General features: G+C 38.6%; 1 protein-coding gene across 1 annotated transcript; it reads left to right on the forward strand.

Moving 5' to 3' along the window:
• The first annotated feature begins 221981 nt into the window (after window positions 1-221981).
• Window positions 221982-475171, forward strand: stab2 (stabilin 2). Its single transcript, XM_028817445.2, has 69 exons — window positions 221982-222203; window positions 246995-247125; window positions 253511-253626; window positions 274555-274640; window positions 283151-283220; window positions 286171-286266; window positions 286565-286687; window positions 291869-292065; window positions 295675-295808; window positions 302324-302457; window positions 302550-302632; window positions 304202-304348; window positions 307255-307398; window positions 312032-312094; window positions 312860-312976; window positions 313109-313162; window positions 313811-313891; window positions 320512-320664; window positions 320946-321005; window positions 324890-324985; window positions 325610-325696; window positions 326250-326361; window positions 330685-330865; window positions 331039-331132; window positions 337690-337848; window positions 339748-339843; window positions 340490-340585; window positions 340679-340726; window positions 345156-345292; window positions 348457-348571; window positions 350708-350785; window positions 353723-353821; window positions 356574-356681; window positions 359073-359204; window positions 359701-359829; window positions 363383-363439; window positions 368472-368567; window positions 371295-371490; window positions 372821-372916; window positions 373052-373097; window positions 374435-374508; window positions 383109-383234; window positions 386850-386923; window positions 391333-391404; window positions 401840-401959; window positions 402045-402089; window positions 405316-405399; window positions 409404-409550; window positions 410377-410517; window positions 412546-412608; window positions 417280-417456; window positions 421256-421345; window positions 422305-422451; window positions 424243-424299; window positions 429743-429869; window positions 430555-430704; window positions 431119-431223; window positions 436840-436947; window positions 440262-440452; window positions 441572-441713; window positions 442398-442531; window positions 446748-446913; window positions 447941-448047; window positions 451047-451166; window positions 451763-451912; window positions 453417-453530; window positions 458781-458912; window positions 471582-471689; window positions 474881-475171. Exons 1-69 carry the CDS (start codon window positions 222126-222128, stop codon window positions 474926-474928), a joined length of 7644 nt encoding a protein of 2547 aa, XP_028673278.2. The 5' UTR covers window positions 221982-222125; the 3' UTR covers window positions 474929-475171.
• The last annotated feature ends 7329 nt before the right edge of the window (window positions 475172-482500 follow it).

Consider the following 482500-nt stretch of genomic DNA (forward strand, 5'->3'; position numbering starts at 1 on the left):
TATGTGTATATTTCCTTTAACTTTCTGAATCCATTTTAGTGTTATAGGTTACCTATCTCAGCAGCATTGGGGGATAATAAGAAACTCTGAGTGGGCCACCATTTCATCATAAGACACACTTAACACCAGAATCCCTGAAGCCTACGAAAAAAGTTGTGTATGTTCCGTGTCTACAACAATCTATGTAAATATAGGATGACAGGCAGGAAATGTTGAACACATAACTAAAACAGAAACTTTTTTCATGTTTTAGTAGTAATTTAGTAATAAATATCAAAAGGTTATACCTTTTGTGAACATGTTTATTTGATATTTAGACTTCAGTCTTCACACATTATACACTTCATGTCAACATTTTGTCAGATATTATTAAAACATGAAAAAGTTTCTGCTTTAGTTATGTGTTCAACATTTCTTGTCTCACAATTCCTGTCATCCTACACTTACACAGATCATTGTAGTCACAGAACACACATGAAATGTATGTACAGTGGAACCTCAGTTCACAAACGTCTCAGTACACGTACAAATCGTTTACGACCAAAAAGTTTGCCAAACTTTTGCCTCGCTTCACGACCACACACTCGGTATACGAACAAGCCAGTTTCCCTTTCGGTTTGTACATGTTCAGTCTCTCCCTGTGCATTTCCTGTGCAGCGAGCAAGAGAGAGAGAGTGTGCGACACACACACACACACGCACCCACACACACACACACCCACACACACACACACACAGGCAGCGCGAGAGAGAGACACGCACACACTGGCAGCGCGAGAGAGAGACGCGCACACACACAGGCAGCGCGAGAGAGAGAGAGATGCACACACACAGGCAGCGTGAGAGAGAGAGACAGACGCACACACACAGGCAGCGCGAGAGAGAGGGGGCTGGACGCATAAGGTAGGAAGGCAGTTAAAGAACGCACTGGGCTTGATTTTTTTTTCACTTCTGTTTACAGCGATCGGTTCATAGCGTGCATTGTTGCAATGTTACTTTTCTTGGTGGTTTATTAAATTGCGGATTTTTTCAAATGTTCATTTTTTGCCCTGTGCTTAAAACACATTAAAAAAGTGTTTTTAGCCAGCGGTTGGTAGCGCTATAGCGCAAACTATTGCAGTGTTTGTTTTCTCTGTTGTTCAAGGTTTTCTCAGTGTTATTCAATGTTTTTACATTTAGTTTACTATTACGCTGTGTATTCTATGGTTTAATTAACTATATTTGTGCTTAAAAACTTAAAATATATATATATTTACATACAGTTCGTATGGTCTGGAACGGATTAATTGTATTTACATACAATCCTATGGGGGAAATTGCTTTGGTTCACGACCAAATCAGTTTACGACCAGAGTTTTGGAATGAATTATGGTCGTGAACCGAGGTTCCACTGTATTCCAAATGACGATACATTATTTACCCTATACAATTCCAGGCACCTCACTCCCAGATAAACAGACGTGAACTCTGAAAATCTGTGCGACTTCACCTAGCAGGTTGCATGCTGCTTGTGCTGATCGACACATTTACAAAATAAAGACGGTGGTGAGGAGGTGCAAAGTAACTTACGGTGGCCTGGCACTGCGACTTTTTTCGTAGGCTTCAGGGATTTCAGTGTTGAGTATGCCAAACCAATTAAGAGCCAGCAATTCCCCTAACATTCACTCAACTAAACATGCATCTTTAAGTACATCCCTCAGCCCCCAGTTTGATTAAACCAAAATACAACTTTTAGTGAAGTTCTGTCAGTCATACTGTTTAATTTGGATCTAAACCCTCATCGTTTTTTCTTTGCATTTTTACGTCAGCTTAACTTTTTTTACTGCTGACTTTACTTGCTGTGCTTTTTAATTTTTTTTTTTTTTACTTTACCTGACAATGACTTTGTTTTATCATATTCTTATTTGAGGACAGGACTCACACCAGATATTCTGCTAGGACTTGTCTCAGATCTAAATGTTCATGTAAGTTTGTGTTGCTTTGTATTGTATTCTTATTTCATTTGATTTGTAAGGCACTTTGTGATGGTGTTCCCCGTGGAAAGCTCTATGTGATTGAATAATTCAAAATCACATTTGGATAAAAAAGAAAAAAATAATCACAAAGAACTCTGGTGTTGTGCTTTCCAGATGTATTCTAGTCAGAGAATGCTTGAGATGCAATAAAATCACATCCCAGTCCAGCATTTAGAAGTTTACACACTGTTCAGATTTTCAAGATGGTTAAGCAATGACACCTACTAAGTAAATACATAATAATAAAAATAATATGCTGACTGACCAAAGGTACAGCTTCCACAACACTGGATTGGATGAGCAATTTGCAAAATGGATGGATGATTACTTGATCACACTTCTTGTAATGTTAACTTGTCATAATTTATTGCCTGTTTATTGTACTTTTCTCATATTAAATATCTCAAGTAAAGCAGCATGTTGCCAGTAACTTCTGAGATTAACATTTGTCTCTCAATGGTGACCAGCAGGGTGCCTACATTTTTTTGGTCTTTATTTTACCTACTTGTATGATCTGCAGAAAAACTGCAAAAATAAGATTCCATTCTTCCCATAATATTTTTAAATGGGATAAAATAGAGAGGCCATTGTGTTTTTATTTTGTACTGTGCTGTTCAGTCAAACACAGCTGAAATGTATTACCAGTCCGGTCTCAGCAAAATAATTACTAGGCCATGTTGTCCTAGCAGAGGGTAACCGACTGCGAGTCCCAACATGAAGCTGGAGGACACAGATGCCATCCCTGCTGGAAACTGGCTCAGCTTTTAGGAGGCGTTAAGAAAACGGGTAGACCTTGATCAGGATCCAGAGACACCACAGAGCGACACAACGGCAGACTGGAAATGAGAGTGGGAGAGCTTAGCTTGAAATGGCAGAAGAGCTGGCAGAAGCATCAACACACCTGCTCCCCACATGCTTTTAACACTTGCAGCCACTGCAATGCATAGCCTCACTTCCAATTAGAGTCTCTGAAAAGGAGGTGAAATATAAAATAAACAGCTACAGGGCAAAGTAAAGTAAAACATATCTCAAGCAAGAAGGATGAACTGGAGACTCTTTTTCTTTTTTTATTGACTCAAAGAATGCCCTATTTCCATTATTACCCGAATGGTTCTAATTCAAAATAATATAGCATAAGAACATGAAATCCAGGTTATGAGGTGGATGGAGTTTATACTGGCAATGAAAGAGGCTGTCTGTTAGAGCATCTATTAACAAACACCCTGGCGTGATATACTGTAGATGGGCCAATTAATCCGACATGCAGTACCCAGAAAAAAAAAATAAAACAGGCAGAGAGGTTTAGAACATACATACAACCTCTGCTTAAACGGTGACCCAGCATGAACACAAGACACTCGACAAATGAGAAAGCAGCTTTAGCAACTGCACAACTGTGCTGCCCATGCATCAGATTACGGCCATTTTATGCTGACATTTTTTTACAAAATATTGATTATTTGCACAATGGAACAGCATCATGTGCAGGTTGGGGCTCATTCTTGCACGTAATACTGGCAGCATAAGCTAAGGTTCCTAACAACACTAAAATTGAAATAAACTTGTTTATTAATTGGATGAAACAGACATTAGTCCATTGTGTATGACATTGTGCCACACAATGGAATGGCATCTCTTCCAAGATTAGTTGCTAACTTGTTCCTGATGTTGCCTGGGTGACATCCCACCACCATAACTCTGAAGCAGAAATAAGGATGCTTATGAAAATCTTTTGGCCTTTATGATGAATTGACAATGATAATAACACTGCCCTTCTGGAACCCAGTGAACAATTTGTTCCTGTGACTACTTGAAGGGCACCTTGAAGCACATCCCAAATCGACAATAAAGTTAGGAATGTCCCGAAAACATAAAAACAAACATTGCGGTTAAGAAAACAAAGGGCAAGACTCTACAGTAATTGAAGGAGTCAAAAACGACTATGTACATGGCAAATAATAAATAATGGGACTCTCTTGACCTTTCTTAACAATAGTATAGATCATCTTGGGCCCCAGTTGGTGACTATACCACCATCTGCTATACATATGCCCAAGGTGAAGATGGTCACTTTACAACTGTTGCTTTACACTTACTGTATATTGACTACCACTTCCACCCTACCAGAACAACCCTTCTTTTTTACTCCACTTGAAGTGCCATACTTACAATGGCTAATCTGTGAGTACTTCTAATTCTACGTTGAAATAACAAAAAAACATTTCCAGATCAGCATGAAGTCTATCAAAGTACTCAGGCTGTCTTATTAAAACTCAACCGGCTTCATGTCTCTCACTTGACAGGACTGCCTGTTTGAACTATAACTACCAGGCATCCCTGCAGGAGTCTACAATACTTGTTAGCATCTGAGAGGAATGCTTTTTATATTAAGACATGATCCCCGGAAACCATTCACTATAATCTTTATCCCATCCTGAAAATGCCACAGCTTGTATTCTTTACAAACAGATAATGTACTAACTGCCATTTCCAGTACCACCATTCTTTTGTTTGCACTCCTTCTTTACCATCCTTTATTTTTCTAACTACAATTAGTCACATAATCATTCACACAAAATGTTACAGAAATAAAGTCTATCACACATGACTTTTACTGCAAACTATAGGTTCCACAGACAGTGGGCATTTGGTCCATTGCTTCCTCAGTCCCAGAATGATGCTAGTTGTGCTATAGTTGAAAAGTCCATACTGTACGTTTCTGAGATAATATATTGCTATATTCACAATACACCTAAAGGTGACTCAGTTTTCCTGATTTGATTTTTGTGTTTGACTTTTCAAATTAATCTTGGAAACAATAAAAAAACAGTCCTGAATATATCCTGCATGCACAATATGAACAAAAAAAATCATCAGACAGATAGACATACATACATATTATATAAAAATCTACGCGTGGAAGTGTGTGTGTCTCTCTGTCTGGTCGGGAAGTGCGAGGCTACTGCATGAAGCTTAAAGAGCTGGTAAGGCGGCCCCAAGTTCACGAGTCAGAAGAAGAAAGAAGTACGAGGCTACAGCATGAAGCTGAAAGAAAGCAACTCCATCCAAGGAAAGACAAACGAGAGAGAAACTCGCTTAGCTGCTGATAGACAAGGGGGACGAGCACGTCAGCAAAACGAAACTCTGCATTTCAGTTTTTTTCTGACAATTTCAATAGTTTCTAGGAGCCTGGGCTTTTACAGCATGGGCTTACACTGCTAGTATAAGAGCAACTAGGCTGATTCCAGGGCCACAGGGGATGAGTTATAATGAAAGATTAAATGAGCTGAGCCTGTTCAGTTTAAACAAAAGAAAATGAAGAGGTGACATGATTGAAGTGTTTAAAATTATGAAGGGAATCAGTACAGTGGATCAAGGCTATTACTTTAAGATGAGTTCATCACAAATGCAGGGATACAGTTGGAAACTTGTTAAGGGTAAATTTTACACAAACATTAGGATGTTTTTCATTACATAGACAACCATGGACATATGGAATAAGTTATGAAGTATTGTGGTAGACAGTAGGACCTTAGGTACTTTCAGAACTAGACTTGATGTTTTTTGGGAGGTATTAAGTAGATAGGGCTGGTGAGCTTTGTTGGGCTGAATGGCCTGTTCTTGTCTAGACTGTCCTAATGTTCTAATAATTGTATTAGAACCATGAATATCCACAGCACTGCTTCATACTGTGTTTAGTATTTTTTGTCTGTGAATTTGTCAACTTGAGATGACAAAGAAGAGAACTAAAAAACAAAAAATATAAGTTGTTGCTTTGAAAGCCATTGTCATTGCTATACCTGAATATTGAAACCAGTGGACATGAGAAATGAGCCACGATAAGCTGGAGAAAAATTAGGAGAACGTAATGCCAAAGAGTTTACTGACAGCATCAGAATATTGGGGGGATATTTAATTACTTAAATCAATGTCTATCTGTATGACCCTCTTGGTAAAACACTAGCTTGGGGACCACCATTTCCAAACATGCATAGCAATTGGGCTGTTCTGGATGGATATAGATATACAGTTCTGTCCATAATCAAGAACTGTGCTGTAATATTAGACTACATCACGCTGCCACAAATAGAAAACCTTTGGAATGTTATGTTGGATAGTGTAAATTTCTAGACAATTTCTATTTTAGGATTTAAATAGAGGTCATATTTAAATAGCAGATGTCAGTATCAGATGTAGTACCTCAAAAGAAAGTCGTCTAAATATAACCTGAAAATTTTTAGGTTCCACAGGTTTTTTGCTATTTATATTTTTCTGCAAGATTTGATATCTGTCACTTATAAGTGAAATAAATAGATTTAAGGTATACATTGAATATAGTCTTTTAAAGGCAGATCTGTGTTTAACCCTTTCACCTAATAGGTAGTCTACAGCGATGGTGACAGGAAATCATAGCCTTACCACAGCAGCCCAATAAAGCAACACAAACAAATTTATGTCCCTGAAATAAACAGACTAGCTCAACATAATCACAAAATTCAATGTAGTTGGAGTATAATAATTATCTTTAAACAATGACACAATTATGGTTTACTTTATCCACGCTAATGTATGCAATAATGCAATATCACCATCTGCTCAAAGCACATCATTCAAATGTTTTATAAATGGGAAGCCAACTAAACAGCCAAGAGTGAATTTGAAGAATGTCATCAATCAACTCACAAATAGTAGTGAGCAATGGAAGATAATATGTGGCAAGTTTTACACTAACTTTAATGTAAACTCATTTGGAAGATGGTTATAGTTTAAATATTTGAATAAAATCAGTCTTTAACAATGTATTCAAAGTCTGGGCTTAAAGTCATGTTACATTAATTGTCTAGTTTTATTATGTCACGTCTTCTCCTGTGATGCTGCAGTTGGAAGATTATTATCAGTAATATTATAATTGTCATTATTATTGTTTTTGTTGTTGTCTTATGCAAAATGAAACACTACAAATTCAAACTACAAAAAAACCCTGCAGCAATCTTGTTGTTATTCTAAATAGCAGGAATTTCCCCAGTAAATCGAAAATGAAAAACTAAAACTCCAAAGCAGCCTGCAGTGGCTTTTAACAAGTTCTCACAGCCTCCAGTCTGCAGCATATCAAAAACCAAGCTTCTCAATACTTCCTTCATATGAAAGCATTACTGCAGTGCTCTGCTGCATAGTCTTTTAATACTAATGACATTCTCTAAACTCAAGCAATGAATGTTGTCAATATGAGGCTTTTGAATAATTTTTACTTATGTTGCAGCCTTTGATTTCCTGCGCAGAGACAAAAACATTGACATTTTTTTAATCTTAACTAAGAACTTCCTGTCTATAAGAAGGCATGTCTATAGAAGAGGACTATAGCTCATTTAACAGTAAGGTCAAGGAAGATGGACAAAATGCCAAAACACAAGGGATACAGGCAAGGGAGTTAATATTGAAATAAGTAAGCAAACAACAAAAATGAAAAAAAAAGTTAAAACCACAAGAATTTGCTAGAACATAAAGAACTAGGAGCCTAATATATTTAGTGACCACATCCTACAGCCCACACACAACCTACAAGCTTGTATAAGCCAGCGGCTCTCTTGTTATTCAAGCCAGAAGTTCTTATATGTTATGAGTGGTTATTTATTATAATTTGCATATTTTTGTTTCACTTTGTGTATAGCTGTTTGATTTGATGCCTCGCAGTAAGGAGACCTGGGTTCACTTCCCGGGTCCTCCCTGCGTGGAGTTTGTATATTCTCCCCGTGTCTGCGTGGGTTTCCTCCGGGTGCTCCGGTTTCCTCCCACAGTCCAAAGACATGCAGGTTAGGTGCTAAATTGTCCCTAGTGTGTGTGTGTGCCCTGCGGTGGACTGGCGCCCTGCCCAGGGTTTGTTTCCTGCCTTGCGCCCCTGTGTTGGCTGGGATTGGCTCCAGCAGACCCCCGTGACCCCTGTAGTTAGGATATAGCGGGTTGGATAATGGATGGATTTGCAGTGGCACAAAGTAAACATTGTCATCTAAACTAACACTTCTAAAGACCCCCATTCCCGTGACTGTGACATAACACTGGACAGTAAAGATTTTGCCTTCTTGGGTGTTTCTTATGGCTTTTGAACTGCTAATCACAAAAAAATCATCTTACAATGTTCCTATCACATACAACTTTATTGTACTACCCTATTTATGTATATTATTCTCATATTATAAATATAAATATACAGTACAACAACTACAACTGGAAATTCTGCTGTAATCTAAAAGTAGTGGTAGGAATGAAGCTCAGATATACCACGTACTGTTGTTTCATCTGCAAATGCAACTGCCATGATAAAGAGTCTCATTACTTTAAAAAGAACTGTCCACTCCATAAGCATTCCATGACAGGAAATGTGGCACATAAACCACTTCTTGACCCAACAAAGATATTTCCCCTCTTCTTCATATAAAAAGGGGACTGATGAAAAATTTTGTGAAAACAATGAACAAAGAAGGTAAAGGATTTCGATATTCAAGAGTGATGCTGATTCAAATAACCAATGTCAAGATTAAGGACAGCATTCTTGTTGGTCCACAAATCAGACATGTCATCAATGACAAGATCGGAAATTGCATAGAAGGCATTCAATTTTTTTTTAGCAACTACAAATCACCAAACTCTGTCCAGCTAGTAGTCAATATGCTTCATGTGTGCAAAGCCATGAAGTGCAACATGTCACTACAGATTCATATTCTGTATTCACATTTGGACTTCTTCCTTACGGTATCTTGGTGTAGTCAATGACAAACATTATGAAACACTTTACCCGGGCATTGCAATGATGAAAAAGCGACATCAGGGCAAGTGGAATCCATGAATGCTGGATGTATATTAATGGACACTGAAACGAGAAGCGTCAGATTCTGAGTACAAATGAAAATCAGCAGCAAATTATTAAAATTAATACGTACGATGAGTCAGCATCATTCAGTTTGTCTTCTTCTTCTTCCCCTTCATTTTATCTTTAAATTTTTCATCACTTAATGAAGTGGAAGGTTAGCGCCATAATCATAAGTGATTAAACACACTAAATACAATACAAGTGAAGCAATCCATCTGGATTTCTGTGTTGAGCTTCATGCCGTCTTGCATGATCACCATAATCTTTCCAGGAAGCAAAATGTTTGAAAAAAAGAAAGAAAAGGTTGTCTAGAGTTTCAGAGTTGCATAACAACAGACTCAGAAAGGAGGAGCCCATGGGTAAATAAAAGGTACTGTATGTGGTGCCAGGCCACATCTGAGAAGACAGTAAACTGAAAGGCAAGAAGCAAAACTGAGTGGGATGCCATTCCACTTTAGGGCATTATAAAACCCCCTCAATTTGCAGACACCAGGTATGCTCAGGTGCTCTATGGAAAGAAATAATTATACCCTGAGTTAATCCATGCAAACAAAGGGAAAAATAAGTAAAAATTTCACACGGAAATTGGCCAGGCTAGAAGGGACTGAAACTCTGATCTTAGGAATTATAAAGCATTAACCATTCAACCAACATCCCACCCTTACTTGTATTTCTGACTCCTGTCCACCAATCCTTTTACTAAACTCACTTAATCCCATTTTATGGTCATGTTTGGCCAAACTTAAACCTAAAAGAAGTGTGTACAAGGCAGGAACCAACCCCGCCAACATAGGACATACTCTTACTCACAAAGCTGCTTACAATTGTAAGTCACCATTTCACCTAACATGAATGATGGCAGTGAGCACAAAGAGAACATGCAGACTCCGCACAAGCATTGAAACCAAGTTCCTGGAGCTGTGTGACAGCATCCACCCCTTATTTATATTTTTGCAGCTAATTCACTCCTTGTATCTTGCGTTTCCTTAGCAGTAATTATGCATTTTATTTGCTCCTAAGCTATAAAACTACAGGTCCACTGTCTCTTTTACTTAGTCTGTAAACAAACTAGCCATTGGCAATAATTCCCTCAATGGAAAGTTTTAAATGTTTCTACAAGTCTAATTTGGGATGATGGTTATCAGCAAAAATACTCAAAATACCATTCTTGTAAATTTGTTATTCTACCTTGTTATGATAAAAAAAAATGTGAATTTAATGAAATCTTTCTAACCACAAACTAGTCCTTGTCTTGTGGTCAAAAACTGAAAATGAAATAACTGAAAAGACAGGCCAGTATGTGGTGTCCTAAAAAAGATTCTAGTGGAATTTCCCATCTGTAAATTGATAAATGTCAGCCTGCCCACATACACTGGAAAGTAGTGGCTTTGTTATTAAAACACATTGCTAAATTATCTTCACTTCTATTTATACTTTGAAAATGAAATTACGAGTGCTGTGGTTGCTATTAGCTCGCCACTGCTTCTGACCAGGTTTTCACTGAGACCATGTAGATTTTCTCTGGGTACTCAGATTTCCACCCTCACCCTAACTGCTAGGTTCGTTGTAAACGTTCTTTGCATAGCATGAGTGAAGATGAGCATTTGTGTGTGACGGTGCCTAGTGACAGAATGGTGGATCTTTGAGGATGTTTTTCACCTCTGCACCTGATGTTGTGTGATTAAGCTGTGCCTCTACATGATCCTGAATTGGACTGTATAAATTTACCTTCAATACCCCAGCTTGAAACAAAAAAGGGCCTTGAAGAATTTTTACAAAATAAAAGATTTACTTTAAAAAATGCTCTGTAGCACGAGAAGCTCTGTGGAGCACAAAATTAATTGCCTGAGAAGGTAAGGCATTGTAAGGCAAACAAAATCCCAAAACAGAATCTGAAGAAAAAGTCAAAAACAATCAAAAATCCTGTAATCACAAAAGGTACAAAGTACAGCAAAACAAACTGCACTAGGAACAATGGGAAACCCTCCATATTTATAGGGTGGACAGCAGTTCCTGGTGGTGATTGCCAGATGACCTTGGGGAACCACCCACAAAACACAAGAAACGTAACACAGTATGGGACATAAACAAAGTGCACAAATAGACAAAAGAGACAAGAAACACGACTTTGAACACCTCCCAGGTTAGAACCCCTGGCTTTAACATAATAATTGCATGTCCTTTCACTTCTGATTTGCCCAGTGATACACTGCCTTTGCTGATGCTGCATAGGTACACTCTGACTCCTTACAACGTTAAAATCAGTGTGACCAGTAGGTGGCTTTGAATAAACCACAACTGTTAAGCATCTCTTTGAGTTCACAAATTCTGACTTAGTTACCTATCAAGAGATTAAATACTGTAAGTCTGTGACCTCCTTGCCCTTAGTCCCATTGGACTGGCCCATTACTGCCCAATGGGGATGCCTGAACACATCTTTCAAACAGAATTCCTATTCTCTTGACCTGCTGTCCGCCTTGACCTGGTGCCTTTAACATCTCCCTAGCATTACTGGGAGAGGTGGCCTTATAAGTTTTGCTGGGCTGTGCAGAACTCTGCAATTCTCATTTTCTCTCTTCTAGACCAGTGTTTCTCTAATTCACCAATGGGGAATAATCTTGTGGGTCGTGAAGACAATTACATGAGAAACAGAGGGTCATGACACCAGAAAGGTCGGGAAACACTGCTATAGACCTCCCAGTCTTCTCTGTGTTTGCAAGGCAAATAGATTAAGAAGATGAGGCCTCTTTACTAGCCATTATCAATGGTTCTATTAGTGAGGGGGTTGTGCCCTCATTTTTTAAACATGCTGCGGTGCGTCCCTGTCTAAAAAAGGCAGAATTAGATCCTGGAGTTCTTGCCAATTTTTGCCCAATTTCTCAACTGCCATTTCTGGCTAAAATTCTAGAAAAAATTATTTTTAATCAATTGGTCGATCACCTTAACTCCAATAATTTATTTGAGATCTACCAATCTGGCTTTAGGCATTTTCATGGTGTTGAAACGGCCCTCCTGAAGTATTCAATGACATCTCTATTATTATGGACTCAGGTGATGCGGCAGTCCTTCTCTTCCTTGACCTGTCCGCTGCCTTTGATACTATTGACCATGAGATATTGCTGATGCGGCTTGAACATCTTGTTGGGCTTAAAGGGGCTGCTCTTAACTGGTTCAGGTCTTATTTAACTGGTAGACACTTTTCAGTGACTTTAAATTCCTTTTTTTCTGCTCCTCTACTGCTCCTTTTAAATATGGTGTTACTCAGGCATCCATTTTGGGTCCTATTTTATTCTCTATACCTTCATCCTATTGGAGCTATTTTTAGGAAATTTAACATTTCTTTTCACTGCTATGCTGATGACACACAGGTTTATATTCCTGTCTGCAACTCTGCAATATATCAACTCCACAACTGTCTGTCTGAACTAAGATCCTGGATGGCTAATAATTTTCTTGATATAAATCAAAATAAAACGGAGGTACTTATAGTGGGTCCATCAGCTAAAGCCCAAATTGGTCTTGGACTTCTCGGCTCTTTCTCTATCTTTTGGTGTAATCTTTGACAGTAACCTCTCTTTTGAGAAACAAGTAAATTCTGTAGTCAAGAGCTGCTTTTTCCATCTTCGTCTATTAGGTAAGATCAAGCCTTTTTTTATCTTCTAGGGATCTTGAGAAAGCTACTCATGCTTTTATTTTTTCTCGCCTCGATTACTGCAACTCACTGTATTCTGGGATTAGCAAATCCCTGATACACAGGTTACAGTTGGTCCAGAATGCTGCAGCTCGCTTTCTAGTTGGGGCAAGAAAGTCTGATTCTGTTTCTCCTATTTTAGCTTCTTTACACTGGCTGCCTATCAGTTTTCGAATTGATTTTAAAATCTTGTTGCTAGTTTTTAAATCTTTACATGGGCTTGCTCCTGCCTATTTATCCGAATTATGTGTTTTGTGCCTGCCATCTAGAGTGCTTAGATCTTCTGGTCAGCTGTCTCTTGTTGTCCCTCGTACCAAGTGTAAAACCAAGGGGGACAGAGCTGCTGCACCTCGCCTGTGGAATTCTTTACCTCATCTTATAAAGGAGTCGTCTACAATTGAACTGTTCAAAACAAGACTAAAGACTCATTTCTATTCACTTGCATTCCGTGACCTTCAGTAATACTGCTGGTTTCCTCATTGTGATTATATAACATCCATCCATCCATTTACCAACCAGCTGAATCCAAACACAGGGTCATGGGGGTCTGTTGGAGCTAATCCCAGCCAACACAGGGCACAAGGCAGGAAACAATCCTGGGCAGGGTGCCAACCCACTGCAGGACACACACAAACACACCAAGCACACACTAGGGCCAATTTAGAATCACCAATCCACCTAACCTGCATGTCTTTGGACTGTGGGAGGAAACCCACGCAGACAACATGTAAACTCCACGCAGGGAGGACCCGGGAAGCGAACCCGGGTCCCCAGATCACCCAACTGCGAGGCAGCAGCGCTACCCACTGCGCCACCGTGCCGCCCTTATATAACATCACTTCTATTTATTATTTATTTTATTTTAATTTATGTTCATATATTTTTATTTCTATTTATGTTATTTGTTTGTTTTTTTCTTTTATTCTATTATTGTAAAGCACTTTGGCCACAGCATTCCTATGTTGTTTTAAATGTGCTATATAAATAAATTGACATTGACAATTTGACTGTTTGGCATTTCTAGACTTTGTCACACTGTTGTAATTTTGCTTTATATTTAGTTTTTTATTTTAGAATGGTTTCCACCATTTTGTTTTGGTTTTCACACGATGCCGCCTTGTAGTTTAAAGTTGACAGTCATATGACATGAATGTTACGCGACGTATTATGTAATTTGGTGACTGCTTCTAAAAGATGACTGCACACATCTTCTAGGCATCTAAGTGTCAAATTCATTTGATAACAGACAATGAAGAGGTTTTGTCTTAATTTATTTTTTCAACCTTTCCTGGCTCTTTCGGTACAAATTTGTATTTGATTTGGGGTTTTTTCCTCCCCATGAATTTTGATTGGGACACTGTTGTTCTATGGCTTAGTTTGGTTTTTGTGAAATATTTTGGAATATTTCCATTGCCATTTTTTTGAGCTCCCATTTCAGGGGTGTGTTCTCTGAAGTTGTGATCCAACAATCACAATGCAACGAGATAAAAGCTCACCATGAGGTCATATCTGTATCAGATTTAACAAATTAAAAAACAAGTTCTTGCCATTAGCTTTATTAATGTTATAATGGCTAAATACTTTTGTTTTCAGTTTTTTCAACTCTGGATCTCGTCACAAGTTTTGGTTGCTGTAATCCTTGATCTCTGAGTATTTGAATCTTTTCTGTCTTTAGCACAAAGCACAACTGAAGATTAGTGCTGGAAGCCAATAAAACAAGATAGTCTGAGAATTTTGCAAGGTTACTTTTCACCATGGTTTTGCAGTTTAGTTCTTACCGTAATTGGCATCTTTTTAAATTTTCTGTGATCTTCCTTTAAATGATAAAAATTATTTGTACACCATTTTTAGGGCTTTCTGACCAAAAGAAGTCAGTTTATAATTTATATTGTGCTAATGAGATTCCTTTAAAAGTTGTAAATTTTATAAAAAAATTTTTTTTTGCCATTTTGCTTTGCTTTGGATGCCATCATTTTGAAATTCTCTGCATGGTATTTTTCCACGATGATGCTTTCCATGATTCATGAGTAAGATCACATCATTGGATGACTGTCACTGAATGCGTTGGATAGACATAGCAATTATTGTGGCTCCTGGTATAAGAATTATGTTCTGATTTTTCAATGTTGATTTGGGGTTAACTTTTCTGGTTTCGACTTTTCTTTTTTTGATGTCCTTTAAATTATTTTTTGACCATTTTAAGTTAACACTTAAAATTTTTGCTGACTTACTGTTTTCAGTCTGTACTGTTATGATGGCTTCATTTGGTGTACTAACTCTTGCTTGAACGTGATAACAATTTTGTTCTTTCCATCTCCTTATTTTTTTTCTATTGCATTGGATTATAGGGAACTCATTTATGTATCTTATTTTGCATGTGTTATTTGTTTTGGACTTATTAATTTATTTTTATTGTTATGTCCTTTTGTAGGTTTAGGGGAAAATGAAGCCCAAATAGGCAACTGATTTTGAGAAAAAACAAATTAGTGTTAGAATTTTCTGTTTTTTAACTTTTTTGTTTGCTGAAAGTGACTTTGATTTTGTGTTTTGGGTTTAATGGACTTTATAGTTTTCTTTTTCTAGGATTTCAATCCTAGCTTGTTTTCACACTGCTTTAGTGCCTTGCCCGTCTTTTACTATATTTTCTGGTTCTCTGTGTCACCTTCTGGAAATCTTACTGCTAACACTGTTCACCTGTATTATGTCAGGTGAACATAACAGTCATAAGGGAAAATGTTTACATTTTTAAAAGATCTCAAACTTTTCATGTTGAGAGCAGGTGCGGGAATCTAGGTGTATACTGCTGCCATCCTGTCTAGGTTTGATTCAATCCAGTTAGCAGTTGCCATCAGACTGAGCTCCTTTACCCATATTTATCAAGTGTCTCAGAGTAGGAAAGTGATCTGAACTTGCTCAAAAATCTCACAGTGATTGTTTTTCTTTATTTAGGAAACTACTCCTCACTTCATCAGGACTTAGGAAAGCTTGTGAGCTGTCCTAACCTGCTAGGAGCCACCAAAAGATGGCATTCAGGCAGAGATAGGCATGCACATCTGGAAAAATGTTTTGGCAATGCTGGACAACAATGGACTTGTAAAAAGATATATCAAATTAACAGAGATGGAATAATATTCTGAACAAATCTTGTATGTTTTGTGATCGTTCCTTCGAAGTGGAGAAGCTATGCACTGTCAGCCAAAATTGAAGTGTTGGTAACATACATATAAAATTTGTAATAGCAATAATTTGGGGATGTCACAACTAACCATTTGTTGAATTTGGCACCAAACCTTCAATGCCTTTAAAATGCATGAATTAATACGCAGATTTATACATTTCCCCACATCTCCATGAGATAGAATGTTAAAACAAGCTGTGTTCACGCAAATTGGCATGCACATAAAGTGCTCCAAGTGTGGAAAGCACGCATTTATGAACAACAAGTGATATCCGAGTATCTAAACACTGATATTGTAGTAAGCATACTACTCTAAAGGTAAGTAGGGCTGGATGGGTCACACAGGTTCATTGAGCATTGCCGTTACACTTTACAAGCCCCAGGAAGGTTCAAGAAGGCAGACTCCTGAAGCACTGGATAAATAGAGTCTCCGGAAAATAATTAGAAACACTGGACGAGTGAACGTGACATTAAAAACAACACAAGAAAAGCTCTACCTAGGTTTAGTATACGTTACTTTACAAGACATTTCCTACAGCTATAACAGAGTGAAGGCGATTCTTGTGAAAGTACACAGTATTATTCGTTGTTAAATAAATCAGACTCTACCCTCATTTGGTATGTGTGTCTCAGTATTTTCATCCTGGAGTCCTTACAAAATTATCATTGACATTTTTATGAAGTGGCAGCACTTATGTGCAGCGTAACACAATAGTATGTTTAGCACCTTAATATATTTTCCTTCTTCTTCTCCTACTAAATGTGAAATATTATTATTATTATTTTTCTGGTGAAGCCATACCATTAGTATCAAAAAATTACCAATGTCAACATGATTTCCAAGGAAACTACAAAACGCCTCAATGAGTGCCATTTTGTGGCTCATGGTGTCATAAAGTCGGCCATCATTCATTCTCAGACATGAACTTGCTGAAGTAAGTGTGGGATGCTTCATAACTACTTTTGACAACTCTAGGGTAGGACAAATTTTTATACTTGTCAAACTTTTAGGGCAATTCCTAGAAGTAATTCTGAGACCCCTGATAAATGCAGGCCCAGACCAATATTATGAGTTTCTTTTCTTTCTTTTTGAGATATCATCAGGTGGTCAATGTGACACCTTAGGTGTGTGGTCATATGTAACATGGCCATTTTATGCATGTGATTTTATTGCAGCCATATTATTCAGGGTCAAGCGCAGGCCCAAAAATGACTGTACCATATTGTTTCTAATAAAGTAAAAGATCAATTATACTAACATGGACAAAGCGTTTCTCCAGGCAAGTTCTTTTTGGAAGTTTACTTTTCGTTTTCGACCCTTGCTCTAGTCTTTGGTTACAAGCCAATTTTGCTCTCCAGCTTTGGTAGTTTTTTCATTTTAGTAACAGCCCCTCTTTATCCCCCCTTGCCATTTTAATCACATGTGGATGATTTTACTTGGTTCATAACAAACATTGAAAATCGATTATTTGGTGTGAATTTATATACAAAGACTGCATGAAAATCTAAAAGACAAGGAGTGACTCGATTCAGTAGGAGCCACTCAGACTGAAACGGGGAGGAAGATTTATAGCAAGTAGGTAGGCGATGCAGAAAAGAAAGAGCAATCTCCTACAGAGAATTCAGCATTGCACTTCCTTTGCTTGTTTCTGTGGTAGATGTAGTTGGTTTGTGCCAAAGCCATTTCTTTCATAGCTCAACTCTGCTTCAACACTTTGGCTTCCTGGAAGTTATATATTTCTGCACAATTCTTGCACCTGTACATCTGATTTAGCCTTCTGGTAAAAGGGAAGGAGCAGGTTCTCAAAATGGAAGCAAGACTAGTACAGGCACTAAGATTCAAATTTGAGAGTTTCTGCACCTGTTATTGTTCTGTGAAAATCCAGCACTAAAATAAGACTAGGCAGTGGCACAGAATCCACTGCACCACTCAGCTGTGAGCGCATATGACATATATTATTTCTTTGTCTCTCCATTTTTAGGTCTTACTTATTATATTCAGTGTAAAGGGTGTTAAGTCAGGCATTTTTCTTAATGGTTTGTGAATCCCACTCAAGCAGGACCCTGTTCTAGCTCTAGTGGCATGTCAGTCTTACTGCTGACTGTTTTTTCTGCATTTTTATCACATCTTTTTTTCTTACCTTTCTCCTGAGGATCTAAGATGCTCATGCCATCAAAGCCTTGCCATGATTACTATGCCACGTGTGCCTGTTGCATAGCTGGGGTATAGTGCTTGTGTGGTGGAATGTAACATCTGAGTAGATACTGTTTTTCTTACAAGATTAGTTTAGAAGCTCAAGGGCAACTTCCTGCATTTCTTACGCATATTAGTGACTTAGTTGTTGTCTTTGTGACATTTTTTTCTAGTTATACTACAATACATTGCTTTCTTTTTTTTGGGCAGTATACACATTGTTTTTGAACACTGGTTGTTTTTGAATTTTCATTTGTTCTCTTTGTTAGTATGTACAGATAGAAAAAGGCCAGCCCAAGGGACTAATTTTCATTTGGAAAAGACACCAGGAAATGAACTCTTTTTTAAGGCAAACCAGGAGGGATTAACAGTACAGAGGCAGGGGTCAAGTTCCAAAAATAAACATGAGAAAGCTGAGCATCAGAATACAAAGTCGAAATCAAAAAATCATTCTCAAAAACGTCATAACACTAACTCGAAACACTTAAACCTCACCACACTCAGATGTTGTTTGAGAGATCCATAGTTTGATCACCAGAGAATGTGCACTGCCACCATGATGGCATTACAATCCATGCCAACATATCTTCTTTGGTCATGCCCATAAGACAAGAAACAGATGTCATATCTGTTTTGCTTCCAGTAAAAATCATGCCATTGACAGGAAGCAGAATTTACATGCAATAATTTCTGCATGCATCTGCTTGTTATTTAGTATTTAAATAAAGTTCTCTAGTGGGGGGGAAAAAAACAAATCACCAAATTCATTTCCTGTCTTACATATGTAGGCATTTCATTTTGTGACACTGCCAGATGTGTGTGTAGTATGATCCCCACTTATCAATAATGATGACAATCTTGGCAATCACAATCCTAAAAACATTTTGAAGATGGAAAAGAAATGTGAAGCTCCATGGTGTCTGGAGAATACATATGATCAATCTCTTTTTCAGGAATCAACAAACAGTTCCTAGGTAATGGCAGGAGGAACGAGTTCCCCTTTTGTGAGGTTTTCCTGTTGAAAAGAGACAGCAACGTGCACAATTGGATACTTTGTTATGTCTTTGTGGCAAAACTATGCAACATATGACATCTTCAAAAAATGCACTGAGTGATATGATCAAGAGGTATAAATTTAATTTATTTTACCAATGAATGACTACATGCGTTACACAGCTGCAGAAAAGAGCAGGTAAACATGAAAGTGTCAACAAGTCATTAGAGAGCAGTATTCTTTGTTTACAACCACAAACAACCTTTACAACATCCAAAAAAAATCTCTTTTTAGTGAGCTTCGTATTTCAGTTTGTGAAATTGCTCGTAAAATACATTTTAGTGTGTTTCCTGAAAATGTATGCTAATCTAAATTTGCCTGTTTTTCTCCTCTATTCCTATAAGAAAACAAATGAACATAAATTCTAAATTTGAAATAATAAAAAAATGTTTTTTCAGTGTTCAGAACTATTGTCTGTTTTAGAATTCTCTCGAGGAACTAGTTGTTTCTAGGCAGGCTGTCATGTCTAGCATTTAAAAATGTAACCTGAAGAGCTGTATAGATTTCACTTGTTTACCTCAGTTCTGTGCTATTCTTTGCTCTTGTTGTTCAGCATCCCTTTTATGTTGTCACTACTTGTAACTTGTGGGATAAGAACGGGCATCCTGACCAGGGAGGAGCACAGGTTATTACCTGGATGGGAGGCCCAAGAGGAATGTTGTACCAGTCAACTCTGTGCCCAGCCGGCATAAAATGATAGGTGGACCTGCAGAACCCGGAACTCAGGAGCGGTTTTATCCCCCATGCGCTACGTGGCAGTGGTCCTCATAGGAGAACCCAGTTGGGACACCTGCAGGGGTGCTAGGGAAATGGAGTTCGGAAGTTCAACCCTCTAGGGGTCCCTTGGAATCAATAAATTCCACTGCCAGGGGAGGACCACTCTACTTTGTCTATGGACTGGAAGTGCTTCATAAAGGTGACAGAATGGTATTCCTGGGTCCAGCATTAAAGGAAGCCAGCTGCCACATATGGGAGAGCCAGAGTTGGGAGGCAGCAGACAAAACTCAGTGGAGACGGAGAAGGAGGAAGAATTGGGAATTATTGAATAATTATTGCATACTTGTGGCTTATTGTTGGGAGAGGATTGTGGGAAGTGCCTGGAAGAATAAAAATCCATTATTTTATTTTATTAATATGTGCTGTATTATTGGTTCTGTGGTTTGGGGCTCTCAATATTAATTATTGTGGTTTGGGGCTCTCAACACAATATTAATATTATGTTGGTTAAGTTTTCACATTTAGCTTTGTTATTTTGATATTTTCATTATTTATCCATCCATCCATTCTCCAACCCGCTGAATCCGAACACAGGGTCATGGGGGTCTGCTGGAGCCAATCCCAGCCAACACAGGGCACAAGGCAGGAACCAATCCTGGGCAGGGTGCCAACCCACCGCAGTCATTATTTATTTATTTTTAAATTTTTGTCTTATTACTTAATTTACTCATTTATTTGGGTCAGGGATTTTAGGAATTCCATATTTTGGTCTTTTAAGTGTTTTTGGTGTTATTAGGTCTATGGACCCTTTTGGTGACTTTAAGGCAGAGACATACAACTCTAATGATTTGATTTTCTTTCCATTAAAGAGTTTGCATTAGTCATACACCTACATATAAGTGAGAATGGGTGACAATTCAGAAACAAAAAAAGACCTGTGAACCCTTTATAGGTCTACCATGTCCCTGTTGTTTCCTCCACCAAGGTCTTCATGCAAAAATACATTTCTTCATCTTCAAAATCAGGCTGCATAACTTTGTATATCTAATCAAAAGAATCAAATCATACCTTGCCATCGGTTAATATAAGAATAATTTCTTATACTTTATATGGCTGTTGAAGTCCTGACGTCTATGTAGTGATGAATATGATTTGTCATTGTATTTTATCATTTTAATAATTTATTCATGTTAATATTTTGTTTTTTAAATGTTTCTAATGTTATCAATATGCAGTTACAATTTATGCAACCACCACTTTAACATGGAGTTTGTCATTGAGTCTGGAGTCACCATTTTGTGCTTGATTTTCATTGTCAACTGTATCAGTATCTACAATGTGATCACCAACAGTCCGAGACGTGATGTCATTATGGTATCAGTATTTAAATTAGGAAATTGCAAGTTTATGAAAAGACAATTGTGAACCATAATTATAAATATAGGGAAATGACCTATAGATAGCTTTTCCTTTTTGATTTTTAGTCACATGATTTGGTTTGACACTTGTGTTTTAAACTTTCCAGTCTGAATTTTGGCCATTTTCTAGACTATTCTCCCAGTTCTCATTTAATCGACATTTTGCCTCCTGGCGTTTTTACCATTATCTTGTTTACAATTTAGCCTTAAACGTCTTATTACTGTAATATAAGCTTATGCACAGGTTAATGTTGGTTTATTTTGTGATACTGATACTTCATATCTCTTTTCCTGCATCAGTTTTGAAATTTGTTTACAATTTAAAAAGTTGATTTTTATTACTATTTTATTTTTATTTGCATGACACTGTTTTGTGTAGACCACTTCCACAGTGCTGCTGATGTCACAGGATGTAAGAGTATACATATGCTGGCTATTGCATACTACTTCATCCCTCAGTAGATCCTACCTCTCTTTGAATATTTTGTGGTAGTTAGCTTATTTCATAAGTAGGCTGCAATGGTAATATTGTTTTGGTTTTATTTCAACTTTATTTTCTGGCTGTTATTTGCATTTGTTTTCTCCTTTGATCATTTTGTCTTCTTGGTTTTTGTCTATTTGCTCCCATTTTGACAATGTTTATTGGCTCCACTTTCATCTCCTGGTCTTACATTGCTCACAATAATCTTTGGGCATCAAAAACATATTAATTATGTGATATAATCCATATAATACTATGACTATTATACTCTGAAGCCCCTTTGACATACTGCCCTGAGCCCTGACTTTCATTTTTAAAGGGAGCACAAAGTACTATGAAATTTCTGGATGATCCTCATTTACTGGGGACCCTGACTGCCATTTACAGGGGAATGGGCACTGGACAGCATATCTACAAGGTGTCCCACCTCAGAAGGGCCCATCTCATCATCACCAGTCCCTGCCAATGCAACTGGAAATCTTCAAAATACATTTTGAACTACCTGTATATTGTACAATCACCACCTTAAAATTCTGTCATGACACCACTTTTTGAACAAGTGCTGATTTGCTAAATAAATCTGGAAGGCTGCTTTTGTTAACCATTTAGTTGCACTGGTAATATGTGTCTTTATGTGGCCTTTGCTTAACCTGTGGGTTTTCCTGTATATGTTTTACTGTACATGTCCTAAGTGAGGCCCTGTAGGCCCATGACAGCATATTTGAAAGTAGGTGAACATATGTGCCTCATTACATCAATTCAAGTTTATTTGTATATATATCGTATATACTGTATATCAAGTGCAGAATTAGTGTACTTAGATTTACAATTATGTGGTGTGACCAAATGGGACCACAAAGACCCAAACAAAAAACACAACAGAACAAACACAATCAACAAATTACCTTTAATAGGTTCTGTTCCTCTTAAATAACACAGGAAAGCACAGCAAATAATCCTCTTTTCTTCTCTTGCAATGCCACTCCTCCAAGGTAAATTTTGCCCTACTCCACTCCTGACTCAGACTTTCCATGTGAAGTCAAGGGCCTCCTCTTCAACCCAACTCAGAAGTACTTACAGTGTCAAAAAACTCTTCTTCGGGAATCAGTTTCAGGTCAAGTAGAAACTTGAACCCTCACCTTCTTGCTGGCTCCCAAGGCTATCCAACAGGGCAGCTTTTTGGGACCACAACTCCCAAGCTTCCTGGCAGGCGACCATACTGGGTCTCAAAATAAGGGGATGCTGCCATCCAACATATGATGGGACAACCTGCACGTTAAGTGGCAGTCTCCCATTTACCTATATGTATGGCCTCCTGACCATTCAGGATGCTCCATCCATGTTGTCCGTCCTGCAAGTTGGTATCCTAGTTGCATTTGCAAGTCCAGTATCTGTACCAGTATCTACAATGTGATCACCAGCAATCCGAGACGTGATGTCATTATGGTATCAGTATTTAAATTAGGAAATTGCAAGTTTATGAAAAGACAATAGTGAACCATATTTATAAATATAGGGAAATGACCTATAGATAGCTTTTCCTTTTTGATTTTTAGTCACATGATTTGGTTTGACACTTGGGTTTTATACTTTCTAGTATAAAGGGCCTCCTCTTTAACCCAACTCAGAAGTACTTACAGTGTACTTACAGATACTGGACTTGCAGATGCAACTAGGATGCCAACTTGCAGGACGGACAACATGGATGGTGCATCCCGACTGGTCAGGAGGCCCTACAAGTTAGCATCCTAGTTGCATCTGCAAGTCCCATCCAATGTTGCCAGGATGTCTAACCTGGTGTACCACTCTTCTGTGTGTCTCATGAAGTTGGCCTTCCGGCCACATAAAGAAAGGGAATCCATCCCAGATGAAACACTGGTTTGTTCATTTCTACAGTCATATATTCCATCCTGGGGAGTGTTTTATGTTTTTTGGTGAGGGAAATCCAATGAGGAATATCAAAAAAGATGATGCACATCCACTAACATAATTTCCATTTGTGTCTTCAGAATGGAGGAGTACAACATCTGACATCACTTCTGCTTCTGAGTTTCAAGCCCTGCTCCTTCTCCCTGTCTGACTAAATAATCAACTGCCATCCTGGGAGTCCATGTTCATTTGAAAATTTACTTTCAAGGAGAATGGAGTTCCACCACCAGGAAGCACATAAGAACGAGATGCTCATTGGAATTGTAACCCCAACATTGCTAGCTAGCATTTCTTTTTGTTTTGTTATTTCAGTTTAATCCTGGATATTAAACATGATGCCCCCTAGATCTCCAACTCTTTTTCTAATAATAATAATTCTTTAGTTAAAGTGCTCCAAGCTGGGAGGACCCAGGATGTGAACCTATTTCTGACTTTGTCTACCCATTTATATGGTCACAAAGTGGCAGGGTGCTTAGCAGGACTGCAGGAGCCTGGATTTAAATTCTGGCCCAGTCACTGTCTAAGTGGAGTAACCACTTTTTTTAGTGCTAGTTCTTCTCTGTTCCTCCCTTTTATGAAAGATGTGCTAGTTATATTAACTGGTGGTGCTAAACTGGTCCAGTACAACAGTGTGGGGGTTGAATGGGATGAGATGAGAAGGTGAATCCTTTCTGGGTTTGGATCTTTCCATTCACCTCCAGCCTTCCTAAATTGCATTGCATGGGTTCAAATAAAAATAGATGAATGGATTCAAAAATGGATAAATGTAATTCAGGAATAAAACAGTTTTGGTTAATCGTGAGCGAGTTCTCAATGGAAGGCATTGCATTTATACAGAAGGATCAGGCAGCTGAACTACCCAATTAAAGGTTTAAACATTATTTCTGAATTCATTTAAGAGGAAATGCAATGTAACAGACCACAGCAACTTCAAAGTTCCCTTAGCTAATTACATGTTCTGTTACTAGGATATTTTATTGTGATTTATTTGGAAAAATCTTTTCTGACTCATTCTGACAATTTTGCTGCTTCCTAATGGCGAACTTTACAGCTCAGACCTTTGCCCATAAAATACCTTCAGATTCCTATCCTGACATAAAAATGTAGAGATTTCTTGCAAATGAAGGCTGTGAGTCTTTTCAAAGTGTATATCGTCTATAATAAGTATCGTACCTGACAGCTTTGCCTCCTTGATGGGCATAAGAATGTCAATGAAATCTGAAACATGTTACAGAGCCAAGTAACAAATTTATTGCTTTGCATTTTTAGTGCCAGCATATAATGAATAAGATCCCAAAAATAGGGTCCTGAATCTACTGAGTCTGATATCAAGAATTGAGTCATCTGCTCCAATACATCAAATTCGACACTCAATGCTTAGTGCTTGTTTTTTGTCTTTTTAAATCTAAATTCTTCTTATCTTCTCGTTACAGTTTTTTTAATTTTCATCCGAAAACTGTAAGATTTTATGTAATACTGTACAACGTTGTACTTTACATTGTGTAAGACTTTCCTTTTCCATTGGCCATTTACTACTTCATTTATTTAAAGACTCTCTTCATTTGTCACATATGTGTTCATGTCTAGATTTTTCTAGGCTCATTTGGAGCTTTTCTGCTCACTCTAGAATACCTGTTAGTCTATCTACTCCATCATTTGCATATTTACATAATCTGTTACTTTTAATAAGACAAAGACAGCCTGATTTTTCAATCTCTCTTCACCTCAAGACAGGAAATTACATTTTTACCTGAATCATTTAAATAAATGGAGTCAAATTGTAGTTGACTATGACTACTTCAGAATAAGCTCCATGACCTGGATTAAGTCGCTTTTACACTCATCCCTCAGAACCCTTAATTTGTACCCCAGGTAGTCTTAGGGCTACCATATTCTAAACTTTTTGAAAGTTCATGTAAGCAGGACTTTATGTTGCATTATAACCAAATACTTTTGTCTCTTCCTTATAAAGGCTCCCACCCAACTAAACTCATCATGGCTTTCTCCTGGATATTTGTTTGTGTTTATCTGTCTTGACTTTCATAATTTCTTTAATTTGCCTTTTATCCACATTAACCTAACTGGTCTGTATTTTCTAATATCAGCCCGATCACTTTTTTCATGTAACTTGACATCATCTTCTAGGTTCCAGTCCATTTGACTGTCCGTGGTATGCCATGATTTAAAAAAAAATGTGATTAAAGAGGATGTGCCAGTGCATTTCCTAAACGTTTCCAGCTACTGAGCTGGTAAACACTTAAGGATTGAGTATGATGTATAACACAACAAATTCTGCAGTCCAAGTAACTTAATTTTCAAACTTTTAGTAAAGTTCAAAGCAAAAACAAATCATGAAAACTCATAAATTTCATAGTGCACACACACAAAAACGTATTCTATTAATGATGTATCAAGCATAGATTAATAAGATCCTCTGCATGTACTAAAGCACTGTGTATTACTTAATAAATAATGAAAAAAATTAAAATAGAGTTTAGTTGAGAATATTATGTTTCCAACTAAGGGCTGGTTGCAACCTTGCGCTTGATGTTGCTGGGCTATGTTCTGGCCTTCTACAACTCAGAATTTGGCAAAATTGATTTGAGAATGCTATGTTGAAATCTGGTGCTTTTGATTCATTAATGTGGATTCTTCAGTCTACTGGTGGCATCTGGTTAATGGAGTAAGGTGGCTGAGCAGGTAGTATCATTGCATCACAGTGCTGCTACTGCTGATTGTGTTCCAGCTGAGACCATTCTCTGCACAGTTTACGTGTTCTCCTTATATGCGCGGTGACTCCACTCCATGGTCGAAAGACACGCAGTTTGGTGAACTGGCCACACTATTCTGATAAGACTGTGTACTCTAAGTATGGTGTGTGGGAAAGTGTCTCCTGTTTTAATAATACTGCTTGCTAAAAAAACAATCCTTTTACTGTGATGGTGGGGGCTATTTGGCCAACTAAACTGAAATTCTTTGAATAGGGTTTCCATCCTACATATGTAGGATGCCTTTATTAAGGTCTTTTTATAATAAAAATGCAAAAATGTTTGCAACCAGGTCCCAACTGTTTCATGTTGAAGAGCTGGTCCCTATTATTTCCAGTCCCTTGTTTGTGTTTAGTAGGCCCTCTCCCAGTGTTTGCTCTAGTTGTCAGGGAAGGGTCTCTCTTGTGGTCCTGAAAACTCATTTTTGGCTCATTTGTAGGTCCTCCTTCATAGCAGACAGAAGTGAACTGACAGTTCTTTCCCCCGTCTACACCACCCACCTCTACAGTAGCCTTTGGCCACAATGATTGGAGACATGAAGCCTCAAATCTCTTGAGGTGACCTCATGGGGATGGATAGATTCCCAGGAATTTTCAGATGGGATGTGTCTGTGTAAAGCTTCAAATTGATCCTGGAAAGAAAAGAAAATGTTCTTTGAGGTATCTGAGTTCTTCATCCTTTCCCTGTTCTCTCATCATGTTCCTCACAAGAAGTAGGTTTGAACTGCAACAGAACTGAAGAAAAGTTGTTTATATGCTTTTGAAGTTCAATTCATTTCAGGTTATTTTTGTATAATGCTCTGCATGGAGTGCACTGTGACAAGGTCTCAGCTAACATGCAAATATACATTTTACAAATTACTAAATACAGAATTAGTACACATAAAGAAACAGATTTCCTTAAACTCATGGGAAAACAATTAAAATAAATGTAAACCAGCACTATCGGTCATTAATTAATTGTTGAACTATGGCCAGCTGACAGTGTAGGAGAGGAAAACAAAAGTTCTTGTTAGCATCATCCTCTGAAAAAATAAACCTCAGGGGGGGTCCACAGATAATTGTAAGATAGAAATCAAGTTTGACCTAGATCAACGTTGAGCAGGGTAAGATATTGTAATCTGTGTTTTTATTATTTCTTTATATGCAGTTTGTATAGTAGTTCTTAAAATAAATCTATAGACACAGTAAAGTGTGATCGGGGGGGGGTATCCATACCTGCACATATCCTAGGCAGGCCAGAAATGAAGAAAATGGTTCTTTTCATTCAAACAAATCAATTAAAATGAGAGATATACAAAAGTTAGAACCCAAAACTCAAATGAACAGACCTAAAACAATAACCTCCGACCTTTCTGTTTCTGTGTAAGTGAGTTGGGTTGACTTAAACATCTTGTCCACCCCAGCTCTGTACCAAAGTACTTCCCTTCTCACCTTCTATCTTCCTTCCTCTCCTTTTCTCTAAACCCAGCGTCCTTTTCTAGGATCAGCATGTCGTTAGTTACTGCCCTGAATGAAGGTGCATTACATGACATCATCGCCCAGGGAGTATTTAACAAGGAAGTGCACTAATCTCCATGTCCAAGTTTGTGGATATTGTAAATTAAAAATAATTGTGAGAGCTTAATTATTTAACATTTTTGGATACAGATCTCGGTGAATTATTTTTTGACTAGACTTGGTGCCTTTCTCAGACGCTGCAGAATAGCCTGTTCCTTTTCACTTTTCAAATACTCCTCCAGTGTGACTTCTGTATTTTGTGTGGGTGCTTACAACAACTTCCTGAATGTAAATTTAGCATTGTGCTGCCTTTACATGTCCTACATCGACACATTTTTCTTTCAAGCACACTGAGACTCCCAAAAAAGTCCCATGAGCCGTCTTCACACAGCCTCCTCAGTTAGCTCCTGGTGTTTCAGTATCCCTGAGCCTCTATTTTCATTTATAGGGTCCGGTATCCTTCCTGTCCTCCTTAAAATGCAACAGACTTTAACCTATGCCAGTCTTCAAAACTTTTTTTTCAACTGTCAGAATTGTACCTTGTTGGATTTTAGACAATCCCAAGTGTCCTCTTAACCTTCTCCACCTCATACCTCAATAGACATTATTATCCCTGGCTATCTTTGTCTGTCTAGTTTCTCCAGCACTGGAGAGTTATCTAATTTAAAATGTCCTGGTCAGGTCCGTCCACAATAATGTGAGATATCTATGCCTGTTCTGCCACTAAAAAATGTTGTATCACCTGGTCAAGCTCTATTAACAGAAAGCAAGTGCATAACTATTCTGTGCAATTACATCATCTTGGACATTAAGTCCAAGTTAATTTAGGAAGCCATTGCCTAAAGAACAGAAGAACACTCTGCTTGTATGCTGAACTCCGTTTTGTTCTGATTTTTATAATACACTCAACAGCTTCTTCTCTTCACTGTGGAAAATATTAAAGGTAAGGTCATTTCTCAGTGTGTGAGCTTGTGTGTGGGTGTTGGTGTTTATGCACGACTGTGTTTCTGTTCTCTGTATCTTGTCTTCAGGGCCTTTTTTTTAGATTGTCAACTCAAAAATTCAAAAACAAGCATCACAGTACATGGAGTACCAAAATATTTTGAAAAGTTTATGGAAACATTTCCAGGGACAACAGAGGCTTGGCAATCTCCAGTTATAGGCATTAAATTGATTCCCTGACTTTCACATGGAGATGATTTTAGTAATATAATAAGTAACACGATGTAGCAGAATGAAGTGAAAACATTAAAAAGATAATAATCTTGTCCATAAAACAGGCAAGAGTGGGATGATTACAGGGAGAAGCACAAAGCTGTGATGTCATTTTTACATGTAATTATTTTATATCAATGAGCTTTGATACATGGCTGTGGACTTGAAGTTTCAACACATCTACTCTTTTTCCAAGTCAGGGTTGCTTGGAGTCTGAGCAACAACAAATGTGTAACGGCCGACCCCTTTTACCCAGCCGGCAGCTACACTCCCAAGACCTGTGGCTTGGATAATTGACTGAGAAATAATCTTATTATCAAGCCGTACTTCTTACCAATTAAACTTTTCCCCCACAATCAACAGTGAAAAATATAAGCACACAAAAACAGGATGTAAAATTTAAACGGATTAAATGTATTAAGTGAAATGATATGCAAAAAACAGAAACATAAATATAAATATCCCTCCACCCCAGCAATAACAAGACACCACCAAATATATATATATACAACAAAAACCCTCCCTTGTCCCTGTAACAAATAAACACACAACACGAATAACAACAATGAATGATAAACTGAAAATGAATGAGAACGTGAGTCCAGTAATAACGAAACTGTCCTGAAAGCGGATGACTGAATTAGTGCAATTGCGTTGTTTGATTCTCCCCGGAAAAAATGGAACAGCCTCACCATGAATCCTCGTGTGTGTGGTGGATGATTAAGTCCTACCCCGGGGTCTCTCGTGGTGAGGTCCTTGAAGTAAATCCGGCTGATGGAAAAACAAACTGGATGGATAAGCGCAATATGGAAAACAACAGGTACAGTGTGGTCGTGATTGTGAAAAAAAATCTCCTTCTCTCCTCTCTCTTCCTTCTCCTTCTGATGGCTTAAATAATCCTGTGACGGCTGTGTTTGATTAATTGTAAACAGGTGTTTTCCAGGTTTGTGGCTGTGGTCTCCTTCCATCATCCGTCCCCTTTTACGGGGACGGCATTAACTGATGCACAAACAGTAAACGGGACAATGAAACGAGACGCACTCAGAACTGACATTTAAACACTATGTGGCCCCGCTACAAATGTATAACAGGAAAATATATCTTCATGGGCATACACAACATCAAACTCTATTTTCTGTGCACTGTTATGTAGTGAACACTTTTTTAAGATACATTATACTTTAATTTCTTATTTCTTCTTTTCTTTAATTTTTAACACAGTTCTAGCAGGATTAAGTGCCTTGCATTTGGACACAATGGGTTATCACAGAGGGACGTGGAGACTGCTTATATTTTTCCTAGGTTGCTAGTGGGCAAAAAATTGATCTGGTATGGGATATTCTACGTGGAATAAACAAAACCCTGCTTAATAAGAAAGACAGCGGGCACCTTATCACTATGCCTAAAGAACTGATCTGTTAAAGAGTGCTCAATGCAGGGGCCACCAGAATGCACACTAGTCTAGCTCCCCTAGACCTGTGCAGAGCCACCCCTTGATTTTGGTGCTTGGGTCAAAAGTGACTGTGAGAAAAGGCTACACCCTGTCAGTGAGAAACTGTGTATGGTGTGAAGAAGTGGATTGGGCCAAAACTATTTTTTATGAAGAGAGATAACAGGGTTGTGAGAGAGAGAGAGAGACAAGAGTGAAATTTAGTAAAACTCTTTGAAAGTTAAAAAGCCATCCCACCTATCAAGGCAGTAGCTTTAATAGTAATGTCTGGAGGGGACACAAAGATTTTATTGGTCTTTTGTGTTTCTTGTGTGGAAGAATTGACTGTAAAACAGGAGCAAAACCTGGTCAGGGTGGCAGGAAATTGCAGGGTACACTCATGCACTAAACCAAATTCAATCATATTGGCCAAATTAGAATTATAAGTTAACCAAACCTAACCTATGTTTTTGGAATACCCATAAAATACACACACACAGACAGTAAGAGAATGTGCAGTCCTACATAGTAACCAGAATTTAATCCAGCACACATGAGTCAATAGTAATGACCATTAACCTACAGTAAATTATATGGGTCTTCTGATATACCAGCTCCATATCCAGAGTTGTTTCCCACCATGCCTTCAGTGTTGGCTGGGTAAGATCCTAAATTGGCTTAAGCAGGTTTGAGAAAGTCACGTTATGATTAACATTATCCATTCCATTAACTTCATCTAATTTAGGATAGCAGAAAAAAAAAGCCTATAATGGATGCATTGAACACAAGGCACAAACCAAATTTGAAAGGGGTATCAGTCAGAGCATTATTGTTTAATATTTTATTTAATATATATTAATAAAAATATTATTATTATACAGGGAGATTCACTCAAAAGAGGCCCCGAATATTCTGTTGTAACTCCTGTTAGCATGAAGCAATTTGAACCAATAAAATATGCTATATACCTTAACGTACGTGTAATCGATTACATTAAATGTGATTCTGCCAAACACATTCTGACGCGGTGCTCCATGTTCCTGAACGTATCGGAAAGCATCTCAGGTGGAATAGCAGCAATTTCATGTTGGATATTTTCCTTCAAATCTTCCACAGTGCAAGGCTTGTTCTGATAGACTTTTCCTTTGAGCATACCCCAAAGTAAGAAGTCTGGTGGTGTCAGATCCGGCAACCGTGGTGGCTAAAGCCCCTTTGAAATTACCCTGTCGCTGAAGAAGGACTCAGTTTCTGCCATGCTCCTTGCCGATGTGTGACACTTTGCTCCATCTTGCTGGAAGTAACCTTCTGTTAACTCACAATCACCCAGTTTTTCTGACATCGCTTAAAAGAATTGGTGACCCAGTAGGTTCATACCATGAAGACGTGCTGCTCAATACTGTACACCACCATCCTGATGAGAAGTCGAGTGACTAAGTGAAGGGGTATGGGCGATATGCACCTAGAAGTTGCAAATGGATGTTAAACGTTGCAATTGCTGTCCAGCGCCTACCTCATCACTCCAACGCAGTGGCATCCCGGCTTGTTCGAAGCTCCATATACTGAGAAGCACATTGCATGTTGTTTTGTTCAGATTGCTTCATCCTAGTGAGCTATTACAGAATATCCAGGTTTTTTTTTTTGAGTGAATCTGCCTGTACATTTATAGATTAATATTACAAATGAAAAGACATGAGGCATGAAAACATTTGGGGTTCTGACTGGGAGAGCTCTTTTAATTGCCAGATCTTGCCAGCAGAAAAGTTCTAGCTTGTGGTTAAGTGCTGCAGGGCATCACCATAGGCTATAGGTTGTAATATGATCTTCTCCTTTAAGAGCATCATCTACCCAGTCTAAAGACTGTTGGTCAAATTACAATGTTCTCAGATCATGTGGGGTTCTCACTATTTGTAGTCGTAAAGAGTGGAGCTGGAAGCAGATATGGAGTGACTCCAGTCCTCCTTCCTCCATTCTAGAATGGGAAACGGCAATGCTCCCACTATTTCCAAAGGGTCAACTATGAAAAGGTCCCCATAAAAGACTCACTCATGTCCAACAATATACAGTATAATAATACTAATATAACCTGATAAACCTGAAAGATGCCTATTAAACCAGTGATGACTATGTTTATGATGATTAGTGAAGTGCTGTCTCTTTGCCTTTCATTGTCCTAGATAGTTTATTAGATATTTTTTATTTTTTAATAGTCATTTCTTCAATTTTTAATACATATTGTGTAACTTATAATCACTGACCATCCTCCTATTTATTTTACAAGACATCTACTTCCACCGCTTCTCTGAAGCCTGGGCACGGAGGTGACAGTCTTAACAGTGAACCCCATATGTCCCTTACCCCACCATTACTTGCAAACTCATACTGTGGGACCCCAAGGTGTTCCCAGGCCATTTGAAAGATATAATCCTCCCAGCAAGCCCTGGGTCTTCCCCGGGGTCTCCTCCCAGCTGGTCATGCCCATAACACCTCCACTAGGAGGCGTCCAGGAAGCACCCAAACCACCTCAATTAGTTCCTCTTGATGCAGAGGGTTAGCAGCTCTACTCCAAGCATCTCCCTGATGTCTGCGCTTCTCATCCAATCTCTAAGGGATAGCCCAGCCACCTTGCGGAGAAAGCTCCTTTTGGCGACTTGTACCCGTGATCTCATTCTTTCAATCATTAACCAAAGCTAATGATCATAAGTGAGGGTAGGGATGTAGATCGACTCTTGCTGCATCCCCTACAGAACCCAGTCATACGCCTTCTCTAAGTCCACAAAATTGTAATTAACGAATTAATTAATTTATGATAAAATTTAATGGGATCAGTAACCAAGCTTCTCCTGCATAAAGTGATTGGTGATTATCTGGTGTTATTGGTGTATAAAGAGAGCAGAAATCATTTTACATTTTAAAATTCATGATGCGAGTTGTTCAGTATTCTTTATTAATGACTGGAAAAAAATCTTCGTACTGAATTCAACTGTTCCTCTTATATTTCTATTATGTGCTCTTTCTAACTTGGAATATTCCCACAGTGGAGGATATAAAACATAAAGCATGCCAGAACAAACACAAGTAAAACCTGTCTCTCTGCTCTTGAGTGCACTTCATACTCCTCACCTGGAGGCTGAACCCTCCATGGAACTGTTTGCTTCTTTTTCCCACCATCAGTGATAAACATCTGTACGCAAGATTTACACAGAATGTTCACTGTGTATGGTATACCTACTCAATAGCGACTTTGTGTCAGATCTCCTCTCATAACAGAATGAATTTATTGAATCATGGATTCAGGATTCAGGAGTCCAAAAATGCATTGCAAGAATGTCAGCCCAAGTTCACTCTGATGTGTCCCTTTGTCATTTCTACTGAGCTGCGAGGATCTTTAAATAGCTTTTTCCATCTCATGCTCCGTTCAGGTGAAGAAAGTGAACCATTTTTGGCTGTACTTTTAAGTAAATTGTAAAACATATATTAATGTAATTGTTCTAATCCGATGAATATCCACCTTCCCTTGACTGAACTTGTTTGAGGTTATAAGGCCTTTAATTACAGCATTTGTCACTTTTCACAATAATGATGAGCAAGAAATATTCCACTTTAAATAAGAAAGTTTCCAAAGGCAATATGTTTAATTTTTCATCTGTCTAAACCTGTAATTTTATTTATTTTTCATGTGACTGCAATAATTTTATAAAATCAGCTTTCAAACACAATTTTGTATTAGTTAAGGTCAGGCCATAGCATGAGGCTACAAAAATATTAATAATAAGTTGCATTTATAGAGTGCCTGCGGTGGGTTGGCACCCTGCCCAGGATTGGTTCTTGCCTTGTGCCCTGTGTTGGCTGGGATTGACTCTAGCAGACCCCCGTGACCCTGTGTTCGGATTCAGCGGGTTGTATAATGGATGGATTTATAGAGTGCCTTTCACAAACCCAAGGTCTCTTTACATACAGAGTAAAAAAAAATCACACAAAAGACATGGTGAAATCAAGAGTGTGTTTCCAATTGAAAAATTGTGGCCTCCACCAAACGTTAACTAGCTGTCTATGATACAAAACACACAGTAGGTGGTATGGTGGCATGGCAGTCATCACTAATGTCTCACTGTTCCAGTGACCTAGTAAATGTACAATTGGTATATTGTCACTTTTTCCATGTGTGGTTCTCTGAGTACACAACTCAGAGTTCAAGTGACCACACTAAACTAGCCCGCAGTGAGTGAGTGAGTGTGGGTGTGTATTCTGTGATGGACTACGGCACGCTTCATGGATGATCTCAATCTTGTTTCACTCCATGTGGGTTAGCCATCAGCTATGCGCAACCCTCTAATGTAATAAGTGGATGCATGCAAAATAGAACAGAAATATAGAAAAAATGAAAAAATTGGGAGGATTACTCAAATTAAGAGTAGCATTTTTGGTTTGTGATTCTAAAACTTTGCATAGTTTACTCCTTATAAATCACATCTACAAGTCACATTTATTTACTAAATATTATTTTTTCAAATTTTCTCAAGTAACATGGCGTGTTAACAGTTACTGCAATTAAATAGTCTAGCTTCTGTTTGTCTGATTGACTCAAATAATAACCTCCTGCAAATGAGCCCAGTCACTATGAGTATGTACAACATTACTCAAAAACACATAACATAAAACACTGAGGCATTCATTTACCAATGTCTAGCATTTTGTGTTGGGGTAAGATTAGCACACCATGGTGCCCACCACTGGAGCACATCTTCAGCTCTTGCTAACACCATGACTAGATACTGAGTTAGCAGACACAGTTTATAGTGTCATAATCTACTGTAAGACAAGTTGTTGCTCTCATCAGAGCCGTGGGAATCAGAAAAACTTCTAATGACTAAAGAAGACTGGCAACTGAAGGGAATAATAATAATAATAATAATTCATTACATTTATATAGCGCTTTTCTTAGTACTCAAAGCGCTATCCACACAGGGAGGAACCGGGAAGCGAACCCACAATCTTCCACAGTCACCTTACTGCAAAGCAGAAGCACTACCATTGCGCCACCTGTGAGGACAAGCCTTAAACAGCAGCAAAGACACCAAGATACCATCTCAGTCACCATGCTCAGGCCACACATTATGCTTGTGATTGAGACATAAAAGCAGGAGATCATCCCAAAGCTGACCAATCCCGGTCAACAATGGATGGATGAGGCCAATGAGTAGAAAAGGGGGAAATATCAACACTTAATGGCTGAATGTTACAGGCAGCAGGAGTGGCGTGTCTGGTGTGAGCCCAGTGAGGTATGCTGCAGAGGTTTTCAAGATCTATCAGTCTGCAAAGCCTACAACAACAACATTTACTTCTATAGCACATTTTCATATAAAAGATGTAGCTCAAAGTACTTCACAAGATGAAGGAAGACAGAAAAAAACAAAATATAAAAATAAAATTAGGCAATACTAATTAACATAGAATATACAGTAAGTAAGGTCTGATGGCCAGGAAGGGCAGAAAAAAACAAACAAAAAAAAAACTGGAGAAAAAAACAAAATCTGCAGGGGTTCCAAGGCTACGAGACCTCCCAGCCCCTTCTAGGCATTCAGCCTAACATGACTGATCTCAATCAGTCCTCATGGTTTTCAGGCTTCACATGGAAGAATTAGACGATGATGGTCATGTGGACCTCTGGCCTTCAATCCATCAATGTAGGGACTTTGTTCGGGTGATGGTATCAAGAGACAACTGAGGCAATTCTGAAATCACTGAGGACCTAATGTATAATATGTGGACCAAGCTAGAGTTTGATCAACCTTGGAGTGGGCATCTGGGAAATGTTGTTTGATGCTGAATGAATGGAAACACTGATGATGATGGAGGTTATACTTAAGTGACATAACACGGTAGTGAGGTCTCGCCTGTAGTACCGTGTACAGTTGTGGTCCAAATCTTACAAAAAGGACATAACAGCACACAAGAAAGTCTAGAGGAGAGTAACTAGGCTGATTCTAGGAGTGTGAGGTATGAGCTATGAAGAGAGATTGAAAGAGTTGAACCGTTTCAGTTTAAGCAAATGGGGATTAAGTGATATCATGATTGAGGTGTTCCAAAATATTAAAGGAACCTTTGAAAGTTTATCTTCGCACAGAGAATTGCAGACATGTGGAATAAATTACCAAGTAGTGTGGTGGAGTGTTTAACTTTAGGAACATTCAAAATTTGACTTGATGTCATTTTGTACAATCTAGGTGACTAGGATGGATAAGTTCATTGGGCTGAAAGGTCTGTTCTTGTCACAATTATACTAATATTGTAATGTTTTCAGGATCAACAGAAGTCAAATTCAGTCACTCATTTAGTATCAGATTGTCTTATTGCCCTGAGTGTATCAGCATCTGGTGCAAGGCAGGAACCAGTCTTAGATGGGGTGCCAGTCATCAGAAAATACATACTTTAATTACAGATATCTTTAATCTCAGCCCACTTAATGTCACCCTTCTTGTGGGCACACACACAAACACTTTTTCTACCCACCCTTACATTTCTGAATAGTGCTTCATTTTCATAATAAACTTTCAAACAGGAAGCCATCTACCAAACATTACACCTTAATTTACACCCCAAAACACATCTTTACATACTCTTCGGTATGCCTCAAACACATATTGTTTTTCAAAGTATCCAAAGATGAGAAAAACCTTTGAAAAACATGCTAGTGTTTCAAGATCAAAGCAGAATTAGATGAAGGAAGAGACTGATACAGATAAAGTAGTGTCTCTGAAAGCCTCAGCCTTCTCATTGCTTACTTGCTAACTGGTATGGTGCTAAAATAACACAAAAACATAAATCAATGAATCATCTGCCTCCAATATTGTATATTAAAGATAACTGGCATTCTGCTGTGCATTTAGCTAGGAGCTGGTTGACCAGTGGTCAGAATTATAGTCCTAATCTAAATTTCTGATTTGTTCCTTTCATTGTGTCTCCCTGGTGTGCATGGGTATCATCAATTTTTAAATTCTCTAGGGCAATGGTCTTTAAACTTTTTCTCTCATGACCCAGTTTTGACTTTTGCATCTTTTGCAACCTTCAAATCATTCATGGGATCCAATCCCCTTGTTGAACTGTCTCTGATCACTATCCAGTTGTCTCATTGAGAATCACCCCGATCATCGGGATCTCTGTTAGACAATCGCCAGCATCGGTGTGAAGGGGGATTGCTTGCATTCCGCAAACTGTTTTGCAACCTTTTCTCATTCAGTACTATTGTAATTCATGACTTAGCATGATCCATAATGGATCATGACCCATAGTGTAAGAAACACTGCTCTAGGGACCACTTTTACAGGATAGTATATTTGTAGTTAGTATACCAATTATATATTTATTTATCTGGTTTAATGGCAGTCACTTTGAGATTTAACTTCAATAAAAAATTTGATGACAAGAAAAAGAAGAACACATAGCTGGTTTCAAATAGAATGTGTCCACTGTGAAGAAGAGACACCCACGCAGTCAGAAGTTCAGTTAGCTACTTGAGGTTCTCACTTTGCTTGACCAGGTATGACAGTTGCTTTACCACACTACGTGAAGAGTTCAGACCAAAACCTGAGTAGAGAAGAAGTGCCTCCTGAGTGAAAGAGAAGTGAAAGAAGTGCCACCTGAGCAACGAGAAACTGGTAACAAATGTGGAGTGGAGCAGTCACTGCAACCTCATGAATCCAGGGCCTCGGGTTTAAGTTCAATGCCCATTTACAATCTGTACAGACTTTGCAAATTCGATTTGTATTTGAAAGGATTTTGTCTGGGTAATCCACTTTTCTCTCCTTTGTCTAAATGAGTTATTTATTTGTCAATTCAAAATTGTATGGGTGCTTCTAATTAAAACATTATTTGTTTGATCTCAGTAAAACTTACTGTGCGCCAATAATAACAATTTGCAATTATGCAACCTGACTAAGCTTGAGCAGTTTTGCAGACAAGACTGAGGAAAAACTGCAGTGTCCAGATACTGATAGAGAGATGTGCACATCATGGCTGCCAAAGGTGCATTTACTAAATATTAACTCGAAGGAGGTGAATACTCATGTGCCCAGTTATTCTGTGTTGTAGATTGCAGAGATCTATATTCACATTAAAGACTCTTTTTCTGTTGATCAGTTTCAAAAACACCTAATTTAATCAACTGTGTTTCAATGTTGTATAACAACAAAATTTAAAAAAACTTCCAAGGGGGTGCTTTCATTTTATAGGCAACATATACTCAGCGTATACAGTCATTTCATGGAATTTATAAATTCTGTGCTTCCAGTAGACGCTATAAAACTCAGAAATACATAATCTATGAAAAAGAGTTCAAGTGTTAAATTTTTTATTTAATTAAATGGCAAGTTAATGGATAGAATATCTGGTTAATCTATGATTCAGTGACATTATACACTACAGTATTATGTTAACATTTTGATATTTATTTTTCTTGGCCAAAATACAGTAAGGTTAATTGAATAGTTTAGGATCATAAAGTGAGTTAGCAAGAGGGACTGAACTGGCAACCTTCTGATTTTAAATCTTGTGCTTTAGCCACTAGACCACACTGCTTCCAGAGAACAACCTTATTAATTTCAGCAATGCTCCCCAGTGAAGCATGGACTGCATAGACTTCCTGTCTTTAAATGCAGTTTTAATAGGATTCAAGTGGATGAACTTTGATTTGGCATTCTAGAATTGCAGTGGCTTTATTGTGTTGGTGCGTGAATCTCTTTTCCCTATAATTAGGTTCCTTCAGTCTAAGGCAATGGTTTGACTCAAAGGTTTGACTGTGCTCAGCCCAATTCTGCATTCCCTTTATTTTAACTGAAAATGGAAATGTCTGTGTCCTTATATGTCCTAGTAGTAATATTATGCATTTGCAATCACAAATCTTTTGGTTAGTGGACATTATCTATGAGTCTGCATCATATGAAATGAACGATTACCATTTTATTTGATACAATAGTATTTCCAGTTCCTAAAGACAGGTGTTGTATGTTTTGGTAGAACAGCAGAGCTTCCTTTATCTTTGTTTCAGGTTGCCAGCTCTAATTTTCAGGGTTAGAGCCCATTTTGTCTCAGTTACAGAGCTCATCAGTAATCACTTACCAGAAGTGGACTGCCCCTGATCTGCCCTAACACTTCTGGGTCACCTGACCAAAGGTTACATCAGACTCTGAAGGGATGTTAGACAATGGGGCTTTCGATAATCCAATTCCAGGGACCTCACATGTGGTGTCTGTTTACAAAAGCTACTAGTTCTGTCCTATAGGAAAGCAGAATAAGGTTTGTGGTTTCTAGCGTTTTTCTTTATTTATCTCACATGTTCTCCCTATATATATATATGTATATGTATTTATAGTACTAGCTGTCTCCCACAGCTTCGCACCACGTAGAAGTGAAACAGAACGTCACGCTTCCCTCGGTCCGCAGCCACTGCCTTGGATTAGTATGAATATATTGCTCCTGCAAGCGAACTATGATTCTTAGAGCAATGAAAAAAGTCTCAAAATCAAGCATATTCTAGAAAATTCTAGAAAAAAGCCCGATCTAAATCTGTTAAGTTGTTCTCTCGTTTGTTAGCTAAGCGGATGTAAGATACTCCCCAAGGTTGGTGCGTGAGTGAGGACCCCTCAGCTCCCCAGTGTGAGACACTCTGTTAAAACAGGCAGGAATTGCTTGTATGCTGGCGCTTCAACTGCAAGTTCGCAGGCTCACCACATAACGTGTCTGTCGCCTGATGGTAACATTTAAAACTGGCCACGCTGACCTGGCCGTGTGCTCACTTTCTGTCATCTCTCCACTTACGCTTCTGAACTTGCTTGATGCAGGAGGCTATCTGTTCTTTTAATCTGAAGAAGGGAGCTAAAGCAGAAATACTCCCACCTATTTCTAATCCAGAAGAGATATTGATCAGTCTTGAAGACTCAGACAGAATTTCTATAATATATAAAACCATTTTAAAATCCCTTCCTTTTAAAGATCCTAGAGTGCAGTCGGGAAAGGATCTCTTATTCAACATTTCAGAAAAGGAGTGGAAGGCAGCCATTCACAGAATTCACTTGAGCTCCTTACGCACAAAGCATTCAATTATTCAACTTTAAATTTTTTAGCAAGCACATCTATCCTGTTTAAAATTGTTCAAAATGTTTCCAGGGCAAGTTACAACCTACAAATGTTGCAATCGAGCTCAAGCTTCACTGGGTCACATGTTTTAGGCCTGCACCAAATTAACATTATTCTGGACAAAACCTTTAAATGCCTTTTCAGACAGTCTTGGAATCACAATCCCTCCTAATCCACTAACAGCTCTGTTTGGTGAACTTCCAGATGGGCTTAAAGTGGAGAAGGACAAACAAACTGTAATTGCCTTTACTTCACTATTAGCATGTAGACTTATCTTGCTCAACTGGAAGAATCCCAGCCCACTTCTTTTAAGTCAGTGGGTAACTGATGTTATATACTTTCAGAAACTAGAAAAAATGAAATTCTCACTTAGAGGATCTGTTCAAAACTTTTTAAAAACCTGGAAGGATCTAATCGATAACATTTTAGAATAAGCATTTATATTGGGGAGAAAGATTCCTTTCCCTCCATACTACTCTCAAAAGTTTTACTCTAGCTGTTGGCCTTTCACTCTTTCTCATGGCTGGGGGTTGAACTGAATTTAGTTTTGCTAAGTTTGACTTGATCGTATGGAAAGTTACATGCTTTAAATAAATTCAATAAAAGTTTAAAATAAATAAATAAATCAGAAATACTGTCAGCATCACTACTTGCTTGTTTTGTGTTTGGGTTGTGAAAATGACATCTCAGGTTTGAATACAAATGCTTGAGACTGTTACTGTGTTTGCAAAAATAAAGCTGATTTTCTCAGAAACCTGGACTTACCTCATCTCTCTCGTGCATATACTAGTAACCAGAAGGAGGTGCCAGTGAGCCCCAGATCCCAAATAACAATTTCACAAACAGAGTCTCGGGTTCGACCACGAACTTCTCTGTCTAATTACTTGCAGAATATTAGAAAAGAACAATCTAGATGAGAACAGGCCATTCAGCCCACCAAAGCTCATCAGTCCTATCAACCTTTTTTCTTCTAAAATAAGATGAAGTCAAGTTTTGAAAGTCCCTAAAGTCCAGTGTCTACCACACTACTTGGTAGCTTATTCTATGGTTGTCTGTGTAAAGACAAAACTTCCAAATGTTTCAGCAAATTTACCCTTACCAAGTTTCTAATTGTGTCCCTGTGTTTTTGTTGAACTAAAGAGTTGAATAACAGGTAAAAGTTCCTCTTCACATGTGTCTGATAATCTGTACTGTATGACTTAGACCAATGTTAAATGTGACTTACAAGGTCAAGACCCATTGTAACACCTTTCAGATACAGTGGGAATGCTAGCAGTTTAGGTTACTCACTCACTGAGACACAGGTGGTGATTGAACCAGAGACTTTGTGGTTTAAGGTCCAGTGCACTACATCACGCAGCCTACTGAACTGTGATATAAAAGTAAACATCAATTGGCATGCTTTCAACATTACAGAGCCGAAGATAAATATCGTTTATATCAACAAAAATGTTCAGAACAGAAAGTAAAGTATGAAGATGGGGGGGGGGTTGTATATTAGTTATTGTGCAGTTTACCGGACTGATTCTGGTAAACAATATTGGAATAAGATTATTAGAAGAGCAACTAACATACCCTGCTGCATGTTGCCTGCCCTGCTCAGAAAATTCTGTCCATCCGCAGGACATTTTTTTTGTTCAAATCAAGCCACCTGAACACAACTGAAGGGCTAAGACCTTAGCAGCAGTCATGTACTAGAGCCTCTTGTTCTGATGGTATGCTACCTTTCTGTGCTCTAAAAGCTGCTTGTTACATGGACTTAAATTACCACTAAAAGTCAAGATAAGTGTTTGAGTGTTTTGGTCTTTTGTTGCTGATTTGAGGTGTACTTTTTTGGTTACACATAGCCTTCAAAGCGCAGAATGTGTACAGGTCAAATGGTTTCTGTTCTCAAAGATCCTTTTTCAGATTTACCAACATATTTTTTTCTCTTGTTTGCTGCAGCTATTGAAGACATATGAAGAGGCGAGGTGGGGGGTGGCAGTCAGTGCATTTATATAGGTTCCATGATGTGTTGGTTATAATCTCAAATCGAAGTCAGCTGCTTCCTGCAACTCTGTGGTTTTGACTCAAGTTGCAAATGGTGAACTGTACAAAAAGTACAGAATGTTTCTCTGCCATTGTGTCACATAGCATATACACTATATATAGCAAAAGTAACTTATTAAAATTATAGTGTGCGTTTCTGCACAAACACAATGTAAGAAAGGAATTATATAGTATAACAAGTCTAACATGGAGCAAGAAGTCTTTTCTTGTAAAATGCAGAGAAGAAAAAAACAAACTTCAAGGTATTTAACCCACTTCTATGTGGTTTTGGTTTGTTCTTCCTAACATTTTCTCATTATGTGCTGACATCTGGTCTCTCTTTTTACCAGGCATCTTTATTTCATAAAGGCATTCTTGAGACCTAACTGAGTTAGTGTACCTTCCAGTTAATCAATCAGTCAGTGCACAACCACTGGTGAGCCTTTACCGTAACGTGTCTCCAGCCTTTGGACATTCAAAATAGTCTATTATGCATTAAACTTCAAACAGTTGCCATATGGATGTTGTCTCCTGCTGGTCCAAGCCACTACCACAATAATCAAGTACACATTGTAAATCAAATAAACTTGTGCGACTGACAGATATCTAGTCCAGACTGGCTGCGTCTTTTCCCCGTGTCATTTAATATAGAAAACGTTGACAATTAAATAGGCCATAATTCCCTATAAACCTATAAAGCTTGGCTGATCTGATTTCCTTAGGTTTCAGCTATTCCTGGCACTAAGTTCACAAAGTTGTCATTCAAGACTGATCATTTACATTCAACCAATCAGCTTCAAAGTGACATAATAAAGCATTTACTGCATGTTCAAAGGCACACCATCCTTTAGTAATGGTTCTGCTTAGAAATGAAAATGATGACTGGATTTTTTTTCTTCCAATGTTGGATTTTGTGCAACCTTAACTTGATCATGGCAATGACAAACATGAAATCTGATTGGTTGAAAGTACTATGATACTCCATGTCATGAAGCCATGTGCAAAACATCTGGTGCATTTGTTGTTGTTTTTTACTCAGAACTTTAGTGTAGGTGTAACGAGTAAAGGAGAGATGTTTTGACATTGAGTGGTTAATGTTGGAAGGATCAAGGGAGATTGAGGGTTCTTGCTTATCCTGTGGGCACTGAATGAGGTGGAAGAGGGAGAGCCAAGGGTACCACTTCTGTTGAGAACAGAGGAGATAAGAGATGTGCGGGTAAGAGGAACTACAGTCTGAATTTCCAAGGGCAATGCAAGACAGAATGAGCTTGGAGATTAGGAAGTTGCTGATATTTCTTTACCAGTGAAGTGGTAAAGTAGTGATAGGGTTTCTGCTTTGGAACTGAGCACTGGGAAGATCACATTGGGAAGTCTGTGAATTGGAACGATTCCATATGAGATAAAGAAATTAATTTTAACTGTATTTTAATAATTTATTGCATTCCCCATAGTATTGTTTAAGTGACAGTATTTACGGTATCTATAAGTTTATTATTGCACGGTGACATCTTTGATTTTAATAAATATGCACGTTTTGAACTTGGAAACTTATTGTTGTCTCCTCAATTGCCCTAGTCCATCCTCAGTTATGAATTACTAGAACCCCTAACCAGAAGATGTGTGTCAAGTCTGTAGGCATCAGGGCATTATATTTTGGTGGCAGTAATGGGATGGAGTCTTAGCAGTAACGGATGAAGACAAGGACAATAACAGGAAGATGTCTGCACATTGAGAACCCTTTTAATCTTTTACTTTGATAGTATTTGTGTTTGTTTTTCTCTTGAACAGAATGACAGAGCCCAAGAGAACGGAGAGCATTTATTTTAAACTTCTACAAGCCACCCATGATTTAGAAATATTGCTCCATTCAGTTCCACCTAAAGGTTTGTGTAACCAAGCTAATACATTTACCTCTTCAATTAAACCATCTTCACCAGATCCACTAGTCTTGCAAGAGATTTCAAATATCACAGACAAGTGGTTAACTGAGGTTATATCTATTTTGAGGTTACATTATAATAGGGTGATGGAGGTAGTATCTAAACAACTTTTAGAAATAGATGAGCTGGTAATCTATAATACTATAGCTTTTGCAAGAAGAAAATATAAAAATAAACTAACCTTGACCTCTTTGGACTCATTTAGAAAAATAATGTTCAGACTTTCTTCTACTAGACCAGTTGATTCACCTTCTTCTGGACTCGAGGGCCAGCTGGAGGTTACCAGTTCCATGCCATCTAAACTAGATTGCATAGTGGAAGGACAGACTTCAGTTTTGGTTCCTGAACAGGTAGTTATATTTTCTTCCTTGACATATCCGACTCTGTCTCATCCACTTCTGTTTTTTCTCCATTGCCTCCTGTAACTTTACTGTTAGCCTCATATGGGAATCTCCTATATTGGTTTCAGATTCAGAGATCTCAGATGTCTTGGATAAGAAAACTAAAACATCCACTCAGAAATTTAAAACATCTAAAAAATTGACTAAGGGGTTGAATGTGATAAGAGGCAATATTTCCAAAATTAAACCTGTGGATATCGCAGAGTCTGATACTCCCTCTTTAGATAACATTAAATCGATAGTAAATTTTTGTTCTAATATTGTGGACTGGCATCCGACGTTTCAGGAACCCAATATAGTTATTGCAGATATTAATCTTTGGCATTTGGGTTATTGTAACCATATGACCTTACAGACTGAGATCATAAAGGTTCTCAGTATATAATATTTGATTGAATTTTTTCAAAAACTAGAACCTAATCCCACTTAAAGAACTTTTGTAATATTAGTGGGTCTTAGGGATTTATTTTCTTCAGATAATTTAAAAGGCTGTTTTTCAAGAGCAATTATGTACTTAGCACAGATTCATCATGAGGGGACGAGGAAAATAGATGCCTTTAACAAATGTCTTTTCCGAATGTCTTTACTTATCCTAGAGTAGGGTTGGAGAAAGTTCGCGGGGGGTTGGGGATGGGGGGATGAATTTTATTTGACATCAGAGTCTGCAAACATTTTTTTATGTTCATGGTTGAAGAAACTAAATTATGTACTTAATGGTTAAAAGATTTTTAGGTCCTACCCAAACACGATACTAAGTTTAAAGTTAGTAAATAGGGTTCCTAAGGTTAACAACTCTCTTTAAGAATCCTGATGTTAAAAATTTGTATCAGGGCCCTAATGTTAACCCTATACTTAATTTACTTTAAAAGGGTGTTTTGTTTTTTTCTAGAAATACATAATAAAGGTTTTAGTTAACTGCAGTTGGATGAAGTACAATAGACTTTGGAATTGTATGTTCACTAGTTGATTTTTTTTCTTTTGTATGCTAAACGGTTCTTGTTATTTTGATATTCTGTATGTTTTAGATGGTTTGGATAAATTGGATTTAATGCATGTGTGTGTATGTGTGTGTGAGGTCCATGCCCCATATTTTTGTCTTCCAGATTCGGCATTTGTGTCAGGCTGAGTGATCATGTCAGCCGTGCAAACTGGAAGCTTATGGGGGCTGTTGTGTGATACTCTGTATGGCCTGTGAGTTGTTACTCAGATCTGTGAGTGTATGTGTAGTGAGTAAAGGAAAGACATGGTAATACATGGTATTAAAGTGGTTAATAGGGGGGATTGGTTAATTAAATGTGCATGTATAATTTTGGGATCAATAATTATGAACTTATGAGTGCAAACTGACTTTTTGATTTTTTTAACATTCTTTTGATGACAGCTAGGACTAATAATCTAGTTTTGACTACATTAGTTTTTGACTCACATATCATCTACATAAATGGAGGGAAAACAAAAAACCATGTAAATAAAAGGATACCTGTATTGTACAATTTATAGCACATTATATGTAATTACTGTCAAAATAAGCACCTGTCTATATGTTGGTATTAACTGTTGCAGCCATTGATTAAGATGAAAATATCTTGATTTGGGTGCTTGTTGATCTGGAGAGGAGCTGTTTACAAGCTCTTTAAATGCAGTGGGAATGTCATTACAAAGCACAAAACCTAAAGCTAACATTTTAAAATGCAGGCAAGCTTTTGGTCATTTTTGCATCAACTAAATTAAATTCCTTCTCTTTTTTCTTCAGCAACTGTGTGAGATGCTTTAAGCAAATCAGAGGCTGTGTGCATTTGTCCCACACGCTTATGTCAGTGTGTCGTGTTTAATTGCCTGCAATGTTAGTCCCTACCTGGTACTTCTTCATATATGTACTGTATATAATGTCTCTATATACTGTACATATTTATAGAAAAACAAATTATTTCCATGCAGAAAGGTTAAAGGTTCTAAACATAGTGTGTATTTATAAAGCTTGTTCTTGGCCACCTCTGTCAAGTGGAATCTAGTCCTGGTTTGATTTTATCGCTGTTATTAACTTTAATATTAATATTATTTATTTTACGACTTCCTTTAAACATGGCAACTTACGTAGCCAACCATAATGCATACAATATAAGGGATTATAAAGTTCAGAGTAGAACACTCGATGTGTAGTACTCTAATTAGACACAAAAATAGATGAAAAACTAAAACTCAAAGTGAACGATGCTTGGCAGTTGATTAGGTCAGTACAGCTGCAGGTGTCTATGAGGAGAGCAAAACATCAGGGACTCTGAGTGGTCCCAAGATCATTTTAAACAGATGCGTTTTGAAGAGGCTCCTAAATATGATTGACTTTGGAGTAGTTGAAAGTTTGAGAGCAAGAACTGAGAAAGATCGCCCAGTTTTAGCACATTTAGAGAGAGAAAAAACAGTCGGCTAGCAGGCTAAGGCAGACATGAGATTTTTTGACGGGATACATGCTAAAATTAAGATTCATAAGTGTGGTAATTCAGCAAGACGATTTGAAGGTCCTCATTGGTGAACTGAGGTTGCTATGGAAACCATAATGCATCCTGAGCAAAACTGTGTATACTGAGTAATTGTGTATGTGTGTCTCTAATACTTTAAACACTTTATAATGATATTTAAAGACAATGTATCATGTAAGTCTGTGTGTGCTTGTGGCGAGCTGCATCACTAGTCATCAAACTGCTATCCCTGTATGTATACAAAGTTGCGTAGGAGAGGCGGCGGTTGAATATAAAAACCATGAGAGTGAATGAAAAGGCCCGAAGGATTTGGATATTACCAAATGGAGGGAGTGTAAGAGAAACTGACTGGTTGGAGGCTGCTGGCGTGTGCAAGTGCGTGTGGGCGATGGGGGCATTTATGTACTGTACAGGTGGAGTTGCTGGATTCTGGTCATTGGATGCACGGCAGCAGCAACATCACACTGTGATCACCGAAAAGATGAAAAAGATGGGGTCATGCTATCAAGAGGCATGACGCACCTGAGATGTTGTCTTTTGCCAATCAACAGCAAGAGAAGGCACATCTGGAGGAAAACAGTGAGCGGAAAAAGAAAAGCCAACGTCCTACAACTCATTGATAGAGTGGGATGTTTTTTGTATATAGTTTTTGGAGAAAGTTCTTTCTTATTCTTGATTTAAAGATAAAGATGTAGGGAGAAAAAATATTTTTTTTGCATTTCTTTTCTTTTTTTGTGATGTTTATTTTAGCATGTCATCTGGAATTGTTTATTTATTGATGATACAAAACTGTTTTTTTATATATTCTTTTTTTATTATCATTGTTTTTTTCCCTTTTACTTTTGGTCTGTGTCTTAGTTGTCTCCACCATTGGTCCTCAGTGATGAAATACTAAATGCCCAGGTTTCAAGGTTTGTGCCAGGGTCATATTGGTATGGGGCATCACAGTCCTGAATAAGTAGACATATGCAGCCTTGCATATGACATGGCTCCCTGCTTCCCCCAGCTGCTCTGAACCTCGCTTTATGTCTATGCTACTGCAGTAGGATTGGACAATGTCCTCCAAGAAGCAAGCCTTTGACTTCCTATTTAAATCCCTTAGCTTAGCTCGCTGAATCTGAGGCATGTTGTTGAGACCATGTGCTGACAAATGTAGGCTGTCCAGAAGGTAAATGGGGTGCCACTCTACATTTAGGAGGGCATACTTAATAAAGTTGTGTCTTATGGTTTATCCTAAATTTCATTAAAATCCTTTTATTTCCCCTCCCCATAACTCTAAAACACAAGACTAATATCTATATCATATTCTGAAAAATCGTCTTATTTTAAAGAAAACTGACAACCCAAAGCTGGTAGCATGGTGGTACAGTGTTTAGTACTGCATCCTTATACTTTCAACAGATTAAGTCTGAATTACATCCCCGTCATTATCACTGTAGAGTTTCTACATTCTCCCTGCATCTGCTTGAGTTTTCTCTGGATAATCCAGTTTTTCCTCAATCATCCAGAAGATGTATGGGTTAGTGGAACTGACTACTTCAAGTTGGCCCCAGTGTGAATGAGTACACATGTGTTCTGTGACTGACTGGAGAATGATCCAGGAGTTACTTAATTCTACACCCAAAGAAGACTGCAGCCCCTCCAATTACTATAAAATTGGATGTGGGAGTTACAGCAGATGGATGATACTCAAAAGAACACTCAAGAAAGATGAAGCCTAGTACCCTTCACCATATATATATATTATCACAAAACATATAAAGCATACACATTACAATAAATTATTTTTAATTATGTTGTCTTGGTGGAACTGAAACTGAATGAAGAGGGGCCTTCTGAAATGGCAAACTTCTGCTTATACACACACCTGTGTTCCTGTGGGCTACAGCTCTGTGATAACCGAACACACTGTGACATGTTATGGAATGGTTTTCTTAAATTGTAATGTGCAATGCCCATTACATTTTTTCATATTCATTGTATAGGTCTTCTTTTCCCACATTTACTTTTTATAAAGTGTACACATTTTTAGGTGCTCTTGAGTCACCCCAAATACAGGACCTGACCTTATTACCTTTTGTGGGTGTTTGATGAACAGGGAGGTTTAAGCCTCATGTCAGGACTTAGATTAGGGGGTCATTTTAGAGGTCATGAAAGATCTTGGAAATTTCTGGGGCTGAGGTCCTACAAATCCCACTGGCACCCCAGATATTGCTGCAGTCGTGAACTCGAGATCTCTTTTAATGTGTCATACATAATGCCTGTACTCTGTCATGGACATCAGAATAACAGATGTAATTTAAAGAACTTTCTTGGTGTCACCCACTGTACTTGGTAATTTCCATAAAGCTACTGAAAGTTTCCCTAATGCCTTCAATTATAAACACATCTTAAATTAACATGAGTTTAACTACACCAAAACATCCAAACAAGTGTCCGCCACTACTGTTGTCTTTAATTATTTTAAAGCTTAGCTCTCATCCTGAACCAAGTGTTAGGACCCACAAAGCTGGTCCTTATTGGGTCTCCTTCCACAATTTATGGTCTCATAGATGCACAGCCATTCATCCATCCATCCATTATCCAAACTGCTATATCCTAACTACAGGGTCACGGGGGTCTGCTGGAGCCAATCCCAGCCAACACAGGGCGCAAGGCAGGAAACAAACCCCGGGCAGGGCGCCAGCCCACCGCAGGGCGTAGAAGCACAGCACATTAATGATTTGTCTATTCTGTCGTCCTGGGACTTTACTCTTGAAATCTCTCCAGTCAGCATTGGGCTGGCCATTGGTTATGCTACATGGATGTGTAAAGGTAGAAATAGTAATAATATTATAATAATTTCATTTATACAGTGATCCCTTGCTATATCGCGCTTCGCCTTTCGCGGCTTCACTCCATCGCGGATTTTATATGAAAGCATATTTAAATATATATCGCAGATTTTTTGCTGGTTCGCGGATTTCTGCGGACAATGAGTCTTTTAATTTCTGGTACATGCTTCCTCAGTTGGTTTGCCCAGTTGATTTCATACAAGGGACGCTATTGGCAGATGGTTGAGAAGCTAGATTGCTTACTCTTTGCTTACTCTTCTCTCTCTCTTGCGCTGACTTTCTCTGATCCTGACGTATGGGGATTGAGCAGGGGGGCTGTTCGCACACCTAGACGATACGGACGCTCGTCTAAAAGTGCTGAAAGATTATCTTCACGTTGCTATCTTTTGTGCAGCTGCTTCCTGAAACGATATGCTGCATGGTGCTTCGCATACTTAAAAGCTCGAAGGGCACGTATTGATTTGTGCTTGAAAAACAAACTCTGTCTCTCTCTATCTCTTTGTCTGCTCCTGACGGAGGGGGTGTGAGCTGCCGCCTTCAACAGCTTTGTGCCGCGGTGCTTCGCATACTTAAGCCAAACAGCCCTATTGATTTGTTTGCTTTCCTAAGTCTTTATGACAGTCTCTGCTCCTGACTCGCACTCCTTTGAAGAGGAAGATATGTTTGCATTCTTTTAATTGTGAGACGGAACTGTCATCTCTGTCTTGTCATGGAGCACAGTTTAAACTTTTGAAAAAGAGACAAATGTTTGTTTGCAGTGTTTGAATAACGTTCCTGTCTCTCTACAACCTCCTGTGTTTCTGCGCAAATCTGTGACCCAAGCATGACAATATAAAAATAACCATATAAACATATGGTTTCTACTTCGCGGATTTTCTTATTTCGCGGGTGGCTCTGGAACGCAACCCCCGCGATGGAGGAGAGATTACTGTATAGCTCTTTTATGGCTACTCAAAGTGCTTTACATGGTGAGGAGTCACTTCAACCAACACCCATGTGCAGCATCCACCTGGATGATGTGATGGTCGCCATCTTGTGCCAGTATGCTCAACACACATTAGCAATTAGGTGATGAAGTGGTGAGAGAGATAGTTAGCTAATAACAGATAGGGGATGATTAGGGGGCCAGAATGACCAAGCCGTCAGATTTAGGCAGGAAATGGGGCACACCATACTCTTTTCAAAAGGTGCCTGGGGATCTTTTATGTTCACAGAGTGTGAAAACCTGAGATTTACATCCTATTCGAAGTACATCTCAATTTTCAACAGTACAGTGTCCCCACACTGGGACAATGGGATCCACACACAGACCACAGGGTAAGTGCCCCCTGCTGGCTCCACCAACACCTCTTCCAGCAGAAACCCAAGCTTTTCCTAGATGGTATCCCATCCAAGTCCTGGCTGGGCAGAACATGATTAGTTTCAGGTGGGTGTCTTGTTCTGAAGTGGAGGCCGTTTGACTGAGTAACAGAGCTGACACTTATGTGAATGACAACCATGAAGGGTAATTTGAAGGGTAGGGTTGGGTTTGAATGAAGGGTAATTTCCATTTGGGTGACCAATAATGTGCACAGGTTTAAATAACAAATGTGTTTTAAAAAATGAGAGATAAAAAATTCAGATATAGGGAAAGTAAAGCCATACATAAAAAGGGAATTTATGCACTGATGGTTAGAAGCTGAGAAATAATATAAGTCCAATTAAAAGTAATAACAGATGGGAATGAAGAAAGTAGCCAATGCAGTCCAGCTGCTGTTCTTGCTCTGCAGCAATTGTTTACTTATTGGTTTACTTATTACTTATTATAAAATCCAAACTAAAGACCATCAAGGACTTGAAATATATAACAAATTATTTTTAACTTTGTGTCAAATGTGTTGCCAAAGTTTTTACTCTGTAATGTAATGTAGTTACATTAGTAGTAGTAATGTAGTTAATTTATAAGGGTTTGTCTGCAAGTGTTTGAGTAGGACCTAAAATGATGATTTCTTCAGGGTTGCTGGAATAGGCTATAGCCCCTGTGGTCCTGATTTGGGTTAAGTGGTTCTGAGGTCATTTTTTGCTATTAATTTCATCTGCCAACCCATCCATCCATCCACCCCCATCATTCACTTTTCATGAAGACCCATAGCCTGTCCATTTTGAATACACGTCTCTCACAGGAACCCTGTGCAAATCTCTAATGAGTGTTTGGATGAAACTTTTGAATTTGAATGCATTTTTTTATTGTAATGGCAGATACAGTAATTTCATTACTAGGAATAGTAATCTGTGTTAGAACAGGACTGTATGATCCTAGAATATAATATGACTCCTCACAGCTTTGTAATGGAAATAAACACCTCAGAAAATGGAATCAATGAGGTAAGATGGTTATCTGAGATTAATATTCTTCACATAGTAGTTTGTTTCTTGCCTTGCATTTTTTCCTGCTTTGATAGTTTTCTCCTCCACAAGACTATGTAATGAAAATAAATGATTAGAAAACAGATGGATTGGTGTAGTCAAAATTTCATGCTTTCCTATGATTTGAGACATTTGGACTAGTATGTAAATGAATGCACTTATTATATTATTATTTTCATTGCTGAAACAATGCTTAGTGCTTGTGTCTCAGTGATCAACTCTTCTGAGTTCAAATCCTGTGTTGAGATTTTTATGTTTCCTTCCAGGGCTTGTTGAGCTCTCTTCCTGATTCTCCTGGTCCTGGATTTTCCTCCCACATCTCAAAAACTGGGCTGGCATGGTAATATAGTGGTTACTGTTGCTGCTTCACAGATCCTGTGTCCTGGGTTGAAATCCTACATCCAGTCTCTTTCTGTATGGAATTTGCATGTTGGGTATTTTTGCCAAGAGCTCCAGTGTGTTTCCTACATCCCAAACACATACAATAGGATATTTGACAGTTCAAAATTGGTCCCATGCAGATGTGTATATAAGTGGGCCCTGTTCACATTCTGTACATGCCTAACAGCCAATGATGCTGGGATAGGCTCCTGTCCCCTATGACCTCAAATTAAATTAAGCAGGCTTGAGAATATAATTTTAAGTTTTCAAAACAATGTTCTGGAAGTTTGCATGAAAAATGGAGTCATGCTTTAAGTGTGGTGTATTCTGTTAAGGATGTCTGTCTCTGTTTTATGGAGCCGTCAACTGGAGGTCTTAATGCTGTAACTACTGTCTTCCAAGTGACACACAGAAATACATTAGCCATGTATCACCATTAACCTACAAAGCCGTCACAGGTGTCTTGTCCATAGTGTAGCTGATCCCAGACATGTACTTGTAAAAGATGAGGAAAGGAGTTTTAGAGTAATGAGGACAATACAAGATTAGACTCATTTAATCAGAACTGGCTGTGTTTCAAAGCGAGCTCCATCTGGGTTTAGGTTGATGGCTGAAATTATTTTTGGTTCTCTTCTCCGAAATAATTAGGGAGAATGGTGTTTCACCAACTCTTTGTCAATCTCTATTATCCTGTGAGTACAAGTAGGATGTCTTCTAGGTACCCAAAGACATGTTAAGTTAAGTAACGATTGTAAAAATTAGTGAGTGTGGGATTGTGCATTAGTGGGCCCTACATTGGGTTGGACACCTAATCCAGAATTAGTTCCTCCCTTTGTCCACTGCAACTGGCATAGACATAGGCTACTTATAAACCTTATACAGATGGATGGATCAATCAGCACGTTATGAAAACTCAAAAGTGTTAAATGAAAGATTATCAATTTTTTGGATTTTAGATGATTCCTTTGCACTGTGATAGAAGAACTGTATCAAAAGACAGCTTGCCTTTATCCTGCTGTAGGTTTTGGAGGTTCAGTGGTATGGTGCTTCTGGTTGGTCATCCCACAACTCATAATGATAGGTAAAAGGCACTCCTGAAAAAATAAATGTATGGACTATCTAAAATAATCAGTTAAAAACAAAGATTAAAGAGTCATTATCATTCTAGTGCCACAGAGCTCACCTGCTGCTGTCTCATCTGCTTCTGCTTGCTGTGCCATTTAGTGTCATGGAGATTGGTGTGCAGTTTAAAATCATCATTCAAAAAGAGGCAATAAATAATTTACCAAGATGAAGAAATGAATAATGGTTGAGATATAAATATAAACTGAGCAAAACGCTGCATGAGAGCACAGTGAAGGTTTGGCTGGGCTTTGGAATCCAAAAAGCTTTTGGTTGAAATATATAACAAATTATTTTTTAACTTTGTGCCGAATATGTTGCCAATGTTTTTAATCTGTAATGTAGTTAATTTATAAGGGTTTGTCTGCGAGTGTTTGAGTAGGACCTAAAATGGACTGGTGTCTTGTTCAGGGTTGCTGGAATAGGCTACGGCCCCTGTGGTCCTGAATTGGGTTAAGTGGTTCTGAGATCATTATTTGCTATTAATTTCATCTACCAACTCATCCGTCCATCCATTTTTTCCCATCATTCATTTTCTGAATACTGGTGTCATGAAGACCCATAGCCTGTCCATTTTGAATACAAGTCTATCACAGGACCACTGAGAGCAGCATGATTGGTGTGGTATGGTGCAGCCTCAATTTGCTATATGAAAACCATTAAGACGGGAGTGGGGTTCATATAGGAAATCATTGGAGCTTCTCACCATCGAAAGACAACCTCTGCAGTAGAGCTTGAGCCAAACTTGGGGACCAGACTCACTCTGGCCACAATCTGTTCTCCCCTCTAAGGTCTGATAGGAGGGAGTACAATATCAGTACACTTGACCACCAGTTTCAGAACTAGCCCACGTCATAAATACCTAAGCTGTGGATCTGCTCAGATTAGCAACTGCCCTTTATGGAAGTGCACTTTTTACATGAAGTCTTGTCTGTATTTTAACATCTGCACTGAATACGCCGTTAATCTGTTTGTCATCTGTGTTTATTTTTAGGTTTTTATAATTTTACTGTTACTGTGAACAGCTTAACAAATAAGTATTCCAATAAAAATATTGGATATCTCAAATAAAAATCTTGAATCATATTCACTCAACACAAAGGGCAATTCTGAAATGGCAGTCCACATAAACAGCATGTTTTTGATTTATGAGAAGAAATAAATGAACAAAGGGAGAGCATGCAATGCCTACAGAGAGAACAGTCCGGCCAGGTCTAGTCTCAATAATGCAACAGTGTTGCTGCTACTGTTGTATTAAAATTACCCACAATTTTTTAACTAATATTAACAAACTTTCTAAAATTCAGACTCCAACAAAACTGCATCAAATGGTAAAATTCAAGATGAGGTACAGCTGTACTATACAGTATTGTCTTCAGTTCAGTAAATCTCTAGGTGAGGTCAGAGGCCCAAAGTGTGGTTTCAATTACTACAAGTGACTACATATGAAAAAAGATGATGTGCATCTGACCCCAAAAAGCAGGCAATACCACCATATACAACTTGGAAAATGGGCAGTAGCTAAATTCGGTATACTTAGAGTTCTTGAAGCAGGAGCTCAGTGAGAACTTCTATTAGAGAAATACTCACAGGTGGTGCAGTGGTAGTGCTGCTGCTTTGCAGTAAGGAGACTGTGGAAGATTGTGGGTTCGCTTCCTGGTTCCTCCCTGTGTGGATAGCGCTTTGAGTACTGAGAAAAGCGCTATATAAATGTAATGAATTATTATTATTATTAAATAAGGCTGAGGTCAGCAGGTGGAACTGACTAATACTTACAGGTCTTTTGTGTTAACCTCTAACTTGAAAAGTGACTCCAAGGAAAGGTTCAGAATTGTTGTGCTCTACAAAGATTGTTAGAATGAGAAGAGAAGAGAAGTACATCTATGGAGGATAAGAAAAACAGGGACAGTTCCACCTCACTGGATGTAAGAAATCAATTGGGAGGCATGCATACAGAAGTTTGTGAGGCTTTTGCTTTCTTTACTGCATCTGTTCATTTACATTGCCCACTTGTCCTGGTTAGAAAGCTGGAGTGTAAGGAAGAAAGATTCCCTTTAAGGAAGGAGTTTGATTTAATAAAATGTATTACTTCAGTAATAATCATTTTGCTTTATTTGGAAAAGAGAAAAGAAGAACTTTAAATGAGAAAGGATTTTAATTAAAAGGCATTTTAAAGGCTAAGCTGGAACTTTCAAAAACCTGAGTTTAAAAGGTGGTTGACCAGTCTCATCCAGTCTCCCTGTGTAACAGATAGATAAATGCTCTATAAACAGTAAATGATAGATATGTGAAGACCCAATATACTGTAGATAGATAGATAGATAGATAGATAGATAGATAGATAGATAGATAGATAGATAGATAGATAGATAGATAGATAGATAGATAGATAGATAGATAGATAGATAGATAGATAGATAGATAGATAGATAGATAGATAGATAGATAGATAGATAGATAGATAGAACTTTATTTGTCCCCAGGGGAAAATTTGGCTTTTTACATAAGCTGTTTAAATAAATAAACACATAAATAGGTAGATAAGTAAATAAATAAATAATTAAATACACACACATGCTTTGGTCTGAACATAGACTAGAATGACTATAAAGCCAAGAATATTAAAAAGAATGAAAATGCAGAAGTACACTGAACTGGCAGAAGAAAGACACCACTTCTGTAGAATGGACAGGGCAATCATTGTGACCCTTGTTGTATCCACTATAAACACTACACAAAAACCTACAGACATTACATATAAACCAATGGATATACATAAAACTACAGGAAACAACCATTTTAAATGCATGTCACACAGGGAGGAAATTCCTTAACAGAAATACAATCCCTGAAAAGAGTGATTCACCATTGGAGAATCGCCACTGATAACCTTCCCATTCCCCCTTGGAGAATACACTAACACTTGTTATAGCTTTTGCAATAGCGTGTGTGTAAACTACCTGCAGTGACCCATTGTAAGACACTCTGAAAACTGTAGCCCTTTCTCATTGATTGCAATTGCGAATCACGACTCTACGCAAGCCAAATCAGACAGCACTCACACCAAAATAGGTTGTGATAGTTTAAGAATCTATGCCTTTAAACAAACATATACTGTACCACATAAAATTGCCCAATGTCCTGGCCTAGGCCTGATATAGGTAGTAGCAACATAACTATCCCAGAAAATACTTTGAATAATTATAATAATCCAAGCATCCTCTACATAATTTCTTTATTTTGTTAGAAATATCTCAAAGGTCATGTGATTCATCACCTTCTGACATACAGCATGCTAATCTTAGGTTGTGCTGGATAGGAAGAGTTCATACTTTTAAGAACCAAACTAGCTGCTCTGGCAGAACAAACTGAATGTACAGCTTAAGGTCTTTTCATTCCAAAATAAGATGATTTCCCCATCAAAAGCTTAGTGGGGACGACTTGCTTACTGCCTGTCATATAAAGAAATTGACCTAAGGCACCCTTGGTAAGGTGGCCAAAATCACTGTCCACTTCATATGAGTTGTTCCTTTCTTCTCTTATTTTCTGCAACAAAATATAGCATGAGAAATTCCAAGGAGGTGAACTTTGTACAATCCAAGATCGTGTCGAGTTTGGTATGGACTGACTAGATACAGTACAGGGGTATCATTGTTCAGATTTTGAAGATTCCAACTTTATTTGTCCCCAGGGGGTATTCTACAGTGTCATTGATAAATTCTGAAAAGTGTAATACGAAGCAGATGTAATCATTCTCTTGTTTAATTTAAAAATTCCCAAAATTTTTTATTTGTTTTAAGGGGGAAATTTGGCTTTTACAGAAGCTCAATAAATAAATAACTATGATAACAACAACAAGCTCCTTGAAATACACACCAGAATAACTAAAAAGTAAGACCATTTCTGGCTTGGCTAAAGATAAAAGAAGCAGTTCCTGTCATATTGAGACATTGTAAAGGTGTATTGTTGTTGTAGGAGCCTGAGTAATATTTCTTGAAACACTTCTGCTGAATAATTTGTTGACTGAAAGACCTCAGTGTTCGTGTGTCAGAGAGAGGATGTGCAGAATTGTTCATAATGGCATTCAGTCTTGTTTTAATTCTGTCCTTTGCCACTACCTCCAGGAGGTACAGAGTGTGTCCCATGACTAAGCCTGTCTTCTGAATAACCTTGTTGATTTGGTAGGCCTCTCTTGAAGTGATGCTACTGGCCTACATCCCAGAGAATCGAACTGGCCATCACAGATTTGTGTTATATGCAATGGATGTCACAACCAACTTTAAAAAACTTCTGCCTCCTAAGAAAAAATGAATGTGTTTTGCCCTTTCTCATATAGGACCTCTGTGTTATGAGACCAGTGACAGCCTGTCATTGATGTGGACCCCCAAGAACTTATAGCATTGTACCACCTCTGTATCCCCTCCATGCCAATGAAATATGACTGCAATATGTTTTTTATCAGTTGCGTTTGTACAGGACTGTATCACTTTTGTGTAATCTTCCAGGTTTCTTTTTCATGTTTGCCCTTTAAAAAGCCACAAGCAGACTCTTCCTGTTGACATCAGGCAGGCTTAAAGACTCTACAACGGAGTTTCCCCTTCAATTTTCCCTGTTCTTGTTAGCTCCTTAGTTATTGTAGATTGGGCTGAGTTTTGACTATTCTAAAAACGAGAAGCTGATTTGGAGAGAAGTGACTAAAACCACAAAAAGAGAAACATTTCACCTTTATTTACATGACCTACCTAAACTGCAACACTGGAAATGTGAAGAAGTAAATACTGCTTAGTTAAAAATCAACATATTATTTGTTGCTCTCCCTGTTAGTGCCATCCTGTCTGGTTTTCCTGACGGGGCTCTGTCAAAATATACTCTTCAACACACCAGATATAACTGTTTTAAATATTAAACTGACTTTAGGAAATTCTACAGGTACCAGGAGAGTGATGACTATGCCAATACTCTTTACAACACAGGATTCAATGAGCCCATCTAATGCAACCCAATAACGTTTCAGAACCACTTAATCAGTACCAAGGAGTGGATATTTCCCCCCAGATCAAGAGTGCAAACTAGAGACATTCAAGATGGTGTTTTGATGTTAAGGCTTTCATTGATTTATCTCATTCATGGCAATGTACAAACTGCATGTCTCCTGATGTTTCTGCAATGTGTGTGCTGGAAGTGACTCACTCAGGGTCATGAAATAAGTCTGCAGTGGGGATTGACCTGTAAGCCCTTGATTTACATTCCAACAGCTTTCCACACTTGAGGAAAATAATGTAATCTGAGTTCTTGGATGGAAACAATTAACTTTATACTGTACATTCTTGTTGATCAACATCAAGGCTTTGAACTGCTCCTTAGTGGAGTGTCATATGCTTACCACAGCATTTTGATTCAGGTCCCACAAAGTCACAAAGAGTAACTTGGAGGTTAGACTTGCCATCACATGTTCAACTTCTGAGTTCAAACACCATTAGGGAGCACAGACACTTTCTTTTATTCCATACAATATATAATCAAGGCTTATAGTGTGTTTCAAGGAAGGCATTACGGCATTACGTAATGGGTCGGGAACAAGATAGTATTATTATTCTTCGTTTCCACAACACATTTCATAATGAGCTCTATGGCAAACACTGTAGAGACTCTACTGATAGTATTGCCAGTACTTATTGTATGCACTACTTTTCACAGTGACCAGTATTTGAACAGTGTCTATACAGGCGACACTGTTTTCTCCACAAGAAAACTCAGTACATGCAAAGTCACCACAGACAAACGCCCTACTACCACTAGAAAACTAGGCCAAAAGCTTTAAAAAGTAATCATTAGAGACCAACAATTCTCAGACCAACAAAAGTTTTTTTCTTAATAAACAATCAGTGTGTTCACACACACACACATAATTAGGTTTAGGTGAATAACCCAATTAAACCAGAAATCTGCCTCCTCAATAATTCACAAGTAATCTTCTGGAGTTCTTCTCTGCTCTCACATCATTAAAATGTGTAAAAAGGAGTTAAATGTTATCATCAGCCTCTATGAACTCAACAATAAGCCTGATGTCTGTGATCATTTTCTTGCATTTTATCGTTATGTTTAGTTATACTGACACTGTTTATAGGTTTCTGTTACCAGATTGCATTCAGAACACTCTTTTCTGCTTGGGTGTGTGATTGAGCCCTGTAAAGTAGCCAGTGCATGTGCTTCTTACCTTACACTCAGTGCTCCTGGAATAATAATAATAATAATAATAATACAGGTATTTTTACTTCAATAAAATAAGAATTGAGTTAGGTTACTAATTGCTTTAAAAAGTAATCAGACTACTTAACACATATTACCGTTAACGTGTTACCCTACAGAGTTTAGCACTGTACATTCAGCTTCTCAATACAAGTTTAGCAATTTCTGAAATATTGAGACAAATTATTTTAGCCAGGAGATGGAATAAAGCAATTGCCCAAAAATATTTGTGCGTTGCTGAGACAGTCCTCCATCCTGTGGTAGGCTCTGGTCTTCATCAGATGCTGTCTCCTGGGACTTCCAGGTTTTTTGGCCACTGAACCAGAAGGGGCAGGAACTAGTTGTCTTTATTGAGTGGTTTCTCGGCACTGTGAGTGAAGAAGAACAAGAAAATAAGGTTAGTGGCAGCCCCCCTCTCGTCTTGGTGGGGTATTGAACACCTGAACTAAGCCCAAGGAGGAGTCCTCCGATGTGCGTGTGTGACAATGTGCAAAGCAAATACATGTGCAGGTGAACAGAGTGCAGCAGACATGCCGAGACTACAAAATCTTTAACAATTCCTTGATTAAAGGTTTAAATGGACACACAATTTGACTATCTTTGGAGAAATCTACCTCTGATAATCAGGTTTCTCAGAAGTCTGCAATCCAATTTCTCTATTCGGAATAAGGGTTTGCATGGCATTTTAGAAATTGGACTTCTGTCATTTGAAGCTCATGTAAATGCTGTCAATGACAGACCATGCAGGTCAGCCTTAAATAAGACAGCCATCATGATGTCACATGCATCCAAGTGTAGACACACTGTCTAGCAACACATGGTGCCACAGCGGTTGAAATTCAAGCTGGATTGATGTTATCATCACATAATATCCAAATGAAACAAAAAAAAATTTCCATTTCATTTGTAACAATACATTTATGTAATAATGTACAGAGCTGCGCAGCAACCCCTACTGGGGTGCACAGGAAATGCATTGTGTGGTAGTTGACTTTTTTAGAAATCTTAAAGAATACGGGAAGTAACTCAACACTAAACTATTTTTTTAAATTTCAATAATCCTAACAAATTACTTTATTGAACAAATACATTTCAAGGTGAGTTCTTTATAAGCCTTAAGGAAGTTAATGAAAATGAGGAAGAAATTAAAAAAAGAGATACAAATACTGAAAAATAAATAGGGTTCAAAACATTTCTGCACCAAATTTTAAAAAGAATGATTTTAGCCATGTAAGCACTTAGAGTTCAAATGGGCAATTACTTTTATTCTCCACTCCAGCAGACGTCCTGACTGATAATGTGTTACATACGGAACACTGGGGATAACTGTGGCAGTCCCCAGAAAAAGTAAAACAGGAACAATTTGCAGTATCTTTTATGAAAATTAAGATTATATCATTACTGTGTCTTGAAAAAGAATTCTAATTCAAATAAAAAGTGATATCTCCAATATGCAAACAGAAAGAATGGCTGAAAATATGGAAATTGTGGTGAAATGTTGTTGATGTCATAAAAATTCCAGGCAACAATAAGAAGGACAAAAACAAATGAATCATAACTGATTTTCAATAAAAAGGAACTGATTAAATCCATCCACAAAACTCCAAACATCCAATCTGCAATAAAGTGACTGCTTTAAAAGTGCAAATAACACTTCTCTTTTGGATTCCATATTCCCTGATTCAAACAACAGGGCCTTCTAGGTCTTCCCATAACCTTTGACTAAGACTTTAGCCAGACATTTGACCTGGCTGTTTTCAGTAATGGTGGATGGTGTTATGAGAGGGAGTCCCAAAGCACATAAGTCCCAAAAAACACTTTCAGAGATGCCCACTAGAGGGGGAAATCCCTTCAAAAACCCAAGCTTAATACAAAAAGGGTCATCCATCCATCCATTATCCAACCCACTGAATCCGAACACAGTGTCACGGGGGTCTGCTGGAGCCAATCCCAGCCAACACAGGGCACGAACCAATCCCATGCAGGTTGCCAACCCACCGCAGGACACACACAAACACCAAGCACACACTAGGGTCAATTTAGAATCGCCAATCCACCTAACCTGCATGTCTTTGGACTGTGGGAGGAAACCGGAGTGCCCGGAGGAAACCCACGCAGACACGGGGAGAACATGCAAACTCCACGCAGGGAGGACCTGAGAAGTGAACCCAGGTCCCCAGGTCTCCCAACTGCGAGGCAGCAGCGCCACTGCGCCACCATGCCACCCCAAAAAGGGTCATGTACTGTAAAATCTTTGTAAAATGAAAAAGATTATTCTCACAAAAATGCTCTTGAACAAGAATTAAGCTCCATAGAGTACAAAAAAGCAATACATAGTTGCCCAAAACAATAAGGCAGTCTAAGGCAAGCAAAGTTCCAAAACAAGAATACAAGAAAAGACAGAGCAAACAGGTCGACTAACCAGTAATTCACAATAAGTACAGTAGAACCTCAATAATTCACCAAAACCCCCAATTGCATTCAAAATGAACCACCAGGAACAAGATAGATAGATAGATAGATAGATAGATAGATAGATAGATAGATAGATAGATAGATAGATAGATAGATAGATAGATAGATAGATAGATAGATAGATAGATAGATAGATAGATAGATAGATAGATACTTTATTAATCCCAAGGGGAAATTCACATACTCCAGCAGCAGCATACTGATAAAGAATATATTAAAAATAATAAATAACTGTGGGAGATTCTCCAGATTTATAGGGCAGAGGACAGTTCCTAGCGGTAACTCGCAGGTGGCCCTTTCTCTTGGTGGACTCCTCAAAAAATACTTGGAACAGAAAACAAAGCAGACAATAAACAAAAGTAACATTAATGTATCTCAATGACTCTAACTGAACAAAAAGAACATAAAAAGTTGAAAACCAACCAGGGGAGGAACTCTGGCTGAGACATAACAGGTGGAGGACAATGCTTACAACAAAGGAAACAATTTAGGAGGTGTGCAATCACCAGTTGTATTTGCAATATGTGGCAACACGTACATTTCCACTTTTCTGTATTCTGTTGATACTGTATTTAGGGATTTTTTGTGACTTGTCATTTTTATGTAAATGATGATATGAAGCATACATCAAAGGATAAAGTCCATGGGGAAGAAGACACAAACCAAAGCTATAAACTAACTTGTACATAAATATCTTACTCACCTCTGGTTACGAATCTGGCAATAAAGCTTTTGTTCCACTTCTGTGTCATCCTACTGCTCCTCCTTTCCCTCCACTAGCACATTCAGCACTGCCAGCACTGGTTACCTCTCAAGTGGTAGGACGCCTAGGCTGAACAATCAGACTCTTTCATCTTACCCATTATATAACAACCTGCTTGATTTAAAATGATGAATTATGTTCACAGTTTTTCCCCCTTTTTAACACCCCAATCTTCCAGCACTATCTAACAATTGGTACCTTCATCAGACTGAAACTCTGATGTTAGCTTACTGGATCAACAGATGATCTTATCCTGTGTACCTCAAGACCATGGTCACATCACGTAGAGGCCAAATATGTGCATTCACCTTTCACTAGTCACCAAAAGACAAAGTATCAATCACTGGTTTGTCGCTGTCTGACAAAATAGTTTGTCACAATTTTTAAAACAAGGCTAAAATGAACCTCTTTCAATGTCCTCCTACAGGTGATGTGCACTGTTAGGTGAATATTTTCCTATTTCACTGTAATCAAGGAAGTGTTGTGGTGGTCCTTTCACTCTACAGCCTCTCCAATAGCTCTGACCCTTTGAACCCTAGTAATCCATAGGTGTTACCTGTTTGGTTTCCACTGGGTGTCTGACATCATGTAATACCATCAGTGGATGTTATCTCTGCCTTCTTCAAATAGTTCATTGAAATGCTGTTGAGTAACCTTTATGAGTAACCTTAGAAAGAAATTAGCATATTTGAATTAACAAAAACAATAGACACTTTTGCAACTCATACTTTAGCCTGTCACCTCACATCTTAATGCAAACTAATGTTACCTGCGTCAGGCTTGTGTTCATAGCTAAGTGTGAGAAAATGGCTGACAACATCGTGCAGATTAAAAACACGCAAAAACTGAATAATCCCAAAGGTGGAAATCACCACAGCAGACATTTATGTATTAAGCTGCTTTTATGTGCACTAGCAAAGATAAACACAGACATCACTGATCAATGCTATCTTTTAATGTATTAGCATTTCTATTACCTTAAAACTGGCTGGACATCTTCATGAAAATTAAACAAAGTAAGACTTTGCACTACCTCCTTTCCCTTGGTTTCACTACTGCAAGAAAGTTTAATACATCTGCATCTTTATCTTTGACCCTTCATTTACACAGTGCATCAGGGTGAATTCTTCTGTCTGGCTTTGCTAGCACAGACGACAACTGCCATAATGGAATAAAACTTATAAGTATTATCACACATGCACATCAGGGGACCAATTTTCAGGTTCATCAGAGGCTTGTCATACCACCCAGGACTATTGGGGGTGCAAACACTATCCGTGTCACTTCCCTTTTTCTGCACAGCTCCAAGAAGATGCCCCATGAGGGCAACTGACTTCACCCATTCCGATCAAGAGCCCTATAAAGCCCGGGCTTCCTGGAGGAGGGCATCTATTGTTGAATTGAGCTGATGGCAGGACAAAGCTCCATCCTATTCAGTACATCCCACCAAGAGAATAGCCCTAGTTTGCCTACCCAGGCTATTTTATTTTCTTTTGGACGATAACATTGAGAAACTCCCCCATGAAGCTGCTGTCTCTCCATGGCTATCCACTATAGTTTGTAGCTCCTTCAGAATTTTCAGAGGTTTTTTGATGGTCTCCCTTATCAGTTTAATTCATGCTTGATCACTCAGTTTTTGTGGATGGATTGCTCTAGGCAGATTTACAGCCCTGCTGCACTCTTTCCACTTCTTAATGATTGATTTAACTGGACTCCAAGGGATAGTCACTAAACTTGGATATTTCCTTGTCTCCATTCCATGACTTATGCTTTTCATTTACCTTTTTACTGTGTTGCATGCAGTGTCCTGTTGTCTCCATTGTGTAATTTGGCCACAATACTGACCCACCACAAGATAGACTTTCCAGTTAAATTTATACTACAATCAAATGAAACCTCTTGACTACAGACAGGTGATCTCCATTGAACTAATTATGTGACTTCTAAAACCAATGTTGTACAACAATGAAATATGAAAACTTCCAAGGGGGTGAATGCTTTTTATAGCCATTGTATTAATAAATTTTGGATATCAGGGTCAGTTTTTTTTTCTAATGTGCTACATAGCCTTTGCCCTGGACATTCTTCACTGATAAACCTTTTTTTGGATCACCAGTCTTCCACTTGAATGTACTGGTCATAAGGAAACAAAATGAGCTAGTGGTCTTGATGCTCCTGTGGCTTTTCAACTCCTTCGAATAAGTAACTTACTGAGCTATAGGAATGTTTCTTGAATTTGAGATGATCTTTTGTGTGTTTTATGTTTAATATTTCTAACACACATATACACAATTATTTTTACCTATCCACCCATCCCAACCATTTGCAAAAACTTCCCTTTTTTATAATATTGTGAATGACCACAGAGCATAGGGTTCTATGATAAAAGCCACTCCTAGATAGGACCGCAGTCCAAAGCAACAGCTATTTTTATGTAATCTGAAAATGTAGTGTATAATAAAATCTGAATATTTTTAAAATGTTAATCAGTGAATGATGTATAGTATGTAATATATTAGTTGCAGTAGTTAATAATGCTGCCTCACAGCTTCAGACTCCTCTATTCAGATTCCAGTCTGGTCAACATCTGTGTAAAGTGTTGTGTTCTTCCTTGGTCTGTAAGATTTCTACAAGTACTTTGGTTTTCTTCCACCATCAGAAATCTGCAGGATAAATTTAAGATTTATCTGTAGTTTGCTGTTGTAAGTTGGTTCTTGTTCTGTATATTACAAGTAGCCATAATGTAGATATGAAAGAAAAAATAAGTTCCTTATTATTCTATCCATTGCAAGAAAAGTTCGTTCAAATTAATTCTGACTCACTGGAGTTTATTCTGTGCAGTGCAGACAAGAAAGTCTGAGTTAGTTGTGTCCAAGCAAGCATTTCACTGCCATCCATTCTGTACTGTGCAAATTTCTTCTGTTCAAAGCAACCAGGAAAACATGTTGGTATCAATGCAGCTTCTGCACAGAGGCTGCTTCACAATCCAGACAACTCAAATAATTGTATCCCTCACACATGGAGAACCTAATCATGACGAGCTAAGAAGTTTTAGACAAGCTAATTCTAAAAATTAACACAGATATACACAAAGAATGGTCCATTTTCAAAACATGTCTCCAAATTACTGTAAAGGTTAACACTGTCACTATCTCCCATGTACAGAATTTAATTCAATGAAGAAAAGCACTCCTAAGATCTATAGAAACAAACAGTAAGACATGTATTTCTTTTTCACACTTTGGCACAACAGTATGTAGCATTTTGGATTATGTTTTACCACGTTTTCTGTACTTAACTGGTGTTTTTATTAATCTTCGACACCTAGATACTGTTCCCATGCCATACCCCGCCAAGAAAAGAAACCTGGAGCCAGCACTGACACCATCTAGATGTGTTTTCCCCTAACTTAACAGACAAAAGACATATGCTATTAATTTTAAATTGAATCTAATACACAGATAAAGTCCTTGGTATGTTCAAATCTTAAATAGGGCGTGCATGATGAAGTCATATGCAACTAAAACATCTCATCACAAGATTAGCAATGGATATTACGAGCAATAAATAATATGGCTATGGCAATGCAAAACTAGCAGAAAATAGCAGTGTAGAACAAAACAACAAGATGGCTGTGACATCACCATCATAACAAAAATACTGTATATTCAGAGGTGCGTAAAAAATCCATATCTGTAAATGGTGCAAAAATGGGAGATAGGGATCCCAAAACTTAGATGACAACACCTTTGTGTCCTAAGTGTAGCTAAATGTACTGTATATATGTACTATCTATATATAGAGATGCAGTATATGTTACTTATAAATCTACAGTATATTAAATGTAAAGTATTACACATGTGAAGTAAAAATGTCAGCTTTGAAGAGACAGTGGGAAGTCTGAAAATTGAAAGTACACCTTTGAGAAGGATTAGGAGTCATATTGGACTCATCAGCTTCAAACTTCAGGCAGTGTTCTGTAGCCATTAAAGGAGGCTAAAGGAATAGGTTATATAGCACGAGAGTACAAGTCAATGGTGGTTATGCTCAAGCTTTACAATGCACTGGTAAGATGTCCTGGGTATGACATAAATTTAATCCAGCCCTGCAAGTGGTTCTCCAACTTGTAGGGAAAACTTGGGGGTTGGTGGCAGGATTAGCACTCCAGCCACTGTAAAAACTTCACACAGCTCTGAAATGGCAGACAGGGCTCCTTTCTGTTCTTTGCAGGAGTAGCTCTGCTGCAGCTGCCCTAAGAAAGGCTGCTCGCATTATTTGGGGGGGGGGGGGGGGGGGGGGGGGGGGGGGGGAACGGGAGCCTCATCCCCAGAACAGTAGAAACTGCCAGAGAGCCAATAATGTCAGTCTTGTTGGGGATTGGAACTGGTGTGGCTCTGAGGTGTTGTCCACTGCACGGCGGCCAATCAGGGTAGGCGTGTGGAATGTCTCGTCTTTCTGGCATGTTGATCATCTTCCTCTGATGTCAGAGGAGCTTTGTAATCTCAGCATTTCAGTGGCAGCACTCTCTGAGGTGCGCAGACCTGGAACTGGCCAGATCTCTGTAGGTGGGTATACCTGTTATTGGTCTGGTCACTCTGATGGCTGTCATATTTAGGGGGTAGCTATTGCTTTGGAGGATTCACCCTTTATGATGGTGTCCGACATCACTCCTTTGAATGAGCGTATTATGAGACTCAGATTAAGGCACTCTCTGGGTGCCTTGTTTATTGTCTCAGTGTATGCTCTGACTTCACTCGGTGGTTGATGGTTGCCCATGAGGTGAGACTCCTCTGGTCATGGGTGACTTCAATGTGACCACTGGCTCTGACAGGGCCGGCTATGAGGATTGTGTCAGTTCCCATGGGTCTGGCGATTGTGGTGAAAGTGACTCCATGTTCCTTGACTTTGCAAAAGGTCATGGGCTGGGGATCACTGGATCGTGGTTCCAGCGCACTGAGCCACATCATTGGACTTTGTACTCCCAATACAGGTGGTGCAGTGAAGGAGATTGGTCACATTCTCGTAGGCAGATGCTGGAGGCTCCTACAGAACTGCAGGGTCTACAGATGTGCCCATTTCATGATTTCTGACAACAGACTTGTTGTTGCTACTCTGAAGATCCAGCTTCGGTCCAGAAGGCTTCCATCTACTATAAGACACTAGACTGAGCCAGACACCAAGGTCAGGTTTTTTCTAATGCGTTTGCACACAGTTCGTTTGAGGAACGTGCAGGTTTGGACATGACTGCCGCTCCTAATGTGATGTGGGAAACCTTCCGTGACAAGATTCTGAAGGTTGCTAAGGGTTGTGTCGGTGTTGCCGGTGTTCCCTAAAAGGAAGTGTTTCATCTTGCAGGTCACCCTGAATATCATCGAGAGGAACCTCAGTGCAGGGCTTGATGGCAACCCTGGTCTGTACCAAGAACTGAGAAGGATGGCTGTGAGGGTTCTGAGGGCAGATAAGAAGGCATTTGTTTAGCGGAATCTGTGAGCAAGTGACACACCATCTATGGTCTGGTGATCCACGTTCTGCTTACAGAGGAATCGAATATTATGCTCATCTGAATCTGATCCTTGGAGAGTCACAGGTGATGGAACGGTCCTTATGGATGTCACTGCAGTTGTGACTTGCTGGGCTGGCTACTTTGAGCAGCTTTTTAAAGTTGATCCTCCAGCTAGGACGTTGGACATCTCTGTGTCCACGGTTCTTGAGGCTGATATTCCAATTAGTTGTGAATCACCCAGTGTCACTCAGATTGCACAGGTGGTGAACCAGCAGAGGGTAGGGAAGGCTGCAGGGATCTGTGGTATCCGGGGTGAACTTTTCCAGGCTGGTCATAAGGCTGTCCCTGTCCTTCTGTCATTACAAGCAACCTTTGCTTCCATTTGAGAGATGGGTATCATCCCAACTGACTGGAAAATGAGACTTGTCGTCCCTATCTGGAAAGGACTGCAGCAACCAGAGGGAGATAACATTGCTCTCAGTCCCGGGTAAGGTCTTCGCTAGGGTCATCCTCAATAGGATCCGTGATCAGTTGCTCACCTACCAGCAATCTGGCTTTATGCCAAAGAAGTCTACCATCAACTTTATCCTAGCGCTGAGGGTTCTCATTGAGTGCAAATGCAGAGTTTCTTTGCAGACTTTGTTGATTTTCATGAAGCGTTTGACTCATTAGATCGAGCTGCCTTGTGGGACATCCTGAGACTTCGCAGGATCCCCGCAAAGTTGCTGGATGTCATGGCTGGTCTGTACACTGGTACTGTGAGTGCTGTGCAGAGTGGAGGGAGAACCTCTGTGTTTTTCCCAGTTGATTCTGGGGTTCGCCAGGGGTGTGTTCTTGCTCCTACTCTCTTCAGTGCTTGCATGGACTGGGTGTTGGGCAGAGTTGTGGGGTTCAGCAGCTGTGGGGCATCTGTTGGTGAAGAAAGATTCACAGATCTTGACTTTGCTGATGATGCTGTGATCTTTGCAGAGTCAAAGGAGGCTCTGGTTGGGGCTCTTGAGAGACTGAGCGAAGAGTCTGAGTGTCTGAGCTTGCGAGTGTCCTGGATAAAAACCAAGATCTAGGTGTTTAATGACCTCTTGGGCACAGCCATCAGCAGTGTGTCTGTTTGCAGAGAGAGTGTTGACCTTGCCAAGAGGTTTACTTTCCTTGGCACCGATATTCATGAAGTCAATAGACGGACTGGGAGAGCATGGGGCGGGGGGGGGGTCATGAGGTCACTGGAAATGGGTGTGTGGTGCTCCCGCTATCTGTTCAAAAGGACAAAGATTCAAGTCTTTAGAACCCTAGTGCTTCCTGTTTTGCTATATGGTAGCGAGACATGGACACTATCCAGTGACTTGAGACGAAGACTGGACTCCTTCCATACTGTGTCTCTTCGTGGAATCCTTGGATACTGCTGGTTTGACTTTGTGTTGAACGAGAGGTTCGCTCACGGAGTCCCAAATGAGACACATTAGCTGTGAGGAAGCATCATTTATGGCACTACGGCTATGTGGTGCAATTCCCCAAGGGTGATCTGGTTCACAGGGTCCTCATTGTTGGGGGCCTGAGTGGCTAAACAAAGCCAAAGGGACACCAACATAACACCTGGCTGTGGCAGATAGATGGTCATTTCCGGAGGGTGGGACTGGACTGTGTCAATGCCTTGGGGGTTCCGAACCAGGATCCTTAGCTGTTTTGTTGTGGGTTTTTTTGTGTGGCAACATGCTGTACCAGTACATGCTCCCCCACCTGAGCTGACCTGGTAAGGCCTCATCTGGAGTACTTTGTACAGTTTAGGTCTCCAAGCTACAAAAAAGACAGCAGCTCTGTAAAACGTCCAGAGAAGAACAACTAGGTTGATTCCAGCACTGCAGGGGATGAGTTTTGAGAAAACATTAAAAGAGCTGAATCTTTTCAGTTTAAGCCAAAACAAATGAGGAGGTGACATGACTGAAGTGTTTAAAATTATGAAGGAAATTAGTACAGTGGACCAAGACTGTTACTTTAAAATGAGTTCAACAAGAGACACAGTTGGAAATTTATTAAGGATAAATTTCTCACAATCAGTTGAAGTTTTTAGTCATACAAAGACCCATTGACAATTTACCAAGCAGAGTGGTAGACAGTAGGACTTTAGGGACCTTCAAAACTCGACTTGATGTTATTTTGGAGGACTTAGGTGGATAGGACTAATGAGCTTTGCCGGGCTGAATGGCCTGATCTCGTCTAAATCTTTCTGACATTCTAGTATATATCTGAAGCAAAATAACTTTTCTTTGTTTAATAAGCCCTTCCTAATTATATGCTTTGGGAGTGTAGTTCAATTACCAGTTATATATAATAATAATATACAGTAACACCTTTCCACCCCTCATATGACACAAATTTGAACTCAGGATATTAATCACTGCACCACCCAATGTTCAACTCAACAATAATATCATTTATAAAATGTTAATATGTTTAGAACCCTGTTTATGTAGTGCTCATATTGCCTTATAGCAAATATACAAACATAACATGTAAATAGAAATACTATATAAACTGCTTTAATACTCTGTTTTCAGTACCTTATACTGTATATTTTGTGTTTTGTTTAATTATACAAATGTTACTCTCAATGGTTTTAAAGTTTAAAAAATAAGATTCCACTATGTACAGGCTTTATGCCCCCATAAAAAGTCCAGAATAATTATTTTTGAGCAGTATTATAGCCTTGCTGTGACAAAGAGCATTCTCAGATTATTTTTATATGTAATTCTAGCGATCCATCTCAGCTTCTGCAGGTCACAGCCATTTTCTGACCTCTGGCGATAATGACAGTAGATAATGACAAGATGCACAGTAGTGGTGTTGGATTCCAGGAGTGCTGTATTGTATGTGTGGCATCAATGGTCCTAATGAAGACCTTTAACTTCAGGACTCTGGGTTACTGAATGGCTAGGCAGATGTGCTGAGCATCAGCCTGAAATCTCTGAACATCTTGTAAAGGGTTAAGCAGAGAAGGCTACTAAATGAAAGGATGGACTTGTGCAAAAGAAAAAGCTATTAAAATGGCAGTGGGCAGAGTGTCATGGCCAGAGGGAAGAACTGGTTGCACTATAACTGAATAGCAAAGAATAGCAGCTTCTGTGGTTGTTTACAGCAAAAAACGTGAATTATGATGCAGGAATCTGACCTCTGCAAACTGGAAACACAAAAATATCATTGTCACAATAGAGACGTGACATCATCCTTGTTGACAGAAAGCATATTAATGCACTCCAGTGACTACATACATTAAATGCTTTAAAAGTGCCCAAGTGAAGCCACAGTAGGCATAAATGAGCGCATATGCTTTGCTTATGTTATACACTTGGGTCATCTCCTTTTAACATTTTGAACAGTTTTAACAAGGCCAGGCCATTGAGCCCAATCAAAGCTTAAAAGTCCTATGTGCCTAATTTTTGCAACATAACATCACATTGAAATTTGAAGGTCCCTAAAGCCCTGTTGTCTACCACACTACTTGGTAAGTTATCCCAGGTGTTTCTGTTTCTTTAAGTGAAGAAAAACTTTCAAATGTTTGTGTGAAATTTACTCTTTACAAGTTTTCATTTGTGCCCCCAGTAATAATGGATCTATACTCCTAATCCTTTACATAATTTTAAACACTTCCTTCACCTGCTATTCTTCATTTATTTATTTGAAATACTTCTGAAGTGCCTTGAAAGGATGGCATCTATAGGAAGGAAATATATAATTGTTCAAACATAGCACTGTGCTTTCCAACTGGGAAAATTAACTTTTTTATTTCAGAAATGTAAAATGACAAAATGGTGCTTGTGTACTTCCTACTGGACATACTGTATCTTGTAAAGACAATGCAGCAGAACAATGATGACGGATTAGCTTTAGACTGCTTGAAATACAACTCTTGCACATTTCCATCCAGATTATTTTTAAATTCACAATGAAAATTAAAGATCCATGCGTTGTTCTGCAAAAATGAACCTACTGGTTGGTCTCTCTCATTTTTCAGTGCTGCCAGTATTGATCCAGAATTGGATTAAGTAGGTTTGAGAATAGCATGCAAGGAATGTTTCATATTAAAACCTTCCCTACAGAAATCCCTTGCTGTGAATTTTCCTACCCAGTGCATGTATGATGTGCGTCTTTAGTGGGCTGGCTGGTGTGGACGCATGCACCAGAGTAAATTGCTTATTTACTTCTATTGGTCTAGTTTAAGTTCGTACTATGAAATGTATTATAAAAAATAAAAACTGGTTTGTTTTCACATTCTGATACTGCATGAAAATTTTTAAAGAAATAGTTTGTATTACACAGTGACTTAAATCACAGCCAAAGTGTAACTGGACTGCCAAATAAAATTCCAAGAGAAGCACAATGTTCTTCCAAAGTAAATATTTAATGTTTATTCAAAAATGGTTTAACATGAATTATACATAACCCTGTTTTAGCAATTTATTTTAAAGATTATTAAGTCTGATTAATGTTTAGCACTCTAGCATGAAACAGCAGCCCCTCCACAGGACAGCATTGAAATAAAAGAGGAGAGGAAGGCCGACACAATCTATTTATAAGTATGGGGCTCTTTGAAAAGCTGCAATTCCAATTCAATCTGACATTTATTTACTTTTGCAGCTTTAGATTTTGGAGTAATAAAATGGTATGTTTCAGCTGCAAAAATTAACTGGCACAATGAAATCATTTGTTCAAGAAGTCCAGCCCTATTGCCTTTCTTTAAATACATCAACATTTTTTCATTAAACATCCATTCATGAGCAAACCAGTCCATTCCAGCAGAGAGTTGCAGGGGGGCTGTAGCCTATGGTGGTGCACACGGTGCAAGGCAGGAAGCAGCCAAGGATTTGGTGTCACTACACAGCACATTACACAGGGCCAGTTTAGAGTCATCAGATGAAATAACCTGCACATTGTTGGAATATGGGAATGAAATTAGAAACAATGAAGGAAAAAACACAAATACAAAATATGGAACAATGTGCAAATAGAAAGTGACCAGGATGGGACTTTGAGCCTTGAGAAAGGAGCCACTGTGTCACTGTACTAACCCATTACAGAACCCAGACTTAAGAATTGGGTCCTGTTAATACAGTTTCAATCTTCAGGCTCAGCCATCTTTAATCCAGAAATGGAGATTTCCTTAATGTTTTTAGTACAATATGTCTAACAAGGCTAATTTCAATTACTCTATATCTAGTTTGTTGAACTGAACTATAATATAATATAATATAATATAATATAATATAATATAATATAATATAATATAATATAATATAATCTTCTTCTATAATACGCTGTTCATTTGTCTTTCCAGGATTTTAAATCACCTGTAGCTCGCAAACCGTTTCACCTATTGACTTGAAATTTGGTACACACATACTACGTGACTTCTACTATCCGCTTTCGGGGTGATGATTTTATTACTCTTTTTATTTTTATTTTATTTTATTGTAGAGTCAACTAACTCTCTGCAGCGTGCAGCAGGGAGGCCGTGCGGCTCATGCATATGGGCACCGTTCTCATTCCCTACCACTTTTGCTAATCATTATTGAGGCAGACTGAAGACTTAAGTGCCAGATTAAGTGAAAAATTAAAGAAAACGTAAAAAAGTAACTGCAACACAAAAACTAACAATCAGTTTTAACGAGAAAAGATGCCGACAAATGAAGAGAAGCAGCGGGCCGCTACGGTGGAGTAAAGAAGAGCTGCTCAGGAAGCAGCAAGCACATAAAACTCTGAGCAAACGAATGCTAAACATACAGAGAAAGAGGATGAATACTATGAATGTTCAAGTCAAGTGTATTCACTGCACATTATTGTGCAGTACGCCGTTACTGGTATAATATAATATGCTATTGTGGCTGCCCTTTTGTCTGTCCAGGATTTTAAATCACCTGTAGCTCGCATACCGTTTACACCTATTGACCTAAAATTTGGTACACATATACTACGTGACCTTTACTGTCCGCTTTCGGGGTGACGATTTTTATTATTGTTTTTATTTTTATTTTATTTTATTGTAGAATCAACTCTCGGCAGCAGCCAGCAGGGCATCCGTGTGGAGCATGCGTATGGGCGCTGTTCTCATCCGTACCACCTTTGCCGTCACTGCCCCTACCTCTTCATATCTTAAATCATTCTTGAGGCAGATTGAAGACTTAAGTGCCAGCTTAAGTGAGAAATTAAGAAAAACGTACTAAATAATTGCAAAACAAACACTAACTTAATCAGTTTTAATGTGAAAAGATGCTGAAGAAAGAAGAGAAGAAACGGGCCACTAGGGTGGAGAAAAGAAGAGCTGCTCATGAAGCAGCAAGCGCATCAACCTCTGAGCAAACGAATTCTTAATGTACAGAGAAAGAGGATGAAAACTATAAGTCAAGTGTATTCACTGCATGTTATTGTGTAGTCCTTCCATGAGAACCCTAAATACAAGGAGGACTGTTCATTTATGTTAGGTAGAATGCCCAGAAGGGACTGGGCGGTCTCATGGCCTGGAACCCCTGCAGATTTTTTTTTCTCCAGCCGTCTGGAGTTTTTTTTTTGTTTTTTCTGTCCTCACTGGCCATTGGACCTTACACTTATTCTATGTTAATTAGTGTTGTCTTATTTTAATTCTTACTTTGTCTTTTTTTCTCTTTTCTTCATCATGTAAAGCACTTTGAGCTACATTATTTGTATGAAAATGTGCTATATAAATAAATGTTGTTGTTACTGATATAATATAATATAATATAATATAATATAATATAATATAATATAATATAATATAATATAATATAATATAATATAATATAGATGTGGCATGTTGGCACAATGGTAGTAATGGTAGTAAGGAGCTTAGGGTTCACATCCAGGGCCTTTTCTGTGTGGAGTCTGCATGCTCTCCCCATGTCTACATGGCACTCCAATTTCCCCCCACTGTCCAAAGACATGCAGGTTTTTGAAACACTAAACTGGAGTGTGTAGATGTGTGTGTGTGTGTCCTGCAATGGACTGGTGCCCTGTCCAGGGTTTGTTCCTGCCTTGCACCCCAACCGGGATGGGTAACCCAGGTCTGGATGAAGTGGTTTAGAAAATTACATGACAGACTATAATATTAATAATAATAATAATTCATTACATTTAGATACTGCTTTTCTCAGTACTCAACCGGGAAGTGAACCCACAATCTTCCACAGTCTCCTTACTGCAAAGCAGCAGCACTACCACTGCACCACCTATGAGGATTCTCAGGGGCAGGGATGATGACATGATATGTTAGGAGTGTTCAATTCCTGATTGTGACTTTCTTTATGGACAGATATTGCTGTTTTTCATTTATGTTAATTAGTTTCTTCTTTGTTTTAGGTGTATTTTATCAAATCTGTATCCTCATATGTTATAGTTCTGTATTTAGTGAGTGGAATAATTTATTCTTGCATTTTGCTTTGTACTTTGTAATATTGTACTGTATTTCTGAGGTGTCAATAACAGATTGGCCATCTAGCTCTGTGAACAGGATTACTTGTTTTCTGGTTAATGTGTAGTATTTACCCTATTTTCTGACGCCATTTCATGCCCAGCTTATCAGGAAGGGGGTCTCTCTATGAATTGCCCTTCCCCAGATTTCTTCTATTCATTTTTCTACAAGGTTTTTTTGGGAGTTTTACCTTGTCTTCTTAGAGAGCCAAGGTTGGAGCAGGGTGCGTCAAAAAACAAGGCATGTTAAAGCCCATTGAGGTGTTCCATGTGTGATTTTGGTCTGTACAAGAAATATATTGTTATTGTTGTCCATCATCACAAATTTTAAGAAATGCCTGTTGTTGTGTGACGTTTTGTCAACATTTATGTACAAAATAAACAGAAAAGGATGTAGACTGCGAAAACAGAAAAATAACTCATACAGCCATTTGTTCAGCTCTGTGTGCTCGATTGGCTAGTAATCATGGATCCAGCTGACCAGATTACAGTCCAAATTGTTGATCATTTTCTGTATCCATCTTTATGTTAAGTGGTAAGTTTCCAGATAAGCCTGAATTTTACCTGAGTTTGCCTCTCCTAATCAGTTTTTAAAAAGATTTCCGGATAACAGTAACTAGAGTGAGAAATACAGAGTCGTTCTGGTCTTTTTAGATGTGGAGTTATTAAATTAAATTAAAAGATTAGCCTTTTTCTAGTGTTTGGGAATATACTGTGAATTCAGACAGAGTAGAAATATGTAGGTAAATATTGAGTGGTCTATACTGGACTGAGGTTCTTGTCCATGCTGGTTTTTACTTTAGTTTGACGGAGTACCTACCTTATTTGTTCATTATCAAAGAATAGCACGCGATAATGTGGATGAGTGGCCCTGGCAGAGCCGGCCTTAGGGCGAAGCGAACAGGCTTCAGGCCCACAGCTTTTTCCTGTGATGCGATGCTGCTGCGGAGGGCCCAATGGAACAACAGACTCCTTCACTCCAACCTCTATTACTAATTTTATTTATATATATAATTCACGGGCAACATATTCCATCAACTAATTACTCCACGTGGACATCTCCACTCGGCACTCCAATTTTCATTATGCTTCACTCAGGCCCGCATGCCTGTTGCTGCCTCCACGGCTCATCTGTGCCTCTGTCCTCAGTAGGCGGCCACTTATGCTTCAGTCAGGGCCACTCCGCTGCACTGCATTCTAGACAGAGCATAAAAGGGGCCCTTCTCTTCGTAAAGCCATCACTTTCCTTCATATCAATATATTTCCATTTTGTTAGAAAGAATGTCTTGTAGATAGTAGTTAGGCCTTGCCGAATTTCCACAGTTTGAAATTATTGTATTCCAAATGTCTTCAGTTCCACCGGCAAAGAAATATAAATCAGGTGCTCAAAAACGTAAAAAAAAAAAAAAACGAAAAAGCAGCGAAAGATGAATTCTTCGCTACCCAAAAAGGCGCTTTGTAACGTTTCCTAACGAAAACGGTTAGCTCTAGCAGCAGCAGCAGCACTAGCACCAGGACTGAACTTCCATTAGTTGAAGATACCGCAACGCCGTCCAAGCCCCACAAACCTGTATCCGACTCCGAGGAGTCAGAAGCCGATGACGTTAAGAATGACATGGACATGGGTTTTTCGTCAGGTTCAGCAACGTTGCCAGCCGTTTCGGTTTCTAACCAGAAAGATGAAGATCACGACAAGGCTGATAATGATCTCGATTCCTTCAGTTGGGGAGATCCAGGTTTGTGGGGTGCAGCAATCACCGACAAGGAACGTGTCTTCCTAGTCCAAAAGGGGCCCTTTTGCAAAATCGGGATTCAATATCCGACGAATGATGATGGGCGCTATTCTTCTGATTCCTTTTATTCCCGAAAATTACCAAATGTGGAATTTGTTGACAGGCCCTGGCTTGTTTACTCAAAGAACAAAAATGCAGTTTTTTGTTTCTGCTGCAAGTTATTCTGCTGCAAGTTATTCTCGGATATCCAGATCAAATTGACTACTGATGGTTGCGGTGATTGGAGAAATTTGTCCCGAGACATGTGCAGTCACGAAATATCTGCCAACCATATATGTGCCTTTAAGGATTGGTTGGAACTTTAAAATCACTTGAAGGCAGGATGTACCATTGATAAGCGTGCACAAGAACTTCTGCTAAGAGAAATTGAGCATTGGTGCAATGTATTAACAAGAATTATTGCTATTATTCAGTTTCTGGGTGAAAGAAACCTGGCGTTTCGAGGTTCTAGCGATCGTATATTTGCCCCGCATAATGGCAGTTTTCTTGGGTTAGTGGAATTGTTAGCCAAATTTGATCCGTGCATGCAAGAGCATGTTCAAAGGATTACAGACAATGAAATCCACGATCATTATCTGGGAAAAAACGTGCAAAATGAAATAATTCAGTTGATGGGTAATGCTACATTAGAGAAAATAATTTCCCATATTCATAAGGCCAAGTATTTCTCAATCATTCTTGACTGCACTCCTGATATAAGCCATGAAGAGCAGATGACGATGATAATAAAGATCGTTCATATTGATGGCTCCTCAGTGGAAGTTCGAGAATATTTTGTAGGGTACTTAGCCGATGATGATAGCACTGGCTCCAATCTCACAGACCAATGCCTACGGATGCTCTTGGAGTTGAAATTGGACCTAGGTAACTGTAGAGGACAGGGATATGATAACGGTTCCAATATGAAAGGCAAACACAGTGGCGTTCAAAAACGAATACTGGATAAAAATCCACGAGCATTCTACATCCCATGCGGTTGTCATAGCCTTAATTTGCTTGTTGGAGACATGGCTAAATCGTCACTGCCATGTCGCTTTTTGGAACGTTACATCAGATCTATTTACTGTTTAGTGCTTCTACAGTACACTGGCAGATTCTGGAGAAGCACATCAATAATTTCACTCTGAAGCGCATTTGTGACACTAGATGGGAATGCAGGATTGAGAGTGTTAAAGCTGTCAGATTCCAAATAGGCTCTGTGTATGACTACTTGGTAGATGTTTCTGAAGATTCTAAAGATCCTAAGGCTAGAACTGAAGCCGCTACATTAGCCAAGCAGCTGAAAATTTTTCCATTTCTTGTTTCCTTAGCGATTTGGTACGACATTCTTTCACAGATCAATGTAGCCAGCAAAATGTTGCAAAATGAAAATATGCAGTATGATGTTGCTCTCAAAGGCATCAACAGTGTCTCTGACTATTTGGTTTCGTACAGAGAAAATGGACTAGAATTAGCAGAAGCTACAGCCAGAGGGCTCGCTAATGAATTGGAGATGCCTTCCGAGGATGTCGCATTTCCTGCAGTAACCAGTTTACGCAGGAGACGAACAAAGCGCCATTTCGATTATGAAGTCTGGGATGAGTTAATAACTGATCCAAAGGAAAAGTTTCGCACAGAATTCTTTCTTGTCCTTCTGGATCAAGCAATTATGTCCATTAATGAGAGGTTTGATCAACAGCATTTCGACAGTTTCGGATTTCTGCACAATTATCAGTTAATATCATCCATGGATGATAATACCTTGATGAAATACTCTATGGACTTGAAAATTGCATTAACTGACTCAAAGAATAATGAATCAGACATTGATCAGACACGCACTATGCAGTGAAATTCGCATTTTTGCCAATTTAGTTCCTAGCAACTCAACGGCCATGCAAGCACTGGAATATCTGTATGAGAACGAGTTAGCAACTGCCATGCCTAATGTTGCTGTGGCTCTCAGAATAGCATTGACTGTGCCTATAACGGTATCTTCGGCGGAGAGGAGTTTTTCAAAACTAATGCTTATCAAAAATTACTTGCGAAGCTCCATGAGCTATGAACATCTGAATAGTCTGGCATTGATTTCAATTGAGCAAGAGATAGTCGAATCTCTTGATTATTCGGAACTTATTCATGAGTTTGCCAGTGCCAAGGTTCGAAAAGTGTCTTTTGTGTGAAATAGATTTCAATATCTGCTGGTAAGTTATTTTATATGGAAATCTGAATATCTCGAAAGTATGAAAACAAGCTTTAAAACCGAATAAAAATGTAAAAACAAAATAATGTGGATCTCATCTTCATAATATAAAAAAAATATATAAAAAATATAAAAAGCAAAAAAAAGGTGCTTGGCCTAGCTATTTACCTCCACATGCTGCCTGGTGGAAACTGCAAAATCTGGCTAAAATGTATCTTTATCTGTTAATGTATCGTCACTAAAGACATTTATGCGGGCCCACTCCGACCTCCATCACTCATACCCTTCACTCAGGGCCTTGTACGACAGTCTGCACTGACAGCCTGCAAATTTGGCTCCTGTCAGTGTGTTACGGTTACTGTTGTCAGTGTCAAACGGAAATCGTCAAAAAGTGATAGTTGTAGATGCTGGGAAAACGCATTTCTGCAGCTCAGAATGTAGGAAATCGCTTGGCGGCCGGGACTCTGCCCCAGACCCCCTAGCTGCAGGGGTCATGGGGCCCTTGGTATCAGTTTGCTTCGGGCCTGAAATTGTCTAGGGCCGGCTCTGGCCCTGGGGTGTTGATGGGAGAATTGTCAGAGCTTATGTACATGTGCAAACATTGCAGTTTCACCACTTTCCTATTTAGTGTACTTAGGCACCGACACCCATGAAAGCAAATAGGATTAGGACAGAGAAGAGAAGAGAAAGACAGTCTGGAGGTTAAATGAAAGAGAGGAAAGATACAGGTTCATGGCTGAGCCGGTTCTGCTACAAAGAGGAGGCAGTTTTATGGAAAAAACTTTCCTTTGTTATCAAAGTAGTCACGGACTCACAACCTAAAAGATCCTCTCTGAAATAATTGTAGTCAAGTACAATATTTGCTCTATCTGTCCTATGTGCAATGTATACATTATTATTATTCTTTGTGTAATATTTCAAATTAATGGTAATTCATTGTGCAATAATCACAGCCTACTGCAATATTGTTCTATTTGTCCTTTGCGCAATATCTTTTAGTATATATTAGTATTCTTTGTGTAATATTCGTATCATTGGTAATTGAATTGTTGTACCTGCATGATCAGTAATATTCTTGTTTTGTAATTCCAAATTTCTCTGCCTAGTAATTAGCACCTATTTATTAGTATTATTTATGTTCTGTTTATTTAGCAGTTTTTAAATATAATACTTTACTGTTACTTTTATAAATGTTCGATTCTTTTTTTCATCGCATCTGAAAGGAGTAGCTGCTCTATAATTTTGTTAAATGTGGTATAATGACAATAAAGGCTTCTAAATTCTAAATGTAGTATAAATATTTGTGGTCATCAGTGTAAATTAAATTAAGAGCACTTAGAAAGAATTTTTTCATTTTTTTTTTCTTTTTGACTAAATGAGTACATCAACTGATTCCAATGTTAAAATGTTTTTCTTCAAATACAAAATAATTGAATTTTTCAAATGAAAACTGTCAATTTGTTCTTAATACTTTCTGTGTGTTGGCCCTTAGATGCTTTTAATTCTTACACAGAGATCATTCACAATTGCTCTGAAAATGAAACAAACAACCCACATTGGAAATAGCAGACATTTGTATTAGTGACTTTTGATCTGCTAATGTCAGTAAAGGCAGAACAATGGAAAGAAACTGTGGTCTTGTGAGTTTGCAGATTGCACATCAAAGAACCCCTCACAGGGTGAGCGCTTTATGCAAAGAAGGAATAAAGTTTGCTGTAGTACCTCATCATCTGCTTAGGTGTGCCAAAAAGAAATAGTGGGTGTCTGAGAATGCAAGAGAAGACATGTGGGAATAGCTGAGGCGAGTCTATTTCTGTTATGAGTACAGTGCCAATTGAAATGGACATCATTTACAGTATTCAGCAAGATATTATTGTCTCAAGTATGTGTTATCTGAAGTTTAAATGTCATTCAAATGAAGGTTATGGCCACAGTAAGGGGGACTGTTAATTTAAGCAATACTATAAAGGAAATTCAGCTGCGTATAATTCTTTTTGAAATAGCATTTCAAGTAGTATCTTTTCTTCTGGGTGACCTAATAACTAGTGCATTGCTGTCGCACATTTGCCTGATCTTAGGTTACATGTCCTCTTGAGCTCTTGTCTTTTTTAAGCTTGTTGAATCGTCCTGTGTCCATTAGAATTTTGTCCAGCTTTGGTTTTCTTGCACATGCCATAAGTATGAAAGTTCAGTTAGCAAGTGGTCATTGGTTTGGTGTAAGTGTATGCAGAAGTATGTTCATCCTGTCCGTCGATGTAAAGTTAAAGAGATTGATCCCCCATTTGCCAATCTGTTCTTGTCTTAATTGTTTGAATGATGCTTCCAGACCCTCAACAATTCAGAGCCTTTTCAGTACTTCATGTTGATCTTGCTTATTTCTACAGGAGCTCACTGGGACTGACTGGATAAAAAAGAAAAAAAAAAAAAACAGAACAATGGCTGACAGAAATAAAAAGGTTTATTGCCTCCTTTAATCAGATATTGGAATGATTAATATATTATGTCAAAGATTATAAATACCCAAATGAACCAGCAGGGAGCTAAACCAATGCAGGCTTGTGTCATACAAGGCCCATAAACAGAAGATATTGTTTTTAATAATATTGTAATCAGGTCAGTTCAGGTTGGGGAGCATGCACTGGTACAGCACTGCCACACCCATGATGAAACAGCTCGGGATTCTGGTTGGCAACCCACCAGGCAGATATGAGGTCCAGTCCCACCCTGCTGCAGCCAGGTGTTACGTGGGTATCCCTTTGGCCTGGTCCAGCCACTCAACCTCAACAATGAGGATCCTGCAAGCCAAATCACCCATTGGGGAATTGTACCACATGGCCGTAGTGCCATAACTGACGCTCCCTCACAATGCAGGTAATATGCCTCATTCGGGATATTGTAATATACAATATTATACAAAATTACCACCGAGGCAGTGTGTCCTAAAAAGCCATGCAAACGGGGCTGTTCAGAGTGTTGTGGATAAACCCGGGCAGAGGAGCAACATCTGCCACTGTGAAATAAAGCAGACACTGGAACAGTAAAAAAGTCTGAGGGGTGGTTGACAAGTGGTTGTTCTTTTTTTGTCTGTTTTTTGGGCACCATTGTTTTTTTCTGAGTCTGCTTTGTCCGGTTAAGGCAAAAAAACTATAAAGCCTTTGTTTTTTTGGACTACTACAACCACTTGCCTGTGTGGTTTATGTCTCCCACCTGGAAAGGGACAATACAATATTGGTGTTCCCCTGATAGCTGGAGGGCAATGTGTTCAAAACTATCAAAGCAATGGGCAGCACATCCAGTCTGGGACAAAGAGGAACACCTGACTATACAAGATGGAGCTTATCACAGGCACATTTAGATCTTGTCACAAAAGTGGAGCATTGGCAGATAAAGCTAAATTCAGCTTGTAAGCTGGCAGTGGGTTCTTCTTGTTCCATATGTAATACAGAATAAACATGGTAAATTAGTGTAATCTTATAAATGAAACCTGTTAGATTTATGTTTACCTAGCAGTCATTTATCTTTTTACATCTGTTGTATATGAATTATTGAGCTTCCACCATAAAACTCTGAAGCATAAGCATTAGACGTGGTTTTCAGAAAAAAATAATCACATCACAGTTATGTTAGTTGTGTATTCTGACCAAGAATAAGTTCCGTTGCATAGTCATGTTATATTGAGAAGGCCCTCAGTGTGCTGTCTTCCATCACAGTTGAGTCTCACACATTAACTCCAAGATGAGCATTTGTCCTTCCAAAAGCAGATTCCCATTGGTAGGGTGCTAAAGTTGTTCCAGCTTAAAAAATCTTGGCACAGTATCAGTTTTAAGGCAGTGTATAGACTCGATGTAGACATCAGTTTTGGAGTAACAACTATAAACATATATGCTACAATAACATACTGTATAACAAACTTTGATCCTTTGTTTCTTTTGATGGCTTGGATTCACTTCCTCCTCTGCTTCATCAGTTAAAAAGCTGTAAAACAATCAAGTAACTTCATTTTGTTATAAACTTAAGACAATGTGGAACACTACAGAAGTTCTTGTCTCAAGACTAGAAGAACTGGAAGAAGGGTTTAACCATCCTTGACAACTTCTGGAATACAAAATGTGGATGCGTGTAAAGGGTCAGGGCTTGGATAATGGCTCCATGGTAATAAAGAAGCACTTCTGAAGGGTTACTTTCTAGTCACCCTCGCCTCTTTCAGCCAATGTCAGATTGAGTTTGAGTTTGGGAAGATGATGACGACTGCTACAGGAGGAAGTAATTTAAAAAAATGTGAGGAAGCAAGTGAATTATTGACTAGGTGAGCAGAAGAGATTCTTTGGTATTGGGTTAGTAGGCCAGCCACTCCTGAAGGTAGATAGCAACCTTTTGTTGTTTAAATTGGACCCTGACATTAAATATTTTGTAATTTTCCCTCTTTTATTCTATAAAATGTAACCTACCGTAATTACTTCATTTTTATCAGTAAATGCCCCTTTTATTTGACTTTGGTTTCCTAGGTCATCATTTGGGTTCAGGGGGAACTCTTCAGCACTTCATAACTTCCACGCTTAAAACATTGCAATACTAAAATGACAGCACTGATATTAAAATGTGACAACTGGAATATTTCATTTCAACTGAAGGAGAAATCTGGAGAAATTTTGAAAAAGCTGTTAATTTTACATGTTAATTTTGTCCAAAATGATGTGCATTCACTGCCAGCTACCAGCTGTGCAGGCCATGATGCCATAGTGAGTACATTCTTGGACTGGGTCACAGTCTAGCCTGCCTTTGTCCATCAGACTGTTATATAACCAGTGAGTGGCAGATCTGGTAATCTGCCCACTAAACAAACTAAGCGTCAGTCATATAAAACCAGGTCAAAATGTAGAAATTCAAAAGCAAAGCATAGTGACTTAACAAAAGGAAAATTACATCCAAAACCGAACGCATGTTAAGGTCAAAACCAGAAGATCTAAAGAACTTTAGTAAAGATTATGATTTAGCGTAAAGGAAAAAATAAATATATTGCTGTTCCCAAAAATGTATGTGATTCTTTTATTTTATTTTTATTAGTTGCCTAAAACAGGCAGATGAGCTCCTCTTTGACACAAATGAAACAAGTTGCCTCTGTCTGTCATATGCTTAATATTAAATTGTGATGAGACTCTTGCATTCACCCATATTAATCTATAGGGCCTCTGATGCCATAATAAATAGCAACAAATGTAAAAACACACGGAAAACAGATCTTAAATACATTTAAATGCCTCAAATACTGTTAAAAAAGCACATTCCTAGGTATTCGACAAAGAGCCAATATCAAGAAAGTGGTTGAGCAAGACCAGAACTGATACTGGTGTAGCAGTTATCCAGACAATGATCACTTATAGTCGGCAGAGAAGAGGCACCCCAGACATTATATCAGCCAACGACGCTAACGTCATAGCTGTGTTTGCTTTTCAAGGGAGATCATCCAAAGATCAACACAACCAGATGTTAGGAGGCAAGTAGTACCTGGAAATGGCACAGAGGTTCAAATGATTCAAATGATGGTTTCAGAATCATTTACTATAACGTTCAAATACTTTGAAATTATTGTCAGGAAAACATTGCCAATGAAGAGACACAAAGAAACAGTGCATTAAACTATTATTTATGTATACTTCCACACTTCCATTCTGTGTGATACACAGTGTCTAATGCTGCTGCATTACAGCTCCATAGTCCCGGGTTCTAATCCTAGCCTCTGATCTGTCTGCACAGATATTTTTCTAAATGATCTTAAAATGGTTTAAGTGTACTAAATAATGGAAAAAATGAATACTTTAATTCTGGGTATATTGTTTTGTAATCCAACGGGGTGCCACCGAGTCCCAATCCCTGGACAATCAACACAAATAAAATCACGGGTTTAAATAGAGTTTTTTTATTGTGACAAAACCTCACAAAGGCTTTCTCCAAAGGTTGCACAATCAATTACAAGCAAAATGTTTTTCTTCTCTTCTTTCTCTGTCCACCTCCCTCCAGTGAGTGTTGCCTTCCTTCCTCCTGACTCTCATTCAATTGGAGGAGACTTGGATGGCTTCCTTTTATGTCAGATCTGGGGGTACTTCTGGTGCCATGGCTTAATGGAAGCACTTCTGTGTCAAGTGGAAGCACCAAAAAAACAGGGTTCACGAATCCTCTTGGCATCCACAGGTCCCAGAAGGGCTGATTCATGGCTCTACGACTCCCATCATGCCCTGCAGGTGTCCACATGGTTACCGAGGTCCTGGGATGCTGCCATCCAGCGGATTGAGGATAAATACATTCCAGAACAGGAACCTTCCCCCCATTGCCCCTTTGTTTTGTCCTCCCATCTGGGTAAGGGACCCATACCTATTCCAGGTATGGATGACAGTCCATCACTGTCCTTCTATTACAGCCTCCCTTCTCGGAAAGGGTCCCAAATAATCCTGCCTAGCACTTACAACAGCAACAGAAAAATTATTCAACAAGAAACACAAGGACATGGATAGAAATGTCTTAAATTAACACTCCATTGAAAAATGATGTATTTTCTTGGATGTTACTTACCTCATGTGGCTTGCAGTGATGGCCAAGAAAAATTTGTATTCTCATGATTTCATGCAGAAGTAAAGTAATATATATATATATATATATATATATATATATATATATATATATATATATATATATATATATATAGACCATAATGGTGACCTGTGCTGTCCAATAGCAAATGATGTGAAAATGTCCATGTGTCATGTTATCCAGTCGAATGTTCAAAATACATGCATTTTTTGTTAAAATAATACTAATAATTGCTTCATTCCCGAAGTCCTGTGCTTTTGAATGTTCCTTTAAGGTAAATTTCACAGAAATATTAAAAGGTCTGAGAACCATAGGCACATGGATTAACTTGTCAAGTAGTGCAGTAGAGAGCTGTACTTTGGGGTCCTTTAAAACTCAAAGTGATGTTATTTTGAAGAAATTAGATGAATAGGATTGTTGAGTTTGTTTGGCCTAATGCCGTGTTCTCATGAAAAATTGTTTTTAATGTTTCTAACCTTCAAGAAATAAGAACAACAGTAAATATTGCTCCACTTAAAGCCACTTGGAGGCCAATCTGACAAAACACTTGGACATATTAATGACTCCAATGCCCCTTCAAGTTATACAGCAAATAATAATGGTTTTGTTTTCTTCAATCTTTTACAAAAACACTTCCTTTACCAATGAGGCATGCTATAAAAATATACAAGAGGTGTGAAGTGGGAGTCTGATTTTCAGATTTGAAATTGTATCAGTTGGCCTATATGCTGTGCCAGTCTGGAGCTACATAAGCTCTTCTGTCTCTCCTGCCTAGTTTCCCATCAAGTCAACAATTCACCTCAACTACAAATTAAATGCCATCTTTGTGTCAATTTGAAACTGACAAGCTCCTCTTTGGTTTTATTATTGTATCTGTTATCCAGATTTGGGGCAAAAATGAAAAGGCATAAAGCTCTATACTCAAAGGGAACATGTACCTGCCCATATTTATTAATTATGATAATTATGCATTATAAATTAGTGGACACCACAATATGCCTTCTGCCTATTATTGATTTGGCATCAGTACATTGGGTTCAGTAGTTCTGGAGCTGAATATTTTAGTCTTCGCTGTTGTTTTGGAAATCCTTTTGCTTCTCTTTTCTTCTGTCTGAACTGTTCTTGGCACCATGGTTCACTGTGGTCTCACTTACTGTTCCTTATCAGCTCATTCTCTCATTTGGAAAGCAATATCTATTCTCTGGTCTCTGTTATGTCTCTCCTCTACTGTAAATCATCCTGGCAAAGAAGGACAACCTTATAATCCTATTTCACTCTGGCTCATTATTACTAACACCAACCAAGTCAGTATGTAACCTTGGGATGGTGATCAATGACCAGTTCTTCGTTGTTGATCATGTCCAAACAGTTCCTCAGTATTGCAGATTCACTCTATATAATGTATCTGCAAGACCAAAGCATATCTAACAGAGTATGCAGCATAACTCCTGGTCCAGACTTACCACGCCGCTAGAGATGGTACAATCAGCCAAGGTGGACACATGTCACTCCTTTTCATATCACTACTTTGGCTCCCTGTAGTGGCACATATTAAGATTAAAACCTTGATTCTTACCTACAGTGTAGAAAACAGGTCAGCACCTATTTTTACAGAGACACTTGTGTGGCCCTATGCACCTTCTCAACCACTAATGCCTGCTCATAAACACCACCTGGTCATGCCACCTCTGTGTGGCCTCAAATCTCAATTCAGACTTTTTTCATCCATAGCTTCTAATTGATGGAATGACCTACCCACCTCCATTCAAAATTCTGCCTGCCTCAATGTGTTTAAGATGCATTTGAAGACTCTAGTTTGGTTAACTTCTGTCTAACTGATAGCTGTTAGGTTTTTGTAACTTACAATATGTAACTAGTTTGTATTTTGTATCATCAGTTGCAGCATCCATGAATGCAAAAAGAATGTGAGGCCTCCAAAAGGCTTCGCTGGTTAGGGCAGACCTTCTCTGCCTGTCTGGAAAGAGCCTCACTCTGATGGGCTATCTCCCCACTCCAGTGGCCTGCCTGGGGTGTTACAGGCCTAAAAGGGATGTTAGCCCCAAAATAACTCAAAATTCCCCACCATAAGCCATATATTAACAGATCAAGCAAAGACTCTTTATAATTAAAAAGGTTTAATTTTCAAAAATTCAAAAATACAAGAAAAGCTCTGAAGAACAAAAAAGGCATAAGGAGTTGCCTAAAAGGCAATCCACAGTAATCAAATCAAAACACAGTCTGATAATCAAAATCCTTCTACACACAGAAATAATAAACAGAACACTCCAAAATCAAACAACAAAGCACATTACTCACAGACTCCTCTAAACAACAAGAATGATTCCCACATGCACTGCCTGTCTCTACCGCCCTTATAGGTCTGAGAGCAGCTCCTAAATGAGATGGACATATGGCCCAGCCTCTTGGGGTTCCACCCACAAAGAACATGGAACATACTCACATTTAAAGAAACAGTATTACAGTAATTATAAACTTAACAGAAAATATATACAAATAAAACTCAGAAGCAACAAAAACAACAATAAAATGCATAAACACATGTAATACCATAACATTTTGTTCTGAGCACTTCATTGTGGTGATCAATTTTGTAACCTGTGCTGTAACATTTGTTTCCCAACAGTGCCCCAGAATGATGTTATCTCGATCCCTCAGTCTTCTCTGTATCTTTATGCACATGTGTTAGTTCTGCCCTCGTAGTCTGGTTTTCTGATGTATAATTTCTTGTTCACTTTCCTTCTTTAGTTAACAGCTTGGGTATATGTAGTGTTTTCCTTAAAAAAACTTTCTCCGTTAGGAGGTCACAGGGAATACTTCCAAAAACAACAAAGATACACACTCACCTGGACAAGGCATGGCTCTCCTGGCCTTGTCTCCTCTTTTCTGCAAACTCCTGATAATCACATGACACTCTGCACCTTCAGACATGTGGCCATCTCCAGCATGTGAATTTCTCAGGTCTCCAGACCCCTGTCTCCTGGACCACTCCACTCCACTCTTTGCAGTCTCTGGTAGCTCTATCTCCAGCCATGCAGCTTATCCTCGATCCTCACTCCAGTAATTCAGAGGCCCAACTCCTTTCGTCCTCTCAAGGCTCCCCTTCATGCAATATCCTCTGCTCATCTACTGCTCACAGAAACACTGGAAGACCAGGTAATCACATAGTTTATATTTAAAGCACCCACACAGCGGGGTGCCCAGCCCTTGAACAATGCTCCTTAGAATCCATGGAATAGACAGGATGCCTTAAGAGCATTCACCATCAATCAGATAGCTGACTCCACTCCATCTGTAAGTACTACAACCCCATCAGTAAACATTACAGGTAGGTGGCTCCACCAGATTAATAAGTGATTCATTCTTCTGGCTGTTGCACTGCCTCTGCACCAGGTTCCTTATTTGGAAGGCCTTGAGGAAGAACACAATCTTCATACTGGACAGGCAGACTGATACAATGTAACATTCACCTAGGTTTGATAACCAGTAGTGAGTGGAAATGTGGTGTTATGGGTCCACAGCTCTTGCAGCAAAGGCCGTTTTATTTAAATAAATAATCGCCGCGCTCACGGCTTAGCGAGGGGGCGTGGTGGCTGTAGCAAGCCGCAGGGCGATCTGCGGTGTGGGTGGTTTTCACCTAAGTGCACAGGTGGGAAACTGCCCACATCCATGATTGTTCCTGTGGCTAATGGGCTGCAGCTGCTATGTCCTCTCCGCATATATAGAGAAGCGCGAGCGGGTTGAGGGGGAGAACAAAAAAGTAGAAGAGGAAAAGAAACGGAGGTTGCAGGAAGCAGCAGGAGGAGAAAGTTGGTGCGGGAGAACGAGTGAGTGCAGGTTCACGGGCAGCTGTACTGGTAGCGTGGGTGTATGGCCGACACCCAAAGTGTAGCAGCAGTGGTCGCTCCCGCAGAGTTGTTTCTGCAGGGCGGGAGTGACCAGAAGATGGATGACTCTTTGCGGAAGGCAGCGGGAGTTGGACTTGGGGCGAGTATTCCACAGCATGAGCGCCCTGGTTGCTGTGGAACCCAAGTCGCTGGCTGGAAGAGCCTACCGGAGCCAGGGATTGGTGAGGCAATTCAAACAGCGGAAGCTAGAACGGAAGGTAGAGAGAAAGTCAGCTCCAAGGAGAGCAATTCTCCTGTAGAGCGCCCATACGGGTATAGCAGGGGAGTTGCCAGAGGACAGAAGACACCGGCTTTTTGATTTTAACGTTGTTACTTCCTGTACTGTTTTACCTCGTGGTTTTTAGAAGAGTTTATTGATTTTAACCTCCACTTTTCATTTAATGGATTATTTATTTATTTATTGAAGGAACTGCACTATTGCACTTTGTTTGCACTTTGGATTTGTTTTAATAAAAGCACTTTGCACTTGTTAACCATCCTCTTGGTCAATTGTTTATTGCCCCACTGTCTAGCTCATCGGTGACATTACCGACGGTGTTGGGTTCAAGGGCTCCCAAACAACCGATGGGAGCATGGAGCTGAACCCACATCGTCACAGGAATTTGAAGCTTAAGGACTCTGTTCTGTGAACAATCCCCTTTATGGCACACTTTCCAAACCGTGGGTCTTCTCCTGTGTGGTATCAATTCTCTATTTCAGGTAATTTGTCCATTCTGTCCCACTCCTGATGTTCTCTGTGATTTGACCAGAAACACCATGCAGAATGAGCCCTTAGACAAATGAGCTTATTCATTTTTTTTTTCATGGAACAAGCACCCTAACACACATATTTAAACTTCTCCACTTTAAAGATTCACAGGCAATGTCTCTAAAACAAGAAAATACTTACCCAGACACCAGAACAAATCACAACTCACCTTTCCATTCCCCATGTCCATGTGGACCCATGCCGATTGTATGCCACATTTTTTTTTTCACCGGCTAATCTGTGACACTCACTAAAACATGGATTCTCTGGGCTCCGAACCAGTGACTCATCATCTGCTCTAATGCATGCACACTCTTCAACTCCATACAGGTACAGGCCATCTCCTCATCCAGCACTGTAGAACTTTAACTTCTCAAACTCCTCTTGCTACTGCAAACATCAGGCAACCAAGTAATTACAGAGCTCAAATCTGAAGCATTCATCTCTGGAGCAGTGCTCCTTAAAAATCTGTGGAAAAAATTAAATGCTTCTAGAGAGTTCTCTGTCAATCAGAGAGTTGTGTTAAATCCCCAGCACAATGCAGGTAGCTGGATCCAGGTGATCAATAAGTGTTTTTCTCTGCTGGCAGCTACAATGTAATGCTTCCTATTATATGTACATTTCTTTGTTTTAACACACAGGAGCGACCCAGTCATTCACTATTGGGTAAGAAAAACTCAAAAAATGTATACTGATGACAGTTAAGGGTTAAAAAAAACTCATAATAAAAATGGTTGGGCTGCTGAACTTAATAGATCCATTTGGCAGATACATTGCTTGTGTTCTATAATAAGATAAGCTATTTTTAATGTAAAGAAGATGGTCTTATCCAGTACAAGATTTTTGCTTTACTATAATTGTTTGGTTAAAAGATAACCTAGTGAAAGTGGTTTGTGAGTAATAGGATTAACTTGCTTACCTTCCAGCAAGAGTTCAAAACATCCTGTATATGGTCAGGCTTTTTATTTTTGTTTTTAAGTTATTAAGCATTGCACTTCTCCTCTGAATAACAAATCTACTTTATGTAAAGGCATTGAACCAAGTGGTAACAAAGAAGCGCAGCTTTTAGTAGACCACAATAATTTAATGGCTTACTTGGCAGGTCGTCTGTTACAGGAAGAGGTCAAATTTTAGAAAAAAGAAACACAACAACCTACAGCTTCATTAGTATGCTAAAAATACTGTTATTTTAAAATGAGTTCATCAAGAACACTGGGACACAGTTGGAAACTTATTAAGGGTAAATTTCACACAAACATTAGGAAGTTTTTCTTTACACAAAGAACGATAGACACTTGGAATAAGCTACCAAGTAGTGTGGTAGACAGTAAGTACAGTAAGTAAGTCCAGCCCCTTTCAGTAACACATAAGATCCATAAGATCATCTGCAGTACAATTTAAGAAGAGGCCATTCAACAGAAACTTTCAGTAATACATGCTTCATCCTCTGCTTCAACTATTTTGTTGTTTGTTCATCCTCCCAAGGGTCCCCCTCATACACCCTCCTCTGCTGTCACCTACTGCTGACACAAACACTGGAAGAGCAGGTAACTGCAAAGCTCATATTTAAAGCACCCACACTGTGGAGTTCACTGGCCTTGAAGAGTACTCCCTAGAAATCTGTGAAATAGACAAGATTCTTTTGGACCATTCACCATTAATTAGGTAGCTGGCTAATGAACCTAATGAAATGCATTCAGTTATTTATATTATATTTTACAGTGTCACGCATGGGCATTGGAGGACTCCTCCGAGGGTTGGGGAAAGGTATGTAATAACCCGCCAAGACAAGAGGGGGGGCTACCGCTGACTTTGTCCTGTTTCTCTTCTTCCCTCACAGCTCCGAGAAACCGCCCAGTAAGGGCACTTAGCCCTACCCCTTCAGGGAGTTTCGCCATAAAAGATGCAAAGCCTAAAGAGAGGTGTCTTTTGCCAGAAGACCCAAATAAGCCGCACGGCAGAGCACGAGATTAAAGCTCCAAAGAAGGAGGAAACCCTGACAGCAGTGCATTGGCACATTTTTTCTTTTCTTTTATTTTGTTCATTTCGTCTCGCAAAACAAATAAAAGGGATGGCCTGGTTGGCGTCCCAAACTTTTGACTGATTCTAGTCTGTCCTTCCACCACCTAACCGCAACAGACAAATTGTTAGCTCCATTTAAATAATGTATACTGTTAATAATTAAACCTGTGAAGGCACGGTGGCACAGTGAAAGAGATGAGCTTGCGCCCCATTCAGATTTGTTCCTGCCTTACGTTCTCTGCTTGCTGGGACTGGCATGACACTAAATGGATGGATGGAATAATTTGACATGCCTAACAAAGATTATTCAATGTTGCTTAAAAGTTTTGAAGAATCGACGTTCTAAGCTTACAGCTGGTTTTACATTTATTACAGATACTTATACAAATTGGTTGCATGGAGAAAGAAAACAGGGTGACAAGAATTGGGGGTTGGTACGGTTGACAGAGATAGTACTGCTGCAATAAATTATTCCATCCAGGGTTGCGCTAATCCCAGCAAGCTTCTTGCACAAGGCAGGAACAATCCCTGGATGGGGTGCCAGCTCATTGCTACCACTGTGCCACCGTTCCCCCACATGTTTAATACATGCTTTAATGCATTTCATCATGAAATTGATATCAAGTATACATCTCAGTATTCTAAAATGTGCAGAGAGCTGTAATATTATCAATGTAATGTATTTTGTGTATTGATCAGTTTCTCCTGTTGGCATAACAGAAAGCCCATTTAAGAAGCACATAACGATTAATGAGTGAGTCAGGGAACACATAGAATACGAAGCAGTTAACATGCTACTTTAATGATAATGGGATATGAAAAACTCTATTGAATTAAACATCGATTTTAATTTAAATTTAATCTCAACATAGACTTTTTTCCTTCACTGTGTTCCTATTTTTGTTTCTTCTTTGTGACCCTAATACACTTCCAAATGACACTCAGACATTCACCTTTTCATGTCGACTTTGACATCTGATCACTTCTTTTTTTTTCGGACACTGAGTGACTTTCAAAACTTTAACTTTTGAGTGACTTCGCCATTGTGTTCCACTCCATCAGTTTTCTTTTGTTGCTTATACCACTGCATCAGCCACCAAATAGTACATTTTTCCATGACTCCACTTCACTAAGTAGGATCTCACTTTTGCTGAAATTCTTCATTTTTAAACATGCTTTAGCCATTGTCTTTTAACAAAACACTGAATGGTAAATGCTATTTATATTGATTTGCATATTCAAATATGTCAAATTCAGGGAGGCGTCAGGGTGGGGCTGTAGGCACATGCATGTGCGTTTAAATTCATATTGATTAGGATTTATAAACTGGAAGTGCGTAGAACTTTGCTTATGCAGTTTTATGCATCTGAATTGTTTTGTGCATATGCGCATTTCTGTTTTTGTCCATCCACCATATTTTAGTATGAATTGTATGCATTGCGTTATAGAGGAGATTATGAGATGAAATGATCAAAATGAAAAATCATTAAAGGTCTGGAGCCAGAAGAAAAATAAGCAACCAAAACATGTGAGCGAAATGAGAGTCAAAGTCAAAAAGACATTGAAATACAAAACTAGAATGAAAAAAACTGATGCTTTTTTAGACTTGAGGCTAGCTAATTCTAAAGAAGTTTAGACTTTGCATTATATTATAATTCTTATTATTATATTATGATTTGAGTTACCCCTTCTTGGATCAAGCCCTTGCCGTGGCAGAAGGGCTTGTGTGGTCTAGTGATCCTCGGAGCAATGTTGTCGGGAGCTACATGCTCCTGGTAGGGTTTCCCAAGGAAAACAGGTCTGAGGTGAAGATCCACACTAACTTGATCCTGAGACCACACATGGATTTAAACCAAGTCTCGGCGCTCCCCTTTCCCAGGAAAGGGTACCCGGGGCCCCACGCATGGAGCCAGGCCTGGGGGAGGGGCTCGCTGGCGAGCACCTGGTGGCTGGACCTTTGACCATGGGGCCCAGCACGGCTCAGCCCGAAGGAGCAACATGGTTCCACTCTCTTGTGGGCCCACCACCTGCAAGAGAGGCCATAGGGGTCAGGTGCCATGTGATATGGGTGGTGGCCGAAGGCAGGAGCCCTGGTGTTCCGACCCTTGGTTACCGAAACTGGGTCTTGGGACATGGAATGTTACCTCTCTGATGGGGAAGGAGCCTGAGCTGGTGTGAGAGGTTGAGAGGTACCGGCTAGATATAGTCGAGCTCACCTCTACGCACGGTCTGGGCTCTGAAACCATTCCTCTTGAAAGAGGCTGGACTTTGTTCCACTCTGGAGTTGCTGTGGGTGAAAGGCGTTGGGCAGGAGTGGGCTTGCTTCTGGCCCCCCCAGCTTGAGGCCTGCATGTTGGGGTTCTCCCTATTGGACGAGAGGATTGCTTCTCTGCGCCTTCGAGTTGGGAGAAGGACTCTGACTGTTTGCACTTATGCGCCGAATAGCAGTTCAGAGTACCCAGCCTTATTGGAGTCCCTGGAAGAAGCGCTGCGAAGCGGAGCTCCTGGAGACTCTATCGTCCTGCTGGGAGACTTAAACGCTCACGTCGGCAACGACAGTGAAACCTGGAGAGGTGTGATTGGGCGGAACGGTCTCCCCGATCTAAACTCGACTGGTGTTCAGTTGTTGGACTTCTGTGCTGGCCATGGATTGTCCATAATGAACACCATGTTCAAGCATAAGGGTGTCCATAAGTTCACTTGGTGCCAGGATGCCCGAGGTCACAGCTCGATGATCGACTTTTGTAATCATGTCATCGGATCTGCGACCTTATGTCTTGGACACTGGGGTGAAGAGAGGGGCTGAGCTGTCAACTGATCACCACCTGGTTGGATAGCAGGAGAGGCTTCCGGACAGACCAGGCAGACCCAAACATATAGTGAGGGTCTGCTGGGAACGTCTGGCAGAGGAACCAGTCAGAAAAATCTTTAACTGCCACCTCCGGCAGAACTTCAATTTCATTCCAAGGGAGGCGAAGGACATTGAGTCTGAATGGGCCATGTTCCGAGCCTCCATTGTCGAAGCGGCAGAATGGAGCTGTGGCTGCAAGGTTGTCGGTACCTCTCATGGTGGCAATCCATGTACCCGGTGGTAGACACCTAAGGTTCGAGAAGCCGTCAAGTTGAAGAAAGAGTCCTATCGGGTCTGGTTGACCAGTGGGACTTCAGAGGCAGCTGAGGGGTACCGGCGGGCCAAGCATGTGGCTGCATTGGCTGTTGCAGAGGCAAAAACTCGGGCATGGGAGGAGTTTGGGTTAGCCATGGAAAATGACTTTCGGTCGGCACCGAGAAGGTTCTGGCAAACCCTCAAGCACCTCACGAGGGGAAAGAGGTGCTCCACCAACACTGTGTACAGTGGAGATGGGGCCCTGCAGACTTCAACTGCAGATGTTATTGACTGGTGGAAGGAATACTTTGAGGATCTTCTCAATCCCACCAGCATGTCTTCCTTAGAGGAAGCAGAGCTGGAGGACTCTGGGGGAGCCCGTCCATATCAGGGGCCGAGGTCACCGAGGTAGTTAAAAAGCTCTGAGTTGTGTGGCTGTCTTGGTTGATACGTCTGTGCAGCATCGCATGGACATCAGGGGCAGTGCCTCTGGATTGGCAAACCGGGGTGGTGGTCCCCCTTTTAAAGAAGGGTGAACGGAGGATGTGCTCCAACTATAGGGGGATCACACTCCTCAGCCTCCCCGGTAAGGTCTATGCAGGGGTGCTGGAGAAGAGAGTTCGGTCAAAAGTCGAATCTCGGATTCAAGAGGAACAATGCGGATTCCATCCCAACCATGGAACACTGGACCTAGAGGAGGCATGGGAGTTCACCCAACCAGTCCACATGTGTTTTGTGGATTTGGAGAAGGCATTCGACCGTGTTCCTCAAAGCATTCTGTGGGGTGTGCTCCAAGAGTACAGGGTACAAGGCTCATTGTTACGATCCATTCAGTCCCTGTACAGTAGGACCAGGAGCTTGGTCCGCATTGCCGGTAATAAATCGAACTCATTTTCTGCTGAGGTTGGACTCTGCCAGGGCTGCCCTTTGTCACCGATTCTGTTCATAGATCAAATTTTATGGACAGAATTTCTAGGAGTAGCCAAGGAGCGAAGGGGGTCTGGTTCGGTGACCTCAGAATCTCGTCTCTGTTATTTGTGGATGATGTGGTTCTGTTGACTTCATCAGGCAGTGACCTCCAGCTCTCTCTGGAGTGGTTCGCAGCCGAGTGTGAAGCGGTGGGGATGAGAGTCAGCACCTCTAAATCCGAGGCCATGATTCTCTGCCGGAAAAGGCTGGAATGCTATCTCTGGGTTGGGAACACAGTGGGAGGTTAACAGATGGATCAGTGCGGCATCCGCAGTAATGCAGGCTCTGCAATGGTCCGTCGTGGTGAAGAGAGAGCTGAGTCAAAAGGTGATGCTGTCAATTTACCAGTCGATCTACATTCCTACCCTCACCTATGGCCGCGAGCTTTGGGTAGTGACCAAAAGAGCAAGATCGCGTATACAAGCAGCCGAAATGAGTGTTCTCCGCAGGGTGGCTGGACTTTCCTTTAGAGACAGGGTGAGGAGTCGTTATCCGGGAGAGACTCAGAGTAGAGTCGCTGCTCCTCTGCATTGAGAGGAGTCAGTTGAGGTGGTACAGGCATCTGGTCAAGATGCCCCCTGGATGCCTCCCTAGGGGGTTGTTCCGGGCATGTCCCACTGGGAGAAGGCCACAGGACAGACCCAGGACACGCTGGAGGGATTATATTTCCCGGCTGGCATGGGAACGCAGCGGGGTCCCCGCAGAGGAGCTGGAGGCGGTGGGCAGGGAGAGGGAGGTCTGGGCTTCCCTTCTTAGGCTGCTGCCCCCGTGACCCAACTTCGGATAAGCGGTGGACAATGGATGGATGGATGAGTTATAAATTGAAAGTGCAATTGCCACCATAATGCACAGTGATATCAAAGGTGCAACAATAACAGTCATGTGATCAGAACTAATGCACTGTGTTAAAAAGAAAAATCAAGGCAGTAATAGAAATAATACAATATAAAGGTAAATAAACCTAAATCAACATAAACATGCATGAATATTAAGCCTCTGCTAATGTGTATTGTTTTTCCTCATATTTTTGGGGCTGTTTTGGTATTTAGTGCTCCTGTTTTTCTTTGTTTGGTTACATTTTTAGTACTGTGGTGTTCTAACACTCATTTAGGGGCTAGTTAAGTAAGCAGGTGCTCACTCTGACCACTCAGACCACTTTTATGGTCAGTGCTTTAAATGTGTTTTCTTTTTGTTTAACTTTCTGGTTATTTTCTATTAATTATTTCATTAATATCATTGGTTTTGTTTTTATGTTTTATGTATTGAGGAGCATTTTGTTTTTAGTTATGATGTTAGTTTTGCTGTGTATAGTCATTTACATTATGTTCCCTGTTGTCTTTATGTTGAGTTAAAGGGGGTTAGGGGTAAGGGTAGGAAATGCAAAATTAATTGAAGAAAAATTGATATCTTGACACTCTGTGTGTTTCGCCAAGAAAATACTCTTCATTTTGACTACATACGAGGTCTAATATTTTCCTCCACAGTGATTTTTTACAATTTCTTTCTGTCATTGGAAACATTGGATCTGTGTCACATATGACTAGAAAAGTCAGAGTTGAGCAACAGTGTGAACATTGCTCAAGTGAATGTCAAAATGATTGGCTACTCCACAAAGGTCAAAAGGGTTTTACTTATTCTTATAAAGGACTTAATTCAGCAGAGCAACATTCTGCAGCTTATTGTGGGTGAGTCCACCAGGCATTTGAACATCTTGTCACTCCTGTAAGTATTCATTTGTAAGTTTGTTTGCTCTGATATAATAAAGGGACATTTTTAACATTTGACCACACACACTCAAGAAATGCTCAGGTCTGCAAGCAGGGTCTTATTTTTAAGTATTCATTTATAATTTCACTAGTCACTGGACCTTTCAACACAGGCAACAGAATAATTAAAAAATATTTGTTATATCTTACCCTATGAGTATTCTCAGCACCTTTCCTATGTATTTGCATATGTGAATGTCTCTTACTTGGTGCTCTGTCTCTCAAGCGTGTTCCCGTAAATCCCGCTTCTCAGACTCTGGCATTATTTTCGAGGCACCTTTCTCACCTCCTGTCCTGTACTCCTCCTTGTGCGTCTCACACTTGCACATCCTTCTCGCTCACCAAAGCCAAACTATCCAATCAGATTGTTCAGAGGGAATGGACACACAGACCGTAGTGTTTTATTATAAAGCAGATCTGTGCTGCTCAGTTAACATTCTAGTTACTGGTTAGTAAATATGTGTGTGTGAGAGAGAGAAGGCCTGTGTGGTTAATTGTTAATGTATTCAAGTGCCTTAAGTTACAAAAATAAAATGAAAGAATTAGTTTCATGATGAAATGCTACTTTTTTGAAGTAAAATGCATTTAGGAGCAGAAGAAATTAATAGAAACATGTTTGAAAAAAGACAAAAATGAATTAGTGAGTTTAACATATGAACTAAAGAACTGACTTCATATTCTTACCAAATTGCTTTATTTTATCTTTGTTGCTGTTAATAAATAATTTAAATATTTGAAATATAAACAGTTAAACACTAGGTATTGAAAATTTGAGTAGATGAAAGAAGTCAAGTACTGTAGCTTTGTTTTTACCAGTGGATATATTCTAGGCTGAATAACTTACTGGTACATAGAGAAGGGTCTGTTTTCAAAGAAAACAAAACAAGATAATAATTTAGGGGCCTTTTTAAACAAACTCAGCAAGCTGCTCGTGGTTCAGGTGGTGGACAATGCACCTTACCTAAATACGTGAAGAACTGAACTATTAATGAAATGCAAGTGCTGCTCGAAATGTTGCACTGAGTTGAGATTATCAAGGAGGTGGCCCAGACCAGATGTTTGCACTGCTGCTGATGAAAATGATAAGGAAAAATAAAAAATCAAGAAATAATACCATTGCATTCAAAATTAATAATTCTGATCTTTCTTACATTCCAACCCATCCAGTTCAGTCCAATTTAGAGTCATGGGACTTACATATCCCCTCATCATTACAGCAGTGGGCACAAGTCATGAACAAACCCTGGAAAACTCACCAGCAAATTCCATGACACCTATGTTCCCACTGACAAATCAAGGCAGCACATTGTTTTTATTTAAAAGCAAAGTTCTGTAAAGGTTTCCATCAAGTTATCTGCTAATGTTCAAGGGAATTTTCTTGGAAAAAAATGTGGAACTTTCCATACTGATATTATTGCATCTTTGCTAGATAATGTTTAGCTAACAAAAGGGCAGTACGTCAGATACTGTAACACTCTGGTGACATTTCTCTTTTTGCCAGGATAACAGAAAAGATTAATAGCAACTGTACTGTTACTTATTTTTCCAAACTGCATTGTGATAATCAACACTGCGATGAGGGCTTAATAGAAAATAGATGTATAGATTTGTTCTTGATTATCACTTTCTTTTCATTAATTCTTTAAAGGTACACAAATATATTTTTACTGAAAATGACATTATGGCAGTGCAAAGTTTAAAAATTGTGGTAAACAATTAAGAATTGATTTATTAGTTGATTGATTGTTTGGTATAAGATATAAACAAGGACGAAATAAAAGTTGAGAAAAATAATCTGTACAAATAATGCTCAATTTCAGAATATTTTCCCACCTACAATGACAGAAAAAAATACTGCTATAATCATAGTTTTGGAACATTTTGTTTTCACTTGTATTTTGTTTTTGTAATACATTATTTTATCATTTTTCTGTTGCATTTTGTAAAGGCTTGCTGCTATATTTTGACTATCGGAGCACTGCCATGGCCACACTACTTACTTTCACTATGAGACATTGTCATGTGACATTTTCAGTCAGCATTCTTCATCTCTAAAAGATATCAGCACACTGTTCTTGACATCTGTGCATTGAAATCCTTTTATTTTCACAACAAAATTTCTTAACACTTCAGTTACAGACAGCTTAAAAAAGGATACTGAAAAGACCTTTACTTTGTTTCTGGAATTTGATTTTTGTTTAGAATATTGATTTTGTCCTTGATTCCTCTTTGTGATTTCTGGTGTTTCTGAATATGTTGGAGAATGAAATAAACATAGCCCTGAAACTAAAAAACAGGTCTGCAGCTGTTGTGAGATAGACTTCAAAATATCATAAGCTAGACCATTACTCCACTTCGTCTGATCCTCAGAAAAAGGCCTCACACCTGGCAGTTTGGCTCCAAACTCAGATAGCAGGCTTTCTAGTCTGCACAGGTCCAAAGTGAATTCAAGTACTTTTAAAGTACAGAAACTTCAAAAACACAAAGAATGTCCTTTAGGCAAGATGATGACTGTACATTTCTGGCCTTTCAGAGAAAAATGAAACAGTGCTCCTTAATTTCAATGTTTTATTAAATAAAGTAGTACTAGGGTGTTGTACCGTGTTAGCCATTATGAATGTAGAGAAAAGCCAAGCAAAATGACACCTTTTACATTTATATACCTTTTACAAGATTACATCTTGCCTGAAGAAGGGGCCTGAGTTGCCTCGAAAGCTTGCATATTGTAATCTTTTTAGTTAGCCAATAAAAGGTGTCACTTTATTAAATAAAGAAAAGAAAGAACAAAAACTGTCAAGGTAAGAAAGAGAAAGCATTAAGCATCAAAAATGGTTGCCTAAAATTAGCAAAAGAAGAGTACTCTGCAGTCAGAAGGTAGACTCCAAATAGTGAGCAAAAATAATTAGAAACCATAACTTTGAATGATACACAATAAAGAAGATCCCTACTCATCAACAACTAATGACTATCTGCTAGATCTCAGCCCTCAATTACAATAAATTGGCTGAGGGAGGTCCTTCAACAATCACACAGTGGACTCGCCTCTTGGGGTTCCACACACAGAGTACAAGGGCAGTACCTAAAACATATGCAAAACAGTAATAAAATTTTAAAAAACTACAAAATAAACGCATGTAAAATAATAATTCTGAAACAATGGAAATGGCAAAGAAAAGATATCCATAAACATCCATAAATATCAGTGGTCTATATACTCAAAAAGGCCATGCCTATGAATCTCTAAAAAGGAGAAGGGTAATCTATAACTCTTGATCCAAAGAAAAAACATACTGTATTATAATAATAATAATAATTATTATTATTATTATTATTATTATTATTATTATTATTATTATAAAAGGTATTAAACAAGAAGTATACAAAATGAACTCATAAACTGAACAAAATCTGATTTGAAATCCAATATACAAAACCAAAGAAAAAAAGCCCATTAACCAAATACAGTGGACCCTTGACTTACGAACTCAATTTCTTCACGAGGGCTGGTTGTAACTCAAGTTGGTTGTAAGTCAAGACTATTTTTCCCATAAGAAATAATGGAAATACCCATAATGTGTTTCGAACCTCCCACAGCAACACTTACTTAACCTTTTCATAATAAAAAAGGGTTGTATAATGTGCATAATTTACCAAAACACCAATAATTTTTCTAATGTACTAACCAAAAAGTTATAAAAAGTGCCTAGCCTACCAGAAACAACAATTTCATACTGTACTCACCATTTAATTTGACATCTTTGGGTTGCAGGAAGGGAGGAGGAGGAGAATGAAATGGAAGGTGGTTATTGTTTGGAAGGAGCCTCCTTATACAAATCTTTTCTTTGTAAAATTGTCAAAATGGTGGATTTCGACATGCTATACATATTAGCGAGATCGGTCACACGAACACCACTCTCATATTTCCGCACAATTTTCTTCTTTGTTTCGATTGTGATCGCTTTCTTTACCTTTGTTACCTTCTCTTCCTTCCTTAGCAATTATCGAAATAAATTATATAAATCACTGCACTGACCGAAATCGCGTCCACAAACACATGTATTTGGGCTCCGACTGATGCTTACGAACGGCTGTTTGTTTACAATCGCACAAGCAGATACACGTGACCGCATTCGGGTCGTAACGCAAGACGTCGGTCATAATTCAAAGCAAAAATTTTGGTCATAAACTAAGTTGTTCGCATGTCAGGCCGGTCGTATATCAAGGGTCGACTGTATTCAAATGATAAACACAGAAAAGCCACAAAAAAAAATGCAATCCAAGGCAGGAACAAATGCCTCGGCACAAGACAGGGGAATCTTTGGCTCACTCATAAAAGCTGCCAGCAGTCACAATCTATCTATCTATCTATCTATCTATCTATCTATCTATCTATCTATCTATCTATCTATCTATCTATCTATCTATCTATCTATCTATCTATCTATCTATCTATCTATCTATCTGTCTGTCTGTCTGTCTGTCTGTCTGTCTGTCTGTCTGTCTGTCTGTCTGTCTGTCTGTCTGTCTGTCTGTCTGTCTATATAAATGCAGTGACAGTGGTCCCACCCCCGTTGGCTCAGCATGCAAGAAGCAAGGAAATCATTGGCAAATACATAAGAAATGAAAAACCACAAAAGATAATATGAAAAACAACTTTAAGAAAAATATGTACATAGAAAAATATTTTTTAAATAGTCAAAGACAAACAATAAAATAAAAAAGTAAAAAAAGGTCTCAAACCGGGTTGCTTCTCTTTAGTTCTTACTAGGCATTTTCTTTTTCTTTAGAGTAGAAGTAAAGTTTAAAGGTGCCACCTAAAAAAAACATTTTTGTATGCTATGTTTTTGCCTGTCCTGCCAGATGTGTTATTTCATGATCATACCACTTCATTTGGATCTTTAGTGATTGCACACACAGCCATATCTTGTCAATTGACTGCAACTAAGTTTATATTGTGGCTTGATGTACTGACTTGTACTAGGACATTTTTGACAAACCCAGATGGTTAGAAAGTGATAGAAAAGATGATGCTGATGAACAACGTCCAAACTCAAAAAAGTACTAAACTGCTGAATTAAAATATTTTTCTTAGCATTGATATCTGGAGAAATATAAATATTAAATTGAAAAGTAAAACTTAAATTTAGGAAGATAAATTGATGAAGGTAACTTCTTGATTTAAAAAATACAAATTAATATTTTTTTTATATTAAATTAATATTTATATGAAATTATATTAAAATAATATTTATTAAAATTAACAATTGAAGATAGAAGCCTGGAAGCAATTCTTTAGACAAAGAGTCATGGGAATCTGGAACAAACTATCGACACAGGTAGTTGAAGCAGAAATGTTGACAATCTTTAAGAAGAATCTGGATGAGGTATTGGGACAGCTTAGCTATGAGCTAAACAAACAGGCTTGATGGACTGAATGCTCTTCTCTCATTAGACAAATTTTCTTATGTTCCTCTATTACTTTTTAATTATAACAACCCTGAACCCTAGAATATTATTCCTTGGTAAAAACACATTTATTGATTAATCAGTAGTGGTTAGTACCTGCCAAAACTACTTTAAAAAACTATGCAAATGTCAGGGACACATTGTTTATAAGAAACTTCAGTTTCTTAATGAAATCCAGTGATCTGGAAGCTTAGGTTTGACAAACTGAAGTTTATTGCTATGGATCATCTCTTGTAGTCCCTGACACCATGGGTATACCAGAGTAAGCAGCTCTAGTGCCTGCAATGTTTGTTATCTGTATGCCTTCTTTATAGAAGAGTATTCATAAAGTTCAGCTGGCGTGTCACTGTTACACAGGTGTTGCTCAGTTTCATGCAACAACATCATTTCTTATTCCTCCTGTTTTTAGTGCCTTCTTCTGCAATGTCAATCATTTTTATGTAAACTGTAATAAGACGTTGATAATGGGGAATATGTAACTTGTGACAAAGCTGCATTGCTTTACATTAATGTTAGATGTTTGAGGCTGAGGCCTCAGTAGCATTCAGAGAACTGTAGGTCATACAGTAGTTGATTCTTCTCATTTGTTTCTGCCATATGCTAAACATTTGCTGAAAAATTATTAATCAGACTAATAATTCAGTATCTGTTTGATACATACTATATATCTAAATATGATACTTATGACTTTATTTATACATTTAATTGTTTATATGTTTATTTAATTTGAGTATGCTATGCCATTCTCTCATCTACTACCATTTATTTTTGTACTATTGGGACTAGCAACAAATACTTTTCATTCTACAGTATACTAGAATGAAAATAAATTGAATTGTATTAGAATGCAGTTACTGTTCTGGTGGAAGTTGAATGTGTATCGATCCATTTGTTCCATCTGACATTTATTACAGTGCATGTTCAGAATTCCTTTATAAGAGCTTGATATGTGTCCATTAAATACTGAACTTAAAGGAGATTTGTGGACCATAGAGAAGGAAATATAGTGTTGAAAATATTTGGTTCAGTATTGCAGCAAGTCCTAGGAATGAGCCTAAGGTGGAAGACTGTTTTTATCTGTCATTTTTGTAGTTATCTTCTTCCTGTTCTTACTTTTGACTACATTATTGGATATGTTGTTGACGTCACTACATTTCTGTTTTGTGTGTTTTTGTATGGTGGAGGCCATATTGTTGGTAGAGACAGTGCTCATTTGATGCAACATCTCATTGTAGTGCTGCTGTTAAACATGGTGACTTACTGAATTGAAATGAAAGTTATTTTTTTATGAAAGAAATCAAGAGACAGGAATGTAGTCTGGAGTTCAAAGTGAAAGGCAAAATAAAAGGTATAAAGAAACAAAGCAATTCAAATATTAGAACCTTAGAACAATCTAGACAAGAACAGGCCATTTAGCCCAACAAAGCTTGCCAGTCCTATCCATTTAATTCTTCTTAGTGTCTATCACACTACTTGGTAGCTTATTCCAAGTGTCTGTAGTTCTCTGTGTAATGAAAAACTTCCTAATGTTTGTGCGAAATTTACCCTTAACAGGTTTCCAAATGTTTCCCCTTGTTCTTTATGAACTCATTTTAAAGTAACAGTCTCAATCCATTGTAATTGCCTTTATTATTTTAAACACTTTAACTATGCCTCCGCTTAATCTATTTTTGCTTAAATTGAAAAGTCTCAGTTCTTTTAATCCTTCCTCATACAGTAATTCATCCCCTGTATGTCTGCAATCTGCCTAGTCACTCTTCTCTGGACTTTTTCCAGCACTGCTTTGTCCTTTTTTTAGCCTGTAGACCAAAACTGTACCCAGTACTCCATATAAGGCCTCACCAGTGTGTTATGAAGCTTGAGCAGAACATCCTTGGACATTCTACAGTTACAGTTAGTCCCAATCCCACCCTGTCTAATATTGTGTTTCTTTCTTACGCCTAGGACAGTTATTGATTACATGACCTAAGCCACCACAGTTTAAAAAGAACCCTTCTAAAAGTTCCCTCTCAGCCCTTTCTAGTTTCATAGAAACAGGAGCTTGTCCGTTTCTGAATTTTTGCACTCAAACAAAATGATTACATCAAAGTAGTACTGTATAAGAACTGGTCACTCACAAAGTTATCACTGCATGCTTTGCTGTTCAATATGATGCCTCTCAATTTCAACAAATGCCTTCACCATCTTAGGACCATTCTGATCCAAACACTTATTATGAACACATTGCCAATAGGTAAGTGTACAGTAGATAGTGAAGAAAGAAAATGACCAAGACATAGTAGAAGTCAAATTTTGTAGACATTTTTAATAGCTCATGTCTGAATATCTGAATGGGGAGTAGGCTAGCATGTGGTGGAGATGTTACAAAGTTTGTAGCTGTATCAAAGGCTTTTGGGTTAGCAGTGATGTGACAGATTACATGTAAATGAATGATGATGCACTCAGACAGATATGACCATGTTATAGCTTTGGCTTATCCTTCAAATCCTTGCAGGCCTCCTATAAGGCAAAGCAAAATAGATTCTGTTTGGGATCTGTGTAAGCAGCTTGGCATCTTATTGATTTGACAAATGAAGCATTGGCTGTATTGGATTAAACAGATTAGTCATATGGGTGTTATTTAGTCTCTCTGGGGCAATAGAAAATCAGATCAGGCTTCAGTCTTCAAAATTGAGGACAGCCTGTGTGGAAATGGGCAGCAGGCTTAGCCAAAGACAGAAAGACTGTTTTCACTAAATTGAGACATTTCATACTGTATTTGTGGGGTGACTCAAGGGAGATTAGGCTCAAGCAAAGATATACAGATTTCTTTCTAATGGAAGTTTTAGCATCAATTCAGTCATCATGCAGAATATTAAAATATACAATGGCTTCAGAATGTACTGCATATAGATACATTCACTTTTTACAAAGTGTGTTAAGTTGCTGCCTTGTGTTAAAATAATTTTAAATTCATTTTCCCCTCATCAAGCAACACTTAATATACCAGAATTGCAAAGTGAAACCAGAATTTTAGGAATATTTGTGAATTAAGTTAAAATAAAACACTGAACTATCACATTGCCACAAGCATTCAGACCCTTTGCTACACCTCTTGAAATTTGGCTTATGTGCATCCCATTCTGTTGGGCATCATTAAGATGCTTCTACACCCTGTATGGAGTCCACCTCTGTTCAATTCAATTGATTGGACATGATTAGGTAAGGCACACACCTATCTATAGAAGGCCCCACAGTTGAAATTGTATAGGAGAGCAACAACCAAGCCATGAGGCTGAAGGAAGTGCCTACACAGTTTAGAGACAGGATTGTGTCGAGGTTCAGATCTGGAGAAGGATATAAACAATTTCTCAAGCACTGAAGGTGCACAAAAGCTTAGTTCCCTTCATAATACTTGAATTGGAGAAGTTTAGATCAACTACAACTCTTTCTAGAGCTGACCACTTGAATAAACTGAGCAATCATCGGAGAAGGGCTTTGGTAAGAGAGATGATAAAGAACATGCTGGTCACACTGGCTGAGCTCCTGAGAACCAGCGTGGACATGGGTGAAACTTCTAGAAGGACAACCATCAATTCGTCAATCTGGGATTTATGATAGAAATGCCAGGCAGAAGTTTCTGTTCAGTAAAAGATACAGTTTGCAGAAAGGCTCCTTCCTCTCAAACTGTGGCAAACAAGATTCTCTGTGGTGATGAATTGAAGATTATTGTCATGTATGTGGGAAACCAAGCACTGCTCATCGTCTCTATAATAACACTTTGACAGTGATGCATGCAAGTAGCAATTGGGTTGTGTGTTTAAGCAAGGACTGGGAGACTAGACTAGTTTGAGGCAAAGGTGAACAGAGCAAAGTACAGAGTAATCCTTAATGAAGACCTGCTCGAAAATGCTCTTGACCTCAGATTGCATCAAAGGTTCACTTTCCAATGGGACAATGACCCTAAGCACAAATCAAAGACAATACAGGAGTGGCTTAAGGACAACCCTGGGAAAACCCTTGAGTTGCCCAACCAGACCATCTCCATCCAACCTGACAGAGCCTAAGAGAATCTGAAGAGAGGAATTCAGGTGTATGAAGTTTACTACATCATACCCAAGAAGACTGAAGGTCTAATTATTGCCAAAGGTGCTTCAACAAAGTACTGATCAAAGGATCTGAGTACTTATGTGAATGTGATAATTCAGTTTTTCATTTTTAATAAATTTGCCAAAATTTCTAAAATCCTGTTTTCACTTTGTCATTCTGGTGTTTCGAGTGTTGCATGATGTGGGGAGAAAATATATTTAAAGGATTTTAGCATAAGGCTACAACATAACAAAAGGTGAAAAAGTGAAGGGGACTGATGCTTACTGAATATACTGTAGCTACCAAATTAGATACAGCAATTCATTTAATGCAGCATGTTTTATTTGTGTTACCTGAAGTGATTCTTTTCATTCACTCATATATTTTTATTAGTTTATTCACATTTTTCCATAGGATTAGTGATAGTCAATTCTGTCTCAGATTATTCAAAAGAAATTGCAGGGAATAACAAAGGATGGCAGGTTTTGTGTTTGTAAGCTCTACACTCTGGAAGTTTTATCTTTCTGGTCGTCTGTCCTTTACACATGTCCGATCATTGTGCTGTCCATTTTCTTCCATGGTGGTATGTTGAGAGCTGCAGCATCTGGACAGTCCCAGTCAGATGTCAGCTGGTGACAGTTAATGGTCATTTAACTGTACGAGAAGTGAGAAAAGTGCTTGCACAGACGGGCATGTCTTTCAGTGTTGTCCCCTTAGACAGTTTACCTGTTTCCCCTCAAGGAAGTTGATACAGATCAAGAAAAGCATACTCTATGCTAAACTTTTTTATATATATATATAACTAGTCATTTAGCCCGTTACAATAACGGGTGCTAGAACAGTAGTGCATAAACATTAGTAGGAACGGTCTGTATTAAATGGCAAAGGACTTTCACCTCATTCTTTTTGTTGGTCGTATTTTTCTTTCTTTCAGCCTTTCTTTTGTTGATGTTTACTTGCTGAGCTGACCGTTCTTCGTGGGCTGCCGCCGTGTATTGTGTGTCTTTAATTTTCTGTGACAGTAATACTGTCTTGTACGTCCGCTGGCTTGTACATCCGTAATATACCTTTAATTTTCTCTGGCGGTAATACAGGCGTGCGCATCGGTAATATGCCTTTAATCTCCTCTGATAGTAATACTGGCTTGTATGTGGCTGTAATATGTGTCACTGTATTGTGTACCTTTAATTTCCTCTCGCAGTAATACTGGTTTGTATTTCCGTAAAATGCCTCTAACTTTCTCTGACAGTAATATCGCGCATCGCACCGTGCCCCGCGCATGCGCACTTCACCAGAAGACACACACATGGACACCTAGACGCACAAAGGGATTTTATTAAAGAGGATATAGCTGAAATATTTGAGGCCATCAAAATGGATAGATAAATAAATAAATAAAATAATAACAGAAGTATTAAAGTTTATGAAATATCTGATGAAGATTAAAATAAGATGAACTGTACAATGCACTCACATGCAATTTGGATTCACCTTAATCATTTCATCACAGTTTATTAAATTTGTCATGTTTATTTGATTATTGATCTTCCTGTGGAAATTCCTTAGTGAAGAAGTTGAGGGTACTTTGGAGCGATTGTGTTTGAACATCATTATCACCCACCATCATCCAACCATAAAAAGAACTTGCCGTGTTATCTATACTGTATCTCAAACTGTTGATTCAGACATTGAATAGTGGTAGAATCAAAGCAATTCACTGGTGTCCCACATTGGATATTTTGTGAATTTATGTGTAAAAACTGCTAAGACAAGTCAGTAACATGCTGTAAGAACAAGGTGGCTGCTTTTTCAGAGGTAATTGTGCGAAGCTGGCATTTCCCATGTTATGTTACTTGAGAGAATATCAGATGTACCAGGCTACTATGCTAGATATTTACATGATCGCCTTTCATAGCCTTAGGTAAACAGATGAAAGAAATGATATCCATTGACATCTGCCAAGGTGATGCAGGTATCATGGTGGTAACACAAAGGACTGTCAGTGGTATTTTAGGATGAATGAAATTGGTTCTCACGTTACATTAACATCATCACAAATTCATTAGGTTTGCTAATGGCTTTAACTTTTAACACATTTGTGTTGCCCATCAAGAAAATCCATTCACTACTGGCAATAAGATACAATTTTTATTTCAGGTGAAATGATTCAACTGCCTAGACATCACTTTTACAATCTTAATGGAAGATTTTTATTCTCCTGATGATGGTACAAATGGCATTCTACCTGAAACAAGTATTGGAGACCATGTATTGAAGCACGTTATTTCAATAACCAATAGGATTTACCTGAATGAAGATTTTACATAGTTATATCCCAGATTAAAAGATAAGTGGAAATGATTAAAAATCAATACAAAATATAATAAAAGATAAAAACATAGTAAATATTGCCATTTTCAGAGAAAAGAGATGACAATGATAAAGAGTTAGGGTACCATCCTGGTAAACTCATATAACTGAATTGCAAAGTAAAAGAAAAACATGCAATAACTGCAGAGATATCTTTTCAGACGCCAGTTCTGGATAGCTTCCTGTTTTCAGTCCATCCGGGAGGAAGTGTTGGGTCCAGCTGGACTGACACCGGAGTGGTGTGATAACCGTCAGTAATGTGGTCTGCAGCGGGAGGAAGAAAAAAGGCATAAGGGCACAGCACCAACCCCTAGAGCGGTGGTAGAATTGCAGTCACTAGAGCCCTTCAACTGTCCCCTGTATGTATGTACGTGACACCATATTATTTATAACAAGCACATATTTGTAGAAAGTGGACTTTCAGATTCACCTTTTATTACATTTTTGTGGTAATACATACTATGAAGAATGCAATATAAAATAAAAAATATATATGTTTTTGTTGATCCTAGTCAAGCAATTTAATTAGCATGTTCTGGATTCATTGTGTTTTCTCTCCCATCCTAAAGACATACCTGCGGTGGGCTGGCACCCTGCCCCGGGATTTGTTCCTGCCTTGCGCCCTGTATTGGCTGGGATTGGCTCCAGCAAACCCCCGTGACCTTGTGTTAGGATATAGCGGGATGGATAATGACTGACTGACTAAAGACATACAGATTTGGTTCATTGGTGTCTTAGTGCTCCTTACTGAGTTTAGGAAAATGAACGAGTGTGCCCTGAAATGGCCAAGATTTCCAGCATTAATTCGTTATCTGCCTTATGCCAATTGCTGTAAGCAGTGGCAGAGCAAAAGTTTTGAGCAGGGAGTGACAAACTCATTAGTAGGCCCCCAAACCACTCCCACCTTATTAATGCACACCCAGCACATAATGTACACAAATACCAAATATTTAACATATGATTGATAAGAACTGTTATGACATCTCGGGTTGAGTGTTTGAGTTGCTTTCTTGAGTACAATACAATACAATTTATTTTTGTATAGCCCAAAATCACACAAGATGTGCCACAATGGGCTTTAACAGGCCCTGCCTTTTGACAGCCTTGACCGGCTAAGAAGACAAGGAAAAACTCCCAACAAAAACCCTTGTAGGGAAAAAATGGAAGAAACCTTGGGAAGGGCAGTTCAAAGAGAGACCCCTTTCTAGGTAGGTTGGGTGTGCAGTGGGCATCAAAAAGAAGGGGGTCAATACAATACAATACACAGAACAGAACACAAGTAATCCTCAATACAATATAATAGTGCAATAGAAATATTACAAGTACAGAGCAGAATTCAGCAGTAGATGATATCACATAATATGATTTGGATTTGCTCTGAAGTGTAAAAGCTTTGAACGAGGCTGTTCAGTTAGCATTGTCAGCACTGTTAAATTGTGATGCACCACTGCTACGGTTGTCTTCATCACTTTGATGCACGTTCATCTCTCTCCCATGATCTTAGTTTTCATCTCCATCCATCGCACTTTTTCTACTTCATTTATGTGATCGCTTTCTTCTTTGGATGGTCCGTCTATCTCTCCCCCTCATCACTTTGCTCTTCTTTGTGCACTTTGTCATTGCAGCTTTAACCAGGTGTAGCTGCTACTTAGCTTGAAGCAGATAAATGTGTGAGTGAAATCAAAGTTGAAGTAAAGAGAGCTATTTGCTGTGTGTTTACCAGTTTTCTAGCAGGACAGCATGTAGGAAAGAAAGCTTATGGCAACATATAATGTATATATTGTTTATATGAAGCTTTATATTAGAATGTAGCACAATTTTGTTACATAGACTTTTTTGTTGTATTTGTGGGTGAATGTGCCTTATCCTCAGCCCTCCAGCTGTTTTTGCCACTGGCTACAAGGAAAATGGTGGATTAGAGGATTTATTGATTGTTTCTTCATGAAAAAGATAAGTTGCAGAACTTGTAGGCACAAAGCTATCAGACAAAGATATCAGATATTTAGCAATGTGTTTCTCATCACCTCTGTTAAACTCTCTTTTGACTGCTTAAGGTGATCTAATTATTTCTCTTCAGAAGGAACTATGACTAGTTGATGCATGTATATATAAAACTGTTCTCATTAAACTTCTTAATTGTCTGTGCTTTGTTTAAAATATACTTACAGTGTGTTAAAGTCCTTCTAAATGAATGTAACTTCTTGCTTCAAGTTGCAGTTACTTGGCTCATAGTGATTATAATATGACTGACATGTAAAAAGTAAACTTAATTATTTTAGGTTTCTTAGACCCCTTTTGACTAAATGTAATTTTTGATATAAAAAACAGGGAGAGATCTTACATTTACTTGTACATTTGATCCTTAAGTACACTTAATTTTTAGATACTTCAAAACTTCTATTTCAGCAATGTTCTAAAGGGCAAATTTTACTTTTATTTAAATCACTTTCCAGAAAAATTGGGCACTTTATACAACACTTTTTTTTTTAAATATAACATTTCATCTGCCTTTTGTAACAGACTGTGGGGACAGGCTGGTGTCCCAACCAGGATGAATCCCATCCCTTTACTGGGCAAGGAAAGACATAATAGCAGATGGAGAGAGGTAGACAGCCTTCCAAGAGTGCATCCTCCCCCAACAATCTGGGTGGCAGCATTCCTGAACCAATATGCCCATTCATTCTCCCGCACAGGTATGCTGGGAGTTGTAGTCTCCTGGGGCAGTCCTTCTGGGTTGCCTGAGTGCCGCCATGGTGAATTGTAAGGGAGGGCTGTCTGTGATTTGTGTGGCTCCTGCTCGATTCTGAACTACTTCCTTCTTGTTATTGCCCTGATACCAGGAGTACTTCTGGGTCTGGCATAAATTGGGCCATCTCCATTCACTTGGAGTGTCAGAGCCGGGAGGTCAAGGAGAATGCTTACCAGGAGGAGTGATGGAAGATGTGACGGGTTGTATGAAATTGTACTGTGATTGAGAAATGGGACCTGTGGAAAGGTACTTAGGTTATTAGAAAATAACATAACTTGAACCTGGGACTGTCTTTGTGTAGTTGTGTTTGGGACACAGTGGTGCCCCTACTGGCCACACTTTTTAACTATGTTTGCACATTCATGTGGCCCTGATGCTGAGATGTTACATCAACATAAATCTCTAAATCTTTTTCAGACGTTTTTTTCTGTACTGCTTTGTCTTGCCCGTATAGAGCACATTGCTTTGTTACAATGCCTTTTCAAGGTGCTTATCCAGTTTTGACGTTGCCCAGATATTTTTGAACTTCCTTTGTTTCCCAATGTTGGTATTTGCTGTTTTTGATTTCTGTGTCATTATCCAATTTTACAAGTTTACTAACTACACAAGAACATTTGCATACATTAGAAAGACTAAAGGTCTAAGCAAACTGTGAACTTAGCACATATACAGCATTCACCTCTTATTAACACTCTGTCTTTGGCCATTTAACCAACTTGAAACCCAGTTTTATAAAGTACCTCTGATGGCAATACCTTTTAGATTCAGTATTCATTTTCTGTGATCAGCTGTTTCAATGTCATTTTGGAAACTCGAAGTAACCTCTAGTACTTTTACCTTTTGTTTTCCACTACTGCTGCTTTTCAAAAATTTCTAACAGGTTCTTCAAAATCTTCTTCTCATGAACTTTCAAGTCTTATTCAAATTCCTTTCCAACTCTTGTTTTCAAATCAGTAATTTTCAAATTTATTGCTGGTTATACTTTCTAAAATCTTAAACAGAATTAATATTTAAAGGAATATTCTACCAGAAAATGTTTTATTTGAATATGTTACTTACCCCATGTACATTGTAATGGTGGCCAAGAAACAGTTTTAATCTCATGTTTTCATGCAGAATGGAGAAAAAAAGTTTAAGACATAAAAGATTTCAATAATGACCAGTGTTGTACAAAGGCAAACAATATGAAAATAAACAGCAAAGATCATAAACAGAAAACCTAAAGACTCATGGGAGAAGTGGGGAATGAAGAATTGAAGACAGGACTCTTCACCAATGAATGATGGGGAGAGGCGTGCCTTCAAGTTAAAAAATCATTCCCCTTAGTCTTTAGACTTCCTGTTTTATGTATGTGCTGATAATTCCAGAACTATATACAGTATTTAACAACGTTTTAGCAAAAAGGAATTTGTTTTGCATGTTTTGAGCAAGTGACTGGATAACAGACATGCAGATTCTGCTACACAAGTGATATGAGTTTTTTTTTTCCCTTGGACATTATTCACATTGTTTGCCATTATAAAGGCACTAGTCACTATTGACTTCTGTTATGACATAAACTTCTTTTCGTTCATTCTGCATTAAATAATGAGATTAAAATTTTTTCTTGGCCGCCACTATAAAGTACATGGTGTAAGTAAAATTTTTAAAAATCATAATTTTTTGGGTGGAGTATTCCTTTTGTAGAACAAAGTGCCCATTGTCCCTTCTGCTAGGCTTTAGTAGCACACCAGGTGTGTTTAGGCAGCAGATTTACCAGTTATCCAGCTGCGCCTTTACCAATGTACATAATGAACTACAGCTAATATTAGGATCTGCCTGAACTTCATTTGATAACAAAGGTGAAAATCAGAGGCCCTGCTGCAGATTTCTTGAGCCAGAAGGCATGAAATAGACTCAAGCAACAACAAAGATCTACAAATTAAGAAATAACAACTGGGATGGACAGAAGAACTCACCTGTGAGGAGACAATGATTTTGAAACTGGAAGTGGCTTTAATCCAGTCATGAGAGGTTCCACCTTTCTTCATAAACTAGACACTCACTGAACTCCCTAGACACCATCTCTGGGACTCTTTCAGGAATGAGGAAATCTGCAAAATGACCTTCTGAATCCTGCTTTTGGAAACTAAAAAGATAGATGAGCCATTCCCTCGCTGGGGGATCTGAAACTGATAAGTCTCTTCTTTTTGTGGACCAGAAAACTGAGATCCAGTCTGCCAAACCAAAGCTGAGCCAGTCTGAAGGCTGAGAAACAGCCATCACATCAAGAGTAAACTCTTGTGTCAGAAAGTGTAATACTTTTTCCTGTGAAGTTGCACACAACACAGCAAAAGGCCTAACTGAGGAAAGTACTGCATACCACAAATAAAGGATCATACAGAAATGTGAAAGAATAAACTCCAACACAAGATGATTCCTCCATTGAACCCAGCAACAAAGCAACAACTACACGCAACATCGGATGTCATCTTTACAGACTAGGTAAATCAGAACTCTAAATAACCATTAAACAGCCAGACTCTGTATGTTATATGTTTGTCTGTCTAGTCTGTCTGTGTTCTGTCTTATATGTTGGAATGTATGTGCAGTTATCATATTTCTATAATCCTTGTGTTTATCAATAAATTGTATTATTCTATTCCTTAAAATGAGTGTACCTCAGTTTCCTTGATGTAAGTCTAAAGGCCAGAGACATGCCTCCTACAACTGGGAAAAGTAAGGTAAATAAAGTAAGAGCCTTACCGAATTATTAAATTAATTACTTGCATTGCCAAACAAAACTGATAATTAATTAATTGAGTGAAATCTCACCCCATTTCCTACACTTTTGTCACACTTCTTAATGATTATAATGACACTGGCAGCTTACCAGTCATTATATACTTCTCTAGTCTGAAAGAATTGCTAGAATATGTTTCCCAAAGGTTGTGTGTGTTTCTCTTTTACAAATTCTTTGGGGATCTATTTATTTCATTCATTGCTTATATGATGCTTGTTTTTGATAATGTTTCCTTGTGCAGGATCAACACCAACAGAAAGAAATGAGGCCAGGACTCAAACCCTGGTGAAGTGACAGCACTAACCACTCCACCACTTTCTCTCCTTAAGTGCTTCATGTTAGTTAGGCAAATTTGTCCTGCACCTCTCTCTGACTTTCTATACACTTGGTGTTTAAAACAAACATTTCCTAGACTGCATGAAGAGCATACTTGAGAACATCAATGGATGTCAGAAAGATATAAAGATGTAAACCCCAAAGCACACTTCTGGACAAAGGTACATGGTAACATGTATCAAACTAAAGAGTTATGTAGTTGAAGAAACCAGACAACCCTTTTAAAAGGGCCTGGTGGGATATTGGGACAACTTGGCAAGAAAAAGCAACAAAACAGACCTGATGGAATGAAGGTTCAACTCCCAGCTTCATCTGCAAAATGTTCTTTTACTCATTACCAAGAAAGGAGGTATAGACACTTACTGTTGGGCGCTGGTCTTAGCAGTAAATGTACTTACCTTGAATTTGCAGTCTAAACAAATAATAACTCATCATGCAGTGTTATACCTATTAGTCTTGCAAGAGGAGCTATTGAAAAATAATTAATCATTTAGAAAATACTGATGTAGAGCATTCTTGAATAGGCCTTCTTTGATAAACATTTAGGTCTAATTAGAATGATTCATACCTCTCTGACTTTTAGATGTATGGAAAACTATGGCAGGTGTTACCTCACTTATTACTGTGGGCTTAGATGAAGAGAAACAAATTTGCTAATGCAAGGATACTTACAGTGAAAAAAAGCAATACCTGTGAAAGGCAAACTTGCCTTCACCATAATAAAACTCAGCAAACTTCACAAGTCAAGAGAGCTGCCATCACATGCATCAATGAACAGATTAGATTTGATATCTTTCCACATTGCTGACAGGTATTCTAAATTAGTCTACTGCTGCAACATGATATGTATAAGGGTGAGTCAAAAGTATCTGCGGCTTTGTTTCAACCTTTTTATACTTTTGGCTGCAGTTGTAGTTATGCATGCGTTTGTGAGCTTGGTTTGTCTAAGCTGTTGCAACACAGGTACAAACTGGTCCAGTGAATTGTTGTTATGTTATATGTGGCAGCTCCCCTTTTTATACCGTATGCAGCAATGAGGAGGAGTGTGCTGTTATTAAATTTTTTGTTGGCTGAAGGTGTTTAAAGAACAAAGATCCATTGTTGACTTTCAGCATTATTTGGAAACGATATGTTACCTGAGTGAAGTGCTCACTATTATGAATGAGAATGCCCTGAATTTTTGAGGGGTACCAGGCCAAGAGATAAAAAGGAGTAATTAAATGTAATCATAGGCTTTTTTAAGGCAAAGGTAAAAACATCTTTATTTATAAGGATTACGTTTTTAGTTATGCTTTAAAAAATAACCAAAGAAAGCTATATCATTACCTAGCTTAATGGTAACACTCGGAGTGTATTCAAACAAGTCTGATAAAGGGAGAGTGTATTAGTTACTCTCTTTCTCAGCCATTGTTATACAAAACATCATCTTCTTCTTTCAGCTACTCCCTTTAGGGTTTGCCACAGCAGATCATCTTTTTCCATATCTTTCTGTCCTCTGCATCTTGTTCTGTTACACCCATCACCTGCATGTCCTTTTTCACCACATCCATAAACCTCTTCTTAGATAGATAGATAGATAGATAGATAGATAGATAGATAGATAGATAGACAGACAGACAGACAGACAGACAGACAGACAGACAGACAGACAGACAGACAGACAGACAGACAGATAGATAGATAGATAGATAGATAGATAGATAGATAGATAGATAGATAGATAGATAGATAGATAGATAGAGGCCTTCCTCTTTTCCTCTTCCCTGGCAGCTCTATCCTTAGCATCCTCCTCCCAATATACTCAGCATCTCTCCTCTGCATATGTCCAAACCAAAGCAATCTCGCATCTCTGGCGTTGTCTCCCAACCATCCAACTTGAGTTAATGTACTCATTTCTAATCCTGTCCTTCCTCGTCACACTCAATGCAAATGTTAGCATCTTTAACTCTGCCACCTCCAGCTCTGTCTCCTGCTGTCTAGTCAGTGCCACCGTCTCTAACCCATATAACATAGCTGGTCTCACTACCGTCCTGTAGACCTTCCCTTTCACTCTTGCTGATACCCGTCTATCACAAATAACTCCTGACACTCTTCTCCACCCATTCCACCCTACCTGCACTCTCTTTTTCACCTCTCTTCCACAATCCCCATTACTCTGTACTGTTGATCCCAAGTATTTAAACTCATCCACCTTTGCCAACTCTACTTCCTGCATCCTCACCATTCCAATGACCTCCCTCTCATTTACACACATGTATTCTGTCTTGTTCCTACTGACCTTCATTCCTCTCCTCTCTAGAGCATATCTCCACTTCTCCAGGGTCTCCTCAACCTGCTCCTTACTATCCCTACAGATCACAATGTCATCAGCAAACATCATTTTCCATGGGGACTCCTATCTAATCTCACTTGTCAACCTGTCCATCACAATTGCAAATAAGAAAGGGCTCAGAGCTGATCCCTGATGTAATTCCACCTCCACCTTGAATGCATCTGTCACTCCTACTGCAGACCTCACCATTGTCACACTTCCCTCATACATATCCTGTACAGCTCTTACGTACTTCTCTGCCACTGCTGACTTCTTCATACAATACCACAGCTCCTCCCGAGGCACCCTGTCATATGCTTTCTCCAGGTCCATAAAGATGCAATGCAATTCCTTCTGGCCTTCTCTATACTTCTCCATCGACATCCTCAGAGCAAACATCGCATCTGTGGTGCTCGAAGGTATAAAAAAAGTTCTCTGAATTCAAATTGCTGTGTGGTACCTTCTGCAAGTGTACAAAACTGTAAGACTTTGGTCTGAGGTAAATAAACATTCCTACAGTTGGACAAATTAGAATTGCTCCTCTCTGGTGTGGAGTCAGAACACCAATGCACTGCTCAATGCAACTCCTAACTCTAATACATTCACTTCGACTGTAAGTTGCAAACGCACATTGACAACCAATCCATTAAGCAGCATAGGTGTCCATATAGAGTGGTTGTTGAACTCTGAGGGATGTCGTTTGTGCTACTTAAGGGGTGGGCGCTCCAGACACCGAGGGGGACAGGTAATCCACCACCCCAGAACTCTGAAATGATACTGAATGGGTGCTATTACCCGCTGGGCACCGTTTATTAAAGGAAAAGTGTTACTGCTCCATACACCAAAGGGCATGTGTTCCTTTAGAGTCTGTGGTATATACACAAGGGGCACCATTTATGCTACTGAATGGGTGTGCACTCCAGACACTGAGAGGGAAAGGTCGTCCCCCAACCCAGGCATCAAACTCTGATGATACTGAGTGAGCACTGTTACCAGCTGGGCACCGTTTATGACAGTATAAGTGCGCTTTCTCAGTACACAAAGGGGTATGTGCTCCTTAAAGTCCATGGTATATCCACAATGGGATGCCATTTCTGTTACTGAAGGGGCACACACTGAGGGGACAGCACTCCATAGATCGTCTAAGTCTAATAAAACTAACTACCCATTATGGACAATTAAGGGTGATGTCTGTAGGGCTCCAAATGGACTTCAACTGGCACTGCCAATGCACATTTGGCTTCTTGCACCTAGGTAATTTGTTTGCATCACATCTACTTTAATTTCTTTCAGTCAAGGACTTGAAGCTGTTTAGCCGCAAAGTGAAGTGTTAAAAAAGTGTCATAGCCTGTAGAGCATGTCCTGAAAACCAAATGTCATTCTTTTATGGCACAGGTTAGTGATTTCGATGTACTGTTCAAAGCAATAGGCAGTTGATTCACTGTTCTCAATGTATTATTAAAACATAAGAACATTAGAACAATCTAGATGAGAACAGGCCATTCACCCCAACAAAGCTTGCCAGTCCTGTCCACTTAATTCTTCCAAAATAGCATAAAGTCTAGTTTTGAAAGTCAATAAAGTCTGTGTCTACCACACTACTAGGTAGCTTATTCCATATGTCTGTGGTTCTCATTGTAAAGAAAAATTTCCTAAATTCTGTGCGAAATTTACCTTTAACAGATGTCCAACTGTGTACCCATGTTGTTGGTGAACTCATTTTAAAATAACAGTTTCAATCCCCTGTACTAAATGGTTGCCATTCATTTTGAAGAACATTGTATTTCTGGCACAAATATAACAGATTTGTGTTTCGGCCTTATTCAGTTACCCCAGGATTTGACCCTTCAACTTTGATCAGTGTAAAAATCACTAGCTTGTCCTCTCAGTATGTTATCAATTGTTTTTCATAGTGATTTGTTGATGTCACTCCACAGTTCAGTGAAACAGCTTCACTCCTTACCTCAGTAACAATATTATCATTTTATGCAAATATAGACCCTGAAAAATCTAAAAAAAAAAAAAAAAAACTGAACACAACATTCAGTGCTTATCCAATGCCCTGTTAGAATCACAGCCAAATTCCTGCTTCTAATGCTCTGTCATATTCATTTATGAAAACAGTGCATAATTTTTAAACTCAATTACCTGGAAAAACAGCCAATTACAATACTAATGAAGTTCACGGCTTTGCTTACCCACTAGCCTACATCTGTGGCCTAGACATAAGTGAAAGGCATCAAGCCAGAAAAATCATCTCACATCAACTCCTGACAGTTAATAATGATCCCAAACTCATGCTGAACGAGGAAGCGGGACTTCCAAGCAGAGAGGTCGGGCTACTGGATGCAAAAATATAATAAATATGATACCCTGGGAAATAGAGCATGGTATAGAACAAATCAAAAGCAAATGTACTTTTATATTCTGTTTGGAGTGTTTTCAACAATTTTTGGCCACTGCATAGCTCAAATTTTAAATTCAGGGAGAACAACAATTTAGAACAAATGGTGGGATTGCTTTTGTAATGATACATATTTTTTATTATATTTTTTGTGTCAGACTGGAATAAGGGTGCCATGGTCATATGAAAAAGTTTGGGAATCAATTCTTTGGATTTTTGTTTATCATTAGCTGAGCTTTCAAAGTAGTAACTTCCTTTTAATTTATGATATGCCTTATGGAAACAGTAGTATTTCAGCAGTGACATTAAGTTTATTGGATTAACAGAAAATATGCAATATGCATCATAACAAAATTAGACAGGTTCATAATTTTGGGCACCCCAACAGAGATATTACATCAATACTTAGTTGAGCCTCCTTTTGGAAATATAACTCTAGACGCCTCCTATAGCCTTTGATGAGTGTCTGGATTCTGGACGGAGGTATTTTTGACCATTCTTCCATACAAAATCTCTCCAGTTCAGTTAAATTTGATGGCTGCCGAGCATGGACAGCCTGAGTCAAATCATCTCATAGATTTTCAATGATATTCAAGTCAGGGGACTGTGATGGCCATTCCAGAACATTGTACTTCTCCCTCTGCATGAATGCCTTTGTAGATTTCGAACTGTGTTTTGGGTCATTGTCTTGTTGGAATATCCAACCCCTGCGTAACTTCAACTTTGTGACTGATGCTTGAACATTATCCTGAAGAATTTGTTGATATTGGGTTGAATTCATCTGACCCTCGACTTTAACAAGGGCCAACGGCCCCAGAACTAGCCACACAGCCCCACAGCATGATGGAACCTCCACCAAATTTGACAGTTGGTAGCAGGAGTTTTTCTTGGAATGCGGTGTTCTTCTTACGCCATGCAAAGCGCTCTTTGTTATGACCAAATAACTCAATTTTTGTCTCATCAGTCCAAAGCACTTTGTTCCAGAATGAATCTGGCTTGTCTAAATGAGCATTTGCATACAACAAGTGACTCTGTTTGTGGCGTGAGTGCAGAAAGGGCTTCTTTCTGATAACCATGCCACACAGATGTTCTTTGTGCAATTTGCGCTGAATTGTAGAATGATGTACAGATACAACATCTGCAGCAAGATGTTCTTGCAGGTCTTTGGAGGTGATCTGTGGGTTGTCTGTAACCATTCTCACAATCCTGCGCATATGCCGCTCTTGTATTTTTCTTGGCCTGCCAGACCTGCTGGGTTTAACAGCAACTGTGCCTGTGGCCTTCCATTTCCTGATTACATTCCTTACAGTTGAAACTGACAGTTTAAACCTCTGAGATAGCTTTTTGTAGCCTTCCCCTAAACCATGATACTGAATAATCTTTGTTTTCAGATCTTTTGAGAGTTGCTTTGAGGATCCCATGCTGTCACTCTTCAGAGGAGAGTCAAAGGGAAGCACAACTTGCAATTGACCACCTTAAATACCTTTATATCTCATGATTGGACACACCTGTCTATGAAGTTCAAGGCTTAATGAGCTAATCCAACCAATTTGGTGTTGCAAGTAATCAGTATTGAGCAGTTACATGCATTCACATCAGCAAAATTACATGGGGACCCACATTATTGCACAGCCAGTTTTTCATATTTGATTTAATTTCATACAACTAAATACTGCTTCACTAAAAATCTTTGTTCAGAAAACATCCCAGTACTCAGATGTTCCTAGGAAATGAAAGAAGACATTCCACTGATATCTTTTTTGTTGAAAGTAGTGTATATTATTATGCAGGCTGAGAGGGGTTCAAACTTTTTCATATGACTGTAGATAGATAGATAGATAGATAGATAGATAGATAGATAGATAGATAGATAGATAGATAGATAGATAGATAGATAGATAGATAGATAGATAGATAGATAGATAGATAGATAGATAGATAAAGCACTATAAAGAGAGAAGCTTTATTGATCCAGAAGTAAATTAAAAATGTTACATATGAAATCACAATGGTACAAAACATTTTAAAGTGCACACAACTGAATACCCTGTTATTCAAACATCAACATCTTGGTAGGAGGAGAACTCATTAAAGATTGTAATGCCTGCAGAAAGAAATTACCTGTTTTAGTGTTCTCTACAGCAGGACACTTGAATCAGTCTATTGCAGAAGGAGCTTATCTGTGTAGTCAGTGTTATTGTCCATGTGTTTGTGGTGGCCACTAGTTTATAAAACATCCTTCTCCCAACCTCTTCTTTCAGAGTATCCATTATGACCTTCAGTATAGAACCAGCCATCGTTATCAGTTAATTGAATTGGATAGCCTTAACTGAAGTAACGCTGTTATCCCTGCAGATGGCTACATAGAAGGTTGCACCTGCTACAACAGACTTAATAGGACAGCTTTAATAAACAGCTGCATTCTCCATAGGACCTTGGTCTCAACAAACATAAAGGTGGCACCGACTCTTCTTGTACATAGATTTAGTGTTGGTAGTTTAGATGTTGTCCCAGGTACTTTTATATTCTCACCACATTTACTGCTTCTCCAAAAATAGTGACACACAGGTCTCGGGCCTTCTGAATTCTATTATAGTTAGTGATGAAGAAAACAGTTTGCATGAAATTGAATTTAAAACAAAATTACATGTTTTGCTTGACGTCCAGCAAAATTCATGGCTTTAACACAAGGAGAAAGATTTTTAGTCTTATCAGGAATCTTTCACATATATAAGAACATAGAACATAAGACATTTGACAAACAAGGACCTGTTTGTTTAGCTAATAGTTAAGCTGTCCCAATATCTCACCCAGATTCTACTTAAAGGTTGTCAAGGTTTCTGCTTCAACTCCATGTCTTGGTAATTTGTTCCAGATTCCCACAACTGTTTGAGTAAAGTGCTTCCTGGCTTCAGTTTTCATATACATTAATTCTGTGTATGCCTGTCACTTAGTATTTAAAAAAAGATCTGTAGTGGAAAAAATCACCTCATTTCCTGTCACATATAAACATTTCGCTGATCCGTCAGACATGTTCTAGTATTATGATCCCCACTGTGCCAATTATGACAATCTTGACAATCGCAATCCTAAAGATGTATCAGAGACAGAAAAGAAACTTAAAGCTCCATGTTGCATGGAGCCTATCTTCAGTCTCCTCTGCAGGAATCAAAAAACAGGAATGGGCTGTTACTAGCTAATGGTAGTTGATGGGTGGATTGGGGGTGGCTTCCTATGTAGTGAGATTTTCCTGTGGAGAAAACACAGTAATGTGGATGATATATAGTGTGTCTTCATGTAAAAAATATGTAGTGTGTTAAATTAAAAAAAAAATACTCTTCACTTCCCTGTGGTGATCTGAATGAGAGGCAGAGATAGAATTGTTTTTACTGATGTATGACAAATTACTTGCCTTACACCAGTGGTTCTTAAAATTTTTTTTCTTGTGACCTATTTTTACCCATTGCTTGTCTTTGCGACCTGTTATCACCATGGAACAGCATCTGATCATTGTGCTATTCCCCCAAATATCATCCTTCCTCCTTGGACAAATGTCACCGACCATTGTCTTGGGGGAGGGGGCTCTGTCCCCCTTGGTGCATCACCACTGATTGTGCCTTCCCCGTTTCACCGTTCCACACTTTCTCATTCACTTCAATTGGAATTCACGACTCAGCATAACCCAATTAGAGGCTGTGACCCGCGATTCATACATTAAGAAACACTGATCTAAACTTGTAGATAAGAACCTGGTTTATCAGAATAGGATTTCTAATTCAGGACTAGTCTTCGTAGAAATAAAAAGCTTTATTTAATGTGGTGCTCCACTAAATTAGGTGAATATTCAGTCTTAAATGGATTCATTAGTATTTTGCTGTTTTTCTTCTAAACTACAGAAAATATAAAAGCAATGAATAAGCAGCTCCTCTACGGGTCTCATAACATGGTACCATATTGCTTTATAGGAACTGGATTAGCCAATTTGTTTCAAATATTTAGAAAGGCAGCATAACAGTCATCTCTGATTAAAGATTTACCACATTTTGTAGAAAGAACATCCCCAAATTTTAGCTGATTCAGAATCCTTAGTCAAAATGAATATGCATCTCATCTCCATTATGTAGCACCATATGGGTTTATTTGACTGTTATTTTGCAATACTCCATACATAATGTATAATAAGCCAACATAAAATGCAGAATAGATGTCTGTGAACTTAAATGTTGTAGAATAAAGGCCAATCTCTTCAGTCTGACTCACCAGCCTATTCAAAAAGGTACTTCTTAAGAGTGAAAGCCCAAAACCATTGCACCTGTGTTCTCCTGTAGTGGCATGTGTCCAAAAGAAAGATATCAGGCAGTGTAATACCTATCCAAAAAGCAATACTGGGAACCTGGAAGTGCCATTTGTTGGCTGTTGTGCTTCTTTCTGATTCCTGTGTAGAATTAGATCCCACTTACGCACTGGCACTCTATCCGGAGTTGGTTCCTCCATTGAATGCAACACGCTGGCCTCTGGCAAACCCTGACTTTGATTAAGTAGGTTTTAGAATCTTAAGTTGCAGTCCATTTGCAAGTTGGTTATACCTGAGCTACAGTGATTTATTTCTAAAATATACCATATATGTGGATATTCATGCATCAATGGTAAATATTCAAGTCATATAAGTCCCGGGGTATTTGCTCTGCTTCATTGTTGAGAGCAGGGACACATTTTTTATTAAAATAGCTTTGCCTTCTGCAAGCTGGCTTCTAGCAGTAGACACAAATGTCACTGTACTTGAGCATGTTTATAATAAATCAATTTTGGCAGTTAATTGGAATGAACAGCTCCAAATAGTGTGAAGAAAATGTGTGAGACTTTAATGCATTATAATAAAAACTGTACAAATGTAGAAAGGAATGCGTCAAATTTGTTATTATGAGGACTGCAAGGAGAAGAAAACACATTTTGCTGTATCCAGTTTTCCATGTAACTCATAATCAATAACTCAATGTAGTCATCTCTCAGCACAAATCAAAGGAAAATATCGAGACTCGAATCACATCTCTTTTTTCGAAATACTCCCTTTAGCTCCTCCACTTTTCTTGCACTTAAAACACTTAGCTGTTTGCCATAAAGCCTCTTTACAGGCAGGTATCCAGAACTTCTGTTCATTTAGTGCATATTTTTTAATGTGCATCGTGTTAATAAGAATAAAGCAAACTAAATCCACAGCTGGATTTTTTTGTCCAGAAATGTGTTTTTCTTGTGCTTCATATCATCTACTGCATAGGTTCTAGCCACCCACAATGCTGAAATAAACTAAGCATATTAGATAATATTATGTTATGTAAATAGACAGCATTCCATTTTCCAGAAATACAATTTCCTTGTGTGCTCCCCAGGGGTATTTTGTTATGTTGCACCTGAAGATAATGGCTCACATCCCTGAACTGGATTAAATGAATATGATAATAAGTAAAAAGAAGACAGGTGACTCACCCAGCTTTTGTTCAGCACTGCTAGGATTGACTAGATAGTTTGCCAGAGGCCAGCGTGTTAAATTCAATGGAGGAACCAACCCTGGATGGAGTGCCAGTGCGTAAGTGGGATCAAATTCTACACAGGAATCACAAAGAAGTCTCCATAACCCTGAGCTTTATTAAACAAATCTAACTATTAATGAATGGATGATAGATGTCTTGTCTAGGATATGTTCTTAGTGAAACTGTTAGGTGTTCTGACTAGTAAAAGGGTTTGTCTGTATAATTTTATGACATTTCTTCCATCTTAAAAATGTTGGGAAATTAAGGTGTTTTCTAAATAAGGGGGATTCTGAGAAATTAATTCATGCATTTATTTCTAGTAAGATTGATTACTGCAATGTGGTGTTCACTGGATGTTCAAACTTATCTTTATACAGCCTCCAGTTAATCCAAAATGCTGCTGCAAGAATTATTACAAGAACATACAAACACCTAACTCCAGTTCTAAATATCCTTACACTGGCTCCCGGTTAAGTTTCGGGCAGATTTCAAAATCCTCCTTTTAACATTTAAAGCCTTAAATGGCCAAGGTCTGCCTTGCTTGTCTGAATTTATCATGACTTACAAACCAGAGCACACATTAAGATCTCAAGATGCCGGTCGGCTTATGATTCCAAGAATTAATAAAATAACAATGGGAGGTCGAGCTTTTAGTTAGAGGGCCCCTAAACTGTGGAATGGTCTACCTGCTACTATAAGAGATGTCCCTTCAGTCTCAGTTTTAAATCCCAGATGAAGACTCACTACTTCAGTTTAGCGTACCCTGAGTAGAGTTGCTGGCTTGCTGTGCATACTGCTTCTCTGTTGTTAGTCATTAGCACTAAAACATAATATGATAGTTATAATTTGTTACTAACCCTCACCTATTCTGTTTCTATTCTAGGTACTCCAATGTGGCACTAAGGTAAAGTCATCTCTGATGGAGGATTGTAGGAATCATCGGGTAGAGGGATCATCGAATTGGCTGGCCCAGCACTGACTCAGCTGTTGAATGGCCAATAGGGGAAGGCAGCTTGATGGCAAAGGTCTCCAGGACTCTGAACAAATCCAAATCATATTGTGTGATATCATCTACTGTTGAATTCTGCTCTGTACTTGTAATATTTCTATTGCACTATTATATTGTATTAAGGATTACTTGTGTTCTGTTCTGTGTATTGTATTATATTTACCCCCTTTTTTGACATCCACTGCACGCCCAACCTACCTGGAAAAGGGTCTCTCTTTGAATTGCCTTTCCCAGGGTTTTTATCCCTCAAAGGGGTTTTTTTTGGGAGCTTTTCCCTGTCTTCTTAGAGAGTCAAGGCTGGGGGGCTGTCAAAAGGCAGGGCCTGTGTGGTACTTCTTGTGTGGTTTTGGGCTTCCAAAAATAAATTTTATTGTATTGTATTGGGGCAGCACAGTGGCACAGTGGTAGCACTTCTGTCTTGCAGTTAGGAGACCCGGGTTCGCTTCTTGGGTCCTCCCTGTGTGGAGTTTGCATGTTCTCCCCGTGTCTGCGTGGGTTGCCTCCGGGTGCTCCGGTTTCCTTCCACAGTCCAAAGACACGCAGGTTAGGCGCATTGGCAATTCTAAATTGGCCCTAGTGTGTGGTTTGTGTGTGGGTGTGTGTGTTTGTGCCTTGTGCCCTGTGTTGGCTGGGATTGGCTCCCTGTGACCCTGTGTTAGGATATAGCGGGTTGGACAATGACTGACTGACTGTATTGTATTGTATTGTCAAAATTGCAAAGCTGGGTGAAACACCGAGAGATCAAACGAAAAGAGATCATCAGTGTCACTGATGCAAACAAAAATCATTGTCAAAAAGGTCAAGCAGAATTCAAAAGTCAAAAAGAAAGTTATACTTTGTCACTAATTTAGTACCCAAATCTCAGATAGGGTGGAAATGAACTTGGGGATCATCACACTATCACACATGATGATGTTAGGAATTGTGCACACCCACAGGATTATGGGAAGGATTACCATAGCAACAGAACACACTACAATCCTCAGCAAGGCACTATCCCTAAAAAAAACCCTTTAAAGAGAAATCTTTAAAGGTAGCATGTTGGCTAAAAACAAATACGAAAATTGGATTCCTTTCAAATTTCAAATTTAATCCAGCAGCATGTATCTGGAAAAAATTAAAGAACCCTGCAGCTCATAACACTGGGTAGGCTACGGCCACCACATCTCTGAACTGATAACTTGATAATGAATACCTTGGGAGCATGCGCTGATAACCAAGTGCGGTGGATAGCTAAATGGATATTTTTCTTTAACATACTTCATTTGAAAGCATGGTTAAGGTTAGAGTGGGTCATGGTTAGCCTGTAAAAAACATTGCATTTAAAATTGTAGTCCAAAACGGTAGTAAAACAGATAATTTTATAATAAAATACCCTTTTTATAGAGTATATTTTTGTATTAAACACCATTCTAAACCTTTTTTCTTCAAAGGGAACACATATTTACATCTAATATAATGGTAAGACTATAGGAGTACTAGTATAATGGGAGTACTAATAGGTTAAGCAGATGAGAGGGGGTGTTGGAAGCCCAATGCTTTAGCCCCTTGGATAAATTATCCCCAAAATAAATCAAATTTGTAGCTTCTTCTTTTCACAGGAACATTCCTTTCTCAAATATAGAGTATATTAAAAAGATGGTTAAAGTTAGCTTTATTCCAAAAACTTACGTTTCACTGTATATCACTCTTTAAGACCAAAGAATAAAAGTTTGATACTGAGTACAGTAAATATTTGTATTTACTCATTGTAAATATTCATGAGCATTATTATCACTTCCTAAGTCAATCTGAAATTCAAAGCACTAAATGCTAAAGCGCTCAGCTAAATGCTGTCACAAATCAGTTTCTGTTCGTAAATAATACTTTCGGTGCTTTCTTGGCAAATAACCATGAATGCTCTGGACACTTTTAGAAACAAATGAATCCTGGTGCTCACACCACCTGGATACCAAGAAAGCTTTTTAAAGATGGGTTTATTGCTTTAAACACTTGTTAGATAGGCCTTAGCAAATAATAAAAATATAAGTAATCTGGCATGTTATATCCAAATGTTGCACTAATTCTAAATTATGCAGTGGGAACATGCTCCCTGATAAATAGGTTATGTCATCTTGCAGAAAAATGCTAGCTCCAGAAAATACATCCGCACACATCTCAAAACATGCAGTGGAGGACAAAACACTAGAGCTTTAGGGTAAAAGTATCCAGCACAATATATTTGCTGTTTCTAATGAATTGTTTTATAAGAACATAATAAATTTGACAAACAAGAGGAAACTATCTGGAGTTCATCAAGCTTGCCTGTTTAGCTGATTGCAAAGCTGTCCCAATATCTCATCCAGATTTTACCTAAAGATTGTCAAGGTTTCTGCTTCAACTCCATGACTCGGTAATTTGTTGCTTCCTGGCTTCAGTTTTAAATGCATTTCCCCCTAATTTCCACTGGTGTCCTCAAGTATGTGATTCACCCTTAAGCCGAAAGAATGTTGCTGGATATATTTTATCAATGCCTTTGAGGATTTGAAATACATGGATTAGGTCCTCATATAATCTCATCTGTTTAAGACTAAACAGGTTTTATTCTTTGAGTTTGTTAGAGTAGGACATGTCCTTAAGTCCTGGAATGCATTTGGTTGCTCTCCTCTTCACAGCTTCAAGTGCTGCTATGTCTTTCTTGTATAGTGGTGACCAGAACTGCACACAATACTCCAGATGTTGTCTTAATAGTGCATTGTATAGTTTGAGCTTGTCACGCATGTGTGCATGGGAGGCAGCTAAAAGGCTCAAAGGAAGGTAATTCCACACCAGACCAGGGGATGGCAGAGTGCACTAATCTTTACTCTTTTTTATCGGCAGACAGACCACAGGAAATTTGACCTGGATGCGATGATGTCAATTCCGGTTCTGGCCATGATCACTTCCGGTTCCTGCCTCATGACATCACTTCCCCTGCATGACTTTAAAGCCACCATGTTCACCTATCTGTTTGTTCTTTGTTTTTGGACTGAAATCTGTAAATCTCTGAACCAACATTCATTTTTAGGCAGCCTACTTTAAGGATATGGGTGGCTGCCCCCAAACTTCTTTCTGTGTCAGTTTAATCTTATCACAACTATAACATCACTTCATTTAAATTCAACAGTTTTTATGATATAACCTAAAATTTTGATTACCTTTTTAATTGCTTCTGTGCAGTGTTGTGTTGATGGAAGGGTTGTGTCAACATAAATTCCTAAATCCTTTTCGGAGGTTGCTTCCTGTATGACAGTGTCTCCCAACTTGTATTCATAATTGATATTCCATGTGACCACATGTAGCACTTTGTACTTTTCTACATTCAACTGCATTTTCCAGGAGTTCACCCAGTCCTGAAGATTGTCAAGGTCTTTTTTGATCTCTTTTTGATTCCTCTTCAGTGTCTGCTATTTCACTCCAATTTTAATGTAATTTGCGAATTTCACAAGTTTACTAACTCTACTCAATGGAGTCATTAATATAAATCAGAAAGAGTAATGGACCAAGGACTAATCCTTGAGAGACTCCACTGATGGACTTCCTTCATGTGGATCATTCTCCTCTTATCTGTACTCTTTGTCTCCTGCCGGTTAACGAACCAGAGATCTGGTTTTGTAGGTCACCTCTGATATCTACATCTCCTAGTTTCAGAATTAACTTTGGAGTGGGACTGTATCAAATGCTTTTTGAAAGTCTAGGTAAATTATGTTGCAGGCTTGGCTTTTGTCAACTATTCCGGTTGCTTCTTCAAAAAACCCTAAAAGATTGGTTTGGTAGGACCTTTCTCTCATAGATCCATGCTATTTAGAATATTATTTTCTTTTAGGTGATAGGCATCAAAAATTCTGTTGTTTGTGTTTATATACACAAAATTACATTTGGAGATCTTTTCCAAGTCTTTCACTTTTCTTCTACCTAATGCAAGTCTGCTTCATTTTCAGGTCAGAGTAGGATCACCTGCATATCAAAGGTTGATGTTTCTTCCACTAGTCCTGAGAAGCTTCTATCAAGCTTTGCCTCTATTATAATATTTTTTAGCATACAGGGAAAATAACTATAGTGAGAGAATGTAACCCTGTATATCTGCTTTTTGGCTTATTGTCCAGTATAGAGGTTCCTCATGAAAACAAGAAGCATAGGTATGCCACAATTTTAAATATTCAACACAATCAATAGCTTTGCTGTAGTTGATAAAGCACACTTTGCTAACCTTCTTGTATTCATTATCCTTTTTGATTACCCAGTGTGCATTGCTACTTACATCTTTTGTTCCTCTGCAATTCTCTTTTAATGTAAGGCTGACATCTGTGTTGAATTATCTTTAGAAGAATCATCTAAAGATGTACATATGTAAGCATACCCAAAAATCACATATATTTTGGAGCATAAGGCACAGTGAGGTACTGATTATTGATTATATTTGCTGCATACTAAAGGTTCCTTAATATTTAATTATTTTGAAGAATCTCTTATTTTGTAGTTTGGTTAACTTATTGTAGACCCAATTTACAATTATGGCATGGACCTTGTAGTTTTTCATATTGTAAGAATCATTTATTCACTTAAATTTGCTGTTTTAATTTTTCAATATCTTCTTCTTCTTCTTTCAGCTGCTCCCATTAGGGGTTGACACAGTGGATCATATAATTTTCTGAATTGTCCCACTTCAATGTCCAGTTTAGCCTACCACGCAAGATATTTGTTAATTAGAATAAGGTCACTGCTGCTAAATTTGATCAGTTTCTACAGTCATAGACTATGATATAGCTGCAAGACTTGACATATACTGTACTGTTCATATCAGAGTGCCATTTACCTTGTAACTGAATTATGTAATCCAGTAATCATCAAGGCAGTTTACTTGAACTAGAACATTTGCCTGTTTTGTGACTCATTCACAGCCGCTTTGGGACGCCCACTCTCCGGTATTCTCCTTGTAAATTTTTTAAGAGACTCCATCAGTCTACACATTCACATCTGAACTGAAGATCCATGTGTTCTGTAATTACAGTCCTCTACTATAAATTGTCAGACTTCATAATGTGTTTTTTTTTCTTTTTTTTAAATACATTGCATATATTTCTTCTTCTATTTTCTGTTATTTGGTACTGAAATACAGTGGTGCGCAAAAGTATTCAATCCCCTACAGAAAATGGTCTATTTTGACTTTGGAAATGAATTGTTACAGCTTAAGAGTTCACGTTAAAAATACTGAATGGACAAATAAATATGTGTATAAATCTTTTGTCATGCTGAAAATTATGATGACTTTCAAGGGGATTGAATATCACTGCACAACAATTTTTTGAAAAGTCTTGCTTCCTGAAAAGTTGATTGTGACAGGTACCTACTGGGTATGCACAAATATAGCTTTGGTTTTACTGCATCACATAGGAACTCTGAGAAACAAACATTTATATGTTTACTGATAATAACGTATTTAGTCACATTTATGTTTCGCATAAGCTATTAAATTCAACAGAATTAAAAGTGTTTTGCTCCTGATTTTCTTTTGTATTCAATGTCTAGTGCATCACGTTGCAGTGTCCAACTGTAGTCTGCAAACATTGACGGATTCCAGTTGTCCTGGTATCATTTTTCCATCGTTGCAATGTCCTGGTGAAACCTTTCACTGTGTTCTTACTGACAGCCCTGAGATTTGCGGGGAAGAAGTCCAAGTGTGAGTGGAGGAAATGAATCTTGAGTGACATGTTGCACTTCATTGTCTTGTATTCTTTGAGAAGTTTGTCTACCAGCTGAATGTAGTTTGGGGCTCTGTAATTGCCCAGAAAATTGTCAACAACGTCTTTGAAGGCTTTCCAGGCAATTTTTTCTGGCCCAATTAACAGATCTTCAAACTGCTTGTCACTCATAACATGTCTGATCTGGGGGCCAAGAAAAATGCCCTCTTTGATCTTGGCATCAGTTATTCTTGGGAACATCTGTCTTAAATAATGAAAACCTTCGCCTTCCTTGTTCAGTACTTTCACGAAATTCTTCATGAGTCCCAGTTTTATGTGAAGAGGAGGCAAAAAAACTTTGCCAGGTCGACAAGCAATTCATGTGCCACATTTTTCTGTCCTGGAACTAACTTTTTACGGAGTGACCAGTTGTGTCGAGAATAGTGCGACTCTTTGGCATAGCTGTCCCATTCACAGATGAAACAACAGTACTTTTTATAGCCAAGCTGCAGTCCTAGTAACAGAGCAGCGACTTTAAGATTTCCACAGATATTCCAGTTGTACCTGCTATACTGGATGTGCTTCAGCAACAGTTCCATATTCTCATATGTTTCTTTCATGTGTGCTGCATAGCCAACAGGTTCTGAAGGATAAATGTTGCCATTGTGTAGCAGAACAGCTTTCAGGCTTAACATTGACGAATCAATGAAGAGACGCCACTCTTCCGGGTTGTGATCACAACCCAAGGCCAAGAACAATCCTTCAATGTCACAACAGAAACAGAGACTGTCGACTTGTGCAAAAAATTTGGTTATATCATGATGTCAACCTCGAAACACATAAATTTTTGTACCTGTTGACAGCAAACACCATTCCTGCAGTCTCGAACCCAGCAGTTCGGCTTTTGACAGACCCAAATCTCTGACCAAATCATTCAATTTGGACTGTGTTATCAGATGTGGATCGCCAGATGAGCACAGTTCAAAATCCAGGTCAATGTCACTGTCAGTACCCTGCATTGCAGTTTCTTCATCTGGTTCGTCTAAGGTCCAATCCTCTGGTGGTTTCGGAATTGGAAGACTGTCATCATGTGGCAAGGGTCTCGTTGCTGAAGGAAAATTAGGATATTCAATTGACTTCTTGTTTTTGGCAGAGAAACCAGACAAATTAGTCAAACAGAAGTAACAGTCCGTTACATGGTCTTTCTGTTCTCGCCATATCATCGGAACAGCAAACGGCATCATCTTTCGAGTGCCTCTGAGCCAGGCTCTCAGACTGACAGCGCATGTCGCACAGCAAATGTGAGGCGCCCATTCCTTGTCTTGATCACCTGTTTTGCAGCCGAAATACAGATGATAAGCTTTCTTCATAGGAGCAGTCATCCAACGTCTCTGAGGCAGTGTATATTCTCCACAGATATAGCAGAATGTATCGCGGCTGTTACAACATTGACGAGACATATCGCCCGACACCAAAACGTCTATAGCATCAAGCTTACTTACTGTTATATTGCTACAGATACTGTATTTTACTATACTGATACTATACATACACACTGACTATCTATATTAACCAAATGAGCAGGATTGGTGTATGCAAGCCACCTTTATAGCATGTTGAGACAGCGTCAAGCTCGTTCAGACCTGCCCAAGCTGTCAACTTCCACAGAACAGCTTCCAACCTGGCCTGATTCCATGCCTGGACATGCCCAGGCTGTACAAACCGTTGTTGATAAGTCACTTACGGGAGCGAAAATGTTTGGATACAAATATAAGAAAAAATCATGAATTTACGTGATGGGTAAATTTTGATGTGATATTCGTAATCAGCACCCAAAATTCTATAAGAAACACCCAACAGTGTTCAAGAAGCAAAAACTTTGTTGTGCAGTGTAATTTTGGACGCTACTGTATACACAATCATTTATAGACTTAATTTTTAAGGAGAAATGTCAGAAAAAGTTTGACTCATAGATATAAAATGATAATGCTCATGAATATCCATTTGAGCATAAAAGTGAAGATTTAAGAAAACAGTAAAGCCTCATGAACAAATTCTTTTCTAAACATATAATTAATTATGTTAAAATTGATCAATCACTGGATTAATTATTTAATGGATTACACCATCAAAAGCACTTTACAGAGTATCAGGCACACATCAGCCAGATACATTTATAGTGCAGGCTGTCAGCATGGGCTTTTCTGCAGAAAATGTTTAGCTGTGGGACTAATGTGTCACACTCTTGCCTGTAAAGTGCAGCTGGCAATGCAAGCCTTAGAGTGCAGAACTGAACAAAGTGATTTGAAAGAATGCATAATGAAAAGGTAAAGTAAAGACTAGAAATCCATCCATCCATTTTCCAACCCGTTGAATCCGAACACAGGTCACGGGGGTCTGCTGGAGCCAATCCCAGCCAACACGGGGCACAAGGCAGGGAACCATTCCTGGGCAGGGTGCCAACCCACCGCAGGACACACACAAACCCACCCACACACCAAGCACACACTAGGGCCAATTTAGAATCGCCAATCCACCTAACCTGCATGTCTTTGGACTGTGGGAGGAAACTGGAGCGCCCGGAGGAAACCCACACAGACACGGGGAGAACATGCAAACTCCATGCAGGGAGGACCCGGGAAGCGAACCCGGGTTTCCTAACTGCGAGGCAGCAGCGCTACCACTGCGCCACCGTGCCGCCCAAAGACTAGAAATCTAATTCAAAAATCAAAAAGGCACGTAGTATAGTGGTCAAAACACTCCAACACTAAGGGAGCTTGAATGGTGGCTTCTGCAAAGACATTAACTACTTGTAAAATAAATGAACAAATACGTGGAAGTTTGCAGTCACAATATGGCAAAACCACTTTTAATAAGGAACTCAATTATGAAAATTAAACCAAAAAAATCGAATATTTGAGGACTGAAGTGGTCAGGCTTCTTGAAAATTTTAATGGCACTTCAGCAGGACTGAAGTGCTCCCAACAAGATGCGGCTTCTTGAATGAATGGTGACTGCCAGGTTCACAGATACATAAGGGTGGAAGAGGTGGGATTTGTGGTCCAGATGTGGAAATGATGTCAGAATTCTTCCTGTCTGGTGCTATCAGGTCTACAGGAAAAAGGGAAGAAAATTAAGAGACAGCTCCTCCACTACCTTTGGAGGTGAATTACATGTGTCTGAAGATCATTGAAGATGCCTCCTAATTACGCATGTCTCACACTACTCAATATTAGAGTAATATCACTGTCTAAGCTCCTCTTTTTATTTGTTCTGTCCTTCCTGCAATGTGACTGCTACATAATTAGTTTTGCATCAAAACAAGAGACGGGGCAGGGGCGAATGGAAAGTGTAAAGGTGTAAAGAAGAACAAGGCACAGAGCCCCAGCCAGCTCCTGATATGGAACCATCAAGACAATATGTATGTGTTGTGAACACCAGGGGTCGCTGTTGCCCCGTTAGACCCAACAGACAGGCTCCGACACAGGGTAAAAGTACTCTTATTCTTTTTATTCTTTTTTCCCTCTGCTGTGCCTCCAAAGCACCCCAGCCATAGCAAACAGGCAATACAATAATAAATAAACACAATACTTTTCTCCGCTACACCTCCCAGCAAGCTCCGTCACACTCTTCCTAACTCCGGCTCGCTTGCTGGGTTCCCCTCAGTCCTTTATATAGTCCTAGACCCGGAAGTGCTTCTGTTCTTCCTCTTACGTGACTTGCCAGCTCTTCCAGGTCAGCTGGAGAGTTCAGGTTTTCAGTCAGCCCGGAAGTACTGTACTTCGGGGCTACCGTTGTCATAGTCCATTAGTACTTCCGGGCTAGGCGAGAATTTGTTTTCCCACCAACTTCCCACAGCATCCATTGGTGGCACCCACGGTACCCAGGAGGGCTGTGCTGCAGAACTCCAAGTCCCATAGTGCCCTGCAGGCATCCAGCGTACAGCTGCAGTCCGGGGATGCTGCCATCTATCGTCTTGTGGGAGGCAGTGTCCTTGATAAGCTGCCTTCCCCCATCTTTCCATTACTGGAGCGTCCCAGCCGGAATAAACTGCCGGCCATCCCTTACAGTGTATATCTTAGCAATTAATATATAGCCAAACTTTGTCAAAACTACACATGGTTTAAAAATCTTCTGTTAATGTGAAAAGTCTAACAAGAATGAAAATGGAGGAAACTTGATCTTTTTTGAAAATAACCTTTTTTTGCTTTTTCGCTTACATTTTTTTGCTATGCAGATGATTTTATTCAATGCGATTTAAAAAAAGAAGTCACCATAATTGAGTAACATCAGTCTGGGGTTTGTGTGGGGACAAAGATAATAGGACAATGGTATACATAATTGATCATCATAAGCATAGAGCTCAGAATACCTCAAAATACAGAGGTTGCTAAAAAACACAAGAGAGGAAAAAAAATAAGAAGTTAACTATCTAAACCCCATCTGCTGCACCAGCACATGCCAAAAGCACCAAAAAGACTTTAGTTTTGTGTCAGTTGAAATTACAATAAATATAATATGTAATTTATTTCAACCTGATCCTGGAGTGGAGTTTTGGAGCAATCCTAATACCACATTTGTAAAAGCTGGATCACTCACTAATTTATTGCCATTTGTGCAATTCAATTTTGTGTATACACTACATTTACTGTATACACAGAATGACAAGTAATGAAATAATATGGATGAATGCCTTAGGACATATCATTGTGATCTTACAGGTCAAAATAATGTAAAACACTACGCAAACAAAGAACACATGGTTAATAAAACAATCAATCCTGCTTAGATGAAAGACTCCTGTGATATTATATTTAGCAAAAACTTGCTGTTCTCAGCAGTAAATGCATTCCTGCAGCTGTCTGCCGAATGCATCATAATGACAGGGAGTGTTTACACAGCTCAAAATTCCAAGGACAATTTAAATTGCAGATTTGTCAGTTAACAGGTGTGTTTGGGGCTGCAAGATCAACACGCCTCATCTGTGCCGATTAGATTACAGTCATGTCTGGGCGGCTTTGTAAACAGGGGACACAGGTTAAGCTGGAGACTATTTGATACCTTTCCAGTGCTTGTGACCTCCTGCATTGTGCAACAGTCAAAGAAACTGGAGCATACTCAGAAGAGAAAGGCTTTGTAACCTGCAGTGAAAAATGATGAAACCTGAAACTGTGCCATCAAAGCTTTGGAGCTGACTGACTCCGATTGTGGCCAGGAGTACACCGGTTTTTGCTTTATTCTTTGCTGTGACTGTTTTCTGATTAAACAAAGAGCTCAAAAGAACTAAAAGTTTTTCATGGTTCATTTGTGGTATAGTAAATCCTGTAAAATTATACATTTATGTGGGATTGGCTATTATTATCTCATAGATTTGCTTTGTTCTCTTCTACTGTTTGGTGATAAATTGCTTAAAACATGACAGAAATAACAAAATACAAGTGAAAGGTAGAGGTGCAGCAGCTCTTTCATACTTTTCTTACTCTTGCCAGTATAGAACAAGGCCTGGGCAAACTTGCGTTATCAGTAACAAAAGAAAAGTTGACAATTTGCTGAAATAGATAATAATGAAAATGATATTGAAAAAGTCTATCCAACATAATTGTCACAAGCAAAATAGCTTAGCAGCTAAAAATTACCTTTTCATGTTCATTCTGCACTACCGAATTATTGAGGGACCTTACCAAGTCACTTAGTCTCAGTCTGTGACAAACTGGGGCAGACCTGAAACAACCTGATTACTTGCTCAAATCACATAAAATCCCTCCTTACAATCTGACGAAGCAGCAGTTCTGCTGCTAATCACGTGGGTAGGGCTGATTGTAAAGCTAAAGAGGCTTTGGAGTCTCCCAGACAAAATGTGTAGTTCAACAGATCTTTGTGAACTGTAACTTTTTACAAAATTTAATTTATTATAATACATTTGTGAGTATATTTATGGTAGTAAATCACACAAATGATTAATATTGCTGATATAAAAGAAATCCAACAAAACACCAAGTAAAAAAAATGATAAACGATAAACGCTGACGACCTAGAAATAAACTTGATCCATTTTAGAAATAAACTTCATCCATTAGGCTTAAAAGTCTTAAAAGACTGAGGTAAAGAATTTAGGGGTAATTATTGACTCTAACCTAAATTTTAAATCACATATTAATCAGATCACTAGGACAGCATTTTTTCACTTAGGAAATATAGCAAAAGTTTGATCTCTTATAACATTGCAAGACGCTGAGAAATTAGTTCACACTTTTGTTTTCAGTCGACTAGATTACTGTAACGCACTCCGCTCGGGACTACCAAAAAAAGACATCAATCGGTTGCAATGAGTACAGAATGTGGCTGCTAGAATCTTAACTAGGAAAAGAAAATCCAAGCACACCTCTCCAGTTTTGATGTCACTACACTGGTTACCTGTGTCATTTAGAACTGACTTTAAAATACTGCTTATGGTTTACAAAGCCTTAAATAATCTTGCCCATCCTGTATTTCATGTCTTTTCACCTCCCCTTTCTGGTCCCTCTTATTTCTGCTATAATCCACTCTTCTCTCACTACTGGTACTGTTCCTTCATCTTTTAAAACTGCTGCAATAACCCCAATACTGAAAAAACCTGGTGCCAATCCGACTAATTTCAGTAATTTCCGTCCTATTTCTAATCTGCCCTTCACTTCCAAAATTCTTGAAAAAATAGTGGGCATTCAACTTCATTCTCATTTATCTCAAAATAATCTGTATGAAGAGTTCCAGTCTAGTTTTCGTCCCCTCCACAGTACAGAAACGGCACTTATAAAAATTACTAATGACCTCCTTACGGCAGCTGATTCTGGTTTAATTACTATTCTCATCCTCCTTGATCTGAGTGCAGCCTTTGACACTATTTGTCACACTACTCTTTTCAATACATTATCTTCGATTGGCATTACCCACACTCCACTAGATTGGTTCAGATCCTACCTCTCAGGCCTCACTCAATTTGTTCAGCTTAACACTTTCTCATCCCAACCACCGCTGTTACTTCAGGTGTGCCCTAGGGCTTTGTCCTGGGGCCCCTCCGTTTCATTATTTACCTCCTTCCCCTTGGTAATATCTTTCGTAAATATAACATTAGCTTCCACTGTTATGCTAATGACACCCAGCTCTATCTCACTAGCAAACCTACTGTTTCCTTTCCACCCTCCTCACTTATTGATTGTATAGGAGAAATCAAATCCTGGTTTTCTTCAAATTTTCTTAAATTAAATAGTGACAAAACTGAGGTTCTCCTCATTGGTACAAAATCAACATTATCCAAAACTGATCATTTTTCATTTGTTATAGATAATTCCTCTGTCTCCCCTTCCCCACAGGTTAAGAGTCTGGGTGTCATCCTTGACAGTCCCACATCAATAACATCTCCCAGTCTGGATATTTCCACTTACGTAACATTAATTATATTCGCCCCTCCCTCACTCCCCACACCACTGCTATCTTTGTTCATAGCCTTGTCACTTCTCATCTGGATTATTGCAATTCCCTTTTCTTTGGTCTTTCTCGCAAATCTCTTTATAAGCTTCAACTGGTCCAGAATTCAGCTGCCTGCATCATTACCAGAACCCCCTCTATTTACCATATCACTCCCGTTTGCAGCAGCTTCATTGGCTTCCAGTTAAGTTCCACATTCAATTCAAAATTCTTCTGTTAACTTTTAAGGCTATCCACAACCTTGCCCCTCCATATCTGTCTGACCTCCTTCATGTTGCCATTACCTCCCGTACCCTTAGATCCTCTACCTCCATCCACTGGACTGTCCTCTTCGTCCGTCTTACCACTATGGAACTCACTACCATCTGAGGTTAGAAATATTAAATCATTTTCACTTTTCAAATCTAAACTTAAAACTCATTTGTTTAACACTGCTTTTTCTCTTTGATTACAATTGCTCTGTCTGACTTCAATTTTTGTATTTTAGTTTTGTTTATAATCTGTGTTTTGTCTATTGTTCTGTGTCCTTGAGTGTTTAGAAAGGCACCTAAAATAATTAAATATATTATTATTACACTCCATATCTTAACCTTAGATCTTCAAATGAGTGTCTGCTTATAATTCCAAGAGCTAAACTTAAAAGAAGTGGTGAAGCAGCCTTCTGCTGTTATGCACCTAAAATCTGGAATAATTTACCAATAGAAATTCGCCAGTCTAATACAGTGGAGCACTTTAAAAAACTGCTAAAAGCCCAATATTTTAACATGGCTTACTCGTAGCTTCATTTTAGTTTAACCCTGATATTCTGTACATGCATTTAATTATCTTTTTTTATTTTTTTTTGTGGCTCCGAAATCCATACTAATTCCTACTTTCTCTGCCGTTCTTTTTCCGGTTTTCTGTGGTGGTGATCTGCGCCACCACCACCCGATCAAAGCACCATGCAGATATTTTTTATCTTTCTTCATCCTGTAAAGCACTTTGAGCTACATCATTTGTATGAAAACATTCTATATAAATAAATGTTTTTGTTGTTGTTGTTGCAGTCCAGCTTCACAGATACAGATGATGGTGGTGTAGTTATAAAATTAAATCCCTTGTGAACAGTCTACTAAAAGTTATGTAAAGGTTTGTCCTACTATGATTTCGATGTACGTAAAGATTTGTAGAGGTTGGGAGTGTTCCCAGATTAAGTCGTTTTCCAATTGATTTCAGGCAAAATCACATGAACAAGCATGGATAGGATAAAGACATAAATCCAGAGAAAACTGCAATCTTATAGGTAAAATTGTAATTCAATTGTACAGTGAAGCATTCAAACAAAAATATACCACTGATTGTGATCCTCTGTCTTCTTAAGGCTCATGTTTAAACCTAGTGCCTTCTTGTTTCACCCAACCTTGCGGCAACCAATGAAGCTGCCCAGTGGTGCCATGTTCCTGGGATTTTTGGAACTTGCAGTCCATTTACTGTAAGTAGCGTGGCTACAGCATGGTCTGTGGTTTTTCTGTGGTAGGTTGCAAAATTCTCAAATCTGCAAATAGGCAGATCCATGAATCATAAACCCACAAAATACAAGGGTTGACCTTTGACCTATGATTTATTGACTATTTTACAAAAAAAAAAAATACAACTCTTATCTTCAAAAAAGACAAGAGAGCTTTTATGAACTAATCACAAAGCAAGACAAACAGAGAAAGTACAAATCATTATCACGTTGTACTCCTCATACTTGATTTTTATAAGTTTTTCCCTTAAATGTTACTCCTTTTGAAGTCAAAATGGTGAGCAGTTTTCTGAATTTCTTCCACACGCCTCTCCCTGTAGCTATTACTATTTGTATGCAACACTATCTTCTCTCGATATGCCATCAACTGTATATAACAGAACCTCCCTACTTTCTTCAAAACAACTTCATACATCAACACTCTGCACTCCTCTTACACAATTTCTTCTTACAAAGGTTGCACTCATTGCTTGCAGCCTATTTGTTGTACTACTACATCTTTGGGCACCCACTTCCAATAACCCAGCATTGGATGGAGTTTCTTCCAATATTTCTACTGTGCATGCCACACAACTATGCTCCCATCTCTTACATGTCTCCTTCCTCTTTACTTTACAAATCACCTTAGCTTGGACACCACAAGCCACCTCAGTTTGCAGTGTTACACCTGTGAATTACAACAGGCCTCTGAGGCAGTCTCTATTCTAAACTAAAGGAAACTCTTGGCCTTGGCTGAACAGATACTGTTTCTGAACACTGAAAATTATGTCCTTCTGTCTCGCTTAAAACTGTCCAAAATGTTTCCAGGGTAAGATCCAACCTGCGAACGCTGCAATCAAGTTCCAGCCTCACTGGGTTGCATGTTTTGGGCCTACACCAAATTAACATCATTCTGGACAAAAATTTTAAATGCCTTTCAGACAGCCTTGGTGTCACAATCCCTTCTAACCCATTAACAGCTGTGTTTGGTGTTCTTCCAGATGGGCTTAAAGTGGAGAAGGACAAACAGACTGTGATTGTTTGTACTACACTATTGGCACGCAGACTTATTTTGCTAAACTGGAAGAATCCTAACTCTCCTCTTTTAAGTCAGTGGGTAACCGATGTTTTATACTATTTGAAATTGGAAAAAATCAAATTCTCACTTAGAGGATCTGTGCAGAACTTTTTCAAAACCTGGCAGGATCTAATCAATAATATTTTAGAATGAGCTCTTAAAGCACGGAGGAAGCAGATTCTCTTCCCATTTATTTTTCTTCTCCATTTATCTTTATCCGCCTATTAAATTCATCAATTTATTTATTTTTACTAGCTTTAAGTTTTACTCCATTGGCCATGCTCTCTTATGATGTCTGCTGATTAATCAGCCTCCACAGTCCTACACAGCATCGCACCCCAAGGAATGTTCCTGTTTTAGAAAACAGCACATAGTCAAACTGCAGATACGAAAGGAACACGTCAGATTTTATCCTGCTACAGAATTGGGGACTAAATCTTTGCTCTTGTATAGATATCTTACAAGTCATGGTAGCTTTCCAGTCTCTTTAATACTGTATATGATTTGTACACTTGTTTCTTGTGGAAAATATAACAAGAATGGGAGTTTTGGTTCCACTGCTGCATCCAATTCAGTCCCTGTGTTTGCAGATTTGGCATTGATACGAGTCTATTTATTGTGGGTAAGGGACTCCTGAATGGAGCCACGATATTAATACTGTGAGATGCCAAAACGACCTGGTATTCCAGCATGCCTCAGTAATTTCTAAAAATAGTTAAAAATTTATAAAGGAGTGCATGATAATTAAAGCAGGTAAGAGCCTAATGTTAGTCATAATGTTATCCCTATGGAGATATCAGAAGACAAACACAGGAGAAATGAAAAGAAAGTGGTGCATTGAAACGTTAATCAAGCTGGCTGTGCTGCAGCACAAAATACAGAACATTGCTGATAAATGAGGAATTCAATCCAGTTTCACCCATGGAATATCTTATGGTGATTCATGTGCATGTTGTAGCCAGCAATTTGACAATTATCACATTAAGCCAGGATGATTATTTAATTTTAATGGGAGAATAAATGATTCCATGAATTAGTTATAGCACAAGGTATTTCAAAAAAATTAATTTAGCTTTAAAATTAGCTAAATTCATAATGAATTACTTTAGGATGCAGTTTGCTGCATATTGTAATGTAAATGAATTTGTAAAGTGCTTTATTATAATTAATTGATTCAGTTTCAATTACAGACATAGCTTGAACCAAAAATGTGTTAAGTAGTGGATTGAAACAAATTATAATTAGGCATGGAAAATTATAATTCACTGATCATTTTTATCCTTTTATAAAACATATAATTTAGCAGCCCATAAAGACAGAGGCACAGCGATTAAGAAGGTTGTCTGAAATCTTCAAGGAACTGCCTTCATCATTGTCAGTATAGAATTTTCATGCTCTACTTGTGCCCGCATGAATTTTCTGTGAGTTGTCTGGCTTGTCTTGGTGTGTATGTAGAAATAATTACTGACCACCTTTGTGTGTGTATGTTGTGATAGATTAAACATCCCAAGCAAGCCTGGCCTCTTCCTTACACCACTTCTAGCAGAACAGAATGCTTCTCCATTACCCCAATCATAAGAAAATATATATGTATAAAATACATGGAAATATAGGTATTCAAATAAAATACTTCTAAAATCTAAAATGTTTCCAGGTGCCATGTTCTGTGTCTATGCATGCCAGGTTGCTAGAAAAATGCCAGCCATGGTGTGACCTCCAATATGTATAGACAGCAGTACCTGTAGAGTCGCACGGGTGGCAGCAGATTGCCTATTCTTGGAATTCAATTCAATAGCCCATTTGTTTTTGTCTTAAATTATATTGTCATCCTTAAAAATCTAATATTCAGCATTGAGTATTTAGACCTTAGCCAGAACCAATTTTCCCACTATTTCTCCATCCATGACACATAGGTGAACTCAGAAGTTTACATACACTTAAGGTGAATTCTTTAAAACTCACTTTATATCCTCTCCACAGGTATTATACTAGCAAGCTATACATTTCGCGCATCATTTAAGACATCTACTGTGTGCACCAATGTTCACAAATAGAGTATTTCAACTTTTTACTGACTATATCACAATTTTCTCATTGTTGTCCATTTTGACACCAATTTGGTGGTTTGCTTGGGGTCATTGTCCATTTAGAAGACCCTTTTGCGACTGAGCTTCAACTTCTTTGCTGAGCTCTTGAGATGTTGCTGCAATATATATACATAATTTTCTTTCCTCATGATGACATCTATTTTGTGAAGTGCACCAGTCCATCCTGCAGCAAAACACCTCCACAACATGATGCTCCCATCCACAAGCCTCACCGTTTTTTCCACCAAAAATAACAATGGTCATTATGGCCAAACAGCTCGATCAGGTCAGAGGTCATTTTTCCAGAAGGTAAGATTTTTGTCCCCATGTGCCACTGCAGACTGCAGTCTGGCTTTTTTATGGTGGTGCTGGAGCAGTGGCTTCTTCCTTACTGAGCAGCCTTTCAGGTTATGCGGATACAGGACTGATTTTACAGTAGATACAGATACTTGTCTACCTGTTTTCTCCAGTATCTTCACAAGGTCTTATGCTGTTGTTCTGGAATTGATTTGCACTTTTTGTGCCAAAGTACGTTCTGCTCTAGGAGACACAATGTGTCTCCTTCCTGAGTGGTATGACAGCTGTGTGGTCCCACGATGTATATACTTGCTTATTATTGTTTGTACAGGTGAATGTGTAACCTTCAGGCAGTGGAAAATTGTTCCCAAAGATGAACCAGATTTGTGGAGGTCTACAATTTTATATCTAAGGTCTTGGTTGATTTCTTTGAATTTTCCCAATATGTCAAGCAAAGAGGCAATGAGTTTGATGGTAGGCCTTAACATACATCCACTTGTTGACTCCAATTAGGCTAATTGCCTATCAGAATCTACATTCTAATTGACTAAACGATTGACATCATTTTCTGGAATTTTCCAAGCTGTTTTAACAAAACGTATGTAAACTTATGACCCACAGGAATTGTGATATAGTCAAAAAAAGTGAAATATTCTGTCTGTGAACACTATTGGAAAAAATTACTTTTGCCCTGCACAAAGTAGATGTTTTAAACGATATGCCAAATTTATAGTTTTTTAGTATGAAATCTGTGGAGGGCTCATAAAATGAGTTTTAAAGAATTCACCCTATACCCAGCAGTTTCTGATGTAAAAGAAAGCTAATGTAGGATACATATTCTATAGTCTAGCATTGTTTGGAATGCATCCAGAGTTGAACTCAAGTCCATGTGTACATCATTCATATTTATATAATAACATGAGCTATCGGTACAGGATCAAAAGACTGTATAAGGCCTGTCACCAAGCACAGTCTTTATGAGATTTCCAGGGTTTTGCCTGTGACATTTAAACTAAACAATAAAACACCTACATTCTGTAGGTGATACTTTAAAGCCAATGTCATATTATTTGACTTCTAGTTGATGGTGATATCAAATGTGTTGACTGCAGCTGCTTATCTTGACATCTGAGAATCATCTGGAAATTGCATTGGGTATGTCAAATTAGACAACTGTGTAATGACTTTCCAGAGCATTTTCACATTTCCAAAGTTCAACCCTATTTCTGAGAGAGAATAACATGCTGCCTGATAGATCCATTGCCTTTGTGAAGTACTATAGCCTGAAGTCCATTTATTATAGCACAGTCTTGCTGTTAGTCATTGTGTCCTATTTTATGTGTTGAGTCCTGAATTATAACAAAAATACAGCATTTTAAATTGGCTAGTTGTTAATAATTAATAAATGCAGACAAATTCCCTTTCACACTTCAATTTATTATACATTGTTGTATCATGCTTGAAACTCCATTGGAGACCAAATACACACACGCACCAGATTATTATATTTCTACTGCACTTGCTGGATTAACTCCACACTATTGTTGTACATAAAGCACAAGGCATCAGACAGAGACGCTTCTCTTCTTTTTGTGAGGTCCAAAACACCCGTGTTCCTTATTCCTTTTTGCTGCATAATAAGCATTGAACTTCTGGCTGAGCGGTCATCGGTTGTCAGCTCTCACATACACACAGAAGCCCGCCCCTATGTCTAAAGAACAAATCAAGATTGAATTTGTCATGGTTAGTTGAAGATTCACCGGATTAAGCTGCTGGGTATGTCACTCGACCGCTGGTCACAGTAGTGCACTACAACTGCCTCCAACTCACTAAGATATTGTAAATGAAGTCTGGAAAGTAACGTAATGTTGCATTGCCTTATGTTAAACCTAAAAATGAGTAACCAATGACTAAACACTTTTTGTGTGTGGCTGGACAAAAGAATTAGGGAAGAGCATAATTAATGTGTAATCGAGAATTTGGTGGTTTAGCAGAATTCAAAGAGCAAACCCAGCTTTCAAAATTTTTCATAATGGTTGAGGGAAAACTATTTTCAGTCAGCTTTTTGTAGTCTGTAGATGAAAATTAGAATCAATTTCAAAGCCTTTCCATTAGTATACTGTAAACAGAATACTGAAATCAGTGCCATCAGTTGATGTCATTCAGTAAATGCATACCCATGCAAAGCTATGCATGCCAATTAATGTAGTACAGAGGGATGTCCTGCTAAACACTTTTTCATATATACAGCCCTGATTATTTTCAAAAATGTCTTACTACACAACTTTTTTGTAATGGCAAATGATGCTGAAAAACGTGAAAACTGTGTTATAGTACATGAACAAAAAAAAATTACATGAACAAAAAAAATTACATTCCTGTATGTTAGAAAGAAATGCTAATGATAAGATGGCAAGATGTGAATGGGATTGTACAGTTTTACACAGTAATATAATTAAAGTGAACAGTCAGAGAGAGTGTGCAAAATCTATGACTAGGAACTTAGCTGGAAAGGATTTTAGTCTGAAAAAGCAAATGAAAGCTGAGCAAGGCACTGTCTTAAATGAGCATGATAGGATCAAAAATAGATAGATAGATAGATAGATAGATAGATAGATAGATAGATAGATAGATAGATAGATAGATAGATAGATAGATAGATAGATAGATAGATAGATAGATAGATAGATAGATAGATACTTTATTAATCCTCAAGGGGAAATTCACATACTCCAACAGCAGCATACTGATAAAAAACAATATTAATTAAAGAGTGATAAAAACACAGTGCAAGTTAAAAAGTGCAAGGTGGAGAGTGCAAGACAGATATAACAGTCAATAACATTGTATAATGTTACCGTTTAACCACCCCCCACGCCCCCACCCCCCGGTGGAACTGAAGAGTCGCATAGTGTGAGGGAGGAACGATCTCCTCAGTCTGTCAGTGGAGCAGGACAGTGACAGCAGTCTGTCGCTGAAGCTGCTCCTCTGTCTGGAGGTGATACTGTTCAGTGGATGCAGTGGATTCTCCATGAAGGACAGGAGCCTTCTCAGTGCCTGTCGCTCTGCCACAGATGTCAAACTGTCCAGCTCCATGCCTACAATAGGGCCTGCCTTCCTCACTAGTTTGTCCAGGCGTGAGGCGTCCCTCTTCTTTATGCTGCCTCCCCACACACCACCGTGTAGAAGAGGGTGCTCGCCACAACTGTTTGATAGAACATGTGCAGCATCTTATTATAGATGTTGAAAGATGCCAGCCTTCTAAGGAAATATAGTCAGCTCTGTCCTCGCTTGTACAGAGCATCAGTATTGGCAGTCCAGTCCAGTTTATCATCCAGCTGCACTCCCAGGTATTTATAGGTCTGTACCCTCTGCACACAGTCACCTCTAATAATCACGGGGTCCATAAGGGGCCTGGGCCTCCTAAAATCCACCACCAGCTCTTTGTTTTTGCTGGTGATGGAAGAGGTACTTTGAAAAGCTGCTGAATGAAGAAAATCCAAGGGTAGTATTTGGGGATGGAGGCCCAAATGAAAGGCTAGTACTAAGAATACGGAGGGAGGAAGTGAAAAGAATGTGAAATGGAAAGGCAACAGGATGAGATGAAATTCCAGAAGAAGTGTGTAAGAGTTTAGGAGAAGAAGGAGTAGATGTGTTGTGAGATCTAATGCAGAAGATCTATGAACAGAAAGAATACCAGAGTAGCTGAGGAATAGTGTGTTTGTATCCATTTATAAGCAGAAGGGTTTTATTCAAGATTGTGGAAACAATAGAGAGATAAAGCTGATGTCACACACAGTGAACATTTAGGAAAGGGTTATAGAAAGAAACCTTAGGGAAGAAACCACTATAGGGGAGAAGCAGTTTGGTTTTATGTCCAGGAGAGAAACAATGGATGCAATCTTTGGATTGAGACAACTCATAGTGAAACATCAAGAAAAACAGAAAGGATTGCATATGGTGTTTATTGATTCGGAGAAAGCTTATGATAGAGTGCCACATCTCAAGAGGTCAGGAGGTGCATGAGAGAGAAAGGAGTACCAGGGAGGTATATAAGGATTGTCCAGGATAAGAATGAAGGAGTGAGGACTCGGGTTAAAAGCATTTTTTTTGGTAACAGACAAGATCCCTGTTAGAGTAGATCTGCACCAGGGATCTTCTTTAAGTCCTTACCTCTTAGATCTGGTTATAGATGTGTTGAGTCATGGGTCAATCCCCTTGGAGCATGTTTTTGCTGATGACATATATTGTGTAGCACCACAAAGGAGGAAATGGAGAGGAAGTTGGAAGAATGGTGATGGGCATGGGAAGATAGAGGGTTGAAGATGAATAGAAAGAAGAAGCCTGAATGTATGAGGTTTAATGATGATCAGGATTCAGAAGTTAGCCTGCAGGGAGAGCTATTGAAAAGACTGGATAAGTTTAAATAGCTAGGATCAGTGGTCACCCAAGATGGAAAATTAGATGCAGAAATACCCCACAGAGTGTAGTGTAGATGGAACAATTGGAAGAAGGTATCAGGAGTATTATGTGATCGAAGAATTAAGGCGAAGGTTAAAGGTAAGGTTTTTAAGACAGTGGTAAGACCGGCAATGATGTATGGAGCTGAGACATGGGCAGTAAAGGAAATGCAAGAGTAGAAGTTAGATGTGGCAGAAATAAGAATGTTGAGATGGATATATGGAGTTAAAAACAGGACAGAATAAAAAATGAGACAATCAAAAGTGCAACAAAAGTGGGAGAGATATCTAGGAAAGTACAGCAAAGTAGGTTGAAATGGTATAGACATGTGATGAGAAGAGACAAGGAATATGTGGACAAAAGAGTGATGGGAATGGAAGAACAGGGGAAGAGAAAATGAGGGATGGCAAAGCAGAGGTGGATGAATAAAGTAAAAGAAGATCTGAAGGAAAAGGGCTTGACTGGTGAGGAGGTGCAGGAACTAGCTTTTTGGAGAAAGTTAATCAAGCACATAGATCAAATAAAGAAGTGTGAAAAGATGAAGAGGAAGAAGAAGACAAATCACACACATTTGACCTTATGTCCACTTTCCTTGTTGGTGTTAGCTGTTGATAATATTCTGTAAAGAACCTTTGAATTTTTTTAAACTCAGCAATGAATATACAGATAATCCTGCTCATCACTCTCTCTCTTTACAGTTAGTGCTGCTGCTTCACAGATCTTCTTCTGGGTTTCAGTCCCACACATGGATATTGTCTCTGTGGTGTTTCTGTGTTCTTCCTGTGAGTGTGTGTGTTTTTCTTTAGGTAGTATGGTATCCCTCCTACACCCTTGAAGATGGACATGTTAGGCTGATTAGCAATTCATAATTGGCCACTTTATGAGAGACGTGGTTGTGTTTGTTGAGTGGGCCCTGCATCACAAGGTTATCTCCTATGTTGTGCTGCTGAGATGGACTTCAGTTCTTGTGACCCTGCCTTGGATTACGCTGGTTTGAGAATGATAAATAATTACTTGACATATGCACATACATTTTCATTTTGCTACATTAGTGCTGTATTTTACTCCATTGTATTATGTTTAATTTTAGATTAATAAGTTGTACTATTAATAATAAAACTTAGTAATAATCCAACTTATTATTGTATAATATGGGAACATCAGCAACACTCAGCCCATCTTAACATTTTCTGTTTTTTCTCATGTCGCATTTATTAGCTCTGTGCAGCAGGAGCTCCTTGTACACCATATTACATTAGATTTACTGTATATAGTGAAATAAACTTTCCAGTTGAATCTATTCTTATCTTTCACCATGTGCAGTTATCCTAAACTGGCGTAACATTTATCACTGAGTGAAATTATGTATTAATACTGGTCGGAATTCCACTAAAACTATATTGGAAGACTTATGCCAGAGTGAACCTACAGCACATATTTTTTTATGAAAAAATTAGAAGGACCCAGAAAACTAAAGTGCAGACTAAATAAATTCAGCTATGCTGGCTTGTTAAATGGCACCCAGAAAAAAAACTATTAATGAGTACAGTATTTATAAAGTGTCTTTGCTTGTGCAGTTTCTGACTTAGCTTCATCAACTCATTCAACAACATTCCAGTTGTTTTTATTGATTAATCTTGTTACGCCAGCCACAAATAAACCACACGGGCAAGTCAGAAGAAATCAATTTACTACTCTAGTTAGCGATAGGTCTTGTTGTTGTGCTGGCAGTGTAGCTTAGTGGCTAAGATGCCTGACTGCAAACTAGAAGACAGACAAGACAGTTCTATCACTGCTGGCAGCTCTGGTTGAATCACATCACCTGCCTGTGGTACCACCATAAACTGCAAGGATACTTTGAAAAATAAGGTAGCATAAATGTCTCCTACAGTTTTATTTGAAGGCTTTATTTGTGAGCAAAGAATTACCATTTTTCTATTTCAAACTTGTGCAGGCATGCATTTCACCATGACACAATGGCATCCATCCCCACCCTGAAGAAATCAGTGTCAAGATTCAGAAACTGGGCCACACAAGGGCCAAAGAGGCGGAAGCCTCCTGGGGCATGATACAAGCTGTAAGGTAGAAGGTCTAGCACTACCCATACTGTTGTAACATCGTAAAAGTGCTGCTTGCATTGTGGTCTCACATTACTGTGTAGAAAGATGGTGATTCAGTGGAGTGGTCCAGGGCATTTCCAAAGAATGGACTGTTGCAGTTGCTCTTACTTGCAAAAATAGCTCCTCTGTATCTGACTATGTTTTGAAATATCCTGTCACCTTCAAAGTGAAAGACACAGCAGTAGACATCCTACCACACCTCTGATTGCCTGTAAAGAAATTATACAATGTATTAACAGTTATATTGTATCATTTCAGCTTAAGTTTGATAGCTTAATTTTTGAAGTAAATTGTAACATCCTCTGCAGGATGCAGAGATGCAGCCAACATTTTGATCAGGTTGAATTACAGCTGTGCAGATCAGATAGGTTGCTGTAGAGTGGGCATCTTTCTGCTGTAGGAATTTTGATGATTAATAATCAACGGCCACCCAGGAAGATGCCATAATAATGAGGGATTGATCCAATAATTCCAATTATATTCAATTTATCCAATAATTCAGCAATGCTCCTACTTTATTTACCTTACCTTTCTCTGTTTTGTAGGAGGCAGATTTATAGCCTTTAGACTTACAGTATATCAAGAAAACTGAGACACACTCATTTAAGAAACAGAATAATACAAATTTTTGATAAACACAAGGATTACAGAAATATGATAACTGCCTATTGACATATAAGACTGGGTGCAGTCAGACTAGACAGACAAACATAAAACATATAGGCTGGTAGCTTACTGGTATTTAGAGTTCCACTTTATTTTGGCACAGATAAACAGTTTTACAATACCAATACCATTATGGATGATGTCTGATGTTGTGTGAAGTTGTTGTTTTTTTGTTGGCTCCTGGTACGAGAGTTACAGTGCACTCGTTCTCTTAGCTGCATGATCCTTGTCAGTGCTGTGCTGCTGCTTTCTCGGCTTGCTTTCTGCTGTTAGGCCCTTTGCTGTGCACTGTCTGTATCTTAGAGAAAAGCATTTCTCTTTCTGGCACAAGAGGAAGTTCCCTTCTTGAAGTGATGGCTGCTTCTCAGCCTTGTCAGACTACTGGCACACGGCTTTGGCTTGACAGACTGGGCCTCAGCTTCTGGTCCACAAAGATAAGAGTATTTTGAATTCCAAGCAAGAGGCTTATAGCTTGTAGTTTGAGAGAAGATTTAGAGAGTCATTTTGGAGAGTTCTACTTCCCTGAGAGAATCCCAGAGAGGTTGCCCTGAGAGAATACCCAGGGAATTCAGTGAGTGTCCAGCGAATATCCCAGCGAGAGAGAGAGCTTCTTCAAGATGCTGCAGAGAGTTTTAAAGGAAGGTTGAACCTTCTTCTAATTGGATTAAAGTCACTTCCAGTTTCAAAACCAGTGTCTTCTAATAGGTGGGTTCTTCTGGCTCAACAAATCTGCAGAGGGTCCTGCAGCTTTGTTATGAGATGAAGTCCAGGTAGATCCTGGTACAAGTTGGAGTTCAGACACTTACTTTGGAATACAAATGGGGGAAGGCTCGGCTGGATGCCTGTATCCCTGGTAAACCGCTTTATTAACAGACATGGTTGGCCACGAAAATCTAGCAGAATGGGCAATGCCAACCTTGTCCTACATTTGTTTGTACAGTATATGAACAGCTAGAATCCACTACGGGTGGACTTAAGGAATCAACATAAAAAGCCTAGAAGTCTTACTGTGAAAGTTGTCTTTCTTCCATCATGCTAGTGAATCTGTTAGTGCAAGAAGATTTTGGAGTGAACCCACACTATGGGTAACAAGCGTTGTTTGACTTAATACACTTTGTATCATGGTGGCCAGTAATAATAATAATAATAATAATAATAATAATAATAATAATACTTTTTAACATTTATATAGCACATTTTCTCACTACTCAAAGCACTCCACACAGGGAGGACCCATTAACACCAAAAAACAGTGAATCAGGATCTCCTGAGTTCTGGGAACATCGAGAGAGTAAGACAAGTTGGTGTTTCTGAAAGTCAGTAATATTTGCAGAATAAACACAGTGGGGAAAGGTGTTTAAATAAACAGCCATTTGTTGGCTATTAAAATAAGACCATGTGCATATTGACAGGACAAGCCAGCAACAGTTTAAAGTAACATGGAATCAGAAGATTGATTGCAATTGTAATAGCAAGCCAAGGTCTTAACCAGGAAGGAAGGAAATAAAAAAGTTCAGGACGTAAGACTAAACTGTAGAACAAGAAGCATAGTGAGAGAAAAGTTAAAGATGAGAGCAAAGCAGGGCAGCACTCAAAATAAAACAAAATGGTGCAACAAAAATACGTATTTAAAAAAATAACATTTTCAAAAACATCATAAACAAACAAAAGACAATGACCTGACCACTTAACTGCTCCACCTCTAAAACCTGCATTACTTTTAGAGGGCAAGAAAATGGCTGGAAACAAATATTATAAGGTTCAGTTTATGACAGCATGTGGGTGTGTAAGACAATCAACATGAGAGATAGATCAAGAAGTGTTGGAGACCAACCAGGTACCCCTTTTTATATAACAAATAAAAGGAAAAGAAAAAGTCCAGATGAAATAGTGGACGTCTTGTCTCTAAAATAACCAATAGTTAAGGGCTTCTTGAGAGTATCTCTCCTACTGAATGACATTTCCTCCATGGAGCTTTTTGCTCTCTGGATGGGGGTTCCCAATTGAATGACAACTTCCAACATCACATTACTTAAATAGCCTCCCAGGCAAAAGAGACAAGACTTCTGGGGTGAAAAACAAAGTGAAGTCGGAGTTCGTTGTGGAATCGATCTTCTGGTCTGTAGATAAGAAAGAAGGAACTGTTGACAGTCATGATCCCTGAAGTGTTTGGGTTGGTGGTTTACCTTACCAGAGCCCTGTGGGTGCTCCCTTTGCGCACGTGTGCAATAGCTTTGTCTGTCAGGTCTCCAAGGCACTGCAATATTGTCAAACATTTGATTACAAGGACTAGAATATGGCTAAGCTGGCCATGACAAGCTGGGGAGCCATTGAATGAAAGTCCCACTGCTAAGTCTATCCTTTCTCCAACATAACCACTAGTCACATTGCCAGATTATCTCATAAATGGAGTCCTGGGACCTTTAAACCATCACAGAGATAGTAGACAAAGAAAGTAAATATACTGTGAAAGACCTTTTGAGCCATTTCATTATTTGGAATCAATCACATTTCAATGGGTGTCCACTGCACAAACAGTGAGGCATCTCAGTCCAAGATATTCTTTTCTCACCATGCTTTAATGTAAGCAGGGACGCTTATCAGCATTCATGTGTGTGGTTTAGTAACAATACATTCTTATTGTCACAAATCACATTGAAACAAGCTACAGACTCAGTGAAAGAAACTGAAAAGAAAAATGTTTGAGTGCTTCAAAAAAGACTAGTGCACGTTCTGGTCTCTTTGTAGGAAGGGCTTGTAAGAACATCAGGTAAAATTCCAAAAGAGTGATAAAAGCTCCAGAGAGAGGTTTGTTTAAGTTGGAGGTGAGACAAATGGACTGCCATCTTGTGATCATATAGCCTCAAAGAGAAATAAATAAAAGAAATAGGGAAGGTCATGTATGGTGTCTAGAAGATACAGCGCCGCACTATGGCTAATCCTGAAAAACTCCACTGTACTAGTAGGGGTGGTCATTGTGTTCTTTCCTTGCCTGCACTACATGTGGTATGTTTATGATAGCCCTGCCTTGGTTACTGGGGAGTTGGAGTTGGGGTTGGGTGGGATGGGAGGATTTTTGAGTGGTTGCAGAGTGAGGCAGGAAGAACTCAGTCTGCTTATATTGAATAACCAGAAAATAAACAAAGGCAGCATGCCAGGCATTCAAAGTCTAGACAATGGTTTTGTGTCTTCGTTTTGCACACGACCCCCAGTGGTTTCCATTGTATTACAACTCTGTACTTCTAAAGGGACTTGCAACTGTGTTTACTCTTTCATTTCATAGAATAAATTGTTGCTTTTTCATCATGAACAAGAAAAATTGAGGTTTAATATCATGGTGCTGACTAGCTAATGCTAAATCAGCAATATTCAGCCACACTGTATTGTTCCGTAGCCAACAGATTGTGCATTTTAGATTTTATTTAATCTAAAAAAATTATTTGAGCATGCACTTGACATTTTAATTTGTTAAATCGTGTTATATAATAGTCTTATTTTTTTGGATTAAGCCAGGCTTACTTTTGTTTTGTAACTACCTCCCAAAGCAGCAGCAGTGGTGGCGGATTGTTTAGCAAACCACGTTTCTATTTTAACTGACAGGCCATTCAGTTTGTAAGAGGGCAGTTTTCTAGGATTGTTCCAATATCTCTTTTTATGTTAGAATAGCCCAAGTACTAATAAATCTGAAATGTCTATTCCTGTATTGGGTTTGACTGAGCGGATTAGGTGTCAAGCATTCTGTAAGCACTCGCTATTAATCGGCCTGCTCAACTGGCACCACAGAAAGCTTCAATTGTGAGTCAGGGTATCACAAATTAAATGTGACCTTTAAAGCCTTTTCATATCTACTGCTTGACTGGAAACAAAACCACAAAGGTGCCCTCCGACCTCGACTGAAGTGACCTTTTGAGCTCAGCTGACATGCAGTCACCATATGACAAAAGTTACTGTCTGCTCCAGTTGCCTGGAGTTTTAAAAGGCAGCATTGTTGTGACCTAAATGGAAGTCTTCAGGCGGGTTTGTGCTTTAGTCAGCATGTTTGCATGAGCACCATGGAATGTAAACACAGCTGGGAGAAGACTGAACTGTAATCTTATAGTACATATGATCCCTGGGTCATGGAGTGGCAGTGCCAAAGGGGGCGCCTGCACAAGAATCAGGCTTATTCACAGAGACAAACATTGGTCTGAAAGGAGAATTTTGTGGCCATTCCGTCACCTCCCTGGAGATTTTTGAAAAGTTTAGGTTTAGCATGACGTGAGGTAATCAAGACAAAACAAATAAAAAGCCTGGTAAGCAGCAGTGGACTGGATTAAATTGCCTGTCGAGACATTCTTTAATATGTTATTTTTATTTAAATTGTACATCATTCTAGCAAAATCATTTGTGCTATTTAATTAGTGATCTGAATCAAATGAATAAATGAATCTCCTTTGCTAATATGCCTGTTTCACAGCCTTAGGCATATTTATGGCTCTACGTCTGCTAGTCAGTCCAGCGTTTGTCTGCTTCCCTGCTTCTCAACATGTGTCAGTCAGATAGTCAACTCTTTCCAAAACCATCTTTAAATATCTCACATTTCAGTAATCGTTCAGTGCCAGATATCAGAGTCAGTAATCTCAGCATTCTGAGTCTAGTGAATTTCACACGGCTTTATTATTTTGGCCACTAAATTCTAATTTGCATCGTATCATTATACAATATGATTTCCATCCATCCATAGTGAAATCATTCATCCTACTTGAGTTTTATTGAAATGCAGTATAACAAGCATCACCAGTGTAAGGCAGAAACCAAATGAGAACAGGGCTCCTATCAATCAGAGTGTGCACTCATTCATAATTCACCAATTTACAGTTGTTTATTTACCATTTTTCAGATAACTCATCCATCATAGACATAATATTGGAGATGAATCAGAATACAGGGAGGTTGTGGAGAACTTGGTCTTGTGGTGCAAGGACAACAACCTGCAACTCAACATCAGCAAGACAAAAGAGATGGTAGTGGACTTCCAGGGTGCCCAGAAGCCTCTGAGACCAAGCCATCATTTAAGGAGAGGACGTGGAAGTGGTGCACAGCTACAGGTCCCTGGAGGTTCATAAAAACAACAAACTGGACTAGTCTGACAACACGGTGACGCTGTACAAGAAGGGTTACAGCAGACTCCACTTGCTAAGGAGACTCAGGTCTCTTTGAGGTGTACAGCAAGCAGATGGAAATGATCTAACAGTCCGTAATAGCCAGTGTGGTGTTCTATGCTGCAGTCTCCTGAGGAAGCAACTTAAGCTCAAAAGATGCACAATGTCTGAACAAACTTATCAGCAAAGCCTGCTCCATCACAGGGTGAACCCTGGACACACTAGAAGCTGTTGTGGAAAAGAGGATGCCATCATGAAAAATCCCCTCCAGGAGGTGCTCTTTTGGAGCACTTTTAGCTTCAGGTTCATTCCATCATGGTATGCTAAGGTCTGCCCACTACTATCAGGCAATTTAATGCATACACTACCTGCACTCGTTAAGTTTATTGATTTATCGATTGATCGATTGGCTGTGTTATCTGTCCTGTGAGTCTGTATCCTTTTATATGTTTATGCTGCTGTATGCATCTGAATTTGCCCATGGAATTAATACATTTTATTAATCTAACCTAGTCTAACCTAACATGCATATCCTAGAGATATGCAACAAAAAACATGGCTTGAAGAGAACAATCAAACTCCAAATGGAAAAGCAACAAAACCAGGAATTGATCAATCTTCCACAACAACGGAGACAGTTGTACTAATGTAAGACTTATATGAAAACAATATGGTAAAAATAAAAACAAAGCAGTGTCCATCCTATCTGTACACAAAGAGAGGGACTGAATTCTGGATTAACATTTACTTGCACTGATTAGGTTAGATTAAATTTGATATCTTTATTGTCACATACACTGCAGGAGTATAGTGTAATTCTTGCGTTACAGTTGCAGGGTTGGGGGCAGGAAAGTATACAAGTTAATTAACAATAATAATATATAGGCAATAATATAAAATAAGAAAACAAAATGATGTATACATAATTATAGGATGAGGTTTCCAGGACTATTTTCCAGGTTGTCTGTCTTGTCTGACTCCTTTTCTACAGTCTGGACGTGGTTCTACAACTAACTGATAGACAGTGTCACACATGTGTGAGTAGGAAGGAGCTGTACGGACCAAGGGATGGTAATTCCATGCCAGGCCAGGGAGTGGCGGGGTGCACTAAACCTTCTTCTGTTGCCTCCGCAGTTCAAACACTGGAAAACCTGCCTAATTCACCCTGGATGACATCACTTCCGGTTCCAGCTCCCAGAAGAATGTCACTTCCGCTTCAGGTGCCCTGAAGAACGTCACTTCTGGCTCCACCATGTCACTTCCAGTTCTGGTCTTTAAAGCCGCCATATTTTTCACTAAGACATCAGTTCAGTTGTGGACTCCAACCTATGCACATCAGTGCCATTTACATCCAGGGATATTATATGGGTGGCTGCCCAAAACCTTTTTTTTGAGTGTGTCGAGTCTGTTTATTTGTTGTTTTTCATTTATGTTAATTAGTTTCTACTTAGTTTTTGATATATTTGAACAAATCTGTATCCTCATTTGTGATAGTTCCGTATTAAGTGAGTAGTATAATCTATTCTTGCATTTTACCTTGAGAGTTGTCTCAGAGGTCACCCCCTGCATTTGGTGAGGAGTGCGGTGCAAGAGGAAAGTAGTTTGTACAATTGTGCTATATTTCTGAGGTGGCAATGATAGACTGGCCATCTACCTCTGTGAAGAGGATTACTTGTATTCTGTTTTGTATGTTGTATTTGCCCCATTTTTGACATCCATTGCACGTCCAACCTATCTGGAAGCGAGTCTTTCTCTGAATTGCTTTTCCAAAGATTTCTTCCATTTTTTTCCCTCAAGGGTTTTTTTTTTGGAGTTTTTTTCTTGTCTTCCATGACAGTCAAGGCTGGGGGCTGTCAAAAAAACAGGGCCTGTTAAAGCCCATTGAGGCATTGCTTGTGTGATTTTGGGCTATACAAGAAATAAATTGTTATTTTACAGACATACACAGATTGCATGAAACAGTAGTGGGAAAAAGAGTGATGCAAATGGCAGTACACATGTAACACACAGTGCAATTACACATAAAGCAGCAGGTGGGTACAGCATTGGGCAAGTAAGAACACGTTACCGGGATGCTGTTGAGCTAATGCAGAATTTGTGTGTCATGATCTGGATTTGTTTTTAATTTTGTACAGTCATTCTTTGGGCTCTAAAAATATTTGAGATATAATTTTTGAGGTTTTAGAGGACATGGCATATAGTAGCTACATTTATTTTACATTATAGTTTTCTCTATGTTAAAAATGAATTACATTCTCCTATGGCACTATTTTGTTTTTGTTATGGATACCTCCATTTTGTGGTCTTTGTTGTCTCAATTGCTAGGAAGGTAAGGAAGTATGCGATGTGTGACATCACAGAGTTGTAGGTATTAAGCTCAGCAGTGGACACTTTCTAATTTGTCCAAGTTTGTGGATATAACCTACAAGCCTAGCATTATTTACTTTAACTCTTAGCTTTAGTTTGGTTACACATTTTTTCTGTCCTTCTGAACACGAATTTCACTTGTGTTTTGGATCATTTTGTGTGTGCATTTTTGGTTTTGACTTCCTCTTTTTCATATACTGACCACACCTTTTGTCTCACTTTCTGTGCTGTGTTACTCACTTCTCAGTGTCCTGGTATTGTCCTTTTACCATGACCATCTCTTGGTTCCATTTCTCTTTCCATACTGCTACTGCCTACTGCAGCCAGTATGCTGTGTGCCACATGTTGGAACTGCTTTTGAATTAAAGATCATTCTCTTCCCCCATGCATTGGTCAACAGTCTTGTCTTCAATTTAAAGCTCAGTCCTGTATGAAGAGGCTTGCTGTTTGAGGAATACTTTCATTTACTAGAGATATTTATATATTCTGCACATTGTGAGCGCCTGACTGGATGACTTGACATGTGAATTACACAACACCTAAGATTTTTTTCATGGATGTTTTTGAAACTGTTTGCTGTTGTCCAGCATTGGTCACCACAGGCTTCCAAGAAGACATGTAACTTAAAAATTGGTCTTGGTCATTACTACAAACCATATGAGTTAAATAGCATAAAAATATTATTATTGGAGTTTTCTTTTAAACTTTATTTCTCAAATTTAAAGATGATTGGCCTTTTTTAATCTAGCTGCTTATTTCTTATCTAACTTCAAGACCCACACAGCTTGGACTGGCGCCCTGTCCAGGATTTGTTCCTGCTTTGCGCCCTATGGTAGATGGGATAGGCTCTAACACCCCCCGCAACCCTGTTCAGGACAAAGCAGCTCAGAAAATGAACAACTTGACTGACTTCAAGACCATTTCAAGTCCATGAATGTGCCCTACAGAACAGTGATGCTTGTCCAGGGCTCATTCCCACCTTACACACAGTGTTGCCGGGATAATCATTGTTTCCCTGTAACTCTGAAGTAGATAACTGGGCTAGAAAATGGATGGGTGAATGTATTGTATCCTGAATTTGAATTTGTAGGTCAGATGGGATCAATGGAACAGACAAATAAGTACATTAAGAAAAAAAAAACCAATAAGAATATTTACAAACAAGAGGACAGCATTCTATTTATCTGGCTTAACTAAAACCTCAGAATTTCTTTAGATTTTTAAAACCCTCTTCGGCTGTATGATAAAACAGCCAAGTTTTCTCTCTTGAGGACACTTAATCTTCTTCACTCAAGAGGAGTTTAAGGGGAAGGCCCCTCAAACAGATGCACTTTGTTACTAAAATAAACATGTCCTCAAATGTTTATATTTAAATTTTTTAATGCCACAACTAATTTAAGTATGTTGGTAATCAATGAACATCATCAATAAATCAATCCTAAGGAACTCTCACTTGCACCTATCCTTAAAATGGAGGAACATTTAATACATAAATCACAGACTGTTTTACTGTTTCAGTTTTTAGCTTGTGGGAGGGCACTTTAACTTGTACATTTTGTATTTGGTATTTTACGCTTTTACAGTCATATGAAAAAGTTTGTGAACCCCTCTTAATTCTTTGGATTTTTATTTATCATTGCCTGAGCTTTCAAAGTAGCAACTTCCATTTAATATATGGCATGCCTTATGGAAACAGTAGTATTTCAGCAGTGACATTAAGTTTATTGGATTAACAGAAAATATGCAATATGCATCATAACGAAATTAGATAGGTGCATAAATTTGGGCACCCCAACAGAGATATTACATCAATACTTAGCTGAGCCTCCTTTTGCAAATATAACAGCCTCTAGACGCCTCCTATAGCCTTTGATGGGTGTCTGGATTCTGGATGGAGGTATTTTTGACCATTCTTCCATACAAAATCTCTTCAGTTCAGTTAAATTTGATGGCTGCCGAGCATGGACAGCCTGCTTCAAATCATCCCATACATTTTCGATGATAATCAAGTCAATGGACTGTGACGGCCATTCCAGAACATTGTACTTCTCCCTCTGCATGAATGCCTTTGTAGATTTCGAACTGTGTTTTGGGTCATTGTCTTGTTGGAATATCCAACCCCTGCGTAACTTCAACTTTGTGACTGATGCTTGAACATTATCCTGAAGAATTTGTTGATATTGGGTTGAATTCATCCGACCCTTGACTTTAACAAGGGCCCCAGTCCCTGAATTAGACACACAGCCCCACAGCATGATGGAACCTCCACCAAATTTGACAGTTGGTAGCAGGTGTTTTTCTTGGAATTTGATGTTCTTCTTCCGCCGTGTAAAGTGCTTTTTGTTATGACCAAATAACTCAATTTTTGTCTCATCAGTCCAAAGCACTTCATTCCAAAATGAATCTGGCTTGTCTAAATGAGCATTTGCATACAACAAGCGACTCTGTTTGTGGCCTGAGTGCAGAAAGGGCTTCTTTCTCATCACCCTGCCATACAGATGTTCTTTGTGCAAATTGTGCTGAATTGTAGAACGATGTACAGATACACCATCTGCAGCAAGATGTTCTTGCAGGTCTTTGGAGGTGATCTGTGGGTTGTCTGTAACCATTCTCACAATCCTGCGCATATGCCGCTCCTGTATTTTTCTTGGCCTACCAGACCTGAGTTTAACAGCAACTTTGCCTGTGGCCTTCCATTTCCTGATTACATTCCTTACAGTTAAAACGGACAGTTTAAACCTCTGAGATAGCTTTTTGTAGCCTTCCCCTAAACCATGATACTGAACAATCTTTGTTTTCAGATCTTTTGAGAGTTCCTTTGAGGATCCCATGCTGTCACTCTTCAGAGGAGAGTCAAAGGGAAGCACAATTTGCAGCTGACCACCTTAAATACCTTTTCTCATGATCTGACACACCTGTCTATGAAGTTCAAGGCTTAATGAGATAATCCAACCAATTTGGTGTTGCAAGTAATCAGTATTGAGCAGTTACATGCATTCAAATCTGCAAAATTACAAGGGTACTCACATTTTTGCACAGCCAGTTTTTCACGTTTGATTTAATTTTATACAACTAAATACTTCTTCACTAAAAATCTTTGTTCAGAAAACACCCCAGTACTCAGATGTTCCTAGGAAATTAAAGACATACCACTGTTATCTTTTTGTTGAATGTAGAGTAAATTATTATGCAGGCTGAGAGGGGTTCCCAAACGTTTTCATTTGACTGTACATGTCAAATAGCTCCTTCGGTTGTCAAAACAGATTCTCAAGTAACTATTTAAATGACTGCCAAAAGTCTGCATGCATGTGTCTGTGCGTCCATGTCTTATGTACTGCCTAAACAAACAGCAGTGTGGCTGTCTGAGCGTAAAACACAGTTACACATCACACACGCCTCATGACAAAATATTTAATAAACAAAAATGTCTCTTTAATGAAGCAAATAAAAAATGAAAAGTGCTTCATCTTTCCTTCAAGCTTCTCTGGTACAAGAAAGGAATAATCACTGGACAGGATGACAACCCATCGCAGGATGAACACACACAAACACACACACACACATAAGAGGGCACATTAACACCCCCAATCTAACTAACTGTCATGTCTTTCAAAACAGTTAGCCTATTCCCAGAACACCTCATGCCATGCATACATTTTTCTAACTGGTTTAAAAAATAAGAACATGTTTACTTTGTCACAAGTACATTAAACAGACAAACAACAACAACAACCCAGTGAAGGCTGGGTGGTCTCATGGCCGCAGAACCCCTGCAGATTTTGTTTTTTATCTCCAGCCCTCTGGAGTTTTTGTTTTTTCTGTCCTCCTGGCCATCGGATCTTACTTTATTCTTTGTTACTTAGTATTGCCTAATCTTATATATTTTTTTCTTTCTTTATCTTGTAAAGCACTTTGAGCTACATCATTTTTATGAAAATGTGCTATATAAATAAATGTTATTGTTATAAACAGGCAAAAAAGAAAGTGCTCTCTCATTTCAGTATTGTTAATGGAACTTGTGTACTTTTTCACAACTTTTATACTTGTTATTGCGAGGTTTAGGTTATATTGTAACTTTCCATTACAAACAGTTTGTGATATGTGACTTGGAATAATAATTTAAATATGGGGCATTTCAGTTGTGTATGTTTTATGGTTTGTCTGGTCCCCCCATGCCTAAATGTCAGACACAATGCTTCATCGCTAAATGGGCCCATGAACTAGCACAGAGGTGAGCAATCAAGTGCATCGTAGGACTTAAGGACATGTCTTAGTGTGACAGACTCAGAGAATTAAAACTGCGTGGGTACCATAATCCAGATATTTAAAATCCTCAAAGGCATTGATAAAGGTAGATCCCATAAACTTCTTTCAAATGAACCATGAATCATGTACTTGTGGACACCAGTGGAAATTAAAGAGAAATGCATTTAAGGCTGAAGGCAGAAAGCACTTCTTTACTCAAAGCGTTGTGGAACAAACCACCAAGTGATGTAGTTGAAGCAGAAACCTTGACAACCTTAAAGAAAAATCAGCTATTAGCTAAACAAACAAGCTTGATGGACTGAATGGTCTCCTCTCGTTTGTCAAATTTCTTTGACGTTCATATGTAACTGCGCTGGACTCACTTTGTTCAAGTCAGAGAAACATACATCCTTCAGTAGTACTAAAATAGGGTGGGCTTGAGATTCAGATTGGGGGTGGGTGCAGGTCAAAGCAGCATGATTTAAGGGTTAATATGTTGGACTTGAAAGCACAAAACTGCTGGTTTAATCTTCATCTCTGACTCACTTAATGATCCTGAGAATGTCACTTAAACTGCCAAAGCTACAATCGGACACATCATATAACAGGAGTAATGTAAATGCTTCGTTAAGGTTCTGCCACGCTGTCTTCTTTTGCTTTGTTCCATCTTGTGTAGTTTATGAAATGCCTTATGATTGTGCCCATATGGATGCTGATGTATAATTTATTGACTTTGTTAACCATTTCCCTTGACCATTATTAGATTGCTTTATAAAGTGACACGTGATGGTGTTGGTTGTGCAGGAGGCTAGCTGAGCTGACTACTCCGTTAATTGTCAATGCAGATAGAGTAGGAGACAAGAGAAAATAAAGCAGTAACTAGCCAGTGAAGACTATGCCCGAGCAGGGAGTGTTCATTTTCACTGTCTCACTCTCTCAATGTACATTTGTAATTATTTTGTGTCCATTCATTCAACCATCCATCCATTTTAAACCTCACTATCCCACTCAATCCAGCACAAGATTCAAAGACTTACAAAGAAGATGCATTTATATAGGGACAGCACTCCTCTTCTGAAACATTATACAAAAACTGACCCCTTTGATTATATGTTCTCTTTTTGCTCTGGTGTGTCTGACTTAAAGTAGCAGGTATGCTGATTTAGTGCAAATATTTGGAATAGCTGTAGCTGGCCTTTCTCTTTTCTCTGTAATAATTACATTGAAAAAGAGTGAAATAAGGAAGAAGAGAGAAAACAGGAGAAAAGCTTTGGCGTTTATGCATTCAGTGCTGTACCTGGGAAATATGTGCCACCTAGATAGAAGCAGACTGAGTAATCAGGCCCCTGCTGAGCCGGGGCTTCGTCTGCCAAACTAAATTAGCGTGTTAGAGTGATATCATCTATTTATCTTCATGCAGGACGGATGTGAACAGACATGTGCGAGCATTTAAAAGGCACACCTGGATGACATTTACAAAAATGCAGCAAAATGGGTGAATGCCAGCGTGGCAGGAATAGGTGCTAAGTCAACAAAAACAGACTTTACAGTCGAAAAGTGGCTACTTTGAATTATGAGCTTTATGGATATTTGCCACATGCCAGAAGAGCAGGAGACTCAGGCGCTTGGTAATTTGGAGAGAACCTGAAATTTAAGTATTCCCAGAATGTTATAGACAGAAATTTGAAAAATATGCAAAATAAATAAATAAACTGAAAAGTGAAGCAATCATTATTGAAACGAGAAGAATGTGTGCTGAAGGGTATGGAAACCCAAAGAGTTGTGAAGCTTAAAATTTTTGGCTTTTCTTCTTATTAAATAATATCTGAAGTTAATTTTTCACATGGGTGTTGTGTTTTAATTAATGTTAGTCTGGTGACCGTGGGACATTCATAGGAATATCCAGCCAGTCAAGTTCATATCAATCCATTTATTTTTTTCAACCCATATTTTATATTAAAGGGTAGCAGGGTGCAAAGTAGAATTCAACACTGAATATGATGTTGTTGTGTCATCATGCATATTCAGGTACCCTACTGCGGTAGAGTTGTTTATTTTTATTATTCGACTAATTATGTATTTTATCTCAGTTTTGTTTATTATTTAGTTTCTACTGTATGTGCTTAGATTTGTTCCCTGATGTTCCATGTATTTTGTGGGTAATTCCCAAGAGTCAGGGCCAACTGTCCAACACCATTGATGGACTGTTTCCTGTATAATAAAGGCTTATGGCAGTCTCTTCTTTTTGATTATTGCTCTTCTTTAGATTTTGTGGTTTTTGTGATTTTCTGAAGCTTTTTAAAAGTTTCTGATCTTTGCTTAAATGTATTGGGACTTGTTTGCTTATTAAACATGTTTTATATATATATATATATATATATATATATATATATATATATATATATATATATATATATATATATATATATATATATATATATATATATATATATATATATATATATATATATATATACACTGCCTGGCCAAAAGAAAAGTCACCACCTGGATTTAACTAAGCAAATAGGTTTGAGCCTCCTTTTGGATAATTACTGCATGGGTGATTATCTTTCAGCTGGCAACAAGTTATTTAACCACAACTGGTGCAATGAGTTGCTTCTCATTTCTTAAACAACCATGTCGAAAGATACATCTCATGGTCGTGGAAAAGATGTTAGTCTGTTTGAGAAGGGTCAAATCATTGGCATGCATCAAGCAGTGAAAACATCTAAAGAGATTGCAGAAACTACTAAAATTGGGTTAAGAACTGTCCAACGCATTATTAAAAACTGGAAGGACAGTGGGGATCCATCGCCTTCGAGGAAGAAATGTGGCCGGAAAAAAATCCTGAATGATCGTGATCGGCGATCACTTAAACGTTTGGTGAAATCAAATCGAAGAAAAACAACAGTAGAACTCAGGTCTATGTTTAATAGTGAAAGTAAGAGCATTTCCACACACACAATGCGAAGGGAACTCAAGGGATTGGGACTGAACAGCTGTGTAGCCGTAAGAAAACCACTAATCAGTGAGGCAAACCAGAAAAAAAGGCTTCAATTTGCTAGGGAGCATAAAGATTGGACTCTGGAGCAATGGAAGAAGGTCATGTGGTCTGATGAGTCCAGATTTACCCTGTTCCAGAGTAAGAAGAGAGGCAGATGAAGTGATGCGCCCATCATGCAAGATCTTGGTGAAAAATTAATGCAACACTGGATGGAACTAAATCTTGTGACATTGCAGAAGCTTATCGAAACAATGCCACAGCGAATGCGTGCCGTAATCAAAGCTAAAGGCGGTCCAACGAAATATTAGAGTGTGTGACCTTTTTTTTTGGTGGCGACTTTTTTTTTGGCCAGGCAGTGTATATATAGATATATATATATATATATATACATATATATATATATATATATATATATATATATATATATATATATATATATATATATATATATATATATATATATATATATATATATATATAGAGAGAGAGAGAGAGAGAGAGAGAGTACAATAATACAGGCACAGTGATTTTAAAGTCAGAGGGAGTAAATGATGTCAATCAGAGGAACCGGAAGTGACATCTTCTGGGGCAGAGGCAGAAGTGATGTCATGGGAGCCAGGCGGAATTCACGCATTTGGTCTGCGGGGAGATAAGAGAAAGGATCAGTGCACCCTACCACCCCCTGGTCTGACCTGAAATTACCCTCTTTTGAGCCCTTTATCTGCCTCCCTTGTGCAGGTGTGTGACAATATATATGCAGCCAGTGGCCTCCCCATGAGGTTACATAATGCAAGCTCTTGATACTGATGGCTATTTTTTTTTAATTAAAAAGCCTGACCTCCATTTTGAAACCTAGTGAGGCCTATAGTTTCCCGTTTTTCTGGAGCCATGCTTGGCTTTAGGTTAAACCCTTTTTTTGTGGGCTATTTTGGAAGGCTTCACTCTTTGCTACTCTGTGGCCCCAGAGTAATCAAAACATGAAGCTGGGGAAGTGGTAAGGGGCAAAGGCCAAACTGGTGCAAGGAAAAGAGGAGGAAAAAACTCAAAAAGTTAGAAGGCGCAGTAAGAAGGAGTCTAACATAAGACATTTTGTAGGTTGATAAGGTGACCACACGTTTCATCTGTTATATGGGGTTTGCACCCTTGTTTAGTTAGACCCAGAAAGGCTTGTTCTTGTTCCTGATTATTGGATTTCCAGCTGCCCCGAAGGTAAATGAGTAATAGATGTGTGCGTATGTACAGTATATTTATATATATGTATATATATCTACTCTCTATATATAAAATCCTAAGCCTAAAAGTGCAACCATCTTATGTGACATTTTTATGTCACTTTTTTGTCATGCTTTAAATCAGGATTATTTTAAAACCTACATATATATGTTTGGTATCATTCTGTTCAGAATTTATCAGACTTTAATGTGATGTTGTTAGATTTTCTGATTCTTATTCTGTTTTTAATTTATAAACTAAAAAATATCAAGAACTCATGTCTCGCGAGACAAGACTTTGTGCCAAGAGATTTAACCACGCCTGGGGCCGGAAATAAAAGACAAAGAGTAGGACAGCTACTGTACAGGGTTTTAAATGTTCAAAGTGCCATGCGAGAATGAAGATCACACAGCATGACAGGAGCAGCAAGCCAGCAGCTGATCGAGCAAAGAGGAGGTAAAAAAAACTGTATTTGTTTCCCATTGTATCACCGTTTAAAAGGGGGAGTGACTGCGTCTCCTTGGGGTGCGTTCAGCCCCCCTCTTCACAACGCAAGCGGCAGAGACGTGAAGTGGCTGGCGTGTAGCGCAGGCTGGGGGGGTTGGTAAGCGAAGTGAGCAGGGGAAAACCCCCTAGTATATATATATATGTATATTTATATGCAGTAGTACTAATACAGAGCACTCCATCACCCTCCTGCCGATTTTTGGATTTTTGCCTACCCTATTTGTGATCCAAATTCCCACAAGTGAATCATCAGGACTTCTTGGCATTAACTCCTATCACCAGAAACACTGAACCCCCTTAACCCTTGTGCCGCTCACAGTGCAGGAGACAAGAAGAAGAAGAACAAGAAGAGTATTCGCTGTCAACCAGGTGTCTCCTCATGAATTAACACTGCAAATATCTGGCCCCATGCAATTAGTAAGTGCTTCACTCTGCTGACTGCTACAATCAAAATACGCACAAAAATGATTTTGTAAACACTGTGGCTAAACAAAAAAGGAATGAAATGGAAAGAAAAACAGATGTTTGTATCCAAAATTAACATCAACCCACTGTTGAGATAAGAATAGAAAATAAAGAACAAATTAACCAAAAGTGAAATAACACTAAAACAAAAGTAGGACCGCAAACTCACACCTGAAGAAAATAATGCAACAAGGATGTCTAGTGTCAGGAGAGCCTCTCCCTCTCTGAAGATATGCTTGGTGTATTCTGAGATTTGGGGCACCTCTCATAAAGGGCTTCTGTTGGTTTTGATACCTCACTAGTATGTGAAAACAATCTGATGGGGTTAATGAGACTGTATCAAGTCCAAGCATTTATAAGTCAGGGTCGGTATTGTTTAAAAAAATATGTTAAACCCAGATTTTGAAGGCCTAGGTGACCACCTAGTTCACTTAAATGTAAAAGTTGGCCCTGATAGCTATGCATTATCATAGCACGCTGGCAATAATTAAAACAGCAAAACGTGTCATGTAACGCCAACTCCAAATATAAACAAATGATAAAATTAAAGCAAGCCTTTATAATTTATGCTTAACTCTTGAGAGCTTCAGAGTGAGCTCAAGAGGATTCTTTTAGTCAATATACATGCTTCATTACATAGCACTTACTTTCTAAAGAAGCCATTTCTGGTTGTAACTCCAGTCCACTGCAGAGTATACTGTACCTACATTTTGCAGATTTGGATATACTGGTCAACGGAGCCTGCATGTCTTCTGGATGTTGTAAAACACAGAGAATCTGGAAAAAAAATTATGCAGACATACGGTTTTCCATGCAAACTCAGCAGGTCAATGGTCAAAACCCAATCAGACTGTAGTTAAGTCCAGTATTTACTTTTTTCTTGGTAGTTTGCATTATTTTCTTTGAGTCTAATATATACTGATTTGAGCTTCACTTTCATTTCATGGTGCCATTTAGTTTTCAGAATAATGTTCTATCACACTGCCTTCTCATTTTTCATTACTGGCGAAACACAGAGGAGCTGTGAGGAAACAGCACTAACTGGTGTACCACTGCACTACCCATTCATAAACTTAGTAAGTCCTCTTGGACAGAAACTGGAGCCAAAGACTCTGAACCTGTGATGCAACACTGCTAACCAGTTTATCACTAAGCTGCCCAGGTCATTCATTCATTTATTCCAAAAACCCTTTTACTCCAATACATAGTCATGGGAGAGTATAAAACATTTATTAATGCATGTATTGACTGATTATTCTAAACTAAACACTGCAATAGTGAATTTTGGAAATATAAGAACGCATTTTGATATTGTGACACATGAACACTAGATGATTACCTTCTGAGCTCATCAACAGTATGTGGAGGGTGTGATAGGGCGCTGTCACGAATGGTCTTGTCTCCCTCACAGCCTCGAGAAACTGCTGTCCACTCAATACAAAAGGCAAGCTCTCCCAGAATGTGGCATCTCATTTTGAACCTGACTTCACTAGAGAGAGAGAAAGAGAAAGAGAGAAAGAGTGTGTGTCTTGGTAGTGTGACTAGTCTGAAAGAGCAACTGGCCAAACAATATAGCACCACTGAGGGTGTGTTTTGTTTCAAGGTTTGATTTCATTGTTTGAATTAAATGGGGATTTGCCCAGTTGGCAACATAATTATGTGAATTTGCCCTGTCTCATCATTAACCCCGCTACAATACTATACATCCATCCATCCATTTTCCAACCCGCTGAATCCGAACACAGGGTCACGGGGGTCTGCTGGAGCCAATCCCAGCCAACAAGGCAGGGAACCAATCCTGGGCAGGGTGCCAACCCACCGCAGGACACACACAAACACATCCACACACCAAGGCCAATTTAGAATCGCCAATCCACCTAACCTGCATGTCTTTGGACTGTGGGAGGAAACCGGAGCGCCTGGAGGAAACCAACGCTGACACGGGAAGAACATGCAAACTCCACGCAGGGAGGACCCGGGAAGCGAACCCAGGTCCTCAGATCTCCCAACTGCGAGGCAGCAGCGCTACCCACTGCGCCACCGTGCCGCCCACAATACTATACATGTATGTTTAAATATATATATATATATATATTTTATATTTTATATATATATATATAAAGAAAGATAGAGATAGAAGATATATACCATATATATGAAGTTTTGATTTTTGTTTGAATTAAAACGGGGTCAGCTCAGTTGGCAGCACAATTATTTCAATTTGCCCTGTCTCATTATTAACCCCGCTACAATACTATATATGTATGTTTAAATATATATATATATATATAAAAAGAAAGATAGAGTAGAAGATATATACTGTTTTGATTTCTGTTTGAATTAAACAGGGTTTTACCCAGCTGGCAATACAATTATGTCAATTATATATATATATTGTATATATTGTATATAATATCTCTCTTTCTACACAAATTGAAACAAAACAGACAAAATAACAATTCTAGCTTACTCCCAGCTGAAATGGGTAATGTGTTTATTTTAAAAGTTGTGGGCACTGTTTTTATTTTTCTTCATTGTTTTCATTTTCTAATTCTATTTTGTTTAGTGGAAAGCATCCTCACCATTCATTATTGAAAAATTTTCAAATATGATATACTGCCATCTAGTGGAAATACTATGAATGGAACAATGACATTTTCTTATTTAACATATAGGGGAAAATTGCTCAATTTTTCCATTTTTTTTAATACTTAGCCTGGAAAATTTGCTTAGCATGCATTATTTTGACTTTGTATATGAATCATTATTGTGTACAAGTATTTGCCAAGCAGAAAAATTAATAAATATATCTTTGAGACATCTCCGGTTGCTAAATATTCCTCTCATTTAGTGTATGATCTCTTGGTGGTGTGATTGCTTCTCTGTGGCACTGACAGATTATAATAATTTGATATTTAAATATATCTTTTTTGGATTGCAACACAGGACCTCTAAGCTGGTAAGGGGGCTGGAACTACAAAACACAATGTTCCATGGTGTGTCATCCCCCTGGGGACTAACTATATAATCCTGAGTGAGCCGCTTCCACTTCACCTGTCAGTGCTCATGTTATGGAATTTGATTGTACTTTGTGCTGGTGATGGGCCTTTTTATTTACATATTGACAACTTTTCTGAACTCTGAGCTGTCTGGCTTTTATCTCATGCATTTAGAGTTTTCGCATATACTTGCAGTGATCTGTTTTGAGTTACTTATTCTCTTCAATGTCACTGGAGATTTTTGTTTACATTTTGTGAAGAATTACTCCTGGGTAAATTTTTTGTGACACTGTGACTGACACTATTCCTATCGACGGTTCCATATGTGTATGTACTTTGTATTGCATAATAATTTACTCTACTTTCAACAAAAAACATAACAGTGGTATGTCTTTCATTTCCTAGGAACATCGGAGTACTGGGGTGTTTTCCGAACAAAGATTTTTAGTGAAGCAGTATTTAGTTGTATGAAATTAAATCAAATGTGAAAAACTGGCTGTGCAAAAATTTCGGTCCCCTTGTAATTTTGAAGATTTGAATGCATGTAACTGCTCAAAACTGATTACTTGCAACACCAAATTGTTTGGATTAGCTCGTTAAGCCTTGAACTGCATAGACCGGCATGTCCAATCATGAGAAAAGGTATTTAAGGTGGTCAATTGCAAGTTGTGCTTCCCTTTGACTCTCCTCTGAAGAGTGACAGCATGGAATCCTCAAAGCAACTCTCAAAAGATCTGAAAACAAAGATTGTTCAGTATCATGGTTTAGGGGAAGGCTACAAAAAGCTATCTCAGAGGTTTAAACTGTCAGTTTCAACTGTAAGGAATGTAATCAGGAAATGGAAGGCCACAGGCACAGCTGCTGTTAAACCCAGGTCTGGCAGGCCAAGAAAAATACAGGAGTGGCATATGCGCAGGATTGTGAGAATGGTCACAGACAACCCACAGATCACCTCCAAAGACCTGCAAGAACATCTTGCTGCAGATGGTGTATCTGTACATTGTTCTACAATTCAGCACAATTTGCACAAAGAACATCTGTATAGCAGGGTGATGAGAAAGAAGCCCTTTCTGCACTCAGGCCACAAACAAAGTCGCTTGTTGTATGCAAATGCTCATTTAGACAAGCCAGATTCATTTTTGAACGAAGTGCTTTGGACTGATGAGACAAAAATTGAGTTATTTGGTCAGAACAAAAAGCTCTTTGCATGGCGGAAGAAGAACACTGCATTCCAAGAAAAACACCTGCTACCTGCTGTCAAATTTGGTGGAGGTTCCATCATGCTGTGGGGCTGTGTGGCTAGTTCAGGGACTGGGGACCTTGTTAAAGTCGAGATTCAGATGAATTCAACCCAATATCAACAAATTCTTCAGGATGATGTTCAAGCATCAGTCACAAAGTTGAAGGGGTTGGATATTCCAACAAGACAATGACCCAAAACACAGTTCAAAATCTACAAAGGCATTCATGCAGAGGGAGAAGTACAATGTTCTGGATGGCCGTCACAGTCCCCTGAATTGAATATCATCGAAAATCTATGGGATGATTTGAAGCAGGCTGTCCATGCTCGGCAGCCATCAAATTTAACTGAAGTGGAGAGATTTTGTACGGAAGAATGGTCAAAAATACCTCCATCCAGAATCCAGACACTCATCAAAGGTTATAGGAGGTGTCTAGAGGCTGTTATATTTGCAAAAGGAGGCTCAACTAAGTATTGATGTCATATCTCTGTTGGGGTGCCCAAATTTATGCACCAGTCTAATTTTGTTATGATGCATATTGCATATTTTCTGTTAATCCAATAAACTTAATGTCACTGCTGAAATACTACTGTTTCCATTAGGCATGCCATATATTAAAAGGAAGTTGCTACTTTGAAAGCTCAGCCAATGATAAACAAAAATCCAAAGAATTAAGAGTGGGTTCGCAAACTTTTTCATATGACTATATAAGTGTATTTCTACTTTTATGCCTCTACTGTTTATTTCCAGTCTTATTTTATAATTTGTTGCAGGATTGAAGCCTGATGCACATGTATGTTTGCATTCATATTACATTGCACTGTTATTTCCTAATTACATATTAGTTTGCCTTTCCTCCTTGCTGTATTCTTGTTTATTAATTTAAGCTGTTTTTCCTCTTCACTGTCTTTATCTTTCAAGTGTTTTTTTTAGTCTGTTGAGACCTCATACAGAAAAAGATCTGAAACCAACATTGCAGTAATCCAGGCAAGAACAGATAATATGATCTTCGACATCAGACTAGAAAAGCTGGGATATTAATAGGTGGAAGAATGAAGCCTTGACTGCAAATGTGTCTTGGAGTCTAGTTTACTGTCAAAGAATAAGTTGAAATTTGGGGTGGGGGTTAAATTCTGTTTTGTTAGGTTTTGTCTTTTTTGTTCCTGCTTTCTTTTTTAACTTTATGGTTTTTTTTTTTGTTTGTTTGTTTTTCTAATTTCACGGTAAAGTCATTCATTAAATAAGTTAGGCTTAATTGTATGCAATGTTATTTTCTTAAAATTAAATCAGTTAAACAAAAAAGAAATGATCAAGCGTTCATACGTTATGCTGGAGACTCCAGAATAAGAAGTCCTGTTATATTAGAACAATCTATACATGAACAGGCTATTCAGCCAAACAAAGCTCACCAGTACTATCCACTTAATTCTTCAATGATGTCATATCCTAATCTTCTTTTGTTTAAACTGTATAGGCTCAAATCTTTTAATCTTTACTCATAATTCATCCCCTGTAGCCATGGAATCAGCCTAGTTGCTCTTCTCTGGACATTGTCTTATGCTGCTATGTCCTTTTAGTAGCCAGGAGACCAAAACTGCACAAAGTACCCTAGATGAGGCCTCACCAGTGTGTTATAATGCTTCAGCAAAACCTCCTTGAACTTGCACTCTACACACCAGGGCGCTATATAACCTAATATTCTTCTGAACACTGTCTGGAAGATGATAGTGATGAGTCCACTGTGTCTCCTAAATCCTTCTCATAAGGTGTACGTTTGATTTTCAGACCTTCCATTGTGTATTCAAATCTAACATTTTTGCTTCCTATGTGTAATACTTTACATTTACTGACATTAAATTTCATCTGCCATAAATGTGCCCTGACCTATATGCAGTCCTTCTGTAATGATTTAATGGATTCCAGATTATCTACAAATCCACTTATCTTGGTATCATCTGAAAACTTAACCAGCTTGCTACTTATATTGCTATCCAAATCATTAATATATTTTAAAAATAGCAGAGGTCCCAGCACTGACCCTTGTGGAACACCACTCTTAACATCAACCAGTTCTAATAATATTACAGCCACATACAAGCCAGGATTACTGTAACAGAAAATAGACGGTCCCTTGCCATTTAATATAGACTGTTCCTACTAATGTTTATGCACTACTGTTCTAGCGCCCGTTATTGTAACGGGCTTAATGTCTAGTAATAAATAATAATCATCACACCATGACCCTCTGCTTCCTGTGTTTGAGCCAATTCTGCACCCATCTACAAACATCACCCTAAATTCCCACTTCTTTTAGTTTGATGTCCAACCTCTCATGTGGCACCTTATCAAATGCTTTCTGAAAGTCAAGATAAATAATATCATAAGCTCCACTTTGATCATACCCTTTCGTTGCTTCCTCATAGAAGTCCAGTCTTGTTAATATTTACTCGATCTAAGTTTCCACTCCATTCTTTAAATAATTTTAAAGAAAACAGTGAAAAGGTGTTAGAAATAGTGCCGATGTTCCACCTTCAAAAGTGTATTTCCATTTAGCCAGCCTAAAACATTAATTTACAAACATTTTCTAAGGTTAAAGAAAATTCTTGCTTTCATTATTCAATGGAACTAATTTTGTATAATAATGCTCTATATACTTGATAATGTTGTTACCTAATGCAAAAAATGTCAAAATAGGCAGTTTGTTTTTATCAAGTGACAGAGATTGAAAATAGACTTTCTTTGACATTAAAAGCAAATGAACAAAATGAACAGTGTGAAAAGTCTGAGCACATGGGACCAGAAAATGCATTTTTGTCAAAGTTTAAGAGACGGAATATGTATTTTTTCATCAATAACCAGAAAGTTAAACAGAAAACGAAGTTGAAAACAATAGTAAAACTTCAAAATAAAAATAAAAAATAAATAGAAAGACAGGCAGAAAGAACTTTATCAACAGATGAAAAGTAAAATGTCATGCTGGTACTTTGACCATCGTGCTGATGAAGTCAGACATTGTGATTCATGGAATCGCACTCCGGGCAACCAAGAAAGGCATCTCTCAAATGGAGCCCATGAAATGGTAGCACCCATGAAGAAACAAGATGGCATCATGGGACAAGAGGGGACACTGTCTCTAACAGTCTTGTCATTTTTTCCCCTTACAGCCTCAAGAAACTGCCACCCTTGAGGGCAAAGAAGCCAAGGAAGCCCCACCCCTCCCCAGAATACTCAGTATAAAAGTGAGACTCTCCCAGAAAATGGAGTCTCATTTCAGACTTGATTACCGAAGTGAACACAAGAAAGAGGGAGAAACTGCAGCCTTTAAAGATCACTGATTCAAGGGAATCGTCCCCAGAAAAGAAAGCAAACAAGCATGTGTTTTATTTGTAGTTTTCATTATTTTTGTGGAAATTATAACTGTGTTTTGCCCTGTTGGTACCGCAGGCATTTAGCTTTTTCCCTGCCTCATCATTTGCCCCGCTACAGCAGTAATAATGCCTAGTCATACCAGAGTTAGACAGGTAATTAGTGAGTGATTATCATGCAATTACACCATAAGATTAGACACTCGATGTAAAGTGTTGTCAGATTTCTGAAAGTTTCTCACCAACTACTGTTTCCTTGGCACACTCACTACTGTAATGCAGTATCACATTATTAACATACCTTTAAATGGAAATAGATCCTCAGAGTTAGATGTCAAGCTTGTGCTGTATTCAGAAATGGCTTGCATGTAGACTAGAATGTGTATGTGTGGAACACAAAGCCCTTTTGGAAGAAGTAGTAACCCTGCTGAAGCATGCAGATGGTGAAGTGCGTCTGATCAATCACATGCCCTCCAGGGATTAGGAATGGGTGCCAACCTCAGAGGCCACGCCCCTAGCAATGCTGGAAGTGGACCTAACAACTGAAATAAACACTGGCTGCCTTTGAGGACCCAAAATCACACCAAATCATGACAGCAGCCTCATCACTATTAGCAGTGAAAAGTCCAACAATAGATTGAACTGAATGGAATAATATAGCATCTTGCTTGATGTGTAATATTTCACAGGTCTTTAAGGATGTAACATACATTGAATATTTTATTAAAGTGAATTAACATCCAAACTTGGTTTCTTCACTAACAGCCTAAGGGTGAAACCATCAGCCAGTGGTGGTGTCTGAATCAAACCCTTGTGGTTAGTAGTTCACTGTCTTTATTTAGTGAATCTTCTTGCCAGCAAGTTTACATGGAGGCAAATCTGTTTTGGACATTTGTCAGATAAACTGAATTGCAGTTTTGAAGCCAAAATCCAAACGTTGTTAAAAAAAAAAACATAATGTACTGTAAAAATAACAAAAATCATAGTTACTGCCTAATATTTTGAACATATTTTCCCAAGCCTTACACTTGTAACACATTGAAGTGCATAACTAAAGTGCAAACTGCAACTAACACATTACCATGGAAACAGAAGTTGCTGAATTAGTCATTAGCCCAAAATTGACATGCAGCAAATTATTTAAAACAGCACATCTAAAATTACAAACACTAGATCAGCATCACTTGATTGGTTGCTGTTAATCTGGGTTCTTTTTGGTTATCTTTCATAAGGAAAGAAAGGCAGAGCCATTAGCAGTTGTTTTGATTTTGACAGGCCTGGCAAGGAACTGAGGAACCAAAAGTGGCATAATATAGAGTAATAAACATGCCCAGCAGCTTTATACCCATTGGGGGCTTACATTTAATTGTTTGACTGATGCCTTCATCCAAGGTGACTTGCAACATCTGAGATACAATTGGTTACATTTCTTTCTAAAAACTCTACTAACCCCTACTCTCTCTTCTGTTTCTTTTTCCGGTGTCCTTTTGGTGGTGGCTTGTGCCACCACCATCTACTCAAAGCACCGTGATGTTCCAACAGTGATGGATTAAAAGCCAGACGTCAGCATGACCATCATCATCAAGTCCTTCCGTGAGAACCCTAAATACAAAGAGGGCTATTTCATTTATGTTAGGTAGAATGCCCATAGGGGACTGGGTGGTCTCGTGGCCTGGAACCCCTGCAGATTTTATTTTTTTCTCCAGCCGTCTGGAGTTTTTTTTGTTTTTTCTGTCCTCCCTGGCCATCGGATCTTACTCTTTTCTTTGTTAACTAATGTTGTCTTATTTTAAATTTCTTATTTTGTCTTTTATTTTTCTTTTCTTCATTATGTAAAGCACTTTGAGCTACTTTTTTGTATGAAAATGTGCTATATAAATAAATGTTGTTGTTGTTGTTGTTTTGTTTTTCCTAATTGGACCAGAGGCAGGTGAAGTGACTTGCTCATACTCCCATCGTGTCAGTAGTGGGATTTGGACCCACAAACTCTGGATCTGACATCCAAAGCCTTAACGACTATGCCACACTGCTGTCAGCTTAGTTGACATATATCCCAACATTAAATATTCCATGTGTAGAAAAGTAAAAAAGCGGGTATGGGTTAAGGCCAGAAGAGTTTCTCCACACTGTCAGTGGAAGCTGAGGATTTTCACACAGAAGAGAGGGGGTCCTTTTACATGCTGTGAAGAGTAGAGGGTACTGGAGTTGCCACGAAGATCTGGCACTTCATATTGGAACTGGGGAAGCAAGGAGGATCTTCCTCACCCCATGATGTTTATTAGAATTTTACCTGGAAAAAAGCATTCGGAATCATGTCTTCATCTTCATCCAACATCTTGTTTTCATTCTGTATTTTCATACCTGTATTTCTATTGATATGTTAGATGTAATTTTTTTTATTTTCAAATAAAATATTTTTTGCAGTTTAAGAAGCACTGTTTTTTTATACAGGTATTGTCAAGCTTGGGTCACAGAGTTGCACAAGAGACAGGAAGGTGAGTATAGGTTTTCAAGGTAAATACAAGTATTTTATTACTGTATACAGAAGGTTAGCACACATGATTTCCCCATATTCATTATAACGAAAAGTCCATTATAACGAAATATTTTTATGGTCCCTAGTGGAACTGACTGCTAGGCCAGAATAATCCATTTAATTTTGATGGCTTCATTACAGACAATTGTCTTGTCCTCTAGTGCTCTCCAAAACCAACAAACAAAATGTGGAGTACAAATCATTACTACATTATGCAACAATTAGGTAAGAGGATGTTGGATAATTTCCAGCCATTCATGTCATCAATATTTTCAGAGCTATGTACGCCTAGAGAAAGGATTATTTTCCCTTATGATAAAGCTGATGGCTGAAAAACAACTAAAACTGCAAATAAAACGAAACGTAAAAGTCCCAGGATGTGCTTTTGGGCAGATGCTTTCTTCTAGCTCAATTAACTCTTGGGTTCCAGTTTCTCGTGTTGTAAAGATTTTACTATAGATTGAAATAACAAAACACAACTGCAGATCATAAACAAAATGTGTACATGAAAGAAAACATTAATAATTAAATTTTGTGCAAAGGTGTTCCCTGGGTAATCAAGTGGCTACAGGTTCATGTCTTTGGTTCTGTGAGTGACTCAAAGCAATCATTCATTCAATCATTCAGTCAGCCATTAGAGCATTAGAATATTCAAAAAATTTTGATAAGAACCTGCCTTTCAGCCTAATAAATTTGAAAATCCTCTTCTTCTAGATTCTCCAAAATGACATCAATTTGACATTTGAAGGTGACTAAAGTCCTACTCCCTGACACACTGCATGGTAATTTATTCCATGTATTTATGGCTCTATGCATGAAGAAAAAATTATATCATATGTGTGATATTTGCCCTTAACAGAATTTATTTTAAAATAACAGCGGGGATCCTCTATACCAGGGGTCTCCAACATGTCGCTCGCAAGCTACCGGTAGCTCGCAACCCCTTTCCAAGTAGCTCGCCAAAGGGTTAACAAATCCTACATAAGTTTGAAAACTTGATTAGTCAAATTAGGGTTGGGCGATCTTTCCAAAAAATCATATCACAATCCTTTTAACACAAAATCACGATCCACAATCTGAATTGCAATCTATCTTTTCAATGTGGCATACACTTAAGAGAATATCCAGACTCAAACTCATCAAGACCTAAGTAACAATTTATTTTAAATGTCAAACAAAGTTGAATTCAATTGTTCTCTCGTTCGCTAGCTAAGCGGAGTTAAGGAACACGCCCCGAAGCTAGCGAATGAGTGACGAAGGCGTATATACTGTACATTGGTGCTGTAAGTGAACTATGATGTATAGCGAAATGAGAGAAGTCACAAAATCAATGGGAACATTCAAGCAAATTATAGAAAAAAACCCAATCTAAATCCGTTAAGTAGTTCTCTCATGAAAAGTGGACAGACATACAGACAGGAAGACATTGGAATTTATATATTATACATATATTAATAAACCTTCAAAATAATGTGCACTTAAGGTCTCAACAGCATTCTCAGCATTTCTGGAGCTTAATAGAGCCAGATAACTATAAGAATCTTCATCAAGCAGTTCTGAAAATGTCTGCTTTGTTTGGGTCTACATACCTCTGAGAGTCTGCCTTTTCTGACATGAATGTCATGAAATCAAAGTTCAGAACAAGACTGACAGATGAACATTTAAATGACTCCATAAGAGTGAACCTAAATGGCTACACTCCACCATACACCTGCCTCTCTTGTTGACTCCATGCAGTGCCAGTCATCTGACTAACTAAAAAACACATCACACATGCAACTGGACATGTGAATACTCTTGTGAAGTGACATGTAACAAAATGACAAATGAATAAGTCATATCTGTCTACTTGTAATTGCATTGTGTTGTTTTGACAGCATTCGTGTTTTAATTTAATAGTGTGAGATACACTAGAAAATGCATACAGACGTACAACATGCACTAGCAGGTGAACTAAATATTTTTGTGATGTGTTAATGCAAAATGTGAGTTGTGGACATCAACATTTTTTAAATGTTCAGGCAAAACAAGCTTATTCAGTTTGTTTGGGTTAAAATAAGCTATGAGAATAAACGTTAGAAAACATGAGTAACTCTCGTCCATTTTCATTTTGTAAAAGTATCTCTCAGGGGAAAAAAGGTTGCTCTGCTCTGCACTACTACTACTACTACTAATAATAATAATATTAATATTAATAATAATAATAAAAATAATAATAATACATTTTATTTATACAAGGCGCCTTTCTGAGAACTCAAGGACACCGAACAAACAATAAATAAATAAATAAAAGACATAATTATAAACAACTTAAAACATCAGAAAATCTAAGAATTAAAACCAAACAAAACCACTATAATCAGAAGGAAAAAGAAAAAGCCATTTTAAACAGATGTGTTTTAAGTTTACATTTGAAGGATGAATATGATTTGATATTTCGGAGCTCCGCAGGTAATGAATTCCAGAGCTTGGGAGCAGAACGGCTGAAAGCTCTGCTCCCCATGGTGGTTAGACGGGCGAGAGGGACGGTGAGATGGATGGAGACGGGATGGAATGGCAACATGAAGAAGGTCAGACAGATATGGAGGGGCGAGGTTATGGATGGCCTTAAATGTTAATAGCATAATCTTAAAATCAATACGAAACTTGATCGGGAGCCAATGAAGCTGCTGCAAGACCGGAGTAATATGGTGAATAGATGGGGTTCGAGTGATGATATGTGCTGCAGAATTCTGGACTAACTGAAACGTATAAAGAGATTTATTAGGGAGACCAAAGAGGAGTGAATTGCAGTAGTCCAGCCGAGAAGTGACAAGACTATGAACAAGAATGGCAGTGGTATGAGGAGTGAGGGAGGGGCGAATGCGATTAATATTATGTAGGTGGAAGTAAGTAGACCGGGTGATGTTATTAATGTGACATTGGAAAGATAGAGTACTGTCGAGGATGACACCCAGACTCTTCCTTTCATAATTTTAAACACTTATGTTTATTAAAATGAAAATGTTCTGCTCCTTCAATCTCTCCTCATATCTTTTACCTCTCAGTCCTGGAATCATCCTAGTCACTCTTCCCTGGACTTTCTCTAGTGCTGCTTTGTCTATTTTGTAATATGGAGACTAAAACCGAACACAGTACTCCAGGAGAGGCCTCACCAGCACAATATGCAACTTAAGTATAACCTTCCTTGACTACTCTTCACATCTTGATAAATTACCTAGCATCCTATTAGCTTCTTTGATCGCTTCTGCACACTGTCTTGATTTAGATAATGACGTGTCCATTCCTTTATATTAAATTCCATTTGTCCAAGTCTGTCTTCTGCCCAGGTTCATGTGTAATGATTCAGCTGATTTTTGGCTCCTATTACACCTATGTTAGTATCATCTGAAAACATATAACCAGCTTGTTATTATCATTCTTATGAAGATCATTCTTCTATATTAAAAAGAGGGGTAGCTTCAGCACTGATTCCTGAAGGACACCACTTTGAAACTTCATTTAATTTTGAAAAAAAAATTACAAATAGATATCAAATCTAAACATGAATTATGAATCACACAGCAAAGGTAACAATGTAATTGATTTGACTTGCTAGAGGAATCATGGTCACAAATTATATGAATGTATTGAATGTAATGTAAAAGGAGGACGACAGCCCAACCTGGACATGATGCTCAAGAGATGGAAGGATGGGAGAAGGCAGCTCCTTTATGACACTGCCTCCCCCAGAATGCTAGATGGCAGCTTCCCAGGATTGCAGCGATGCCCCAGATTCCCACAGGGCATCATGGGAGACTTGGAGTTCTATATCTCAGTCCCTTTGGATACCATTGAAGCTGCCATGGTATTCTGTGGATGTCGAGGAGCCATATGGCATGAGGATTCCACCCAACCCGGAAGAACAGCAGAAGCACTTCTGGGTTGGCCAGTATAAGAGAACTTGGCCGACCTCACAGGGACGAGCCAGAGTTGGGTGGAAGGTGGAAGAAGCTTGCTGGGAGGAGCGGAAGAGTAAGAAAAGAATAACTGTGCTCTGCCAAGTACTTATTTGTGGCTGTGGTGGTGGAAAACAATTATGAAGTGTTTTCCTCTTAATAAATAAGATCTTTGTGCTTTTAACTTGTGCCATGTGTCTGTTGTGTTGGGTTTGAAGTCCAACAGTGCCCTCTAGTGTTCACAATAACTAAAGTGTATTGAGAGAAACTGAGGGTCTGGTGGTGTGTGTGGCACAGACTACTACACTGCTTGCTTTATGACAGAAACTCAAAGAGTTTATTGCTGTGTTGTGAAGGATTCTTTCACAAAGAGTGCTTCTTTGGGCATTCTTAGTCATTAATGTTGTGTATTGATGGGACTTCCATTGGATGACCTTATGATCTATCACAGTGCTGTTGCTATGATGGAATGCAGTGCAGTTAGTCAAGTAGTCAGCAGACAGTATACTTCATGTGGTATAAGAAGGAATTAGTGTGGAAGAGAAGTCAGTGTGGCAACATCCCTAAACCAGAGAATATGCCGCATGTGTACTGCCATGGACACGTGGCCCATTATTGAATATACAGTAGAATATTTATGGGTAAAAAGACATAAGGAGCTAAAGGATTTCAAGGTTGGAAATAACCTAATAAGAATAATAAAGTAATTTGACGATCAGAAACTAGTTGAGTGCAGTGTCAGAGAATTGTTCCAATGGTAGATTCAATTTGCAGGCGTTAATGTGATACTACACATTTGGAGGATTGTATGTCTCACATTAGCTATATGAACACAATAACATGATTGCCATGATAGCAAAAATATTAGAAGGATAATGATGTAAGCCAATGTCACTTGGGATACAGACATTTTCTATGGAGACAAGACATCAATGTTAGATATCAGAGGGGCACTCTAATTTCATTTTCTAATTGAAAAAGAAAAATGCAGAGGAAAAAAATTGAGACTCTTTTCTTTATATATTTTTTGTTGTTAATAATTCAAATACATCATTGCTAGATTTATTCTCCTTGAAAGAGCATTGAAGTGACTATTTTGTGACTGTGATAAAGAGGACATCGGTCACAGAAAAAATCTGAAAGGGATCTTAATCCAGTCAATCAGTACGATACCAGGAAAGTAAGATATGTGAGCTTGAGTGCCACCAAGAAGCCTGAGCACTGATAGATCAAGATCTAGATATAATCGCCACTGCTTCAAAGAGTGAATAGAGGCTACACTTGTCTTCACTGAGATATGAGCTGCTGTTGACAGAGAATCAGCAAATTCATGCAGAATTAGTCCCTGTTGTTTCTTTGGAGCTTGCAGTGCATAATGAGCTTGCCAAAATGATTAAAAAGCCCACCATGTGCCAGACCTAAAACCCCCACTAACAGCATGGATACATTCACCAGTAATTTTGTAATATTAATTCATAGACCAATACCCTTATGTCCATGTGGGACAAAATTATCATTAAATTTTGTTCACAGTGGGAAAAAATGGACAAACTGTTCAGATTCCATTAACTGAGTAGACAACCGTGCTATACTTTGTCATCTTATAAGGCCGATAAGCTAATAAAAAGCACAACATGGTCACACCTTAGGGATAATGTAGTTTAGATTTATGGAGGGGTTTGTCATTTTCACTGAAAATATGCTCCTTGAGTTTATCAGCTTTGTAACAGGTAGCATCAGTTGCTTGCACCTAAAAGAATAAATATGAGAATTTTATAGATAGATAGATAGATAGATAGATAGATAGATAGATAGATAGATAGATAGATAGATAGATAGATAGATAGATAGATAGATAGATAGATAGATAGATAGATAGATAGATAGATAGATATCTATCTATCTATCTATCTATCTATCTATCTATCTATCTATCTATCTATCTATCTATCTATCTATCTATCTATCTATCTATCTATCTATCTATCTATCAATAAAATTCTCATATTTATTCTTTTAGGTGCAAAACAATAGAAGTGTTCCTGTATTGGAATGCTTCAAAGTATTTGCTTATAATAAGTGATAGTGGCTGAACCTAATACTCTATTGCTCTAAGTTCAAAGCGTTAGCCACAATTTCACAAGGCTTTAAAATGAGTCCAGGCCAATGGCTTGCCGGAGATTAAGAGAGGCCTAGACCTTGGCTTGACACAAATTTCTATATTTTGTCCACTGATACTAGTGACCTCTATGATAAATATCACAGTTTTCCTCAAAGCAATGGTATGTATGTTGATACTGAGGAGTCTAATGTGGAGATGAAATATTATTCTGATTTTTATTTCGTGAAAAAAGAATTCAAGTCAATTCAGGTCTGTTGTGATTTTGCTTTTTGTATCCTCTCCTAAAATTCTTTCACAAGTAACCAGTGTCCCATACATGCGTTTGGGAGTCAACTTCAGGACTCATTTAATGATAATTCCATCCCCAGTTTGTGGGGAGGGTGCTGCTACATAATGCCTCTCCTGTCCTTTCTACTGCAGACCCAACAACCTGAAATGGAAATACGGATGACATCATCTCCAGTTACTGGTCCCCTGAGCCCACCTCTTCCTCCCTGTATGCCTCTTATCCAGCTTCTCTGGCATCTTGACTTCAGTCTAGTTGTAGACTTGAGTCTATGAAGCCTTTTGAAAAACTACACGTTAAAACCACGTTTATTATTTTCATTCTATTATACTGGATTTTCCCAAGGATGCCCCAGATCTTTTTCTTTGTCTGTGCTTCCATTTACACCAAATAATACAAACCTACAGCTATCAGAGCTATAGTGTGAATAAATGCATGTAATATCATTGATTTTATTTAGAATGCATACGTCCCTGATGTCATCTTTAATCCTTATTTTCACAATGACACATGACAGTCCAAAACTTATAGTAAATATATTAACATTGTCCAATAACTTTCCAATTACTTTGTTAAGTTTGACATAAAGAGTGTAAGCATTCAAAAAGCTACAACAACCTCAACACAAAGTAGTTGTAGTTTAACAGAATGCTACTTGGCAGTTACTCCAGCTTGAATAGGAAATGCCAAAAGAGAAATAGTAGTTGACCTAAAATATGAGATTTATAACTGAAACATACAAGACAGGGATGAACAAGGCAGAAAACTAAATGCCAAAACATACCTTTCCGCATCTCTGGGGCTGGAAATACAGGATATCTGCTCTTGACAGAAAAGACAAGATGGCTCGCTAACTCTGCAATCTCTAAAACACTAGGATATAAGTCTCCTTTCCACTTTCAACACTGTCCTTCTCTAATCCTTTATACACTCTACCAGTTTAATCAACTGATTATAAAAGAATACAAGAAATTTCAAAGATGACAGGAGATCACTCAGTTCTTCAAAAACAGAGACAACTCTCCTAATATACCGTCCACACACTTTTCTCCCCCTTAACTTTCATTGGTGTGTTTGAGTATGTGTGTGGATAGCACTTTGAGTACTGAGAAAAGCGCTATATAAATGTAATGAATTATTATTATTATTATGTGATTGATTATTTAACTGAAAAATAGCTGATTGATTAGTTTTATAGATATCTCTGAAAATTTTGAAGACCTAAATTAGGATCTCTCTCAGCATTCTCTTCTTAAAACGAATTCCTTTAACCTAACAGATTACGGCATGCCCTTAATTGATCCCAAAAAAAATATAACTCTTAGAATTTGAAAATTTCTCCAATTATAAGCATTACACTACATACTTTAATCAACTTTTATATGATGTGTCATTTTCTTTCCATAGTTTAGCTGGTTAGAAATGTCACTTTAACAAATCTGAGCATTTTAACTGAATTAAATTAATTCTTTTATGGATGCCCCATGATTTTATATTAGTCACATATGACCAACAAAATCCATCCATCCAGCCATCCATTATCCAACCTGCTATATCCTAACTACAGGGTCATGGTGGTTTGCTGGAGCCAATCCCAGCCAACACAGGGCAGGAAACAAACCCTGGGCAGGATGCCAGCCCACCACAGGGCACACACAGACACACCAAGCACACTCTAGGGACAATTTACGATTGCCAATGCACCTAACCTGCATGTCTTTGGACTGTGGGAGGAAACCGGAGCACCCGGAGGAAACCCACGCAGACTTGGGGAGAACATGCAAACTCCATGCTGGGAAGCGAACCCAGGTATCCTAACTGCGAGGCAGCAGTGCTACACTGCGCCACTGTGCCGCCCCCCAAAAAAGTCTTAATACAAAAAAAAATATATATTATTTTTGTTATTTTAGTGCAATTTTGAATAAAATTGAGTCACTTAAAAATCTCTTTTTTATATATTATTTCTCTATTTTTTAAGGTTGACCTGACAGCAGTGGGTGCAACGTGGAAACCAAACCTATTTTGGATAAGCTGTCAGTTAATTGCAGGGTACACACAATCACACACTAACTCAAACCTATGCAGATGCATGGAAAATGTGCTATCTCTGATCAGACATAGTCTAGGCCAGGATCTGTGGTGGCAGCACTAAATACTGGGCTGCCATGCTTCAGTGGTGTAAGGTTCTGTATACAATAACACGTAGATCATTAACAGTTTATAAAGTGATGATCAGATCACTAAACTAATAATACGCAACATCCAGCTGCATACAAACATAGATCTTGGAGGTCTAACTTCTTGTAGTAGACTTTAAAGCCCACACCTATTACAAGATCATTTCAGAACAACTCATATATTCTTATCATTTAAATCCAAAGGGATAAAATGGCAGACTAAGTAATTAGAAATCAGCAACAACCTTCCAAAGCTGCATCACACTAAGTCAAAATTACTTTCTGATAAATCGACATGTTCAGAAATGTTATTCAGTTCAATTCAGTTTATTTTTATATAGCATTCTTCACTGAAAGCAGACGGAAAAACCCTGTAACAAGTTTTATGGTAAAATGCAAGTATAGATTTTACAAATTGCTGAATACAAAATTATTGCAGATAAAGTTGAAAATATGGTGATTGTATCAGCACTATCATAGGAACAACTTGATAAGAAGCAGCTGAAGTTATAATATAAAACATTTACCCCTCGGAAAAGAGTAGCAAAGCCATTTGATGAAATGCATCAATTATTAATAAAATTGAAAAGCAGGTTGTGATGCTGGTGGTCAGTCAGTGCATTGCCACTTTAATGGTGAGCTACTGTATACAACCTGCAGCTTAACTTGTTTTGCATAGCCATTTGCCTAAAAATGATTACAAATAGATAAGATTTATTTTACATAACACTTTCCCCAAGTGGACACTATAACCAGGCTATTTACTAATATAATGCAGTATGCAGTTTACTAATGATGAGAGATGTAGTGCGGGCAGGTGTGGTGAGCGTCAGAAGAAGATATGGCGACATAGTGATAGGGGTTGAAACGACAGCCTCGTCATGTACTAAGCCGTACTGCTTCAGATGCGGGACCTGATGGAGGAATGCATTTATTACGTTTCATTCCTTTCCAAAAAAGACTTTAATTTGATTAGATCAGGGGGCTACCTTCGTGGCATAACAGTAACTTTTAATAATGTCTTTAGAGTCTGTGTTGAAAGAATGTGCTGCTGGTGAACTTCAAAAGGCAAAAAAAAAGTTGTTTAAATTACACAAGCAAATTAAAGGCAGACAAAGAGGGTTTATTTAACAGACACAATATTAAAGCAAAGTGCCCTAGGCATGCTGAAGGCTTAAAACTCATGGCAAACTCATTTACTAGTGAAGCCGCTCCTTCAAGGGTGTACAAAGAGCTTGTGTCCTAGAGAATGACAACCCAAAGTTATCAGATGGATTGTATAGAAGCACACAACGTAGCAGTGACCACAAAGGGTTTTGAGTTTTGTCATTCATTCTTGGGCACTCCCACAGCCAACATTGAATCTGTACAGTATATATAGTATGTAGTGACCAGATTTGTAGTTAGTTCTGCTCCTTCACGGAACCAGTGTCTTGGGTTTGATTTTGGCATCTAGTCATCGTGTGAGCAAAGTTTGCATGTTCTTTCTGTATCTTCCCTGTGTTATGTAGGTTAATTGACTATAGTGTGGGCAAGTGTGTGTGTGTGCCCTGAAATAGACTGGCACCCATTTACATAGTCACAGCTTGTGACACCTCCTTGTGATATCAGTGCTGGAAGGATAGAGAAAATCCAAGGGTTACCCAAGGAACTCTAGCTTCCTGAAATCATGTTCTTTGTCTCAGAAGAGAACCAGAAATAGGTTAGAATGCCCAGCAGGGTCAAAGAAAGAGCATGGAAGATTACACACCCCATGATGCTCCTAACAGGATACTCTAGGACCACTTCTTCTAGACACAGCTCCAAAAACAGGTTTAAAATACAAAACAAGATGAATGAAGGGCGGTTTGTTTCCTGTTACCAAAAAAAAAGAGATCTTCCATCCTATGTACCTGATGCACAGAGTGGGCATGTGCCCCTGTAGAAAAGGAGAAAAATCTCACTGGCACTACATAAAGACATATGTAAAGCTCTTGTAGAGCCTCGTTAACTAGGGAAAAGACTAGAAGCTTATTACTGTTGACAGAATTGATTCTATGGGACGTAGATTACTTAAAATAGATTTAAAAATATAGATTAGTGGTTGAAGTGTGAGATTTCTTCCAGGTTGGTTGTCCACAGAGGCTACAATATGAGCAGACCCTGCACCAATACACTCCAGATTAAAGATAGGATGACATTTAGATTTAAAAAACATAAAATATAACAGGAAGAGTAATGATAAGGAGTACAGTAGCACAAACAAGACATTATATTGGCATTTTGGTAATTTTGTACATATGAGCTATCTATACAGGTATGTCATTAAAGCTCTTATCTCATAGTCTTCTCTCTTAGTAATGCTGGCCTGTTCTTCCTCCTTGGCAAACAAGCCCTTGCTTCTGCTCCTCACCAAACTCCAACCTCATCTGACTGAGCTGAGATGGAGACCCTTATAAGTCTACCTCAACTGACTTATGTACTGCTTATCACTGGTGCTTTCCATTGATGTACAGTCAAACCACTGAAACTAGTTTGTTCCTTGATACTCTTCCCTCGCTGTTCTCAACCTCTGCACATCAAAAGAAAGTGTTGTGTTACACACAAAGTATGGCTGGCTGGTCCTCTGATGATGTGTCTGTAGAGTAAAGACCCAGCATTATGACTTATGAATGGTTACTTCACCCTTTTGGTGTCCCAATCAAATGTTCAAATGTTTCTGGACCCTGCAGAATAATCCTATAACTATATACTGTGGTTTATGGCCGGCAGTTGATCCCGGCCAATACCCCCAAGCCGCCAGATGGAGCCCTCCCGGCAACATGGAGGTGCCCCGGATTCCAGCAGGGCACCATGGAACTTGGAGTGTTAATTCACAGCCCTGCTGGATAACGTGGGAGCTGCCAGGGGACGCTGCAGGGAGGCCCAGGGACTTGTATTTTCCTTATAGCCTGGAAGTACTTCCCAGTCGTGGGGACGGCAAGAATGACGTACTTCCGGGCTGAAGAAAAGAAGTTTTCACCTGACCCGGAAGTGTTATAAGGTCACATGGACTGAGGGACAGAAACACTTCCAGGTTAAAGACTAAAAGGACTGTGGGAGATCCCAGCAGTGAGCTGAGTTGGGAAGAAGGGTGACTGAGCTGCTGGGAGTGGAGGATTAGTTATTGTTATTGTGTATTATTGATCATTAGTGGAGTATTGTGGAATGGAGGTGCTTTGTGCACTTTATTATTATAATAAATTCATTCTTGGACTTTTACCTGGTGTCTGACATGTGGTCTGAGGGTTCGAGGGGACGACAGTGCCCCTTATCTGTCACAATACTTTATTTTGTGACTAGTAGGGGAGTTCAGCAAGCCTAAACAAAAAAATTTTTTTTAATATTTTGATTTAGCAAAATATGTCACTATACTCTGCAGTTTACACAAATGGGGATCTCTTAAAAATAATAAGTAACATGTAGGTAAGAGTAACACTTAAAAAAAGTCCCTAGTTTGAAGAGTAGGCTCTCTTGTAAATGACCTTTCACTGTGAGCTGCTTTCTAGCTAAAAGATGGCCTTTGTATTTCCTATCCTCTTATAAACTCCTCTAGGGACACATGACGAGACGGAGCAGTTCTATGCCTTCCTTATATGTATGTATTAAGTGGCCAGTTTATTAGGTACACCTACCTGCTAGGTGTCAGAACAGCATTAATTCATCAGATATACCTTGTCATTCAGATCTGCTTTAATGAAATCCAGGGAAACATTGCCAGCATAATCACACTACCACCACTGGCCTGTTAACACCAATAACTGACTCCAGTAACTCATGTTGCTTTCACCAAATTCTGATTCTTCCATCAACATGATGCAATAGAAATCTGGATTTATTTCAATAGGCAACCTTTTTCACTCTCTGCAACGGTCCAGTTTTGATGTTTCTGTGCTTTTTGTTTTTTTTTTTTTTTTACTGAAAATACAGTATATGGTTTTAGGCTGTTGTAGTGCATTCTGAGGTGTCATGCAGCACACCAGTGTTGAATTCAGATATGATTTGTCTGGTTGTGGTCAATTTGTTTACTTGTACAACTCTTGCTGTTGTCATTTGACCCTCTGATCCACTCCCTGTAAATATTTGAAATGATTATGCAAGAGAAGCTCATGAAAACAGCCGTTTAGGAAATGCTACAACCAACACAGCTAACATAAACTACAACGTAATGTACTAACTCAACTGATGTGAAAATTGTGAGCCGGAGTGAAAAACCATCCATCATTTGGTTGATGTCATTAATTACGACATGATAAAACTGAGAGAAAATGAAATACACCACATGCATATGCATTACTTTGCAATGTAGTTAACACGTTGGATTTCATTTCTTGTTATTTTGGCACAAATAATCTTTGATACTGTCTACCTGGTAGGGGTCGCTGACACTTATCCACTTGGGTACCACTCCGGTAAAACAACTCATAAAATGTTTTGGGTTCACTTAAAAAAGAATCTCATTGTTTGGAACATTTTTTAAAAGACTTTTAGTTTACATGATTATTTTTTTGCTTTGAAGTACAATGAATTAAAATTTTTCAGACACCTTTTTTTATTTTGTTTTTATTTTTTTGCTTTTTTATGGACACTGCTGCTGTGTTGATTTTTGTATACTTTTGCTAGGGTGGCTGCTATGGATGAGTGGAGGTTATGACAATGTAATCAGGTGGACAGCATAAAGGTCAGCACCATGCACTTCCTTGCAGATTCTACTACAGACTTTTTGTGTGTCCCATTTAGATCTTTTTCCTATGTTTTGGATTAGGTGTTTTGGCTTCAGTGATTTCATTGACTTCCTGGTTCCAACTTTGGATAGTTTTTTTATTATAATGTTTCATCTCCTGGTCCCAAATTAAAATCCAAACTACCTCCTGATTTTCCCAAATGGGATAATAAGCAATTCTACCTTTCACATCTCAGCTTCCTCTTTTTTGTCTTTCTCTTTATAAAGACAAACAATCTGGATATATTGTCCTCCCACGACCTTTCTTAAATGCCCCAAATGTGCCTTTTTTGACTAAGCCTAGAACTAATTCTGTAACATTTTGGTTACTGAGAAGATGTGAGATTCTATGAGCCTTCTAAAACTTTTCAAAAAGACGTTTCTGTCAGACACCTTCTGGGTTGTCTTACTTCTATGAAGGCCACACAGGTCTATTTCTTCTAATTTGGGGCCATGTGCTGGTGCATGAAGGACGGGAGGGGAAAAGAAGCATGCCAGCATTCCTCCACAACCTCATTTGTAAATGGGCAAATCTGTTCCATATATCCTTACACTGTACCTGCTAGCCACCTAAGGATATATTTTGCACTCCTGCCAGTCTCCTGTGACATGAGTCTGTAAGGAGTGTTAGATTGGCTTGGCACCTGTTGATTTGTTGTCTTTACTTTGTTTTGTTTTGCTTTCAGCAAGCATTCATCTCTATTAGTGCCCTATAGTCACGTCAGATCTGAAGTATACCATTTATTGGGTGATGTTCCAATCTAACCACAGGCAGCAAACAACACGTAGTAGATTTGAGTCTGTCCTAATTTTATTCAACAAACAACAAGCCGATATGGAGAAGGCACATGATCCCACAATTTTAGTTACAATTGCTTAAATTAAATGCTTTCTTTATCGATTTATCAGTCTCCTTTATCATACTGGTGGTATTCTGGCCCATCTTCCTTAGGACATTGCTATTTGGTATTTGAGGACATTTGTTTTTGTACAGCTCACCTTCCCACCACAACATCTCAGTGCTCTTACGGTTTACATTTTTATGTGACTGTTGGCAGTGATTAAGTAATTTACAGTATCATATAAATAACTTTTCTTGCTTAAGTCCAGTACATTTGATCTCATTTAAGAATAGCAAAAATACTATTTGAGTACATCATTCATGTCTTTTCCTTAGAGACAGCTTTTGAAAATTTGGGTTGTTAGCAACTGTTAAACAAAAAAGTTATGAAAACTTGCAAAGCCTTTTCCTCTTTCATATTAAAGAATATAACACATCACATTTTTATGATTGAACAAACAAGAGAAAAACAAATTTATCTGCATAAACAGTAAGTAAACAACATACATATAAAAAATGAAAACCTGCTGAATTTGTTTTTTGGTGTTTAAGGACTGGAAAAAAGCTGCATGGACTGAAAAAAGCATCAGTGAGGTATGAGGCCAGGAATTCAATCCTAGCAAGAGGAAAACTTAAGGGGGCCTCATGGTACCACTAGAGGGTGGTAAACACGTAATAAAAAGCTGCATTTTGCAAACAGTCCTTGGCACTGACAGTGTTCTTGTAAGACAAAACAATATTCCATCTCCAGTCTGTATATCCTAATATGTCCCTACTACTCATGATGTGTATGAACACACCTAATGGACACTCAATGCCACTGCTCCTGTTCAGAGTTACCAGTCACCCTAAAAAAAAAATGGGAGTTGTTCCCGAACTCAGTACCAGAAAATGTGGGAGGTAGTTCAATTTAATTCCTGTTTTGAATTAAAGCAAAATTATACTTATAAATATGTTATATGCAGTATAATTGTATTTGTGTATTTACTACATACACAAACACACACACACACATATATATACATATATATACACATATATATATATATATATACACACGCACACACACACATCTTCTTATATAATATGCTACCGTGGCTGTTCGTTTGTCTGTCCAGGATTTTAAATCACCTGTATCTCGCAAATCGTTTCACCTATTGACCTGAAATTTGGTACACATATACAGGATATGTACGAGGGAAGTGTGACTCTGGTGAGGTCTGCAGTAGGAGTGACTGATGCATTCATGGTGGAGGTGGGATTATATAAGGGATTGGCTCTGAGTTCTTTCTTATTTGCAATGGTGATGGACAGGTTGACAGACGAAATTAGACAGGAGTCCTTGTGGACTATGATGTTTGCTGATGGATGACGTTGTGATCTGTAGCAAGAGTAGGGAGCAGGTTGAGGAGACCCTGGAAAGGTGGAGATATTCTCTAGAGAGGAGAGGAATGAAGGTCAGTAGGAACAAGACAGAATACGTGTGTGTAAATGAGAGGGAAGTGAGTGGAATGGTGAGGATGCAAGGAGTAGAGTTGGCGAAGGTGGATGAGTTTAAATACTTGGGATCAACAGTACAGAGTAATGGGGATTGTGGAAGAGAGGTGAAAAAGAGAGTGCAGGCAGGGTGGAGTGGGTGCAGAAGAGTGTCAGGAGTGATTTGTGACAGACGGATATCAGCAAGAGTGAAAGGGAAGGCGTACAGGACGGTAGTGAGACCAGTTATGTTTTATGGGTTGGAGACGGTAGCACTGACCAGAAAGCAGGAGACACAGCTGGAGGTAACAGAGTTAAAGATGCTAAGATTTGCACTGGGATTTGCACAAGGATGGATAGGATTAGAAATAAGTACTATGTGATGTCTAATATCTGCTTTCGGGGCGATGATTGACCTCCAAGGTTATTCCTTTTTTTATTTTTGTTTTGTTTTATTTTATTGTAGAATCAAATCTTGGCAGCAGCTGTGCGGCGCATGCGTACGGGCTCCGTTCTCATCCCTACCACCTTCGTTGTCACTTCCCCTACCTCTTCCTTTCTTAAATCATTCTTGAGGCAGATTGAAGACTTACAGTGCATCCGGAAAGTATTCACAGCGCATCACTTTTTCCACATTTTGTTATGTTACAGCCTTATTCCAAAATGGATTCAATTCATTTTTTTCCTCAGAATTCTACACACAACACCCCATAATGACAACGTGAAAAAAGTTTACTTGAGGTTTTTGCAAATTTAGTAAAAATAAAAAAAACTGAGAAATCACATGTACATAAGTATTCACAGCCTTTGCTCAATACTTTGTCGATACACCTTTGGCAGCAATTACAGCCTCAAGTCTTTTTGAATATGATGCCACAAGCTTGGCACACCTATCCTTGGCCAGTTTCGCCCATTCCTCTTTGCAGCACTTCTCAAGCTCCATCAGGTTGGAAGGGAAGCGTTTTAAGATCTCTCCAGAGATGTTCAATCGGATTCAAGTCTGGGCTCTAGCTGGGCCACTCAAGGACATTCACAGAGTTGTCCTGAAGCCACTCCTTTGATATCTTGGCTGTGTGCTTAGGGTCGTTGTCCTGCTGAAAGATGAACGGTCGCCCCAGTCTGAGGTCAAGAGCACTCTGGAGCAGGTTTTCATCCAGGATGTCTCTGTACATTGCTTCAGTCATCTTTCTCTTTATCCTGACTAGTCTCCCAGTCCCTGCCACTGAAAAACATCCCCACAGCATGATGCTGCCACCACCATGCTTCACTGTAGGGATGGTATTGGCCTGGTGATGAGCGGTTCTTGGTTTCCTCCAAACGTGACGCCTGGCATTCACACCAAAGAGTTCAATCTTTGTCTCATCAGACCAGAGAATTTTCTTTCTCATGGTCTGAGAGTCCTTCAGGTGCCTTTTGGCAAACTCCAGGCGGGCTGCCATGTGTCTTTTACTAAGGAGTGGCTTCCGTCTGACCACTCTACCATACAGGCCTGATTAGTGGATTGCTGCAGAGATGGTTGTCCTTCTGGAAGGTTCTCCTCTCTCCACAGAGGACTTCTGGAGCTCTGACAGAGTGACTATCAGGTTCTTGGTCACCTCCCTAACTAAGGCCCTTCTCCCCCGATCGCTCAGTTTAGATGGCCGGTCAGCTCTAGGAAGAGTCCTGGTGGTTTCGAACTTCTTCCACTTACAGATGATGGAGGCCACTGTGCTCATTGGGACCTTCAAAGCAGCAGAAATTGTTCTGTAACCTTCCCCAGATTTGTGCCTCGAGACAATTCCTTTGACTTCATGCTTGGTTTGTGCTCTGACATGAACTGTCAACTGTGGGACCTTATATAGACAGGTGTGTGCCTTTCCAAGTCATGTCCAATCAACTGAATTTATCAAAGGTGGACTCCAATTAAGCTGCAGAAACATCTCAAGGATGATCAGGGGAAACAGGATGCACCTGAGCTCAATTTTGAGCTTCATGGCAAAGGCTGTGAATACTTATGTACATGTGCTTTCTCAGTTTTTTTATTTGTAATAAATTTGCAAAAATCTCAAGTAAACTTTTTTCATGTTGTCATTATGGGGTGTTGTGTGTAGAATTCTGAGGACAAAAATGAATTTAATCCATTTTGGAATAAGGCTGTAACATAACAAAATGTGGAAAAAGTGATGCGCTGTGAATACTTTCCAGATGCACTGGAAGTGCCAGCTTAAGTGACAAATTAAGAAAAATGTACTAAGTAATTGCAACACAAAAAAACGGACTTAATCAGTTTTAACGTGAAAAGATGCCGACGAAAGAAGAGAAGCAGCGGGCCACTAGGGTGGAGAAAAGAAGAGTTGCTCAGAAAGCAGCAAGCACATCAACCTCTGAGCAAACAAACGCTAAACGTACAGAGAAAAAGTATGAAAACTATGAATGCTCAAGTCAAGTGTATTCACTGCATGTTATCGTGCAGTATGCTGTTACTGGTATATACTGTATATATTGTGATGCGCTGTGCGGGAGCAGAAATGGCGGAATGCTGTGTAAGTGATAGGACAGGGTGAAGGGCTTCTGGTGAGCAAAGACAAAAAAGAACATGAGTGGCAGGAGATAAATCTGATTGGTAGGGAAAGCTTTCTTTTATTGTTTTGGAGGTGTGCCCCATAACCCAGATAATGGGGTATAAGACAGGGCACCTTGTGTTACGGATAAAAGACTACAAGTAAAACATAGAAAACTCCATTGCGTCCAAGTTGTATTTGCTTATTATGCTGGTTGTTGCAATATTATATGAATTAATTAATTTTCTTAAAACTATATTATATTTTGTTAATATAGTTTTGTTTTGTAAATAAAAATGACTATTCTCTAAACTAACCTACTGCATATCATTTTAAAAAAGTAGCTGTGCTGCTTTCCCTTAATCATCACAGCCTCGGTCCTGAGCCCTGACAGATAATTGAGGTTTTACTATATATATATATATATATATATATATATATATATATATATATATATATATATATATATATATATATATATATTTATATATATAAAGCACAGTACATAAAAAATTAATGTATATAGTCTAGTTATAAAAGGCTTTTATGTATTAACTTTTTTTTTCAGCTAGCAACTACTCAGTTATGAACACATACATATTTTCAGAAGGATTTTTATATAAAAAAATTTTCACTACCCCCCCCAAATCCCCCCCCCCCCCCCCCCCCCCCGGATTCTTTCCATCCACATTGAAATGTTCTATATATACTGTACTGCAAGGATTTGAGTAAAACAAAGAAAATGCCTAATGGAATACTGTACATTATGTTGAAAATTAGTCAGCTTCCATCCATTCTGTTACAAACTTATTTATCTGCCATAGCTTTGCACAAAGGTGCAGTTGTACTTACATGTGTAGGGACAAAACAGTGTCATGAAGGCTTTGTAACACAATCCAAAAGGAATGACTCACAATAATCAATAAAGGAAAAAAAATGGTTATTATGTACAGTAATTACAATGAAATCCAGTGACCGCAAAACCAAAACGAAAAATGTATATACACTAGAAAAGGCAGTCTTCCTCTATTGATATGTTGTTCAGAAGGTTGTCTTAAAACTAGTCTTGAAACATTTTTCTTTGAACTGGTAATGCCTGGCATGTAAGTTACCACAGAGTCTAACTCAGTACCAGTTCATCACAGAATATGTTCATGCACATACCCACACCACTCTCACTCATATTGAACCAATCAACAGTCATAATAAAATATGGGCATTAATTAGACTAACATACATGTCCAATAATTACCACCTGAAGGACCTCAGATAAACATGTTATATCTCAGTAAATATCAGTATTGTTATTGTGCAAGACTTTTTAAAGACAGATTTTTCAGGAAACACTGAGCAAATGCCACAGCAATAAGTCACATTTTGAGATGCTAATTGGTTCTTTTGTTTTGTTTCCAGTTCTGTTTGTTATTCCAATACAGTAGTGCACATATCTAGAGTCCATCAAAGTAGCATCAGGCCCAAGGAAGGAATCAATCCTAGATAAGATGCAAGTGTATGACAGGACACATTCACTCATCCTCACTCACAGGCTTTGGGATTTGACCTCAGGAGTTAAGATCTGAAATACAGCAGTGCTTAACAGCATAATTTAAAATAATTAAGCAAATGCATGGTACTCTTTAACATATTGTGATATAGTATATCAGCATTGATAAAAAGCAAACAAGAAACTTAAGAATTTATTTACAAGGGTGCAAGAAAGTTGAGTATATGAAAAAAACAACCTCCTTCTGGTGTGCAGTTTTTCTTTTGATAACTCTTTCTCCTTCTACTATAGACCCATCTTTTCTTAAAACTTGTCTCTTATTTCAAGCATACACTATTATGTTTAGCTTCGATAACAGCAAAAGTACATGAAAACCCTATTGCCTTAATTTAACTTTTCTTGAGCTCTCCAACGTGTGGATTAATGGGTCATCTGGTGCAAGCACTGAAATATGGCTCTCCATGGTGCAACTGGTCCAGGGCCAGATGGTCAGTGATCAGAACTTTTGTCTCACTTCTTAACTCCTGATGTTTCTTCTCTTAGGCCTCCCCCTCTGATGGGCTCAGGTATCCTTTTATATTCCCCTAACACCCTCGGGGTTTCAGGGAGGAACAGGCATTTTTCTTGGTTAAGTTGGATTTATGATCTATTTATGCTTTCTAATTATTTGATTAAACTGGTTTGACTTGTTCTGTCCTGTTATGTGACCCAAATAGTGCCAAATAGAAATTTCAGCTTAGCCGACAAGAATGCTATGAGTACTACAACTCAATTACTTAAACAGTGTCATTTTTCTTTTACATGTTCTCTTTTTAAACCAGGTTCTTTTTCTCAGGTTCCACACAGTAAAACTATAGATCTCCCTTACACAATCTTCATAAAAAACACAAAATTTTAAATAAAAAGTAAAAGACTGGTGGAATTGTCTTTCAAGGCAGAAACTTTTGCAATTGCTCCCAACCCAACAATGGACCCAAAAATATGCAGAGAAAGAATCTCATTTAAGGAGTGAAGAACACCCACCACACCAAAGGAACCCTACAACACTATTTGTGGTCAGTGCCCTACTTCACAGGACTTAATCTGGAAACTTCGAGCTTGGTCTCATTTCAAGTCCCTCCACGACCTTCCTCTTTGGTGTAGCAGCCAGATTCCAAACCACTCCTATACAAGGGTTATTGTGGGAAAAAATCTTTCCTCTGTTTTTAAAGAAGACATTCACAGAGACCAGATGAGAATGCAGAACAATTCTTTATTTGCACAAAGGTATGAACAAATGTCAGGGTCCAGGAAGTTAGCAATCAATAATACAATTCATTTGCTTTTTAGTTTTTCTACTACCATTACCTCATCTAATACATCACAGCATCTGACTCTTAATATGCATAACTTTATTATTTCATCCAGTGAGAAGTCAAGCAAAATGACACCTTTTATTGACTAACTAAAAAGATTACAATATGCAAGCTTTCGAGGCAACTCAGGTCCCTTCTTCAGGCAGTTATTTGAGGAATGTACTATTGATCTTAGCACTTAGCACTGCTTCATAGGAGAGGTGTTTGGGCTTTCCCATTAGTTTGTCCTCACTTTCTAGAGTGGTGTTTGTTACTCATTTACCACATTCTAACCTTGGAAAATCAAGTTGGTGGTTCCTCTAAGATAAGCCAGACCTCACATGCTCACATGCTCAAGCTTTAAGCCATGTTTAGTTAACCCTTTAGTTACCTTCAGTCCTTTTCCTTATGTTTTAATAATTAATTGTTATAACTTCATTTAAGTATATCCTGTGATAATTTGTAAATGATTGTATATATTAACTATAATTTCCATAAGCTCCACCTCTTGCAGTTCACTATGCCATCCAGAATTATTTTCACAAATATCATAAAATATAAGACTGTGAGTTTTTCGCACTAAAACTAAAGATAAAATCTTAATGATTAAAAACATTAAAATAAAATAAAAAAATAAACTGTTGTTAAACATTACAAACATTCTTAAATAGCCCAGCAGCACGTCCCCGTCTGTGTTTTTCCCACTTGTCTAGCCTTGTCTTCTAATTCCCTGCCTCCCTTCTTTTCTCCTTCTTCTTCTATTTCAGTTAATGGCGGATCACACCTGTTTTGAAGGTGCATTATCGCCATCTACTAGTATAAGAATGTGAAGCAGAACATGCAGTATCAGATTCTTCCATATACCGTAACCCCATGGTAATTAAAAGCTCTACTAGAGCTATGCATAATTTAACTTTTCTCCCTTCTTTTACTCTACTGCTCAGCTGTTATTTATCCCACTACTCTAACTTCACCTAGAAGAAATCAAATACCATTAACACATTGTTAATTAACAAATTACAATAAAAAAAGACATCTTGAGAAAAAAAACCAATTAACCATTCTATTTCATCAATTAACTTGTTGTGCACTAAAAAGGAAAAATCTAATTCAAACAACAGCGAGTAGTCATTTTAAAATAAAATGAACAATTCAAATAATATTTAACAAACATGAACAATTCTAATCTATTTAACACAAGTATCTAAACATATTCAAACAAACAGGTGACATCTGCAGCACTTTATCATAACAAAAACTTGTGCACAGTTAAATGCAGACCATAAGCATCAAGAAGAACATAAGAACATTAGCTCAACTGATCTAAAACAGAGTGGCAAACAGTGGAATTTGAAGTGTGATTTAAACATCATTACTGCAGCAGGATTACACAAACAGAATGAACGGGAGAAGAGGTGCCACAAAGATGACTGAGCATTGACACAATAGTGTGCTTTTTTAAATACAAAGAAGCAAAACATTACAAACATATAATCAGAAATTACCTGAAAAAATTAACTCCCTTACATTCTAATCTGTGAAGAAATTTTCCACTGTCACAGTTCACATCTCCTCCCCTAGACAATCTGTGACATTAGCAGAGATGGGAACCATTGAAAGGTTATACAGAACTCAACGTACCTCGTAGCTTATTTTTCTGGAGGGCACTAAAAGTACACCACACAGGACATGAACCAGAAGGGAGACCAGACATTCATAGGAGAGAATTGTACCCATGACAGACTTTGAAGAGATGGTAGGATTGACCCTCCTTGTCATACTCCTTTGAGGAAAATCAAAGAAGGTGAGCCAAAGAGAAGCACAGAATGCATAAATCTGCTCTAGGCAACCCTGAGGGAGTCTAAATTGGATAATAGATATTTATCTAACCTGTTAACAATTTTCTGCCAGTTAGGGGTGAAAAATAAACATGACTAGTTTGCCTCCCTTTACTTTTACTTTAGTATGCACCTGGAACCACACCATGCTTGTTATGGAGGTGTTTTAAACAAAAAACTGTTGGATTTTGATAATACCTACCCAGGAGAATGTCATAACAACGTGAAATTTGAAAAATATCATTTTTAACTTGGTTAATTAATTATCAGTTTTGCTTTTGCTTTTAAACAAATGATTCAGCAAATCTACTTTATTTACCTTACCTTTCTCCTTTGTAGGAGGTACATCTCTGGCCTTTAGACTTGTATCAAGGTAACCTAAGCACATTTATTTTAAGGAACAGAATAATAAAAGTTATTAATAAACACATGGATTAGAGATGTATACAAATGTATAATACTTGCATATACTGTATATATTGACATATAAGACTTGGACACAGAGAGACTAGACCAGTGGTTCTCAATCTGTGGGGCGGGCCCCCCTAGGGAGGCGCGAAGTAACAAAAAGGGGGTGCACGAAGATGTGAATAAAGAAAACACGAATCAATAATATGAAAAATACATCTATTGAAACCAAAACAAATTAACTTAAACTACATTCTAATACTAGAAAAATAAATATAGAGTTAGATAAATGTCGATAAAAGTTAAGTAGGTATAATAAAATATGCATCTATGATATATCATTAATTAAAAAAGAACAAATTGATATTAGTGGGCTCCTTTCAAAAAAACGTTAGGGGGTGGGGGGCGCAATTAAAACTGTTATGAAAACTCGGGTGACAAATACTTAAAGGCTGAGAAACGCTGGACTAGACAGACAGACACGTAACATATAGGCCGGTCATTTACTGGTATTTAGAGTTCTACTTTATCTTGGCACTGATAAATAGTTTTCGATACCAAGTTTTTATGTTGTGTGGAGTTGTTGCTTTGTTGTTGTTTCAGGTTCAGCTGGAAGATTCTTCATGTGTTGGAGAGTTCTCTTTCTCTTTGTTGCATGGACTTTGTCAGTGTTATGCTGCTGCTTCCTCAGCTTGACTTTTACTGCCTTTTGCCACTTTATAGGGAAAAGCCATTACTCATTCTGGTCCAAGAGTTTAGATGCTGATGTTCCCTTTTTGAAGTCATGGCTTCTTAGACTTGTCAGACTATTAGCACACAGCTTTGCTTTGACAGACTGGGTCTCAGGTTCTGGTCCACAAAAATAAAGGTTTGTTGGATTCATCTGTCTGAAGAAGAGTGGCTCATAACTTTTTAGGCTTCAGATACCAGATTTCCCCATCCTTGAGACAACCCTGAGAAAGGGTGCCCTGAGAAAATCCCTAGGGAGTTCAGTGAGTGTCCCGCAAATATCCCATCGAGAGTTTTAGGATGGTGCAATGAGTTCTAAGGCAAGGTTGAACCTTCTCCTGACTGGATGAAAGTCACTTCCAGGTATAAAATCAGTATTTTCTAATACACAAGTTCTTCTGTCCATTTTAGTTGTAATCCCTTGAATTATAGGTCTTTGTCCTTCTGGTTCAAGAGGTTTGCAGAGTGCCCTCTGGAGAGATGTTAGGATGAAGTCCAAGCCAATCCTGGTACAAGATGGCATTCAGTCACTTAGTCTGGAATGCAAGTTGAGGGAAGGCGCAGCTGAATGCCTGCTAAATTGGCTTTCTTAACAGGTCTGGTGTGCCATGAAAGCCTAGCAGGGTAGGTAATGCCCACTTTGCCCTTCAAAATGTAAACGAAATCCCCCACATACATCTTCAGAGCACTTTAGTAAAATGATTTTGAGTGAAGCTTAAATTTTCCTCCTTGGAGGCTTGACACTGCAGTGGGTAGTATTGTCCCCTCATAACTCGCAGGTTTGACTTCCACTGTCAGAATGGAGTGTACACAAACATTTTTATGTTAGTATGGATTTTCTCAGGTTTTCAATTACTTTATATCCTAAAAATGAGCATGTTGAGTTAATACAGGCCTAGTGGGGGTAGGTGTTACTGTCTTAATGATTGAGGTATTTTGGTGACCCACTATCCCATCTAAAGCCATTTCTTTAATGTTTCCCATTTAACTCCCTGAAACAAAGTGATATAGTTGCCAGGAGCTCCTCTGGATGCTAATCCAGTTACAAATTCTTCTAGATAAAGTCTTGCTAGTTATTAAAAATAAATACATATACTGTTATAGGAAAACCATCACTGCCAAGTTTTCACTCAAAAGCCTCACCCATTATGTAAATTTCAAGAAAACAGGAACTGCTGACCGTTTCGAAACGCTAGCTAGTTCAGGAAACTATTCTTGATTGACTTTTCCGCTGAGAAGTGAACAGTATTGTAGACATGAGCAGCGCTCCATTTGCCTGTTTTTTCCACACTGCCTTTCCTTTCACAATGCTTGTGTTGAAATTTTCTTGAATAGGTGAAAAGGAGGTAGAGCTCCATGTGCTTTTCCTTTCTCATTATTTTTGCCTTTTTAAAAATGATCTCCTTAACCTTGTAATTTATGTAGGCCTATGTAATAATACATTTTATTTATATAGCACCTTTCCCATGCTCAAGGCACTTCACAGAGTTTAAGAAAGAACGGCAGGGTATACAGAATATAACATTGTACTAAACCAGATAAGTAAATAAAGAAGATTAAGACAGTAAATTCAGAGAAAAAAAGCCTAACAGACAACAGAATTGATGGCATAGCACACACACATACAGGTTACATGAGCATCTTGACATAGAGGTAAACTGAGAGAAGGGTAATAAAGTCAGGTAGAGTTAAAAGCCTTCCTGAACAGATGAGTTTTGAGTTGTTTTTTAAAAGAATTCATGGAGTCAGCTGATCTAATTAATTTCGATTGGTCATTCCATAGTCTGGGCACTATCCAGAGCTGCGAATAATATGGCCAAGGAGAAGCATATAAGTACAGAAGAGAAGAGGGCCAAGGACAGAGCCCTGAGGAACTCCTTGTGTGACTGGCGCTGAGCTGGATCTACTGTTGCTAAGACTAACAAACTCTTTCCTATCAGTCAGATAGGACTTGAACCGCTGGAGGGCAGTGCCAGAGATACCCAGCATGTTCTCCATTCTGGACAGTAGGATGTCATGTCTGACAGTGTCAAATGCTGCACTGAGGTCTAACAGAATTAATATGCTGGTTTGTCCAGAGTCTGCTGCCATAAGCAAATCATTGGTTACCCATAGCAGAGCAGTTTCACAGCTGTGCTGCGCCCTGAAACCAGACTGAAAGGGTTCCATCAAGTTATTAGAGGTTAAGTAGTTGGTGAGTTGGGAAGCTACAACAAGAACTCGAGAACTTTTGACAGAAATGGTAAGTGGGAATACAGTGATCCCTCGCTATATCGCGCTTCGCCTTTCGCGGCTTCACTCCATCGCGGATTTTATATGTAAGCATATTTAAATATATATCGCGGATTTTTCGCTGCTTCGCGGGTTTCTGCGGACAATGGGTCTTTTAATTTCTGGTACATGCTTCCTCAGTTGGTTTGCCCAGTTGATTTCATACAAGGGACGCTATTGGCAGATGGCTGAGAAGCTATCCAGCTTACTTTCTCTCTCTCTCTCTCTCTCTCTCTCGCGCTGACGTAGGGGGGTGTGAGCAGGGGGGCTGTGTGCAGCTGTTTCCTGAAGGACATGCTGCACGGAGCTTCGCATACTTAAAAGCTCAAAGGGCACGTATTGATTTTTTTTATCTGTCTCTCGCTATCTCTCTCTATCTCTCTCTCTCTGTCTTCCTGCTCCTGACAGAGGGGGTGTGAGCTGCCGCCTTCAACAGCTTTGTACCGGCGGTGCTTCGCATACTTAAAAGCCAAAAAGCCGTATTGATTTTTTTTTTGACTGCTTGCTTTGCACTCCTTTGAAAAGGAAGATATGTTTGCATTCTTTTAATTGTGAGACAGAACTGTCATCTCTGTCTTGTCATGGAGCACAGTTTAAACTTTTGAAAAAGAGACACATGTTTGTTTGCAGTGTTTGAATAACGTTCCTGTCTCTCTACAACCTCCTGTGTTTCTGCGCAAATCTGTGACCCAAGCATGACATTCTAAAAATAACCATATAAACATATGGTTTCTACTTCGCGGATTTTCCTATTTCGCGGGTGGCTCTGGAACGCAACCCCCGCGATGGAGGAGAGATTACTGTATAGGCCGAAAATTGTTAAGAATGTCAGCATCAAAGCCAGACTTTTTTAACATTGGGGTTACAGAAGCGATTTTAAAAGTGAGCGACACAAAGCCAGTGTCAAGGGACGAGTTTATTATTGTTGTAACAGTCGGGATTATGGCATGAAGGCAGGATTTAAGTAGTGTGCTGGGGATGGGGTCCAGTACACAAGTAGTCGGCCTCATCTTACAAAGCAGGTCATTAACAAAAGCAGATGTGACTGATGAGAACTTAGAGAAGGAGCTGGATGGAGTGAGAAAGCAGGGAAAGATATAAACAGATGATGTGTTTATGTTAGTTGAATTATTTAGATCTTTAATTTTGTTACGGAAAAAGTGGTGGAATTTCTCACAGACTTCAGTAGAAGAGGTAATTTGGCCAGATGTGGGTTTGAGTAGTTTATTAACTACAGAAAACAAAACCCTTGGGTTATTGTGGCCACTTTCTATTATTCTGCCAAAAATGGGTGTTCTTGGCAGCAGTTAGTGCTTTTCTGTAAGCTCTTTGGTCGTCAGAGAAAGCCTGGATGTGCACGGTGAGGCCAGACTTATGTGACATTCTCTCAAGGCGTTGGCCAGCTGCTTTCATAGATCGCAATTCTGAGTTATACCAAGGAGCTGAACGTTTAAAAGAAACCTCCTTATGTTTTAAAGGAGCTGTTTTATCTAATGCTGAATGAAGGGCTGAGTTATAGTGGTCAACAAGACTATCTAGTGTTGGTGGAATAGGTGAAGACAGTAAAAGATCAGAAATGGATCCAGAAAGGATAGACGGACAGATATTTTTAAGGTTTCTGTAAGAAATTTGTCATTTACAGGTAAAAGGAGGGAGAGATAGTGAGACAGTGAAAAATACTGCTTTATGGTCAGAGAGTCCCAAATCAGCGCTGTAAATGTTGGCAACAGATAGTCCAGAAGTGCAAATCAGATCCAATATATGACCGCCAGAGTGGGTGGGAAAATCAACATGTTGTGTCAAGTCAAAACAGTCCAGTAAGGATAGGAATTCATTTCTCAGTTTAGATGTGGGGATATCAATATGGATGTTGAAATCACTAAGAAGGATAACTCTCTGGGAAAAGGAACTTAAGTGAGTTAAAAGTTCAGTCAGATCAGATAAGAAGGATGCATTGTATTTTGGAAGACGATAAAGAACAATGAGTGTGACGGGACCTGATTCCATTATTAGTTTAAAAGCCAGGCACTCGAAAGACAGTGCACAGTCAATTGGGACTCTTTTGATGTGTAAATACATTCTGACAATTACTGCAAGTCCACCACCTTGTCTTGAGCTGTGAGGCTCTGTGTGGAAAGTGAATCCTGGAGGTGTCACCTTCGTGAGAGAGGTAAATTCATTAGGTTTTTGCCAAGTCTCCGTTAAACACAGTGTATCAAGTTTGGTGTCAATGATGAATTCTGACAGCACCAATGCTTTGCCTTTAAGAGATCTCGAATTAAACAATGCAATATTAGTTGATGAGGCTTCTATTTGCAGAGAGCCATGATCAGAGTTTATTTTCACATAATGTAAATTTGGCACACTGGCACTTCCATTTCCAGGGCCATGAGTAGGATGGCATATTCCTGAGCAAATGCCGCCAGTGGTCTTTTCATTCGCTGCCCGGCAGTGGCGGCGACCTGACCCGCAATGTACATATTTCGGGTGCCGTAAAATACCATTGTCTTTTAGGCTATTCCGGTCAGACCATTTGCTCTGGACAAACTGTTTAATATGAAGGAGTTTGTCATGAGAGTATTTCAGCATGATACTGAGCAATACTTATCTGATAGCCGTGGAGAAGCAGCACAGCACAGCACAGCGGAGCCAGTAGGATAGGCGGGTGCAGTAGCCTAGGTGAGTGGCAATAGCAAAGCAGCAGAATGCATAGCAGGAGGAGGTAGCAGGATTTAGAGGTTCCAACAAACAGCCATAAACAGTAACGCTGGGTATTATAGGCGTGATCACCCTGGAGCCACAAGCCAGGTGGGTATGAACATCAGATCAGTTCTTAGTCATAGAGCACAGTAAAATGAATGGAGAGCAGACCAGTATAGCAAATATAATCAAGGAGACAGATCATCCCAGACTCCTACATCAGCAGGTACAAAGATATGTTCATAGGTCTCGTCCCGCGATCCACAGATTCAGTTGTTCCCAGTCAAAGTAAAGTCCATAAAATCTATAAAAATTAAACCAAATCCATACATTCGAGTCAACTCCATCCATGAACTATATGTACAATAAAGGAAATAAAACAAGCGTAAGAAAGTGTAGGATTAAGACAAATTTTGCGAAAAGTGTTGTTAACAGGGTGGAGCGGCAACAGCATGCGTGCGCCAGCGTCCCCTCCCTGTATGTTGGCCGCATTATAGTTATTTCCACTAATGAGACGCTGTAACATTCTAATATGGGAAAGTAGTTGTACTTTGAGAACTTTCATTTCCAATGCAAAGTACTGGTGCCATTTGGCTTTGTTTTGACTCCATATGTTTGTACTGGGTTTGTAGTTCACTCTGTGACACAGAGTTCAGTCTTGTACTCGTTAAATTCAAATTGACAGGAAAAGTGTTGCATCTATAGAATGTTTAACCTCCTACTATCCAAATTTCACAAAGATGGCAAGGTGAAGGGATTTCCTTCACCCCGAGGTGAGCGACAACATGTATGTGCCAGTTTCCATAGCGATCCTGTTGAATTAAGATAATAATGAGGTTTCTACCAACTTCCTGCCTTCCAGCTGAGCACACAAACTTCTCTTCAAATAATTTGGTAGCTTGTCCAGGCCAAAGTTGTATTGCACCGTGTCCCTTCTTGGAAAACGGGCTTCAAGTTTAGCCTGCAGTGGTTATTCTCACAGATTTTAAAGCAATCAGTTTTGTGCCTTTTGTGCAAATGAAGTTAGTGTGGTCTGGCACATCATTTATATCTTCCTCTAGCTATACAATTCTTCCCAGCTAGGATTCATTTTCTAAAGTTAATTTTACCTCACAGTATTCAAAAAGATGGGTTAATGGGTGCAAGCAGTCTCCAGACTGGATAAGAGGCCATTGCAAGATACGCTCAAATTCAACCACACAGAGCAAATTTGCAAATGCCAGCTGCTTTAATATACTCATTATTTTGGGGGTATGAAGGAGACTCACATACAGACGCAGGGAAGCCTTTGGAATGCAAGGTTAAATGCAATGAATGTTCAGAAAAATGTAATGAAAGTCCCAAAGATTATGTTAACTTACGTGTGTGATAGTTATTGAATCATTTTGTAATTAAAATTTATAAAGACGATGATCTATCATGACCTAGTGGTTTACAGAGTCCTGTTGTTGTTTATTTACATCTTTCCCTTACTTAATATACTGGATTGAGCTTCTGAATTTGTGTTTCTTGTAGGTATACGTGTAGAAATTTGGATTGTTTCTTTTCCATTTTACTTTGGGATGGAAACCTATTGAAAATTTGTGAAAAATGGAAACTGCAATGTAGCCTAAGCAGAATACACAAAAACAGAACAGAAGTTGGAACAGATAGATAGATAGATAGATAGATAGATAGATAGATAGATAGATAGATAGATAGATAGATAGATAGATAGATAGATAGATAGATAGATAGATAGATAGATAGATAGATAGATAGATAGATAGATAGATAGATAGATAGATAGATAGATAGATAGATAGATTCATGTATGTGGACTTGGGGATCCTCTTTCTGGGTCTGCTAAGGTAAGCGATACCACTCCGAGATGAGAGGAGGGTGCTGTCACTAACTGTATCTTCACTTTCACCCAGTGAAGACACGTAACTCCATCCATACCACCCCAAGTAGGCTTCATAAAAGTAGATGATCCCCAGAAAGTGGCAGCTCATTATGATCAGAACCACACTATGATCTGAACCTCAAACAGGGCAGAGCTCAAGATTGACGAAACTCATTTCTTCAGAATGGTGAATCTTTTGTTTTTGGGTTGTTATGACCAATATTTATGTTGCACCACAATGCTCTCTTTGTTTTTTGGCTTTACTATTACATAGGGTTGCCCAGTTGGTGTCCCAATACTCCTTCATCGCAATTTGATGTTTGTCCACCCATTTACAATAAATAGATAGATAATTAAGTTCACAATATTTAATTTGCAGAAATCCCAACATTTAAATTGTTGTAGAACTTGATGTCAGGAGGTGAAAAAACCCTCCCACAGTGGTTCCTTGAATTATCCTTGCACTGAAGATGTTCTGCAAGGTGATCAGGTCATGTCAATAAAAAATACTGTTAATTTTCCTAGAAGGTATATTTAGAGTTAAACCGTATATTGTTATATTAAAATATGGTGCATTCAATTAGTTTATAATTAGCAAGCAAAGCATTGTATGATTTATAAAAAATACAATGAAATAAAACAGATTATTCTTATGAGAGTTGTAATGAAGCTGAACCCAGTGTCCCTCTTTGGACAATTATCAAATTATTATTCCTTATTTGTAATCCTCACTTGCAAAGTAACTTCCAATATGAAAATGCATTACTGTACTATTGTTTACAGGCAGATTAAAGGACTTGCTTAGGGTCTGAGGTTTGAACCGTTTATGTCCAGCACCTCAACCACTAACTTCCAAGGCTTACTGCAGCTTTATAAATCACATCTGTTAGAGTGAGCAATTTAAAAAGTCCAAGCTTATCAAGATCACCATACTGTACATCCTTTGGACCAAAGGCCAATTATCCCAGCTGTCAGCAAAGGACTTTAAGCACAGACACATATTTCAAATGAAACTTGACAGTTGGCATGTGTGGTACAAACCAAAAAGGCAATTATTAACATTTTGTGACAGTTTGAAATCCTTTGCTCTTTCTAGAGGATATCCTGCATGGAAAAAATGTCTATCATTTGGTAGAATCTGTCTGTGGACTACAAATGATAACAAGAGGCTGGTAGAACTCAGTTCTAAGATTATCAGCTCTTTGTTATAATGCACATTTTATGGGCAATAAAAAGGAAAATTCTTACCCTTCTTTAAGCAAGTTTTAAGGTCCTCCACCTGAAGAATAACATCCATACTGTCACAGGCAGCTAGTTCAACAATGGGCATCGAGTGTTAAGGTGCCAACGAGATAAAAAGCATAAATATGTCCCGTAGCTCGCTTTCTAACCAGGTAACATATCAGGGAAGAGGTTATCACTCACAAAATATCTGATAATAAATCTCCTGGCTTGCCCAGTATATTAGTATCTATTGGCCTACTTTTATGGGAACTAAGAAGAAGTGGGATGGAGTAGTGGTTAGTGTTGCTGCCTTGTAGGCATAGCATCTCGAGTTTGAATCCCATAATTGGCTGCAGTCTGTATGGAGTGTACATGGTCTTTAATTTCCCCCTAGGAAATTAATAAAGTATATCAAATTATTGGATCAGGCACAAAGGGCTCTATCAAACTTAAAAATGAGAGCTTCAGGTGTGTTTTAATTTAACAAATACTCAGATCTTAATTAAGAACAATACTATGTGGCATAAACAACTGAATTAAAATGTATTAATATTCTAATGGAATGCTTCTGTAATAAAGTAAACTGGGTACAGAGAAACCAAATCAGATTTTTAATTGAATTTCTTACATTTTTGCTAAATGCTAGAAGAATGTTGGTAAAGAAAATGATACATTCAAAAAAGAAAGAAAAATGACAATGGAAGTACACTTAAAAGAAGAATGAAAGAAATTCAAAGCAACACCAAAATTAAAATATATTTAAATAATGAAAAAACTTACAAGTCACTTAAATTTCAAAACTAGGATTACTTGAGAAACCAAATACAGAAAATGTAAGCTCAAACACCAAAACAAGAAATGTTTAGAAAACATAATTGACCTCAGTCATTATGTAGACTTAATGTAAGACAGAAGTTCCATCAAAGTAATAAAAATAGTAAGAGGAATTATAGTTAGGGAGCAGCTCAGTTACACGAGACCCCAAGAATTTGATCCCCTTTTTATTATGTAAACTCCATCTACAATACACAGTAGTTGCCAAGATAAAGACTGACATTAAGATATTAAGAACTCTCAGCACCACTAAACAGCTTAACGTAATAAGCAAATAATCATAAGAAAAAGATGGGCTTCAGACAAAACTGGATGTGGTGAATACTAAGAAAGAATTAATGTAGTATACAAAATAACAGCGTTATTATGTGAGAGGAATCTCCTGCCAAACCATTCTTTTACAATTTTGGACAGGGAATTGGAGTAGTACACAAAGGTTAATCATATGACATTTTTTTCAGGTCCACATCAAAGATTAATTTTAAATTAAAAGCCTTTATTACCAGAGGCAGCTTACCCAATGCTCCATGTGAGGTGAGGTCATTAGTGGAGTTCCTCGGTTCTCTCAGCCCCTTGAGAGCTGTGTTTGGATTGCTGTTATTTCAATTTATATTAATAATATTGATTCTGATATTGTGTAGTAAGCTTGTGACATTCGCAGATGATACCAAAACTAGAAGGATGACAGATACGTGGAAGTAACAAAAACAAATGAAAATCCCTGCATAATTTTTGAAACTGGGCAAACATGTGGGAAATGCAGTTTAATATAGAGAAGTTTAAAGTGCAATACAAAGGGGGAAATATTGAAGTATAAATAAAAAGTGCCAGATGATGCTGTACAGGAAGTAGCCACTACAATAATGTAGTGATTTACATGGAATCAGGATTCTTCTTATCTACGCAAAGCACAGAAGCAATTAAAAGGTGAATAACATGTTAGGTTAACTTGTAAAAATGACTGAAAATAAATAAAGAGATATTCTGCTCAGACTATATAATGCACTAGTGATACCGCATCTGGTGTACTTTGTGCAACTCTGGTCAGCACACTACAAGAAAGGCAGAGAAGCACTTGAAGCTGTACAGAGGAGAGCAACCAAGGTCATCTTAGGACTTAATGACAACAACAACAATTTATTTCTTGGATAGTTCATAATCACACAAAGAGTGCCTCAATGGGCTTTAACAGGCCATGCTTTTTGACAGCTCCCCAGTCTTGATTCCCTAAGAAAAAACTCCCAAAAAATAAAACTCTTGTAGAGAACAGAAATGGAAAAAATCTTGGGAAAAGCAGTTCAAAGAGATACCCCATTCCAGGTAGGTTGGGTGTGCAATGGGTCTCAGAAAATGAGGTAAATACAATACAATACAATACAATACAATACAATACAATACAATACAATACACAGAACAGGACACGAGTAATCTTCTTCACAGAGCTAGCTGGCAAGTCTATCTCAGAAACATAATATAATAGTACAAAGTACTTTGTCGTTGCACAGCGTGCCTCACCAAGTGCAGGCCCAGAACACCATGACAACTCTTGGGGCAAAATGCAAGAATAGATTATAGCACTCACTAAATACAGAACTATCACATATGAGGATACAGATTTGTTAAAATACATCAAACACGAAGTAGAACCTAATTAATAAAACTAATACACAACAATAGCTGTCCACCAGCTAACTGACAAGCCAGACACGGTCAGACTTCTAGAGTCCACATCCAGCAAGCTGTTTCGCCCCTATTGGTCATTCTACAACAACAACAACAACAACATTTATTTATATAGCTCATTTTCATACAAATGATGGAGATCAAAGTGCTTTCCATGATGAGGAAAGAGAAAAAAGACAAAATAAAATAAGTAAATAAAATTAGGGAACACTAATTAACATAGAATAAATGTAAGGTCCAATGGCCAGGGAGGACAGAAAAAACAAAAAAAACAAACTCCAGACTGCTGGAGAAAAAAAATAAAATCTGCAGGGGTTCCGAGGCCACGAGACCGCCCAGACCCCTCTAGGCATTCTACCTAACATAAATGATCTCAATCAGTCCTCATGGTATTCAGGGTTCACATGGAAGAACTTGATCAATGTAGGGACATCACTTTGCTTTGATCAGGTGGTGGTGACGCAGATCGCCACCACAGAAAACCGGAAAAAGAACAAAAGAGAAAGTACGGAGCCACCATGAATGATACTGATAGTTAATTGAATTAATTGAATTCTACAGCTGAGTCAGTGCTGGGCTGGCCAATCAAATGAAAGGACCCTTCTACCTGATGATTGTAGTGCTTCTTTAGGACATGTTGAACATGTTGACAAACTTGTTTAGTCTTGAGCAGTATGTGGAGACCTAATTAAGGTTTCCAAAGTTCTTAAAAGTATTAAAAAAGTAAATCCAAAAGAATTCTTTCAGTTAAATTGTGAATCATGTATTTTCTGGCACAGGTTGAAGTTAAAGAGTAAGTGAATTTAAGGCTAAAGCCAGGGATTGTACAAAGAGCAAGAGTAACATACGAAACAAAACACCAAGTCACGTAGGTATAGCGGAAACCTTACAACTTTTAAAAGTAAGTGGTATCTGTGTGGAGTCTGCAGGTTCGTGTGTTTAATGTCTGTATGGATTTTTCTCCAGATACTCAGATTCTCCTCCCACATCCCAAAAGATTTGCATGTTATTTTATTTTGTTTCATTAAAATGGCCCCGTTTGGATATACTGTACATGAGTCTGCTCTGAGATGCACAATGCACAATACAACAGAGAGAAGTTCCTGCTCCTTAGTACTCTAAATTGTACAAAATGATTGCTAGCATTGAATATGGAAGAAAAACAAAACTTTCTCAGAAAATCCTCTTACATAAGGCATTCCTTTTCCTGTGTCCAAAAGCTGTTAATGAACTGGAACAGGAAAAGCAGGAAACAAAAAAATCGACATGACAATGGTTAGTTTTGCTGTATCTTAGAAGTTGAAGCTTAATTATTTTACTGATAGATTGAACAAGGGATGTCCTTTCTTTTAGATCTCCCTTGCAAAAGCTCCTGCAGCCAGCTTTCGCTTGCACTTTAGCTTTATATCCTGCAGATTCTCTTTGATCAAACTGAATTTCTTCACACAGCCATCTGCTGCTGCTGTCAATATTCATTACAGTCCTGTATGGTGTCACATTGTTTTCCATTCTTTGCATATTTTCATTCCTGTTTTTTTTTTTTTGTTAACTTCACAGCACAGCATATGGGCAACTTTTTTTATTGAAGAAAGATAAGCAGTCATCTTGAAATTAATTAGGGTTGTCCCGGTGTGAATAAGTCTGTGTGTTTCTGCCTGGTAATGGCTTGCACCAAGCACTGCTGAAATAGGCTCCAGTTCTCTCAACCAGAGAAACGAATGGATGGATGGAGAGCTTTATGCACTGCTTGAATGTTCTGATTAAAGCTGAAGTACAGCAGTAAGACCCTCATTTTACTGCCAGGTAGAAAAAGAAAAGAAATTGACTCCATTTTCACATCTGTCTCTCTGTCTGGCCAGTGCAAAGACTCTGTGATTAGGGTTTCTCTTTCAGAACCTCAATGATTTGTGCTTAATTATTGATGAAGTTACTCTCATTGTGCAGTGTACACATTTTCCCAGTTTCCCTTTTGGGTTTTCACCAGGTTTCAGAAACACGCAAGTTAGAATTTTCTAACAAAATGAACCTAATGAGCTGGATGGCCTTTTGTATGTGTGAAATAAACTCCAAACTCCCTCTGTGTGAATGAGTGGGGATGTACCCTACTTTGAATTGACATTCCATCACAGTTTTGGTCTTTCTTGATGCTCCTGGGACTGACTGCAGCTACATTTATAGTTCAGAGCAGGAAAAAATCCATTCAGATGGAAAGACATAGAAAAACAGATGTGCAGTACATTGTACATGATGCAAGCTTTGCTACTCTCTAGCTTTCTATTTTAATTTTTGTTTTGGGTGACATGGTAGTGCTGTGCTTACCACTTCTATTTTACAGTTCTACCAGCCCCTGTTTTACCTGTGTCTGGGCCGACTGTCCTTCCACATCCTAATGATACAAATGTTGGCCATGATTGTATACCTACATAGCCAACTATCTGCATTCCACCAGTATTTCAGTTAAAACAATGCATTTTTATTTGCTTTCTGTCCCTAAACTATCTTGCATTCACATGATTTTCCTGAAACACTAGGATGCAATAAGACAGAAGTTTATTCTATCATTGTGATTATACTGGATGGACTTCTGAATTTCAAAATTTTGCCTTTTAACAGGCATCTAAGAGGTATGGTGGGACAAATAAAGTTCTATCTATCTATCTATCTATCTATCTATCTATCTATCTATCTATCTATCTATCTATCTATCTATCTATCTATCTATCTATCTATCTATCTATCTATCTATCTATTCTGATATGCTCACTATAGAAGGTGGTGTATAAAGTAAAGATTTACTCTCAAACTGCTATATGCTATTTACCTTGTTTTAAATAATAAGTTTACAATATATATAGATAAATGACAATTTAACAATTTCTTAGATATTTTTAATTTATACTTAGCAGTCTTTCAAGGAATAAAAATAAACGTTTATTGTATATAGCACCATTCTGTAGTGAATACATTCTCAATGTACTTTACAGAGCTGTATTTGTATACAGTATATAGTATTTTTAAGTACCCTTTAGCATATAATTTTACATGTAATGGAATATTTCTTTTGAAATGAATTCTCATTTGCTAATTAAAGTTCCTTGGGATGATGTAACCTAATGGTGCTACATTAAATAATGATTGATTAATTGATTGATTGATTGATTGGTTGATTGATTGATTGATTGATTGATTGGTTGGTCGATTGGTTGGTTGGTTGGTTGATTGACAGGTGCAGCTCTGATTGGCATGCTGGAGCAGCAGTTAGGAGACAGGGTTCAAATTCCAGAAAAAATGATTCTCTATGTCGAGTTTGCATGTTGTCTCTGGGTCTGCATTGGGTTTATTTCCATTAACTTCATGTGCCTCGCATGTCTCCCATCATTTTAAACTGGCATTGTTTAAGTGAATGGCCCCCGTGATGGAGTGGCAACCCTTCCAGGACTCATTCCTGCCTTGAGGCAGGCAGCATGACATATAGGATACAGTGCTGGACAGTAAACCACAGAGGCTGCTGGCTCAGTCTGTTCCTCTGCCCCACTGTGTCACCCTGAGCATGTCACTTAACCTACCTAAAAAATACCATTGTAGAATGGACCTGTAAAGCGCCTTGGGATGGTTTTCACTATAGGAAGGGCCTATATAAAATAAAGTCTGTTTGTTTTGAGCAACCTGTATTGAAATAATTAAGTAAAAGAAGTGCATGGATCATTCCAAGGTGCTTCATGTATGTTAAGACAGACCCCAAAACATCTATCTATCTATCTATCTATCTATCTATCTATCTATCTATCTATCTATCTATCTATCTATCTATCTATCTATCTATCTATCTATCTATCTATCTATCTATCTATCTATCTATCTATGTAATAAGGTGGCTCAGCATGGCAGGAATTGACTTACTGCAGTGCAATGAAACACATTATACTTACTGAGCAACAAATAAAGGAAATTCCAGTTTGCCTCGCTTAGCTTCTGTATTACATGTACACACCCAATGAAGAAAACACAGTAAGGTTATTCAGTGGATTGATTTGTATGGTTATGCATATTATTGTAGTGACTGTAACAATACTATCTGAAAGTGGGCACTTTCAACAGCACCTTATAAATAAAGATCCATTGAACCATTTTAATGTCCATTTTTTTCCTAATCAGTGTCATAGAGGTGGGTTTAATTTAGCTGCATGAAGAAATATAAAAATACTGTTCTTATTTATTTTGATCTGAACATTTGTGTATTTTTTAATTCACATTTCTGTTTAATCCATTTAAGGGACGTGGGCAGCCAGGACCTATCCCAGCAGCACAGAATACAAGACAGGATCCATTGTTGTCCATTGCAGAATCTGTGTCATCATCTTCTTAATTTTTAATTTTTTTCTCTATCCAAAATCAACCTTCACATAACCTTGAAGATCTGCTCTCAGTGCCCTTTGGTATATTTTTACACATGAGTGTGTTTTGGCTATTTTTGTCTACTTTCCAAATTAAAATATTTTAATAACTGCTTATATTGATTCTGTCACAAGCATAATGAATATAAAATCTAACAGTCGGCTCAATTTAAGGTCAGAAGAATGCATTGCATGTCTTGCTCACTTTTTCATTAAATTGGGTCTATTTGGACAGGCGAGCGACAAGCAGGGTTCAGGGGCTGTCATCGAGCAGATTTCAATCAGACAATAAAAAGGTATGCAAAAGTATGAAACAGCAGAGATGAACCAGCTGATAATTTCTGGAGGGCTCTCGAGGAGGCAGAGTTCCATCAAATGATTTATCATTTGACTTTAGCAAACAACCCCATCTTTATGAAGTAGACCGTGCTTATAGTCTGGCCTTGGGTTTGGTAAGGCAGCACAATGATGAAGGTCGATGAAAAGTAAAGGAACCGTGTCTGTTGGGGAGCAAGAAAATAAATAAAGTAATGCAAAGACTGATTTCTATAGCAGTCTCTAACAGGAGGTGAAAGAGTGCAACTTTCTTTTGTTGCGTCTAACATAGATAGATAGATAGATAGATAGATAGATAGATAGATAGATAGATAGATAGATAGATAGATAGATAGATAGATAGATAGATAGATAGATAGATAGATAGATAGATAGATAGATAGATAGATAGAATAGAAAGGCACTATATTAAATAGAATAGAAAGACAATATATTAGATAGATAGATAGATAGATAGATAGATAGATAGATAGATAGATAGATAGATAGATAGATAGATAGATAGATAGATAGATAGATAGATAGATAGATAGATTAGAAAGACACTATATTAAATAGAATAGAAAGACAATATATTAGATAGATAGATAGATAGATAGATAGATAGATAGATAGATAGATAGATAGATAGATAGATAGATAGATAGATAGATAGATAGATAGATAGATAGATGAAAGGCACTATATAATAGATAGATAGATAGATAGATAGATAGATAGATAGATAGATAGATAGATAGATAGATAGATAGATAGATAGATTAGAAAGGCACTATATTAAATAGAATAGAAAGACAATATATTAGATAGATAGATAGATAGATAGATAGATAGATAGATAGATAGATAGATAGATAGATAGATAGATAGATAGATAGATAGATAGATAGATAGATAGATAGATAGATAGATGAAAGGCACTATATAATAGATAGATAGATAGATAGATAGATAGATAGATAGATAGATAGATAGATAGATAGATAGATAGATAGATAGATAGATAGATAGATAGATAGATAGATAGATAGATAGATAGATAGATAGATAGATAGATAGATAGATAGATAGATAGATGCATGTATGCCCTCAGGCACATTTAAAACAACAAATCCACAGTTCTGTTATGGTGTTCACACCCCTGTTAAAATGTCGTATCCCAATTCTTATTTATCCTATTGGCACAAAACCATGGTCCAGTCAATGGCACCCAGTTTTTGGACCTTTCTCTCTCATGCATGTTTCAACTTCCCCCAGAGGGTCATTCAGAGCCCATTTCAAAATGCCCAGCTTTCACCATGACTGCATTGGAAACACTAACTGAGCCTTCAGCAAAACGGGAGATTCTACTCCCAAACCCTCCCCCCTCGCTGCTTTCTCTGGAGTGCCTGCTTTTTATTCCTGTTTAAGGAAATCCTTCTTTTTTCTACTTTCTAGGGGTTTCTGCTGTTTGTTTGAACAAATTTCAGCCATGTTTGCCTATTTTTCCTGTCTGCGAAAGGAGCCATCAGGGTCTGGGGGTTGAAAGTGCTGCGTGTCTCTCTGACACAGGAAAATGAGTGGGGCTTCAGAGGATGTTAAAAGGGAGTGAGCGACGGGGCAGGAGGATGCAGTCTAGTGAAGTCGTCCACTGCTCTGCATACCTCAACAACCTGGGCAAGTTGTAGGAATGGACATGAGCCTCCGCTGGCAAGTGATCCTCTTTTTATTAGAATTGCTCTGCTTTATGACTTTGCTTGCTGAACGGGTAAGTCTAAACTTTTTTGTGATTGCTTTTTAATTTTTTTTATACAGGGTATATTAGAAGTGTGGGACCTTTGATTGAATTGATTCTGATGGCTCTGAATGAAACATGCTTCCTCTTTTTGAACTTTTCTTAGACTAGCAAACAACATAACTAACAAGAAAAATAAATAAATAATACAGATTATTTTATCAGCTTTATCTCATTTTGGAGTGTTGTTCTCTTTATCCAGATTTAGATGTGCTAAAACATTTAAAATCCGAACAATGCCCTCAGTCGTGTATGTGTGTGTTACACACATAGTATCCCCAGAACAGGATTCAGCACCACTTGCATTTCAAAGCAGCCCCCTTATTGGACTTCAGCTACTCTATGAATTTTATCTGGCTGAATATTTCTGTTTGTGCTGAGCCTACTTCAACTCTTCTGAATGGCACTTTGTGCCAATAAACTGATTTGAATTTGAATCTGTAGATAATGGAGAGCCTACAGTGCAAGGCAGGCAAGACAAAACAGCACAGTAAAATGAACAAAAATGATTTGGGAGTCTGTCTTAACATACATGAAGCACCTTGGAATGATTAGTATCCATGCACTTCTTTTACTTAATTATTCCAATACAGGTTGCTCAAAGCAAACAGACTTTATTTTATATAGGCCCTTCCTATAGTGAAAACCATCCCAAGACGCTTTACAGGTCCATTCTACAATGGTATTTTTTAGGTAGGTTAAGTGACATGCTCAGGGTGACACAGTGGGGCAGAGGAACAGACTGAGCCAGCAGCCTCTGTGGTTTACTGTCCAGCACTGTATCTTATATGTCATGCTGCCTGCCTCAAGGCAGGAATGAGTCCTGGAAGGGTTGCTAGTCCATCATGGGGGCACATTCACTTAAACAATGCCAGTTTAAAATGACGGGGGACATGCATGACACATGAAGTTAATGGAAATAAACCCAATGCAGACCCAGGGACAACATGCAATTTCAACACAAAGAATCATTTTGTCTGGAATTTGAACCCTGTCTCCTAACTGCTGCCCCAGCATGCCAATCAGAGCTGCACCTGTCAATCAACCAACCATCCAACCAATCAATCAATCAATCAATCAATCAATCAATCAATCATTATTTAATGTAGCACCATTAGGTTACATCATCCCAAGGAACTTTACTTAGAAAATGAGAATACATTTCAAAAGAAATATTAAATTACATGTAAAATTATTTGCTAATGTGTACTTAAAAATACTATATACTGTGTAAAAAATACAGCTCTGTAAAGTACATTGAGAATTTATTCACTACAGAAAGGTGCTATATACAATAAACGGTTATTTTTATTCCTTGAAAGACTGCTATGTATAAATTAAAAATATCTAATAAATTGTTAAATTGTCATTTATCTACATATATTGTAAACTTATTTAAAACAAGGTAAATAGCATATAACAGTTTGAGAGTAAATCTTTACTTTATACACCACCTTCTATAGTGAGCATATCAGAATAGATAGATAGATAGATAGATAGATAGATAGATAGATAGATAGATAGATAGATAGATAGATAGATAGATAGATAGATAGATAGATAGATAGATAGATAGATAGATAGATAGAACTTTATTTGTCCAACCATACCTCTTAGATGCATGTTAAAAGGCAAAATTTGGAAATTCAGAAGCCCATCCAGTACGATCACAATGATAGAATAAACTTCTGTCTCATTGCATCCTAGTGTTTCAGGAAAATCATGTGAACGCAAGATAGTTTAGGGACAGAAAACAAATAAAAATGCATTGTTTTAACTGAAATACTGGTGGAACACAGATAGTTGGCTATGTAGGTGTATAATCATGGCCAACATTTGTATCATTAGGATGTGGAAGGACAGTAGGCACAGACACAGGTAAAATGTAAAATGTAGAAATAAAAAATATCTAATAAATTGCCAAATTGTAATTTATCTACATATATACATCACCTTTTACAGTGAGCATATAAGAATAGATAGATAGATAGATAGATAGATAGATAGATAGATAGATAGATAGATAGATAGATAGATAGATAGATAGATAGATAGATAGATAGATAGATAGATAGATAGATAGATAGATAGATAGATAGATAGATAGATAGATAGATAGATAGATAGATAGATAGATAGATAGATAGATAGATAGATAGATAGATAGAAGCAGGCAAGGGTTAGGGCCTGTTTAGAGGTGTCAGTTAACCAAAGCTGCATATCTTTGGAGAATAAATGGATCACCCAATGGGACACATGGAGAACCTGCACACTCCACAGAGACAACAACTTGCTGCTGGATTTAAATCCAGGATTCTTCATCTGTGAAGATGTAGCAACACAAACCACTGCTTTACTGATGAAGTTAATAAACAAAATAAGTCAAGCTCAAGAGTGGCCATGGAGTGGGGAATGCCAAGGTTAGCATCTCAAACCCTCAACGTTATTGTTCTTTTTGTATGGCGATTACATGTTCTCCCCATGTTCAAATGGGTTTCCCCACATAAATGAAAGGCATACTGTTTAGCAAATTGATATTGTTTTGAGGACATCCATCCTCATTTGGCCCACGATTTGTGCCTGTTGCTCCAGGGATGTGAAGATCTGGAAAATATATGGATGGACAAATCAAAGTTCCTGAGGTGGCAACAAAACAGGATAAAATAACAATAGCTTGGGGCCGACTAACATTACGTGTGGTCAGCCACTGAGTCTATTTAGAGATAAAGGTGCTGTACTCCACACATGATCACAAAGGGACCTGAACAGACAGAGACTGAGCCAGAAGGGTGACTTATTTATCCATTTTAAGACCACAGGGAACTGGTGTCAATCCTGGAAGTACTGGGCATGTTGGCAGGAACTAATCCCTCATTGGGTGCCAGGCACACTAACCCTAGCAAATCAAAAAATATTAACAAATCACAAATCACACATATTTTTTGTGCGAAGGCAGAGAAGCTGAAGAAAATAAAAACTCAGATAGGAGATGCAAATTCTACACAAGCAGTGCAAGACTCTGAAACTGTGAGGCAGCTGTGCCAACCACTGCACCATTCCTTGATGAAAGTGAAAATTAAAAATCAAGCTGTAGCTTTGAGCAGCACATTCTCAAAAGATGTTTACAGCCTTGAGTAGCTTAAAGGAGGAGAACCAAAACGGACACAAATGTATTGAGTGGCCTTGCATTTCCTTGTTTCTTTTTGCTTGTGTGTTCTAACCAAAATCAAAATTGATCGATTAAATGAAAGATATGGCAGGTGACATTTTTCCCTCAAATCAATTGGACCCTCATTCAGTGCTGTTCTATACCTGCAGAATTCAGTCTGCAAGTTCTCCCCTTGTACTTTTCAGCTGGAATCCTCCCACACATCATAAAATGTCATAACTCTCAATTGTCAAGGTGTGTCCATAAGTGTCCACTGGTGATAAATGGCATCCCATCCAGTGTTAATTCCCACCATGCACCCACAGTGTCAGAAATAGGCTTTGACTTTGTACTTGAAAGAGTGGATTCAGAGAATGGATGAATGGAAATCTGTAAAACTGGTAATGTAGTAGACAGAGCACATCGTGGCAGCTCCCGTGTTTCACAGAGCTTGGACTTGGTTTGCTTCCTTTGAGTAGGGTTGCCGCATTTCCTCCCTGCCCACACAGGTTTTTCCATTGCCCAGTCAAGACATGCTGTTAGGGTAACCATACATCCATCCATTGTCCACTGCTTATCCGAAGTCGGGTCGTGGGGGCAGCAGCCTAAGCAGGGAAGCCCAGACCTCCCTCTCTCCTGCCACCTCCTTCAGCTGCTCTGGGGGGACCCCGAGGCATTCCCAGGCCAGCCAGGAGATATAATCCCTACAGTGTGTCCTGGGTCTGCCCCGTGGCCTTCTCCCATTGGGACATGCCAGGAACACCCCCTTAGGGAGGCGTTCAGGGGGCCTCCTGACCAGATGCCCAAACCACCTCAACTGACTTCTCTCAATGTGGAGGAGCAGCGACTCTACTCAAAGTCTCTCCCAGATAACTGAACTCCTCACCCTATCTCTAAGGGAAAGTCCAGCCACCCTGCAGAGAAAACTAATTTCGGCCGCTTGTATCCGTGATCTTGCTGTTTTGGTCACTACCCAAAGCTTGTGGCCATAGGTGAGGGTAGGTACGTATATCGACTGGTAAATCGACAGCCTCGCCTTTTGGCTCAGCTCTCTCTTCACCACAACGGACCGTTGCAGAGCCCGCATTACTGCAGATGCCGCACCAATCCATCTGTCGACCTCCTGCTTCATTCTTCCCTCACTTCCCTTCACGAGATACTTGAACTCCTCCACTTGAGGCAGTAATGTGTTCCCAACCTGGAGAGAGCATTCCACCCTTTTCCGGCAGAGAACCATGGCCTCGGATTTAGAGGTGCTGACTCTCATCCCTGCTGCTTCACATTCAGCTGCGAACCGCTCCAGTGAGAGCTGGAGGTCACTGTCCGTTGAAGCCAACAGGACCATGTCAAATAGCAGAGACGAGATTCTGAGGTCACCGAACCAGACCGCCTTCGCTCCTTGGCTGCGCCTAGAAATTCTGTCCATAAAACTTATGAACAGAATCGGTGACAAAGGGCAGCCCTGGCAGAGTCCAACCTCAACAGGAAATGAGTTCGACTTATTACCGGCAATGCGGACCAAGCTCCTGCTCCTCCTGTACAGGGACTGAATGGCTTGTAACAACGAGCCTTGTACCCCATACTCTTGGAGCACACCCCACAGGATGCTTTGAGGGACATGGTTGAATGCCTTCTCCAAATCCATAAAACACATGTGGACTGGTTGGGAAAACTCCCATGCCCCCTCCAGGATCCTAGCCAGGATGTAGAGCTGGTCCAGTGTTCCAAGGCCGGGACTGAATCTGCATTGTTCCTCTTGAATCCGAGATTCAACTGTCAAACTCTCGTCTCCAGCATCCCTGAATAGACCTTACCGGGGAGGCTGAAGAGTGTGATCCACCTATAGTAGGAACACATCCTCTGGTCACCCTTCTTAAAAAGGGGGACCACCAACCCGGTTTGCCAATCCAGAGGTACTACCCCCAATGTCCATGCAATGCTACAGAGACGTGTCAGCCAGGACAGCCCCACAACATCCAGAACCTTGAGGAACCCAGGGCCCCCGCCACCTCTGAGCTTTTTAACTACCTCGGTGACCTCGGCCTCTGATATGGAACTTCATTGTGGGATACATTGTGTAAGTCCACTTGAGGAAACCACTGCAGCTTTTTATTTGTGGGTATACACTCAAGCCCCACATATACAAAATGCTTTATCTCAACAGAGATCACAACCTTTGTGGCATCCAGTGGCATAAAAGGCTAAGTAGACAGTGATTTTAGAAGTCACCAGATTTTGACTTTATATTATTGATAGATTGTTTATGTCCGAGGGCATGAGATTGGGGAGATTTCTTGGCTACTATCTCTTCTCTTCCTAACAATTAAACTAACTCATATGTGATGAGAAAATACTGATGCAGGAAATGTAATTAAAGCCATTAAATCATGAAATATTTTGTAAGGTAAATTACTGTTGCAGTTATTATTAGATCATTGGAAAATTCCGCTCAGCCCAGTAAGCTTGCCCATTCTATCCCCCTAGATTGTCCAAAATAAAAATCAAGATCTGATGGTCCCTAAAGTCCTTACACTCCAACACACACTGGGCAATTTATTCTGTGCTTCTTTGGAACAATGTGTCTGTGGTTCTTTGTATGAAAAAAAATGTTCTTACATTTCTGTGAAATTTGCTCCTATCAAGTTTCCAACTCTTATAGAAGAAGTTATTTTAAAGTGACAACTGGGATCTACAGTACTAATTCCTTTTATAATTTAAACACTTCAGTCATGTCCCCTCTTCATTTCTATTTGTTTAAAAAGGCAGATTATGTAGCTTAACAGCTAAATCTTTAAACCACTGAATGAAGTGTTAGGCCCCGCTTCTAGCTCACAATGTGGACACCGGTACTTTACCTGCTTGTATTCCAATTATAAAATTTGTCCTGTTTGCAAACATTTTACCTGCCAGTGAAGCATGTTTGGGGGATTTTCACCTTTGAAAGGTGATATAAAATAAAGTTTTTTTTCATTATCCATCTATAGATACACAAACTTGAGTAATTCAGAGAACGTTTATCCATAAGCTAGGAACCTACTCCAGATGGAGTCCCAGTCCATCACAGGGTATATTCACACTCACATTCTCTAGATAATTAAAAAATGGAGCACTTGAAGTGAAGGCCACAATGACATGGAGAGTACATGCAAACTCTGCACAGACAATATCTGGGCTGAGATTCGTATTCCGTCTCCCAGTTTCCCTAGCTACTGTCATATCATTCACACTAACCTGCTTAATTGAATCTAGAGTCACCATGGGCCAGAGCCCATACGACCATCATTGGGAACAAGGCAGGAACTGTCACTGGGCAGGGGATCAGCCCATCATGGGGCCTATTCATTCACGCTGTCACCAAGTTGGAGCCATCAGAAAACCTAACCTGTTCATTTTTTGGATGTGGGAGTAGAAATCGTGAGGAATGTGCAGGCATGTGCAGACCCCATACAGGCAACAACAGGCAACAACTGGATTCAGACCCAAGATGTTAGATCATTGTGGCAGCATCTCTGACTGCTGTTCCATAGTTCCACCCACTGTCATGTTATTTTCTTTTCGATTTTTTCCATTTGATTTTGTTTTTCCTAATACTAGTCTTACTGGACAGGTTTAGAAGGTTAGTATATACTTCTGAAATTTTTAAAATAATCTAAACACCAATCAGCCACAACATTAAAACCACCTGCCAAAACTGCTGTGGCCCATTGAGGCATGGACTCCTCAAGACTTCTGAAGGAGACATTAGCAGCAGATCCTTTAGGTTGCAAGGCAGGAGGGATTCAATAGATTGGATTTATTTTTCCAGAAAATCCCACATATGCTTGAAGGGATTAAGGTCCAGGGAACTTGGAGGCCAAGTCAACACCTTGAACACTTTGTCATTTTCCTCAAACCATTCCTGAGCAAGTTTTGCTGTAGGGAAGGGTGCATTATCCTGCAAAAGAGGTCACTGCCATGAGGAAATACCGTTGCCATAAATGGGTGTTCATGGTTTACAACAATCTTTAGGTACTTATCAAAGTAACATTCATGTGAATGCCTTGACCTAAGGTTTCCCAGCAGAACATTGCCCACAGCAAATACACTGCCTCTGCTGGCTTGCCTTCTTTCTATAGTGCATCCTGATGCCATCTCTTTGCCAGGTAGATGACAAACACACCCGGCCATCTACTTGATCTAAAAGAACATGTGATTCTTTAAACCAGCCTACCTTCTCCCACTGTTGCATGTTCCAGTTCTGATACTCACGTAGCTATTGTAAATGGTTTCGTCAGGGGCCAGCATGGGCACTCTGACCTGTATGTAGCTACTCCTCATCATATGCAGTGAGCTGTGATGCACTGTGTGTTCTGACATCTTTCTGTCAAGGCCAGCATTACGTTTTTAAGCAATTTATACTACATGAGTTCTACATAAGCTAGCCTTTGTTCCCCATGTGCATCAGTTAGCTTTGAGTGCTTATGACCCTGTCGCCAGTTCACTGGCTGTCCTTCCTTGAATAATTTTTGGTAGGTACTAACCACTGAATGCTGGGAACACCTCACAAGACCTTTTGTTTTAGAGATGCTCTGACTAAGTAGTCTAGCAGTCACAATTTAGCCCCTTGTCAAAGTCGCTCAGATCCTTATAATTGCCCATTTTTTCATCTTCAAGAACTTTCTGTTATTCACTTCACCTGTCAGTGGTTTTAATGTTGTGGATGATCGGTGTACATATTTCTATATATATAAAATCCAATGTCTGTCTGTCAGTATTTCTGCCTGCTTTTCATGAGAGAACTACTTGATGGATTTAGATCGTGTTTTTTTTTATAATCTGCTTGAACAATCCGGGTTGATTTTACGAGTTCTCTCATCGTGCTAAGAATCATAGTTCAGTTGCGGTACCGATTATTTTGCGCAAATCCGAGAGAGACGCAGCGGGCTGAGGGGAGGGGGAAGCATGATATCAGGAGCAGGGAGTCAGTCTGCCTCTGTGTTTTGCCGCTGCTTAGCTAGCGATACATGTTTGTTTATCGATTTTTAAAGTTTGTCCTGTTTCACTACTACACAGGTAGAGCCACAAGGGATGGCTAGTAGTATATAAAACACACACATACTGTACAAGGTTTGTCCTAAAATTAATAAGTCCGATTGAAATGAATGACACTAACTGAAAAAATTCAAAGAGCTGAAACCAATGTGCTGATGGTCCTCACAAATGGCAATTTCTAATTTTGCTTCCAGGGAAGAACTGACACGTAATTGTGTGTCGTAATAATTCCCATAAAAGTCTTTTTAGTTCTCTTTAATTTTATGATAGACCTGATATTATATGTGCCAAAAATATTTGGGCCAATTTGTATGAAAACCAGAGTATACAACAGACAGCATGTGAGTAAATAAGGATTCCAAAACTTAATGTAGGAGCAATATTTGGACCAATATGGTGCCACACATAGGGGTATTACCAAACATAACCTCCAAAACAGTAATCAGGTGGCAAACGTCAAGTAGCATATGCACTAGAGGTTGCAGTGGTCCTCTGATAGCGTGAAGAGGATAGTAATTGTTATCCTGGAATGTTCCACAAAGGCTGTATTGAAGGAAGATTTAGGGACATGCATAATCTTGAAATATTGCTGAATGGGTTCAGGAATGTACTAGAAAGGGTCATCGGGTAGCTATTGAAGAAGAATCACATGATTGGTGGCAGGATTTCCTCAATACATTGTGGTTAAACAAAGCCTCAATGAGAATATACATCTTACTATTATAAGAAATGATGTTCCAGAAAGTGACAACTGTTGCTTTGGTGGGGTATTGCACAGAAATGTCATTCACAGATGTTGTTTGCATTATTAAAATGTATAAATTCAATAATCATCATGCCAAAGAGAGCATGAGAATAATAAATGAACATGACAGCATAGTATTTAAGGCTCTTCTAGCTCAACTCCATTCTAAACAAAACTAGCAATCACAACCTGTCAATTGTTGAAGTTGTCACAGACACTATGAGTTTTTAAGGCTTTAAGCTATGTGATGAAGCATTACAAAGTAATCTACATATGACTCCATATTGCTATTCGATAAACAAAGCATGTATAGAAGACCTGTCATTGTCCAAATAGTCAAGACCTCATGGTTCCTAAAGTCCTGCTCACAACCACACTACTGGGTAATTAACTCCATGTGTCCACTGATTGTTCAGCAGTGGTTTTCTTCAGGCTCATCTAAGTTCTTCCTAATAGGTGCTGGAGCTGAGCTGTAAGTAAATGCTTTATTGTCACAACAACATCAACCTGTGTGGAATTTGATCTGGTCAAGCAAATAAAGCACCAACACAAAGACATTGTAAATACTAAAGACAACAGTAATTGCTACTGTGTTCATTGTTTCTAGCACTGTCCCGTTTCTTCTGGATGGCCAACATGCACAAAATAGTCCAGGAATTCTGTTCCTATCAAACTCACTCATTTCTCTTCATGGTATTTTTGGCATGTTGTAAAAGCACTGCAAGAACCCTGAGGTAACCATGAGTCAATGTTGTCTGTTTATCACTTACTTATGAAGAACTCAACGTGTGGGCCTCTACTGGTCATCATGTATGTAAAAGACATGCCAATCACTTTGTATTATACCTGGCTTGGCAGATGTCCCTGCCAGTTTGCTTGTAAGTTTGATGACTGCTGCAGCCGAGAATTTGAAGAACTTGCTTTTTTATCATATATAAGTAAGTAAGTAAGTGAACTTTATTGTCATTCATACCATACAACAGTAAAACAACGGATGCATAGCTGAACGAAACTACATTTCTCCAGGCTTTTTTGCACATAAAAGACAGGTGCATGCAAGACAACATACAGACATTACAAACATTTCACTTCTTACACAGAAAGTAGGTAAGACAGCACAAGGCAGCACAGTACAAACAATAAAAACAAAAGATATATATAAATGTAAGCCAGTCTGTGGGTGAAATATAATATGAAAGAAAATATTGCACATCATTTCACAGTGATTGTGATATTGCACTATATGGATACAATATTTCTACATAATATATACAATATAGACAATGTAATATTGTACAATATTACAATACAATATAATGTAAACTTAAGACCTATTTGTGGTAATAAAGTGCACAGTAAGTAAGAGAGCAAAAGGTCAAAGGTTATTTAACAGAGTTTAGTATTCTGATGGCCTGGGGGAAGAAGCTCCTGTTAAATCTGGTCGTTCCGCAGTGCATACTGTGTTAACGTTTTCCAGAGGGCAGAAGTTCAAACAGCTCATGTGCCGGGAGTGTGGGATCTTTTATGATCTTAATAGATCTGATCTTGAAACGTGAGTAGTGTAATTCTTGAACAGATGGGAGTGAGGACCGATGATTTTCTCTGCTGTCCTCACCACTCTTCGAAGTATCTTCTGTTCAGCGACAGTGCAGCTACAATACCAAACTGAGATGCTGCTGGTCAATATATTTTCTATAGTGTCTCTGTAGAAAGTTGTGAGGACAGGAGAGGGAAGGTTTGCTGTTTTCAGCCTTCAGAGAAAATTAAGTCGCTGTTGTGCCCTCTTGACAAGAGAAGTGGTATTTGTGGTCCATGTCAGGTCATCTGTAATGTGCACTCCCAGAAACTTGGTGCTTCTCACTGACTCCACACTGTTTCCATGGATTGTAAGTGGCCAGTGTGGCATGTGCTTTCTCCTGAAGTCAACAATGGTCTCTTTTGTTTTGTTGTCATTCAGTGCCAGGTTGTTTTTTCCACACCAGGCAATGAGTTGATTGACTTCCTTTCTGTATGCAGAGTCATCGTCATTACTGATGAGGCCCACTACTATTGTGTCGTCTGCGAATTTTATGATATGATTCAAGTTGTAATTGGCACAGCAGTCGCGAGTCAACAAGGTGAACAGTAGAGGGCTTAGAACACAGCCTGGGGAACCCCAGTGTTCATGATGGTAGTCTCAGAGGTGTTTTTTCCAAGACGTACGGTCTGTGCATATCTTTACATGTTCGCTATTTCCATCAATTTTTTGTGAAACTATTGTCATACTTCACCATTATTTTGTGTATTCCACTGACATTTTGAGTAGTGGAGAATTAATCTTTGTCAGTGGCTGTTCATACTGGCAGCAATTTCAAAGGCTTAAATAGAAGGTTTATTTTTTACTGATGTTACTCGTTGTTTCTTTTTATTTTTTTCCTTTAGTTACAACAAAGTGCTTGTGTGCCATCACTTAAGTGACAGGATAAAAGGTTGCCTTTCTGTCCCATCACCATCGCTATCCAAGATTACAGATGACCAAAGACTTTGCTTGCGTTTCCTTTTTTATTCAATTTTCTTGTTAAAGAATCTTGGCTATGTTATTTTTCAGCTTTGATTTCTGGTTAACGTTTTGGCGATGATTTTTCTTTTGAAGTCTTAGTTAAGATCTTTTCTTTTGTTATTGACTACATCTTTCTGATCCGTTTTTTTTTCTCCTGTGGCAAGACTTTATTCGGAATAACATTTCATATTGGCACAAATTATTTTCCAAATTCATGTTGTTAGCACTCCAAATAATTGCAATGTAACATAAAGTAAAATATATTCAACATAAACTAAGCTAAAGATAGATAGATAGATAGATAGATAGATAGATAGATAGATAGATAGATAGATAGATAGATAGATAGATAGATAGATAGATAGATAGATAGATAGATAGATAGATAGATAGATAGATAGATAGATAGATAGATAGATAGATAGATAGATAGAAACAGAGGAGTGGCAGAAATATCCCATTTATACAAAACAAGGGGAAATAAAACATCAGGATTGCATAAATGAATACCTTTTAAAATATTTTTGTTGTTTTTACAGTGATATCATTATAGCTGCCATTTGGTGCTTTTGTTTTTCATGTTTGCCTCCATTTTGGTGGTTCCAGTCACCATGATATTACATCTTGTGATCATAATGATGTCTGAACTTTGTGTGACTCAAAGAGAGACTTTATGTGAGACTTCAGTGTTTCATTTAACAAATTCAGGTTTAGCGTTGCTCCGTGAGCTTTAGCTATTGATGACTGTTCTTTGTGTACCAACCTCTGCTTTGTCTGAATATTCTTCTGAAAAGCAGTTAAAAACAAGATTATCTCTACCACTGTCTTTACTCTTCATGCATTAGGACAGGGATCTCAAACTCCAGTTCTGGAGGGCCACAGTGGCTGCAGGTTTTCACTTAAACCGTTTTCTTTGTTAGTGACCAGTTCTTGCTGATAATTAACTTCTTTTGAATTAATTTTAATTGACTTGTTCTTTTAAGATTTTTTCCCCTGAATTTCTTCATCGTTCCCCTGAATTGTTTCATTTCTTTCCTTAATCAGAAATGAAATGTGAAGTGAGTGAGCCAACAGAAGACCAACTAAGTTAGGTCCTCAAACTCCAACCAATTTGACTCCGACCAGTTGCTTAATTAGGCACCAAGTCTTGTTGTTAATTAAACCCGTTCTTTAATTCCATGGCTTGTTGCTGCTCTCTTTGTGCAATGGCATACATTTTCAAAATTGTTGATTTTTTCTTTACTTTTCTAAGAGCACTGGTAAAATGTTTTGGGGACCTGAGTAAATCAGCATTCCTGAGACCTTCACCCTTTCTATTTTCCAATATTGATGGACACAGTTTGCTGGTCGTGTTTGGCTCATTTTATATCTCATTATTGCTTGACTGCTAACTACGGAAACATAAATAACTGAGGGGTCTGTCTTCAAGAACAAGTCAATTAAAATTAGTTCAAAAGAAGTTAATTAGCAGCAAAAACAGGTCACTCATTAAGAAAAAGGTTAGAATGAAAACCGGCAGCCACTGCGGCCCTCCAGGACTGGAGTTTGAGATACTTACATTAGGACTTGTAAGGAAATTTCTCAACAGTTATAGAAACAAAACTCTAGGACATTCTTAATTTGGTTACTTTATCTTCAAAAACAGGAAATCCCGTTATGAGATGAACACTTGTAGTTGCAAATCTGAACAGTCTTTAGGGTGAAAGGTCTGCTTCCCAAAGCTTTTTCTCATTAGAACAAAGCTGGCAGCACTGTGAGGATCGTGTTCTTTGATTTCTCCAGTGAATTCAGCATCATCCAACCATCGCTGTTAAGGAGTAAACTCAGAGCTATGCAGGTGGATGAGCCTATGGTGTCCTGGATAATGGACTATCTGTGAAGCAGACCACAGTTTGTGAGACTCAAGTACTCTGTCTCTGATATGGATGTGAGCAACACTGGAGCACCACAAGGAACAGTCCTGTCTGCTTTTCACTCCATACACCCTATAAATATTATACCAGGTTATGTCACCTGCATACATTCTCAGATGATTCTGCACTTATGGGGTGTATTGCTAAGCGGAATGAAGCAGAGCACAAGAGTTAGGTGGAGAAATGTGTTTCTTGGTGCAGAAAGAATTGTCTGAAACTTAACATCAGCAAAACCAAGGAGCTAGTTATTGATTTTCACCACACCAAAGAGCCTCTATGTCTGGTCACTTTTCAAGGAGTGAATGTAGAGATGATCCTATCCTACTAGTATGTGGGGGACCACATTAATGACAGATTGGACTGGTCTCATAACATAGAAGAACTATATCATAAAACGCAGAGCAGACTCTTTTTTTCTTATTAGACTGTGTTCCTTTAAAGTGTGTAGTGACATCTTTCACATCTTCTATAACTCTGTGATGGCCAATGCATTTTTCTATACTGTATTGTTGTGTGTTGGGCTGGTAACATCACTTCAAGAGAGTCCCACCAAATCAACAAGCTAACTAAATGGGCAAGGCTTAGTTATAGAGTGCATTCTGGACACCCTAGAGGTCATAGCACAGGAGAAAATTAAAATAAAACTGAGCGCCATTATGAACAATGCTACACATCCTCTCTGGCACACTAACACTGAGGACAGCCAATGAATTATTCATCAGAAGTGTGTGAAGAAACACTACTGGGGCTCCTTTATACCATCCACAATACATCTGCATAGTGCCTCACTGAAACTGTGAAAGCCAAGTCTGAACTTTTCCTACTTTTTAAATTTTCTTCCATTTTAATCATTCTGGTGTGTGTTCACACCATCGTGTGTGTGTATATATTTTATTTTTTTTATCTGTTTATGTAGCTATTTATTTAAAGAGCTTCTGTAATATGTTCTATCTATGTTCTAGTTCCAAAGCTGCAGTCTATTCCAGTTATGTAATTTAATGCAACTGGTGAAAATAACCGACCATCAATACACAGAAGCAGCAGTAGTATCATCACATGAAATTCCTGCTTGCATATTCAACCAGCATGCAGCACGTCTCTATTTCATGGCACCAAGATAAAGAAGAATGTATTAAAATACATAACGTCATTTTATTCAAACAAAAATAAGCTTACCCAATGTACCCTCAACACCTGTTTCCATGCCCCTTTTTCATTCAGAGTTCCTGAAATCTTTAATGAAAGCTTGAAATTGTTTCTTCTCAATTTATGGCTTATACAGTGTAGTTAAAGCTTTTCTTCAGTATCTATTTCTACATCTTTAGTTGTAATTAATAAGATGTTATTGAAGCTGTTTGGCACTGCTTTTCAAACACTTCTAAAAGAAAAGGGTAAATTTCAAACTGGTCTGAATAATTTTTCTTATATGATTCTGTTTTTTCTTTAATTTTGTATGCAGTTAATTATCCATCCATTTTCCAACCTGCTGAATCCGAACACAGGGGTCTGCTGGAGCCAATTCCAGGGCACAAACCAATCCTGGGCAGGGTGCCAACCCACCACAGGACACACACAAACTAGGGCCAATTTAGAATCGCCAATCCACCTAACCTGTATGTCTTTGGACTGTGGGAGGAAACCCATGCAGACACGGGGAGAACATGCAAACTCCACACAGGGAGGACCTGGGAAGCGAACCCGGGTCTCCTAACTGCGAGGCAGCAGCGCTACCACTGTTCCACTGTGCCGCCTGCATTTAATTAGCATTTATTTTATTTTCTTTGTGTCTCTTTGAGGGATTTTAAGGTTTATCCTGTTTTAAAATAGTTAAAACACAGCCATTTTGGGATTAATTTGTGTTCTGTAGCTAACCACATTGCTATGTAGTGCCTGTGATGTCACCATAGTGAAGATTAAAATGTTTAGGTCATACACTTTATGATTATCAGAAATTGTGGATAAACTTTGTGGTTTTTTTAGCAGTTTTTCAGTCTTCTTGGTTTCAGTAATTTATCCAAGGATATTCTGACTGTGTCTTTGTTTAGCGATCCAACAATCCATTCATTATGTCTATTTTTTATTTAAAAGGGTTTTTAATAATGTGGAAAATGAATTACATTCTCCACATGATGGCATGTTGTTTTTTTGAGGGCGACATTTTTGCAGATGGTTGCTACGCATTTATTATGCCAGATAATTTGGAGTGTGCAATACAGTGGAACCTCGGTTCACGAACGTCTCGGTACACATACAACTCGGTTTACGACCAAAAAGTTCGCCAAACTTTTGCCTCGGTTCACGACCACACACTCGGTACACGAACAAGCCAGTTTCCCTTTCGGTTTGTACATGTTCGGTCTCTCCCTGTGCATTTCCTGTGCAGCGAGCAAGAGAGAGAGAGAGCGAGACACACACATACACACACGCACACACACACACACACACAGAGGCAGCACGAGAGAGAGGCAGCACAAGAGACAGAGGCACACTCACAGGCAGCACAACAGAGAGAGCTGCGCACACACACAGGAGCATGCGTGAGAGAGGCGCGCGCACACACACAGGAGCGCTCTAGAGAGACACACACACAGGCGCTCCAGGCTCGCAAATGAGAGACGCACGCACACACACACAGGCGCGGGAGAGAGTGGCGTGCACACACACAGGAGCGCTACAGAGACACACACACAGGCGCTCCAGGCTCGCAAAAGAGAGACGCACGCACAAACACACAGGCGCGGGAGAGAGAGGTGCACACACACAGGAGCGCGCTAGAGAGATACACAAACAGGCGCTCCAGGCTCGCAAAAGAGAGACGCACGCGCACACACACACAGGCGCGAGAGAGAGCGAGCGAGGGACGCATAAGGTGGAGAAGGCTTGTTTTTGTTTTTAGTTCTATTTACAGTGATCGGTTCGTAGCCTGCATTGTTGCAATGTTACTTTTCTTGGTGGTTTATTAAATTACGGATTTTTCAAATGTTTATTTTTCCTCTGTGCTTAAAACTCATTAAAAAAAGTGTTTTAGCGAGCGGTTCCTAGCACTATAGCGCGAACTATTGCAGTGTTAGTTTTCTCTGTTGTTCAAGGTTTTCTCAGTGTTATTCAATGTTTTTACATTTAGTTTACCATTACGCTGTGCATTCTATGGTATAATTAACTATATTTGTGCTTAAAAACTAAAATACATATATATTTACATACAGTTTGTACGGTCTGGAACAGATTAATTGTATTTACATACAATCCTATGGGAGAAATTGCTTCGGTTCACAACCAACTCGGTTTACGACCAGAGTTTTGGAACGATTTATGGTCGTGAACCGAGGTTCCACTGTATGTGACATCATCAACATGACTTTTTCCAGTTAGTATGTGAATTCCCCCCAATCTGAGATATCAGATTCCTGTAAAACAAAACACTCACATATTTAGTGATCACTCCTACTAGCATATTCTGGTTATGAATTCCTCTTCCATTCTTTAACTTGCTTTACTTTCTGTTATTACATGTTCTCTTTTGGCTATGAAATCCTTAATAGATAGATAGATAGATAGATAGATAGATAGATAGATAGATAGATAGATAGATAGATAGATAGATAGATAGATAGATAGATAGATAGATAGATAGATAGATAGATAGATAGATAGATAGATAGATAGATAGATAGATAGATAGATAGATAGATAGATAGATAGATAGATAGATAGATAGATAGATAGATAGATACTTTATTAATCCCAAGGGGAAATTCACATACTCCAGCAGCAGCATACTGATACAAAAAACAATATTAAATTAAAGAGTAATAAAAATGTAGGTAAAACCGACAATAACTTTGAATAATGTTAACGTTTACCCCTCACCCCCCGGGTGGAATTGAAGAGTCGCATAGTGTGGGGGAGGAACGATCTCCTCAGTCTGTCAGTGGAGCAGGACAGTGACAGCAGTCTGTCGCTGAAGCTGCTCCTCTGTCTGGAGATGACACTGTTTAGTGGATGCAGTGGATTCTCCATAATTGATAGGAGCCTGCTGAGTGCCCCTCGCTCTGCCATGGATGTCAAACTGTCCAGCTCCATGCCTACAATAGAGCCTGCTTTCCTCACCAGTTTGTCCAGGCATGAGGCGTCCTTCTTTTTAATGCTGCCTCCCCAGCACACCACCACGTAGAAGAGGTCGCGCGCCACAACCATCTGATAGAACATCTGCAGCATCTTATTGCAGATGTTGAAGGACGCCAGTCTTCTAAGGAAGCATAGCTGGCTCTGTCCTCTCTTACACAGAGCATCAGTATTGGCAGTCCAGTCCAGTTTATCATCCAGCTGCACTCCCAGGTATTTATAGGTCTGTACCCTCTGCACACAGTCACCTCTGATGATCACGGGGTCCAGGAGGGACCTGGGCCTCCTAAAATCCACCACCAGCTCCTTGGTTTTACTGGTGTTCAGGTGTAGGTGGTTTAAGTCGCACCATTTAACAAAGTCCTTGATCTGTATCCTGCACTGTATCTTGGCTTCAGTCTGTGATTAATGTCCTGAGCTTTGTTTATTTATTACATGGTTTTGACCTTTGACTTGTTATTGTGACTTTGCATCTTCCCCTGATTCCCTTTTCGTTTCAAACTGCTGCTGCCCACTACAGGCAGTACAGATACAACTCACTTACGGTGTAGCTCATTTTGTGACTTATGTTTCATCTCCCCATGCCTATTTAAAATTTCACCTGCTTTTTCCTCAGAAGATAATGCATTTTGCTCTATAATTACTTAGTAATTTTTCTTTGCCAATTAAGCAATTCTGCTAAACTAATTGAGACCCATGATAAATTTAGCAAACTACATAAATGAACAAGAAACAGAACAGAGAAAGGAAAATAATTCTTCAGAATTAACAACCGTTCGATACTAAATAGATATTTCTCTGAACAAACCTTGATTAACACTTTTACTAGAGGAAAGGAAAAGAATACAAATGAATGGATCCAACAAAGGAATGGATTAACAAAGTCCAAATGAATGAAGCAAGAAACACCTTTACAATATCTTTAAATGGGAGCAAAATCACAAATGAAGAGCTAGTTGCTCCCTTACACGCTTTGCTTCTGGGAAAGGCTCCAGCTTTTCATGATCCTATAATGGAAACATTTTAAAAACGGATGGATGGATGAATAAATATTCAAGCTATTGTTTTGGTATGCATTTCTTTATAGTTCTATAGTTGTTGATTTATTATTGTAGACAACACTGACAAATATGAAATAATGTGAAAGAAAGAGAAGAACAATAAAAAAACACTCAACACCCAGCATGGAATCTGGCTGCCTCATTTCTCTCCTTGAGACTGCACCAGCAAACATGATCTCTGGTCCATACTCATAGAGACAGTAAAATCTGAATGTGTACAGAATGCAATTTCTAGCTTACAATCTCATGCTCTTTATTTTTTCACAAAGTTAAGCGTACTACCTGCATGAAGCTGTAGCTGCGATTAGAGGTGTAGCACAGAAATCTGGGCCCTATACGGTCTCTGTGGGACCCTTCTTCTTCTGTCTCTCACACGTCATTTTCATTCCAGGCTTCGAGGGCCCTTGACACAGTGGGCCCTGGGTAATCATTACTCTTTTTCCACCTATTACGACGCCCATGGTTGCTATGATCACACCGTTCAGATGTACAATTTTTTACCAACCTCCCATTGCCTTTGTGACACTTATTTTGGGCAACTCTCTCAGAAAGAGACCATGAGGCTCTGTCAGTCACAACATTTTAATATCCCATGAAGCACCAACTGAATGTTCCGTCATTCATTCATTAATTTAATTTTATTTATAACTACAAATTGTATAGGTTCTTTCTAGTGCCTAAATATTTCTTGTGTGACATGAATGATGCACTGCATGAATAAACTTGACTTGGGCATTCATAGTTTTCATACTCTTTCTCTGTACGTTTAGCATTCGTTTGCTCAGAGGTTGATGTTTGCTGAGCAGCTCTTCTTTTCTCCACCCTAGCGGCCTGCTTCTTCTTTTCTTCAGTCAGCACCTTTTCATGTTTAAACTGATTAAGTCAGTGTTTGTGATGCAATTACTTAGTATGTTTTCCTTAATTTTTCACTTAAGCTGGCACTTAAGTCTTCAATCTGCCTCAAGATTGATTTAAGATATGAAGAGGTAGGGGAAGTGATGGCAAAGGTGGTAGGGGATGAGAACAACGCCCGTACGAATGCGCCACCCTGCTGGCCGCTGCCGAGAATTGATTCTACAATACAATTAAATAAAAATAAAAAGAGGAATAACCTTGGAGGTCAATCATCACCCTGAAAGCGGATAGTAGACATCACATAGTATATGTGTACCAAATTTCAGGTCAATAGTTCAAACGGTTTGCGAGCTACAGGTGATTTAAAATCCTGGACAGACAAACGGACAGCCACGGTAGCGTATTATATATAAAGACTGCATTTACAAAAGAACATAATAACATAGAAAATTGGACAAATGAGAGGAGACCATTCAGTACATCAATCTAGTTTGCTTAGCTAATGGCTAAACTGGTCCAATACCTCAACCAGAATCTTCTTTCAGGATGTCAAGGTTTTGGCTACAACTACATGTCTCGGTAGTTTGTTCCAGATTCCCACAACTGTTTGCTTAAAGAAGTGCTTCCTGGCTTCAGTCTTAAATGTACTTCTCTTTAATACCCCCTTAATGTTTTCAAGTATGTGCTTATCCCGTACACTGAAGGTATTCTGCTTGATCTAATTTATCAATGCCCAGGCGGGCATAGGCTTCTTCTTTTATGACCTTGCAAGCACTTTCGACATTTTCTTAGGAAAGTCTTGCCTGTTGATCTACTGCTGTTATCCTGAGGTTCTCGGTGACTACCAGCAGCATCTTTTGGTCAACTCTCGAATTTGATGGGATGGCCTGGCCAGTGGTGATTGTAACAATAGTCCTGTGCCATAAGGAAGCCAATACTGTGTCTTAGCCTGCTGTGCTGTGTAGTGTGCAGTGCAGTACACTGAATGCTCTATCTCTTTTGTTTGGGTAAGGACTTTCTCTAAATATTGAAAGCAAATTTAAATTACAATACATAGGCTGCAATATAGTTAGAGAGCAAACTTGGAGTTAAAGCTCCATTTATTTTAACAGTTTATGTGTTAGCTTAAAGCTTAGATGTTCTGCACATGCACCAACCATGGCCATCACCATTTTACCAGTACTTAAAATGATGTCTTGAGATGTGCAGTTACAAAAATGTATACAAAAACGTTCAAATTTAAAATAGATCTGAACAATTAACTCTTAACAGATATCCCTTAAATATGTCTGCCTTGACACTTCTCCATATGAAAAAACATTCAGGTGCAGGGCTGCGAGAATTATGAACGGCAAAATTATTTCACTTGATGGTAACATGCCATCATGACCACAATACCATGACAGGCAGAATTACTTTATATACAATAAAATGAAATTACACATCCATTTCCAGGGTTGTCATATGTAGGTGTTGTTTTTCTTTTTATTCTTGAATGCATTAAAAATTGCTTGCTGTCAAATTTAAAACATAACATACGTGCTCAATCCCACTTAATGCAATTCAGGTCACAGAGAGCTGGAGCCCATCCTGATCACACTGAAAGCAAGGCAGGAAGTGTCCCTGGATGTGCCAGTCCAATGCAATGCCCAGTCATGTACACTGGGCCAAGATGGAATTGACAGTTAGCCTAACCTGCATGTCTGATTTTGGATGTGCGAGGAAAATGCACTCTGAAAAGTGAAGAATGAGCAAACTAGACTGAATGCAAACCTATAACGTTGTATGAAACATACTATATAGAGTGAAACTGTTTCATTTTATACTTGGTTCCATCTATATATTTTAGCTCCAATCAGAACAATGAGATCCAAAGCTAAAACTAGTCATTTCATCTATTGCGGTACATATTACTATCCAGTACTTAACTTTTTTACCTTCTTTGTTTCTAAGCCATTTTAAAAGTTAGTTTGCATCAAACATAGCAATTATTTAGGTGGCTCAGGATTCTGTTCCTCAAGACCTTACTTTCAGTATGCCAACTGTTGCTTTCTCATGAATCTGGCTGTACATTTACTGCTTTACACCAAAATAGAAGACAGAAGTGGGACCACAGGTGACCTACAGGCATATTATAACTTGGTCAAAATGAGCTGGAATCAGCTCTTCACACTCATTCAAATACACATTATATCGCTTTAGTTTGAAACTCAAAATTGGTGTAGTGCACCATGTTGCCAGTTTCTGGATTAGCTGCTTCCCTACAGTAGATTAAAAATACCCAAAATGGAATATATTGAATAAAGTTGGGAAATACAATGGATTCAAAATGTATTCAGATCATTTCATTTTCAGAAAGGTTTACAGATTTTAAAAAAATACAAATTGATATCTTTCATTTAGGTAACCATTCAGACTCTGTGTTGGGGCAATCCAAATTGTTGTCAGGTCAGGTTTGATTTATTTATTATTGAGATATATCTAGAACATCATTGGAGTCCACCTGTGGAAAGCTGAATTTACTGGACAATGTTTAGAAACACACACATGTACCTGTATATAGAATGTCCCACAATTCACACTTCATGTCAGGACAAAAACAAAGCGAAGAAGTCCAAGGAACTCTCTGTAGACCTCTCTCAATGAGGACAAGGGTATAAAACCATTTCTAAAGCTTTGACTGTTCCCAAGAGCACAGTGCCCTGATTTAATTGTGAAATGATAGGAGTTCGGCGGCACGGTGGAGCAGTGGGTAGCGCTGCTGCCTCGCAGTTGGGAGACCTGGGGACCTGGGTTCGATTCCCGGGTCCTCCCTGCGTGGAGTTTGCATGTTCTCCCCGTGTCTGCGTGGGTTTCCTCCTGGCGCTCCGGTTTCCTCCCACAATCCAAAGACATGCAGGTTAGGTGGATTGGCGATTCTAAATTGTCCCTAGTGTGTGCTTGGTGTGTGGGTGTGTGTCCTGCGGTGGGTTGGCACCCTGCCTGGGATTGGTTCCCTGCCTTGTGCCCTGTGTTGGCTGGGATTGGCTCCAGCAGATCCCCGTGACCCTGTTTGGATTCAGCGGGTTGGAAAATGGATGGATGGATGGATGATAGGAGTTTGGAACAACAGGACTCTACCTAGAGTTGGTTGTCTAGTCAAACTTAATAATTGGCCAAGAAGGACCTCAGTCAGGGTGGTGACCAAGAGCCACTCTAACATAGTTTCAGAAATCCTCTGCTGAGATGGGACAATCTGTTGAAAGGACAACCACCTCAGTGGAACTCCCTCAGTCCAGCAGTTACAGTGGCTAGTTGGGAGCCAATCTTGAGTAAAAGGCAAATGACAGTTAAAGGACCATGAGAGCATGAGGATAAAATTTCAACTCTTTGTGCAGAAATCCAAGCACTATATCTGGCAAAGACCATGCACTGCTCATCGCTTGCCTTGAAGAAAACTTGCCCCAGAGTGTGCACAACCTCAGACTTGGGGGTGGTTTACCTTTCAGCACGACAATGACACGAAGCGTACAGCCAAGACAGTGCTGTGTCTTCAGGACAAGTCTCTGACTGTGCTTGAGTGGCACAGCCAACATCTGAGAACATCTGTGGAGCAACTTGAAAATGACACTTTGCAGACACTTCCCATCCAATTTAATAGAGCTGGAGAGGATCTGCCAGAGGATCTGACAGGAAGAATGCAATCAACTGCCAAAATCCAGGTGTATAAGTCTTGTAGAGACTTTCCCAAGGAGATTCGAAGCTGTAATTGCTGCCAAAGGGGCTTCTACAAAATAAAAAATTAAGGGTCTGATTACTTATAAGAATGAGAGATTTCAGTTTTTGATTATTAATAAATTGTCAAAACCTTTATGAAAACATATTTTCACTTCATCATTATGGGTTATTGAGTGTAGATTGATGGACAACACAATAAATTATATGGAAAGTGAAGGGGTTTGGATATTTTCTGAATCCACTGTATATGTCTCATGCAGACACACACACCAAATTGTAAATCTGCATCATGACAGCATAAAGGTTGAGTTACAGTATGTGAAAGTGCAATGTCAGTTTATAAAATACCTTTCAATAGTCAACACCGTCCCAAGTAAAGCGTTTAATATTTAAAGATGTTAAAATTGAAGCACAAGTGGGTTAACTGTCTTATGCTGTGCAAGACATTGAAATTAATGTAAAGTTTGAATCTCCAGCTTTCTAGTTAGGTCCTTTAGATACTCAAGGCCTCTCTGCTACTGATGTTTCATTAGTCTGTTTTAGTAAGTGCATTTTCTATCCCAAGATTACTACACCTGAAGATTACTATAGGTGAGGCCAGAAAACTCGGTAACCTGTAAGGGAGGCTGGCTCTGTGCCTGGAGTCAGAGTGGAGGAAGTAACTGAAAGGAGGACCCTTAAGAAACTACTAGTCATCACAAACTATGATATTTTCTGCACACCATTCTGACCAAAAAGAGCAGCACATTCACTTGTAGACTGATCCAAGTGTGCTGCTTCAGAGAACACCACAGAGGATCATTGTGTCAGAATCCATTACACTGTGTAATCAGTTCCTTACTCCTGGGGTGATGTTAACATTTTATTCTCTGAATAGTGTTATGTCATGGCTTGCACTTTATATTGACCTGCACCTCTGCTTGTTTTTGTTGCAATGTACTGTGTTCATTTAGTTGCTGCTCATCTATCTATCTATCTATCTATCTATCTATCTATCTATCTATCTATCTATCTATCTATCTATCTATCTATCTATCTATCTATCTATCTATCTATCTATCTATCTATCTATCTATCTATCAGATAACATCACACATGACCTTATTTTGCCTCCAGAAATCTGATCTGTGGTCATTTTCTGTGTGTAGTTTTTCATTTTGTCTTTTGGTTTCTAGTAAAGATATGCCTGCTGGATGAATTAGAAATAGAAGTAGGCTTGGTAAATTGCCTGGTAAAATTGCCCTGCTTTGGAATTGGCTCCAGATATACAGTAAGCCCGGCGCTGCAGAGATGATGTTCAGTTCCCTATTGAATGAATTCATATACAAATACAGGTCATAAGCATTGGGGTGTACATTGTGTGTTCATTGGTGTGACTCCCTTACTATACACTGGTGCATTGTCTACGTTTGGTTCCTGTCTTTTGAGTCGGGTGTTCCTTGCAGCCTTGTATTTGAAAACAGGTCCAAACAGTACATTGCTTGCTATGAAAATATAATTTTACCTTAAGAATTTGCTAAATTGATTAGCTGAATGATGGAAATGGTTACCCTGTATGCCAATAAAGTTAGAATTGTTTAAATGTAAACATTGTGTCTAAAATTAGTTTCCTCTGATTTTTTTTCCTTAGCAGAACAGATGTGACAAAATAGTTACCATAACAACAAAGACGAATTGCAAATCCTGTATTTTAAATAATCAGATCAGTTGTCCTCCTGGGTACCGTAAACTGACAAAAGAATCTGGGAATAAAGACTGCAGGTAAGGGCCAATTCACTTGTGCTTACTTTAACTACTGAAATCTGAATCTCAGCAAAAAAAATATATATTGTTGTTCCAGTGCAACTCATAAAGAATGTTTTGAAAGGTGCCATAAAAAAGAAGTAATTTTTTGGCTCCCTGACAAAAGGGGAAGCAGTCATCGCTCAGATGAGTGATGCAAGGCAATTATGGCTTATAATTCAGTACGGTCGGCTAATTTAGGTTTTAGTTATTTGTTTAGATTATCAATAAACCCCAGTTATTTCCTCTTAACAATTTTCATAGTCTCAGGATAAAAACGTTATTCTGGATTTCCCCCTTTCCCCACACTTGTCTGGTGAATAACTAAGCATTCCATGGCCAGCAGGAATCTATCCATCCACCAGTGAATCTCCTACTAGTAGCCCATTCCAGGTACACCTCCATTAAGAAGTGGAATCTCTAAAAGATCTCCCCATCACTTCAACTGGTTTCTTTCATTCTAGTCACTGTTCCAGGGCCTCATGTTTACAAACTTCAAAGCCTGTTGAAAAGATCAAGCCTAGGAATCCATCATAGACACACTATTTTTGTCACCTGTTTTCTTAATTTTCTCCTTTCATCACGGTCTACAGTTTATGAAGATAAGAAGGTTTTCCATCTATGATCAATGGACATGATAATAATTTAATAAAACACTGCTTTCACTTGTGCTACCATGGTCAGGTAGAGCAGTTGCTCTGCCAATCTGCTGATGAATGGTTATGATCAACAGACCTACAGAAATAGTCCTTTAAAATGCATCACTATCACTGCTCTCTTATGTTTATTTAAGGGGGTTGTTGTTATTTGCCTGTGTTGTTTGTTATAATATTTCTTGAGATTCTATAAAATGTTCAATTTCCCAATGGGACAAATAAAGTAAGCCTCACTACTTAAGACTTTCAACTGTTGGTCCATTCTCCACCACTTTCATTCTATATTCTCACCTTTAATGTCCATTAGGACTGCTAACAGGTGTCCGAGGTGTAATGATAAAATAATAAAAAATTTCATTATCAAAAATGAAGTAAGTACTGTAAGGGTGGTTGACCCAATTGCAGCACGATACTCAAACAAACAGCTACCATGTTGAATGCCGACCTACTCAGAAGTGGATTGCTCATGGTATCTGGGGGAATCACTGTTGGAAATAAGAGTCTGTTTCTGCCTATCCAGAGACACCAAATAAATATAGGACATTTGTGTATTGATGTGAGAAGAATTGATTGAGTGATGTTAATCAATCAGTTAATTAGTTATCAGTTTTGCCTTTGGCAATGCTAGTAATGAATTAAAAAATTTTGTAAGGCTCCTATTTTATTTTCCTTACATTTCTCTGTTGGAGGATGTGGGTTTCTGACCATTAGACTCATATGAAGTTAAGTGAATTACACCCTCTTTAATAAACAGATTAATACGTTTTTTTGATAAACATAAGGATTTTAGAAATATAACTGTATATATATTGACAGAAGATAGAATGCAAGACAGACAAATATATAACACAGAAGAAGCTGGTTGTTTACTGGATTTTTGAGTTCTAATTTTTCTTAGCACACATTAACGGTTTTACAGAATAAAGTCTTTTAAAATGATGCCCCAATGTTGTGCGGATTTGCTGCTGTTGTTACCTCAGGTTTATGTTGAGGGCTCTGCTTGTGTGGAGTACACTCTTTGTCTTTGTTATGTGGTCCTTTATTCATGGTGTGCTGTAATGCTGCCTTCCTCAGCTCGCTGTAATGTTCTTTGCTGTGTCCTCTGCAACTTCCTGGCATGAGTGTGTAGGTGGTGAAGTTCCCTTCTTGAAGTAATGCTGCTTCTCTCTCTTCTCAGTCTGGGCTCAGTCACTGGCACAGAGCTTAGCTTGGCTTGGCAGAGTGGATCTTAGAGCTAGCTCAGGATATCCAGCTGCAAAGCTCTATGCAGAATAGCTTCTGGGGCAAGAAAGTTTGTGAGCTCTTTGTTCTGCAGAGAATAGATGGTTTGTCACCCCAAAGAGAGTGGATCATCAGCTTTCAGTTCACAAAAATTGTCAAAAAAAATGAAAGTGGTCCATCAGGAGTGAATTGTCAGCCTTTAGCTCACCTAATAGAACAGATTGTCAGCTTCCCTGCAATTGATAGCTGAGAGCATGTTTTGCAGGAAAGCGGAACATCTCGTGACTGGATCAAGGACCCTTCCAATTTCAGATCCAGTGACAGCTTTTAGATAGGTTATTGTCCTTCACATCCAGCCAGAGTTCAGCTTGTTGTTACTTGCCTAAAATGTATGTCCAATTGGGCGTAATTTCATCTGAAGGAGTCTCTTCAGAGGTGTCATCTCAACTTTGAATGGCAGAGGTGTTTTGTTATCAGATGAAGTACAGAGCTGACCAATATTTTGCAGAGCAGCCATTCACTTGGGAAAGCAGGTTGGGGAATGTGCTTCTTAATTTGTGCATCCCTTATAAAACAGCTGTATTAACAGGCTTTATGTGCCACTAAATGCCTAGCAAATTGGGCAATGCCCACTTTGTCCAACATCACATTCATGTCAGTTATTTCTTAATTTATATAAGACAGTCCAAACAAAGAAAATTATTGATATTTGGATGAAATGCAATACATATATTGTATTTAGATAAGATACAACACAATAAAAGATAACCAACCAAGCTGTATATTTTTGAACCAATGGGGCGAGTGTTAAATTGGATTGTGCAGAATTGCCAGAAGGTAGGTGGTTAGTTGTAGCAGAATGCTAAAACAATTTAGAAAAGAACAGGCCATTCAGTCCAACAAGTTCATCTATTCTATTCTCCGTAATTTTTTCCAAAATGATGATGGCTACCACCCTACTTGCCAGCTTATGCTGCTGTCTATATATAGTTCTCAGTGAAAAAAAAACAAACTTCTATTTGTGCAAAATTTAACCTTAAAAAGTTTCTATTTGTGTCCCATTTAATAGGTAGTGCCTGCTTGTCGATGAAGCATTGGACTGTAAAGTACAAGGAAGCAGATTTAACCCCAGCTCTGACCATGGGGTCTGAGACTGCCATTGATGGTTCGCAAGTTGCTATTGTTAATAATGTTATTGGATCATGAAATGGGTTAGACAGCTTGGTCCACCCCGCTTTGACGATCATGAATGCTTCACATTAAGGAACAAGCTTTGATGATCACGTTCTGTTCATCAAGGGGGAATCCCTCTACAAAACCTTGCTCAAAGACACTTATTTTAAATGGGAAAAAGTGGGATGTGACACCAGAAAGGTTGAGAGAAACACTGCACTGGAGAACAGAGTAAATGAGTGAATTATATAATGGAATTTATAAATAGCTTTGGAAAAATCCATCTTTCCATTAAATTATAGAACTTGCAAAACTCAAAACTCCTTTATAATGAAGTCAACATAAAATTCATTACTGCACCATGGAAGCCATCATGTAGCATCCCTGCATGGAACAGTCATTGTCTTTGGTTAATACCGTGTATACAGTAGAGTACATAGTTATTATATGTCAGATATTTTAACATTTTCATAAAGTAATAAACATAATTTTGCTGTAAAGCAATACTTTAAAAAGTAAAATGCAAATTATAATGAGAGTAAAAGCTTGGTAAAAGAAATGCCATATAGCTGAACCATTGAATGTAAATCTGGTGCGGGACTGATCTAACTACAGAAAATCCTGCATATTATGGGTTAAATTTGTGCTTGCTGTGGTAGTCATGCTACGCTATTTCTGCCAAGTAATAAACACACACATGCATTTAAATATAAAAAACTTTGCACAAAACAGCTTGCACAAGTTCAAGTCAATCTGAGCAATCCAAGCATCTCAATAAGGCTCAGTCTTTCTCTCTCTCTCTCTTGTTCACTCTTCGTGATTGGTTGGCAGTTGACAATTTTTAAAAAATAGGCCTAAATTCACTTATGATCAGGTCAATAAGACATAGAGGTGTCAAGAAATGAATAGCAATGACCTATGCTACTGACGAACGAAGCACCCCCAACCATGTGGGTCATCCTCTCAATGCGATCACTTTTTAGGCATGATACAGACACTGGTGGCACGTTAACTTTGATATTATGCAGTAAATGTTAATCAGATATTCCTAAACAAACATTATCAACAGATATGAATAGGCCTAAAGACAGCAGACCTGTGATCTGAGATAAACTAAACTGAGGTCACGTGCATATAAAATACAGCAATGGATCTGTCCTCTGAATATAATGTACATACAACTCCCCAGAAATGAACAATAACACCTATCCTTTATTGCCTGCACAAAGGGGTGCAGTGAAGTTAACAAAAGGATTAACACAGCAGCAATTATCCATACCAGTTTGGATCTGCATTGCAGTAAATAAAGGTGTTTTTACACCTAACTTGTCTTAGAGAAGTTCATTTATGTAGGTAGATGTGAAAATGCCAATTATGCAACTGGAGAGTAAATATGCAACATCATACAGTGAAACAAAATGATATGCATACTGTCTAAACAAATTTAAAGCACTTCATTTCACACCCACAGCAGGGCTTGACATTTTCAGTACAGTTGCCTGGTTGATACACATCCTTTCTGTAACGTGTGAAATGGGACATAATTTTCATGTACCTTTCTAGTTATCAGTTAATAAGCAACCTGTGTTTGGCAAAAAAAAACACATTGCCAATGCAGTGGTGTGCAAAAGCAGCTATTATTGACTGTAATGGACGGACTGGCATCCCAGCCAGGAAGGACTACCTTTCCCTTGCCTAGCTTGCAGGCCAACATAATGAATTGTACAGAAGGGAAGAGCAACAGCACTGGCATCCCAGCAGCAGTGGATGGGAATCACATGCCCAGCTGGGATACCAAAGGACAAAATGGATGGAGCATTCCGACCAGGATAAATAATCGACTCTTACCACATACACTATATGGGAAAACAGGAGACTGCCTCTGACATGCAGGTTGTTCTCTCATACATTGGGTGGCAGCATCCTTTATGGCAAACTCCGGTATGGATGCATGCAGGTCACCATGGGAGTTGTGTTCACATTAGCCTGCCCTGTTGGGTTCCATGGGGCCACCACGGGGAGCTGTCAAGAAATGAAGGCACAGGTTCCACCTGACCCAGAAGTGCTTTCCGGACTCAAGCAGTTGGGACTGGAAGTAATTCTGGGTTGGGGCTTAAAAGGAAGCCCTCCATTTTACCTGGGGAGTCGAAGTTGGGAGAGGAGACGGACAACACTTGCCAGGGAAGAGTGGAAGAGAGAAGCAGAAAAAAGGATTGTATAGTCTGAAAAGAAGCCTGTTAAAGGTACACTGTTTAATAAATACTTGTTCAGAACCTGTGACGCCCCCCCTACAGGCCACATGGCCCTACATGATTTTTAATTTTTCCCGGGGAAAAGATATTGCTTCCCAATGAAAGAAGTTCACGACATGCCCACAGGGTGTATATTGCTAATTCTGGTTTGTTTCAAAGTGTTCTGTGTGAAACCCAACTGAACTGACTTGAGATTGAAACAAAGTCAGTAATCATCTGTGGATTCAGCACAAAGCAGACAAGAATAATAAGCTGCTGTATAAGTGTGAAAACACCTTTAAGCAAATGGAGCTCTCATACGTATGTGCAACAGCCAACAGCATAAACTGCAAACACTTTTTACCTGCTGTCATAGCATTGTGTCTTCTTATGGCTTCATACCATATCTCTGATTCTCTTGGATTGCTGTTATGACTAAACTTAAACCACAAAAGGTGAAAAAAAAATCAAAGCATTTTTCCATTTCTAAAGAAGTTTTGCAAGCCATTTAATTTGAAACTAAAGTGCATTTTTTGAGGTGTAATAATCCAATCACTCAAGAACGGAATTCAGGTGGAGATTACAGAGCCATTACTTCCTGTCATGTGGTGCTGGGGTCCAGACAATCTGTCAATTGTTAATTTTAAATCTTAATTTTAATTTTAATTTTGATTTAATTTTTTATTTGCTCTTCATGTTGTTATACTGTGGACCCTGAGCTTCGCAATTTCGTCTATCTGTATACTTGTATATGGTTGAGATGACAATAAAGTTTGCATTATCGTTAGGTTTTATAACATGGCATTGTCTTTTGGTATAATAACCCACAGAACAACCTCTTATTTTTTACAACAGACAGATACAAACCCAATGGTGATAAGCGCTGTGCGTTTAAATGGCACTGATGGCCCCTGCATCAGCCTTAGCCTGACTATTTAATAGTGATAATATTTATCCTTTTAAGGCATACACATAAATAACACTATTAAAAAAAATAGAGCCTCAGAGTTTCTTAATTTTTAGCACTTTTTCTGGATTGATAATGAGGTTTATAATGCTTTTTTTTCTTCATTTTTCCTTTAGATATTTATTAAGCGTGAACAACATATCGTTGTCACTTCCTGGCTGCAGCCACGAGTGTGCAAAAGATTTCCTCGACCCTGTTTGCTGTTTTGGATATTGGGGACAAGACTGTATGGGTGAGATTCTTGTTAATTAAATGTTTCACATTTAAAATTTGCAGTGCCTTTAAGCATTGTTACAAGTATAGTAAAGGTGGAATATAAAAAGCAATAAAAAAATTTGTCTGGTTTTCCAAAGTCTGTAGTTCTTGTCTTAGTCAAGTTTACAAGGTCTGCCCAGTGCCCATGTCTATACCATGAATTTTCATTAGGTGAACCCCAAAGACATGTGGATTAGGATAACTGCTGATTCCAAATTGGCCCTATGTGAATATGTGCATGAGGGAACCCTTCAATAGAATAATCCTCTGCCCAGGACTGTTTCCTGTGTAAAATAACTGCCAATAAGTGAAACAGAGAAATGATAAAGAGTTGGGGATCAGCCAGGTACCCCCTTTAATCTGAAGAACTGAAAGCAAAAGTAAAAGGTTGTGTATTTTATGTCTTTGAAAGAAGTCTTCTCTGTTGTGAAGTTGCATTTGATAAGCAAATGTGGTCCAATCTCCAGTGTCTTTGCTGTTTAAGTAGTACCCATGGTGGAAGAGGCAAAGCATCTGGCGCTATACGAGAAGTGGCATCATGGCCCGTCCCAGGACTCTTCTATTTGTTTGCTGGGAGGAGAGAAGAGGTTATTAGTGATTGCTTTTGCTCTGTCACCATGTATGGTTGTCCTACCTCTTCAGAGCTGTCCAGATGTCACCCCAGCACTTGTGTGTGACACCTGCTTTGCAGCTGATGGGATCGGTTCTGACCCACCCATAAGAAAGTTATGTTAAAATGTACAGATTCATTGAAACAATGTTTTAAACAGTACAACATATGCAGAAAATGATATACAGTATCAGTCATTGCACCTTTTGGAGATAACACCATCCCAAATGATCCCATTAGAAGAAGAATTAAGTCATAAATTAAGCATCAGACTCAAACAAAGAACAAAAATCCAAAAAACCTGAACAGCTAGAGATATAAAAAGCAGCACCATACCCTTCTATATGCTTACCCGTTTTTATACCTTTGGCTTACAGCATTACCATGTATAGACCAAGCAAAATAAATATGCCCTTAAATACATTTGTGCAAATTAAAACAAATATATAAACCTAAAAATACAGTAGAAGATATTAATTTGTTAAAAATGAACACAATATGTTCTAATATTGCTCTCGTCACCTAAATGAAGTGGGCTCAGTCCAGTAGGGAGTCATGTAGATAGGAAGGAATTTAATGTGCAGTTAACATGTCGTCTTTCCAGTTAGCAAGATGCTTTAATTTATCTGTTAAGCTGATGCCTTTACCCAAGGCAGCTTACAACATTTGTGATACAGTTTCTTTCATTTCTTTTCTTTTTGTTTTAAATTGGCGCACATGGAGTTCAAGTGACAATTCAGACACAAAACCTCAGGGTTTGAAGTCTAAAGCCACTACACCACACTGCCAGTCAGTGACACGCAGCTGGCCATTTCTGTAGGCCTTAATGCACTCATGGACAGGCTGAATGTATTGTTGTATAGTGTTTCTCTATGCAGATAAAAAGTAGTTACACTGACTAACAATATAACAAATAAAAGAACGGCAAAAAATCATATAGCATTTACACAAGCACAGCGTTGTTAAGGTGTACACATAGCTCATTATTAGAGGAATGAACAGGTTAATTTCTTAACTTTACTTTTAACAACACAAACAATAGATTTTTTTACCATATTCCTGAAAATGCACTCATAATGCATTTTATATTAAGTTAATAACTTCCCTAAAGTCATAAAGATGTAAACCGGGGTTCTCAGTCACAGTCCCAGATGGCCGCAGTGGCTGCAGGTTTTTGTTCTAACCTGGCTGCTTAATTAGAAAGCAATTCTTGCCCATAATTTAATTTCATGGCTTGTTAGTCCTTTACTCTGCTATGTCACGTAATTCTCATATCCTAGATTTTCTTCCCCTTTCTAAGGATATCATCCAAACGATTTGAAGGCTAAAATAGATGAATAATTCTCAGTCCTTCACTCTTTTCTCTTCACTTTCCTTCCAAGTATTTACTTAAACCCAATAGTGCGTGATAAATACACACAGGTGTAAATGGTAACAAGCTAAATGGAGAAATGCTGGTCTCTTTTGTCATTTGCATGTTATTGCTAATTAGGAGCAATTCAAAACTAAGAATAAAGTTGTTTAAGACTAAAATAAGCAATAAGCGTTCAAAATCTTAACAAGTGAGACAGCAAAAGTGAAGCAGGAGTGTTACATGAGCAATAAGTGCTTCTTATTAAGCAATTGAGTTGGAGCAAAAACCTGCAGCCACTGTGGTCCTCCAGGACTGTGATTGAGGACCCCTGATATAAACTAAACTTTCTCCATTTATTAACTACTTCCCCTTTTCCCTATTGTTCTGCACTGTGTTATTTTTATACCTGAAGTTCAACTATATTTATTTTTATGAGCTTTATAAATTTGAAGAGTCAAAAGTCCAAAGTATATAGATAGACTATTAAGGGGACAATAAGTGGTTTGGAAATTACACAAGTAGAACTACTCCGATTAAAAAGGCTGACATGAATTAAATTGACAGAATTTATTCATTTTTTTTAGTGAGGTAATGATAATGTCTATAAAATCCTTAATATGTATTTTTCAAAAATCACTGCATATTGTGAATTTCCCCTTGGGATTAATAAAGTATCTATCTATCTATCTATCTATCTATCTATCTATCTATCTATCTATCTATCTATCTATCTATCTATCTATCTATCTATCTATCTATCTATCTATCGGGAATTTCTAAAAACAGGAAGCTAGCAATTGTTCCAAATCATCAAATACGTTGCCTCTTTATAAACTTCTTCACTAAAGAAAACCTAAGAAGAAAATGAATTTAGAACATTTATTATTTTAGTATATGTATATTTAATTTCTCCCATACTGTTCTTAAAACTTTATCTCTACCTTACACATTGTTTTATTTCTAAAATATTAAAAAAGAAAGGTCAGATTTTGCTTTTCTGAAATATTCCTCTCTGCTTTTTAGCTTTCCTAGTATCATTTTTACCTGATGCTCACATGTCCAAATACTTGTATGTCCTATGAATAATGGTCAATTGTCTTGTATGTATTACTCAGATGTGCTTTCTTTTCCAATTTCTTTCTTAGTTTTGCATTAATCCATTGCAGAATTTTCATAAATTTCGTAACGTTTTTAATTTTTCAAATGAACTTTTCCTGCATTGAATACGATATGGAATAACAAGCACCAAGATGAGAAGGACAGAGCCGCAACATAATTGGGAGGGCATTTTTACTGTTTTATACAAAACAGACAAATAAACTTACCTGCTACATAGGCCAAAAGGAATACCTACAAACTGAACAAAACGCAGTGGCACAAATCACAGCACCTCTCCCCTTATTTTCTTCTAAATAATGTCAATACAAACAGTATCTCATACATACTCTTGCAGATGCATGGCCAACATTTTGCAATCCTCTCTCCAGCATGCAGTCTTTCCTGTGGCAAACCAGTCTATTCCACTTTCATTCTCTTAATCTTTGGATCCCCTCTTTAAATACTTTGAAGGGATTCATGACACCTTCTATAACCTGGAGAGAAAAAAACTGTGTTTTTCAGGAAAGTTTGGTGCTATCCGAGGTAGCTACCCAGCTGTGTTAACACTTTAAGCCTACTTGTCTGTTTCCTGATTGTCTTTATGCTTACAACTTTGCCCCAGTTTTTCTTTTAATGTTTTTGTCCCATTTGTTCAAGACATCCATCCATCTATCCATTTTCTACCACATATCTGCATCTGGGTTGCAGGAGCAGCAGTCTAAGCAAAAGTGCCCAGAGGTCTCCTTTCCTTACCACTTTCTTCAACTCCTCCAGGGTGCTATACCAAAGTGTTCCCAGGCTGGCTTGGAGATATAATCTCTCCAATGTATCCTGGGTCTTCTGTGAAGTCTTCTCCCAATTGGACAAGCCCAAAACACTTTCCAAGGTAGGCATTCAAGAGGCACTCAAATCAGATGCCCAAACCACCTCAAATGGCTCCTTTTGATGAGGAGAAACAGCGGCTCTACTTTGAGCTCTTCCTGAATGTCTGTGCTTCTCACCCTATCTCTAAGTCTGAGCCCAGATATCCTGTGAAGGAAGCTCATTTCTGTCAATTGTATTTTCAGTCTAGTTTTTTCAGTCACCACCAAATACTCGTAGACATAGGTGAGAGTAGGTACATAAATCGACAGGTAAATCAAGATCTTTGCATTTTGGCTCAGCTCTCTCTTCACCATGACAGGCCAGTACAATGTCCACATAATTGCTGATGGTGCTCCAAGCCACCTGTTAATCTCTTGGTCCCATCTTCCCTTACTTGAAAATAAGACCCAGACATACATAAACTACTCCACACCCCCTGCCCTACCCGGAAAGGACACTCCACCCTTTTCCAGCTGAGAACCATTACCTCAGACTTGGAGGTGCTGATTCTCATCCTGACGTTTTCACCTAAGGTCATCACTCAATGAAGCCAAAAGGACCACATTATCTGCAAAAAACAGAGATGGGATTCTGAGGCCAACGAACAGGACCCCTTCAACCACTTGGCTGTGAGTAGAAACTCTGTCCATAAAAATTAAGAACAGGATAGGTAACAAACGGCAACCCTAGCGGAGTCTCACAACCACTAGGAACTAGACTAACTTACCGCCAACATCACAACACAAGTTCTCTCTCCAGTTGTAAAGGGATTGAATTTCATTTCTAAAATTGAATTTAGCACTTTAAACATTTGCATTTATGTGCTACCAAAACAGTCTGAAACTGATCTCTAGCATCCTAATGGTTCGATTATTTCTACTACCGAAAGTTAATACTGATTTTTACAGATTAATAAATCAAGACAGCAATGGTGTTTTTTGGCATGAAAATTCCTGTGGGGTCACATAGACCTGAGAAAGAGATGGAGTGTGTGCATGTGTATTTGCGTACAAGATTGATAGAGTATCGAGCACTTAAAGTGAAAAAATCACAACACCAAATCATCTGCTTAAACTAATTGGAAGTCCCATCTGCCTAATAGCCCATTAAACAGGGCCCTACTGTATAAGTATTCATGGATATTAAAGCTCTCTCCAAACCCACTTGTCAATAGCCTGAAGGAATGCTCTGGTAATGTTAGACATTCTCAGTGGGCTGAGTAAATGAATACCCAATGTAGTAAATCTCTGGACAATTAAGTCAGGTAATTTAGAGACTAACATTGACATTTGTTAACTATCAAAGTTTTAGCTGTAGGTGGGATACTAGGATGCCAAGCCCTATAAAAGAGAAGGAACAGTTGTAAAGTCCTGTGATACTGTTATACATGAATGAATTGAAAGGAATTGAGTTGATACTGCAGCTGTGTGATGTTTCAGTGTGCAATTCTTCAACACTGTGGGAGAAGAACATTGCAAAAAGTAAAAACATGAACAGGGCAAAAGAGCAGGACATTTGAGAAAAACATAACCCTTTGATACTTTAATAAAAACACTTTTTTCAGTTTAAAGGTTGAGCTCTAGTACAGTGAAAACTGTCCCTGCATTCTCTCAGCATGTACAAGCTGATGCAAAATATATGGCTCAGGCCTCCCACGCGCCCAAACTGGATTATGCAGGTTTGGTCATGTTATGTTTGTATGTTATATACCAGTATACTGGATATTTACTATACATTATATGTATACTATATAATTCAAATATACAATGTATGCAGACTATACAGTATTATCACATGTGTGGCTTGGAAACAAAATTATCATGTATCTATAAAACAGGAATGCTAAAATTACCTACAGTTTACAGAGGAAACTGAGATGTAAGAATTACAGGAAACAACAGAGTTCAGCTACTTAGCTAAAGAAAGAGAGAACTGTAATTCCTGTGAAGGGACATAGGGCAGAGAACATCCTTATTGTGGACGGAATCGTGTAAAGGCAGATGGTGTGATCTTTTTCATCCTGAGGTTATCCAATTTCCTCTTAGGAAAACTTTTAGTATACTGTTTATGTTTGCATGCAGTGTAAACATATGCAGTATACTGTGATTGTCTTTTAGGTACTGTATATAGAATAGTACAGTATGTACTGTAACTAAGATCAGGAAAGTGGCAGGAGCAGGCTATATAATTTATCAAATACTTTTAAGCACTTTTCTACAAGACTTTTTTTTTTATAAAGTATTATTTTCTTTTTAGTGTTCAGTTCTTTCAATGGTGGTAGGTTTTTCCCTGCCAGGTTGTATATTTGGTAAGGATTTATCTTCCTGTAAGTTTTTATTTAAGAGAGGTAGCCTAACCCATTCTATGTACAGTATATATATCTCTATTCAAAAGTAATGTAATTTCTGCTATTCAGCAAAATGTATTTTCTATATTAAATCTGATTAACTGAATATGTGTTACAGTTTTTTTTATTTTGGTTAATAGCAGCATGGAGCTTAGTAATGCAGCTGGTTCAGTTTCCAGCTAAGGTCTATAGAAAATTCTGGCAACTGCATGCTATACATCAGATTTTTCTGTCAGAAGCTGTGCTGGATATGGCATCCAAAGATGTCCTGCACCTTAAAGAAAGTAGATGAGGGCCTCTTTTAGAAATGAAAGTGTCTCACTGAATCGTTTTAAAGGCTTCATGATGGCTTGTGGTTTATTAGATAACTAAAAGACCTTATAAAGTCAAGTCTGTGTAATCAATCCTTTCTCTATGTGATCTGCAATTATTGCACACTGTCCTTGGGCAATCAGCTGATCTGCTGTACTTCAGTGCTCAGTCAAGTCCGCTATGAGAGTAATGGCAGATAGCAAAAGAGCATCTTGAAAGTTTTCTTTTCAAATGCTTTTAAGAGTATGAGAAAAAATAATTTTTTTATGATTCATTGAATGCAATGACCAAATAGATATTATAAAGAAAGTGACAGTGAAATACTTACAATTAAATGCATCAAAATGTTTAAAATGTCTACATAGCCGCAACTGACCTTAGTACATCAAATTGGACACATCCAGGTTGTGTAGTCTTTCATTTGTTCATAGCGGTCCTGCATGTTTCAAGCTGATGTGCATTTTTCTCCATATTATGCAGTTTTAACACATATTACAAAGACATGCAAGTTAGTTTAATTAGCAACTCCAAACAGGGTCAGTATGACAGAGAGTGAGCCCTATGTTAGAGTGATAGCTCCTGGTTTGTGTTCAGCACTGCCGACTTACTGTAAGTACAAGCAGGTTTAGCAGATAGACTTCTTCTTCTATATATTATATTATATTATTATATTATATTATATTATATTATATATTATATTATATTATATTATAACGCAAGACAACCATGGGATACAAATGACATAGCCACGCCCACCAACTCTAAGACCATGGGACACGATGACAACTCACAGAGCCACGCCCGCCGACAACTCACAGAGCCACGCCCACCAACTCTATAAATTCACTAAGTCCATGGCAAGCAAGACACATGCAAGACAGAGCCACGCCCGCCAACTCACAGAGCCACGCCCACCAACAATTCGAGTGAGAGTGAAAGCATTTGCCAAGAATGTCTTCATTAATCAAGAATGGAAGTCGGAGGTTCGAAGACGATCACATACCGTCGTAGTTCCGACCATAAACGATGACGACTGGCGATCCGGCGGCGTTATTCCCATGACCCTTTGGGTGCAAAGCTGAAACTTAAAGGAATTGACGGAAGGGCACCACCAGGTGTGGAGCCTTTCGCTTAATTTGACTCAACACGGGAAACCTCACCCGACCCGGACACGGAAGGAGGATTGACAGATTGATAGCTCTTTCTCGATTCTGTGGGTGGTGGTGCATGGCTGTTCTTAGTTGGTGGAGCGATTTGTCTGGTTAATTCCGATAACGAAAGAGACTCCCTCCTGCTAAATAGTTACGCGACCCCCAAGTGGTCAGTGTCCAACTTCTTAGAGGGACAAGTAGCTTTCAGCCACGTGAGATTGAGCAATAACAGGTCTGTGATGCCCTTAGATGTCCGATGCTGCACTGAATGGATCAACGTGTGTCTACCTGGTGCCAAGAGGCATGGGTAAGCCGTTGAACCCCATTCATGATGGAGGCCGGGGCTTGCAATTGTTCCCCACGAACGAGGAATTCCCAGTAAGTGCGGGTCATACGTTCGCACTGATTAAGTCCCTGCCCTCTGTACACACACCCTGTCGCTATTACCATGGTCGGGTGACTTGGTGGATTATATATAGAAAAGCAGCCGGAACCGCAAAGAACAATGAAAAGTCAACGTGGCTCAGAGGTGCATGTGGACTGCAGCAGAGACGAAAGCGACTGAGGTGGTGTTTGGAAAATGAAAAGTCAACGTGACTCACAGGTGCATGTGGACTGTACACAGATGAAAGCAACTCAGGTGAGGAGCTGGGGGCGGGCACATGAGCAGGCAGTGCATACTGAACGATGACTAAGAGATGACTAAGAAATCAGCAGACTAGAATGGCGGGGGGGCCGGGTCGGTGGGGACAGAATGGGCATCCTTCCCCTCTCCCCCTGTTCCGCCCTCCGTGCCTGAGCGCTGTCAAGCACCGTCCCTCGCTCTGGGAGGTGGAGGCGCGACAGTGTTCCTTCAGTTTTCAGTCACAGACAATTGTATGTTTCCCTCTCCAGAGTTCCATCTTCTCATTCACCTACAGTTGTATCCTCAAACCCACCCCATTTGGAAAACTGTGTCTTTCAGGAAGTGTTAACCCATCAATACATAATTATGCGGTGTATGCTACATCACGGGTTGGCTAGTTATATTATATTATACTAGCTGTCCCCTGTGGCTTCACCCGCATAGTAGTGAAACAGGACAGCGAGGATGGCCCTGCCTGGCTAACCTACTCCTGATGTCACACTTCCCCATCCCCTCAGCCCACAGCCTCTGTCTCAGATTAGCACGTATATATCGATCCTGCAAGTGAACTATGATTCTTAGCGCGATGAGAGAAGTTGCAGAATCAAGTGGAATGTTCAAGCAAATTCTAGAGAAAAGCCCGATCTAAATCCGTTAAGTAGTTCTCTCATTCGCTTGCTAAGTGGATGTTAGATATGCCCCGAGGCTTGCACGTGACTCTTGGATTTGCGCAAAAAAATCTGTACCACAAGTGAACTATGATACTTAGTGCAATGAGAGAAGTCACAAAATCAACTGGAATGTTCAAGCAAATTATAGAAAAAAAACCCGGTCTAAATCCGTTAGCTAGTTCTCTCGTGAAAAGTGGACAGACAGACAGACAAACAGATGTTGGATTTTATATATATAGAGATTAACATATATGCCTATCATAATTTCCTCCTCACATGAGAACCACCTTTGCCTAATGGCTTCCTGTGCCCATAAGGCAGCAACTTCAATCCTGTATGATTGGTGACCAGCAAAGCTCCATCATTTTTTGAATATTATTTATAACATTGCTTTTCTGACTTTTCTACTCTTTCATTTATTCATCTTAGTTGGAGCATTGCTCTCAGACTTCTGTCCACTCCCATTTTAACTGACATTGTTTCAGCATCCCTGAACGTCACTTAACCATGTTTTTGAGTGATTCATGTTTATGTTTGAGGATGTAAATCTGTGGACACAATAACTCAAACACAAAGCACTTGATCAGTCCAACTTGGAGCATTACGGTATTCGTTTGAACGTAATAAATTTGAAGCTTTAATATTATAATCCTTATAAAAATCCTTTTCAGTTTCACCGTTCAGTGACACCTTCCATCTGCAGTAAGAAGTAACACACAGATATAACCACACAGACATAACAAAGCTAATTATACAATTGACTGGTCATTGTTTTTAAATTTGTTGTTACAATGAGTAAACAATAATTCAGTACTACATGTTACTCAGATTAGATTAGACGTTTGTCCCCTATTTATCAATAATATAAACACAGAGGAATATTTAATTTGAAGCAGTAACTAAAAGAGACTGAAATACCTAAAATGTTAGCAATAGTTCACTTGCTCAAATTATTCAAATAGATATACATAAACATTAATAACTGTCAGATTGCAAAATTTTTTTGAACCATTCTTCATGAAAGAAACAATGTAGTATATTTACATTTACTTTTATTCACTTAGCAGTTGCTTTTATTCAAATTAACTTGCAAAAGAAGTCAATATAATAATGTACCATCAGACTGGGGAAACATGTTAGAGAACAATGTCATAAAAAAATTGGTCTTCACAAGTGAAGAGTTCTTAACTAAACACAACACCACAAGACTAATTACTCATGTCTTACCTATTAAGAACCTTTTCATTGAAACTATTATCAATTAGAGAAGTCTTCCAAATAAACAAAGTGATGGAGTCAGCAGTTTGGTTCCAGCTATGAGCAACAAAAGAAAAGAGCCTGGACAGAGATGCAATACCATGCAGAGGTAGTATCACCACATGCCAATTATTAGCAGGCCTCTGTGGGCTAGAGCTTAGAGACCTCTAAGTTAGGAGCTTCTAAGTTCCTCTGTATACATAGGTGCGAATCCCATGATTACTCAGAAGGCAAGCGTTAAGAATTTGAACTTAATGCATGCTGCTATGAGCAGCCAGTGGAGTGACCTGAAAAGAGAAGTGCATGTGTCCGTCTTGGCTGGTTGAACACAAGATGTGCTGCACCACTTTGAATCATCTGCAGTGGTATGGTAGGACATGCAGGTAACCTTGCCAGTAAAGAGTGTCATTAGTCAAGACCTGGCAAGACCAATACCAGGACCATAAGTTAAGCTGCACACTCCATCAGAATAGGCCTAATAATGTGGATGTAGTACAGGATGAGTTTGTATGAGCGAGAGATATTTGCAGTGTGATCAGTGAAGAATAGCTAGTTAGTGATCATCATCCTACAGTTGCACAGTGACTTAGTAGGTCTTGATAATGACAGGGTGTTGAACAGACAGACTGGGTGGAATAACAAGCAGCTCCATCTTTGCCAGGTTGAGCTGGACATGGTGTTCCTTCATGCAAGTGGAGACAAGCTGAGATTCTAGTGCTGACTGTCATACTCAGAAGGAAATGACAGGTATAGATGAGTATCACCTGCATATTATTGATATGAGAATCCATGGGACTGCATAATCACAATTGTGTCATTTCAATAAATTAAACTCTAGTAAATGCTTACCCTATCACAAAACAAAGCTTTCACTATGCTTACCATAGTTTACTTATCAAAAAAAAAACAACACATATCACTCTCAAATGTAGATATCCAAACCTAAGAGTTACTCATTTTGCCTAGTTTTTGTGACATAAATATTATAATTCCTTAAAAAAGTAAAGTCCCTTGAAATTCTAAAGTGAAATAAGCAGATTCAAACAATGAATGCAGTGTCTTTCTATACCAAAACCCTTTTAAGCTACTTTAAAAGTACAAATACTTAAATAACTACTTTAGTTTATTAGATGAATGAATTGGAGCAGACTGAAAGATTTTCTTCAGCATTACAGGTGGGAACTGAACCAGTAACCTTGGGGCTTGCAGAGTAAAAGCTTAGCCATTAAGCCGCATAGTAATAAATGCATGTGTGGACATATAGTAAAGGAACTAGATCTCATTACTTATCAGGCTCTGGCAGAGTCCTTTACTTGAAGAGTACAAGGGCATTGTATTTATTCCCATACACATAATACAGCTCTCTAACATTCTCGGCCTTGGGTTTTTGGACTTTAAGACAATTATCTTAGTAAAGGTCTGCAGAGATGCAAGTTGTCACTCATGACCCGAGGGGCTCCCTGCATGATTTTAGTAGAGAACGCTTGCGGCAGGAATTTGAAAAGAATGGACATCCTCCAGAACACAGCTTGAGAAAGTTTCCTTCCTCAGCTGAAGAAAGTAGTACAAACAGTTTGCCCCTGGAATGTGCTGACAAATGAAGTGTAAGACTAACATCCAGTACTTCCTTACTAGATAATATTAATAATGCAGTAATAGTAAACAGCTGAGAACATTGACAACAGATGCAGGTCACTGGGTTTAGCTATGATTTTCTTTTCTTTTCTTTCATTCTTAGTAGTGAGGGAGGGAGACATGCAGCTGCAGTGTATGGTGCCCATGACTTCTGCGTTCTGCCCAGGCACAGTGTATGTTTAGTTTGTACATAAACATTCTCCTTGTGATACTCCTCCTGCATCATAAAAATGTTGAGTGGTACTGTAGTTAGGAGACTCTGATGAGGATGACTGTAAGTGCGCTGCGCTAACTGGTAGACGATACTGGGTTGCCTGCCTTGCATTATTTTTGGCCAGGACAGGATCCCTACCATGGTGACTCTGTAAATGCGTTAGATGTTAAAGTGGGTGCTGGCTTGTTAAAGGCCTATAGGTGATTGAGAAGAAAGGTAACAAAACAAAGTGCTATTTTTTATTCAGTCACATAATATGTGTAATATATTGGCTTCAGTTTCTTATAAGCTTATAAAAATTAGATTAAGGGAGCTCAATAACTTTATGGATGTTGAATTTCATTCTCAAAAGGAGTATGGCATGTTGGCTCAGTGTTACAGTGCATGCATGTTAGGTGAGTCTCACGGCTTATGTTACATTCCTTGAGAACAACTGCCTTGTGTCTTTTAGGCCGCTGCCATAATTTGCTGCTCAGTCATCAGCTGACCTAAACAAGTACAACAATTACTTCATTTTTGTATAACATCTCAAGCCACTATCTGAGTCCAAGTCTTTAGGGCTGCACATTTCATCAGAGGCAAGAATTGGAACGACAAACTGTCCACTTAATGTGTTAGCCACTAAGACACACTGCCCATCTACAAACATGCAAACCTCGTTTTATGCTTTGTCATTTAAATAGTGAACACAATCCAAAAAAGATAGTTTAGAATTGTTTCCATAAAAAGAAGTAAATCCAATCTAAAATAAAGAAATAAGAACAATACATTCACACAGAAATGCTGACTTGAAGGGCATTTGTTAGTCCAGGAGTAATTTGCTGACAGCAGATCACTTGTCCAGGATGGTCTGGCCAGCAGGAAGTACAGAAACATCCATCACATGAGAACAACCAGTCCTGCTGCAGGAGATAGGAAGAGGGCCTCTGCCTGCAATGTACCGTGTGAATGTGTTACAACAGTGATAAGGAATCGGGTGGAGTGGGGGGCTGCTGAAAAGACAAGTGAAAGGCCCAACCCTATTGAACAGAAAAATGTCGAGTCCTTCCTCTGTGTCGAGTGCGATTGATTCTGCTCTTCTGTTTCCCTGATGTACTGGCTTGAGTGCTACACAGTGGTCGACTTTAATCCTTCCGCCCTTTCTCACTGGCTCCAATAAAAAATACATGAAACAATTAAAAATGGAAAACAACTGCAATCTTGTCAGCCACAGTGGTAAAAGTGGCTGCCAAAGCTGTGAAAAAGTAATATGGCAACACAGAACTACCAAAAACAACAAACACACACCCTTTGTCACATTCACTAACAAGATATCTTTTTATCTAAATTCAATAAATTAATTCTCATTTAACAGAGGGAAAAACAGAGAATTGCTTCCACCTCAATGATAGATAGATAGATAGATAGATAGATAGATAGATAGATAGATAGATAGATAGATAGATAGATAGATAGATAGATAGATAGATAGATAGATAGATAGATAGATAGATAGATAGATAGATAGATACTTTATTATTCATAGCTTCAGTCTTTCACTAAACATTTGAAATTTTCATGTTTCCTCCATATCTGTGTGCGTTTTTCTCCAGATGCACTGACTATAAAAAGTATTCAGCCCCTTTGAAGTTTTCACGTTATTATTACATACTAGCTGTGTAAGCCCGTGCTGTAAAAATTCAGACAAATTGACTTGTCTCTCCTAGGAGGATTTGTTTTACCGACATGCTCGCATCTCTTGTGCATTAGCGGCAGGAGGAAAATTAAAAGGGATACTGTTTTGCCAATGTTAGCAGCTAAGCGACTTTGTCTTTCTTCTGAGGTTTCGTTTTGCAGGCCTCGCTTGTGTTATTAGCGGCTAAGTGAGTTTTCTGTTTCCTCGGAGGCGGAGCCCTTACCCCAACTCCACCTCTCACTTCTGGGCCGGACAGACACACACACTTCCACGCGTAGACGTTTATACTGTATATAAGATTGAATCAAACTGGATTTAATTTGGCTTTTTTGACACTGATCAACAGAAAAAAGACTCCTTAATGCCAAAGAGTCAAAAAGAAAACAGATGTTTTCAAAGTTGTACAAATTAATAACAAAAATAAAACACAAAATAATTAATTATGCCATATTTAATATAACTCGCTTAAACCCCCACTGTGAAGTATGGTGGTAGCAGTACAATAAATTGTGAACAATTACAAGGGTTGGAATACTGTTCACACCATAATTAGGTTTTCTTCCAACATCTTAAAGGTATGTGTTTGTATGTGTTAGAACTGTTGGCAACCTTAAATTAACTCTATAATGCAGTGAACTGACACCCCCATCCAGGAAGTCTCCTGCTGGCACACAATGCTGTTGAATTACTCTCCAGCTTCCTACATAAACTTTGAAAAATACTTTTTCTTTAACGGCATTTTATGGTTCTTTACTGGGTTGTGTGGTTTCTTGAAGAGCTATTGTTTGACAAAAGTGCCATTTCGTTGTCGGAAGAGTTCTTTGCATACAAAGTTGGTTCTTCCTGCTTTGCAAATCTTTCTAATATGTACAAAAAACTTAAATCTTTAATGTATGACAGGCTTCCTAGCAGAACACTATCAGATTCAGGAAACTGGGTCTTAGCCTGTGCTATTATATGCAGCAAGAGTCTTTGTAAAATCACGAGCCATTGGCATTTCACAAATCTGCCATCTATTCATGGCTATTTACTGTATGGAGCCTGTTACAGATCTAAATAGATAAAGGTTCTCTCTGGAACCTTTATGTGGATGTGTTTTATTGAAAGCAAAAATGGTTCTCTTATGGCATTGCTCTGAAGAACCACTCTGACACCTTTATTTTTAAAGAGTGCACCCCTTGTAAAACATGACGTGCAGCCATGGGTAGTTTAAAGGGGAACGGGTAGCTTGACCAACACTAATGGATGCCAGCCACTAGTCAGAGGTTTCCACACTCTAGGCCAAGAAGGATCTTCTACCAGTCCACAAAAAATGGAAGAATGTTTTTTACTTTGCCAAACTACAAATTTAAATTATATGTAGCACTGTTCTATGTTAAATCATTCAGAAATTGTAATGCAACCTGCTGCTTTAAAGCTCCATTACAAAAGCACAGTCATTACGATTGTCTTATTTCATACTATAGTGGGCCGCTGCTGTGCCCATTGGTACAAAGTGGCAATGGAGTATTGCTCTTTTACATGGATTGTTTAGGTAGCATGGCCCATTTGTTGTTGCAGTCCTAGCTGGAATTCTTTTGCAACTTTGCTGTTTTTATTGTCATGGATGCTCCTTGTGTGCATGATGAAATGCCATTTCACACAATGTAAAAAAACAAAGCTACTTTTCTATCTTTCTGCATATGAAGGTGCAATTTTTTGTTTGCACACACCAAAATATTGCCACAAGCTGGCTTTGGGCTTAGGATTTAGTAAGAAATGCTGGCCAGTGAAATGTTCCGTTTTTCATACAAAAGAAGAAGAAGTAATGCAAAGGTAATGCACTGTTAGTAACGTGTTACTTTTTATAATAAGCAAAAACCACACACTGTTCCAGTGTGCTGCTGAGGTGTCACCCTCTGCACTCGGGTCCCAATCCAGGTGGTTCATCGTGTGGGGGGGTGCGGCAATGTTCCAACTATGTGTATATACCATTTTTAGTTACTATTTTTTGAGTAGCGAGTCACATAGCTAAGTTACTTTTAAAACAAATGTTCCCTAGCACTGCTTGGGGAACAAAAGAGTGGGATACCAGGGATAACTATGATTTCCAGCCTGGGTAGGTACATTTTTGTTGAGTTTCACAGCTAGACTATTGAAGTTAGCCTCACTAAACAAAATTTATCTACATGTTTTTGATTTAGTTTCACCTCTAGAAACTCTTCTTGTAAACCTTCTGGGTCTAAACACACTGTCCCACTGTTGCATATCTCCTTTCATAACTTACTAGCCACATCAGAAAATTAGAACAATCAAGACAAGAACAGGCCATTCAACCCAACAAAGCTTGCCAGTCCTATCCACTAAATTTTTCTAAAAAAAACATCAAGCCTACCATGCTTATTCCAAGTGTCTATGGTTCTCTGAGTGAAGAAAAATTTCCTAATGTTTGTGTGAAATTTACCCTTAACAAGTTTCCAACTGTGTCCCCATGTTCTTAATGAACTCATTTTAAAATAACAGTCTCGATCCACTATACTAATTCCCTTCATAATTTTAAACACTTCAATCATGTCACCCCTTAATCTTCTTTTGCATAAACTGAAAAGGGTCCGCTCTTTTAATCTTTCGTCATAATTCATCCCCTGTAACCCTGGAATCAGCCTAGTCGCTCTTCTCTGGAACGTTTTTAGTGCTGCTGTGTCCTTTTTGTAGCGTGGAGACCAAAACTACACAGAGTACTCCAGATGAGGCCTCACCAATGCATTATAAAGGTTGAACAGAACCTCCTTGGACTTGTACTCCACACAGCACGGCGCTATATAACCTAACATTCTGTTCAGAACGTGGCAGTAGATAGTGTTGAGTCCACTATAACTCCTAAATCCTTCTCATAAGGTGTACTCTCGATTTTCATACCTCCCATTGTGGATTCAAACCTAACTTTTTTACTTCCTAAGTGTAATACTTTTCATTTACTGACATTAAATTTTATCTGCCACAAATCTGCCCAACCCTGTATACTGTCCATTCCCTTTGTAATGATTCAATGTATTCCAGATAATCTGTCAATTCACCTATCATGATGTCATCTGCAAACTTAACCAGCTTGTTGCTTATATTCCTATCTAAATCATTTATATATATTAAAAATAGCAGTAGCCCTAGCACTGACCCCTATGGACCAGCACTCTTAACATCAGCCAATTCTGATAAGGTTCCTCGCACCATCACCCTCTGTTTCCTGTGTCTGAGCCAATTCAGCACGCATCTAAAAATATCACTGTAATCTCCAATTTCATTTAGTTTAATGCCCAACCTCTCATGTGGCACCTTATCAAATGCTTTCTGAAAGTCAAGACAAATAATATCATATGCTCCACTTTGATCGTATCCTTTTGTTGCTTCCTCATAGAATTCCCTCTTCTGAACCCATGCTGACTGTTCAGAAAAACTCCTGTACTCTGCCATATGCTGCTCAATCTTATCCTCAATAATTCCTTCCTTTAATTTTCCTGTGATGCATATTAAGCTTACTGGCCTATAGTTGTTTGGATCTGCCAAGTCACCCTTTTTATATAACAGAATAATATTTGCCATTTTCCAGTCATTTGGAATCTTCCCAGTGCGGATTAACTTCCTAAAAAAATGTGTCATTGATTTTTAAATGTACTCGCTAGCCTCCTTAAGAACTCAAGGGTAAATATTATCTGGTCCTGGTAATTTCTTTGATTGTCAGCCTTATTAATCTGAGCAGCACTTCTCTCTCTACAATTTACATATCCTTCAGTACCTCCTTAATAGTCCCATTTACTGTGTTTACTGAGATTATCCACTTCCTCACTTGTGAAGACCTCAGAAAAATGTGAGTTTAGAGCATCTGCTATTTCATTGTTTGTATCTTTTAATTCCCCTTTACTATTCCTGATGCACTTCACATCCTCCTTGACTGTTCTTTTACTACTAAAATACTGAAAGAATCTCTTAGGTTGTCTTTTGCCTTATCTGCTATATTCCTCTCCAGTTGTCATTTAGCCTACCTAATATCCTTCTTAATGGTTGCCCTCATGTTCTCATACGCCCTATGGTTCACTTTGCAGTCATTAGTCTTAGAAGGCTTATAAAGCAGTTTTTTTCTTTTGTAGTTTTTTTTAACTCTTTTTTAATCCACTGTGGAATTTCTTTTAGTTTCCTATTAATTCCATATTTAGGTATGTACCTGTCCTGCATTACATGTTGTGATGGGTGGCCGGCTACATATTCCGGCCCACACCTCCAGGCCGCCAGGTGGAGCCCTCCCAACTGCATGGAGGTTCCCCGAATTCCAGCAGGGCCTTATGGACCTTGTAGTTTCTATGTGCAGCCCTGCTGGATACCATGGGGGCCACCGGGAGCCGCTGTAGGGAGGCTTTCAGACTGCCATGTCCCCTATAACCTGGAAGTACGTCCTGGTCACATAAACAGGAGAAACGACGTGCTTCCAGGTTGAAGAAAAGGTCTTTTACTCTGACCCTGAAGTAATAAGGACTTATGGATTGTTGGACAGGAACCACTTCCGGGTCAGGGGGTATAAAAGGACTGTGGGAAAGCCCAGACACTGAGCTGGGAGGAAGGGTGGCGAAGTGTCTAGGAGAGGAGGATTGGCATTTGTAGAGAGGATTGATTATTGTATGTGTAGTGTGGAGTGGAGGGTGCTTTGTGCATGTAATTATTATAAAATAAATAAGTCTTGGACTTTTACCTGGTGTTTGGCATGGTACCTGAGGGTTCAAGAGGTCAGTAACAGCCTCTACTGCTACAATGTAAAACATTTTTAAACCTGTTCCACTGGTTCTCGACTGTCTCCACATTTAAAAGCTTATCCCAGTCTATCCTCCTTAAAAAAAATTGCCCTACCAAAGTTCAACTTAACAATTTTAGTCATTGCATCTGTACTGTTACAAAACACTCAGAACTGTATTATATTATGGTCACTTGACCCTAGTGGTTCAATCACCTCTACACACTTAATTCTATCCTGATCATTACAAAATACTAAAGCCAAACAAGCTTTACCCATTGTTGGTGCTTTAATATACTGATTTAAAAAACAGTCATTAATTACTTCTAAAAACTCCTGCTCTTGTGATTCACCATTTGCAAGGGTATCCCAGTTAATATTCGGAGAGTTAAAGTCCCCCATGACTATAATATCCCCTGTAAACTTGCCCTTTTAATATTACTAAAAGATGTGTGTTGAAATTACTGTCTGAATTGGGTGGTCTATAACACACTCCTAAAATAAGACCTCTTTCCCTAATGCTTTCCAGACAAAGCCACATGTCCTCACTAAGATGGGGCTCATCATCCAGCTGAAGAGGACTTGCATTTAAATTCTGTTTGACATAAAGAGCAACTCCACCTCCTTTTTTTTCTGTCTATCCTTCCTAAAAATGTGCATCCTTCTATGGTATATACATCCCAATCTTTGTTATTTTGCCAAGTGTTCCGTTATCGCTATAATATAATAATAATGTTCTGCTACATACAGTTCCAACTCATTTGACTTACATTTAATACTTCTAGCATTAAGACAAGCTATTTTTAATGTGTTACTTCTTCTACATTTAAATGTTTGATTAGAATTTACATAACTGTGCATTTTTATTTCTACACCATTGTTTGTTTCCCCATGTTTAGTTCTAAACCTGGCTTGTCCTAAACTCCCTGCCTCCCCATTCCCTAGTTTAAACAATCCTAGACTAACTTACTCATACGTCTTCCTAATATGTTGGTGCCCCATTACCTCAAGTAGTAGCATAAAGTTACAAATATTTGATATCTCTTGCCTCACGTTCCTCGATTTTCTTGTGTGTGTGAACCTCTCTTCACTGGTGTTTCCTCTCTCCCGTAAAGCCTGCTTCACAGACATTTTGATGTGCCTTGCTCACCTCCGGTCTGCTTTTATACCTTCCGTCTTTGAAGGTAACTCTCCGCATGGTTCCCACAGCTTTACTCCTTGTGTGTCTTACATGTTTCACAATTCTTCTTCGAACATGTCACCAAAAGCAAACTGACCAATCACAACAAAACCAAACTGACCAAACAGATTGCTCAGAGGGACTGGGCAAACACAGAGACCTTACAGTTTTATTATATAGTAGATTCAGGGCATGACTGAAGCAAGTGGTTCACTTATGGCCCTTCTTGGGTACGGCTCCACTCCTAAATTTTTGGTGTCTTCTCAGAGAGATGTCCTTGGTTTTGGATTTCCTTTTCTTTCCTAATGACAGAGAAAAAGATACTCAAAGACATCTCCATTGTTCACACCCTCCACAAGGTCTAGCACTCAGCTAAAATTGGTGGTCATTGGCCATAAAAGCATTGCTTATTATTCTACAGCTGTACATGGGTCCTCTTCCTTAGCCACACCCCATCACTTCTGGTCTGTCTCACACACGTGAGACTCCACTCCTCTCTCAAACTTGACGTTCTCTCTACTCTTCTGTGTCCACTGCCCACTGCAATTTACAATTTTCCTCTGTTCAAATGGCTCCCTCACTCTTCAACTCTGTGAGCTGTTCCATACCAATATCCTTCCTGAGATTCCTCGGGAACCAGGCCCTAAGTCCAATGGATTTTAGTGAAGTAGTCTCTTAGGTGCTTTTGTCCATCAAGTGTAAGTTTAATGTATGGCAGACTTCTTCAGGTGGCTCAACTCCCTTCTAACAGTCCACACACACTTTAGCAGGGTTATTTGTATTTTTGCTAATTTTAGTAGGATTTCAAATATTTTTCCAAGAAAGGGCTCTCACTGAAGCATGTTGAGTGACATTTGGGTAAACATGATCAGTGCACCATCATTGGCAGTCATTCATTAAAAAATAAGATCAACACTATCAAAGTATCTGTTGGTTTTGGAGACTGGGCCAGAAAGTAGATTCCATTTAGGAAATGGCTCCACAAATCTTGGTTTTCCCCATTGTCTTTCTGCCCTTATCTTTTGTCTGCTTCATCAGAGAGGCAGTTAGTTTTAAAAAAATGGCAACTGTTTTGTTAAATTTTAATTAATATCATTCTGGCCTGTACATAACATTATTACCAGTTAATGGCTTCCTATTTCATTCCTTACAGAGTGCCCTGGAGGAGCTTCTGTACCTTGTAGTAATAATGGGAACTGTTCAGATGGAATTTCAGGCAATGGGACCTGCACCTGTCTGGTAAGAGCTTCTAATTTCCATTATTCCATAAGCCCTATGAGCTGCGTTGTTTATATGAAAATGTGCTGTATACATAAATGTTGCTGTTGTTGGAGAATGATCGCACCATGAGGCATGTCATCAGTCTGGAAAGACATGCCAAAACAATAAAGAATAAAAAAGAATGACTTTAATCAGGATTTAATTAGAATTTGTTTGTGCTGGAATGTGTGGACATAAGAGATACAAGAAATAATAATCAACCACACATCTACATTACAGTACACTGTAAACACTTACGATTTCATCTGAGTCCCTACATTCATTAAAATTAAAAAATAAATATACTACAGCAGATAAAAGACTTGCTTTTAAATCATTAAAGTCTAAATCTGAAATGTGATGCCAACAATTGAAACTTAGAAATCAGAAGATTGCTGATTAAACTCAGTGAATGAGGACTGAAGCAGACCAATAATGCAATTATTAACCATATCCTTGATTTTAAAGATACATAGCCATTAAAGAAAATTTGAATGAGGATTTAAACAACTACAAAAGATTTGAAACTTCAAGAAAGCCATAAAAATTAGATTTCTCAATAAAGGCCTAAGATCTAAAGCCTCAGAGGGAGAGTGGAACTGCCAAACCCCTGGCCCAAAATAAGGAAAAACCTTGATTCGTTCATTTTAATTTATTCAATAACAAATAAAGTTCCAAAACAAGCAAAAAAACACCAAAATGTATCGCAAAAAAGAACATTGATTCAAAACTACAAAATAACAAAAATATTTAATTAGCCGAAGGAAGTCCAAAAGAAAAAAGGTCACCAATCCAAAAATGAAAATTAGATAACAAGAGCCAAATTCCAAAACCCAATATTCAAAAGAAAACTGAAAGAAGATCAATGAACTTACAAGAGAAGGAGAGCCAAGCATCAAGAGCAGGAATAGCTATTGTCTCAGCAAATGCTTGAGGCCTGTTAAGCCCTTAGATAGATAGATAGATAGATAGATAGATAGATAGATAGATAGATAGATAGATAGATAGATAGATAGATAGATAGATAGATAGATAGATAGATAGATAGATAGATAGATAGATAGATAGATAGATAGATAGATAGATAGATAGATAGATAGATAGATAGATAGATAGATACTTTATTAATCCCAAGGGGAAATTCACAATAATCCATATTACTAACCGAGAATGCCATATTACTAACCGAGAATGCTAAACCGGATGATGGACGCAGGCACATCCGGCCATGGGCCGTAGCTGCAAAAAGACGTACTGCACCGGCGCAACAAACAGTCCGCGAGAGTCGGCTGAGGACCCGAGAAAGGCGGACAAAAGAGGGGGAGAGAGGCGGATGAGGGTCCGCGAGAGACGCAGGCGCAAAAAGAGTCCGACAAGAGCACAGAAAACAGGAGTGAGCACATACAGAAAGGAGTCACAAAAATGAGGCTCAACAAGCACCAAAATAAGGAAAAGGCACATAAAAGAGTACTCAAACGAGGGGAAAGAGTACTCAAACGAGGGGAAAGCACGAAACACATTGCACACGAAACTAAACACACCAAAAAAAAAAGAACAGACGAGCGCACAATAGCAAGGCACGACCATACCCCCGCCACCCTACAGGCACGGGACGGGACGGGACACACACCAAGAGGGGGATTCAACAAGCCCATGGAAGACCAAAAAAAAGAACACAAAACCACCCCACAGACCCTACAAGCAAGGGACGGGACACACACAAAGAGGGGGATTCAAACAAGACACAGGAACACAAAAAGAAACAAAACGCTCGCGCAACAACGATCCCCCCCCCACACATCCATAAGAAAAAATGTCTCGACCTCCAAAAACGCAAAGCTCAACTAAAGCTTCTAACTAACGATGTACCTAAAAGTAAAAACTTTATGAACTGCATTAGATCCTACAATAGTTCATTTGCTTTTGCATATACCGGAGTAAATATCAGGCCACCAAAAGGCAATGGCCCATACTGCTTTCGCATATGTGCACAAATACTGCATCGCATTGGAACAGTGCACCCTGAAACAAATCAACAATGCAAATATGCACAAATCTACATCCTAGATCCAGATGACGCAATCTATCAATCAAAGTGTTGCATCGCAACAAGCACGGATTCAAAACGAAACACCTCCCATCTCAGACATACGTTAATGGCAGCGAAGGCTACAACGGGCTTCTCACACAGCACAGGCAAATCGATTACAGCTCCAAAACAACACATCCCAAATACTACACATGCAACAACACGCCTCTCAAACGGCACAAGCAAAACATACACCAGGAAAATTCATTCGGATTAATGAATGTCATTTGCAATCATTGTCATTCAGTTCACTCCCCTGAAGAAACAACTGGCAATACAAGTTATACATTTACACGTTGTTGTCAAAAGGGTCAAATTAGACTGCCTTCTTTACATTCATATACTGAATATCTACAGAAGCTTATAACTGACGATGTACCTGAAAGTTAAATCTTTATCAACTGCATTAGATCCTACAAATCGGTATCCACTATGAACATTAACGGTGGCACTGCACGTGACATCCGTCTTGAAAAAATGTTGTTTATTGATGAATGTTCAATGACATGAAGTCACTTACTCAACACCATTCATAAACTTCTACAAAGCGTTTATGAATAATAATATTCGATTGGAGGAAAGGTACTTTTATGAGGAGGAGATTTTAGACAGTGATTAGCTATTCTTCCAGATGCCATGCACTCAGCTATTGTTCAGTGCACCTTAAAATACGCAGACAATTGGCATTACTTTCAAAAGATACAGTTAGTAAAAAAGATACGATGTCCAGAACCAGATCATAACAATTGCTTATTACAACTGAGAGATGGTACACTCACCAATACAGATGGACTTCAGCCACATATTATTACAATTCCTCAAGCCTTTATCTGCGACGACTTAGTTACAGAGACATTTGGAACAGCAATCTCATTAGACCAAATGCCCCTTTTAACACAACGCACTATATTATGTCCAAAAAATATTAATGTGGAAAACATAAATACCCACGTCATTCCATTACTTCCTGGAGAGACACAACTCTTTCTAAGCTCTGACAAACTTGACTCTGATCACAACAATAACCATCTTAAATGACCTTACAAGTTCTGAGCTGGAATTACCTTTTACACTTAAACGGCGTGTACAAAGAAATTTTCAAATAAACCTTTACACTGTGCCACACACTTTATTGTTTGATTTCAATTTGCATCATCTACACCGTCACACTATACTATATCTCATTCATACATCACGCTCTTTGTCATTCCCAACACCAGGGGTTGGCGAGCGAAGCCCACCCCACAGACCCTACAAGCAATGGACGGGACACACACAAAGAGGGGGATTCAAACAAGACACAGGAACACAAAAAGAAAGAAGACGCTCGCGGCAACAACAATCCTCACCCCCCCCCCCCCCCCCCCCCACACACACACATCCATAAGAAGTGACACCCAAAGCCACATATTCTAAAGTGAACGTCAACACCTTCACACTAGACAGCATAGGTGTCAGCATAGGTGGATCTCCTTACAATAAAGCACTATTAACCGTTCAACTGCAGAAAAGGAAACATATTAACAGTGACTGCGATCCTCCGGAGTGGCAGCAAATCTGTTAATAAATGGTCGTACATGTCACTCAATATTCAAAATACCGGTCCCAATCACAGAGACATCAGTATCCACTATGAACATTCACAGTAGCAATGCCCGAGACATCCGTCTTGCAAAACTGATAATTATTGATGAATGTACAATGGCATCCAGTCACCTACTCAACACCATTGATAAACTTCTACAAACGTTGATGAATAATAATATTCCCTTTGGAGGAAAAGTTCTTTTATTAGGAGGAGATTTTAGACAATGCTTAGCTATTGTTCCACATGCCATGCGCTCAGCTATTGTTCAGTCCACCTTAAAATACGCAGACAATTGGCATTGCTTTAAAACAATACAGTTGGTACAAAACATGCGATGTCCAGATCCAGAATATAACAGTTGGCTAATACAACTGGGAAATGGTACACTCACAAATACAGATGGACTTCACCCAGATATTATTTCCATTCCACAATCCTTTATCTCAGACGACTTAGTAAAAGAGATATTTGGAACAGCAATCACATTAGACCAAATACCCCTGTTAACACAACGCACTATATTATGTCCAAAAAATATTAATGTTAATCACATTAATAACCAAGTCATTTCATTACTTCCTGGAGAGACACAGATCTTTCTAAGCTCAGACAAAGTTGACTCTGATGACGACAATGAACATATAAATTTCCCCTTAGAATATTTGAACACTATTAACCCTGCCGGATTACCACAACACGACCTTGCCCTTAAAAACAGAACAATAATCATGCTATTAAGAAACCTTAACACAAAACAGGGTTTATGCAATGGCACACGGTTAGTCGTCAACACCATGACACGCAATGTTATTCAAGCGACAGTTCTTACAGGATCACATGCTAACAATACTGTTCTCATTCCTAGAATTGACCTTACAAGTTCTGAGCTAGAATTACCTTTTACATTGAAACGCCGACAGTTCCCCATTAAACCTGCATTTGCCATGACCATCAACAAATCACAAGGACAAACCATGGACAAGGTTGGCATCTACCTCTCTGAACCCGTTTTTGGACATGGACAACTTTATGTTGCCTTCTCACGTGTTCGCCGTTCATCTGACGTTAAAGTTAAAATTATAAATAATCCATGCCAAGGAAGACTCATTCAAGGACAAGACACCATCTTTACTACTAATGTTGTATACAAAGAAATATTCCAATAAAACATTAATATATGACAAACACTCTATTTGTTATTTCTATGGGCATCATCCAAAGCTGCACACTATTCTATATCTAATTCATACATCTGACTCTTTCTCATGTCCCAACGCCAGGGGGTTGGCGAGCGAAGCGAGCAGGGGGCGGAGCCCCCTAGTACATAATAATTCAGTAATTCCAATGGCAGTCCTGTGAGCTGCACAGAGGCAGAGCCAGGAGACTATGGCCTCTGGGCTCAACATAAAAGGGTAAAGGAAAAAGACAAGATAAAGAAACTTTACCAAGAAAATAAAAAATAGTACCTAATAAGAAACAGAAAGCAGGAAACATAATGAAAAGCAATTCCATAAATAAATACTTTTAAACCTGTATTCATTAGATCAAAAACAAGATCAAAAGCAATTTACAAAAAAACCCAGAATGAGCAAATTACAAAAAATAAAACAGAAATCAGGGATAGAGTCACAGCCATACCATAACAGAAATTAAATAATAATAATAATTATTATTATTAATAGTAATAGTAGTAGTAGTAAATCATCGACAACAGATCCATAACTGTACTTCTTATCATGTAATGGACTATAAATGACAGAGTCATCCACAGACTTCAAAATTTGTATTTCAATAAAAATTCAATCAAATAGGCATCATACAACAGCCTTGAGGTGTCCCATTGGATTATGGGAGCTCATTAAAGAATCACAAATCCACACACAATCTTTGGTTACATTATTCAAAAAGTTTAAAATCAAGCCAACAAAATTAAAGTCTAAACACTAACTAGTCTCTCAACTAAAAGGTGAGGCTGAAGGATGTGATGGTCTCCTCCACGTCCATCCTTGCTCTATACGCAGATGTATTTGCCAACTACCTATTAATCTGCTTCTCAAAGGATTTCATGATATGAAAAGTTAAGGCAACTTGTCTGTGTTCTACTAAGAGTAAATCATAACTAGAGGAGATCTGATTAAAAATACCAAAAATGAATCAAAACCAAGAAGACTATTAGCAACCAAATCAAAAAGGCACACTAAAGTCATAGTTGAAAAACAGGCAAGAATCAAAAAATCAGAGAAGCAATGAATGAAACACACAAGTTCAAAGCAAAAGGGTTTGTTTAGGAAGCTGTTAGCTTGGATAATGATATGACCTATCCAAGCAACTTTTCACCACATCGAGAAATTGTTTAGAAGTCACAAACCTCTGAGGACACACTCATAGAGACGTTAGAGTGGCCCTGGTAATCAGGATGCAAAATGGCACTGGAAATACCCATCTAGGATGGTCGAGAATACAATACAAAATAAATAATAACATCATAAGTAAACTGAAATGGTTAAAACTAACGGCAGATTTGTAATCTACAATGCTGAGAACCCCTACTTAGAGTGCAAGATCATCACAAACCACTGAGGAAAATGTATAAAAATTGCAAACAGAAAGTCAATACAACAGTCTGATGTCATTAAGGGCTTTTGAATTTATGGTTTTGATGATTGGAATAAAACTGGATTGCTCCTCATTATTTCCAGAGGGTGGGAGTGGACCACGTGTCTGCCCTGTGCCATCCAGGATCCCGAGCTGTTTTGTTGTGTGGTGAGTGTGGCAACGTGCTATGCCAGTGCATGCTCCCCAACATGACCTGACCTGTTCCTCATTATTTGATTAAAAAACAAAGGTCAGAACCACTGAACAATTGGGTGGTACATTCAAACTTTTAGTTAAATTGAAATGAAACAGGCAAACTCCAGTGAATATAATCCACATATTCTGATTATAGGAAAGCTTGGATACCCTAGACCAGTGGTTCCCAAACTGCAGGTTTTTGTTTCAACCAGATTCACAATCGGTGATAATAATCGATAACAACTGATCTCATTTAAGTAGCTGGACTTTTTTACACTTCTCTTATTCTGCATTCAGAAAAAACACAAAAGTATGGTTTTTACATTTATAAGACATTTAGAAATATTTCTATTTTTTTCTAAAGCTATAAATGCTTAACTCTCTTTTGTTGTTTTCCTATTATTTTCCTGTGTAGTTTGCTCCCTTCATTTAAACCTAATAGTGAGAATTAACAACCAGCACAGCAGACACCCGGGATGATGATAGCAGCAATGACTTCAGTGTCAGATCCTCTAATTAATAAATAATCAATTAAATAACCAGAACACCTGGAAAAGTAGAATGAAAATTAGGTTGAAAATACAGATAACGACTTAAAAAAAAACAACATATTCCCCATATAACTGTTTATTGCATTTTAATAAAAATCTACCAAACTTAGTTTGTAATTTCTACATTGACTCCAAAACACAGAAACTGGGAAATAATGACTCACTTAATTATGCTAAGAGTCCAATGAAAAATGTAAGTTAGTTGGAACAAAAACCTGTAGCCACAGTGAGTCCCCCAGATCAAGTTTGAGAACCACTGCCCTAGACAAGATGAAAACAGATCCAAGTCACAAAAAATGAGCATTCTGAACTTATTGAGCTATCCCCAATACTGTTAGAATAAGTAACTCCAAAATAGATTAGCTTAGTATAGATATCCACCTTACATTAACAAACAATAATAAGTTATAAAACACAGATTGACACAATCCTGCTACCAGTTAACTGTCAGGTGAGTTGACCTCCCTACTTTCTCTACTCCAATTCTCAATATTTTAACCCTCTATTTTTCTGCCAGTGAGCTTTTGTGCCCAATTCATTTTCTACTGGCACTAAGCCAGTCACAGGTGTCTTATACTGTACATTTCCAAGACGACAAGTTCTCTGTAGCAGCCAGAGGCCCCTAAAAGAGCGAAATTGCTAAATCCATTCAGTTTTAAATGGTTAACACATCTGCAGCCGCTTGTCAGTCTGAAGGGTTTTCACTGACCTTCTCTCTTAAATGTACATAAGTGTTGTTCCTCTCTTACTTTAGCACTGTCATGGCTAACTGGCTACTGTCCGTCTTCCTCTAAGAATTTTATTGGCATCTTCTCTAAAGCCACAAAGATTTCTGTTTCTCTCTTAACGTTTGGGTTGCTCCTGGAGGATTTATTTCACCCTTAGGTGTTCCTGTTTTTCAAACCTGACATTTAGAATTAATCATATTAATAGGGGCTGTTGTCTGTCTTTCTGGGTCTTAAAAACCCTCTTCCTATCCTATATCACAGTGGCTGCACCCTTTTTCAGCAGGGTAATCATTTACAAAACAAAAGACAGCAAAATGCAAAGCAAATGGTTTTCAATAGCAACACATGACAAAATTAAATCCCTTTAGTTTCAAACGAAGAATGTTCTTATCCAGGTCTTCAAAATTTTCAAAGGAATCAATAATGTTGATTCAGCAGATTTGTGTTAGTTAAATAGTATATCATGTACCAAACTGTACTGGTAGAAATTAAGTCTATTGAAGACATAAGCCACAAAATGCTTTCTTATTTAAAGGGTAGTGGAAAGCTGACCTGGAGTCATGTGGTTGAAGTGGAAAGCTTGACAACTTTTATAACGTAGCTGGATGAGATATTGGGGCAACTTAGTTATTAGTTCCCTAAGGGGGCTTGATAGACTAAATGGTCTTCTCTTGTTTGTTTGTTAAACATTTTATTTTCTTATGTTCTTAAAATAACATATCTTTGTTTTATCCCAATAGCCAGGTTTTGGAGGGACTGCCTGTGAAAATTGTGCAGACGACAACTTGTATGGTCCCAACTGCACTTCTGGTGAGATGCTTTTATATGCTTTGTTCTTTTAAGTGATTTGCCTAACATGCACTTCATTTACGGTGTCCAGATGCCTGCATATACAACATTGATGCCTTGAACAGGTATAGATACTCACTGGTCTGTCAAAATGCAAAACAATTTTTAATTGCAAAATTTTTATAAATTGCAACAAAACTTGAAACTAGTTGTCCTTAAACTAGTTTAATGTTGAATTTTTCCACCTTGCTAAAAAGTGAGAGGACTGTTTGGAGAGCACTAGCATTAGTCAAAGTGAAACTCGACACAGGAAGCATCCATTAAGAGCGTGCCAGTCCACTTCAGGGTACTCTTAATCACACTAACCAGTTTAGAGCCACCATTTAACCTAACCTGCACATCATTGAAAAGAGGAAGGGAAACTGGAGAAACAGGAAGAATATCGCCAAGCTGAAACTGAAACCCAACTTCCAGGACTTACAATGCCACCCTTTAATGTGAAGGAATTTCATGAAAATTATATCCAGGAAAATAATATTAATTATTTTGATATATATATTCATTTGGCCTTGTGCACATCACACATCATGCAAAATGTAATAATCAGGAATGACAAAGTAGAAACAGAATTTTAGAAGTATCAAATATTCAGACCCTTTGCTATCACAAATGAAGCATTGCTCAGGTGCATCACATTCTGTTGATTGTCTTTGAGATGTTTTGAGTCCACCTCTGGTCAATTCAATTAACTGAAAATGTTTATTAAAAGCACATACCTGTACTTAGAAGGTTCCATGGGTGACAATGTATATCAGAGCAAAACCCTAGCCATGAGGTTGAAGAAATTTCCTGCAGATCTTATAGACATGATTGAGCTGAGGCACAGATCTGGGGAAGGCTACAAAAAAACCTTCAGCATTGACGGATCATAAAAGCACAGTTGCCTTCATAATTCTTAAATGGAAGATGTCTGGAACAATCACTTGGCCAAACTGAGCAACCGTGAAAACAGAGTCATGGTAACAGAAGTGACCATGAACCCGATGGTAACTCTGGATGAGCTCCAGAGAACCTGTGTGGAGAAATATCTAGAAGGACAGCCATCTTTGCAACTCTCCTCTACTCTGAGCTTATGACAGAGTGGCCAGACAGAAGTCCCCTTCCTCAGTAAAAAACACATGCAAGCAAACTTGGTATTTACAAAATGCACCTAAATGACCCTCAGACTGTGAAAAACAAGATACTCTGGCCAAGATTAGTGTCATGTCGGGAGGAAACCACCATTCATTCATCACCTGTCTGATATAATTGCAGTGGTCAAGCATGGTGGTGGCAGCATCATCTTTTTGGGTTGTTTTTCAAAAGGGATTTGGAGACTAAACAGAGTTGAGGAAAAACTGAACACAGCAAATCAGAGATATCCTTAATGAAAAAATGTTCCAGAGGGCTCTGTAGCTCAGACTGGGCTGAAGGCTCACCTTCCAACAGCACAATGATCCTAAGCACAACAACATTTATTTATATAGCACGTTTTCATACAAATGACGTAACTCAAATTGCTTTACAAGATGAAGAAAGAAAAGTTTATAAAAATATAAAAAAAAGATTAGTAACAAAGAAAAAGTAAGGTCATATGGCCAGGAGGACAGAAAAAACAAAAACAAAAAAAAACTCAAGAGTGCTGGAGATAAAAAAACAAAATCTGCAGGGGTTCCGAGGCAATGAGACTGCTCAGCCCCCTCTAGGCATTCTACCTAACATAAATGATCTCAATCAGTCCTCATGGCCTGACCACTACATGGTGCATTGATCAGGTGGAAGTGGTGCAGGTCGCCACCACAGAAAACCGGAAAAAGAACAGCAGAGAAAAGTAGGGATTGGTACGGAAAGCAGAGCCTTAAAAAAATGATAATTTAATGCATAAACGGAATATCAGGGTTGTGTTAAAATGAAGCTATAAGAAAGCCATGTTAAAATAATGGGTTTTCAGCAGTTTTTTAAAGTGCTCCACTGTATTAGCCTGGCGAACTTCTATCGGTAAGCTATTTGAAATTTTAGGTGCATAACAGCAGAAGGCTGCCTCACCACTTCTTGGAATTTCTCTTGGAATTATAATCACACAGTCACTTGAAGATCTAGCACAATACGACCGAGAACACAGAAGAAGGCTTGAATGCAACTCTGGAAATGTCCGTGAGTGGCTAAGCTAGAACCTGAAGTTGAGCCTAATAGAACATCTCTGGAGAGACCCAAAAATAGCTGTCCAGCTCTGGTCTTCCATCCAGCCTGACAGAGCTTGAGAGGAATTGCAGAGGGAGATGGCAGAAAATCCCCAAATCCAGGTATACAACGTTTGTCATGATATACTCAGGAAGATCCCCAGGAGTAATCGCTGCTAAAGTTGCTTCAACAAAGCTTTGAGTAACAGGTCTGAATACTTGTGTCAATGTGATATTTCAGCTTTTTTATTTTTAATAAATTGGCAAAAATTCTGTTTTTGTTTTGTCATTCTGGGGTATTGAGTGTTGCTTAATGTGGGGAATAATAAATCTAAATAGTTTTAGTACAAGAATGATGAATTTAATGAAATGTTAAAAACGTGAAGGAGTATGAATATTTTCCAGATCCACAATAGGTACTGTATATAGGGTCATTATTGTCAGTGAATTTGGCATGTTTTTAAAGAAAAATTTCTTGTCTGTCATTCTTCATCATTGCCCACTCAGTATGCATTTCAATAAATGCTTTTCATTAGATAATTGGAGAGTTTTTTTGTGTGTTTTTGGGTTGTGGACAGCTTCTTCTTTGCTCAGTTCCTGTTATTAATTTAAATTCTTTCAGATTCAGACACATTAGTATATTAATAAATAAATATGTATATGTAGTATACTAATGCATCCAGTTTCATCAAGTCACACATTCACACCCTCGTATAGTGATACTCACTAAAGTATCTCATATTTTCTGACAGTGTGCGAGTGTGTGCATGGGATGTGCGACAATGGAATAAGGGGCAGTGGACTGTGCACCTGCTTTTCTGGTTATACTGGACCAAAATGTGATCAAGGTAAGTTAAGTTTGTTTCTAAAACTGCTTCAACACAGCTAATCACTTATTAACATGTACAGTACTGTAATATTTTAGGATATTCATTCTAGCTTTTTGGAAATATTTGTAAATCATAAAATCAATAGCTGTTATACAATAGTTTTAAATAATTTATACTAAACACATCATTTCAGAAACACACCGAGGTGTACATATCACAAGATTTCAGATGTCTCTGCTCAAAAATACCTTCAAGTTTAGTTAGTCTGTATATTCATAATAGTTTTGAAAACCTTTTGATATTCGTCTACCCTCAGAAATTCCAGAATGTGCTAATTTGAAATGCCCGATGAATGCCCGTTGTACTGAAGAAATAGGAAGTGAAAAACTAGTATGCAAGTGTCTACCTAATCACGAAGGAGATTCCAGAAAATGTACCCGTAAGTATTCCTTAAGTGCCATGATTTTGCCATTTGGAGTTTTGCTATTTGATTTAGATGATCGACTGTCTTTCTAAAAGGTCTTATAAATCGTAATAGTTATTGCTTTTCAGTGGTCTAATCCTGCCTGAAGCAGATTTAAACTTCTGTTGCTCGAATTGTAATTCAACCTGAAATAATTGGCCAGTAATTAATTTTTTTTAATTGTCTTTTGTGATAACCAGGGGCCACCCCGAGGCCCTAGCATCAGACACAACTCAGCCAAATACAACTTCAGGTAAACTAGAAGAATGTTTAATATACAATAATTCCCTTGCAAGGTTAAATCATTCCAGCAAAACAATAATACTCATGTATCCTTCCACCACTCCTCCACGAGTGTTGTCCACCTCTTCCCAACTCTGCTTGGTACAAATGAGGTGCCATCTTTTATGCTGGAGCACTTCTGGGGTCAAAGCATTGCACATCAGAAGCACTACATGGCCTTGTGGAAGTCCCCCAAAGTAGGGGCAGAGTTCTCACACATCTCCCCCAGCGGCACCCAAGTACTCCAACAAGACTACCTCTCCAAACTACAACTCCCCTTCATGGGAGTTACACCATTGGGAAGCTGCCACCTTGTGTACAGGGGCAATACATGGCCTCAGAAAGTAGCTTCCCTCTGTCTTTCCATTATGACCTTCTGACCAGGAAAAGTTCCAGCAATCAACCTATCTCAGATGGCTGCCTATCCACATCCTTTCCTTATGGCTTTATGGTTGGGTAGGAAATTAACCTCGATCCCCATTGAGATGCTAGTTCATCCACTCCGACATTTACACTTTACAACTCTGTTACCAACTTACAAAGTCGCCAACTCCAATTCTCCAATTTATTATTATTTGCTCTAAACTTTTCACTTTCATTTGTGGTTACTGTAGATTATTTCTCTCATACTCTCTGGGTATGGAATTATCTTTAGTTGCTCTCTGTCAGTGTTATACCAAAGTGCTATATAAAAATATCAATAAATTTCATGGATCATTATTTCCATATGTCTAAAGGTTGCAGGAGTGATCTCAGAGTTTCCTATAGTGAATATGTTATATACAGTATATATTTGTTTTTATTAGAATCTGATGTGAGTTTGTTACTCTAATGTAAAGCCCAATTTTGTAAAGCAGCTGGACAATTGAAATCACAGGCAATTATTTTCTATCTCTTCCCCATCTCTTCCTCGGACAAGTGGCAACTTTTCTTGGAGACTACTGATCTCTCTGACTAGTGTACTTCTTACCTGGACATTCGGCCTCTCCTTGATTCATAATTGTACCATAATTACCCAATTTGTTCATAATGAGTGACATTTTTCCTTTATGTATTTTCAGTGTCTTGGAAATAATTCTCTCCCATTTCCCTATAGTCTTGGCCCAAATTTAAAGTTCCTGTACCTTCATGATTGTATTTTTTTCCTCAGGTTTACTAGTGCATTGTGGGCTGTCCCAAAGACTTGTGTTATTTGCATTTTCTCATGTGTAATAAATCTATCATTCACTACATTTGAACTGCATTTAATTAAGCATGAAACTTCTTTGGACAACTAGTCAGATTATCAGCTCTTCTGATTTTTTTTTTTTTTTTTTTGAAAAAGACAGACTTTGTCATTTTAATGCTTTTGAAAGTATAGTTAAAGTGAAACACTTAAACTGGCAAAACAAATTCAAACTCTTCAAAGCAAGTAGGACCTAGTGCAGAAACTAAACACTAAAGATTAAAGAGCAGAAGACAGATTTTGCTAGGGAACTGGAAGCCATAAGGCAATTCTTGCATATGATATGATGAGAAGCCACATTGCCAAAACTCATTTAATTTTTAGCTTAAATGGCTTAAGAGACCAGTGCTGAAAACTGTAGTGGAAGGCTGAGTCCATTCAAGATCCATACAAAAGCCAATATAAGTCAAAATAGAAGAGCATGGTTGCATCATTTTTTTAATTTGTTCTTTTTATTTTGTTACTAGGTTAGTGGTAGTTGGTACCCATTAGCAGTTTGTTCATTTAGACTCATTTATATAGCCAGCAACTGAGGAAATAGCACAGGGTGAGGAAAGTTAAACAAGTCCTTAAGGGCTTGTCTTACAGCTACAGGATTTTATGTTCTTTTTAGGACCATCCAGAGCTTTAACATTTTCCTTCTTCTGCCTTCCATTTAAGACTAAAACTCTAAGCAACTTAGTGGTACATATTGTGCATATACATTCCTTTTATTTTTTACATGCCTGCTGGTTGTGAAATGCTGGTGTCGTCCCATATAACACAGACTTGACAGTTTCTTTGATTTTCCAGTCCATTGGTGAACCTGTCTGTGTACATGAGATTGGCATTCCATTTGTAGAAGATTTCTGCTGAGATACGTAATGGTCCTCATATGACAATATAATCTACTATGCAGGCTAGGAAAATGAGTGGAATCAAGAATGACCTGTAGGATTGTGTTTCCATTTTCACTTAATGTGTTTAATAGTGAACCAATAAAATGAAATTCCATTCAAATATGTTTAGCATTCATGATGTTACACATGTGAGTCTGGGAGATAGCTTCAGGGCTCACTTAATAACTGTTATACTCTGAGCCAGAGGGTTGCATTGTTGTCTAATGCCCTCTCTCTTCTCCCCTCTGCAGGAAGAATAATTGACAGCTCCTCCATTTATGATGTCACTTCCAATTTTCGACTTCCTGAACCTGACCCTTCTGACTTGCAGTTCCATGGTTAGGGTAGCCACAGTCGCTGTGAGGTCCACCAGCTTAGGTCATGCTGATGAAATCCTGCCAACTCCACCACTGTAATAAGACACAAGAAACATCAAAAATATTTGGGAAACTACACTGATCCTTGTATATTGTATAGCCAAAAACAGAAAAAGACTGCCCCAAGTTCTTCAGACTGCCCCAAGATGGTGCTGGAGCCGGTTACAACATCTGCATGCCGGAAGGGGCGGGTTTAGGAGCGCCAAAGTCAGAGGTGACATCAGAGATCGAGGAGCTGTCAATGATCCTTTCTGCAGAGGGGAGAAGAGAGAAGGCATTAGACAACAGTGTCACCCTCTGGCTTGGAGTATAACAGTCATTAAATGAGCCCAGAGATTGTCTCCCAGATGCACATGTGTGACAGTTATTACACAAAAATGTAACTCAAGATCCAGTTAAATTTTATTGACATGTGTTCATACAGTAACACAATGAAATTCTTTCCATTGTGTCTCTGATGAGTGATCCTTAAAGAAATGTAGAGGTGATGCTTGAAATAAAAGGCAGAGCTGAAGGTCTTGACTAATACTTTTTCAATTCAATGCAGCTTATTTTTGCACAGGAGTCTTTGTTGAGTATCACTGTAATTTTTTGGCATGAAAATTCAGGTGTGGACATAGTAGTTTTTTTTTGTTTTTTTTTAATGAGCACAGTCTTTTCTAATGTACAGTAACTTCCACATCTAATAATACCTGTGCCTCTTTTCTTAATAATTTGCAAGATGTGTATGTTCAAAAACCATTGGTGTCACAAAAAAATCAAACCATGTGATTCTGGTGCCTGGTCTGTCTCGATTAGCATCAGATCTTTGTGATACTCTCTGACATCGCCATCATATACATTTGAAAGTGAAGTAAACTGAGAGTTTCACAACCACCCAACTCCCAGGAAAATGCATTGGGCACGAACAGAACAGCAACACCTCGGTATTAGAACTTAATGACTATGAGGTGAAAAAGGATAGGCTATTATAACATGGAATGAACATGCAGACTACACACTGCTGATTTCTTTTTCACAAAGTGGAAGGAGCACACGTAAGTCTTCCATGGTGGCATTTTCAAATTTAGAGCAGTCAGACAGACCTTCTCAGATCCATTCTAATTGAAGTTTTGTCTTTTTGCTTGATGTATTACTGATATGGATTTGCTTTCTTACTTTTTTTAACTAATGGAGCTTCATTTAAAGTAACAAATGGTATTAGAATTGTCATACTCCTTCATTGACTTACACTGCTAAAGGGGGAAATCCTAAACTGGAAGTGCAAACATGTGACAACAAAAGAAAGTGCTAATCTTAAGGCAGAGAATAAGTGGCCATAGTCTTCAGGTCCCTTTGCTAAACTGGAATGTCCATGGTGGAAATAGCACACAAACCCTCAAGGACATCGAGAATATTGAAGGGCCTATTCAGCTAGACGCTTTAACCAGAAACACAACCCAGCACAAAGGCATAATTCCCATTGTACAAAAAGCAGTATTTTACTAGATAAGAAATTACATTTAGTATAAGATGGAAAACTGGAAACATACATTTTTTGTGTATATTTTGACCCATGAGGATTCAGATTCAGACATTTATTTTATGTTTGAAATTATGGCCACATTCATTTCATTAACATCTTTATATTCTTCATTGACGTGACACCTTTTAAAAAACCAGGTGACAGCAATGATTGCACTAATGATGGAACAGAAAATAGACTATAAATATAATGGCAATTGCACTCAACGTTATCCTTCAGTTCATAAACCTCTACTTAACTCTTTAGTGTCAGTTAGTTTATTTTTCATATTAGACTTTAGCGATAGCATTGTGTGTTTTGGTTTCGCCTTTGCGTTGCCTTTGACTTTCGAATTTCGTTTTGTCTGTTTTTGTTTCCTGTTTGCCTGGTTTGCTTTGTTCTCATGGTTCGACTCTTTTCCTGTCTCTGACTATATCCTTGTTCTCTTTATCATCTCTTGGTATGTTAAAGTGCTCACAACAATCCTTGGAGGTTTCACTGTGTTGTTAACACTTAAGAAGACAAAGTTGTGGATTGTTGCAAACTTTTTAATAATAAGTTAAGTATTGATGGAAGATATTTACTTATTTTTGAACATTTTGGTCCTTAATGCAGAAAAACACTACTGAGTACAGGCTTAGAGTATTTACACAATTACAAAGTATTTTTTACAACAAAGAGAGAAAACAGCAAAAGGGAACTCTGTGTTTGCATGTTTATTGAACCTATCTTAAGTCAATTCTTTTCGATGTGCCATTTACAGATACTATTGTATTATTTTCTATATTTTTATATAAACACTTATTGTCATGAAGCTTTTCTCATTAGAATATATTACTCTGAAAATGTTACTGATATACTGTAATATGTGTGCCTTGCTTACTCTGACAGCAATAAATCCTTGTTTGAAGCAAGTCTGCCACCCAAATGCTGACTGCACACACACTGGCCCAAATCAACACCGGTGTACCTGCCATCTGGGCTACAGAGGAGATGGGCAGATCTGCATGCCAGTAGATCCCTGCCAAGACAGCTTTGGAGGATGTCCACCAGATTCAACGGTCTGTGTATATGACGGCCCCGGAAAGGTTAGAACTTGTGTGACTGCCACAAAGCAGCACTGTAGGTGTGATTCCAAAATATTTTTGGAAGTTTGTGAAGTTGGTTGCTTCACCTTTCAGTTTTATTTTTGAACAGTTTACTGCCTCAGATGGTTCCATGTATTGTCTAGGTGGATCTAAAAGGTGTGAGCCTTTATTAGTCTTGAGGCTTAAGTGGTTTACAAAAACTCAAAGAGAATGTGGAGCTTTATGCAAAAATGATCAGGTTAAAATTGGTAATGTGTTATTTGTCACCTGATGTTCCATTTATCAATTTTTAAATCAGATTTTATTTATTGTTTTAAATTTTAACAACAACCAAAAACAAAAAGAAAATAAAAGAAAACTATCCCCCAATGCCCTCCACTACTCATTTCCATCCATCACATCCAAAGTATTCAAAGTAAATCTCCCTGTACATAAATAATTTTATCACAGACCTTCGGTCTGCCCTTACCTGATGACATCATGCATTCCAAAATTAATATAAATATTAAAATTAAATTCAATAAATATAATATTATAGTAAGTCTCCATCATCCATGAATTGGAATATCAGAATAACAAAGAAAATAGCCATTCATTTAGCTCTTTAACAGAGACATTAGATGTGCTGGTCCCCCACCAAAAAACCTTTCAGCTCCATAATGATCACAGCCAGTCTGTACATATGGGATTCCCTTCACTGGTTAATACAAAACTGGAACAGCTAGGAGATTAACAGAAACATAATTCCTTCCTCTTTATTTTAATCTTTTCCAACTTCTAGGTGAGGTTGAGGCGCTTGATCAGCCTTCTCCATACAGCATAGTTCTGAACCATTCATCCCCCTCCACTTAGGCCTACCTTGCTTTCTTTTCCCCTGTACTTCCATTCCCATCACTCTTTAGCCCACATGTCTCTCCTAATCACATGTCCAAACTACATCACCCTACTTACTTTCTTGAATATCTCTTCCACTTTTGTTGTACCTCTGATTGTCTCATTTCTTTGTGAACGATGCGGGTTCTCACTCCAGGCTCCCACTACCTTTTTGGGAGCTTTTGAACCCGACACCATTGGTAATGTCACTGGATGAGCTGGACAGCGAAGACATTAACGACGAAGCAAGGGGATGGCACAAAAAGGTCCAAGTGCTTTTATTAAACAACAACAAAATCAGTGTTCAAAATAAAGTGCAATGCTCGAAAAGAATGTTATTAAATAAATAATCCATTAAAACAGGGGTGAATCGGTGGAGGTTGAAATCCAATAAATAATTCCTTTAAAAGCGAGGTTAAAAAAAAAACAATGGCTGGAAACAGTCCTATAAAACAACACCCGGTGCCTTCTTTCTACTGGAGACTCCTCTGCTTCTCCCATCCAGGCTTTGCACCAAGGCATTCACCCTACCTGCTGCTGACCTTCTCTGCTTACTGGTCTGGTGGCTTCCTGATCCCTGGCTTCGTTCTTTTCTCCCCAGACCGAGACGTGTATTCCCCAGCGACCAGGGTGCTCATACTGGGGCATCCACCTCCCAAGCCACCCAATTCCCGCTGTCTTCCGCCGTGAGCCATCCTCCTTCCGGTCACTCCTGCTCCTCACTAAATGCTCAGCAGGAGCCACCACTACCAAACAACTTGCTTGGGCTCACTGATCAGCTGTTTGTCCTTATAGCGGGCCAGCTCTCACTCACCTGCCCACACATTCACGCACTGTCTTCCAGCTGCCTTCTCCCTTAACCTCAGTTCTCCTTCTCGGTTTTTTTCATCCCCTCCACACTCGCGCTCCTACTATATATAATAGGGACGTGGCTCAGGTGTCGCGATTAGCAGCTCTCTGCATCAATTACAGATGCGGGCGACTCTTCACCTGTGCACTTATGCAAGGACTGCCCACATCACGAAGCACCTGGGAACTGCTCCGGCCACACTACCACACCCCCTTTATAAGCCACGAGTGTGGTGATTATCCATTTAAAACTGGGCTTTTTCATCTGAGCTGTGGACCTGCTATACCACATTCTTATTCTGTACTTTTTGTAACTCCACACATCCATCTAAACATTATCATTTCTGGCACATCTAAGTTCTTTTCCTGTGCTTCCTTTATTGGCCATGTCTCAGATCCATGCTGATATCTTACAACTTTCTTAAAAACTTTATCTTTAACCTTTAGCTCAGTTCTTCGATTGTACACAATATACCTGATACCTTCTTCCATCCAAATTGCACTTGTGGGTTATCTGTTCATCTAGTTTTTATTCTTGGACTCCCACTGATTCTAGATATTTAAATTTATCCACAATTTTCAATAGCTCTTGCTGCAGACTAACTTCTGAATCCTGATCATCATTATACCTCATATATTCTGTCTTCTTCCAATTTATCTTCAACCCTCTATCTTCCAAAGTCTTTCTCCATTCTTCCAACATCCTCTCCATTTCCTCTTTTCTGGCACTACACAATATGATGCCTGCAGCAAAAGGCATACACCAGGAGGATTAGTCTTTTATACGATGACTCAACCCGTCCATAACCAGGTCAAAGAGGTAAAGACTTAAAGAAGATCCCTGGTGCAGACCTACTCTAACTGAGATCTTTTTGGTTACTCCAACACTGCTTTTTTCACTCCCTATAGGATAATTTCTATGTCCCCAAAAGTGGAAATCCTAATATTTCTAAAGGTACTAAGCCTGGAGTTCCATCCACCTAGCCCATATATGGTTTGCTGCACACCCCCTTATGTTGAACAACCTATTTCTCCATTTTAAAATTTGAAGTAATAGAATTAAGCCAATCATTCAATGTAGAAGGTAAAGAGCTGCTCCATCTCAGCACAATCTGTTTCCCATCTTGAAACAACACTCTAGGCTGCGTTGCATCTCATATTCATCTAAATATACATCTTCTAGATATTCCAATATACCTTCTTTAGGATCCTTTGCTATAATTACCTGGGACACTTTATTCAATAGTTGCACAACTTTTTGGCATTTCTATAACGTGTAATAAATCATCTGAATCCTTCAGATATCTCTGATATATGGGAGTAGTGAGACAGATGTTATATTTTCTAAAATATCTCCCCATTGCCCATCATTCATTTCAGCCAGTTCTGTTTCCCATTTGTTTCTGATTCTCAGTGGGTGTCTGCTCAGGAATTAATCCAGTAAGCAAACATAACTCCTTAATATATACCCCTGGGTAATTTATCTAATTTTAATACCTATTGTGGACCAAATGTTTGTCAGTTAATGCCTAACATGAGAAGTCATAGAAGTCATTGAAACTTTGAAATACAGAACAACCCTTTTAGCCAGATGTGCCTTCCCATATCCAAAGGAGCAGTCCTTTTGAACAGTAGAATATTGGACTTCTAACTACCAAGAAGCAGCAGAATCTCTCTGTCTCTCCCAGCCTCGTTATATTTACCCCTACTGTTACAGAGCTATAGTAAAAATAAAACAATAAACCCAACAGAAATACTGCTGCTGCACATTAATCACAACCACCAAGCTCTACCTGGAGCCAGAAAGTTTTGCCTAAAACAAGTTTTCAAAATTGTTAAATGTTCTCTCTCAGTCCTTCTTTCTTTCTCTGTCTCTCCATTGCTTAGTCTCATTGCCAGTGCAAAGAGGGTTTTGAAAGTCGAGTTCCTGGAAGCGGATGCAGCCTGACTGATGTCTGCAAGACTAATAACACTTGCAGTAAAAATGCCGTTTGCACAACCACAGGACCAGGTACCACAGAGTAAGTAGTGTTTTGTGTATTTGTAAATAACAGTCAAATAGTTGATACGAAAAATACTTATTTCCAGAATAAGCCTGCAATGGATAAGCATACGTAGTAAGTTATAAAATGCAATCATGTGGTGTCTTTGTATCTAAGGTGGGTTGGATGCTGGTGGAATTTATTATATTTTAAATACCAGTTGCTATAGCTTCATTCAGGCCACTCTACACTTTTCATCTTTGCATAGCAGCTTATCTTTGATAGGCTGCCATAACAAGGATGAGCACAGTGGTACAATGGTCAGTGCTTTGATTTTAAGAATACAACAGGTTCTATTTTTGCTCATAAACCGACAGTATTCCGACATCCATGTGATTTGTTATTCTGTGTGCAAAATTGGTTTGTATATACGTAGAAAAAATGTGCACATTTTTTACTTATATGTACTTACATTTATGCTAGCTTTAGATTTATTTCACTTATACTCACATTTAATTTGAGCTTTCGTCTTTGAAAAGAAATTGGAACCTAAAGAAGTCTATACTGATTATTTTTAACTCGGCAGTAAAGTGGGTAAATGCATTTGGGTACCAAGATGAAATGCACTTTTTATTGCTTCAGGTAGAGTGAAGCCTTCTTTGTGGTTGCTTATCTCAGAAAGGTAAAAAGCCACATGATTTCTCCTAAAGTATAATGGGAAGTGCCTCTAGGGGATGTAGCCGCACTTTATGCACTCCTTCAAATATACAGCTGCGGTTACCTCTTCAGGACTCAAATCAAATGTTATGAAAGAAAGAAATACAAACAAAAGGTATGTGATCACACAAAGCAATATATTTTAGAATCAAAGACATCTTACAAATACTTTAACTCTAAACAGAGATAAATTCCATTCCCCTAATATAACATATACTGTAGGTTTAAACACACATGATGAAAAGCCACACAGGACAAAACCCAAGAGCGTGTCAGTGATAATACAAATAAAGGCCTTATTGTAAAGTTAGCTTAGTCTCACCACTCTCTAACACCTTCTCCTGAAAAGTCTGTTCAATGACAGGCAAGACACTTCTTCTGATGGTGACGTCTTTAGTGGTGAGGTGATAATGTAGCCTCTTAAAGCTGCTTCAGTATGCAATAATCATGTTTTGAAACTTTACTGTTAATAGAAAATGGGTGATCTTCATTTATGATTAGCTCCTCCAATACAGTGTCCAATTTATGACATTGTCATTTTTCACTTCTTCAATAATTAAATATCACTATTACTTTGTATCATGTATCAGTAGTCATTTAAAACCTTGTCATTTCCCACTTCTTAAGTCATCAAATATCAGTATTACTCATTATCATGTATCAGTGGTCACTCATCCTACATCACAATTCAGTAGTTGCTCATCATGCATCCCTACTCACTTATCGTTCATCATGCCATCTCTCTTCAGTACTCAGTTTTCACTCAGCGTCAGTCGTTGCTGTTCATTTTCCTTCTTTTTTTTAAATGTAGATTAATAACATAACATAATATGTAACATAATAAAATAACGTAACATAATAATGTAATTTAACAATGTAGATTATAACAAAGCCCATTGGTTTATTGAAATATCAATCAAATACTTCCTGTTAACACAGTGTCCATTTTAAGACATCTTAATTTCTCACTTCTTTGATCATCAGACATCAGTGTTACTCCATATAATGCATCAGTAGTCACTCATCGCTCATCTTACATCACAACTCAGGAGTTGCTCATCATGCATCCCTACTCACTTATTCTTCATCACATCAACATTCGTGAGTACTCAGTTTTCACTCATAATGTGTCAGTCATTGCTTTTCATTTTACATCATTATTAGCAGAGCCAATCAGCAGCATGGTCAATGACAGAGGACATGCAGAAAGGAGATTATTAGTATAAAATGGAGCCCATTGGTTTATTGAAATATCAAATACTTTCTGTTTTACAGTGTTCATTTCACTTCTTCAATCATCAAATATCAGTATTACATTGTATCATGTATCAGAATTCATTTAAAACCTTGTCAGTTTTCACTGCTTCAGTAATTAAAAATCAGTATTACTTTGATTGCTCCTTATAACTCCAACTCCAGGCCACTCCTTCTTCTCTACATTTTCCACATACTTTTTCAAACTTGGAATGACATCACTGCAGTTACAGCAACAGAAAGCAAACAATATTAAAGGCAGAACCCTAAAATACCACATAATGCGCAAAGAAATCACACATGATGGAATGTCATTGTTTTATTTTTTCATGAATTAAACTGCAAAGTTACATTGCAACCAGCACAGCCTTTATTTATAATGGAGCCAGTAATTATTAATGATGAACAGCAACAAAAACTGTCCTGCTTCATAGAGGTCTCCATCCTGATATCTGAGTATATCTCAGTGTGTTTCTTACATGTCACTAGCCTAGGCCAAACCCTCTCAGTGAAGGCTTCTTGAATCTTGTGACTCCTACCCTTGTCCCAAGGCGTCATTGATTAAAATGTTCAAGTAGGGGCAGAAGCCATTCTTTTCCTGTCTTATATTTTAGATTTGCTTTTCTCTTATTGATTTTTTTTTACCTTTGACCCTTTTGTAATTACTGTACAAATGCTGACCATACTGTGGGGTCAATCAATTCTTATTGTCAATTGACTCCTATGTTCAATCAATTCTGTATTATTAATATCCTGACTTGATGCTACAATATTTTTCTGGCACTGGTCAATGTCTCAATATTTCAAGTTATTCATCTTTCACTTAAATTGTCTCATCACAAATCCAAGTCACTTAACCTAATGAGGCTGATACTGTTAAAAAAACAGCATTTAACCATTTGAAATGCTGTTTTGTCCTTGACAGATATGGAATTCCATATCTTAAATTAAATAAATATGGGGACAACATAATCATGTTAAAAAGTGCAGCAAAATATACATTATATATATATATGGAAGCGAATATCTGTGATACGGTTTGCATATTTGTAGCTGGAGATCCACAAAGGGAGAAAATGAATCACGTATCATAAAGTACTTTTTATTCCTGAGTTTTCAGCTCCTGCCAGGAGCCGTCATCAGTAGATAATGATTAGACATACAAGAATCAAAGGCAATATATAGCAAAATAAGCCGGGGGGGTAGGTTGAGTGTTGGAAGGGGTGGGTGGGGCAGGTAATGAGGTGGGGTTGGGAGGGGTTTTGGTCGTAAAGTTTTATTTATTATGAGGCTGTTCTTCTTAAGTTTGCATATGCTGGGTTTATGTCCAAATGTCTGTTAATAGTGTTTTCGTTTTCCATCTTTTCACTTCAAACGGATACCCCGTAGTCCAAAACAGAACTGATGAGTTAGGGTAAATATGGCGGCTTTAAAGGCCAGCAAGGGAAGTGAGGTCATTCAGGGCGAAAGCGGAAAGGTCCTCTTCCATATGCTAAGACCCGGACGTGACGTCATCAAAAGAGCTGGAACTGGAATTGACTTCATCAGGGCCAGATGGGACTTCCTGTGAATGGTCTGCAGGAAAGAGAGAAAAAGGGTCAGCGCACTCCGCCACCCCCTGGTCTGGCATGGAGTTACTCTCATTTAGACCCTTTAGCTGCCTCCCATGCACACATGTGTGTTATGTTATGTTTTCCCCCATGTACATGGCAGAATTCCACTGGTGGTATTCTCATATGGATACCCACAGGGCAGGCTGGGGATTATAGTGCCATGGAACAGCTTTGTTGGGGATCTTGGGTATCACCAAGGGGAGCTGCAGGGGATCTTTATACCCTCTTTGAAGGGCTTCTGCCAGACCCAAAAGTGCTTCCAGTATGCAATGCTGTGAAGGTACTCCTGGGTCCAGCATAAAAGAAGCTGAGTTTCCTGCATGAGTGTTAGAGTTGGGAGGAGAGGGGATGAGACTATGTGGAAGGCCTGGAAGCAGGCAAGATTTTGTAATACACTGTTGTGGAAAGGATTTAGAGGTATTGCAAAATGAAAAAAAAAATATCTTCTGTTTGAACCCAAGACTGTGTTGTACAATTTGTCTTGGGGTTGGGGCACTGCTACACCCTCAATGCACTGTAATATATATATATATATATATATATATATATATATATATATATATATATATATATATATATATATATATGTATATATATATATATATATATTCTTAATATATGGTGATATATATGCTGTAAATTAGTCATTAGGTTGTGAAACAATTCATAATTAAATAAAAGCCATTTTTTTTCCTTTACTAATGTAGGTAAGGTAAGTATTATGTCAAAACTAGTTTTAAAAACTTACTTTTAATTTTTTTTTTACAATTGCCATAATACCAGACCTGTTATGCAGAATTATCTGATGGACCACAGCCTAGACAAAGTCTACCAGATTTTTTAATCCTTCTGAATTGCCTGGAAAGAAGGGAAGCAGTAACCTGGTAGGATAGTATGACTGGACTGATAGAAGTATGTTTGTCAAAGAACCAGTAGTGAGGATTTAAACCAAAGGAAACCGAAAGTCAGAACCGAAGCTGTAAACGGTTAACAAGGTTGAAAGAGATATTGTCAGAATTTAGCTATTAGGGTTCTGTTTTTTTTTAATGTTTTTTTGCATTAATTTTTGAAATCAAACATTAATTTTTAGGGAGTTTTTTTGAGACTCCAGATGGTGATTATTGTATTTATTTTTGGATATTCTAACCATCCATCCATCCATCCATTTTCCAACCCGCTGAATCCGAACACAGGGTCACGGGGGTCTGCTGGAGCCAATCTCAGCCAACACAGGGCACAAGGCAGGAAACAAACCCCAGGCAGGGTGCCAACCCACCGCAGTATTCTAACCATGCATAAGTTATATCATTTCTTTAGACTGTTTTGTCCACCATTTTGTATTTCTTATGATTGCCACTATATTTTCTTTTATATTTGCTTCACATGTTGCTAGGGGCATGTCCTCTGAAGCTGTGACCTTCAGGTAACAATGTGATGGAATAAAACATCATCTGAGAATTCATTTGCTTATCCGAGCTACCGATATAAAATATTTTTTGTATTTTTTCCTGGTTTTGATCTTCTTGCCCTGTATCTTTGACCACTTTAACTTTCTCGTTTTGACTTTGACAATCCCGTCTTTGACCTCCCAGTTTTGACCCTTTATTGTTACTCGTCTCTTCTCCCTGTCATTTTTCAAAATTTACTTAGTTCGCTGACATAACATTAGTAACCAGAAAACACACTGATACCAAGAATCTAGACAGTAGACAATGTTGAGAAAAGAGTAGTCCTGAGTCAAATACCATACCAGACACTAATCACTAAGAGCTCTGGCATACACAGTAGATCAACGTTGAAATTAGTAATCTTGGATGCAGCACTGAATGCCACACTGGGTTATATGGCAAAACATCCATGATGTTTTGCATTAGTGCCTTCTGGGAGGCAGCCCTTAGTAAGAGTGCAACTAATCCTAACAATGCAGTTACAAAATGCTAAAGCTAAAAAAACGAAGACACCTTGCATAGAAAATTAGATGATAAAAGGATTTCCACTTATTCATTACAATATTACACACATATTAATATTCCCTGAAGTTAAAGCCTTTCGGAGAATCACAACAGAGCAATGAGAAAAATGTATTCAAAATTAGCAAAATTTTTAGCAGGTTGTCCCAAATCCCTACAATTTGCCATAATTGTTATTCGGTAGGCATGCACATAGGGATAGTGTTCATAACTGAAAGGTGCTATACAGTGTAAAATAACATTGGTTGGATGTAAAACACACTGATAAATATATTGATTATTTGAATGTAATCAAATATTTGTATTATTGGCTCTAGGAGCTCACCAGAACGAAAGCTGCTGCAGCCAAAGCATCATTTTTAACATGTTGTGATTCTCCCTTGTTGTCTTCCTCTATAATATCACGGGAATTGGGAAGCCCCAAAAACAATATAACAGGATGTCTATATCCTGTTCTTGCCCTGCTCTCATGCTGGCCTTTCTCCTTTTCTAACTTTCTCTGTTTTGTCTTTTCCATTACCACTTCTATCTCCTCTCTTATACAAATTCTTCCTGGTTCAAGGTAGGATCTTCTTATTCATGTTGTCTCTTTCAGTTCTTTAGCTGATGTCAACAAAAATGTTTGGGGTGAAAGACTGAACATCCACCTAGAAATAATGTCGTAATTTTCGCTCCCCTGCCTAAGTCACCTGCCAGCTGTCCGAAATCCCATTTTTTGATAATGGTAACCATTTATTATGAAACCTACTGAAACGAGTCATTGGGAACCAGTGCCAATCCAGGCTGTACTCACCCGCAGACAGTTCACTGCACAGCAACCACATTCACATACTTAGTCATACAGTTACCAACTAACACAATGTGCACATCTTTGGGATGTAAAAGAAAAAAAATGAAGACATCAGGAGTACAGGCTTCAACCCCACACAGAAAGAAGCCAGGCAACAATAATGATAATTTATAATGAAATCTTAAAATGTTTTTTGTTTTCCTTCCCCAGCTGCACATGTAATGAAGGGTTTGTAGGTAATGGCATTACTTGCTATGGAAATATCATGGCTCGTTTACAGGAACTCAACACTGAGGCAGATGGGAAATGGACTGGACAGTTGTCCAATGCCATATCACTTTTTGGTAAGTGAACAAACAGAAAATAGTATTTATTTAATTTCACATCTTCACTTCCCCGATTTGATACATAATCTCATTGTCGCTTATTGTTTCAGATTCATCCTTGAGCTGGAGATTAACAAGCCAGGGACCTTTCACCATATTTGTTCCCGTTAATAAGGGATTTAAGGGAGTATCGGTGAGTTGCAGTCTTGTGTGTCCACTTTCCTGAGATGATTTCTTTTTTATGTTTATAATACAGATTAAGAGATTGTAGGATTGTTATTATTATTATTATTTTCTTTATGAATCATTCTACTAACTCACATGAGAAGTAGCACACCTTTTTTTAAAAATCGCGTCTTTGTTTGTAATGAAAGTGCTGTGATTAGTAGAATACACAAATTAATTCAGTTGACATAAATATACATTCTAAATGTTATTACTCAAAAAAAAAATCTAAACTAAAAACTCTGAATTATTAGAATCTTTTGCAGCCAACTGCCATACTGTTGCTGGAGTCAGGGTGGAGAAACACAATATCAGAAGACATGCCAGTCCATTGCCAGGTCACATTCACTCCAACTAGGCAAATTTAGATATGTCTTTGAACTTAATATATTTATCAGTTCAATATTTTAGAATTTAAAGGGTAAGGTGGAAGGGAAAATTTGAAAGCTGTAATCATCAAAAAGCATTGATGAAAGTCATTTGCAGGCTTCTTTTGCAATACAGTTCTCTCATTTTTATTGCTGTGGTTTTCCAAAATTAAATGGATTTGTTGAATGACTTTTTTTCCCTTGGTTATTTTTTTAAAACATTCTAGTAGAACTATAATCATGCTTACAGCTACTATGACTTTAAATTCTGAGCAGTGACAGTCACTAATATTTGAAAGAAACAATTTTTGTTTTGCCTCAACCATAAACAATTGTCTATGGACGAGGAGCGAAAGCTTTAGATTCGTCATAAATTTCGGTCTCTGATTTTCTATGGATCTTGACATTTTAGGTCGAAAACATTGATATCTTGATTATGGGTGTATGTCTGTGTGTATGTGTGTGTGTGTGTGTGCGTGTGTGTGTGTGTGTGTGTGTGTCTATGTGTCACAGGTTCTTGAGCACAGTCTAGAGTTAAAATGGTTAGATGGAAAAATACCAAACTTGAAACTTAAGTCTGTTATGAGATGACGACGTGCTGATTAGTTTTTCGGCCAAATCTTGCAAGAGAAAGAGGCAGTCTAGAGGAGCTTTCAAATACCGTAATTCTGCAATTAATTGTGAATTCTTCCATCAATTGCTATCGTAATCACATATTTTATGATCAGAAAGATCGGCATCAGAGCAGTAAATAAATGCTGAAATGTTATAGAATAGTTCATGTAACTTGGTTCCTAGGGTGCAAAGCCTACTGATGCTCATGTCCAAATTTTTCATAAATTGTTCTCTAATTTTGATTGCTACTGCATATAAGAAGGAAAGGTAAGTTAAAGGCAAAAATAGGGAAGTGTATTATAATGACAGGATTTATAATAACACTGAAACCAACTACATTGCACCTCATTTGATCACTAACATGGCCTAGCAGTTCAGATGGTGATGATGTTCACCATGGAAAGTACAAAAGGTTCTTTATTATTCAGTTGGTTTAAGGTACAGTACTTCAGTAGACAACTGAACATGATTGTCTTTTTTGTTGATGCATAGTGCCTAGCCAAGTTTGCCATCCCATACTTCTAACATCTTGACTCCTGTTTTCTCATCAACAGTTGAAATCACTGCTGGCTGATAAACTCAACACTCGGTACCTTGCAAAGTTGCATATAACTGCTGGGGAGATTAACACAGAGATGCTGAAGAAATTGGACATTTATTACACCCTCACGGGGAAGTCTGGAGAGCCTGTCAATGATGAAGTATTACAATATTTTCAATATTATATTTTATTATATTAGTAGCTCAACTGCCAAGACTTGAACCCATTATTATAGGGGAAAACGTTATATGTTATAATAAACCTAACAAATTCTCTGTGATGTTTAAAAATAAGTTACTTTCCTCGCTCAATTTTTTTAGGCTGCATATTCCATATGTTACCTAACCAAATCAGGTTTTGGAGTTCTTTGTTAAAATTTTGGTTATATAGCCACTCATTGTAGTACTGACTCCTTCCCCAAATGGGACTCCTTCCCATTTGACCATTACGTCTCTGACTGTAGAGTAGTAGTATCCTAAAGCCTTCAAAATGGCTTTGTATCTCTTCACAGACTGAATTTTACAGAGATTTTCTTTAGATCATGGCACAAGGTCAGTTATAAATTGTTTTCTGATAACTTCAGTGTATTGGCTGTAGTGGTCCTGATTCTAGCTTGACTATTAAATAAAGAATGTGACCAGGGGTCTCATGTATAAACGGTGCGTATGCACAAAAATGTTGCGTAAGCCCATTTCCACACTCAAATCGCGATGTATAAAACCTAAACTCGGCGTAAAGCCTCGCACATTTTCACGGTAGCTAAATGCTTGGCGTGTTCAAGTTCTCCGCTCGGTTTTGCAAACTGGCGGCTCCCAGCATCAAAACAGTGCTACTGTTCCAGTGTGGTTTCCCTTTCTTTTTTAGATTCACATCCCTGACACTGCTTTATAAATACACTGAAATTAACCGCATATTGTTTATTAGTTTAAAGCATCTGATTTTAATTAACCTGTAACAATATAATGGTCCACTGAATGGTCAAACTATTCTAAATACCATGGCTGCTTTAGCGTTGTTACTCTCACTGCACCTTCTTCTTCTTCTTTCAGCTGCTCCTGTTTGGGGTTGCCACAGCGGATCATCTTTTTCCATATTACTCTCACTGCACCACTCGGAGTATTTATATCACTGTATCTGAGTGGGGAATCACAGCTTTACAGCAGCTGATTGGAAAGAGATTATCAGTATACACTATCAAGCAAACGCTGCCTCAGCCATGCTGTCTATTGAACTGCTCTCATACGGCAAACGCTTCAGAGCCTTTCCTCACAGTTCAGAAACAGTTTCATCACAAGAACTATAAACGCACTCAATCAGTCCATCAAGTGCTATTTGTAGAACTCTTTGTACTTATAAGTACAGTTACTTCACTGTAAACTTGCGATACAGTTAAAATATTGCACAACCTGAGCCACTTTATAAAGCGCGTATTTACATATGATGATGATATCATTTTTAAGATGAAATGCAGCAAAATATTCATTTAAATAATCTATATTGTTAATAACTAAACGTGTGAGGACATAGTGCCACAGCACTAGTAAGGAGCTGGAGCTCCGTTCATGGATTTTTCCTGCCTCGCGCTGTTTTCTTGCTGGGGCTGGCGCGACACTGGAAGGATAGATGGATAGAATAATTAAACATGTACTACAAAGGTATTTCAATGTTCCTTAAAAGTTTTGAAGAATCAGCGTTCTAAGCTTACAGATGGCTGAATGTCTATTACAGAGCTGATTGTGTGGCAATTGGGTATTTGGAGAAAGAAAAGTAAGGACAGGAATTGGAGGTTAGTACGTTTGAAAGAGACAGTACTGCTGCAATAAATTATTTCATCGAAGGTCGCGAGCAGCGCAGCAATCATCTTGCGTGAGGCATGAATAATCACTGTGCCACCGTGTTCCCATGTTTAGTAACATGCTTTAACTCCTATCATCATGAAAATTATATCAAGTATACATCTCAGTATTTTAATTATTGAGAGAGCTGAAATATTCCGAATGTAATTGATTCTGTGTCCTGTCAGAGGAAGAGAAAGCCCGTTTAAGAAGCACGTAGTGATTCACACACATAGAGCACATAGAAGAACACATACAAAACAAAGCTTTTAACATGCTACTTTAGTTATGATGGGATTTGAGAAACTAGAAAATTAAGCGATTTTAAGATGAAGTTTATGATGTTCTACTTTAATGACAAAATAAACTACGTGATTAAAGTGGAAATTTCGAGATTAAAGTTGACATTTCATGCTTTTTTCCCACTGTGTGCCTATTTTTCTTTCTCTGTACCCTAATAAGTTTTCATATGACACTCAGACAGTGGGCTACGACTCGCCTTTTCATGGCGATTTTGATATCTTACAACTTCTTTTTTATTTCGGGCACTGTGTGACTTTGTGAACTTGAGCTGTTGAATTTCTCCGACACTCTATGTCACTCGATCAACTTCCTTTTGTTGTTTATACCACTGTTTAAACCAACAAATAGTATGTTTTTCCTTGCCTCCACTTGGTATTCGCTGAAATTCTTTTATTTCCCCCCGTGTTTTTGCCATTGCCTTTTCACAGAACGCTGAGCTTAAGGGCTATTGATATTGATTTGCATATTCAAAGACGTAATTCTGGGAGGAGTTTGGGGAGTGGCAGAAGGTGCAGGTACGTGCGTTACTTTTCATGCTGACCGGGATTTATGGAGCTGAAGAACGCACAGATTTATGCATGTGGATTTTTTTGTCCTTACACCATGTTTTAGTGTGTATTCTACGCACGCCGTTATGAATGAGACCCCAGGTCACCTGCTTATATTTATAACTGGATTGAGTTCATCCAGATATCAAAGACCTTTCAGGACAAGAAGACTGCACATTTGATTACTTTGTAAACCAAAGAAATAAGGGAAGCATAAAAGTTTCTCTGTTTCCTATTTCTCCCAGTCTTTACTTTACACAATACATACTACAAAACCTCTAAACAGATTAAATTCATTGTTGGAAAAATTAGTTAATGCAGATAAGTCACAAAATATTGTTATTTTAAATGAAACAATTAAAATGAGTCCTTTTTACCAGGATCAGCAATTGAAAATTAGGATTCATGGAAGTAAAAAGAAAGGAAGCATTCTACAAGGGGATATTGTGGCGTCCAATGGCCTGATTCACATTATCAACAAACTCATGGAAAAAGTGGAAGCCACTGTTGAAAGTAACACAAAGGTAGGTTTAGAAAAACATGCTGGTGAGAACGAGAATGTGGGCAGAATATTTAATTAGAAATAAACACTGTACTAACATTTCATTTATCATTATAAAAGCTGAGTGCAAATTTTAAAGCAACCAGCATCAGCAGGGGTGTCCAGCCAGGTTTTTTATACTGAGTTTATATATATTTTTCCTGTTTCTTTTTGCTTTCAATTAGTCCCTTCCTGTTTATTGTTTTTTGGATCATCTGATTGAGCATTGTTATACTGCTGGTGCCTTTACAATGCACACCAACACATGTCATCATAAGTGTTGGGGTGAGTCGAGCATGTGGTTATTAAATCAGTGTGGTTTTATAAGACTGTTTTTAAAGTTTTGATGATAATGGAATTTTGTTTCTTAGCTTTCTCTCTGTGATATCCCTGCAATAATCAGTCATTTTTATAATCTCCGTGTGTATTGCAATTCTGCTCTGGCATGTAACAATATTGTGGTCATTTTGACTGAAAAGGTGTCAAGAATAGCCTTAGTAATCTTGCCAGTCTTTTAGATTTTTTTAAATTACTTGACACCATCTTGGTGATGCTCTTTTCTGTGAACTTCTAAATGTGGTGTGGCTTTGTTAACAACCTTCGCCTTTATTTTTATTTTTTTGTGAATGTGTGTTTCAATGCCCATTCTACCTTTCCATTTTCATTGATGTTTGTCTGTAGTTGTACAAGGAGCCATAGATCAAATAAGTGCTAGGGAATTTTTGTCTGGCTTAGTACAGTAAGAAAATTCCTTTTGGACAACAGCGCAGGGGTCCCATTCATTTCCATTCTGCTATGTTTTAGTGCAGAAGTCTGCTGGAGTTACACTGTGTACTGCTTTCCATCTCCCTGTTGCCACAAAGTGATACAAGATGAATATCCAGTTTTGTTTTTTTGTTTTTGTTTTTTTTTATATTATTCTGCGTTCACATTTCTGTGTTAAAAATTTCATGTGGACATCCTACAAACTCATATTTACAAGTTAGACAACACAGAGAAAACAAGTCTACCTGAATTTTCTGTGTTGTGACATAATGCTAACCTATCAATTGTATAAAATATAACCTTGGTAAGTCAGAAAGTCATTTAAAAAGTTTAGTTTACTCTTTATTTTCATGAAAAACATAATTTTATCTTTAATTGCCTTTTTGCAGACCAAGTAAAAAACAACAACCTCACATTTCTCCGAAACGTCTGACCGTAATTTCATGTGAATGCACTAAAGTAGGAAGGTGAAACTTCAGGGCTCCACAAACATGGATAACACACAGAATGTACTTGCTGGCAAAATGTTGGTTTTAAAGAGATCTTTTAATTTAGTTTGTGTATTTATAAAGCACATTTAAAACAACCAATGTTGACCAAATTGCTGTATATTAGAATAAATGAGGTAAAAAAAAAAAACTTAATTCTACAACAGGATAAAATGAAACAAAAACCATAAAACAGAGTAAAAATAGTAAATGATCCAATTGTAATTAAAAACTGAAGAAAAAAGACCCTAAAGGAGCAAAAAATCAAAAAAGAGACCTCCTTAATATTGTTTTGGTTTCTCCCCAACAACAATGAGATCAGAAGCAGATAAAATGCAGATGTCTTTTGTCTCATGCTTCTCAGATTTATCTCCTGAGAAAAAAAACCCTGGTATTTTCATGAGTGTCTCCTCTTGAGTTCCAGCAGAGATCTCAGCAAAGTCAAACAATGGGCTCATGTCTTTGTATTTTTTTGCAATTTGAAAGTGTTTCCATTGTGTGCTCTGTAAAGTACAGTGAAAAGTGTGGACAGATTTTTATAGTAATAAGACAATTTCCTAGGATTACACAACTATAGTCCTTGCTTCTGAATAATGCTATTAGTTGCTCTAATTTATATTGCTGTGCTTCAGTTAAATCTCTTTCAAGAAGAAAAGGAAGGCAGTGTGGTATAGTGGGTAAGACTTTAGGCTTCAAATCATATATTAGGGATTTGCTGCTAGCAAGTTGGACTAGTTTATTAAAATTGGTAAATTTGAGTTAGTAATAGTGATTTCTATCTTTCTCTTTCTCTTTTTCTCTCTCACCTCTGGTCTTTCTTCCTCCTGCTACTTGAATGTTTTCCCCAACTTACCTCCTGATTCTAAATTCAGTGAGCACCTGGCTGTTAAATCTTACTGTGTGGTTAATGAGGTAGCAATTTCCGTACCTACTTTGAAGATCAGAAAAGTCCACAGAATGTCATGAGTTTGTCTCCCCAGAAATCTATCTATGGCAGCCCCAGGAACCTCTGCATTCCCAAGCTCAATTGCAAACTTAAAAACCCACAAGCCTTAGTTATCACTGATGTTACCTGTTCCAGACAGCAATGTCACACTTACACCATGTAGAAACCCTGTAATACTACCAATCTGTCTGGCCTCTTGGCCTTTCTTTTATATTAGTATCAATGGTGTAGTTCCTTCTGTGACAGTTTGCAAGTCTATAGAATGCACTGCCCATGGTGTCTGGCTACTCACACTGCCACTCTTGTGTGTGTCCCCCTTTCCTGGTTTAAACCTTGTCAGGTCCATCTCATGTTGTGATATTTCCACATGACCTTTTCCTTTTACATATTTCCTTGCCAGCAATTAGTCACAGTATATCTAGAGAAATGGCCCTTGTGTACCAAACAAAACTGCAAGACTGGTGATCATCCTCAGTATGGTTACCTTCAGTCAAAAAGGGCTTAGCTTCAAGTGCAAATTTTGGCATATGATGGTTAGCTTTAATGGGTGAAGTGTCAAAGGCAACAGAATATTTTAGCTTTAATCCACACAACCCCTTCATATTGCTGCTCTCAGCAAAGAAGTCCACCTTAAGTGGGAGGTCACTCTCTATGAATTTTAAAATCAAGTGTGTCCATATTAGATTGCTTTGACTTGTTTCATGGAGGTGGTATCAAAGGATTCAACTTCTTGATTGCTGATTTACAAATTAATACTGTATGTGGGTGCTTCAGGCACAACTAACATTTTCTGTGGCTTCTTTATTATTATTTTGCATTTCAAAAGCTGGAAGGGTGAATTCTTTAAATGCACAACTGAATAATTTGCCGAAGATACCTTTTACAACTGTCGTTAACATGCATTTTGTATTTGGATTGTATTCTGTACAATTTAGCCATATTTAATTTAGCTCTTTTATTAAAATATGTATCTGGCATCCACAGATAAAGATTTGATGTCACTTTTCCATGCAAGATTCAAATCAGTTTTTACTTACTGTATATACTCACGTGATCAAAGTGATCTCTTCACAAGGGAATTTATCCCAGATTTGTATTATGGGCAAGCACTATTTGATTGTGTAATCAGATTACCAAAAAATGCATATTAACGTGCAGAAAATCCCAGATTCACTTTGTGCAATAATGTGATTCCTGGTTTGTGTCCATACTATTTCCCTTTCAACATGTATGTGATATATTTTCTGAAGGAAGAATTCTGCCATATTGATTTTATTCATGCCTTTGAGAATGACCGTGAATGCAACTGTGAGTTCCAAGCATGCTGTAAATGATGAATAAACGGAATTATTTCTCATGCTGCATTTATGACAGAAATGTCATGGCAAAGTCATAGAGGGCAGTAATAGCTGAAATGTTTAATATTTTACAGTGTAAGAGGTAGCCTGGTCACAGACAGACACAACGCAGTGTCCACAACACACACATTTATTTACACATCTATTTACAAATTATTTACAACGTCCAGTCCTTGGTTCCTTTGGCCGCCTCCACTCCTGTCTCGCAAGCTCCGTCCTTCTTCCACCCGACTCCGGCTCCTCGAATGGAGTGAGGCGGCTCCTTTTATCTTGTCCCGGATGTGTTCCAGGTGCCTGACGATGAACTTCCGGCAGCACTCCCCAGTGTGGCAGAAGTGCTATTCTTGCACCCGGAAGCACTGCGGGCATAAACCATCCCTGGTCTGTCAGTACTTCCTGGGGTCCCGGAAGCGCTGTCCCCCAGGGATCAAGGACCGTCCAGGTGCCCAGGGAAAAGATGCGCTGCTCTCCCGGTTCCTCCTTCCTCCAGGCATCCCGGCGGGGCAGGGTTCCTGGCCGTCTTTCACAACAGTCTAAAGCTAATACTTATGTAGAGACTGGTAAGCCCTTCAGGTCTGCTGTCAGGATAGGCTCGAGTCCCCATGGCCTTGCATTGAATTAAAAGAGTTTGAGAATGTATCCGATGTACAGTATGTTCGTATGTATGTATTAAATTCAGAAATGAGTGACACTGTGGCAAAGTCGTAACTGTTGCAACTTTTCAACTGAGTTCATGTCCTCATTTAATAATAATTTCAATGATTAATTTTTAGGTTCTCTAAAGGTAGACCTGAGTATTCTGTTTTCCCTTCACTTTCAAATAACGTACAGAATAACATTAATAGGCTATTGTAGCGTGGCCAATGTGTGTGTGTGTGTCCTGCGATTGACTGTTTCTCATTCAAATTATCTGCTGCCTTATGCTCAAGATTTCTGAGATAGTAACTATTCTCAAACCTGTAATGAAAAAAGCTGAATTCAGGAAATTGACGGGTCTTATTACATGTTCAGTAATTTAAGAATCGGTGATCTAACCCTATCCCTCATTTTGTTTTCTAGGAAAACCTGCTAAAGATTCTAGAAGACAACGGAAAATTTAACCGATTCAGATCACTTTTGATGGTAATAAAGTAGGGATAATTTCTGATTGGGGTAAAATATTAAGATGTTCCTGTTGCAAAAAAACGTTCAGAATGTCCTTCATCGACTTTTAATGAGTTACTTGATTCATGGAGGGGTCTGCCATGTTAAAAACATGGCTTTTGAGCTGTGGTTTATACACTGACACTTGCCCATAGAAGCTGATGTGTGTACAACTGCACTGTAAAGGGCAGTAGGCAGCACAATGCTTGGTTGAGGCACAGATCATGACATGTTGACAATGAAACATCAATGATGTTTGTTTCGACAAATCAAAAAAAATAAATCAAGAAAACAGGTAATTGGTTAAATAGGGACAGATATAAAGATAGACGCATATGTTATCAAAAAGCACTAGACAAAGGTTAACAAGTAGAGGCCATACACTATCATTCAAAAAAATGAACAAAACAAAAAGACAAAATTGTAATGTAGAAAATAAATCCAAGCAAAATGAGAGAATTTAAAAAAAAGAACAAAAAACACTAGAGAATCTCAAGAATGGTGACTGTTGCAAAGATACATGGGTAACAATGCTTGAGCAATGCTACTATCCAAGCTTCCCATTTTATTTCCCTTACCTGTCCTTTATGTAACTGACACTTGTCACATAGCACCAGACAAGGATAGGAGGTGCTGGAGAAAACAGTAGACAAAAGGAACTGCTAGAGACACAGACTCAGCCAGGTCTTAAAAATGACTGCGTAAGTGAGCCTTTTGATATCTCATTTGAATTCTTTACTGCAGAAATCCAATATTGCTGATCTCCTGGAAGGGCCTGGACCTTACACTATTTTTGCACCCACTAACAAAGCTTTTGAGACTTTAACAGAAGATGTGTTGGATTATTTGCAAAGCCCGGAGGTATGACACTTTATTACTGAAACCACATCATGACTAATCAATGTTCATCTTTGTATAATATTATTTTAAATTTTTTTAGGAGACAGTTGTCTTATACTTTGTCATTATAGACATTTTCCTTTGTCTTACCAGGGATCTTACAAGCTTTTAGAACTTCTACGAAATCACATCGTACCTTCAGTTGAGGTACAGAACGCTTCTTCTAATTTTTATTGGAAATCAGCTGTTGTACATTATTGTCAACTTAACTTTCCCAGATCTAGGTGATCATCTTCAGTAGATGTATGATATGGATTTGGAGGTCTGGTGTGTTGAATTCATTTCTCATTTCTTGGGGCTTATTCATGACATTTTGTAGTCATTTTAGCAAATTGTGACTTCCTCCTATAATACTGTTTATTTGATTCAGCCACTGCGAGTGTGTGATTTCTTGACACCATTTGCGGTTTGGTACCTGCTTCATAAGGCTTAATAAATTCTTACCAGTAACTTAAACACAGATGCAAATATATTGTTATTAGGTTACACTTACTATTAAATAACTAATGTTTATCCTGAAATATACAAGAAAAAGAATAATGCTGCAATTGGCTTTCCAAAAGCTATTTATACCAGCAAAATTCACTACAGTGGGAATCAGTACTAGCAGCAAGCTGTTCAATCATTGCATTAATTCAGTGGAGTGAAAATCAAACATTAAATGTCCTTTATTGTCCTTTTATGTCATAAATCTTGCTAACATGCAAGATTTATCTTGACAGAATTTCTTTTTTCATGTTTGAAATGATTTCTCTCTAAAAGCATTTTCCATGTCTTTTTTTTTTCCAAACTTAGCTTGATGTCACCAGCATAGTCACATCTCCTCAGACAACGACAATAGCGAACCAGGTTTTAACATTCAACGTTACAAGCAGTGTAAGCATTAAATTACCTTTTGTTGATTTGCTTAATATTATCTCTCCAATTTGAGCATATAGAATTCAATTCTTTAACCCATACTTGCTTTACAAGAGGATGACAAAGACAAAGTTTCAAATTATAGCTGTATTATAGCATATTTCTCCATTGGTTAAATAACAGTTAGCTCATCTATATATGGTATATAAAAGTCAATGTATGTGTGTGTGTGTGTGTATGTATGTATGTTCCAGCATCACTTACGAATGGCTGGAGCGATTTTCAGGAAACTTGCTACACATGTTTCTCATTGGTCGACTAAAAATACTGCAGGGTGAAATTAGCCCTAACCTACCCCCTTCTGGGTAGGGTGGGGGGGTGATCTTGTGGTCTTGTATGCATGTTATCATCCAGTTCACACTCGGAACAACCAGCAGAAGGCGAACTGGAAGTGACTGCCAGCATGCTTTATGTTTGACTAACACCGCGCCCCTGTTGCTTTTGAAATTAAATAGAGTTGGCCGGTTCTGAGCATCAACTGGATAACAACATACATAAGACCGCAAGACAAGCACATTAGTTTTCATTGTTTGTTAATTTATTTTTATTTTTAAAGTTGAGATTTTTTAAAATTATATTTTTCTCAAACAATTAAAAAAAAAAAAAAACACTTTATTTTCCTCCCAGGCAATGCTGGGTATTTCAGCTTGTTTGTTATAAAATTGCTCTGCTCATATACAAAGCCCTTCACACTACTGTGGATGAGTGTGGAATTACACATCCCATTTACTTCCTGTTCCTATTTACTTCTTTTAAATATTAATGAAAATGACAAGTGCCCAATGGTGCGGAGACAACAAAGTAAATCAAAATAAAACAGTGGCTGAGGAAGAAATAGGAGAGGGCATGATTAGCAACAACAGCCCTTCTTGGCCGGAGGTGATACCAAATACCTTAGAGGATCCCTGAGGGTGATCCACAGACGCGCATGCTTGACACTGTTATCCCCGTTAAGATTTTTGACATGCATCATTATATACCCTATGTCACAGTCTGAAGAAATACTCATTGTTACCTGGTGCTGCTCCCAGGTTGTGGAATTCCGTTCCTCTTTATATTCATCATGACAGCATTTTTTAAAACCAGCTGAGTTTTTTCTTCAGATAATGTACCTGAAGTATAAGGGATGCTCATTTAAATTAAACATACTATTACTAACTGTATTACTATTGGAATGCGCATGCAAAAGAGAAGCACCGAGTACAGTAAATGGTCTCAGTACTATGCACAGTATGGCTTTGTAATGTAATATGTAGTTTTAAAAAAGGAATGAATAAAAAAAAAATCAAATAATAATATTGTAAGTGTTTAGACACTCCTTAGACATATTAAAATGCTATATCCTACTGAAAATAGAGCAAGAATGGAGGAAAGAACACAAAAATGTAATGTATCAGACTGAGAATGGCTAGAAGACTTGCAGCAATGATTCATGTTCAACGATTGTTTTAATGATTACTAGTTATACATAGCTATGATATAGTTAAGAATTAAAATTAATTACACAATGTAAAAAATATGTAAAGGAAAGAATGATCCTCTGGGCGCTCCAGTATCCTCCCGCAGTCCAAAGACATGCTGGTTAGTTGGATTGGCAATTCTAACTGCAGCACTTCTATTTTAGGGATGAGTTTGAATTACTGATGCATCAGTTGATGGTATTCCCTTTCAGAATTTTAATACTAAAGTAAAAAACTCTCTTTGAATACAGTATGTTGCATTTTCTATTCACTGGCATGGAAGTGTTTTTAAAAATGCACTAGTCGCCTAACATGCTGCTTTATACCACAAAATATTGATGGGGAGATAATTACCCATAAACAAATTGTAAAGAGAGAAGTTACATGCAATTAGTTTATTGCCTGCTAATAACCTCAACACATCTATTATGAAAAACAACTCTTCAACTCACCATTACATGTGTTTCTTTATTGTTTTACAAAATATCTTTATATCATGAAGGTCAGGGGTATCTGAAAAACAGGCTTTAATTAGACAAGTCTAACATCTGGCCGAGTGTTTCTTCTTCTCACTTGACTCTCTTGCAAATAGTGGTATCTTTTGGTTGCTCTCTAATTCTGTGCTGGAAGGATTGGAGAGGAGGCAACAGAGGTGGGTTACTGGTGTTCTTCTGTGGTCTCGTTTTCCTAGCTGAGGGCAAAATGTGCCATTATGTCATTCTCAAATCCTTCCCCCACTGTTTACATATGAAAGTTCCCCCTAAGCCATAGATTCAATCTGCACTGTTAATTACTGAATACTGTGTAAGAATAAAGCACAAAAAGAGACTGTAAAGAGTTGTGGGCACCAGGGTGTCCCCGAATAATTAATGAAATAAGACAAAAAAAAAATAACATACAGTTCAAGAGGAACGTCTTTTCAGATGGGAGTCTTCTATTGATGGGTTCCAGATGGCGCTGGAGCCAGTTATGAGAATGAGCAAGTGGAATGTGTGGGTCCAGGAGGTCAGAAACCGAAAGTAATGTCAGAGGTCTAGATAGATAGATAGATAGATAGATAGATAGATAGATAGATAGATAGATAGATAGATAGATAGATAGATAGATAGATAGATAGATAGATAGATAGATAGATAGATAGATAGATAGATAGATAGATAGATAGATACTTTATTAATCCCAGGGGGAAATTCACATATTCCAGCAGCAAAAATATTAAATTAAAGAGTAATAAAAAATGCAGGTAAAAAAAAAAACAGACAATAACTTGAATAATGTTCAACGTTTACCCCCCTCTGGTGGAATTGAAGAGTCGCATAGTTTGGGGGGAGGAATGATCTTCTCAGTCTGTCAGTGGAGCAGGACAGTGACAGCAGTCTGTCACTGAAACTGCTCCTCTGTCTGGAGATGACATTGTTTAATGGATGCAGTGGATTCTCCATAATTGATAGGAGCCTGCTGAGCGACCGTTGCTCTGCTACGGATGTCAGACCGTCCAGCTCTATGCCAACAATAGAGCCTGCCTTCCTCACCAGTTTGTCCAGGCGTGACGCATCCTTCTTCTTAATGCTGCCTCCCCAGCACACCACTGCGTAGAAGAGGGCACTCGCCACAACCATCTGATAGAACATCTGCAGCATCTTACTGCAGATGTTGAAGGATGCCAGTCTTCTAAGGAAGTACAGGTGGCTCTGTCCTTTCTTGCACAAAGAATCAGTATTGGCAGTCCAGTCTAATTTATTAATCCCAAGGGGAAATTCACATACTCCAGCAGCAGTATACTGATAAAGAACAATATTAAATTAAAGAGTAATAACAATGCAGGTATACAGACAGACAATAACTTTGTATAATGTTAACGTTTACTCCCCCGAGTGGAATTGAAGAGTCACATAGTGTGGGGGAGGAACGATCTCCTCAGTCTGTCGCTGAAGCTGCTCCTCTGTCTGGAGATGACACTGTTTAGTGGATGCAGTGGGTTCTCTATAATTGACAGGAGTCTGCTCAGTGCTCGTTGCTCTGCCACAGATGTCAAACTGTCCAGCCTACAATAGAGCCTGCCTTCCTCACCAGTTTGTCCAGGCGTGAGGCGTCCCTCTTCTTTATGGTGCTTCCCCAGCACACCACTGCGTAGAAGAGGGTGCTCGCCACAACCGTCTGATAGAACATCTGTAGCATCTTATTGCAGATGTTGAAGGACGCCAGCCTTCTAAGGAAGTATAGTCGGCTCTGTCCTTTCTTACACAGAGCATCAGTATTGGCAGTCCAGTCTAATTTATCATCCAGCTGCACTCCCAGGTATTTATAGGTCTGCACCATCTGCACACAGTCACCTCTGATGATCACGGGGTCCATGAGGGGCCTGGTCTTCCTAAAATCCACCACCACCTCCTTGGCTTTGCTGGTGTTCAGTTGTAGGTGGTTTGAGTCACACCATTTAACAAAGTCCTTGATTAGGTTCCTGTACTCCTCTTCCTGCCCATTCCTGATGCAGCCCATGATAGCAGTGTCATCAGCGAACTTTTGCACGTGGCAGGACTCCAAGTTGTATTGGAAGTCCGATGTATATAGGCTGAACAGGACCGGAGAAAGTACCCTGCGGCGCTCCTTTGTTGCTGACCACAATGTCAGACCTGCAGTTCCCAAGACGCACATACTGAGGTCTGTTTGTAAGATAGTCCACGATCCATACCACTAGGTATGAATCTACTCCCATCTCTGTCAGCTTGTCCCTAAGGAGCAGAGGTCGGATGGTGTTGAAGGCGCTAGAGATTTAGGGATGAGTTTGAATTACTGATGCATCAGATGATGGTATTCCTTTTCAGAATTTTAGAGTAGATAGAGTCTTCTGATCTGCAGAGGAAGGAAGAAGAGAGGTAATTAGATACACAGCCACCCTGTGGCTCGGAGTAAAATTACCATCAAAGGGAGCTCTGAAGTTGTCCCCCAAGTGCACTTGTGTATATGATCTGGTAGATATAAAGATATGAATTACTTACAAGAAAACAGGGATCAGAACCTTTTAATAAGGGAATAAGAGCCTATACGGTTGCTATGTACAAGTTGCTTGGTTGTTTTTGGTTTATATAAATCTGTAACAATGAAACTTATTTTGCCTAATGTCCACATTCCTTAACTGTCATGGTTATGAGTAAAAGATAATTGAAGACTATGTCAGTGCTCAGCTGTCTTTTCAGTGTTATAGCCAGCACTTTAAAATTTCACAAAATTTGATATACCATGTAACAGGTGTTTATATTTTTTTAAATTAATTATAACAATATAACCACAGCAGCATGTGAGAACCAAGAGACATATACATGATATTATGACATTAGTAAGATTTGACATCACATTCCCACTCTTGCGTACTGTAGTTCCTTGATCTACCAGTAGAAAAATGCTAGATTCTTCCTTCACACTGATAGCTGCTCCCTGCGTGCTCTGCACTTTGTCATCTACTCTGACAATGTGAAATGAGCCTCTCCCTTACTACTTCTGTAAACAGGAAACTAGATTGTTTCCCCAGTAAATGGTTACTCTATCAGGAGGTTCCACTGCAGCAGGAGATGCAGTCAAACTCAGAGGTTCGCAAATCATCTTACTGAGCTCTCCAGGGTATGATTTTCTTTTATTATGAACCTGGGCAACATTCAAGAAAAAAACTACAAATCTGCACAGAATAACTCTTTGGTCATGGTAACATGGCAGCACTACAATTTCATTTGTTAGACCTCCAGCCTTTTCCATGCATGTGACTGTAAAACTTTATAATAAACTGACTTAGTTGAATGGCTTTTGCCATTTTTCTAAAGATGTGTCACAAATATTGAAAAGCCACATGTTAATGTTGATATGGTGATATGGCTTAAGAGTACAACAAAACATCACCAACAATAGGGTACTGACAAAAGTGTGCAGTGACAAATGTGTTCTCATTCAACATATTGACTCCTTTTCACTTAGATATTCATAATACCTTCAAAACTATCTTGCTAGTAGCATGGCTAGTAAGTTGTTTTTTCTTTGTTGGACAGTTGCTGTGGGGAAAAGTGCAGAAATTTGATTTAGTGGGCACTTACAGAAAGCACAAAAATGCTCGCCTGCATGTTAAAATGTTATTAGGTTTAGATTTTGTGACTTCTGATGATCTCCCTATTTAATTTGAAGAGTCTGTGGATGCTAACCCTCCATATCTAAAGATGTTCAAATCAAGATCAGTTTAATTATTGCTTGCAACAGTTAATACTGACATGTGGATCCCTGACACTTTTCAACTTTTAGGCAAATGATTACACATAATGTGAACTATAATTACATAATTCAATTATTCTTTTATTAAAATGGTTTTATATGTTTTCTCCATAAGCGGTGGAAAATGAATAGAATAAATTTGAACATTTTTGATATCTCTTGCTGTATGTTTACTTTCAGTCACTTTCCTCAGTATACCCTCGTGTCTGAACCTGTCTTGACTGGGGCTTCCTCTGTTGAGCACATTCCAGTAAAGCCTGCTTCTCAGAATCTGTCATTTTGAGGCGACTTGCTTGCTTCCGGTTTGCTTTTATACTTCACCATCTTTGAAGGTGGCTCTCAGCATGCCTCCTATGCCTTTACTCCTTCTTGTTTGTCTCATATATACATATCCTCTTTTGATCGTGTCACCAAAGCCAAACTGACTACTCACACCAAAGTCATAGGGACAGGACACAAACACACACAGCAGTTTATCATATAAGAGATATTTACTTTATTTACTTGGTTTTGTGCTTTTCCTCCATTTGTGTGTAGTGTTTCTACTTGCATTATACATTTTGTTTTGCCACATTTTCTTTTTTCTTTGTATTATTTTTATTAAAAAATGTCTGTCCAGTAAATAAATCATCTCACTGGTAAAATCATAGTTCACAAGTGGATTATACATCATATTTGAGATTATATTTACTGCATATATTTACTCTATATACCATTCATATTTTGATAATGTTTAATAATGAATAGATGGATGAATGGATAGATGGATAAATGAATGGATGGATACTAATAGTCATTGATGCTTGGCTATAATTTCAGTTTTTCAATTTCATAATGCCTCAGTGAATACTTTCTTCTCTTCAGGGTCAAATACTTGTTAATGGGGAGATTATCCTTGAGGCTGATGTCGAAGCCAATAATGGCCGTCTTTATTCACTTGACGGTGTCCTCATCCCATCTTCAGTTGTTCCCATCCTACCTCACCGATGCGATGTTCAAGTGACTACGTTGAAAATGGTAACCTTCTTTCCCTAGTGAAGCTTTTTTTCAGTTGACCCTTCAATTAGTATAGTGCAAATAACTTTTTTAGGTTTTTAATAATTTAATAAATATAACTTAAATTATGCATTAGCCCATTTTGCTGTTTAAAAATCTAAAGCCCTCACTGCAGAAGTTTGTCATGTGTACTGGGACATGTTCATGCATAATTTTCCAAACTATGGTACTCTTTATGCTATGCATTGTCTGCTTTCACCATTTGCATTATCTTGGGCAGACTGTAGCGTCTTTCTTTTCAGAGCACTTGTGTGAGTTGTGCAACGGTCACCCGTACCTCCTGTCCATCAGGCATACCAACAGTAAGTGGCAATTGATTCATTTATAAAAATAATGTACTTTGCAATGACTAAGTGATTTGATTGCCAGTAGAGCTGATTAGATAAGAAAAGTATTACATTTGGAGGATATAATTTAAACTGACATCCCACTGAGTATTCTGACCAACCTCATATTCCCCTGAGTAATGAATATCAAAACTAAATAAATGCTAAAACAGACGTAAGGCAAATCTACTAGTCTGGTGTTTCAACAAGTCCTGTAGCTACAGGTATGTAGTTTAAGCAGTTGCCAAATGTTCTCTTTTTGCCTTCTAATACCCATATACTGTAATATCAGTGGTAGATCTCCAAAGATATTCTAAATTATTGTCCTATGAATTTTTATCACAATTCATCCCTTGTTTGTTCCTCATCGTGTCTACCACAACCTCTTTGGAATCAATTAACCAAATTCAGTTTTTCTTTTTATGCTAGCTTAAATTAACTGTCTAATATTGCATAGGCTTTTTTGTGCATTAAAGTGAAATCAGTTGCAAAATCATCAGGAGGTTGAACAACATGCTATTCTGCCGAAATCCCACTATGATGCCTCTGACAAAAATGGGCCTATCAACTACACAGATATGCATGGATGGATCCCAAGCCATTTAGAACCAAACTATAAAACATACCATATAAAAGTGCATTATTCAATCTAATGCAGAGGTCTATTTGTAATTAGAGGACTTCAAGCTCAATTTAAAAAAATCATTTTTTGGCTGAGTAGAGAGCAAACATACTGTACAATATAATTTACACAACAATAATTTGCGTTAGGATTAGCATGCTTTACATGAACATCTTGGGTAGGATGAAACAGACTGTAGACTCTTTATTTTTCAAAAATATAAGACACAAATATTTTAAAGCCCTTGATGACACACCACATAATAGCAAAAATTCAGAAATAGTATGAACATAAGGTGGAGTGGTGGCTCTGTGGCTAAGGATCTGCACTGGTACCTGGAAGGTTGCCAGTTCAAAATCCTGTTACTGCCAGCCGTGTCCTACTGCATTGGGCTTGTGAGCAAGGCCCTTAACCTTAAAATTGCTCCATGGGTGATGTACTATGGCTAACCCTGAGCTCTGTCCCTCCAAAGGTCATGCAAAAAGATAATTTCCCTTGGGGATTAATACAGTGTTCCGAGTACCAAAAAAATACAAAAATAAAAATCATCTGGCTAATTTTCTTTCCCACAGTTGATCACAAAAATCCCTCTTTAGTTTACTCAGACTGAGACAGTCCTCCCTAAAACAAAACAAACAGTGTGGCACTAGATTTTTTAGCATCTGTATAGGCTGCGTGGAAGTCAGCAGTGAGATATATCTGAAAAACTCTGTGTAGCTACAGAACATATTTCCAATGATGAAATGATTTGGGTTGGCTCCTGCTTTTCACTGATGCTGTAGTTCCCCAAGATTCTGAACTGGACTAGAACCAGTTAGAAGCATGTCTGGACTAGAAGCATGTCTGCGAATGTCATGTCATGATATAACTGAGACTATGCATCTCTGTGTGAATGTGTCCTATGATGACACATCTAGTGTTGGTTCCTACTTTTTCCTTGGTGCCATCAGATCCATCAAAATGCTTATTGGAGAACACATTCAAATAGTGGATGGATGGTTGGATATGTACTCCTTATATTTGGAATAAATTGGCATCGCTTTGCTTTACTAACAATAAATATATTCAGGTTAGGGTGTTTATCAGCTTTCTATTTGCTGGTGTGAGTTACGGCCCGTGACCCTGTGTTTGGATTCAGTGGGTTGGAAAATGGATGGATGGAGTTACGGTGAATAGGAGCAAAGACCCAGTGCATACTTAACATTTGATTTCTTTAAAAGGTTCTGTAGTCTTCCTTTTTAGTAAAGTTCCACCAGACTCCTAATACAGAGCTTAAAATTACATACTGTATGTGTCTTCAACTGTAATGTGGAGTTCATCCTTAAATAAGAAGGTTCTCCAACCATCAACCTGTGCATATTAAGCACCAGATAACGATGACCTCACTTTCAGCAGATGGTGGAATAGACATGGAAACTGGTGATCATTACTCATGATTATTTTGCAGTCAACTAATAATCCAAATTTAGCAATAATAATGACAGAGAAATTTTTGCCATAATATGCCAATTGCAAATTTCCAGAGTACTTAGTGTGACAGTTGCTCTTTTATGTACATTTTTCCATTTTGGTGAAATTATTGTATAAAACTTTGAAAACCTGGATTTGTCCTTGTGAAATTCTCCATGCTAAGGAGTTGTCCGATGACCTTTCTTCCGATAAGTCTAATCTAGCCTCCATGTGCTTGTACTCACCTACAACACTGAGCAGATTCAGCACAGTTTGCACTGTCATGTCATGTTTCCACTGTAGCTCCCAGTATTTAAATTCTAGTGCACCCTGTCAAAATAGTGCATATGATATTATTTACCTTGACTTTCAGAAGGCTTTTGATATGAGAGATATCACAGGAGAAGTTGGGCATCGAGCTAAAATAAGTAGAAGTTCAGGGTGTTGTTTGTAGATGGTGTAGAATTGGCTCAGACACAGGAAGCAGAGGTTTATGGTGCGAGCAACCTGATCTGAAATCAGTAATGTTAAGTGCGTGTCCCAAAGGGGGTTAGTGCAAGGACTGCTGCCATCTTTAGAATATATAAATTATTTGGATGTGAATATAAGTAACGAGCTGGTTAAGTTTGCAGAGGATACCAGCCATGGTGGACTGGCAGATTATCTGGAATCCGTGAAATCATTACAGAAGGATGTGTGCTTGGTGTGTGTGGTGTGTGTGTGCCCTGCGGTGGGCAGGCACCCTGCCCGGGGTTTGTTTCCTGCCTTGCACCCTGTGATGGATGGGATTGGCTCCAGCAGATCCCTGTGACCCTGTAATTAAAATATAGCAGGTTGTATAATGGATGGATGGAATTTGGGCAACATACAAACTTGAGCAGATTTGTGGCAGATGAAATTTAATGTCAGTAAATGTAACATATTACATGTAGGAAGTAAAAATGTTAGGTTAAAATACACAATGGTAGGTCTGAGAAGGATTTAGGAGTCACAGTGAACTCATCACTGTCAGCAGCCTAACAGAATGTTAGATTATATAGCACAATGTGTAGAATACAAGTCCATGGAGGTTATGCTCAAGCTTTATAACACACTGGTGAGGCCTCCTCTAGAGTACTGTTACTTTAAAGTGAGTTCATCGAGAACACAGGGACACAGTTGGAAACTTGTTAAGGGTAAATTTTCCACAAACATTAGGAAGTTTTTCTTCACACAGAGAACTGTAGACACTTGGAATAAGCTACCAAGTAGTGCGGTAGACAGTAGGACATTAGCGACCATCAAAACTCAACTTGATGTTAATTTGGAAGAATTAAGTGAATAGGACTGGTGAGCTTTGTTTCTCTGAATGGTCCGTTCTCATCTAGATTGTTCTAATGTTCTAATTTGATGAATTTTGGCTCCTCATGTAAATCAGAGGGCACTTAGATTTCTTTATACTGACATTAATTGTTTCCACTAGTAGTTTGGTGTTTTTGTAAATGGGAAGAAAACATTATAACATATGCTTGAGAAGTAATAGAAAAAATTGCTAAGAAGTTGTAAATTAGATGGGGCATAGATGACATTAAATAACAATACTCTAGGATCAGTCATTAACGCTTCATTTTGTTGTCGTTTCTTGTGGGAACCCTACATTTTTTTTTAAATAAACCATCCATATACTTGCTACTAAAACAAAGCTACCAGTAGAATCTTTTTCCATTCTCTCCAAATGCATACTTAAGCAGAGCCATTCTTGTCACAAATGTCTGCTGACTGCACTCTTTGTCTTTGTCTTCTGATGCAGAATAGCTTTAGGAGAGGCTGTTCATACACTATGAAACTCTTAGGAGTGTCTGTTCCAGCCACTGGATGTGCCAAGTATTGCAATGACACAAGAACGGTAAGTGAATTTAAAGCTTGAAAGTTGAGGTTTGGTTTGTACAGCATCCGAGCTTGTGGGCTAGTGGCTTAAAGGAACCAGCTGGTTATTTTATTTGGTGTTAATTCCATCTGAGGAATATATGGAATAGGGTTATATAATGCATCTTGTGACTCAGATGCCAAAAAGTCAAGGTAATCCTTCATTACAGAGAGTTTTCGGTAATATGCATACAGTTTGTCTCAGTAATAAAGATGGTTGTAACTAAGAGGCTGAATTTTCAGCTCTCATTAAAATAGGACATTAAGATGTAATTGGCTTCATTAAAAATACGGACCTTTCCAAAGAACAGTAGATTCATTCGTTCATGATAGTAAAAATTAATGGCAAAATTTTATTCAGTCATTTCATAAAAAAACAGGTCTTGCTGATTTTACTGAATGTAGGTGCTTAATGCAAAAAAGACTTAAACTTGGATAGTAAAATGGACAAGCCCAGGAGGGATTATACTTAAAGGAAACCCACGCTGGTGAATCTGCCTTCGTTATGGTTGTCTTGATTATTTATTATTAGCTTAAACCAGAATTAGAAAATAAGAGAAATTAATAAATATATAGACACTATACTTGTCTTTTGTATTGGCAGATTCAAAAATGCTGCGATGGGTTTTACGGTGAGGACTGCAGTCCGTGCCCAGGTGGATTCAACAACTCTTGCTCTGGAAATGGTCAGGTAACAGCTCAGATACCCGGAATTAGGTCATTTCACAGCTTTGGAGCAAGAATGGAGAAGCATTTTCTAGTATTGATGTGGCTTGCAAGAGGAAAGATAGCTTTAGCCACTTTCTGATGTTTGTCCCCTGCCATGCCTCTCACTTGTAGTTGCTTGACCACTGCAATTACCTTTCCATGCCATAAAGACATTTTTTACTCACTGCACTTTAATATCTGGAAAGGTATCTGGCATAACCTTAGTGATCAATTATTCTGGTCCTTCTTTCAGTCTTTTTTTATTTGTTCAATTGCAAGTACATGTAAAAAAACATACTTTAATGGTTAAATTAATTAATATTATAAGCAGTAATTATTTAATGGTTAACATTTCATTAAGCAAACACTAGTATGTAACTGTGAGGTACCAGGAAAATGTCTGGAAACTTTCTTGATGGAAAATACTAAGTAACCATGATTAAGATGTTGCGCAAAGATGGATTAAAATAACGATTAAAAAGCCTTTACTAAAAGAGTTGTAACTTCCACTTATTTTTATTGATTATTGTTTGCAGTGCATAGATGGTATTAGTGGCAATGGTACGTGCATATGTGCGGAAAATTTCAGAGGATCTCGTTGCCAGTACTGTTCTAGTCCCGTCAAATATGGACCAAAATGTGATAAACGTAAGTAAAGATTGATTCTTAAGAAAACAAATGGTTTAGTTTTCTTTTTAGAGTTTTTTTTTCCCTTCATTCTGCGAGCCTGTAGAAAGTAGTATCTAGAGTGTTTTTGCTAGTTTGTTTTACCAATGTAAGGGTGGAGCTTTTAGACAAGACTTTAATTAAAATTTTCAGAACTTGTCATATTTTGAAACTTATTAATACATTAACAAACTTGTTAGTTTCAATTTTCACCTCCAATTCATTAATTGACGGCCCACCTGCCAGGTTGTTTTGCCTGCCTAAGGTAAAGTCATTCCTGATGGAGGATCGCAGGAATCGTCGGATAGAGGGGTACTTTCATCGGATTGGCTTGCCCAGCACTGTCTCAGCTGTGGAATGGCCAATGGGGGAGGCAGCTTGATGGCTATGGTCTCCAGGACTCTAAACAAATCCAAATCATATTATGTGATATCATCTACTGTTAAATTCTTCTCCGTATTTATAATATTTTTATTTTTATACTGTATTGAGGATTACATGTGTTCTGTGTATTGTATTGTATTGTATTGACCCCTTTCTTTTTGACACCCACCACATGCCCAACCTACCTGGAAAGGTGTCTCTCTTTGAACTGCCTTTCCCAAGGTTTCTTCCATTTTTTCCCCCCAATGTTTTTTTTGGGAGTTTTTTCCTTGTCTTCTTAGAGAGTCAAGGCTGGTGGGCTGTCAAGAGGCAGGGCCTGTCAAAGCCCATTGCAGCACTTCTTGTGTGATTTTGGGCTATACAAAATAAATTGTATTGTATTAATTAAATGTTTACTGGGATTAGCCAAGAAAGCCTTAAAGCTGCATTATTGTGGTTAGAACTGTAGTTGTTAACATTTTTTCTACTGCTCCCCAATCGTGCTTGTGCAGTAATAATGTGATTGTCCTTTTCCACTCCACTGCAGAAGAAGTATCACTCCTGGCAAATTTAACTTCAGCATGTGTGAGTCTCTTCATCCCTGTCATTGTAAATCATCTGAGCTTCTAAACCTAAGCACTCAGATTTTGCCAGCAAGGAAAACAGGGATTTCCCCTTGCTGTTACTTCACTTTAATTTTCTGGGAATGTCATTTTAACTCCACTGATTTATTGAAATCTTTGACTGTATTTGTAAAAGAAGGTGCAGAATTTCAGCTAGTAGCACACTTGTATACCATCATCCTATCTGTTTACAGAATATTGTCCTTAGCGTTCACAATCCTTAGGTTAAATACCACTGATTTTGTGGAATCTGTTGACCTGCATTGAGCTTCATATACCAACCTGTTTGTCTTAATATTGCATCAAGCCAAGCTGTATGAGCAGGAGAGTTGAACTTCGATATATTAGCCAAGAATTTAGCATCCAACCCTTGAGAATCAGATTTAAATACTTGTGACAGAAAAGAGTGCATGCTCATAATTCTATAATACTATTTAGACCATTACAAAGAAAAGCCTTATCAATGTATACATATTGTTTTGAAATTAGGATTTGGATTCTAATAAGGAGCCATTTGAACTTGGAACTTGTCAATAACATAGGATGAGCCAGATAAATGAGGGTACACAAAGTCAGCAAAAGTTTGGTGCAAACTGAGTGAAATTGATTCAGTGCTTCAAAAGTACAATGATTGAAAGAGTCAATAAATAATCCGATATTAAACCAGCTGCCAAAAAAATTGAGATTAAAATGACCAAATAAATAATTCTATTAAAACGAGGTTAAAAACTATGGCAGGAAACAGTTCTAAAAGTTCCATCCCAGATGCCTCCTTTTAAAAACTTGACATCTACTCTGCTTACTCCAAAGGGGATCCTTTTGAGAGGCATAGCCAACCTTTGAAATGGGCTTGGGCCCTTGATGCCATCACAGCTGCCAGCATGGAGGTGCGCTGAGCCTCACTCCTTCGATTTCCGCGGATTCTCCCTGGACTTAAGTGATAGCCCATAAGCATCGGATCACTGCCTCTTCCTCGCTGTGCTCAACTGAAATGACCCTCTTCAGTCTTTAAAAGTGTCAGCCATACGCTCCTTCTCAGGGCTTTCTACCCAACTGCCTGCGTTCTTTAGTTTCACTCTTGAATGCACTTCTTCCAAATTTGTAGTAAATTTCACTTGGTGAAGAAATCTACCATATCTGGCTTCATCAATGCCTTTCGGACTTACTCTTGAGTAAATTCTAAAGAAAATTTCTTCCCTTATCCTATTCATATTTGAAATAAGTGTGTGTCTAATTAATTTTTGCTCAGCTTGAATATAACTATATATAAGTTTCCTTTTACAACAAACACACAATTTGCATGTCTATTGACGTTCCCAAGTGCATCCATAGTACTGTTTTGTGCCCCTACTACAAAAAATTAGATTGCTTCAAAGTATGTAAACTGTATTTTAAACCAAGTATGCACTTTAATACAATAAAGAATTTGTATTAAGATTAAAAAAGTTGGATTACAACAAAGAGACATTTTTTGTATATTGACCAGAATTGTACAATGCACCAAATGTGATCTTGCAGGTGCTCTACTCATGTCAATTAAAATGTTCCTATTTGACAATGTAAAACTAAGCAATTTCTACCATACCATTTTCATAGCCCACTTATCCTGAACAGGGTCATGGGGCTTAATAGTCTGTTTAATTGTCAAGTGTTTTTGTTTTTTATACAATACTAAGGTCTAAAGATGGACTCTTGGTACCTAGAAGATATGAATATTCTGTCAACATAACCTGAAAATGTTTTTCAATAGTTGTTTCTTGTAGATCAGCGTCATTCAACTTGTGCACCATTTTACCATTAAAATCATTGAATTAGACTAGATTAGACAGATTAGATCAACTTTATTAATACCATGGGGAAATTCAAATGCAAACAGCAGCAGAAACATAAAAAGCAAGGATACAGACTCGTAGAACAGATAATAAAGCCAATCAATCGATCAATAAATAAATAAACTTAAAGAATAAATTGAGTGGAAGCATTGAATTGCCTGATAGCCGTGGGCAGAAAAGACCTCCAGAGGCTCTTCTTAGCACAGCATGTGGCTGAATGTGCTCTAAGAGAGTGCCTCCTGGAGGGGATGGAGGGGATTTTTCATAATGATATCTAAGTTTCCCATCATCCCCTTGTAAATAGCAGCTTCCAGTGTGTCTAGGGTTTGCCTGGTGATGGAGCAGTCTTTCCTGATTAGTTTGTTCAGGCATTGTGCTTTTTTTATGCTCATGTTGGCTTCCCCAGGAGACTGCAGCATAGAACACCACATTGGCTACTATGGGCTGTACTCCGACTCATCTCCATTATTAAGGCAGCAATGGACAAGTCATCTGAAAATTTCTGTAGGCAGCTCGCACTGGTGTTGTGCTGGAAGTCAGCTCTGTAGAGGGTAAACAGAAAGGGAGACAGGACATTTCCCCGAGGTGCTCCAGTATTACACACCACCATTTCTGTCACACAGTCCCTTAGCCTCACAAACTACTGTGTGTTTGTCAGGTAGTTCATGATCCAGGAGATTGTAGGGACATCAAGATTCAAAGCCTTGAGCTTTTTCCCCAGTGGATGAGACAGAATGGTGTTAAAAGCACTGGAAAAGTCAAAGACCATGATTCAGTGGTGCCAGCTTTGTCTAAGTGGGAGTAGGCTCTGTGGAGCATGATGATCAGAGCATCCTCCACTCCTGTATGGGTCTGATAGGCAGACTGCATAGGATCAAAATGTTCTGAGAATAGAATTACACTTTGAACAAACATTTTAAAGATTTTTTTTTAATTAACTTATGAATTTATTGCATTTAGTGGATTCTGTATATTACACATCCTTTCCAATTTTGATGATTACTAAAATCAAATTAATTTTTTTTTAGTGGGCAATGTTTTTGAGATTTTATACCTAAATTTAAATTGTGATGGATGATTATAGAGTCATTTAAGTTTTATATTTGTTCAAGCTCCTGGGAAATGCTGAGTCTCTGTGGTAGAGCCAACATATATTCATTACTGTATGGTGCCTTTGCAGAAGCATACAAACACTGAACAGGTTATGAAAATAATTAAATGCAAGAACAGGAAAAACTGAAATGTATTCAAACTTTTCTAATGTTATTAACCTCAAGGATGGACGTGGAGAAGAATGAAGTCACGCACTATGCAAACCACGGCAGAATGGTAAATGAGTGTTCACTGAAGGTTGTGCAGTGGACTGAACTGGTTGTGGACAATAAGAAAGGGCTGTGGGGTTCTTTCCATGACAATAGAAACTGATATTAATCAGGGTCTATCATTAACAGTATCTCAGCAGTTTCTTTGTTTTTTTTATGTTCCAGCTTGCCCTTGTATTCACGGTGAATGTGATAATCGTCCAGACAGTCTTGGTGCTTGCAAAGAAGGGACATGCCTGCCTGAATATACAGGCAAATTCTGTGAAAGACATATTAGACCCTGTGGAGCTCAAATCCAGTTTTGCCATGCACATGCAAATTGTGATTTTAACAATGGGGCAGTGAGGTACTTGTTATGTTTTACACTGCTTAGTGTTTACCAAAAAACTCATTTGTAGAATTTCCCCTCAATATTAATCTTTTTTTCCATATTCATTTCTTAATCGTTTGATTATCTTCTTATTTAAATATTGTAGAAAACCTATCCAGTAAAAATACATCAATGTTTGTATGTTTTAGCTGCGTTTGTAAACCTGGCTATCGGGGAGATGGAGTAATCTGTGAGGAGATCGACCCCTGTTCACGAACCGACCCAGCAGTCTGTGGGGCTAATGTATGTATACAATATTTATGCCAAGTTTTACTAACAAAATGTGATAAAAGGTAAACAACCAGTTAAATATTGGGCTTTATTTTATGATGTATGGTGTGTGATAAAGAAAACATTGCAAATGAAAATTTTCTAAGTAATTTAATAAACTGGATTTGAAGTACGTAATCACAATACAGTAATCCCTCACTATATCGCGCTTCGCCTTTCGCGGCTTCACTCCATCGCGGATTTTATATGTAAGCATATTTAAATATATATCGCGGATTTTTTGCTGGTTCGCGGATTTCTGCGGACAACGGGTCTTTTAATTTCTGGTACATGCTTCCTCAGTTGGTTTGCCCAGTTGATTTCATACAAGGGACGCTATTGGCAGATGGCTGAGAAGCTACCCAGCTTACTTTTCTCTCTCTCTTGCGCTGACTTTCTCTGATCCTGACGTAGGGGGACTGACAGGGCCGGATTTATATGAAAAGAGGCCCTAGGCTATTCCACTTATGAGGCCCTTTCACCTTCCATTTTTAAGTTTGTAAATTACATGAGAGATAATAAAATTTTGCTAACAATTTGAATGTAGGCCCCTCTTGATCTTGAGGCCCTAGGCTGAAGCCTAGTTAGCCTATAAGAAAATCCGGCCCTGGGGATTGAGCAGGGGGGCTGTTCGCACACCTAGACGATACGGACGCTCATCTAAAAATGCTGAAAGATTATCTTCACGTTGCTATCTTTTGTGCAGCTGCTTCCTGAAACGACATGCTGCACGGTGCTTCGCATACTTAAAAGCTCGAAGGGCACGTATTGATTTTTGATTGAAAAACAAACTCTCTCTCTCTCTATCTCTCTCTCTCTCTCTCTCTTTCTCTGCTCCTGACGGAGGGGGTGTGAGCTGCCGCCTTCAACAGCTTTGTGCCGTGATGCTTCGCATACTTAAAAGCCAAACAGCCCTATTGATTTGTTTGCTTTTCTCTATCTCTGTGACATGCTCTGCTCCTGATGCGCACTCCTTTGAAGAGGAAGATATGTTTGCATTCTTTTAATTGTGAGACGGAACTGTCATCTCTGTCTTGTCATGGAGCACAGTTTAAACTTTTGAAAAAGAGACAAATGTTTGTTTGCAGTGTTTGAATAACGTTCCTGTCTCTCTACAACCTCCTGTGTTTCTGCACAAATCTGTGACCCAAGCATGACAATATAAAAATAACCATATAAACATATGGTTTCTACTTCACGGATTTTCTTATTTCGCGGGTGGCTCTGGAACGCAACCCCCGCGATGAAGGAGGGATTACTGTATCCAGACCTTTTCAACATGTAAATAACTTTTTCTGAGACAATGCATGTTTGATTCTAAAAAAAGTTTGCTTCCAATATGATTTTAATTTTAAGAAAACATGTAGATCTTCAAGGTATTGTCAGAAAGTGACCATTCTATAAATACAGGTGGCCCTCGAATTCGGTTCATGCCAATGTTTGTAACCTGAATTTGCATGCATGTCATAACCAGCAATGAAAATGTCCATTAATGGAGAAAGTGCCAAAAATACATAATGATATATTACTTATCGTACAGAAACATATTTCCATCCATCCATCCTAATTTTTTTAATATATGTTTGAAAATATGCTATATAAATAAATGTTGTTATTGTTGTAATAAAATGACAGAAAGGTAATATTATTGTACTTTAAATCACAAAACACAAATACCATATATACTGTACTCACATATAAGTCGAGCCTTGATACCCAAAAAATTGATCATAAAATCAGACCCCGACTTATATACCTGTTCAAAAATTTGACACTTAATTTTTGATTTTTTTACATCTTCTTGCCTCCTCCAATCTCACTTCAGTTTCTTAGACGCATCGAATTTTGTTGCAGCAGCGCAGTTGCCAATTTCTTTCGTTACTTCAACGATGTTTAATTTAAAACTTGCTTCATATTTTCTTCTGATCAAACGCTCCATTGTAGATAAGGGATGCTCTTACGATAAAGGTGTATGAGGGGGTGAAATACAAAAAACATCAAATGAGTGCAAACGTTGCTTCGGAATAGTTTGGGTATTACCGTGTGGTCAAGTAGGCACAATACACAGAATAAAAGGCAGTGTGCTCCATGGTTACTCTCTCAGGTGGGCGTTAGCGTATCATAATCTCTTGGACCAATAGCAAGAGTTTTCCACATTCGACTTATACTACTGACATTATAAAATACCAGAAATTATACGGTAAAATCAAGTCCTGACTTATCTGTTGGTGAACTTATCTGTGAGTATAAACGTTAAATTAAACTAAAATGGACCACAAGTATGTACAGTATGGCGAACCTTATACTTAAATATCCTGCAGTTTTTAATAAAGACATAGCACCTTATGGATCTGGAAAAGGCATAATAAATAAACCCATCACTAACAGTTATTTTAACCCTGAGAGATCACTCAGATTGTCGCTTCCCCCTTCCAGTTGCTGTACTACTGAGATAGTAACTCAATCTCAGTTCTTAGGATGCTAGGAATTTCAAGCGGTCTGCTGACAGCTGAGCTAAATGTAGGGTTACCACACGTCCTGGATGTGTCCTCTTTTTAGGCAACTATCTGGATGTCCAGGTGGTTTTTACAAAACTGTCAGTTTGGTCAGGTTTATCACACTGCAGCTCATTGTTCCCAACCTAGTTTATTTTTTTTAATTCACATTCTCTTTTTTTAAGTCTTACCCACCGTATAATTCTTAACAAGCATCAGATGAACCTGTAAAGGTGATGATGCCATAGAGCAGTGGTTTTTAAACATTGTACAGCAACACTAGTGTGCCTTGCGCATGAGGGAAGTTATTAAGTAAATACCGTCACCCAGGTATGGAGGCTTACTGTACATAGAGAGAAAAACTGCAAAAAGCACAGAAAGTATTTTTTTTTATTTCTGTGTCCTCTTTTTTGACTTGGGAAAAATGGTAATTCTAGCTAAATGGCCAAGTGCCAATGGAGCTGCTTATCTATGACTGAACTTGCTATGTGGATTCATGTGCTGCAGGTTACATTCAGTGGCACATATGAACAACCGTATAAGTGATTGAAAATGGTGAAAAAGTCCATTGTGTACAGTACCATTCATCAATGATAAACGAAGACCGTTAATGATGGCTACAATGTATTCATCTGCATCAATCCTAGTTTGCTTAATTTCTAACTAAAAAATGGAAGTAGTTAGATGAAAGTTAATTGAAATTCAGTTGATAAGAAAAATGTTAAGGTTTTCAGTGCTTGTTCATATCTGCCTAATTGCTGTAACCCAAGAGCGGTCTGTATTTAATGGTTCATCTTGGTTTCTATATGATGTACTTGTTTTATATATAGTGCAATGTAATGAATTACTTATTTGTTTAATGTCTCTTTATTTTATGACTTCTTGTCATGTTTTGATGATGTCCTAAAATCAAGGTATTATGTGCAAGTGCATGACTGTGAAGGGACATCATGGTTACAGTCAGTCAGTCATTTTCTAACCCACTTAGTCCTGAACAGGGTCATGGGATCTATGAAAGCCTATCTCAGCTAGCACTCGGTGCAAGACAAGAACAAACCCAGGACCCGGCACCTGTCCATCATAGGGCAAACCACCACTCATACCCCAACCACATGCTAGGGCCATTTTTTTAGGAAATGCCAATTCACCTAAGCCGTATGTCTTTGGACAGTGGGAGGAAACTGGAGCACCCAGAGGAACCCCATGCAGACACAGGGAAAACATGAAAACTCCACGCAGTGAGGGCCCAAGACAGGAACGCAGCTGCACTATCACTGTGCCACCATTCCACCCCACATTATGGTTACAGTTTTGAAGCAAATGTTTTTGAACTTAACTTATTGCTAGTAAAAACTCTTAGAAATTAATTTGAAAAACCCTGTGATTTGGAAACCCAAAAGGTGAATTGTTCAATAAACTCTAAATCATGAAATAACCAAAACCAAAATGTGCAGTGTTTAAAAAGATAAGATCAAAAAAGTCTGAATTAAAACCTATAAAAGAAAATTAAGCTAGCCTTCCTCAGCCAACAAGTCTTGTTTTCAATGGGTTCTGAACGTGTTCATCAAGTTTCTCAAAATGCTCCTCTGGAATGTAACCGTATCAGCGAACAATAAATTGTATTCTTGAACATAGTGTGCATTAGTCCAAAAAACCATTGAATTTGATATTCTGATTCATCATCTACTAAAACAGGAGGCAGTGGGGTGGAAAAGGATGAGTTAATTGTGTTTAAAACAAGTTTCAGAACAGAAACTGAAAACATTGTGTGAATCTGGTAGTGAGCTAGGAGTGCAACCTTATAAGACATTGGACCAATCAGATAAAACATGCTCCAATACACCTTTAAGGCAACTCCCATGATGTATACTTAACCCGATATCTCAAAAAGAAAGCCAAACGTTCAGAGCAATCCAACACATATAATTTTGGTGGTCAGCAAACTTTTTAAATGAATCCCTGGTTTTCAACAGGTTCTCACATACCTTTAGCCCAATAAATTTTGAAATTCATTAAGAAATGGATGGTACAGTAAATGGTTCTGTGGTCAGTGTAAGGATTGGAGTCTTAATTTCACAAACACATCCAATGACTGACTATTCTATAGAACATAAATTTTGCAAATTATAAAAACTTCCGCTAAACCTAAAATATCCTTTCCATAATACTGAATGTCATGTTCATGGAAGTGAAGGTATTTTTGTAAATGTTGATTTGCATGCTCAGTTTGTTCATTGATTTCCGGCTGATAACCGAATGTAAGATTCAGTTTCATTTCTAGCTTACAAGGAAAATATCTCCAAACCAACTAGTCAAACGTTTATTGAGAGAGGAAATCCTTTGTATCTGATTATTGCTATTATGAATATAGTTACTAAATTGACATCTTCATCAAATATATAACTTATAAACTTATAAAAATCTGCTGACTACCACACACTGGTTGTGTAACCATGAAAAAGAACAAGTTAAGTGAAGAACATTGAAATGTGTCCTCATGTCAGTCTGCCAAAGTCAAAGGTACTAGAAGATTGCATGAAGAACTATTAACACTTTTCATTTTTCATAAAACTCTAAAATATTTTTTCAGACCCAATGAAGGCAACCAGAAATATAGTATACTGTATATTAGTTAGTTAGTTTATATAGTAGCTACCTGTATATCCCACAATATAGGAGTCGTGTCTTCACTGTGTCACTTTTTACAGACTGAATTGTGAAGTAAAGATCCGTGAGTATATTTCTGGGAGGATTTTTGATTGCTGAGGCTTATCAAACTTCTCAATGCCAACTTTTCCATAATCATTTTCATGGCATTATTGTTCAGGCCTTCAAATGATAATGGACTCTTTGACTGCCTAGATTTTCTACGCAGACGTACCTGGCAGCATACAAATGGCTGTTCCTATAAAAAGAAATGGTGCATATCTGTACCATTTTTGCTCCTTGTATTCTGGCTTCCTCCGACATCCCAAAAGATTACAATATGCAAGCTTTCGAGGCAACTCATGAGGGAAGTTATTAAGTAAATACCGTCGCCCAGGTATAGAGACTTACTGTACATGAAGAGAATCTCCAAAACACACAGAAAGTCTTTTTTTTTATTTCTGTGTCCTCTTTTTTGACTTGGGAAATATGGTAATTCTAGTTAAATGGCCAACTGGCAATGGAGTTGCTTATCTGTGACTGAACTTGCTATTTCCAAAGATCTTGCCTTTACATTGTTCTCCTCTCTTGCTTAATGAATCTTAGCCTGAAGAGGTCTATTATTTTTTTACATTTAAGATGTCTCACTTAAAGATTTTCCAATGTTGTATTTGTCCTGGTGTCTATGTAAACACAGGGAGCTCCAGTTTCTGTATTACATCGTGCCTGAAGAATTGGCCTGAGTTGCCTCGAAAGCTTGCATATTGTAATTTTTTTAGTTAGCCAATAAAAGGTGTCATTTTGCTTGACTTCTCACTACATTCATAATGGCTAACACGGTACAACACCCTAGTACTACATCCCAAAGAGATACATTACCTAGTATAATTTGGCTTTCTTAAACCAATTCAGAATCACATGGTAAAGTGTTTGTTATGAAACTTTATGGTTGTTGTGATCAATTAAAATCCATTCAATCAGAATGGAGAGAAGTTAACAGGTAAAAGTCGGTAACGAGTGAATTTGAGCGATCTTTCATCTAAAACCACAACTTTACCTAAAACATGAAGTCAAAAATTTAACAAGATTCATAACCATAGATTCCCATAATCATTCCACTGTTTTCATAAGTCTTAATATTCAGACACCACTCTCAGTGCTTTGTGATGGACTGGCCTTCTAACCAGGGTTAGTTCTTGATTTGCCACCATTGCTATCACCTTTTCAAGTAGAATTTTACATCATTGAACCCAATAATGCCAGTGTCAGCACATGTACTGTACTTCTTAATGATTTACTACATTGCCCTAGACATTTTTGTAGAGGATGGCGATAGCACATGGGGACTTGTGTAACAATATATCAATATTCAAAATTATTGTTTTTTAGGCAAAGTGCATTAAAACAGGCCCTGCCACACATACCTGCCAGTGCCTGACTGGATGGCAAAAAGATGGAGATGAATGTGTGGAAATCAATAATTGCTTGCTGCCAAACAGAGGAGGATGCCATGAAAATGCAAATTGCATCTACATAGGCCCTGCTCAGGTATGAGGTCACAAATGTTACTGAATCTAATTTTGAGGCTGTTGACTTGCACATCTTTCCAAGTAGAACATTACTAAGAAATTGTTTATTACTCTAATTTAAGATAATGCACTTTTTTTTCTTATTGATCAGGTACAGCAGAATAAGCAACAATTTATTTTTGAAATGATGATATTCAGTGGGGACTAGGAGCCGTCAAGGAAAACTAAATACCAATACTACTAAACCTCCATTTTCAGATATCTATTTTATTGAGAAAGTCATACTGGATGCTGATACACCTGGCAGAAATCTGAAGAGGAACTGCAAATAATCCAGTTCAGCACACCACGCAAATGTTAAATTGCCAAATTACCTAACAGCCTATTTTAGGAATCTGATAATATATCCGTCCATCCATCCATCCATCCATTTTCCAACCCGCTGAATCCGAACACAGGGTCACGGGGGTCTGCCGGAGCCAATCCCAGCCAACACAGGGCACAAGGCAGGAAACAATCCTGGGCAGGGTGCCAACTCATCGCAGTGATAATATATCCTCCCCTCAGAAAGAATAACAAAAGGACACATATGATCCACAGAGAAGTTGAGGTCAGGGCTTTGTGCTAGCCACTCAAGTTCCTCCACACCAAAATCTTCAATGTTTTCTTGGACCTGGATTTGTACACAGTGGGCATACATAGATAGTTACATTTAAGTATCTTTTTTCTAGACACTTGAATGTGCAGCATCCACCTGGCTGATGTGACTGCAGCCATTCTTGCACCTGTACACTCGCCACGCTCTAGCTATTAGGTGGTGAAGAGGTGGGAGATATAGTTAGCCAATAAGGGACAGGGGATGATTAGGGGGCCGTAATTACTTGGCCGTGATAGACAGTTAAGTTAGGTATGCCCTCCTGTTTTCATGGGATGACCAGGAATCTTTTATGGTCACAGAAAGGCAGGATCTCAGTTTTACATCTCTCTCTGAAGGATGGCACCGTTATTACAAATGTTTCCTTGTCCCTGCAGTAGGGCATTGGGATCCACACACAGACCACAGGGTAAGCTCTCCCTGATGACCTCACCAACACTTCTTCAAGCAACATTCAAGCTTTCACTGGCTTGTCTCCTATCCAAATAATGGCCAGGCCCAAATATGCTTAGCTTCAGGTGCATTTCCACTCCAGACAACATTTAGCATTGCGTATAGTTGAATTTGGTTTTAGGCTTGTCTGCAGCTCCTCAGCCATGGAAACCCATTTCATAAAGCTCCCAACACACAGTTCTAGTGCTGATGTTTTCAGAGTAAGTTTGGAATTCTGCTGTCAGTTATGCAACAGAGGATATTTGATTTTTAAGCACTTCAGCACTCATAGGCCCCACTCTTTGAGTTTGTGTGGTCAAGTACTTCGTGAATGAGCTAGTTGTTGCTCCTGTATGCTTCACCTCACAATAATAGCACTTACTGTTGACTGGAGCAGATCTAACAGGGCAAAAATGTCACATACTCACACATCCTATTACAGTGCAATGTTTAAATTCACCAAGCTCCTCAGGTTGACTCATTCTACTGCCAAAGTTTGCCAATGGAGACTGCATAGCTGTATGCCTGATTTTATACACCTAAACTCAATAATTTATAGGGGTATCCACATACTTTTGGCAAAATAGTGTACAGTATATTCAACAAAGTGTCTGGGGTCTTCAAGGCTAATAATAGCATGTTTTTGTATAGTTAAAGACTATAATGGTGAACAGCTGCTCAAGTAAAAAACTTGTTATTAAAACATAAAACAACATTTGTTAAATGTTTAAATATCCCATCTAAACTTTTTAACATACTTATATAAGTGAAAGAATTGTGATTGTAATTTATTATCAATATAAAAGTGTGTTTTCATTTGTTATTCCACAGAGTGATTGTGCATGTAAAACTGGCTATCGTGGAAATGGGATTGACTGTACACCCATAAACCCGTGTGTGGAGCAAAGCGGTGAATGTCATATCCTGGTGAGTTTATACTCTGCCAGCTTCAAATGTCTCTTTTTAAGCTATAATACTACAGGAATGAAGAATAAAAGCAGAACGGTGGTGTTCATTTGAACCTACAGTGGAACAATGAAAGAGCCACTAGCAAGAGAAATACAGGACACACAGGAACTAAAAATGATTTTATATATATATATATATATATATATATATATATATATATATATATATATATATATAACTACTGAAAAAATTAAAGGAACACTTTTTAATGAGAGTATAGCATCAAGTCAATGAAACTTCTGGGCTATTGATCTGGTCAGTTAAGTAGCAGAGGGGGTTTGTTAATCAGTTTCAGCTGCTTTGGTGTTAATGAAATTAACAACAGGTGCACCAGAGGTGCAACAATGAGGCGACCCCCAAAACAGGAATAGTTTAACAGGTGGAGGCCACTGACAGGGTGGTGCAGTGGTCGCGCTGCTGCCTCGCAGTACGGAGACCAAGGTTCACTTCCTGGGTCCTCCCTGCTTGGAGTTTGCATGTTCTGTCCGTGTCTGCGTGGGTTTCCTTCCACAGTCCAAAGACATGCAGGTTAGGTGGATTGGCGATCCTAAATTGTGCTTGGTGTGTGTGTCCATGTATTTACATTTAAAAAAAATTTTTTTAGGCATCTTGTCAGTTTATGTTTCCGGGCGTATGGAACTGTGTCTGCTTGGAAGGTTATGAGGGAGATGGGAAAATTTGCTATGGAAGTGCAGCCTCAGTAAGTAAAAAATATTTTCTGTTTACTATTTTATTGCAATAGAAAAATTAGCTGCATGTAAACTTTTTTTCTTTTCATTTTGTTTGTCTGAAGGGCCTCTCTACTCTGTCTGATGCAACCAAATATTTCAAATGGGTTAATGTAAGTATTACTATTCCTAACTATAAAATAGTACAGCCCTTTGTAATCTGTATGTTTCTTTCACACATAACACCCAAGAAATTACGGGATAACCATCACAGGATTCTCCTGGGTTTTTATTCATTCACTCTTATCTAGTCATGCACCAGCCATAAACAGAACTATGAATGAAAAAGTCTGAAACAGAAACTCAAATACAAAACAGTAGTGATTTGAAAAAAATAGTACCTCTGAAATCCTGCGAGAGAACACAAACAGAAAGATCAGCGTGGCTATGATCAAGGGAAGGCAAGTTTTTCTACAAGAGGCTTTATGAGGTCTTTGATATTAACAACTTGAAAGCTCTCCCAGAAATGGTTCTTTTTAGAGTGGATGTTACAAGGTCTACTCCTGGCTTGATTGAGGGTCCTGTTCACAACATGAGAAGGGGTATCCTATATCAGCGAAGCAACTCCTCATTCTCAATGCTTCATTATTGAGTTCAGCCTCACCACTGCAGAGGTGATGGACTATAAGGAACTGTGAAAAACAATTTTTAGTATGTCAGAGATGGAAGGAGCTGTACAGAAAATATCTGTGTGAATCAGTTGGCTTGAAATAGACATGTGTTAAGTTCTGGAAAGCTGATAGAATGACTGATATCTAAAGATGGCAAAGTGGAAACAAGAACTGTAAGCCTGAGAGATGTATGGAAACTCATAAAATTATTAATGAATTCCTGTAGCTGACTTCTGGTGGCACCACCAACACATTCATTGATATATATCTTTTGTACAGATCTGGTATAAATCATAGGTAGGAAAAAAAGAAATACTTTTCCACCCAAAATATGCAGTATATATATTTTTAACATACGTATCTCTGTTTGCTGATAAAAAAAATATGCGTGGCTTCAATAATTTTTTAATTAGTTTTCTCAGCAAAGTTCTCGCTAAGTGGATAGCACTCTGCTTCCAGAGCAGTTTAAGATGTTTAGCTAGACAGATGCTACAGTGCAGACTTTCATTGTTTGGTGTTTACAGAGTGAGCATTTTGATGATTTGCACTTTGACCATTAATCTCAGACATTAAAAATATGTAACTGATACACAGAGTTGTCAAACTAAAGGTTCAGAACGTACCCTTTACTTATTATAATGGTATTATGAGCCATAATAAACTATAGATATGTCAATGCAAATACACAGTGCTTGTGCAGCATGCATATTAGGTGGCACATGCAGACCTGGGTTTAATTCTGGGCCTGGCCAAAGTCAGAGAGTGTTATGTTAATTGGAAACTCCTAGCCAACGTTCCCTCTAAGCTGCGCTAGCGTGCGCTGGCGCACCAACTGTTTAACCTTGGCGCACAACTTTTAATCCTAGCGCACGTGGCGGCCGATTTGTTAATTTTCGTAAAATCACGTGCCGGCGGACTGCGGCCTGGCGGGAATCCTGTTGCCTGCGTGACTCGGGAGTCTCGGGCTACATGATTCAATCGGCATAATAACGAAGTAAACTTTGGCCTTGGGCGAAGTTGGGCCTTGGCTGGTGTAATATGGCATGTGACCGGTGACCGCGTGATTGGTGCACTTTCCCACCATTCAGCTGGTCTATATTTCAATTAAAGTCCATGATGTTGTCTACTGAAAGGTCGGAAGTTCCGGTCCGGTCCAGTTCGCATTCATAACGTTCGTTAAATTACTGTTTTCGCAAATTCGCAGTAAAAAATAAAAATTTGAACTTTACAATTTCTTTTCATTATTTATGAAAATGTCGAAGCGCAAAGCTCAAGATGAACTGCTATGTAATGCGACAAAGAGAAGCCGCAATAACTTCAAGAAGGAATGGTTAACAGATTATTCGGTTGAAACCATCCTGCCAAATGGGTCCGGACATAAGAATGTGAAACTCGGAGAAATTTTTAAATATCGTGAAACGGAAGACGTTGTTTGTACGTTTTGTCTTAAAGAAGGAGTTGACGGAGAATGGAGTTCAGGAAAGAAATGGGGTGAATGGAAAATTGATTACTTGAAGCGTCACGTAAGTCACAAAATTCATCTGGATGCTGTCACGAAACTTCGAAATCAGAATCGTGGATTCATACAAAATTTTTTAAAAGAAACGCCTGAAGATAGGATTGTTAGACAAGAATTGAATGAACGTGACAGATCGAATCCCGAAGCGGTAAAGGTGTTGATTGACAATGTTTTACTTGCAGTTAAGTTGAATGCATCCATGCTGTCTGTGCAAGAAATTCATGACCATGTGGCAAAATACACAGAAATTCCTGAATGTTGGAGAAGCAAAAATTATGCTTTTGAATTCATTGAATGCATTAACAATGTTGTAAAAACAGAAGTTTTAAATGAAATTAGAGAATCTGATTTCCACACACTTATGGTGGATGAAAGTACAGATATTTCTGTTTCAAAAATGCTGATTATGTACATCAAATTTAGAAAAACTACTGATAAAATTCATAAAACTGTTTTTGCTGGAATTACCAAATTGACTGCTTGTAACAGTACAGCAATAGTTGAGGCAATAAGGAGATTTTATAATGAGAATAACTTGGACATAAATCGCATGGTCATGTTTACATCTGATGGTGCATCTGTGATGCTTGGAAAGCATAATGGTGTTGCTGCTATATTAAGACAATCAATTCCTCACTTGCTAGAGCAGCACTGTGTAGCTCACCGAGAAGACCTAGGAATTGATGATGCTTGGAAACAGTTACCATTAATGAGGGAAATTGAAACTCTCATAAGAACAGTATATACACTGTTCAGTAGATCAAGTGTAAAAAAAAAATAAATTTCAGGAAATGGCCAGTGCTGCAGACTGTGATGCTGTTTCATTTAGACCTATAAATGAAGTTAGATGGCTCTCAAGACACTTTGCTGTACTTGCCTTGAATAGGAGTTATGACATTTTGTTAGAATATTGCAAAGAACAAGTAGAAGAGGACAATGATCCAGTTCACAAATATTGTATTGATAAATTAAGCAAACCTGAATATCGTGTGGCATTACATATCCTATGTGATGTACTTGGTGAACTGGCAGAACTGTGCAAAATTTTCCAGAGAAGTGCTTTAACCACTGTAGAGGCATATCAATTTGCCAAAGCTAAAATCAGGAAACTGAGGTCTCAGTATCTGGGGGAACACGTGCATTTCAGTGACACTGTAAAAGATTTAGTTGCTTCTTCCCCATCTCCAGTAAAAACAGATAACATTCTTAAATTTATTAAGCAAATTTGTGATCATTTGGACAGAAGATTTCCTGCTGATGAATTAAAAGACTGGTGCATATTTGATAAAGACCATTTCTGTAATCAAAGAAATCTGGATGATTTTGCTTTTGGTCATGAAAATCTTGCACAGCTGGCTAAGCGTTACTCTGTCTTGTTCAAGAAAGATGAGAAGATTTTTGCCAAGGATGTTTGTAAAGAATTTTCGGATTTCAAATGCATCGTTTCAGAGAAAATGAAAGCTGGATTAATGAATACATTTCAGGACATACTAGCATTCACCCAGCAGGAGCAGGAGCAATTCAAAGGACTAAATCTTTTGCTTGATGTTTGTGGAACTTTTCAAGCTTCCAGTGCTGATTGTGAAAGGGGGTTCAGCTTGATGAACGCCATTAAAGTTAAGACCAGGAATCGCTTGGACAGTGATCACCTGGAAAATCTTATGCGAATTAAACTGTACACAGCAGCTGGATATGATGTAAATATCAACAGTGTTTATAAGTTTTGGAAAAAAGAAAAGGGAAGAAGAGAAAGACTGTAAGACATGTACAGAAATAGACATTCATGATACATGTACAAGACTTCAAGTTTGATTTTAAGTTACCACACTGTTTCACTTGAAACTTACTGATTTGGGATTATGACTATCTATTGGTAATTTAATAAATTGGTATTAATATTTATAATGCTTAACTTTTGAATTTTCAAGTAATTTTACTTTGTAATTCTAAATAACATACTTTGTAAATGACATACTTCATCGCCACTAAAACGAAGGCCTACAGAAGCGTTGATAAAAAGCGCAATCAACCGATGTTGGTAAAATAACAAATCGAAGCCGGTAAGGAGAAAGTGGCTCACAAGTTTTGAAATTGATAAAATTTTGGCTCACAAAAAAAAAATTTGGCTCACAACACCCAAGTCCTTAGAGGGAACGTTGCTCCTAGCTGCTTCATTATGAGGAAGTTTGCATAAGTACATTCTATGTTTCTTTTTTATTTTGTGCCTCTTTATGTTTTATTTTAATAGTATATAATACAATGAGCCTGTCTATAATGAAGTATATAAAAAGTAAACTGAACTGAATTGAAAATAAAGAAAAAATGAATCAATATTTTCTGTTGAAGTAAATGACTCTCTTAGCATCCTTGAGAGATGCCAGCACTAACTGTGTACTAATTTACATGTTTTAGGATGCCCAGCTTTACCAGCTATTCTCAGAGAGCTCCAATTTCACTGTGCTGGTCCCCTCCATGAGCGCCATTGACAATATGAGCAGTGATGAGAGAGACTTTTGGACAACCAAGGAAAATCTTCCCAGCATTATAAAGTGAGACGCTCTATCACGTGAAAACCTTAGAAATGACAGGGACTTTTGCCAAAATGTGTCCTTCTGGTCAGTGCTAAGTTTCTAGCCATGGTGCTGGGCAGGGTGGTTTTGATAACTTAAGTTACATTTTAAGGCTTTAAAATTGTTTTCAAATGTCCATTTTGTCAGAAAACAACAACTGAGGGGATATTCTAATCAACCATTAAAAAGATAATGATGTCAAAAGAGATAGAAAGGAGTATCCCTCATCCCTTCTCCAAACCTTGGTACCAGATTACCAGATATAATCAAATGAGATGTCTTTCTTTGTTAAAAGTCCTGTTACTCTTTACAGACTCAAGCCACCCTTATCCTACCATATGAGTGTTGGCCACCAGCTTTCCTACAACTCTACACTCAGTGGACTTCAAGCCCTTCCAACTAGGTCACTTATTCATCAGTTCCTGTTGGAGTGGAGTGCATTATCAATGGACTAGAGCTCTTAATGGGGATTCCAAGTAGCCCTGCACCCCAGAGCCATCTATTGGCTTCAAATGACCAAGTCTTCAAGGCAATTCTACTTGCTGTGTGATTCAATTCAATTCACATTCATCATTCCATAAGGAAAAATTTGTTTATTTGTATATTTTTTTTATAGAGACTGAGGCATGCCATACACAGAACATGAACTCTGCCAACAAAAATAACGTTATACAAATAAATATTTAAGAGACAATGTTGTTCCATATGTTTTCTTCTGGGATCCTTTGATCACTAGCAGCCAGGATCCATTGTCACCTCTGGCATACATGAGAGGCCTCAGTGAGTGTAGAGGAGGTGGGGGGATTGGGGGTGTGGAGAGACCCCATCTGGGGTTTGTTCCTATGTGGCAAACCTGGTCTGTAATTCTCCCTTCAGTTGAACCCTTATTGCATTCAGTCACCCCTTGACTCCAAGTGCACTGATGAGCTAACTGAGAGGAGCATTTATGCTCCATTCAGGAAATACTTCAGGGTGTGATAATTTTTTTTTGGCAGAAATATATATTTTTTGTTTATTGTTTAGCTTTTGCAAGAGGGTTAAGAATTAAAGAGTTTGCACATATCAATGTTTTTTCCATATGTTTTCTACAGCAATGCTTAAATTTGTTTGATTTTTCTTTACCACCTTGTTTTGTTATGATGCTCTGTTGCAAGGAGCACTGTTCCTAGAGGATGTGCTGACTTCACTTACGTCACACTTTATAAGCCGATGCAACATCCAAGATTACAGATTCATTCGCATTTTTGTGTATGTTTGTGAAAAGTTCTTAGTATTATTCTGTCTCAGAACAAGATAGTATAAATCTTTTATATAAGGGATAGGAACATAAAGAACAAAAGAGAGGACGAAGTTGTAACTCAAATATGAAATGGACCTGTCATCCAGTTTAGAATTCTAGTCAAATCCGAGGACCCAAAGCCAGAAGATACAATCAAAAAGAGTTAGAATGGCAAAGGAATACACTAACTGCATTATGATTCAATACTTAAAAGATTTGAGACTGCATCTGCCAACCTGTTTACGGTTGCACCAATTGCATCATGTGTCCTGCACTTTTGGGTAATATACCATAGCAACAGTTGATGTGACCCCAGCACCCATTAACAAAACAAAATGGAGTTGCGTCAAGACGTTAAAAATGTACAACTTTCTCAAAACACATGCTGGAGAGAAACTATCATTGGAATCAGATTATTTAGTTTGGAATACCCCAGAATAGATGTATTGATTTTTGAAAATCTCTCTAGAATTTCTCACATGTAATAAATTACAAGCTTCAGTCATAACAGTTTTTAAGACTTCTGCCATCATTCCTTTTCACTTCGAAATGCAGTTTTGTTATTTTGTTTATTCGTTTGTTCTTTTGTTCTGTTTACTGGTTTTGTCCTCCACATAGCTGAAAGACTAATGTTCGCCTTCTGGTCATTTTACTTGTATTGTGGCCAGCCAATACATCCCTCTATTGGCAGAACACAGAGGACATAGTAATCACTTTCATGGTGAAGGATACTCTCCAGATTTCCTGGGGACATCTTGTTAGAGTTCTTCCCACTGGCTCCAGGTGTCCTTGCACTCCTGAGTCCCAGCCTACACTTAAAGGAACAGGCAATCCCCAGGCCAACCCGTTCACCATAATATGTAATATGGACAATGTACTGGATCTCCAAAGATCAGTCTGAGCATATTTTAAAAGGTTAACAAATGCCCACACAATACAATATAAAACTCAACCCTGTGTTAAGTATTAATAATGAATGGATTGATGATGACTTTTTCCCCATATGGTTTTATTTCACTCCTAAATCTTCATGTGATGGGTTTGTGAAATGCCAGCATGTCACATTAGATGCCAATCGCACTCATTTTCTCCTACTTGATGCCATCAAACAGCACATACAGTACATTCATAAAGACTTACCTGTACTGTATGTCCTTACAATGACTTTATTCAGAGTAAGCAAGCAAGAGTGGCCTGAGTGATGTTCTGACTGAAGTTTTCCAAAATTGTTGGGGTAAAATCATTTAAAAACTATTTTTATGCTTCTGTTTATTTTTGTAGATGTGTTTTTATCTTTAATATTTGTAAAGCACTGAGCATCTGGATACATTTATATACATAAATGATGTTGTTTTCACTCCACAATTTATTATCTTTAACAGACAATGCATAAACACTTAAGACCCGAAGCATATCACCAACCAACTTTCAGTATTCATTAGGGATTACAGAGCATTTCATGAATAAATAACAGAATTAAAATGTGCATGTCCCATAATAATGTCAAAATATAAGTCAAAAGGTTTTCCAGAATTAACCAAGAGCCTCGGCACTGTGTCACAAACTGAAATTAAGCCTGGCACAGCAACTAGAATGCAAATTGGAAAATGTGATATACTGTATTTGATAAATACTGCCCCCGAGTGTCCACTTTTAAATATTACATCATAAAAAAAACTTCCATTACTGATTGAATAGCTTTCTACTGCCCAGCTATCTGTTGTTTTATTTAAATATTTAAAAAATGGAATCTTACATGTAAAATAAATTACTGCATGACACATCATGAGTAGTGCATTTAGCTTTAGAAAAAGAATAAATTGCCTTTGAGATACACTAACTTTTTAAAATGATCATTCCCTAGGGCTCACCTCCTGGATGGTGTGTACAGGATGAACGATCTGACAAACCTCTCATCATTGTCTTTTCTGCCAACTAAACTGAGAAACTACTCTGTCCGTGTGACAAACAAAATTGAGGTGAGCCTCCTGAGTATGTTCACCTTACCTTACGTGTCTGAAAAGGGGGCAATGGGTCTTAACACAATGAAGTGTAAGATAAGGAGCTCAAAAAAACTATCTCATCACATTGTCCAGTAGCCCAGTACTCACCACTCATCAGTGCTTTAGTAATTTAAGTCATATGCTCGCCTACATCTTTTGATGTGCCCTTAGCTTTAAAGTCACCAGTTTTATTAAAAACTGAAAAATGTAATTGTGCCCTTTTATTTGTCAGAATATCCACACAAAAGTGTTTTAAAGATAATACAGCACAATAAAGAGCACTGCTGGGGCTGGGATACCTTCTGTGTGGGAATGTGTTTTCATAAAGATCTAGATAGATAGATAGATAGATAGATAGATAGATAGATAGATAGATAGATAGATAGATAGATAGATAGATAGATAGATAGATAGATAGATAGATAGATAGATAGATAGATAGATAGATATCTCAGCCTCCCTAGATATGGCCTAACCCCCAGCCACTACCTGTAGGCTTCAGCCTATGCAGGCCCAAAGTGGGGAGCTGGCTGTTATTCAAAATGCAGTGAAAGTCTAAAAATGTTTTACAAGGGATAGAAATTTGTTAACCTCTGGCTTATAGAGGCATTCCAAACAGGAATCTTTATAAACTGAGGATTAATTTCCGAGAATTAGAAAAATATGACAAAAAGAGTAAAAAAAGATTTGCCTTAAAAGGTACTGCAAAGGAGAACACATCTCAAAATGCAAACCAATAAGCAGAAACTAAGCAAAGACTCCAGTAATCAAAAAATAATCAACAAAAAGCAATAATTACAAAACTCCAAGAAACAATCAATGAATCCCTGCTGGAACCCATTCCCCAATGAAGGCAGATGGAGGAGGACACAGTGGCAGTGATGTCAAGGTAGCTTTCTGCAGTTTTACCTATAAAACAAAAGCAATGGCTGCACATTTAAAGATGTGCATTAGAACACAAATAAATGATAAACAAATGCAACAGAAATTGTATAAAAACATGAAAAATAAATAAACATAGCCAGGAAGTCAAACCAAACTAAACACCATGACTAAAACAGTATGAAAAAAGCTAAGTCAAGAAAATAAAGCAAAAAATCAATACCAAGTTCTGTCGTGTAGTTGAACTATTTAGACATACCTTACACAATGCACAATGCTATAGACAGCACTGGTTTTAAGTGCCACCAGTATGACATCAAGAACACGACCCGAGGCTACACCACTGATAACTAGCTGTTGTGTCTGAGTGACAGCAAGCCAAAAATGGCGGTACCCATCTGAAAACAAATTGGCATTGTGGTATAAACGCTAAATAAAACTCACTTTACATATTTGACTGACACCTTTATCCAAGGCTACTTACAACATTTTACTTTCAATTGGTTTCCTTTCTTTTGTTTTTCCAATTGGAGCACAGGCTAGTGAGGTGATTTGCTTGTGGTCAGTCAATGTCAATAGCAGGAGCTGAACTCAAAAACTCAATGTTTGAAGTCTAAATCCTTAACCACTATATCACACTGCATTTCTCAAATACTAATTCTGGAAAGAAAACACCAAATGATTCTCCATACATCAAAATCTTAATCATTTGTACTTGCATGAAAAATTAGTTTGACACAAGTCACTCATTGTAATACTCATATCATCATAATCCTCAGTCCACATTCACCTTTCCCTTTTCAAAAGATGTAGGTCCCCAAAGTCTCTTCTACTACTTGGAAGGCTTATTATTATTAGAACAATTTCGACAGGAATAGTCCATTGAGCTTAATTCTATTCACCTAATTTCTTCAAAATAACATCAACTTGAGTTTAACATTTCCCTTAAATTTCCCTCGGGATCAATAAACTATCTATCCAAAAGCCATTAAAGTACCACTGTCTACCACGATATACGATAATTACTTTATGTGAAAAAATACTTTCTAAAATTACAGCAAAATCTTTCAACTGTGCCCCTGTTTACATAAGATACCTCAATTTTGTATCATGTTTATCCATAACTGTTTACTAATATTTATTGTAATCTAGAAGGAAAATTTTATCTTGTTGCAATGATATCATGCATACGGTACCTACCAATAATCTATTCAAATTGTGTTTATTCAGACAGTAGTAATTGAAGATGCCGCCATCTCTGCCTCTGATATAGCAGCCACCAACGGTGTAATCCACATAATTGATAAGGTAAGACAAAGTTTTTCTATAAATCTCTTTATCAGTTTGTATCAACAATTAATTTCTTAGACAAGATTGTGTTGGTACAGTGTTTCTACCTTACATCTCTGTGGAACTGGGTCTGAATCTCAGTCCAGTCTCCATGTGTGTATTTCTCACATTCTTTCCTCCACTATGTTACCAACCACTCTATGAATTAAGATATCATTTCAAAGATAACACACATCCAGGTTTGTTTTTTGATGTGTATGGTTTATCTTTTAGGTAAGAATAATCATTCATGTCCTTCACTTTAAAATGGAAGTCTGTAATACAACATAATAACACACTTGATGCAATTCAGGGAATCTTCCTATCTAAACTGCCATGGGGGCAAGACTGGGTGCCAGTCCAGAACAGGGCCTGCTTACATACACACTCACTCAGACAAGGACAATTTAGACTTACCCATCAACTTCACACGCACATCTTTGACTTATTGGAGGAAAAGTTAACCACAGAGAGCAATCACAAGCCGCAATTCAGAATCACCATCTGCTAAACACTACCCCAAAGTGTTTGACATTTATACTTATTGCTCCTGAATGACATCAGCTTGTTTGCAGAAGCAAAACATGCCCTTCCAATTGCCCACCCCTTCATCTTGAGTGGCTTCTATTGCTTATTAGTGAATGGCATCAAATGGACTAAACTCACTCTTTGTCCTATCACAGTGGGTTTTCATTCCAACCAGTCCATTCCTCTTATTAATAATTAATCCCACTGATTCATTAGCAGTTTGTGTTTATTTTATTAATCTCAGAATTGTGTATATTTGTCAATGCTCCCTTAAGTATATTCAGGTGCTAACCGGGCATTGACTTCAGTGTCATATTCATCTATTAATTCAGCTAAATGAAGAGACAGGTAAAAATGGCACTGAAGATATTGCTTACCTTTAGCAATCAATGTTTTGCGCACCTTTGTCTGCACTTCTTGTAGCATTCAAGTATAATTAAAGGAGAAAACCCTACAGAAAAAGACAAATATAAGAAAATGTCAAAAACCAAACATTTAAAACTATAGGAAAGAATACAAATATTTAGTCATTTCTTAGAATTATTTATATGGCTGATTCCTAAACAAAAAGATTAAGAAAAAAGTACGAATGGGGCACTAATTGTGAAAGTGATTTTAATGAAGAGCTTCAGTCATTAGGGTCGTAAAGAACTGGATTTGAAAACGAGTGTCTGTGATTAGAAGGCATGGTAGGCTTTTACTTTTTTTTTGGTACAGCAACTGAATGAAAGCATTCAAAGCGGGTGGTCTTAAGGCAGAAATTTTGCTACCAACTCAGTGTATCCAGCTGGTTGGGAGCTCTGAGGATGGAAAGAGAACTCAACAAATAAAATGAATTACAATGATTATTGTTGCGAGCTTCCATGTGGATTTCCTCCTACAAACCTAAGATGTTAAGGCAGGCAATTTCAAACTTCCCAACAGTAAGAGGTCTGTCATTATTTAAGTGGATAGCATAAAATTGTGATCTTCTAACAGTTTCTTTTATTATGTATTTATTATTTTTTACTATTTTTGAGTTTGTGATGGTGACAACACTGTTCCACCATTAGGGTTTTAATTTGTCATGATGCCATTTGTTTAAGTGTGTGACGGTATAGGGTGTGCTCACATAGTTTTTGTAGTATCTTATTCAAGGGTGAGCTGCTTGCTTATTAATTATTATTCAATATTTAATTCAGTGATGGATAAAGAAAAGATCTTATTGAGCACTTTTGACATTTGCTTTTTTCCACATGTTTGTTCTAACTTTAAGTGTGTCTGTTTCCTTTAATTTAGTTGTAGTACTAGGGTGTTGTACCGTGTTAGCCATTATGAATGTGGTGAGAAGTCAAGCAAAATTATACCTTTTATTGGCTAACTAAACAGATTACAAAGATTACAATATGCAAGCTCGAGGCCAACTCAGAATAAAAGGTGTCATTTTGCTTGACTTCTCACTTTAATTTAGTTGGAAATCTTTCTGTCCTCCAGAGTTTTGACCCTGCTCCCCCAGTTTTAACTATTTTTTTCTTTTTTATTACTCTTCCACTTTTTGTCATTAAGTTTCTCTACCTCATTTTGATGCTTTTAACCTTTCTGATTTAACTTTTGGGGAAACGATGTTGTATGGAAGAGTTTGTGTGGCTATTGATAGTTTGGTATTACATTTGCTGATGGTTCTTAGCCATTACCAATTCTGAAGGACAGCTCTGTATTGGTTTTTCTGGTTGGTATGGTAGGTTGGTATAGACCACCACCCAGACAGGATGGTTAAGAGCTTTCCAGAAGTTCACCTGGACCATTATTCAGGTTGCAGGACTACACAAATTTATGGATTAGTCCTCTGGGCCTATCAGAAGCAGCAAAAGGTTGCCATTGTACTCCAGCACAGTTATGGATGCCTGGCCCTTTAAGGAAACAGCTGTATGTCTCCCAGAAGGCCATGGTCTGGTTAGATAGCCAGTGTCTAGCCTTCCAAATTCAGCTTTTAAAAGTACTTCTGACCTGTTAGCTAGGCAAGCTTGGAGTCAGGCAAGAAGAGCAAACAACAGCTTATCCACTGGGGGGAAAGGAGTGACTTGAGGTCTGGAGTAAGGCAAAGAGGTTGGAAGATGATTGACTGTGAGTACAAGTAGGCCCAAGAAAGGCATTGGTTTGGTTATTTTTGTTTGTATGTTACCTTGTACCCCATCTTTCCATTATATCCTGCCAGAAACCCATGACCCCAGTTTTGGTTTAACTTTGGCATGACTGAGAATTATTCAGAGTTTGGGTGTTGCACCCTGCAGTTCATATTATATACTGTATATATTTTGTAAAAGGGATTTCACCAAAGTTATGTTATTGCTTGACTGACTGATTAGTCCATCCTAAATCGTAATTGTTTTTTTGTTTTTTTTGTTGAAGGTGTTGATCCCAGATCACAAATACAGTGAAGCCTTACCCGATCTCCTCACCAAGCTGGGACAAATGCCTGAATGCTCCATTTTCCGAGGCTACCTTATAGTAAGTGGTTCACTAACAAGGGTAGGTCTCTTTCTGGAGAAAAAGAAGTGATATGAAGCCTAAAGTGTGTCATTTTTTCAGGTGTATGGATTACCTTATCAGCACTTGCTTGTTTGATTTAGAAAGTAGGCAAAATCAGCAGGATTTAGAAATTCAAGCTTTGTCTAGTTATAGTGGACAGCTTTTATCTTTTAGATCTCCTTGCCCTCTTTGCTGTATTCTTTTGCCCTTCTTGAAATACGGCATACATCTACTATTTTATTTAAATCAAGGGGGATCAACGTAGGTCCTGGGGGGCTGCAGTGAATGCACATTTTTGTTTTAACCCAGTTGCTTGTTTAGAAAACGGTATTTGCCAATAACAGGTATTATTGTAGATTTTTTTTTTCCTTTCCAATAATATCATCCAAATGATTTAAAGCATAAAACAGATGAGTAATTTTCAGTTCTTCGGTTTCTCTTCAGTTTCCTTTTGAGTACTATATTAAGCCAAATAGTGAATAATGAATATACATGGGTGGAAATGGAGAAAAGCTAGATGGAGAACTGCTGGTTTCTTTGTCATTTACATCTCATTACTAATAAGTAGCAATTAACAACAGAAAACACAGCTCTTTAAGACTAAAGTAAGCAATTAAGGGTTCAAAATCCCAACATGCAAGACAACTAAAATGAAGTAAAAAAAATGCCACTTGAGCAGTTAGTGTTTCATCAGCAACAAATGAGTTCTCACTAAGCAATTGGGTTGGAAAAAAACCCAATTGCCCCTGCAGCTCTCCAGGGCCAACACTGCTCACCCCTCATTTAAAGGGCCTGAGTCTTAAATCGAAAATCAATTAAATGAAGTTAATTAGCAGCAAAAAACAATCACTAATTAAGAAAATGGTTAGAATGAAAATCTGAAGCCACAGTAGCAATCCAGGATCAAAGATGGGTACTGCTGATTTATATCAAAATACAAAACCAGAATTTCAGTCCTTTTCATGAACACAAATCCGTGACAGTTGGGTAACATTTTTATGATTAATTTGAACAAGTTAACCTTTCCTGGAAAGTTCCACAATTTCTTTGATTAGGACAGAAGGCATTTTACAAACAAGACGGTGCCATTTAGACCCTCGTTAGTTGCTAAATTAACTCAATATCTTATTTTCTGGATTTTAAAAGCAGATGATATGATCTTCAACTAGTTCAGTCCAACAACATTTGCCAATACCATTAATTTAGGTTTTGAAGACCCCTGAAGTACTTGTCTCTACCGAACCACTTGGTAATCTATTCCATGTGTCTATGCGTTAGGTGAAAATTCTTTTAAATAGCAATCATGATCACCATTCTAACGTTTCTAAGATAGACATCCTTTTATTACAACAAGTCTGAGGGAACCATTCATATGGTATTCTCTAGACTAAGTTATTATTATTAACTTATTTAACAGATGCCTTTATCCAAAGTGGCCTACAATGTTTGAGGTACAACTGGTTACATTTCATTTGTTTTTTCCAATTGGAACACAAGCAGGTGAACTGACTTGCTTATGGTCACACAGTGGCAGTAGTGTGATTTAAACCAACAACGTCAGGGCCTGAAGTCCAAAGCCTTAAACACTACACCAAACTGCCTGCCTGTTATGGACCCTAACATGGGAGAACTTTTAGCTTATAAAGCCAGGATAATTTAAGAGATACATTAGGTTGCACCAGTCAATATACAGATAAATAGTGTAATCCATAATGCATCCTATATCTTTCTATGTGTAAAGGTTACAAAATATATAGATTAAGAATCATTGCCAAATATCATTAAATAAGAACTTCTTAGGGTTAGGGTATACCGGAGGTGCCCCCTGCCCCAGATGGCTCCATTGTAAAGTACCAGTGAGGGCATTTTCTTTTATAGAAAATGCTTAACTTTAGAACTTAATTTCTCACGGCAAATTGGTATATACCACATTTGTGTAAAAATAGTTTTGATTTTAAAAATACAGAACAACTTTCTACATCTCTCCTTCTGTACTTGTTGAAAAACCAAATTTAAATTAAAAAATGTGGGTTCACCTGAAGAACACCATTATTAAAAAGTCCCCCCACAACCAATTTTGCATAGATTTGCACCATGAATGTCCACTTGCTGGGTGATGATGTTGCTAAACCACTCAGGGCAACAGATTAATTCCTTGAAACTTTTAAAATATTTTGGATCGGTCACTGGCCAACTTATTGTATATTTTATTTATTGAGGTCTGTGGTTATGCCATACAGGTAAAAGGTTGAAGTGGGTTAAAATGATCACTACATTTATTAATTATTTGAAGGCATCTCTTTCAAATTGATATTTGACTGCTATATTATTTAAAAGCACCTTTTGAAATATGTTGCCTTCCCACTTGCTGCCATGCAGTTCATGTCTTATGAAAGGAGCTCCCCACCCATCATGTATGTACACTATTTGCAGCATAATGGTGACAAGGACAAATTATGTACTGGTTATGCACAGATAGATGTCATTTTAAATTCTGTTTGCTGCCTTTGGACATCATTGACAAAACAAATGCTTAAAACTAGCAAACTCATTCTGAAGTATTCCCTAGAAAGAGAGTTTTATTTCTTAGTTGCTGTCAATGTACAAAACTTTTTATCATTTTATTTACTGTTTTCACATCTTGTTGAACTCTACACTAAATGTAACAGGGCTACAAGAAACTATGACCATTTAAACAGTATATACTAAGAATTTTTTTTATTTTATACAGCAATACAGCCTCATGAAAGACATTGAGGGATCAGATGGCTACACCTTGTTTGTTCCAAGCAATAGTGCCATTGAACTTTACCTGAAGCAAAAAGGGACTACATCTCTGGTATGTAACAAAAAGTGCTTTATTTAATATTTGTCATGTCTATTAACAGTTAGATTTAAAATCCTATCTGTACCTCATAGTGGTGAGGGGGTGACGTGGGTCATGTGGTGTAATGTAAGATGGGTTGTATACCCCCAGAAGGTTCAACCAAGTTGAGAAGGAACACAATGTCTCTCATTTTACCCAGCAAGTCTGATTATGTTAAAGTTCTAACAGGACTTTAGCCAGTCACTGTTGGTACTCAACTCAGTAACCCACACCTGGTACGTCTGATCTGGAAAAGGCATAAGAAATCTCTAAAGATTGGGCTGTCATTAAATGTCCGACTATGACGAAAACATTTCACACTGTGCACATTCCACACTCACTCTCTCTTCAAGGCAGACTGACTCCACCTACCTATGGACGAGCTCATTCATCAAGTACGACATTGTCTGCCTCCAGTAGACAAAGTGAATCATGGACACACACCTGAAGTGGACGTCTAGTGAGAACATCATTCTGGGCAGTTGAAATTCTGACAATATCATTGTAGGAGCTAGCTTTGTCCTTATCAAGAAAGTTGCCGCATTTGTCCATGACATCAAGATTTTCTCTCCTTGACACACCATGCTCACTTTCACAATGCTGAAAAGTAAAGAGATCCTTATTGTCCATGCTCTAATGCCCTCTTAGATATGAGGAAAGAATTCTACAAGGATTCCTTTACTGCCAATAAATCATCTAAGGTCACCTTCAGGTTCATTGTGGGTGACTTCAATACCTGAATGCGAATAAGAAAAACTCTGGTCATCCTTCATGGATATCAACCCAGAAACAGCCATGCTTAAATAGTTTCCACCACTTTGAATGTCTAACCCCCATGAACTTCCACTTGCTGATATTGACCTCAGGAAAATGTCTGGTGGACCCCATCATCTATGCTAGGAAGTCCACGCACAGACACCAAAGCCATATTGGGTTCCACATAAACGACAGATGCAAATGCAGTAGTGGAATGGTTGTCCCTCAACCTCAAGAGACCAATCACATGGTGGTCTAATGGTGCAATAAACCTCTTCTGGGAACAGTGAAACATTCCTCTGTCCAATGCCTGCTGTTAACATTGTAATCTCTTGGTTATCCACATTGAATGGCCTCCTCTGGGAACCCAGTGCTCCAAATGGGCCTATGAGATTTGTGCCGTAATGCTGAGTAATGGATCATCTAAGTAACTTAGTAATATCCAGATTTAACATCACTTAGTCAAGTTCTTATGTTCTTTTATACTGGTATGATCAAGAGTCAGTCAGGGAAGACTTACTGTTGTTATAATTATGGAGCATTTTTTGTAAACAGGAAAAGTAATCAAGCATTTTTAACTAAAGATATACATTCCTGTTTTTGGTAATAATTTCCAACACACTTAAAGACACACTAACATTTTTTCACTGTTGAATTCTTTCAGTATTGCACTTTATAAAAGTGATATCACTTTTCTGCAACCAATTCTGCTATAACATTTTTGTCAAGTATAATAGCCTGCCACTTAGAAAAAGTATAAAGGAGTTGCCGCAGCACAGACACTTCAATTCAGTGTCCAGGGATGACATCAGCAGGTGAATAAAAGAGACCACTGAGTGCAAAGTGTATGGATAATGAGGATGACTGGCTGAGAGCTTTTAGTGGGAGAGCACCAGAACACCAAGTGAGATTGGGGGGAAGAAAATGAATGCAAGGAGATCAGCAGGTTTGTCATTTTTGGTTGAGGCTCCTGTGGCTGTTACAGTCCCTGGGCAGGAGGGATTGATGTAGCAGGAGAATTAAATAAATGTGCTTTTATATGTTGCTTCCTTCATTCCAGTGCTTGTCATAATATACATACATAAAGGTTAACAACTTTAAACTGCATCTTGTGACTTGCAAAATTTCTGAATTTAACATTTCACATTGCATTAATTGAGAATTGAGTGGTGGTTCCCTCCATGTCCATGAGGTTTTTCTCCCACATCCCAAACATACTGCATACTTTAATTATTTCATGTCATAAAGCCTAACTTGGCAGCACAAGGCCCAGGCTCTCATAGTGCACACATACACACATTGACACATTTACACTTTTGGGGGCTAATTTGTAATCCTCAGTTAAACCAACGTGCAGATCTCTGGGGGTGTATATTACATTATGTTTTATAGTGCCTGTTATTGTAATATTTATACAATTATTACTATGTGTTTTGTATTATTTTTGTCTTATAGCACAAAAAGGTAAATTAATTCAGTGCTTCAGATTTTCTCAGTCCATATATTTCCATTGGAATCACCCAATCAGGCTTGACAGTTTTCAATTTTAGCAGTTGTGTATTCATTCCACAATCATACAATTTGATTTTTGTTTACTGGTTTAAATAGGAAGAGAACCAAATACGATACCACATTGTCCTCTCACAAAAGTTTTTGGAGCAGGATTTACACGATGGCATGCATGAAGGGACCATGCTGGGGTTTTCATATCAAGTTGGGTTTTTTCTCCAAAACTCTCAGGTAACAATGTGTATATTTTTTTCTTTTGCTTCCTAGGCATTTTGTATTAGTACACAACTCATCAGTAAAACCTGTTATCACTCAGGAAGTTAAGATTAGGAAACATAAACAATAAATATTCCAATAAAAAATTGCAAAATAAATAAGGCATGTAAAGTAACAACTGTTCATTGTAAAAGTTTTATCAAATGAGTGTGGTTTGCTATGTAATGATGAACCATCTTGGAATATTTCTTGCCTTTCACGCTAAAAGTAATAGAATAAGCAGGTTATTCAAATGGGGAAATAGAAAGCAAATGTTTACTTTTCAATGAAGTATGGAATATTAAAAAGAAGCTATTGAAATAAACTAAATTTATTTATTTTACAGTGCCATCTTCCCCTAGCATAGATCACTTTGGTTTTATAGACTGTTTTACCATCCATCTTGGAGATTCTGTATGTCATTCTTTCGAAATAAAACGTTGCTTCTTTCTCTCTGTCTCTGTGTCCTTAGCTATTTGTGAATACAGCTCAAGTTAACTTTACAAATCAGTTGGTCAGGAACGGAGTGATTCATGGACTGATGAATGTACTGGACGTGCAGAAGAATAGATGTGACAAAAACATCTCTTCCCCCGCTGAGGTGCTGAAACCTTAAAATTGCAATGATTTCTTTTGTTAATGCTATAAAATGTCATCTTGACTAAATTCTTACTCATACTGAATTCAATAGCATGTTGTTTTCCCCAAAGATTGGCTGGTATTACTGTATGTGTCAACCTTGCCATATTCACTTGGCACAGTAGGAAATTTGAAACTGTGTGCTGAGAAGTCGTGAGGAAGTCATGTAATTCATCATCCCCTGCGATTCCTAGTTGTGCAGTTTGACATTCTTGAGGCAACGAGATCCAGCAGCTGCAACTCATTAAACTTGAAGTCATATAGTGTGATGCCAACTTTAACTCTAGCTCTTGTTAAATTCGTCCTGACTTGGCATCACACCTTTTTTGTTTTTTAGTTAGTACTATGATTCAGCTGCTAGTAATGGGCATTTTGATTCCTTTTACTGAATCGATTCTTTCGAACTAACCTTAGTCTTTTGAATTGATTAATTTTTCATTATGTAAAGTCTGGAGAGTAGGAGTGGTCTCCCTCTAATCGCATCACAAATATGTAATTTAATAATTCATACATTTATATATATGTGTATGTATGTATAATTCAATATTTTACATGATGGTAATTCAGATATTGTTTTGTTTCAGTACACAAAGCACGACAGCACATTTACGACGCATAATTAAAATAAGATGTTACGTTACAGAATCAAAGAGTGAAAGCAAATGTTGCGACTCGTTCATCTTTATTGATTTGCTCACCATTCAAATGATCAACAATCATACAACTGGTTCTTGGGTAATAATTTGTTCACGAATCAAATGGATGAGAATCGTGTGCCTCATCTCTTTGAAATAATTCAGTTTGAACTCAAAAGATTCAAATAATGATACATGGCCAGAGCAGTCAATAAGCAATAAACAAATTTGCCCTAAAGAAAGGTTTAAATAATTAATTAATTAAATAATTTAAATAGTTTAGCAAATAATTGTTAGAAATTAGAATAATATTTTTATACAGTTTTGTGTAACTAATTTGTTGAATGTACAAAGGGAAAACAATATGTAATTTTTTAAATTGTTTATATATTCAGTTTGAAACAATTCCAATAATGAATTGTATAAAACAAAACTATTAATACACGCTAATATAAATGTGTTGGTACTATTTTGTACTTGTATGATGAATGAGAGAAACATCAGTAACAGAGTGATACTGATATACTTTGAACTCAAAAGAATCATAAATGAAGCGAGTCGAGACTCCTGATTCAGGTGATTCTTGTGCATTTGCTTCTGACATCTACAAGCATCAGTGAAGCGAAAGACACTTACATGTGCTTTAGCACTCTTGTTTAGCTCCACTGAATTGATTCATATGATTTACTGAAGAGTGCTATTCAAAAAGGAACAAATCATTTGCGAGTTGCCCATCAATATCAGCTACGCAAAACCAAAAAAAATAAAAATACTTTTTTTCAGAAGGCTAAAAATGAGCCACTAACATGTCTTTAAAAGAGACAGGTAGACTAAACAAAAGAAAACAGAACATTGTGCCACTGAAATTGTTAATCTAACAAAAAGTTGTTAAAAAAATAAGGCCTTACAGCAGTGGTGTAGCTAGGGGCGGGCGGAGGGGGTGGTCTGCCTCAGGTGGCACATTTTTGGGGGCGGCATTATTGGCCAAATGGCTCAGTACAATTCGTGTGTAAGCAGCAGGGTTCAGAAAAATATCACTCATGAATGAAAAAAGTAAAATTCTCTGATTTTTATCCACAAATGCTTCAAAAATAATTCTCGGACTGTCCTTCTGTGATGGCATCACATAGCAATTGAAATTTATGAGGCAATAACAAAAATAAGCATAAACATTACACCAATAATAATTTCTAGGAAGATAAACAACTAATTTATAATTTATAATTTCGTTTTGTTATCAATCCAAATGCGTTCTTGCTCTGCGCAGAAAACATCCCCACCTATCACTTGTACACTACACTAGTTCTGGTTTTCGCAGCGTAATTATATTAAACTAATAATCAGAACATGGCTTATCAGTGTGTCTATACTATATTCTTGTCTAGTTGACGCTTATAAATAATTATAAGTGAAAAATTATTGCTGTTTCTCTATTTATGAATAAATCTATGTAAAATGTATCTTAATTTTTCTCTATACGTCATTTTACTTTTCTATTTAAATAAGTTAATATTTTCAGATATGTTGGAGGGCGGCAAATTGAAGCACCGCCCCGTCCTGAGCGGCACGAACTCTAGCTACGCCACTGCCTTACAGTGCTTGGATCAAAAAGTTCAATTTTTGTCTCAACAGAGGACAGAGAATCTTCTTCCACATGCTCTCAGAGTCATTTATATGCCATTTGGCAAACTCCAAGTGGGAGTTAGGCACTCTTATCATAAACACATGCATGTTAGATTGTTTGGTGACTCTAAACAGTCAAGATTTAAGTGTGTCCTGTGCTGTCTTGTTCTGTCCCCAGTGCTGCTGGGAAATATTCCTGCCCTAACTTCTAAAAACTGAACTTGGATTAAACAGGGTTAGGGAGTAATATTATAATTGTTTGTTTTTTGTTTGAAGCCTGCAGATTCATATTTTGAGAACTTTTATGTATCTGGTTTTCTTTTTAGTGGTTCTTTTATAATTATCTTATTGTTATCATCGCAATGCTATTCTGTTCTCTGATTTTGTTGCTGACAACAGCATTTTTATGCATACCTGGCTTCAGCCATGTTGATGCTAACAGCAATGCCTGTTGCAAGTCACATGATAGTTGGGAGCACAACTGAGACTGTCACAGGGCTGCTGTTTACTATGGCTGTACACTGCTTTCAATGTCCAAGGTTTGATACTTTTCATAAAAAACAAACACATAAACAAATGTGGTCAGGGAAGAAATGAACAGCTAGTGAAAGGACTCATTTTGCCTTTGCTAAATCCGATTTCGACTTTGGGTTTTATTTTGATGCTCAGTTCTCTTTTGTTAATTTAGTATTCTGTTCTCAGCTTATTTTTGGTGTTCCTCTCTTGGTTTGTCCCTAAAAATGTTCTTCATTTCTGATTTTATCATCCTAAATGTTGATTTTTTTCTAGCCTTTCCAGATAAGGCATTACAGTAATATCCAAAGCTGCTTTGCAGATAATTTGAAAATGTTTTTTTATTGTAATACAGGTAAAGGAATACTTCACTTCTTTATCTTTGTATTTCGTTTGGTTTGTCTTCCAGCTTCTTCTTTGCCTTTGCAGCAGCTGAAGTCCTTTTGATAACTGGGTGAAGGTGTGATAGCCTTTACTGCTATAGGCTTTCTCCTTTGGCTAACGAGGCTTTCTGTCAAAATGAGTGGTTAAGCAGTTCTTTAAGATTCATTCTTACTTTAACCAATAATAGAACTGTGTGAACTGTTTAATTTTTACACTCTAAATTCTTTCAATGCTGTTTTTTGTGTTCAGATTATTGCTTTTTCCAGGGAAACAGTTTAGACTGAGAATTGGTTAATATCTGATATACAGTAACTCTGCACAGAATTAAATTTTTTTTTTACTATTTTTATACTTTTAAAGGCAAAATGTACATTCTGCCACTCCCTGGCTTCTTGCCCCTTTGGGACCGCACCTGTGGTAAGTAGACATAAACAAAAATATACATGCATGCAGAAAAATATGAATATGTTTTAGAATTTTAGATAATACTAGATAAGGTACATTTTAATAGCAAATAATAAACAATTATTCTATTACTTGTCTAGCTCTTGCCCTACATGTACCTTCAGCACCATTCCTCTGTATCTACAGTCATATGAAAAGTTTGGGAACCCCTCTTAATTCTTTGGATTTCTGTTCATCATTGGCTGAGCTTTCAAAGTAGCAACTTCCTTTAAATATATGACATGCCTTATGGAAACAGTAGTATTTCAGCAGTGACATTAAGTTTATTGGATTAACAGAAAATATGCAATATGCATCATAACAGTGCTTTTGTTATGACCAAGTAACTCAATTTTTGTCTCATCAGTCCAAAGCACTTTGTTCCAAAATGAATCTGGCTTGTCTAAATGAGCATTTGTATACAACAAGTGACTATGTTTATGGCATGAGTGCAGAAAGGGCTTCTTTCTCATCACCCTGCCATACAGATGTTCTTTGTGCAAATTGCGCTGAATTGTAGAATGATGTAAAGACATACCATCTGCAGCAACATGTTCTTGCAGGTCTTTGGAGGTGATCTGTGGGTTGTCTGTAACCATTCTCACAATCCTACACATATGCCGCTCCTGTATTTTCCTTGGCCTGTCAGACCTGCTGGGTTTAACAGCAACTGTGCCTGTGGCCTACCATTTCCTGATTACATTCCTTACAGTTGAAACTAACAGTTTAAATTTGCATTTAATCTTCGTCTTTTTCTTTCAGCTGTTTCTGTTAGGGGTCGCCACAGCAGATCATCTTTTTCCATGTCTTCCTATCCTCTGCATCTTGTTCTGTCACACACATCATCTGCATGTCTTCTCTCACCACAGCCATAAACCTTCTCTTAGGCCTTCCTCTTTTTCTCTTCCCTGGCAGCTCTGTCCTTAGCATCCTTTTCCCAATATACCCAGCATCTCTCCTCGGCACATGTCCAAACCTATGCAATCTCACCTCTCTGACTTTGTCTCCCAACCGTCCAATTTGAGCTGACCCTCTAATGTACTCATTTCTAATCCTATCCATCCTAGTCATACCCAATGCAAATCTTAACATCTTTAACTCTGTCACCTCCAGCTCTGTCTCCTGCTTTCTGGTCACTGTCACCATCTCCGGCCGATATAACAAAGCTAGTCTCACTATTGTCCAGTAGATCTTCCCCTTCACTCTTGCTTTAAAATGCATTTAATAGCATCTAAAAATAAATGTTGACATATCTCAAAGGCCGTTCAAGATATGGGCGGCTTGGTGGCACAGGGTTGGCACTGTTTGTTCACACTAAGGAGACCACGGTTTGCTTCCTGAATCCTCCCTGCATGGAGTGTGCATGTTCGCCCCATATCTGCATGAGTTTCCTCCTACAGTTCAATGACATGCAGGTGAATTGGTGACACTAAATTGGGTTGTGGGTGTGTTTGCCCTGTGATAAACCTAGCGTCCTGTCCGGAGTCTGTTCCTGCCTTGTGCCCTGTGCTGGCTGGGATTGGCTCAGTGGCCCTTGTCTGGATTAAAAAGGTTAGAACATTACATGACTTCAAGTCTCAAATTCAATTCAAGATATCTTTAAAGACGTTTCTGTATATTTTTAGATATCCCAACTACATTTAAAAGTATTTTAAAAATGAGTCTTAGTCATTTGAGATATCAGAAATGCAACTGAAGATATTTCAAAATAAGTTCCTCTAAAATTGAATATTTTTCAATTTGACTTATTGTCTATTTGAACATAATCTGAAATTAATTTGTGATGCCTCTAAATGAGCAGAAAGTTGTTTTTAGATAGCTTCATGTCCATTTTCAGATATCTACTGTGCATTACGAGATGTTTCAAGGTAAATGGAAATATATTTTTAGATGTCTTGGAAGGAAGGGGCAGTTATTTTGAGATATCTTAAAGTGTATATGAGATATTCTATTATCGATATATCCTAAAATGTACATGAACATGATTAAGAAATCTGGAAATGAGTTTCAGATATCTAGAAATGTAAATTACATTTTAATAATATCTGAAATTCATTTTGAAATTTCTCTCATGGTGGCGCAGTGGTAGCACTGCTGCCTCACAGTTAGGAGACGCGGGTTCGCTTCCCAGGTCCTCCCTGCATGGAGTTTACATGTTCTTCCCATGTCTGCGTGGGTTTCCTCCGGGTGCTCCGGTTTCCTCCCACAGTCCAAAGACATGCAGGTTAGACACTTTGGCAATCCTAAAGTGTGCTTGGGATGTGTGCATGTGTGTGTGTGCCCTGCGGTGGACTGGAGCCCTGGCCGGGGTTTGTTTCCTGCCTTGCGCCTTGTGTTGGCTGGGATTGGCTCCAGCAGACCCCCGTGACCCTGTAGTTAGGATATAGCAGGTTGAATAATGGATGGATGGATGAATTTCTCTCAATGTTACTTCAGCGTGCCGCAGATAACAAAAATTTTAATCTATTAAGGACAAGTAAGCATTTACAAAGTTACAACTGTACAATGTCATTTTCATAACTAATGTTCTAGTGTGCAATCTGACTCAGAATAGCTGAAAGTGTTTTAAACTGTGAATACAAATTCAAACTAGTTTGTCACTTGACCATATTTTTTATTCCATACCCTGTGTCAGAGTGTTTTCATCCAGGTACTACAAAATTTTTCACTCACATTTCAGATATACGCTTGTTTTGTTCATGGTTGATTCTACAAATTGACTTTGTGTGACTGGGCCCGCTGCTGTCAGGGACGTCTTCAGCCCTCACGACCCTGATTTGGATTCAGTATGTTCAAAAATATTATATTCTATAAGACAAGTGCTTTGTTACAACAGCAAGGCTTGTGTTTATAGGATTTTTCTGCCCACTCTGAGTGCTGCCAGTGTAATCTCTGTGATCGTCAGTTCTTCTGTTATTTTAGTTGCTAAGTTACATAGTTGCCAACAATCTTATATTTATGCAACTGTTTACAAAATGAGTACAATACTAAAAATTAATAACAAAGATGCAATACAAAACAAAGCTGCAATGCACTCAGCAAAAGCTGAGTCAATCCCCTTTATTGTTATGCAGCTAACATCTTACATAAGAACATCAGACATTTTACAAATGAGAGGAGACCGTTTAGTCCATCAAGTCTGTTTTTTTTTTAGCTAATAGCTAAGATGTCCCAATATCTCATCCAGATTCCTCTTAAAGGTTATCAAGGTTTCTGCTTCCACTCCATGTCTTGGTAGTTGTTCCAGAGTCCCACAGATCTTTGCGTAAAGAAGTGCTTCCTGGATTCAGTTTAAATTAACTTATTCTTCATTTCAATTGATGTCCTTGAGTACGTGATTCACCCTTAAGCAGAAAGAATGTCACTGGATCTGCTTTATCAGATCTGTATGGTACACTGCTGCACAACCTTTCAAATTTAACTCAATTAAACAATCACAGGTGGTGCAGTGGTAGTGCTGCTGCTTTGCAGTAAGGAGACTGTGGAAGATTGTGAGTTCACTTCCCGGTTCCTCCCTGTGTGGACAGCACTTTGAGTACTGAGAAAAGCGCTATATAAATGTAATGAATTATTATTATTAAATTACAAAAACAACAAAGCTGTACACCAAAATCACCAGTGTTAAATTACCATTTGAAATATATTGTGAGCAGGGGGACTGAATGCACCCCTAGAAGATCGGATGTTCCTAAAAAAAACCCCATCTTAAAAACACTGATAGACTCCCTTCACATTGCGCCCTTACTTGCTGGGCTTACTTGCAGCTGCTCTGTCGCGTGAAGTGTTTCTCTCGTGGCAGTACGTATACAGTACTTAAAAACCTGAACAGCACCTGTCCTTTTCTATTTTTTCTATTTCTTTTCTATCAGACAGTTGTGGCGAGCGCCCTCTTCTTCTATCAGACAGTTGTGGCGAGCGCCCTCTTCTATGCAGTGGTGTGCTGGGGAGGCAGCATTAAGAGGAAAGACGCCTCACGTCTGGACAAACTAGTGAGGAAGGCAAGCTCTATTGTTGGCATGGAGCTGGACAGTTTAACATCTGTGGCAGAGCGAAGGGCGCTCAGCAGGCTCCTATCAATTATGGAGAATCCACTGCATCCACTTAATAGTATCATCTCCAGACAGAAGAGCAGCTTCAGCGACAGACTGCTGTCACTGTCCTGCTCCACTGACAGATTGAGGAGATCGTTTCTCCCCCAAACTATGCGACTCTTTAATACCACCCGGGGGGGTAAACGTTAACATTCAACATTATACATAGTTATTGTCTGTTTTTCACCTGCATTATTATCATTCTTTAATTTAATATTATTTATTGTATCAGTATGCTGCTGCTGAAGAATGTGAATTTCCCATTGGGATTAATAAAGTATCTATCTATCTATCTATCTATCTATCTATCTATCTATCTATCTATCTATCTATCTATCTATCTATCTATCTATCTATCTATCTATCTATCTATCTATCTATCTATCTATCTATCTATCTATCTATCTATCTATCTATCTATCTATCTATCTATCTATCTATCTATCTTTTGGCTGATTGCTTTGTTTTCCCTCTCCTCCCCCAGACATCCTCTGCTCCTGTTCGGGGTCCCGCTCCCGTTGTGCTCCCCTATGATGTTTGACTATTCTTTTAATCAAGAACTAACTGCATACTGAGCTCGTTTTACTTTACTTTAAGTGTTTGAATAAAGTTCCAGTGTCTATAATCTCCTGTGTTTCTGTGCCATTCTGTGACCCAAGCGTGACAATATATATAGCAACACAGTTTGCATGTATACATGTTTGAGGTGTTCTTTAACACTACAGTAGAAGAGTTAATTTGTCAATGGTTATTTTGGTATATAATAAGGGATTACAGAATTGAGAGACAAAAGATGAAGACCTAATAATATGATATGCTAGAAGTATATTCAGGTCAAGTTGTTGTCTCAGAAAATGACTGCAAGTATTTTGGTCTGAATTTTGTTGCCTAATTCCAAGTTTTTGTCTAAACAGGTCGGAAAAAAAGTTCATTGTACATTTAGCCGGTATGTCTTGGGAAGAAGATTCCTCTATTTTGGTTGTAAACCAGTCTGTCGCAACACAGTCATAGTGAGTACACTTTTAGTGCTTTTGTTGGAGTATGGATGAAGATATAATAAGAACTCCTTGACATAACTTTCTTTTGGTCTGAAAACATGGCTGTACTATATACACATTATATCTGATTTCACCTCTTATCTTTCCCAGCAAGCCTTTATTCATCAAAGTAAAAAAAGTGGCACAGATATTTGACTTATTAAGATGTAACAGTTGGTAATATAAAATACTAGGGGGCTTCGCCCCCTGCTCGCTTTGTTTGCTAACCCTACTGCCTGCCTGCCAGCAATTTTGCATCTCTGCCACTCGTGTATGTGGATTTCACGTTCACCAAACAACAAAACTTTTAATTCTCACAGATAGGCCTCTTCATTGGGAAGAAACACTACTTTTCCCTGATGGCAACATGAATTAGATGATCTACAAGTCTCAGACTTAAAGCTTAAATCTGAACAATATATTTGATCTCTTTTCACTGTTCCATTATTTCACAGAGTAATAATTTCCGTTTGTTTGCGCTAATGCGAGCTTTGCTATCATTTTTTGAGACTTTCAAATTTTCGTACTTCCGTTATCCCTAACCTGTTCTGCATGTGTATCACGCCAATGTTTTTGAATTCTTTACGACATTCTACTTTGTCATCTACTCTTTGTCTTTTATTTCTGGCCCCGGCCGTGATTAAATCTCTTGACACAAAGTATTGTCTCGTGGGATGTGAAAGTGACTCTCTGACAAAGTCACGTTTCGTCTCTCTTCCCAAGATTTTTTTATTATAATAGGGAGATATTCCAAAGGAAAACAATGTATAATGCAGAGGAGCAGCACAGCTTGATCATAATGTTATAGGCAAATTCATTCTTTAGTGGAGAATCTTGGGAAAGAAGAAAACTGAAAGAAAAGGTAACGGATAAGGCCCAGGGGGATTGCGTCACCTGTAGTCTCACATGGTGTCTGTGACTGCCTTCTTTGAAGACAGAGGAAAGCTTTTTCCACGACAGTTCAAATTCCCCTACTGATACTGTCTGACAATGAGCAAGTCACTTCACCTGCCTGAGCACCAAACAAAAAATGTAACCAATTATATCTTTCAACTGTTTTAAGTCAACCAAATAAACAAATGTTAACAGAAATTAAAACTTAAACAGGAAGAGGCATCAAGTTCTTTGAACTCCATTTCTGGATCGCTCATGCCTTCTGTCTCTTTTGTCTTCACCACAATGGGTGGACGAGAGATGCCAGATGTTGCCGCATTGCCCAAATGATATTAATGCTCTGCAGAGTCTGTGCCCAAAGAGTAATAGTTTACTGTACTGTACATATATGCCCAAATAAGAATGGTGCCATATTGCACCCAAAACAGAATAATGTTATGTGATTATGCTACACTGATTCTCTTAACAGGGTATTGCATGAAACCCTTCATCAATTCCTAACAGGAAACTGTATTTGTTAGTCTCTTTGTGATGTCTTCACTTTCCAGCCAGAGCCATTACTTTTATATGTACATTTTGCAGCTCACCCTACAGTGTGTTAAGTACAGTGTATGGGCGCCTGACATGACTGTCACACAGGCAATGCTTACCATATAAATGAAAACATCATGTAGTTTGACTCTTTTGAGCTTAAACTGGTGCTACATTGAACATTCAAGTTAGAAATCACTGCAGAGCACCTGCCTGCACATCAGCCTTGCAGCAGGCACAACCCCAACATCCTCTGCAATGACATTAAACAAATATGTGTCATGATTTAGTCTGGAAATTGATGCTTTGCCTTTAAGAGGAGCCATATTGTGTACCGTTGTCATGGTCACAACCCTCATGTCTAGGGGTGGAGTCTCTGGGGTTGTGACCTTGGCTTAATCAGCAACAGGCATAAAAGGTCAGCCCTGGCCATGGACTTTATCTGATCTGCAGATCATTGTTGTTCTTTTTGATTTTTTGTGTATTTAATCTTCTATTCATGCCTGGTTTTCGACTCATTGCCTGTTCTTTTTTTGACTTCAATTTTGCTCCTCATCTGGGTTTCGGTCACTATGGTTTATTTTTATTTTCTTTTGTTTTACCTTTTGCCCGCTTTTCCCAGTTTACACAGAAATTCGTTATCCTCTTTTTCCTGCCAAGACAGTACAATCTGAAAGGCAACAGCATATGGTGAACAACAAAAATGAATGAATAAATAATTAAATGATTTAAAATAAATAAGCTACACTGGCTACAATCACCAACTCACAATGGAGGTGCAGGTTGAAGCTGGTTAAAGGTAAATTTAGGATTAAAAAGTGTCTCTAGACACAGAGAATAAAATACGCAATGAATATTTAAGCAAACAGTGTGGAAGATAGTCATACTTTGAAGGCTTTTAAATATTCTGAGTTAATGATGCTTTTGAATGATAAGTTAAATAATTAGGGCTTGATAGCTTGTGTTTAACTGAATAGTCTGTTCTCTCTTCAAAAGTTTTTTTATTCATTTAGCAATAAACACATCTATTCTGAAGCTAAACATAATAAACAAGACCCTTTGGCAAATTTATTTTTTGTTCAGAGAACCAAAGTATCTGAAACAGAATCCCAACGTTGATTTCTCAGCCTCGTCATCTTTCTGCATTAAACAGTTTATTCCAGTTGCAATATATAGATTCAACTGACTTGTCTTTAATAAACTAACTGTAACACTAACTCTCCAATTGGGCCAAAGCACACTATTTTTTTGTTTGTTTGTCTTTTTACTTCTCAGATTAAAACCTGTTGTGAAGGCTTCTTCGGATCCCAGTGTGAGCCTTGTCCTGGATCCACAGGAAAGCCCTGTTTCGGGAATGGCATTTGTCAGGATGGCCAGAATGGCACTGGGATATGCCAGTGTGATAAGGGTTTCAATGGGACAGCTTGTGAGACCTGTGTGGATGGGAAATATGGATCCCACTGTGATCAAGGTAAAGCATTTTCTATTTTCTGACTGTAGAATCCTAGCCACTTACATTTCTACTCATGTTGGGGGCTTAAACTAATTTCTGCATTCAGCCTCAGGACATTGGTTGAATAATTGTGTTAAGATGGAAGGAGTAAAAACAAACACCTCAAGAGAGAAAGTAGGGATGATGCTGTTAAGGAGCATGAAGTGAAATGATTAATGCTGAAATGTAAATCAAATAGACTTGGACAAGAAGAACTTAAGAAGATTGACATCTTCATCATACAGAAACAATAATTGTGCTGAACATAAGCATACTAATATAAGGTAAGAGCCCTGGGCTCATAATGGATTGCCCAGCATGCTTTAGCCATCACAATGAGTAGGTGAGAGGCAAAATAAGTAAGAAAATGGAAAAAAGGCTCTGAGACATAAACCCAAGGACTGCTATTACCTAATACTAGGAATGGTTCTAGTGTCACTATTGCGCTCCATAGCTAGAAATAGCTTTTTCTACAAAGGATTTTGGCTATTGTTACATCCTAACTACAGCTCAAGATAAAGTGAGCAATTATTCATTGTATTTAAAGTTCTTCTATTGGATTTCTTTCTTGATCTTCCTTTCAGACTGGGTTGTTTTTTCTTCCATTTAGAGCAGATCTTTAATCAGTTTTTATGTGTCATTAGACTTGTGTACAAGGGATAACATTATAGCCCAAGCCTGAGAACTATTCTAGGTTAAGCCCAAGCACTGCTTAAAGGGTCTCATCCACTATGTGGAACCCCTGATGTCATGCATCTAAAGCAACCTCTGGTGGCCCCAGGTTCTCCTGAATAGGATGAGCACCAGCATTTGAAGTGACAGGAAAAAACTCATGGGAGACGTTTGTTCGAAATGGACCACCCGGGGTCCATGAAGATCCTTCTGATTGCTCAAGTTACAATTTACTGGATTTTTGAACTTCTAACAGCTCCTTCAATGATCTCCATTGATACATACATACATTATTGCACTGCCTGTCTGTTCTTTTCACAGCACTTTGTCCATTGTGAAAAATCAAAACCATTTTTATAGAATTAGAGTGTGCTTTAAATTGGACAGATGCCTATAGTTTTTTGCTCCTTTGGAAAAATATTTAAAAAATATCCTATAATACAGAAAATCGATTTCATATGGATTTAGTTTTTAAAGCTAAAAGCCTATTTGTTTGTCTACCGGAGAGTAAATAATTGTCCTGAATTTGTATGATTTCTTTGTAAGATTTTAGTATTACAGGGGAAACCACAAATTAGGCTCTATGATACTTTACCTAATGCTAGTCATTTCTCTTTTGTGGTGCTGACCTTCCCAGATTGCTCCTGTGTCCACGGAATGTGCAAGGAAGGCCCAAGTGGTGATGGCTCCTGCGAATGTGATGTAGGATGGAGAGGTGTCAACTGCGACATCAGTGAGTACGCCTTGGTCAGGAGGCTATAGCAGTCTCTTATTCTGTAGTCTTATTTCTGCTGTATATGCTACAGTATACAGTATATTTTTAATACAAAAATCTTAATGTTCTTATTCACATTTTGTTTCCTTGCAGAGATTACTGAAGATTCATGCAATAATACCTGCCACACAAGTGCTAAGTATGAACGAGTTCATATAAACATTGTTAATGCTATGGTGTCTGTAACACCTACAGGACATGGAAGAGAAGATCCATAATTATTAAAATGATCATTCTAGCTTTAAGATTTCAAAAATCTTATTTATCCATTTTTAATTTCTCATATTCAGATAGGTGTATGTCATATTTTTCACATAAAGGGTACATCAGAAGGTGAATGAAGATTTTAAATTAAAAACCAGAAAGTTAATTTCAAATAATTTTCCTAAATAGTCTGGATGGGTAATTCTGAAGAACATTTCTGTAAGGTCACAGTGCTTAAATACTCTAGGGGGCTGATGTATTGTTGTTTGAGTTGTGTTGTTTTTGTCCACTCAGTGTCTGTGTGGAATTTGTATGTTCTCCCTGTGTCCACGTGGATTTTTCTCTCTCCTGCCAAAATGTGTGTGTTATGTGAATTTGAATCTTTATATTTCCCTCTTATACAAGTGACTTTGGTTGTGTATTCAGCTTCCTGCCTTGTACCTAATTCTACTAGAACAGGCTCCAGCCCCTTACAACCTTGAACTAGAGTATGCAGATTCAATAAGGATGGGATGGATGTAGACTACCCTTTCATTGGGTTGTTACCTTATAACTATGACATTTCTTAGGATATTAAGAAAAGGAGGAATTTTATGTTACAAAAATTGCCATTTGGCAGAAAACATTTATGACAGAGATCATATTCAATGTTCTTTACTCCATTCAAATTTTGTTTGGGTGCACAGTGAATAATAGATTGGCACATGAATCTTCCAAAAAATACCTTTTCTTTACATATTCAATAATTCATTTTTAAGACAAAGAGAGCAGAAAGATTTGGGGCAGCCGTAGACAAATCTCAATAATGAAAAAATAATAACACAGAAAGCATCTTTCCTGACACAAGTTTACTAATAGATTGCCTGCAGATGATGGTGGAGTTGGTGGAGAGGAAGCGGAAGTAATGTCATGACTCGGCTCGCTGTCAATCATTGAATCTGAAAATGAAGAAAGAAAAGGCAACAGCGCCAACCCTTGGTCAGGGGTAGAAATACAGTCAAATCAGTCCTTAAGTTGTTTCCCAATCACACGTGTGTGACACCATCCAACCATTACATAACTGTTTTAAATCTAGTTCAAGGTTGTTCTTGCTGGGGGCCACCTGAACAACATCAAATTCAAGGTAGGAAAAAGCCCTGAACAGTACACCAAACTACAGGGCCAATTCAGAGTATCCAGTTAGTGTCCACCATTAGATCACTCTAACTGTTGAGCTGCACTGCCCTGTTTCAAAAATGACCAATAATAATCCTTAACCTTTCTTAATTGCAGTTGTCTCACCAGTGATGGTACATCTTACTGTAAGTGTGCTGCCGGATTTCAGGGGAATGGTACCTACTGTACAGGCAAGTTTATTTTAAATCATCAAAGCCTGTGACTCTTCTTTACTGTCTCTTTTTTCTTGTCAATAGTTATGAGGTGTGACTCTCCTAACAAAAATTGAGGTCTAGTGACAGATAAAGCCAGATTAATAAATTAAATGTTGTGGTGTGCAGTTATATCAGTGCAGCTCTACATAAATAATGCATGCTGGTCACTTTCAGGGACATTCAATTGTAATCTCACCTCCTGTTCTTGCTCACTGCACATGTTTACAGGTCGATGGATAGTTTCCAAGGGGATGCCTCTTTTCACATCTTCAAAATCATTTGTTCATCAACTTTTCCATCCTTCCCAAAGTTCTTCTTCTTTGAAGTCTCCTCACCTCCTTCAAACTTTTTTTCTCAAGTAGCACTACCCCACAACACTTTAAATTCCCATCAAGGGATAACTGATCACATAGGAAGAGGGCAGACTGGAACACAGGGCATCATAGTGAGCCAGCAGCAGGATTTTATTCTACAAGCATCTTGAAATGTATCTACATTCCTGACACCTAAACTAAAACAGGCAGCCTCTATAATCTTAAATGACTTCGTGCCAAAGGTAAAATTGACCTTCTCTCGTTGTCATATTGTTTCTAAAATTATCTTTAATTTTGAATCCATTAAATACACTTGTAACACTTTGATTATCAGACTGTAAAAATGCATCTATTAATTGCTCACTGTTATGTTACAAGACCTTAGCAAAGACTTCTTTTGGCCTGAAACACATTAACAATGCATCAATAAAGTCTGTGCAGTCGGGCATATTATATGAATATAGAATGTTGATGTTCTGGTAAAATTACATGTAAATATGAAGAACACACAGGTCTTATACTGAAGTATGCAAAATCAAGAGAACTATGTCTCACTAAAGCCACATCTGGCTATTCCAAAGTGAAATTATTTCAGCAGACCACACGGCAGAGAAACAAAAATCACTTGATTAATGCTTTCATGTTATTTTAGAAGAATTAAGTGGATAGGACCATCAAACTTTGTTGGGTTGAATGGCCTGTTCTCACCTCGATTGGTCTATTGTTCTAATGTTTTTTGCAAGTGTTTTTATTCTTCTTCAGAAACTACAGGGGGATAAAATTAATGAGCCACAGCATGAAGTTATGAGAAAGAGTAGTGGAAGCTAGGTTAAGAAGTGAGGTGATGATTAGTGAGCAGCAGTATGGTTTCATGCCAAGAAAGAGCACCACAGATTCGATGTTTGCTCTGAGGGTGTTGATGGAGAAGTATAGAGAAGGCCAGAAGGAGTTGCATTGCGTCTGGACAAAGCATATGACAGGGTGCCTCGAGAGGAGTTGTGGTATTGTAAGAGGAAGTCGGGAGTGGTGGAGAAGTATGTAAGAGTTGTACAGGATATGTACAAGGGAAGTGTGACCATGATGAGGTCTGCAGTAGGAGTGACAGATGCATTCAAGTTGGAGGTGGGATTACATCAGGGATCGGCTCTGAGCCCTTTCTTATTTGCAATGGTGATGGACAGGTTGACAGACGAGATTAGACAGGAGTTTCCGTGGACTATGATGTTTGCTGATGACATTGTGATCTGTAGCAATAGTAGGGAGCCCTGGAGAAGTGAAGATATGTGCTAGAGATGAGAGGAATGAAGGTCAGTAGGAACAAGACAGAAATCATGTGTGTAAATGAGAGGGAGGTCAGTGAAATGGTGAGGATGCAAGGAGTAGAGTTGGTGAAGGTGAATGAGTTTAAATGCTTGGATCAACAGTACAGAGTAATGGGGATTGTGGAAGAGAGGTGAAAAAGAGAGTGCAGGGAGGGTGGATTGGGTGGAGAAGAGTGTGAGGAGTAATTTGTGACAGACGGGCATCAGCAAGAGTGAAAGGGAAGATCTACTGTACAGTAGTGAGACCAGCTATGTTTTATGGGTTGGAGATGGTGGCACTGACTAGAAAGCAGGAGACAGAGCTGAAGGTAGCAGAGTTAAAGGTGCTAAGATTTGCACTGTGTGTGACAAGGATGGATAGGATTAGAAATGAGTACATTAGAGGGTCAGCTCAAGTTGGATGGTTGGAAGACAAAGTTAGAGAGGCAAGATTCCGTTGGTTTGGACATGTGCCAAGGAGAGATACTGAGTATATTGGGAGAAGGATGTTAAGGATAGAGCTGCCAGGCAAGAGAAAAAGAGGAAGGCCTAAAATGAGGTTTATAGATGTGGTGAGAGAGAACATGCAGGTGGTGGGTGTGACAGAGCAAGATGTAGAGGGCAGGAAGATAAGGAACAAGATGATTCACTGTGGCCACCCCTAATGGGAGCAGCCGGAAGAAGAAGAAGTTTTCTGCCATAGGACATGTCTTTCAATCTCCAGTTGCTCCATTGTATTCTGTCTTCTGCTCTTTGTTTCACTTCTTGGTATGATTTACCATCTTTCAGATAATAGAACCTTGACCTTCTCCTTGATTTCTTTCCTTCCGGTTTTCTCTCTAATGCTATTTACAGGAGTCTCCCTCCATATAGTGCATGTCACCTATAGTTCCCTTTCCATCTTCTCACCTCTTCCAATGTGTCTCTCTCTCTTCTCCAGTCCTTTCCTGTAGATTTACATTTATATGTATTTGCTTAGCATATGCTTTTATTCAAAGTGACTTACATCAGTCGTGGGACTGTCTGAGAACAAGTGTTTCTGGACAAGGGTACAAAATTCATTTCCACAGACGAAAAGCTCAAAACAATATAAAATAGGTTACAATTCTCAGATTTGCAAAACCTAACTGCTATCAGACAGGAATTCACCAAATCAAGAGATTCTTTGCATGCTTCTCGAACAAAGTGAGGGAGTCAGAGTTACTAATGGAGGTGGGCAGCTCATTCCACAAGCCAGCAGCTACACATGAAAAGATCCTAGAATGAAATTTGATACCATCACCAGGCACCATTGATTAGGAGACCTGAGAGATTGGCAAAAGTGGCAGATGCTTTATTCACCCAACTGATCGTTTCCATCCTTCTCCATACCAACAGTTCAAATGCTTCCAATCTATTTATATCCCCTTTCCTCATTGTCCAAATCACCATACAATGCAACACTCCTGATTACTGTTTTTATTGTTCTCTTTCAGTGTTCTCTCCATTCTATTTTTAGAATTTTTTGTTTTGCATTGCAGGCTGCTTTTCCCATTATTATGAGTGTTTTTATATCTTTCTCACTTCTTCCTTTCTACTGACATCATTTTTCCCAAATATTTGATGCTGACTACTTCTTGTAAGATGTGTTCTCCAGTTTTTATTATTGCCACTTTCATTCTTTTTTCCTTTGTTTGCATGTCACTTTTATTTTGTATTAGTGAGACCAAAAGAATCTTTTGTTATATACCAGTAAAAGAGTAATAGATTTGTTTTTGCAGTACCTTAACGAAAGCTTTACCAATACCTCTACATACTATAGTTCCTTTCAGGGGAAGGGCAATTGGTAAGCAACAATTGGGCATTGCTATTAAAAAGGGCCATCCAAGAAAAAGTCAGTAAAAATAAACTTTGTGGTATTTAGTTGCCATGCTTACATATCCAAATACCCACCACAGGATGACATTCTAGTACAGCTGTTCTCAACCTGTGGGTCGCGACCCCATCGGAGATCGAATAACAATTTGCCAGGGGTCGCCTAAGACCATTGGAAATATGGGTTTTGTCTATTCTAATGTGTAAAACTTGTTATTGTACGAATATTTTCCATTGGTAGCTACTAGTTTTTTGATATAATTGTCATTCGAGGATAGATGTTGCAGACAATTGAATCAGAATAATTTCAAACGTTTTAATTGTCGTAACTTTATTATTTTTAACTGTTTACATTACTGTACATCAAACAGCGCGAACCAACCCATGACAATGGATCATGTAGAGAAGAACGTTAAGAAAAGAAAATATAGTGACGATTTTTTACAATATGGTTTTACTTCAAATAGTTACAGCAGGAATTGAGAAACCGCAATGCGTTATTTGTAATGAAGTTCTATCAGCCGAATCTATGAAGCCGAACAAACTGAAACGTCATTTTGATAGCAAGCATCTGAGCTTTGCCGGCAAGGATACCCAGTATTTTAGAAGCAAAGCTGATGGAGTCAAGAAAGCCACAGACTTGACACTGGCGGCAAGTACCACCAACAAAACGTAGCAGCCGTTGAAGCTTCATATTTGGTGGCTCTCAGAATCACCAGAGCTATGAAACCTCACACCATTGCTGAAGATTTACTGTTGCCAGTGGCCAAAGACATTATTCGAGTTATGATTGGAGCCGAATTTGTTACGAAATTGAGTGCAATTTCCTTATCTAACGACATTGTCCGCAGAAGAATAGATGACATGTCTGCTGATATTATTGATCAGGTAATCCAGGAAATGAAATCTGCTCCACTTCCAATATTTAGCATCCAGCTTGATGAATCTACAGACGTTGCAAACTGTTCACAATTACTGGTTTACTTGAGGTATATTAATGATGGCGACTTTAAAGTTGAGTTTCTTTTTTGCAAACCTCTTGAAACGACAACTACTGCACGTGATGTATTTGACACAATTGGTTCATTTCTGAAAGAGCATAAGATCTCTTGGGAAAATGTTTGTGGTGTTTGCACAGATGGTGCTCCAGCTATGCTAGGATGTCGGTCTGGATTTCAACGTTTGGTACTGAATGAGTCACCAAAAGTCATCGGAACTCACTGTATGATTTATCGACAAATATTAGCAATGAAGACGCTGCCACAAGAGTTACAAGAAGTAATGAAAAGCGCCGTAAGTTCCGTCAATTTTGTAAAAGCGAGTGCTTTAAACGGTCGACTGTTTTCGAAACTTTATAATGAGTTGGTTGCGTCCAACAATGCTCTGCTATTTCACACTGAAGTGAGATGATTGTCGAGAGGAAAAGTTTTAAAACGTGTTTTTGATCTTCATGATGAACTAAAAACGTTTTTTAATCAGAAAGCAAGACCGCAGTTCAAAGCACTTTTCAGCGATGAAAGTGAACTGCAGAAAATAGCTTACTTGGTTGACATCTTTGCCATCTTGAATGAGTTAAATTTATCACTACAAGGACCAAATGCAACATGCCTCGATTTGTCTGAAAATATCTGATCATTCCAAATGAAACTTCAGCTTTGGCAAAAAAAATTGGATGAAAATAAAATTTACATGTTGCCCACCTTATCTGCTTTCTTTGAGGAAAATGACATTGAACCTGACAAAAGGATTACAATGATAATTTCTGTGAAAGAACACTTGCACATGCTTGCGGACGAAATTTCATCGTACTTTCCAAATCTACCTGACACTCCGTTTGCACTTGCCAGAAGTCCATCCACAGTCAAAGTTGAAGATGTTCCTGAGACAGCACAAGAGGAGTTCACTGAAGTCATTAATAGCAATGCAGCGAGAATATGATTTATCTTCAATGTCAGTTACAAAATTCTGGATCAAGTGTTTGTAGTCATATCATGTTCTGTCTGAGACAGTGTTGCACCTTCTTCTTCCATTTCCAACAACATATCTTTGCGAAACAGGGTTTTCCAGCTTGTTGGTTATCAAGTCTAAATACAGAAGTACACTTTTTGCAGAAGATGATCTTCATTGTGCTCTTGCAAAGACTGCCCCAAGAATTTCTGATCTGGTGAGAAAGAAGCAGACTCAACCTTCTCACTGACGTTGGCTTTTTATGCCTACTGTCGCAACAATTTTGTAGCAATGTAGTTTACTGTTGTTATATTAAGACTGTTACCTATGCTACGCCATGCTTTTCACATTTTCACATAAGTATACAACATGAATACGGTGAATACAGTTCAATACACAATGAAGAAAAACAAATAAACGTAAGTCATAAAGACAAAATTTAATTTATTTGTAATTAGAAATAAATATTTCACAATATATATAATTACATATTGTTTTTGTTATTAATCACTACGCTTTAATTATGTTCAAGTTGTAACAATGAAAATACATCCTGCATATCAGATATTTACATTACGATTCATAATAGTAGCAAAATTACAGTTATGAAGTAGCAACGAAAATAATTTTACAGTTGGGGTCGCCACAGCATGGGAAATTGTATTAAAGGGTCGCGGCACTAGAAAGGTTGAGAACCACTGTTCTAGTATCATCACTGGTTCCTTCCACATTCTTCTTTTTGTTTCTAAAATTGTTTTATAATATTTATCATTTTTCTTAATATACTGTATAATAATATATATGACTGTCTTTTTTATTATGGACAGCCTCATTGTTAGTGCTGTTGTGTGACTTATTTAGCTTCTTGAATTTGAATCCTGTCCCAACTCATTGTCTGTGTAGAGTCTGCATGTACTCCCCATGTCTGTTTGAGTTTTCCTCTGATACTCCATATACCCTTCGAAACACCAAAGACATGTGAGTTACTGCAATTCGTAACTCTAAACTGGCCCCATATGGTAGAATGAAGGTGTGTGCAAGTGTGTCCAATAATGGACTGGTACCCTGGATCAGGTCCTGGCATACAGCAGATGTTACGTTAAGTGATATACAGTATCAGCTGTGTTCAAAAGCCTGTTTAATCAAACATGTCTTAAGTTTCTTACTAAAAGATTCAACTGACTCAGCCATGCGCAACGCTAGTGGAATACCATTCAAGAGCCTTGGTGCAATGGACTGAAATGCTCAACCCCCATGTAGCTTGAGCCAGGTACGAGGAATGACTAAGAGGCCCTGTTGACCAAACCTAAGTGCCCGACAGGCTGTATGATAGTGCAGGAGGCCAGTAATAATAGCTCTATAGGTAAGCACCAAAATTTTAAAGCAAATTCTATAACAAACCAAAAGCCAGTGCAATTCGTTCAAGATGGGAGTAATATGCACCTTCCAACTAGATAAACTTAAAAGTATAGCAGCTGCATTTTGAGCTAACTGCAGCCAAGATAGAGAGGATTTATTCAGACTACTATGCTGAGCATTACAGCAGTGAAGACTTGAGGAGATAAAAGCATTTACAAGCATCTACAATTCTGGTCTTGTGACTATGGTCCTCAGTATAGAAAGGTTTCTTAAAAGAAAAGAAACAGGAGCGGCTAACAAACCTTATATGTGAATCTAGGCTTAAATAACCCCCAGATTACATAAGTTCAATTTGGCAATTGGGGAGACAGAAGCCATCTTAAGACTAATTTCAGAGTGAAGGCTAGGGGGAGTAATAATCACAACCTCAGTCTTTCCTGAGTTCAACTGCAAGTAGTTATTACCAAGCCAATTATTGATCTATGACAAGCAGTTAATCAAATGAACAATTTCTCAATTGGATTGGGTTTAAATGAGATATAAAGCTTTATATCATCTGCATAAAGATGATATGAGTCAAGTAAAGTCAAGTTGGGGAGCATGTACTGGTAATGTGTTGCCACACCCACCATGCAACGAAACAGCTCGGGATCCCGGTTGGCAACCCCCCAGACAGACAAGTGGTCCAATCCCACCCTCCAGAAATGACCACCTGTCTGCCGCAGCTAGGTGTGACATGGGAGACCCCTTGGCCTGGTCCAGCCACTCGGATCCCCAACAATGAGGATCTTACGAGCTGAATCACCCTCAGGGAATTGCGCCACATGGTCGTAGTGTTGTAACTGACACTCCCTCACAATGCAGGTAATGTGCCTCATTCAGGACTCCATGAGCAACCGCTCATTTGACACAAAGTCAAACCAACGATACCCAAGGATTCTCCGAAGAGACACAGTACCAAAGGTTTCCAGTCTTTGTCTCAGGTCATTGGGTAGTGTCTAGGTCTTGCAACCATATAGCAAGACAGGAAGCACTAGGACTCTAAAGACTTGGACCTTCGTCCTTTTGCAAAGATATCAGGAGCACACCCCTTTCCAGTGACCTCGTAACCCCCCATGCTCTCCCAATCCGTCTACTGACTTCATAGGAAGAGTCACCAGAAACATGAATGTCACTGCCAAGGTAAGTAAACCTCTTGTCAAGGTTGACACTCTCCGCAGATAGACACACTGCTGATGGCTGTGCCTACGAGGTCATTAAAGGCCTGGATTTTGGTTTTTATCCAGGACTCTCTCCCACCCAGACACTCAGACTCCTCACCCAGTCTCTCAAGAGCCCCGATCAGACCCTCCAGTGACTCCGCAAAGATCACAGTATCGTCAGCAAAGTCAAGATCAGTGAATCTTTCTTCACCAACAGATGCCCCACAGCAGCTGAACCCCACGACCTTGCCCAGCACCCAGTCCATACAAGCATTGAACAAAGTAGATGCTCCTACTCTGTTCTGTGATATGAGATGCACTTAAAATAATTTATAATCTGAGACAAAGGAAAGTGTATAAGGAAAACAGTACCGGCCTGACCGGTGGTTCCCCACAAATCAGAGGAGCAGTAACAGACATTAAATTATGCAACCGAGAGTCCAACCGAGAGACTCCTATTAGTTAGATATGAGGAGAACCAGTCCAATACAGAGCCAGAGACTCCCACAGACTGTTCTAACCTATTAATTAATATCTGATAGTCCACTACATTCACAATAGATTGAACTATACTTATGCTTTGTTCTCCCTTCTTACAGCTGTGGATGCGTGTGCCAGTAATAATGGAAGCTGTTCATCTCAAGCAGTATGTAAGAGGACTACTCCAGGGAAACGTTCTTGTCTTTGTAATGCAGGATACACAGGAGATGGGGTCATCTGCCTGGGTAAGTATAAAGACATCACATAATGTTGTGCAACATGGAAAAGAAAAATTTGCATTATGCTCTCTTGTGAGTAGAAGGTAACATGTGTCAAGTTTCAGAAGAAATCTGACTCCAGTTTTGATGACTCTTCAAGTATAAGTTACAGTACATAATCGACATACACACAACTGTTAATCACATACCAGAGATAAAAAACAAGACAGAGAATGTAAAAAAAATATATATATATATATATATATATATATATATATATATATATATATATATATATATATATATTAATGCAAAGTGTAGAGTGCAAAATGCTGAAATAAACACTGATAAACAAGTATTATTGTGCAATAGCTAGATGTGAGTTTCTTCAGTTTTACCTGCTATTTCCTATGGGTCAGAAAAATGGTGATCTATTGACAGGTGGAGGCAGGGATGAAAAGCTGGGCGAGTTTCAAGTAGAGGAGTTCCGGGATTACGGTATTACTACAGTGGAACCTCGGGTCACGACCGTCTCGGACCACGTACAAATCGGGTTACAACCAAAAAGTTCGACAAACTTTTACATCTGTTCATGACCACATACTCGGGTGACGAACAAGCCAGTTTTCCTTCCAGTTCGTATGCTCCGATGATTTCCGCACATGTTCAGTCTCTCCCTGTGCAGAGAGAGAGAGAGAGAGAGAGAGAGAGAATGCGAGCAAGCGAGAGAGAGAGAGCACGAACGAATGGGCGAGAGAGCCCAAGCAGAAGAAGTAAATATTACAGAAGAAGTAAGTAAACATTTAGTTTACTATTACACTGTGCATTCTATGGTATAATTAACTATTTTTCTACTTAAACATCTTTAAAAAAATATATATTTACATACAGCTCGTACGGTCCGGAACAGATTCATTGTATTTACATACAATCCTATGGGGGAAATTACTTCGGGTTGCAACCAGAGTTTTGCAACGAATTACGGTCATGACCCAAGGTTCCACTGTATTATTATTGTTGCATTATTCACATTGGATTACTTTCGTGAAATTCCCTGGGATTTCTTGACGTTATTAAGAGTCACAAGGCTGTAAAATAAAGTTTTCAAGTATCCAAGATTTCTTAGGACTGTTACATTTCAAGTCTTACTGTTTGATATGCAAAGTTTGGATCTTAAAGAAAAAAAAGAGTGGTGCACTTCAAATTTGGGAAACATATTTGGATTAGCAGCTGTGAGCCTGATAAACCCACCCTTATTTATATTTTAATATTTTATATAGCACCCAATGATTGCATGAACATACAGTTGAAATTTCATACTTTACCAAAATACAAAGCAAAAAATAAAAGTTGAACATTTACGGACACAACTGGTAGGAACTGGACATGGGTAACTAGGGCTTCATTTTTGGTGCCTTTTCCACCATGCTCTACATGAATTATAAACCAGTGCAATCAGGATCTTTAATTGGTGATTAAAAGCCTGTCCGTGTGCTGGTTTTCTGTTGCACTAAGCCGGGCTTGGCATCACTGGTGGGGCAAAAGGGGTTGTCATCCCTTCACTTGAACTATCCCACCCCTCAGTTTTGGACAATAAGTTTTTTTTAAGACTTCCATTTATTTAACTTACGTGGTGGCACAATCATCTAATAAGCACTGACTCCATTCTGTTTTTTAATGCTGAAGGAAGGAATAAAATGTCAGCTTTCTTAGTTTTGGAACTAAGTTTTATTTTTGTCTTGAGCCTGTATTATTTTTTTTAGTAAGTAAATTCACTTTCATCTATATACAGTAAATAGAATAGTAAACTGTTTAGATGTCTGTTTATCTGTTTGTCTGTTTGATAAAACTTTTGAGTATATTTTCACAAAATTTCATGCCTTGCCATTGGTCCAACTTAAAATATAGGCTATGTGCTGTATCAGGAAGAGGGGTTATAATGGTAGTGGGAGTAACTTAAAAAAAACACATCGACATGAGGACTACAATTCCCATCAGGCAGCACAAGTTTGCTGGGGTAAGGAAATTGTCATCAGCACACACAAAGTTTTGCATTGGCGAAAATGGAGTCTCATAATTCATATGGGATTCGTTTTTACACCAGTTGATGGAGCAAAGAAATAATTACTGGAGCTCTGTTTGGACAGGATTAGTTTTTATACCAGGAGGTGGTATAACCGATGATTTTCTGGCAGTCCTTCACTCTCTAACAGCATTTCCTCCTTCCCTTTCATTCATGTATGAATACCCTCAGTTCAGTCCACATTAGCAACCCTTATTTATAAGAACGATGTGTCCATTCACACCTCGAATGGGGACAGGTCTGCAGTCACCTGCTTTTCTGTATAAATTGTGTATATCAGCATGCCAACTGACCTCCGAGGGATAGCACCCCCAGTTATTTAGGGTGTCACTGGGTAAAGTAATTATTACCAGAGGACATCTATAACTTTAGTCCCATTTGAAATACTTAAATGACAGAATTTTACTGACATGTCCATTCAAACAGGACTAGTTTAACCTGGGTTATTTTTTATGGAGTTTTTAAAGAAGGTAAAAGTCTTTGACATTTTTATTGAGATATGAACACTCAGTCCTTGAAAAGTTACTGACACCAGCGATTCGAACAGGGCAAAAATTACTTATGTCCTCTGGTAATGATTACTTTATCCCATGTCGTAAAATTAATCCCGACTGATAAGTCCATAGGAATGTACAGGTGTTTTCTTATCAATTTACCTATATAACAGTTTCATTATATTGCAGCGTTATAGCTTTTGTCAAAGATTGCAACTTTTTGACTCATCGTGTTTGTTTATGGCCGTGTTGAATTTTCAAAAGACAGTTTTTATTCAGTTTACTTATACTCAGGCATCCCTGGGTCTTTTGGCTAGTTTCACAATAGTTGTGTGCATTCCATGTATAGTGCAAATATTTTGCATCAACATTTACTGTATGAATACTGCTCGATTTCCCCCATATTGTTGCTTAATCAGACAGTGGTATCACTTCAAAGTAAGAGCTATTTTCTCATCCAGTGATGCCCAGACACACTTCCAACTCAAATAAAGGGTTTTATTGAGCCCCAATGCCTTCTTCACAGGAATAATAACAAAATAAAGCACCAAACACAATCCTCTTTCCTCCTGTAAGACCGTAGCCCACTGCTTACCAACTGTGACTCCCTAAACTGAGGCAACAGTCTTTCTTTTAAAGTCGGTTTGTGAATTGCTTCCAGTCTCCTCTCCAAGTCGTCTGGAGTACTGCCACGTTGTGCGGGAACCACAAAAACCCTGACAGGGTTGCATTTCCAGACTCTATTTCCATACAACCCTGCAGCTGTCCTAATCAGTTTTGGCCCGCGGAACACTGCCACCTGCTATGGTGGGGAAAGACCTGCTGCTGGTGAGTCCATTCTCCCAGTCAAATATGAAACCTTCTGTTATCCCAGCCAAGATTCCTGTCTTTCCCCCTGAGTATCCACAATGCTCAGTACTTTTGATATGACCCTCACAAGACTGGATCTCTGTCACTTTGACCACAAAGTCTTACTTACTAGATTTTATCAATTATTTTAGCTTATGGGATGAAAACAAAAAATAAATAGCAGAGTACACTTTATGTCTCTTTTTTTCTTTCAAGAAATCAATCCCTGTTTACAAGACAATGGTGGATGTCACGCGAATGCAGAATGCACTCACACTGGACCCAATCAGGTTGGTGTTTTTAAATATATCATCTTTAAGGGTCATCAGAGAAGGAGCATCTTGTCACATTCCAATGTCATCCACGTTTAATGTTTGTATTTCTCCTGAGCATTGTTGATGAGCATCACCTTTATGTGCAGTACACTGTATTTGCAGTTTTATTAGTTTTTCATAATTAATATTATTACTCTGAAGAAAATTTACTATTTTGTAAATTGCAGAAAAAAATGTTGTTTGACCCTTCATGTAAATATGTCTGTATATGATATAAGAAAGCAAGATAGATTCAAAACGAAGGGTTGAGAAATACTGTAGCTTCTGTGAATCAACAAAAGAATGAGGAAGTCACTTCTGACTCAGAACTCTGCTTTCATTGGTCACAGATTCTTAGTGGACAACTTCTGGATACTGTTGGGCCTTTATAGCATAATCCCGGAAGGGACAGGGCTTCCATGGTGTTGGTCATATTCCAGTCTAAGCAATTGTGTGTGACAATGCCTTTTTACTGATACACTAGAGAAAATGATTTATATAAAGATATTTTTCTTTAATGATTACTTTTAACCTGCCTTACTTATATTTGGAAGACAGAGAAAACGCAATCAGAACAAAGGGACTGTCTAAGCAGAAACATACCAGCTGAGAAGCAGCACTGATGTCAACATTCCAATGGCTCATAATACTGATGCAACAGTTTTGAAAGACTGCGAAAAAGGAGAAAATGTATTCAGGCCATAGATACCCATCATTCCAACACACGTACGTTATGAATTCAAATGTCAACGGTGTCCATCAACAAAGCTCAAAGAGAGTCTCTTAATTTTGTTGACCTTAACCTAGAGACTCCTTGCTTTTCATACATCAATGCTGTATAGCATTTTAAGAGCTGTAGCTATAAAGAATCTGTTTATCTTTGTCCCAATTAAAAAATTACAACATTGTGTAACAATTTTCTTTATAATAAAAATTACCTTTTGATGCAGATAGCATTTTTTAATGTTTCTGCAATGTTAAGGATGCAATACCAAATATCGTAAGGAAACACCAGGTGCCTCCACTAGCATGTATGTGCATATACTTTTATAGAGCTCTTAGAAATACTTCTGGTGTCCCAAAAAATTGGCCTGGGAGCACTTGCGGGTGAGATGGGAACCTGACAAAGTAGGCCTCCCCAGTTTCCGCAGCAGTCCATGGTGGCATCCACCGAACCCAACAGGGCTGAGCTGAAGAATTCCATGTCCCATGATGTCCCGTGGAAATCTGAGGCACTGCTGCAACACATGGTGGCTGCTATCTAGAGCTCTGGGAGAGATAATGCCCTATGCACACTCTCCCCTGGTATTTCCATCCCGAGAGCATCCCGGCCAGGTAAGGACACAAGCTGTCCCTCACTATATATATATATATATATAAAATATATTGTGAGAAGAATGACTCTCCAGACATTATTAAGGTTTGGAGAAGCCACCCATATATTATATCCCGACTGCAAAAGTTTGAAATTATTGACAGAGATGTTCACAAAACTGAGTCCAAAACAGAACTGAATACTTGGAGGTAAAGATGGCGGTTTTAAGGGCTGGAGAAGGAAATGATGTCACCTATGCTGGAACCGGAAGTGACATCATCAGAGGTGCTGGGACCTAGCGAGATTTCCTGGGAATAGTCTTCATGAAACTGAGAGAGACAGTCAGCACACTCTGCCACCCCCTGGTCTGGTGTATTTTTATATTTACTCAGTTTTACATTTACTCAGGCCCTTTAGCTGTCTCCTACTCGCATGTGTGTTACATCCATCCATCCATTTTCCAACCCGCTGAATCCGAACACAGGGTCACGGGGGTCTGCTGGAGCCAATCCCAGCCAACACAGGGCACAAGGCAGGAACCAATCCCGGGCAGGGTGCCAACCCACCGCAGGACACACACAAACACACCCACACACCAAGCACACACTAAGGCTAATTTAGAATCGTCAATCCACCTAACCTGCATGTCTTTGGACTGTGGGAGGAAACCGGAGCGCCCGGAGGAAACCCACGCAGACACGGGGAGAACATGCAAACTCCATGCAGGGAGGACCTGGGAAGCGAACCCAGGTCCCCAGGTCTCCCAACTGCGAGGCAGCAGCGCTACCCACTGCGCCACCGTGCCGCCCATGTGTGTTACAATATACTTATATTTATACTTATATATTATATTTATATGCACACTAGCTGTTCCCTGTGGCTCCGCCCACGTAGTAGTGAAACAGGACAAAGTTTAAAAATCAATAAATAAACAAGTATCGCTAGCTAAGCGGAGGAAAGGTACTCTCCAAAACGTGGTGAAAAGTAGACTGATTCAAACAGAGGCTGGCGCGTGAGTGAGGAGGGCCCCACTGTCTTGGATTATTGCGAATAAATTGCTCCTGCAAGCAAACTATGATACTTAGTGCAATGAGAAAAGTCGCAAAATTAAGCAAATTATAGAAAAAAACCTGATATAAATCTGTGATTTATATATATATAAATATATATATGTATATATGTATATGTATATATATATATGTATGTATGTGTATATATATGTGTATATATATGTGTATATATATATATATATATATATATATATATATATATATATATATATATATAAAGGAGTAAAAAAATAATAAATAATATAATGAGCAGACCTCTTGTGTGATAACTTGTGGTCTTCATTTCTAGTGCAGGAAAGCCAATGTTCAACAGCAGGAATTTATTACAATGGGAAGAACAATTGATGCATGAATTTCTGATTAATATACTGAAAAATTAAAATATATTCTGAAAGGATTAGTTTTTATTTTGCAAAATACACAGTTAAAATGTAATTACATTTAATTTATATTTGTGCTATATCACTATATTTAGATTCGATTTAATTCTTAATTTTAATTTATATTTAATTCTTATATTCTTCAAATACCCCAATATATAAATAGCACATTCTACATTATAGCTGAGGAGGCACATGGAAACTAACAAGATGCTACTAAAGTAAAATGGCTTTTATTCACCCAGATTGAAGTTTTAAAGCTTTATCTGGTTGAACAGACTCAGTGTCTCCTCATAGAACCCCCACCTGAAAACTGTAAAAAAAATGTGTGTGGTTTATTTTATTATTTTATTAACTTAGACCTGTGCCAGTGGACAGTTAACACAGTAGCACGTGCCTTAATTGTGTAAAATATGACCTACTCATATTTGCTTATTCATTTATTTTTGTGGATGGCAAGTATTATAAAAAAAAGTAGTGAGATTGAAAATGAATATTATTTTAAAGCCATGTGTAAGTTCTGCAATGTGGGCTTATTTTGGTTTCAAACCAAATGACAAAGGAGAGACAGACAACTTAAAATTCTCAAGCACAAGCAATTTGTGAACACTTTCAAACACTACTGTTGACAGTGACATGACTTGTACTGTTTAAATGAAAAATTATACTCTTTTTTAAACTAAAAATATATTTAAACTGTTTAAATTAAATGGCCTACAGGTACAACCCTGTGTTGACTGTTGCTTCTCCTTTAGAAAAAAAAATAATTACTTGAGATTTATCACTAGATAGAAGTAGGATATTGTACTGTGTTAGCCTTAATGGATGCAATGAGAAGTCAGGCAAAATTACATTTTTTATTGGCTAACTGTACAGATTACAATATGCAAGCTTTGATGGCAGCTCAGGCCCCTTTATCGTTGTCATTTTGCATGACTTCTCACTGGATAGAAGAATGAAGTGGATCTGACTGACAAGCTTTGTTTACCTGAATGGCCTGTTCTCATCTAGATTGTTTTAATGTTCTAGAGCTATTATTTCACTTTCCTTACCTCTCTGTGTAGATCAGGATTCTGGCAGTTAAAGCATTAGATATTAATTACAAGACAAAACAAATCAAAAACAGAGTCAGCTGAGCTCAGTTAATTTAGAGCTATTCTGGTTTTCCAAAAATAATTTTGATACCAGATGAAATGTAGTACATTGCTTGGTAACTAGCTCTATAGTATGTGGGTTAAAAGAGTTCCCTCATATCTGTGTCAGATTTTCTGTTGTTCCTCTTCCAGTTATATGTTATGTTTAGTAAATGCAAAGGTATAAGGGTGTTTCTGACACCTTAGATTCAAATTATAATAGACCAATGAGAAAAATTGGGAAATGCTTATCAGAAAACCCTGTGGGTAAGAGTACAGTAGGTCATTTGGCATGTGGACAGAAATGTGTAGATTGTATAGATCAGTTACCATATTTATTTATGTCCTTCTCCTGTTGTGGGACATCATAATGGTGCATTGCTGTGATAGTAAGTACAGTTACAACTCTGCTGTTAATGTGCTTTGGATATGAAGATTCTATTGAATTTCAATTGATGCTTATAACTCCTCTCCTGCTTTCTTTAAGAGTGCCTGTAATTGCCTCCCTGGTTATTCAGGAGATGGGAAATCCTGTAAATCTATCAACCTTTGTTTGAAGGTAAGACCTATAACATCTCTTCTGAAGGGGATTTTTCCAATATAAACAGAACTGAGATTTTTGCACTGCTGTCTATCATCTACTGTGTACAGTCAAGCATTGCTTCATATATGAACCTGATCCCTGCTGTTTTCAGAAACAATATTCTAGTTTTGGCACTTAATGTGTTAAGGTCTTCTTCCAAATTCTATTAAAGGAAACCTGATGGAAAAAAATAAACCTGTAAGTATTGGCCTCATAAATTATCACACATTTATGCTCAATACGTACAGGCATTGCTGTTGATCAGTCACTCGTTACTATGGAAGGTGAAGGCCTTTCAAGCGTAAGCTGTTCATTTCCTATCCTACAATGTCGTTTCTAAAGATTTAAGGCCTAGACTTTCATTTAGGTATCCAAAAACACTAAATTTACTTTTATTCAGCCATGAAGTTATAGACTTTTTTTGTGAATTTAAGATTAGTGGATTGCAGCATGTATCAACTAAATTTCATTGCTAGATGATGTTCAGATGGCTTAACATTGTCTTCGTATATTCTCCAGTAAACAGAATTGTATAAATTTACAAAATCCAGCACTTTTGATTATCCCTCAGTGGATTATACAACCCATTTGCAATGTAGGTGTGAATTTTAGTTAGTTTCAGATTCATTTCAGTTATAATCTCGGTTATTAGCTTTCTGGAGCCCTCTGCAAACCCCTAACAATTCTTTTGTCTTCTCCTTTTGCGTTCATCTCCTGAGGCCTCATGCATAATGCCGTGCATAGAATTCACACTAAAATATGGGGTAAGGACAAAAGTAGAAATGTTCGTACGCGCAAAAAGATCCAGATGCATAAATCTGTGTCTTTGACAATTTCCACGTTCTTCCACTCCATAAATTCCAGTCAGCATGAAAAGTAACGCACGTGCACTCGCCTGCTTCCACTCCCCAAACTCCTCCCAGAATTATGCCTCTTTGAATATACAAATCAATACACATATCCCTTAAGCTCAGTGTTCTTTGAAAAGGCAATGGCAAAAGCACGGTTGGGGAGGTGGAATAGAAGAATTTCAGTGAATACCAAGTGGAGGCAAGAAAAATTTACTATTTCTTGGTTTAAACAGTGGTATTAACAACTAAAGGAACTTGATCGAGTGACATAGAGTGTCGGAGAAACTCGAAAGCTCAAGTTCACAAAGTCGCACAACGCTGGAAATAAAAAAGAAGTTGTCAGATATGAAAGTCGCCATGAAAAGGCGAGTCGTAGCCTACCGTCTGAGTGTCATATGAAAGCTTATTAGGGTACAGAGAAAAAAAAATAGGCACACAGTGGGAAAAAAGCACGAAATGTCAACTTTAATCTCGAAATTTCCACTTTAATCACATACTTTATTTTGTCATTAAAGTAGAACATCATAAACTTCATCTTTAAATAATTTAATTTACTAGTTTCTCAAATACCATCGTAACTAATGTAACATGTTAAATGCTTTGTTTTGTATGTGTTCTTCTATGTGCTCTATGTGTGTGAATCACTACCTGCTTCTTAAATGGGCTTTCTCTTCCTCCAACAGGGCACAGAATCCATTACGTGATATTACAGCTCTCTAAATAATTCAAACACTGAGATGTATACTTGATATTAGTTTCATGATGATAGGAGTTAAAGCATGCTACTAAACATGGGAACACGGTGGTGCAGTATTGTTCATGCCTCACGCAAGATGCTTTCTGTGCCGTGCGTGACCTTCGATGAAATAATTTATTGCAGCAGTACTGTCACTTTCAAACGTACCAATTCCTGTCCTTCCTTTTCTTTCTCAAAATACCAAATCGCCACACAATCAGCTCTGTAATAGACGTTACACCATCTGTAAGCTTAGAATGCCGATTCTTCAAAACTTTTAAGGAACATTGAAATATCTTCGTAGTACATGTTTAATTATTCTATCCATCTATCCTTCCAGTGTCACGCCAGCCCCAGCAAGAATACAGCGCAAGGCAGGAACAATCCGTGAACGGAGCTCCAGCTCCTCGCTAGCGCTGGGACACCGTGTCCTCAAATGTTATTTATTAACATTTTATAGTTTATAGTTTTTAGGATGAAATTGTTTCTGAACCATGAGGTCCGTACAGGAAAGGCTCTGAAGCGTTTTCCATATGCAAGCAGTTCAAATAGGCAGCATGGCTGAGGCAGCGTGTGCTAGATGCTGTACTGTATACCAATAATTCTCTTTCCACTCAACTGCTGTAGAGCTGTGATTCCACACTCAAATACAGTGATATAAATACTCCGAGTGAGGCAGTGAGAGTAATATGAAAAAGATGATCCGCTGTGGCAACCCCTAACAGGAGCAGCTGAAAGAAGAAGAAGATGCAATGAGAGTAACAACGCTAAAGCAGCTATGGTATTTGGAATAGTTTGGCCATTCCGTGGACCATTATATTATTACAGGTTAATTACAATCAGATGCATTAAACTAATAAACAATATGCGGTTAATTTCAGTGTATTTATAAAGCCACGTCAGGAATGTGGATTTGAAAAAGTAAGGATAACCACAAAGGAACAGTAGCACTGCTTTGACGTTGGGTGCCACCAGTCTGCAAAACCGAGCAGAGAACTTGCGTACGACAGGGTATGAGCTACCATGGAAATGTACGTGGCTTTACACCAACTGTATTTATAAAGCCGCGTCAGAGACGCACCGTTTATATATGAGGCCCCTGGTCTTTTTTGGGGTGATCAACAATCCCTGACAATAGTTTTTTTTTTTTTATTCCGCCTTTAACTTCTTGTTTGCTGGAAATTTTCTTAACAAGTAATTGTTTTGTTCCCATGATCACATTTTTTAAAATGTTATTTGATGATGAAATCATAAGTTCTTTTTGAATGATTGTTGGGGGAAAATGCTGAATATAAAATGTAGTCGTGAGTCTCCGTTAACAATGAATTCAAGATGGGTGTCCAAGTCTGATAGAGTCTGCCACATGCACTGCTCCATGCCATGCAACAAGACTGAGTAAAATGGCAAAGTACAGTAATCCCTCACTATATCGCGCTTCGACTTTCGCGGCTTCACTCTATCACGGATTTTATATGTAAGCATACTTAAATATATATCACGGATTTTTTGCTGGTTCGCGGATTTCTGCGGACAATGGGTCTTTTAATTTCTGGTACATGCTTCCTCGGTTGGTTTGCCCAGTTGATTTCATACAAGGGACGCTATTGGCAAATGGCTGAGAAGCTACCCAACCAGAGCGCGTTGTAATATGGTGCGCTATATAGCGCCCAACCCGGCACAGACTGAGGCAGAGGCACGTGTAACAAACAGTTTTTTATTTTTCTTCAGCTGTGGGGCACGCCTTCCCCGTGTCCCACAGGCCAAACACAGTCCCACAAGCACTTAAATAACACACAAACCACACTTCTTCTCTCTACCGCAGCACCACCACTCCTCCCAGGCAACCTCGTCCTCTTCCTCCCGATTCTGGCTCCCTGAGTGGTGGTGGCTGGCCCTTTTTATATCCCACCCGGAAGCGGTCCAGGTGCTTGGCCACCTGGTCCTGATTGCCCTTCTGGGTGGGGCTGAAGGTATGACCAGCCAGGCTGCTGACTCCACGCAGCTCCCCCTGGCGGCCATCCGAGCCCCCAACCAGGCTGTGGAGGACTCCATCTCCCATGGAGCCATGTGCCGGGTTGGGGAATCATTGGCTGCCAGGGAGGCTGCCACCAAGCGTCCCGGGGGAGGTATTGAATAGTCCATGGCTGCTCCCCCGGAACAGCTGCAGCAGAGGCGTCCCTGCCGGGCATGGGACCCGGCTGTCCTTTACAGCGTATTACGTATTAAATAAAACTCCTCAAATATATTGTGAGCACGGGGGCTGTTCGCACCCCTAGAGGATATGGCCGCTCCTCAAAAAACGCTGAAAGATTACCTTCACATTGCTCTCTTCCTTGCTGGGCTTACATATGGCTGCTTTGTCAAGCGATATGCTTCCCGCACTGTGCTTCGCATACTTAAAAGATCAAACAGCACGTATTGATTTTTGATTGTTTGCTTTTCTCTCTCTCTCTCTCTCTTGCTCTGACATTCTCTGCTCCTGACGGAGGGGGTGTGAGCAGGGGAGCTGTTCGCACCCCTAGACTATACGGATGCTCGTCTAAAAATGCTGAAAGATTACCTTCACGTTGCTCCCTTCTGTGCAGCTGCTTTGTCAAGCGACATCCTTCCCACACGGTGCTTCGCATACTTAAAAGCTCGAAGGGCACGTATTGATTTTTGATTGTTTGTTTTTCTCTTTCTCTCTCTCTTTCCCCCTCTCTCTCTCTCTCTGACATTCTCTGCTCCTGATGGAGGGGGTGTGAGCAGAGGGGCTGTTCGCACACTGGCCTAGAGGATACGGACGCTCCTCTAAAAAATGCTGAAAGACTACCTTTACATTGTACATCCTTGCAGCTGCTTTGTCCGGTGGTGCTTCGCATACGTAAAAGCCAAACAGTCCTATTGATTTTTGTTTGCTTTTTTCTCTCTCTCTCTCTCTGACATTCTCTGCTCCTGATGTGCACTCCTTTGAAGAGGAAGATATGTTTGCATTCTTTTAATTGTGAGACAGAACTGTCATCTCTGTCTTGTTATGGAGCACAGTTTAAACTTTTGAAAAAGAGACAAATGTTTGTTTGCAGTGTTTGAATAAAGTTCCTGTCTCTCTACAACCTCCTGTGTTTCTGTGCAAATCTGTGACCCAAGCATGACAATATAAAAATAACCATATAAACATATGGTTTCTACTTCGTGGATTTTCACCTTCCGCGGGGGGGTCTGGAATGCAACCCCCGCGATTGAGGAGGGATTACTGTAATGGTATTGAACAAGTTATGTTCATCTACATATATACAATACACTTGAGAGGCACTTCAGTGTATGCAAATCAGAGAAAATAAATGGTATCATTTTTAAACACTCCAAGGTGTTTACATTGTCTTGAGGTCTCCAAATAGTGAGATATACTGTATATCTTGTCACGCTTGGGTCACAGATTTGCACAGAGACACAGGAGGTTGTAGAAAAGAAAGGAACTTTATTCAAAACACTGCAAACAAACATTTGTCTCTTTTCAAAAGTTTAAACTGTGCTCCATGACAACTCAGAGATGACAGTTCCCCCAGGAGCAGAGAATGTCTGAGAGAGAGAAGGAGAAGCAAGCAATCAATTTTAACAAACTGAGAGAAGCCCGTGCAGGCTTTTTAAGAAGGCGGAGCACCGCACGAGAGGCATATTATGCGACAGAGCCGGCTAGAAGGGAAAGGGGGAATGTGAAGGTAATCTGTCTATGTTTCTTAGGGGTTTTCCCAGGGGCATCTGTATCTTCTGGGGGTGCGATCAGCTTCGCAGCTCACAATCTCTATATCTCCATAAACCCTTCATATATATATATATATATATATATAAGTCATATAAAAAAGTTTGGGAACCCCTGTTAATTTTTTGGAGCTTTCAAAGTAGCAACTTCCTTTTAATATATGTCATGCCTTATGGAAACAGTGGTATTTCAGCAGTGACATTAAGTTTATTGGATTAACAGAAAATATGCAATATGCATCATAACAAAATTAGACAGGTGCATAAATTTGGGCACCCCAGCAGAGATATTACATCAATACTTAGTTGAGCCTCCTTTTGCAAATATAACAGCCTCTAGACGCCTCCTATAGCCTTTGATGAGTGTCTGGATTCTGGATGGAGGTATTTTTGACCATTCTTCCATACAAAATCTCTCCAGTTCAGTTAAATTTGATGGCTGCCAAGCATGGACAGCCTGCTTCAAATCATCCCATAGATTTTCGATGATATTCAAGTCAGGAAACTGTGATGGCCATTCCAGAATATTGTACTTCTCCCTCTGCATGAATGCCTTTGTAGATTTCGAACTGTGTTTTGGGTCATTGTCTTGTTGGAATGTCCAACCCCTGCGTAACTTCAGCTTTGTGACTGATCCTTGAACATCATCCTGAGGAATTTGTTGATATTGGGTTGAATTCATCTGACCCTCGACTTTAACAAGGGCCCCAGTCCCTGAACTAACCACACAGCCCCACAGCATGATGGAACCTCCACCAAATTTGACAGTATGTAGCAGGTGTTTTTCTTGGAATGCGGTGTTCTTCTTCCGCCATGCAAAGCGCTTTTTGTTATTACCAAATAACTCAATTTTTGTTTCATCAGTCCAAAGCACTTTTGTTCTAAATGAATCTGGCTTGTCTAAATGAGCATTTGCATACAACAAGTGACTCTGTTTGTGGCGTGAGTGCAGAAAGGGCTTCTTTCTCATCACCCTGCCATACAGATGTTCTTTGTGCAAGTTGCGCTGAATTGTAGAACGATGTACAGATACACCACCTGCAGCAAAATGTGGGTTGTCTGTAACCATTCTCACAATCCTGCGCATATGCCGCTCCTGTATTTTTCTTGGCCTGCCAGACCTGGGTTTAACAGCATCTGTGCCTGTGGCCTTCCATTTCCTGATTACATTCCTTACAGTTGAAACTGACAGTTTAAACCTCTGAGACAGCTTTTTGTAGCCTTCCCCTAAACCATGATACTGAACAATCTTTGTTTTCAGATCTTTTGAGAGTTGCTTTGAGGATCCCATGCTGTCACTCTTCAGAGGAGAGTCAAAGGGAAGCACAACTTGCAATTGACCACCTTAAATACCTTTTCTCATGATTGGACACACCTGTCTGTGACGTTCAAAGCTAAGCGAGCTAATCCAACCAATTTGGTGTTGCAAGTAATCAGTATTGAGCAGTTACATTCATTCAAATCAGCAAAATTACAAGGGGAACCAAATTTTTGTACAGCCAGTTTTTCACATTTGATTTAATTTCATACAACTATATACTGCTTCAATAAAAATCTTTGTTTGGAAAACACCCCAGTACTCCGATGTTCCTAGGAAATGAAAGACATACCACTGTTATCTTTTTTGTTGAAAGTAGAGTAAATTATTATGCAGGCCGAGAGGGGTTCCCAAACTTTTTCATATGACTGTGTGTGTGTGTATATATATATATATATATATATATATATATATATATATATATATATATATATATATATATATATATTTATATATATATATACTATATATATATATATATATATATATATATATATATATATATATATATATATATATATATATATATATATATATATACAGTATATACAGTACATACTAGCTGTGTGTGGTCTTTGGAACAAAAAACAACCGAAAGACTCCCTAGCAGTTTTACTTTAATCATGACCTTGGAGAGGCGTCAGCTAACTCTTAAGAACAACACAGGGCAGAGAACAGGGCAGGGCAGAGTACATGGACCCATCTGTGCTTGCTGCCCTACTGGCTTTTATAAGAAGACACTGGCAATACCATATCTTAGCTGTATCGCTGGCATATGGGTCCTATTAATGTTTGTCTCAAGAAAAGACCTCCAGATAGACAATTTTTTTAGTAAAAACTTAAAGGCTTGCTATCTGTGGCTGAGTTGATTCACTTGCACACTGTTGAGCCACAGCGATTGTTGTGTTTCGACGTTGCATCTTTTAATGTGTGTCATTGGCACAATGTTGGTTTTGCACTGCGGTATTTGCTGCACACAGGTTGTTCGTAGTGAGAAGTGAGGTGCATGCAAGTGCTGAAAAAATGTCAAAGTGCATGCATGTGTCATCTAGTGGCTGTCGTTGAGCATGTGGAGAGTGAACAGCTCCATGCACACACACAGGTTTTTTGTTTATATATGTCAAATATGTATGTATATATACAAAAAGTATATAGTTTGCAATGGTATTTTACTGAAATGTTAAAATTTTACTGAACAATTGAATTAATTAAAATTTAACATGGTGATCTCCAGCATCCTCCAGGATTGAGGCCGTTACTTTAAAGTGAGTTCAACAAGAACACAAGGACACAGTTGGAAACTTGTTAAGGGTAAATTTTGCACAAACATTAGGAAGTGTTTCTTTATATAGAGAACCAGAGACACATGGAATAAGCTACCAAGTAGTGTGGTGGACAGTAGGCCTTTAGGGACTTTCAAAACTAGACTTAATGTTATTTTGGGAAAATTAAGTGGATAGGACTAGTGAGCTTTCTTGCCCTAAATGGCCTGTCCTTGTCTAGACTGTTCTGATGTCTAAAAACAGAAGGATATAGATAGGATATAACAGTACAGTAATAATATTTACGTTTTTCTTTCTAAAGTATTCACATGAAAATAAATTCTCTTATTTGTTGTCCAGATTGCTGTGTAGTTGACCTATTTAGACATTTCCCAATGAATAAAAGTCAAGCAAACACATGCCATTTGCGTGTCCTTTTTTTGCCTTTCCAGTGCCTGTCGTTTTATTTAGTCTGAGACACACCTTGGGGATCTGATACATCTGAGCAAGTGGGAGTAATCAGCCATGTATCACTTGATAGCTAATGATTTAATTTATTTTACTTTATTTAAGAGAAATAAACACATATAGTAGCACACAGTACAACTGATGAGACCTTCACATGAGTAATGCAGCAATACAACCATTATGTTCCAAAAAAAGATGTAAGAGATAAATCCCTCTAACTAAAAAGAAAATGCATAACCTCTGTCTTCTACCTGCCTCAGCTAAAGGTCCAGTGTGATTCCTCATGTATATTAAAACAGGACGAAGGATCAAGCCAAGACTCGGCAAGCTATTTATGATAACAAGAATGAATTCTTTCTTACCAAAGTCTAAACATCAGGTGCTACTTCAGATGTATTCTGTCAAGGGGTTAGGGGTGATTTTTAAATTTGGAAGATATGCAAGGATTTTAGGTCAAAATGATGCGAGTGTGGAGCACTGCCAAAACAATTGACCTAAGGGAATAGTATGTGTTGCACAAATTAAAGAAAAATGAATTTTCTGAATAGCTGAGTTCCATTCCTTATCTAAAATTCTAATAGAAAGCACTTTTTCCCCATCATTCCTTGAGATCTTTGCATGGTGAATTTCTTAAAGGTTCTTGATAAAATCTTGAAATATCTCCATCAAAACTAACTGGCATTGCTTCATGAATGGAGATTAATAGACGGTAAGAACAATTAGGCATATTATTTTTCACAAATTGTTTGGACTTGTATGCACTTTAGGAATACTTGTCTGAGGGTCAGCACTATCCGTGAACCATATTTCTGCCCAGGTGCCTTGTCTTCCTTTAGGAAAAAAGGTGTAGGTAATGATTTGGTTCAGCATGTATTTTACTCTGATAGACTAATCTTGTTTTGATTTTGCTCCAGATGTGTCTTTTTTCAAAACAGTTCTTTTATCAAGTAATGTTCTATGGTAGTGTTTCAAATTTTAGAATAAACACCCATGTTCACTCACATTTTAACCACAATAGCGAGTCAAGCTGTGCACAGTACTCACAATTTTCTCTGCGAATTTAATATAACCACATTGCACAGGATAACTCATTCTTTCTCTGTTTTCAGGCCTTCCTTTTTTTCATCAGTCATTGTGACTTCTAAACTGTGACTGTCTTTTTTTATTCTAAATTAGCCTGAGTGGCGGGCACTTGTGACTCGTGGCAACGATTGTTTCACCTCTATCTATCTATCTATCTATCTATCTATCTATCTATCTATCTATCTATCTATCTATCTATCTATCTATCTATCTATCTATCTATCTATCTATCTATCTATCTATCTATCTATCTATCTATCTATCTATCTATCTATCTATCTAGTATCACCTTTTTTTATATACTTGATTAATCCCTGAGCGGAAATTGTCTTTTCACGTGACCTTTTGGGGTTCAGAGCCCAGGGTCAGCCATTGTACAACCCTTTTCCTGTTAATGGCCTTGCTCAAGGATCCAACAAAGTAGGATCGCTTCTGTCAGTAATGGGATTTGAATCAGCAAACTTCCAGGTATCAGTGCAGGTCCTTAGCCACAAAACTGTGAGGACTGAAGTACACTGACATAACTGAATTGTTTGCAAATCATTCTCTTGTGCTTCTGCTTGGCTTGTGCACCTAAAAAAACAGTGATAGTAAAATTATGCCTTTTTTTGTTTTTTTAAAGATTTTTAGTCTATTTTCACATTTATAAAAGAACACTATATTTTTTAAGTTTGTCAATGAAGTTCAGTCCAGTGCCAGTCTATAGCACGTTGCCCACCATTGGATATCATATGATCTCAAGCTGAGTTTGTATATTTGTTGATCACAAGATTTTCATAATCGGCACACTGTGTGCCCCAACACCCCCTCATTATATCCACGTTTCTCAAGTAACATGTGCTGTCCATAACCGAAATGTCCATCATATCAAACTCATGAAACAGACCAAAGCACAATTTGTTTGGAAAGTTTCAGCCCACGTCTATAACGCAAATTTCTTTTTGTCATTTTCCAGAAAAATGGAGGTTGCAGTGAATCTGCACTCTGCACTCATATTGGACCAGGAGAAAGAAACTGCACCTGCCACTCAGGATACGTTGGCAATGGACTGAAGTGTCGAGGCTCCCTGTCTGCGGTACGGAAGGAACCCCAATAGGAAATTAAGAGGAACAGCATTGTCAGCGTTATTTACTTAATTATATTTTTGTCTTCATCCACAGGAGCTTCTAAGTCCCAGTACTTCCCACTTCTTGCTCAAACTCAAGGTATTGCATTTTATTTATTGATGTAGCTAGAAAACAGTTTGAGAGCAACGGCTCCACAAAAGTTCTGAGAGATTTAATTTCTTGGTTAATTTTAGCCTTTAATGTAAGATGGTTTCACCCTTGCAGCCCCTTAAAACACACTTCTTCATTATTTTCTCATTTATCAAATGGAAACTTGTGCCAATGACCTCTTCTATTTTCAAGCAGCTGTAGAACATGTCTCACAATATTTTCCGGGTCTTTGGTAGGTGTACACTGTGTCACCAACCTGGTGAGACAGGAGTAATAACCACTGTAATAATTTGGGAGAGAAGGAGGAGAAGTGGAAGTTATTTTCTCACAATTATAATAAACATTAAATCTGACAAGGGAAATTGTGTTCTTAAGTGAAGTACATTTTGAAAAATACTGTGACAGTGCTTTAAAAATATGTTTAGGGGCCTAAAATACCCTAAGAAACAAAACATAATTAACTAACAGGGGACAAATAAAGTATCTGCACAAACCTGAAGTAAAATACAATGTATTAACCATAATTCCATTCACTTTCTAAACTCAGTTTTTCCATCGGGGGGAATGGTGTACCAATCCCTCGCTATACTATGAAATGGGTCAGACCCGTGCCTGACTTCATCAAGTGTCTCAGAGTAGGAAAACAGCCCTAACTGGCTCAAAAGTCGCAGAGTGATGCAAATGTGGCCCTACTCTTAGGATTAGGAATACAACTATTTTATCAGTTTTTATCTAATTTAGGAGACTACTCCTAATTTCACCAGGATTTAGGAGAGCTTGTGAGCTGTTCTAACTCGCTAGGAGCTCCCAGAAGATGGCTTTCAAGAAGAGGATCCCAGGAAATGGTGGTGAATGATGAACTCATAAACGGAAATTGATTTTACAATAATATTTGTAACAAATCTTGTACGTTCATATTCACTCCACCTATATGGAGAAGCCATGCACAGTTTGTTGAATTTACTGTGTTGGTAATATTATGTGTACAAGTCAGCTTTGCAATAGTGATGATCTGAGTATGTCACAACCAGCCATTTCTCAAATTTTGCACCAAATGCCCTTGCAATGCATGAGGTAATTTTCAGATTTATACATTTACCCATGACTCCAGATGAGGTAATAGTAAAGCAAGCTGCATTCATGCATATTGGCACATACATAGAGATCATTGCCACAAGTGAGGATGAGCACACATATGTGAACTGCAAGTGATATCACAGTATCAACAGACAGGTGGTCATGGATGCGAGGTGTATTGGCCAGCATATTACCCTGAAGATAGGCGAGGCAGGATGGATGATTGACACTGAAAATGTCACACAGGTATGCTGAGCTCAGAATTCAACAAACCTCTGAAACATTCTTGTTGCATTTTACAAGCCTGGGAAAGATCATGAAGGTAGGCAGAAATTTTTGAGACACTGGATAAAATCGAGACAAGGGGGAATCACAGAGAGATAGCGGCACGGCATGACACAGTGGAAGACGTTTGAAACAGTGGAAGAGTGAATGTGACTTCTGAAACAGAGCAAGAATAGTTGAGGCTAGTTACAGTGACTTATTTTATGAGGTGTTTCCTGTGGCCATAATAGCATGAGGGCAATTTATCTGAAAGTATGACCATATAAAATCTGCCCAACTATCCATTTTCTATATCTTTATCCTGAGCAAGATCGTGGGGAAGCTGGAGTCTATCCCAGCATGCGAAGGCAGTAGCATCACCTGGAGCATTCATAATTAAATAAACGTGTCAGTTTCAGGCTTTACGCTCATTTGGTGCATGTCTCTGACTTTCCATTTTGGTGCTCATTACAGTATCATTCCGTGAGATGTTGTGAAGTGGCAACAATTATATGTAACTTAGCACAATATCCTACCTTGTTGTATTTTCTTCTTTTACTACTATTTTAATTGTTATTATTATTATCTTTGCGGTACAGCCTTAGCGTTAGTATCAGAAGACTAAAGCATCATCATGAGTTCCAATTTGTGGCTCGGGGATGTCGTGAAGTCATGATGTCATTCACTCTCAAACGTGAACTCTCACTCCTAGCTGAAAGTTGGTGTAGGGTTCTACTTACTGTATGTCCTACTCTGAGATAGGGAAAATTCTTATTCTAGTCAGGCTTTTAGTGTAATTCCTTGGAGTAATTCTGAGACGCTTAATAAATACGGCCCCAGGTCTGCAGCTAGTCACTGCTATTTGTTATGATAAAGGGCAAAAACACAAGTTAAGCATGACACAACATAAACACAACATAAATGACAGTAACCAGTTCAAAAAATATCAATCCAGACAATATGCAAGTTCAATCCACAAATCAGATAATGCTCAGTGTGTGTGAAAGACAGAAAAGCCTCTCAGATAAAAAAAGCACACACTGTTTATGTGAACCAACTTTTCCACAGCCTTCAAGCAGATCATTTCTCCAGGATAACCTTTCCTAGCATGTCTCACCCCATCATGTAAACAATCTAGCTGTGGATGGTGCAGAACAGGCTTCTGTCCCGATAGATCGTATTTTCTCCAGCCTGAAAATATTTCTCTCTCCCCACACTTGCTGAGGTCTTCTGAGTTTGAAAATTCCTCCTCTGCTTGAGACATCCTGTTTCTTTTAAACGACTTCCTGCCCTCCCTTAAAGGTGCAGTTCTTCTTATCACCATTTTCGACAAGACAACACATATGTCAAACCAACAGAAAAACCATATGGAGAGATGACAACAATGATGTGGCAACCACTCCAACGTTGGAGCCAGGGCCTATCCTGGAAGCATCATGCACACTGCAGGACTAAAGTCAATTATGAAGTATACTGTATTCCAAATATGAAATGAATCCAAATAGCTTTGTGTTTGTTTTCTTTGTTTATTCTGGTATAAATCTATAGACCTACATGATGAAAAGCAGTACATTGTACAACAACATCATGCTTGGCACTAATCAGTGAGTAATCATAACGGTGATAGAAAACAACAGTAAATAGGCGACAGTATTATCTTATTAAATCTTATTATCTGATGAAACACTGAAATATCAAGACGTCAATGGGTAGGTTTGAACTGCAAGGTGGTAGTAACAGCAAATAGAGCATTGAAATAAGCTTCTAGTGATGATGTTTCCACAGTGGAGTCTTACAGAAAACCAATCCTGATGTGGTGATCTGTGGCATAAAAAGACATTTTTATATCTGAAAACTCTGTCTGCTATTTCAGGGAAGTATGGTTAAGGACTTGTCAGGCGAAGGTCCATTCACCGTCTTCATTCCCACTGCTGATGCCTTTAGAACCAGTCTGCTTGTAAGTATCAAGTTCACCATTTTATACCCTTTACAATACCACTGTTTCCATTCTGGGATTTTTTGGAACATTTTTAATTTTTGTTTACTTCATCCAAGCAGTACATATCACTTTTTGTTTGTTAAACATTTGTGTAACAATGTTTCAACGCAGAACTAAAAATAATAATTATATGTATAAACAGAGTACATAAAATACTTGTTTTTAAATAGCATTTTATAATATCACATAATTAAATATTTTTGCAGTGACTTTATGAAAAAGCTTTCATAAACACCAGATTTTAACTGAAGTGATGTAAAAATTGCATCGCTTGATGCCCTGCTGTTAGTTGGTGGTTGTGTAGGGTCTATAACTACTTGTAACTTGTATTTTTTAGACATATTTTTTAAAGTAGTATATGATGAAGGGTTAAAATCTAATTAAAAGTCTAAAACTAAAATTATTGACTGCAACGGTGTTGACCAAGATGGACAAAGTATATTTTAACTCTTTGCTGGTAAATTATAGTGCCATTGATATAGTGAATAATTATAATCCAGAGATAATGAAGCTATCAAATCATTTCTAATGTTACACTCATTAATGTCTGAGCACATTTTCAATCACTAATACAATGATGACTTACAGGACATCGCTTCTGGGGCTCGTTTCTCCTTCTGTTCATTTTTGGATAAGTTAAACTACTTTTTGTTTTCCTTGCTTCAATTTTTTACTTTTTCTAGGATCATTTAGCTTATCTGGTATGATGTAAAGTACCAGGACAAGTGAGGTACTGTTATTGAGGTGTGCATTTTGTTTATGAAAATAAAGACATAGAAACACTAAGTGTCTGAATATTTGTCTATGTTTAATGAATAAATCATAATAATAAAACTTAATCACCTTTGTACCTTATCATACACATTTAGGAAGCAAGATTTTATGGAACAATCAGGGTTTCATCCTTGGCTCAAATTTGTTTACCCCTTTTTTTATCCCTATGTTGTTTTTGAATATTATTTTGTAAACTTATTTTCATATGCTTTGTTAGTCTTCAAGGGGAAACTGTCTTTTGCATGACCTTTGGGGGTCAGAGCACAGGGTTAGCCATTGTACATAGTGCTTAAATAGTATGTTGTGTTTTTGCCATTATGTAATGCTTTAATCAATATTATTTTGTTTAGTTAGCATTTTATATTTTATGTTAATTCTGTTAGCTGATGTATTGCAATGTTCCTTGTTTTTTGTTTGTTGATCCTAAGGAGGTGGGCCCCCCTTTCACTGTTGCTGTGGAACCACCCGCCCCTGTATTTAAGACACTACCAGAAATAATCTGGCTACTGATGAATTAGAGTTTCTGTTGCTATTCATCTCTCTCTCTCTCTCTCTCTCTCTCTCTCTCTCTCTCTCTCTCTCTCTCTCTCTCTCCCTCTCTCTCTCTCTCTCTCTCTCTCTCTCTCTCTCTCTCTATCTATCTATCTCACTCTATCTCTATCTCACTCTCTCTATCTCTATCTCATTTGGAATTTTTATTTTGTAAGTATTAGTTTTTAATTTTCTGGGTTTTGGATTTTTTTTATTTGCTTACATATAAGATTGTAGGCTGGTTTTATTTTCCTTTGGTTTTCTATTTAGCCATACTTTTATGTAATATGTATTTAATGGTATTGAATATTTTTGTTAATAAAATCTTTAATTATAAAGAATGATTGTTTTGGTACAGAATATGGGTCTGGAATTTATGGTTCCTTCATCCATTTTCATTTGAAAGATAACTTTGGTTTTCTTTGCAGAACACAAAGCCTACTTCTTGTTTTTGGAACCAGGCTTGCTTTTTTTCTAGGCTGCTGTGGACCTTTGAGGACTAGTGTGCAGAGTTGTAAAAAGTACTCGGAAATATCAGTCGAGTAAAAGTCAAAGTACTTTACCATTTTTGTCATTGCACCAAGCCAACCCAGGTTGGGCCACCTTTTCTCCAGAGTTTGGGGTTCTTTATATGAGAATAAAAAACAAAAATATTTTTTACAAACAAATGTTTTCAGTAATAACAACGGTTTTACTAAATGCAACCCATTTGTGGATAAGAACATGTGGTAATATATCATTTTAAATGACCTTTTTATCTTTCTACCATTCTACTTTGTCAGTGTCCATGTCAATTTACTTATATAGCACATTTAAAACAACATAGGAATGCTGTGGCCAAAGTGCTTTACAATAATAACTTTCTTACCCAGGCAATGCAAGGCATGTCAGTTATTAGTTATTTATAAATTAAACTATATATTTAAACTATACATTTAAGTGAGACACACTCTGGACCCCTGAAGGTGGTAGCAAAAATAAAACAAAACTGAGTGCCATTATGAACAATGCTACACAACCACTCCATGACGCACAAACACTGAGGACTTTCATCCAATGAATTATTCAGCAGAAGTGTGTCAAGAAACACCACTGAGGGGTCTTTTATAACAACAGGAATACGTCTACATAATGTCTCATTGGGACTGGGACAAAACTTCTGCTTTCTTTAAAATGTACTTGCTTTATAGCCATTCCAGTGTGTGTTCAGACCAATATCTGGGTGTTTATTTATTTATTTATTTACTTACTTACTTAAATATTTATCTAATTATGTATTATTTATTTAAAAAGCTTCTGTAAAAAGCCCAAGTGCCCTTCTTGGGAACTCTTGGTGCATGGTCTGTTAGCTATAAAACAAAAATCAAGTTTGTTTGCAATATGTTTTATTGTTATGTTACTAAAAACAAGTGACATAACAATAAACCCTATTAAGTATTAATCTTTGATTACTTTAATCCACTGAACATAATTCAAAAAACATTGTCTGAGTGAAGACATTAATCTAACAAATCAAACATGAAAGAGGGAGTCTACATCCAACAACCAAATGCAGTCTGACATTTAGGATAGTTATATAAATAACATTATCCATAGCTGTGTGATATGTAAATCATACTTTGTTTATGTAATTATAGTTATACGAGTAACGACGTACTGCACGATAACGTGCAGTGAATACATTTGACTTGAGTATTCTTAGTTTTCCTACTTTCTCTGTACATTTAGCATTCGTTTGCTCAGAGGTTGATGTTCTTGCTGCTTTCTGAGCAACTCTTCTTTTCTCCACCCTAGTGGCCCGCTTCTTCTTTCATCGGCATCTTTTCACATTAAAACTGAATAAGTCAGTGTTTGTGTTGCAATTACTTAGTACGTTTTTCTTAATTTTTCACTTAAGCTGGCACTTAAGTCTTCAATCTGCCACAAGAATGATTTAATATATAATGAGGTAGGGGAAGTGATTGCGAAGGTGGTAGGGATGAGAATGGCTGGCCACCCTTCTGCACGCTGCCAACAGTTGATTTTACAATAAAATAAAGTAAAAATAAAAAGAATAATAAAAATCATTACCCCAAAAGCAGACAGTAGACGTCACATAGTATATGTGTACCAAATTTCAGGGCAATAGGTCAAGCAATTTGTGAGCTACAGGTGATTTAAAATCCTGGACAGAAAAATGGACAGCCACGGTAGCGTATTATATAAGAAGATTTTGCATTTACATTGTTAATAAATTAATGATATTTTCCCATCAATTATATATTTTTTTTGCACCGTGTAATTTTGAACCCTCAAATGCAATGTAAAATCAGTTCAGTTTTTCAAGCCACGTGGTTGAATTTGCTTACATCTGTCTACTTTTTTAATTTTAATAGCCTGGAAAACTCATGCCATCAGTTTCAGAAGGAATGTAAGCCTGTAGTCACTAAATGGCACATAAAACATCAGAATATACAGTATATGCTGGTGTGCAGAGGTCAAAGAAAAATAAACTGTAAATCTGTAAAAAGCCAAATTTCCCCTGGGGGACAAATAAAGTTTTATCTATCTATCTATCTGTCTGCCTGCCTGCCTGCCTGCCTGCCTGCCTAAAACTCACCATAGTGAGGATACGTCTGAAACAATTTTTAATTATTGTATATTTCCACTTGTTTTAGGTCAAGCAGTGGGCAGCTAAAGGGCTGCTGTCTCAGGTTCTCCGCTATCACATTGTTGGATGCATGCAGCTTGACATCAGTGACCTTATCACGCCCATTAACATCACCACACTCCAAGGAGAAATGATACAAATCTCTTATTCCCAGGTATCAACTTTTATGTCTTCATACTGTAATTATTGTATACAGTATGTCTATAAAATCAATCTGTTCAAACTAACACATAAAAACTGCCTTCTGCTCTGAAACAACTTTGTTCCTAATAGTTTCTCTACTTTTCTGATCAAAAACTTTGGGCTTGAGAGGGCTGCACATCTAAATGAGATTTTTAGGTAAGGAAGACAGACGGTTTAAGGTAGGGTTGTTATACTCACAAGTCACGGTGCTGGAGAGTGGCAAGATGTCATTGTGTCATAACATGTTGCATGATGATTAGTGTATGCAAGTAAAAACTACTCTGGTCTGTCCACATGACAACAATAACCTGTAACCTTATAGATAAATGGAACAAAAATTGTTCCTCATCCAATCAAACTTGACTAGACCCCCCTTTGATTCATAAGGATGCCAAGCACCAATTATACATTTATCCATATTACAATACTATTACAAAACTCAAATGAATGAGCTGAAAGTCTAATAATAATAATTCTTTGCATTTATATAGCGCTTTTCTCACTACTCTAAGAGCTCAGCAATTGCAGGTTAAGGGCCTTCCTCAAGGGCCCAACAGAGCAGAGTCCCTATTGGCATTTACGGGACTTGAACCAGCAACCTTCCAATTGCCAATGCAGATCCTTAGCCTCAGAGCCACCACTCCGCCTGTGGCTAACATAAATCAGCTCACCTATCTGAAGTAGACAGTTCAAAATTTTGGTGTGGCAAGATGGCATTATGAACATCAGGACTAATCTGTTCTGTACAGTGATGGAAAAGAAAGTGAAAAATCAGTAATGACTTATTGCTCTTTCAGGGTTTCACATATTTGAATAAGGATGCCAAGATACTGTTAACTGAAGCACCCTGTTCCAATGGCATCATCCACATAATAGACAAAATGTTGGAACCTGAACATTTTCAGTCAATGCCAACAACCAGCTATGGAAGTATCACAGTAAGTGTTATTTACAGGTTGCATTTTGAAAACTTTTTTTTCCCAGTTTATTGAATATTCTAAAACATTCATTTTTATGCAGCTTGAGTTGTAATAACATTTTTACATATTAAATCTGAATGCCCTAATGTCTACTCCGTGGTTGGATTATACTACTGTATACTACTGTACCTCCTCAGGATCAGAAATTATATAATGGATATACAGATAGTGGCAAAAGTGTAGAAGCACCTAAAATAGATGAGGAACGCAGCATATACCGAAAGGTAGAATGAATGAATCCATTAGTATATGGGTTATGGTCAGGTCTTGTTATCTGTAATCCACACTACTTATCCATATTACTAACCGAGAATAAACCGGATATGGACGCAGGGACACGGCGATGGGACCATGAGACGTACTGCGCAGGCACACATCTCATAAACCGCAAGCGATGTTGTATCCACCGTGAACGAATGAGTCACGGCCCAAGAACGAAAGAGCTCAACTAACATGAATGAGAAATAAAGCAACAATGCACCCATAGCTACCACTAACAACACAACCACACAAAAAAGAGGATTCAGCGCTGCACCCCAGAGTCAAACATGAGAGGCTGCGGAGGCCCCACAGGTCCACAAAGATACTACGAAAGGCGCAGGCATCACCGCCATATTGTGAGTGGCACTACTGCGGAGTGAAGGCGCAGGCATCACCGCCATATTGTGAGTGGCACTACTGCGGAGTGAAGTTAGGAATAATGTGCTGCTTGGGATTGTACAAACCGCTGAACACTTTACACCAAATTCAAACACAATACAGCTCAACAATACAAACACGAGCCCACCTGGATAAGATCAATGAACGCAGGCGCCTACAATGCGCGTCTGAAACTGCAGAAGCAAAGCAGGCACGGGTTCAAAACGAAAGACCACAACTGACGGAGATAAATAATCTCTTTCAAATCTATTTCGGGTTACCCAAGACCAGGGGTTGGCGAGTGAAGCGAGCAGGGGGCGGAGCCCCCTAGTTGAAACTAGAAGACAAGTCTTTGAAAAATGGAGGATTGTTGTGGAACACTTGACTTCATCATCAGTGACAGAGGAAACCATTCATCTTGCTGCTGTTTGGTGACATTGAAGAGGTGGTGGGCATCAAGGGCAACTATGGCTAAAAGTGCAGACTCCTAGATTATAATATCTATAAAATAGTGTAGTGTACTGGGCAAGTCTAAATAGGCAAGTTACTTAAACATCAATTATAGCACCGAATTGGGCATTTTCATTAAGAACAGTGTATTTAGACATACCATAGTAGAGCTAAGTGCACAGACCACCCATTTTACCAGGTAATGCACATTTACTGTAAGTACAATAGACCTAATGCAGCAGGCAGTGGAATAGAAAAGACGAGAGACATTTACTGCAACTAAATAAAACACTAGATGTCGAAAAGCCTGAGATCTTTCTTCCAACAGTGAAACGTAGTTCCATTATGGTGTCTAGAGTAATTTCTTGATTTGCCTTGTACGAACACAAAGTTAGCGCTAGCCATTCTAAAAGAATGCATTCATCCTGCACTGCAACATTCCTTTCCTGCTGGGCCACAATGTCTTCAGGGATGACCATGTCAACAGATTGTTTAGTGAGCTCAGCAACAAACCCATCTATATGCTTTGGCTGTCACGGTCATTAGATCTGAACCCACTGAAGCATTCACATGAAATCTGGAAATTAGGTCTGAGTTTTGGCTTTCTAATGGAAGAATGTTCCCAGATATTCTCTGGAAAATTCTAAACATTCAAGCTGTTATGATGACCCTTTAAAAACTGGCACCCTAACAAACAAAATATTAATCTGTGGTTTTGTTCCTTTTAAGACATTAGTGCTATTTTATATTTAAAGATAATACTGTGTAATGTTTCCTGAAGCTCACTATCATGACATTTCTGTATAAAAGAGGACTGCTGGTTTTCAAACTAAGCAGGTGTTTTAGCGTTCAGTTTTCTAACATACTTTCTAACACTTAGTTTTCTTTTTTATACAGCAGGATAATTTAACTACAGTGGCAGAAAACCATGGATATAAAAAATTTATAAAGTTACTGCAGGTTAGTGTCCTTTCTCTAATATATTTTCATTAGGTAATCTACTTTGGTTGTCATAATTCATCGTACCCAAAATTAAACAAAATACTGTGCTAGATCATGCCATGTCTATAAAGGAATATTCTAAGTATTTGTAATTTGTAATTGCAATTGAGAAGATATTAGATGATGTATCTCCACATGGGTACTGAAATAAGAAGAATGAGATCAAAGGTTCACTGAAAGACTGAGGCTACATGTAAAGGGGACAAGGACATTTAGAATTATCCCCCTCATGAATGCAGTTGAGTGTTACATGGTGCAGGGCCTACCATATCATCTTGTGTCAGAAGCACATCAGGAGCACCAAGCTGCACAGCTGCAGGTCCTGAATAAAAGAAAGGCAAAAAAAATCTTGTCTCTGTTTTTCACCTGCATTATTATCATTCTTTAATATTATTTATTGTATCAGTATGCTGCTGCTGAAGAATGTGAATTTCCCATTGGGATTAATAAAGTATCTATCTATCTATCTATCTATCTATCTATCTATCTATCTATCTATCTATCTATCTATCTATCTATCTATCTATCTATCTATCTATCTATCTAATATGAAACATTCAAGACCCTTACAGTATATGAGAAATGTAAAAATTCCTGTTAAATGTTATACAGTTGCTGTCCTCCAATGTGTTGGAGAAAGACCAGAGATATTTAGTCTAGCCAACAGAGGTTGGACAGCATGAAACTGAAGGGCTTTCTGACTGTAAATTAGGTTTTAAGCAAGATTGCATGTTATTGTTCACCTTCCTCCATGGACTCTAATTAGATTATCACAAGATTCATTTTGAGCTGGTTCTGCTTTTCCTCCCAGTGAATCTTTTATTAGGAATCATTTATTGCGTTAATTAGTAAACTATTTGCATTAATATGGTGCTTAATACAAATCACCAGCTCCTTTATCTGGCTTCAAATTAATATACAGCATGCAGACACATTCAAGAAGTTAACTTGATGTCCAACCAAACGATAGATGTGTAAGTTCTCATCATTGATCATGATATAATTGTTGGTGTAAGACATGGTGAGTCCAGAAGTTAGGAGCAAGACACCCCCATGTGCTCTGCAGTCCCTCAATTTGCCAGGGACTGTGCAATAAACAAACAAAATTCAGTGATTTGGAAGTTCTGTGGGCAAAACACCTTGTTATTAAGCGACACAAGAGGAGAAAGGCCAGATCTGTACAACAGATAGGCCACAGATACTCAAATAATAGCTTCTTACAAGTGGTGTGGAAAACGGCATCACTAAACACATAACACATTTGACCTTAACAGCATAAGATTCAATCAGGCTCAACTCATACCAGCTAAGAACACTGGAAAATGTTTTCTGGTTTAACAAATATTAATTTTTGCAACAACATATACAGTAGATACACTGAGGGAACACAATGTCTACTAAAGAACTGTTGATGTGCCAGTTGGGTCACCTCTTTTAATAAGTGCAGAGTTCCAAAAATACACAGGTGCTCTATGGCGCAAATATGTACAAAAAAACTAAAGAAAATAGCTGACAGTGGTTCAAGGCTTTGTAGAGCAGTCCATTTTTATGTGAAAGCGCTGTCCTGCTGTCTGCTCTCTGCAGAAGGAGACAACCCCTGCCTGGAGCACCTTGGCTTTATAGTGGCTGGACTGAAAATGGTGGGGTCAGTTGCCCTGACTGGGCAGTTTCTCTCTCCTTTTGGTCAAGGAAGAGATAACACTGTCAGTGACTCGTTGAGTCCCAGAGTGCTAGTGCTTATCTCTGATGAGCCTAGAAAGAGAGCCTGAGGTGCACATGCGGGACAATATGTATATATATTTTCACTATTACTTCGAATGCCGTGAATGTAATTACCCCGATCTACATGCTGTCAAATAAATGAACCACACGCCGTGGCGCAACATTAGGGGCATCGCCTGTGACGCTGTATGCTGGGTTTATTCAAGTTATTGTCTGTTTTTTACCTGCATTTTTTATTACTCTTTAATTTAATATTTTTTTGCTGCTGGAGTATGTGAATTTCCCCCTGGGATTAATAAAGTATCTATCTATCTATCTATCTATCTATCTATCTATCTATCTATCTATCTATCTATCTATCTATCTATCTATCTATCTATCTATCTATCTATCTATCTATGTCCAAGTGTCTGTTGATGGCGTACAAAACTCGTTTAGTAAACTGTTGTATGATGGTTGACATTTAGTAAACGAGTTTTGTACGCCATCAACAGACACTTGGACATAAACCCAGCATATGCCAACTTAAGAAGGACATATAAACAATGATTAAACTATACAACCCCCCCCCCCCCCGATCATACTGACTTAGTCACCGCCACCCACCCCCCCATTCCCTCCCCCCCCCCATACTGAATGTGTTGCTATATATTGCCTTTGATTCTTGTAAGTCTAAGCATTATCCTCTGATGAAGACCCCTGATAGGGGTTGAAAGCTCAGGAATAAAACTATTTTATGATACGTGATTCGTTTTTTCTCCCTTCGTGGATCTCCAACTGCAAATATGCAAACCGTATCACAGACCTTCTCTTCCATTCATATATATATATATATATATATATATATATATATATATATATATATATATATATATATATATATATATATGGCCACTAGGGGCATCACTGAGCACCAAACCCCACAGACACAGTTTCACTTGACACAGTCCTACCCTAACCTTTTATTTTTTTGAAAATACCTTAAAGAGGTTTCTTAATCCAGAAAACTCAATACATGGGATGACAAATAATTACATGTCAGCTTCTAGGAACAAACAGCCGAGTCACTGATAACACAGTAATTTTAATCAATAATAATAATAATTCATTACATTTATATAGCGCTTTTCTCAGTACTCAAAGCGCTAATAGAACTCCCACAGGTGAATTCACTCACTTTTAAATGGTCTGATCTGATTTTGTCTCTGGAGGACGACAAACAGTTTGTCAGCTGTACATGATTAGGTTGAGAAGGCAAAAAAGCCAGACGCCTACCTTTTGCTGGCACCAAGAGATGTGTGGGTATGAGAAAGGAGCCAGCAATGGTGGAACCATGACTGTTGCCACAGCTGTAGCTCTCCTCTATTGCTGGCTGATGATGGCAGCACTCAGCCCATGCATATAGAAAAAAAAACACGTGAATTTCGATTTGATCATTCTCATTCATCTTGCATGGCCACAAATCGAATATGTATCTGATGTAAGACCACATATGAAAGTCTAAATTGTCATTTAAAAAGATTGGATTTCTAAGTTCACACAGCCCTGGAAATATCAGATTTGTGTAACTTTAAGGCAAAAAATCTAATTTGACTTACTTCAGCCTGGTATTGTGAATGTAGCCTTTGATGGGATCTTTAGATTCTAGTTGGAGTTTGACCTACTCTGTTCATTTTGGCTACAGATATTTGGGTCTCATCTTATTAATTTACAAAGATTGTTTTAACTTCCCAATACTGACCTCACCTGCTCTTTTATCATTATATTCATCTCCAGGGTGTTTTTCTTTTCTTTCTTCAAAACCATCATAGTGTACACCACGCTTAGTGTTTCCTTACACATAAGATTTTGTATGTTTGGATTTCCTGATATAAACTAAATCTTTTGGTCCAAGTGAAGCCTTTGAAAAGTCCTAGCAAGGGTGTCTGACTCCGGTCCTGGTGGGCCGCAGTGGCTGCAGGTTTTCATTCTAACACTTTTCCTAATCAGTGACTAGTTTTAACTGCTAATTAACTCCTTTTCACTTCATTTTAATAGCGCTGTTTTTAAGGATTCAGTCCTCTGGATTGATTTGTTTCTTTATTAAATGGCAGCCAAACAGAAATGAGATGTGAAATGAGCCAACAGGTGACCAGCTAAATTGGAACGTCAAGCTCCAGCCATTTTCACTCCAACCAATTTCTATATGAGAAGCCAATTCTTGTTGTTAAGTAAAGCCATTATTGAATATCATGACTTGTTGTTGCTCTCTTTCTGCCACAACAGACTGTACATTTTCTGTTTTTTCTAAGACCACCATCAAGGTGTTTTGGTGACCTGTGCAGACCAACATAATAATAATTCATTACATTTATATAGCACTTTTCTCAGTATTCAAAGTGCTATCCACACAGGGAGGAACCGGGAAGCGAACCCACAAACTTACACAGTCTCCTTACTGCAAATCAGCAGCACTACCACTGCGCCACCTTTCTTTATTTTCAGGTTAGCTGGTCATGTGGCGGCATGTTTTGTGTCTCATTATTGTTTGGCTGCTCATTAAGGAAAAAGAAACACCTAAGGGGTCTGAGTCACGTCAATTAAAACTAAGGCAAAACAAGTTAATCAGCAGAAAAAAATGGCTCACTAATTAAGAATATGGTTAGAATGAAAACACCCCTGTCCTAGGGGGTTGGCTCCAAAGGATTCATTTCTTCAGTCCTGGGTGCCTTCAAGGTTTTTCCAGCCTGTGGGTCAGGTTGACTTTGCAGTGCAGTTCAGCAAGTATCTTTACAGTGGTTCTTCAGTTTCGCCACCCCCACACTGTTTGCCAGAGGTTTCAAACTATGAGATGCTCCTGAAAATAATATAAATGAAATTGATTCTTTTACATATTAATTTGACAGTTTCCTTGCACTCTGTTTACAGGATACAGACGTGCTGACCCTCATAAACAACCCCATACATCAGCCTGTCACCCTATTTTGGCCCACAGACAGCGCAATGATGGCTCTCCCTAAAGAGCAACAGGATTTTCTCTTCAACAAAGATAATAAGGCAAAATTAGAAGAATATCTGAAGTATCACGTCATCAGGGATGGGAAGGTGAGAACTTCATTTAGTACAAATTGTACAGTTACTACCGAAGAAAAATTAGTGCTTTGATTTTCAAAATGAGAAATGAACCTTTGGAAGGAAACGTTAATCAGCCATAAATGAAACAAGTAATGCAAACAGAATAAAACCATAACTGAGATAAGCACAGTAACTACCAAATGTATTTCACCTGAATACAAGCTCCTTAAATCTGTTCATATCCTTTTTTCTTGCAATTGAATGCTAGCCCATGACACACCTACTCACACCTCAAAAGACTCAAATATTAGAAAAAATGTTTTCTATTTTCTGGATTTTTACATTTCAAGATGGTTATGTAACATAGCTCATACAGTGTCTCAGATTCCTTGTGCAAGTTACCATACTTTCATATGGGTGGCTAAACGCAAACTATATTTGTATGTAAAAATAGAAAAAACTCATGTACTGTATGTTTGCATTACCAAATCTCAACGACAAATTAATTGATTATATTTGCTCTCCAGTAATCATAGAAGGTCTTTACTGATACTATCAGCAAGTGAAGACTGCCAAGATTTAGCTGTTTACTTTCCCTTCTTCTCACCCAGCATTGCAATGCTCATACTCCATGACTGTTGTTGATGACTCTGAAGTTTGGCCCAACTTAAACTTTAGATGAATTAGAATAGACACCAAAAGTCCATTTTGAGAAGGGGCTGCTAATGAATAATAACAATTTGAAAGAGTTGATTTAATCATCCTTACTCTTAAAACAACAGCAGGTGAGGTCAGGTCAGGTTGGGGAGCATGTACTGGTACAGCGTGTTGCTGCACCAACCACACAACAAAACAGCCCGAGATCCTGGTTGTCTACCCCCCAGGGCAGACAGGCAGTCTAGTCTCACCCTCCGGAAATGACCCTCTGTCTGCTGCAGCCAGGTGTTATGTGGGCATCCCCTTGGCCTAGTCCAGCTGCTCGGGTCTTCAACAATGAAGATCCTTTGGGGAATCGCACCACATAGCCGTAGTGCGATAACTGACGCTCCCTCACAATGCAGGTAATGTGCCTCATTCAGGACTCCATGAGCAGCCACTCATTCGACACAAAGTCAAACCAGCAGTACCCAAGGATTCTCTGAAGAGACACAGTACCAATGAAGTCCAGTCTTTGTCTCAGGTCACTGGATAGCATCCATGTCTCACAACCTTATAGCAAGACAGGAAGCACCAGGACTCTAAAGACTTGGACCTTCGTCCTTTTGCATAGATATCGGGAGCGCCACACACCTCTTTCCAGTGACCTCATGACTCCCTATGCTATCCCAATCCGCCTCCTGGAAGAGTCGCCAGAAACATGAATGTCACTGCCAAGGTAAGTAAACCTCTCGACGAGGTCGACACTCTCTCCACAGACAGACACGCTACTGATGGCTGTGCCCAACAGGTCATTAAAGGCCTGAATCTTGGTTTTTATCCAGGACACTCACAAGCCCAGACACTCAATAGCACCATAACAATATAGATATATATGCAGAGAAATTATACTTTGTGAGGCCAAGGTACTTTTTGAAATAGTTTAACAGAATGGCCACTTTGAAGTTCACTTGCAATGTAGAATTTCTATGCAAATATCAATTCAGAAACACATTTGGCAGTTCTTGTCTATACCTTTCATGCACACAGCTAAGTCTTCATGTGGCTGACTACATGTGGACCCACGTGATAATTTTGTACCCTGAAACAACTAAAATGTTGAAATTATTTTATTCAGTTATGTTAACATATTCCATGTAAATAAAATGAATATTTCCTCAAGAATATTATCTCAAGCCAAATTCACTGTGGCTAGCATAACACAATAGTTTAATTCAACCAGCTTTAAAACACACTGGTAAGGCCTCGTCTGGAGTACTATGTGTAGTTATGGCTGGGAAAAAATATAGCAGCGCTAAAAAAAGTTGAGAGAAAAATAACTAGGCTGATTCCAGGACTGCAGGAGATGAGTTAAGAGAAAAGACTGAAGGAGTTGAACATTTTCACTTCAAACAAACAGAGGTTAAGAGGTGACATGATTGAAATGTTTTAAATTATGAAGGGAATTAGTGCAGTGGATCAAGACTCTTACTTTAAAATGAGTTCAACAAGAATACAGGGACACAGTTGGAAACTTGTTAAAGATAAATTTTGCACAAACATTAGGAAGTTTATCTTCACACAGAGACCCATAGACACTTGGAATAAGCTACCAAGTAGCATGGTAGACAATAGGACTTTAGGGACTTTGAAAACTCAAATTGTAAATATTGCACAAATATTAGAAGGTTTTTCATCACACAGTGAACCGTAGACTATATCCATACAACTACATTTTAGCTTAAACACCCCGACATTAGACTCCGTTTTTGCCCATTGTACACACCACCCCTGAAAATAAAGACTTGCAAATGACCACCACATCATGTTTAGTCTTGATGTGGGACATTATTATATGTGTCTGTGTCCATCAGGCAAGTCATCATGATTGAGCTAACAGCCCCTTGACAAGTCTTTGAAAGCAAACTCTCCATGTATGAGGGACTTGTTAGTGGCTGCAGACAAGGAAGCAGGAAGGCAAAGTGGTTCCCAGTCGAAGCTGCATGCAGAGGCTTTACAGCATGATCTCTGGCCAGCGTATTGAGGGAGAGAAGAGCTATCCACAAAGTTATTGAAGAGGCAGAAAAAGCCTCTCGAGGGCTATGGCTCAAGAGTGGAGCAGCATGAGGGCTGGGGAAAGTAGCTAACTGGCCAGCTGCACACAAGCTGGGATCTGAACAGTCCCAGCTGGGTCACCTGGAGGGGAGTGCATGATGTTGAAAGACCCAAAACAGCAGATGATTCCAGGAACATCACTGAACATGTGTCAAGATGTGCATCGCTACTTGTGTTACTAACACATATGATGGTAACATATGTACCAATGTGCTACTGATCTGGAATGTGTTAATTTGCAATGAAACATTGAAGTGAATAAACTAATAATAAAAAAACTCCTCTGTAAAAACCAATGGCAGACAACATTATAGAACACATCTCTACCAGGTGGGCCTTTGAAGATTGGATGGGATATTTGAATTTCCTACTGGTATGGATGGTGTAAATGAATGGACACTAGGTGGCACTGTTGCCCACCTTTTCCCAACAGACAGATGCAGGACACAGGTTAAAAGCACAAAGAAGGTTTTTAATTCTGTTCTTTCTTCTTTGTATAGTGCACCCAAAACACCACAGCCACAATAAACTCAACAATAAAGCACTAATAATTCCTAATAGTTTTCTCCTCCATACCTCCCAGCAAGCATTGTCCACCTACTCCTGACTCAGGCTCGCTCGCTGGGTCTCCAACAGTCCTTTATATAGTCCTTGACCCGGAAGTGCTTCCTTCCTTCCGTCCTCATGACTTGCCAGCACTTCCGGGTCAGATGGAGAACTTTAGTTTTCTTGTCAGCCCGGAAGTACTTCTGGGTTTCTGCCCACATGATACGCTACTACTTCCGGGCAAGGTGAGCACTTAGACTCCCACCATCTTCCCACAGCGTCCACTGGTAGCACCCACGGCAACCAGCATGGCTGTGTTTCTGAAGTCCATGTCACATAGTGCCCTTTGGGAACCTGGAAGCCCGCTGCAGTCCAGGGGAGCTGCCATCTAGCGGCTTGGGGGAGGCAGTGTCCTAGAACAGCTGCCTTCCCCATCTTTTCGGGGCGTCCTGGCCGGGTTGAGCTGCCGGCCATCCATCACAATGGAAATTTTTAAATAAAATAAGGAATTAAATATTATTTCTTTCTGCAGATTTTTGCTGCTGATCTTCCCTATACAAAAGCTTTAAAGACAATGCAAGGGTCAGATCTCAGTGTCAGCTGTGGAGCTAAAGACGGCATTGTAAGTTACATACATTTACTCTTAAAATGTTGTCTTTGAAATTATCTGTCTGTGTTGTTATTTGTCTTTTTCATTTTGTATAATACTTAGTTACCCACAGCCTATTCCATTTGTCCTTGGCGATATTCAAATATTTCATTTTCCAAAATGAAACTCACATTGGAATCTTGTCTCTAGGGTGATATGGCAGCACAGTAGGGAGTCCTGCCACCTAATATTGCTTGCCTGTTCATTTCCCAGCTCCTTGGAATTTACATGTTCTCTCCCAGTTTAAATTTTTAGTCCAAACAGATCATGTCAGATTGATGGGTGTCTGTAAACTGGAGCAGGGTGTGCGCTATAAATGTGCCCTTTGATGGGCTGGCATTTGGTCAGCATTGCTTGAATTATCTTTTGTTCACTTTTGTTACTGTCAACTGCTTTGAGATGATGTTTTCAGTTAGAAGATATAAAGCTTTATCAACCACAGAATTTATGGTCTAATGAGCTACATTGATGGCACTCGTCTCTGGTCAGTAACAATGTAATTTCTTGTCCAAAAAAACCACCCTAAGGCCACAGCCAGAAAATTTAAAAGTTAGCCAACAGTAGAATATTTGTCAAGACCTAAGAAACCTTGGATGGACAGACAGCCTAAAATGCTGCAGCACTACAGTAGAAGAGAGGTAGCATTGTTTTCTGAAAGGCTTTCATTTCTTTTCTTTATTGTACTGTAGTACTAGGGTGTTGTACTGTGTTAGCCATTATGGATGCAATGAGAAATCAAGCAAAATTACACCTTCTATTGGCTAACTAAAAAGATTACAATATGCAAGCTTTCAGGCCAACTCAGGACCCTTCTGAGTTGCCTCAAAAGCTTGCATATTGTAATCTCTTAGTTAAACTATACTGCACTCTGTAAAGGCAAATGGTCTTGCCTGGTGCCCTCTCCAACCTAAGTGACTTGATGTGTTTTGCAGGGTGTACTGTTCCTAAATGATCAGAAATGTCGAATTGTCCAGAGGCAGTTGGAGTTCACTGGAGGAATCGCACACGGCATCGACTGCATGCTGGTGCCTCCCAGTGTGGGGGGCCGCTGTGATATTATGAGCACTCTCGAACTTTGGGTGAGTATATGAGAATGTGCAGAGACTTCTGAACAGTGGATGATATTAACATTTTAGGTCTAAACCATTTTTGTTGTTAACTTGGATGTCAAAATAATCATTCATGAACATTGATGCTATAGATTAGATTAGATTAGATTAGATTAGATTAGATTAGATTAGATTAGATTAGATTTTTCCCTTGTGGAAATTAAGAATCCTTTCACACAATGCAGAGAAAACTGTAGAGTGTGTGGCACATTTTCTTTGTACTTTAACTGAACGGGGTCAGGTTAAATCTGCAGTTTTCAAAAATGTGGTAACATGGAAAGTTAATAGTGGATTCTGGTAAGGAGTTGTTTATTCAGTCACTGCCTACTTCCAGGTAATCATATGAAATGTCTGGCAAAAAGTCCTTGATATTTTAAAGTGTCATCTTATGAAAGGGACCCATCAAGCATTGCACTGTATCAAATTCAACACTTTACACTTAATGGGAATGATTGAGAGATGTGGGTGTGGGAGCTTACAAAAAAGACAATGGAAAGAGTCTGGCAGACACCACTGAAAACCTTTTGAATGGTCGTTAATTGTGTACTGTCTTAGAAAGGATTCACTGAAAGGTCCTGTTCCAGGTTGAACTAGTCATCTTGAGTGTTTTACATAGGACCAATTTAGTGGGCATTCCTCCTACACACACCATTTTACTTTAACACTTTAGCAGGAATTTCATTAATCCAGCAAAACTTTTCAGTGAATCAAACCAAAATTACATAAGGGTTTTATACATGAAGAATTACCATCATTATTTTCTTTCCACTTAACCTTGATGAAAGTTGTGGTGGCAACATGCTGAACAAGGCTGACCAGGCCAACCTACCCTTAGCAACCTTCTTCCGCAGTGCCTGGGGAATTCTCTAATGCTCCCAGCTCAGTCGAGAGATATGATCTCTCCAGCATGTCCAGGGCCTGTCTTTGGGTCTTCTTCTAGTGAGCCTTGCCTTGTATATCTCCTGAGGTAGGCATCTAGGACAGTGTTTCTCGGCCTTTTTGGTGTCACAACCCACTTTTTCCCATTATCTTTGTGACCCAATGTGGAAGGGGTTCCCCTTTGGCGATTCTAGAGTGATTATCAGAGCTACATGTCCTTCTTGGTTATTCTAGTGTTTTTATTAAAATTATGTGCCCCTCTTGGTCATCTCAGCATTATCATCAGAGTAGAAGTAGAGTTCCCCAACCCGATTGTCAAAGTGAGGGTCACCCTTGGTGACTGCAACCCATTTGTCAGAGCGGGAGTGGAATTGAGCATTATTGTCAGAATGGTGACCCACCACGTCCCACTTCCTGTATAAGTAATGGCAATTCACCCACCACTGGCCGCCAAAACTGGGTCACGGTTGAGAAACACTGATCTAGGGGTCATTATCAATTGAGTGTCTTTTTCTTTCTTTCTTTCTTTCTTTCTTTCTTTCTTTCTTTCTTTCTTTCTTTCTTTCTTTCTTTCTTTCTTTCTTTCTTTCTTTCTTTCTTTCTTTCTTTCTTTCTTTCTTTCTTCAGAGAATACTTGTACAATTTAATTCAGTTTATCTGGGTATTGTGGTCTTATTTGAGTGCATCCACTTTTACTTTCCTTATTCATTTTCCCACCTAAAGGAACAACAGCTATTTCTTCTAACCAATCATCACTAAAGGAGGAGCAGGTAGTTCCTGAATACAGCATGGTATCCAAGCATGAACAAACATGACTAAGCTAAAGTGATTTATATATATGACCAGTAGCTCATATCTGCCTCCATTTATTTTCCGTGACAGGGTGATTGTGGGTACTGCTATAATGTGCCAAAGTGTCCTGGGAACTTTAAACCACAGGTAAGAAATCAATTTGTTTTAACTGATTAACTGATTGTTTTCTGTTTTCATAATAAAGTTTTTCTTGTTATATAAACTAGATGTGTTTCTCAGCAAGCATTGCCTGGCTTTATTTCAAAATGTTATTTTACACTAATCTCAGCAAGACACATGCTGTTGCCCATGAGAGAATCAGAAAAATACAGACTCGGAGGAAACTGCAGTTGTTTGAAAAGGAAGGGATAATGAGGGAACAGAAGGAGAAGAAGCCACAGAACACTATTAATGTGGGCTACTGATTCTGCCCCTGAGCTGCCCTGGCGAGACTGTCGTTCACCTTCAACCAATCAGCTTTAAAGTTAGTCTCTGATGAGCTCAACATTGGAAATGTGACTGTATCACATTCGCTAAGCCCTCTCTGCCACTGCATCAAAATGCCATAGGGCCTATATTTTTAGTGGGACTGCAACTGAGTTACCTGCAGCTACACACACTCCAAGAAAGCAACCCCTGGGGCGTATGTGCAGTATTGTTCATAATGGCATCTAATTTTACCACCATCCTCTTTTGCACTAAGTACCCAAGTCACCCCAGTGATGGAGCTGTAAAGTAACTTTAAATACAATCGGTAATTACAATTTGTTTTGACAAATTACACTGCACAACAAATCTTTTGAAAAGTCTTGCTTCCTGAAAAGTTTTTGCTGATTGTGACAGGTTCCTACTGGGTATGCACAAATATAGTTTTGGTTTTACTGCATCATGTAGGAATTCTGAAAAACAGACATTTATATGTTTACTGACAATAACGTATTTAGTCACATTTATGTTTCGCATAAGCTATTAAATTCAACAGAATTAAAAGTGTTTTGCTCCTGATTTTCTTTTGTACTCAATGTCTGGTGCATCACATTGCAGTGTCCAACAGTAGCCAGCAAGCATTGATGGATTCCAGTTGCCCTGGTATCGTTTCTCCATCGTAGCAATGTCCTGGTGAAACCTTTCATCGTGTTCGTCACTGACAACACCAAGATTTGCAGGGAAGAAGTCCAAGTGTGAGTGGAGGAAATTAATCTTGAGTGACATGTTGCACTTCATTGTCTTGTATGTTTTGAGAAGTTTGTCTACCAGCTAAATGTAGTTTGGGGCTCTGTAATTGCCCAGAAAATTGTCAACAACGTCTTTGAAGGCTTTCCAGGCAATTTTTTCCGGCCCATCTAACAGATCTTCAAACCGCTTGTCACTCATAACATGTCTGATCTGGGGGTCAACAAAAATTCCCTCTTTGATCTTGGCGTCAGTTATTCTTGGGAACATCTGTCTTAAATAACGAAAACCTTCGCCTTCCTTGTTCAGTGCTTTCACGAAATTCTTCATGAGTCCCAGTTTTATGTGAAGAGGAGGCAAAAATATCTTTGCCGGGTCGACAAGCGATTCATGTGCCACATTTTTCTGTCCTGGAACTAACTTTTTAAGGAGTGGCCAGTTCTGTCGAGAATAGTGCGACTCTTTGGCACGGCTGTCCCATTCACAGGTGAAACAACAGTACTTTGTATAGCCGAGCTGCAGTCCTAGTAACAGAGCAGCGACTTTAAGATCTCTACAGATATTCCAGTTGTACCTGCTATACTGGACATGCATCAGCAACAGTTCCATATTCTTATACGTTTCTTTCATGTGTACTGCATAGCCAACAGGTACTGAAGGATAAACGTTGCCATCGTGTAGCAGAACAGCTTTCAGGCTTAACATTGACGAATCAATGAAGAGACGCCACTCTTCCGGGTTGTGATCACAAGCCAAGGCTGAGAACAATCCTTCAATGTCACAACAGAAACAGAGACTGTCGACTTGTGCAAAACATTTGGTTATATCATGATGTCGGCCTCGAAACACAGAAATTTTCGTACCTGGTGACAGCAAACATCATTCCTGCAGTCTCGAACCCAGCAGCTCGTGCTTTTGACAGACCCAAATCCCTGATCAAATCATTCAATTTGGACTGTGTTATCAGATGTAGATTGCCTGATGAGCACAGTTCAAAATCTGGGTCAATGTCACTGTCAGTACCCTGCATTGCAGTTTCTTCATCTGGTTCATCTAAGGTCCAAACCTCTGGTGGTTTTGGAATTGGAAGACTGTCATTATGTGGCATGGGTCTCATTGCTGAAGGCAGATTAGGATATTCCATTGATTTCTTGTTTTTGGCAGAGAAACCAGACACATTAGTCAAACAGAAGTAACAGTCCGTCACATGGTCTTTCTGTTCTCACCATATCATCGGAACAGCAAATGGCATCGTCTTTCGAGTGCCTCTGAGCCAGGCTCTCAGGCTGACAGCACATGTTGCACAGCAAATGTGAGGAGCCCATTCCTTGTCTTAATCACCAGTTTTGCAGCCGAAATACAGAGGATAAGCTTTCTTCATAGGAGCAGTCATCCAACATCTCTGAGGCACAAGTGTATATTCTCCACAGATATAGCAGAATGTATCGCGGCTGTTAGGACATTGACGGGACATATCGCCCGATACCAAAATGTCTATAGCATCAAGCTTACTTACTGTTATATTGCTACAGATACTATACTTTACTATACTGATACTATACATACACACTGACTATCTATATTAACCAAATGAGCAGGATCGGTGTGCCACTTTTATAGCATACTGAGACAGCGTCAAGCTCGTTCAGACCTGCCCAGGATGACAACTTCCACAGAACAGCTTCCAACGTGGCCTGATTCCATGCCTGGACATGCCCAGGCTGCACAAACCGTTGTTGATAAGTCACTTAAGGGAGCGAAAATGTTTGGATACAAATATAAGAAAAAATCATGAATTTACTGAAACGGTACGTATGGGTAAATTTTGATGTGATATTTGTGATCAGCACCCAAAAATATATACTGTAAGAAACACCCAACAGTGTTCAAGAAGCAAAAACTTTGTTGTGCAGTGTAATTTACAGTAGATGTGTGGTTTATGAACACTGGTTAACATCAAGGGTTAATTTATTATGCCATACTTCAGAGATGTGGGAAGATGCCAGAGCACTTGAAAATTTGAGGAGAAAAACTGGCGTTGAAAGCAAATAAAGGGAGTGCTGAAGTCATGTCCTTTGAGTTGTATGAACATGAGAGTCAATAGAAATTGTTAGGTCCTGTAACAGCACTACTTCTGGATTTCACATACGCCAAAAGAACTTGTAATGGCTGCTTGTTAAAAATGTGGACCAACCGATGGTTTGCCTTTGCTACCCATAGAAGCCCTTTGGCATCCACAGAAACGTTATCACGTTAAAACATATTTTTTCAATATTCAGATTTAGGTCCAGACCTGCTGCAATATCAATCTGGAAATGTATTCATAAGTTGTTGTTCTGCATTTTAACTTAGTCATTTGTTGGCATGGAAAATGTTATGTTGTTATTAGTAATGTAATACAACAAAAGACACTCCACTTTTAGTGCATTTCGTAAAGGCTAAATAACTTAAAGCAATGCTAATTCTTAATACATTAACCCTTTAAACTCAGCCACATTGTTTTGGACCCACCGGTGGGACTGAACAATATTGCAAAATTATAAAAAACTGCATAAAATCATTCATTTCCTCATTGCCATAATTAAAATACAAAGTTTTGCAGTTAAAATGCTGTATTGCATACCCCAATCCTATGTTGCAATGTTTTCATTCTTCCCTCAAAGATGGCCAAATCACTGTCAGAGCAATTTGGATCCACAGTATAATTTCTTTACCAACTATGTATGTTTTGACAGTAAGATCTGCTCTGCAAAATGATACATAAGCCTCGGGTGTTCAGTGATGCATATGTATATTGTAACAAGGCGCTATATAGGCGCCTGACCTGACACAGAAGAACATAGAGGCACGTAATAAACAAATGGACTTTTTATTTTTCTTCACCCGTGGGCACACATCTTCCCCGTGACCCAAAGGCAATACACAGCCCCACAAAGCACAAGTCCAACACAGCAACAATCCTTTCTCCTCTCCCATCACTCCTCCTCAAGCTTAGTCCTCCTCCTCCCAATCCTGGCTCTTTGAGTGGTGGTGGCTGGCCCTTTTTATAGCACACCCGGAAGCGTTCCAGGTGCTTGACCACCTGGTCCTAATTGCACTTCCGGGTGGGGCTGAAGATTCATCCAGCCTGGCTGCTGACTCCATGCAGCTCCCCCTAGCGGCCACCCGAGCCCCCAACCAGGCTGTGGAGGACTCCATCTCCCATGGAGCCATGCAACAGGTTGGGGGATCACCGTCCACCAGGGAGACTGCCACCAAGCGTCCCAGGGGAGGTATTGAGCTGCCCATGGTGGCTCCCCCGGAACAAATGCAGCAGGGGCGTTCCTGCTGGGTATGGGACCCAGCTGTCCTTCACAATATTATGGGTACGTTTTTACTGGGTGTTTCTGACACATTCACTGACACTTTCATAGTGTTTGGAAATTTATTCCCACACCTTTGGAAATAAAAAAAAGTGTATTTTTTTTGGTAAAAAGTTAATTTTTTCAATTTATATTACCGTAACATAAATGTAACAACACAACAAATTCTCCAGGTGTACAAATTCTGAATGAGAAAGTCTGACCTTTATTTTGATTGGTAGAACATGAATATTGAATAAAGGATATTGAAGTTATAGCCAGTTAAATCAAAGTAGAAGAAAACAAACATAGATGTGTTTTAATTAAATGAATAAGACTGTATCTTACAGGAATACTCCACTCATAAATTGTATATTTTTATATGTTACTTACCCCATGTGATTTTAGTGGTGGCTAAGAAAAAATTTTAATCTTATGTTTACATGCTGAACAAACATAAAAGAAAGTTCCTCATAGACCAGAACGAAATAGTGACGAGTCCAATAGTGCTGGACAATGGCAAACAATGTGAAAAATGTCCATGGAAACAATGTCACGTTACTTGTTTTATATAAGGCACATGTCAAGTCATCCAGTCATATGCTCAAAATGCGCAAAACACATGCTTTTTTGGTAAAATGCTGCATAGTTAAATAGTTACAGAACTTCCGGTACAACCAGGGCAAATCATAAACAGGAAACTAAAGCATCATGGGAACGATTTTTTGAAATGTAGATCTGCCTCTCCACCTCATTCATTAGTCAAGAGTCCTGTCTTCCATTCAAAAAGTCTTTCCCATGATGCTGAGTTATTATTTTTCTACTGCCATCCCATCCAGCGCAGGTCCGTGTCACGCTATTATGAGTAGGTCCAGGTGCTATCACGATTTGAGAATCAGAAAACTTTTTTAATCCTGAGGGAAATTGTTTAAATGTTATAGTGATATAAATATATGCTCTACCCCCAGCGTTCCTACAGTGGACTCTGAGATCTGACAAGTACTTTGTAGTATGAAAACTATTACTAATTGATTGATTGATCATCTCAATAGTAAAGAATATTTATTTTTACACAGATCACAAAGGAGCAATGCACCTATATGCCATCTTTGAGGAAGAACATTAAAGGCTGTCGAAATAAGTGTGCCCAAGTCTTCTGGAGATCAAAATGTTGTTCCAATTATTTTGGCAAGGATTGCCAAGGTAGTTTAACCTGCGTTTTTGCCATTTTTAGCAATTAAATCTGTGCCTATCTAAATAAAAATGAAAGCTGTGTTGGTCACCCTACAGATCAGATTTCCTCTTTTTTTCTCCACAACGTTCTTGCTTCATTGAGTTTTTTTTTACAGAAGTTAGAGTATGCAGAACCACAGAAAAGAAGTTCATAGACATATGACAAGGCAAATACCAGATTCTTAAAGTTAACGTGTTGGTCATGGATTGCTCAGCCTTCAGCTCAATGATCCTTCCAGGAAGGAGAGAACTGCCATGATTCTGTGCAATAGTCTCTTGACCGTATTTTAGATTTTGATAGTAGTTAAGCACCAGGTAGCTATTAGAGTATGTCAGGTGTGATGGGTGAAATTAATTAAGGGGTTCAAAAGGGACATTGGTTTATGTTGCTCCCAGCAGCCCCAGCTTTCCCTCACTTCCACTTTTGCCATTGTGCTTTCTTTATTCATTTTCCTGTCCCTTGTACCACTCTGGTGGTTTTGTTACCTCTAGCAACCGTGGATCATCCAACCCCTCAAAGCCCCTACATCCATAAATTGCAGCTCAAGCATGCTCTGCCATTTGTGGGGACAACAATTCAGAAACAAATATGCTTTGCTTATTCATGCCACCTTGTTATATTCTATTTAATTATACTTGTCTCTTTCACAACCAGCCTGCCCCGGAGGCCCAGAATCACCTTGTAGCAACCATGGAGTATGTGATGATGGACAAATGGGGACCGGGGAGTGCAAGTGTCAGCCAGAGTACCACGGTACAGCTTGTGAGCTCTGTCAGCCCGGGCGATACGGCCCTGAATGTCGTGGTATGTGCTACACTTTACATTATCCTACACATTCTAAGTTGTCTTCTATAATACTTCTTTGCCAACACATTTTGAGCTATTTGGGGGTGAAGTGTGTATGTACAGTACTTTCATTTTCTATGCACTTTTAGGTTCTTTGTAAGTTTTCATTTGTCCATTGTGTTGATGTGTGCCGTAGTATGCCGTGCCTTGTGTTGACGTCCCATCCAGGATTTACTCCTGCCTTACTGGGTTGATATTATGCTTCAAGAACATTTAGCCAGGAAACACAGCATATAGACTATTGATGGATGGAAGGAATCAAAATACTTGAGCCCCTCATGTTGATAGATTGCATTGACCCTTTCTTCACATGAATTGTAGAGTGTGTACTCGCGGCTTAACAGAACTCCGTGTTAATATTCCACTTTCTAGTGTGTAACTGTACAGAGCATGGATCCTGTGAAGAAGGAATAATGGGAAGCGGATCATGTTTTTGTGAAAATGGTTGGACTGGGACATTCTGTGAGACTCCACTAGGTAATGTATACAGAATTTATTTTTAAAATTAAATGAAAATTAATTTTAAAAATCAGAAATGAAAAAGCACAACTGTAAGCAGGAATGTTAATGGATTAAATTGATAGAAGGAATTATTAAGGTGAAGACTGAGCAACACATGGCAAGAACAGGAGTTTTACTGAACAGTCAGCATGGGTTCAGAAGAGGGAGGTCGTGTTTTACCAACATTCTGGAATTCTATGAGGAAGCAACAAAAGGATACGATCAAAGTGGAGCATATGATATTATTTATACTGATAAAGAAAATATTAAATTAAAGAGTGATAACAATGTTATCACTCTTTAATTTAATATTTTCTTTATCAGTATGCTGCTGCTGGAGTATGTGAATTTCCCCTTGGGATTAATAAAGTATCTATCTATCTATCTATCTATCTATCTATCTATCTATCTATCTATCTATCTATCTATCTATCTATCTATCTATCTATCTATCTATCTATCTATCTAGACTTTCAGAAAACATTTAATAGGGTGCCACATGAGAGGTTAGGCATCAAACTAAAAGAAGTGGGAATGTAGGGTGATGTTTGCAGATGGGTGCAAAAGTGGTTCAGACACAGGAAGTAGAGGGTCTTGTTGTGAGAATCTCCATCAGATTTGGGTTAAGAGCAGTATCCCACAGGGCTATTTTTAATATAAAAAAATGATTTGGATTAGAATTTAAATAACAAGCTGGTTAAATTTACAGAGGATGCCAAGCTACCTGGATTAGCAGATAATTTGGAATCTGTTAAATCATTACAGAAGGACTTGGACAGCATACAGGCCTGGGCACATTTGTGGCAAATGAAATAGAGCATTCCAAATATACTCACGTTTAAGTTCTCCCACGGATAAGTCAGGACTTGGTTTCACCGTATAATTTCCAGTATTTTATAATGACGGTTGTATAAATCGAATGTGGAAAACTCACGCTATTGATCCAAGAGATTATGATATGCTAACGCCCACCTGAAAGAGTAACCATGGAGCTCACTGCCTTTTTTTTCTATGTATTGTGCCTACTTGACCACATGGTAATACCTGAACTATTCTGAAGCAACGTTTGCACTGTTTAGTGTTTTTTGTATCTCACACCCTCATACACCTTTATCTTAAGAGCATCCCTTATCTAGGATTGAGTGTTCGATCAGAAGAAAATGCGAAGTTTTAAATTAAAAGTCGTTGAAGTGGTGAAAGAAATTGGTAACTGCACTGCTGCAACAAAATTCGATGCGTCTAAAAAATTGATGCGAGATTGGAGGAAGAAAGAAGATGTTAAAAAAAAATTATTAAGTGGGTCTATAAGTCGGGGTCTGATTTTATGATCGATTTTTCAAGTTTCAAGATCCGACTTATACGTGAATATGTATGGTAAGTTAATGTACAGTATTACATGTATTAGATTTTAATACACAATGGGAGGTCTGAAAATTGAAAGTACACCTTATGAGAAAGATTTAGGAGTCGTAGTGGACTTGATGCTGTCAACTGCCAGACAGTGTTCAGAAGCTGTTACGAAAGCTAACTGAATGGTAGGTTATATAGCGCCCTGCTGTGTGGAGTACAAGTCCAATGAGGTTCTGCTCAAGCTTTGTAACACACTGGTGAGGCCTCGTCTGGAGTACTGTGTGCAGTTTTGGTCTCCAGACTACAAAAAGAACATAGCAGCACTAGAAAAGGTCCAGAGAAGAGCAACTAGGCTGATTCCAGGGCTACAGGGGTTGAATTATGAGGAAATATTACAAGAGCTGAGCCTATACAGTTTAAGCAAAAGAAGATGAATAGGAGACATGATTGAAGTGTTTAAAATTATGAAGGGAATTAGTACAGTGGACTGAGACTGTTATTTTAAAATGAGCTCATCAAGACATATGGGGTCACAGTTGGAAACTTGTTAAGGGTAAATTTTTTACAAACATTAGGAAGCTTTTCTTCACACAGAGAACTACAGACACTTGGAATAATAAACAAAGTAATGTGGTAGACGGTAGGACTTTAGGGACTTTCAAAACTCGACTTGATGTTATTTTAGAAGAATTAAGTGGATAGGACTGGCGAGCTTTGTTGGGCTGAATGGCCTGTTTTCGTCTCGAATGTTCTAATGTTCTACTGTCTGAGAGGGAATGCAGACTAACAAGAAGGAACACTTGAAATTATTTTACAGATATTTTAGCAGGAGCATCACAGTGAAAGTTAAGCATTTCAGAATAATTAACAGTGCATGGATTTTATAGCAAAAAACAAGTCTGAATTAGCATAAGCCAGCCTAATGTACTATAGGATTTTTATAAGACATGCAATGATGTACTTCATGTGGCAGAAGTACACAATAATGCATGTCATATATTTGTAATATTAAAATGTATGCTTCAGGTTAAATGTTTAAAGTCTAAATATTCTCGAATGGGCGGCACGGTGGCACAGTGGGTAGCACTGCTGCCTCGCAGTTGGGAGACCTGGGGACCCGGGTTTGCTTCCCGGGTCCTCCCATGTTCTCCCCGTGTCTGCGTGGGTTTCCTCCGGGCGCTCCGGTTTCCTCCCACAGTCCAAAGACATGCAGGTTAGGTGGATTGGCGATTCTAAATTGGCCCTAGTGTGTGTTTGTGTGTGTCCTGCGGTGGGTTGGCACCCTGCCCAGGATTGGTTCCTGCCTTGTGCCCTGTGTTGGCTGGGATTGGCTCAAGCAGACCCCCGTGACCCTGTGTTTGGATTCAGCGGGTTGGTAAATGGATGGATGGATATTCTCAACTGTAATAGAAATTTGTCATTTTTCACTCTCTTATAGATGTCAATGGAGGGCTAGACGCCTTGCAAAGGATCAAATATCAAAAATAACATTAAATTTGTAATCATTGACCTTGAAATAGTCTACTCCACATGCTTATATTTAAAATGTATTATTTTTAACTTTCTCGGAGTGGCTCTTAGAGAGCTAGGACCACTGGTAAAGAGTCATATATCATATTCATGATCAGCAACCACAAAATAGCATAAAATGACATTCCACATGCCTAGATTATCCCCATTTTTTCATAGATTTGTGAAAAGGAGTCATTTCGACCCCTTGTATCCCATTAGGGGCTGATGAGGTGTGCCCGACTTTAAGTCTTTCTGACCATTTTGCTGGAGGCACCTATTGGTGTACACTTTAAAGGGGTTGTTTCTTGCAAAAAATGTGGTCCTAAAATGGCCCATAAATTAGATGTTTTTGCGTGTAGTGGGCCAAAAATAGAGGGGAACTACAAAAAAAAATCCTCAACGTCCTACATAACTAGACATCAAGACAAGTCGAACGGCAGATCATATGTGAGGGGTTTTTAAAATAGATGAGTCAGTAGGTGCTGGACAAAAAAAAAAACTGAAGCAATTTCAACATGTTCAAGTCTTATAAACACAAACACATTTTTTGGTAATGATGAAAAATAAGGGGAATATAAACAAGAGCAAAGTATACCAGGACAACAAGAACGAGTACTTGAAATGAATAGGAAAAGAAATTCCTTATTTACAGGAAAATAGAATATTGGAAAGCAAAAATGCAAGCATGTCAAAATAATAAGGAAAATCTGAGGTTATTAAAAAAATCAGGATTTGGTGCTGTTTATTTTTCAGCGTTTTTAATATTATTTCCTTGTTTGTTTTTTTTCCTAGTTCAATTTTTTTCAATTTAATTAATTTTTCACATTTTCTTCACCACATCCTTGATGTTTACATCTAGGTTAGTGTTGCAGTAGTTTTTCATTATTGACACACGTAAACAGTACAGTAAAATTCTTACCTGCATTTGCTAATTAGTGATAAGTGATTATAACTATCTGACTTTGCAACTTCTTCCTTCCTTACCTTCTACGACTGCCTTAGCTTGAAATCTCGGTCTGCTTTACCTAAATAATCTCCGGACACATTTGTGACAACCTTTTTGTAACTTATGCTGTAGCTTATGTGTCCATTATCCAACCCGCTATATCCTAACTACAGGGTCGTGGGGGTCTGCTGGAGCCAATCCCAGCCAGCACAGGGTGCAAAGCAGGAATAAACCCTGGGCAGGGCACCAGCCCACCACAGGGCACACCCACCCACACCAAGCACACACTAAGGACAATTTAGAATCACCAATGCACCTAACCGGAGTACCCAGAGGAAACCCACGCAGACACGGGGAGAACATGCAAACACCACGCAGGGAGGACCCGGGAAGTGAACCCGGGTCTCCTAACTGCAAGGCAGTAGCGCTACCCACTGCGCCACCATGCCGCAAACAGATTAGATTGAAAATAAATTAATTTTTTAGTGTGTTTTATAGTATATTAGCTGTATACTTGCACCATGCAATGCATATGTCTCTGATATATGTCATTTGGTATAGGATATGTAAAAGCAATGCTAATGTTTGTGAGGCACCATATGTTGGAATAATGATGCATTGTGTATGTCACTGTCATATGCCATTTGGTATGGGTTTTTTAAAAGTGGTGTTAATGTTTGTGATGTGCTATCTGTTGGAGTGACAATGCAATGCATATGTCTTTGATATATGCCAGTTGGCATGGGATTTGTAAAAGCAGTGCTAATGTTTGTGATGCACCATCTGTTAGAATGATAATGCAATGTACAGTATATGTCCTTGGAATATGACATTTGTAATGGGTTTCATAAAAGCAGGGTTAATGTTTATGATGTGCCATCAATTGGAATGACAATTGCAATGCATTCTAATGGTTTGTGATGCGCCATCTGTTGGAATGATAATTTATTGTGTATGTTTCTGTTATATGCCATTTGGTATGTTTTTTTAAAAAGTGGTACTAATGTTTGTGATGTGCCATCTGTAGGAGATATAATACAATGCATATGTCTCTGATATATGCCATTTGGTATAGGATATGTAAAATTGGTGCTAATGTTTGTGATGTGCCATCTGTTGGAATGATAATGTATTGTGTATGTCGCCATTCCATGCGATCTGGTATGGGATTTGTAAAAGTGGTGCTAATGTTTGTGATGCACCATCTGTTGGAATGATAATGCAACGCATATGTCCTTGATATATGACATTTGTAATGGGATTCATAAAAGCAGGGTTAATGTCTGTGACGTGCCATCAATTGCAATGACAAATGCAATGCATTTTATTGCTAAAATGTCTGTGATGCGCTATCTTTTGGAAAAACAAAGATATGGCAAATGGATGGACACACAGATAGACACACAGAAACTTAAGGTGGATATAGCTGACTTGACAGCTTACAAGACTGACATCAAGTAGAATTATATTGAAAAAGGAGGTTGTTGGTTGTGTAAATTGTAGTCAAGGCAGAGAGATAAAGATCTGCTGTTTAGTGCTAATCTCATGGTGCATCTTCTTGCTGTAACTTTATTAGTACGAACATTTTAGTACTAAGAACAAAAAAAAATAGTAGTAGCAAAAAATCCTCTGCTCTCCTGTTTGACCTTTTTCGAGTATACATTATTATACCTCCAAACTAGGAGTGCTGCCATGTTGTCTCACAGTAAAGCTATATCTTCCTTTGTTTTCTTAATTCTAGCAGGTTATAGCATGGTTATAATGAGTTCTTTTATTTTGTACAGCCGTGACTCCAGTTTGCTCACCACTCTGCTCCACCAATGCTGTGTGCAAGGAAAACAATACCTGTGAATGCAAGCCACTGTATGAAGGCGATGGAATAAGATGCAAAGGTGGGTTTCCACATGACATGACAACTTCAGGTCGACATTGTAAAGACACGGTTTTATATGAGGGCTAGATTGTGCCTCACAGTGCCATGGAACAGCTAAATACTCTTCTGCTGGCCTCTGCAGCTCTTCACTACATCAAAGCTAATGTCCAAAAGTGTTACAGACAAACAAACTTTACTTTATGGGTCAAATTTCTGTATTGAGCACCAACCCAAAGTATTTTACAAGTACACAGTACTTCTAGGAGAATTGTTTCATTTCATTTTTAATTTTTTTTTTTTTACAGTTGGAGCACAAACAGGCTAGACACAACTTAGTAGTCGCATGTGATTTAAAGCTTAATACCTTCAGTCACTACGCCCCATTTCTTTAAATGCTCATGAATCACTTACCATGCCCTGGCCATGCTGCCCTTGTTTATTGCTTCAGCATTTTCTTTTACCTCCCTCTGTCTCCCATGTTTCACTATTTAATTTGTGCAGTACTTGATCACTCTTTGGTGAATTGGTCAGTGAGTCTTTATTTTATAAAACACCTTTTGCAGTTCAGGAATTTATCAGAGTGTGTCAAGTCACAAATATGGGTCTGCACAGATCAGCTGAGCTTCTTGAGAATGACGTCAGCAAACATGCAAAATTAAGGAGACAGCAAATCCACCCAAGAATGAAATATTATTCAAACAATAAAGAACAAACTTCAGTGCTTAGCATAAGATGACCCATTTTGTCCTCGGTGATGCATTGAGGCCCTCAAGAGGCGTCTTCACAGTTCTTAGCTCTATGGTTGTAGTAGTCAAATGTACAAAGTAAACTGAAATTCTTACTTGCCTCTCCGACTATTATACAATATCTTCACCCTGCACCAGTACCCACTGTAATCATAGTCTTCTACTACTTCTATTATATTCTTGTCCACTGTTTTATTTTACAAGGTCTTTTGATTATATTTCAGTATCTTCAAATCAGAAAGCAGAAAAATATACCAAAATGAACTGTTTTCAGTGCATTGTGGTAACTTCACTACACGACATAATTTAATTTAATTTAATAACTGTAAAGAGCTTCCCATTTCTGGAAACAATCCATCACACTCATTGATCTTCCAAACCGGATTTACTAACTTGTTACAATGGCACCTGTCATAGGGTGTCATATTTTAGGCAGCAAGTGAACAGTCAGTTCTTAAGGTGATGTGTTGGAAACAGGAAACATGGGCAAGCAAGCACAATGATCTGAGGACTTTGACAAGGGCCAAATTGTGTTGGCTTGATGACTGGATCAGAGCATCTCCAAAATGGTAGGTCTTGTGAGGTGCTCCTGGTATACAGTGGTTAGTACCTACCGAAAGTGATCCAGGGAAGGACATCCAGTAAACTGGTGACAGGGACATGGGAGTCAAAGGCTCATTGATGCACAAAGGGAGAGAACAATAACCCGTCTGACCCAATCCCACAGAAGATCTACTGTTGCCCAAATTGTGGACCATTAGAGAAAGGGGTCAGAACACACAATGCATCACAGCTTTGTATATTTGGGACTTTGTAGCCGCAGACCAGTCAGAGTGCCCTTGCTGACCCCTGCCCACCACTGAAAGTGCTAATATGGGCAAGTGAGTGTCAGAAGTGATCCATTGAGCAATGGAAGATGGTGGCTTGGTCTGATGAATCACATTTTCTTATAGATCATGTGGGTGGTTGGGTGCATGTGCTTTGTTTACCTGGGGAAGAGATGGCAGCAGATTGCACTATGGGAAACAGGCAAGCCAGTGGAGGCAGTGTGATGCTGTAGGCAGAGTTCTCTGGCATTCATATGGACACTACTTTGACACATACCACTTACCTAAGACTGTTACAGACTATGTACACCCCTTTGTGGCAATAACAGTGACCTCTTTCAGCAGGATAGCACACCCTGCAACACGGCAACATTCGTTTAAGAATGATTTGAGGAACATGACAAAGAGTTCCAGGTGTTGACTTGGCCTCCAGGTTCCCCCGATCTCAAACCAATGCATCTGTGGGATGTGCTGGAAAAACAAGCCCAAACCATTCTTGTAGAATCCATGCCTCAACAGGTCAGAGCTGTTTTCCTTACGGATTCCAACTCCCAAGTTCCCCTGCTGGTGTTCCAATTGGGCTGCTACAGAGGACCACTGCCACCTGCTGTATGGAGCATAGAGCTGCTCCAAAGTTCCGGAATCCATTATTTTATACCAGCTGGGCACAAATTTACAGTATCTTTATCTGGCCCATCCATCTGTCATCCTGCTCTGACTTCCCACTCCTTTCCAGCCAAGATGCCCATTGTTGTCATATATATGTATAATATATATACACACAAACACACACACACACATATATACATAAATATATATATATATATATATATATATATATATATATATATATATATATATATATATATATATATATATACATCGCTTTGCTCGTCCACCCCCACCTCATACCCCCCAGGGTGTGCTGTGCGCCAGCTACTTCATGTCTCTGCCGATCATGTTGTGAAGGGGGGGACTGGACATACGCTAAGGAGATGCGGTCGGATCAGCTGCTGGATTGCTGCTGTTGCTACCGAGCTGCGTGTTGTGCTTGTCGCGCTGTGCGTCGATCATTTTAAACCCTGTACAGCAGCTGTCCTGTTCTCTCACTGCCTTGTCTTGCGGGACGTTAAAGTGTCTCAGAGAAAATCACGTATTGTCTCCTTACAAGCCTTCCAAGATTTTTTTTATAATAGATGTATATATTTACACACAACAAAGGTTTGGGGCAGCCATCCATATACTTTCCCTGGCTGCAAAATGGCTTAAGTTTTAGCACAATGTCTACAGGTTCAAGTCCAAACTAGAATTGCCTTGGTATGAATGATGCCAAGTTTTTAAGGTGTCTCAAGAAAAGTGATGTCATCGGGGTGGAACCAGAAGTGACGTCCTCTGGGCCGGGACTGGAAGTGACGTTGTCGGACCATACTCAGATACAGGCAGAATTTCTGGTCTCTGGTCTGCCAAGAGAAAAGAGAGAGATTTAGTGCAATCTGCCACCCTCCAGCCTGGTGTGGAATTGACGTTTTCTGGTCTCTTTGGTTGTGTCCCAAACGCAAGTCTGTGACAATATATATACATACATACATATTCACACGAAGAATACATGGACTGCATATAATTGCATAACAAGTCAGTGAAACATTGATCATGCCCTCAATAATATCTAAAGGTTGCATGTCTGAGTGGAATACTTTGGTCGAATGTGAAGTGGTTGTGTCGCCTGTCAATCCTTAATGTATGTCTGTTTTTTCTTGCAGTGGTAAACCTGTGCATGCAGATGAATGGAGGGTGTCCCTCAACATCAAAGTGTACTCAGAAGGGCCTAAATGTGACCTGTACCTGTCCTTCAGGATTTTCTGGTGATGGTTATATCTGCACTTCAATTGATCCTTGCATAAATGACAATGGAGGATGCCATGAACATGCCATTTGCACTGCCATTGGCCCGGTATGGCACTGAGATTTTTTCATTAGGAACTGCAGCAGCTAACAGGGTTCTGCCATGCATCTTTGCATTTACACATAGGAAATGTGCTATACAGATGAAATGTAGTATTATTAGTTTCTATAAAAATTTTAAGTTCCCCTTAAAATAAAGTTCTATCTATCTATCTATCTATCTATCTATCTATCTATCTATCTATCTATCTATCTATCTATCTATCTATCTATCTATCTATCTATCTATCTATCTATCTATCTATCTAGTGATAACGCATAGGTTAGTGTTGCAGTAGTTTAGGCATTGAAATAGGCATTGAGACAAACCAAGAAAAATGTATTTAGAAGCTGATTAATAAACCACATAGTGAACTTGTCATCATCAGTGGCATAGTTAACTAAGTTATTCTGCAATAATTCATCTGAGATTTGATGGAGGCATGACAGTTTGTCCACGTTGAGGAGGAAAGGAAGGGCAGAATTTTGGCAATGCTTCATACATATCAGAGTAACACTTAGAATGTAGTTGAAATGTGACATTTAAAGTTATCAGACTGTTTACAATGACTGATGACATGGAAATAGGAAGAGCTGAGACTCATTGTACTGATGAATCGTACAAAAGACTTGTTTCTGCTTTGAGCTCAGTTTTGCATGATTCCATTTGCCTTCAGATCTATTAATTGTATTAAGTAACTTTAGTCAAGAGATGAAGATTCAGTGAGAAAAAGTCAACCTTCCAAAGCTGAGATGGAGATTCTAAGAGGAGCCTTTCACCATTGCTGGTGATGAATATTTAAGACTACGGCTCAATGACTTCCTAAGTCAAAGGTTCATCTGCTTTATAAAATCTAGATTGGGTTTATGTATGGACTGGGACAAAGAAACATGAGGCGCAAACCACAGCACACACATGCCAGGTTATATGTGACATTTAGAGTAGGAATTAGAATGCAGTGCTGCCCCTCTGTAATGAGGGTACATGGCATATCTCTGTGGTGGCTACGAGATTACAAAACAAGAAACATACAACAGTGAGAGTACCTGCTGTTTTTGTTAGCCTCAGTGTTTAAGACACCTTGCAAAATGAAATGATCCTTAACTGTGCCTTCAATTTCTGCAATAGAATAGGAAGAAATGTGAGTGCAAAACTGGCTACATTGGAGATGGAGTGGAGTGCTCAGTGAGAGAGCTGCCTATCAACCGCTGTTCACAAGATCACGGGCAGTGTCATGTCAACGCTGACTGCACAGACCTACACTTTGAAGGTGAGGAACTCATGAAAAACAAAAGCTGAGGATATAAAATTACTAGAATATAGATAGAACATTTACAAGATCAATGAACACTAAATATTGGCCTGGTGTGACCATGGGAGAATATTTGTTTTAGTCTTTTGTACAACAGACTAGCATTCCATCCTAGGCTGGCACCTGCCTTATGTCCTGCTTATCCAGATCCAGGGTGTTGGTGACTGTTTCGGAAGCATATGGTGCCAGGCAGGAACCAACCCTGGATGAAGTTGTGTCCACTGTTAAGCGCCCACATTACCACACACCACACTGTTTGAAGTCATGGATCATCCTAATCTGTATGCTTTTGGAGATGACCGAGGAGAAAACCCAAGCTGGCATTGGGAGAACATGCAAACTCTAAACAAATGGTTCCTGGGCCTAAATTCAAGCCTAGTCCTCTGGAGCTGTAAGAAAACGACACTAACCATGGCACCACCATGTTGATATAACCTGGCTTTACATATGTCATAATTAGTTTTAGCTATCTTAAAATGTATTTCAAATATTGCAACAAGTCTGGGTTAAGAAATCCATTGCAATTAAATAAAATGTAATTTGATCTGATTTTTTTGTTTAATTTTTTTTTTCATGAAGATGAGTATCTAGTCAATCAATTGACTATTGGACCACTAACAATGCATGTTTTCTGGATTGCAGATAGCAAGGCAGGAGTCTTCCATATTCGATCCCCTAAAGGAACATATAAATTAACATATGTGGATGCTGAGCAGGCCTGCAAGCAGGAGGGGGCGGTGATCGCCACTTACAATCAGCTGTCCTACGCTCAGGAGGTTTGTAGAAGAAAGTTGGTGTTGTATCTCTCAGTTCCAATGCTGTTTTCAATGCTGAGACACACATAGACTTTACTGTATGCAAACACTATACATGAATTATTTCTTTATTTAGTTTAGTGAACACGCCTAAGGTGTGACACTGGTATAAAGCTACAGCACAATTGTTTGCATGTCCAGTAGTTTTTTAAATCGTTTTTACAGTTCATTGGCAGTGTGTAAAATGATCAGTGTTGCAGTAATTGGGATGCTAATTGAATAAAAAAAAATGTGTTCCATTAAAATTTCACTTTTCTTTGTGAATTGTGACGTTTATTTAAAAAGTGCATCAAAAAAGTATTTGGCGTCCAGGGGTGCATTAACCCCCAAGTATGTGGCAGTTTAAGGGTTAAATTAGTCTTTCTGCATGGCTTTGGCTTCCCTCTTGGTTTCTTATTTAGAAAGGATTTTAGGCTCATTTTGGGTGCTCCTACATTTTTTCCATGTATGTCAGCAAGAAAAAATATGGAACCTTTTGGAAATAACCATATTTATGTATGAATGTGTCTTAAACTGTGGTATGATCTAAGTTACAATAATGAGCAAATAACAATCTGGTTTAACCAAGAACATGCAAAATGTATCATCGTTGTACATACTGAATACATCATTCAAAAATTTATAATGTTGGTTAGAAAGAGTACAGTCATCCCTCACCTATCGCGGGGGTTACGTTCCAGAGCCCCCCGCGATAGGTGAAAATCCGTGAAGTAGCGACCTATATTTATTTTATTATTTATACATATTTTAAGGCTTTATAAACCCTTCCCACACTCTTATAAACCTTTGTCACTCTCTTGTTAACCTTTCCCACACTCTTATAAACACTTCCTATGCTCTTAAACACTTTCTACATTCTTAAACACCGCAGACCAACACTGCACACTGCACGCAGCGATCAGACGTCAATGTGTCTGCACTCGCTTTGTGAAGGGGGGCAGCTGAACTCACGCTGAGCAGAAATGGACTTTGTGCTGCTTCTGCCAAAATGCCTGCTTGTCGCTCTGCGCGTTCGGAAGGAGGAGGAGGAGGAGTGGGGGTGTGTGCAGTACCGCCGCTCCCTATACGCAGAGTACGCAGTCTGTGTAGGGCACCAACTCCCAGGGGGGCACCATCCCAGCTGCTCAAAAAAATCGTTTTTATATATTATAATAATAAATGAATATTAATAGTATACATATACAAATAAACAAAAATATATATTGCATTTTGCGGTGAACGCAGAGTAGGCTAAGCACACGTGATGACGCACGTGCCCTCACCTCTGTTACGGCTGCCTAACTAATATTTGGGGGAGGGGGCACAAAAGTAAATTTCTGCTTAGGGCACCCATTTGGCCAGCAGCGGCCCTGGGTGTGTGAGGGCTGAACGCACGTTCGCTCAAACCCCCCTCCCCGGAGGCGCAGTACGCTCCTGCCACTTCGCATTGTCAAGGGGGTGGGGAGCTGAATGAACGCTAAGGAGAAGTGGACTTTGTGCTGGCTTTGTGCTGCTTGTCGCTCTGCGTGTCAATAATTTTAAGCCTGTACAATCAGGCTTTTAGGTGTACATCACCTATTTTCCTGTCTCACTGTCTTGCCTTGTGTGAAGTTAAAATGTTTTATAATAGTGAGATGTTACTCATATCTTTAGCCCGACATCCACATATCATATGTGTTAACAAAGTGTGTTTTATAAGTTTACATGTGTTTAAAGCATGTGGGATGGGTATTTTAAGGCTTAAACTATAAAAATGTTTATGTATATGGTCTTTCTATATCACGGATTTTCTCCTGTTGCTGATGGGTCTGGAACCTAACTTCCGCGATAGGCGAGCAATCACTTGTATTTAAAAACCCGCGAAGTCGTGAATCCGCGAAAAGTGAACCGCGAAGTAGCGAGGGATTACTGTATATGAAATCCTAGGCTGATGGCTTCAACAAAAGCTACCTGGAGTCAGGAGTTAGTAAACCTGGAGTCCTACCAATGAAATGAGATTGGAGGTGTGGTTTAGAGCTATCTTGACCAATAAAAAGTCTCAAACTTCTGAGTTTGCTGTTCACTAGAAGCATCTGCTGGTATGAAGTACAGTATGCCTTGCAAAAAAGAGATCTCAGACGTTTGACAATCGACAATTATTGATTTGCATAAATCTGGAAAGAGTTTCAAAGTAAGTTAGACAAATTATATACAAATGGAGATAATTTAGTACTGTGGCTACTCTCCCTTGAAGATGCCACTCAGCCAAGATAACTTGAAAGTCACAACAATAATTGCTTATTGCAGCAAAAAAGAACCAAAGATAAACAGCTAAAGACTTGAAGGATTTATTAGAACAGGTTAACATCTCTGCTCATGAGTCTACTATACCCAAAACATTAATCAGACATGGTGTCCATGCTGCTGTCTAAAAACAACATTGTTCTCCATCTGAAGTTTGCCAAAGACCACCGTTATACTCCAGAACACTATTGGGAAAATGTTTTGTGGACTGATGAAACTAAGGTTGAGCTGCTTGGGTAGTATATGCGAAGATACAAATGGTGAAAGAAGGGCAACAGCATACCAACTTGAAAATATCATCCCAGTGACGATGTATGGTGGAGGGAGCATCATGATTTGGTGTTGTTTTGTTGCCTCGGGGCTTGGACAGCTTGCTATCATTGATGGGCAAATAAATTCTCCAGTTTCTCAAGGTATCATAGAGAATGGTGTCAGAGAAGTTTAGTAGAAGTTGGGTGATGTAGTAGGAGAACAGCCCTAAACTTTGAAGTAAATCTACTACAGAATGGCTTCAAAAGAAGAAAATCTACCTTTTGTCGTGGCCAGGTCAGAGTCCAGACCTTAACCCAATAGCAGTGGTTCTTTTTTTTTTTTTTTTGCCTATTTTTTTTTTTTTTTTTGCCTATTGTGTTTTCACAACCCATAATCCCTGTTGAACATCTTCTGGAGGCGTGGGAGTCCCCCCTTGGAGAACCAGCACCGACAATTGTCCCTTCCCCTTTGGAGAACTGCCGACAAATGGCATCATGGGGGTTTGTTTTAGCCATGAAAGCGGCAACCAATCACAAGGCTTTCCGCAAACTGTTTGCCGCTCTTTCTCATTCAGTTCAATTGTAATTCATGACTCAGTGCGACTCAGTTGGAGATATCTCACGTCCCTAAAATGGATCACAACCTGCTGTTTAAGAAACACTGCCCAATAGAGATGCCTTTAAATAACACCATTAGAGCTGTTCACACCATGCATCCTGAGTATACGGCCTGGGAATAAAGGAGAATGGTCCAATATTTATCCTGAACAGTTGCAGGTCTGATCCACAGCCACTGGAAGCATTTGTCTGAGATTACTGCAGACAAAGGAGATTTGACCATTTATTAAATCCAAGGGTTCACTTATTTTTTCCACAGCAGACTGTCAGTGTTTGATGGGTATATTCAATTAAGACACAAAAGATTATAACTGTGTGTTATTAGCGTAAGCGTACTGTGTTTGTCTATACTTGTAACTTACATGAGGATCAGATCGCATTTTAAGATCAATTAATGCAGGAAAACAGGTATTTCCAAAGGGGTCACATACATTTTCTTGCCACTGTTAGGTAAATGTCACTGTTTGCATGACATAAACTATCTAGGCATAAAATCCAAAGAGAATGCATGACGACACCCCATCAAAACATAAGAGAAGGTTGACTTGTATTTTGGTAACCCTTAGAAAGTCAGCCTGAGATAGATACTACCATACATTTCCGTGAGGAGTAGGTAAAAGCTGGTCCATGACAAAGATATCTGTCAGGAAGCCTTTAATAATTAAGTGCACAGTGTTCAGCAGTATATTTACATTGAGTTTAATGAAACGGTTGCTGCTCAACAGGTTGTTACTCTAGCTCAGAATACGAGTGTTTTTAGCATGCGCTCATACACCAAGCCTGTTAGCAATCAACTAACCAGCACTTTTACTGCACATGACAACCAAGATAACTGCACCATGAGTAAAAGTCACCCTGAGCCTTAGAGTAGTTAAAACAACAACCCTGAACTTTTATGGTCACTACAATACTATACGCCTGTCTTTGAATTCTGACCATTTGGCATGCACCTCTATTATGCTGTCTCATCTGAACAATGTTGGTGTCACCAACCGTTCTATAATTGTATTTCTGCATAAATACTTTTTTCCTTTTTCTTACTGTAGGCTGGCTTTCACATGTGTGTGGCAGGATGGCTTTCCAGTGAAAGAGTGGCATACCCTACCACTTACTCAAACCGTAACTGTGGCTTCGGTCACGTGGGCATTGTAGACTACGGCACTCGAACCAATCTTAGTGAAACATGGGATGTGTTTTGCTACCGGATGAAGGGTAAGCAGGTCTCAAGGTGTGTTTACTCATGTATCAGGGATGGAGTAGGTGAAAGAAACTCAAGCTTTTATCTAGAGCGAGGTAGAAAATGCATTTTACATGCATGATACCTAAGGAATTTACAGAAAAATAACATACTCTTTTAATGGGCACTTAATGGTAAATTTATACCCACAGTTTGCTTCTGTTCAAAGCACTTTCTATTCCCCTAAACATGTCACTGGCCTTCAGTTATATTGTCTATTTTTCTGGTCAGCTCACCACACACTTTCACTATGGTTACAGAATATGATTTTAAACTTCACTACCTAATTCACCGTTTCTTAAATGTGAACATTGCTTTTGTGTACACATTATTTTTGCTAAATACGTTGAAGTATTTTCAATCAGTTCCTGCTAAAATCTACAGTATACAGGGTATGCTTATGCATAAAAGGTATTTACTTTATACACAGTATACAAAATGCAAATGCCAAGCTGGAAATATCCCAGTGAAGGATATTTAAATGAGATCTAAATCCAATAAATTGGCATTTACCACTATAGCTAATAAAACAAATTTGATAAGGGTTCTTACTTGAAATATAAACACAAAGAGACTTAATATGAAAACATTTCATTAGATGATGGCGCAAACCTGACAAACAGACCTAAGTAGGCAGTCTTAGTAAAGAGTCCAAGTACTTTTCTAACCTATGACTAAGAAGACAGCTTAAAAGTCTTATGATCATGTCTTTTTTTAAAGAGGTTTTCGTTTTTTGTAATTTTTGTTATAGGTTTTTTAGGATGGATGGACGGATGGATGAATGGGCTTCAGGTGTAACCTAAAGTTCTCTATATATGAATCCTGTTTGTCACCGTTCTGGGTTCTCCTGTTGTGTAGTTCAGCTCCCTTTCTTAGATTTCATTTGTCTTTTTTATTTTGTATTTCTTGGCAGATTCTTTGGTTTATGGACATCCTGTGAAAAGTATTTTTCTTATAGTTATGGATTTTAATAATTTTTTTTCCATCTGTTTTTATTTTCAGACATTCAGTGTACATGTAAGGCTGGTTATATTGGAAATGGCTATTCATGCAGTGGAAATCTTCTGCAGGTCCTCACAGAAAATCCATTTTTGTCTAATTTCTTGAGTGTAAGTAGATTACAGTAGGTCAGTCTTGCACATCTTTTATTATTCAATGTTGTAATCATCAACAACTTTACTAAAAAAATCTATGAGCAAGAAGCAGATGAATTTAAGTGGAGAAGAAGCTATGAGAGCTTAGGAGTGTCGTAGTCATGACATTTGGTACACCATCAGCTGAAATCCATAGGCAACAGAAGCTGTAACACAGTAACACGGAAGACCTTCAGCCAATGAATCATTCAGCAGAAGTGTGTCAAAAAATGCTACTGATCTGTATCTGCTGGTGCATTTATTTATTTAAAGAGCTTCTATCTATCTATCTATCTATCTATCTATCTATCTATCTATCTATCTATCTATCTATCTATCTATCTATCTATCTATCTATCTATCTATCTATCTATCTATCTATCTATCTATCTATCTATCTATCTATCTATCTAAAATACACCATAGTGAGGCTATGTCTGAAACAATTTTTAATTATTGTGTGTTTCCACTTGCTTTCCAGCTGTCATAGGTCAAGCAGTGGGCAGCTAAAGGGCTGCTGCCTCAGGTTCTCCGCTATCACATTGTTGGATGCATGCAGCTTGACTCCAATATAATAAATATATAATATAGAAATATAAATTAGTATATAAATAATACAGTATATTATAATATATAAATATATAATTGTATAATATATAAATACTAGGGGGCTTTGCCCCTTGCTGGCTTCGCTTGCCAACCCCCGGGCTAGCCACTTTGCGGTTCAGCCACTCGCATATGGGGATGCGGTTGTACAATTTAAACAGATTGTTATTTTCATTGGAATTGTTACACATGCATAATAGAACTAACAATTTTACATTACAGAGAGTAATTAACCATATTAAAAAATAGTAAAATGTATTAATTTGAAAGTAAATTATATTTCATGTTGCGTTAGAGTTATTCATTGCGTTATACGATTTCATTCTGTTTGGATTTGAAATTAACCCGCAAATACTTTTTAAACTTACACTTTTACTGTAAAACTTCAGTAAAAACAATTTTTGAATTAAATTTACATCAATATCGCATTGAATTTTGATTCTGTGTTTGGACTTACATCATGACAATGCAACATATAACTGCTTGTGAGTGAATTTCGTTTCTTTCTCCGTAATAAATAAACTGACTTTTTTGAATGTTTGTCCCTGTGATTTGTTAATTGTCATAGCAAAAGCTATTCTCACGGGAAACTAAACGTTTTATTACGAATAGCATATCAAAATCTCCTTTGTTGTCTAATGTTATCCCCTAAAGATCTACTACATTATCCTTCTTTGATACATCCTTCTTTCAACAGTAATTCAGGTGGTGGAAGACTGTACAGTGTTAACGGTTGTATATATTCTTCAGGATATTGTAAGTTGATCACCACCAACTGTTTCAGCATAGTCTATTGATACGCATTTAACCAATCAACAATTTTCACATTAATTTGTTTGACTTCATCATTTCTCTGTGCTAGGATTGCCTGTTGATAACCCTTCGGGATGAAATTCTTCAGTAAGGTTTGGACATAATAAGTCATCTTTTATTGGGAAGTTAAAGTGAGGAAAACATAAAAATTTACAAGAGCTAAGAGAGCAGGAACTGTGTCTGACAAAACCATTCACATGAATGAAAATGAGAGGGCCGTGTGTGTGGTTGAATATGGTTGAGAGGAGGGAGTGACTTGAAAAAATCTCATGGCCAAAGTCTTGTCTCACGGGACTTGAAATTATCTCTTTGAAAAAGTCTCATCTCAGGATTTCCTTTTATAATATATATGTCTACTGTATATCTGGATTAGGGAATCCATTCCCGGACAGGTTTATCCATTCCCGGGAATTCGGGAATCCCGCATGTCATTCCCGGGAATCCTGGGCTCCTGGGAGTGACACAGTGCACGGGCATCTCATATGTGAATGGTTTTAGAACAAGTGACACTTATTTTTAATAAAACTACTGCAATACGTTCACACCAATAGAAGACTAACCTTATCTACAAGCAGTTCATGATGTCATATAAGTACATGTATCTAGTTAGTTGCGGTAATAAGAGTGTAGAAAGCACATCGTATCGAGCGTGTGGTCATCCAGGTGAGAGCGCTCCTTCGTGCAGAGTACGCCAGCCGCTGAGAAAGCACGCTCTGCCTCCACTGAAGTAGGCGGCACAATCATCGGATACAGATACACTTGTTCTAAACAATGCCCACGCTTGCTGTTGCTCTGAAACACCGCCGTTTCAGCTTTTACTGATGCATCCAGTTTCTTGTTTTCATTCTGTGATGGCAAGTTTCTTAGCTCAGATAATGCGGATGCAACAGACTGACGCATTGCAATTTCAAGTTGCTGTTCAAAGCTGTCAACAGCATAGACGTCAATGAACTCTGCCCCGTCCCGGCATTCGTGCACTGCAGAGTGCAGACACCTCCCATTCCACTGTGCTCAGTCAGCCAGAAGATTGACTGCTGCTGGTCTGTTGTTGACTAAATTAATCGGCAACACACTACACCGTGGGCCAAAAAACCGTGCCACTTAATTATTTTCAACTATAACTCTGTTATTTCTTGATCGATTTTTACACTTTTACACGCTATATATGTGAGCTTGGCCATTCCCATTTTCCCAGGAATTACAGCAATGGATTCCCTAATCTGGATATACTGGGTACTGGATATCTATCTATCTATCTATCTATCTATCTATCTATCTATCTATCTATCTATCTATCTATCTATCTATCTATCTATCTATCTATCTATCTATCTATCTATCTATCTATCTATCTATCTACTCACTAAGCAAGACAGTTATAAAAATGCAATTAATAAATCGTGATTAAATGGATACATAACAATACAAATCATGTGACCTCTTATACAGGACTATTGGGTTGTCTTCTCTTGGTGAAATCAAAGTGCCCTCCAGCACACTTTTAATATATTTACATTTTAAGTTTAATTAATTTTTGAAGTTGTGTTTTCTTGCAGCAAATTCTAAAGTACAGTGACCACTCTGAGCGTGGTAAAGAGTTTGTGGATCACCTAAGTAACCTGACAGTCCACGCTACATTCTTCGTACCAGACAACAATGCACTCAGTGAGAATGAGGTGGGTTGCTGCAGCAGTTGAAGTATCAGGTGCCCTTGCTGCCAGCTCAGGATATGTTGGGGTAGTAAAGTTTCCTGTCCCAGCTCAGGGATTCTCTTGGGCAGTCTCTCTTAGCAGACTGGCAGAACTCACAGCCTGTGATTGAGTCTCACATAGGATGGGCTGTGGGAGGGGGGCACTCTCTGGGCAAATTCCTGAACAAAGATGCTGCCTATAGATTTGATACTATAATATTGACAAACTCTAAAACAAGAGGGACATTTGATCTAGATCATAGCTGTTGACATCTGCATTGCTCTACAGAATGTAAACAGTCAGAACACCAGTAAACAGAAATAAAACCCATTTTCTTTTTTGACATTTTTAAATTTATTGGAAAATGCATTTGGTTGATTTTTTAATTAAGGTAATAATAAAAGTCTGATCCCAGTAACTATAAAATGCACAATTGAAAAAAGGATAAATTAAATGAATTGTTTGATATAGAGCCAGCCTAGTATGGGACAGGCAGACATGAGGTTAAATTTAATTCATTTTATTTCATTTTTTATATTCTTTGTCTATTAACTCACTTTCTCTTTTTAAATTCTGAACAGACCCTTTCTGAACAAGACATCGAATATCACCTCTCGACTACAGAACTTTTGTACTTTGGCGATTTATCTGATGGAAAAGTGATCACAAGCTGGCTAGGAGACAGGCTTTTCATTACAGTTGGTAACCACTGTGAGAGCTCCGTTATAGAGGTATGTGCTTCCCAGACTGCACATCATGACAGCCCACCTGCCACAGAAATGCTGCTTAAAAGTGCAAATGCTATGCCTAATGATACAGGATAGCTCAGTCTGTGCTGCTTCAGGCTCTCTAAAAGTGGGCAATGCCAAATTCAGTCTTTTAGGAGTACTGACTGATGGTTAAAGAACCACTCTTACTAACTTGAAATTTAAACCTGCCAAGTCAGGATCCTACAGTATTCTGACACCAATGGAATCTTGAATTTATTTGTCAATTGTTGTTATTTTGAATGAATTTTATTACCTAAACTCACAGCTGTTTGTTTTATTACAAGGAAGTGTTATGGATTCACTCCTGGTAGCAACAACATTTAATCTGGAAATACAGTAGTTGAACTGAAGACATCAGAATATTCCAAAATCAACCAAGCATTGCAATTACATTGACGATGGAAAAATTGATATTGACTTATTACTAGGTTCTATTAATTACCACATATTAATTCATAAATTTACACTCTAGCTATTGTTGTTTGAATCTTGCTTCTGTTACATCTTAGGGCGGACTTGTAGCTGTTCAGAGAGGGGCAAGCCTGATACTCCATGAGTGAATTTCTTGTCTATGATGACTTGCTTCATTCATTTACATTTATTTGCTTTTATCCAAAGTGACTTACAAAAGTGATCAGCATATTCGAGTAAACATCACTCTGGGGGACTGTTTGGGAACAAGTGTAATAGGACAATAGTACAAAATTGATCATCACAATTGAAGAACGTAGAACAAAAAACAAGTGAGTTAAAATTCCAAGGCTACAAAACCTAACCACTAGATAGAAATTCACCAAACAAGAGAGTCTTCAAACGCTTCTTGAACACACTGCAGACTAGGAGTATGAATTTGGATTGAGATTTGATACCATGAAGAGGTAGCATCACCAGACATTATTCTTTAGCAGACTTGAGTGGGCATGGTGTCTCCATATTTATAGTTGTTAACAGTGACTCTGTAGGCAAATATTAAGAATTTGAATTTATTACAGGCCTCTACAGGTAGCCAGTGTAGTTATCTGAAAAGAGGAGTGACATGTGCCCATCTCGGCTGGTTGAACAGTAGATATGCCACTGCATTTTGAATCATCTGCAAAAGCTTGGTGACACATGCCGGTACTCTTACCAGCAGTAGCTCCGATATGACAAGACCAGGAGTTGTGCTACATACAATGTCAGATATCAGTGAATCTGCAAGACAGAGAGACAGTTGCAGCATAGTCAGGGAAGGGAAGGTGGTCATCGATCACCACCCCAAAGTTGCATACAGACTTAGTGGGCGTTACCAGTAATGAGCCAAAATGAATTCTGTGATCTTACCTACTCACTTTATTTATTTTAGCAGTTAAGTGTTTTGTTTAATCCTAGTTTTGTGCACCAATGAAGTTGCCGTGTAGAACAATATGGGAATGGAGTGTGTCAGATAATTCAGTATTCATTTATCTACATGTGCTTTCTCTCCAAGACCACCAATGCCTATGTGAACCAGCGGTGTATCATCGAATGGGACATCTCAGCATCAAATGGAGTAATTCACATCATTGAGGAGCCGCTCAGAGCCCCAAAGCCACAGTTTGAAGTAAGGATGTTTTGTATGGAGGATGTATGTTAAGATTGAAATGGTGTGGTGGAAGGGAAGTTGGGGTTCAGTTTGACCAGTCTACTTAAGCTTATCGTGTGACTCCGCCATTTTCAATTATCACACATTTTACGGTGAAACTTATTGTAGTACATCTTACAGTTACAGACATGTATTCACCTAATGATAAAGCAGGTTGCCTGTGTCCTTGGGACAGGGTTACACAGGGAGGTAGAAGTGGGATTGCAAATTATGAGTTTTTCATTTTAAGTATACTTTTGTAACGATCAAGCATTAATCGTTACAATCTCGGATTGAGCCACTTAACTTGTATAACATAACTATCTTAAACCTGCTTAATTCAATTCATGTTTGCAGTGGGCTGGAGTAAATCTTGTCACAAACCAGGATGTGTGCCATTTAATACGCCTGCTACATCTGTAGAAGTATGGAAACAATTAAGAAGACATTCTCAGCTTTTGTCCAAAAGCTCTAAGGGATGTTTGGTAGGGCTGCAGCCATAACCAGGTTCTGAAAATTGTAATGAAGCATCAACTTGCAGTGTCATCAGTTATGGTACAACCACTGCCCCGGAAGATACAGTTGATTTTTACCAGAGTGGTGGAGAATTCTGAGCCTTAACCAAGATTGTTATGAGGATTTCCCTAAACCACTTAAGACTGACAGCTGTAGACCAACTTGTAGAGGCATCTCCAGTTCCCAGATACCATTATAGTGACCATGCTAAGTCTGGATATTGTGTATGTTCCTGAGACTTCAAAACAAGTGATTATGATGGATGTCACAATCCTTTGAAAAGAACAGATGAAGGAGGCCAAAGAGAAGAAAGGGCCAAATACTTGTCACAAGCAGGGGTGGCATGTATGGTATGCCACTGATGATGTTGTTCTTTCTCTGTGTTCTAGTTGATGTTGTAATTTCTGGAATGCCTTCTTAGGTCAGATTTCCAACTCAGGACTGGTCTGTCAAGTCAGATCATGATGTCAATTGTGAAAGAAACAGCCGGACACACAACAAAGGTTTGGGACAGCCACCTGTATAGTTTCCATGGCTGCAAAAGGCTTTAAAGTAGCGTACAATGTGTACAGGTTAGTCCAGAACAGAACTGTTTAAGTATGGAGGATGAGGGGGTTTTATAGGTGGTTCACAGGAAGCGACGTCCTTGGCGCCGGGACAGAAAGGATTTCTTGTGTTTGGACTGCGGAGAGAAAAGAGAGTGGTTTAGTGCACCCTGCCACCCCCCTGGCCTGGCGTTTCCTGGTCCCTTTGGTTCACTCCCAAGCGCATGTGTGTGACACAATTCAAAATGGTGCCATACACCACGGACACTGTGTATATTATACTGTTTATTAGCACTTCTGTCCATTTGTGTCTCATTAAATTAGTCTTATACACGGTACTGTCCAACTTCTCACTGTGGACATGTTTCTATGGTGTCTGGAAATGCCAAATACCACATACAGTTAGGTCCATAAATATCTGAACAGAGACAACTTTTTTCTAATTTTGGTTCTGTACATCACCACAATGAATTTTAAATGAAACAACTCAGATGCAGTTGAAGTGCAGACTTTCAGCTTTAATTTAGTGGGATGAATAAAACGATTGCATAAAAATGTGAGGCAACTAAAGCATTTTTTGAACACAATCACTTCATTTCAGGGGCTCAAAAGTAATTGGACAATTGACTCAAAGGCTATTTCATGGGCTGGTGTGGGCAAGTCTGTCGTTATGTCATTATCAATTAAGCAGATAAAAGGCCTGGAGTTGATTTGAGGTGTGGTGCTTGCATGTGGAAGATTTTGCTGTGAACAGACAACATGCAGTCAAAGGAGCTCTCCATGCAGGTGAAAGAAGCCATCATTAAGCTGCGAAAACAGAAGAAACCCATCCGAGAAATTGCTACAATATTACGAGTAGCAAAATCTACAGTTTGGTACATCCTGAGAAAGAAAGCAAGCGCTGGTGAACTCAGCAACGCAAAAAGACCTGGACGTCCACGGAAGACAACAGTGGTGGATGATTGCAGAATCATTTCCATGGTGAAGAGAAACCCCTTCACAACAGCCAACCAAGTGAACAACACTTTTCAGGGGGTAGGCGTATCGATATCCAAGTCTACCATAAAGAGAAGACTGCATTAAAGTAAATACAGAGGGTGCACTGCAAGGTGCAAGCCACTCATAAACCCCAAGAATAGAAAGGCTAGATTGGACTTTGCTAAAGAACATCTAAAAAAGCCAGCACAGTTCTAGAAAAACATTCCTTGGACAGATGAAACCAAGATCAACCTCTACCAGAATGATGGCAAGAAAAAAGTATGGAGAAGGTGTGGAACAGCTCATTATCCAAAGCATACCACATCATCTGTAAAACACGGTGGAGGCAGTGTGATGGCTTGGGCGTGCATGGCTGCCTGTGTCACTGGGACACTAGTGTTTATTGATGATGTGACATAGGACAGAAGCAGCCGAATGAATTCTGAGGTGTTCAGAGACATACTGTCTGCTCAAATCCAGCTAAATGCAGTCAAATTGATTGGGCAGCGTTTCATGATACAGATGGACAATGACCCAAAACATACAGCCAAAGCAACCCAGGAGTTTATTAAAGCAAAGAAGTGGAAAATTCTTGAATGGCCAAGTCAGTCACCTGATCTTAACCCAATTGAGCATGCATTTCACTTGTTGAAGACTAAACTTCAGACAGAAAGCCCCACAAACAAACAGCAACTGTAAGTCGCTGCAGTAAAGGCCTGGCAGAGCATTAAAAAGGAGGAAACCAGCATCTGGTGGTGTCCATGAGTTCAAGACTTCAGGCTGTCATTGCCAGCAAAGGGTTTTCAACCAAGTATTAGAAATGAACATTTTATTTCCAGTTATTTAATTTGTCCAATTACTTTTGAGCCCCTGAAATGAAGGGATTGTGTTAAAAAAATGCTTTAGTTGCCTCACATTTTTATGCAATTGTTTTGTTCACCCCACTGAATTAAAGCTGAATGTCTGCACTTCAACTGCATCTGAGTTGTTTCATTTAAAATTCATTGTGGTAATGTACAGAACCAAAATTAGAAAAAAGTTGTCTCTGTCCAAATATTTATGGACCTAACTGTTATCAACCGCCATTTATTCTGATGGAGCAAGCACAACAGAGGTTTTCCTGGATCCATCCATTTTGGTTTTCCAATTGTTTTACTGAAACGCAGTCAGTTCTGCTGTGACGTCATTTCCAGCTCCGACTACTGTGGTAAATGGAATGCAGCCTTTCATTCAGCAGTGCTCCGGGAATTCATCCATCCATCCATTGTCCAACCCGCTGAATCCGAACACAGGGTCACGGGGGTCTGCTGGAGCTAATCCCAGCCAACACAGGGCACAAGGCAGGAACCAATCCCGGGCAGGGTGCCAACCCACCGCAGGACACACACAAACACACCCACACACCAAGCACACACTAGGGCCAATTTAGAATCGCCAATCCACCTAACCTGCATGTCTTTGGACTGTGGGAGGAAACCGGAGTGCCCGGAGGAAACCCACGCAGACACGGGGAGAACATGCAAACTCCACGCAGGGAGGACCCGGGAAGCGAACCCGGGTCCCCAGGTCTCCCAACTGTGAGGCAGCAGAGCTACCCACTGCGCCACCGTGCCGCCCGCTCCGGGAATTCACTTTTTCCAATTGTTCTTGACTCCCACTGCTGTTAATTTGACTTCTTGGTGTCTTGCCTTTTAGCTCACTTTCTGATACTTCTCTCATGAAATTTTCTTCTCTTAAACAGCATACGATTCACTTAATTTGTCACTTTGAATAATATCCAAGGTTGTCTACCTTCACTTATTATTTGTAAGCAGATTTTGTTTTCCTTGAATGTACCACTCAACTCCACATCTCTAGTTTATTATTTATCACTGTATCTGTTTTCATGAATAAACATTCAAACAGAGATGATTCTCCGTCAATGTACACTATAGCCTTACCCCTTTGTAGGTTTCATGTTCACAAACCTCCCATGTCTTTTTTCTGGCAACAATTTAATTTACCCTTCTTTTGCTCATTCCTTATATCAACTTTAGCTTGTCATAGCTTCTTCTGTATTTTTCCATTTACATGGTCATCAGTTGCCTTTTATCAGACATCATGTTGACTATAACATTCAGCAATAATGTGGCAACCAGTATTCTGCAATAGGAGAAAATGCTTCTACACACTGCCAGCCACTTGCTGGGCATTAGGCCTGATTAAATGTTAGTGAAATATTAATGCACTTAGTTTTATAAAAGTGTGGCATGGGGGTAGCACTCTTGTTTTGCTACAAGGAGACCGAGTTTCAAGTCACAGATGCTCCATGTATTGTTTTCCCCGTGTCCATGTGGTTAGGTTAGGTCGTTTGGTGATGTTAAAGTGATGTGTGTGTGTTCATCTGGTAATGGACTGGCACCCTGTTCAGGAATTGTTTCTTCCTTGCACCTGATGCTTGCTGGGATAGGCTCCATTTTCCCCTCAATCCTGCCCTAGGTAAGCAGGTTTTAAAAATGGCTGGCTAGATAGTTTTCTAAAATTACTTTGTTTCAGTACTTTTATGCACAGGCGAAGGACTTGCAGAGGTGGGAGTGGAAGAAAATAACACCATGGTGCCCTTTGTGCTAAGCAGTATGAAAAGAAAATGAAATCACTGCAAAATAAGTGACAAGTGAGCAAAATTCATACAGGTGCCATTGTCAGAATTCAAGGAGGTTTTCAGTCCTGCTGTATCAAACATGGTAGCCAGACATCACAACTCTTAAGAGTGTAAAAGCAAAAAAAATTCCTTTCCAAGCTTATCAAGCCCCATGAGATAATCCTTGAGTGATGTATTGCCAAGTGTAATAATATCAAGGAAACAGTCGGTGCCTTCAAAGTTTTTCCTTGGAAATGAGTAGGCTGCCATCTCCAAGTTTCAGAACGTTACAGTATGTTTTATTTGTGATTGATGGCAAGAGAGGGTTATGTGATTGATCATCAGGCTTAAGAAGGAGATGCAGCACTGCAGACATTGACTCAGAACACAGTTGTGTAGCCTCAGCCAAGATTTAATCAAAAATCTTCAGTTTACCAGTTTATGTTCTTATCCTCAGCTGCCTTTCCACCACAAATATTCAATCACAGAAAAAGCAGAAAGGAGGCCTCTTCTAAAGGGTGAATAGCCTGAGAATTTGTTCCTATTAATTGAATTTTCTTTCTCTTTCAGTTTCACACAGGCCACAAAGCTGGTATGGGCGTGGGTGTTTTACTCCTTGTGGTACTGATCAGTCTGGTGGCATTCATAAGTTATTATTATTACTCACGAAGAACCAAGCCCTTCCAGTTTCATTACTTTAAGGTGAGCTCATCCTTTACCTTCTTTTGTCATCCTTTGTCAGTCACACGTGCTGATGGAATCTGTTGATTAATTTAGCAAATTTCAACAGAAAAAGATGAATCCAGTTTTAGTGACATTTGGACAGAAAAAAGTGTGAATGTGATCTCCCTGCATGAACTGGCACCCTGTCCAGGGATTGTTCCTACTTTGCGCCCCATGCTTGCTGGGACAGGCACCAGCTTCACCATGACCCTTCTCAGGATTAGTTAAGTAGGGTTTCCAGAAGGATTGAGGTGTGTCACTTTACGTACTTTCCAAATGAGTGGCACCACTACTCTGCCATTTTCTGTGGATTCATTGAGAGACACAGGTCACAACTGAGGGTGTTTATGTAAAGCAGATGTCCAGAGACACCCAGGTCCTGTCTGGTTGGCATTTCGTCAAACAAACTGGTGACATGAATCAGGAGAGCAGATAAAACTCAGGGTTCACGCTATGATGGTTCCTCTCTCAACTCCTGGAAGGTCTTTATATAAATTATGCAAATTAATCTGTCAGACGAGTCTCAGTATATACAAAAATACATTTTAGGATTTTACTGTAATAGCTAGTGGTGGTGCAGTGGTTACTGGTCTGCTGCCTCAGTGTAGCAACTTTGTGTCGTCTGTGTGGGTTTGCTTTAGACATTTCAGATGCCTTTTGTTTCTCATAGACAATCAAGTTAAGTGAGGTGATGACTCTGAAATGGTGGTGTGTGCATATAATGAATTCTTCCTGTAGGACTGGCCTCTTTTGTACCCCCAGTACTTTTGAGATATACTCTTATCCCAGAAATGTTGTAATATGCAAAGCAAATTCAGAAAATCGACTGACAGATGACATTTACAAAGTATTATGGTGGATATAACCATTCTGGACAACCATTCCAAAGCTTTTTATCCGTAAAACAGAATATAGGTAAAATTCCATAAGGATGAACTCTGTTTTAACAAATTTTATTTTTGGTCCTGGACAGTTTTTTATAGAAATAATGATAAAACAAATCATTATGGTGAAGTTCATTTAATCTACAAAATTCACTACAACAAAGTCATTTTTCATAAAAGAAAGCAGCAAAATATTTCTACCATACTTTGCCAAAAAAATCGCAATTCAGGAGCTCTGCGGGACAGTCAATTATGTTTATGTCACATGGTTTACTCAATAGTTATCATATTTTGCAGCTGTGGAACATGAGAAGAGTGAGTGTAGACCAGATGCATTGTGGGCGTATTTAGAGGGTGGGATAACTGTCAATCAAAGTAGCGAGACTCTATCACGCATTTCCAAATTTCTTAAGATTATGGTTAAACTTTGCTGAGCACATTGAGCAGATTGAGAATTAATTTTTGCCTCACCCTTCAGCAAAAATGTTGACTACTGAGCTTCCCATGTGGTTATGCTAGGCAAGAAGTTTTCAACAGGTTTCGTAAATTCCCCAAGATTTTACCCCATGAACAACTACACACCATAAACTTTAAAATTTTGTGCTTGCAAATGTATGCATCCAATGATTCTTATTTATGAATGCGACCTTCATTTCCCGAAACATTTTATCATGATCTTATTATGTAAAACTTTAACAGGTTAATAAAAAGGGTGACTCACAGAAGAACAGATGGCAGTCAAAGAGGGCTGGCCAATCCATTAGGTGACATCACCTAAGGTGTACCATTTTTGAAAGTTAAGGAGTCTACGTTCCGGACAAAGAGGGGTGTAGTTTATGCAACTCAAGCAAAAAGGCCACATTATAGACAGGAAGGGGTGCCATTTTGGTGCTCCACACAGCGAGGAGGACCCACCGACCCTCAAGTACGTGTGAACCCTTGCTGCCATTGATGCTAGCAAGAATAAAATAGACATTGACATCGAGTTTGGCATTCCGCAGTCAGCTTTGCCAAGTGTATGTGCTGAAAGGCTATGCTATGTTCCAATTCCATTATAATGAAATCCTTTTACAGCAAATCATTTTCTCGGACCTGAGCACTTTGTGCTAACAGAATTTAACCTGTATACACAATGTCACTGTTTCACACAACAACCACCCATAACAGAAAACTTTTAAAAGGTAAACACTGACTAAATAAACACCTAATAAAAGTGGATTCTCAAGGGAGTAACCTTAGGAAAGCAATCAAAACACCTGCTTATCACTCTCTCTTTTTTGACCACCTGTCATGGGCTCACTCCTGGGTCAAAACTGGGGTCAAGCCAAAGATGGAGACCTCCAGGTGACCCATTGGAGATATTATACCATGACTTACAAATACACTGTGTAAGGAGTGTAAGCACCAGTGGAATTGTTAAATAGTACTGACCTCACTCCTTAGCCACCCACTGACTGCCCACCTAATACAGCTTCATGTAAGAGAGGCTTGCATCTCTCATCTCCAGGACTAGTATGTTTGCCTTAACAGATCTTCCTAAGGAGGTCTATTCAATGGCCAATCCACTTAATATTTTGAAATAATAATTTCAATCCAGCTACTTAGATAACAACAGGATACTACAGAGTGAGTTTAAATAAGAAAAGCTATTAAATCCCATTAAAAATCAAATTACCTCTTCTGGCGTAGCCTCCAAGATCCCATGACATGCTGTTTAGCAACTTCATATTGATAAAAATGTGAAGAAGAGTGCCTGATGTTAGACAGATATCCTGTCCAGAGCTGGCACCCACCATGCACAAACTGCAACTGAGATAGTTTCGAACTTCTTTTAAAACCATGCTGGAATAACCCAGTTAAGAAAATGGCTGACTAGCTATAGTAGGTTCACAACATAATTAGTGTGGTTTGGTCCCCTCTTTGACTCAGAATTATGCACCCACAGACAAAAAAGTAAACTGCAATGTCAGCTGAGCTAAATAAATAAATGCTGTACTCCTAGAAGCTACATCATTTGCTGTGGGGTGGTAATATTACTGCACTATTCAGTGATACAGGTTCACTTTTGAAGTATGCTAAAATATATATGGTACTGTATGTATCAATTCATTCATCTGTCATTGCAGGTAGTATGGCCTAATGGTTAAGGCATTAACTTGTAAAGTATAAAGTTAACAGTTGAGCACTCGCCTGCACTGACTCACTGGGGAATCCTCAGGAAGTCGCTACACCTCCCAGTGTGCAAACGAAAAAAAAAATATGGCAATAATATAATAATACTTTATCAGGAATAGTGCAATAGATAGATATGAAATAAAGTTTGTCTTTACACAACATTTTGTGAGGTTGCTTTTCATTGTCAGAAACTAGTAAACGTATCTGAAAAATGGAAAGGCAAAAGGACCAGATGAAATACCAACAGAAGTATGGAAGAGCTTAGTAGAAGGAACAGTAGATGTGTTGTGGGATCTAATGCAGAAGATCTATAAACAGGAGAGAATACAGAGAAGAGGAGGAACAGTGTGATTGTACCCATTTATATGGAGAAGGGTGATATTTAGGATTGTGGAAACTATAAAGGGATAAAGCTAATGCCAGACACAATGAAAATATAGGGAAATGTTATAGAGAGAAGGCTTAGAGAAGAGACCACAATAGGAGAGAAGCAGTTTGGTTTTATGCCAGGGAGAGTAACATCTCATAAAGTCTTTAATTGAGAAAGCTCATAGAGAAGCACTGAGAAAAACAGAAAGGTTTGCATTTAGAGTTAATTGATCTGGAGAAAGCATATGATAGAGTGCCATGTCTAGATATCTGGAGGTGCATGAGAGAGAAAGGAGTACCAGAGAAGTATTTGAATATTGTCCAGGATATGTATAAGGGTGTGACTAGGGTTAAAAGTAATGTTTGGGCAACAGTAGGTCTGCACCAGGGATCTTCTTTAAATCCTTACCTTTTTAATATGGTTATGGATATCAGGGGACAAAAGACTCAGATATATGCTTATTGTTGAAGACATTGTGTTGTGTAACACCAGAAAAAGAACGGAAGAGGAGAGGAAATTGGAATAATGGAGAAGAGCTTTGGTAGAGCATTGAAGATAGATATGAAAAAGACAGAATATATGAGGTTTAATGATGATCAGGATTTAGACATTGGACTGCCAGGAGAGCTATTTAAAAGAGTAGATAAATTGGAATATGTAGGATCAGAGATGGGAAATTAGATGCAGAGATAACCCATAGAGTGCAGTGTGGATGGAACAATTGGAAGAAGGTATCAGGAGTATTGTGTGACCAAAAAATTAAGGTGAAGGTTATAGTAAGGATTTTAAGACACTGATAAGACCAGCAATGATGTTTGGAGCAGAGACATTAGCAGTAAAGGGATCACCTTAGAAGTTAGATGTGGCAGAGATGAGAAAGTTGAGATGGACGTGTGAAGTTACAAAAAAGGACAGAATAAAAAATAAGACAATCAGAGTTTCAACAAAAGTGGTAGAGATATCTAAGGAAGTACAGGTAAGTAGATTGAAATGGTATAGACATGTGATGAGGAGACTCAATGACTATGTGGGCAAAAGAGTGATGGGAATGGAAGTACAGGGGAAGAAAAAGTGAGCGATGCCAGAGTAGAGGTGGATATATAAAGTAAAATAAGATCTGAAGGAAAAGCGTCTGACTAGGGAGGAGGTGCAGGAACTGTATGGAGAAGGATGATCAAGCACATGGACAACACATAGAAGTGGGAAAAGATGAAGAGGAAGAAGAAGACAAAGATTAGTAGATTTATCAAACTAGATGATAATATAGTGTGACGTATGAGTCCCTGTCTTGTACCCCAAAACACGAGGCTGAGTCGTTAGCAAAACCAGCTTTATTTAGCATGAAACATGAACAGCACAGTTATTTATTGCAGTGGGGTCTTCCACTCTCCTATACACAGACACAGCAATCAGGCAAGGTCGTGACCAGGTTAATGGCCAAGTAATACTTTTCACTGCATTTACAATATTCCTTGCATCACCCATCGACGGCAGGCGCTCATAGCGCGAGCGCAGTCTTTTAGGATTTGGTTTTGTGGCAAGCTGCTACAGTTCTGGTTGCCCCGCAGACACAGAGATCACTCTTCAGGATGCCCTTTGGGGTGTCGTCCCATTGGGAGGAGCCCCAAAATAGTTTAGAAACCTTACAATAGATGGAAATAAGAGTACTGGAGAAAAATTTTGTCCAGTCTTCCAAATACCTGAAACTGGGAGAGCATGCCGGAAGACAACAAGACAACCACCCCAAACATGAAGCCAAAGCAACTCTTGAATGGCAAAACTCATTAGGTGTCCCAGTCAGAGTTCTGACTTAGTAGTAAATGTATAGCACACAGTTAGCCCTCCACAAATCCTGCATCTGCAACCGCTATAGCACTGCTGCAAAATTGATTTTTCAATTTTAGTTGATTTACATTCAAAAAAAAAAAAAAAGTAATTACAGTTATGGCTCTTCAAAATGGTAATTATGTGTTTTTTTACCCATACACAAAAAATAAATTTTAAATATGTTGAAACTTTCAGTTGTCAAAGATGATATTGTGATAAAAGTCTGAAGGGGTGAATAGTTTCTAAACCTACTGTGTGCACATGTGTATTATATAATACATATATAGTAAACAGTGGTGTGAAAAAGTATTTACTCCCTCCCTGATTGCTCTATTATTCCAAATCTTGATAAGGCTTCCAGCAAAATCTAATATTAAAGTAAGGATACCCAAGTGAACAAACACATTTCTTTATAGCAATTTATTTGTCTAATGTTCAAACACCAGTTGGCACCATGTAAATAAAGTAATTGCCTTACCGTTAATGGGCTGCTTAGCGGTGAACGCTGTTATTACTGAGTGGCAATGGTTGCTGCCTGAGGGGAAGGGTCCCTCTTAGAGGTTTATTACTGCAATATACTGTAATTAAGTAATAGCAGTTGTATTTATTAATGTGAAGAACATCATTTAACAACAAAAATTAATACATACACATTTTAAATTGAATTAGACTAAAGACACAGCCCCAAAAAACAGGATACATGCAAATTTTAAAGTGAATTAAAATAGAAGCTTACAAATTTAAAGTTTAATCACATCCACAAAAAGCAATTTTTGGTTAAATCACATTTCCCAATTTGTTATAATAAGTAGAAGGTCAGAACACTATTGTATGCTTTTGCTTTGGGGGCAAGGAGGGATCATGTCATTGCTTAAAGACTTAACGTTTCAAAACGACTTGCAATGAGTTTCAGATAGAAGGTACATCATATTTGAGGACTGCACTTTCTACAGTATTGCCCCTCATCAATAGCCGGAGCTGTCATTTCAAGTTAATCAGAGTGTCTGACTATTTACATGAGTTCTTCTGAGTTTTCGTTTTGTGATACATGTGTGCTGCAGTATGCATCCTGAAATCAAAGTGAGGGGCATTTTGGCAGCCCATTGATGTTAAGAAAGCTAAAGAACATGAGCACCATGCAGAAGTAAACAAACAAACAAACGCCACTGACAACTCCATTGCATTGTGCCCCTTCCGAAGCTTCATAGAGATTTAATAACAAATTTTTTTAAGACTGGATGATGTGATGCATTTACTCCAGAATCAAGGGGAGCCTATGGACTCTTGGATGGCCTGGTTACTAAATGTTAATGCTAAGGAAAACATTGCTTCAATTCAGGTTTGATTATGGCCAGCCCCGCGCTGTATAAACCTCACTTATTTTGAGCTTTACTATCAGAGTCAAGCATACAATGCCATAACCAAAGGCAACTCCTGAAGAGAAAGAGACTGCTGTCAGTATGGAAAGAGTGATAGAGCCATTTCTAGGCCTCTACTGAGTGATAGTGAGACTTTTACCTTCTATAAAAAGTCTATTAAAAATAACCACTGACTAAACTACATGTCAGTAAAATTCCATCATTTGAACAGTTCGATTGGGACTAAAATTACAGAGATCCACTGGTAATAATCACTTTATTCTTTACTGAAGTAGAAAAAAAGAGCTGCTGGTTCTCCTTGCTGTACACGCTGAATAACAGGGTGAGGAGGTGGTAGAGTTTTATATCCTCTTGGGTGCTAAAGGCACACAGATAAATACAATTTATAAGAAATGAATGTGGGTACAGGGCTGTTCCTCTTGGAGGTATGAACGGACATGCCGTTCTTATACTGTAAATTAGGCTTGCTAATATGGTCCAGACTGATAGTATTGCATAGATTAACTACGGGGAAATGGCAGTATGGAGCACCACTGCATCAATTTTCCATTTCAAGCACTAACTTTACACCTCCTCTCAGTGTAAAAACTAAGCCCATCTGAATAGATCTTAAAAATTAAATGGGTCCTCCATTCATTATTTCTTTACCCTACCTCCTAGTCTACAAATCAATCCCATCTGAATAGATCTTAAAATTTATACGGGTCATTCATTAACTGTTAACTTTACCCAATCTCCTAGAGTAAAAACTAATCCTGCCCGAATAGGACTATAGTCTCCAAATCGAAAACACAGTAGAGAATCTTACTAGGAGTGGCTGGCCATCCAAAATTACATGAAAGACACAGCATTCAACTATCTGGAGAGTCTCCTAAAAACAACTATTGAAATGCAGAGTTTTCTTGCCACGGAAAAGATGATCTTCTTTTCTTGGAGAAAATTCCATGGACAGATGACACAAAACTGGAACATCTTTGAAAAGGTGGGCCCCAAACAGACCAAACACAGTAGGAACAGTATACCAACAGTTAAATGTGACGGGTGTGGTAGTATGATGGTGTGGGGATGCTTTCCTCCCTCAGGAACTGGACTACTTGCCATAAATAAAAGAATCATGAATACTGTTCTGTATCAGGAAATTTCTGCTAGGTAATGCAGCAAGACAAAAATCCAAAACACAAATATAAGTCCACATCAGAATGGTGGCGGGAACATAATGACTGGCCTGGAAGTATAAAAAGTGTGTGGTTGCTGACTTGACCCAAAACGTTATCAAGTATACAGGGGCAATAACTTTTTTGCACAGTGCCGTCTAGTGTTGGATAATTTACAGATAGATGAGTATAATAAGTATTACTTTATGATGTAGGTGCCCTTTATCCATTATTAGGTTTTAACTGAAAAATGTGATAATATTCAGTTTCAAAAATGTTCAATAATAAAGTAATTTGGAAAGAGAGCACACACAATTTCATAGCACAGTTTCTGTTTATACTTCCTGATTTCTTATTCTTTTGCATGTTTGTCACACAAAATGTTTCTGATCATCAAACACATTTAACCATTAGTCAAATATAACACAAGTAAACACAAAATGCAGTTTTGAAATGATGGTTTTTATTATTTAGGGAGAAAAAAAATCCAAACCTACATGGCCCTGTGTGAAAAAGTAATTGCCCCCTTGTTAAAAAATAACCTAACTGTGGTGTATCACACCTGAGTTCAATTTCCGTAGCCACCCCCAGGCCTGATTACTGCCACACCTGTTTCAATCAAGAAATCACTTAAATAGGAGCTGCCTGACACAGAGAAGTAGACCAAAAGCACCTCAAAAGCTAGACATCATGCCAAGATCCAAAGAAATTCAGGAACAAATGAGAACAGAAGTAATTGAGATCTATCAGTCTGGTAAAGGTTATAAAGCCATTTCTAAAGCTTTGGGACTCCAGCGAACCACAGTGAGAGCCATTATCCACAAATGGCAAAAACATGGAACAGTGGTGAACCTTCCCAGGAGTGGCCGGCCGACCAAAATTACCCCAAGAGTGCAGAGACGACTCATCCGAGAGGTCACAAAAGACCCCAGGACAACGTCTAAAGAACTGCAGGCCTCACTTGCCTCAATTAAAGTCAGTGTTCACGACTCCACCATAAGAAAGAGACTGGGCAAAAACGGCCTGCATGGCAGATTTCCAAGACGCAAACCACTGTTAAGCAAAAAGAACATTAAGGGCTCGTCTCAATTTTGCTAAGAAACATCTCAATGATTGCCAAGACTTTTGGGAAAATACCTTGTGGACTGATGAGACAAAAGTTGAACTTTTTGGAAGGCAAATGTCCCGTTACATCTGGCGTAAAAGGAACACAGCATTTCAGAAAAAGAACAGCATACCAACAGTAAAATATGGTGGTGGTAGTGTGATGGTCTGGGGTTGTTTTGCTGCTTCAGGACCTGGAAGGCTTGCTGTGATAGATGGAACCATGAATTCTACTGTCTACCAAAAAATCCTGAAGGAGAATGTCTGGCCATCTGTTCGTCAACTCAAGCTGAAGTGATCTTGGGTGCTGCAACAGGACAATGACCCAAAACACACCAGCAAATCCACCTCTGAATGGCTGAAGAAAAACAAAATGAAGACTTTGGAGTGGCCTAGTCAAAGTCCTGACCTGAATCCAATTGAGATGCTATGGCATGACCTTAAAAAGGCGGTTCATGCTAGAAAACCCTCAAATAAAGCTGAATTACAACAATTTTGCAAAGATGAGTGGGCCAAAATTCCTCCAGAGCGCTGTAAAAGACTCATTGCAAGTTATCGCAAACGCTTGATTGCAGTTATTGCTGCTAAGGGTGGCCCAACCAGTTATTAGGTTCAGGGGGCAATTACTTTTTCACACAGGGCCATGTAGGTTTGGATTTTTTTTTCTCCCTAAATAATAAAAACCACCATTTACAAACTGCATTTTGTGTTTACTTGTGTTATATTTGACTAATGGTTAAATGTGTTTGATGATCAGAAACATTTTGTGTGACAAACATGCAAAAGAATAAGAAATCAGGAAGGGGGCAAATAGTTTTTCACACCACTGTATGTAATTTAAACTTGAAAAATGGAAGTAGGTTATGGAAACTTGCACTCAAATCTTAAATCCACTCTCATGTTGCACCCAGTTAACACTACAATCAGGGGTCCAGTCTTCTTCCAAAGCAGATCCCTTTTAACATTCTGAACACAGTCAAAGTGCCTCCGTCCAATAAAGTGTTAATTGTGTCTGTTGGCCACATTACTGCTCTGTATGCCAAATGTGTTAGTTGGGCCGACAGCCCTAATTCCACTTTCTATAGTCTTGGCGGCTGCAGTTCCTGAAACTTTGTATTCTCCCTTTCACAATTCTGCCTATTTCTAGAAGGCTTCTGCTGTAGAGATGTTCACCAGGCAACACTGAAATGAAATTGAAATACTCTTACAACAGCTGCTGCTTTAATAGGAACATTTACATCTGAAAACATTAAGACCTTTCTAGATTTCAGCACGTACAGGGATTACAGAATGCTTTTGAGTAAATAACCACTCCAAATTCTTTCCCATGTCTGCAGAGCCAAGTAATCAGCAGTGTCGCTGTTACTAAAATTGTGCCACTGTGAGCCTCAGGGTGCTTAAAACTGTAATGCAGGATGTGCTGCTCTCTTTGTGGATTTTGTGTGCACGTTCACCTCTAGGTGACATGGACAGTATGTTAAGCGGGGACTCTAAATTGGTCTAGTATGAGTTTGTGGGTGAGCGTTACCTGTAATCGATTCTGTAATTCTTTGCAGCCAAAACTGAAGAGAAAAGGCTCTAGTATCCTGTGAGCTGTAATTAAAGAGGTGGATGAATCGATGAATTGTTGTTACAGTCGGGACTAGTTTAATTCCCTGAACCTTCCCTTCAAAAGTAAAACTGTTACTGGCTTTCTCTAAATATCTCTAATGACTTTTTGTTCTTGTCAGGCTTACAATTTACAGAAAAATAAGTGGATTAGAAGGAGGATCCAAACTTAATGTGGGACATTTAATGATGTTCACTGATTCATTTTATAAAATTCACATTCCAATTTAGATCTGCAGGGCATAGAGCAGATACAGACAGAATCAAACTCAACCCAAGAACCGGCCCAGGATCGGAGTCCATTGTGAGGCCTGACCACCAGTGTGCTCAACCTGACTTAACACAGCACCAACTTCCAGCCACCAATCGAACAAATATGCACAGTGAAACATGGGAGTAAAACCGAGTAGTCAGACAAAATCCACAGGACCATCTGCAGAGTTTATTCATTCGCCATGATTTAATTGAGAGGTAATGCCAGATAGAAGAGACAAGTAGCTACAGTAGTGGGCTGAGGTGAAGTTTCATGCGTGGATGGAATTTTGTGACATCATGGCAAAACTTCAAGAGTCTCTGGCACACCATTTGACAATTCAGGGGATAGCTAACATACCATCCTTGCTGTTCTCACTAAAGCTGCAGAAATATTGAACTCAGCTAGGGTTATCATCAAAACTCTTAAACCCAGTGGGCACATCCTCCTCTGAGGTCAGTCTCTGTGGTGGAAACTGCTGAGATAATTAAATTCTGCATTGGAAAAGGTGCATAGGTGAATACAATGGCACTGGAAATTCTAAACGCACTCAATATTTTGAGTTCTTTCACTAACGCATCTCCTCAGTGTTGGGTGGAAAGCAGAACAGTGCCTCGAGAATGGCAGAATGGGGCAACGTTCCCCATAAATGTGGATGAAGGGAGTGATCCAAATACTGAGGAATCATATTCCCCATTCTTCCCAGGAAAGCCTATATACCTGGAATTGGCATTCTGTCTGATGGTTGAACCCCAGAGCTAGTAATGTAGATTCTGTTTGCCACGGAACAGGAGACCCGCTTTTATATGCACATTAAAATGCAGGAGTAAAGCAGAGTAGCAAGAACAAATCCACAGCGCCATGTGCAGAGTTTGCTTGTTCTCCCAGTATCTGCCTGATTCTTTTCCAAGGTTACTCCTGTTTTCCTCTGAAAGACACGTAGTTTAGCGTGAAGTTTCTAAATTGACCAAACAAGTGTAAGCATGGCCATCAAAATGTCCTGACTAGGGCAGAGTCCTGCCCTGCACCTGCTGCTTTTAGGATCGGCTAAAGCTATCAGCAATCCTGAGAGTTCAGGCAATGAACAGAAGAAGAATGAACAAAGGTAATTAACAAATAATTTCCTCATTATGCAAAATGAAAAATATATTGTGAAACTAGGTATGCCTTATGAAGCAACACTTGCTCTTCACGTTGAGCAAAACAAATATTACAAGTGTGGAGAAGGTTTTCTTATACAAACTCACTCTGTAGTGTCTTGGTGATGTCCCAACTGCTGAGTTAAAGATTGCAATAATTCCAAATAATGCGGTTTGACCATTGCAGCAACTTCCTTAGGAAGATCTGGTAAGACAAACACAAAGAAAATTAGAGAGTTATAAACATAGAGCAAGCACATATACGGATTTCATTGTAAAATGAAAACTGACAGACAATAGTTTAATGCAGAATTGTGGGGCGTTAATGCCCACCAAGTCCAATCAACCTTGCCATCCAGCCTTCCTTTAACATTTCATTACTTTGAGCCCAGCAGGCTGCCTTTGATGTTCAACATCTACTCACCACCTGTTTATGGCTGAACTCCAGTCCTAAGTGATCACATTGATGTGTTATTATATTACAGTGTATTTAAATATAGGAATACTTTAGCAGAGCACTTTGTAGCAGAGAACTTAAACTGGCAAAGCATGAGTTATATTTGATGGTATTGTTAATCACAGAATTATGTCTCTTTTATCAGATTTGCTTTTGGCAAAAAAAAGAAGGAAACATTGATGTAATGAATCATTTGGGCTTACCGTAAAATGGTGTACAGCAGAGATCAGATTGCTTGACTCCAGGAAGGCGACTGTGTGTTTATATTAATTTCTCTCAAAATTTCCTGTCTCTGCAGTCAGACGAAGGAGATGACATAGCACCAATAGAATACATCAACCCAAATATCTGTAACCCTATTTATGATGCGGGGAGCCCTGCAGACAACGGCATTGATATATTTGCAGTAAGTAACTTGTTTTAGATCATATCAGATTTATATTTACCCTATTATTTTCTATTTTTGGAAGTGTTCGGTAGCATGTGGTTGCTGACCTGGTGACCTGTGTAGCTCAGATAGGCACCACCCTGTGGAGCAATGCCTGTTGGGTGATAGGGAAAAGAACAACTGATCCCTGTTTGTGGATCATAATCTCCCTGGCACAGAAGAACTCGGACCTCCTGAAGGAGATTGACAAATGTTAATTAGATATACAGTACAACAGTCTCACCTCAGCACTGGCTCTGGAGCAAGTCTTCTGAATCAAGCGTGGTCTCTCTTTGGGTGCACGTGGGAATGTTCATAAGCATCTAGCTGAGTGCTGTACAGTGAAGAGTTTTTTTTTTCTGGTGTGACTTAGAAGTGCAGACAGAAACAATTTTACTTTTATGTAAATTTACCAGACAATTATTGCATGGTTATCAGGAGCTGTGAGATTGTGAGACCACCACTTACTTGGATGAGATTGAGGCCTGGATGTCCAAGAACATCCTCAAGCTGAACAGCACCAAAACTGAAGCTCTTTTAATTGGCACCCCCCATCAACTTCGTTCCTCTGTAAATTGTATTTCCTTTTCTGACCGTACCATTACCCTCTACCTTTCTGTTACAAATCTGGGTGTCAAGTTAGACTCCCATCTGTCATTTGATACACATATCCATCACCTTTGTAAAATTGCATTCCTTCATCTCCGAAACATAGCCAAACTCCGTCCCTACCTCTCCCTCTGTGATGCTGAAAAGCTGGTTCAAGCCTTTGTCTCATCCAGACTGGACTATTGTAATGCACTCCTCATCAGGATACCCAACAAGAGCCTTCAAAAGCTACAACAAATTCAAAATAGAATCCTAGAATCCTCATGAGGGTGTGGAAATATGAACATATCTCACCAATCCTTCGGTCACTTCATTGGCTCCCTATCCATCTCCGTATCGAATACAAACTCTGTGTGTTCACTCACCAGTGTATCCATGGAAATGCTCCACAATATCTTAAAGAACTCCTTATACTACAATCCACTACAAGAAACCTCCATTTTACACATACCTACCGCCTTCACCCCCTGTGACCAAACTTCATACAATGAGTGACCGAGCCTTTGGAGCCGCTGCTCCATGGCTCTGGAATGCCCTACCAGAGAGCCTGAGAACACAGCAGATTGTGGGCTGTTTTAAAAAACAACTAAAGACTTTTCTAATTAGGAAAGCTTATTAACAAGAATGCTATAATTATATGCTGCTTTATCTCTGTTTTTATCTTGCCTTGCCTTTGTTTAATCTTTTTATGTTGCACTTTGAGATTTACTGCTAATGTAAAGTGCCCCTATAAATAAAATGCATTATTATTATTATTACTTAACTAAACATCTGTTCCGACTTCAATGTCTGAGATACTGGGAGGTGTGCGATTGGGAGGAATGGCCTGTCTAAGCTCAAACTGATCTGTGAATTATTCTTGAATTTCTGTGCTTAGTTACAGATTTTATACAACGGGAACGATGTTCAAACACAAGGTTGCCCTCAAGTGCACTCTTATATCAGAATAGCTCTAGCATTGTGATAGACATGTAGGAACCAAAAAGGTACTGTAATGACTCCCAAATGCCCCCTTTCAGAATGAGATTAACTCTCACCTCGGGAAGTGTTTCTACTGTATCTTGGGAGAGGTGGTGACATGGAGTCTGAATGGACCATGTTCAAGACCTAAGTAGTGAAGCGCAGCTGTGCCTGCCATGAAGACACCACTTAGGACTAAGTGGGCACCGGTGCTAAATGAACCTGTTAATTTGAAGGAAGAGACTTTACTTGCAATGTTACCAGCAGAGTCTCCAGGTAACACTAGATGGAAGAGACAGTAGCTGCAATAGTGGCTGAAGTGAAGGCTCATTTATGGGTGGAATTGTGTGACACCATGGAGAAATAAAGCCTCTGGAAAATCATTTGACATTTCAAGAGATAGCAAAGATACCCTTCAAGCTGTGCTCAATAAAGGTGCTGGAACGGCTAACTCAACTAAGGATATCATCAAGAACTGGATAGGAACATACTGAGAACTCCTAAACCCAGTGGACACACCCTCCAGTGGTTGGGATTGGGCCTATCTCGATGGTGGAAGGCACTGAGAATATTAAAGAAATCTATTGGAAAAGCTGCATGGGTGAATAACATAAGAACAGAAATTTTTTGGCTAACACGCCTCTTCAGTGTTGTGTGGAAAGCAGAAACAGTGCCTTATGATCCCATAAATGTGGATGAAGTGAATACTGAGAAATCATCCTGCTCAGTCTTCCTAGGAAATCCTCTGCTGATCTACTGGAATGGCACTCTGTCTGATGGGTGAACTTCAGAGCTAGTAATATAGATGCTAAACCGCATACCACATCTCCATTCTTGCACAGACATTTGAAGAGCCATGTTGGTTTGCCAGTCCTGTCTGGTTGTGTTCCATTCAAAGTGGAAGTTAGGCACATCCCACCTCCTGTAATGTTCATGAAAATCTAACCACAGCCAAGGCTTGGGGATTAACCAATTTGGGAACCCAAGTATTGCATCTCTGCTGTTTTCTGATGACACTGTTGCCCTGGCTGATGTGAGAGTGAGACTGACCAAGGAACTGGTGGTGTTTCATAGACATTGGACTGGAACGAGGTGGTGAAATGGGAGCTAATTATCAGACAGAGCCTTTGAAATACTGCTAAGTCTGCATTTACCAGTCAGTCTCACTAATTGTCATGAGCTCTGGGGAATGACAGAAAGAATAAGGCTGCAATAAGATGAGGAGCACAAAAGTACTGGAGTACTTTGGAGTACACACCCTGTAGGGTTTCTTTCTTTCGACTGGCCTGAAACCATCAGGCTAATGACAATGATGAGGAGTTTCTGTTTTTTTTTCATTATTCTTTTTCTGTTTTATCAGCAAAGTCCGTTAACACACCAGTTAATAAGGGCCAGATGTAGACAGTTAAGCTTGTACAATTCCTTCCTTTATGCATGGTGGGGTTTCCTTTCAATGTAAAAATGTTAATTTGAAAAACAGCCTTCTTTATTTAAATGTTATGGTTTATATTCAACTTTCTAGAATCTTAAGCAAAAACTATATCAAACGCAACTTTTGAGAAACATTTGCTCACTGGGCTGTAATGTCCTTTCATTTTCAGGACAAACACCAAGTGGTAAGCAGCGGGCCATATGATCTTTCTCAGTAATGGAGAACGCCTCAGAAAACGATGTGCTGCAAAAGGGAACTGCAGCTTGTAAAGCTTGGGGATGAGACACCACCTACCTAACAGCAACTGTGAAGAGAATCAGTAGTAGACACTCACCAGAGAAGTCCACTCTGAAGATTTTTTTTAAATGTTGTATATTTAAAAAAATGTGATTTAAATTTTTTTTTTTACACAATTTAAAAAATACAATGCAAATATTAATAAATATTTTTAAAAATCAAACTCTTTTACTGGACAATCCTGGTTTTTTCTTTATTTTCTTTAAATCTCCGTGCAGAATTCGCTGAATAAAAACGAAGAGAAATTGATGATTATCTTAGCAATTGTTTTGAAATAAAATCCCTAACCAATTTCATCTTCTAAAGCTTTTCCCACTTTCACATGGGGTTGCTACATTTGACCACACTCCTCCATTCTCATCTGCCGTATACTATCTCGACTGATGGACCCATTCTCCCATAGATCCCTGTTCACACAGTCCATCTGCTTTCTCTTTGGTCATCCTCTTCTCCATCATCCTGACACCTGTATATCCATGAATCCATTGTTTAGCCTCTCTTCTCATGATATGCCTGTACCACTTTAACCTTCTTCCCCCAACTTTAGCTGTTCCTCTGTTCTCTCATTCCTGAACTTATCAAGCTTTGTTACTCTACACATCTATCTCAACATGCTCATTTCTGAAACCTCCAGTGTCCTTTCATGCACCATTTTAACTGACCTCACACTGTTCCATACACTTTACCCTTCATTCCTGCACTAATTCTTGGTCACATAGTAATGCCAATATGATTTCCAGTTTTTCCAACATGATTGCATTCTATGGTTTATTTCTAGATCTACTGCAGCTCTTAATTTTCTGTTATTTTTGATCTGAGATTCTTGAACATTTCCACCCTTTGAAGCCTTTCTCCCTGGAGGTTAATTTCCCCATCTTCATCTTGTCCCTTAAATCCTACTAATCTTAAGGCCACTATTCTCCATAGCTCTGCTCCTGTTTCCATTCCACAATATTATTTGCAAAAAGTTATTTGCAAATAGCATGCACCCTGTTCAATGTCTACTCTGTTTTAATGAAAGGACAAGCCCTAAAAGTAACATCTTGGTTGAATAGGATAGAATAGGACACAAGTATTTTCTGAAGATGCCATCACTGGGCAGTGAAAAATGCAATTACAGATAAGGCTTTGCTCAGCTCTGCAACAGAACTTTGCTATTCTGTATCAGATTTTGTATGAGCATCCAAGAAACTATGGGTCTCAATACCAATAACTTTTAAAGTAAACATTTTCGTAAGCAATATCAAATTTAATCTTCTATAGCTTTCAGATTTTACTGTAGGTAAAGCTTTGAACAGGCAGCACAGTGGTTAGTGCTACCATGTCACAGCTCCAGGACACTGGGTGGTTTGAGGTTTTCATGGAGTTCACTGCTTTTCTTCCCATATTCCATTCATTTTTAACTGAAGACTTTAAATAGGCCCAGGAATGAGTTTATGGCCATGTAAATGAGTGTGCCCTACAATGTCCTGCCATTTTCATACAGTCATTCATTCATTTTCCACTGCTTATCTGATGCCGGGTCGTGGAGGCAACAGTTTTAGCAGTGAAGCCCATAAATCCCTTTCCCAAGCCATACCTGCCAACTCATACTGTGGGATTTAAGGCTTTCCCACGCCATCTGGGATATCTATCCTCTCAGCGAGCTCTGGGTTTCCCCCAGGGTCTCCTTCTGGCTGGTCATGCCCATAAAACCTGCACAGGGAGGTGTCCAGGAGGCATCCGTATCAGATGCCCATACCACCTAAACTGGCTCCTCTTGATGCACAGGGTCAGCAGCTCTACTCCAAGCCTCTCCCGGATGTCTGTGCTTCTCATCCTATCTCTAAGAGGGAGCCCAGCTAAAGTGTGGAGAAAGTTAATTTTGGCTGCTTGTACCTGGGATCTCATTCTTTCAGTCCTTACCCAAAGATCATGACCATAGGTGAGGGTAGGGAGGTAGATCTACTAGTAAATCGAGAGTTTTGCCTTTGGACTCAGCTCCTTCTTCCCCACTACAGATCAGTATAGCAACTATTTAACTGCGCTTGCCACCCCAGTCTATCTATCGATCTCACCATCCCTTTTTCCCTCAATTGTGAACAAGACCCTGAGGTACTAAAACTCCTCCACTTGAGACAGTAACTCATCTCCCACTTGGAGAGGACATTCCACCCTTTTCTTATTGATGACCATGGCCACAGATTTGCAGGTGCTGATCGTCATCCCTACCGCTTCACACTCAGTCATCAACTGTAAAAAAGTGAGCTGGAGTTCGCAAACAATGAAGCCAACAGGACCATAGCATCTGCATAAATCAGTGAAGCGATTCTAAGCCCACCAAACTGGACCCCTTCTCTTCCCTGGCCGTGCCTTGATATGCTATCCTTGAAAAGTACAAACAAGATAAGAGACAAAGTCTAGTCCTGGAGGAGTCCCACACCCACTGGAAACAGTTATTATGGGCTCTGGAACCCCATACTCTCCCAGCACCCCCCAACAGAATCCCTCAAGGAACATGGTCATACCCCTTCTCTAAGTCCAAAAAAACACATGTCGACTAGTTGGGCCTACTTCGATGGCCCCTCCAGAATCCTCACGAGGGTAAGGAGCTGGTCCACCATTGCACGGCCTAGATAGAATCACATTACTTCTTCCTGATCAGAGTTTCCACAACTAGAAGCAGTCTCCTTTCTAGAACCGTGGCATAAGATTTTCCAGAGAGGCTTAGGGGTGTGATCCCCCAGTAGTAGGAGTACACCCTCAAGTCTTCCTTTTTAAAAATGGGGACCACCACCCCGGGCTGCAAAACCAGAGGCACAGCTCCTGATAACCATGCAACACCAAAAAAGCACGTCAGCCAGGACAGTCCAATAATCTCCAGTACCTTCAACATTTCTGGAGAGATCTCATCCACCTCTGGGGCCTTGCCTCTGTAGAGTTACTACCTCAGTGATCTATTGCAGAGAAATGGGCATTGACCATCCATCAGCTTCTGGCTCTGCCTCCTCCACAGAGAACATTTCCATCGGTTTCAGGAGATCCTCAAAGTGTTCCTTCCATCACCAGACAGCACCCTCAGCCTGGATCAGCATTTCTCCAACCATGCTGAGAACAACTTGGGTGAATCCCTGCTTTCCCTTTGTGAGTCACCTGATGGTTTGCCAGAATGTGTTTGAGCCTCATGGTCTCTCCAAACTCCTCCCACACCTGAGATTTTGCTTCCCCGACCGCCAAGGCCGCATTATCATCTTGTCCACAATAAATGCCGATTGGATTGGCTGCAATCCTTTTGCAAAACTAAGTTGGAATAAGTGGCTTCAAAAATAAACAGATGCACCATAGATTGAATTATATATATTTTTTAAACATTTGGTACATTTTGTCCAACTGTCAATGCTTATTATATTACACTTGATCAAATATGCCTGAAAACTGACATTTTTGGACTGTGAAACCACAGATTGCAACAGATCAGTCTGTTCTAAACTACATCAAGCAACTCATTCTGCTGGAAGTACCTACCATCAAGATGACTGACAGGGAAAAATCTCAATCCCTGGTCGACTTTGGCACTCTTTTATTAAAGGGTTTATCAGACTCCAGTGATATAAAAGTATAAGAAATTTAATTAACACTTTTGGAGTACCCCACACACCTTGCATTATAATCACGGAGTGTGCTAACAATCCTCTGTTAGATAAAGTTTTTATAGTGTATGAATATACAAAAACATTTTTAGCATAGAGCTGATAACATGTTAATCTAATATAAAAAGGTCCATACAAGGGGCATTAGATCTTCCTGAATTAGGTTACATCAAGAGATACATGATACTTATCACAATAAGGACAAACAGACTCAAGAACAGTTTTTTCCCAAAAGCAGGCCCGGCCTTAGGCATAGATGAAGTAGGTGACCGCCTAGGGCCTCGCCGTCTGGGGGGCCCCGGATCAACGGCAGCCAGGCCCCCGGCCCACCCCTCCCCTCGCATGGTTAAATCATGTGGGCTAGCGGGGGCATGTCCGCGTGGGCGGCTCCGGGCGAAAAAGGGACGCAGGGTGATGACCTCGTAATGTTACAAGAAAACGTCTCCTTGGTCTAATTTTCACGCATTTCGCAGAGCTTCCAGGGGGGCGCTGCCCCCCTCAGGGGGCCCCTGGACCCCCCTTTTGCCTAGGGCCCCATAATACCTAAGACCGGGCCTGCCAAAAGCCATAACCATTCTAAACTCACACATGCACTGACTGCACAGTCAAACCCCCCAACCCCTGGACTTCCTTCTATCCATCAACTGTGCAATATCCAATATCTAAATGGTACTGATAATAACTGTGTAATAGTTGTATACTGTACAATATCATTACTCTCAGTGTCCAACATCCACTACTCACTGCACATGATCATTATTATTGTGCAATATTTAAATTATGTGCAATAACCCAATAGTTATTTATTCTTTCCAGTATTTAAGTAATGTGCAATAACTCTATTTAGTTATTATTCTTTCCATTTGTATATAGCGTCGCTGAACTTTTTTTTGCAGCTTTTTGCACCATTTGTTTATTTACTTGTTGTGTTCTACATATATGTCTGCACTGAAGGAGCTGCTTTTAATCTCATTGTACATGTGTATAGTGACAATAAAGGCATTTTATACTTCATTCCAAGGTCAGGGGCTACCTAAAGGGATTGCATTCTAGAATAAAACGAACTCAAGTTAAAATGCTGTAAATGTAAATGAATTTCTGGTATTCAGAAAGATAGCTGGTAAAAGGAGGTATTCACTTTTTAGTGTAGGCAGACAATAGGGCTTAGTGGCTAAGGTGAGTTTGCATAAATTAAGCTGTGAGCCTCAAAAGTGTTTCTCAAAAGGCCTAGATGTAATTAACAAAGATAAATAGATTAATAAAAATACTTTATTTGTCCCCAAGGGGAAATGAATAATTTATAGATGCTCAAGAATAACCTAAATATTATAATAAACAAACAACAACCCTGACCTGCCTGTTTGTACCACAAGTTAATATTTAAATGCATTAACAATTAAAGAGAGCAAGTCCAGCTTGTTGTGCCCATGAATGTCATGCTGACCAGTAAGCTACCTGGCTGCACCGTAGCTAGTGATATAGGTAAGTCTGAGTAATCTTTCCAGGTCATTGTCCTTTTTCACCTAAAATCTGCTTGATTCCAAACTTGCCATTTTTATTTACACAACAGATTTTCCTAAGCAGTGGGTAATTGCCAGGCTCTCACATTACTTAGCCTTTAAATGGGCATGGCTACATTTTATCAGATGACAATGTCTGAGAGAATCACAGTGATCATGACAGACCAGACACCAGCATCCCAGTCTGAAAGAGTTTTTGTGATGTCAAAGGTGCATGAGCTTGCATGTTTTGCTAGGCATTAGCAAAATGGGGCAGACATTATTAGTTAGTTAACTTATGATTATGTTAGAGAATCTGCATACCTAGGAATATGCTGATATGACTTAGCCAGAATTGTCATGCCAGAAGTGTCATTCCAAAAGCTGATCTTAACACTAACTGGTAACATACACTATTGCCAGTTTTATGACTTAACACACACTAAAATAATACAAGTGTGACCCAGAGAGAAACATGCAGAAACATTCCAGGAGTAGAAATTGCATTCAATAAATGTATTTATGTGCCATCTTATATTGCTGCTTTGCTTATCATACCACCATAATTAGCATAACATGCTGAGCAGAATTAGATGACTTAGTTTATGTCTTCATGACTTTTTTTATAATACAATGACATTTTACATTTTATAGAAAGCTACTAAAGACTGAAGAAAAACTGGCCATAACAGAGTAATTATGAAAATGTGCTTCTTTTCCTAACTAACTAGTTAAGCACTGCAGAATAGCAGGGCCTTGTTTCTGTCTGTATTCTCCAACAGTGCATTCTAAATATATAAAATAAATAAATAAATAATCCAGAAATAAAATGTTCCTATTTGTATGCTTAAGAAACAATGCAACTCTACCTCCACCACAATACTTTAGAAAGCAAAAGAATATTTATGCAACACTTTTGTATAATTCAGCATAGCGAATGTAAGGGAAGTTTTCAAATCCAACCAACCTTTGTTTTAAAACATTATTATATGGCAAGCACCATCCAAGACATTTTACAGGCCGAGGTCCATTGTACAACAGTCTATTCAGTTAATTTACTTTAACATCCATCCATCCATTTTCCAACCTGCTGAATCCGAAAACAGGGTCACGGGGGTCTGCTGGAGCCAATCCCAGCCAACACAGGTCACAAGGCAGGAACCAATCCCGGGCAGGGTGCCAACCCACCGCAGGACACACACAAACACACCAAGCACACACTAGGGCCAATTTTAGAATTGCCAATCCACCTAACCTGCATGTCTTTGGACTGTGGGAGGAAACCGGAGCACCCGGAGGAAACCCACGCAGACACGGGGAGAACATGCAAACTCCACGCAGGGAGGACCCGGGAAGCGAACCCAGGTCTCCAGGTCTCCCAACTGCGAGGCAGCAGCACTACCCACTGCGCCACCGTGCTGCCCTTTACTTTAACATCTGCAGAATTATCAGGTTTAGTAACTTATTCAAAGACATACACACATAATGTGAACAGCAGTACGTTTTTACAAATCATCCGGGAAATTCTGTGGAGTACACTCAACGCCTTCTATTAGTAAAAAAGCATGGTTATTTAGCTGAACATGCCGCTTAATAAAGCAATGGTGCTTCAGAAATGGCAGACTTGCAAGACAAGTCCTTGGAATCACCTTGTTCATTGATTACTGAACAGTCTTCTACTTTAAATCTGGTTTCCAGAATTTTACCACAGAGATAAGAGAAAAACACATTATGTTCAAATCGGAAATAAAATCCTTTTGTCTCAATGTTATTGCTTTAGAAAAGCGCAATAGCAAGTAAGCTGTAAGAAAACAGCAGGACATGCTGCCTGATCTGGAAGCCTGTAATCGAAGATGAAATGTACATCTTACTGGATTAACGCATGGAGAAGAAATCTCTGGCCCTTTTGGCTCTATCCCCTCCAAGCTACTAGTTTGGTTCCTGTCACTTCTGGAATGAAAGATAGAAGTTATGCATGCTCACCAAGGGCCTCAAGTATAATGCCTTGCTTAGAATTCACACTAAAACATGGTGTACGGACAAAACTAGAAATGTGCGTACGCACAAAAAAACTCAAGACGCATAAAACTGTGCACAAGCAAAGTTCTACACATTTTCCCTTTACAAATCCCAATTAACGTGAATTTTAATACACATGTGCGCACCTACAACCCCACCCTGACTCCTCCCAGAATTTTGCCTATTTGAAGTAAACAGCCCCTTCCATTCAGTGTTTTGTTAAAAGATAATGGCAACAGCACATTTAAAAAAAGAAGAATTTCAGTGAATATGAAATGTGTGTCCTGCTTAGTGAAGTGGAGGCAAGGAAAAACATACTATTTAAAGGCTTAAGCAGTGGTATAA

Source organism: Erpetoichthys calabaricus, chromosome 1 (genome assembly GCF_900747795.2).
Source record: "Erpetoichthys calabaricus chromosome 1, fErpCal1.3, whole genome shotgun sequence".
NCBI classification, from domain to species: Eukaryota; Metazoa; Chordata; class Cladistia; order Polypteriformes; family Polypteridae; genus Erpetoichthys; species Erpetoichthys calabaricus.

What these genes read in the sequence shown, in the direction of transcription:
- stab2 (XM_028817445.2), top strand. Translation starts at nt 222,126, where the DNA reads ATGGACATGAGCCTCCGCTGGCAAGTGATCCTCTTTTTATTAGAATTG. An exon ending in CATTCAACGTTACAAGCAGT is followed by an intron (nt 313,892 to 320,511) that starts GTAAGCATTAAA and finishes TCTTCTCTTCAG; the next exon opens with GGTCAAATACTTGTTAATGG. An exon ending in TTTAACAATGGGGCAGTGAG is followed by an intron (nt 330,866 to 331,038) that starts GTACTTGTTATG and finishes TGTATGTTTTAG; the next exon opens with CTGCGTTTGTAAACCTGGCT.